At 39.1% G+C, this 576,716-nt stretch overlaps 4 protein-coding genes and 1 long non-coding RNA gene across 6 annotated transcripts; 3 read left to right on the forward strand and 2 right to left on the reverse strand.

The window, feature by feature from the left end:
* Positions 1 to 13,933: 13,933 nt before the first annotated feature.
* Positions 13,934 to 46,625, forward strand: STK17B (serine/threonine kinase 17b). Its single transcript, XM_007426942.4, has 8 exons — positions 13,934 to 14,196; positions 19,344 to 19,508; positions 26,856 to 27,068; positions 33,649 to 33,793; positions 34,261 to 34,387; positions 36,561 to 36,609; positions 38,502 to 38,681; positions 40,185 to 46,625. Exons 2-8 carry the CDS (start codon positions 19,387 to 19,389, stop codon positions 40,468 to 40,470), a joined length of 1,122 nt encoding a protein of 373 aa, XP_007427004.1. The 5' UTR covers positions 13,934 to 14,196; positions 19,344 to 19,386; the 3' UTR covers positions 40,471 to 46,625.
* Positions 46,626 to 59,031: 12,406 nt separating this feature from the next.
* Positions 59,032 to 217,819, forward strand: DNAH7 (dynein axonemal heavy chain 7). The gene is made up of 64 exons (XM_088135694.1): positions 59,032 to 59,046; positions 64,122 to 64,187; positions 65,096 to 65,204; positions 66,821 to 66,968; positions 67,175 to 67,268; positions 67,470 to 67,650; positions 68,504 to 68,576; positions 72,335 to 72,460; positions 84,573 to 84,692; positions 89,127 to 89,310; positions 89,939 to 90,118; positions 92,725 to 93,000; positions 93,966 to 94,093; positions 95,030 to 95,108; positions 96,611 to 96,835; positions 97,435 to 97,581; positions 99,034 to 99,719; positions 104,063 to 104,249; positions 107,556 to 107,749; positions 110,523 to 110,721; positions 117,998 to 118,138; positions 120,132 to 120,344; positions 121,638 to 121,747; positions 122,317 to 122,485; positions 123,291 to 123,393; positions 123,492 to 123,619; positions 125,302 to 125,514; positions 126,899 to 126,997; positions 128,802 to 129,050; positions 129,926 to 130,075; positions 131,354 to 131,536; positions 133,657 to 133,833; positions 136,511 to 136,642; positions 138,677 to 138,901; positions 141,715 to 141,912; positions 154,107 to 154,262; positions 157,160 to 157,328; positions 158,187 to 158,313; positions 160,647 to 160,866; positions 161,431 to 162,303; positions 163,553 to 163,782; positions 165,148 to 165,478; positions 167,550 to 167,896; positions 169,912 to 170,092; positions 172,255 to 172,440; positions 175,834 to 175,997; positions 177,360 to 177,514; positions 178,407 to 178,597; positions 180,141 to 180,274; positions 182,039 to 182,374; positions 188,325 to 188,451; positions 189,448 to 189,642; positions 193,432 to 193,524; positions 203,376 to 203,552; positions 205,376 to 205,537; positions 207,358 to 207,558; positions 210,253 to 210,414; positions 211,385 to 211,570; positions 212,671 to 212,808; positions 213,877 to 214,107; positions 215,158 to 215,310; positions 216,270 to 216,447; positions 217,139 to 217,242; positions 217,578 to 217,819. The coding sequence occupies exons 1-64, from the start codon at positions 59,032 to 59,034 to the stop codon at positions 217,782 to 217,784; spliced, it is 12,021 nt and encodes a 4,006-aa protein (XP_087991820.1). The 3' UTR covers positions 217,785 to 217,819.
* LOC148216534 (baculoviral IAP repeat-containing protein 5.1-like) lies at positions 195,862 to 200,575 on the reverse strand. Its single transcript, XM_088135696.1, is given in 5 exon segments — positions 195,862 to 195,916; positions 195,918 to 196,021; positions 196,497 to 196,617; positions 199,202 to 199,311; positions 200,438 to 200,575. Coding segments are annotated over 5 exon segments (528 nt in total).
* A 141-nt stretch (positions 217,820 to 217,960) lies between the features above and the next one.
* SLC39A10 (solute carrier family 39 member 10) lies at positions 217,961 to 259,606 on the reverse strand. 2 transcript variants are annotated; one of them, XM_007426943.4, is made up of 10 exons: positions 259,432 to 259,606; positions 239,938 to 240,960; positions 237,291 to 237,498; positions 231,910 to 232,079; positions 231,013 to 231,243; positions 227,476 to 227,596; positions 225,208 to 225,582; positions 224,088 to 224,168; positions 222,234 to 222,424; positions 217,961 to 221,279 (listed from the first exon to the last, which is right to left on the reverse strand). In XM_007426943.4, exons 2-10 carry the CDS (start codon positions 240,949 to 240,951, stop codon positions 221,121 to 221,123), a joined length of 2,550 nt encoding a protein of 849 aa, XP_007427005.1. In that variant the 5' UTR covers positions 240,952 to 240,960; positions 259,432 to 259,606; the 3' UTR covers positions 217,961 to 221,120. The 2 variants fall into 2 exon arrangements, with proteins under 2 accessions (XP_007427005.1, XP_087991821.1); XM_088135695.1 differs by lacking the exon at positions 259,432 to 259,606 and adding an exon at positions 258,536 to 258,653.
* Positions 259,607 to 340,605: 80,999 nt separating this feature from the next.
* Positions 340,606 to 460,587, forward strand: LOC148216535 (uncharacterized). Its single transcript, XR_015795188.1, has 3 exons — positions 340,606 to 340,683; positions 366,899 to 366,969; positions 456,151 to 460,587. It is a non-coding gene; the product is annotated as an uncharacterized LOC148216535 (long non-coding RNA).
* The last annotated feature ends 116,129 nt before the right edge of the window (positions 460,588 to 576,716 follow it).

A 576,716-nucleotide genomic window follows, 5' to 3' on the forward strand; every position in this document is an offset into this window, starting at 1 on the left:
ATTGTGCAAGTTCTCCCACTTAAAAAGATGAGAGAGGCCTGTAATTTTCATCATAGGTATACCTCAACTATGAGAGACAAAATGGGGAAGAAAATCCAGAAAATCACATTGTCTGATTTTTAAAGAATTTATTTGCAAATCATGGTGGAAAATAAGTATTTGGTCAATATCAAAAGTTCATCTCAATACTTTGTTATATATCCTTTGTTGTCAATGACAGAGGTCAAACGTTTTCTGTAAGTCTTCACAAGGTTTTCACACACTGTTGTTGGTATTTTGGCCCATTCCTCCATGCAGATCTCCTCTAGAGCAGTGATGTTTTGGGGCTGTCGCTGGGCAACACGGACTTTCAACTCCCTCCAAAGGTTTTCCATGGGGTTGAGATCTGGAGACTGGCTAGGCCACTCCAGGACCTTGAAATGCTTCTTACGAAGCCACTCCTTCGTTGCCCGGGCGGTGTGTTTGGGATCATTGTCATGCTGAAAGACCCAGCCACGTTTCATCTTCAATGCCCTTGCTGATGGAAGGAGGTGTTCACTCAAAATCTCACGATGCATGGCCCCATTCATTCTTTCCTTTACACGGATCAGTCGTCCTGGTCCCTTTGCAGAAAAACAGCCCCAAAGCATGATGTTTCCACCCCCATGCTTCACAGTAGGTATGGTGTTCTTTGGATGCAACTCAGCATTCTCTCTCCTCCAAACACGACAAGTTGAGTTTAGACCAAAACGTTCTACTTTGGTTTCATCTGACCATATGACATTCTCCCAATCCTCTTCTGGATCATCCAAATGCTCTCTAGCAAACCTCAGACAGGCCCGGACATGTACTGGCTTAAGCAGGGGGACACGTCTGGCACTGCAGGATTTGAGTCCCTGACGGCGTAGTGTGTTACTGATGGTAGCCTTTGTTACTTTGGTCCCAGCTCTCTGCAGGTCATTCACTAGGTCCCCCCGTGTGGTTCTGGGATTTTTGCTCACTGTTCTTGTGATCATTTTGACCCCACGGGGTGAGATCTTGCCTGGAGCCCCAGATCGAGGGAGATTATCAGTGGTCTTGTATGCCTTCCATTTTCTAATTATTGCTCCCACAGTTGATTTCTTCACACCAAGCTGCTTGCCTATTGCAGATTCAGTCTTCCCAGCCTGGTGCAGGTCTACAATTTTGTTTCTGGCATCTTTCAACAGCTCTTTCATCTTGGACATAGTGGAGTTTGGAGTGTGACTGTTTGAGGTTGTGGACAGGTGTCTTTTATACTGATAACAAGGTCAAACAGGTGCCATTACTACAGGTAATAAGTGGAGGACAGAGGAGCCTCTTAAAGAAGTAGTTACAGGTCTGTGAGAGCCAGACATCTTGCTTGTTTGTAGGTGACCAAATACTTATTTTCCACCATGATTTGCAAATAAATTCTTTAAAAATCAGACAATGTGATTTTCTGGATTTTTTTCTCATTTTGTCTCTCATAGTTGAGGTATACCTATGATGAAAATTACAGGCCTCTCTCATCTTTTTAAGTGGGAGAACTTGCACAATTGGTGGCTGACTAAATACTTTTTTGCCCCACTGTACATCCTCTCCTCATTTAGCAAGCACAATCCGTTTCTTAAATCAAAAGTGAAATGGTTGCTAAATGAAACAGTCACTAAGCAAACACATGACTGAGAGAGAGATGCTGCAAAGCTCACCGGTAGTTGCTGTCTCATTTAGATAACGTTCTCTTGTACAGCTGCGCCAGTGTTACTCTCACTCCAGTGTATACTTTTGTCAGGTGCACAAAATCTGGTGGTAAATGCACATTGGTCAGACATTTTTTTTAAAATTACCTTTTTATTGTGAATGGTCACTAAACAAGGTAGCCTCTAAACAAGGAGTAGCTGTAGGCCTTGCCTCTCTGCAGTGAGAGGCCACTGTGGAGAACTCTAGGGCCAAGAGGGAGTGATCCGTCCATGATAAGGGACCAATGTTTACACCCCCCCAAATCCCCCATTTCACCATTTACCTCCCTCCCATACTCTACTACCCCCAAAGCAAAGGGACCCATCCAGATACAAAGAGACAAACAAGGACAGCCAGGCACCAAACCAGGTTACCAGTACTTCTGCCCAACATTCAGCACTCCATCCATACAAGCTCTCCCTCCTTATCAACTCTGGGAGTGTCTTTTAAATTCTGATAATTTCCTGAGAACATAAGTTTCTGATATCTTAAGAGTGTTTCTTTCAGTGATCTTTGAGTCCATGAAAATCTGCCTTAAGAATTATACAGGAGCCTAAGCAGAAATAGAAGTTGATACTATCATTCAGCTGCTGCTTTTCCTAAAAATATAACAGATGGCAATAGATGATATAATGCAACTTGTTAATTTTTTTCCCTAATGTTTGGTTTTTGCATGAGGAACAAAGCTAAGTCAACTATGGGTAGTCCTCAACTTATGATCATTTGTTTAATGACTGTTCAAAGTTGTGACGGTGCTGAAAAAAGTTACTTATGACAGGTCCTTGCACTTCTGACTGTTGTAGTGTCTCGGGGTCATGTGATCGCCATTTGTCACCTTCCCAGGGGACTTCCAACAAGCAAAGTCAATTGGAGGGGAGACGGATTCGCTTAACAATCACGTGATTTGCTTAACGACCATGGCAAAAAGGTCATAAAATTGGGCACAACTCACTTAATGACCACATCACTTAGCAACAGAAGTTCCAGTCCCAATTGTGGTCGTAAGTCAAGAACTACCTGTATATTAAGACACAAATGATGCTGATTACTTAACTGCATGGAAAACTTTAGAAAGCCGTGTTTGGAGGAATATATATGTACTGATGATAATATAGTTCAGTGTATGTTCTATAAAAATGGTCTTTTTCATCACCGGTATTCACTTCTGTTGGTCCATACGATAGTAATTGGTATGGATATACTGGGGATCAAAATGGCAATATTGTCCAAAACTGCTTCAAATTAGTCCCTTCAAATTATTTTAATTTTGTTCTATAATTTATATTTTAAAATTTAATTTTCTGATCTATGATAGTAATAAAAGATTTTGATGTTTTTCTTTATGCTTCAAATGATGTTATTGATTTGTTGCAGGTATTGTTGACTCTGAATCTTTTTCCCTGCAGCAGAGTAGTACATGTGCATGCATTCAGAACTGTTTCTATTGTAAATCTCCTTGCCAGATCCAAGCAATCACAGTTCAGTTCAAACTGCTAACTCAGTATCATATTTCAACAATTTGGTTGCTCCAGTTTCCCCCCCTTGGGTGGCACTTAAGATGTTCTGAGTGGCAAAGTTAACAGTGTTCTTCAGTGTGCAAAATTTTTATTAGCATCCAGCAGGTCAGCCCTGTGGTGATAGCTGATAGTGTTCTGGTAGCTGCCAGGGCTGCAACAGGGGATCCAGTTGAACACTGTTCATCAATGCTGTGGTATCTGCTAATACATTGTCATGGTTATGTACTAATACATTTTATACTGTTCAGTGAATGGCAACCACTGAACTATGCATTGTAAATGAAGCCCCAAAAAGAGGCCTCTTAATCTTGGCAAGTGTTCTAAATGCATAGATTGATAAATTGTGGCTTGACTAGGAAGAAGTCACAGGCAATTTTGAGTCTGGTAGTGTCAGCCCCACCAGGTAGATAGGACCATGAAATCAACTCCATTGGAAGGCTAAAACTACTTTTATTGCGATGGCTATAATAGAATATTGCCAAGTCTGATTGTGTTGTATTTCCTCCTCCTCCTTATAGTTCAGTGAATTAGGGAGGTGTCTGTCTGACCCACTTGTTATCTGGACGTCCTAAACTTTAAAAACGCTTTAGCCCCTTTTGCTTAGGCAACAGCTTTTGTATACCTCTGTCAAGGTCATCATTTTTACTCTCTACAGGTAACATGAACTATAATTGGCTGTGGCTGCTCAGTTTTACATAATTAAACTCACTGGTCATTTGCAATAGCTTATTTAGGCACAAGCTCATTTATCAATTAACCTAGTATTCATAAGAACTAAATGCTAGTTCTATGATCAGTTATTTCTCAATAGGCAAGTGCTGTAAGTCTGTTGTTAATGGTGCTGAGAGGCACAGAAGTAGGATTTTTACCATCATCTGGTCTGGGGCAGGATTAAATTGAAATTGAAAGCTGGACCACACTGCCATCCACCACAATTATTCCAGCTGGACTCACTGTGATCTCAACATTGCCTAAAAGCTCAGCAGATAGAACTATGCAACAGATTTGATGAAGAAAGTAAAAATGTAAAGGAGCAGCAGTCTGAAGTCAGAGACCCCGTTAACGTGGTGACAGAAACTATTTGCCCTCACAAAGAGAAAAGATGGCACTACAAATAGATAAGAGATGAGACAATTGACTTGATACAAAATATATGGCTAAGCTTGCAAATCCAACAAAGGCAAAAGAACTGACAAAACAAATTTGCAAAAAGATGAAAAGTGAAAAGGAGATCTTTGGGGATGGCACAGCTGCAGAGATGGAGACCGTAGCTAGGCATGGTAACCAATGGACACACTTTTCAACCTTGAAAGCACTGTCAGACAAGCACAGTCAACCCAGCAGGACCATCCATATCAGTAATGTGGCAATTTGCTAAAATGACAGCTGAAGTGTTACAATGCTGGAAACAGGACTCTATTTTACTTTTAAATTGTGATCCATCAGCAGCACTGGATCAAGAACTAGATGATCCAGTGTGACCATTTAAGATTGCTTTTGTTATTAAACAACCTAAAAATAGTAAAGCTGCAGGACCTGACTAAGTTACTATGGAGATGCTGAAGGCAGAGGGGCCTGTAGTAATAGATTATATTTACAAGTTATTCTCAATGGCATGGAAAGAAGAACAGGTTCTGCTTGACTGGAAACCTTTAAAAAGGGTGAAAACTGTCATATAGTCAGCCTATAAACTACTATAAGACAATCTTCTACCCAGGAAGAGCAGTGAGGCTTTAGACCAGGCCATGCTGTATGCACCAGATTTTCACTGTCATGCAAATATTTGAGGAGTAGACATAATGCAGAAAGCAAATTACTACAGTGTTTATTGATTTCAAGAGTGTCTTCAACATTATCTACCAGGACTTCATATGGAAAGCTCTTTAGATGATTGGTGTACCCAGCAAATTTATCCAAGTCACTGCTGCCTTTTAAGACAGCACCCCTTGCAGGGTTAAAGAGCATGGTGACAAACCATTCTCAACACAGTTAAAACAGGAGTGAGACAAGGGGGTGTACTATTACCACTCTTGTTCAATGTGATGATAGACTTGGTAATGGAGAAAATCTTGGCTAAATGAACAGGAGTTCAGTGTTGGGTGGATAAGCTGAACTTCAAAATGCAATATATACCAGTATCTTTTTCATGGAAGAATTAGAACTGAAGGCACAGGAGCTATTAGATGTCATAAACAAAAGAGCAGAGAGGCTCAGACTATGGGTAAATGCAAAAAAAAGGCCAAGGCTATGCCAACTGATGGCACACAAATTAACCTTGTCCTTATAGGTGAACCAACTGGGCAGGTGCATGAGTTCAAATAGCCATCGTCTTTGATCTTTGCATTAATAGTTGCTGCATCCATTGAACAAACTGGCAATGCTCAGGTAGCTTTCCCCAGCTAAGGGGGTAGCACCCCTGAAAAAGAAAAACATCAGCCCAAAAATGAAGCTTTGAGTATTCAGCAAAGTGAATCATACAGTGGGGCAAAAAAGTATTTAGTCAGCCACCAATTGTGCAAGTTCTCCCACTTAAAAAGATGAGAGAGGCCTGTAATTTTCATCATAGGTATACCTCAGCTATGAGAGACAAAATGGGGAAGAAAATCCAGAAAATCACATTGTCTGATTTTTAAAGAATTTATTTGCAAATCATGGTGGAAAATAAGTATTTGGTCAATATCAAAAGTTCATCTCAATACTTTGTTATATATCCTTTGTTGTCAATGACAGAGGTCAAACGTTTTCTGTAAGTCTTCACAAGGTTTTCACACACTGTTGCTGGTATTTTGGCCCATTCCTCCATGCAGATCTCCTCTAGAGCAGTGATGTTTTGGGGCTGTCGCTGGGCAACACGGACTTTCAACTCCCTCCAAAGGTTTTCCATGGGGTTGAGATCTGGAGACTGGCTAGGCCACTCCAGGACCTTGAAATGCTTCTTACGAAGCCACTCCTTCGTTGCCCGGGCGGTGTGTTTGGGATCATTGTCATGCTGAAAGACCCAGCCACGTTTCATCTTCAATGCCCTTGCTGATGGAAGGAGGTGTTCACTCAAAATCTCACGATGCATGGCCCCATTCATTCTTTCCTTTACACGGATCAGTCGTCCTGGTCCCTTTGCAGAAAAACAGCCCCAAAGCATGATGTTTCCACCCCCATGCTTCACAGTAGGTATGGTGTTCTTTGGATGCAACTCAGCCTTCTCTCTCCTCCAAACACGACAAGTTGAGTTTAGACCAAAACGTTCTACTTTGGTTTCATCTGACCATATGACATTCTCCCAATCCTCTTCTGGATCATCCAAATGCTCTCTAGCAAACCTCAGACAGGCCCGGACATGTACTGGCTTAAGCAGGGGGACACGTCTGGCACTGCAGGATTTGAGTCCCTGACGGCGTAGTGTGTTACTGATGGTAGCCTTTGTTACTTTGGTCCCAGCTCTCTGCAGGTCATTCACTAGGTCCCCCCATGTGGTTCTGGGATTTTTGCTCACTGTTCTTGTGATCATTTTGACCCCATGGGGTGAGATCTTGCCTGGAGCCCCAGATCAAGGGAGATTATCAGTGGTCTTGTATGTCTTCCATTTTCTAATTATTGTTCCCACAGTTGATTTCTTCACACCAAGCTGCTTGCCTATTGCAGATTCAGTCTTCCCAGCCTGGTGCAGGTCTACAATTTTGTTTCTGGTGTCCTTCGACAGCTCTTTGGTCTTGGCCATAGTGGAGTTTGGAGTGTGACTGTTTGAGGTTGTGGACAGGTGTCTTTTATATTGATAACAAGGTCAAACAGGTGCCATTACTACAGGTAATAAGTGGAGGACAGAGGAGCCTCTTAAAGAAGTAGTTACAGGTCTGTGAGAGCCAGACATCTTGCTTGTTTGTAGGTGACCAAATACTTATTTTCCACCATGATTTGCAAATAAATTCTTTAAAAATCAGACAATGTGATTTTCTGGTTTTTTTTTTCTCATTTTGTCTCTCATAGTTGAGGTATACCTATGATGAAAATTACAGGCCTCTCTCATCTTTTTAAGTGGGAGAACTTGCACAATTGGTGGCTAAATACTTTTTTGCCCCACTGTATCAGTGTTGCTCTGTGCAGCAGAAACGTGGCCACTGCTTGCTCAGGACCTACGAAAGCTGGGGGTGTTTCAGCTGAGATGTTTGAGGACAATTCTGGCCATCTCCTTGTGTAATCAGTGGTGGAATGAGGACATCTGACAGATACGCAGTCAACAACCCATTATTGAGAATAAGATACTGATCATGCTTTTGTTGGTTTGGGCAGGTCTGCAGAATGGATATAGCATGTCTGATTAGGCAAATGCTGGAAAGGTGTCATCTACCTGGCTGGAAAATAACAAAAAAAAAAAATGTCCGTACCCAAAGACCTGGATCAGCCATACAGAGGCTGAAGCTCAACAGTTAGGCTCTAATGTCACAGAACTTGTAGTATCTGCTCAGGACAAAAACACTTGAAAGGTTTCTGTAGAAACTTATTAGCCATGGCTGCCTCTGTTCCAGTAGTGATACTCTGCAAAGCTGTCCTGCTGCTGCTAGAGCACATAAATGAATGAATGCATATCTTGTTGGGCTTTCCATTGGTGTCTGGATGATCACTATGGGAACCGAATGCTGGACTAGATGGTCTTTTGGTCTGAATCAGTATGGCTGTTCTTATGCTTTTTAAAGAGAATATGGCTCTTAAATTACTTGATGTGGCAAGCTAAGCATATTAGGTTTCAAGATGGGAAAATAACTAGGTAGGAAAAAATGACCAGCTGCCACTCTGATATCTAACTGGAATCGTAAAAGTACTAGTGAATATATGAACATTATGTTCAACCTGCCATATTCACTTTGCGCTTTGGTGTACTTGATAAATTATGCAAGTTTACTGTATAGAACAGTGTCTTCTTGCCATTTCAGCCTGTTGTTGTGGTTGACTATAGAAGAGTGTGTGTGTGTATTAAATCACTGAAAAATTACAAAGAGCTAGGTTTCCTATTATGTAGTTTTGTGGTTTTATCAGCAGGCTTGGGGATCCCATGGAGGTGGGGAGTCCATGAAATAGCTATACTGTATGTAAGATCTTGAAGGCACTCTCCTGTGGTTTTAAACATTTATGTTTTAATTGTTTAATGGTTTTCTAAAGTTTTATTTTTAATTATTCTGTTTTTATTGTACGTTGCCCAGATTCACATTAGTGAGATGGGCAGCTACATAAATTTGATAAATAAATGAATGAATGAATGTAGGACCATAAACAAAATGAAAAAATTATCCTGAAAGCATGCTATGGGATAACAGAGTAATAAGTCCTGGGCACACTCTTTTTTTCATGCATATGGAGGGCAACCTTCCATTATGAATATAATCTATTTAAAAATCCCCCAAGGCCTTCCACTGTAAGATCATCAAAGTACTTACTAATTGACCAGTCATTTAAGCTTTAACACATCAACTTTACAATAAAACACAGATCAAAGTTTAGCAAACAGTGGCCAGTTCAGAAAGCATCTCTGGGACTAAGGTGATGATGTTTATGGGAGGGAATTGTTAAAAAATCATGCATAGTGAAGTATTAATTTGATTATTTTACTGTGGGTGCATCTTTTATTTCAGTTATGAAAATATCCTGGCTTGGCTCTGTACACAGGTTCACACGTGTATATCAAAAGAAGAAATGCTGGGGGCTTAATCTGGAGCTCTGTCTACCAAGTATGGGTTTTAATGTAGAACTATAGTACTTTCCTGCTGAACCAACTGCAATCATGTATAAGTCAAGTGGGTAGGAATAACAGAAGTTCTATCATATGCTATGTGAAAATCATCTTGAATTATGCTTTTCTTGTCAGCCGCAGGGAAGGCCATGAGACTGTTTTTGGCTCAGAACTTCTATTATTGGGGGTAAACAAAAATACTACAATATTATACTCAACTTTGAATGAAAAAGCTAAATAATTTTAATGCTTGTAATACTGATATCCTAAACTGTAACTAATTTTGATAGAATATCTTATTTCATTCTCTTCTCTACTTTCAATACTTTAAATTATCTAAATAATAGAATGTTAATCATCTTCCATTATATTATATAATTACTGTACTGAAACAATACAATGTATCAAGACTTACAACAACAGAATAAAAAGGAAAAAAATACTACAATAAATATCTGATAAAGTACCTGAGTTATGTGAAGTGATGGTAAACAATGGTATATATCATATGAAACTTTATTATCTTGTCTAGCCATAACCCTTATCTTCTTACTGAAGCAGTTCCCTCAACTCCCTTCCTCTCTCATTTTAATCCTGAAGTTTTTGGGGGCCCTTACTGTCATCTATGCTTCTCTATGAAGTGTGATGCACACTGAAAGCTCTATAGCAAATATTCCAATTAAAATTCCCTGGGCTCGCAACTTAAGTATCTTTTGCTTTTAGAAGACCATAGCAAGGAACACTTCTGTCTCCAAAAGGCTCTACAGAAGAGACATTATATACCAAGGAGGCACATAACTGCTGTCCTTCTGCATTCTGGAACTATATCCCATAAGAATGCAAAGCATCTTAATTGCAGCCATCTTTTAATTTTCATCCTGTATACTACTTGGTATGCTAGGAACGCTTTTCTCTTCATACTGTGCCAAATGTACTCTGAATCTTAATCCAGTGAACCTCTTACATGTGTTGAGCTCTTTTGCTTTGTTTGGCAAAGTGACATGAAATTATAATTACAATCAAACAGGTGCGTAGGTTCAGCTCTGACAGAAATGTATAACTAACTCTGTGGGTGGATTCAACTAAAGATTCTAGACAGAGATAGTGAAAAAAATATTTGCCATCATAGAATTTAGAGTGAAGGTCATGTAAGATGGAACTGCAGTGTAAAATGTGATGGTTTCTGTTACCATACACACTCAACAAAAACTGTTTGGTATGTGCATATTATATAATGCAGAATTTAGCCCAAGATCTGCTAAATATTTTCTTAAATATGCATATTATAAAATGTATTAAAATTTGTATATCAACCAATTAATAATGTCATGTGGATAGTTAACAAAGAAGAGGAAACATAGTGCATTCTATATAAATAAATTGAAGATCTTAAGTGATTTTAGAACAGCTGCCTAAATAAAAAGCTTTTCATCTGACACTGAAAAGAGAATAATAAAAGTACCAGGCAAGCTTTTTGGGGCACCACTACTAAAAGAACTTTCTGTTAAAGTTTCTTTGACAGATGCTACTCTAAGAAAAGGTTCTGAAGAAAATCTAAAGGTACAGTCAAGCAAGTGGGGATAGAGCCAATTCTTTTGGTAACTTGACTTTAGGCAAAGAGCAAAATGAATGGTCTGAATTGTCCAGCATCCAGACCAAATGGAAAAGTAGTTTGATATAGCATCAGAATAGGGAATCCCAATTAGTAACTTTACTGACCTATTTTTGAACAGCTAAAATTTCAGATCTACATGGAGGTGTGTAAAATGCAAGGGTGGATATAGTCCTAATTATAATTATGGTACACTTAAAATAATTAAAATAAAATAACTAGGCCTCCAGTAGTTTGGTCCATTAATTACCTAGATTAATTGATATAAACCTGTTAAAGAACTGAAATGTGCTTCTATTTTTATTTTAAATGTAAAACATGTGGCAGGTTCTATCCTAGAGGATGCACTCCATTCTTATCTCATATAAGCAACATATGCCTATTCTGAATGAACAAACATCATCCAAAACTATTTATTTATATGGATGTTATTAATCAAGCCAGCAGTTCTATGAACTATTCCCTGGAAATAAACCTTAGTGAATACAGTAAGATTTATTTTTAACTAATCATGAAGATAATTGCACTGTAAAACCCATACACTTCAATGTCAATGGAAGTGGTAATCCTAAAATATCAAATTCAGACACATGCAATCTGTCAGTTATTTTTCTAATGCAGAAATATTTTAAGTTGACATCTTTAGCGAAAAGTACCAAATAATTTTCTGTATTTTACAATGATAGCTGCACATGAAAGGCTGCCTAACTGCAGTCCAGTCATATTACACATGGACATTTCACATCTTTCTTTAATATGTATGGCTGGTTACAGTCGAAGCAAATGTTAGCCACTGGCAACTCTGGGCAGCTGTCAGTGCTGTTACTCAATGTTTTATTTTGTCCACAGTATTCTTAAGCACATAGTGCTGCCCTAGGGTTTGTGAGATATTTTTAAATTGTGGTCAAAGGCTGCTACTACAGAAGGTATTCCCCACCCACTCTGAATTGGCCCTGAGTATGATATGATGTGTTTCTCAGATAACTAATTTAATATTAAAAAGTGAGCTAACAAATGTCATGTAACGACAATTGACTTGGACAGTAGGAGGTGTGGTAAATTTCCACAACTGCAATGCCTTGGGACAACATAACTTATTCACAACCAGCATATGCCCCATCTTGTCTGATGTCATAGACTGGATTGCCAGTCAGTTGGATTTTTATAAGTCGGAGTAGTTTTATTAGCTTTTGGATGGCTGGCAAATGGGGTTTTCCTTTTGTAAGGAAGGAGCTGAATTAAAGCCAGCTGTATCTGAGTTGTTGCCATGCGAGAAGCCACCCTATCCTGCTCTTGAGCCACATCCTGCAGAGGCAGTAGGTTTACTACCACCACCACCCCACCAGCAGTGGATGGCCTAGCACCTACAGCCATAGTGAGATAGTGATAGCCATTACTCTCAGACAATAATGTTCTAGCCTTTTTTTTTAATTACTTACATTTTTGTTTGAAAAAGTGGAAATAGAACATAAAGTGGAGCAGAAAGAAGATGCTATCATCACCATACCTCTAACACAGGTGCTGTATGCTGAGCTTTATAAAGCTAAAATAGGGAAATCAAGATGGAATTTTGCATGGGAAACTCCATAGTTGGCAAAAATACAAATAAATAATGCTAATAATAATAAATCCAAAGGGAAAAAGTCCAAAGTACCTCAGGGAGAGATGGAAAAGAAGTAATAGAATATGGTTGTCTCTGACAGAGATGGGAAGCAAAGCTAATATCAGGCTTCCGAGAATTCAACTCTGTTAGGTATTGTATTTTCCCCAAATGTAATCTAAAACGCTTGCTTGTTGTACAAGCATTTGTAGCCTTCAAAATTGATTTTGGGGTATTCTTGTTTTTCCTTTTTTTATTTTTGGTGTAAGCCTGAGGATAAAAAACATCTTTTGTTGTTGTTATTAATCTGTAAGCCATACTAGGAGCCTTTTCGGCTGAAGTGTATGGATCAATGCTTTATATAAAGAATTCATAAATAAGCCCCAAATTGAAACACTTTTGCTACAACATCAGGATATATTTGCAAGTCATATTTGGATAACTGAAGGCTCATAGTTTAGAAACAAAACTGGACCACTGAAAATTAACAAGGTAGCCTCTACAAACGTTGAGAATAGCATAAATACACAAGTACAGATGCTTTCCAATTTTAAAACAAATAATATTTTTTAGAGGTGGCTGATTTTCAGAGATGGCACAACTAACTCGGTGTTCTACCGAAGTATCTTTCACAATACAACATACTGCCATCCTGCTTGAATAGATTGAATGTGGGCATAGGATTTTGTCTGTATCCTTTTCAGAAGGTATATTTGTGCATCACAGGATGCAATCCTATACTTAAAATTACTTAAGAGCTGTAGAACTTGTGGAAGTCCTTCTATGAACCTGGACTACAGGGCACATGGCTGCTGTGAAAGAGAAACTAGTAAAATGGTTAAAAGGAGATGTGGATGATTTAAAGTGCATCATACCCTAAACCACAGCCACATCCTGCATTAACATGCAGGTTTTCTTTAGCTGCAGGCCTATTACTTTCCACCTCATTTCGTCAAAGCAGGACCAAAAAAAATTAAAAACCTTCTCAGGCAACAGTGCCCTCCCCCACCCTGCACATGGCAGGATGGGTAATTCAGCCCTGGGGGATTTTCTAGAGGTGTCAGGGGACAATATTTGCTCTTTTTATTGGTCGCCTTGTAATTTCTGACTTGGCCTTCTCATCCATTCACTCAGTCTTCCAAGTGGCCTCTTCAAGAATGCCCCCTTCATTGGCCTAAAAGCGATATAACTGAAATGGGGGAGGGGGGTAAACCTTTAGTGGTTTAGGGCTTGTCCTGCCAGGTGACACCATCTCCGCAATGGACGCTTTGAGGCTAACAGCTGTCAACAATGACTTACAGCAGGAGATAAATGCCTTATGGTGGAGCTTTTATTTAATCAAGTGTCTCATTTTTTTTCTCCAGGGCGCACTATACTGGACTTTGCCCCTAAACTTACTCTCAACATCAAAGGCGCGTCTCAGCCAGACGATGGCAGACGTCCCTCTGAGCACGAACAAAACGACTTCCATTTAGACCTGAGCAACGGGACCGACCATTACCTCTCCCATCTCGCCTTTCCAAGACTAACCATCCTCCGCAGCAACCATCACCTCCCTCCCACTTCGGCCCGTGTCTCATTTCCGGCCGCCCATTCGTGGCGTTCGTGCAGCTGATTGCACGCACTCCTGCCACTCAAAGGGGGAGGCGATCCGAGAAACAGTCGGGAGGGGGAGCCGGCCTTAGCCTGACAACCTAGTTCTCATTGGTTGGGGTGAGACCCGGAGGCGGGGCCAATAGCTCGCGCTGGAACAGCCCCCAGAAACCGGCTTTGCGCTTTTCAAAAGCCAACCGTGGAAGTGACGGGAGCGAGCGTGGGTCCGCGCACGAGCGGGTTAAGGCCGCCGCCGAGAAAGAGAGGAACCGCGAAGGAGCTCGTGCGCCAAGCTGGGAGGCTGTCTCGCGGATGCGGGTTGCGCGCGCCTGCTGCGCTCCTCCAGAAGGAAAACCCGGGGCTTTGGAAGCAGCGGGGCCAGCACGCTGGCCGGATTTGCAAGCGAGGAGAAGCCGTGAATGCTGGCTCGGGCGCGGTACGGGTGCATTTTCTTGGTTCTTGGGGAAACTTTATTTTCCTCCTCATCTTCGTATTTGTAAGAGCAGGTCGTGACCTCCGGCGGGGGTGGAAGGGCCCCTTTCCCATTGTCTGCAGAGGTCTCATATCCCTTGTGGCTCACGCCATATAAGCCCACGAAATGATTGCTCTGAAAGCTAATTGTGGGAGGACGCGCCGGCGTGCGAGCGGCTTAGATGAATAATAACAATTGCTGTATTGATGTGTCACTCGTCCAGAAAGAAGTGACTAAAGTCGTGGGGTTGGGAGCAGTCGCTTCTGCTGTAGGGGCCCCAGGCACGCAAGTTCGTTTTAGGGCGTCGCTGAATTTGGTGCGTCTTCCTTCTCGTGTAAGGTGCCGATTGGCGTTTCTTTTGCGTTTGTCTAAACTTTTCGACTTTTGCCTGCACGTGTTGCACAACAGCCTTAGAGTTGATCTGTCCCGTCTCTTGCAGGCTTCAAGATCAGTGGCAACAGTGGCCGGAGATAATCATATTGTAGTCCACTACATTTCGAAGGCCACTTCCTGTCTCCCTCCTTCCCATCTCTCTGCTTCTCTTTGCACTGTCCAATTTAGCTCAGTCTCCATATGACAGATGATGTGAAGTATTTCTTCATGTAATCCAAAATTCGCTTATGGGATTACTTTGAAAATTGTTAATAATACTAATGTAAAGATAGTTTATGTAGTTTAGGCGACACTGGATTAGTCTGGGATAGCATCTCAGTGGGCATGGACCAAGGGATCCTCTACAGCATGCAGTCTTTGGGATTTTATATTTTACTCAAGATGCTTTTATATTTCCATGCTCTGTATAGTTTATATAGAGAAGCTCAAGCTTGTATGAATTAGAAAAACCTGCATGTATCCACCACACTTTGAGGTACCTCTTTCAGGGCTATTGTTTGGGAGCACCTGTTGAACCAGCATTCCTCCACTATCAGTTCTTTGTTGTTACAAGGAAAAGATAAACATTTTTCATTTGCCTTTTCTTTTTCCTCTAAGTGGTTTTATAGTTTGGGCCTAGAAGTGGGGGGGGGGCAAATGATAGAGGGTAGGTGGGAAAAGGGACCAGGTATTGAAGAGATTGTTGCTAAGGGCCCCACAACAGCTGAAGCAGCATTGACATACTCAACAAGAAAGTTGTTGGTAGATTCCTGTGGAAAGTGTTGCCTTTTAGATGGTTATTTATGATGCTTCAATTTGTTTTTTTAAACAGGCTGTGTTTGCTATATTATTTTTACATGCTGAAATTGTAATTAACACTGTAAAAATGAGGCTTTAGATTTATTTTTGCCATTTCTTGGCTCTGTTTAATGCGAATGTTGTATCTTTAACCTTGAATAAATGATCTCATGTCCAAACAGCAAAGCTCAATACAAAGAGTGTTTGAACTTTTAAAATGAAAATCAAACACTGTAGTTTCCATGTTATTCTTCAACTATTTAAAAAAATGAATTCCCTGTTCTCAAGCATTTAATGAGCTGAAATGTTCAATTAGACATTTGTTAGACAGACTTGTGCAGTAATCTTGTTTCTATGCATGTCATTTGGAAGCAATGGATGTTTTATGTGTTCAATCACTTTTTTAAATTGTAGAACAATTTGTTTGAAGATAATACTTCCAGATATGGGGAAAATATTTGTAAATTCACCAAATTTGAAATATTAAGAATATGTGCAATTCTAAGCACACTAATTGGAGAGCATTTCCTTTTGAACTTAGTTGACCTTGATTCTGAGTTAATATGTTTTGAATCAGCCTGCAAATTAGTCATCTGTAAAAATTAAATTTGTGCTAAGGTAGTTCTAGGGCTCACCTCTAGAAAGAACTAATTAAGTAGAATTCTGAGAAATTTAGGGAACATTTGCATTACCTCTGAATAACAACCTCAACCCATTTTCAGGTGTCTGGCATTAGGAGAAAGTGTTATATTGATCAAAGTATATGATTTCCAAAAAATGTTTTATTATATAAAACATGCAAGTCATTTAAGCTATACTTGTAAAATGGGGATAAATACTTCACCTCTGTTCAACTTATTTCTTTAAAACTAGCTGTTAGTAGGTTATATTTTGACCTCTGTACAGTTGACTTTTTAAAATCGACATTCTAAGACCAACTCTTAACTTTGTTACTCTGGAATTGTTTTAGCTAAATAGATTCTCCTACACCTTCGAACGTTTAGATTCTTAAATGATTATTTTTCACTTAACATATATACCTGAGAATGGAACTGCATGCAACTGAGGGTATGTCGTAAAGTATGAATCATAACAAATTATAACGTACAGGCTTAAAATACGTCAGTGCAAGACTTCTCCTTTTCTCTGGAAGTGTTGGGGAATCTGTGGTATTGCTAAACTATCTTGGTTAAGGTAAAATTTCCTACAAGTCAAGGTTGATTTCTGGTGACTTTGTGGACAAGTCCATGTAGTTTTCCTGACAACCGTAGGGAAGTATTTTGGCAGTGGAAATGATTTTTCCTTGCTGTGGAAGCTTTTTTTTTTTTTTTAATTTCCCAGTCTAGCCTACAGATCTGGGCTTATCTGATAGTCTTCTGTATAGCTACTACACAGGTCCTGACTCTGCTTTTTTGAGATCAATAAAATTTGGGTAGGTGCTGCCACCTACCTAGGCCTAGTTATTATCTTGGTAGAATGCATGAGCAGCAAATTTGCAAGGCTTGCTCTGTGTAAAAAGTGCTTCAGTTTTGTTATAAGACTGTGATTAGCTGTAATGATAGGAAGTATGTACAGTGTGTTCAGAAATGTTTTGTAAGAGAGCAGTCATTTATTCTTGAATTAGAGTAGCTCACAACAATAACTTGAGAGATCCATTTTAAGCTCTTCTTGGTCTTAGTATTACAAATTTTAAATAATTTGATATCACTCACATTGTCTACTCTCTGTTCTAGAATTATGAACAAAGTAATAGCATTGCTGATAACTAGTAGAACTAATTGTAAAATTTGACAATTATACCTCCTTAGAATTGTTTCAGCAATGAATTTTGGGGGGGGGGGGAAGAAAAATGATACACATTTATTGGTCCCACCCATTCTTAAAGAATAATGAGAAGTTACCGAGGCAAAATTTCCTTGTGGAAGCCATCATAGCCTTCCTTGGCAAGATCACTTCATGTATGCAATAATTCTTGTTTTAATAAAACTTTCACACTACTGCTGAAAACTACAAGATGTGTAATGTATTGGGTAACACCTTTCCTCCCCATAATATGGATTTTTCTATAAATTTAGGTTTGAAAATAAAATTTCCTGATGTCATAAATAATTTGGGCTATGATTTATATGATTTGTTATATTTAACCAGAAAAGCACACATTTTTAACACTATATGCTATATGAATGTTTCAGTGATTCTTTTTTTCCTAATGGCCAAAATTCTTTGAAATATCTGTGAAATAAATTGATGAAGCAGGCTTCATGCAGTTTAACTGTAAGCATTCACACTGTCTTATTTATAAGTTATTTTTATTGCAGCATCCCTTACATCAAAGGTTTAGTGGGGGAAAGCCCCCCGAAAGTACTGAAAATTGCCTATTATTTCATTAGGTGTAATTCAAATATAATTAAGATACCTATATATTTTCAACATTTAGTAATCTGGAAAAAGTTTATTATAACTTAAACGCTGCCCAATTTAATGTTCTTGTAACTAAATGTTCTTGAGCCTGGAGGATGAGACATTGGAGGTCTTACGCCCCATCTCCCAGGGGCCTCTGGAATTACATACCCTAGCTCTGCCTCCTGCTTTAGTGTGAGCCTATGTACTTACCTACTGCCTCTACCTAGCTTTCAGGGATGTGACTTTACATGACATACTTCCCCCTAACTCTGGTGTGTGTGAAGGACTTGCACAGCCCTTGTGCCTTATTGAGGTGTAAACCTGAGGAAACATGATAAAAGGAAAATAAATACTGTAGTGCCACTTCCTGGCCCTGTAGCACTGAGGGATGCTACCAGGGGAATCAGCCTCTTCGCCTGTGTGAGAAGACTGACAGTTCTGACAAGAGATAAATAGAACAAAATTTAGTTTATTTTAAAAAGGTAGGGGAGAAAAGGGAATGTAGCAAGTCCTTTTTAAGTAGCTGTATGCACAACATTCAGTGGAAAAGGAATTGAAATACAGAGCTGTTAAAAAGACAGTATGAAAAAGAAACTCCCACAGAAGAACATGCAAGTCAGTAGAAGGACTGCTCTGAGCAGATCACACAATGATAGATCTGCTACCAGTATAGAAGCAACTTTGATGTAAATTTGCATAAAACACATAAGAATTGAGATTGTAGAGACAGTAATAATCAGAGACAGTAAATCAGGTTTAAACACATACCCTGTTAAGATAAAAAGTAACCTGATGCAATATTTCTAGCTCAACTAGTTTCCTATTCCTTAGGATGACCTGATGCCTGAAGCTAAAATCCCCTTGCTTTTCTGGCCTTTTTCTGGCCTTTTTCCAGCTTCTTGTAGATATTTTCCTTTTTCTCAGTGACTGAAGAGATTCCAGCCTTCTTCCCAACCTTGGCACAAAACTTTTTGTTCTTTTTCTCTGGCAAACTTTTTAAAGACAAAACTTTTTCCTCCATAGCAGTTTGCAGGATTTGGAGGGGGAAACTGCTTGTTGGTGCTAAAACTCATGTAATTCTGATTGAGACAAAGAAGACATTCCCTGTTTGGGAAACAGCTGTCAATCTTGTGAATGCCAAGTGGCATTACAGCTGTTATAAATTCATTTTATGAAATAATGAACTGTAAAAAAACAAAGACTGTTTTTATCACATCACATCTTGGGTTGGTTTTGCTTGGTTTTACAGCCACTTTGAAATTAGATAGTTACATTATTTGCTTTAGGACAGTTATTCAATTATTTTATTGATTACATTCTTTAAAAATGAATTAAAAAGTGAGTTTGATTGATTTATATAAATCTGTGGGAATTTTTATATTAAAATTGTTTCTTCCCAGATCTCAAAACTGTTAAAGGCAGTAGTTTTATTTCAAATGAGTCAATAGTTTTAACTAACTGAATAAAAACTAACAGCAAAATGGTAATATAGTAGGACCATGTGATACCTTTCTTTAAATACATCTTTCTTTGAACAGGTGAAAATCAGTATCCACCCTGGAGAGATCCCATGCGTTAACTATGTCTAGGAGGAAATCAGAGAACAAAGGCATCACCGGCTTGTTGCTTATATCTCCTCAGACACAAATAAAGTCAGATAATTTTTATAATTTCTATGAAGTTGAACCCAAGGAATTGGGAAGGTAAGTGTATATCTTAATTTTTTTTTTTTCAAATTGATCTTGCTTTAACTTCTGTTGTATCAATGGGTACTCTAATAACTGAGCTTATTGCACCTTTTTCAGATGATTCAAACTAGCTAATAAAGAAAAGAACAGTCCTATTCACATCAGGAGAGTAGGGTCTAGAACAGCTCCCCGTTGAAGCCTACTACAATGGTTTGGTCTCCTGTCTTAGAACAGGCTAACTGCTGTGTGTGTGCTTAGCTTCAGTTTCCATTGCTTCTTATAAAATTACAGTTTTTCTGGAGCTTGCATATAGCATTGCTCTTGTTCTGTTAAAGTAAACTGCAGGTGGGGCCCTGTAGAAAAGCAGTCCGTGGAACATTTTGATATAAGGAATATGGCATGAGAAATAACTACTTTTGTTGTGATCAGATTAAAAATTAATGATCTTTGCCTATGTTACAAAAAACTTTGAAGTGAGGAAAGTGCTTCCCATAATATTGGGAAGGAAAAACAGGTGTTCTTGTTTCTTCAGCATGCTTGATGAATTTGGGGAAAGATAGAGATCACTATCTCAGTTTATGTTGGTCTTTGAAGACCCTTGGAAGCAGTAGGAAAAGAGTCTGCAGCTTCCAAGTGTTTGCAGAGCTTGTCATAAACTATCCTTCTTTATTCCTAAGTTACCATGAACATTGAGTAGCTAATAAGGCAGTCCAGATTTGTGGAGCCACCTATGAACGTTAAAACTACTTAGAGTAGCAATATCCTTTTCTTCCAGTTAGAGTTGCTAGATAATTTTAAAACTAGAACTAATGAAAAATCATGTGAGCACAGATAGAAAATGTTCTCTGTGTCTGGGCAGCCTATTTGTTCTGTTGCCAGTCAGAGAAATGAGAAGGAGGTTGGAGAAGAGGAAATCAATTTTGCAAGAACTCTACAGTTCCTTCCACATAGGAATGTTCAACACATAGAATGCTCTTCTTTTATTGTAAAAATTTCTTCATAATTCTAAAGCCAATGTCTTCTAAAATAGCTATTAGTAATAGCCATATTCATTATAAATACAAAGGCTGTATAGTTTTCTATGATGTTAGAGCCTAACCAGTGTATTTTTATATTTTAAGAAATACTCTAAATGTATTCTAAAATAGTTTACCATTTGCAGATTCCTTGTTTATTATGTAAAACTTACTCCACTGAATGCAGCTCCTGAAGACTACTGTACATCAACACAGCTTTGGGATATTCTTAAAATCAATCTAATATTCCAGTTCAATTATTGCAGAATAAATAATTAGCATGGGCTTTCTATTCTGGGAATGTGTTAATGAATATTCATACAATAATGTATTTTTCCTTATAATTCTTTTAATTAGCAATAAAGATAAAGCAAAAATAAAATCTGTTCTTAATAGGAAAAAAAAAGTAAACAGGATTGGCCCAATCTTGGTGGTTCAGATTTAGTTTCAGGAAAATGATCTTGAAGATAGAAATATTTGAACTTGCTTAATTTAAGGTTTGGATTTTTTTGCGATCAAAACATACATTCTTGGGGCTGAGTTGAATAATATAGGCTTGCTAAGGTGGGGTGATATTATGGAGTGCCTGTGAACATTCTATCAAAATATCTGCAGAACAGCTTTTATGAACGAAGAAAAAGTTGTTAGTGTGCCTGAACATTAAGGACAGAAGATGGAAAATTTTTTAAAGTCTAGCCATAAGAGGAATAATGCAGAGTGATAGACAGTGCCAAGAAAGTTAGAATGGACTGGATTTTACAGTTAGTTTGAGTCAACAGTTAATTTTATTACAGTTTGTAGGATATTTATTGATTTTATTCCTAGCTTAAACTTCCCTTATTACTACTGAATTATATTTGGCTTTTTGTGTGTACAGTATATGCCAGCTCTTTTCTTTTTGCTGATTGCTTCTATGAAGAGTTTCTTAAATCCTCTTACCCTTTTTGCCAGTGATATGTGCCCTTCAGTGCCCTGGGCCACACATCAAAATTCCACTTCCTCCTGAAATTTTGCAGGAATCGTGGTGATGGTACTAGTAAAAAGGAATAGGAACTTGAAATGTGCAAACTCTTTGAAAAAATGGTGCAGGGAAGCACATTACAAGCCACTTGTTTCTGAATAATTAAAGTAACTGCATCTTTTTCCAGGTTCGTATATTGTAGCTGCTCCAGAAGCTGCTTCTTGTTGTCTCTAAATGCATATGTACAGATAGCCATTAAGCTTTGCTTAGAAACTATAAAGGAAAGTATCCAGACAGGAGAACTCAGGAACTAAGCTAGTAAACCAAGTTCAAATTTGTTGACTCCTGCTACCATTCTAGTCCTGCTGCCACCTCCTCCTCCTCCTCCTCCTTGTTATTATTTACATTTGTAGACCTTTGGATCCCTAAGCCCCCCCCCCCCCCCCGCAAAGTGGTGCATCACCAATACTTTCTCCTGGGTAGATTGAATTGATTCCAATGAGAATGGGGTCCTGCAGATGACTAGCTGCCAATGTAGGGCCTTATAGGTTGGTATCAGCACTTTAAATTGGATCCGGAAATCTATTGGCAACCAGTGCAGGACCCTCAGCACTATTATAATGTGTTCTCATCAGTGAACGCCAGTCAGAATTGCAGCTTCTGAGTGATCTTCAAAGGCATCCCCATGTACAGTACATTGCAGTAGTCTAAGCAGGGGGGCAACAAGTGCTTGAATCAGTGTAAGCAGAATCCTCCTGCTTTACGTAGGGTTGCAACTGGCTTACCAGCTGAAGCTGGGGAAAAAATACTGTGGCCACAGCTTCTGCCTGTTCTAGCAGGAGCTGTAAGTCCAGAAGAACTGCCAAGTCAAAGGGCTACTCCTTCAGGGGCAGTGCCATCTTGTCTAGAAACACTTGATGGACAGACAATACTAGAATTAAGTTTAAGCCCATTTTCTCCTATCCAGAACTTACAGATTTCTAACTTGCCTATGTGTCTGTCAGTTTCATTTATATTGTAGGATCTTGTGAAATATCAGTGTGCATGCTGTCAGCTAAAGTGAATGTGTATTTTTGCTATAACTGCACATGACTGGAAGTTAAAACTGAGAATGCCTGAAATAGATGTGTACATTTAATAAACAGAATCTTTGTTGTGTCTGAAGTATCATAAATGTGAAGGTGGCCAAAATGAAAAAGAGTCAAACATCTGCAGATGGGTGTCATATCAAAGGGTGGGAGATCAGAGGGAGTGGGTAACTGAGGCAAAAAAGTGAGCAATGTGTTTATGCCTCATGAACGGCTATGAAAAGTGTGGAATCTTTCTGGTTATCACTTCCATGCAAAATTCCTGAAATTCTCTCACGATTTTTTTTGTGGCCTTCAGTGCCCTACCTCATGTATCAAAACTCCTCTTCAGCCTTAGATTTTATAGGAGTTTATGGCTTTTAAACAACCATTAAGAAACTGAAACCATTGAGTCTCAAATACTGCACTATGATTTCTTTTTTTATGAGTGGATTGTACTTGTCCAGAAAATACCTCAAAAATGTATGCATAGTAGGCCTGTACCATGCTTTGGATTCAGTTCCAAAAAGGTGCTTCAGAGTATGTGGGAGCTTAAATGCAACAACTGCCAGTGACCTCTTAAAATAATCCTGCAATTTGGGGAATAGATGTGGCTATTTTAATAAGTTGAGTGCATACTGCTGGCGTGTATGTACTTTCTTCCATGTTCTCCAAAGCACCTTTACCTAAACAAATGAAAAGCATTGCACAACCCTAATGCATTAGCTTGTGTTTGGTTGTCTTCAGGAGACTGAAATAGTTCCTCCTTTTTGTAATGATGCCAGCAAATTTACTGAGCTAATTTTACCTATTGCGGAAAGAAGCAATAATAATAATTGCTTAAAGAAAATTCAAGCTTTATTACATTACTGAATTTGGCTGGCTCATGTTGCATTTGTAGAAGATCAGTCACCTTGAAATAATAGGTGAGATTTTAAAGTTATGTTTCTTTGTGGTAGCTATTCTGTTTGTACTTCAGTACACAATTCAGTTGTTGACCTTGGAATGAGGTATCTTTTGTTTCTTTTGGGTGTTTTTTTGGAAAATTCTTCTTTTAATAGTTTTATAATAGGGTCCTAAGAGAACTGTTGAAAAAAATTTTTTTTCAAAGAAACAAACATGAACTTTCAAGTTGTTCCCACACTTGCACATAATTTTATTAGAGCACTTTACTTGTTAATTGAAATAGGATCTTTCAAAATGGATATATATAGGTATATTAGGAAGAACTTTCAGAGAAAAAATGACTTTTTTAATGTAATATATTTTAAGTTATATTTATTTTTGACTGCTATAAGATTTACATATTTTACATATATAAGATTTACAAATTTTACCATTTCCATACTCCAGTCCAATTAAAGGGTTGTTTTAAAATGCTGTCTGTTGGTCCCTATATTTAAAATTAGTGATAGCTTGAGGAGTATTCTCAATGGCTGGCCTTCAAACTTGGACATTTTCCCAAGCTAATTTACAACTCTCTTAGTGTAGATCTTACCTGATAAAAGTTAACTTCAAGGATGTTTTAGTTATGTATTTCAGGTGTTTTTCTGATGTTATTTTATTGTCTTAAGCTTTATGAATATTGGTGGAATAAGGGTTTAAAAATATTTTAAAATATGGGTGGGTGAGCTAGAAAGATTTTTGTGCCCACAGCATATACTTTTCATTTAATTATTTTCCAAAGATTTTAACTCTCTGATTCTGTTCCCAGTCTAATCTTAGTATTGTATTTCTGAGCATTCCTATAAACTTCTGTGCTAAAATAAAAATGCTGGTTTTCAGGCATTCTCAACTTGGCTGAGGGAATACATTTTTCTTTACTTCCGAAAGGTCAGCTTGGTTTTTAAACAGTATGTGGTTTTCTTCTAAAAACACAAGCTTACCAACATACATTTTTTATTCTACAGTTAAATGAGCAGTAAGGGAAAAAATGGCATGCTTTGTTTTTCACTAGCAATTGAGAATTGGTTTTTGTATGAAGACTTTGAGATGTACTTTTATATTTTATTGGGAAAGTTACTGCTTGAACTCGCCCAGTTCATTAATTTTGCTTTACCATGGCAGGTTTATCTGTCAAGGTATGCTTGTCAATAACATAATTTGGTATTCTTCATCTACACCAAAGATGGGATTTGTTTTTGACTCTTTCTTCCAGCTCAAGTCTTTCCTGACTTTAATAGTTTACTCCTTCTTTCCAATGCTGTCAAAATGTGTGCACAGGCAACTGGGTCATAAGAATTTTGAAGCAGTCATTTTAGTTCCTCTGCACTTCCTCTTTGACAAAAGGTAATTAAGAAAAAACAAAACAAAAAGCAGCATCAGTGATGTAATATGTTTTAGGCCAAGTTCCACCTTACCATTGGAAAGCTAGTAATATGATTTGGTCCAGGATTTAAAGTACCCCGATGGCTAAAAATGTAAGGGATCTGCAAGCTCCAGTAATTAAAGTGAAGGAGCACAGTGAAAAAAATGGGGCTAAATTAAATATAAAGAAGACCAAACTAATGATAACAGGTGAAACAACCAGCCTTAGAATTGGCAATGAAGATATCAAAGTGGTGGATAGCTTCTGCCTTTTAGGATCAACCATCAACAGTATAGGAACAAGCAGTTAAGAAATATGCCACAGACTAGCACTTGGGAGAACAGCCATGGCGGCCTTGGAAAAGATATTCAAATGCTGTGATGTCTCTATACCTACAAAGATCAGAATCATTACAAGCCATGGTATTCCCTATGACACTTTATGGAAGTAAAAGTTGGGCTTTGAAGAAGCAGGATAGAAAGAGTATTGATGTTTTTGAACTTTGGTGTTGGAGAATCTCCTGAGAATACTGTGGACAGCCAAGAAAACAAAGAAATGGATCTCATTTCAAACCCAGAGATCTCATTTGAGGCACAAATGATCAGGCTCAGACTATCTCACTTTGGACACATTATGCAAAGACCTAGTTCTCTGGAGAAGTCTCAATTTCTGAGAGAGGTAGAAAGAAAGAGAAGAAGAGGACGACCAGCTGCAGTTACAGTGGCGATGTGCACCATTGGAAGACCTGAAAGACCAGGTTTGGGGCAGGTCGTCATGGAGAAAATCTAATCTATGTGGTTGCCAAGAGTCAACAACAGCTTGATGGCACATAATCAGGATTTTAAAAGCTCTGTTCAAATCCAGTTCAAAAGTCATGTCTCTTTATTGTTGCAGAGCTATCACAAATTGAGTCTAGGGTTTTTTGTTTTTTGTTTTTGTCTTTGAAAGAATGTAAGGTTCCTGCAAATTAAAAAAATCTGAGCAGAGTTTAAGCAAAATTGTGCGCTAAAAGATTGGGAAACAGTTCTAAATGGAATTTACGGGGGTAATATTATCTCTCATAGCTCTCAAAAACCTGTATGATTTTTATACTGGTCTATGACTGAAATAAAGGTTTGATTGGTTTGGTTTAATATAATTTTCATGGAGGCATAAAGTGTTCAACTGCTGTAAAACTGTCATAGTGTGAAATAAAGCATTAATACTTGAAGTGCTGTAAAATAATTTAATTGTTTTGTCCTGGAATCTTAAATATACAACCATTTTTAATATATCTGATAATTTCATTTGCAACCTATTTGCAGTGTTCAGAAAGTAGTTCTAACCCTCTCAGTATGTTTTAGCATAGTTTTAATGTCTAATGTTTAATAAGAATTTAGTCAAGTTACAAACATTAATTGTTCTGTTGAAATCTTAAATGAAGGGTTACTCAAATCTGTTTAAATAATAGTGATCTCATTAAGATTAATAGTTTTGTATGTGAGTGGTTCTAAGATTGCAATCTTTATATTTCATTTACATCAGTCAGATTGAGCATATTCTTTACAAAATGTCTGTTTCTAGGATTTAAAGTTGGAAGGAATTGTAATTGAGATAAGAGAAATGATGAATTAGAACAAAGAGATAGTAAATTGAAGCGGTAGTAAGAGCTCCCGAGTAGATCACAGCTAAACTTTCTGTCCAAAGAGCTCTGTTTTGGCTTTCTAAATCTTCAGTAGCTTTACATCAAGGATGAATGACCTGTGATCTTCCAGATGTTGAATACCAGCTCCATTCAGTTTTAGCCACTATAGGTAATGGCAGGGGGCTGGGATTGGGTTGCAAGACTGTCTGGAAGGCCACATGTATACCAGGTCTAAAAGAAATCTTTACAGAAGATACAGTTATGGATGCAAAAAATAGCACATTTCTATCTGCAAAGAACAAGGGTGAAATATTACAAAATGTTTTTGTCCTTCTGATTTGGACTGGTGAAGTACTTCACAGTTGTTCCTTCATTTTTTTTTTCAGAGGAAAATTTGCTGTGGTTAGAAAATGTATTGCGAAAGCTACAGGCCAGGAATATGCAGCTAAGTTTCTGAAAAAGAGGAGAAGAGGCCAAGACTGCAAAGCAGACATCCTACATGAAATTGCTATTCTAGAACTAACAAAACCAAGTCCCCGGGTAGTGAATCTCCATGAAGTCTATGAAACAACAAATGAAATCATCTTAGTTTTGGAATAGTAAGTATATATTCAGTCTCCTTCAGTGTGTCTGATAATATGTTTAATGTGTTCGTTGTTGAATTGGTTGATTGAATACAACCAGAAAAGCAATATTTGAGGGCCTCTGTACTTTCTAAGTTTGGCCCTTTGTTGGAATGACTTATCTGCCTATCTGTGGAACTCGTGTCCTTGACTTTTATGGTGCTCTCTGTTTTGTTGTTCAGTGGTAATTTAAAAATTAATATGCAGTGCATGTTCTGTTGCTTCAGTATAGAATTGAAAAAAAATCATGGATAACTGCTTTATAATGATAGGAAATCTATGTTAAAAGAAAAAACAAATCTAATGGGTTGGGTTACTTGGTAGGCATTTCTTGTGTTTGTTTTATGCTTAGTTGTCCTCTCACTGCAAGAGATTAGAGATGTCAGTGGCTCATATTGGCTGAGTTTATGAATTTCAGTCATAATAGCCTGACTTGCGTATCATGCTAAGCTGTAATGAATGGTTCAAACATTGCCCTAAGCTAAAAAATAAAACAGTACATTATAGTTTAGCATTATGTGTGAAGTTGAGTTTTGGAAATCCTGAATTAATAATGGTTTTCATAGAAACAGTTGGAGAAATATTCAAAACAACATACTGGTAGTCGCCAGGTTAAGAACGCCTGGTTTAAGGACGACCCATAATTAAGAATGGAGCCGATTCTAGCAAAATTCAATTTAAATACAAAATGGTTCGAGTTCATGATGCAGTACTACTTATACAATATTATAGAATAATACTGTTCCGACTTACAATTTTGACTTAAGAACAGACCTTGGGAATTGAACTTGTTTTTCAACTGGGGACTACCTGTACTTTCTAACCCTTTTTATTATTTTCAACTGAATAAAATATTGGAAAGAAGTTATAGAAAAGGGCTTGGGACTCTGTCTATAAGATAATTCTTTGCATGACAGGTGAAGTCAACAAAAAAAGAGATCAGCTTTGAGAATGGGCCAGATCCCACCCAGCAGCTTCAGAGAAAAAAAAATGTAGGAAAATTTTCCCCAGTGCATCCTCATGGGAAAAGAAGCGGGGTAGTGGCTTAGAATGCTGATGAGTCCTCTGGTCCAAACTCTCCTCCCTTTTCCTTCTTGTGACCCAGAACAGAACTATTTAAAGTGGTTGGAAAGAATTTCAAAAACCATACTCTACATGTGTCCCCAATATTATTTCACTGTTCTAGATATATTTATTTGGCAAATTTATATTGCCATTCAACTAACCAGTAGAACTATGGATGGTGAACAGAGATAAAAACAATAGTTATCCAAACCAATTAAAAGAAAAATCAAACAAACTGAGGTTGAGGCTCCCATAAAAAATTCATTGCCAACGTATCATACTCCCCTATACCAGAGCTCCATTAACATCCTGGCCCCAGTGGCTGGGGAAAAAGCCAAGTCTTTATGGCCTTGAAGGTCAGCAGGGCCATCCATGTCTCTGGAGGGAGGCTGCTCCATAAGGTAGGCATCATGGCAGAGAAGACATGCTTCCTGGCACCCACCCACAGCTTCACCAAGGGAAGCTTCACCCACCCACCCACAGCTTCACCAAGGGAATCCACAGCAGGAACTATTAAGAATAGGTGATCCCACAAGTAACCTAGCCCCATGCCATGTAAGACTTTAAAGATAATAACCTTTCATTGTACCTGGAAGCCCACTGGGAGTCATGAATCAGCAGGGTTACATGCACATAATGTGCTGCACCCAGTATTTCATCTGCTGTTCCATTCTGGACCCACTGAAGGTTCTGAATGCTCCATGGAGAGCACATTGCAATAGTATAATTGGGAGGTGACTAAGGTGTGAGTGATTGTGAGCAGTACCTCCTGATCTTGAAATGGGTGCAACTGGTGCACAGGAAATATTTGTGCAAGAGTCCTCAAGCAGAGGCTGTGAGTCCAGGAGGACCCCAGCTAGAATCTAACTCCAAGCAGAACTGAGCATTTTATCCGACAGATGTGTAGCATAATTCTCACAACAGCCCTGCAAGTATTCCCATGACCCCTCCTTACTAAGAAGGGATTGAGTTGCCCAAAACAGGGTCATCAGGTGGTTATAGGAGAAAGAAACGCATATTGTCACAAGGTAATCCATCATGTAGATTCTTACTGTGCTCGGTCAGACTTGCTCTTTGTCTTCCTTCACCAGCACTCTAGATGTCTCTAGATCAGCAGGGTTGCTTCATCTTCCAGAGTTCTTACAAAAATCAGGGGACCTTCCAGGATCTTCATACACATAGAATCCACATAGGCAGAGTCCAAGCAGCAATGAAGTTCTTGGTCAAACCATGCATCAGAGCTTTAGAAACTATCTCTAGTTCCCTCTGGAACCCCACTGGGTTGGTTCATTGAGGATCTTTCTTCCTTGCAATAGAGTGTAGCCATAGAAAACTCCAAGGCTAATAGAGAGTGATCAATCTATGTCAAGGGGCTGATGACAACATCCCCAGACTCTGGATTATGTCATCACTGCTCTGGGATAAAAATCAGATCTAGTGTGTGACCCTCTCTGTGAGTTGGAGCTGTCAGAGGCCTGGATCAGGTCTACAACTGCCCAAGTGACCATGAATTCCTGAGCTGTCTTTGACTCCCAACCAAGCAAAGACAAGTTGAAATCCTCTAAAACGGTAAGTCTGGGGACTCTACCTCAATCCTGTCATTGGAGTCAAGCAACTTAGCAAGGAAGCTATGTATAGCAGGGAGGCTGGTACACAAGCAGCAGTCTCATCTGATCCCTAAGGCCCAGCTTCACAAACAGGGTCTCCCATCTACTTATCTGCAGAGCAGTGTCCCTGGAAGCCACCAGAGTCTCCCAGATAAAAATGGCTACACGTCTACTCCTGCCCCAGAACCTGGGGTAATGCCACACCTGAAATCCAGGTGGGCATATTTCCCAGAGAGGATTCGCCCCCCCCCCCCCCAGCTAGGTCTTGCTAATGCATGCCAGGTCAGCCCTGTCATCCACAATTACATCATGAATAAGGGAGGCTGTGTAACAGACCAATCTGGCATTCAGCAGCAGCAGGCAAAACCTGGGGCCAGTGAAGCTCCAATGACCATGATTTGGGCTTGAATACAGGGGTTGAAGTGTGACACCAGTACCAAATGTTGGGGTGCTTTCCCTAAAAGCAGCCTGCCTTGTCTTCCACCATATCTCCCCATACCCACCGTCATGATGTCACTGCCTGCTTTCTTCCTCTTTACAACAGCCATCATCCATGGCCTTCACCCTCCTATCCCCAGGTCCAAGGGCCCCACCACACAGCCAAGCAACAAGCAAGTCAGCTATAGCAGTTGGGGGCTTCTGATACTGAAACTGCTATAAGAAAATAGCACAGTTCTTAAAACCAAGCAGATTGGATTTATGTGATTAGGAATATTGTTTCAGTTACACAAATGAAGAATTTCATATTCTCCCCTCCCAATGGTGTTGTGGCTAAGGCATCAGGCTAGAAAGTGGGAGACGGGTGAGTGCTAGTCCTGCCTTGGACACAAAGACCTTGGGCCAGTCAGTCTCCCTCAGCCCTAGGAAGAAGGCAATGGCAAACCACTTCTGAAATCTTGCCAGGAAAACTGCAGGGACTTGTCCAGGCACTCGCCAGGAATCAAGGCTGACTCAAAGGCACCCCCTCCCCCCAAAAAACCCTAAAAAAAAATACTGGGCTGCACATATACCACTAAGGATCTTTATATTTCTCCCTTTTTTTTTTTTTAATATGAGGTGACTGTGTGCTGCTACTTATTTTGATCTTGAAAAGCCTTTGCGATTGACATATATAACTTGTTTGGCTCGCTAAGCTGCTGCTGCTGCTGCTGCTGCTGCTGCTGCTGCTGCTGCTGCTGCTGCTGCTGCTGCTGCTGCTGCTGCTGCTGTGGCGGCCTTCTCCTAGTAGGAGAATTATGTCCTAGGGTAACAGATGGTGCAAACAGGAACCCAGCTAGTGGAATCTGCTTTTGGGTCTAATTACTTATGAATCTGAGAGGGTGTCTTACATTCCCTGATAAGACTAGAAGCAACTGTTGAAAACCCAGGAATGGTAGGAGATACAGATGATTACAAACATCACTCCTGAAAAGCCTGGGTCCCTTTGAAGATTATACTAAATATTAGTGAGGGGCTCCTTATGTGGCCAGTTTAATCCTGTTTTGTAACCCAGGCCTTTTCCCTTTCTTTTTCCGCTTGCCTAATCCACTTTTGTTCATTTCATCTGTCCTTCACAGTGAATCTGCTCTTCCCTATCTTCATCCTGTTCTTTTCTTCTTTTTTGTTTTTTTCTGTTGAAAGAAGAGTGTGTGTGTGTGTGTGTGTGTGCGCGCACGTACGCGCGTGTGTGTGTGTTTCACTTTGTGTTTCTCTATGGGTGATTGGCTTGAATGTGTGGGAGAGAATGGTTGGGATATTCAGAGAGGGATTTGCATATAAATGGGATACCTTATTTTACAGGCAGTTAATTTTAATCAGTTCTTTCATTGTTCTTGTCTCAGACCTCCCTTTTTGAGGGGGGGCGAGATGTGTGTGTGATTGTGTCCATGCACACACAGAGGAACATACAAGTGGTGCATATGTGCACATTTATTGGAGAGGAGGAAGTTGGAGTTAGCCATTTCAGGTTGATATGGTAGGGAAGGTGGGCAGTACATAGGATTTTTGCTTGTGTTTATGCTTTTTTCTGCCTATTTTTTGTGGTTCATCTTTCTTTCAGGTAAATTCTATATGTGCTCTTCTTCTTTGGCTGCTTTTGATGATGTTATTTCTTTTTGGAGTCCTTAATGTATCCTATCGTCTTTCCGAACATGGGCTTTTATATTGCCTTGCAAAATAATAGTTCAATTATTTTGTTCAGCGCTAAATAGCCATTTTTTTCTAATGTGAAATTCTGCAGTATAATAATTTCACATTTATGCTATTTGGCTTTCTATATTGTCAGTTCAGGTCATATCCAAGTGAATCTGATTTCCATATTTCTAGCTCTTAAAAATCTGCATTAGCATGTTAATGTGTCAAATTTGCTAAGATAAATATATAGCTGGTAAGTGAAACTTTAGCAGGGTGTGGATGTATATGCACACACATATATTATCCAAAATAAGTCACTTTCATTGAATCCCACCAACTCTCATGGTGGTTATGGTGATAAAATGAAGGGTGATCCCCATATAAGCTGTCTTGGTTCCTGGAAGGAAGTTGGGAGATAAATAGAAATACATTCATGTTGTGGTATTAGCAAAGGTTGGCCCCCATTCTTCCAGCCTTCTACAAGAGCCTTAAGACTTGGCTCTGCTGACTAGCTTGGGGCTCCAATGGGGGCTCCCAACATTGGGAGTGGCTGGCGCCTTGAGGATGCTCTTTCCATCTTTTAATGTGCTTGTAGTTTTTAAATGTTTTTATGTTTTTCCTTGTGAGCCACCTAGAGTCATTGATAGTGAGATGGGTGGCATATAAATTTGATTTATAAATAACATAAATTTTAAAAAGCAACTTCATCTGCTACTCTTGTGGAGTGAACATATATATTTGGATCAGGTTGTCCTTTAGCACAAATGATTTAAAAAATTATATGGGTGCAGGGGGAGTTGATGTATGCAGCAACACTCTTTTACATGTTTGTTGTATCACATATTCCAATACAAGGACATGCAGTTAGGTGAAGAAACTGTGAAACTATTTTGCATGTGGCCAAAAATTATTTGGGTGTGCGCATAGGAATCTTAGGATGCAATGGAAGAAAATTCATTGATGTATGGCTGTGGTTCTGGCATACATTTTGTTTTCATCTTCTTTTTTAAATTATGTGTGTATTAAATATAAATAAACATGATTGCTTCAGGGAAGGTATGTGACCAGAGTGCCAAATCAAAATGTACTCCAGAAAATGTAAGGCTACATTTTTTGCATTTCTTGAGAGCTTGTGGTGAATGAACAATTTATACCGAAGTGCTTTTTGTTTGCTTTTAGATTCTTAGATGAAAAGTGGTTCAAGATGAAATGTTTTAATTCTTTTTTAGAGAATTAAAAAGATTGTTCCTAGAAAGTCTAAAGAAAACAAAACAAGCTAAGTGTTGAGCGTCATACTGTGTTCTGGAACACTGCTGTTTGATTGTTACCTCACTTGGCTAGGAAAGCAACTTCCTTATTTTAGAAATAAAATATTCCTTTCCTTTGCCACCAGTAACATGCTGTGCTGAGACTTTAGTTTCCATTAACATTTGTTTTATTCTCTTTTTTTTGGTTTGCTTGCTTGTTTCTGGCATCTACCAACATCATAGAAAAGGATGCCATTTCTTCGAGTTCACAATTGTGAAGCTTACATTCAGTTTGGCATTCTTCCATATAATTTCCTCACTGCAATTTTCTCTTTGAAAGGGCTGGTTCTTCCAAAGGTATAAGGGAAAAATGATTGTTTCACTTTTTTGTTTATCTCCACCATTATCATTTTAAATAAGTATATGTAAGAAACTGTTTGAAATTATAAGCCAACAGCCGATTTCCCTGTTCTGTTTTGGCAGTAAGATGCTGACAATTGCATGTGTTCACATATAATTTTTCAGTGCAGCTGGAGGAGAAATCTTTAATCTATGTCTCCCTGACCTAGAAGAAACCATAGATGAAACGGCTATCATTAGGCTTATACGACAAATACTGGAAGGCGTTTTCCATTTGCATCAAAACAATATTGTACATCTAGATTTAAAGGTAATAGTGCATACAATTTCACAACTTTAGAATTTATACTGATCATGAGATTAATAGTAAAGAAGACTGTTCAAGCTTTATCTTTACGGTCTCATTTACTTTAGAATTGGGAGAGGCAATTAAAAAAAAAATTATATTGTTCGCTACCCCAACATTTCTTCCTATTGAACATGTGGGATATTAATATAAAATATTTTTTTAATTTTAAACTCTTTTAACATTTCTAAAAGGCTGAGATTTATCTTTAGGCTTATTATGAAAATAGTCTGTTACTAAGGAGGTGCTTGACAGCCACCTACATTTGGCTGTTACATTGATCAATGCAACAATTACATTGATTCTATTGGGATTATACTAGTATAAGTAGTTTTGTTCATGTTATGATATATAAACTTCTAAATATAATTTAAAACATTAATATAATTTAATTTAGATGTGTATAAATACTTTTTGTTTGTTTATTGTAGCCACAGAATATTTTGTTGAGTAGTATATCTCCCCTTGGTGATATAAAAATAGTTGACTTTGGTTTGTCTCGGAAGATTGGAGGTTATAGTGAAATACGAGAAATTGTTGGAACGCCTGAATATCAAGGTAATTCACACATATTATTTGAATGCATTTCCCCTGATGTTGCACTAGCCAGGCTTTTAGAAGAATGTCAGTTCCTTAGCTGTCAAGACTGACACAAACCTTCCTCTTCAGTTGTTCTTCAAGTGGTCATAAAACATGGCTTTTTTCCAAATGGAAAAAGTATAGCTTCAAAATAAGATGGGGAATTTGTGGCCCTACAGGTACAAAACCAAATTTTTAGGAGAGGGGAACACCCCATAATAAAAGCACAAAATAATAAAAAAATTGTGTGTATAGTGGACCTGGGTTTTGTAATTAATTATGTGTGATTGATGGTTTTACTGCTGTTGCATTGTAAACAGTCTTCAGTCACTTGAAGAAAGGTGGTATATCAGTCTCTTTGTAAACAAAATAAGAGTTCCAATCAGAAATGGGGCATAAAATATAGAAAGATCTACATTATCTAAATTTCACAAAGTATATACAAACTGTTATAAAGAAAATAATCTTCCTGTAACAGGTCATTATAATGTACTTGGAAATGAATGCTTGCTTTCTCCTTTCTACTGCTGTATGAAATGATAACATAATTTATCTCAGATGGCTCATTGGGTGGAGAGGAGGATGCTTTCTGCCAGGATACAGACTTAGTGCTAGTACTAGGCACTTGCCAATGCCTAAGGGAGGCCCTTCAGACTGTTGCTCATGCCCTGGTCACCTCACAACTGGATTATTGCAATGTACTCTATGTGGTGCTGCCCTTGAGGACCACCCAGAAGCTACAGCTGGTTGAAAATGTAGTGGTGCAAGCAGGAATGGGTGCCTGTTAGCATGCCCGTGTGTCACCACTGCTATGCAAGCTGCATTGGTTGCCAGTTGGCTTCCAAGTGCAATTCAAGGTGCTGGTCATTACCTATAAAGCCCCGTGTGGCATAGGGCCTGGATAGATACCCTCCAGTAGAAGTGAGTGTGCTCCAGGTGCACTCTATTAAATGTTGTCATCTGGTGGGACCAAGGTAGCATGCCTTCTCTGTCACGGCCCCCACCCTCTGGAACAGCATCCCCCCAGAGATAAGGATAGCGCCTTCTCTCTTAGGTCCAGAAAGCTCTTAAAGTTCTTCTTTAAGAACGGTCTTAAAACCTGGTTTTGGTCTCAGGCCTGGAGCTAATGTATTGTTGTATTTTGTGGGGCCCTGTTTTGTTTAAATTGTGTCACTTTTAGATCATTTTAGTTTGGGCTGTCTGTGAGGTTTTATGTTTTATCTGTTTTTAAGGATTGTTTTGGTTTTCTGCCCAGAGTCCATCAGAGTTGGGCAGATATAACAAATTTAAATAAATAAATAATGCAATAGGTGATGTATAGAGATTTATAGTCCATAACCAGCAGTGCTTACACCATAAAAGAAAATGAACAATGCATGCATTAAAAAGGAGTGCCCACAGTTGGAAAAAAAGACTGTTGATAAAAGGAAGAGTGTGCTGGGAAATTACAGCAGTAAAATACACAATGTGATCTTGACAGTTGCATTCTGGATATAACTAGGAGTGTTATCTAAATTAGCAACATCTAGTTCAGATGATGAATCATCATCTTAGTTCTTACAGCCTGAAGGTGAGGGGGAGATCCAGGTCAGTGACCTAATATTCTTATTAGGTTATCTTGCTTCCTTTGAACATTGATCAGGATATATTGCTTTCAATAGTTTCTGCTACTCTAATGCGAATGGGATGCAAACATGATGTGTTTCTTGTAGTTGTTGAATGATGCATTCCAGAAAAAAATATCATTTCCCCCCCATTTCTGGTTTGCACAAATGAAATCAAATCAGCTAAGGCAACATTCCTAGAAATAACTGGGAAAAAGATGGGAATAGTTGGCAAGAGCATGGATATTGAAAGATTTCTGGGTTTACATGGCATACTAAACTAGTTTACAAAGAACAATGGATAAGTTCACAGTAACACACTAAGCCAAAATCAGTTAAACAACATTATGGCTTAGTGTGTTGGGTGAATCAAGCCACTGTGGGCTAAAGGGCCAGTTTATACAGTCACTCTGCTAGATAAATAATCTCTTTGGTGAGATGTGGATCATTCTCAATGTATTGTAAAATAGTGTGGCAGATCAGCAATAATCTTGAACATATGATAAAGTTATTTTAATACTGTATTTAATGGTACTTTTCCCTTCCAGCACCAGAAGTCTTAAATTATGATCCTATTACTACAGCAACAGACATATGGTAAGGTAATTTCTTATGAGATTAAAGCAACTTTAAAAAACTTAATTGTATAGTTTCATCTTAAAAGCCTATTGATTTTCCCATGAAGCCTTTTAAAATCCTTTTTGAATACTTATGGCCTTTGAGAGCAAGTTATGATATTGATGAGCTAGAAAGTGAATTTGGAGCAGACATTTATTTCCTGTGACTCCTTTTTCCAGATGTAAAGCAACATAAAGCAGAGATCATCATATTCTTTTGCTTCAGTATATTTAAGCAGCACCTGTTTGTGATTGATTAAAAAGAGAACTGTCATCTTCGGGTATATAAATTAAAATTTAAGTAAATTAATGTTTCAAATAAAATCTAGAATGGTGGGTCATCTTTGCTTTTTTAACTTTCCCTCAGTGATCAGAAATACCATTTTACTGTTTTATATTTACTTGGATTCTCCATCCAGGGGAATATGAATTTCAGATGAAACAAGCTTATGCTATCGATAAAACTGTACAAAGTATTCTAGCCTGAATCCTCAGTGCTCATCCCTTCCTTCAGCTCCCTGTTAAAACAGGGTAGAGTCCTCAAATCACCAAAAGGTGATCTTATTTTCCTTGGAAGTGTGGCTGGTTTACTGGAGTGGGAATGGGAGTAGGAAGCTTCTGAGAGGCAAGCAACTGTTTTCATCATCCCTATCCAACCCCAAGAAACCCAGTTTGATACTTATTAAATTTAATTTGTTAAATATACTTACAATTTGTGAAATGTATAAAATGTATATACAGTCTAATCTAGAATTCTTGATGCGCATATTGGAAGTCTTGGAAAGCACAAGTGTCCAGACTTGTTCTAGAAATTGCAGTAACCAGGAGTAGGCATGCCATGATCCACATGCAATCTTTCCTTGTCTCATTTGTGTTCCCCTGCATCCCTAGAATTTGGCTGCAAAATGACCAAATTTTGGCAGTATGATTTTGGATTATGTTTGTGTGTGTGTGTGTGTGTGTGTGCGCGTGCACGCACCCACACACCTTCGAATCAGTGTGGTCCCTGCAGTTTTTTTGACAAGATTTTCCAAAGTGCTTTGCCATTACCTTCTTCCTAGCTGACTTCATGCCCAGGGTGGGACTAGAACTCACAGTCTCCTTGTTTCTAGCCTGATGCCTTTAACCCCTACACCAAACTGGGTTTCTTGGGTCAGATAGGGATGATGAAAACAGTTGCTTACCTCTCAGAAGCCTCCTGCTCCCATTCCCACTCTAGTAAACCAAACCCACTTCCAAGGAAAATAAAATCACATTTTGGTGATTTTAGGACTCTGCCAGAATATCTCCTATGAGCCCCATTTTTGAAAGATGGGGCTGAGTTGCAGACCCTGGCCCCTGAAACATTGCCTACCTCTGCACTAATTGAAAGTATGTTCTCTGGAAGTCTTGTGTGTGATTCAGTATCTCCATAAGTACAGTGGAATGTGTATGGGACTTGCTTCTATTCATTTTAACAATTACATTTTGGATTGAGTGTCAGACAGGTGACTTCCCTTTGGTTTATTGCAGAATCAGATTGTGTCCTTCGCATGGCACATGCTTGCCAGGATTTGTAAAGTCTTTATGAAAAGGCTTTTGTTCCTTATGTAATCAAGTTATATTTGTTACAAGACACTGATGAGACAAATATCCTGGTGTCTGATCTCCTATGTGGAAAATACAAGCAAAACTTTAAATGCTTCAGGAACTTATTTTATCAGATATATAATCCAACTATATGAAAGCTTTAGTGTACTTGGAATGACTTTCTCTGATAAGTGAATGAAAAAGCAGTAAAAAAAATTTAAATGTTTTAGTACCTGTTACTTACCAGCAGGAAATATTTTAATTTGTAACATCCATGAAAAAGTGTAACTTCTGTAATTTCAGGAGTGTAGGTGTAATCACATACATGCTGCTTACACATGAATCTCCATTTGTGGGAGCAGATAAACAAGAAACGTATCTCAACATTTCTCAACTCAATGTGGATTATTCAGAAGAAACATTTGCTTCTGTTTCATCATTGGCCAGAGATTTCATTCAAAAACTCCTTGTTAAAAATCCTGAGTAAGTTTATGGGGATGGAAGATATGGAGGGATTTAAATTAAAACTTCCATGTTTTGTTATAAATAAATACTAATAAAAATGGGTTTTCTTATGCCAAAGCTTGGTTTTTGCATGACTTAATATAGTAAATGCACTGCAAGCTTAATTAAAAGAATCACTTTTATTTAATTCTCTGTTCTCTGTTCTGTTGTTAGATGTTCTGTTCTGTTGTCATAATAACTAAATAAACAAGATGTTTAGATTAAGCATCTTAATAACTAAATAAGCAAGATGTTGTAAGGTTGCAAAAATTCTTCGGGATATAGTAGGTTGAATTTGTTTGTGGCTTACAGAAAAATGTGGTAATACAACAACTCTGCCTGTTTATTATCTCCAGTGACTGCTAGCAGAAGTTGAATCTGTGTTTGGGTTATTTTCTCTCTCTCTCTCTCTCTCTCTCCCTCCCTCCCTCCCTCCCTCCCTCTCTCTCTCTCTCTCTCTCTCTCTGGAAATAGTAGGGCAGAAGGATGAAGAAGGTAGACCAGGGTTTGCTCCAAAATATGAAGGGCTACCTCTTTACTAACTAACCCCTTGACACCATGGCCTGCTGTGGCATGTTACAGAGCCTTTCCTCTGTTTCTTAAATGTCTTGGTTTATTCCAGCAGCATTGTGCTGCATGGTCCTCTTTGGTGTGCTGATTTGTTAATAGCTCTACTCTTGGAGCATGTATGTGTCCAAATAGAGGAGAATATTTTTACATTACAGATACCATTAGAAAGAGAGGCAGAATAAGGAGAGGGGAAGTGATGTGCAATATTTTGACTCAAAGTGGGCAAGAATGTTTTGGATCCATCATAGGCTCCTTCTCTCTACCTGTTGATTGCTGTTTAAAGAAACATCTTTTCCTGGATTTGCATGATACTCATGCAGGCTCTGGAAAGTAAATGTTTTGAGTTAAGGGAGTGGCAACAGGATGTGATCAGTTGTTGCTGCCTCTGTAATACCCCCTAAACTCAAACATGTATTTTCTTGAGCATGTGTGACTATCACGTGAACTCCCAGAAAAACGGTGTCCTCTTTAAGCAACAACCAGCAGGCAAAAGACAGCCATACCAGATCTGAGACACCTTTGCCTTCTTTGGATCTGCATAGTACACACCACTGGGGAGAAGGCTTTTCATCTTGTTTTCCTCACCTCTGCCAATATTTTTTCCTGACTGATACATTTCTGAAATATAGGATAAAAGGGCTGATTTAAGCTTTTGTTAGGATTACCCAGCTTCCTGAAGAATGTGGTAGCAAGCTTTGAAGTTGTTATGGAATGAAGTTAGGTTGAAGTTGTTAAGGAATGGAGAATGGAGTGCATCCTCCTTCCCTTTTGTAACCTGTCAAATCTAGTTGACAGATAGTTCTATTTGATAGTCTATGCCAGTATTAAATGGTGGTGAACTATCCATTTTTGTGGCTCAATTTTAACAAGTTCCATATCTTAAATCTACATATCTCTTCTCTTACTTTGTAGAGAGCGACCAACAGCAGAGGCCTGTCTGTCTCACTCTTGGCTTAGGCAAGGAGAATTCTTATTGTGGTATAACCCTGAAGAAAACCCCAGTTCTTCTCCAGCATATGATCATATGAGTAAGTGCATAGAAGAGAGAAATAATAACCGGCCCATGTCTAATGGAATGTGCAGTGAGCAAGAAGATAAAGAGAATATTCCAGAAGACAGCAGTACAGTCTCCAAACGATTCCGCTTTGATGATTCTTTGCAATATTCTCAAGAACTTGCAACAGACTTTGTATGTTAACAAATGCACTCCTGCAGGTTATCTTAAGTTGTATTTATGATTCTAAGTTAATCTGGTGGCACATGGTTTAAGATTATAGCTTGGCCACAACTGCATTGTTGTTATCCTGGAAATGCACTTTCAGTTGATCTTGTTTGGGCCCTTCTTTGTGCTGCCATTGCTGGCAATGGGTTGACCCCCTGGGAGACTGGAGTCTTGGCACCTGAAGTGGCTTGTCTTTGGAGGCAAACAGGTAACTGAGTATATTTGCACTTTCTACATTTAAGTTCAAAACATGACATTTGGGGCTGATCATTGATAAAGTAGGCAAGCTGGGAAGAAGAGAATTTTGAAAGTTAGCCACAAAGCCAACTTCTAAGCCAAAGAGTGATCTAATCATACATATGCATTTGTATTGTAACTGAAACTACATGGACTTGGCAGAGTGAAGAAATGAGTCCTTTTGTTCAGCTCTAGAAGTACAGTCTCATGCTGTCATTGTTGAAAAAGTTCAAATTAGTAACTTATTAGTATATAGTATACTCCAGTAAGCCTTTCAAGCCTATGTTTTTAGTTGGAATAGTCACTGGGGCTGAAGTGCTTGGACTGGGTTCTTGATTAGCCACCCAGTTTTTTGCATGTTAACTCAGAAGGGGCCTTATCCCCATTTATGGGAGAGTAAGTTTTCAACTGTGGATCAGTTCCCATGTGGAACCTAAATCAGTGTTTGCATTCATTTTTTCTGTTACGCAGATAATTTTTGGATTGAATGGAATGCATACTTAGTTTTGAAATCTTCCACTTCTTGTTCACGTAAATAAGATGGAAGAGATTGAAAGATACTTCTGGTGCCAAAAAAAAAAAAAAGCTGTATTTTCTCTTAGGAAGTAATGTTTGGTCCATGCCCAGTACCATGCCATATGGAGAGGATAACCTGTGTAATATTATGAATTTAGCAAATTAAATATTGTAAGGTTTAAATTTGAAAATGAGACCTTCCAGAAAAATGTGCAGGGTCAGGTAATGGTTTTAAATTATCTTTTCCAGATGAAGTTGATTTCATCAAACTATTCTTCCAAATTATAATTATAATTATTTCTGTGCTATTGTAAATTGAACCTGTTTATCTTATCCAACAAAGATTATAGTAGTAGCACAATCCTATTTCTGTGAATATAGAAGTAAATCCCACTTTGTTTATGGATTTTACTTCCAAGGAAGTGGTGCAAAAAATTGCTGACTAAAATAATGTAATGGCAATATGAATATTTCATTAATATTCATTAGTACAAATAAAGCAAAGAAAAATAGAGAAAAAATAATCAGTCTTTGTGGCATTAAACATCTAATTAATTCACAGCCTTACATTAATGCCCAGTCCTGAGATGTGCCATGTTAGAGATTAGATTAGGGTTTCCTCTCAGTTTGCCAGCCTCATCTCACAAATAACAAGATGAACTGCAGCCATAAGGGATGAAGCAGAAAGGAGAAAAATGGTGCAATTTCAAGACCACAGTCTGAAATTAGTACAGAATTTCAATATTGAAAGCCATATTTTCTTCTGATTCTCAGTTAAAAGCCAATATGGAAAGCACGGGTTCCCCCACCCCATCCTACTTTAATCTAATTTGATTTTTAAAATTGGTACTATTAGGCAGTCTAAAAAAAATCATAATACATTAATATATTTTTAGTAAGGAAGAAAGATTACAAGTGGAACAGCATGCCACAATAATGGTTATTATAGCACTTTATAAAAAAAAGTATATGATACATTAAATGTTTCTATTGTGGTATTTTTTAAAGTTTACATTTTCTTACTCTTTTCTTCCAGTCTTAAATCTTTTTAATATTTTGAATACATTCATTTTTGTCACTAGTTGACAGAGCTTTTGAGCTTTTATAAAAACTTGTATATGTATGTAAATTTGGGGTGTCACTTGAATCTGACAGTTCTAAATTTTGAATATCTCTAATTTTGTAAGTTTTCCTAGTTTATGCATACATTTGTATACAATGTTATTGGAATTATAATTGTTCTCTGAATTCTTTGTTTTGTGTTCAATATTAATGGGACTTTATAAATGGTTACTGGCACAGAGAGAATGAATTTTAAAAGGGCTATCTCTGAGCTAGATTTAAAAAAAGTGAACTGCTAAAAAGAAAAAAATTAAAAGTAGAACAGCATAAAGTCTTGACTATCATAAATTTTTGTGAATACAGGCTAAAGCTTCACCTGGAAGGTCTCACAATCTGTTTGAATTACTGCCCCCCCAAAAGTTATTTGGATTGAAGTCATAGCACAAAAGTTATTTTAGATTTATGATATCAGTCCAATTAAATTTTCTGCTGGGTGACATCACTGCCAAAAAATAAATTGGCCAAATGTGTGGAGACTTTTTTTATCCATAGTAATTTATTAAATAGTCAACTTGCTCACTGAATTAATGGCTAGTGATTAATACTTTATATCAGATGCTCTAGGTACAGTGACCCTTCATTTTAATGGACTAATTGCACAGGGTGAGGGATTCATTGTCATGAATGTCTGGTAAATCAGCAAGTACGTCATTGTGACAATTACATAATTTGCGTAATGGTATCAAATACAAACCAAGTGACATAAGTTAAACAAGGTCTTCAGAATAGGATAGGTATGGCTGCTCAAGCACCTCAGGAGGGCAATTGGTTGGGGGAAACCTATTCCTCCATCAGGCAACCTGGCTAGAAGCTTAGGCTACCAGTCTCCAAGAAAAAAAGAGGAGAGAAAGAGACTCCTCCCTTGACTAGCTTCCATGGATGCTTGCTCTCTTGGCACTCCTAAGAACTGGTCTCTCACAGTAGCCCCTTCTCTCCCTTCTTCCCCAACCTTAACAAAATCATTACAGAGCTGCTGTACCCCCCTTCTCAGCTGTCTTCACCTTTTCTCCTTCAACATCACCTCTTCAGGCTTCCATTCAGCCTCTGCCAGCTCAGCAGTTTGTTTGTTAATTTATCAAGTCTATACATCACCCATTCCCATCAGACTTCTGCTAGATTTCATGGGGTTGTATCAAACATCCATGGAATAATATAATAATAATAAAACATCCACCGTTGCAGAATTTCGCAGCAACTGGCTCTTTCCCTGGTGCTTTGCTGCTGAAAGCGTTTGTCTCATTGATGAAGATATCCAGTTTGGGCACCTCAGGAAAACTGGACAACCCTTGAATATAGTTGGCCATGGAGGCACCAAGAGGGCATTGGCAGATGCAGTGGCAAGGAGCAAGAGAGCAGACTTGAAGCCCAGAGGCCAAGGAGCAACACTAAAAACCCAAATAACAGTAACAGGCATTGAGAGCTTCCAGAGAGGATTAATTCTTACAATCGTTGTTCTTTGGTACTTTTACTCAAAAGATGTTGAGCAGCTTTTTACCTGTTCTTCCAGATTTTTTTTTCCTGGAAAGAAAAATAATATTGTGGAAAAATAGGGGTGGGGGGTGTTGCTGTTGTTAGTATTGTGTAGATTTTTAACTATTTTAATTACATATTTTGAAGTTGTAAGCTGCTCAGAGTCTTTTGGAGTGGGTGGCCATAATATTTAGATTTACTGTGGCCACCAGCTCCAAAAGATTCTGGACAGCTTACAACATCAAAATTTATAATTAAAACAGTTAAAAACATAGCAATAAATAATAATAGCCCAGACTAAAGGAATAGCAATACTAATAGTAATAACCACAACAGGGGCTCCACAAACACACTATCACCAGGCCTGGGAACAGAGCCAGGTCTTAAGGGCCTTCCAGAACCCCAAGAGTGGGCACCATCCATATCTCTGGCAGGACACTATTCCAGAGGGCAGGGGCAGCAACAGGGAAGACACATTTCCTCAGTCCTACAAGATGACGTTTAATTGAGAGAGCCTGGAGTGCATCCATTCTGTCCAAACACACTGGACGGGCAGAAATGATCAGAGATAGGCAGTTCTGCAGATAACCAGTTCCTATGCCATGAAGGGTTTTATAGGTGATGGCTAATACCTTGAATTGTACTTGGAAGCTGACTGGCAACCAATGCAGCTTGCGTGGGAGCAACAACACATGGACTTAACAAGAAGTGCCTGTTACTGTTCACATTGCTGTAACTTCTGGATGGTCTTCAAGAGCATCCCTCTGTAGAGCACAATGTAGTAGTCCAGTTGCAAGTGACCAGGGCATGACCATCAAAGATGACACAATTTGAATCTCTTATTAAATGCTATCAAAGATTAATGTCAGTTACACAATAAAATATATTTCCCATTCACCAGAAGATGGAGCTAACCAGAAGGGGCTAGCTTGTCTTTAAGTGAAAAGGGACAGCCAAGAACTAATTTCTGGTTTGCTGGGAGGAAACTGCACATCCAGCTTTGCCTTCTATAGAAAAATAATGTGTGTCAGCTCTAACTTCTGAAAGTGACTGAAAGAGAAGAAGGAAAAATAATTAATGCCAGCAAATGAAATTCTCCAGGAAAGGGAAGAACTTCTCTGCTCAGAAGGAGGAGGTTGTCCATATGTAGCTTGCAGCCAACTAGCTGAAGAGTGGGTACTAGCCTTCCAGTATCGCTGAGAAGACTCTAAAAAAATTGCATATGTTAATCTGTATTTTAAAAAGCAGTGGACTTTGTAGCAGAAAAAAAGAAGGGACAGACATAGGAATGGGCCCACACAAGGCCAACAAATCACTTTGATCAGCAAAGAGCTTGCCTCTCCAAGCACCCAAAAAATCTTGTTGATGTTGTATAGCAAAGCCACAAATATCTATAGAATGGGGTGTTATCTGCTGCTTGTTTACTACTGGAATGTGGAGGGTGTTCTGTCAGGATATTTTATCGCCTAATTTCATGTCCCAGCACCTCACTATCTTGGTTCATCTAATAGTCCATTTGCAACTTTCCCTTCTTCCTGCAATTTTTTTCATATCCAGGTTAGAATCAAGTATGAATGGGAAAAGGTGATGAACAAATATTTCATGCAAAAGACTTAGTTATGGGTTACGGTTGGACAACATGCTCATCCGTGATTAACTGAACCATAGTTTACTCCACCTAATTTTCTGGGTTTGCACAATTTACTGGACTATTAATTAACCACATGGGTTGAGTTTGCTCAAGACATTAACTTCAAATGTGGTTAGCTAGTTTATGGTTCAATATGTTGTTGAATATAGCCTTGTGGAGTCCTTGGGGTTCTCTGAGCTTGGTTGTTTTCTTGCAAACGTTTCGTTACCCGGCTAGGTAACATCTTCAGTGCTTATGTTACCTAGCCCCGTAACAAAACGTTTGCAAGAAAACAACCAAGCTCAGAGAACCCCAAGGACTCCACAGTTCAACCCCGAGCTACACATATTCGCTTCTATTGAATATAGCCTTATAGTAATACTTCTCTCTATTTTTAGCTACAATTTTACTTCTAATTTCTTAACTAGGAAATAAATTTCTCCCAACAGCAGACTTAGACAATGAGAATTGACAAAATTGAAATCCCCCCCCCCAAAAAAGTGCATGTTGAGAAACTAGAAAGAAGTATTGGTATGCTCAGAAATACAAAGAAAATCTTGAAGTGGGCAAGTGATGTCTTAGGATGAACTCCTAAGTTCATGCTCAGCAGTTATGGAAAGCTGTATGTCTGCTGGGAAAAAAATGGGATGGGAAGTTGATGGAATGCCCTGTTTTGGACTATCCAATAATTGCTTCTCAGCTTGAGGCAGCATCCATGAGCTGGGTTTACAAAACACAGTAGCTTAAAAAGAGGGTGGCTAATTTGTATTTGTGTGTTGTGTGAACCTAGCCACTACGGTTAGTTTATTTTGTGTACTGTGAACCTAATTGGGTTAATTCAGTAAAACATAAGTAAGTGCAACATAAATTAGTATGTTGGGGCTGTAAATGTAGCCATGTATTCTGCCCTGCCCGGTTTTGATTTCTGCAGAAGAAGCTCAAAGGTCATTCTAAACTTCATAGCTATCAAGTAAAAGGCTCCTGGGAGATTTGGTTATATTCCATTCCTGAAGTCAACAATCATCACCGCTACTGAAAATTAAATAAACAGGCACACAAAATGATATGGTTGAAATAGAGAAACTAAAGATCAGAAAATCCATAGTTGTTTGCAATTCAAAAAGCATGTCAATGTTAAATAAATTTTTAAAAAGTTCATTCTGGCATTTCCTACCTTTCATCACCTCTTTTGTTTCCTTGTGATTGGGAATAAACTATTTTGATGGGGTAATGTGGTAACTCTCAACATTACTGACTTGGATTTGTTTGACCTGTCAAAACATGTTCCTTGAATCGAGAAACCAGATCTTGGGCTTTCGCATTACAAACATCATGATTTGCACTAGTATAGTTGCTTGGAGACCACACATGTTGTTCTGAAAATAACTTTCCTCTGACATTTCAAAGGAAAACTTCCTTAACTTCTTCTTATGTAATAGACTGGATGGGTGGGGGTTGATTCACTGTTGTAGTTACAGTTAAGCATTCCACTCACTGATGGTAGGTCTCCCAACTATATTTTCATACATTCATTCATTCTCAGGGGAACAAGAATTAAAATAACTGATAAATGTTCCAGATTGGATTCCTGAACTGTACCTTTTATAGTATTTAAGAGAAAAAATATCCTACCCTTGCACTAAAAAAGAAATGTTCAGACTGTTTTACAATGACATAAAATGATACGCCTATATAGCTAGATAGATATTACTTCAATTAAAAATACAGTTCGACAAAAACAGTGCAATAGGTAAATACAGGTTACATATAAGACGGTTAGTGATGGTTTAGTTAGATCCTTAAACCATCTTGAAGTATGTTCACTATAGTACTTCTGTAGCAGTCCTCCCCAAATAGGCACCCTGCAGATTTATGAGCACTATATCTCCCAGAATTTCCAGCCGCTCTGGGATTGTCTTTTCATAACATTTGTTGTGAATACTTCAAATATGAATTGTTATGTATATGTGAGAAGTATAAATGATATAGAAAATTAAAGCTAACTGTTGCACATAGATCAACCTTGGAAAAATAAGCCAAATGCAATTGAAACTTCATTTTGATTAATAGCCTATCAGAAGTTAATTAAAAATATACAGTGTCAAGCACACATATTTGAAACATGAAGTAGTGGAATGTTCTTGATATAGCAAACGCTATAAACTGAAATTGAGAATTTGACAGGCTTTGTAAATCTTAAAATGAAGATGAATGAGAAGCCTGCTATGATTATTTTTCAGCTGCTGCGTGTAGACAAAAATTCAATTAACATCAGTGGAAGTTTGACTTGATTAGGAAAAAATGCATGACTAAATTCTTGTGTCCTTATGGAGAGAATAATGTCTCTGTTTCCATTATGTAGCTTTCTGTTTTCTCAGATGTGCTTCAATATTTTATATTTCTGACATGTAAGGCTCTTCCCCCAAAAAGTGCCTTCTAAAACAGATACATGTAATAAATATGAATTCCTTGCTTTCTATTTTTTGGGCAAATGTAATCCCACTTATGTGTGCAGCTAACAGCCGATAATCCAAATAATAAAAGACTGCTGAATAAAAGCCATTTGAAGTCTTCAAACTCCTGAACTCAGTAATATTGGCAACAGCTGCTACAGTTCCACAAAAATTATTTTGACAAAGCAATTTCTTCTTTCTTTTATCACTCAGAAATTTACATGCTGAAATAACAGTGCCTCTCAGATCAACTTTTCACATAAACTCAGGTTTCCCTTTAGCTTTTCCTTACAAATATCTGAAACTAAATAATGTATATATCACTTCTTCCTGCTTCTGCTGATTCCATAGTTATTTTTATGACAGGGCTCAAAGTGCACTACAATGGAACATATTCATTCTCACTTTCTTTTTTGCCCTAATCTGCTTTTGAAATCCAACATTATGTCATTCTGGCCAACGGTGAAAGGACACCATTGGATTGGATCCAATTCATACGTGCATACATGCATATATTATATAGATTATGTGTGTTTACAAACGTGTGCCTACATAGAACAGTTGAGGGAGAGAGGGCCTTTCTGCCAAATGAGAAGCTGCCTCCTAAGATGAGACAAGAAGATGATGATAATGATTGATGGTAGTCATGCTGCTGCTGCTGTTATTGCATGCCTAATTCAAAATTAGCTACTATATAAACCGGTTGAGCCATTGTTGAGCCATTGTATGTTCACATGAAGTGCTGCAAATGGTTCCTCTCTACTGAGGAAAGCCTGGCACCTGGTTCTAATTCTGGTTCTTTCATGTTAATTGATTTTGGGAATGAGTAAAAATGCTCTTTGCTCATGCCATTTGTATCAAGATCTTTGTAACTAGCACTGAGGTCCTGCTGCCAAAACAGTTTCCTTTCATAGTGCCTCTGAAGACAATACTGCACCCAGATCTTAAAAGATTGGCAGGTCCACATGGGAGGAGATTGGCTTCAAGCAGATGTATCCCAAGCTGCTCAGATCTTTAAGGGTGGTAAATAGCACTTTGAATTGGACTTAATAAGAGAGGGCAGCCCACACAAACGAATGGGTGAAAAGATGATCACCCTGTTCAAAATTCTAGTCAACATAATACAATCAAAGTTTCTGATTAATTGCAGAGCAAAATCACATAGAAGACACTAAATGGGCCAAAACTGAGATAATTCATGTCTAGTAGGCTGTGGCCAGCTCTGATGCAGCTAATGCCCTAGATGTAACTGTGCAAAAACCCTTCTGCCACAGCTGCTGCCTGAGCATCTCATGTTAAGATCAGAAGAATGGCCAAGTTATCAGCCTGATCTTTTAAGAGGAGTCGAATCTCATCCAGAGCAGGTTGACATCTGATCCTCCTGGAATCATTGACTTCCTCACCAGTAGTGCTGCTACTTCAATTGTCTTTAGTTCATTGGCCTTTATCCAACCCATCACTAGTTCCAGGCTCTTTCATGGCTTGCTTAGAATATGACAGAAAAAATTATAGTGCTACAATACTGATTTACCTGAGTGACTTTTTCTGGACTGGGAAGCTAAGCAGGATTGGTCCTGGTGAGTGTTTGGATGGGAATCCTCCAGATAATGAAAGCATTGGGAAATAAAAACAAAAACTCATTCTGGAAGATGACAATGGTAAACTACTTCCATATTGTTTCCAAGAAGATATATCAAGACATTCATGAATTCCTCAAGAGTTGAGCTCAACATAAGGAAAAATTTACATTTACTATTTATGCTAGCCAGAGTACATCTGAAAGACTTGGTTTACTCTTGCTACTAAACTAGTTTTGGATGTGCAAACAGGTTTTGATATGATCTTCCTGCATTCTGAAATACTGTTGCCCAGAATTCTACCACTTCCATCTGAGTAACACCTAGTATGATTCACAAGACTACAATGTATGGGTTACTTTAGGCATATCTTCCAAATGTGTTGGTATTTCCTGCCTCTCTACGCAACTGCTCCATTCGCTATTACAATAGTTATCTGATGGACTTTGGAGCCTTTTACCATAGAATTGATGTGTGCTATGAAGACATTATTCAGCTGACAAGGACAGAGGTTATGTTGCTGCTTTCTTTAAACAGGCCTCCTTTTTATGGCTTTTAAAACTAGGTTTACCTAGCAGATTGATGAGAATAAGGCAGATGATGCAGCAACCTTGCTGAAGCTGAACATATCTGGATCTTGTCAGTAGCTAGGTGGGAGGTGATCAGAGAACAGCTATCCTGAATTACAGAATGGAAGGAAGGTGTGAGAAGTGACTGGTGTAACTAGAGTACAGGTTGTTGGTTTTTTTTTGTAAGGGGAGAGACACTTTTCCAAGCAATATTATTGCATCTTGTATACCTTTGGTTAAGGGTGATGGTGACTGAAATGGATTTGATTCATGATGCAGCCCTGAGGAACATACCTATCACAATATCATCCTTAATTATAGAGAGCGTCAATGTTTATCTACCACTTATTTATATTTCACTTTTCTACCAGGAGCTCAAGGTAGCCTACATAACACTCCAACCTCCAATTTTATCCTCATAACAAAGCTATGAAGAAGGTGAGATTTCCTGGCCCAGAATCACCTGGTGAGCTTCTGTGGCTGAGGATGGACTTGAATCTGGGTCAACATGGGCCTAATCCTACACCTTAATCACTGCACCACACTAGACTTCCTTTTCAGGCTTGTTGCTTTCCTCTCTTCTCAAATCCTATTGAAATACTGTCTTCTCACAATTTGTTCTGAATTTGAGCTGCTATAATCGGAATCACAGCTTGGTTCTAGTCATACATACACATACCTGCATACCCTTAAATTCTCTTGAAAATGCCAATTTCTTAAATAGAGGTGGCAGTACACTAATAATCTACTTTAGAGTGGGTTGCAGGTGGGGGAATAGGCCAAGCCAAGTGCGAAACATTAACCATTTTTTTAAAACACACACACATACACACACAAATAGAAGAATGGGAAGGTGATGATTAATTGGTACACTACCCTTAGCACTGGACAAGCAGGCTGTCCCCATATTGTTTCTAACAGTAGCTACAAAGCAAGATAAGAGAGAGGTGGGAAAATCTATTTTGCCAGATAAGGAGTGGGGAAAAGGCTAAGCTGATCACAAGGTATTTTTGGAGGTACGGTGGGGAAAACATGGGCATATGAGAGACAGAAAAGAGTGACACCAGGTACGAAAGAGAAAAGTGGTCAGAAATGGCCACGTTTGCATGGCCCACTGACTCACAAACCAGCCAACCAAGTGTTTGTTGGTTTATTTAATATATTACCTTGGTTATATATGACCTACTCCACGTTGACTGCCTGTTGTTTACATATGTCCATAAGATGATGAAACATTCATTGATAATTTAATGACATACCCCCCTTCTCCCCTGCCTGCTGCCCTTGGCATACACCCTCCTGACAACATCAAAACTCAAATGCTCCATGGAACAGTTCCATTTTCATTGCCTCTTGGAAGGTCAACCAACGGCCATCCAGACTTCTGGGGGCAAGCTGTTCTATACGAATATAGCACGGAATGAAAAGCATGGAGCTTTAGAGGAAGCAACCAGCCCTTTGAGTTGTACTCAGAAACCTGTTGGCAGCATCAATGTAGCACCTACAACCCTTGTGTTAATAATTCTGGTAGCTTTCACCCACCAGAAGTAGGCTGCTTCATTCTGTACTAATCGCAGTTTCTGGACAGTCTTCAAAAGCAGCCCTAAGCAAAGTGCATTGCAATGGTCCCTCCTAACAAGGGAACTGTCACCAGAGCCTCTCCCTTCAGAGGAGGCTACAGCTGGCATACCAACCCTACCTCTAACTAGGGTCTCCACCTGCCTGTCCATTGGTAGCTGTGAATCTAGAAGGACTTCAGAATTGCAGATCTGCTCTTCAAGTGTTTGTCCAGACTTATTACTGGGGCAGGCAAAGCACCAAGATGGTTTATGGACAAACAGGACCTCTATCTTGTAGGCACTCAACTTCAGATTGTTCCTTCCCATCCTACTCTACACAGTATCTAGGCACCAGTCAGGACTTCTTCAGTACCTCTTGCCCAACCTGGAGTGGAAATATACTGTATATCTGAGTAGAATTTGCATATTGATGATATCTCACCCCTGACGACTAATAACCTCATGAAGTATTTACTTTCATGTAGATATTAAAAAGCAGTGGTGAGATGAATGAATCCTGGATGAGTCCTTAAAAGGGAGCAACCACTGGGTTGGCTTCACTTCACCCTCCTCCCCCAAAGGAAGGAGATGAACTATTGAAAAACAGTACTTGCAACTCCCAAACCTCACTGCTGGTCCAAAAGAATCAGGAGAGGGACATTCTTGCTACTTGGGATTCAGTTATGGTCATCATTAGATCTACCAATACTGTTTCTGTTTCATGTTTAGGTCAGAATCCTGAACAAATGGAATCCTGATAAGCCACTTCACTGAGGGTGCTCTTCATTTAGAGTATTTTAGCATTTTATGTGAACCTAGCTTCTGTAGTCAGTCTATGATCAGGAAGGGATGTGCATTTATCCAGAATCTGCATCGCTTTGTGAGCTGCACTTGAATCTGGGTGCGATTCAAGGTGCTGGTTGCTGCCTATAAAGCCCTACATGGCATAGAGCCTGGTTACTTGAGGAACTTCCTGTCTCACATACTATCTGTCCTGGTTGGTTCCATCTGGCAGAGTTGGCCCACTCAGGGTTCCATTGATTAAACAATGCCATCTGGCTGGACCCTGGAAGCACCCCTTCTCTGTAGCAGTGCCTGCTCTCTGGAATGAGGTTTCCCCTGAGATCTGAATGGCCCCTACCCTGCTGGTGTTTCAAAGGGCCCTGAAAACTTGGCTCTTCACCCAGGTCTCTGGTGAGGGTAATTGAAGCCCTGCTTTTCCTTTGTTCCCATCTGTTTTTGTCATTTCTGCCATTTTTATTCTTTTGTTGTTATTTCCTTGTTTTTAAAATGTTTTAACAATTTGTATACTGCCCAAAGTTGCTGGGAGTTGGGCGGCATACACATTTAATATATCATCATCATCATCATCATCGTCGTCGTCTTTGTCTCCTTTGTACAATCTTTTAGAAACATGCTTTCCTTTTAAGCTCTTGCAAAATGTGAAAGTCATGACTGTCAAATGCCTTCACAGTGTATGAAAGCTCCAGTAAGGCGCCTTCTCTTCTTACCTCTCCTGTCATTTAGTTGGCAAACTATTGTAACCTGCAGCTTGCCACCTTGGGTATTTTGACCTGTTGTCATAGGCAATATTGAAAACACCATACCATTGCAATGAGGTCAAGGACTTACACAATGTGATAACATGTTTTATTGGGCTCACTAAGGTAATGGAATATGAACCTAGCTGTGACAGCTCTGCACTTATCTTATAAATACTGGGATGGAGGGAGGGCGGAGAGATTGGCATACAATCTAAAAAATTAGAGCTAAGGTTAATGGCCTAAATGTGAGAGCGCAAGGGAGCCTTAAGAACTCTACAGCTCTGTACTATAGGAAGATATCAAACAAGGAAATGGTGTCCTGATAAAAAAATAAAAAATGATTGCAAAACTAATATTGTAATTCAGAGCGAAAGCTTCCAGGCAATAAAATTAAAAAAAAAACAACCCAAAATTTCCTGACCCTGAATTACATCCCCTCCCCCCCTTGTGTCTTATGACAGGTCAAATGGCATCACCGGGTGTGCCAACTGCTAAAGGCTGTTACTTCCTCACTTCCTCTCCTTTGCAGCTATGAGTATTTCGAGAGGAGGCCTTTATGCAATTGTCCTGTCCCAGACACAGAGCTTCATGCAGGGCAGAGAAATGTTGCCTTCCAGATGTAGCTTTTCCAGGTTTTTCTATCCTTTTTTTCATCTGTCTTGTTTCCACAGTTTAGAAGAAAAAAAAGATGAAATTCTTGCATGATGCTTTCACTTGGGATAACAGTGTCTTTAGAAGCACCTTCTGGATATGTTTGCAGGATATATTTGTCACCTGGGTTGGTACTGCCACTACTTTGTCCCACGCAGTTTCCTAACCACAGTCAGTGGGTTTCCTGAGATGAAGCTTCATGTCTGCCCTTTTCATTTAACACTCACCAGAATTTGAAAGTATAACCAGTTGTTGATTCTGGTTAGTTTAATGTCAGTTGGAAATGGCAGCTGCTCCAGGATTGGACAACATGCTTAATCACAGGGAAACCACCAGCCATGATTAATGAGACACAAGGCCTAGAGTCAGATGGCAACAAGCATCTTCTCAGTAACCAAGCAGAGTGGTTCCACAGTAGACCTTGGATGTAAAGGTCACGCTGGGGAAATCTTTTTGGATGGTTGAATCCAATACTTGCAATAGGCACTATTTGTTATAGAAAAGAGTGATTTGCATTCAAAATAAAAATGATAAATTGAGCATAAGATATTTTTAAGAGTAACATTTTAATTGAGAGCTAGTTTGGTGTAGTGGTTAAGGCATCAGACCAGGAACTGGGAGACTATGTGTTCTAGTCCTGCCTTAGGCATGAAGCCAGCTGGGTGACTTTGGGACAGTCACTCTCTTTCTCTCTCTCAGCCCTCGGAAGCAGGCAAGGGCAAACCACTTCTGAAAAACCTTGCCAAGAAAACTACAGGGACTTGTCCAGGCAGTCAGCAGGAGTAAAAAAACAAAACAAAACAAAACAAAACAAAAAAACACCTAACTCAAAGGTACCAAAAACAAAACAAAAAATTAACTGTTGAAATGATATAAAGAAAAGGTTGCTTTGATGATTGCTATGAGACCCACTTGCAACATACATTGCACATCTCAGCCCAGGAATTGACAATGGATCCTTTTGTGCTGAGACCTTCACTTGCTGCTTTGGGGGATGATGATCTGGGGTTTCTGCGCAGTAACCTGGAGACCCTTTCAAGGTGGAGCCCACAACTTTTGTCTGTCTCCCTCTCTTTTTCTAAAGTACTTCTGTAACTGGTGTAAGTGCACCTGGAATTTTGAACCTTTCGTTTGCCTTTGCAGTTGGATTAAGTGCTTTTGAGTCAACGTACTTTTGGATTTTGGTAGCAAAATTAGGCCACCCAGTCACACCTACACATTGCCTAGGATTACATGTCATGCTAAGTCATGTCTTTCGATCATAGTTTTGTTGAACAACTGGAGTAGCCTGATTTAAAGTTCATGCAAAAATCTAATAATGGCTTAGACACCATAATAATGTGAGTCCCTACTCTGTCTTCATGAGCAAAGTTCACAATGATATTTTTGTTAAAGGTTTACACTGCCCTGCAGCCATCGCCCCTTACAAAGAGCCTTTCACTGCAGGCTCTCATGGCAGCTCATGTCTGGCACCACTTCATCATGCTCTGTGATGTCCAAGAAAAGCATTTCAGTGAAGCATATATTGGTAAGGCAAATAAATTAACATTGTTTTTGACAGGCTTGTTGAACCGCTCTCTTTCCCAGGTGAGGAGAGGCTGCACGAGAAGTCCTTTCACCAGCTGAGAGTCTGCATCTCTCTGTAGAATAACAAGGACAGCCATCTCCTGTTAGCATTCAAATGAAGAACTTTTTTTTTTTAGAATTTTTTATCCAGCCTTTATTAGTTTGATAAATAACTCAAGGCAGAGAACATACTCCTTCCTCCTGCTCCTATTTTCCCCACAACACCAACCCTGTGAGGTGAGTTGGCCCGAGAGAATGGGACTGGCCCAAAGTCAGCCAGCCGGCTTTTATGCCTAAGGCAGGACTGGAACTTACCGTCTCCCGGTTTCTAGCCTGGGGCCTTAACCACTAGGCCAAACTGGCTCTTTTTTTTTTTTTTTCTGACTGTAAAGAACTTTACAGTCACACTGGATGATAACAATTATATAGTAGAGCTCCTTAGTTTCCTTCATTCTGCCTGCTTTCTGAATGTCACATGGAGCAAGAAGGGAGTGCAGAAACTTAAAAGTAGTCCAATATCACAAATGCTTTAGTAGATGGAAAACTTTTTTTAAAAAATTGCTTTTGTTTATAAAAACAGATCAATTTCTTAAAGCACATATTCATGGAGGAAAAGAATAATGCGATTAACTACATGGAGATGAGCTGCACACCAACAATACTCTGAAACTCCCATATGCTGAAAAAAAAAAAGGATATTCCTGTAAACAGTGAAATTTGTTTAATAGGTATTGTTTGTAAAGGGATCAGGCGCCTCTTAGTGGTCAAACGAAGTACTACACTAGTTAACAAGAAGTTCAAACCCTTACAGTACAAGCAAATTGTTTTCTTTTCATTTGCAAAATCTCTATATTTTGATAGAAGCAATTTTAATCTATCAGTAATGCATGGCTTAACACAGTACAGGGGCTACTCCTGAATTTGAGAAAAAGATTCCCCAGATGATTTCTCAGCAGAATCCCTTCAGTGATTCATTTTAGACCAGCCTGTTGCCAAGTCTCCTACCAGTGTGTTTCAGTGTGTGTGTGTGTGTGTTGGGGGGGGGGATGTTTCTTCTTCCACAGAGCCAATAAAAAAAATATCAAACTCTACTTATGAACAGACATAAACAGCTTTATTTCATTACTTGCATTAACGGGCAGCATCCTACAAGAATAAATGTAACCAACCATAGCCATTGAAGTCAATGGGAATGAATCTCTGAATCTTGAGTGGCTTGCTCAGAGACAGCAGTTCTTACACAACCAACTGAGCAATTTCCTTAAAGGTACTGTATATTACAAAAGCAAAATGCATACTAAATGAAACCAAATGTCCTCACTCTTGCAAAATGCCCTCAATCTCTGCACAGAGAATCACATAGCTGTGATTCCCCCCCCCCCCCCTTTCTGGCATCTTGATCCTCCTTCAAGGATTGGAACTTTTTCATCCTGGCCCATCTGAATCTAGTCCAATTCTCTTCTCTTGGCCCTATAAGCCACAGTCCTCCCCTAACCAAATCTACTGAGTGAACCCCTTGTGAACTTGCCAGCTGCTCTTTCTCCCCATTCGCTAAGCATGCCAACTGATCTGTCCTCTTGCATTCTCCCTTGTTCTTGTAGCGCAGGGCCTGGAATCTTAGTGGGACAGCAAGGAAAGATCCATGTTTTCTTCCTTTTACCTCTTACTCATGAGTGGTCTCTTCTTCTTTCCCTTAACTTGAAAGCTTTGTTCTATATTTCCTTTAATGCCCCAAACTGTCTCCTCCAAGCCTAATAATTTTCTTTCCTATCTTCTTATGCTATTGTTCTGCAGGCAAAACTCCTCACCTTTCTCCCCTATGTATGTATTTGAGTCTAAAGTCCGAGATATCCACTTCCACCTCCACAGTTTTTATAGCTCAAACTCTGAGCTTTGTCCTTGCCTTCTCTACTCCTTCCAGGACCAACGCTGGCTAGTTTTTCTTTTGATCTCTACCTCTTTATACCTTTGTTAACTTTAGTATCTCAAGGATCCTATTTCCATTGCTTCTGACTCCTTCTAGTTACAAAACTTCGCAACTAGATCCATGCCCTCAAGTTCTTCCTTGCTTCTCATGGCAACTCTGTTAGTTGTATCAGACACAAGAAGTCAATATTCCTTTCTACTTGGTTCTGGTGAGATCACACCTGTAGTATGATTCTGGGTACTACATTTCCAGAAGGATATTGACAGGTTGGAAGAAGTCATCAAAGATGATACAGGGACTTGAAGATATGCCTTATGAGGATAGGCTGAATGAACTTGGGATGTTCAGTCAGGAAAAAAGAAGACCAAAGGGAGAAATGGTATCTGTGTTCAGGTTCATAAGGAAAATCTACAGGGAAGATGCTCAACAACTATTTCCATAGCTAGAAAAACTAAGACCAGAAATAATGGGCATTAATTGCAGTTATTTAGATGTTTAAAAATAAGAATAAATTTCCTGACTGTAAGATTTGTATAAAGTGGAAGCCTACTTGTAGAAGTTGTGGGTTCTTCATTCCTGGGGGTTTTCGAGAAGACACCAGAAAGCCACCTCTCATGGATGGATGGGTGGATTTTCCTGCACATTGCAAAGGGCTAGATGACTTTTGTGTTCTTTTCCAAATCTACAGTCTTACGGTTCTATGATTTATATGTTTGGCCAGATAACTATTTCCTTCAGTATTTTAGCATGCAATCCTTCCAGTTCTGGAGATTTAAGTTTCTTCAAGGCCAGCGGGCATTGCTTACGTATCATGTTCGAACTACTTGTTCACTTTCTGCAGCAACTTTGGCTTCTTCTGTTGACTTCCCTTTCCCACCCTTCTTTGGAATGATACATGATTGTCCTTTCATTATGTTTTTAGAAACTCCTTTTCACCTTAGATTCTCCTACCATGGAATTCTACTTATAATTGCTCTGGTTTATTAAATGTGTCTTTGAGATCAGAGATACACACTTGCCCACACTTAGCTTTAGTTTCACTTAATATAAAAAATTCCAGCTTTACGCGGTCACTTTCCCCCGAAGTTTCCACAGGGTAATTAAAGAGGTCCCTCCCAAATGACACAGATTAGAGGTGGTGAGTAGAGTAAGAAGAAATGAAGCACATTGTAAGAATTAATGAACCATCATGAATCACAAGAAAGTGCTTTTGAAGCAACTGTACTTTCACGAAGATCTTCAGGCAGGGAAAGCTTTGGAATTTCGGCCCAGCGGATATCGACCATCTATCAGCTCTGCTAGGCAGGCGAATCTGGAGGCGCTCGCTCCCCGAGAGGGCATTTTAATTAACCCCCCAGTTCTATCAATCAGGTCAACTGTAACGTCATCCCACCCTCCGCCAAAACAGCGCCTATCAGTGGTGGGAGTCGTTCTCCAGGACACGCCCTTTTCTCTCCGGGCCAATTAGGAGCCGGCTTTATGTCTGCGAGTAGAATGTTGTGATTCATTGGTATTCGGAGGCGGGGAGGCGCCGGGCGGCAATTGCGCGGTTTGAGTTGCAGTGTTGCTAGGCTACGGGGCTTCCCTGCAACACAACTACGCTCGGGACTGGCGTCCGGAGAGCAAGAAAAGACACGAGACGGCGGACACTCCTCCGTCCCCGGTCAACCTCTCCTTTCCCCTCTAGTATTCAGCCTAGGCACAAGTTCTCCAGCCATGAACAACGAGCAGGTGAGGGAGGGAAAGGGGGTCCCCTCCTGCCACATTGCGCCATCCTAAGGGTTCCCCTCTCCCGCGGCGCCTGCTAGCCGGTCCTCGGGGTCGGCACCGCGGCTTTCTCCTGCCTCCATCACCTGCCTCCGAACGGCTTCCGGGATCTAAGCAGGAGAGATTAAGGGTCCTGGTTCGGGGGAAGAGATCCTAACCTCCCCCAGATGCTTTGCACTGCAGTTCCCAGCCGCTCCAGGCATTGTGGCTAAGGACCGTGGAAGTTGCAATCCAACATCTAATTGCCTACAATGGCTTTTCGCTCGATCTGGGGGTGTGCAAAAGGAGGTTTTCCAGGGCTTGGAGGCGCTCAGTGTGGTTTTTGATATATTGGTTTTGTGCCACCAAGCACTTTTTTGCTGTGGTAGAAAAGTGGGATGAACATCCAATAATGTTAACAATAATAGCCAAGTGTTGTAGTCAGATTAGGTTGTTAAACACCTAAGAGCAGAAGCCACTCTAAAAAGTTGGCAGATGATTTTCAGGAGGCCCATTTTTCTTATCTTGAAATCCTTATTATTACTGCCCCCTTTCTCCTGATACATATACTCATTTCACTGTAGTGTTAGGAAGCCTTTTGCAATTTCTCAGGGCTTCTACAGGGAATAGCTGTGTTGTGCTGTGAATTCAGCTTCCGCCGGTAATACACTCCCCACAGTGGTAAAGGGTCTTCTGCTTATCCAGATATAGGTCCCTAAAGCTTCTCCGTGTAAGCTGAAAGTCTATGCAAGCTGTAGGGCCAAGCCTAGTTAGGACAGGCCCAAGAGTCCCTCTGCTCATAGTTTCAGGATCTGGGACCATGTATTTCGTGTGTGCTACCACCCAAATTTCTAGCTAGATAACGCTCATACGTCCTTGAAACATGGAATACATTTAATATTTATGCTCATATGTCAATTTTCCTTCAAGGAACTCAAGGTTACATATAGGTTTCCTTTCCCTATTTCAGCCACACAACAACTGTGTGAAGAACATGAAAAGCAGAGAGTGGTTGTGCTTGTATAATAGACACACCCATAAACTAGTGATGGTGATCTTTCAATCCCACATGGGTTCAGTTCCAGAAATTTGGATTAACTGAGTAAAACATTCACCAACAGTGAACCACAAACCAACCAAATATGATTTAACCTAGCATGTGGTGGAAACCCAACCTTTATGATTACTTTAGTATATTTCATGCAGCTATATAAATTAGCTTAATTGAGAAATCCACTGTTAGTTATCCATGGGTATGCGTTGTATAGGCATAGCGTGTCTGAAACCTGCTGGATCATACCATCTTGTCTAGCATTCAGATTCTTCTTGTGCAGAGATAGGATATCTGTGGCCTCCAGATGTTGCTGTGCAGTATTACAATTTCCAGTAGTCCCAGTCACAAGGCCAGTGGTGAGGGATGCTAGGAAGTTGACATTGGTTCTCTATTCCAAGTATAATGGCTGATTTAGCATCTCTATCTAGCTTGCTACAGGAAACAGGAAGCTGGATTAAGAAATACTGCTGTTCTGATGAGTGGGGTCTTATCTCCTTAATTGTATCAGTGGCTCATAAACTTAAAGTCTTCTGGAACTTTATGGTTGGTGCTCCTTCTCTAGTCTTTCTATTTCCTAGAACTCTCCACTGTTAACAGCAGGATAAGATGAAGTGGAGCTCCTTTTGCAAAACTGCAGCTGGCCAGGGAATTCTGGGAGTTGAAGTCCACACATCTTAAAATTACTGAGATTGAGAAAACTGCATTAGTGGGTCTCAGAACAGTTCTAGTTTAAAGCATGACTCTGGTGGTGTCTTCTGTTGCTTTATCAGATGCTTCTTGGTGATGATTAGACTTGAATAATCAGATTTGTATAGCTTTTGCCATTCCTCTGTCCCCAGGTAGTACCTCAGAGTGGCTTATAAAACAGGAGAAAAGGATAAAAACACTAATCAGTCAAACCTACGTTTATAAAAAATTAAAAGCAGCAGCAAAGAGAAAAAAAGAAAGAGCTCAAATGTAAATAAACTTCAGGAAGTGAACATGAGAATCAAATGCTTGCTTCAAAAAAGTGTCTTCGGTTGCTGGTGGGACACAGATCAGAAAGGAACATGATTTAGCCTCTTGGGTTTAGGCCACTAAAATGAAGGTAATTTGTTAGCCATGTGTGGGCACTCACTAAGGAGCTTGGAAACAAATAAGTACTGGTTGCAATGCAAAAAGCAGCAGGTGACTTATGGGTCACACTCTATGGAGGACAGACTGTATTTTGCATAGCAGATCACAAATTGAGCAACTATGAAGAATGACCCCTTGGCAGTGGGTGGCAAGGCTGCTGTGGGATCATTTAAACTCAAAGCAAAGTTTTAAATCTTTTTTTTTTTTTTATTGTGAGCATCCTAAAGCAAACTGCCTACTGCTGTACTGCTACTTACCTGCAACTCATCACTGGCCTAAGGAATGCATCAAACTGGCTACCTACCTCTCCTCATTTTTACTCTCTTCTTGATTTGCTCCAAAGATGTCTTACTTGAAGTAAATTTTAGACTACTAAGTTTGTTTAGTCTGCTTGTCAAGGTGAAAGAGATAGAAATGAATTTCCCCCCTTGATGTAAGCTACGGGTTAAATCTGTTAAAGATGTACACACATTAGAAATTAAAATCCTGGAAGAGGGTGTGAGAAGATAAGTGACTCCATAGAAGACCTGCCTTTTAGTGGGAACAGAAGTAGGAATGGGTGTGTATGTTACATTTGAACAGCAGAGGGCAGTCTTTCACCAGCATAGTGCCAAACGCTTTAGCCCAATGGTCTTATTCTTTAGTGTTACACTAGAATATGCAGGTGTTATTTATTTTTTTCTGTTGAAGTGATGATTTTTGGGGTGGGGGAAGGGTGCTATTTTGTGTAGAATAAATAGACTGAATTAATTTTTTTGAAATGCTTTTTTCCCTTTCCTCTGTGACATTTACTTAAATATGCATGCTGTTTGAGGAAGGAGCAGGTGGTGTAACCATATTTGTTGAAGGAGATTTTAATATATTTGTCTCATTAGTGGGAAGTTGATTGCAGGATGACGTCCTCAAGGAAAACAAAAAATGCAGCCTGAGCCCTTCAAAGTCATGCATTTAAAAGGAATCTAATCCTCTGTGCAGCTGTTCATATAATTTTTGAATTAGCTTCTGAAATGTAAACTTAAGCAGATAGTTTGTAAGCGGGGGTGTTGTCCTCACAACATCTTCAAGTGCCAGAGTCTTTTTCCTAAAGGCATTTTAAATAGGGAGGCAGCAAGTTATCAAAATGGGATGCATGGGACCCTTTTGAAGTCAGGAAACCTGAATTAATTTTCTTCGACAACCATGGTGTGCACAAATACTTAATAGAGAATAAGATATTTTAGAAACAACATCCTCTTTCATAAAATCATTTGCTGTATTGTTAGAATGATCTTAACAGCTTTTGGCCCCATCCTATTGACCCAGGTCTTCTTCCTTTAACATCAGCCTGTGATGTAGACATTGAATAGTTCTTCCTGGTCCAGTGGAGTAAGGACACAATGTATAGTTCTTTGGATCAGGGTCAGGCAACTTCGTGTCCTCCAGATAACTGGAACTACAAAATTCCATATGCCTCACCCTATGTGGCCGGTGACAAAGGATTCTGGAGGATCCACGAGATCTGGAGGACACCAAGTTGCCTTGATGTGTGGGTGGGGATGATAGGATTGTTTAGTTCCCTTCTCTAAGAGTAGAGAGGACTCTGACATGGAGAGGGGATGGAATCAGACATTGGATCCTGCGCTATGGCTCCAGCAGCCTCTGGTTGAGTGTTTTTGAGCCTGGGTACCCCAACTTATGAAAGCTGTGAAAGAAGAAGAGCTGGGGCTGGGCAGAACCCAAAGAAGAGAGGTTGAAAATTCACACAATCCCAACTCCCTCCCAGCCCCCTGCCTTGCCCCCCTGCCTTGCATTATTTATGCTATGATTGTTTTTACTAATGAGCTGCCTTGCTTTATGGCGCTTGTTATGTGGGTTTTTTTAATGTGTAAATTGCTGGGAGTGTTATCTGGAATGCAGTTGTATATAAAAATTTTAAATAAATAAAGAACCCCAGTGTTACGGTCTGGAAGGAAAATATGTTTGTAACGAAAGTTCTAAATGTGTCAGTGAGAAGTTTGAGATTGATTGCTTCTAAGGATGATATTGAAACTCATGTAGGCTTAATGTTGACTGCTTTATTCGAGTCTTTAACGGGATCTACATTCTTGGCCTAAACCATGGTTTATAAACCAAAATGGCTCTGGATTCATACAACATCCTAACCCTAGCCAAACAAACCACATTTTGACTTAGCATGTGATGTAGAAGCCCAGTCATTGTTTGTGTTGAGCACTCACATCTGCCTCTGTGTGCCCCAGAGACACAGAGGGCTTTGCATAGGATTTGCCTTTGATGACTGGATTGTCACTCAGTTGGGACTTCCAAAACTGAAAAATGTATGAATTAGCAGCTCCTAACCAGCAGAAGGATCCCAGGATTAATCTTAAACAGAGGGGAAGTTTTCCAAGCAAAATACTTACAAGGCAGCAATCTAGCCAAACGTATTAAAAAAATTATTTTGGTTGACACTAGTGCAATTTCTATCCTTGGTTTGAATTGATCATTTTCATAAATTTGCTTAGATTTACTGCATCTGGGCTGTAAAACTGAGTACTAGCTGGCAACAAAGGGCGAGCGCTTTCTGTGTACCTTTGCTACAATATAATGGTCCCTGCCTGGCACAGGGCTAGGTTAAATATATAAACATCTGGATTTTTGTAGCCCGGATCTGGTAGCCCTAGTTTACAAAAGTGGAGCAAGTACTTCCTCTGTTCCCTGAACACAGGGACAAAGATGGAACAGTGTAGAGTATGTAATCAATACCAGTACAAGCCTATCTATGTTTATTCAGAAAGAGTGTCTAAATGAAATTTACTCCCTAGCAGTTGTGGTTTGCACCATATTTTAAAGCTCCAGATTGGGAAATAAACATGTGCGTTTTGTTTTGTCTACTGTTTTTATCCTCTTACAGCCCAAGCCACCCAACAAAGGAAAGTTAGAAAAGACTACCACAAAATTTTTACCGCAAGTGGATAAGGTATTTATATATAGAGACAACTAAACATTTTAAAGCATGCAAATCATGAGCATTAAACTCTACTGTTCTACCATGATACATACTAACATTGTTAATCTAGTCACCATATTTCTATACCAGACTGTCCTCCAACTCTAAATCAGTCAACAAGGTTCTTCCCCTGTTATCCTAACAACAATCTTGTAATGCAAGCTGGGCTGGCTGTTAGTCACCCCAGCAGTATGCCTCTTATAGCTTCTTCCTGAAAAATAATGGTAATGGCTTTGATAAGATAACCCCGCAAAGCAAAACATTTGTACTTTTCAGGGGTTTCAATTTTCTCCTCCTTTGCTAAGTGAGAAGGTTCATTCACTCCATTCATAGGAAAGAAATGGCAAGGTCTGAATTCCTTGTACGCGTGCTGATTCTGCTGTATGGATTGGCAGCTCCATTTGTGGCACGTAGAGTGCACTGCACAGCCATTTGAGGAATGCAAAACTCTTATTTAACTCGATGGCTGGGATTCAGCCAGAAATATCCAGACATAGACACATCTTTCCATCTGTATTGGTGGTGCAGATTTGAGATCACAGTCTTAATTCAGACGTATTGAACTTCTCTGTTCTTGAGATATAAACTGAGGTACAAGTTTAGACATTGGGCTACTCATTGTTCAATTAGCAGCTGCCTGTGACTGTAGCCAGATCAGAACCTAATCTGTAAGCTTTTCTGAAAAGACCTATCTATTCTATAAGACTGATCCCATAAGATCTTTAAAACTAGATTCAGCACATTAAGTATTTAAAGAAAAGAATTACCCCTCCCCCCATTTTTTTCCTCACTAACTTATGTAGTACTTTTGCAAAGTTTAGGAAACGTTTTTACTGAGCAACACTGCCGGTTGTGAAAGCATGGCATCTATCTTTCAGATCAATTGTAAACCACTCTGGTATCAGAACCCACCTTTGTTCCATCTGCGGCGAGATAAGGACACTCACGTTCCAGAGCAGTTCGTGGTAAAGAATGAGCTAACACCGGGTAAGAATAAACCTGGATGTTTGGAGTGGAGGTGAAGTTGTATAGTACTGAAAATTGCTCATAAAATATCACGTATGGTTTCTTCCCACTGTGAGGGAAGTTAGAGGTTTTCTTGTTGATCATTTGAGTTATTCTGTGTTGTTATATGAACATGGGACATGCCTGTTTCTGCTACCCTAAGAAGCAGAGTACTGGCCTATCTGATCCTAAACCACCCTGGCCCATCATGCTGGGGATGTGAATATATAAATCCCATGCCAGATGGGCTGCATTTGGGTGGATTAGTGGCAAATACTCCATTGTCAAGGTTGGGAAACACTGGTTGTATAGGATTGCTGAGTAGACATTTAACATGATTAACTCGAGTTGTATTTAGTTGTTAAAAAAAGCCATTCTCATTGCTGTCCTCCTTTCTAACCCTAATAACCTGCCTGGACGATAGAGAAGAAGGATTCTCTTCTTAGCATCCCAGAGTTGTACTTCTGTGCCAGGGAGATGATGACCTTTTCTGTGATGCTGCTGGGAAGGGGCTGTGGGAGAGATAAGGAAGAAAAAACATACTGTGACTCAGATATAAATGCTTGAAACCAAGTATCTAGGATCTGTAAGGACAGCCTTATCTTTGAGATGGTTGCCTCATTATTTATTTGTTTGTTTACTTATTTATTTATTTAAATAATATAGATGGCTGCCCAATTTGGACAATGTGACTTTGGACAGCTTACAAGAAAGCAATCCAAGATAAAACAACAATCAGTAATAGGCAACCTGGCTCACATTCATACCTTCTCTTGATGGGACTTTACTCACCCTGTACCCATTTCTGGGGGGGATAGCTAAATTTTTATAGCCTTTCTAAAGGCCAGTAGGTCTGGGGCTAACAAAACACTTGTGTGTGTGTGTGTGTGTGCGTGTGTGTGTGATTCCAAAGGGTAGGTGCTGCTGCTACAGGAAAGGCATGCCTCCTGGGTCCCATCAGATGCCACTGTTTCAAGGAAGGGACCCAGAGCGTGCCCACCCTATTAGTGGGGTGGGTAGATGTCCTTGGGGAGAGGTGGTTTCTCAAATAACAGTTTAAGGGCTGTATTAACCATTTCTCCATAACTGGGAGCTGTCATCAGAACTGGATTCTGTCTCCTGCAAGCCTCTAGTTTCACAGATGTTCTCTACCTCTGTCCTCCTCTTTTCCTAGTTCATTCTTCTTCTGTCTGCTCCCCTCTCCCCCTTCATCTGAATGTAAAAAGTTGAAGTTCCTGCCCCATTGCAATCTGATGGGTTCTTTTCTTTGCTGCCCACGACATTGTTCCTCCCTCTGATGGAGAAACGAATTTAGTTTGCCCTCAGGGGCAGGGACTTAGAATGCTACATGAGTGGAGGTCCCTGGTGGGCAGCTATGGTTTTCAGAGCTTTTGTTTGTGTGTTGAAAGAAATTGTACCATCTACACCTTGATCTTGTTGATGCAGTTGACAGCAGCAGACAGTTCAGAAAGATGGTGAACTACCTTAACTCTCATTCAAAGAAGCTGGAATTGGTTCTGTACAATTTGATAGTTATATTGCATATTTGAGTCTGTACCAACCAACCCCTATAAAATCTCTCATTTGTCCTCCATAAGGAGAATATCTGTCTCAGAGATCCAAGAAGCGTAAGATAGAAGACATTCCAGAGGATGATCATGGGGCTGGACCTTCAACTTCAAAAGCAAAACCTGGCGGTAAAAAAGATCGGGAAAATTTCAGAAGCGCTCTGGTTAATATCATCATGTGAGTTCTTTTGAAATTTAGGATTACAAAGCTGCTTTCTTTCCCCATTGTGATACATGCTTATTTTTAAAGCTTCAATAACAAATAAAAGAAAGAGCCTTGCTGACCTAATTTTCTTGCTTTCTAAAAGAAGTCTTGAATCAAGATAAATTTGCAGACTGATGGTTGAAGATGGATGATAACAAATTGTCACATTTGTTTTGTAGGCAACCAGACTTTATTCCTGAAGACCAATTTTCAATAGAAGAAGCAAAACCTGGCACGTCAGAGTCCACTGCTGGAATAGAGAAAGATATTTTGGTAAATCAGGTCATGATTTCTTGATTGGAAGGGAGAGGGGGTTGGAACGAACATCAGGACTGAACAAAGAGGCAGAATGGAAGGTCTTGGTTCACTGTGTGCATGTACCTGATAACTGTACGCATAACTGACATTCACAAATGTGGATTTCCAACAGAACTCATTCTCATGTGCCACTGCTGTGCTTTTCTAATTTTGCAGAAATATTACTATTACATTCGCCATGGAATAGATACAGAACATGTGGCCCCAATGGAAGACTCATGGCTGGAAAATGTCTTAGCCCTAGTACCAAAACATTTGAAAGTACTCAGTGAAAGTATCTACACACTCTCAGATGAAATGAGGGAGGACTATCTTCTTAGTGTAAAGAAAGCAATAGGTATGGGAATTGTAACTCATTTATTGAATCAGAAATGCTGTCACAGTTGCTTTTATATTATGTTCTGGAGATCCCTATCCTTCCTTGGCAGTATCAATTAAAAGATGATGGATCAACATTCCAGGAAAGCTTTTCACTTCTGGTTCCCACCAGCTTCCTACTACTACTGACCACCCCATGTACAGTAATAGCCAAGCATTGGAAGACCAGGGTACTCAGTTCCTGGGAGATGCTGATGTATATCTTAGAACTTATTCCTAGGATCTTTTCCTATGTAAGGTTTCTTTGGCATCTTAAAGGATTCCTCTGCCATATAATGGCTTTGGAAATGGATTCCTTCCTCCAGATTGGACATTTGAAAATAAATAACTATTTTAGCCGATAGAATGATAACTCTGAGTAGGAGTTAGCCCTGTGCATTCTAAATGGGCATTATTGTTGGTAAGAATGTCTTGGAAGGAGGCATACATTCAGTCAAAAAGCATAAACAAGCAGAGGTTTTCTTTGGAAAAACTTTCTGAGCTTCAACTTTATTTCTTTATTGGCAATCCCTACCACTTATTAGGACACTGTGAGACTTATTTCTAAGTAAACATTAATAGATTGCAGGGTTAGCATTTTTTTTACCAATGAATTTTAATTTTTTTGTATTTCAGCCCTTTTCCTAGATACTTTTTTAGTTTCTTCTGCAAAACATTCTGAAATCAACTGTCTTTGTGTTGCATGTTTTCAGTTATTCCTATATAACACCTTTGAAATTTTTAAAAATAATTAGTTCATTTCTTTTGGCTGTTTTTATGCTCTGCTGAGCTCATTTGTGTTCTGGTCTGTTTCTTTTAATGCCTTCTTTTAGTTGACTTTGTTTTAAGAGATCCCAGGGAAAAGGAGGAAGCCAAGAAGCAAGTTCTTCTACCTCATCGTCAAGAGTAAGAAAATGCTATTTCAACATCTTAGTCTGCAAAGCATTGCATCACAGGCAAAATATATGAAGCAGTTGTGTAAGAACGCACTCCTCTGCATAACTGTTTGAGAATAGGCCCAATTAAATGCTGTATTCCTTTCTTTCATGTCAACATGCATAGGACTGCCTTTCTAAATAAAAACAGACTATTGTTCACTTGATTCACAGCTGCCCTTTCTACCTATCAGGAGATCTCCAAGGTCTCAAGTAGAATCTTTTCCAGCCACCTACTTCATATTGTTTAACCAGAGACGCCAGGGATTGAAACTGGGGTCTTCTGCATGCATAACATGTTCTGGCATGGCCTCTGTCAGCAGGTAGAAATACGGTGTAGTTAAAAACTTGATTTCTGAACAATTTAAGGAAGATTGCTGAATAGAAAGATGGCATTGTTGATTAGAAAATAATGATAGCTTATGTTGGACCAAATATTTATCTGATAGCAATAACCACACTGCAACCTGTTCTAATCAACAATAGTGCAAAATACAAGATTTGGAATAAGAGTGAGCCTAGTGCGTAACTATTGTTACCACCAGAGGCTTGAAGTCCCAATGGAGTTACACTTCCATCCAAGTTTAGTAAAGAAGCTGGCCTTCTCTGAAGTCTTACCCACTTACTAAGTTCAGAGAATCTGTAGGCTTTGATGTTGTGCAGGAGAACACAAGGCAGTGGCAGGGCTGTGTAATTTCCTGCTCTAAGGAGTCTTAGACTGTGCTACAATGATCAGGTAAGATATGTGAATTCCTGTTCTAATTCCAGACTGAGCAACACTCCAGTGATTCATACATCTAGGTACCAATTAACCTCTGATTCATGTATTCATAAACAACATATTCATAAGGCAAAAGTATATACTTTAGATTTTTTAAAAAGCATGCTGTTTTCTTCCAGAACTCAGAATGTTATATACAGTGGTACCTCGGGATAAGAATGCCTTTACTAACGAACTTTTCGGGTTACGACCAGCTCCAGCCGCAAAAATTTACCTCGATGTGCGAACTCCGCCTCGGGGTACGGTCATTTTTCCGCCCTGACACGTGGTCCACGGCCATTTTTCCGCTCCTGACACGTGGTCCGCGGCCATTTTCCTGCCCTGCTGCGCGGCACCTGGCCGTTTTCCTGCCCCGCTGAGCGGCGCCCGGCTGTTTTCCCGCCGCGTGGCACGGCGCCTGGCCATTTTCCTGCCGCGCGGCGCGCGGCTGTTTTCCCGTGGCGCAGCGCGGCGCCTGGCCGTTTTCCCACCGCTCAGCACGACGCCTGGCTGTTTTGCGCCCGGCCGTTTTCCCACTGTGCCGTGCAGTGCCCGGCCGTTTTCCCGCCCCTGATGCGTGGTCCGCGGACGCCAGAACGGATTAACGGTAATTACATTGAACCTTATGGGAAAATTTGCTTCAGGGTGTGACCAAATTCGGAGGGCGGAACAGATTAACCAGATTTATATTGAACCCTATGGGGAAATTTGCGTCGGGTTACGACCAACTCGGGATACGCCCAGAGTCATGGAACGGATTAAGTTCGTATTCCGAGGTACCACTGTACTTAGTTATGATATCTGTTGAAAAAAAATCCTTCCTTCCTTCCTTCCTTCCTTCCTTCCTTCCTTCCTTCCTTCCTTCCTTCCTTCCTTCCTTCCTTCCTTCCTTCCTTCCTTCCTTCCTTCCTCTCTCTCTCTTTCTCTCTCTCTCTGCCTGCCTGCCTGCCTGCCTGCCTTCTGCTATTTTGTCCAAAAATGGCAAAAATACCCCCTCCAATTAATTATGTGTTGAACACTGTAAGAGTTGTTGCTACAAAATGAAACATAAAATAGAGATACTCTGTTGGTTGAAGTTAAAATCAGGGCATTTTAAGTTAAGTATACACAATAAGAGAACAGAATCACAAATCTTTGGGAATGCTAGTTTGCTTATATAAGCAGCAACAGGATTTTTTTTTTTCAAAAAAGCATAAGCTGGCAAAATATATATTTTATGATGCATGAAAAGGGAATTCCTGTATAGACTAAGGGAGTCCACTATCTTCCCTTCCCTGCTGTCGTCGCACACCAGCTTTTTCACAAACATGCACACATGTGGAACTCATGTATTGGATTCTTTATGAGAGACAAAAATGAATAGCTTCCCTTTTGAATCCAACCATCCAAGATTAGTAGCCAGAATATCTGGGAGCAAGACCCAACAGGATTTTCCACCAGTGCTTCTCCCCCAGCATGTTCCTTTGCTGAGATAAAGGTTTAGCCTTACTAGTACTAGGTTGCCTCTAGACACCTCCCTTAATATCAGTCAGGCTTCCTGTCCCACTATTTTCAAGTTTCAGTAGGAAACTGGTGGGCTGCAAAACAAACGTTTATTTGCTGGATTGCACAAATGTCCCATTGGGATGGTAGAAACTATTATCGGAAGCAAAATTGTTTTCTGGTCAATGGATGGGTTTGACTGGCCATGCCCACTGTGGCAAACATAGGTATATTGTCAAGGCAGTCATTTTGAGAATGTACTACTAGATGTCTTCAAGATACCAAATGTGCCTCTGCCCCAAGAGTTTGCTTGTCCTGATCTGGATTGTAGAGATCTTCATAAAGATCTCTAACTGAATTCAAACCAGGACCCTGGAAACAGCATGACTGGGACTATCAGTAAGACTTGAGTTGCCTTTCTTCTCCTTGGTCTTGATTTTAGAGAATTACTGTATATATGAAATAAGTGTGAGATGGTAACTGGATTGTAATTTATTGTAACCCCAAATCTATCTTACAAGTATATATATATATATATTGGATTGCTGATTTAGTTTTGTTTGAGGTTGTTGATTATTAATGGTTAAGTATGTTTTGTATAGACCCAGTTTGGTGTAGTGGTTAAGGCACCAGGCTAGAAACCAGGAGATTGAGTTCTAGTCCTGCCTTAGGCACGAAGCCAGCAGGGGGACCTTGGGCCAGTCCCTCTCTCTCAGCCCTAGGAAGCAGGCAATGACAAACCACTTCCGAAAAACCTTGCCAAGAAAACTGCAGGGACTTGTCCAGGCAGTTTCCGAGAATCGGACACAATTGAACAGATTAAAAAAAAAAAATGTTTTGTATTAATGGCTAAGTATGATGCTCTGGTGAGAAATTTCCTTCAGGGTCATGATGGAAAAGCAACATATAAATCATTGAAGGTAATCGCTGAGTATTGTAGAAACAGAGAGGAAATTTAAAAGCTCCATTGAGTTCTACAGGGACCCTTTACATTGTTGAGCCGCTTTCCCCAACCTGGGCACTTTTCAGGTATCTGGACTCTGGATGGTAATTGCTGAGAAATTAGGGTGAAAACTGACCATCTTCATGGTTCCCAGGTATAGGAAAGCTGTTTTACAGTCTGTAACATGCATATAAAGAGATGGGATCATGCCTGTCAATAAAGATCATGCCTCTGACTAACATGTTTCCTTACCTTGCTTTGTATAGCTATCACATTAACATCATACCTACACATGTCTAATTAATTTGGTATGGCCTAAGAATTCATGAGGGATTTTGACTTAAAAAATGAATTTCAACAACCTTCCTTCCTTCCTTCCTTCCTTATATTTATTGTTAGAATAGCATGCTTAATTTCTAACTAGGTAATGTAGTTGGCTTTACTTGAAATTTAAAACTCACCAGTATGGAATAGATCTGTTGGCACTGCAACTCTCTCCTGGGATTACAGTACTGATTTTTATTTTGTTTTGTTTTTTTTTTAGAATGGAAGTAGTGCCAAAACCTTGGAATAAGTCCTACATTGCAGCTCGCAACTATATAAAAGAAAATTTGTATGCAATGAATCCCACAATGATGGCTGTTCTGGATCTTTGGCAAACAACTTTTAAGTAAGCGATATTTTGAATGCATATGTCAGCCTTACTCAAGCAGGGCATCTTCAGAGGTATGAAGTTTGGTTTCCAGAATTCTGGCAGTTAAAGTGCAGCTGCGGGGCAGATGCCCAGGTGAGAAGAAACTGGTATAGATGTCATGTTTCACCCATGAAACTGTAGGATAGGTACATACAAATTGTCATTTGTAAGGGGCCATGGAAAGATATTTTGGGCAGATTTTCTTGCTACCAAAACTAACTAACTAATTTCCTCCCTCCCTTCCTTCCTCCCTTACTCACTTCACTTCACTTCACTTCACTTCACTTCACTTCACTTCACACTTCACTTCATCTTTTCTTTGAAGCCTTTTGCCTGCCTCTTTAAGTTTTATCCCAGACAAAGCTCAAGGCTGCTGTGCTAGAGGCATCCACAGTGGGGGAAATGATGACAGGTACATTAAGATTTCATCACACAAATGGCATGACTTACATAGTTGCATCAGATACAACAGTGCAAACACATAATTGGGTCAATGATGCATATGTTATCTTTCGGATATCATTGTAGCTCATTAAGGATGTTTGTAGGCTGTAGGGTCCAAACAGTGTTGAACTGTTTATTGTTGTCAGCCTCCCAGAGTCGGTTGGAGTTGGACAGTTGGAGTTGGAATTAACTAACTAAATACATAGAACTGTTTCATGACCATAGTTTGCAGGTAGCTGAAAGCCATAATATAATTTATTTGGTTTTGGGTTAATGCAATGGGTAAACATAGCCACTTCAGTTTGTAAGCCATAATTTATGGTTTAGCGTAAAGAGAGCAGAGTTGGATTTTCCTCTTTGTAAATATGTAGAGCATTGAGGTGGAAGTTGTGAATAAATTATTACTTTCAAATAACAAATGGAAAAAAAATCTACCATGTTACTATCTTGGTTCTTCTCTGGATTGAGTAGATCCAATTACAAGTTGTTGATGGTCTAGTTAATTTCATTCTCAAGTGCAAACAATTTTTTTTTTTTAAGAGATGCATGTATACACACGGTTTCTAAACTGCTGCCCCTCCCTTTTTTAAGCTTTCCAGTATTGCTCTAATCATGATGGAAATCTAAAAATAGTCACATTTAAATGTATGACCCTTCTATGGCGATAGTGTTTTTCATATGTCCAAGGGGTAGGGAGGAACTTATTTCAGTACAGCTCTGCAATAGCATAACCAGGCTTTGAGTATCTATTGTCTATAGACAACCCAAGGCTTCTGTAGTCAAAGATGATAAAAAGAAAGAATGGGAAGGGTTAGAAAGATTATGCAAGCACAGATAATAATTTGCTGAAAAAAATACATTGTTCAATATTATCCAAAATACTTGAGTTAAATTCTCCTGAAGTCAAGGAAAGTACTTCCAAATGTATAGTGGTTGCAACTGATCTGTAAAATATAAGTAACAATGTTTGTTAGGATAATATTGAATAGATTTACAAACACTGGGGAGTTTGCCCCAAATAGTTACTTTTGCAACAAGCTAATGTATGTAATGATATGTGATCTCAACTTTGGATTCCTTTAAACAAATCCTTTTAGAATAGGGATCAAATCTAATACAGTGGTACCTCTAGTTACGAATGCCCCTACTTACGAATTTTTCGAGATACGACCAGCTCCGGCCCCAAAAATTTACCTCGACTTGCGAACTCGCCTCGACTTACGAACCGGATCCGTGGCCATTTTCCGCCCATTCCACATGGTCTGCGGCCATTTTCCGCCCGTTCCACGTGTTCCGCGGCCATTTTCCCGCCTGTTCCACGTGGTCCGCAGCCGTTTTTCCGCCCTGCCGCGTGGTCTGCGGCCATTTTCCGCCCCGACACGTGGTCCGCGGCCATTTTTCCGCCCTGCCGCATGGTCCGCAGCCGTTTTTCCGCCCCTGATGCGTGGTCCGCGGACGCCGGAACGGATTAACGGTAATTTCATTGAACCTTATGGGAAAATTTGCCTCGTGTTGCGACCAATTCAAGTTGCAACCAGAGTCATGGAACGGATTAAATTCGTAACTCGAGGTTCCACTGTACTCATTTGGACCAGCCACCATTCCCTGTAACTCATTCCTTTATCATTTGAACACTGGAACTGAGTGGTTTCTGGTCTTTTGGTTGAGTCCAGATATTATTGTAGCAGGAGTACAAGTTTCATTATTTGGGCCCACTCTAGTGTTACAATCACTGTCACATACTGTGGCTGAATTATCCAAACATCAAATCCAAAAAATAATAAGTTTTTTCCAGTTATCATTAATTTGACTCACCAGTTGAGAAGCCAGGAGATAGATAAGAGGCTACAGTCATCAACTTTTAAGGTTGATAATCAAGGAGCCGCATATTCAATGGATATTTGATTGAAATGTAAATTTCAATACCAAGTCCTCCAAGAGCTTGACCATTTTTGAACTAAGAATAACCTGGAATAAGTATAGTACAAAGCCACTAAGTTCTAAAGGCCTGGATTCCCAGCTTTGTGGAGCAAGGATAATTAAACTAGAACATTGAAAAATCAGGAGTTGTACTTTTCAACATGCTATTCAGCTGTTCCAGATCATCCAAATTTTCTCTGAACACCCAACAGCTTCAAGATTCTCCTCTGATAAATGGCCTGCGAATGTCAAAGGCTGCCCCATTGTGTTCAATGTTCCATGGACTTCCATTGCTGGATTATCATCATTCATTTTAGGGCTCATCTTCAAGAATGACTTTGGCATTTAGTCTCTTTCATTAGAAAATAAGTGATGTTTAAATTCAAACCATGTTCTCTAGAGTCAAATTCTTAGTTACAATTCTCATTACCAATAAGCATTTTCAAGGACTTATTGGACTTATTTTCTCAACACATCCCTGTTAATAGAAGGCATTGGAGTTTGATGAAGCGTTATCAAAAGGCCCAGGTGCCCAATTTGCAAGATTTATATACCACTTCTGTAATTTTGAGACTTCTGTATCTGATCTTCAGAATTCCTCAGTAGAGAGGTGAAGTATAACAGATTTTTGACAGATTTTTGAGGAGAATCATTTAAATATAAGTTAAAGATTGCTTTAAATCTTCCAGTCTGCAAAGAATTTCAACTCGTTCCTAATTTGGAAACAGGCTACAAGAGTTCTTCAGTGAATCTTCTTTAGGGGAGCTCCTTAGTCAGAGACCATTTTGAAGGCTTTTTGAGGTTTTACTTGCTTCTTTGTTTCAAGGACATCTTATCAGACTCCAAGCTCTTATTATAGTTGTTTACTGCTTTGAAAGTGATTGAATTGGAATGAAGCCATCTGCTTAATTCTGGTAGAAGAAATCTAATGCTGGAGTCTTAGAAGACATGGCTTAGATAAATTTGAAAAAGTGCCAGAAATCTTTAGAAGCATTAAAGGAGTAGTTGAACAATTAATCTTTTACAAAATTTGATTGCTGTTTCACACCCTTGGAAGTCATTCCACCATCTCCAAGACACTGAGGGGGCATTTGATAGTGTAAAAACTGACTCAGGGAGAAAATAATTGCTTAGTGTGAAAACCATTTTTCTTTTATGAACAAAGTTGCTCTTAACAAGGACCATGAACTGGGCTGGTTGAAGAACACAGGAACGGCATATGGCCTGCATCAAAACATTTGGGGAACTTCTCTCTGTTTGAACAAATATCTAGCTGTCAGCTTCTTTATCATCACACATTTTGGGATTTTACTTATAATAGTACCTTTATCACCCTTCCATTCTGTTTCTTATGATAGCAGTTTAACAAATGTGAGAGCTTGTTTAACTTTTTAGTGATAGCAGATAGTTTTTGGAAAATTAAGGTCACAATTTCAGCAGTTAAAAGGCATTGGTTTCCATGAAGTTGACTGAAGATGTTTCAATCAAAGATTTCTTGAGTTTTGCTGCAGGAACTGATCTGTTTCCTTTCTGTTGCACTACCATTAGTGATGGCTTGTTCTCCGAAAGGGGGGGGAGAGAGAGAGAGAGAGAGAGAGAGAGATTTTTAAGCCCCCATACCTTGGATTGTCTAATAGTTCATCAACGCTTACAAGCACAAACTCTTCAGCTGGTATGAAATACTAATTTTCAGCTGTTTTTAAGCTTTATGAGGGGCTTTGCTGTCTAAAGCTGGATCATAATCTTTCTTCTTCCCCTTTCTAGTTGTAGGCTAACACATTTTGCCAGCAATGGAAGTAACAATTATATACCTGCTGGCATTAATATTTATAAAATTAAGGTGATCATTCTCTTGTGTTATAGGTTGCAGATTTGTATTCACAAAGATGTAAGAGGTTCACATTCCCTAGTATGTCCCTAGTTTGTCTTCAGTTCCTCTTTGCATCTGGCGTCTGGGCACAAGATATTGGCTAAAAGGGGCTTTTAATGAGGAATCTTTAGTGCAATTGATTCTTGTAGATAATTTTGTAAAAAGGTATGAAATCGTATGTTAGACTACTCCAACAGGTCAGATGAAGAGAATTTATTCTTTCTACTAGCAAACTCATCCCCAGAAGTCTCCAGAAGGGTTGCTGAATTCTGCTATATTACTATTTGGAGGCTCTTAGTACATTCTGAATTTTATGTATATAAATTTGACTGGTTGCATGGAATTGTATCTCAGTGCTGTATATCACTTAATATTTTGGTTATTCTTACTGTTTCCCACGTATGTATGCATGTGTATGTATGTGTATTTAAATGCATAATATGTTAAAGAACTTCTGGACTTTGAGTATAAATCAAAGTAAAATGAAGCTGTCAATCTTTAAAAATGAAAACTAAGTTTGGAGGTTGCAATTTCAGATATGTAGGGGAGGAATGTGTTTTGTAATTTTTTTATCCCAGTAGCTTTTCCTGCTCCAGATTACTCCTGTGCTGCTCTTCTGTCCCCACATCCAATTTCAGATGTGCATTTTACAAGTGTAATGATGCTGAGATTTCTCTTCTGTAGGGCCTTCAAGAAAAATGATTGGACTCTTTTTTGAGGTTTATAGTATTTGTGAAGAATAAACCAGTATCTGGATCCCTACTCTGAGCAGGGACTATTTTCAGATAATAATTTAAATATTAGCATGGCTCCCCTTCAAGAGCACATTTATAAGTTAAAGCAAGCAGCCCTGAAAAATTTCCCAGACATTCCCATTTCTGCTTTCCCTTTCCCTGAAAAGGAAGCAATAATGAAACCATTGCAACCAGAAGTGGTCAAATTAGATATTTTGGTTGCTCATGCCATGGTTAGAATGAATATGTTCTTAACTTTGGAGATGACTTGTTGCTGAGGCCTGAATCCCGCTGCTTAGAGCGGAGCTGGTGATACAGTTTGTTCAACAGAGGTGTTAGAAAGGCAAGCAGATATTCTCAAACTGACAGATTTGGAGGGATGAGAAAGGAGGGGTCATGCTATGCATAATGGGGTTCCAGAATCTGAATGTAGAAACATGATGGATTTTCTTAAAGGTCCTGATCCTCTTTGAAAACTGCACTACATCCTACCCCTTTTCATACTCCATTTGCTCTATTTTCAAGGTAAAGAGGATCTATTAAAGAGAGCTATAGGCAGCACCATCTATAATAAACTAAAAGATGCCAAAATAATGGCATTGGGCGCTATGTCATCATACAAATGTTGTGATTGGATTCTTAAGTCACAAAGTTGAACACAAGTCTGTAACTCATGGCATTTGTGTGATTTTGTCATCACCACCTGTGTTGCCATTTGCTCCCCTCTGTCCCTGCCACAATATTCCTAGCTACAAGCCCTTTCCAGTGGAGAGGAGGGAACAATTATTTTTCAGTTGGTCCAAGATTTCCCTTTGGATGTTGTATGGAGATCGAAGAAGTAAATGGATGGGCTTCAAAGAATGAAATTATTGTCCAGAGAAACAATTGGAACAGCCCATATCAAATACGTTGCAATGTTATGCATCAGGCCAGGCAGTCAAGTTCCATTTTTTCACAGTTCCTGAAAGAGTGCCTCCTGAAATGGCATTTCTTTTTGCCTCATCTTGGTTTCCTGTGAATATAAGATTCACTCTGAAGAGGCCTTCAGACTTGTCTAGGATCCCTGAAACATTATTGGGAATTCTTTGTGATAGAGATGTATTTTTCTACTTCATTTGGAAGCACAGAAGATTTAATAAAATGTCTCTTTTGATCTTCTGTGCTTCCAAATGAAGTAGAAAAATACATTCCATTCCCTTCACAGAGCTTATTTTACATTTAGGACCGACATTTGAGAGTGATGAATCATTGCATGTTTTGAAAAAGTAGAGAATTTCTTTTGCCATAACAGCTTAATTTCTTCTCTTGGGAGAGGAATATAAATTAAAAAAACTCATGTTTATTAGGTAATAATCTGGAATGCTGGAGAACACAGACATGGCTTGTTCTTACTTTTTTTTTTTTTTTTTTTGGTGCCTTTAAGTTAGTATTGACTCCTGGCAACTGCCTGGACTAGTTCCTGCAGTTTTCTTGGCAAGGTTTTTCGGAAGTGGTTTGCCCTTGCTCCTTCCTAGGGCTGAGGGAGAGTGACCGGCCCAAGGTCACCCAGTTGGCTTTAGAACTCATGATTTCCTGGTTTCTACTTTGGTACCATTAACCCCTACACCAAACTGGCTCTTGTTCTTGCTTTAACTACCATTTAATTAAAAGGTAATTAAATCACTCATCGCATATCTGGGCATTATGGTGTTGGTCACATCTCTAGATGGTGCTTGGTCACCACTACAAGTCAAATATGTCAATATTTAAAAGATTAAAAATGTTAAAATCTCACCAAAAGTGAGATCTAGAAAGAATTGGGTTTTTATATGAGGCTTCATGCAATTTTATCTTTAATTTTTTAAAAATAATTTAATTTTAAAGAAATATTTACATCTTGACCCTAAGAACAGTGCATTAAACTGATTTTGAGTTCACCAAGTTATTGTTTTTGCTGTTGTATTATGTTTATTCATTATGGTGCTATTTCTAAGATTCATTGATACTGGATTAAAATGAAGGTGATCCTTTCCAGGAAAATCTTTATCCAATTAGAGAAACTGTTGTTTATAAACAGTTGCACAAAGATCTTGTATTGCAAATATAAATGATAGCTATTTGTTTATAAAAGAGGATTTGTTTTTCTAACTTCAAAGTGTGCCACGGTTGTCATCAAGGCATGATATTAGATTGGGGAGAAGTTTGGGATATTGTGCTCTGAATGGACAAGATTAAAAAGACAAAACACAGCACTATGTATTAACCCCACATATATAGTATATCCTCTCTGTCTCATGGCTATCAGGAAGAAGTGGAGGGACCTGAAATAATATAAACACTGGAGATATATCAATACTATGGTCCATGTAAATAGACCTAGACCTTGTCACTGTTTATGAACAATAATGATGGTTTCAAACTTTCTGAAAGGTTTTCTGTTTTCTGGCAATATTTATAGTTTAGACAGTGTCTGAGGGTTATGTTTTATCCAGATGTCCTAGCAGCATCAGAGATTCCTGAGGAGTTTGGATTCCTGCACAGAATTCAATTATGATGAACTGAACTGGCTCTTGTGTTAAATTAGTTGTGGATTAAGTGTGCAGCTGAACTAGAGGATCCACTAAATATTTATGGGTGAAACAGCAGCCTCATAATCTTCTTTGGATTTGAGATCCCAATCAATCAATACACTGGATCCCTGGATCCATTTCATTGATTGAGCATGCTGTAACATCCTAGAGAGCAATAAATGGTGGTAATGCTCTAGAAGATGAAATGTCTTCTGACATATATTATGGCCCTGTCCAAAGGTTACTGCCTGTTGACACAAAACAAAGAAACATACCTGTGAAAAATACCAACACTAAATTTTTCTGCTTCTGAAATGCAAAGGGTTACTGGAAGGTAGCCTGGAATAACAAAACATATAGTGCTCTACCTCTGTAAGTCTGCTGCATGTTGAACTAAGGATGCAAGATCATGTGGAGTTGGCAATGAAAGGGGCAATAACATTGAACAGATAAAAGGCAAAGACAGGACAGGACAAGACAAGACAAGGCTAAAGAACTGTTGGATATTCACATTTAATCTATGAGGGGATAAAACAGTGGGGACCCAGGGATCACTTTTTCTTTTTTTTCCCTTCCTCTTTTTTTCTTTCTGTTTCTGGATTGACTGTTGATTCTTTGCTTCGTAAAACTGTATGTGCAGCTGAGGTCTATGCTGTGATGTCCTCTAGTTGCGGATAAGTAGATAGGGCTGCAATTGAGAGGCAAAGAAAGGTTACTTTAGAGAGGTGTAGAAGTTTCTGCTTGGTATTTTTCTATAATAATAATTAAAAAAAAACTTCATAAAATTCAAATAATAAAAAAGAGCAATTAGGCCTCTGGAATCTCCTGATTAAAAATGCAGTTAGGTTGTTTTGTGTATGTGTGTGTGGGATAATGAGTGGCTTAGTGGCTGAAAGGAAGACAGCTAAACTTATCTCCTTTGATCATAACAATACTCCAAGGTTGCTTTTCCCTTAACAATAGTTTTGGAGACTAGGTTATACCCTATTAGCTGTATGTTTGGTCAGCTCCTACCCCAGACAAATGCTGATGGGACATGCTCATAGATGCCATGGTCAAATGGGTAATGGCATCTTTGATGGGCTTCCACATCAATATAAATGGAATTGGGGGGCAATCACTTTCTGTCATTTTAATTTACTTTGGATTAAAAAACCAAAACAAAACCAAAAATCTGATTAGGGGCAAGGCCATCATGGACAGAGGCCAATTCCATGTTTTGCATTGACCTATGTGGCCATGGAGAAGGAAGGCTAAAAATAAAAGAAGCAGCAAGAGGAAGTTTCTAGTGTAGTCCTGTTTTTGTGGGGCTGCTCTAGGACTTCATCTCTGCACCAGCAGCAGGAAGGCAGATTGGGGTACATCATTGTTTACCCTCACATCTGTATTTGGATGACTTAGCCCCAGGCAACACCTAGGGGCTAAAATTAACCCATTTAACTCAAGTGCTGACTGGGTCATGGTGTTTGCATTATATGTTAAATCTGCCCATGACATCTTGTGTGTAAAATATTTTGGTTCATAGTGTTCTCCTTAATTTAATATACTTTAATGCACTTCGCCTGCTTTAATGCAGGTATGTTGTAATGACCACTAGTGTAAAGCAAATAAAATGTTAGATTAGTAGACAGAAAGATGACAATTAAATGCGTAATTGTACAAATATTTACTTTTCACTCCATGTTCTCATTTTGAAAATCACTTATTCCTCACTTTCTTCTAGGCTTCCCAATCTGATGTCCTCTAGATCTGCTAGATGGCAACTCCCATGCTGGCTTGGATAGACTAGAATTGTAGTCCAGCAAAACTGGAGGGCATCTAGTTGCAGAAAATTAGTTTATTCTATTAAGTACAGTTTATTCATTACCCAAGTCTGCAAAATGCTGGGATCGTGCAAAGGAGTATTCTCATTCTGTCGTGTTCAGTAATGAGATGTAAAGCTGGCTTACTATTGAATGTATGCAAACAATAATGATAATAAAGAATTCAAGAAGAACTACAGTAAGATTAATAGCCAAAAATGTTCACCCCAGGCTGTTGGTGTGAAGGCAAATCAGGCAAAATGTGCTTAGCTTGTTTTGTGGAGGCACTGCTTCATTCTGACAGCAAGAGCCCTGAAGGAGCTAATTGTTGTCAGAGAACATTATCTTTAAAATATTTCTAGAGCTGTGCCTGATCAGGTTTCTGTTCCTGACGGGGAAAGGCCATGAAACATTACCATTATTCGTTTTAATCAGTGGTTGAGCCAATTTCCAAGGGTGGTATTTTTATCCCTGCAGCTCAAATTATTTTATTAATAAGTATATATTGTGGCAAAAGGAAAGATGAAGAAAAAAAAACAGTTTACCATGCATAGTTTTGTTCTGTTAGGGTCTCAGATAGTATTGTCTAATAGGGAAGCTTAATTGAGCTGTTCCTCTTTTGTTTTCTGGGGTAGAGAGGTATGAGACAGTTTATCAGATTTTTTAAAAAACTGCAATTTGTATGTAGGCTAATCCAGTAAGATAATATCTGCTTTAATAGCTAATTTCTTTAAGAATGCTGAAACTGTCTGTCAGATTTGTTCTCTAAGCTTCCTTTATTCTGACAAATACCACTGCAAAAGAATCACTGCCTCACATTCCTGATGTGCTTTGAGTAATATCCTTGATGAATGGTAGCTAAGCTTGCCTAAAGCGATTCTGTGATTTTGTGGTCCTGATTGCCTTTTTCTTCTGAAGAATTTTACTCCTCTTTTCCTTAAGAGCCTTAGGATGTGTGTGGGTGTGCGTGTGTGTGCGCATGCAGAGAAAGGGGTCAGTTAGTGCTGAAATAGATGATAGTGAACACAGACTACTTGTCCACATATCCCCCATACGCACTCCATCACATGGATACATTTTTGCCTTGCGACCTGGTCCATGCCCATATTGAACGAGTGCGCCAGCAGGGCCCAGTGAAGGTGCTGCCATATGTAACTAAATAAATGAATGGCTTGGCTCACAAAGTGCACATGAGAAGGTATTTGAATGTTAAAGCAAATAAACTCTTTTCGTTCCCATGGTCACTGTCAGTATTATTCTATCCAGCAAAAAAGTTTTTTTTGGCTAATAACAGAGAATCATTGACTGTAGAACATCTTGAATCATTGAATGAGTCATTAATTAATAGTCATTGCTTCCTCTGATGGCATGTTCTGAATGAAAAGAGATCTCCTTTGAAAGAACCATACATAGTTTGGGTGCCCTTCTTGATTCATAACTTTAGTAAGCTACTAAATGACCCGGGCACAACCTCTCCTGGACTGGAATAGTGAAGCTTCCAGGATTTATGCCCTAATGACCTTGTGAACAGTTGACTGCAAAGGCTGTCTAGAAGTTCCAACTGGGGCAGATTGCAGCTTCCAGCTTCTTTAGTGGACAATTCCCACTATCTCTCGGTGTGTTAAAGACCTAGCTGTTCCCCCAGGCATTAGGGCTGGAAGGTTAAGCAAGCTCTGCTGGTTGATTGATTTTATTGTTTTTTACTCTTGTAAGTTGGGAATGATTTTTTTTTTTTGACCTCAGACATCTGTTATTTTGATTGTTGGCTTATTTTATTATTTGGTTTTAACTCTTGTACGCTGTCCAGAGTCATTGCTAGGAGATGTGGTGATATAAATGGCTTAAATAAACAAACAAATAACATCTTTTTTCTTTACTCCCTATGGTAAACATTTTCTTATTTTTCTTTCCCGACACTGTTAGAGTCTACACTGAGCAGGAAAGACAGATCTCTCTTCTGATCGTTTCTTGTTTTGTCCAACTTTGTGCATCCAGGATCTCTTAATAAATGTCTTTGAAACAGATGCACGATGGGCTGCAGTGAATTTCACTTCACTGGTTTTCTTGTGTCCATAACAGATTTCAAGGCATTGGTATTAACGCTCTCTGAACAGTTCTTTGAATACAAACATGTTACAAACAATAAAATCAACTATAAACAAATGCTGTGAAGAAATAAAGATGTGTAAAGATCTATTTGAAATGTTATTTAACTAATTGATTCATCTGAAGCATATTGTTCAGGCTAGATGCTGTTTCGTTCATCTATATTCATGTTAAGATTTAGCTAAGACAAAGGCTGTAATCCTAAAATAACTCCTGTTCACAAACTGTTGGTCTGTTTTTTTACTAGATTATTTGAAAATGCAAACATTGATTGGAAAAACTAAAAACAGATGATCTGCTAAGAGGACATAACGTACGACTGCTTCAGTTTGCATTTAGAGTACTAAACAATAGGGCTGTGCTGTGCTTTGGCTTTGACCTGCAAGAAGTGCTTCAGTGTGCAAACATAGCCTCTGTCTGCAACACTTTAAGGAGCGTAGCTGCCTGAAGATATTGCAGGCAAATGCTCTCTGAAGCACTTTATGGAGATTGAATCTAAAATGCTGCCCAACCTTACTAAATTGCAATGTTTAGTCTGACTGAGAATTAAACTGGTACCTCTGGACTGTGGCGATCTGTTTAAATAGAAGAAAGTTTCAGTAGCTTTAAAAAAAAAAAAGTGAAAATATGTTCACCATGGTATTCTTTTTGTCACTTTCACAGAAATTTGCGCTTAATTGATAAGGTAGCATTTCACACTCGTCAAGAATCAATGGAACTCTCACTCTTCCAGAACATGGTATTAAGACAAATGGAAGCTGCCAAGGATACTCTGTTTAAGAAGTAAGTTCAAATATCTATTTAATGATTTATGCCCCTCAGACTGAAAGGATGGGCATAGCTAATTTTGTGGCTGAATATTCTCAAGCTGTCACTGAGCAAAGTTTTCTGCCCAAGCTGAAAAACTAAGTCAGACCTGTCTGCTAGACTACAGCTTCCTGCATTTGACATCAACAGTCACCTAACTCTATGTATTATAATTACAGTTTTCTTATTTGATATTTACTTGTTACATTTTTTGTCTTGCGGTTGTAAAATATATTTTTTATTCTTTTTGCTCTTTTGATATATATAAACCATCCAAAGTCCACGAGGGGGAAAGTGGTAGATGAATTGCATACGTAAAAATAAATAAATGATTTAATAATTTGATAATAAACCTGAAATTTCTCCAGAATTGTAAGAAATGTCATGTTTTGCTTTGGAGAGGTTTTAGCTCTATCTTGAAAGTTAACCTCCTTCTTTATATAGACTTCTCTTCTATAATTTTGGATTGCATTCGGTGGTTTCATTCCGTTGATAGCTATTGTCCCCTTAGTGGAGATATTGTGCACTTTAGGGATCCAAAGTCCCCTTCCAAGAGTAGAAGGGCTATGGTAGATCTGAGCTATGCATAACATGTCCGTAACAGGATATCTCATTATGCCAGAGATGCACCTTTGCTTTAGTTTCAAATGTCAGAGCTGTGTTGGAAGCCCTTGTTAAATTTGGGGGGGATTAGCAAAGCCCCTTGTTAAAACTGAATGTTGTGACCATAGGGGTGTGTGAGATAAGCTATGAAGAAGGAAGCACTGAATGTGACCCAGTCACATAAGCAAAGGCTATAGCTCAATCACATGCTGGGAGGGAGAGTGCTCGACATAGAGCAGAAAGAGGACACGCTCACACAATTTTTACCTGGTGGCATTAATCACTCTTGTCTCTTAACCACCTTGATTCCAACAATCAGCAGGAAGGAGAAAGCAGGAAAAAAAGGAAGAGTTTTCTCCTCACTCCAGCCATTTGGAACTAGATTGCTCCAAATTGGTAGCACAATCCTGAGTGTGGTTCTTTGTTTTCAACTGAAAATGCCTTGCAGGCTTTGAGCTGTAGGGAAAATCCAAAAATTGAGATGCACTGCATGCCAATGCTTTCAACCCAATTCAAGAGTGGAATGGTGACTTGGATTTGTACTGGTGATAGTAAGAATGAGTGAGAAACATGGACACAAGTGGGTAGTTGTGGCATATGGATTCTGAGGCCTGTCATGGCTGCGGTTTTGCTGGTGTGAGCCGGATGTGAAGGAAAAGGAGAAAAATGCTTCCACTGTCCTGTATTTTTGTGTCCATTGTCACCTTTGCTTTGTAACACACCTCCAGTCCAAAAATGAACCCTGTCACACTATGACAGTAGTGCAACTGAATTCCAGGAGTAGGCTATTGCATAGTACTAGTCATACAACTGACACTGACAATACTTCTGCTATGCTTGGGAGGGTCAGTTACTCCATGTTTACATGTGGCAAGAACTTTTACAGAAGAGGTCCCCCTGGTATGAAATCTTCTATCAAAAAAGGCTGTCCACGTATTTGTGTTGCAACCTCTGCAATGCCATAAAAAAGTATTCTTATTCACCTAGAGTTACATTTGCTGTCCACTAGTTGAACATTTCAGTATGCTGTGTTATTGTTTTATTTGTGTGTGGGGAGGATATAATGATTTACCACTCTAAAATCTAGAAAAAATGAAGGACAATATATAATTACAAATACATATGTGTAAGACTATTCCAAAATATATAAATTGGAGTAGGAACAAATAACTGTAACCACAAATGAATGACAACATTTTCAGATTACCTTTTGTGAATTTGTTTCTTTTTCTTCTATAATTTTATTCATGAAAGAGGTGAATAATAGTAGTTTCATATTACAGGCAGCTGATATTGTAACTGGATTATTTGAAATGGACCATGTTCATTTATATCTAACTTTTTGGGGGTGAGGTCATGGTGAATAGCAATTATTCTTAAGTGTATGGATTTGGAAAAAGGTATTATCTTGGACTGTCTCCAGCAAAGCTAAATGGCCTCTCCCATTCATTTTTTTTTTGTGATGACTGTGGCCGAATTTTTAATGTAAGGGAATTTGAAATAGTTATTTGGTTTGTTAAAAAGCAACATGGCACAACAAAGCCTGGTGCAGGGGTTTTATACGACACTTACTTTCAAAGCCTGTCTCCCAGATCCAAATAATGACCATATCAATTCAGATAAGGCATTGGCATGGCTCTACTCATAGAACACACCTAAGATAATCAGCTGATAATACAATAAAATTCCCTTTGCGATGGTTTTGGTGGCACATGATCACATTAGCTGGCTCAAAAGTCACCTGCCCATATTCTCCAGGGAAGGCCTGGCCAAGCCTGGCAGCAGGAGAATACTTGTTTGCATTTGGGAGGGGGTAGGAAAGTTTTTAGAGGGCACGAAAGGTTGTGCTGAGCATTTTTTAATCATCATTTGGTGTAATTGCTGGTTGTAAGTAATTCCAGGAGGAGTGTCTGCCAGTAGCCCATTGGCGTGGGGCTTAGTTTTCTCTGTGGCCTATCAGGGTTCTGTGACTATTGGTGTCTGGCTTTTGGTAATCAGTTCTACAGTGGAGAGCTGGGTTTTTCCAGCTACTCTTCTGTTCCCAATTTTGGGAGGTTGATGGTTTTAGTAGATGGACCCAGCCTGTTGTCCCACTTTTGCCTTTCCTTTATGGACTTTTTCAGATCAGGAGCTTACTGTCCAAGAAACTGGACAGACATCAGATTGTGGGAAACTTGTTTCTACAGTGTTTCCTCCTCCTCCTCCTTTGAGAGAACAGGACATTTAAAAAATCAGTGCAGTAGTGTAAGCCAGCCTTGGACCATCCTATGATGCCTTGTTGGATTTTAAATGTCTTCTGCATATACAGTAAATAAACAAACAATATTTTGGCAGAGCAGTGAAAGTCCAGAAGTCAAAGACTTAATCACAGAAGCCTGCTTATGCGTGGCTTTTCTTAACAGCACCGCAAAGAAGCAAAAAATGTTTTAGTGAGAACAGGCAGTATCAGATTTAAGATGCACGTTAGTAAGATGCTGTATTTTTAGGCAAAATCCTGGATCTTTCTCTTGCTTCCTTCCTCATGATGTAGGAGAAGGGAGTGGCTGAGGAGATTTTTCTTCATGGGTGGATTGTGGCTAATTGAGATGGTGGATGCTGCCTGGCCTAGGGTAATTTGAGAAAAGTTGGGAAGTTGGGGCAGACCAAGAATGGGATCTTTCTTCCTGGTTAGGCTTGAAAGAATGCTAGGGCAGACCAGGTTAAAAGATAAATTCAATTTAATTAAAATATAATTAATTAATTACAGTTTATGTGAGATTTCCCCAAACGCTTCTTAATTTCCCTCTTCTGTCACATTGACATATTTTGAGGGTAACTTTTGAAGGCTGCACTGGCTCAAGCACCTCAGGTTGGCACTCTGGACTTCATTTAAGCTTCTTCCCAGATTGCGGCCAACAGGCTGCCGAGTATCTGGATCCCAGCAATAACCTGTAACCCTCCAGATGTTGTTGAATCTAATTCCCAGCAGATCTTGCTTGCCAGCATGATCAGTAGTGAGGGATGCCAACAGTTAGGTTCAGGGACCTGTGGAGGATCACACCTTGCCTGCCTCTGCTTTATAAGATATGAACCTCTATGAGCTACAACCATACTTGTAGAGGTAGCCCTCACTTACTGGCTTTGTTAATGACCAGAGTTATGATAGTGTAAAAAAAAAAAGCTTTGCCACCAATCCTCACATTTACAACCGTTGCAGCGTCCTGGGGTCACATGATCACCATTTGAGATGGGCGGCTATACAAATTTGCTAAATAAATTAAATAATTAAATCTGTGTGGTTTGCAACTGGCTTGCAACAAGCAGAGTTAACAGAGAAGGTGGAAGTAAAATCATAAGTCACTGTCATGTGATGTTTCGCTTAACAACTGGAGGGGAGGTGAAGTCGTGAGCCCATCACGGTCACATGATGTTTTGCTTAGCAACCACAGCACTTAGCAATGGAGTTGCTGGTCCCAATTGTGGTTGCTAAACAAAGAGTATCTATAGTCATTTTAACTCTTTTCTGTAAGTACTCTATAAGTTCCCAAGGGTGTCCATGGGGTGGGGACTGGATCAAAACAGGAAAGAGATCTGTTAGTAGCCATATATTCATGACTTTATCCTTTTGTAGATGCACTGTAATACCATGACTGCCGTCTCTTTTTATGCTGAATAAAAATTACTGCAGAAGAAATCCTGAAAAAGCAGCAGAAGTTGGCTTAAAGTGTTTGGGAAACTTTGCTTTATATATTATTCAACCCTACAAAGATTTTTGGTAAAAGATATATTTCTGCAAATTACAAAAACTTTCCCCCCTTCCCCGTCTAGGTGGTTTCCAGAGGTGCAAAATATCTATTACCAAGGCAATAAACGAAAGCAGGTACCTACCAATGCCAGCAGTGCCCAATTAGAGGCTTTCTTCAACTGTGCGGCAGCCTTAATGACCAAGCAACTGCAAAGTCTAGCTTTAGAGTCTATGAAGGACTTCACAGATTTAATTGTGCAACCTAAGGTAAGTAGGATTTTCTGACAAGCTTACTAGCCTCTCCACATTATTCCAGGTGACTCTTGCCAAAAAAAAAAAAAAGTATTAAAAAACAAAGTGTAAAAGGCAAGCTTCTGTTTAGAAAGATAGAACCTATATATATATTTTAAAAGGCTGCCATTATAGTTTTATAATGTGCCATGGTTGTTGGGTGGGGTTATTAACAAAATTTCAGCACAAATTCTTCTGAGATTAGATTTGGGAGGTTGATCTTCCAGAGAAAGATTTATGGTGAAGCCCACGTAGGATTCATGTTTTCAATCAATCAATCAATCAATCAATCAATCAATTAATCAATCAATCAATCAATCAATTAATGTGAATCTATAGAGGAGGTGGGGGATGAGTGGTCTCTTCTAACTCTGTTTAAATTTTGAAAACCTGACATGCTTATACTAATGTTTTACACAGACATTTTCCCCTTCTGTGTCACTTTCTAGAAGGATTACGTTGCTACTTAGTGTTGTATGGTCATAGCCAAAGTAGAACCCATCCCATTTCTCACATTCTCATATTTTGTATTGTTCTGAGTTGTGTCATTCTTTTAGTATCCTCCTATACAAGCTAAGTAATAGATTTAATTCTCTCTGAGCAGAAATCTGTCCAAGCCTTTGAACACCCTGGATTTATAACGCGACTGATTCTTGACAATGAGAATATTATATTTGAACCTGAGTTTAGTGACTATGAAGCCATATTTATGAATATGTTTACAATCATGGTAAAAGCTGTTAATATGTTTCCAAGAGTGGAGACCAAACTTTATTCAAAGTTGGTAAGGAATACTCTAATTATATTATTTTTGGGGGGTTTTGAGCAAAAATGTGTTTTCTGAAGAGCTTCCAATTCCCCAAATCCCTCCTTGTGAATTCTGTGTATGTGCATATACTGTATCCCCATGTTGCACACATATTTATGTATATTTCACATAAATCTCTTTTCTACTTCTTCCAAGCAGCTAAGAACAGTAATTAAAAACAAATTTTAAAAAATTCAAGTTACTTTTAAAATTAAGATTAAACAATAAACCATGTATACATTTGAGCTATGATTATCTTATGTGAAGTTTACATAATAATATTAGCATACTTCACTTAAGAGCTGAACTGAAGTATTTCCTGTGGTTTTTATAGTAACATAAGTGGGGTGGTAAACCATGCAGGAGTGGCCTTTTCCCCCTCCTTCCAAAATTGCTAATGAGAGGGAAATAATTTGTAATAAAAAATAATTTTAGACTGGTACAAAAGGTTACCAACAGTGGGGAACATTGCTATGGATAGAATAGATATAAGGTACCCTTAAGGGAGTGTTACCCCTTGTCCTATACATTTGCTGATCCTTTTCAGTCATGCCACACTTACTTGCTGATCATGTGCTTTGCTGGCTGAATGTTCCTCTAGCATAAGATGCTTGGGAGATGACATGTGGGTGGGTCCAGGAAATGGTGAATTCATCCTTGAGGGAGGGTGTGTTTCCAGCTGCCTTTAAAGAGGCGCTGGTGCATCCCCTCCTCAAGAGGCCATCACTGGATCCCACCATACTGGACAATTTTCATCCAGTTTCCCACCTCCCCTTTTTAGGGAAGGTTGTTGAGAAGGTGGTGGCGTTGCAGCTCCAGAGGATCCTGGAGGAAACGGATTATATGAACCCCTTCCAGTCAGGTTTCAGGCCTGGAAATGGCATTGGTCGCACTCATGGATGATGTCTGGCGGGAGCGGGATGGGGGTAGTGCATCCATCCTTGCTCTTCTTGACCTCTCAGTGGCTTTTGATACCATCGACCATGGTATCCTTTTGGGTCGACTTAGGGAGTTGGGAGTGGGTGGCGCAATTTTGCACTGGTTCTCTTCTTTCATCCAAGGTCGATCCCAATTGGTGTTGATTGGGAGTGAGAAATCCAGCCCACGGTCCCTCCATTGTGGGGTGCTGCAGGGTTCGGTACTCTCTCCACTCCTTTTTAACATCTACATGAAACCACTGAGTGAGAACATCTGTCATCATGGGATGAGGTATCATCAATATGCCGATGATGCCCAGTTATACATCTTCATCCTCGGTGACTTGAGTGTTGCCATGACCACCCTTTCGCAGTGCCTGGAGGCTCTGGGGGTCTGGATGGGGAACAACAGGCTTCAGCTGAACCCTGGTAAGACAGAGTGGCTGTGGATTGGAGGCCCCTTTGTATCTGAGAATTTACCATCTTTGGTTTTGGATGGGGTGGCACTACCCCAGACAGACCTGGTGCGTAATCTGGAGGTCCTCCTGGACTCACGACTCCTGCTTGAGGAGAGGTGGCAGTCATGGCCAGGAGGGCCTTTGCCCACCTTTGTGTGGTGCTCCAGTTACTCCCCTTCTTGGATCAGGAGGCTCTCCAGTCAGTCACTGACGCCCTGGTCATCTCTCGGCTATACTATTGCAATGCGCTCTACATGGGACTACCCTTGAAGAGTATCTGGAAGCTGCAGCTTGTTCAGAATGCAGCCATGTGGATGATATTAGGTGCCCCTAGGATGGCACATGTAACACCTTTACTGTGGGAGCTGCATTGGGTGCCAGTTTGCTTCTGGGTCCAATTCAAGGTGTTGGTTATCACCTTTAAAGCCCTACATGGCATGAGTCCAGGTTACCTGAGGGACCGTCTCATCCCCATTATATCACCCCATCCCACCTGGTCAGGCAGAGAGGGCATGTTGCAGACCCTGTCAGTGAGAGAATGTCGCCTGGCGGGGCCCAGGAGGAGAGCCTTCTCTGCCGTTGCCGCTGCCCTTTGAAATATTCTCCCCACAGAGGTGTGGTGGGCCTCTACCCTCCTGGCTTTCCGAAAAGGTTTAAAGACCTGGCTCTGCCAGTGTGCATGGGGCAATTTGGGCTCTAACCGTTCTTAGGGGTGGTAAGCACCCTGATGACACTCCCCTGAATTATTCGCCAACTCCCCATCTTTCTTGAAAGCTATTTGTTTATTATTAGGACTGTATTGTATTGTATTTTGATGATTTTTATCTTTGTTGTAAACTGCCCAGAGTTGTTTCAGTGAGATGGGCGGTGACAAATTTGATAAAATAAAATAAAATTAATAAATAAATAAATAAATAAATAAATATTGGAGCTTCCACTTGAATCCTGTAGCTCAGGTTTCCCCACCTTTTGCCCTGAAAAAGTGTTGAATAATATTCTTATCATTCTTCATAAGTAGGGACAGGTTGGCAGGGATGATCAGAATTGTAGTCCAACACATCTGGAGAATACCACGTTGAGGAAAGCTGAAACAATTCCTCAGCTACATGATGTTCAATGTAGGATTACATGCTTAAATTATAATAATGTTAAGTATTAACTGATTAATTTTATTATTGGTAAAAAAGAAATTCTATTATTTTGAAAGCCTGAAAGCAAAACTAAATCCATGAATTTGAAACCAATCATCCTTGATGAAATTTTGGAAGCACATAAGCAGAAAATTAAGGATGAGATTGCCAAGGAGAGCCTGGCACCAATTGAACACCTCAAACTGTATGATAAATACCAAGATTTGATAACCAAACAAGCAGAGCGGGACATTGATCAATTCCTCTCAGAGGAGCACACATTTGAAGAAATAACAGCAGAAGTTGCCAAGTATCAAAGCATCCGTGATGACATTCAGTACAATTCCAGAAAGGTAGTGTATTCACTGAATGAAAAAAAAATCATTTTTATTTCATGTTCTCTGATACAGTACACTTTGAAGGGAAATCAGAGTAGTACCACAGGTGTAGTAGTTTCATGATCTGTTGAGCTCAGCAGCCTTTGCACTTACCATTGACAATTCCCCGGAACTATGTCTAAACATAATGCTTAGCAAAGATCTTGTGCCAGATCTTAGGTTAAACTTATGTTAAAGTTAGATTAAACTTTAAAATCTTAATCAAAGTGTACTCTGAGTAGATTAGGAATATCCTAAGTTTGGGAATGAAAACAGTTTGAGATGTTCCCTGCATTGCACTTTCCTCATGTGGTGTACTTGTACAATCCCAGTCTGTACCACTGAAATAAATAAACAGTGTTTGGTAGCTAAATGTTTTTAGCTTGGAGGGCAAATTGTGTGCAACTTTCTTGTAGCTTATGATTGCTGTAATACTGTATTTATCAATAGTAAAATACTACAAAACAGATGGAAAGGTTTCCTGCAGAGTGTTCCATGCAGTCTGAGGTCAATCTCTTTAGCTAATTTTTGACCTAGGAATGCATATTGGAAAGAGCAGGGTGGATGAGGAGATAAGAAACATTTCTACTTTCCACTTCGTAATCCATGTTCTGAGTTTTAATCTTTTTATTCAAAGTAAAGGACTATTATCAAAGTCCTCCATCTCTTTCAGAGTCCATTATAACGGATATAACTGAAACTCCTTATAGCTCTTATCTCTTTTGTGAGTAGAGTATCTCACAACTGCTGTGAATAGGAAGTCAGCCATCAATTTTTAATAATACACTGCTGCCAATGACCTGCAGAGTTATTTTAGGCCATTAGGAAAAAAAAAAAAGGCAGAACAAAAACTTGGTATCCCTAGGGATCCTTATGATATTTGGAAACTTTATTATTGATTTTTGCTGGCAATCCTTTTCTCATCAATGCTTGTGCTCTAGTGTATTCGTCTAGGAATGTTTGAGTTACATTGCGATGAACTGATCAGATCACTGGCAAAACGAGCTGATTCTATTTGTTCCAAAATCATTGCCAAAATGTTCAAAGATCATCAAGATCTAAATACAAGGTAAATGTCTTCTTTGGAAAGATGCAAATAATTGTAGCTCTGATCCAGCTGTGGTTGCAGGCAGCAAATTGTTCTCAACAATTGATGCCTACAGATGGGAATATGTATTCCAGTTTCTTAAATTATATCCTACCTGTTCTGAAATAGTTGTATTGTGGGTACAGAACTGTGTCCAGATAGGCATCTTCATGGGAAATGGTTGCATGCTTGCAAGATTGTTTCTAGACATGTTCCATTTCTACTACTAGAAATTATGGTGTCTGTATCTAATTATGTATTATGTCATTACGTATTTCATCCAAATAGCTCAATTATAATTGTTAGAACTGTTGTTTAAGCATGGAGAGAATGAACTCTTTTCTGTCCAATGCATAATGTCTGATCGGTGTAGTCTTGACAGAGCTGCTGCCCAGGTTAGATGCCAGTTCTTAACATCCTAGTTTAAGTCTCCTTATTTTTCTTTTCATTGAGGCAGCTCCATTCTCTTTACTTGCAGCCTTCCATGAGGTTATGGCCAGCATTTCTACTTCAATAAAAATTGCCTAAAAGTGGAGAGTGTAGGCTGGTTTCTTTTCCTTTCTTTACTTGATTGATTGGAAGCTCAGGATGGTGTATGTAGCACTCCCTTCTCTGTTTTTTTTTCCTCCACAAGCACAATCCTGTAGGGTAGATTGGCTTGAACAAGAATGACTGCCCCAAATCTCCCAGTGAGTTTCTGTGGCCGAGGGAGGACTTAAACTTGACTCTTCCCACTCACAGTCCAACACATTAACTTATACCACACTGGTGCTCTGCTTACCAACTGTAGCAGGCCCCTTCGATCATAACCATCTCAAGGTGTTATGATCCTGCAGGTGTTTAGGTATGTACTCTTTATGTTTGTTGCCTATGTGTGTAAGAGGTGTGTGTATTACATATTTGCTTTTCCAATTTCAGGCTGTGTGATGAGTTTGAGAGGATAGCAGAGAGAGCCCTTTCCACTCCATCAAATACGCATGAGTTAATGGAATTTAAGGTATGTGTTACTTGATAAATGGGAATAGATTACTTTTTTGAAAATGGAAAGCGAAGATTCTCTGAATTCTAAGGAACCTTGTGTAGTATGCAGAAGCATTTCTGGAAACAAAACAACTCATTAAGGGCAAGTTGCCCTCTTTGATCTTCACTGAAATAAGCCTGGATATTTTGCTTCTCTGTTAAAATCTAATTTTACACAGACAACAAAGCAAGGATCTTTCAAGTTATTTCAAGTTTAGTGGAAAATGTTTTGAGCAAGGAGAGGCAGCCTAAAGCTCCAGGGCTGTATGAAGTCTTGGAGATCTGTATGGCCATTGTAGCGCAAAACTGATTGCATGGTATCCCACCAAATACAGTGGGGAGAAAGACAAAAAAGGGCATCAGAAGTCCTAAATTAAATATAGCAAAATAAACAAGCAACAAAACAAGATAGTTCCCCAACCCACTCATGTAGGAAGAAAAAGTGGGTCTTACCTATGTGTGTGATATGGTACAACCCATTTGGTATCACCATCCCATTCATTATGGTCCTCCTATGTCCAAAAATGTTAAGCACAGCCTCCTGCCATCAAATTTTACAGACTTCTGGGTTTTGAAGACTAGCCTGCACAATCTTCAACGACACAAAACTATTTCATTGAACAAGACACACCACGGAGATAATCCGATATTTTACAAGTTGGTAATGGAGTTTTTTGAAGTTGGTAATGATAGCTGTTATAAAGATTGGGGTTGAGATGCTAGGACACTTTTATATCTAGCAAACTCCCTGGGGGTATATACTGTTTTACAAATGTATTAAACAATTAATTCACATGCTCATTTTTTATGCTAAAATATAAAAGCGTAGCTTAAAAGAGATAAGGTGAAGTCTCTTTTCATAAAGCTCACTTTCTGGTGACTTCATGAAATGTTTAAGCTTAATTTCTGGTGACTTTATGGAAATGTCCAAATAATTTTCCGGCAACAGTATGGAAGTGGTTTGCCATGGTGCTACTTTTTGGCTTCCTAGTCTAACTTGGTGCTGCCCCATTCAAATATTATCCAGCTCCAGACCTGTTTAGTGTTTAGCTTGGCTAAGGTTGACACAGTGCTGCTATCTGCATGGAAAAAGTGGATAGGAAGGAGACAGTGCAATGGATGCTGAAACGGTATAGTATCAGTTCAGAACTATAGACTTGTTGACTCTAAGAGTCACATAGTCCATTCAGTGCATATTCTGGTAGGCTCATGAATGCTATTTCTAAATAAAATACCAATCTGATACAGAGTACATTGAACTGATGTGATTTTGATTTTAATGAACTTTATCCAGCATTTATTTTAGCATGCTTAAGCAAACCTTGCTCTATCCTGAAAATGTGGCTGAAATAATTCCTCCTCCTCCTCCTCCTTCCCCCTTCCTCTCTCCCTCTTCCTCTTGCTAATAGGCAATTAATTGTTTCTGCAAGTAAAGAGTTCAGAAATGACTCTGGTTTTTTAATATTTCTTCCCAACCAGGCGTATATAGAGAAAGTGGAAACAGTTGACATGTTGGAAATGGAGCAAAAATTAATTGATACCAAAAATTACCTGGCCTTCCTGATAGAATGTGCAAACTTTTCACCAGTTGATATTCGACTAAACAATAGCGTCTTTCAGTGGTATGGACGGATGGAGGAGATTTTCGATGAACATAGGAAGATCATTAAAGAAAAAACCGAACAGTTTCAAGAAGGACTTAAAGTTAGTGTGCTTTTTACTTTGAATAGTTTGCTGAGATAATCAGATTTGCATGCAGCAGCTGTCACTTTAAAAGCAGTGGATAGCTATTAACTTGCTCTGGACAAGTGACAATGAAGAATTTACTACATTGAATAGATATGTGACATTGACCATATCAAAATAACTGAAATCAAAAGTATTTGCTTTGATCTAGCAAGTGAGATTTACATATTTAGGCAAGCTCTGTAATATTGGTATAGATGATAATGTATGCCCAGATGTTATTCCTTATCTGCACTGAAGTGCTTATTTAGCGTTTGTGTCTTTTCATGCAAATGGGGATGTTAGGAAAAACATTTGCCTGTAATTGTAGCCTGAGGCTTAGCAATACACAGTTTTTAGTATTACCTATTGGAATTTAATCCTAATCCTTTAAAAAACCCGTATCAATCAGTGCTATGGAGAAGATTTAAACCGATTACTTTTCAGACAGTTGGCTGATTATAATACTGAAAATGCTAAATAGTTGAAAAGTTGTGCCATTACGTTCTAATGCTGAACAGTTTATCTCAGTTTATCTGTATTTATCTATATCTGTGTATTTGGAATTTTCTTTTTAGATGCGCTGTGAAAGATTTGTGGAGGAACTGGAGAGTTATGCTAAACAAGTTGAAGAATTTTATTCTTATGGTGACATTCAAGAGGTCAATAGATATTTGAAAAAAGCCCAAGCACTGAATGCCAAGTTAGATGCAGCTGCTGATAAGGTAAGCTGTTTTCCTTATAATTAAGGTTTTATCTTAATTTAGTGATGGAATACATTCTTACCATACTGAACAACACAGATTCAGTAAATGGATCTTAGGAGATAGATATTTGGACAACCTGGAGGCTGAGGAGACTTGGCCAGTGATCTGACTGAATACACTCTTTGTATATGCTTAGGATTCATGTTTAAATTTGAGATCATTATTAACTATATCAACATAAAAAGCAGCTGAGGGCCTTGGTCCATTTGGCTTAGTTCTGTCTATGCCAGTGTTGTCCAAACTTGGCCACTTTAAGATGAGTGGACTTCAACTCCCGGAATTCCCCAGCCAGCATGGGTGGCTGGCTGGCTGGGGAATTCTGGGAGTTGAAGTCCACTCATCTTAAAGTGGCCAAGTTTGGACAACACTGGTCTATGCTGACCAATACCCTCTGGGGTTTCGCCAGCTAGCCTTTCCCAACCCTTCCTAGCTTTTGGACCTCAGCTCTTCTGTATCCCAAGCATGTGGCTTTCCAATGAACAATTGGCTTATCATGATGCTATTTCTCTGTGTGTTGAGATGAAATCTGTCTATCCCAGTTAAATACGTTTTTATGTAATCATTCATTGACCTTATTAAAGTTAAATGAATGTTTCTATTAGCATCATCTTAATAGAGATACCTTTTTAAGGGTTTTGCAGTAGGTTGGAGGCAGCTTAAAATTAACGACATTAGCTAAACAAAAGTTTGTTGTTATCTTTAATGGAAAGCCTCCACCTTCCACCCTGGTTATGTGAGTTCAGCAGAATTCTAGATTTGATGTTTCTCTTGCCAGGGATTCTCATTATCTTACTCCATAGGAGCGCCTTACACCTTAGGATATAGAGCTCTCGATTACAACTGATTATCTAGCATTGCTGATCTGTGAAAGATCTGTAATGTGTGTGAGTTGTGGTTTGGTATACAGCAAAGTGAACTCATTTTTCATTCACTCAGAATAGTGTGATGAACCAATCATTTATCATTTGTTCAACTTTACTATTGAATTGCTTTCCCTGATGCCTTAAATGCTTGCATTTTGGCTGTGTGATACACTCATTGGTAAGACCTTTAGGTGTATATTCTTAGATTCTGTTTCTTTCTGTAACCTTATTCAGTCTTATCACAAAAAAGTTAACAGCTAAGCCACTTGGTTGTATCTCTGTGTTACACTGATCTCACTAGTACTCCTGCCAAAGTGTTCACCATGGGGAATGAATGCATGACTTATTGTTTTAATACCGTATTTTTATACTATAGAAGGTTTAAAGGGTGAAGCAGTTCCTTAAGGACCACATGACAGTCATAAAAATTGGATAGAGTACTGAATAGATTTTTTAAAACTGTAAGGTATCTTCTATCTGGTTAAAGTTTGTAGTAAAGCAATTGTATGTTAACTTTATTCTTAAAAAATCCTTGCGGCTTCTGTAGATCGATCAATTTAATGCAGAAGAGGAGGCCTATGGATGGCTGGCATCTCAGTACCCCCAGCGTAAAAAAATTCAAGATACTCTGAATCCATACCTTCGACTTTATGATTTGACAGTAGAGTTTAACACCAAATACAGAAACTGGATGGATGGAATATTCACTAAGGTGAATCCAGATCAAGTTGATCAAGATACAGGAAACACTTGGCGTGCACTGTATAAATTAGAAAAAACCTTCCATGATTCTCCAAATGCATTATTTCTAACAACAAGGATCAAGACAAAAGTGGAAGAATTTAAGGAACACATTCCATTGATTCAAGTAATCTGCAACCCCGGTTTGCAAGACCGTCACTGGGAGGCCATGTCAAACATAGTTGGGTACTCCCTGAAACCTTCTGAAGATTCAACTGTCTCTTCTTATATCGATATGCACCTTGAGCAATATTTGGAAAAATTTGAAAGCATTAGTGAAACAGCCAGCAAAGAGCATTCCCTTGAGAAGGCCATGGTGAAAATGATTTCAGAATGGGATGCTATGGAATTTGTTCTCCTTTCTTACAGAGAAACAGGGACTTATATTTTATCAGCTGTAGATGACATTCAGATGTTGCTGGATGACCACATAGTCAAAACTCAGACCATGAGAGGATCTCCTTTTATCAAACCTTATGAGAAAAAAATGAGGTAAAATGATTCCAAAGGGATTTGATATTGTACACAAATGAACTTGGTTTATTCATGAAAATGGTTTGCTCTGTGGGCCAAACTACCTATGAGAGGCAGGCTTGTTGAAAAAGTCAGCAACTGATTTAATATTCAGCAGAGGAAACAGAGTGGTTGGGACATTTAATGTATTGAGTGGGAGGCTTGTAAGCAAGAGTAGAAATATTTGGTCACTCATGTTTCTGTAGAGGGTAGAGGGAATGGCCTTGAGGGACAGGAGGAGCTGCTGTTAAGGCAACGGTCAGATAAAAGAAACCTGAGTCCAGGACAGAACTGTAACTGTCTCAGACAAGCCCCTCCCTAGTTCACATGAACATAAAGGGAGGGAGGGGGGAGGTGTATTCAAAGTTGCAAGATTCTGTTACTGTAACTTTACAATAGAAGTAGAATTAGTCTACACTACTTTGGTTTCCTAGTCTAGTCTACCTTAAAGGGCTGACAGTTTCTCCCTAAAATTCATTTCACTCCAGTTGTTTGTTTCTTCCTGGGGCTCTGAGAAATCGGGCCCCAGAGTTCATCTACATTAAATCAGGTCCTGCTTCTCTTACATCTAATTTGACTAAACACTTTGGGCTACATCCAGGGACCCACGACCACCCTTTGGTTTATACAACAGGCCTTCCCTTCCCCTATGCATTGCTTAGGTTTGGCCTGGAGGGCAATTATTGTAGGCTGTGCATATGGAGTAAGGAGGGGAATACATTCCATAAGCAGATGCTACTTTGCCAGAAGAGCCTTTTTGATTTCATAGGACTTTGGTTATCTCCAGGGGTGAAAAACATTGCAAGATTCAAAATATTATTTTCCAAAAGTTATAAACAAGTGGATGGGAAAGGTTGTGCTTTTTAAAATTCTTGTCCCATTCTACTTTTTGCCTGTGACTTGACTAGGCTTAAGGCAGGGGACCATTGTGTTCCTCCTCTTTTCACTGTGCTATTTATCTCTCTAGGAATGCAATTATTACAGCTTTTGCTGGCTCTTAGAGCTCCTTTAGAGATCTGAATGTACACTGACTAGCTCATACACAGTGCTTCTTTTTAATAATTAAATTGTCCTTTGGCAGTATTCAGGGTGCAGTATTGTAGAGGCTTGTGCTAATTGACTGTATCTTTTATTTATGTTCATCATGTATTTTGAAAACAGAACCTGGGACTTCTTGGTTCAGAAGCTGAATGTGATACATGCCCAAGTTTGGGCCTGCACTGTAGTAATTAGAGTGGCAAAGAAAGCATACTTCTCCACTCTTATTGAGTCTACAGATTTCTGCCTAGTGGCCCTGTTCATGATGAGTCAGACCCTTTTAAGGACGGATGGGAAAGCAGGTGTTGCTCACATTTGTTCAGTTAAATGCCAGTTGAGCAGAACCAGGTGAGGTGAGTGAGGTGACATATTGTGATGTCATTGGAGATTCTTTTAGCTTGTGAAGCGTGAGGAAATGGACATGATCCTCTGCAGTATGAGCTATGCCATCTATGGTTTGCATTCATGCCCAAACTTCCTCTTTTGGTTGGCCAAGTATGTATATGGATGGCTGGATTTAAGAAGTGATTATTGTCTCTCTCTGTAGGAGAATGAAATGCCATTGGCCTTGAAAGAGGCATTGGTATGACCTGTCTTGAAGAAGCGATCTCTCAGTCCAGCCCTACTGGACAACTTCTGCCCAGTCTCCAAGCTCCCTTTTTAACAAAAGGCTGTTGAGAAGAAGAAATTGCTACAGAGGATCCTAGCGGAAATAGATTATCTGGATCTGTTTCAATCAGAATTCATGCCTGGACATGGGACAGAAACAGCACTGGTTCCTCTGGTAGATGACTTTCATTGGATCCTGAATGGAGGGAATGTGGTCCTCCTGGTTCTCAGTGGCATTCAGTACAGGTAGTCCTTGCTTAGCGACCACAATTGGAACCAGCAACTTCATTGCTAAGTGCCGCAGTCGCTAAGCAGAAAATCACATGACCCTGCTGGGCTTACGAACTCACTTCCCATTCGGTCATTAAGTGAATCACTGCAGTCATTAAGCAAGACATCATGTGACTATGACTTGCAATTTTACTTCTGCGTTTTTCATTAACTCTGCTTGTCAGATGCCGATTGTGAAGCACAAGAATGACAATCGTGATTGTGGGATGCTGCGACGGTCATAAATGTGAGGATTGGTCACAAAGCTGTTTTTTTACATTGTTGTAACTTCAAACAGTTGCTAAATGACGCAATCAGTAAGTGAGGACTACCTGTACCATCAACTGTGATATCCTTCTGGACAACCTGAGAAGGTTGTGGGTTAGAGCACTGTTTTATGATGGTTCTGCTTCTATGTGAGTATCCAGTTCCATCTTATATTTGTGGGGGGAAAATAACTGAGCCTAAGATTGCTCCAGTGTGCAGTATTATAGGACTTGGTCCTTTCCTGCATACTGTTCAACATCTATATGAAATTACTGGGAAAAGTCTGTCTGTTTGGGGTGAGGTATTACTAGTATATCGATATTACTCAAGAGAGCCAGTTTGGTATAGTGGTTAAGGCACCAGTCTGGAAACCAGGAGACCATGAGTTCTAGTCCTGCCTTAGGCACGAAGCCAGCTGGGTGACCTTGGGCCAGTCACTCTCTCAGCTTTAGGAAGAAGGCAGTGGCAAGCCACTTCTGAAATCTTGTCAAGAAAACTACAAGGACTTGTTTAGGCAGTTGCCAGGAGTCAACATTGACTTGAAAGCACAGAAGAAAAGAAAAGACACCACTCAACTGAAGATTGCCATCCCAGGCTGTGCTGGGAATGCTGTGGAGGTCTAGAGGCTGTCAGAAACTGGATGGGGTAAAACAAATTCAAACAAAAGCCTAGCAAGATGGGGGATGCTGTTTGTCCACAAACAATTTGGCTTTCTTGAAGCTTTGATTCCAACTCTTATAACTCTTCTCCACCTTAAGAAGCAGTCTGTGACTTGGGAACCTCACGGACTGTGATGGAAGACTTGAATGAGGAGGTCCAAAGTCATGGGGAGAGTGAGAAGGATCTCAAGCATCTCTTCAGCCCGTAGCCTGAATGTGTGAAACCTAAGAGGATGTGACTGGCATCACCCTAAGGAATTCGGAGTGTTTAGTTGCAGTCTTTGGAGGTTAGAGTTAGTCTGGCGAGATTCTGTCGAATAGGTGTAAGCTAATAAAGCAACTGAACTGTTCCTGAATTGTCCCGCTAAGTTTCTTGGGCTGAACCTGACATGGACTTGTAGTTCCTGCTTAAACAGCAGGTGGAGATTGTGGCCCAGGAAGCTTTGCTGGTGCACCAATTATGGCCCTTCTTATAACAGGAGGTGCAGGTGGCAGTGACTTATCATCACACAATAGACTACTGCAGTGTATTCTATGTAGAGGCTGTCTTTGAAGGTGACAGAACATAGAGGCCAGACCCTACTATTGCAGAATAACACCAATTGTAAGGTTGCTGCTTTGCTGGGCCCACTTCAAGGTGCTTATCTTTACCTGTAAAGTCTGCATGGTGCAGAACCGAGCTACCTTAGGGACTGCCTTGCCAAGATGATTCTGTCCCTCCTATAGCACACTGATAATAAGTCTGCTTAGGGTGCTACTCCCACATGAGGGTATGGACCAGAAGGCCAGCCTTTTGGGTAGTAGCCCAAATATATGAAATGTGCTGCCATGTAAATATGCTTGGCCCCCTTATTTCTGACCTTCTAAAAGTCTAAAACTCTCCTTTTTAAATGGGCTTTTGACAATCTTGATGCCTAGCAGGGAAGTAGGGTGGGCATCTTTTTATATTTTATTATTTAATTTGGTTGAGATTGCTTAGTTGAGATTCTCTGCGCACTGCATTAGATTGGGGAGGTATACATGATAAATACCTACTTATATACATAGAATTGGTTGTATGAATGGAACTTCTTTTCTGGGAAAGAGGAAAAGGGTCAGCCCTTCAAGGGAGATCAGACTAGGAAACCAAAGTTATGTAGGCCAATACTATTTTTATTGAAAAGCTATAGTAACAGAATCTTGCAAGACTGAATGTGCCTCCCCCTTCCCTCCCTTTATCTTTGTTTTCTCAGATTGCAGTTCTGCCTCAGACTCAGATTTCTTTTATCTGACCGTTTCCTTGGCAGCAGCTCTTCCTCCTGTCCTTCAGGCCATTCCTGCTTCCCTCTACATCGGGAGAGAATAGGGCTGGTTTTCTTCCCTGGGGATCATGAGTTAGATCTACCTTGGAGTTTCAGTGGCTTTTTTCCCATCCAGCCCTCCAGAGATGCTCTATTTCTCCAAACAACCATCTAATGCTTGGTCTGTTCTATTCTATAGAGACTGGGAATCAAAACTTTTGTTGGTACAGGAAATCTTGGATGAATGGCTGAAAGTTCAGGCTACGTGGCTATATTTGGAGCCAATTTTTAGTTCTCCTGACATTATGGCTCAGATGCCTGAAGAAGGTAGGCGATTTACCACTGTGGACAAAACATGGAAGGATATTATGAAATATGCCATTCAGGTAGTAACAATTCTCTTTGGAACAATTAATTATAAAGCGGGGTTGATATGTTTTTGTTTATATCTTTATTATATGTATTATGTTATTCACAGAAATTAAACTAGGGCAGTCCCACATTATGAAGAAAGGGGAAATAAATCCCTCTCCCCCCCAAAAAAGAGAGGGGGGGAATAAACGGGGGCATAGCTTTGCATAAAAGATGCATGTGCCTATTTGAAAGTTTTTCTACAATTTAAATGTGTTTCATCCTAGAGATATCACAGTAAATAAGCAACCATTATAACCTACAGTACGCTGATAATTCTTTGTTTATTTAACTAGGCTGGTATGCCGCTCCACTTGCAACTCACTGTGCTGTTGCCTCTCCTGTCCTTTCTTACATTTCATTATCCTTAAACCTTAACCATTATCTGACTGAGGGCCCTGGGCCACCTCTCTGCTCTTTTCATGTTTTGTGGCCATTGCTTTCCCTTCCAAACACAACTGCTGAAAGTTGGAGGCATGATTTCCTGTAAGCTGAGACAAGAAACAACAAAAACTACAGTAAATGGTCTTTAAATGGTTTTAAACCTCCCAATTAGGTATAAATGAAGAACTGTCATCCTGACACCTTCGAACAGAGAACTGTGCTTTTTAAATAGTACATATGGCTGTCCTGGACTAACCATTGAATTAAATTAGATGTGTAAGGATTAGGCTGTTAGTGACAATACTGTGCTCCCTTAGTTGCAGTAATCCCAACTAACTTGTTTTCAAATGTGTGCTCATGTTTTGGCTACAAAGTATAGAAATCTAGTGCTTTTGTTGAGTTTCAAGTAGTTGTCTCTACTACTCAATACTTAACTTTTGACATTTCCAAGTGAACAAAAACACCTTTGGATTTCCCCCCCAGAAGATGGCAGTATATGTTTAGAAATTATTACTACATTTTATAGGTACTATATATCCCTTCTCAGCATAAATTAAATCTCAGACCGTGTGTTGATTTTTTGACTTGCAGTTGTGTTTTACAGCGACAGCTAGAAATTGTAAACACATTTTTGGATTGCCCTGTATTTTACCCTAGATTTGAATAATTTTTGTCTGTGTGCCTCAAATCAATGAGGATGAAATTGCTCTTTGATTTCATTGCCATTTTTGATAAACAAATGGTCTATAGGAGTGATCTTTTTCTGCATGGGAAGAAAAATCGAAGACTTTGTATTTAAAAAAAGCCCTAAGGATGAGAGCCTATGGTAATTTGTAGCTTCTTTATAGAACAGCTAATCATGGCACTCTAGAGCAATTATTCTTCTATCTTTGGCCCCAGTTTTGCTATTTTGAAAAATCATAATTTGTGGCAGTCTCATTTATTCTTCAAGTTTCATCAAGGTCATGCATATTGAACATTGGTATAATAGTCCAAGTAGCTAAATGGGGGGAAAGGATATATCCAAATGCCAAGTTTCCATGTGAAATTTTGACAGGGTGTAACAGTGATTTGAGCTAAACATAACTTAGGTGCATATAGTTGCCACCTGAGGGTGCTAATGTGGCTTTATTTGAAAAACATCTTCTCTGACCAGACACGGAGAAGACATTTGCTCAATTCACATATTGACCTATATACTGATTTATGTTTCCCAAATACAAGTGTGAGCCCAAATATTCATAAAGGCCAAATTTTCCCTGTTCCTACTTTATAATGCCAATTCATGTGTGTAAAAAAGTGAGAACTGCTTGCAAAAGTGCATACATTAGGCAGCATGCATAGAAGACATACATTAGACAAGGCATGCAAAAATGTCCATAGAGGAAAAAAAATGTATGTCAAAAAGTGTAGGCATTTTGTGTAGATTTTTTAAAAAATGTTTTAAGTGAAAATAAACATTTTTAAACATTATTTTGCCTGGAAAGAAACACAAAGAAATCCAACTGAACAATGGAGCAAGACCAACCTTTATACTCTCTAACTGGGGGTAGAAGAGGAAAGAAAAGCAGTCTGGTAAAGAAGAGTAATGACTGTACAAAGTTGAAGATGCAAAGGAAATGTTGATGAAGATTCTCAGTCATCCAGGTGGAATTATCTGGAGGTTGAGTCATGGCCACTAGACTTTTTTTCTTTTGGTTTGATACGTTTCGCTGCTTGTCCAAGCAGCTTCTTCAGTCTAGAAAGTTGGTTAGGGAGGACCCCATAAATGTCTTCCAGGGTGGCTGCATTCCTCACTCACATGATGGGCTCCTTGAAGGGACAGTAGGAGATGTGATTAGCAGAGTCTTTGGGATGTGGATGTTTCCATATTTTTCAGGCTGCTTCCATTTTTCAGGCTGTTCTTTCATCAGCCCCCAGGAAGATTAAGATTAAGACCACTTCACAAATTCACCAAGGAGACAGCACTTAACCCACTTGGGGATGAGTGAGGGATTAGGAGTAAAATATCCACATTCCAAAGACTCTACTAATCACATCTCCTATTGTCCCTTCAAGGAGCCCATCATGTCAGTGAGAAATGCAGCCACCCTGGAAGACATTTATGGGGTCCTCCCTAACCAACTTTCTAGACTGAAGAAGCTGCTTGGACAAGCAGCAAAACCTATCAAACCAAAAGAAAAGGAGTCCAGTTGCCATGACTCAACCTCCAGATGCAAAGGAAATGAATTGTTAGGAAAGTATAGGGGAATCTGTTCACAGAATCTATATCTAAGAGAGACAGGGAAAAAATTAAAGGGAAGTAAATCAAGAATAAGGGCTTCCTTGCAGTAACCTGCAGATGGATGAGTACAGGTCAAGTGAGCAGTTTTTATTAAGAAAATGAGAAGCCAGAAAGGAGCTGAAGATGTCTGGGAATGTGAAGGAAGGGCTTTGGTGGAATATTTGGGTGTCAAATGATGCTGAATATAGAATTTCCAGACACTGCTCAGTGAATCTTCACATTTTGGTTTCTTCAGTATTTATTGTTGAGCATCTTTATATCCCATCTTATCTGTTCATAGTTTAATCAGTCAAGATAGAAAGGGAGGGAGGGAGGGAGGGAGGAAAGAAATGTAATATGTTTACAAAAAGCATAAAAGCTGAAAAATAGAATTGGCCAAATCAATCTAAAAGCCTACCTAGGGGTTTCAGAAAGGGGAGGAGATCTTAAAAAAGTTTCAGACTGCCATCAAAGTGTATACTGGAAAATGGAAGAAAATTGAGCCAATTCATTTTAGTTTTAGGGTTTTGGAGAAACAAAGTACTTAATGCATTGCTCGGCTTTTAAACTGAGATGATGTTGATATGACAGGATAGGATATAATATGATATATGATATATGGTTTTTTTTCCAGGACAAACATGTTCTTACAGTAGTGATGATAGACAAGATGCTGGAACGACTGAAGAAATGCAATGAGTTTCTGGAATTAATTCTTAAGGGACTAAATGAGTATCTAGAAAAGAAACGGCTGTTCTTCCCTAGATTCTTCTTCTTATCCAATGATGAACTCCTTGAGATACTCTCAGAGACTAAAGATCCTACAAGGTATTATACTGTTTGATAAGCATTTATGATAGTTATAATTCCTGTTGTACATAGTTTATATAATGACCACACAGTTTGGGGGCAATGACTAAGTTAGTATTATCCAGTATTATAGGAATACAATAAAACCTTGATTTTTGGATGCACAGTTAGCAAAAGACAAAATCTGAATTAATTTTATGTAATCTATGTAAATTTGACATACATTATATAAATAAAGTATACATATGTTAGGTAAATTCAGATATAATGGATGTTCAGTTTTATCAGACACCCTTCTCCCCAACTGATCATTAAAATTGAGTTTTTATAGATATGGTTATAATCCATCTTATTAAACAGGTACAAAAATTTTGCTCCCCCCACCTTATTCCTCATAATGAATCTATAGGCAAGAAGTCAGGTTGCTTCTCCCTTTACAACACTGCAGATGTGTGAACGTAGTCCCATTGTTAAAATTCTGGTCCAAGCTTGAATCCTCTCCCATCTTGAGTATTTCAATCTTTTTTGGGGTCTTCTATTACAGTATTTTATTTTAGTTTTGCCATTTAAACCCAGTTCTCTAATGCTAAACCAATTCATTGCCCTTCTTGCTGTGATCATGTGACACCTTGTCTTAAATCCTTGTATTAGCTTCCTTTCTACTCTTAGATCCAGCACAAGTTCTTTGTTCTTGCCTTTTAACCCTCCATGCCTTTCCTGCTCCTCCATGTCTCTACCTGGATAGTGCAGGACATCCTGTTTGTTCCTTCCATTGTCCTCCATGATGTGAGGATATTCCACTGTCTCAAAAGACTCTGTTCTTTCCCCCCATGTAGTGTCTGTGAAGTCAAATACGCGAACACCAGATAGGATTAAATTAATTACAAGTATTTGGGTAACTAGGTTTAATCTTCATTACAAACTATGCTTAACTGCTAATGGAATATCTGTAGAAGATTGATGTGTGAAATAGTTCAGCCTTCACTAGGGTAGCTGAATAGCACTTTGCAAATGAGGATGAAAAATAACAATTGATTATAGCAATGAATATATTGTATGTATTTTTAGTATTATTTTTAAAAATTATATGCCTTCATGGTGGTCTAAGGTAACATTAAAAAGATACCCTGAAGTTGAGCTTGACTACTGGTAACCATATAGATACATCCATGCAGTTGTCTTAGGAACAAGGCAAAAATGATTTGTCATTGACTCCTTCTGTTTTTTTCTTTGACTTCCCAATCTAGCCTAAAGTTTTAAGATTCCCTAGTGGGCTGCCATCCAAATATTAACCATCCCTAGCCCGGTGTAGTTTCCTGGCCCAAACAATGTGAGGTGTTTCCTGTAGGGTCATCTACAAATATGGAAATCTTGCTGCTTGGTGGAAGATTTTCTAGATGCACCTACTTAGCGACCACAGTTGGGATTGGCAACTCAGTCATTAAGTGATGCAGTTGCTAAGTGGAAAATCACTTGATGGCGGCTGTGCTTACAATTTTACTTCAGCTTCCCCTTTTCCCCACTTCTCTGCCCTTTGGAATGCTCACCCTGGTGTTGGGATAATTAGCAAGAAGGAATTAAAGTTTGTGTTTACATTCACTGGAGAGGAAGGGAATACAAGAGAGTAAGCAGGCACACAATGGGGAATACACATCAAAAGCAATGCGCTAGTGCCTGCTGTTTGCCTAGCGTGCTTACAGGTCTGAGCCCTGATGTGCTTAGGAGGCAGACAAAAGCCAAGGTATGAAAGTGATTAATCTTGTCAGTTATAGGCAGCAGCTGTGAGCTGCCTAATTAAGGTTACAGCTGAGCTTGTTAACTTGAGGTTAGCACTTTTTAGGGGGCGCTGAACTGTGGAGAAAAGCAACTCAGGAAGAGATCACCTATTTAAGCAATCTCTCTGCTTTTGTGGCAATTTTGTTTTCATTTATCTCCTTCCTTCCTTCCTTCCTTCCTTCCTTCCTTCCTTCCTTCCTTCCTTCCTTCCTTCCTTCCTTCCTTCCTTCCTTCCTTCCTTCCTTCCTTCCTTCCTCCCTCCCTCCCTCCCTCCCTCCCTCCCTCCCTCCCTCCCTCAAAATTTGTTTGTAGCTTTGTGATACATTGTGTTAGTTTTCTTGCATATCATTTTTATTTGGTTTTTCCCTTTTTGTACACCCCCCAGAGTCATATGATCAGGGTGGTTCACAAATATGATAACTAAATTAAATCAGTCAGTCAGTCAAGGGCAACATGGGTGCATTAAATCTCTGCTAGGCATAATATATTTGGTTTGGCCTTAAAGCTCCCTAAAATGCAAGAAGAGCAATATTTTCAGCCCGATGTATTCCACTATTGCCTTATCACTGGCCATGCTCTCTAAAATATTTTTTAAAAATAAAAGCATGCCCCTTGTCAGCAAAAAGGTTGCCTACCCTTGTTTTATGGCTTAGTCATCAAGATATACTGCTGCAGTTCATTTGAACTGGCATACCGTACCTGGTGCGTTCAGCATCCTTGTTGTAAACCTAGTTAGATTGTTTCTCAGCAGATCTTGTTTCCATGTTAACATGCTCTGGAGAGGATTTTCCACAAATATGTAGCTTTTAATATACTGTGGGTATTTTTTGTGAGTTTGAGAGTGAAATATACAAATAAAAAAAAAATCCTGCCTCTGGTTAGAAGTAACTGCTCTGGCTCATTGAGGTGGCATTATTAATCTAAACGTTCTGAGCATAAAGCATGTTTTGTTGGAAGAAGTTAGAACTTGTGTGGCTCCAAGTTTATTTCTTAATCCTCTCTTTGATTTCTTCAGAGTAAAGCCTCACTTGAAAAAGTGTTTTGAAGGAATTGCTAGTGTTGAGTTTACTGATGTCCTGGATATTACACACATGAAAAGCAGTGAGGGAGAAGTTGTGGAACTTATCAACACAATATCAACGTCTAAAGCGAGAGGCCAAGTGGAAAAGTGGTTAGTTGAATTGGAATCAAGTATGATAAATTCCATCCACAAGGTAATAAATTACAATTGGTTTGAGGTTGTTCTCTAGACTATTATGGGAAAGTAAACAGAGTATCTCTAAAAATCCTTTTGCTTCAGCACCAAACTGGGCATGATATAAAGTATATAAAAACAATTAACACAGAAAGAATTTAAAAATCAACTCTCTGCCTAAATTGCCACTCCACTAGGAAGGGGAGCATCATTGGCTGTAAGGATCAGGAATCTGGAACACCTGAAATTTTTACTTCCTGCTATTGCTGTGATGAATAGCTCTTTGCTATGATGAGCCTTTCATAGGTGCTAATGGAAATTTCCCTCCTAGGGCTAAAACTGCTTCAGTGGAGGTGGGATTTGGTCAGGATGGTAAGAGAGAAGAGTTGGGAGCTCTCTCCTCAGTCTACAGCTGTTCTCCTATTGGCTCCCACCCTTCCATTGCAGCATCGGTTTAGATCTCTAAAACTGTACAGTAATCATTTACATACAACAAATGTCCTGTCTGGGTTGGTCCTGTATGGGACATAATTTGAACTCAGTACTAAAAATTACCTGTGGGTCAGATAAAGTAATCTGCAGTGGTTTGCATGCTAATTTTAAGATCAACTACTTGTCAGGTTTCTATTCTGCCTAATGTTTTGCATTCCAGTTGTAAGATTTGTCGTAAATGTGTAAATATTCCTGTCATATCACTCTAAGAGATATGGAAACGTAGCAATGGTTGGCCATTCCAAAGCAGTGGAAAAATATTGCGTTCTATCAATATTGTAGGGAAATACAGTATATCAGTAGCAGTAGTTTTAGAATGAATATATAGTGGATATTTCAGCTCTAAAATTTCAATCTAAAACCCTCTTTACAATTAAGGTGGGATCTGTCTGCCTGTCTCCCATACACATTTGGGGTTTCTCTTACTCTTCTTACGAGGTTAAGAAATGTTTGCTTGTGGAAACATTTTTTTAGTTTTCAGGATTACAGGCACTTTTTGTAACCAATAAATATAAATTGTTAGACCCTTTAACTGCTGGATATTTGTCCTGTTGTGAACGGAATAAATAAGATGAACTTGGTGCTGCAAGAAATAGAATGCATGGAAGGGATTTAAGGATTCTGGAGGCTTAATGCATCATTGTTTCGTGTGCTTTGATTCATGTAAATTTTCATCCATGCCTAACCAAGGAATCTGGAATAAGAATTGTTTAGTAACAAAAGTGACCTAATGTCACATTTGGCTTTTTAAGAGAAATGTTTATTCCTGTGCTTTATTGGTAGCATATATCCATTCTGTATCCAATGGCTTAATGTTCCGTATTGCTCAGGAAGGCAGAAAACACCCGACACAGGTTCTTATTCTACCTGGCTCTGGCTCCTCGTTCTTTCTAGCCATTTCTAGACTTCACCCAGGATAGTGTTGTTTACTCTAACAACAACAACAATAGCAACATCTCCCTTCTCCTCTTCTCCCATTATAATTCTTGATTCTTTTGTTTTATTCCTTCTGCAGCTCCTTCTCCCTCTCACTATTAAAACATTTCCTATCTCTGTATGTTTTTTTTTCCTCCTTGCATGAACTCTGAGGAAAGCAAGTAGAAAGCAGTTCCTATTAATGTGCTGTGATGTGTTAAGACTCAAGGCTCCCTTTCTGCCCCCGCTGAAAAGCTGTTCTTTGGGGGCAAAAATCAAAGCAATGTCTCCACAAGCCCTGTGGATCATACTGAGAAAGCTGAAGACAGCTGCTGTGAAGGCTTTTTTAAAGGAAATATGATTATCCTTGAGGGCATCATTAGCACCTGCAGAGATCAGGCCTCAACAGGAATACAAAATTCAGACAGGCCAGTTGTTCATCGGTGTCCAAAGTGAGAGGGTCTGAAGAGGGGCACCAGAGTAATAGAGAGAACAAAATCCACAGTTGCACAAATGCAGCAGCAGCCAATTTCCCATCTGCAACCATTTCATGCCCAAATAGAATTAAAAATGATAATGGCTGCTGCTCTTCTTTTGGCAAATGCAGATTTTATTGATACTGCTGATGATGATAACTGCTACGATTCCTCTGTTGCTTCTGAGGGAGCAAATGCTGATAGCTTTATGGTTTCTAAAATTCTAGTCCTTTTCCAGTCCTTCTTTTCTCTCCTGCAGAAATAATCAATGGACCTTTTCAATCCAACACTCAGATTAAAGAGATTCTTGTTTTTTTGTTTTTGTTTTTAAGTTCAGAGCAGCTTAATCCCCAGTTCCCTCCAGAGCAAGAAAAAAATGGATTGGATTCCCTCTTCTGATGCTTCCAATTCTGATACTTCTCCTCTTCCCAAACCTAAAAAAAGACAAGGTCAAAGAACCTTATGTTTTCCATGCAACTCAGATGTCTTCAGAGTTCTAAACTCAGGATATGTCAGAGTTCAGAGATATAGAATCACCTGATATAGTCCCATTTTTAAAATATGTTAACAGAGTTCAAGCAAAAAAATAATAATAACAATAATCTCAACAGGGATCCATACTCTGACTTCTCATCCCAAACAGCCTATAGACTTTCTAAGCCAGCATGGTCTAAGAAAAAAAGACTTATCCTAAGTCATAAGATCACTGTGGTATCATTTAAACCTATTTTGCTCAAACCACCAGACCCAGTTGCCAGGAACTTTGATTTGGCAGATTGTTCAATGGGAAGAAGACTTACTTCTTTCCTTCCAGTCTAGTTATCCTCAAAACCAGATCAATTGATAATAAATATAATTTGTTCAGGATGCCATATAGCATTTACCAACCTGCCTCAACATTGCTATCTCCCATCCCCACTCTCATGGTTAGTGGTAAACCAGGAATTCATCAAACAAGCCATAGATCATCTAATTCAGATTCAGGCAATAGAATCATTCCTAGAATCGTTTTCAAGGATCTAACTCAAAGTTCTTTGTGGTTTTAAAAAAGGACAGGAATTGCAGGTTTACTTAGATTGAAATACTTCAATAGTTTGTGATGTACCAAGGATTAGGATAAAAACATTACAATCAATCAAGGAACCTCTGCACCCATCAGATCTGCCAGAAACCTATTTGCATGTACCAGCTGCTGTAGGATGTTGGTGGTTTTCATACCTCAAGATTATCAAATCAGATAGTTGTCCTTTATACTGGTCTCAGCTCCCAACATTTTTTCAAGGCAATGATGATGGTATTAGAGCATCTGAGATTACAAGGCATCTGTGTATACCCATGCTTGCATGTGCGTGCACACACACACATTCTTCCCAAGACAAAATCAGATCTTGACTTGCCATTAGACATGTGAGTTCCTAGAAAATTAGAAGAAAAGTTGATTTCATCTAATTCAGTTATTGAAGCCTTTAGGTGCATAAATAGATGCAAAACAAGGCCTCATCTCTCTGTTGTCAGAGATAATTCCAAAGATTCAGCCCCTAGTCTGGCTGTAAAGACGGGAAAAGTGAATGTTTCATGAACTGAGCACAGAATTTGGGCCTCATGGCTCGTGTGTGTGTGCATGTGTGTGTGTGTGTGTAAGCATCCTGTATGGGACCAGACTGTACTCTTGCCTTTGTAGCGATTCCTGCTTAATATCAACAGATGATTATTCAAAAGATCAGTTGCAGGATTTCCCTCTGCTCCCAAATCCCAGAAGAATGCAGTTTCAAACTGCTGCCTCAAACTAACTGTCCTCAAAACTAGTTTGGGCTCTGACCATCAGTCTTTTTCAGGGTTTTCAGAGATTCACAAGCAATCCAATTTTCCTACCAGTCATTCCAGATGTGGTCTCAGAAAGTCCAGTCTTATATCCAGCACCAACTTGGCTTCACTTGGCTGCCTTGTGTCTGAACAGGAGATTTATAGATCATGTGGCTGTCATAATTCTGCCACGTCAACAGTCCTTCCTTCCAGGAAGCAATCCACAAATCAGATGTATGAAATAATTGAATAAAGGTACACAGCTTTTGCTTCTGTAGAGCTAAACCAGACACATTTCTTTTTTACAGCATAGATTTGACATGGGCCTTAAACCTAAAGCTACACAGGCAAGCAATTGCATTGTCCTCAGTCCTGGCTGGAATGAAAAATTCTCTTCTTTGCAGAATCTTCGGAGGAACATCCCTGTTAAATCTTCCTACCATACATCACTTCCTACACGGAGCCTGTAGGTGGTTCTCAAAGCCATCATGAACTGCCATTTGTACCTTCCATTTAATTTCCCTGTGGATTATATCATTTAAAGTTATACTTTTGGTGGCTATTGCTTCTGCTTGGGGCATTGCCTGAGATCTTTGCTTTGTCGGTCAGAGATTTCCTATGTGCATTCCACAAGGAGACAGTGGTCTTATGACTAGCTCAATTTTTAATTCCCAAAGCAAACTTATCATTTTACAGGGAACAGGAAATCATTCTTCTTTCATTCTGTCCAAAAGCTTCTTATTCTCTAGAAAGAGTGTGGCACAAGCGGCATGTTTGTAGGACCTTTTACAATCTGTATGTGAAAGTAATTAAAATTGTGAATTCTCCTCTGCACAAGAGTGTTGGTTCTGCCCTAGCACTCTGGCTTAAAACTTATGAACATCAAAAGTGGTGGCTTATTCAGTGTGACCTCAACTTCAGCTTTTAGTCTAATGCTCTGTTTTTGGTCACTTGTAGGACAGCTACTTGGTCATCTTCCATTTCTATCAAGTATTAAAATATTGAATAGTGATATGTTTCTGTTAATGGAAGCAGAGTTTTACAGCAAATGGTTTCTTCTTGTTAAATCCATTTGGCTTTTAAAAAATGTGATCTTTGGGGCTCAGTTGGAACTCATGTCTGACCCATCTAATCTGTGATTGGCTTTGTTTGATACAACCCATTATGTATGCCTCGTTTATACAGAACTCTGAAACACTAGATATTTAACATAGTTGCTTACAATTTGGTTTAAAAGTGGCATTCACCCTTCCAACCTGGAAGTGTCTGGGGAAGGAAAACGTCTTTGTTATATTATTGGCCTTGTGCCATGATCTAAGGGAGACTTTTTGCTTACTTACATTTTGCCTTGATTATTTTCTGTATGGACACTTCCATAGATGTACTAATTGTAGCTGTGCCATGGAAAGTATTGGAAGCAGTGAGGTGCCAGACAGAATAAAGATCTGGAGTACATGTTTCCTGTCTTCCTAAACAAAAGGGAAAATTGACTCATATGTGGATGCCTCTTTTCATACCAGACAGGAAGTAGCCTAGACAGGAAATATCTGGTGTTCTTATCTTTAGCCAAAAAAAAAAAAAAAAAAATTAACTCAAGATAAACATAACAGGAAGTTTTATAAAATACACTTTCCTTTTCAAAGATAATACTTTCTGGATGTATAGATTTACTTATTAGATATTTATCTCACGTTTATTTTTGGTCAGTTCAAGACAGTGTTTATACAAGACAGTGTCAAGACAGTATGCATATCTCCCACCTGTTTTCTCCAGCATAACAGCCTTGTGAGATGGGTTGACTTGTCACCCAGTGAGCTTCAGTGGCCGAGGGTGAGCCACAGAGTCTCCCAGTTTCTAGCCCAGAACCTTAGCAACTACACCAAATTGGCTCTCTTGAGATGATATTAAAAGATGCAATACTGGTTGTGATAGCGAGGAAGAGGAGGAGGAGTTGTTGTTGTTGTTTTCTAAATATTCTTATAAAGCATGTTTTTAAATTAAAAAATAACCAAATTATTACATTAAGAAGGAGAGGAACCAAGGTGATATTGGAAGCTCTCATCTGAAATTTCTCACCAGTCATATTTATAAAAAAAAAGTCTTTAGATACCATCTCTGAAAATCATTTAAATTTTAGTTTATTCTGTTTATGATCCAAATTTCCAAACAGTTTTCAGAAAGAACACTTTGAAATTGATAAGTCATGTTTAATTTCCATCCCTTTGATCTCTGCTTATATTTATTAACTGTTCTGAAATCTGTAATCAAGGATTTTCTTCTTTTTAATTCATTTCAGCATCATATACAGTCTATCAGTTTTTCCCATGAAGTAGTAAACAAAAACTGTAATATAAAAGGGTTATATTGTAGTCATAGAAAGAACAATAAATTTTTGTGGGTTCTGTTGATAGCTTTTCATACCATGAATACAGTCTGATAAAAATGGTAAATGGACCTTTTTCTCTTTGAATCTGTTTTTTAATTTAAGTTCACTTCATTTACTATGTTGGCTAATCACATTCTTTTCTTTCTTCTTTTTTCCTATTGTAATTTCATATAGCACTTCATTCCATTCTTGGAATCTCATGATTTGTAGAATGAAAAGCCTCATTGAATATACTAATTTGAAACATATGTATTTTTATGCTTTTTGTGCCAGTCAAGGCTAGACCAAGCCTATAAACAATTCTTCTAGAATGTCTAGGTAAAATTGTTTTATTCCTTTCAAAGCCAAGGGAGTTAAATCTTTAAAATTCAGTTACTTAGAATTGATTTGTGGCTGTGAAACTTGGAACTACAAAATATTCAGATTTTTATCTGAATGAATAGTTGGTATTCTAGTGGAAGAAGCACCTTCAGTGTGATCATACTGGTTAAAAATTCATGGGGATATAGTTCAGCATACCTGGAGAGCACCAGATACCCTACAGTAAATGTTCAAATATATGAAGGGCTGAGCCACAGAACTTTTCTGTTCTGTTCAGTGTTCATGGAGAGCCATGCAACATGGATATGTACATGTTGAGTATATATGTGTGTGTGTGTGTTTGTGTATGTGTGTGTGTGTGTGTGTGTGCGCATATATATATGAGATAGATGTAGCAGTGCCAAGTGACAGCAACATCAGGAAGGAGTACGAAAAGTTGGAGAAATACCAGGGTCTGAAGGAAGAACTAGAGAGGATACGGAAAGTAAAGGCCAAAATGATCCCAGCGGTGGTAGGAGCACTCGGGGCTATGACTCCTAAGCTGGGAGGGAGGCTCCAGCAGATCCCAGGAACAACATCAGAGCTCTCTGTCCAGGAATAGCTAAGATATTGTGCAGAACCCTCAAACTCAGTAGAGGACCTGAGATTGAGGAAGACACATATTACCCATAAGGGTGAGAGGGGATCTCTCTCTCTCTCTCTCTCTCTCTCTCTCTCTCCCTCTCCCTCTCCCTCTCCCTCTCCCTCTCCCTCTCTCTGTAAAGTGGTGTCTGATGCTCACTGGAGCTGATGGAATAGTGGGCAGGGTCATGACAGGCAGAACCAAAAGATCATGACAGAAGACATTTGGAATCTGCTTTCTAATTCATATAGTAAGAGTCTTTCATATTTTGTATTTCTAGGTGATTGGTTCTGCAATAGATGCTTATCCAAAATCTGTCCGTATAAACTGGGTAAGGGAATGGCCTGGGCAGACAGTTCTTTGTGTATCCCAGACTTTTTGGACTATTGAAGTGCAAACAGCTATTCAAAATGGCCAGCAGGTAGGAATACTTCAACAACATGTGAACTGTTTAATAATTTCATCTTGTTTAAAAAATACAGATAACTAATTTGTACAATCTGTATAACTGGTAGTATGACAGTGTCTGAACCAGTTTGGGAGATAATACATAAGATAATTTGCAGAGTTTTTTCCAAATTTGTACCTTGATAAATGCAATAAAAAAGTTGAAAGTTAAAAATACTCCAAGGCAGTTAATAATACAACTACCATAGTCAGCTAATAGAACATAAATGTTTTCTTTACTGGTGATGCTTCCCCATGTATTGATGAATTTTCTTCCTCTTCCTCTTCCTCTTCCTCTTCCTCTTCCTCTTCCTCTTCCTCTTCCTCTTCCTCTTCCTCTTCTCTTCTCTTCTCTTCTCTTCTCTTCTCTTCTCTTCTCTTCTCTTCATCTGACATGAACAAAGGCTGCCATTTTGCAAATGGCATGTGCGATCATCTTCTAAAATGTAGTTATGTTAGTTATTTTCAGTAAAAGCAAAAAGTCTTGTGGCATCTAAAATTTATTGAATTTGTTATTGTATAATACTGTAAAATGATAAAATGTGGTTCAGTGGGTCCAATCTTTGAAAAATGCCTCATATCTGTTTGGATAATTTTGCCCCTGTTTTCTAATCATGTTTTTCTTTACTAAAAGAGAAATATTGGATTGTATCTAAACTAAGATAAAAAGGATTGTGGCCAGAATAAGTTAACTGTATTTAGTTAAAATTACTGTGACAAGTCAGTTGTAATCTAAGTCTCATTGGTTTCAGTCAGAACCAGGGTCAGCTTATTTGGTCTGAATTTAATCATCATAATTGTAATAAAGATTTGGGGTGCAAAGAGGTGTTTATGACCAAAAATAAGAATTGCATCAGGATAAAAGATCTCTCCATTTGTATTGTCAAGATAAGGATACTGGTACACATGGCTTCAGATATTCGTGGTACCCCCCCCCATCAGTGGATAATTTCACTGGCATTTTTTATTGCCAGGTCCTGGCTTCCTACTACTACAAAGGTGAGATCTGAAAACCCTGAGCTGTAGCAAGGGGAAGTCAGGATATGGTGCAGACAAATTCTTCTAGTGAAGTTGTCAACTAATCAGCAGAGGCTCATTTTACTTCCCATGCAGAGTTGAAGCTGTGTCTGATAGTGCCTTAAGAGCAGATGTTTGAAGAGCAGAAAAATCCCATTGCTTCTAAAGAATGTCATTTGGATGCTCTGTGTAGAGCTGACTAGCTTCAGAAGATGTGATTCTTGACATTGATGGCAAGACTTACTGCTTGTTTTCATTTACAGAGAGATCTAAACCTTGAGTAGTGTAAAATTATTTCATTAGTTTCAATGGAAGAGAAATTATGGATGGGAAAAAGCAACCAAAGAGAGTAAACAGAGTGATACAGATAAAACTGCCTTCCCTTCTGGCAGAAATCCTGTAGGGTGCTATGAATCTTGGAGCCTCTGATACAGATTTCTCTGAGAAAGGAAGTAGGATTGCCCTTCCTATGACAAATGCCTCAATTATCCCTTTGATTTCAGTGGGATAACAGCTTGGACTGTAAGTTATGTCACAGAAGGAGAACTCCTGCACCTGACTGATTATTTTGTTTCCCCTTGGCACCAAAAAATGTCTACTCTGGAAAATTTGGGGAATCCTGTGGAATAGTTCAAGTGATGGGGTGGGAAGGAAGTGAAGATGGATGGAAATCAACTACTACCACTTTCCTCCCTTCTGATAGCAGACACCTCCACAAAAGCCCTTTTATTGTAGAAGAACTCATCCAACTTATGTATGTATGTACTGTATGTATTTAAAGGAAAACAAACTCTGGTGGGCAATGTGCCAGTGAACAACTGCTTGTCAAGATGAAGGTTGTAGAAATACAGAAATCATTTCTGAAAGAAGCAGCAGTTAGTAGAGCTCTAGACATTGATGTTAATGTTTGGCAGCTAATTCACTGGCTCTGGTTTTTCCTTCCCTCTCAGGCCCTTGAGGATTACCTGACCCAGTGCAATGGGCAGATTGATGGCATTGTCACCTTGGTGCGAGGAAAGTTGTCAAAACAGAATCGAGTGACACTTGGAGCACTTGTGGTCCTGGATGTTCATGCTAGGGATGTGCTTGCATCTCTTGTAAGCAAGCATGTCAATGATAACAGTGACTTTGAATGGTTAAGTCAGCTGAGATACTACTGGCAGGTAAGGGATGTCTCTGTGAATCCTATTAGGAGGTAATTTCTGCACTCAGCTTTTCTATTTGGACTCAATTGCTGACATGGGGGAAAGATACACTAATAAGAGCCATTTTTTTGCTGATGACAAAAGGTTTTTCCCATCATCCTGTATGATGTGATGTAAGATAGCTAATAGCCATACATATACCATTTAAAATTAAAATGACTTTTTTATCATCACATTCCCTACAGACTTGCTGAATTTTCAGGAGACTTACAGATAAAACTTGTTCTGTCAAAGGCCATAGTTGAGTTTTCCTGAAATTCTTGGAGAAATTCTGATTTCAGTTTTTTTTAAGCAGTCATATATTTTTGAGCTAAGTGGCCTTAGTCTGACCTTTGTTAGAATCACACCATTGTGAACCTGTATTCATTATTTGGAATACAGTGTTAGTAGGAAGCTACCTCAAATAGGCCTTTTTCCAGTGCAAGATGCTTCAGAGGAGGTATCAGATATTTTCCAAAATGCTTGTTGATTTCTTTATTTTAAGATGGCTTGGTTGGCATTTTTTCTGTTAATTAAATATGACAGAGGGAAAGCAGTGAATAGTGCAAATGATCCATCATGTTAGATATGAAAGTGCCAAACACAGGGACTTCTAAAAGTATTAAATAACCATTTAATATTTCTAAAAGTGTTATATATATTTGGTAAGGGTCTTCAAAAATAGTTTGGACATACTGACATAGGACATACAGGATATAGTTCAGAATTAGTGAATCAGTAGAAGCAAGATGGTCAGCTCAGGTGTCGCCTTACCTGGGGAATGGCCTTCACATTGTGGTCTGCCAGCCTCCAACAGTGAAATTTTCTAGACTTCTTTTAGAAACCCATTTTCATCCCCAACAATTATCTTCCTCCAACAAATGTGTTCCAATAGATTGCTTTTATTCTGTTTTTTAATCCAGATTTTTACTCCATTTTTTATTTTAAAAGAGTTTTAAGGTTTATAAACTTGTTCAGGATGCTTTGAACTGAGAAGTGGTAGAAAAACCCCTTTCCTGCAAATGTACATTCATACCAGAATTGTGATTTGCCTGAGTGCAAATGGAAGCTACCTTCCAAATGCAAATAACTGCTTGAAAAGAGTGCTTTTCGTCAAAACCACAGTAGAGGAGGACAGAATTAATTATCCCTGCCTGCTGTTGCAATTTGTGTGTGTGTTAAATGAAAAGATCAATTTAGACTGCAAGCCTACTTATTTTTTCGTTGTATTTATCTTCAGTCTCTTTATATATATTTCATGTCTTCCCCTAGGAAGGACATCTGGAAACAAAGATGATAAATGCTGGCTTACGGTATGGATATGAATATCTTGGCAATACTCCAAGATTGGTTATTACTCCACTTACAGATAGATGCTACAGGTAACTCCCTTTGTAAGTTTAAAGAGTTAATATAATAGTGATAATATAATGGAGTCATTGTCTGAACATTGTCCCTATGAATTAGAAAATGGCTGCATGTTTTCATTATTTTTTTTCTTAAATATAATTATGGACATTCTGTATAGTAGCTATGTTCAGATTTTAATTTCGCAGGTATAAGAGTTAATATTGAAAAGGCAAATACAGAAATATATTTCTATTCCAGAAGAAGACACAGCTACTTTAATGGGCCACTGACAGGTCCTGCATTTGTGTTTCTGCACTTTCCAAAGCACCACTTCCCAAGGGGAACTGAAGCACTATACAACCCTAATACATAGCATTTCTTCCTCCAGTTTTTGCGACAACAAGAACAACAATAATTCTGTAGGATAGTTGGTCTGACAGATACGTACTCAGTGAACTTCCATAAAGATGGACTTGTACATCATGGGCAGATCCAAAGTTAGGAAGGTGGCAGCAGAAAGAACTATGGTGAATAATACATTAGTTGCAGGAAGATTTGTCATTGTTCTCCGTAGCAATTTTCTCTCTTTCCATCTTTTCAGAACTTTGTTTGGTGCTCTTCACCTTCATCTTGGTGGTGCCCCAGAAGGGCCTGCTGGAACTGGAAAAACTGAAACGACCAAGGATTTAGCAAAGGCTGTTGCCAAGCAATGTGTGGTTTTCAATTGTTCTGATGGACTGGATTATCTTGCTCTGGGGAAATTCTTCAAGGTGGGAATGAAAGGATATCACTGAAGATGTAATGCTGAGAATCAAATCATACAAGTCAAAGTGCTCCAATAAGAACTCAGGCAGTCTAGCTACACCTTGCTTTGCGCGGGGCAGTGTTCTAGAGAAGATGTGAGACACCTTTGTGCCCCCAAGGAGCACATGTGCTGCAGGGCGTTAGGCTAGGGGCACACATATATATTACGTACACTCATTTACTTGTATATGACCATAATCACAGGCCACAGACACACATATAGCAATCATTCATGCTCACAGATATGTACACAGACATGCACATGTATTCACTACAGGGTAGCTAGGTATGGAAAAGGTTTAGCATCATTTTCTGTCTCTCAGTGTTCCTACCCCAGGTCTTGTTTCTCTGCTTTTCGTAGCAATGAAGAAAAAGGCATATGCAAAAGAGTGGCAGAGAGGGGAAGAAGCCTCCTTCTCTTTCTTCCAGGCACCTGATCTTTTGTGAAAGTTCGTATGTGAAGCTCTGGTGCCCTCTCTTTGTCCTCTCAACCAACCCACTAACCTATCAACAATTGTCCTTGAGATTGTTGCTTCTTTGTAACCATAAGCATTAAAAGGATTAGTTCCCCACTCCACCCCTGGCACCCAGCTGTTGGCAGCTGGCCAACAGAGAATAATATGTGTAGTTCTAGGCTATGAGAAAGCAAGCAAGCAAGCAGCATTCTGAAGGCTAGATTGAATTACGGAGATATTTCTTGCTCCCCCAGCTGCTCATTGGTTTTCCAAGAAGTATTGGAATATTTTTCACCTTTGGTTTCTATCTTGTTAGGGTTTGCTTTCATGTGGAGCCTGGGCTTGCTTTGATGAATTTAACAGAATTGATTTGGAAGTACTGTCTGTCGTTGCCCAACAAATTCTTACTATCCAAAGAGGTAAAATATGTCTCGGCTAGATTTTAATCTCTGTGAGTTTTAAGATAAAATCTATTTTCGCCAGATTTAAAGCACTGTTTCTTTCTCTTGATTCCCAGGCATCAATACTGGCTCTGACATTCTGGTATTTGAAGGGACTGAACTCAGACTTAACCCAACATGTGCTGTCTTCATTACGATGAATCCTGGCTATGCTGGGCGCTCTGAACTTCCAGACAATCTTAAGGTATTGTGACTGCATTTACCAAGGGATAACTCATGGAACTCAATGGAAGAATACATAGGATTATAGAAGAGGAATATTTCTTGTCATTAAAAAAAATCCTTTCTAAAAATTAATGCATAACATTGAGAATAAACCATGATGAAAGCAAACTTTATGAAATACATTAGGAGTAACCATATTAAATTAATTTGATTTAAGCTTAATTAAACTGCATTTAGTAGCAGTCCTGGTACCTGCCCTCTTATGTCTTGGAGTGTGCTATCAGCATGTCATTCAAACAGCAAGTAAGGCCCTCAGCTCAGGAAAAAGTTGAACATCTCCTCTTACGGACATTCACTGATCCATAAGAGGTCTTCTTTCATTGGTGTAAAAGTATATACTTAGTGCTTTAGTTAAAACCTTGGGCCTATCTTTAATTTATTAATTAACATTGATATATGTCACTTATGTTTTGGTGTTGTCTGGATTTTTGCTTATTTCCCTTATAGAATTTTTATTTATTTTTTTCCTGTGTTTTGTTTTATACATTGTGAGCCATCCATTGGTCTGGAGTCAGGTGGCAAGAAAATCAAATCAAATCAATCAAATTTATTTATAAATCAAATTGATAGGCGACCTACCTCGTAATATCTCTTTATTTACCAGATTTATATCCACCTTTATTTTGAGCCATTCAAGGTGGCACACATAATGTTCCATCCTCCTAATTTACCCACAAAAACACCCCTGTGAGGTGGGTTGGGTTGAGAGAAAGTCACCCAGGTGGCCTCTGTAGGGGACTAGAACATGTGATCTCCAAGATTCCACTCCAGCATTTTAACCACTACACCAAACTGGCTCTCCATAAAGAATTCCCATTCTTAAATGTTAGAAGCCTTGAGAATACTTCCATATAATATGTGAGTTAAATTTTTGTTAGGGCTGTGCAGACTTTGCAAATGATGTGGAAGAAGTGCTTGGGGCAGCACAGTATCTGTTTTCTATTTGCTAAAGCAGCCAGGCTGCTTTAATGAGTTAACTCATTATGTGCCATCAAGTTGATGGTAACTCTTGGAGACCACGTAGTTAGATTTTCTCCATGAAGATCTGTCCCCTACCTGGTCCATCAGGTCTTCCAATGGTGTACCTGCTCTACCTGAGCCAATCCACCTTGTTGCTAGTTATCCTCTTCTTCTATTTCCTTCCATCTTTTCAGGATTATAGACTTCTCCAGAAAGCTAGGTCTTTGCTTAATGTGTCCAAAGTAGGATAATTTGAGCCTGGTCATCTGTGCCTCGAGTGAGAACTCTGAGTTGATTTTGATGATTAGAATTATGCAATCCTAAAAGCAGCTGCATCTTTTTTATAGGCTTGTGTGGATAGAGTAACAAAGAGGTACCCTGCTCATAAATCAGGCTTCTCCTAAATCAGTTTTGAAGCATGCAGAGTCCAGTCTTTTATTCCTTTTTTGTGTATGTATTGTTAGCATACAAAGAGGGGAGGTAGGAGAAAACTTGCTGCCTGAGAAAACTTATGCGTATACATCATTGTATGATATTCATTGCTTTTCCTACTCCAGGGAGCCATTTGTCATCCTGATAATGAAATTTAGTTTCACATCACTGTTTGAGAAGCTATTAAGAGGCTATAAACACCACTATTCAGACTGTGCAGTTACCTGTCTATTAATGTGTGTTTAATAGGCTTTGTTTCGGACTGTTGCTATGATGGTACCTGATTATGCCATGATTGCTGAAATTGTCCTGTATTCTTGTGGATTTGTGACTGCACGGCCACTCTCTGTGAAAATTGTAGCTACCTATCGCCTGTGTTCAGAGCAGTTGTCTTCGCAGCACCACTACGATTATGGGATGAGAGCAGTAAAATCAGTGCTCACGGCAGCTGGTAACCTGAAGGTAGCATTAGATGTCCTTTCTCTGTGATCTCCTTAGAATTCTACTTTTTGGTATTTTGTTAGAAATAAATCTTTGTTTCTCATTTGAGTTACACTGAATGAAATATAGTTTCTTTCATGGACTTATCCTACAGTTCCAAGAAAGAAAGCATTTTACATTTGAGTATGCACAATTGGCATTGCAAAAAGACACTAAATTATAATTTTTAAACAGTGGCCAGCTTCTAAAACCTTTGTCAGCTTAATAAACCTTGAAGCTGGGAATATACATCCAGGCCAAGCACTCCTCTTTCCCTTGCTTTCCCTTGCTCATAAACTTTGGCACATGAATAATGTTCAGTTTAGAAGTTTTTTTTAAAATCAAACTAGAATCATCATCATCATCATCATCATCATCATCATCATCATCATCATCTTTGGGAAGGGCTCGATAAGTGGATAAAAATGCCAAATCCAGTCTTGTTTAGACTGGCTGACTGCGCGACCAATAATAATAATACTACCTAGAATCTGATCTTGAGTATTTCTGTCCAAAGTTCTCCTAAATGTGGCCAGTGACTAAATGTTCATTTATAATAACAAAATGTTGATTGTGTGCCATAAAGGACCACCATAATGGTCCTACAGGTTGTTTTCTTTTACACTGAAAACACGCAAAGCAAGCTAGATCCAGCCTCAATTATTTCTGGAAGTATCTCGTCAGCTTTTCTGGCTATCATATTTAATAAAACTCTTTCAGTATACTGAAAGAGAAATGAACAAAATTGTCTTAGAACAGTTGATGTTTTAATACAGTAACATAAAGATGCATAGTTACCATGTCTCCTGTATACAAAAGTTTAGTCATAATATACTGAGCATCTGTATGCTCAAGGACTTTGGGGTTTACTGCCATGGCAACTGCATACCTCCTCTACATGCATGAAACTTCCAGGAAAGCTTCTCATTTGTGGGGGGAGAAGAACATCTTACATGATAAAATCCATTTATGTCTCATGGAAGAACTTTGGCTAGATATGCGGTCAGTCTGACAACCTTTGCAGATTGCATGTCCAGTGTTGAATGCTCTGATCATGTCTGGCAGTATGTTGGGTTAGCCATCTTTTGACCCAATTTAATCATACACTTGCATGCCAAACAATCAGAGATTCATAGAGTTTCAAGCCACAAGTCATATTAATGATATATTGTCACTAGAAGCTTAAAAACAAATCTCATCTAACAACTTAATAGCATCTGATGTTATGATATAAAGATGCCTTAAAAATTGCCATCACATCTATTTTGTCACTGGTCATTGTAAAAGCATATCTACGATTGAGGGTGGTGGTAGTTTGAATTAAGATAAAGTGATTACTCTGAAATCAATGCCATGTTTTATATAGCTGAAATATCCAGAAGAAAATGAAGAGATTTTGCTGCTTAGATCCATTATAGATGTCAATTTGCCTAAGTTCTTATCCCACGATCTCCCACTTTTTGAGGTGAGGAATCTTTTTAATCTAACGTGAATTCAAGTTTTAAATGATACAGACAAGTATATACTCAGATTTCCTTTATAAGTGCAAAGTTATTGCTCTTGTTGGGCTATAGATTAATTTATAAGTACTGGAGAATTAGTAGGTATGTAAAACAATGTTTATATTGGGATATAAAAGTTGACAGAGCGGTAGATACATTGGGAAGAAGATATACTCATCAACCTGAGAAAGTTAGAAGTTCTACTGAATACAGAAAACAAGCAGTAGACAAAATAAGCAAAAGGCAATCCGGTCTGGGATCACAGAGGCCGGGTCATAGGACTGAAAGGAGATAACACAGTTACACATGATAAGCCTGTCTGAAGTCAAACTCTAAGAGTTTGCAAGTGGTGAAACCAACAGTCGATACCATTGAAACTATTTCTGTTAGCTTTTCTTAATGTGATATTGAAGCCTGCCCTTGTTCTAGGGAGCTTGATTGAGGTCCCTTCTTTTCCAAAAGGTTCAGGAATGTCTTAATTTTTTTTTAAACAGCCTTTGATTTTAACACATAGCAGAGGTGTATTGGTGCCTCCACATAAGAGCAGTTAACCAGCTTCAAAGTGGGCAACTGAGAGTCAGAGGGCTTTCCCCAGACAATTTGCCAGTCCGTTGGTTTTTCATCATCTTCCTCTGAATCTGAGAAATCTGTAACAGAACAGTGTTACGTTCTAATATTTTCATTAGTTTTCCTAGTGTACCAACTTTAGAAACCACTTGAAAAGTAAGGACAAGTAGCAATATGTAGCTATTTTGTGTCTCCTGTAAAAAGAATATAGTAGGAAGTATTTTGTAAGGTCTGTTTTCTGTATTTCCAAATCTTTGGGAAAAAATAAACCAAAAAGGCCTTGGGGAAAACCCTCCCCCCACCCGTTTTCCTTACTTTTTTTTTTCTCTTTACCCTCATGATACAAACTCCTGTTCCTTTCTCCTCTGCATCTCCTACTTCTTACATATTCTGCCACTCTTGCCAGTGATACAGAATTTGCCACATTGATAGCGATGAGTGGTAAAATGCTCATCAAACGTATCCTATATCTATATTTCTTCAGTTTGTATTTGTTAAAAACCTTAGTGTGAAGAGGAGATGGGAGATGTTCAGTCCTCTGCCCCCAGCCTCTGGGTATCTGATGTCAATCTGAAATCACATTGTAGTGCAATGCCTGAAATAGGCTGAACAACATTAAACAAAGGACAAAACCTAAATTCCCACCAGAAATGCTGGCCCATCCATGTGTACGGCATGATTTCATTCCCTGGCTTACTTGCTGTAGCCTGTATTCTCCTCAAAAATATTGAGTGGCCCTTGACTACCAAAAGATGACCCCCCATGCTAATCCATAACCATGCTTTGTTGTGTAAACTATAATTGATCTGGTTCCCTGAATCACAAATCATGTTTTACAAATTGCAATAGCTGAAACTACGCACCATGCTAAGTCAATAAGGAACCATGTTGTATCTGTTATATGAACTAGGCCCCAATAAAATGGCACATTGCACCAGTGCTGGCTGAGAATTCTGGGGGATATTGTTTCAAAGAGAACCTATATTGCTTGGGTTAGGCAGTGTTGTCCAAACTTGGCCACTTTAAGATGAGTGGACTTCAACTCCCAGAATTTCCCAGTCCACTCATCTTAAAGTGGCCAAGTTTGGACAACACTGGGGTTAGGGAAGATTTCTTTATAGCAGTGGGACTATACAACTGGTCTGAAAGGGTATTTTTGACATCTTTAAAAACATTCCCTTATTGTTCATGCTTTGGCAGGGAATCACTTCAGATTTGTTTCCTGGTGTGAAGTTGCCGAAGCCAGATTATAATGACATCCTGGAAGCGATCAAGACGAACTGTGATGAAATGGACTTACAAATGACTAAATTCTTTTCAGAGAAAATCCTACAGATATTTGAAATGATGATAGTGCGCCACGGCTTTATGATAGTTGGAGAACCCTTTGGTGGAAAAACCTCTGCCTATCGTGTTTTGGCAGCTGCATTGGGTGACCTATGTGAAAAAGTAAATCCATTTGCTATTGCGAAAGATCATGTCCTGAAAAGCAAAAGTTACACTTCTGTTAAAAATACTAAGAAGCACAATCTGTCACATGCGCAGGTTAAGCTCAATGGGACTTAACTGCCTGAAAATGATGTTTTCGATTGCAATCTCGAGATATGTTTGAATTTTGAACATTAAATGTTTCAATGCACCTGAAACTTTAATGTAGTGATTGTAACCTTACAAGAACAGAATTGGTATTGCTCTGCAAGCAGGTGTTTAATGGATGAGTTCTGATCATTTCCTTGTCTGTTTATTAAAAAGTACAGATGGACTGTGTACACCCCTCTCCCCCCACAGAGCAATTGTCTCCCCCGGTCCCTGAGACAAGCTGTAACAGCTTTTCTTACTGTTAATAGGACATGTCTTCGGTGGTATTTATAGCAATTTCTTCTCCTCTCCTCTTCATTCTGACCTTTTCTAGCTTGAGATTATTAGTCTTGGCTACAAGCATCCTTCTGCTGACTATATTCACCTGAGCAATTATAGGTGTCAAAAAAGCAATTATTGACAAAAAAAGCCATGAAAGTCAAATCCTCTGATCCATAAGCTTGGTCCAAACTTTGAACCTCCACCACATGATACCTTTTGTGCCTGCCCTAACCCCTTGAAGAATATCTGTGGCAGATGGAAGGGTTCTCCTCCTTTGGAAAGCATCCTGTTGTCAGGAAGTGCCCGAGACCTGCTATCCTTTTTAGAGTGTGATGCTGACTGCATTTTCTCTTCTCTTGTTGCTAATGATCAAACCAAGGAGACAGTAATTTGCGTATAGTGATTCAGTTGATGATATAAGTGTGATATCTATGTATGACATGTAGTTTATTTTGTGTGTTCAGGGGCTCATGGAGGAAAATAAGGTTCAGATCACTGTTATCAATCCCAAAGCTATAACCATGGGGCAGTTATATGGACAGTTTGATCCAGTCTCCCATGAATGGTCTGATGGTATTCTCGCTGTCAGTTTTCGAGCATTTGCTTCTTCATCTGTAAGTAAATCCTCAAAATTAAATGTTTTCAGGTTCATCATATGAAAAAAGAAAAATCATGCCAAGATGAAAAAAAAAACCTGAATCATTGTCTTTATCTTAACCAAACGTTCTATCATTTCCTCTTTAACTATCATATTTTAAGGAAGGATGGCTAAAGAAATCTTGATTGATAAGTAATTTGCACTCTAACTGGTAGTTGTGAATATGTAGTACATTCTTTATTTCTATATTTTCTCATGTGCCCTGCAAAAAGGAGGAGAGGGAATAGCCACTCCAAGAAGGGTTAATCCACTGGACTGATCCTTCCTCCCTTCCTGTCTATCTGCTGTATTCTCAACATATTTCCAGGGATTTACCTTATAAAAAAGAATAAAGCATAACGAATACAATAAAGCATCTATGGTAGAAATAATCAATACAATTAATCAATTGAAATGATACTTTATTAAGTACAGGTAGTTGTCGCTTATTGACGGCAACAGCGACTGCCGGGGTTGCTGTCGCTAAGTGATGTCATAAAGCATGAAGTCACATGACCATGCCGCTTAGCAACCTCAATCCCAGCAGTCCTGTTGCCATCGTTAAGTGAGAATTGTGAGTTGTTAAGCGAGATCCTCATGTGACTGTGACTTGCAACTTCCTACAAGCAAGGTCAATGGGGAAGCTGGCAGGAAGTCGCAAGTCGCAGTCATGACAAGCCTTTCTTTCTTAGGTGGTTTACAAGCAGGCCAGGGAGTGAGGGCTACAGGTGGGTGGGTGGGTGGGTGGGTGGGCGCAAGTCTGGGTGGATGGGTGGGTGCTATGGGCAGGCATGAGTGTGGGTTGGGAGGTGCTATGAGCAGGTGTGAGTGTGGGTGGGTGCTATGGGTGAGCATGAGTGTGGGTGGACAGTATGGAGTACGAGATGCCCATGCTGCATGGGGGCTCCTTGGGAGAAAAAGTGACAGCAACGAGAGTGACTTTCAGGAGCGACTTGTGACCTCCTGCCGATTTCCCTATTGACTTTGCTTGTGGGCAGCTGGCAGGGAAGGTCGCAAATGGCAATCACATGACCATGAGATGCTGCAACCATCGTAAGTGTGAGCCGGTTGCCCAGCGCCCGAATTGTGATCATGTGACTGCAGGGACACTGTGACAGTCACAACTATGAGGACCAGTCATAAATCCCCTTTGTTCAGTGCTGTTGTAACTTCAAACGGTTGCCAAACAAGTGGTTGCTAAGTGAGGATTACTTGTAAAGTAATATCAAAATATTTTATTTTATTTTCAACCCAGACACCAGATAGGAAATGGCTTATTTTTGATGGACCAGTGGATGCTGTATGGATTGAGAATATGAATACCGTGCTAGACGATAACAAGAAACTCTGTTTGATGAGTGGTGAGATCATCCAGATGTCACAGCAAATGAGCCTTATTTTTGAACCAATGGATTTAGAAGTTGCTTCTCCTGCTACTGTAAGCTTGCAAACTGATTTTTAACAAATGGTCTCTTGCCATACTGAATGGTTATCAGTCATCTTGGAAAAAAGAAACTGAATTAGACTTCAAGAATTATGGTTTATCAATCCAATATTTGATTTCATTCAGGTGTGAGGGAACTAATCTGGAACTGAAACAACATGTCCTTGATTTTGATCTTCAGAATAATTGAAGTTGCCCCATCACTATAATGGGAACAAGGCTGAAGATCTTTTATTCTGTTTAACTAACATTTGTGTTTTATGCAATGGAGAGCTGTCTTCATGGCAAGTTTTAATATTTTGCCTTCTGTGTTGTTGGGATGAGACATTTTAACACCCTAAGCTTGGGACTGAATTTGCCCCTGCCAGTTGGGAGACATTGAATCTGTCACGCATGTTCTATTGGACTGTTCTTTTATATGAGTTGGTGCTTACATTTAATAATTCCCATCATATTTGAATTGCTGTTGCAGGTCAGATGAAGAAAAAATGCTGCAGGTAATTCTTGACTTACAACCATTCATTCAGCAACGGTTCAAAGTTATGATGGTGCTGAACGAATGGTGGTTATGACTGGTTCTTGGAATTCTGGCTGTCCCAGCACTCCTGCAGTCATGTGATCACAATCTGGGTGCTTGGCAACTGGCTTGCACTTACGACTTGTTGCAACACCCCACGATCATGTTTGTCATTTGTGAACTTCCCTGCTGGCTTCCCCAGAAAGTCAATGGGGAAGCCAGCAGGGAAGGTTGCAAGTTGCTGGGGTAAATCTCCCTCACCTACACACTCTCCGCCAGCCGCTCTGCAGTCACACTGCACTGGCACTCACACATCCCCATGCACTTTTCTGACCCTTGCTGCATCTCCCTTGCACTCTTGTGCACCCCTTCACACCCTCATGCACCCTCCCCGACCCTCGCTGTGCCTCCTTCACACTCTTGTGCACCCCCAACCCTTGGCATGCCTTCCTCGCACCCTCGCCCACTCTCCCCAACCCTTGCTGCATCTCCCTTGTACCCTTACGCACCCTCACACCCTCCCTGACCCTTGCCGTGCCTCCCTTGCACCCGTCACAGGCCTTCTCATCCCTCTTCCACCTGGCAGCAGCAGTTACCTCGCCTAACGACCGTGGGATCCATTTAACGACAGCAACTGGGACTGCAGGGATTGCCATTGCTAAGTGATATAATCGCTCTTTACGACCACATTGCTTAGTGGTGAAAATTGTGGTCCCAGTTGCTGTCGTAAGTTGGGGACTACCTGTATTCTTTTTGGTGGACTGCTAGAAGAGTAACCAAATCCTGTACTATTCCTATCTCTATCTGGGGAATTACAGTTTAGGCTTTCCAATTGTTCCAATTACACATGTATTTTTCCTGTATAACAGAAAAGACTAATTAGTCTAACATACCCTTGGGAATTTAATTTTCTTGTTGGTTTTAGTTTTACTTTGGTATATGTATTCATTTTTAAATATGTGTATTGTTTTTTATCATAGTTGGTCTAATTTATCAAGCTTACTACTCCTACTCCTACTATTTTTATCCTTTTATGTAATTGTTTTTTCCAGTTCCCTGTTTTTCTCACTTGAATTCCTACTTTGTTTGATTCTTAAAATGAACAGAGTCTATTGCAATGCTGTTCACAATCTTTGACTTTCATTTAGTCTGTTATCTGATTAAAAAGTAGATACATGTCCTGCTTGATTTTGTGTAATAGCTAAGCTAACCTTTCTTCATTGGCTGCTATTTATTGTACTCTTGTCTTTGTTTTTCAATACAAAAGAAAGAAAATAAGCTACATTGGAAAAAACCTGATCGTTTCAGCATATAAGGATGACATCCCTTATATACTTGGCTAAAATCCTTTTGTCCAGATATGACCTAGAAGAGCTAAGACTGCTTTCAGACATTACAAAAACATAAGCATTCAGTGCTGGAAACTATGTTCACATGGCTGTCCCCTATGCCTTTCCTTAAACTGCTGTGGATAGTCAGTTGAGCTAAATTATTTTTGAATCCTGATTTTAAAAGTATAGCATTTAAAAGCTGTTTCCAGCACCCAATAAAACACCTAGAAGTCTTTATTATATGAACATGTTTTCTCTTCCTTTAGGTGTCTAGGTGTGGAATGGTCTACATGGAGCCTCATATGCTAGGCTGGAAACCATTGATGTTGTCTTGGTTACATCTAATGCCACCTACAGTCACCACTTTGCATAAAGAATTTATAACAAGCTTATTTGATAGAATCGTCCCACTTTCCGTTGAGTTTGTTAGAAAATGTACAAAGGTATGGAAAAGTGGGATTTATTTACTTTTAAAAATATTATTAGTAATACATAAAAATCCTGTTTACAAACGCATGAAGATGGAGACATGAATGGTATATTCATTCCTATTAATACTGATTCTGTAGCAAAAATATTTGTGTGTGTGCATATGTGTGTATGTGTGTTTTTAGGACATAAAAGTGTGAGTTCATTTTGTTTGTTTGTTTATTTAAATAAAATAAATAAATAAATAAATAAATAAATAAATAAATAAATAAATGTTTTTGCTTCAGTATGGAACTCCAGGCAGGATCCATGGGGAATTCTGAGGTGGTCTCTCATTTGGAATCTGTTTACCTTCAGTATAGTAGGTGCTTTACTCAAATTGGTATGAGAAGTTCTCTTTTCCTGAAAATGTGGATATTGAGGTGTTTGTTCAAAGGATTTTAGCTATTTATGTGCTACATTTTAAAATATATTTGTGGCAATTTAGCTATGAAAGGAAATGGAGTCAAGATTTCTGCATGTGTTCTACAATGATACAACTTAGTCCCTATTCTACAGTTGGATTTGGTGACTGTTATTTCAAGGGTACCACATTGATTGCTAATTTTGTTCTTCCCATACCTGTTATTACGAGCCTTATTTCTAACTTAAAGTTCTAAGCAAAGAGTCTCTAGAAACAAATGTTTTGTTATTTTGCTCTCTGTGGCCACATGGTTAAAGCTGCACCATTATCCAGAGCAAAAACAATGTTGCCCCTAAATCAATAATAGAAGCTGAGGAATGTTGTTCAATTTAAGTTGAACATAGCGATCCCAATATACAAAAAAGGTGATCATAGCCACCCAGAGAACTAATGACCAATTAGTCTAACTAATATTACAGCTAAAATTTATGCAAAACATCTAGCCAATAAATTAGAGGACTGGGTCATTAATAACAGTATCCTTGCAGAGGAATGGGCAGGGTTCAAAGGGTTATTCAACAATTGATCATGGTTTGTATTGGATCATCTGATAAATAAGTATGTAAAACATGCCCATAGTACGTTGCCTTTGTGGATTTTCATGCAGCTTTTGATTCCTTTGATAGAAACAAACTATGGATTAAACTAGATCAGTTGAATTTGGATAGAAGGTTATTAATTCTGATCATGGTTTTATATACAAATACTCAAATTCAGGTTAGGTTCACCCCAGTAGGGCATCTGACAGATAATATCAAGACCTTTAAAGGAGTAAAACAAGGATGTGTGCCTGCACCATTATTATTTAATCTGTTTATTAATATTATTGTTCCAGCCCTGAGTGGAGCAAATTTTTTTCCAGTAAAGGCGGGAAATAGGAACTTGTCCGTATTGCAGATGATTTATTGCTTACATCCCCTTCTCAGATAGGTTTACGCAGACAGTTGAGAGCTTTGGATAGCTATTGCTCCTTAAATTGTCTAACTGTGGATGCGGAAAAATCAAAGGTGGGGGTATCTGGAGAGACAAGGAAAAGACACAAATGGAGAATTGGGGAATATAGTATAGAGCAAGTTCTCTCCTACAGATGCTTGGGCATCCTTTTTAATGCTTCAGGCAGTTGGCATTCTGACTATCAGTCCCCAAAAATAAAAACTGAGAAAGCTTTGGTAGGAATAACAATAAAGTTTTGGCTTACAAGTGGTGGTAGACAAATTCCTCCAGTACTAACTCTTTTAAAAACCTAGTTAGTTCCGTAGAGTTATGGGGAATTTCTACCCCTTATGATATGGAATTCTTTCAAAACAAGCTTCTTAGAACAGTTTCAGGTGTATCCAGTGGTACTCCTATCCCCTTTCTCTATGCAGAAACTGGCACATGCCCAATTAAAGCTAGAATAATTGTAAGGGCATTTAATTATTGGGCTAGACTCCTTGAACTACCTGATCCCTGACTTGTTAAGCAGTGCCTCCTGGAGCAAATGCATTTTTCCACTCCTTCTCACACCAGTTGGTTTACTTTTTTATCCAATCGTATGCATAACTTTGGTTTTTCCCCAGAATTCTTTCTGAACTCAAATAATGCCAATAATAGCCTATTTAAAAAACAGGATGTCTTTGCCCAAAGAAATTTGTTTATCACAAAATAAAATTGCCCCTTGGTTTGCACTCAATGAAACCAAAATCGAATGCGAACGTTATCTGAGGTGTATTATAGCGCCATCCCTCTGGGAGGCTCTTACAAGATTACAGTTCCAGCAAATAGCATCGGCAACTAGAGAGGGCTGATTTCACAAAATCCCATATAATTTGTGATTCTGCCCTTGTTACAAGGAAAGTATAGAAGATTTTCCCCATTATTTATTGTATTGCCCTATTTATGCTTCAGCACATGGAAAATTTCTGAAGTGCCTTTTGATAAGAAATTCATTTTGGCCTGATTCATTTAAAATTGAATATCTAATGAATTTAGACAAGGAGACTCTGCTATGGAAATTAGCAAGCTTTGCACGGGCTGCTGCTAAACAGAGAGAATGTTTTATCAAATGTTCCTAATGTTTTCTAACATTTTACTGGTTGTAATAACAATGTTTTAATGTTTTTACTGATTTTTGTATATTTTAATGAATTTTATTAAAGTATGGCCACTTTTGTGCAGGTTTTACCTTATTTGTTACGACCTGTGGTTGAATTGTTGTTCAATTTAAGTTATGTTCTTTGTTTTTCTAGGAACTTTCTCCAACATCAGACACAAACTTGGTTCGATCTTTAATGAATCTCATGGACTGCATGATGGATGAGTTTCACAATGAAGCAAAACTTAAAACTGTTACTGACCGTGAAATATTTTCATGGCTTGAGGTGGGCAGGATCTTTTAGATACAGTGAATAGTTTTGAATGAAGTTCTCTGAACTTTTCAGAGTGAAAGAGCTAAGAGGCCAGAATAAGCATATCTATGATTTTTAAAACCATTTTCTTTTTGTGTCATTGTGAAATTAAAGTCTTGGTTCATGTGGTAACTAAACCAGATACAGTATAATAAATGGAAAATGTAACCTGTTGATAGGTTTATAATAAAAACTAAAATATGAATATAAGAACAGAAAAATAATTCTGGATCATACCAAGATTCACCTGGGCCCACATTTAGCTTCCCACCATCGTTGCCACCCAGTTGCCTCTGGAGTGTTCCCAAGCAGGAGATGGAGATACAGGTAGTCCTCATTTACTGACCACAACTAGGACTGGCAACTCTGGTGTTAAGTGACGTGGTTGTAAAGTGAAACATCACATGACTGCACCCAACTTACAACACAGTTTCTGATGCAGTAGTTAAGTGAATCACTGTGTTTATTAAGCGTGACATCACGTGACTGTGATTTGCTACTTTCTGCTGGCTTTGTCATTGATTTTGCTTGTCGGGAGCTGTCTGTGAAGGTTTCAAATGGCAATCACATGAACACTGTGAACATTGTAAATGCATGCCAGTTGCCAAGCACCCAAATCACAGCTATGGCTGCAACTTCAAGGACCAATCGTAAGTCTGGTTTTTCAGCACTGTCATAAGTTTGAACGGTTGCTGAATGAGTGGTCAGTAAGCAAGGACTATCTGTACACATTTTTTCCATTGCAAATAGTGTTTAGAGATGTGCTTTCTCCACCCTGGAAATGACACTGAGACTTAAAAACTGATACCTGTTGATAGCCCTATCTCTGAATTTATCCAATCCCTTTTTAAAACCATCTAGGTTAGTGGACATCACATCTTGCGGTAATGAATTCTACAGGTTAATTATGTGATGGATGAAGATGTACTTTCTTTTTTCTGTCTAATTCTCCTTTCAGTTAGCTTTATTTGATGCTGCTGGTTGTAGTGTTTTAAGACAGAGGCAAACTTCCCTCTGTACATTTTCTCCATGCCATGCATGATTTTATACATCTTGATCGTGCTTCCCCTCTTGTGTTTTATCTATGCTAAAGAGTCCCAGATGTTCTAGCCTTTTCTTGTAAGGAAGGTGGTTTAGGCATCTGATCATGTGAGTTGTTCTCTTCTGCATCATTCCCAGCTTTGATAAATCCTTTCTCAAGTGTGACAAACAGATTTTCACATTGACAACAACCCAAGGAGAAATCATATAGACTTTGCCCTGGGAATGAAAGGATTGTAATGAAAGTGCCAAGCAAGTCTTTCTGGGAAGAGATGTAATAACAGAAATACCAATGAATCAAAAATCTCGCAACTTCAGTTTTTATCCAACCGTAACTGCCTCCAGGCTAATAACATCCATCTACAGAACAGATTTCCATTACCCTGCAAGTTCAACTGCAGGATGGGTAACCTACCTGCAGTCCCCAATCCCATTTTTTTTCTGCCAACAGGTCTGCACAATTGAAATTCGATGGTGGATTTGAAACATAATAAGCCCAACTCTGCTAGGCTCACTGCAACCATTTTACTTGACTCCCCCAAGTCCCCCAAATCCCTAGAAGGGTATCTGAAAATTTTATTTGGCACCTGTTAGTGATTTCTGCCCCAGCTTTCAAATCTGCACTACAAGATTGGAATACATTGATGGGTTGGAGGTAGCTTCAGTTGGAGGAAGGGAATGGAAAGTTCTGTAGCATGAATTAACGTTTAATAATGTAATATTGCTGGTTGCTGTCGGCCTGCAGTGCTGGACACATGTATCTGTAAGTACACTCCTCTGAATGACTTACATTGGCTGATTTCTGAATAAGCTTGTTTAGTTTGGGGTTGCATGCTTTTCCCCCCATGCAGCTGTTGACCACTTGATTGTGTTCTATACATTTATTAAAGAAGTGAGGTTGAAACTTGAAGTGGTATTGTTGGATGTGTGAATGACTACTTTGAATTTGTTTCTTGAATACTCCAGAGCACTTTTGTGTTTGCACTCACATGGTCTGTTGGAGCCAGTTGTAAAGAGGAAGACCGACTGAAATTTGACAAGATTGTGCGTGAACTGCTTCAAGGGCCAATGACTGATGAGACAAGAGAAAAGTATAAATTGTTGAGTGGGGTCGAGTACTTCCGGGCAAAAATCCTAACTGTTCCCTATCCAGAAGATGGAACAATTTATGATTACCGATTTATCAAAGATGTGAGTGTGTTTGTTTTTAACCAAGATGTTCAGAGAGTTGTTGTTCAATGCGTTCTCAAGATGATTTCTGTGTTAATCTAGTTTCTTGAATTGTGGGATTTGGCCCATATACAAATGAAAAAGTAATAGCTATGGAAGTAGGAACACGTTTATTTAGAAATACATGTTGTGCTCACTGCATTATAATAATGAGCAAGAGAAATAAGACTTGCCATTGAGTTAAATTAGTACTTATTACTTCTCAGGAAGATGCTAATGAAGGATGTATTTCAGCTGAAGTTGAGTTCTTCATTGATATTGTTTTTAATGAGATAATTAAAGAAGTCTTTAACCCTCTTCCACTGAAATCAGTAGGAAGTAGTTTAGTGTCTATCAATTGGAAATAATCAAATTCCAATCATTCAGCAGCCAAAAAGCTGCTGGACAGGCTCAGAGCTACTTAACAGGTGCTGGTTAAAGGTTGGGGGGACCTCAGTCTATGTCATGAAATATTGGTTTTAGAGTGGGAGGCAGGACTTGCCCTCCAGAACCAACTGCCCCTCCCAAATAAGCAGAAGGTTGAAGGTTCGAAGGAGATTCAATCCATCAACAAAGAATATTTATTTATTTGGCAAACCTATATGCCGCCCAATAAATGGCTGGAAGAAGCTTATAAAAACAAAATTTTACAATGCCAGAATGAAAAGGTATATTTTAGCACCTCCTAAACTATAATACCAAAACATTTTTACTTCCAGCAGAGTTTGTTCCATAATGCAGACCACACCATGGGAAAAATAGAATGACATACTGACTCCAAATGATCCTTCCCAGCAATTTCATGTAGAAATTGAAGAACATGAGAGACAAGATGGGACACCCCCATGACAGTTCCTAGGGGGCCAGGCAATAGTTTCCCACTACTACCTTTGGTTACAGCCTGGAGCAATGTTTCTCAAGTTGGCAACTTGAAGATGTGTGGACTTCAACTCCCAGAATTCTCCAGTCAGCATGGCTGGCTGGGGCATTCTGGGAATTGAAGTCCACACATCTTCAAGTTGCTAAAGTTGAGAAACACTGGCCTGGTGAGAGAGTGGAACCCCCATAAGTGGTGCTACCTCAAACTTTGTAACAGAACATTACAGTCAATCACTGAATGCTATTGAGAGATAAAAAAATATAATTGGAGTTGCATTTCCACTGTCTCAGCAGTATAAATTATCATCAAGGCAACCATGATTTGTGACAAATCCAGGTTTAGACCCAAGCCAAAAACATTTAAGTAATCAGTTTGCTCTAAGAGTTTCTAAAGCTGCAGTATCACTGCTCTCTTTGTCAATTTGGCAAAATATAGAAATTCTTAAAAAATTTTGAATTCAAATATGGTTTCCTAAAAAAGAGCTTCATCACAGCCTCCTTAAACATGGCAAAGAGTTCCATCTGCAGGAGACATTTGATAATAATTTGAGCAATAATTGCTAAAGTAGTGTTATTAAAAGCCCTAATAAACCAAACTGGGAAAGAGTTAACTGATAAGTAGCGATGTGAATAGATCCAAGAACCTTACGAGTTTTCTCAAGAGACAAACAATGAAAATGACAAATAGATGTTTCTACAGTGTTGCAAATTCTATGTCTAATAATTTAAAAATTACTAAGTGCCTGCTAAAATTATCTGTTTATAAAATACCAAACCATTTTACTCATGGATGTAGTTTAATGTTTAATACCCATTGAGTCAAGATATATCACAGAGGCGTGAAGTTAGTTACTTAATTGGGAGACCAAGGGCCTAAACGTGCTACTCGTTGGCCAAGTGAGGCTGTCAAGGTCCTGTCTCAGTGCCCAGAGGTTATGAAGGTTTGGATGGGGAGGAACCATCTCCAGCACAATCCTACCAAGACTGGGGCTGTGAGTGTTCAGACTGCCCAGATCTGGGGATACTCTTTCTTTGACCTTGGATGAGGTGGCACTTCCCAGTCAAGAGTGGGATGCAAGTTACTTGATGAGCAGGTGGCAACTGTGGCCAGGAAGGCCTTTGCACAGCTTCATCTGGTGTGCCAGTTGTGCCCTTTCCTAGACTGGGAGGCCCTTTAGATAGTCACTCATGCTATGGTCACCTCACAGCTTGACTATTGCATGGGGCTGCCCTTGAAGACCACTCAGAAGCTTCAACTGGTCTAAAATGCAGTCGCATAAGCACTGATGGGCATGACTTGGTATGCCTGTGTAACACTTCTGTTTCATGAGCTGCACTGGTTGCCAGTTTGCTTCTGGGTGTGATTCAAGGTGCTGGTCATTACCTATAAAGTCCTATTTAGGGCCTGGTTACTTGAGGGACCACCTGTCTCCCTCTGTAGCTGTCTAGCTGATCCAATCTAGCAGGGTTGGTGTGCTCTGGGTTCCTTCGATTAAACAATGCCATCTATTGGGACCCCAGAATTGCACCTTCTCTGTAGCAACACCTGCCCTCTAGAATGAGGTTCCCCCTGAGATCTGGACAGCCCCCATCCTGCTGGTGTTTCAAATGGCCCTGAAAACTGTTCTCACCCAGGCCTCTGGTGAGGGTGATTGAAGTCCTGTTTTTCCTTTGTTCCCATCCATTTTTGTCATTTCTGCCATTTTTATTCTTTTTTCTTGTTGTTTCCTTGTTTTTAAATGTTTTAACAACTTGTGAACTGCCCAGAGTTGCTGAGAGTCAAGCAGCATATAAATAAAATAAAATAAACAAACAAATAAATAACAACAACTTTCATCTTGGCCATTTAGGTTCACGTAATTTTTCCCCCTTACTGCAATACTTTCTAATTACTTTGGTCCTAAATTTTGAAACAGGGAGCTGGAAGATGGGAACCATGGATAGAAGCACTTGAGACAGCTCCACCTATATCAAAGGACATGCTGTTCAATGAAATAATTGTTCCCACTTTGGATACTATACGATACTTTTCATTAATGGAGTTACTGACAACGCATCAAAAACCTACCATATTTGTTGGCCCCACAGGAACTGGCAAGAGTGTATATATCATAGTAAGTATACATGAAACTTGCATTAAAGGTTCCCTGCAGTTTGAATTAAAGAAATGGGTTGCTCCAGGAAAACTAGATCCTTAATTTCCTAACCTGAACTTTATTTTGTTCAGATTACATGCCATTTCTCCTTGTTTATTTAAATCTTAACAGTAGGAGAAGATTCACTGCTACTTTTTGCAGAAAAGAATAGATAACATGTGGCTCTGTAGATGTTGCTGAATTACCCCAGCAAATCCAGCCAACATGATCAACAGCGAGCAATGCTGAGAACTCTGGTTTTGCAATATCTTGGTGGGGTACAATTTTCCCTAACAATTGTAGAAGGTGCTTTCAACAAACAATCCTGGTTAACTTATTCCTTACTTTGGCTTCTTCCTACTTTCCTAACTGAAGAGACCTAGAGCACAGAAATGAATGTGCATGTTGGTACTGGTCACAGTGATAGAAGGGGAAGGGGAGCTTAAGTTTGATTCTGCTGACCCTGATAAAAATCACCAGTAAGGTTGGTATAGAGCTGTGAAGCCATGGAAAAGGTTTGAAACAGAAGAATTAAAAAGTGAAGAGGAGTTAAAAAAGAATGGTATGAAAGATTAAGGTGATTGTGTGGGGGGCAAAATTCAGAGAATGGAGGGGGCTCAGATCTATTCAAGGTGGTGGTTTCTTACCTAGAAAACCTTGCATTGTTTGAAGTCAGGATTTCAAAACCAGATTGCCACTATTTTGCTTTATATGAACATGCCCATAATCTACCATTTTCTTTGGAGGCAGTAAAATACAGGTAGATCATGATTAGTATGAGTTCAGATAATGCAATATTCAGTTTAGTGCGAACTGTAAATTGATACCAGGTCACATTTAATGGAACTGAAGATTAATGCAAGGCTAGTGTGTGTGCAATTGAGGCTAACACATACACAGTTGCTGTTGGGGTTTCAGATGCTGCTAATCTTTGTGTGTGCAAAATGGAGAAAAGGAAGATTCTATCAGAAGAAAACAGTACAAGTTTAACGCTGTGACTTTACCATAAATTTAAATTATAAGTATGTTCTTTTATTCCTTTACTGTAATATTTCATTAATATACTTATGAAAATTCATGTTTAAAAACTTTCATTACCTCTTTCCGTCAAGCTGAAACCAATTACTATATTTTCCGTAGAAATACCACTTCTAATAGTATGAATTCGAATGATGTGACCGTTTTGTGGGATTCATTAACTCCGCTAACCGAGACTTATCTGTATGCCTCCTTGCCACAGGATGCTAGTTTGGCAGCAGTATAAGAGGACTTTTACTGCAGCAGTATCTTGATGGTTGAATTTCCTCACTTGGATGATGAGGTTTTGCTTAGTGTTATGACAATAGTAAATATGCTGCTGCTTTTCATTGTGGAGCCTGTAATTTATACACTTGGGTTCTGTGCCCGCACAGAGCATTTTTCAGAATCTGCTAGGACTTATAGAATTGTTTGGCAGGAGCCTTGCCCCTATACGTATGACATGACTACGCACAGCTTCCAGTGACTCCCCTGAGTTTGTTTTTGTCTGCCATAGTAATAGCATGTTCTTGCTAGAGCTGATTGTCCTTCTCCTTATTGAAATGTCTTTCAAACACCCAATATAACAGAATCACAGGTACCAGCCTCAAGGCTCCAAGTAGTGTCTTTGACCTTTATTTTTTCTCACACTGTGGGGAGACTGCCTGGATCGCTTTTGAGGTATGTGGATTTTCGTACCGAAGGATCGTGGGGTTCTGCCATTATGTTTCTGCTTTACTTGTAGGCCACCAGCCCCCAAAGGCTATGGATAGCTAACAATCAGAAATATCACCAAGCCAAAAAAAAAAAAAAGAACCACCCTCAAAAATTGTAAATATCCCCTCCATAAAATAAACCAAATTAGTATCAAAATTATACAAAAAAAGAAAAAAGAAACTGCACAGAAATATGTGTCCACCAAATTCAAATCTTCTATCACAATTTGCCCCCCTCCTGCACTAGATGGAACAAGGTTTTAACTGCTGTCCTGAAACCCAGAAGAGAAGGAGCAGACCACATCTCCAGGGAGAGGGAATTCCAGAGTACAGCTACCACCTGTTCATCAAGCAGAAGCTGTGAATCCAGGAGACCCCTGAAACTGCTGGTCACCTCAGAATGGGGGAATACAAATCCATTCAATGTGAAAGATGGTATTCCCTGGAATTGTTTGGCCCAAAAGAATACCATGGTCAATGGGAGGGTTGCACTTCCCTGATTCTAGGCTCTCAAAGATCATCCACAAAAGCAACCAATACAGTTTCCATGCTATGTCCTGGCTTGAAACCCAATTGTCATGGATCCAAATAATCCAATTCTTTCTCTACAATATTCTCTAAAAAGGGAAGATTGGAGACAAGTTTAAAATTATCTAAGATAGTTGGGTCTAGTGAAAGCTTCTTGAGGAGTAGGTACAACTTAGTCTCTTTCAGCAGTAATGGGAATACTCCCTCACTCAAAGAAACTTGATTATTGCTCCAATCCAACTTCCTTCCACTTCGCAAGAGGCCTTAACTAACCATGAGGAGCAGTGATCCAAATGAGAACCTTATCTACTTCCTCAGGACTCACAGACTCATTGATCCCAGCTTACTACACAGGATGAAGCCCCAGTCATCTCCACTGGCACCATCCGGCTACAGTGCAATTCCATTCAGATCTGAGTGGTTTTATCTTCCAAATGCTGTAAGAATTCTTCACAGTAGCCCTTCAGCTGTTCTTGGCAACCATTTTTCCCTAAAAGGGAACAAGTTCTTAAACAGGGTTCTGGGTAGCATTCAGAGACAAATTAAGAGCTGCAAAGTATTTCCTTTTTGCTGTTTGAATCACCATGGTGTAGGCTTGAACACGAACTCTTACCAATGTCTGATCCTGCTCAGGACAGATCCTTCATCTCTGAACTGCTCAGTAAACCAAGGAGCTGCAGTGGCTCTGTGGGAGGCAAGAAGCTGCTCGTGTGTAATGTGGGGAAGTGCTGTAGTGACCCTTATTTCAGAGGGTGCCCTCTGAAAAAAACATGGGATCCATTAGGTGCCTGCGGCAGACTGATCTAATAGGCCCTTCCCTACTGTAGAGGAGGGTTACACCATGAAACTTCACAACAATTAAAGAGGGTTCTGTTTATAACAAGGGGCTAAACTTGATGTCCCCACTTTCAGATCATATTGCATCTACCCTGAGACAAAAACCAGACCTACCATGTGATTCTTCATAGGGCTCTTGATAAGTTGGATCAGATCCCTGGTTATCATCATGGCCATGAACTCCTGGGCTGTTCCAGACCCCTCTCCCAGAGAAGGCAAGTTGAAGTCATGCAATACTACCAGTCTGGGGAATTCTACCACCACCCTAGCAATTAAGCCAACCAGCCCTTTGGACCTAACCTCACAAGCAAGGTGTCACATCTGGTTCATCTGCCTCTTGATATGAGTGAGTCTCATGTATGATAATAGCTTACTCCCCTTCTCTAAAGTCCAAAACCCCAAATCCAGGTTATTGTAGATAATAATAAATGAATTTGCCAATTTAGTATCTTACCATTTAGTCATTCCATTGCCTGAGATTTTTTTTAAGCATATGTATGGCATTCTTCCACCTCCAAGATACCATTTTATTTCTTTAGTAGATTTATATCCTGCCTTCCATTCAGGAGCTCAAGGTGATATAAATAGTGCTCCCTGCATCTGTTATTCTCCACAGCAACAACCCGGTGAGGTAGGTTGGACTGAGAGAGAGTAGCTTGCCCAAAGTCTTCCAGCATAGAGGAGCTGGATCTGGGGAATGTTACTAAAACATGAACTTACCCTGGGGGAGTGGGGGGGAGAGTGAGGAACTAAAGATTGTCCCACTTTGACTCTCTTTGGTATAAGAGGGAGGGAAAGGGAAACACTGTCAGACTTTCAAGATTCTGTTACTGTAGCCTGTATCAATAAAATCAAATGCTTTTTTGTGGTGTCTGACCTGGCCTATCTTGCATTGCTGAGGGAGGACTAGAACTGAGAACTCCCTGCTCCTAGTCCAGCACCTTAACTGCTATATCCAGACAACTAGCTTCTACTTATCTAGCTATCTCATCACATCTCCCAAGTTTGTTTGTTTGTTTAGCAAATTTATATAGCTGCCCATCTCACCAAAAGTGACTCTGGGCGGCGTACAACAAAGACAAAAACAAATATAAAAACAACATAAAAATATAAAAACAACATTAATAATTATAAAAACCAAGGTACAAACAATAAGGGAGGGAGAATAAAAATGGCCCCCTTAGCGATGGGGCCATCTAAGCAGTCTCCGGTTCCCTGGGAGCCCCAGGCCTGATCACATAACTAGGTCTTGAGGACCTTCTGGAATAGCAAAAGGGATGGCACTAATCTAATCTTGGGAGGAAGGATATTCCATAAGGCGGTGTCAGGCGCAGCCCAAGAACAACGATGAAACAGTGCAGTTGACTACAGTTCCTTTATTTGCTTACACCTTATAGACAGAATCTTGCCAAACTAAATCTATACTACAGTAACTAGTGGATATACCCTGTGAGATTCCAGGGAGTGGCTATCCTGAATCTCTTCTCACGCTCCCCTTGCGGACTGTGTTGCCTTTTGCCTCCTTTCCCCTCCTGGAATGCACCCCCTCCTTCCTGATAACCTTGATCTCTCACATCACTCTCCTCCTCCTAGATACATTCCATCACAGGCAGGCACCACAGCAGAGAAGGCATGTTTCCTGGAACCCACCAAATGCAGGTCCTTGGATGATGGTACCTGCAACTTACCTTCTCTGTGAGATCTGATGGAGTGGGCTGATATATCTGAGGAGAGGCAGTCCCTCAGATAGCCTGGTCCCATGCCAAGTTCTACTCCTACAGTGCCTCAGCCACCAGGTCACATGAGAAGTCTTCCATTCTTCCTTCACAGGTTATCCAATTTGTAGGGGCTATAATAGATACCATCAGAGGAACTGGTTTCCTACCCTTGCTGTGATTCCATATGTTTCAGGCTCTTGTATGCAACATCACCCTATAAAGTATCAGAACCACACCCGTGTCATTCTCCAACGAGTGGGCCATATACCAGTTGTGATTTCTGTTGCACACCCATCTTTAGGTGCCCTCTCTGTAGGAATAATATCTCCTTTTCACTTCTCCAAACATAAGATGGCACATCTCCTCAGTTCTGCCCTACATCAAGGAATAATTTGATGTAGTAGTAGTAGCAATGATTTCAGACTATGTCACTGAGTTGTTCCCTTCATGACCTATTTTGGACAGATGTCCGCATCACTAACTCCTCCTTGTTTAGATGGGGAGCAAATCTCTGAGCCTTCTTTATCCAAGGTGGTTTGGTCCAGAGAGAAAGCATCATCAATAAACTCACGCCCCTTCAGTTTGTAGATTGTCTTCTCGGCCAGGCTGTCTAGGTTATATTAGCAATTCCATAGTAGTCTGGTACATACACAAACAAGATGGCATAAAATCATCCCCTCTTTTATACATTGTACTGCAGATTTGACACTGGTACATCCATCACTCCATCTTCTTCCTGGAAATTCACTCGCCTGAAATAGCATCCTCTCTGATCTATTCAGCCATACCAGAACAACCACCCACAAATAGAAACTATCTCATTGGGTCAATCCCAAAGTTAAACTATTTGCATCATGGGACAATAAGCAATACTTTTTGTAGCAGGGGTGAGAAATTCCAGTGTATCAGTGATATCTTCCTTTGTTCTTCCAATAGATCCTGCATTTTTTTGCCTATTTTCCGGAACCCAAGTGAAGATTAATGGGTATTTGATCAATTTCTTTCTCATTACACTTTGATGGCTTTGGGGAACTAAAGTTCACTCCTCTCTACCACCTTGATAATTGGGAGGACAAGGACTTCTCTTTCTGAGCCAACCCAATCAATTCGCCCTCACATAGAGATAGCTTTTCTATCTACAGTTCAAGTCATCTTACAGCTTGGAGGATTTGGTTTTAAAAAACCATCTAGGATGGGATAGAGCAGCTTATTTTGTGTTCTTAGAAGCCTTGCACAGGAGCTTTCTATACAGCTAAATGGAATTTTTTTAGGATTTCATCCAAGGACAATAGCTGAATCCCATCTTATATAAGGTTCATCACGTTTTAGACCTTCTATTGCATTTTCAATTGCGAGGCATGGCAGTCTCTACAATAAAGCAATTCCTTGCAGCCATCTTCTCCTTTTTTCCTTCATAGTTGGTCTTCCCCTTCCCCTTCCCCTTCCCCTTCCCCTTCCCCTTCCCCTTCCCCTTCCCCTTCCCCTTCCCCTTCCCCTTCCCCTTCCCCTTCCCCTAGTGATGCATTTCATGAATGATCTAGCACATATCTAGCACACCTAAATAGCTACATAATAAATCTCTATTCCTCTTCTCATCTGTGCTAACTCCACAAGAGTGATAGCGTTGGCAGCTTTCTTTCAGGATAGTTCTGTACTGATTTATGCTGGATAGCCATGTAGGCTCAACCCTTTACCTTCCTCCAGTACTACAGAGTGGACCTCTTTTCCCATAAAAAATATAACCTTTGGAAGGGCTATCCTCTCTTTGGTCATTTTATGACAAGCTGGTCTCCTACTGGTAAGAAGCTTGATGTGTGTGAATCACAGACCCCATAATGAAGAAGACCTCATGATTTTTCTGTTACTGCAGTACTTCAAGTGGTCACCTGTGAATTCCAGCAATCTCCCCTCCTCCCACTTGGTCTTACATGATCCCACTGTTCATTGAGATCTACTGTGTTGATCTTAGAAACTGAAGAGGTTTGGTGGAAGTCACGTCTACTCGTGTAGTACACATGGGAGCAGAGCTCCTGCCAATTTTGTAAGCTCTAGCAGGTTATGAATGGGCTCATGCCCATAGCCCATGTGTGTGAATTCATAGATGACCATTTGAATGGAGGTTGAGTCATGGCAACTGGACTTCTTTTCTTTTGGTTTGATAGCTTTGCTGCTTGTCCAAGCAGCTTCTTCAGTCTAGAAAGTTGGTTAGGGAGGACCCCATAAATGTCTTCCAGGGTGGCTGCGTTTCTCACTGACATGATGGGCTCCTTGAAGGGACAGTAGGAGAGTGATTAGCATAGTCTCTGGGATGTGGATGTCTTACTTCTAATCCCTTGCTCATCCCCAAGTGGGTCGTTAAGTGCTGCCTCCCTGGTGAACTTGTGAACTGGTCTTAATCTTCCTGGGGATGATGAAAGAGCAGCATGAAAAATGGGAAACAAGTTGTGTCTGAGCCATCCCATTTTGTCTCCCATTTTTCATGCTGCTCTTTCATCAGTCCCCAGAAAGATTAAGACAAGTTCACCAGGGAGGCAGCACTTAACAACCCACTTGGGGATGAGTGAGGGATTAGGAGTAAGACTTCCACATCCCAAAGACTCTCCTATTGTCCCTTCAAGGAGCCCATCATGTAAGTGAGAAACAGCCATCCTGGAAGACATTTATGGGGTCCTCCCTAGCCAACTTTCTAGACTGAAGAAGCTGCTCGGACAAGCAGCAAAATGTATCAAACCAAAAGAAAAGAAGTCCAGTGGCTATGACTCAACCTCCAGATAATTCCACCTGGATGACTGAGAATCTTCAACATATGACCACTTGAAGAACTTCAATTACAAGTAAATAACCAGTTCTTCCTTCCTATTTGTAATAGGTTTTAATATGGACTTGATTTTGCTGTTGAAGTTTTTAATGGTGACTAATTTCGTTTATAATTATACATTTGTTTTTTTACTGAATTTCTGCATTTAGAGGTTATAAATATTTTAGTAAATAAGGATGAGTATGGACAGAAACAAGAAAGACCAGCATTCAATTGCCTTTCCAGATGTTCTATTTTGGAACATTGTTAATTGCTGCAAATCCATTGGATGATGGTTATGTTCATTTCTTTATGTTGGCATTGTTCTATTACTTCTCAGTTAAGGTTAAAATTTAAACACAACGCAAGATGAAAATATTCCAAGTATGCAGCAATCCATCAAATAATCATAGTATAGAGGGCATAGTAATGGCTACCGCAGTATTTTATAACATGAGAATTCATATTTCACACATTTTAGGAACAACATGTAGATTATTGGTTGATACTGGCAAGATTTTGTTTGGAATATTTTGGATTTATGGGGAGGGCAGTACAATAATAAGGACAAATGCATTTTCAGTAATGAGTGTTCTGTTTTCTCAAGGAATGCTAGGTTTTCATTTTGCAAAATACTGACCTGGTCAAAGTAATCTTATGCGTTTGCAGTGTTAGGGAACTAGTCAAGCTGCATATCGTAACATTCTTTCTAACACTATAAAGAGTCCTTGAGCCAACCTCTCAAATTAAATGGAGGGGCTAATTGGATGATGAAGTAATATAGACCACTCTGGGTATTGTTTCCTAATAAACATATTATTCTTCTGCTGTCCTTTCTGGAAATTCAGTGGAATGTGGGTCATACATCAGGCATATTTCAATACTGGAGTCATCAAAAACTCCAAATATAATCTTCGTAAAGATGTTGAGTTTGGTATTTTAACATCTCATGTTTTTTTGTTTATAGTGCAGAAACCTATTGGAGTCTCTAACTTTAGTAGTAGATTAGTAGTAGATGATGCCCTTTTCAAACACCTGATTACTAAATAAAAACAAACAAAAAAACCACCCAAATCTCATACAAAATGTTAATAACTGCACAGATTAATAGCAGCCCTCTGCAGGCATTAATCTGAATAGGTTTATAATTAAGTACAGAATGAGGCTCCCTGATCTCCACTTGTTTAGCTGGGGATTCTGAAGGACAGTTGTACTTGCCGAACACAGTCTGCCATGTTACAGGGAGAGCCAACCTTGTATTCAGCTGTTTTCAACCCCTTCTCCTGCAATGGCTGAACATGAATTCAGGAATATGAGGGGATGGGGCCAGCTTCCACCACCCTGTCCTCTATTCTATGAAATCAAACTTTTTCAGGCAGTGGAGCCTGTTAGTTAAAAAAAAAAAAAAACTTTGCTCAAGAGGTAAAGCTCTAGTGATAGAAAATTGGCTGTGTGTACGTGATCTTGCTTGTTTGCTTGATTGCTTTCCCCTTAGTCTCTCATGGATCCTCTTCCAATTCTTGGGAACCCTAGAGTTTCACAGAATGAAAAAACTTTGTCTAGTTCCAGGCCCTTCCACCTGAAGGTGTCTGTGTTACAGACCACGTGATACCTGCCCTTAATCCATGATTCATCTATGCAATAGGGCGTGCAGGGTAGAACATACTGATTGTCCTTCCTGAAATAGCAGCCACACTTCCAACTTTATCCATCCCCAACAGATGATGGTTAGTTCTAGCATCCTTTGAATGAATGGCCAGGGTGAATGGAGGTTTTGTGTTTCTGTTTTCCAGCACCCATGTGTTGAACACATGGGATACCCATAAAAACAAGATAAAAAGGGACATACTTGTAAGGTTAACTTGCTAGTGTTGATGTTCTGTTTTAAATAAAGTTAAGTATGATATAGAATGTGTGTGTTGGACCATCCTGAGGGCTTGCAGATTGTTAATTTAGAATTAGTGTTCTTTAAATAGAAATGTTATTTTTCAATAAAATGTTACTATGGCAGGTGGTAATCACGGTCAGGAGGACTGCAGAAAACTTCTTCCAAAGGTATCTAATGCAATTAATATTGCAGTTTTTTGTTTTTTTTTACTTTTTCTAATAGTATTAGTTACCTTTAGAAATATTATTGGTTACCTTTAGAAATCTTACCCCTAACTATTGGGGTTTTTTGCATTCATTAAAGTTATTTTGAATTCCGTCTCATTATATATGTAACTTTATTGATTTCTAATATAGATAAACAATTGCTAAAATTTCAGTCTGAAAGCTATAAAAACTAATTATTGTCAATCTGTAAATCACTTTTTGGAGTCTTCCTTCAGTATGAATGATTTTTATTAATGTAATTAATTATTGTATCCATGTTATGAATAAGTAAATCTGTTCTTCAGTGGAAAATGGGATGTAACGTTATAGAGGGTGATGAATTATTAAGTTTGTACTTACGATAAAGATCAAAAGATACTTTCTTAAATATTGGTTTTTTCTTTCTCTTATTTTTCCTTTCTTTTCTTTCACGTACAACTTTTATTCTCTTTTCTCCATACTTTTCCTTCTTTCTGATTTTAGTTTATATTTTCTTTTACTATTATTAAAACTTTCAATAAAAATTATTGTTAAAAAAAGGAAAGCAGCAAGTGGCCCCCTACAATTATTTTGCTAATTTTGATGTTTATCCATCTATTCTGGTTTAATGTGAGGTACCTAAACTGGAAATTATTTTTGCAATAAAGCACCATAATGGGCTTTTATTTAATTGCTCTTTCATGTGACTTTTGTTTATTAGATTTATAAAGTATTATAAGCATGGGACCCATACTTCAGATGAAGCACCAAAGCATTGTTTACATATTTTGCTGGAAAATCATTGTTGGCAAAACATAAGTCTTAATTTATGGTAGTCAGAATACATGTACAAAGTTCAGCCTTTCTCAAGAAAGAGAGCCTGGAACTAGCTGTACCAAATGGGGCTGCCAGCACATTACAGCAGTGCCTACATCATCACCTTCCTCCCCCTCCTCTTCCTCAGTGGATGTCCTGACATGATTAAACTATAAATTTCTTCACCCATCACAAGCAGTGTCCAGTTCAGTGAAGGAGATGTGGGAAAATCCATTATGTATTGATATCAAATAACTTGTCCTCTTGTACATTTTGGGAAGAGGAGAAAGATACGTAATTGTTGTTGTTTTGTAGAAGTGAAGAAAAAAAATCATAAATGAATATAGTTCCTGATGCCCAATGAGTCTCCCTTAAATAGAATTTGGGTTACTAGAGGGAGGCATATGCTTACTTAAACTATATGTGAGTTGAGAGATGAGTTGCCAACATAGTCAGTTTTTTCCAAGTCGTTTTATTTCTTGTTGCTGCTATCCATTCCTGGATTCCCCTTTTAATATTCTATTTTGTTTATACTTTATCTGGCTAAAAGTTATGGGTGAATAAGGAAAAGTGAGTTTTTGAGCTACTGAGCTATTGCTACTAAGCAGGAGTCTTTGTCACTGTCCAAATCACTGTGCATGAACAATATTACACTTTCTTTATTGAACTTCCTAAATTTGCCCTGTTCTGTGATGGCTGCTGATTTAAACACAAACTTTATGGCTCTGCTGTTCTTTGCAGGTTCAGCCTAACAGTGCACAGCATGAAACTGAATGTCACCATGACAAGGGTTAAAACATCTAATTCTTGTAGCAGCTGAGAAAGGCATTTTACTGTTGGAGACTAATTCCCCTTAGGCATTCATTCCCTTCCTAGATGTCACCTCCTTCCTATACATAGGAGAATATAAATTAATAAAGCGGTAAGAATGTTCTCATACAAATCCATGCTGTTTATCTATCTATCTAGCTACCTACCTACCTACCTCACCCAGAGGAAGGTTGATTTTTTGAGCTCGCAGTGCACAAAGGCACTCAATTCCTAAGACTTCTATTAAGTATTTAGTAGCATTAGATTGAAGTTAATTCAGTCTTCATTCTGTGCAAGTTATAAATTGCTGTTTAGCAGAGAGGAGCTTTTTACCTTGCGTGGTTATACATTCCAATATACTTATACAAAAAGTCTTAATAATGTTCACTATTTTTTGGACATTAGTTTTCGGGTAAAACGGTCTCTGAATTATAGATTTGGGGAAACCATAAAAGACCCTCAGGACTAACATCTTTGCAGAATTTAGCAGCTGACAACCAGCTTCCATAGTTATTGAACAGGCAACTACTTAGTCTGTTAATGTGATATTCTGGAACTTGCTAGTGAGTCCAATAATATTGTGAAACGTCAGTGATGCATTAGATCATAATCTATATAAAAAGGTGTTCTTAAATTTATTTCTGCAGGAAACTCATTAAAGGGCCCTGAATGTTAATGACTTTGCATTTGTTACCCTCTCGTCATTTTTATAAGGAGAATAACTAACACACTTGAAGTGAAAAACCACCTCATTTGAATGACTTGCAATAAAAACAGCCCTTCCGCTTGCCTTTGTCTAAGCTGCCAGATTTATATGCTCATGTGACCCAAACTTGTCTCTTTTTAAAACTATCTTGACAGGATTTTCTGTTAAATCGTTTAAATAAGGAAATCTACAAACCGCTGCTCATTAACTTCTCAGCGCAGACTACGGCAGCCCAGACTCAGAACATCATTATGTCTAAGCTTGATAAAAGGAGAAAAGGAGTCTTTGGTCCTCCTCTGGGAAAGAAAATGGTAACTTTTAAAAAGTGAAATGCAATTTGTCATCCTGCTTATGGCAGGCCCTCAGCATTTTTTTTTTTAATGGGCATATTTTGAGTGCAAAATGTAGATATAATGCATCCCTCATCAAGAGCACAACGCTATATAAATTGCTGCCTACTTTTAAAACACAGCAAAATGATTATAGAGACTTTTCCAAATCTTTTAAAGAGGGAAACAGCAGTTTTCATTTGTATCCCACATTCACAACTGAGGTGGTGCTACTATAGTGTTCATTCCAATCCTGTACAGGAGTACAGAGGATCATAGAAGAAATAACCCACATAGTGCAACTCTAAATCTGACTTAGAGTTTGGATTTGCTTAATTTGTTAAAAAATGAGGTGGGTCAAAGTTCTGGGTCATGTAAACTCCAAAATCCAGCTAATTGAGCCTGCCAAATAATCCAGAAGTTAAATTTAACTGCAACTAATTTAACCCAGCTTTCTTTGGGGCTAAACTAGCTTCCTTGAATCCGCTAAGTCCTCCTGCACCATGCTAACTACTTTCTTGAGTGTTAGCTATCTTTTCTGAATTCATTGACTAAGACAAAATCTTAAAGAAGCCCTATGAAAATGAGGCATCTCCAAGTGCTGTGACTCAGTTTCTCCCTCCTTTGGCTACGTGGGGGATGAAAGAAGGGCAGAAAGTGGGAAAAGGAACATCTGTCTGAGCTGTTTATGATGGTGCTGACCTCAACTGCACTTAGCTGGCAACCAACCATTCTACTTAGTCTGGATTGTGTGCTGTTGACATGCAAGAGTGAGTGTCTTGCCTGGCTGAAGCAATTACTAGGTCAACTGTGTCATGCAAGCAAGTCCTAAGTACACTTTGATTATTGGATAGAGGAGAGAATTTTGGCAGTGATGGTTTGTCAGTAATTCTGGCTGAAATAATTGTAGCTAGACCAGGTTTATATCCCTACCCCCTCTCCACACACACACACGCACACACACAGACACACGTATTGTACAGTCATGTGAAAAAGAAAGTACGCCCTCTTTGAGTTTATGGTTTTATGTATCAGGACATAATAAAAATCATCTGGTCTTTAGCAGTTCTCAAAAGTAGGTAAATACAACCTCAGATGAACAACAACACATGACATATTACACCATGTCCCACCTTTTTAGCCAGATGTTACTCATGGCATCTAGAATAGTAATGGGATGGGAACAATGTATTGTATCATTTTAGACTGAGAATTAAGGGCTATATTTTACTATTCTCTGGAGTAAATGAACCAAGAAGCATACATTTTTATATAACTCAAAGGAAGAAACCAGATTATTTAAGCTCTCCATATATGATTGCAACAGAGTATAAATATAATAAATAAATGCATATTTCTAACATGCTGTCATTGATAAAACAATCCCAAATTAGAATTTATAAGTAAAACCATGGTACAAGAAACCCCTTAAAAATCATCCATCAACTTAAAGACCCATAATACCGGCCAAAACAAACAGCACACTAATGGCAAACCAAAACAAATTTTATTGACGATCATAGCAAATGCAACTCAGCAGTTATCAATATACTGTAGAACTTAATTTTGGAAATGAAAGTGCATTCCTGCAGAACAGCTTCTCTATTTCCCCTTCTCTCTTGTACCCCACTGTGTCTCCTGAAAACCTCTGACACAAGGAAGATTTGGGCTACAGCACTAAAGGCGATTGGAAAAAGGGGTGATCCTAAACCACTGGGCTAAATTTGCACAAGTAGAAAATATAGTGAGAAACACCTAGGCTGTAATTTTCACTTCCACTGGTTTTGTTGCTGACTAATTAAGATATAATTAAGGAACATTGCTTATCTGTAGCTGCAGGTAAGCAGCCTATGTAGCTGCAGAATTTCAGAATTATTAAATTATGAAATAATTATTAAATATTAAATAAATATTAAATAATTATTAATATTACATAATTAAGTAGCTGCATAATTTACAGTTTAAGGCTGTACCCTTATACGCTACTACTTGGAAGCAAATCCCACTTAACAAATGTGCCTAGGACTGAATAGCACAGCTGGCTGTGCAGAATCTTGGATCTACGCCATTAGCAGTTCAAAATTAGCAAAATTAACATGCAAATAAGTTGCAAAGAATTCATTGTCCAGTGGAACCACACTTTTCTCAATTCTTCCTTTCTTGCAATCAGTTTGCATTGTTTCACTGATCACCTCATGGGCAGCTCCCTTGGCAATAACCTTATTTAGCCACCTATAGCGAGAAGGAAAACTAGCTCATATGCAAAGCTCATATGCAAAATCTGGAGGTCAAAGAAGAAAAAAAAGAGAGGGGGGAGAATTAGCTTGGGTTCACATATTACACTAAGACATGGTTTGTTTAACCATAGTGTATTGAATATACTATCATTGCCTGTGTTTATGCAACATGCAGATCAAAAAGAAACCAGATTATAATTTAGCATGGTATATTAGAGCTTCTGTATCTGAGTTGCAAAAATGGGGATGGAAGAGTTTTCTTATGTCTTTGTTGCCATGTAGTGGACTTCCAGATTTTTGTAACTCAGAGCAGCAAATATATCTATCCTAAGGGTAGATATAGGTAGCAGGCCAAAAGCCAAATGACTGAATGCTGCTCTTAACCCTTGTTTTAGAGCTGGGCTAAGGGTACCTGAGAAGTGGGTGGACTCCAGCCAATAACTATGGAGAGTGGGAATTTTCCAACAGCATCTTACACTGTCTTAAAAATATGTAAGAGACGAGCAGGTTGGCTGTGATTAATTTACCTGGAAACATGCTCACTCTGAATGAGCTCAGCAACATTTTTATAATGCCTTTGGGTGTAACTTATGGGCCATGTACAGAATCAGTGTCTTGTTGAGAAACAGTTTTGGTTTCTAGGTGGTATTTGTTGATGATGTCAACATGCCAGCCAGAGAGGTCTATGGGGCTCAGCCTCCGGTGGAGTTACTTCGTCAGTGGTTGGATCACTGGAATTGGTATGACCTGAAAGACTGCAGTATGATTAGACTTGTGGACATCCAGATCATTTGTGCAATGGGCCCAGCAGGTATGTTTTTTGGTTGTAGTTAGAGAATACATCTCTAAAATACCACACTTGCTACTGATTATTCTTTTTAAATATTCAAATTAAGTCATCTTTGTTTTTGTCATTCATGAATCATCATTTAAAATTGCTTATTATGGGAAGGGGCCTCTAAGGCTGAAAATGGCTGGGTCTCTCTGGATCTCCGAGAGGGCCTGCAAATTGCTTCACGGCTCTGTTGCAGTTAAGCTGAGGGCTGCATGAAATTAGCCTAAGGGCCTCCTGAGTCTCCTCTCCTTGGTTTAGAGGGGAAATGTGCATGGAGATCTACAGTATAATATGTGGAAATAATACACTCCAGAATTCCTTGTCTGAGTTAGAAACACAGGGGCAGATCTATGCATTTAATCCCTGGTTTTCCCCCAACATAAAGAAACAAAGAGGCAGAGATTCTGTTTTCGTTCAAAAGATATGGTTTGTTTAAGAGATCCCATAATACCTGTTTCAGTGTGATTAAACATGTAGACTTGTCACTGTTATAGTTACCTTGACCAGTCCTAAATATTAGCATGGACTGAGTACCTTTGTAAGTAATAACTATAATTCTTTAGTGTGTGTTTATTGATGTAGCAAGACTTTGGATTAGACTGCTGTCACTTTTACTGTATTACCTGGTATATGGAAGGCTTACACAGTACTCCCTCTTCAAAATAAATTGTCTTTTGCCACTGTGGCATGTGTATTTGGATCATAGCAGCTGCTCTTAATAAAAAGTCCCTTTTGATTTATGTATGGAGATCAGGAAGAATCCAACTTGGTTGCAGAAGTGTTTGATAGACTTAGATTTATTGTATATGTGTCAGTGATTTGCTTCCTCTACAGGTGGAGGTCGAAATCCAATCACTCCTCGATATCTGCGACACTTCAACACAATTACCATTAATGAGTTTGATGATGTTTCAATGTATACAATTTTCTCCCGAATATTCGATTGGCATCTTACTGTATGGTAGGTGATGTTGTTATATTGTGGCATATTAACTTAGATAAAAAAAGATGATTGCCTGCCACAATACCCTTCCCAAGCATCGTGCCATCCAGGAGTATTGGACTGTAATATCTGCATTTCCCATCCTGCAGGTCTTCAAGGATATCTTTAAACATATCAACTTCATGCAGAATTGACCCGCTGATGACATGCCAATATACTGTAGCCAATCTTCAAATTAATTTCTGAAGGATATAGAAAAGCAGATATAGTTTATTGTATCAGAGCCATTGATTGATTCATTGATTGTATTTAAATACAATTAAACTCAGAAGACAAATCCCAGTGATTTATACTACAAAATAAAAAGAATAGTAAGAATATAAAAACCAGTTAAAATATAAAACTACCTTAAAACAATAGATGACCATTCACCTCCACTGGAACAGCTCTGTCTTTAGTCATTTTGAGAAGACCAACAATGAGGATACCAATCTAATTTCCATAATAGTGAAGGATGCAACTGAAAAATGTTGCTTGCAATCCCCTGCCCCATTCACTTCCCCTGCATTAAAAGATATTGGGGCAAGTCCACACTGGACTCAACAACAACAAAACTTTATCACAGCCGAAGGCCAGTGATAAAAGGTATAAGTGAAAACAGCTAAAAAATCATTAAATAAAAGTAGAATAATATAGGTAATTGTAATAGTTGAAATAAGAGTATGTTACAACTGGGGGAGACCTTTCACCAAATGATGCCTACTTTTGATGGCTGCTGCACAGTATTTTGCTAGGATCAGAGTTATAAACAGTCTATAATCAGAGAAAAAGATGTGCATGTAAATATTGTCAAATAGTCCAGGGCACTGATGTAAAAGAGGCAGGGTACAAACATGATGAATATCTCCATAGATGGTACAATAAAATAACACATGTGGGACTGTTTCAACATCTCCAGTTTCATACGGGCAAATGTGTTTCTCAAATGGAATTTTAGAGTATCTTCCCTGTAATAATGCCGAAGGCAAAATATTATACCTTGCCCCAAAAAAGCTTTCCTTAGTTTGAGAAATGTCAGTGAAGAAAGACAAGGACAAGTTGGATGGGCTGCTTCTATGCAGAAAGGTTGCGTAGGCAATATATTGCCAACAACCCTGCTCTGTATGTCTATATTTATTTATGGATTTATTTGGTAAATTTATATAGCTGCCCATCCCACATACGTGACTCTGAGCAGTGTACAAACACACAAAAAAAATACAACAAAATAACCAAAAAAACAACCAAAATCATAAAAAACTATTAACACCCCCCCATCTGTAGAAGAGTGCACTCCGTTTCCCTAGTAATATGGCCACTTTACAGGCTCTATACCCACGTTCCCGGATCCCCAGATCAGATGGCAAAGCCATGTCTTCAGGCCCTTCTGGAAGGCCAGCAAGGTTGGAGCCAATCTGACCTCAGAGGGAATGATAGTCCAAAGAGCAGGGGCCAAGGGAAAGAGGCTCTCGTCCTGGGTCCCATCAGATGACATTCCTTTGTGGACAGGACCTGCAACGTGCCCCTTCTGCCAGTCCTGATGTTATAAGGGTTAGGGTTGACACAAAAGCAAGGCACTTCCCTCAAGATGTTGGCTGTTGTGTCCTGAGTTGTATCTAATTTCCAACTAATTTCCAATTGCCCAACCTCCAGCGTTCTGAATATGAACATCTTCATATCCAAATAAACAAGGAAATTATTATTCCAAGCATGTTACTTGGGGTAGCCCAATATTCCCATTATAAACTAAAGAACACCAAAAACTAAACAACTAAGCAACTAAAAAACATTATAAACTGAAGAACAGAATGCTAATTTCCCTTACTAAATAAATTGGAAGAATAATAAACAAGTATTTCTGGATTGGTCTCATAAAATGAAGATAGTGTAGTGTCTGTCGATCACTGCTTTTGGGTAGTAATTTTTGGTCCTTTATAATTGCTGGAAGGCCAAGGGTTCCTGAATCAGTCCCATGGATGTGTGAAGTAATTTGACTTCACTGTGAAATTCACTCATACCAGATGCTGTTGCCATCCAGACAGCACCTATGCACCTGACATGTCCCAGTTCCTGGCAAGGGTGGGAATTCTTTTTTTAATCTTTTCATAAATAGTGGTTGCTGGTTTTGTTTAGTGTACAGCTTTATTGATGACTGCTACTTATATCCAAGTGTTTTACAGCCATCATCTGTAACCCAAAATTATATTTAATGAGCAATACAAAGAATTTGGTGAATGTGGGAAAATGTTTAAGTTTCTATTTTGTGTTGTATGAACTGTTCTGCTGCTTTCATCTTAACTTTCAATCAACAGTTATAGCTTCTCCCCGGAATGTGTTCAACTGACTGCACAAATTATTAATAGCACAATGACTGTGTACAAAGAAGCTATGGAGAACCTGCTCCCTACACCCACCAAATCACACTATTTGTTCAATTTGCGAGATTTCTCTCGGGTCATTCAAGGGGTTTGTCTGTCACGACCTGAAACAACAGTTTCTACAGGAACCATAAAACGCCTTTGGGTTCATGAGGTAAATTTCCCATTAGTAACTTAATTGAAGGCTCAGTCTTACATTTGCTTGTAAAATATTTTCTTGTAAAATAAGCTACTGAATGGTTGAAAGCTTTAGCAGCATAAGCAATTAACTGCTGTGCCTTGTATGACCATTTCCACTTAAAAGAAGTCAACAATAGATGTTATAATAAAGAAAAAGCAACAACAATGTGTGACTGGCCATACCCACTGGAGTACCCATTTTGTGAATGGGAACACCATCTGTCCTTCTACTGCAGAGATCATGATGGCTAAAAGAAAGGCAGCCTTCCTCAACATGGTGCTGGCTGAGGATGATAGGAATTGTAGTCCCATCTGGAGAGCATCATGTTGAGGAAAGCTGCTGTAGGACTACACTGTGTTCGTGCCAATCAGTAAACTCGTTGTTGATAGAAAATAGCTTTTCCACATGTCATTTAGTTATTCCTTTTGATTATATAGCTTCTCAAGCTTAATAATTTTTCCTGGAAGAAACTATGTTCCTTTGTCATATATTTGTAATTAATTATTATAAACAATCACACTATTGTTTGTTGTGCAGGTCCTTAGGGTGTATTATGACCGCTTAGTAGATAAAGCAGATCGATCATGGCTGGTTGGATGCATCCGAGAAGTAGTAACAAACCACTTGGAAGAAGAGTTTCATGAACTTTTCCAAAGATTGGATTTCAATTATGATGGTAGGGTAGAAGAGGATGATTTGCGAAGCTTGATGTTCTGTGATTTTCATGATCCTAAAAGGGAGGATACAAATTATAGGGAAGTCTTGGATGTGGATGAACTGAGACATGTTGTTGAGAGCCATATGGAAGAATATAATAATATGAGCAAAAAGCCTATGCAGCTGGTTTTATTTCGATTCGCTATAGAACATGTTTGTAGAATTTCACGCATTTTGAAACAACCTCGTAGCCATGCCCTTCTAGTTGGTGTTGGTGGAAGTGGTCGACAGTCCCTAACACGTTTAGCAGCCTATATGGCTGACTACACACCATTCCAGGTAGAAATCTCAAAGAGTTATGGGACCAATGAATGGCATGAAGATCTAAAAGTCATTCTAAGGAGATCTACTGAAGGTGAGATGCAAGGAGTTTTCTTATTTACTGACACCCAGATAAAAAGAGAGTCATTTTTAGAAGACATCAACAACTTGTTAAATGCTGGAGAAGTGCCAAACCTCTTTGCAGTTGATGAGAAGCAAGAAATCTGTGAAAAGATGCGCTCTATTGATCGCCAACGGGATAGAAGCAAGCAGACTGATGGTAGCCCCATTGCTCTTTTCAACATGTTCATTGATCGTTGTCGGGATCAGCTCCATGTTGTATTGGCCATGAGTCCCATTGGAGATGCCTTCCGAAATCGTCTTCGGAAGTTTCCAGCTCTTGTTAATTGTTGCACTATTGACTGGTTTCAGGTAAGGCTCTGAAATACAACTGTGAGAAATGCATGAAAGCACTTGGGGCAATCCAGTTTTGGCATTATCAGTGAAAATATGAACGAGTCTTTTGCAGTGAGCATTAGCACTTTACTCCTTTCTTTCTGGTGGGGAAATGAGCCAGGAAAACTTGCTGCTCTGTGGTGGGAACAAACAATGATTTGAGTTCCAAACCAGCCAGAAATTGAAGCAATGGTTTAAAGCTGGCTTCCATATTCTGCCGTATCAAAAAGCTATTTAAGTATGTTTCTGCTATGTATATAACTGTAAGCTATGGTTAATTATGGATTTATTGTGGCTTATTTAACCGTTTGCAAATATTTTGCCCATGGTGTGATGGAAAGAAGATATGAAAAATATTGTTTCCTTAAGATAAGTTTTTGCTTAAACAAATTCTGCTGATTTTTTTTTCTATGTTGAGTGGGGTTTTTTTAATGGAAGAAGTATATAATCCCCTGACTGTATTTTAAAATGGTACATATTTCTTTTCCTTTCTAGCTAATAGCTTTGGGAGTGAGATTATTTGGATTGGGGCTATTGTTCAGAACTAAATGGGCTGATAGCTGTCCTACTCCCTTCCTTTCATGCTGTAGCCTCCCTCACTCTGCAGCTTTTCTTAAGCAAGAAAAAGAACCTGAGAGCTTCAAATATGGAGCATCCAATTCACGATAAGTTTGATCTTTAAGCTTAGTGATTTTTATCATATATCCATAGCAGCTTTCTTTTTCTACTCAAAAGCACCCATGCCGTTTTTGTTAGACTCTTTGTTAGGCTGTTGTCCCTGTAAGTTTCATGGAATCCCAGTAGTATATTTTTAGTGGTAGCTTCTTAAAGGTGGAAAACAGACATGAGTTAATTCCTCCCAAGCTGTGTGCAGCTGCACAATTCTCTTTTGGCTGCCCCTGGACTCTCTCCTACCACTTGGGGCCATAGCCTGTAAAATTTGGCAATATGATATAAATATGTTTCCAATGCTTTCTATGGCTTTAACTCAGTAAGAACCATTTAAAAAACATAACCCTTACCATTTTCTGACAAGGCCACATTTTCTCTTGCCACTGGCATACCTATCTACTTTTCAGTGTGGTATTTGGCCCCTTATGAAACCTATGCAGTAGTTGAACTCTTTTCTTTTTAATGGCTCTTTTTAACCCATGAGTATTCTTTATGTAACACTCTTCTTTCATAATAACAGTCAGATCTTTTTTTTCCCCTTCCTTAAATTCAGTCATGGCCTACAGATGCTTTGCAGGCAGTTGCCACTCGCTCCCTTGGCGATATTGAAATGTCTGAAGAAACCCGAAACGGTTGCATTGATATGTGTAAAAAGTTTCATACTTCAACCATTAATTTGTCTGAATCGTTCTATACTGAGCTCCAGAGACACAATTACGTAACACCCACTTCATACCTGGAATTAATTTCCACTTTCCAATCCCTACTGGAAAAAAAGAGAACGTAAGTATGATTGATGTAGCATTTGTTAGCAAAAATAATCTTGTACTGTTTCCTCCACCACTGCCCCACACCCACCCACTCCCCACCCAAACACAGAGCCCAACAAGGGATGTATGTAAACAGAAATAGGACACGGTACATAGATCTCACACACAAGGAAGGTGGCTTTTTTCATACCCAAAGAATAATGATTAGGAGGTCAAACCAGTCAATCTTAAAGGAAATCAACCCTGATTGCTCATTGGAAGGATCGATAATCAAGCTCAAGCTCAGATACTTTGGTCACCTAATGCGAAGAGAGATCTCTTTGGAGAAGACCCTGATGCTGGGAAAGATTGAAGGCAAAAGGAGAAGAGGACAGCAGAGGATGAGATGGTTAGATAGCATCACTGAAGCAATGAGCATGAAACTGAGCAAACTCAGGGAGGCAGTGAAGGACAGGAAGGCCTGGCGCAATATGGTTCATGGGGTCACGAAGAGTCGGACACGACTTAACAACTAAACAAAAGAATAATGATTAAGGACAATTATTATAATTATAATAATATTGCTACTGCTAGAAGCTAACATAGCATAAAATGTAAGATGTTCAAATAGTTCAAGACTAAGAGTACAAATAATAAATTGCTGGGTTATCTGCGATGATAATTTTTTTCAAGCAAAACTAAAAAGAAAGTTTTATTTTTGTTTTCTTCTTTTCTCAGTCTGTTTACCATAGGTAAACCATAGGTAAACAGACAGCTGGTTTGTAAAAAAAATGCGAAATAAGAATGGTTTGTTTGAAAAAATATTTCAGATATACCTTTCCACTTTCTGTTTCACTTTTATTAGTATTTTGAATTGATTAGATTCTACTGTTTAATTCTATTGAATATTATGTTTTGAGATTGGTTCTGGAAGCTTGTCTTCCTTCCTTCCTTCCTTGAGTAAATCCCTTTATGTCTGGTTTTTCCTTTGTTCACAGCAGCCTACAATGCAGAATAAAATCAATATTATAAAAGAGTGCTCCAAATCATGTATAAAACAAAAAATAAACAAACAACCCCAACCCCCATACCTTGTAAAGACTGCAACTTCAGTTGATACCAAATGCCACAATCTGTTATTTTTGGAACCCTTTTGGAAAGCTGCTGAAGAAGCATCTCAGTGACCATCCAAGATTTAAGTAAATCATCTTAAGACTCAAGAAATGCACTATTATTCTTATTAATTTACTGGATTGGAAGGGGAAATGGTAGAAGTAGTGCTCAGCAGAGACACAATTCCCATCGTGATGGGTGGGTGGGTGGGTTGGTGCTTGAGGGTTAAATCAATGACACTTGTATGGCAATGTTGTTCAGATTTAGTCTTCTGATTTATCTCCAGTGAGGTGATGAAACTGAAAAAGAGGTATGAAGTGGGCTTGGAGAAATTGGATTCAGCTGCTGCCCAGGTGGCGACCATGCAGGTGGAACTGGAAGCCTTGCAGCCGCAGCTAAAGGTAGCGAGCAAGCAGGTGGATGAGATGATGGTCGTTATTGAGAAAGAATCTTTGGAAGTTGCAAAGACGGAGAAGATTGTGAAGGCTGACGAAGAAGTAGCCAATGAGCAAGCCATGGCTGCCAAAGCCATCAAAGATGAATGTGATGCAGATCTGGCAGAGGCTTTGCCAATCCTGGAAAGTGCCTTGGCTGCTCTGGATACTCTGACGGCACAGGTACAGCCTCTGTTTCATTCTTGCTGAGCTCCTTCAGCCGAAAGGGAGAGGCATGTCAATTTTTATTTTTATATAGATAGAGAGAGAGAGAGAGACTTTCTGTAGAGAATGGTCAAGGCTGACATGGCATTCATTTGTTACATTGCTCCAGAATTTTACTTTTGCCTCATTTAAAGGGTGCCCCTCTCCCTTAGAGAGAAGACACTGCCAAGCTCAGCTTTGTTCTTCTAGCTTGAGTTGAAAGGCTGGGGAAATTAGAAACATACACAGACTTACTCAGAAAACCGTCTCAGTTATCTTTCTGTTAACCTGAAAGAGAATGAAATAAGAGACAGAGATGGTGTCATTTTGCCTCAGATGGCAGGAGCAGAACCAGTGAGTTGAAACTACAGGAAAGTAGATTCAGGGTAGGTGGAATTTCTTGATGATAAAAGCTGCCAACCAGTATGTTTCCCTTCACTGCCAGTTTTCAAACAGAGGCCAGACCCATCTTATCTAAAATGCCTTAGCAAATCCTGCACCCAGCAGGGGGTAAAGGGGTGACCTTCTTTGAAAGATGATTCTGTGTGGAATTTTGCTTTGTTTCGGGCAGTTTATTGAAGGAACTTGATAAGAAAGGAAAGAAAAGATAGGGACACAAGTTTCTGTCCACTATAAATGTCATTTTAAAAAATGATAAGTGCTAGAAATGATGATGAATTTAACCATCTGCTGAGTATCTGAATTAGTTATCAGATACTCTTTGGTGTCTGTCAGAGTTGTTTGACATTGCCATTGGTCTGCAAACATAAAATTTAACAGTGAATGTCAGTGCTCACTGGGTATTTTTCACTAGTACAGGTGTACTGATATAACACTGAAAAATATTTGATTAGTTGAACTTGAAAAAATAAATGGGAAGGACTGATCACTTGTTATACAATGAAATGTAATGATACTTAATCTGGATTACTTAATCACAATCATATTACCAGAAGCCCTATAAAGAATAGGAATCAGCTTTCAAAACTAACTGTTAAAGTAAGGTTAGGAAAATCACAGATTTCAGTCCAACTGTGCAAGTTACACATTTTAAAAAAAGGGATTGAAATTGCTTGTTAGGGGAAGTATTGACAGCGTGTAGGCGCAGGTGCATGTTTATGGCATGGGTCTGATAAGTCAGCCTTGGGTGTCTTAACCCAGCATTTGTTTCATCTTACTGGGCCAATTCTACTTACCAGGTGGCCCATTAGGCATTTCGCCTTCCATGCCCAGCTCCATGCCATTGTGGAATGGCTTCTTATCCATTTGAAGTTTGAGAATAAGTTGAGATTGTTTTGGTCCCAAGAGCACATGTAGTGTGTATGTATAAAGTGTGGGAGGAAAGACTGAGCTGTATACTGGAACTGATTTCCGAAATCTTTATTCTTTCTGATATGACAGATACATGAATGTTTTTTTTAATAAAAGGGAGCAATGCTGATTTTCTATGTATATTGTAGTACAAGGCCAAATTTTCTTCTGCATTTAATACAATCACTCTTACACAAATTTAAAATAAATTACTTTTCACAGTTGTTTCAAAGAAAAGTAATTTTTAGAGAAATTCTTATGGGGTTTATAGACGTTTCCTGCACATACCTGAGTTATAAAATGATCAAGGAGGTGGTTGAGTGGGGGATAGATACGTAATAGAAAAGGGGAAAGGTGTGAAAACATAGCATCTTCGGTCACCTCACAATGATAAGATAAACTCAAACTTCCAATGGCTGCTACTCTTAGGCTTGTAATGTAAAAAATAAGCAACCGAGAAGGGTAAAAAAAAAAAAAGAATTAAGAGGGAAAAGGTAAAGAAGATAAATCAGCCTGGAGTTCCTTGTTGTGATTCTTCTACTGGCCAGCTATAGTGGAAATAGGTTTGTGGTTACCTGAATGGAGAACATTGTTCTTTGTCATGGCTTCCTTAGTTCTGATGTTCTTCGGAGAGGTTCCAACTGGTCTGCCATCAAAATATGATTACATTTGTAATATTGTTTTCAAAATTAAAAATAAAATATGTTTTTCCCCTATCTAATCTTTTGAATACCTAAAGGATATCACTGTTGTCAAGTCCATGAAGAGCCCCCCTGCTGGTGTGAAACTTGTTATGGAAACCATTTGCATTCTGAAAGGGATTAAGGCAGATAAAATTCCAGATCCAACAGGTACTGGAAAAAAGATAGAAGATTTCTGGGGCCCAGCTAAGAAACTCCTTGGGGACATGAGATTTCTGCAATCACTTCATGAGTATGATAAGGACAACATCCCTCCAGCTTACATGAATATCATTAGAAAACAGTACATCACCAATCCAGAATTTGTTCCTGAAAAGATTCGGAATGCTTCCACAGCTGCAGAAGGGCTGTGCAAATGGGTCATAGCCATGGACTCCTATGACAAGTAAGTGCTGGTTTCAAAGCATAATGTAGATGAAGAATGTTGGGCTGGACTAGTGGGAAGTGTGTGTGTGCCTGTTTCTCCTTCCCCAAGCGGTGGTAGAAAGTTGCAGGAATAGAGATATACACAGTCTCCCTTTGTGAAAAGAGTGTGGCAGCATTATCTAGCTTTCTTTTTATTTCCAAATACATGTGGGAGCTGGCAGCTATCCAGACTCATATTGTCCAAACTATCGATTAACCATGCAGATTTCCCAGGTACGGAAATTTGGGGTTCCTTTTCTACTGATTTATATACATAACTGTCTTTTTCTTCCAGACCTGGATGTACCCAGGCCTGTAACACAGCCCTGGTCCTGAGTGGGAGAACTGATTCCCCCAGGGAATTCCCAAGCAGGATCCCTTTCAACTCTTATTTCAAACAAATCTGTTGCCAACTATTCCTTGTGGCTCTGAAGGGTGTTTTCCTTCCTTTCTGGGGCATCCAAAAAGAAAGAATCCCACAGGTATAACACTGGTACGGTGGTAACATTAAACAACACTAAACTATTGAACTCAAAGGATAGGAATCTTCCAGTCCATCCTCCCCTCGTAAAATAGACTAAGCAGTCTCTTTAATGGTAGAGAACATTTGTAAAACCCAAACAGACCAACTTTCCCCCTTCTCTTGACAAATGGACTCAAAACAAACAGCTGTCTCTGCAAAGCCTCCTACAGTATAGCACTTCCTCTTCTTCTCTTTCTCTGAGCCTTCTTCTGAGTTACATCTCCTATCTGGCCCATCTGAATCCAGGCCACTTCTCCTTCTTTCAGGACAGGTCTTCTAGTCTCAAACCTTACCCAGCAGAACCCATTGGGTGAGTTTTCTCATCGGTGAAACTTCAGCCCTCTCTTTCTTTGTAGTGGTCGAGCTGCCAATTGTTGCTCCTGATTGCTTTGCATTCTTGGGCAAAGCTGCAGGGAGTGGGATCCCAGAGGGGGAAGGACTTTGTACCATATGCGTTTTGCTTTTTACTTTTTCTTCCAGCAACTTCCTGCTCTGCTATTTTCTAGTGCCCTCCCTTTCTTCCTTCCTTTGCTCCTTTTCTACACCCAAACTTGGGGTCTTTTATATGGTTCTGAGCTGATTCTCTGCCTACACCCCAAACTACTGTCTTTCTGTCTATTCTGTTCCCCTTTCCTCACTACTCAATCCATTAAACCTTAACACCAAAATCAGAATGTCTAGTAAGAGCTTCCTATCTCTTCCCACAAACTCTTTTATCTCCCATCTCAGATAATCCTATTTCTTGCATCCTGCTATTTAGCTTAAGAACCTTTCACAGCTTGCACTAACTGTTAGGTTGCATGGTTATATTTATTTTTATGTATATGTATATAAGTTTAAGCATATTTACTTGAACACCCTTTATGGATGGGGGTTGTTTTATTTAACAAGTTAATAGATAGCAGATTCTCTCTCTCTCTCTCCATATACATACATATTGTGTGAGTGTGTGTCTTTATCTATCTATCTATCTATCTATCTATCTATCTATCTATCTATCTATCTATCTATCTATCTTTAAAGAGTGTAGATCTTACATCATTCACAGAATCAGAGGTGTCTGAATATATCGCATCACTGACTTGTAGTCTAAGCCCATTTGGACTTTAAAGAATATTGCTAACACAACGAATAAGAGAGAGGATCTGATTTTTGACAAGGCAAAGGGCAACATCACATCCCAACTATCAGATGATTAAAATGTTTAGATGTTACTTCTGCTCAAATTTTCCTCTTGGGTCTTCATATTTTGGAGGAAGATAGTTAACAGTCCATAAGTCATCTGATACTTTGAATTGCGATTAAGATTTCTATTGCCTTGTTAATGGAGTCATTGTATATATGTGCAAGAATGTTTGTGTGTGTTTACATAATGTGTGTGCAGAAAGAATAGGTAGATAGTATAGCATTTGCATGTAGATGTACAAGGATAGTATCCTTAATTATTACTGTTATTATTATTACTGTTTCAGAGTGGCAAAAGTTGTTGCTCCTAAAAAGATAAAACTCAATGCAGCTGAAGGGGAACTGAAAATTGCTATGGATGGTTTGAAAAAAAAGCAAGCAGCCCTGAAGGAAGTTCAGGACAAGTTAGCAAAACTACAGAAGACTCTGGAACAAAAAAAACAGGAAAAAGCTGACTTAGAAAACCAGGTATGTAACAACCATCTTCACATATCAAAATCAAAGCAAAACAGAAGCCTGTTCCATTGCTTTAACCTATTTGTTTGTTTGTTTCTTCATTTATAATCCATTTTTCAAAACCCTAATCAGGATACTTAACAATCAAATGCACTTTGTTTTTTAAACAATGCAAAGGCTTGAACCCTAAAAATGGCCCATTTCTCCTCCCACTGCTCCACATCCTCAGTCTTTCTGAGAATCTAGCCTTCAGTAGAGGCTTTGAGGAAAGGAGCTATGGTGGTTGAACAGAGTAGAAATCCCATTGCACTGCATTGATTGTGGTTGTGTAATATTGAACAGATTCATTGTGTCCAATATACTACAATAGACTTATTTTAATTTGCTACAATCTTACTGATGCAAGATATGAACCCTGATTGTTTTATGCTCTACTTTTAGCCAGGGTCACATTTTTCTGTGCCTATACTTTGAAACAGACATTTTTCAAGATGTGTGAGAATTCTTGCTTCCAACACTAAAAAATTCTATTGAGAGTTCTTGTCCTTCTGAATTAAAAGTCTGCAGATCATCTGCCAAGTAGGCCTGAGGATCAAAGCAACAGCCATAACATCTGAAGAAAATATTGGAATTTTACTAAATGATTTAGTTAATTTATTAGATACAGTGGACTCTTCATTATACCAAAATGTGCTGATAACTATCATCTTCCTACATTGGCATAAATGATAACATCAAAAGTGTTTTATACTTAAAACATTTTGAACCTACCTGGCAGTTATATGAATAATATAGTAGTGAAGGTGATGGTTTTGTAGTGGGGAGTGGGGAGACTCAGCTTCAATTTCCCACTCAAGCAGAAAACTTACTGAGTGATGTTGGGCAGGTCACTCCCAGACCAAGCCATCTCACAAAGGTTTTGTGCAGATAAAATTTGAGGAGATGCCCATGTACATTGCTTAGGCTTTCAAGAGAAAAAAAGGAAATAATCAATCAATGGTTAAATGGAGCTTAAACCCTTAAACCCTGCTGCAGTTGGTGACCTGGCTGTTGGATTGCAGAGACCTGAGCATGACAGAATGCAGGATGTGTAAGGATATATTATTTTTGTACAGGAAACTCTGTTTGGATTTGGGGATAGTATTTCTGACAGTTCAGTGGGGCAGCTGGATTTCCCTTAATTAAATGGATGATTTCTGTCTGGGAGAATACTTGGACAGGACGGAAAGTGCATTTCTGAGCTGGATTTTGTGATGGCGTGAGCTCTGCTACAGCCATCCCTTCCTATGTTGATCCCATTTGCTGGGATAAATGAGGAAATAATGAGGCTTCTCTGTTCCTTCCAACACCCCTGTGCACAGACTGCTGCATTTTACTCTTATTTGCATCAGGGAACCAGGGACCATTCCCCCTTGGCCTGGTCTGTCCATACTTTTACATTTCTTTTGTTGATGGGCTGCTAGTCAAGAGCACAAAGCAAGCATAGAGAGGCACATTTGGAGTAGGACATAGTTTAACCTTTTCTTAGAAAAGGGGAAGCAACTGAATAAAGAGATACCTCCCTCAAACTTGTGCTTGCCAGATGCTGGCTAGAATGAGGGAGTTGACACATGGAGAAATTACCAAGTTAGGGAAGGCTATCCAAGAGCTGAGGAGTCAAAGAAAGTGCCTCCATTCCACGCAGCTGGAACTGCAGCTAGTTCAATGTTCAATGTTTATTAGAGAAAACATTTTTGACAAACTGCCAGATAGAAAGCTCCATATGCATTCAATTCCTGGGCCACATCTGTGTGAGAATGACCTTCATAAGTCAGTGTCATGCTCTTGTATGATATGTATTGTTTATTGAGATGCAACTGTTTTTGGTATTGCATATAAATCCATTATCAATTTCGCGCTGCAAACTGAAGGTGATAATTCATTTGAAGGCAAGAAGAATGGAAATGCTATTGACCTTGTTGAATTCAGCTGTGACAATTTGTCACACACATTTCTCCCAGCTTTCTCATCTTGAGGTTTCAAATATAAAAACTTTTCTATGACGATGATGGTAATAATCATAATAAGCAATACATATATAATAGTTTTCAGAAGTACTGAAAGTAAAGCATGTAACTCTTTGTAGTAGCACTAGCTGGGATGGCTTTGCTTAAAGTTTATATTTTGATTTTAAGGTTGATCTGTGCAGCAAAAAGCTAGACCGAGCAGAAAAATTACTTGGTGGCCTTGGAGGTGAGAAAACCCGTTGGAGCCAGGCAGCTTTGCAACTGGGAAAACAGTATGTCAATTTGACAGGCGATATCCTCATCTCATCTGGCATTGTAGCTTACTTGGGAGCCTTCACATCCAGCTACCGACAAGTAAGGGACGAATGAACGATTGAATGAATGAATGTGTGAAGTTTTAGTAAACCGAATGCTTCTGCAGCAAATATGCAATATTTTTTTGCCTGATACCCAAGCATATACCTTTACCTCAGTTTGAAAATAAAAGCAATGGTATGAAAACAACATATAAGAAACATATGAAGGTAACATTGTTAAAAAAGCATTTTTTAAAATTTAACATAGTCATCTTCAACTCGAGGTATACCATCACTGCCAACTAATATAGACCATTGGTGGGACATTTCCTAATCTTGATCCTTAGGTATTGTTGGATTGTAACTCACGCTGTCTTTAATTATTGGCAATCTTGGCTAGACCTGATATGTTATAATTCAACAACATATGGGAAATACTGTTTTAAGGAGAAATGACCTACTGTATATTGATCTTGAGATGTTCCACATACAAAGACCATCATGCCACTGAGCATGAGAAAGAGCACATGTTTTATCTGTAGTTGAACTTAGCTTCTGTTCCTGACACCTCCATATAGATTTGGATATACTCCTTTTCGAAAAACCCAGAGCGCCACTGTCAATCAGTGTAGACAGTATTCAGGTAGAGGGACTAATGGCCTAACTCAGTATAAGGAGTTCCATGAACAACAATTTTTTCCCTTTAGAATCTGTGATATTTCCTCAGAAAGTCTAGTAGAATGTTGTGTCTGCAGTAACTAAAGTTAAGGATTGTGGCAAAATATTTGGAGAAAAACGTGGATGTTCAGGATTTCCCATATGTTTCACCTTAATTTCTTGGGCCATTTTTGAGCTGTTCATAAGAACTGTTTCTACATTGGCGAGGCATTGATAACCTTAGTTACACATTCAATCAAATCTTTATTATGGTCAAAGACCAGTGTAATTAGTTACACATTGTATTCTCCATGTAAATCTCTTTTTAGAGGCTGGTAAGGTGTACCATATAGAGACTTTTGTCACCAGCCTTAAAAATAATTCTTGATGTTCTGAAAAGTTAGGGGATTTTAGACAGAGTTTTGATTTTCATATTTCTGAAAATCATAACAGATTCTAACCTCAGCACACAACCATTTTCTGATATATTTGTGACTGTCTCATTAGAAGCTGTGGGAATCTTAAAATCTTTCCCTAGTTTCAGTGGGAATTAATCATGGCATCCTTTAGCTGGATCAGAGCTAATATACTTCATAACTCAGGCCCATGGAGAAGTTAGATTGAGATTATGACTCTCCCAAATTGCAAGCTATTGCTGTACAATTATGTTTTCCTTCATTAGACCAATGCAGCAATTTCTATTAAGAAGGCATAATGGAACTGAGACATTTATAGGGATGATAATAAAAAATATTTGATACTTGAATCCTACGTTCTGTTTTTTTTTTTTTTGTGGGGGGGGCACTGTATAGCCATTTTCATTCTTCTGTTTCCTCCATCTCTAAACAATATTCTTTCCTTTGTTAATTTCTTAACAAGTGATCAGGGATTTATAGAGGGTAAGTATGAAACACAAGCAATAATTCTGGTAGGAAAAAAGAATCACATATTTTTATGGTTGATTTTATATCCCCTACAAAATAGATTTAATTTATTCTAATTCTCCATAGTTAACTTGATTTTATTAACAAGTGACAGGCAATTATCCTTAAATCAATGTTTTGAGTAGGATAATGCTCCAAACGTTTAGTTGGAGTTACTGTCTAAGCAATTTCAAAGTTCTTTGAAATGTTGTTATACATTGTAATCAGTTCCCAAGTTCATCATTTCAAACAATGTATCTAATTTATTCAATTGCATGGCAAGTTGTTATGAACATATAGGCCATATGAGTAAATCCTTCCAGTTGATTGACTTTAAAATGCTTAACTATTCTCTGAAGGCATATCCACTTCCATTGCTATTTAAGACCATCCAATTTAGTTTCCTTAGTATTTTTTAAACCTAGTGCACTATTTAAAATTATTTCCAACTTTGTTAATATAAAAACGATTTGTCTTCACTGTAATCCTGTTTTCTACTTACTGTGAATTATATTTGTTACTGTGGGAAAGAAATAGTTGGGGCAGCTCTATCTGGACTTTCCTGTCCTGCCCAGAACAATCAATCTTCATCTCTGTGGGAAGGATTCCAGGGAAAGGGAGAGGATAAAAATCGGATGACTTCTCTTCTTCTAGCTGTCCTGCCTTCCTTTTCAGTTCTCATTTCCGTTTCTCAGTGAGAAAAAGTAAAACACGTGAAAAGCCTGTTTTGGTAGAATTCTCTGCTTCCTGGTTCTGCACAAACATTCAAAGCTACCAGTCTCCAGCTTAGTTTGTTGAAAAAATCCCAATGCTTGCTGTATCTAAGCATCTTTTTTTTTTAATATAAGCATTAAATCACATTGACAGAAAAACAAAGGTATCTGCATCAGCACATACAGTCTCTTCGCATTATTCATGAAAGATTCTGTAGATATTTGAGTGTCTTTTCCCCCTGGTGTATGCTCATTATCTCTCTTCCAATAAGTCTGTTTCAGTCATAGCATGATCAGTTTTCTGCTGTTCACTGGGCCAGTTTTAACAGATTTTGATGTACACTAAGTCGGCTAGAAGGATTTTGTCCCCCAAAATGGGTTATAGATACCTGACCCATTTGAATCCAGCAATGAAGATAAACTAGATGCCAGGAAATCCCAACTGAAGATCCCACGCTATCATATGTCCTGGACAAATTCTTTCGCCTTCTTACTCAAAATAGAGGAAGACGTGCCAAACCATACCTGTAGTGAGAGCCACCCAGTCAGCCTTGTCCTCAAAGGAAAATGTGCAGCCCTTTTAAGGCTTGAGAGCTTTCTAGATTGACCCTAGAAGCATACCCAGTCATAACAACAGACACAACTCTTTTGCTCTGTGACTTTTAGCTTTAGCCTTCTGTTTCTGGCCATAGCTTTCACTAAGTATTTGATGTCTGATCTTCAGAAGACCAGGCATGTACATCTCTCTGGATTTCAGCTCTCGTGATAAACAGTATCTGGGATCTTTCACTAGATACACTTCTGAGTTCACTGCATGATTATGAAGTTTCTCCCCAAGTGCATTGGGGAAGAAATGGATAAAATCAAGGCTAATTGGATGGTGAAAGGCAAAAACTTGATATGTTCATTTTAAGTTTCATTAAATGAATAATAGCCTAAAATACTTCTTGGGACTAATTTTGCAGCCATTACATTATTAGGTTTTGGTAGAAGGCATTGGATTAAAAATGATTAAAAGGAATTCGAATTTGTCCCAGCAAATTGCCAAGAGTGACAAGTCATTGATACTGCCAGTGAGCTTCATTGCTGTAGTAGCATCATTATACTAGCATCATTTCTCAGAATAGCTGGCCAAAACTTATCATTCTTCCTTTTCAGGATCAAGCCCGGGAATGGATATTGACATGCAAAGCCAGAGGCATTCCCTGCTCAGATGATTTTTCTCTAACTACAACTTTAGGAGAACCAGTGAAAATCAGAGCTTGGAACATAGCTGGGTTGCCTTCTGATTTATTTTCCATTGATAATGGTATTATTATCTCGTAAGTAACAGAAGCTTCAGACGGGTATAGTTTATTTCTTGAGAGAATATTGTATGCTATCTTCTACTTGAAGGGATGCAATAAGCTACTATTGTATATTTTTTGTTTAAAAAACATTAAGAATATGCATAGTTCAGTAGTGAAGCACTTGTTTGACATGCAAAAAGTCTCAGGATTTAATCCTTCACGTTTAAAGCACCCTTCCCTAAGTTTTCATCCTCCAGATTGTTGGCTGATGAAATCTCAAATTACTAGCCGGTGTGATTTCTGACCATACTGGTTTGGAATTCCAGAAGGTTGCCAAATTGGGAAGATCTAAAATAGTAGAGCTATAAAAAACCTTGAGTGGAAGCCATTAGGAACCTTTGTAATGAAGTAATACTGGTCCAAAAGAACAGAAGGACTAACTTGTGTTCACACTTTCCCTGGATTAAATTTATTCCTTTTATTGTTTTATGAGGGTACAAACTTTAGATTAAAGCACTTGCTATTCTCATGGTAAGAATATGCAGAGATTCATACGTGAGTTTGCTGATGTACCTGTTTTGTAAGGCATCAAACCAGCAACCTTTTCTTAGCTGAAATAGTGATCTAAATGCCAATACCTGCTTTCACTTCCAGAGCTGTTCACAACCAAATGTTGTTCAATATTCACTGGATGTGTGAGGGATGTGTGAGGGAGGGAGGCTCTGCCACTTGGTCCTGCTCCAATGCTAAAATTGCTTCCAGTTCTACCTTCCTGATCTTTATGCATTTGTGGAAAGATATGAATAGTGGCCTACAGCCATATACTTTTAAGTTCCTCAGATCAACTCAGCTGTACTGGGTGATTAAGGCTGTTGACCATGTAGAATAGTATTTGCATATAAAACTGCCCTTGTGTTGACCACAGATCTGCTTGCTTAGAGATCTGGAGAGTGAAGTCAACACTGCGCTGAAACTGGGATATGATCAATGAATGCAGAGAAGCCTGTATGAAAGGAATGTGGAGCACCTATTCATTTTCTTTCCCATTCTAGCATGGGAAGAAGCCCGCATGAAGGACATCTGCTAGTCATTTCTACAAAATGAGGGGAGTTCTATTTTCCCCTTGGATTACACTCTGCACCTTTGTGGATTGTGAGACACCAACTTGTTTCCTTTTGCAAAGGCCCAGTATTAAAGTGAAAGCATGAAACTAGAAGGAAATAGGCAGTTCTGCCTAGAAAGTCAAGAGAGAATCTCCTTTGGTTGCACTGTTCTGGCCCACAGAACACTTGTCTCCATTTAGGGATCTTTTAATTCAAGTACGTAATAAGATCCCAAATAAATGTGCCATGCAAATTCGCAAAGTTAGTATATTCTATTCTTTTCTCTCTCCAGGAATGCAAGAAGATGGCCACTTATGATTGACCCTCAGGGTCAAGCAAACAAATGGGTGAAGAATATGGAGAAAGCCAACAGCTTGCATGTCATAAAGCTCAGCGACAGTGAATTTGTACGAACGCTAGAAAACTGTGTTCAGTTTGGTACACCTGGTAAGCTACCACGTCTTTAAAAGTAGATGTTTCTGGCAAATCTGGGATGTATAGGAATAATTCTTATCATTGTTAGAATCAGTCTAGAGTTCATCATATTTAGATGTAAAGAAATTCATCAGAGAGTAAAACAATTTACATTTCAAAATCAATTAAGAATCCTCCAAATTGGGGAAAACTTATAGACAGGTGGGGATTTAGGACATAAAATCTCCTCAAATATTTCCCACAATAAATATTCTTTGACATCATACAGATTATATTTTACATATGAAGAACAAAATTAAAATTGATGGAGTTTGACCACATTGCAGATATGTTTTTAATTTTATTCATCACTTATAACACCCTTGTGCAACTGAAGGGATTTTCTCTTAATATCTTTTTAGGCCTTGCTATAAGAGGTTTATATCTCATTACATGCTGATTTAGTTTTTATACTTGGTCTTTATATTATCATGTAGTACTTCCAGAACTATAGGAGATACACATCCTTATTCATTCAGCTTGCACAATTTTATCTCTTTGGACAATCCTATCTAAAATGTATAAAAACTATTTTACGGGCACTACATTTCCAACGATTTATCTTCCCAATTTTGTAATAAAAGCTTCCTTATTCTTTCACGTGTTAAATATGACTGCTATCAGATTTTATTACTGATAGGCATTTTTAATAGTGTATGTAGGCAACTGGAGTTAGTGTACAAATATTTATATTTTCTACTGAACTTCCAATTACTGAGTCTCCAAGACTGCTTTCTACTTCAGTTTAAAATGTATTGCTGATATACTTGTATTTATAGAATGGCGTGTATGTTTTTTGTCCTTTGTTCTTGTCTCCTGCATCTTGTAAGTTTATGTTTTAACTGAATTTCTGGCTGAATTGAAGTGCTGCTAGAAAATGTTGGCGAAGAGTTGGACCCCATTCTCGAGCCTCTTCTGCTTAAGCAGACTTTCAAGCAGGCTGGCAGCATCTGCATCCGCCTTGGGGATTCTACCATTGAATATGCTCCAGACTTTCGTTTTTACATTACAACCAAGCTGCGAAACCCCCACTACCTCCCAGAAACATCTGTCAAAGTGAGTGTTTTGCCTGGAAACCTTGGGTTGTTTGCTTTTGTTTCATAGGCAAGTGGATGATCTTATTAGCAGTGCCACAATCCCTTCTTTAGTTCTCTCCCCATGCATATACACACACACATATATATATATATATATATTTATTTATTTATTTATTTATATCTGTGTGTTTGTGTGTGTGTGCATTTGTGTAACATTAATATGAACAGATGCTTCTTTCCACTCTGCTGCTCTGACATATATGTGAATGGTTACATGTATTATATATAATTTTAGAAATATTTACGCATATTAACATCAATACAAAGGATCTAACAATAGAAAGAAGGCAGTATAAATGACAAAGACTCCGTGTGAATAGGCCATGTATCTTCCAATTGCTGGATCAATTTCAAAGGTCCTTTTACATTCTGGAAACTGACAGATATTCATCAGAGGCCAGTTCAGTCCATAGAGCTTTAGGAACAGAAGAAACTCCACTCTAGGATTAAAACGCTTCCATTATATCTTCTGTACCTTTTTCTATAGTGCTGTAAGAGTCTCTTTATTGCTGCCTTTTTCACTACACTCTGCCTCCCAACTTCCTGCTATTGGCCAGTAGAGGAATGTGAAAATCTGTAATCCACTGAGCCCAACAACTCTCATCTTTGCATTTGCTTTTCTGGGGGGGAGTAGGGAGGAACCAACCAGCCCCTATGAGGGAGAGCAGCAAAGCTGTCCATCCAAATCATCAAGAACAGAGAAAGCACCAAGGTGCCTTGGTTTCGGGAGGGGGAGAACTCTGTGGAGCAGGAAGCTGGGAGGAGGTAGGAATTCCCATCAGTCAGACGTTGCCAACCCTGCAGTTCCAGAATAAATAGGGCAAAACTGTCTTGGTAGCATTTCCTCTGGAAAAGCAGCTGAGTGGAAAGCTGATTGGTCTATCAAAGTCTAACGGAGAGATTTCCTTTGATAGGTAGATTATTTATTTATTTATAAATCAAACTTGTATGCTACCCATCTCACTATACAATATAGTGTATAGTATATAGTCTATGTATAGTATAGTCTGTAGTATAGTGTACAGCCTATATGGATTATGTGCCATTAAGTCATTGTCAACTCTTAGTGACTAAATAGGTAGATTTTCTTCATGATGATTTGTCCTAACCTGATCTTCCAGGTCTTTCAATGGTCCTTTGGGGCATAGAGTGCTGTTATTTTCTGGCTACTAGGCAGGAATTACTTTATGGTAGCCTTCTCCAACCTAGCACTTTCCATGTGAACTGGAATTATAACTGAGAATTTCCACCCACTATCCACAAGTATGGAAATTCCAGAAATCATGAAAACATATTTTGAAGGTACTTGCTTGTAGAAGACTGCTGTATGGTAAAGAGGACAATTTTCACACAAGAGCAGAAGCTATTCTCTCCTCTTTCTCCGAAGAGTATAAAGAATCCTAAGATTTAAATAACTTTATTTGGGTAGTTGGAGATAATTATTGGGTTTTGGCTTACCTGGTTCTAATTCTATTTTAATTTGGAACTCTTGAAATTTTCAGGTAACTTTACTAAATTTCATGATAACCCCAGAGGGGATGCAAGATCAGCTGCTCGGAATAGTTGTTGCAAGAGAGAGACCAGATCTGGAAGAAGAAAAGCAAGCCCTGATCTTACAAGGAGCTGAAAATAAAAGGTATCAAAATATTATTAGGTAGAAAATTATCTCAACTGAATGATAATATTCTACAGAGAAAAGTAATTGACATATATAATTGTTAAATTGTGTAGCTCTTGATAAAAAGCAGTTGACTCTGTGACTAGAGAAATAAGAGTTGTGAAAAGGTTGGGCTAACAAGGCCTTTTCTGTTCACTGTAAAATGTGGTCCGCATTTGTAGATAATTGAGAAGCCAGCAGAATAAAAATTATTCTGTGAATGTACTCTTGAGCTTTATTGGCAGAGAATCCTCCATAACATTTGAAGAGGACATAGTTTCTGTTATTTCTCTTTCAAACAAAGCTTTTTAAGAAGTCTGCTGCAAATGGTCAATTACTGTCTCTATGTTTGCATAGAGAATCCTTCCACTGAAACAATTGAAATACCAGTGTATGACTGCTTAAGTAATTTTCTTGATATTCCATATTTTCCTCTGTACTTTATAATGTCTTCTGTATCATCATAGCTATACGCTGAATACCTATTATATGCCAAACCACAAGAAAACTAATGAAGATTTATACTAACCAAGTTTAGCATGTGGTACAAAGGGAGTCAATGGGTCTTTAATTTGGTTAAGCATGCTGTGCAAAAAGATCCATTGTCTACCTCATATGTAGAATTTACCATCATAAGATGCAGTAATAGTCATTAGCTTAGATGATTTTATAAAGGACTTAGGCACTTTAATGGAGGATAATGCAAGCTGTCCACGATGGTTGTATGGAACCTCGTACTTTTCAATGGGAAACGGGAGTGCTAATGCTTTTAATGTTGACTTTTGGCTATGATGAAGAATTAAATAACTGAAACTAGATAAGATTTATCTATATCCATTGAAGCTCTTTTGGTAATTAAATTATTTTTAAGTAAAAAAAATGGAATCCCCAAAACATCCAAAACACATCTTAAAAATTAACCTCTACAGTCATAATAAAGTGTATGTTAAGTCATCTCTGCCCCAGTCGGTGGATACAGAGATTCATGTAGTCATCTGAAATTAAATTGTAGATACTGACAACAGAGGTTCCTCATGCTTTATTTTTCTAAATACAATGATAATGAACCTTTCTGTTGGCTGAATATTCGAGAAGTTGATTATTAACATATGAAAGATACCAGATTGGGAAAGACTGCTGCATTTCAAAGTGGACTTCATTAGTTTCAATATAAAATGCAGCTCAGGATGGCATCTCTGGGACAAACTAGAATTATGAAAGATCTATCACTGAGAAGAGCCGCTCAGATTTTTCCCAAGATTAGCATAGATCAGAGAGATTTAGGAAGTAGGGATTGAACTGAGCCCTCTATTTCACTTTCTCCAAGAGAGGAAAGCCCATGATCTCAGTAGAATGGGCTTCTTCAGCAGATGTCCTCTGAATGTTTTAGACTTTCATGAGGATTATGGAAGTTAAGTGCAACACGTTTGGAAAGCATCAAATTGGGGAAAGTTAATGTAAGCCTGTGTGCATTCTGCTCATCAGCTGGACTGGGCCAAGAAGTTTTACAAAACCAGTGTTGTGTCTGTTTCCTTTTTCAAGTAGCGATATCCTCACAGAAGCTACCTTGAGGGAAAAATCTTTGGAGGACATTTAAGATAACACACAAAGGCTCAGACTCTTAGATTTTCCAGTTCTATTTCTAAGCTATTAATATTCTGTGGTCTCTTAACTATATCAAATCTTTTTTGGATTTGATCACTTGCAGCTTCTACAATGTATTAATCTAGTCTTTTGTTATAGACAGCTAAAGGAAATAGAGGACAAAATTTTAGAAGTTCTGTCATCATCAGAAGGAAATATTTTGGAGGATGAAACTGCTATCAAGATATTATCCTCTTCTAAAGCTCTGGCTAATGAAATTTCAGAAAAGCAAGCTGTAGCAGAAGAAACAGAAAAGAAGATAGATGCTACCCGGATGGGCTACCGCCCCATTGCAGTTCATTCATCAATCCTCTTTTTTTCAATTGCTGACCTGGCTAATATTGAGCCCATGTACCAGTATTCCTTAACCTGGTTCATCAACCTCTTCATCATGTCTATAGACAACTCAGAGAAGTCAGATGTTTTGCAAGAAAGGTATATGAAATATTTATACTTTTAATGCTGCTTTTACCATCTGTTCCAGCTGTGGAGCATCCAGCAAGAGTGGGTGGGTTGGGATTTTTTTGTTTTTGTTACTTAGGGTTTTTATTATATTGAAAAGTTCTAGATATAATCAAGTTAACATATGTCTACTAATTTCATTGGATTAAGTATGTGCTTTACCCCTAATGAAAAGGGTTTGATTATTGTTGTTTGAGCCAGAGTGAGCAGATCTAGATCTGTTAGTAGAGTTCCAGATGATTTGTAGTGAACTGCAAACAATTTTTGACTCCCACTATTTATTTGCTTAAAGTATTTGTACACCGCTTCCTGTTTTCAGAAATTTTGCTATTGGTAACAATGCAAAATGGCAACCAACTTAAATAATATTGGAGGGAGGGGCAAACTGTGGGCATCCAGGAATCGGTTTTTATGCAGAAAGAGTGTGGATTTTGTTCAGTTCTGCTTCACAAAACAATGGTCTTTTGGTTTTCAAAGCTGGAGTTCTGGTAAAATGAAAACAAGGGAAATCCCATACGCCTGGTTAGCTGTTTTCAGTATGCTCAAGGCTATATGAAGGGAGAAGCTGTTATTGTGGGCATAATTTTTGCCTGTGCAAGTTTAAAGTATTGGAGACCAAATACTTTGAAAGAGTTACGATGCCTCATCCTGAAGAACTGTACAAGAAATACATGGAACTGCAATTGGAAAATTCACAAGTTTTTAGTTAAAAGCTTCCCTCATCCTTCCAACGTTCTTCTTTAATAATTCAGTATAAAGGATAAATACCAAAACAGAACTTCAATAGCAAACCTTGAGAAAAATTAGGCAAACCTAGCTTGACTAATTTCAGTATCTTCAGTTAATTGGACACAGCATTTAAGTTGACTTCACTGAAAACTCATTTAAAAAATAATGTGCTGTGAAAATTGAGTTCAGTGTCAGATTTTATGTGACATTCATTTATGGCTTGAGAGCGCTAAATAATAAACGAGAACTTGATGCTTAAATTCAGTCCCCTCTTCACCCTCTCTGTACTTTCTGGATGTTTGTTTGCTTGGTTTTTTCTTGTGTTTGGACCCATTTATTCTCACTTTGGATCCATTACTTACCGTTTCAAGTTGTTGACACTTTAAATGGGCCAGCTGTGCTTCTGGCAATGTTGACTGTGGTAAGATGAGGGTGCTGGTTGTAAGTGTTCAGAGACACTGCTTTGCAAACCTACACAGGGCTTTCTGAAAATGCAGTAACAGAACTCGAATACACGTCTTAGTGTTCAGATGGGCCGTATGTCAAAATGGTAGCATTCTGGTGTGCCATTACCATACTTATCAAGGCTTAGCAGGCCATGTCAATCAGATAACAACATTAAGCCATAATATAACTTAGCGGGGTGGGGTGGGGGGAGGGACACAAATAACATGTGTACTTGCTTTTTTTTTAGAGTTTAGTTTGCTCTACGGCAATTGTTGGAGGAAAGAGATCTTGGAATAACAGTAAACAGTTCAGTGAAGGTGTTGACACAGTGTCTTTGCCATAGTAACCCCGATAACCATTCCTTGACATCTGGAATAATATCACTTTTCAATTTCTTAATATAATTCTTTTAGCCACCCCCATGCTCGATACAACCATAATTCCTGATAAACCATCACATTCCAAAGCTTTGGTATATAATTCAACATTACATTAACAACTTTAAAATTTTAAGATTTTTCCATAAATCTACTAATATATGTTAATACACTGTCCCAAACAGATACTAAATGATCATATCACAATATCATATGGATTATTGAGCCCTCAATTTTTTTATACCTCCAGCATAAAAAATCTGATGACTATCCTTTCAAATACGTTCTTTGGGGAGTCCAGTACTCCCTAAATACAATTGTTTGATTAATCAACCTTAATCTAAATCCATAGATAACAATTTAACATTTTTAAGGACATGGAGCCATTGATGGGGCTTTATTGGAAATTCCAGTTTTCTGCTCCACGTTTGAACTATCCCAGAAATGTCCACTTTAAAAATATTCTTGAGCTTTTGATAGAGCTATGTTATAGGTTTTAATTATGTCATGGATTCCATCAAGTAAGAAAGCAACTCAGATGCTTTTGAGGTCTGGTCTGCTGGACCATAAGCTGAAGATACCTCCACTGTTGCGAATTGTGTGTATATACCTTCGAGTCAGTGTTGGCTCTCGGCATCTCCAGTTTTCTTAGCAAGATTTTCAGAAATGGTTTGCCCTTGCCTGCTTTCTAGGGCTAAGAGAGAGTGACTGGCCCAAGGTCACCCAGCTGGCTTTGTGCCTTAACCGCTATATCAAACTCACAGTCCCCCGGTTTCTAGTCTGGTGCCTTAATCACTACACCAAACTGGCTCTTGTTGCAAATTGGGAAGACCAAATTCAATTTGAAGATGGGAAAAATCCTTAAAATAGTCATTACATAGTTGTTGATTTAAACCCGTGATCCCAGCTTCTGCCCAACTTTCCAATAGAATGTTTTACCAATTTTCGAAGTAGAATGTTTCCAAAGAGTTAGATATTCATGAGTCTCATTACAAAACTCAGTTTACATCCCAATATGGCCCCAAGATTTCTCACCGCGTGCACCCCTGGAAATAAAGCACCATTTCTGCTACATGTTGTTAAAATATTGGCCTACTAATATTTTTGCAAATCAGATAAACTAAAATTATCTGCCTCAAATGGTAATCTCCATTTAACTAAGGAAAAATTTGGTGGCCTACTATCCCAAATAAATTTCCTAAATAATTTATCAATCCAAAGAAAATATTTATTTGGTGTTAACGAAGGAATAAGAATATAAATCAAATGAGGGCCAATATTCATTTTAATGACATTAACTTTGCCCCACAAGGTTAAAGGAAGTTTAAGCCATCTAGTTTCAACATATTTATTTCCACATATTTAGAAATCTTTTTGAGTATATAAAGCCCCATATATTTTATACAATCATTAGAAGTTATAAAACCCATCTCTTTACATGTTATTGTACTGACATGTTAGCACCCAAGGGAAGCAAACAAGATTTATCCCAAGTTATCTCATAAGCAGAATACTATCCAAAATACTGCACATCCTTTATAAAATTAGACAAAAAGTAGAGTACTGATCCAAAATTGCCAAAATATCGTCAGCATACAGAAATAATTTCTATTCACACCCAGCAATATAATATCTATAATATTTAAATATTGTCTTACCATGATGTCCAAAGGTTCAAGAATCAAATTAAATAGCAAGGAAGAAAGTGAGCAGCCCTGCCGTGTACCACATTGTAACTAAAAATGGTCTGAAATCATTTGATTTGTTTTGACTCTGGCACAAGATTGCAGATAATAAATCTCAATCCACTGGACAAAGTCTTGTGAAAAACCATATCTCATCATCATTTGCTTAAAAAAATTAATCCAAACCAAATCAAAGGCTTTTTCTGCATCTAAAGATACTAATACTGCAGAGTCCATTCTGTCCTTGGCTATATCCATTATATCAATTAGTAATCATAAATTGATGCCTCTGCAGTTCCTTGTGCAGTTGGTTGGCCACTGTGTCTGCCCACTGCACGCTGTGAGGACAGACTGCTGTCCAATCCAGCAAGGCAGTGCTGCTTCTTATGTTTACTGTCTACCTTGCTGCTCAGCAACAGTCCTTGCTGGGCTGGTGGTGGAGTCCCCTAGGCTGATAGTGCTGGGGATTTCACCCATCATGCTCTGGGGATAAGGCTCAGTGCTGCTCAGGAATTCAAAGCCTCCATGCAACCACCTTCTCCAATCTGAGGTCCTCCAGATGATTGGGACTGATTATGATGATTAGGTGCCATGATTCTTAGGGAGATAGATCGACATTCTCCCGGATGAACTGTCCTCAAATTGGCCTTTTAGATCTCTTAATGATGTATTCATTGCTGTGTGTAATCAAGTCTGTCCACTTTACTGCTGGTCATCCTCATCTTCTCTTTCCTCCCATTTTTCCCAGCATTATGGACCTCCCAAAGGAGCTGGGCCTTTGCACAATGTGTCCAATATATGTTAGTTTGATCCTGGTCATATGCGCCTTGAATGAAGATTCTGAATTGATTTGTTCTGTGACCCATTTGTTTGTTTTCCTGGTTATCCATGATATTCTCAAGAACCTTGTGTGGGAGTCTTCTTCAAGAAGCATGGGATTACACTTCTCATAAACTTCAACCAGCATTGTTCATGACTGTGCTGATTGAGAATTATGAGAATCACAGTCCAACACATCTAGTGGCATCAGGTTAGAGAAGGCTAGGTGAAAAGTATTAAAAATGAATTCCAGTTTTGGCCAAAGGCCAAAGGAATGGGCAAAAAGGCACAGGGAGTCTGGAGTTTTTCCTATTCATTCTTTCTTGTCAAAATGGCCTTTAGCAAAAAATAATGAATGAGAGAGGTGAGAAATCCTTAATTTGAACAATAGGAAAGCAATTGGATCCTGTTCTACAAGCAGCTTTTGTGCCATGCTTGTGGTTAAATTTGCTCTCCTTTCGTTTTTGCAAAAATGAAGTCATTCTAGTAAATTGTTACATTCCACTTGACCTCCTTCTGAATGTTTTGTCATTTTAACAGATTGCAGCACCTAGTCAAACTTGGCTGATACTGACAAATCTAAACAGGGGCTGACCTGGTTAATGCTTGGATGGAATCAGGGAATCCCAGGGCTGGAAACTAGGCTGAGAAGTTGACAAAAACACACACAGAAACACACATTACCTAGAAACACACCACCTAGAAAAACTGGGTGGTAAACTACCTCTATACTGTTGTCAAGATTGATGCAGGGGTATGTCCATGTAATCACTGAGAATCAGTCTCAGCTGAAGTGAGACCCTGGAGTTGGCACAATTGGGCCCCTCAATATTTTCCATTTTTGAATGTGCAGAGAAATTTCACTGAATTTCTTCAGAGGGAAGGAGATTCTCCACAGTTTCTCAGGAGTGGGCTTACTATCAGCAGTGGTAGAGACACTCCATTTATTTATTTAAACATACACACATACATACATGTGTATGTTTATATATTGTATACAGGTGGTCCTCATTTAATGACCACTCATTCAGTGATTGTTCAAACTTGCAATGGCACTGAACAAGTGATACTTACGATCGGTCCTCAAAGTTCCTGCCGTCGCAGTACCCCCATGGTCACATGATCACGATCCAGGCGCTCAGCAATGAGCCCGGATTTCTGACCATCGTGTCCTGCAGTCATGTGATTGCAATTTGTGATGTTCCCTGCCAGCTTCCTACAAGCAAAGTCAATGGGGAAGCCGGCAGGAAGCCAGAAGTCATGGTCACGTGGGGTCCTTGCTTAACAACCTGTGGTGATTTGTTTAACGATGGTAACCAGGGACTGCCAGAACTGCTGTCACTAGGCAGCATGGTCACGTGACATTGCGTTTTACAACTTTAGCAATGGAAATTCCGGTCCCAATTACTGTCATTAAGCAAGGACTACCTGTATGTTATATGCCACCAATGCAATATACAGTTAATACAGCTGTATTTAATACCCAGACAACTATGCTGTATCTACATATGCTGTAGCCTAGTGCTGTTTGAAAGCATTGTGGAGGAAATATGGTGGCCAATTATGATGAATATTATTTTTATAAAATTCTGTAAATTGGCCTTTTCCCCCCTAAAGGTAAGGAAGGTAAGGTAAGGAAAAAAGAATGAAATCAGTAATTTAGGCAAAACAAACTTCTGAAAAATTTCAGCTTACTTATATCTATATTCAAAAATTGATGTGTGTTGGTAATGAGTATTTATTTTTTATGTGTACTGGGCCAGAATAGCTGCGATTTGAATGCTTTGTAAATGTGTTTATGAAGTAACTAGCTTCATAAGTGAAATTAATGTAGATCCCTTTCCTATTTTTTTTTAATACTTGCAGGCTGAGGCTTCTCAAAGATCACTTTACATACTCCCTCTATGTCAACATCTGCCGCTCGCTCTTTGAAAAAGACAAGTTGCTGTTCTCCTTCTGCCTGAATGTAAATCTTCTGAAGCACGATAAATTGGTTAGTGCTGCTAGACAAATTACTGGATGGTATTTTGCATATTACGGTGCCATATGGTTGGTATTCTAGTATTTCCCAAATATTTCTGAACTCTGAATTCTCCATCCAGCAGGAAACTAAAAACGACAAAAATTGCCAGAATTGCTCATTTACTTTTAAAGAGCCTGGAGCAGCCCCTCGGCCCCTCCTGCCCCATTTACACATTTCCCAACATTCTTCCTTGTGGGTCCCCATTCCATCCTACCATTCTTCCTCTTCATTGCCCTTTTGCTCCATCCCCTTCAGTCCGTCTCTTCTGTTCGTGTCTAGCCTTGTATTCTTCCCCAACTCTGTCCCTTTGCTGCATGCTTGCATGCTTGCTCCCCATTGTCCTAGGACCCAGCTCCGAATCCAGCCCTTTTCCTTCTTGCCCTGCCAACTTGAGATTCAGCCTTCACCAGCACCAGATCAGATCCTCCTTGTTCCCTTCCAACCATGATCTTTCTCTCCTTAGCCCAGGATCTAGCCTCCTCTGCTTCGCCCCATCCAAAATCCAGTCCAGCATCAAGCCCTCTGCAATTCCTAATCTTTCAGCCCAAGAACTTGCCTTACTCCATTACTGTTACTACAGGGAATGGGCAAAGGATGGGACAGTACTCAAAAGGTACCAACAGGGAGAGTATATGGTGCTGTGTATCACTGAGTAGGGTGTGTGTGTATATTTGTATGTATGTATGAATATGTTTGACTTTTTATTGGGGACACTCAGGTTTAAGTTCCCACTTGACCACAGAGTTCCTTGGTGAGTTTGAGCTAGTCATGCGCTGTCAAACCAACTTATCTCTTGTTATTGGGATAAGATGATCAAACTCTCTCCTTCTCCCCATATACAGTAAGCTGCCTTGAGTTCCCAGAGAAAAGGCAAGATATATAAGCAAAAGGAAAATACTGCATGAAACAACTGTACTCTTGAATGTCAAAGTTCTAAGTGTTTTGTTTTGTTTGAAATTATTGCAGATTAATGAGGATGAGTGGAAGTTTCTGTTAACAGGAGGGATAGGCCTGGACAACCCCTATTCTAATCCATGCCCCTGGCTTCCCCAGAAGTCATGGGATGAAATCTGCCGCTTGGATGATTTGCCAGCCTTCAGAAGTATTCGAAAGGAATTTATGCGCTTGAAGGAAGGATGGAAAGCTGTATATGATAGTATGGTAGGTCTGCAATAATTTGGTGTATATTCACCCTTACTTAAATAAGCATTCCTTTCTCTTCAGCATTAACACCTCACACATATAGGTCCATTTTTGTATTCTTATGTCTATAAGTACAGTCATTACTTTTGCAATTATTGGTAATAATTCTTTCAACTGAAAAATATTAACTTTTAGATTACCAAGAACATTCAGAACAGTTCATGTGCTGCTATTTTTTAGTGTAGACCTGGCAATGCCATGGTCCAGTTTTAACTTCTTTTGTTTGATGTGGTTTTATTAGTTTGTTTTATAGTTTCCCATTTTAGAATTACTTTTAATGAAAAGCAGACTGTATATCGATGCAGGCTTTCATGGCCAGCTGCAGTCTAACAGTGATGAGCTTGAGGGCTAATAGGTTATGGGCTGATTATCTGGTATCCTGATGTTTCGCCAGCAACTGTGGCTAGCATGTTCAGAGATAAAGTGATCTGTACTGGAGCACACTTCTCAGCAGCTCACATGCAACTAACTGAGTGAGCTCTTGTGTTTGTAGCAGAACTAATCCCTAATTAGATCATCTCACCAGAATTCTGGAAAGCCAGTTTCTGATTGGTTCTTTATCCAGGTGGATTTTTAATACCAAAGGAGCTAATCTTTTATCGCTCTGTCTTTGAAACATTCTTCTCCCTCTCCTTCATGAAATTGCTGTCGATTCTATATGGTGTTGGTTAATTAAGGGCTGTTTTATTTTGTTTTACCATAAAGTTGGAAACCAGGCTTTGTTAATCTTCACTCTCCCTTCCTTCTTGTTGAGGTTGTTGGGGTGTTTATAAATCTCAATGGATTCTCTATGTAGACATGCATGATTATTTGACACGATTGCTAGTACTTGTGTATCTTTAAATTGAATCTTATGTCCATTCTGTAGCAGCGCTAATTTTTCAAACTGTTGTAGTTGGCAATATCTTTCGGGTTCTTTTAGTCAAGTGTTAATACTATGTTTTGTAGTTCCAATATATACCGACTGCATCTGCACGGTATGCGATAAACTGCAGATGACGAAAGTGGACTTCTGCTATCTTTAGGTGATCATATCATTTCTTAGGTTTTTCTCATTGGTTTGTAGATAGTTTATAAATTGTGTTTCTCCAGTAACTTTCCAATTCTGTCTGTAACCTTCTCAATGTAAGGGAGAAACACCTTTCTTTCTTGGGGTGGTATATCCTTAGATGTGTATATGATGTTATTTTTATTGCTGGATTGCATCACTTGACTGATTTCACCAGCAGAGTTCTTGTTAGCCTGTAAAGTGCACTCAGGGTATCTCAACTCACTGGATAATCTTTCAGACTCACAAATATGTCTAGCGTGGTCAGTGAGAATTTTAATGAAACTTCTGTTTTGGTGGGGATGATAGTTAGACTTTCATTTAAATAAAGATCCGTATTTGTTGCTTTTCAGTATACTATATGTCCTAGTTGTCAGTTTTTTTGTTTTAATTATTAAAATGTCCAAAAATGTAAGTTGGTCATCATTTTCCTCTTCCATCATAAATTCAATATTTGGGTGGATATTATTCAGATGCTCTAGACATTTCTGGAGCTATTCCTCACCATAATTCTAGATCACAAAGAAGTTGTCTACATACCAAAACCAAATGGGTGTTTTGAAAGGTACAGTGCCTAGTGTCTGTTGTTCAATTTTCTCCATGTAGAAATTGGCTATACTGTAACTGGATTCAGTGGGCTGCCCATGGCAACCTTTCAGTTTGCTCATATAGCTTGTTATTCCACTGGAAATAACTGGTAGTGAGGTAATGATGGTATAAATGGATAATGTCTTTGAAAAAGATTTCCTTAATATATAATGTTTCCTTAACTGCCACTTTGGTAAAAAGGGAAACCACATCAAACCTGATCAATTTATCACCCTGTCTAAGCTTGTTAAATTTCTGAATGAAGTGGGTTGAATCCTTAATATATGTTGATGTGAGTCCAGTGTAAGGTTGTAAAAGTGCAACTGGCAATATGACATGTAGGAGAACCAGGCTAATGAAAAATTAGCTCCTTTGGAACTTCTTCAAATCAGACCAATTACAAATTCACCTGGGTAAAGAACCAATCAGAATCTGGCTTTCCAGAATTCTGGTGACATGATCCAATTAGAGGTTAGTTCTGTTACAAATGTGAGCGCTCAATAGGTTCCTGCTCAGTTGCCTGTGAGAAACAAGAAGTCCACTACAGTGTAGATCACTTTACTTCTGAAGATGCCAGCCGCAGTTGCTGACTGGTAAAACTTCAGGATACCAGATAATTAGAACATGGCCTATCAGCCTGGGAGCTCATCACCATAGGAAAAGCAGGCTATTTTTTGAAATTAAGTGTTGTAATTAGAGGTTTAGATAGAGAACAAAAAAGCATGACTTTGTGCAACTTTGGTCTTTTTTTTCATGTTTCTCCCCCATTCTTATTTTGCTGTGTATTAATTTTGGATATTAATTAGCAGGGCTTGATGGACTAGTTTGATGAAGTATTGCTCTGTCCAAATTGTTCACAACTCAATTTCTTGCTGGGTGGGCAGCTGTAGACTCTGCAAGTTCTGGAAGTATCTGAGGGTAATACCTCTGCTGTGTTTCTAAGTACGTGCTTGAATGTACATCCCAAATTCACCGCTTATCATGGAACGGAGTATGGAAGGCCATTTCCTGAAGTCTTACAAAGCTGCTTAGATGCAGGACACTAATGTGATACCACCCTAAATGTGACTACACATAAATTGTGTGTCATGCTTCTATGTTATCTACTTAATTGGAAGTATGTGGGGATTAGGACCACAGTGTGTGGAGAGGAGGAGATCTGCTCACCCTCCAGTTCCTTTGTTTTTCCCCATGTGGGTGCTAGGTTTAAAATAAGGTCTATTGGTGCTAATGTAGCACCACCTACTTTAGCTCTCAGTCTAAAATAGGTTCATATGTTTGGGTGATGCTAAAATATTTAGGTTGGCGTGTTGTTAAAGAGAGCACAGGTACAAACTGGGGAATGATTTATAGTTTTGTGACAGAGCAGTCTTCTTTTGAGACTGGAGGGTTCATATTTAGTCCCTGGCATGTCAAGTAAATTAGAATGAAAAATCTGATGAATGTGAATGACCCCTCCATTAATATTAGTAACAGATGATTTGAAAACCTTCCATTCTGAAAGAAACAATAGGAGGAAGCTTCTGTGGTGAAAATTTTGAAAAGCTACCCCAGAAGACTGGAAGTAGAGCTGTCATCACGCTGTTGACAATAGTTCCAATGCCATTGAGACGTAGGATTGTGATTTAATGGCTGCTGGTTAACCACACTTTTGGACAGGCAAATTGTTTGTTAATGGTCCAGAATAATTATTGGACAATTTTTTCACTGGGAGTTAATGGCTGGGAAATAGATGGAGATTTCCATGGAGGGTTTTGAATGAGAGAATTTCCTGAGAGGGCCAACCATGTTAATCTTCTGTAGCAAAACAACCATTTTTATGGCCGCTTTAAGCACCAGATAATTATCACTTGAGTTTTCATGAACTATAGACTACCTCAAAAATATGAAGTTTTAGCTTAAATTGCAGATGTGCATGCAGTCAAATATACACATACATGCATACTTGGGCATGCATAATTAGGATTGTAAAGAATGATGCCATGCACATACGTATCCTGACTTGAACTACAGGACATGAAACGGAATCTTTTAAAGATTTTCAACTCAGCAGTTTAGTGTTATAATCCCCCTTTGAAATTCCTTTGCTCAAGAATTGTGTGTGTTTTCAGGATCCTCACCACGAGGTGTTTCCTGAGGAGTGGCAACGTAAACTGGAAGGGTTCCAGAGGATGCTCATCATTCGTTGTCTGAGACCTGACAAAGTAAGTGTGGTCATCTGGTTTAACAAATGTTTATTAGACTAAGTGCTATCTAATTGTTCATCCTTAAAACGGTAGCTGTGTCTTTTTCCAATCTATGTTGGAAAACAGCTGGTGGAAGAATCTTGACTTGTGGTGGGTAAACAATTTACTGCTGGGTGAATTTCTCTCTCCCCATTAGGTCAGAGAGTGGAAAAAGGGACAAAAACTTTCCAGACAAACACTGTTCTCCTCTAAATTACAGTGATGTTTATTTGTTACAATGATTCTAGGTAAATCATCTGTGCATATTTTTAATATATACAGTGGTCTTTAACGAACTATATAGAAATTTCTATATGGAGCCTTTTACAGTTTCTTAACCGCCTCTCCCCTTCCCTGATTCACACAGGGGTTTCTTATCTCAACTTTGATACGCTCACTATATTAGACAGCTTCAGTAGTTTCACTTCTCTAGCTTACTTTTAGCCTAGTGAGAATAGAAAGAGGCGGCAAAAGAGATGAAAAAATGATTTCCTGAGTTTCTTGGAATTCTAGCATCTTAGTCAAGCTGTCATTGCTAACATCTAGCCAGTCCTTTCCAAATGTTGCAGTACACTCTGCAGACCTCTTTTTCAGATTCTGTTGGTTCCTCAGCTGCAGATTCCCCCTCCAGCTGTGCCTGGATTCACACAGCACATGTACAACACCAGAAAAGTTCAACAACCTCCTTCATTCCCTAACCCTTTTATATTTTCATCAAAAGGTAGATGTCTTAATTATGGAGGAAGCATCTAGGTGTCTATGTGACAATTTGCCTGGTGCTAGCAAGAAGAAAAAACAACTTTGATCTTGCAACACCCATGTCCATGAGGTCCTGTCATCCTGCCAGATGTTATTGGTACCATTCTGTATTTCTCAGTTTTCTGGTCTGTAATAGTTACTCTTTTATACTGCATTTTAATTGCAGCATTGACTTGCCACCCAGTGAACCTGGATCAGAGGACTCCCACACACATTTGGTAAATAATACTTGGAGCCTTTAAATACTTGAATGGAGCCTTTAAATCAATGGGCCCATTATTTCTCAATTTTTAATCTAAATTCTGAATGCCCAGATAGCCATGAAAGATACGCATTGATTTTGATATATTGTCAGAGAAGGGTTGCACTCTGAAATAATATTTCATGCTATTGCCCTAAGCACCGCTGTCTAAAATGCCACTGTCCTGTAAAGAATCTGCTGTATCAAGTCCTGCTGTAGTTTCTAGGCTGCTTTTGCTATTAAGTTGACAGCAGGAGTGTGGGAGATTAAAGAAGCTAATCTCATTTTCAGTGTTGCGTTTGTTTCTTGCATTAACAAGAAGTTATCCTTCCTTGATCAGCCTTATCTTATTTAGAATTCTGAAAACTGTTTATATTTATTTATCCATGCTGCCTCCCTCAACCTGCTGCCTTCTAGATGTGACAAGAATACAGTTCCCAAAATTCTCTGTCAACATGGTCATCAGCTATGCTATTTGGAAATTCTGGGAGTTGTAAATCTGCCATCTCTGGGAAGCATAGATTGGGAAAGGCTGCTTCTCATCTTTTCCTGTTCTACATTTTGGAAGACTCCAACTGTAAGTCAAGAAGTGAAAAGAAACAGTTTCTCTTTCAACAAAGAAGAGAAAACAGATATATTTCAGAAGCAGTAGAATCCACATTTTGTGTTTTATTTATTGGCTGCCCAATACTCCAGTGGGCTCTGTTTTATGTAAAAGCATTGCTGCCTTCCCTTTTATAGGAGTCACACTACAGGTTCACAACAAAAGAATGAGAAACACAGGTATTAATGAGGGCATCACCATCATTTCTTTTTTCATATTTTCTCCATGGAGGAACACTATAGTGACACACAAGCTCTTAAATAGGGAGTTTCGTCACACCCTGTTGATACGTGATGTCAAAGCAGCATATTGGAGAGTTGGTACCCCACTGACAATTGTGTTGTGCATGTAATTGTTAGATGTATTGTTGGGTCAACTTGGATATCAGTTCAAAAGAAATCCCTCTCAGTCTGTCCAAAACCCTTTATTTAAAATTCTGTCTTTGCATTATCCAAACACTTCATCTCAACTGAGTGGATTACTTCCATAAGTCAGAATTATTTCCTTCTGTTTTCCCACTGGCTTCATGCAGAACAAGCATTATACACAATAAAAGCATCAGGAATATAGATGGCTATCTGAAGACTCCACTTGTGTCATATTAGCTGGTATTACAGGCTAAGTCTTTGTTCACATTTCAGTAGGTATATATGCCTTTATCTCTGGCTGTGCTTGTCATCACAAGAGGCTGTCGGTTGCAATCCATTCTCTTCTATTTGTTGGTTAGCACACCATTTTCTTTTGTCGCAAACGGCAGAAGTCTCTGCTTCTGGAGCGTACTGGTATTTATTCATGAAATGATCCACAAGACGTTTCCTAGTTAGAGCTGCTTCTTTTTCAAAGGCGTTTATTATACTTCTGCCAGTTTTGCACTTGAAAACAAGCGGAGAATTCAGTTAGCCATGATTTTCAGATGATAGGCAATATGAACAACTACAAGGGATACTGCAAAATACATTAATAGTTTTCCTTAAAAAAAAAAAAAACCAACGACACCTTTGACAGTAATTGTTTCTGACCCCAATTGCTCATTTGGATCCATGCTTATAGCACAGTATGGTTTCAGGCTACCCTGAGTGAAAAAACTAGTAATCTCTGTCAGTGCTTGTCAAAGAGAAAAAATGGGGAGAAAAATGGTAGCTGTCAATAGTACGTCAGCAGCCTCTTGCAGCAGCAAACCAAGATCTGTAGAAACAAAGAAAAGCCACCATCTTGTTTCACTACTGACCCGTGAGAAACAGAAGTTTGCTAGGGAGTGGGTGGGGTCAGAAGTCGCTTTAAGTTCAACGCTAAGGTCAGATTGCTTAGGTTAACCTCAGCTCTCCTGATATCAGTTCCAGTACTTACAAGAAAAATTCTGACCCTTTCCATCTCTAGTTCATAGTATTCCTCCACTGTCAGATCATCAAAAGTCTTCGAAAGGGACAAAAACCCACAGGAGTCTTTGCTACGTTTGGAGTGCTCCAGCCTGCCATGGAGAAAGGCCATTAGCAAGAAGTAGAAGGAACCAGGAAAAATAGAAGAAACTTTCTGGAATATAGATTTGTGCTACAATTAAAATGTAAACATTTTCCATGTAAGCAGTTGCCCATTATACACCATCTTCCAGTGTTATTCAGCAACAGAATAATGTTATACAAGAAATTACTAAGTTACCTATAAGCATATATAGCTCTGTAAAGCAAATTATCTAGGATGGTTGATTTGATGTTTCCTCAATGGAAGCTAAAACAGTACAGTATGAGATTCCACTAAAGATGATGGAGAGATACCTATCAGTACCCAGGGAAAGTAATTCTGCTCCAGTCAAGAAAAAATTCCAATGCAATGAGCCAGACAGACATAGTAATTTTGGAGCCCAGGTAAGCCAATGGTGCCTTCAGGATGCAGTGGTTGAGGAAAACATTTTCTCCATGAGGGTTAGTACCAAGTGTTGGATCTACTATCTTATAGGAATGTCTGCTTTTTGATGCCACTTGTACATTTGCAAACTATGGCAGTATTGCCAAGACCAGCACAAATGCTTAATAAGATTGTGAAGAATCCTCGACTGAAAACTCTGCATATTTCTGTTTTCAGTAGATGTAGAAAAGTCATACTGAGTTGACTTATCTTTTCTCATTCCTTCGCAGCAGCTGTAGCACGGTAGCTACTTATCTCTAGTGTAGTCCTGGACCACTTGAAAAATGTGGGGTGATCTCATCTTGAGGGATTTAGCAGGAACAAAATTGTTTCAAATATTTTTGACAATACCCTTCCTCTGCATGAGAACTGGCATGCAGATTCTCAAATCTCAAAATGGCACCTGTAGCTAATCTATAACATTGCAATTGCACCTTCTTATTAGTTTCCTGTCAGCATCTCTCTCCATTCCCTTCATGAAAAATATGGGCCAAGAAATACAAGGAATTAGAGTGAAAGCTCTCTCCCTCTTTTCACACGTTAGGTTGGTAGTATGTTGTGTGAGAAAGAAGAGTTTTGTGTGTAAACCGGAACATGTATTAAAGCAGTTTTCCTTGACACCCACAAAATATTAAGGGATTACCATTCCTGGAATTCCTCAAAGCATAGCTGTTCTCTCTGGGAATACTGGAAGTTACAGCTACAATGGATTTGGAAGGCATCTATTTTGGGAAACATTGCCTTAAAGGCTTCCCAAGCATGCTCATAAAACCATTTAAATAGCTATTTTATCTTCAGTTGATTCCAAAGAGGTGGTTCTCAAGATTAAAAACCATTCATTAATTATGCATACATGATAAAAAAAACCATTCATAATGATTTACAACACCACATGATGGCCTGTTTTTTGTTTGTTTGTTTGTAACCTTTGAGTCAGTTTTTTTGACTCTTAGTGACTGCCTGGACAAGTCCCTGCAGTTTTCTTGGCAAGATTTCAGAAGTGGCTCGCCATTGCCTCCTTCCTAGGGCTGAGAGAGATGGACTGGCCCAAGGTCACCCAGTTGGTTTTGTGCCTCAGGTCAGACTAGAACTCCTAGTCTCCTGGTGTCTAATCTGATGCCTTAACCACTACACTAAACTGGCTCTCACAGGATGGCCTGGCAACCCTAGGTTTGCCTCGTGCCCACATTATGCCAATCCCTGGCCTGTTTTACCCAGTGCTGTACCGGTATTTATACCCCAAAATCCACAATCCTTCCCCCTTGAGCTACCCTAGTCCCATACAGCACCATGGTGGAGGAAAGCCATAAGTGTTTACCCCTTGTTTCTGAAAGGTGTGATCATGTCACTAGACCAGATTGTTATAAAAAGTTCTTTTTAAAATCCTGTGTCCATGTGGTGATAATACAAGAGGAGTACTTAGGTTAGGGAGGAGGTTGAGTTAGACATGCCATTACCAACAGGAACAGTTTTGTTCAGCCAACAAACTTCTTCAAAATATTCCCAATTGCAGACAGTGATTTTGCTCAGCCAGCTACAAACTGCATGGAGGGGAATCAGGACAGCATCTCTCTATGACAACAGATATAAGACAGATCTCCACAATAAGGGCTGGGGAACTTTATAAATCACAAAGGCACTAAAGACTATTGTCTTTCCATTGGAAACTAATAGAAGAATTGTAATTAACTTTCCACACTAGGGAAGTTATAGTTTCTGTATGTTCGTCTCTCTGTGTTCCACCCACACTGGTGCACGTGATACAGCCTGACACACTTTCATCTAAAAACGTTTTGATCACTGCCACTTTTTTAATCAACCTCTTAATTTTTTTTCTGTTGATCTTTTAATTGGCATTAAAATACTTTTCCAATGAGATGTCAAAACACTGGTAAAATGCTTCTTAAATAAGAATGTTTTAGTTTTATCCTAGGTGTTGAAATGGTAATGCTGCTTGTTAAATGAAAATTTAATATAATGCTATAGTGCTTATCATTTTACTGTTTTCTAACCTCCTCCCCAAATGCCCAGGAAAAACAACAACATTGTGACCTTTTCAGAAGATTGGGGGCAGGTGCGGGGGCAAGAATGGCTATAAAATCATGGTCTTATCTGCCTCAAGGCAGAAAAATCAGTAAGACCATACATACCAGGGATCGTGACTGGACTCCCAGCCCTCTAACTCTATCAAGCAGAAGAAGCACTTGGCTACATCAGGTTCATCTGCATGTGGACGATGGATGAAGCCAGCCCTGGCCATCTACATAGGGAGAAGATAAGGACACCTTGAAGACCCAGAGAGAACTGTTGTGCTCCATGGGATATTGTTTGCTGTCAGTCAAATCTTTATAATGGCTGTGTTCACACAACAACGTTAAGCTATGTTTCCTTAAATATTGAATCAGTCACAGGAGCTGGCCTCACATAATGTGCTAAGCTATCCACAGAATGGCTGAGCATTCTTGTGTGAGCCCCATACAGATGTTGAACGCTTTGGCCCATTTCTGAGAGCTCTGCATGGTACAGAATAATTTACCATTTTCTCTCATCCATACTGAAAATTAAACTGCATCTGGAATTAGCTTGCATTTCTGCAGGTTCTATACAGTGTGGCTCAGCTTAGGCTGCCCGGCTTCCCACCTTCTGCCTTTCTTGACTATCAAACATGTCCTGGTTACAGGAGACCCCAGAGCCAAGCAATCCATTGGCATCTTGCAAGAGAAGATGTTTTAAGGGAAATTTTGCTGGGCTTACACCAAAAGTTACATCTTCTTTGCCCTGCATGTTCCATTTTTACAAATGGTTTCCTTTTATTAAAGGAAAGATGACTCAGAGCCAAGAAAGGAGAGCAGAGTTTAAAGAGGAATGTGGAAGTGAACTAGCCCTCAACTGAAAAGCTCCTTGTTCTAAGCAGGGAACTGGAATTGCTAGCTTTCCCTAGGAGAGAATTCCCAAACTGGTAGTAGCAACAGTTCCCCCCAGCTTAAAGATACACCTATGAGAAATTCCCCCTACAATTTCTAGAAAAACATATGGGCGCCAGCCTGGGGTTCCTTTAAAAACTAGAGGGGCTCATAAAATAGTTGGGAAATTAAACCTGGGACAGAGAGAGTAGATCTTTTTCTCTCCTTCCTCTTCAGAATATTTAAGAAAACAAGGAATGATTAAGCAGCAGACTTTTCATTTTGGGAATTTACTAGAAAGTAATTTATAACTTGGATCCCAGGAAGGGGGAAAAGCCCCAATTTTAAAAAAGAACAGCTGAAAGCATTATTCAAGTTAGGTCTGTATATACAGAGAAAGTCTTGTTGAACTCAGTAGTACTTTGAATGAATACACATCATTGATAAATTGGAGTCTCTTTTTGAAGATTTCCCAGAACTTACATTCTCAGGAGTACATTTGCAGTTGTCCTTAAAAGGCCAAGCTGTTAAGGTCTGCAGACGATTTTTATACTCATACATTTCCCTGAATTCAAGCAGGCTCTTGGAAGTTGAGGTGATTTCTCTCAGGAAAGCCTCCATTTAGGATATGAATGTTGCAAACGCTCCGTTATTCTCACCACACTTTCTCCCAGAGTTGCACAGTCACATGGCTTTCTGCTTCATATTTAAGGCATTTCATTAGCTGACTCAGTTGATGTCACCTGCTAATAAATTTTTAACAGTTGGAAGAAGATAGAGGACAATGTAGTGCAAAACATGGATAGTTTATTTATTTAAATAATTACTATACCATTTCCTCTTAAAGATAAATCTCAAAGTGTTTATTGTTAAAAACAACTGATTCAAAAAATAAAAGCCCACATTAAAATATTTTAGAAAATGCCAAATAAAATAAACATTAAAACAATGACAAATAAAAGCAATAAAAAATTAGACATTGGTCACTGTACTATAATTGATATCTTTCTTCATAGCTGTTTATTCAGATTGCTGACTTTTTTGTAACCGTCAAAATGTCCCCTGTTCACTGGAGAGAAAAACTTGAATAGTTCTAGCCAAGCTACAGCATCCTTATTCAGAAGTACGCTCAGCCAGAGGCTTATTTGTAACTCTTTTTGAGATTTTGGTGGTAAAAATAGGAAGAGAAACCTGTAGTCAACTGGAAAGTGCTGCACAACTCCCATAATCTCTGACCTTAGGCCAATCTACCTGTTTGGATCTGAAGACCAACAATTTCTGGATTCTCCAGTCCTCTCTAAATTATTTTAGACAAAGCTGTAATCCTGAAGACATTTTTAAAATCTTAAATGGCAAAGAGGTAAATCTCCAGAGAACATACTATATTATAGACATCCTTAATATTTCAGAGAGACCCTGGATGGATGAAACCATGTACTAATTGATTTGATTGGCTTAACATTGCATGGACCTTAATGGTAGTTTAGTCAATAAACTATAATTAAACCATGGCTTAGTGCAGTGTGTGAACTCAGTCACATTCTTGATGTTAATGGAGGTGCAGGTAAGTTTTTAAGTTGTGGCTTACTTCAATCGCATTGGTGTCACTTGTCAACAAGTACTGCAACTAAATTCAGTTCGGTAACATCCACTAAATTAATTGGAGGTGATTCCTAAGCAGAAAACACACAGGATTCTTTACAGGCAACCCATCTCTGCTAAGTTTTACATCTTTCCCTCCTTAGGTAGGTATGTATTTAGGACTGTAGTTTTAATGTGCTGAACAGAGATGCTCTTCCAGAGCAATGTTTGGTGCTGGTATAGTGTGCCTAGCTATAGTGCGGGGTGCGCACTGCGCTGTCATGCCGCCTAAGAACCTTTGGGGGCTCCTGTCCCTTTAATTCTGCTGATGAATACTTTAAGCAGGTGCTGCTTTTCTTGCTTTTGTCACGTAAAGCTGTATTTGCCTAACTTCTTGAGCATTATCAATCCTGGCTTCTGACTGCCCTAATTGGGTGGGTTTTCCCCGTGCTTGAGCTGGCATCGGGACCCAGGTTTTCTGAGGCAAGGGTATGTCCTCATGTGAGAGAGGTAGACTATTGGTTTGGAGCTGGTGGGCACACATGAATTTTCAAAGCAGTTTTTTTAAAATACTTTATTTTCCAACATGTATGTACTGCCTACTCTTCTGACTCTGTGTGGTGAGCAGCCAAATAAAATGATTGCTGGGGTAGCTATGACAACTTACTAAACCACCCACTTTTCAAAAGGCAAGCTGATTAGATCATTCCCCCCTCCCCCTCAGGATGCTTTCTGCCTCCCATTCCCCCAGTATAGCTTTGCTCAGGGCAGGTGGGAATGCTTGTAAAGTAGGGCTGCAAAAATCTCTACAGATGCTAGGTGGCAGCAACTAATTGGAATGGTCTCTATTTCCTTTCTGCCATCTAGTGGTTGTATATTTCTTTGCAGCTGATGTATGGCCGTCTTATTGAAAGGCACCACCATTTCCATTTTCTGCAGTGAGGCCTAGAGGAATTCTTATAAATAAGGGTGGTAGAGGCTGGTCCTTTTTGTCACAGCATGCTATCATCCTATGTAGTGTGTATGTATATGTGTGTGTGTGTATCTGTCGGTCACAGTGGACATCAAGAGAAGTGTCCATGGGTCCATTGGTGGCAAGGGGGTATAACATATTGCTTATCCCTGCCATTGAAGATTCAAGTTTGAGCAAATTATTATGAATGCAGAATAATTGGGTATTGTAGTCTACTGTCATTTAGAACAGTGTTTCTTAAAGTGTGATCCTAGGACCCCCGAGGTCCCCCAAGGCCCTCTCAGGGGTCTGCAGAATCAACATTATTTGCTAGCCTATGTTGAAAAATAATAGTTTTTAAATCCCATCAAATGTGAGAAGCAGTATCAGCAGCAGATGGATTGTTTTTAATTGTTAATATGGTAAATATTGATAAATATAACCCATACAAACAAAAGCTCTTTTGGGGTCCTCCATAATTTTTAAAAGTGGGAAGGGCTCTTGAGAGAAAAAAGTTTAAGGAACACTGATCTAGAGTATACCAGGTTGGAGAAAGATGGACATCAAATACTGGACGCTCATACTTAATGCTGTGGAAGTTTACCTAACTAGTGAATTTTTCTCTTCTACTTTTCCCTTTCTTCCTTGTACCTAATTTATTCCTTTTAATTTTTATAACAGAATTGGAAGTTGAAGGACAGCATTTGTAACTCCACGATTAGTGTGTGTTTTTATTAAACAACAAGAGTCAAATGCTTATGTGGGTGATTCCATTCTCAGTAAATGATACTTTAATCTTTTGTTCCCCCATTAAAATGTATAATATATACATTATGATTTTTAAGGAAAACAATAATCTCATCATCTTTTGTCTTCTTGACTTTCTAGATTATTCCCATGGTGCAGGAATTTATCATTAACAACCTGGGCCGTATGTTTATTGAGCCTCCTCCTTTTGACTTAAACAAAGCGTTTGGGGATAGCCACTGCTGTGCTCCCCTCATTTTTGTGTTGTCTCCTGGTGCAGATCCTATGGCGGCTCTTCTCAAATTTGCTGATGACCAGGTACGTTGATGACGATTTCAACGGTATGGTGCTGAGCTTCATTGTGGACACGTGTGATGGAATTTATTTATGAGGAGAAGAGTGATGTGGGAGATCAAGGCTATCAGGAGGGTGGGGTTGCGTTCCAGGAGGGGAACAGAGAGAAGAGACAATACAGTCCTCAAGGGGAGTGTGGGAAGTGAAAGAGATTCCAGATAGCCACTCCCTAGAATTTCCCAGGATATATCCACTAGTTACTGTAGTATAGATTTAGTTGGGCAAGATTCTGTCTATTCTTACAATTGTAAGCAAATAGAGGAAGTATACTCGACTGGACTGTTTCACCGTTGTTCTTGGACTGGGCCTGACAATATGAGGCTTTAAAGCTGGAGTCTTTACTACTACATCACTTACTCAGTGGGATGACAGATGAGCAAAAGGTTTCAGGATTGGTGGGAACACCTGCACAATGGAAGAAGTTGAACAAATTTTATAGGCTTGATTTGATTTATATAGATGAAGCCTGGTGGGTTCAGAGGCATCTCAGAATGTGATAATTTTGTCCGAATGACATAACTGGTGTTGCCATGTTGCAACACAAGCTTCACTCTTTACATAAATGTGTGCAATATCACAATGGATATACCAAAGGGACAGAGCTTGTGTCACAATGCTCATATCGTTATTTGCTCTCTAGGTGAGGTATGCATTATTATGCACAATGGGGCATCCGGGGGGCTGTAGAAGGAGGACAAAACTGTTCCTGTAGTTGTTTTCATTCCTGTTGTGGAATGCAGCATGGATAAGACATACGAGTATTTGAATGAATGCAGGCTATACTATTTATGAACAGTCACTTTTCTCGGTCCCTGGTCGAATATGTGCTCATTAAGGTACTTACACTGTCCCTTATCTGCAAGCCTCAGTATCAATCTCAGTGGAGGGAACAGGTTTCAGTCCCAAGGATTAGTTGGGATCTGGAGAAGGATAAAGAGCCAAATCTCCCCACTTCACCCACCACTTCTCCAGCCTGGCAATCAACTGCCCTGAGCTGTGAGAAGAAATGAAGAAGAGGGAAGGCTGGTTTTTAGCCATCAGTTTTCCTGGGCATAGGAAGTTCTGACATGGCCTTAACCATGCACACCCAGGGAGAGTGCAAGCAGGGTTTAGCCCTTTGAACTCACCTCCCTTTGTCTGCCCGGGCTAAGGGAGCCCAATTCTGGTGGATGGTGAAAGTTGATGGTCTAGCCATCTGTTAAAACCATAGCAATGCAGTAATTGGCGGATGGTTTTCCTGCTGGCTGGTGATATTGACAGGGGAGGAAGGCTGCCAAATTGAAGGGATTCACTGATCCCTTTACTTGGTATCTCCTGCACATATGAAATCAGGATGCTATCACTCAGCAATTATCAAATGTTGTAGGGATCAGAAATGAGGACAGCAACATTCACAATGGTCTTGGTTTTGACTGGCTGACAGATGAGTTAACAGATCTGTCTGGAAAAGCCCTAAGTCTATTTATACATGCATAGAGGCCTTGTCCTTGTGAAAGTGGTACATTCTGTTCTCAATGGAGGCTTAGGATTTGATAAGAAGGACCAGTGTGAAAGAAGCCTTGGTGAATCTTGTTAGCAACCTCCCAGAACTCAATAAAAGAAAGGCAATGAAAGAGCCTTCTAGAGGATCATTGCCAATCGCAGTTGTTTCATACTGGGAGCTTAACAACTTGATGTGACTTCATTCAGCAAGACTTCCTTTAGGATTCTAAATGTTGACAGTAACCAATAACCTTGCTGTGTTATTACAACATTTGATTTTTTCCATGGATGTTTTATATGGACAGGGCTTTGGTGCATCAAAACTCTCCTCTCTGTCCCTGGGCCAAGGCCAAGGCCCCATTGCTATGCGCATGATTGAGAAGGCTGTGAAAGAAGGTAGTTGGGTAGTTCTACAGAACTGCCATCTTGCAACATCGTGGATGCCCACACTGGAGAAAGTCTGTGAGGTGAGTGCAAAGAGGAAGTTAAAGTATGGTTTGTTTTTGCGGGATCACAGGGTTCTAGGTATTGATGTCATGTAGAAAAAAGATGAGTCCTAACCCATAGGCTAATTTTGTGGGTGAGATGGGCAGAACAAAGGTAAAGGAGCTTGAGCTGGATGAAGATGATGATCCTCAGATTGGCTAATAAGGAAGGTAGCAGAAAGAAGGATAACAGCCCTACAAGTTAAAGGTGACATTGTGAACAAAGAGAACGGTTGAAGAATGAGTGGATCTTGAAAGTGATGATGGAAAAAATTACAGATGGAAGGCAACAAGACAAAATGCATAAAGCCAGGAACAGGAATATGTTTATTAGGGATGAGGAAGAGAGAAGGTGATGAGAATGGCAGGCCTACTAAATTGGGCTGAACCAATCTAGACGACTACTAGGTGATAGAAAAAGATACAAAAACTCTCTTCTTTGCTGCAACCTAGTGGCCATTTGGATTTTTCAGCCCATCTGTTAATTAATATAATTTGCTGCAGGTTGGCTTTGTTGGGAGGATGCAGATACACCTTTGGGAGATCAATAAAGTGTTTTCTCCAAAATGTTGCTTGGCAGATCCAAGAATAGGCAACTTGGAAGAACTGAGGACAGCCCTTTGACAGTCAGCATTTCCCCCTCCTTGCATAGCTTCTTCCCCTTCTGTTTTGCACACTGGGGCTTCTGCAAGGGAAATGTTTATGAGCAAAAGCTCTTGGAGAGGGGACAGCAGAGGGAAGCTGTGCTGGTCAGCTTGCTCTTCTGACTGGATCAGCCAGCTCTGTACAGTGTCTCAGCAAAAGAAGTAGTAATGCTCTTGTCAACATGTCAAGTTAGCTAATACTTCTTCTACTTAAGTCCTTTCATTACCATTTCCATTTTCAGAACTGTTTTAACTTCTGAGGGGGTACTTTTACATGAGCAGGGTGAGATGGTTGGAGCAATCAGCAAAAAAAATGAGCCATAAATGGTAATTTTTACTTTTTTGGAGTTTCAGAATTAACTTGATCCCTGAATCTTTATCTTGAATAAACTCTTTATAAAATGTAATATTGGAAAATTACCTTGGGGCTGTAAGTGTGGGAAGTAGGTTTCATTGAATTCAACTTTAAGCATGTATGCTTGGGTTTGGCCTGCAGGGTGCGTTTATCTCTAATATTAAATTAGACTGTATCATCCTGATTTTTTAAACTATGATATATTGTTTTTTAAATCAAATTTCAGTAGTTTTGTGAAGATGGATTTTTGGGGGTGTGAATTAGATACGCCTAAATTGGCATTGGCTATCTCAGAAGTTCAATTATAGAGACGCACAAGGAAATATCTCCTAGATTACAATGGCAGCAATTAGTTTTTAAATTGGAGTATATAACCATTGTACAGACGTTGATTGATGGATGCTACTAAAACATAAAATAGACCCAGCACATTCGCCCACATACATTATCCCATCTGTGCCTGAAACCGAAGAACAAGTTTGGAGAAGTATTGCTCCCAATAAATGGAGGCGGTTATCTGGCATTTTCTGTATTTATTGAACTACAACTACCATAAATCTCAATCGTGGCCTAGGATTATGGGAATTGTAATTTAAAATGTCTTGGCACCAAGTTAACTCCCTCAGCAATACAAGATTTCAAATTGAACATGAATACACACCACAAGTTTCCTGTTCCCATTTATAAAAACCATTATTGAACATGAGCGTATTTGGATGGACACTGGCCTTAGGAAGAAATGCTGGGGTGGTAACATCAGCTGGTGATCTCTTGTCCTCACTGAGATTCTCCTTCTCCGTTAGGAACTTAATCCAGATGCGACGCACCCAGATTTCCGTATGTGGCTCACGAGCTATCCGTCTCCCACCTTCCCTGTTTCTGTGCTCCAGAATGGAGTGAAGATGACCAACGAGGCCCCTAAAGGTTTACGGGCAAATGTGATCCGCTCGTATCTGATGGACCCCATCTCAGATGCCGAGTTCTTTAACAGCTGCAAAAGGCCTGTTAGTAGTCCACAATTAGTCTTGTGTTTCTCCTTCTGGTAAAACCAGCTCAAGCAGACTCTTGTGGCTGGATTATGTGTTTGCTGGTTTAAAACCTAGCAAATGAAATAGCCCTTCCATGCACAGAAGCTGCTTTTATGACTGCCTCCTGGGATGCAGTAATAGCAGGCTTTATTAAAATTGTATTTTTATTTTACCGCCAAGCTTCATTCCTCCTCCACCAAGCCTTGGTAGTGTGCCATTAATAATATAGTTGCTCATTTTTAAAGAAGTCAGGAGGAAGTAGTTTCCTGATGCAAAGCAGGGGAGAAATTTCTGTAGCAGAAGATGAGCTGAGCCCTGCCCTGCTGAGAATCAAACCTTCTTTAATCGAAAGCATTAAAATGCCGGTTTCGTAGAACTGGGAGGGTGGAAATGGCTGTGTGAGTTGATGGATGGCACTCATCACTACCTTCTTTAGAATAACAGCTCCGAGTGAAGAACCACCTGCTGTTTTCATAATTAGGTTTCAGAGTGCGAAGGCGCTTGACCCAAGATAATCTCCATGATCGGTGTCGTAATTAAGAATGGGAGATCATTGTGCTTAAACTGAGATGATTATGTTTTTCTGCTTGCCTAGCAGTTAAAAAATTATCTTTAAAACTTTTTAAAGAGTTAAAAAACCAAAACAACTGAGCTGAGAGAAACAAAAGAGGGAAGGACAGGCATTTAGGTTTCAGGTTTTAAATACATCATTCATAAGCAGAGATTGTATATTGCTCCCAAAAGGCAGCTCGCTTCACAGTGGTGTGAGATTCTGGGATGCATTGCTTACCCAAGGCTCTCTTTCCTTGAAAGAGGGTCAAAGGAAACTCCTGGCCTTTTGATGGAAAGTTTATACTAAGCATAGGGAACCCACTGCTTTCGGACTCCAACGGGTTTGTATCTCCCATCCGATCCCCAAAGGGCCCTCATAAACAGAGAGCAGCTCGTTTTTTCTTTTCTTCAGGTTCAGCACAGATTGCTCTCACAGCAGGCTAGGTGGGCCCCCTTTACTCTGCTGGTACACTTTGACCCATAGTTCCAAGGTCATCCATGCACCCCTCAAAAGCTTTGGGTGAGCCCGCCTCCATTTTCTAATATGACTAGGAGCCAATGGTTAAATACTTGGCTGGATCATAATCATTTAATTAAGTTAATATTAATTGTGTTTAAAAAATCCAATTTAGTTTTGGAGCTGGACCTAACGGCAGTTGCCTGGTTGGGAGGAAAGAATCTGGGGAGGAAGTAGGTCGACCCCCCTCCCCCCATAAGGTGGGCCTGGGATTGGCTTAGCTTTTTCACTTGCATGAAATCTCTCTCTACACTAGGAACAGGGAATTTGGGGCTGGTGGGCACATTGGGTTTTGAAAGCATGCCATGTATAGCCTCCCAGAACAGCTGCCATGGGACACATTCCTGTGCACTAAATGGTAACATGATGGGTATGACCAGTCAGAAAGCTTCCATTCATCAGTCACTCACTATCTTCCCTAGCCTCATATGAGGTTTTCTACTATATCAGGGTCCATTTATCTTTTCTTTGGACAAATGGGACAGTTCCAAGCAAAGCACCAAGCCGGTCATCTGCCCTTGTGTTGTTGTTGTTTTAATGAACGCCTGTGGGGACCAATGGCATTCCAGGAATTAAAGATTTGGAAGAACCATCTAGTCCAAGCTCCTGATCAGAGCAGGAATCCAGTACAAAGCATCCCTGACAGATGGCTTTTTAGCTTCTGCTTGAACCCATCTAGCAAAGGGCATCGTGCCATGTTTCTGGATCATTAGCTCCATTGTCCAACTGCGATTTCCATTAGGAAGTTTGTTCTGCACTTCGGTCAAAATCTGCCATCGTGTAGAACCAGTCTTGACCTTCTGTGTGGCAACCCTTCAGGTATTTGAAAAAATGCTATGGTATCCCCCTTCAGTTATTTTTTCTAACAGGTAGACATAATCCAAATCCTACAGTCTTTGCTCACAGAACAACCTTTCCAGGAGCCGGATCCTCCCTATTGTCCTTCTGTCAGCTTGTTTTGCTTTCTTTGAAACTTTTCAAAAATATATTGCCCAGCACTGGAAACAATACTGGGGGTGGCAGGAGGACAAAGTTCTGAGTAATGCAGAATAGAGTGGAATATAATTTCCTGTGCTTTAGAAATATAGATGATGCTAGAAGGCTGGCACTTAGTTTAGCAGCACTGAATTGTCTGAATTAAAACAATCTTTTTTTAAAAAAATGGCAGGTGGGGGAGGATGCCTGACACGCAGCAAGGGGAGTAACAATGGCACAATGAACCCAGGGCTCCTCCCTTCCCCACTGCCCATTTAAGACAAGCATGGACAACTTTGGGGGCCATGCTTAGTATTTGGATCTGGTGATAATGTAAGAGAATGAAACTGGGCATTTTGTTTTCATTTCTCCTGGGTTTGCCACTGAAGTGTTGAAGTCTTAATTGTTTAGATATGTTAAATTTTTTAAAGGCATGTTTAGCTTATATTAGGACTTCCACACCACCAATTTTCAGCAAGTATGTTCAGAGGGTGTCCCAGGGCTGCAGGGAAGGATCTGGGGGCAAGAAAGGAAATAATCACTGAGTTAATCACAGTAGCACAACTGAGAATCACTCGGCAGAAGAATGGTGTAGATGAACCTTTCCTTTTTCTCCCTTTCCAAAGACTGAATTCAAGAAGCTCCTGTATGGCCTCTGTTTCTTTCATGCCCTGGTCCAAGAGAGACGAAAATTTGGGCCCCTGGGTTGGAATATTCCATACGAGTTTAATGAAACTGACCTGCGGATCAGCGTGCAGCAGTTGAATATGTTCCTAAATCAGTATGAGGTACTGAATAATTCCAAAATAATGTCAGTTTGTTTTCTCTACTGGTGAAAGAGCCATCTGTAGTAACGATTTGTTTGTCTGTTTATTTGTTCAAAAATAGATAGATGATAGATAGACAGACTTTCTTAAGTGGGAAAATGGGGGATTTCTCTCTTGATGCTGTTGGCAGCTGCTATGACTTCTTTTCAGGATCTTTGGGGAGCCACGAGTCATGTATGTTTAATGTAGGAGATGAGAAAGGGTGCCCCAAATGTATGGAATCACCTTGAATTTCTGTCACAAGCTGATCTGCCTCACAAGGTTTGGGGGAGAATAAAAGTGAGGCCTTGTAGTATTAGCCTAGAGTACTGAGGGATGAAAATCTACTCTTCAGAGAAGTAGTGCTTCAAATCTCTGAAGTTCATCTTGAATTTTGGGTAATACATGAGAGATTCTCAGCAAAATAGGGAGGTGAAATTGCCCTTGCTGTTTTCTCTTTGAGGTACAGAAAATTTACGGGGTGCAGTGACAAAACTTCCTGGAAGTGGCATCTCTTTGTTGCTAGCCAAATTTAAATTCTCATGTTAATTACCCTGCATTACAGCCATATGATATATGTGGCATGTTATCCAGGAGGAATTCTGGGGATTTACACATGGCAACCACAGCTGCAGGAAGTTCTGCCCAGTACAAAAGAGGTTTGCACCACTATCCTCAATTTGGCATCCCATGGCTAAAATGACTCTTCCCCACTTTCCATGGTCTTGAGATACAAAAGTGTGCTTGTGTGGACTTCTGCTTCAGTCATAGGCGCTGGCTTTTGTCTGTGAGCAAACCTAGCTAAAGACCAATATAATTTTGTTAAAAGTATGTATTTTCAGTAGGTGGAGTTCAAATTCTTGGGAGCTGTCCTTTCTGAGCATTACTAAATCCTGTTTCCAAAACATGGTGAGGGCACAGGTATGTCATGGGGACCCTTGTTTTGTTTCAGGACTTGCCACTTGATGCTCTCCGCTACATGACGGGTGAATGTAATTATGGAGGCCGAGTTACTGATGACTGGGATCGGCGCACATTGCGCAGCATTTTAAACAAGTTCTATAATCCAGTTATTGTGGAGGATCCTGACTACAAATTTGATACCAGTGGCATTTATTATGCTCCTCCTGAAGGAGATGTAAGCACCAGAACACATAATGGGCATGATACAACAGGAAGTTATCCTGACCAAATCCCATTGAATGAAAGGAAATCCAGGCGAGGGGCTGAAGCTAGATCAACATCTAAAACAGCTGCGAAAGTATCAGAGGAATTCTGTATTTCTTTTTTCTAGCATAGATAATGCATATAATGCATTGATACAGGTAACTTTTCCTGGGCAGCAAAAAATGTCATTTTTGTCATTCTCTGGGATCCAATGAGATAGCTCTAGTGTAGCCATCAACCTGTACTTTAAAAACCTCTTTGTAACATGTCAGCATTCTCCAGCATGACCAAGATTCAAAGTTTCCATTGGGGCTTCATAAGTAGATGTCAGGTCATACTCAGCAGCAGAGGGATTGTTAGATGTCACTTCACAGAGAAGATCAAGCTCCCATCCCAACAGAGGATCCCAAATCCTTTATTCCCTCTTCTTAGAAAAAGAATAGAAGGAAAGCAGTGAGGGCCCAAGCACAGGAAACTCTTCCTGTGCCTGCTCAAGTCTCTCTAGTATTAAAAATGAGATAGCCTCCAACACTGGAGGGAACATATAGCCATCAGAACTCAAACCTGTGAGAGGCTTCTCTACAAATTGATCTAATCCTCTCTTAAAGCCGTTCAAGTCGACAGATATCTCTACATAAAGTGGCAATAAATTCTAGAACCTCCCATCATTCACCTTCAGAAAAGCATTGGAGGAGAAATGCTGTGTGCATGTCGCACTTCCTCTTCACTGCTTTACTTGCTTTTCCCATTCATACTATGTGAGCTGGCCCCTGACTGTGATCCCAAAGGGGGTGTAATGTATCTTGGTTTAGAGCACATCCAGATGCCCACTTACATTGAGCATTTGGCTAATAGAGATTATCCTCTACCTCTCTTCACTTACCCTCAATATCATCAGGCTCTTGAGAGGGGTCAGGTCTTCAGTGAATCCGTAATCTCCTTTCACAGCAAGTTATTTGTGGTCAGTGAAATCAGGCAGGTGTCAATTCATTTGACTAGATTAGCCAGACTTTAGATCCATGCAGTTTAGGATCAATCTACTGATAGACCACTGTCCTCAATCTTTTTCAGTATCAAAGTTACATTGAATACACTAAGACTCTTCCTCTGAATCCTGCCCCAGAGATCTTTGGGATGAACTCCAATGCTGACATCACTAAGGATCAAGCTGAAACGCAGTTGCTGTTTGATAATATTCTTCTCACACAGGTGTGTCCATTTTCAATTCAGAAACTAAGAACCTCAAAGTTACTGCCTACCACTATTACAATCAATGGCTTTATTCGCTTTGGGGGATAATATTTGAAATAAAGAAAATCAGCTCTTTCTCGTGGTGGGACTGTAATCTTCATGAATTTTCTGGCATATTAGGATATGGAATACTACAATTAGCTTTTACAAGAGCAATTTCCAAACTGCACGCAGAAAGGTAAATTGAGGATAATTCAGGAAGAGTACTGAATTGCCTTCTGTAAAGTTTTTCAGTATCTCCAATAAATTCCAAAATATGGCATCTGTATTCTTCTGGACATTCCATCAGTATTGTAATGCATGCTGGCGGGGGGAATTCTGGGAGTTGAAGTCGACACATCTTAAAGTTGCTGAGGTTGAGAAACACTGATCTAGACTCTATGTGAGAAAGGTTTGGACCTCAAGGCGATTAGAAATGTATGTGGTAAACACAGGCTGGTGTATTTTTAAAGCTCTCCAAATTACTTACTTATAGGTTATAGTGGGGAAAAGAAACATATGTGCACCCTAAAAGCCACACTATTTTAAAACAAAATTGTTTGGGGTCCAGACTTAGCAGGATTATTCAACTGAGTACTTCATGGTTGGTCATATCGGAAGCAATAGGCTGGAACTGGATTAACACTTCATTCCCTCTGATTTCAGTAGTGCCCTAGTACTAACTGGTGGACTGACGTTTCCTAGATCTTCACTTCTAGAGAGAGAGCTGTTTGAAGTAGATTGCCCTCATGGGGATAACCCAGCCTACTTTGCTGCCCTTGAGATATGTTACATTATAATAATACTGGCCAGCTATATTAAATCGTTCACTGTCCAAGGTGCCCAGAGAATATTAAAAGGCACAAAAATGGCTCCAAGCCCCATCTTTCTAATGCAAGAAACATAATTTCTGCATGTGAATTAAATGACACCAACAGGCCACTTTCTGCCCAGTTTAAGTCCCCAGTAAAGGTTCCTCCTGCTGAGCTGAACTATCAGGCAGGCTTCGCAGCGTTTCACCACTTTCTCACTCTCTTTTGTAAACAGTCTCGTGCGTCAGGTGCTGGTGCCAAGTCGTCTGATGAGATTGTTCGCGAGGTGGCAAGCGACATCCAAAGTAAGCTCCCCTCTGACTTTAACATTGAAATAGCAATGAGGAGATACCCAACAACCTACACCCAGAGCATGAACACTGTGCTGGTACAAGAGATGGGCCGATTTAACAGATTGCTGCAAACTATACGAGATTCCTGTATCAACATTCAGAAAGCAATCAAGGTAAGATGAGCTGACGAGAAAGCGTATTTAGTCTGAATGGGCTGGAAAGAGTGACTGTCAACTCCCATTATTTTCACTAGGGTCTTTGTGGATTTGCCCAATTGTTCTTTTAGTTTGAAGGGTTGCAATAATCCCTGGGCTCTGCCCTTCACTGTTATCTGGGAGGAGCAGTTCTCAGTCACTGTAACTTGCTCTGCATAATGCATCACTGCTGATCTAGAAGTCTAGAAGTGGGGACGAGGAATAGAATGAAAAGTCGTGGAAAAAGACAGCAACCTAAACCCGCGGCCTGCCATGCAGCTGGAAAGGTGGTCCAAAAAAAGGTCGCTGAAGTGTCATAGTGACCCAAACTAGCAATGAGCAAGGAAATCCTCTATTCAACTCTTTGCTCTGCTAGGAACTCAATGTGGACTGTCCATTTTCAGTCCTCTCCCCTTCTAGAATATAATACAGAATACATGCCTTATGTGGCTGCCTTAAGGATTCCTACTTGGGTTCTGTATGGGACGGGCCAGCTGATAAATTCATTTTCATGATCTGTGTGATAGAACTTATATAATACAAGTAAGACTATGCCACCCGACTCCCAACGTCTGGGTAAAATGCAAGTATTGTGTAGCTCAAGTACTGAATTTTCAAAGATGTTGCACCTGTCTGTTTGCTCGGAACTGTTGCTTCTGGTCATTATATATCTGACCTTCCACAACTGGAATGTGTAATAGAAATACGAAGGGAGTATCAATCCTAATAACAAGCACAGGCAAGTAAAGCGAGTCAGGGACTCACTTCACACTAATTAATTAATTAATTATATGTTTACTTATTATATTATATATTTATTTTATTTTATATTATTTATATGTGATCACATATTAGCTCAACGCAGGAGTACCAGCTTGTAACAAGGCAGATTTTGAGTGACTGCTGCATAGAGAGTAAGTTACCAAGCTCAGCTACTCCCTGAAGGCATTATTTGGTAAGCTACTGTATATAATATGAAGGGGGGGAAAATCCACTCGTATGTCTTTTCTCTTCCCGTATCTCAAACAGGGTCTAGTGGTGATGTCTGCGGACCTGGAAGAAGTGGTAAATAGTATTTTGAAGGGAAAAATTCCAGGCATGTGGATGAGCAAGTCTTATCCAAGCCTCAAACCTCTTGGCAGCTATGTGAATGATTTCCTTACCAGATTGAAGTTCCTACAGGTGAGCATTTCACTTAAAGTTTTTGATTCTAGGAACTGAAAACACCTTTGCTGATCTGGATCTTTAGATGTATTGATCATCCTGTTAGCGTAATTCATATGACTTTAAATACTCTTACACACACATCTTGTATGAAGTACAACAAATATCCAAAGTGCTATTTCAGATTCTGGGAGCATGTTGTTTACAATGATTTGAGTATTAGGGCATATGTTACATAACCTAGTACAATGGCTGCCTATTAAAGCTGTGCTGCTGAGCATAAAATATCGACTTTTCCAATTACTTGAATGCCTGCACTTTAGAAGTCACCTCAAACTGAAGTACACAGACTGTGAGTGCTGGAGACCCATCTTACTATTATTCTTTGGTAACAATTTGCTGAATATTCCTGCTACTGGTTAAAAGGACATTAACATGAGAATTAGGATTGCATTCATAGGCAGAGGAAACATGGCTGGCCATCCTTGACAAAAAAAAGAGCACAGGAAACGTAACTCTCCTAGACGTGCTGAGGGTATTTAGCAAATTCTGAAGTGAGTTATAGCATGATGTTATCATCTTCTTCAGCCCTTCAGGGTTTCCTTGTTGTGCTACCATCTAGAGCTCAGGTAAGAAATGTGGCATTTTCATATTGTGTGATAACTACAGTCCCTGGCCGCGTTGGCTGGGGTTGACAGAGTCCCACATGGGGTACACCAAGGGTCCATTGTAATGCTAAAAGATCCTTGCACAAACACAAGGCAGTTCTCACAAAACTATTCCAGAAATCTGCTGATTCACCTTTGCCACCCATGCCACATTTAGTAAGGCTTGTCCATTTCTAAAAGAGTGCCCAAAGGGGGGGCGGGGGGGAATCCAGTCAGCAGGTTGCATTCCATTAATACAACTTGAGATACAACCTTGTGAATTCATTTGTTAACATTAAACTGAATTTCCATCCCCTCCTGTTATTGCAGACATGGTTCGAAAATGGAACTCCCCCTACATTCTGGCTTTCTGGATTTTTCTTCACGCAAGCCTTCTTAACTGGTGCCCAACAGAATTATGCTCGGAAATACACCATCCCAATTGATCTGCTAGGGTTTGATTATGAAGTTCTGGAAGACAAGGAATACAAATATGCTCCTGAAGATGGTAAATATACAATCAAATTGACCGTACTATAATTTGGAGAACTTTATTTTATTTAGCACTCTGGTATTCCACCCTTCATCTAAGATGCTCAGGGTGGAAAATTGAGAAAATGGAATTTAAGCTCTCAAAATCATGAGTTAGGCTGAGGGTAAGTGAAAGACCATATATATGCTAAGCAGAGATGTGCACCACAGCTCTTCTCATCTTTTGTCCACTTGATCCTGTGCATAACACTCACACAATTCAGGCATTATATTCTTTCGCCAGTTTAACTGAATTACGAATTCATGTTGGGAAAATTAGTTATAGCAAAGTCCTTGAGGAGATCATCACAAAGATTAAGAGGTAGGTTGTGGCCTGTTATGGCCACATATTTAACACAGAATCTACTTCTGTATAGGAAACTGCACATAAGCCATACTTTTCAATGGGCTTTTGTATGTGGAAATATAACTACATCCATGGTAAAGCTGTAACCAATCTCCTTTCTGTTTACTTTTACATACAGAAATGATTCGTGCCTTAGATTTGTCTCTACGAGCTGTACAATGTACAGAATCCATTTATACGATAGTTGTCAAAAACTCATAATCCAATGTAAAGTTCACTTACAATATAAAATTCAATACTTTGCCTTTGAATCACATCATTTTATACCAACTTATCCTATTTTTTTCCAAATAAAAAATAGGAGTCTACGTTCATGGATTATTCTTGGATGGAGCTCGCTGGAACAGGAAGACGAAGAAGTTAGGGGAATCTTACCCCAAAATCCTTTATGATAATATGCCAGTGGTTAGTATCTTCCTGATAAATGAGAATTCTTCCAGCAATTTATAGAGTGATTCGGCATCCATTGACCTGGGCTCAAGCAAGCTCAGTGGGACTTGCTAGTTCCACGATGGGGATTCAAACATGCACATTAGCCGTGCATATGTAACAAGTAACGATGTGACCATATCCCAATTCTCAAGTTGTGCTGTAACTGTATTTGAATGTGCCGTTATGCCGATTGGCCTGATTTTGCTCAGAGATTCACAAAAGTAATCCATCCCCACCCAGATCAAGGGAAGTAGACTAATCCACATGCAGTTTGGACTCTCTTAAAAGTCTCCCTCTACTTGCTGCAGATGTGGCTCAAGCCTTGCCGAAGGTCAGACATTCCCAACAGACCGAGTTATTTGGCTCCAGTGTACAAGACAAGCGAAAGACGAGGAACTCTGTCCACTACAGGCCACTCCACCAACTTTGTGATTTCAATGATTCTCCCTTCAGACAGGCCAGAAGAACACTGGATTGGACGAGGGGTGGCCCTGTTATGCCAGCTCAACTCCTAACCTAAGACACACCACCGTGAGAGAGAGGCTAGCTGGCTGTCCTGCCACATTCAGTATCTGTCTTTTTAATCGCTTTTTTTCTAAAGAAATTCAAATGTTTCAAAACTTTTAAATACACTTTATTTGCATCTTTAATTTGTAAAAGATTAAAATAAGTTGCATGAAATAATAATAATAAAAGTTCCCGTGGGTAAAAAGCAGTCTGCGTAATTGTTTATTCAGTAATTTTATTTTCTTATGTTCCTTGTGAATAAGGAACAGACATAAACACAACACTGTTGACAATGGACAAAAACAGCATTTAATCATTTCCAGCTTTATATATATATATTTTTTAAAAATGGATTTTGTTGTAATAAATCAAAACAACACCCCCCCCCCCAATTCCAAAAGCTGTATCTCAAATATCTTTCAGGACCATAATCACATTGTTTCAACCGTAAGGAAAGAAGTCACACTGCATCCTAGGATGCTACAGCATTTTCTAAGCAATCATCATCATCACAGCTGATTCAGTGCAGTGTGATCAATATGGGATGTCACACAGTGACAGCATTGTAAGATACAAGTAACATTTACGCCCTCTAACAAGTACACATTTAAATGAGACTGGACTCCAGCGGAAGGGAATGATGAATCCATGTAGAAATGTAGTGGAATCCCGATTGTCCCAAATGTGATCACTTAATTGTATTTCAAAAAGTTGGGGAATTCGTTGCCCAAGGAAATAGGAGAAGCTAGGGCTGCTCTTCAAAACACGTAACAGGCACACAAGTGAATGAGGGAGGATTTTCTCCTGAAGGCCCATCAAAATCCTAACACTCCACTAAATGACCTGTGTTTTGTAGAGTTTTCTCTCTCTCAAAAAAAAAAAAAAATTAAAATCTGTTACTTAGGACTAATTCTTTTCCCCAGATTGACATCACACTATATAGCACATGCCAGCAAAATGCAAAAGGAAAAAGTACTACCTGAAGTAGAGAAAGATTTATTCATAATTACAAAAACAGGCCTCAAAAGTCTTGTACTCTTTTTTTTTTTTCCTGACTAAAAGTCTCACTCCAGTGATGCCCTCTGCCAGATTCTAATAAAACAAGTCCAAGGGCCCAAACCTTAGGAAAAGGAAGTCACCTCCTCTAGCTTGGGGCGAAGCATTTTTAGCTATAGATGAGCTACCCTCTCCAGCAAAGAGAGCAAGACCAAATAAGACCCAACCTTATAGTCCTTACAGTTGTTCCGAGATCCCAGTGGATATGCAGTTGGTAAGAGAGTAGGGTCCAATCCTCTCTATGGAGCCAACAGCTAGCCAAAACGCTGCTGTTTGTTAGTACTCTATCCCTCCCACAAAAGCCACCATCATCCAACACACCTTTAAAGTAGACAAAGTCACATAAACACAGGAATGTCTGGAGAAAAGTAAGTGGAACGATCAAAAAACAAACTGGAATGAAAGCTTGTTTGGTTTTCTAATTTTTAGGAATTCTCTGATAGGAATCAAGTACCTCCCTCCCCCACAAAACAAACCCACCAACCTTCCTATGCAGCTCAGCTTATATATATACATTAAAAAAAAAAAAAAGGCAAGAAAAATGCTGGAAGAAACTAACTCCCAAGCTTTGTTTAGGACTGTTACACTGTGTTCTTGTTTCATGGGGCTGAAAGAGCCTGCTCTTCTCACAATCTGTCTCTGGGAGTTAATAGTTGCTTGGCACGAACATTCTTCCCCATGGTGAAGCTAACTCCTGCAGAGATAAGGCTTTTCCCCAAATCTGCACATGCCATGAGGCTGAGACAACTGCTTTACTGTCGTGGAAGGCCTGCTCCTATTTCATCTCTGCGACACTCCTCCTTTGCACACTGTTTCTAGGAATCCCTGCAGCCATATGGGGAGATGTCAAGGATACAATGGTCCCCCTCTCCAGCAGGAAGCACCCTCGAGATAGGAAATCACCCGCTTGGCTCCTCAGAAGAGACCCTGGGACTTCTACATTACAGAAGGAACCCAACTGCAGCAAAGACATAGATAAAAGCCCAGCAGAATTAAAAAAGTGAACAATTAAAATAATCTCCTTTGGGGATAAAGTTCCCAATGTCAAGCTGCTGCAGGTGCTCCAAACTCCGGCAGTGTGGCACTGAAGTCATACATTCAAAACTATTCCCAGGAATCATGTAAACCGACATGAAAAAAGAGTTGCTGTCAGAAAAACCTGATGCAGGCACTCCATTAGTAACGGAGTAGAAAGTAGGAACCACTTACAACCTGAGTGCTCAAACAGCACTGCTACTTGTTACACAACTGCAGCAAGGGGATCGGGGAGAGTCCACAAGCAATATTTAACTATCCGGCGTTTTGCTAACCAATGTCCACAAGCTAACATTAAATAGCTAATACTTTTCAACACCCCCCCTCCCCAGAGGTACACAGGCCCCTAAGGCTTGATTCAGAAATCTACAGCCTGCTTTTCCTTGGGCTTCAAAAGGACAAGAGTGCAATACTGCATCGCCAACATAATAAGGAAGGGGCTCCAGAATTTGCAAAGGAGCCGATAACTGCAGAGCTGTGTAGCAGTGGCTGCAGACAAGAATGTGTGCTTGAAACCCTGTACTAAACAGCTGATTGGCAAGGACCGAAAAAAGGGGGAGGAAAGTTCAATCAAGTGGCTGAACCAGAAAAACACATGGTTTCACTTTGGTCACACCATTCAGCACAGTGCAAAAGAGCCAAGAGAGCAGGCAACAAGGCTGGGAGCAAATGCAATCCACTGATAACATGCTAGAAACAATTCATCTTTTTTTGTTTTTTGTTTAAACCCCATTAAAAAGGTAACCCCTCCCAGAATGGTTCTAGTTGTGCACTGCCAATTAATTTTAGTTGCAAGCCTGTGTGTGTTACAGGCTGGGACAAGGAGCCTGGAGAATGACATAGCTTGACACATGGGCTCTGTGGATAGGGGTGCCTCTCGTCATTTGCTCAAGTACAACACAAAACGCTTTGTCAGCAAGGGATGTGATTTCTGCTGCACGCGGCCAGAGCCAAATAGAAACAATATGTTTGTAACAGCATCTCATGCATCATGTTTACATGTTCTGCTTCCAACACAACCTGATTTTTTATTTAAAAAAACAACAGCGTTGAACCAAATGAGTCAAGTCTTTTGTTTCTTCCTTTCTTAAAAGAAAGCAGAGCCTGTTTATACAGATACCAAAATACTGTTACTGATAAATCAGTGTGTGTCACTGCTTTGTCTGGGAACTGATATGCATACAGTATCACAGGGCAGACTAAAAAAGTCTTACAGTAGCATGGCTGCAATCACAGTTGAGTACTGGAAATTTTCAAAAATGAATGTCCAACACTATTTTGTCTTCATAAAGGGCAATCACCAGCATGATGGCAAAACCCAGGACAAGCCCCAAGTTCTGGAGGATGAACTGACCCACTGGACAGTAGCCGTGTTCTTCATTGTCTCCATCCCCGTGAAGCATCTCTGGAAGCTGAAAGGAAGGAAAGGTCTGAATAACCCTTTTTCAGTTAGGGAGTCCCCATCTGCAATTTAGAAGTAGAGAAGGGACCTGTGTTTTGAAATGATTGACCTGCACTGATAGGTGGCTGGGACAGTCTCCCTGGGACTTCTTTTCCCGTGAACTTCCTCTGCCGTAGAATTCTGTGTGTTACTGTCACGGCTTAAACATTTCTAGAAGCCCAAGATATATATATAACAAAACTTGACTTCAGTTTCCAACCATAGGACTGGTTTTATTAGTTTCTCCATTTATTTTAACCCCAGATGCTTGCTTGCTTGCTTGCTTGCTATCATATCTATCTATCTATCTATCTATCTATCTATCTATCTATCTATCTATCTATCTATCTATCTATCTATCTATCCATCCATCCATCCATCCATCCATCCATCCATCCATCCATCCATCCATCCATCCATCCATCCATCCATCAAAATTAAATGGCCACCGATCCGCCAAAAGGAACTCTGAGCTGCAAACTATAACATTACCCAAATTCATTCACTTGGATTTACGAGCAAATGTGGCTATTCGTAGCATATAGTAACTCCTCCCCCCTCACTCTTTATTGCTTCTGTTCCTTTAGGCAAATGATATCCTTCAAGTGCCATCTTCTAATTATAGGAGTCATCCCACCAAATCTTTTTTCAACTTCTTCAAGCATATTTGCCTTTCCGTGCTAAGAATCCAAGGTCATCGCTTGTCCATCCTATAGTGGTAAGCGATCCCTGCTCTGGCTCTTCCCAGGCCCATTCCACTCCTTTTATGAGAAACTGCTCCTTCACTGTCCTTCCATATGGCCTGGATCTTCTGGCATTAGCTGAGCTGCATGCTCCAATCGTAGCTTGGCAAGCCTGCAGGACTCCAAGCACTGCCTCACCCTAAGGAGCACAGGCATACAACACTACGTATTGTGAATCTTACCATGTCCACAAGGGCCACGTAGAGGAACATGCCAGCAGTGATTGCAAAGATCCAGAGAGTGATGTTATTGGCATATTGTCCCACAGCTGTTCCTATTAGCATTCCTACATAAGCCATCATTGCTGAGAGGAGGTTGTAAACAATGGCCTGCTTCACAGTCATGCCTGCCTTCAAAAGTACAGCAAAGTCACCTAACAAAAGACAAAAGCGATAGTACAATCACAGGTCCAACAATGGCTTTATTCAGTCTAAACAGGGACATTCTTACTAAAAAGATCCCTGCGTATATTTACATTCATGCAAACTCTGTGTTCTATGATCAAAGTGGTCTGAGGATGAGTTCTGAAGAATTAGCGTTCCATTTTGAAAGACTAGACTTGTATCTATGGTTACATCCACATGACAAGAAATTCAAAGTGCTGGTTTTCTAATTCACTTTAAGCAGAAATCCTGGTGGTTAATGCTGCTGCCTAGAAAATGGGCATGACAAGGAAGATTCCTGCTCGGAACGGAGAGAGGAGATTGTGACCTTTGAATTCCCCCAAAGGCTTAACCATTCTTAAGCATTCAGTAGTAGCCTAGCCATGTTATTCCTTTGTGTCTCTATATCAAAGTGCCTATCATCTATTGTTGTTAATCTGGTTGCTTTTATCCCAACATAGCAGTAATGATCTCCTGCATAAATGACTGGCTAGCAATTCAGCTGCTGTTGCCACTAAAGAAAACTATGATTATAAAGGATAAACCGCAGAAATAAATAGAGACTGAAAATCAAAGCAGCAATGCATAGGGGTAGAGTCAGCTGACATCCTTTAAGGCTGTAACATGATCAGGTGACCCTTTCCTGCAATCTCATAAAAGAATAGAACTGAACAAAACACTCTGTAACTGTGACTGGATTTGTGACAGTGAAAGAGAGAAAATGTGAAAACTGCTAGACAACAAAACACAGCATTCTCCTTGAAACGGCAAAGCTCATGGATGCAGAAGAACTTCTACCCTGCAGGGAAGGTGCTTTGGAGCTAAAACCAGAACAGCAGAAATGGTTTACACTGTGAGAGGGGGACAACAATACATTTCACTGAACAAAGATGCACACAGCTTGCGGACAGGATATAACGCCTATACAATGCAAGATTTGGACAGCTGCTGGGCGCAGTCTCCCTGAAGCGCTGTATAATCTATTCCTGCATTTAGTCCACTTAGCAGTAAGATCTTTCTCCATTTCAAGAGACTCCCGTTATCAAAAATATCACCCAAACCTAGCACGCACAGCAGCCTGTGAACTTTCACATATGAAAGTTTAGCAGGCTCTGGGTGTCTGTAGAAGCAGCTGTCAAGTCCATCGGCCACAGGCACCTGGGACCACCTCACAATATGTCTTTCAGCGCTTCTTTTACCTCCAGCAATGCTGCTTGGCTTCAAGCGAGTGGCCGCATGTGCCAGTGTGGAGAAGGAGGCCCGCCAGAGGTACCTGCAGTTTTAACTTCTGACATCTGCTAGTACAACAGCTTTATTATTACTGTGGTTGCTTCCCAGGGCCCATGTGATCTTTTCTTTCCCACACCTTTCTAAAATACCTCTGTGTACACAAGCACGCAGTACTTTTACTGACAGAGCAGTACTCATCTGTACTTGTGGCAGCCCAAATAATGATTTTTATTTTCATTGTTCCTTAGCTGAATCTGAAATGAGAGGGCCTAGCCTAGGAATGCAGCTGCACTAGCTATGTTGCTACAACCAAATATACTCTGGACATTGTGAGCTACATAAATAATCACATCTATTAAGAAAGAATTTTTGATTCGCAGACCAAAGAATAAAAGCACAGCTGACATCACATTAGCTGATTACCCAATTCATGAGGAAGTTCATGACAAAACACTGCTATGGATGTGCTAATTCCTCCTGTTAAGCCAGCACTGAAGGCAGCTCCTGGAGAGGAGAGGAGAGGAGAGGAGAGGGGTGGGGGTGGAGGACAGAACAAAAGAAAGTTTTAACTGGTTATCTTTTCAAAGCTATTTTTAAGCAAAACAGCAGAGATGAAAAAGAAAGCATTCTTGGCCAAAAGATTGTCAGGTTAACCACAGGAGTGATGGCTCAAATGCTCATGTTTTAACCCCAGATTATTGAAATGTTTCACGGATCTATATGCCAGGAAAAAAGAAGCTGCTCTGGAATTTGGGAGAACGGGCTATCTTTTATAGTAGATCTTGAGTGTCATCAATGGGGGACCTGTTCTTGTACCAGAGGGGAGCATGAAATGCAGAAAAGCTTTTGTCTGGAACCCAGAAGGTTCCATGGAACTGTTTCAGACCCACCTCAGTTCAGGAAAACTGAATGTAGAAAAACCTTTGGTTCAGGTTTTGGATAAAACAAAATTTTGAAACGAGTCAGATCTGCCCCCCTCCATCCCCATGAGCAGATCTCATTCAGGCATATTGCATTGCCCTGCCTCCTCCCCCTGATCTTCCCAGCAGGAAGACGTCAACATTTTCACTTTGGGATGCATCACAAAATGCCTTTATGAACCACCTTTGCTGGGCCAACAGGAGTGAAGCAGCTACTGCATGAAGACTTCAAGAGATTTACCAAGGCTACCTACAATTGAGGCAGGACACAGAACTCACAAAGAGAAGGTGGCATTTCTTAACACAATTATATTCCTTCCCATTCCCCATATGAACTAAGCAATAATTTGTGGGCACAAGGAATGACGTTCTCTGCTGCTTTGAACAAATATTCTAAGGCAGCAAGGATTGGGAGAGTGAGGAGCAAGGCTTCTTCTACTGAGGTGCTGCATAATCTGCTAAGAGCAATTCGAGAAAGAATCATACAGAGGCTTGTTTAGGGCTTGCATTCTTTTTCCTCCCTAAATCAAACACAGGCTATCTTATTCTTTTCTCACTGAAAGTTTACTTGTTGCAAAGAGCACCTCTTCCCATCCCATCCTCAAACCTTTTGCTTTGCTTACCAATGGCCAAACCGTCACTAAAATTGTGGATCCCGTCACCCATTATTACCATCCAGGCAATATTTGCTATTCCGGTGTCTTTTAAGTCTTTGCCCGAATGGCAGTGTCCGTGAGAGTGATGGGAATGTTTATGTGGCCAGAGGTGGTTGTGCTTCCTCGCTATGATTTTAACATCTCGATGATGGTTCCCATACTCCACATCTGAAAGATTGTTGCTCTGGATATTATGAGAGATGTCATTATGGGAGTGAAGCATACGATTTTCCTCCTCGGTAGTGGACAGGAAAGCCTTTGGCAGAGAGTCAAGCTGGCCATCCAGATCCGTTAATTCAGTTTCATTAAGTCGATCATCAGATAGCACCGAATCATCTGCTCCTGAAAAGGATGAGCCCAAGAAACATGTAAGTTAATGAGGGATGTCTAGGATGTATTTATTAGGACAGCAGTCCTGCCAATACCTAAATTAGCCATTCACAAGAAATGCTAAATGGAGATATTTTAGGTAGCAGTGTAGCCTTAGATATGAAAGTCATGTTGCCAATCTTGACTGCAATGTAGAACACTGTTTAACCCACAGCTACAAACAATTTACCAAGTTCAGCTATCATCCAGTATTGGCAATAAAGTCAGGTACATACATGGGGGGTGGGGGGAGAGAGAGAGGAAGAGAGAGAAATGAAGCCAAAAAACTTAATGCACATTAAGTAGAACATGCTAAAATATATTTAAAGTGTTTGCATGTAGATAGAGATGTGTACACATGAGAACACATGACATAAGAACATTTGTTCATACAGCAGGGCAGGTCAAAAACCTGTGTCTGTATGATGCTGCTTATGTATACGTTGAGGTGTTTCTGTTTATAACTGGTGCTCTAATTATGGGTACTCACACCACTGAGATCTATCTGGTACTTGCTTGGGAAGGACACTGAGCACATACTTTTCAAGGAAAGGTCCCAAATTCAATTCCTTATATCTGCAAGTAGGGCAAGGGGAAAAAACCACACCCAGAACCTTGGACAGCCATTGCCAACCAGTATAGACAGTACTAAAATCTGGGTTCAATAATTCATAAGTCTTCCATGGATGTATTACTGACAACTTTTATTAGGATTTGGACTTACATAACAGTACAAAAAAGCAGAACTCTAGTCCTGACAGAGCACATATTCTTTATGGAATTTAGAATTCACCAAAGTGGTGGCTTAGGAACTTAGCCTAAATAAATCTTGATCTCAGAAGACACAAACAAGGTGACGTCAATCAAAATGGTCTGACACCTTGCAAGCAAAGAAGTTAACACAACAGGACATTTGCTTTAACCCTGAACCATATTTTTCAAAGTGCACTGCAAAGCATGGCTTTACATCTTAGCTTCTAGTTAATTGTGATGGAATGGAATTATGAAGGCCAAGCTCAGGGAGATAAGCATTTTCTTAGCTCACCGGAACCGCGTGGGAGGAACAAAAGGATGAGACTGGCACCTCCCTGAGGAATTCACACTGTTGTGGCTGGAGGACTTTGGGAACTGGGGTTTTAGTCTGGGAAGATTCTTGCTAGAGGTTGTAGCTAATAAACATAGCTGCACTGAATTTGCATGGTCTCTTGGAGTTCCTTGGACTAGGCCTGACATCAATCTTCCCAGACTAAAACCCCAGTTCCCAAAGTCCTCCAGCCACAACAGTGTGAATTCCTCAGGGAGGTGCCAGTCTCATCCTTTTGTTCCTCCCACGCGGTTCCGGTGAGCTAAGAAAATGCTTATCTCCCTGAGCTTGGCCTTCATAATTCCATTCCATCACACTAATTGTTAACTAGGATTCAAGAATTCAGCAACAATGCATCACAAAAAAACCTTCCAAATTTGTAGGTGAGATCATCCAAATAAGAAGCCAGACCTGACAAGCTAGTTTATAATAAACCCCGTTGTTTTTAGAACTGCAAAAATCCATAAATTTGAGGAAAATTAATCAAGACTTTTATCAAAGCAGTGTCTTCCAAACATTATTTGGGCAACATTCAAAGAATATTCTCCAAAGCAGTATCTGCTCCAATATATATGCCATCCAAAAATGAAGACTTAAATTTGAATGGATTGGAGAACATGTTAAAATTTGTTGACATCTCCTTTATCAAATGACAGATCTAAATATCATTCATTAAAGCAGATGAGTAACTAAGTTGCTATTCCATATTAACAACTGATGTAAGATGCTGGGTTTGCACAAAGGCTGCAGGGACACTGGTGGCCTGGACATAAATAGGATACCTGCTAGTGGCTTGAGTTGAAGCCAGTCAGCATCAGGTCTGTTTAGTTTATGATCTGAAAGTTTCCTTCCAATTGGCGATTCATCAACCTTTTGCTTTTTCTTACACCATTTCTGTTTGGTCTGAAAGAGACAAAAAGACTTAAGCCCTTAGCGATGATTAACCTTTAAGGCAAAGGGAAAAGGCCCATTAGAACAACTGCCTGGAACAATACAGAGGAACACATTCCACTAAGCCTCTGAAACTGCTCAGCTTTAGAACCTTGTTGGAAGTTCATTCAGGCAATTAACAGAAACAGAGCAGTAGCATGAATGCATCTCTTTTCAACAGCAAAGTCTCCTTATTAAGAATGTTGTTACACCACTGGCCTATTTCACTTTTCATACTGCGTTATTTTGTTCAAATGTATTTCATTAATCTGTGCAATATCCTTTCAATGTGACTCTTGCTATATAGTGCAAAAGGATACTCCTTCATACGCTTAACCAGAGGGGTACTACTCCTGTACTTGACATACAACATGGTGGCTTATTATAGGTTATAAGAGACTTGCACATTCATATATCCATGATATCCAATGGTCTTTTCTTCTCCAGGGTCCCAGCCAAAATAGTCTGGGGAGAGGAGGACTCAATGTCTAGAAAATATATCCCTGGTTCGACTGGCTGGGGATAGTAATGGGAAGCTGGTATACAGAAGTGCCTTTTGAACTCACAGACCTGCATGCACCAAAGAGAGAGGGGGCACTGTCCCCTCTGCCCATTTTTAAAAATCAAGTAACCTGGTATTTCTCACCATATAGAAATACTTTTCCAGACACACAAAAGGGCTGCCCCTTTTTCCATTTTCAATGGGATACTGTTTTAGACAAGGTGACTATAAAAGGCTAAAGACAGATTAAAAAAAAAAATCCAACACTTAAAATGTGAACCCATCAACCTCTGAAAGAATACACAACAAATCTTATCAAAATGTTCAGGTACTTAGGAGTGATGAAGCATCTGGGATTGTTCCCCCAAGTTGTAGCCTAGAAGTGTGATTTTTAAAGGAGAACAACTTGTCTGTCTGTCTGTCTGTCTATCTATCAATCAATCAATCAATCAGTCAATCAATCAATCAATCGGACTTATTTGGCCGCCTATCTCATAAAATGACTCTAGGCGGCTCACAACAATCCATAAAACATAGCTAAAAACATACCCTTCCCCCCAGGCCCTGACCAAATATCCTCACAGCTCAACCCGCCATCTTAGCCCAATGCTTGGGGGGAAGAGCCAGATCTGCACAGCCCCCCAGAAGGCTAAAAGGGTAGGGATCCCTCTGATCTCTGGTGGGAGGCTGTTCCAAAGGACTGGGGCAGCCACCGAGAAGGCACACTTCTGAGGTTCCATCAGGTGAGAGAGGGGACCTGGAGTGTAGCCACTTTATCTAACCTAGTAGGATGGGCAGATAGTCTCAGGGAGAGGCAGTCCTGCAAATAACCTGGCCATGTGCCATGCAGGGCTTTAAAGTGATAACCAGCACCTTGAATTGTACCTGGAAAGCGACTGAAAGCCAGTGCAGCTCATGCAGCAGTGGTATTACTTGGGTGAACCGTGGGACACCCGAAACTGCACATGCCACTGCATTCTGGACCACTTGCAGCTTCCGGATGGTCTTCAAGGGCAGCCCCATATAGAGTGCATGCAGTAATCTAAACAGGAGGCAACTAAGGCATGGGTGACTGTGAGCAAGTCCTCCCAGTCCAGGAATGGACCAAGCTATTACTTCAAGAGCAAACTAATTTAAATCAGAACAGAAGTTCTGTCTTTAAGGAATTTTGCCAACATGTTGCAATACACATATAAAGCTAAATGGCCTTCAAGAGATCCTTCTATTCTTATACAATTTCTGACTGCAGCAATTAGGGTGTTTCAGTACAAGAATTAACTGGATGTAGGTAATGACTCTTCTTCTGCAAGACTCCCTATGTATCTGATAATCTACACTGCAACCCTTCACCCCAGGAGAACAAATCAAGTCTGTTTGGTTTATTCAACCTATGAGCTTCATCACAACCTAGAACTCCACGCTTGCTATATATGCTTCTAAACCAACATATCTGAAGACATATTATACTTTAAAAGCATTGCTGCTCTAGCAGTTCCTAGAAACGTCAAGACCAGAAAGAATAAGAGAAAGCAGGCATCCATTTTTGTGAAGATACTCGGCTTGACAATCAACTAGCTTTCGGCAGCCTAGCAAACAGATCACTAGACTAGGGCCCAAGTGAAGACTTAATTGGCTGTATTTTTTATTTGACAACTTTTCAAACCTCTCACTCTTCCAGATAACTAGATGTAGACTTTAGAGGGCTGAGTATGTCCTCTGAAAGAGATGCTCTGAATACCTAAAGCAGATGCATATTTTTTCCAGGCTCTGGAAGCTGCTCCCAGCCATCTCTGTGTATTGATTGACATATAGTAGGGCTGTGTAGAGATCTGGATGCGAAGGGCAAAATATGATGTGGAACATGCAAGGGTGCATTTACAGTACTTTTCAAGAGCATCTTAAGCCAGATGCATCTTTTCCAAAATCACACAGCTGTAGAGGACAATTATGTACAGGTAGTCCTAGCTTAATGATGGCAATTGGGACAGCCAACTCTGTCGCTAAGAACAACATCACGTGCCCATACCGACTTACGACAGCAGTTGCAGCAGTCCCAGTTGCTGTCATTAGGCGAATCCTGCACAGTCACAGTGTCCCATGATCATGTGATTGCCATTTGCGACCTTCTGCTGGCTCCTCCATTGACTTTGCTTGTCGGAAGCTGGCAGTAAAGGTTGTAAATGGTGATCAGGTGACCACAGGATGCTGGGATGTCATAACTGGAAGCCGGTTGCCAAGCACCCAAATCACAATCATGTGACTGTGGGGACACTATGATGGGCGCAATTACAAGGACCCGTCATCATAAGTTCCCCTTGTTCAGCACCGTTGTAACTTTGAATGATTGCTGAACAAGTGGTCGTCCAATGAGAACTACCTGTACAAGCCCAGGAAAAAACACTGCTGACTTTAAGTGCTCCCAAGAAATATTACAGGTGCACCCATGTATATAGATTGATAGGATAAAATCTTATTTTAGTGAGCACAATTGGGACTGGCAATTCAATCGCTAAGTGAAACCTACTGTGCTTATGATCTTACTTCAGCTTTCCTTTGCTTTACAGACCCAGTCGCAGTTACTTTTTCATCACTGTTGTAACTGTGCATGGTCGCTAAATGAGGCAGTCACTAAACAAGGACTACCTGCATTCTGAATCAGATTTCAGTGTTTGAATCTAGATCTCTGCCCAACCCTCCAATATATATTAGCTGCCTTTTGGGATCAAGCAAAATTGAGGGATGGAGGTATAATACAGAAAAAGTTTGGCAGGTCCCTGTCAGATGAATGCAGTAAGAACTCACTGACAGTTCTGTAGAATCTATACTTAAGAACATATTCCTCCCACTCCATTTTCTTTCTTAGAAAGTAGGATTTGTCAAAACATACCCTTTGTTTCTTGTAGTGCTTGTACATTCGTATGCAGTGTTCAATAATGAACAAAAGGTAAATCCCCCCAAGGGCCACAAGTCCTTTTAGTACAGCATCATACTCTTCTAGGAAGTTCTGAACCGATCCTCCATGCTCATGGGAATGGCTGTGCAGATGCTGGTGCTCATGCTGGTGCAGATGCTGGTGCTCTTGGCCCTCATGGTGACTGTGATTGTGGACTCCTTGGGACTAATGGAAGGAAAGAGAAGAAGATATTACACATTGAACATTTCCCAGTGAAAAGACAAATCCAAATGGTGTGAAATGCTGTGCTTCTCAGCTAGAAAGCAGTGTCATGTTTATCCCGCAAAGCAAGCATGCCAAAGATCAAATTGGTTCTGTTTTCAGCAATGGCCAGTCAGATGATTCCTGACAGTTCAAAATGAGTTCATAAGCAAAGCTGTTCTTTGCAATACAAAGCATTCTTGGACCATATATGCTGATTCCAAATAAATCCTGGATAAATGATTTTGTGATGCTGCGTATGGACTCCCTATTGTGAAGTCTTGAGATCTACTCATTAACAGATCCACTCACAGATTTTGAGACAGCAAGACAGAATTATTAATTCAACTGCTTATTTGTTCAATCTTGCTTAACTTTTTCCAAATGTAGGAGGCTCAAACTTGGTTCTCACTGACTGGGCCATGTCCCCTATTTGTAAAATAGGTATAGGTCCTACCCAGGCCTTCTGTTCATAACATTTTTCCAACATTTCAAAAAGAAGTAGTGAGATACACAAAACCTGACCTCTGCTTATAGGCATTATTTTCTGTCTATCTAACCATCTGTGGTGAAGCACAGATGCTTCACAAGTAAAGGAAACCATAAGCACTATAATGAAACTGAACGTACATGTGGCAGCAGATGAAGTAGCGCGTCTCCGCTCATGGTTCCTACAGCAAGAGCAACCAGGAAGGTGAGGAGGAATTTGAAACATCCCTGATTAATTATAGGAATCAAGATCACACCTAGCAAGGACAACAAGCTAATGACTGTGATAGAAATGATGCCACAAATCCAGGCTGTGAAAGGAAAAGGAAAAACATGAATTAGAAACATAATAAATCAATAAATTATAAACCAAATATCAAAACAAACCCATTATTATTCAAAGGAAACCTGCTCAGCTAAAATGTAAGGTAGTCTTTGACTTACGACCACAATTGGAACTGGAATTTCTGTTGCTAAGCGATACAGTTGTAAAGTAAGACGTCATGTGACCACATCGCTTAGCGATGACACTCCCAGCATTCCCACTGCTGTCATTAAACAAATTCCACTGGTCGTTATCTGAGGACCCACCTCAATCCAAGTCATTCCGGGCTTAGTCCCTCCCAGCCTTGAGCCTCAATAAGGTAAGGGACTACCTCCAACTCCCCCTACCCCATCTCCCCCCCATCTCTGCCCTTTTGGCTGCCCTGAACCCTGCTTTGCAGGGGTAGCAAGCAGCCCCAGAACTGCATGGCTCTGGGGCTGCTTGGCCCTCCTTCCCCCTTCGCTTGCTTGCACCAGCGCCTTCCTTCCCTTGCTCTCACATACCAGTGCCCTCCTTCCACCTTCGCTCGCTTGCACGCACCTCCTTTGTGCTGCTGGCTGTTCATGAGGCTTTCTCCTTCCTCCTGCAAAGTCTTCTTCCTGCAAAGCCTCAGAGCCACAGCACACGCAAAGGGAGAAGGACGACACTGGTGCATGCGAGTGAGCGAAGGGGGAAAAGGGCCCTGGTACATGCGAGTGAGCAGATGGAAGAAGGGTGCGAGCGGACGGAAGAAGGGCGCGTTGTGAGTGACTGAAGGGGGAAGCAGGGCGCTGGTGCACGCGAGTGAACGGAAGGCACTGGTGTGTGCAAGTGGTGGAGAGCACTGGTCCATGGACAGCACTGGTCCAAGTGAAAGGGGAAAGAGGGCGCGGTGCGAGCGAAGGGGGAAGGTGGATGCAGTGTGTGTGCACCAGTAGGGAGAAAGGAGGGTGCAATGCGTGAGAATGAAGAAAAGCCGAAAGGCCGGGGTGGATGGGGGAGACTTACCCAGGGTTTACCTGAGTAACTTGCACCCTCCTCTGCCGGCTTCTCCATTGACTTTGCTTCCCAGAAGCAAAACCAACGGGGAAGCCAGCAGGGAAGGTTGCAAATGGTGTTCACGTGATTGTGCGGTGCTTGGCAACCAGTCATAAGTCCGAATGGGTTGTCAAGTGCCCAGATCGCTATCACATGACTGCGGGGGTGCCGCAACGGCAGTAACTTCAGAGACCAGTTGTAAGTCCATTGTTTCAGCACCTTCATAATTTTGAACGGTCGCTGAATGAATGGTTGTAACTCGAAGACTACCTGTATCTATTATAAATATTTGAATAAAACACAAACCGTTATGACTTATGTACTTTTCTAACAAATGCAGGTTATATGACAAGATTTTTTTTCTTATAACTATATGAGTTAGTTAGTCTCTTAGGTTAAACTATAATTTTATTATAATACTGGATAGATTTAATTTCACCTAAATGAGTTCATCAGAGTTCATTCCAATACTGTAAAGCTAATAAGCCAGCAACGTTCACTGATTAGTGAGATCTATGTATTTTCACTGTTTTCACTTACTTACCTACTAAGAACTTTGGGGTTTCTAGTACTGTACTGAAATTTCCAAGCAAAGGGTGCCTTCTGGTATAGCAAACGTATACTTTATGTTGTCAAATTTGCAAAACTCTCCTAGTTATAAATTGTGCCTCTTGAAATAATGACAGTGCAACCCTTCTGCTTTGCAGAATACATTTCTCTTACATGTTAGCTCTCCCCAGAAAAAGTGTAAGTACATTTATGAAATTCATCAAAATGACATGCTCAACACAAGCATTCTTGCTGGAGGAAGGAAAGGGATGGAAAGAGAAAGCCAAGTGGAAGACAGGTCTTATAGAATTATTTATGGTGCAGGCATGGATCACAGGGTGCTTCTGCCAAATATTACATGCCCCAGTGGTGTTCTCACTTTGGAGAATGAACTACATATGTGATCCTACATGTTACAGAGAAAAAACACATAAAGGAAAAGGGCTTAGCAATGCCATTTGATTCCATGTAATGTGCAGTTCAAATCCAAGTTTAGGCACCAGCCTAAATATGTTTGGTTGTCTTCAAAACTGCTTTCCTGGGGTGAGAAAAGGAGGTTGCCTCACAAAAGCTGAACAGCGGGAAAGGGGAACCTTCTTAATACGTCTGAAGTGTAACCTTCCACTTAGAGGAGTTCCTGCTGCGCGAGGCCTTTTCCTCCTAGAAAACATGGGGAATGCTGGCCTGGGTCTTTTAAGGATTCAGTCATATATGTTTATGAATACAGTTGGCATCTCAATTTAACTAAATCTTCCAAGGCCAATTCTGCAATTGCTAAGGGTACTGTTTGTTGAACAGTAACACAAACATTAAGAGTAGAATGTAAATACAGCCTTATAAAGCACCTTTGAATCAAATCCACTTATATCCAGCAAGTTTACATTTATATATATTGGGAAAAACAAATAGCCTGGAAAAGAATGATGGAGGAAAGAGGGGGAGGGGGATGGCAACAGAAGACAAAAGCAGAGACTAATGGAAAGAGGACAGAGATGATGAAGCAGGAATATTAACAAAGGCTAGAAAAAACTTTGTATCAAGAAAAACTGATGTGATATCTACACAAATGACAACAGAAGGGATACTGTGCTAGCACAGACTTTTCCAACTTGGAGCCCTTCAGATGTGTTGACTGACAGCTCCCATCATCCCTAGCCAGTAAGATCAATGGTCACACTGGCTGGAAATTCTGGGGCTGAAAGGTCCATATGCCTGAAGGGCATCAGGTTACTAGGGCTTTGTAACTTTGTTTTTAAACTAGCAGAACAGAACAATTAAAAAAAAATAATTAGAAAACTGGAAGACTGCTGTATCACAGAAAATTTTCTGAAGTTCAGAAGTGAGAAAACAGCTTCCTGATTACAGTGGACATAGGCCACTCATACAAAGTGAAGATTATTTTATTTCTGCTCAGATACACTAGCTACCTTAAAATAAAGTGCCTCTGATTTTTTTCCCCAAGGTCTTTGAGATTACTTATTCATCAATTCCTCCCTCATCATCTAGTTAGAAAAAAAAGTTCTTTCAAAAAGAAGCATTCATCTGTGCAAACTTTCTAATTAGCTTGGTTTAAAGACGTATACAAGTTAACAGGTTTTCTGGGTATATGTATGTTTTTTTTAAACATACACAAAGTCACTTTCAACATTTTAATTGACAGAAAATGCTTAGCAGCCTTTCCATAAACTCTCCTGGCAATTAAACTAGGGTCAAATCAGACTAAGACAAGACTACCCAGAGAAAAGAACTATTTGCTAACAAATGCAGTGTAAAGATTATTTAGTGTTATGAATCCTTGAATAAAGTTAGCAAGAGAGGAGCTGCTGTGTCACTACGGGAGATTTATACACAACACGTTACATTTTCTTAATGACGCTGCAGTCATTAAAAATAATTACCAGGGCATTATTTCTGACAATTATTAATATATATCCACACATACCCATTTGGTGCTTTATTTCTGACAATGCTAATAAACATCTGCGAAACTAATCAACATTCATTATTAGCAACCCTATTACTTTCAAAAGAAGGGCAATCCTCTCCAAGCTTTTTTTTCCCTATGACTGCAACATTTGTGCCAGCTTTAAAACAAAATGCTATTATTCATCATTTGACAGTTTCATGGGAATCTATGAATACCTATATGGAGAAAGGCCTGAGAATAAAATGCCCCTTTAAAAATCCAACAGTGCTTTAACTTCCCCATTACCAAGCAACCTATCTATCACATTTCAAGCATCCGTTGCACATAAGTTGCACCCCCAGCGTCTCTGGGCTTTCCTTGGACTGGGGTCTTCCTGAGCTGTCAAAAAATGCCAGTGTTTCATTTCCCTTTGAGTATACAATGGACAGGCCACACTGCAGTTGTTACAACTTTGTTTTTAGAGGCTTACCAAGTTCCCATGGCCACAACTGAGTGGAGAGATTCACCTCTCCTTTGAACCTCTTCCTGATTCTACAGGGTTAAAATAATGGGATTATCCTTAAGAAGAGAGCTTTCTACTGAACAGCATGGGTACACCCAACACCTTGCCCATTTTTTTATTTTCTTAAGAATAATCCCCCTTGTAGCAAATAAGGCTCCAAACATTTTGGGCCAATGGGCATATCTGGAATTTTGAGAGCATGACATACAGGTGGCCAATCAGAAAGCACGCCCAGGAGCGAAAGTGGAGGGTGTTCTCTGCATTCCCATCTAACCTCCCAGGATGTTCTTTTTGAACTCAGCTTATTTCTCTTTCTTCCTTTTCTGGAGAAAGATTTTCAAGCACTATATTGGACTGCAACTCCTGATCACTGTTATTTTCTAGGAATGCCTCCGGGCTACAAGCAGGGCTCAAAGCATTATTGGACACAAAAATAATATACAAGGCTGAAGTTTTGCTTTTCAGCATGCCAGATTTCCATTTAAATGTTTTCAATTAGAATAATCTTTAAAAAAAAAAAAAAGCAAGTACAATAAAATGGAGAATGGAGCTTTCAGCCTCAACAAAAATATTTGCCTGGTGTTATCTCAACTAAGATATGATCCCATAAAACTACTCTTTACCTCTTCTGCAGAGTGTGTGCTACATAGGTTCATCATGAGTGGTTTTTACTAGGCCCATACAAAGCAAAATAAACATGCAGTTGCACGGAGGAAATCTTATTTGTGTAGCAAAGCCACTGGTCATTTCGAAGTAGCTGCCTCAGGCAGACATTTAAATACAGAAATCCCATATACATTAGGAAGAGCCTCAGCTCAAGTTTTGACATATGGTTGATGCTGTACAAAAGGCTGCACTATAATTATACTTATTTACAATAGGGAATACTCTGAATGACTCTGCAAACAGACAAGAATGGGTGTTCTAGGACCCATCACATTTTGGACTGCTTGTGTTATCATAAAGTAACTGGAAGTCTAAAAAAAAATCACAAGGGGAATAAATACTGCCCAGTTGCTTGAAGATCAATACAAGCAAGACAAGAACTCAAGTGGATCTCCCAAAGAACAGTAAGTAGGTGGCTTCTATTACCTGAACTGGCCTGACCAAGTTAAGAGCATATTGTGTGGTATATACATCAAATGAAATTACATTAACTAATCTGAAAACCCACAAATCTTTCAGTCTAGTTTCTTCCTCACCTGATGCACCTGTTTTCTCCATATTCCCAAGTGACACATTTTTTCCTTTATTCAAGTCTTCAAGAAGCAGATCTTCATAATGTTCAATACAAAGTCGCCTGTCAATCTGATACAGCAATGCAGGACACAGATAAGTAAACAAGCTGGGAGAAATTGGAGAACTGGGGTGGAGACCATAATGGCTTAGCAGCTGCGTGACATTTAAGCACTGCAAACGAATTAAGAAGAAGACAATTAAGCAGGTACCATCATTAAAGGCATACTTAGCTACTTGGTCTCATACAATTACACGCATCTCTTCTGTCATTTGAACTGCTACTCAGCCCCTGAAGCATCGCATATTGGAGGATAGGATTTTAATCTGGCAATGTAAAATGTAAATTGAGTAACTATCTGTTGGTTTTTTTTGAGGGGGAGAGGGAGATTTAATTTATTCATGACATCTACTGAGACTCTTAAAGTTTAAACCTAAATTCAGAAATGTTTATGCATACTGAAATCCTTCCTGGGGAACAGTAATGTAAAGGATTAGGATTTCATCATTGGCTGACTGAAATGGCATTTCATTTCAGCCAGCTAAGGATTATTAAATATTTGCCTATACAGTTTTAAAAAGGATACAAGATTAAGAAGTTAACCAGTTCATCAAAGAAGAAAGTACAAAAATCCTCGAGAAGTACAGACAAATAAAAGGTAATAACTTTGGATTTATCATCCTGGGATAATCTAAACAGCCATGTAAATAACCATTTTTCCTCCCTTATCAATTATACTATTAGTTGTGCTCAATAATGCACTATCAAGCATCTATCTATAAGCCCTTAGTTATATGCACCCTGCTTTGTATAGTTCTTCCTTAGCTACAGTCAGGTCCAGAAATATTGGGACATCGACACAATTCTAACATCTTTGGCTCTATACACCACCACAATGGATTTGGAATGAAACAAACACAATGTGCTTTAACCGCAGACTGTCAGCTTTAATTTGAGGGTATGTACATCCAACTCAGGTGAACGGTGTAGGAATTACAACAGTTTGCATATGTGCCTCCCACTTGTTAAGGGACCAAAAGTAATGGGACAATTGGCTTCTCAGCTGTTCCATGGCCAGGTGTGTGATATTCCCTCAGTACCCCAATTACAATGTGCAGATAAAAGGCCCAGAGTTCATTTCAAGTGTGCTATTTGCATTTGGAATCTGTTGCTGTCAACTCTCAAGATGAGATCCAAAGAGCTATCACTATCAGTGAAGCAAGCCATCATTAGGCTGAAGAAACAAAACAAACCCATCAGAGAGATAGCAAGAACATTAGGTGTGGCCAAAACAACTGTTTGGAACATTCTCAAAAAGAAGGAATGCACCGGTGAGCTCAGCAACACCAAAAGACCCGGGAGATAATGGAAAACAACTGTGGTGGATGACTGAAGAATCCTTTCCCTGGTGAATAAAACACCCTTCACAACAGTTGGCCAGATCAAGAACACTCTCCAGGAGGTAGGTGTATGTGTGTCAAAGTCAACAATCAAAAGAAGACTTCACCAGAGTGAATACAGAGGGTTCACCACAAGATGTAAACCATTGGTGAGCCTCAAAAACAGGAAGGCCAGATTAGAGTTTGCCAAACGACATCTAAAAAAGCCTTCACAATTCTGGAACAACATCCTATGGACAGATGAGACCAAGATCAACTTGTACCAGAGTGATGGGAAGAGAAGAGTATGGAGAAGGAAAGGAACTGCTCATGATCCTAAGCATACCACCTCATCAGTGAAGCATGGTGGTGGTAGCGTCATGGCGTGGGCATGTATGGCTGCCAATGGAACTGGTTCTCTTGTATTTATTGATGATGTGACTGCTGACCAAAGCAGCAGGATGAATTCTGCAATGTTTTGGGCAATATTATCTGCTCACATTCAGCCAAATGCTGCAGAACTCATTGGACGGCGCTTCACAGTACAGATGGACAATGACCCAAAGCATACTGCAAAAGCAACCAGAGAGTTTTTGAAGGGGCAGAAGTGGAATGTTATGCAATGGCCAAGTCAATCACCTGACCTGAATCCCATTGAGCATGCATTTCACTTGCTGAAGACAAAACTGAAGGGAAAATGCCCCAAGAACAAGCAGGAACTGAAGACAGTTGCAGTAGAGGCCTGGCAGAGCATCACCAGGGATGAAACCCAGCGTCTGGTGATGTCTATGCATTCCAGGCTTCAGGCTGTGATTGACTGCAACGGATTTGTAACCAAGTATTAAAAAGGGAAAGTTTGATTTATGATTATTATTCTATCCCATTACTTTTGGTCCCTTAACAAGTGGGAGGCACATATGCAAACTGTTGTAATTCCTACACCGTTCCCCTGAGTTGGATGTACATATCCTCAAATTAAAGCTGACAGTCTGCAGTTAAAGCACATTGTGTTTGTTTCATTCCAAATCCATTGTGGTGGTGTATAGAGCCAAAGATGTTAGAATTGTGTCGATGTCCCAATATTTCTGGACCTGACTGTATATACTATTATACAGAATTGCAACTTCTAAAATTCTTAAGTCAGCACAAAAGCTGGATCTGATGGGCAAAAAGCCTTGGGGATGGCTACTTTTTCTTATAGATTCATGATGTTCTTTTTGGGCTCATACAGACCTCTTCAGGAGGATGGTCATCTTCATTATGGTTCTTGTGATTAGCATGTTTCCCCACGCTGATTCGTTTATCAGGTGCCTCTCGCTTGCTGGTATGTCGATACCCATCCCCACTGGCAGGGTTTGGATCCTGATGTCCATGAGTAGCTGAATGATCATTATTGTGTTCATGAAAACGTACATGTGAGAAAGACACATCGTGCATGTGGTCATGTTTGTGGACATGATTATGTTCATATTGCTCATCTGAGTCATGATTGGGAGTAAAATCTTGCGTTGTAACTCTTGAAACTTCCCTGTTCTTCATTTTCCGCCATTTCTTAGGGTGCTTACGTAATTTTCTTTCAGGTTGTTCCTGAGTAGTGTTGGTTTCTGTGGAAGGCTCATGACTTGGTTCCCCATGATCACTGGTGTTAATGGAGTCATTATGAGATTGATGAGTACTATTATGGTCCATGTGGCGATGCACATGACGGCGGTGATGATGCTTGTGGTGTCTGTGATTATTATAATCATGAGCATGTCTACCGTCAGGTTTCAAAGATGCTTCTGTAACTTCTTTCACTGGATCACACTTCTGGCTCCTTTTGCTAGACCCTTCGTTTGCAGTCTGATTTTCTGAGCTTAGGTGATTATGGGAATGAAGATGGTTGTGGGAATGAGAATGCTTTCCTTCCTGTGTATCTAGTACATCTAAGTAAGAAACATAATCGTGACCAATGTCCTCATGATTTATTTCTACTATTTTAACTTCTCCAAGGCCAAGGCTCATCAACAATTTCTCCAGGCCACAAAACGACAACTTTCCATTCTCACCATAGCGATTAAAGAGTTTTTCAATGTAGTATTTCTGTTTAACTTCAGCTTCCTTACTTGGTTCAGGCTCGGTCCTTTCGTTTTCTGAGATCTGACAGTCATTGTGACTATGTTCACCTTCATGACAATGGTGACATTGATGAAAGACAAATGTCAGCAAACAAATGAGGCAAAATTGCGTGTGCCTATGAACCTTCATTTCTGTTTTCTGCAAGGAAAGAAAAATGAAAGCCCCATCTGTTAAGTTCTTTGGAATGGTGCTGAATTACTTGCAGCAATAAATGTTGTTTAAAATGACAGGAACTACAATTATTAATTAAAAAAAACCTTTTTAAAATAAATATGTCTGTACCTATGCATGTCGAGTGTACAGTGCACATGGGACCAGCCCAAGAAACTTTAATCAAAATATATAAAGGTAATCTTTATCAGTAATTACATTTTTAATAAATGCATTTGTAAATCAAACATAGCTATTCCTATGCAATTTCTTGGCAACTTTTAAAAAGCAAATGGAAGGTATAATCAAATTGGTAAAGTATATTCAAATTCCTATTTATGTATGGAAAAGTAATCAGTGTTTCAAATCTCTGAATAATATATTGGCTTTGATGTTCTATATACTTATGTTCAAATGAGGGAAAAAAATGAAATAGAGGAGGAAGAGAGGAAAATGTTGTTTTATTTAATTAAAAGTTCTTGGGATCAAAGGTTTTTTCCAAAGAGCTCATAGTTTCTCCTATGAAAATGTCCATTAATTAGAAGATTGTCTTAAGATCTCCAGTAGCACCATTATTAGAATACTAGAATCCTTATTATTTTCTAAATATATGCACACACTGAGAAACACTCCTGCCTTAAGTAGACAATTTTGAAAAGAATCTCTTTTTTCAAACATAACCTCCTTAAAACACAGAATTACCAATTTCAGGTCACTGATTTTGTTCTATTTTTATACATTTAAAATTAGGTCCCATTAACCTCATGGATGTCCTCCTCTGGCAAAATGTAAAAGCTGAAATTTGTTCAAGCAAAGGAACTGAGGTAAATTTTAAATTGATGATTGATAATGTATCTTGTAAAGCCCAGAATTTATAAGTTTTTAAAGTCACATTTTGTCTTAGGAACAGCTGGAAGAATGACCTGAGAGACTAAGCCATAAAGAACAAGAGGATTTGAATCAAAATAACAGAGTTACTAATTTATATTCAGCTCTTCCTCCGAGGACTCTGAATAGTGCTAAAGCCTCACAGGGATCCCGCAAGATAAGCTTTTGCTGAGGGCTAGTGACTTTTTCAAGGCCGCCCATCAACCTGCAATTTTAAATCTGTGTTCTGGAATTGTACATATTGAGGAATTTTACATATTAAAAAAAAAAAAAAAGACAACCTGCCCAACCAGCAACAACTCATAAGCAAACCATTATATAATGTCATGATCCTTAACCTAACAAATCAATCCATCAACTTTTTACAACCCAAGAGTGTATGTGTAGAGATGTATGTATATAATGTGTATGTGTATGCATGCATACATACACTCATAGTATTCCTTCTACTTGCAAAGACCACCCATATGAAATGGGTGTGTGTCAGCCCTCCAAGGTAGACCAAACCTGGAAACCAAAGACAAGCTAATGCTACTTCTATTATAAGGCTATAGAAATAGAATCTTGCAAGTCTGAATGTACTTCCCCCCTCCCTCCCTTTATTTTCATGAGAACTAGGGAGGGTCATGTCTGAGATACTTTCTCAAATTACATTTCTACCCCAGACTCAGATTTCTTTTATCTGACTGTTGTCTTAGTTGTGGCTCTTCTCCTGTTCCTCAAAGTTATTCCTTCTGCCCATTACAAGGTGATTGTAATATGAATAGGAGAATATACAAAACTTGGAGATCACAGAACAAATCTCTAAGCTTACCCGAATGATTCAAAATCACTGACTTAAGTTATTCTCTCTTAGTCACACACGTGTTCATCGCACTAAATAAAACTGGGTAGCTATGTGTAGAATGGAATGATTCCATGCTACAAATGTTAAATAAACCCAACAGACTGGCGCTGTAATAAAACTAAGCCAGATACATGCATAAGTATAACATAACATGAGCCATAAATGTAAGTTTCCTGTTCATTCCAATGGCCTTTAAAAAAAAAAAAAAGCTTGCCATCCTAGGATGATCCAAATTATATGCCACATATAAATTAGTCATGCAAGTAAGCTGATAGATGCTACATGAACTAGGAAGAAAGTAGCCTGGGTTGCATGGTAGTTGTGAAAAATAAGTCTCATCATCTCTGGCCTACAGAAAAATGTAGGCTTTTGGGTTTTTAAAAGAGATGAAAACACAACACTAATTTTGACCAAGTGGATTTGCAAAGGAAGGACTGAATTTTCTCCCCTCTACTTGTTTGAGATGGCCATGGAGAAAAAGAAGCCAAGTTGACCAATGGAGAGATGAGAAGCTCCATCCTGCCTCCATGAGACTTAGCACTGAGAATTCTCAGAAGTTTTAAGCGGAAGAAGGAAGTTTCCACTATGCCTATCGATGTGTATTTATTCAGACTAAAATCAAACAATAAGATTAAAATGGATTAAGAACGGTTTTGCCAGGGTGATTTAACATCTAAGGAATCTTACCGTGTATAGACTGAATTAAATAACTGCTAGAGCTTCTCCCTTCCAGGAATCACCCTATGACTGAGGTAAAAGCTATTTCTGAATATGGTATAAGATGAATATCAAACTAGTAGCATCACTCTGGTCTGCCTTATCTTACAGCACAGGATCAGATATCAGGAATTTTGTACAAGTTATTCTCAGCAAAGGAAGGATATAGGAAGATGGGAAGAGGACAGATTCCTTTCTTTGCAATTTTTTTCTCTCCCAGGGCAAGTCTCTTACCTGAGAATAACCTACCATAATACAAAGATTAGACAAAGCCAAACCGAGAGCTGTGCGTATGGAATGGATGACTCTGAATGAACTGATGAAATCGAAAACTCAAAAATACCATGGCTCTGAGGTTCCTAAAAGGTAAACACCTAATTTTGAAATTCTGCCAATTTAATTACAACATAGAGTTGCTTTGGAACTTATTAAATCTATCCTATTATTGGCAACAGATGCTAAGCAAAGACTTTGTAAATTTAAGGAAAAGTTATAAAACATGAAAGGTAACAAAGTTTAAGTGATATGGAATAAAAACTACCACTTAAAGGTTCTGAATTACATTTGTTAAAGTAACGAATGATTTGACATAGTATATAAGGAAAATAATGCCGGTGGCATGGTAAATGCAATGGATGTGATCCAGTTGCTCCCAGGCAAGCCTATTTAAACAAAAGTAACCTTTCAAGAAGTAAACAATGAAAACAATTTTAAAGAGAAAGTCCAAAATGTTGTGGTCTTGAAACCCACTCTCTCCATATAATATTAATTTTAATTAAATGCAAAGTTATCTTAATTTGTGAAGTTTCAAGACAGAATTGTATAGAATATTAATCTAGAGAGGCAACTACAAAATACTAAGAGGACTCTGAAATGCATTAACTCAACACATTTTCTGGATCATATTTTTCAATGTTTGTCAACATACTAGTTGAATGAAATGTTTTAAATGATCTATCTAGTGATATTTGCAGATGAGGCTGCATGCCCTCTCCTTGAGATATGCACGGATATATGCAGCATGAAAAATTAGCTTTAACAGCTGTTTTCAAACACAGATTTTGATGGCTTGGTTATCAAAGCATGCTATGTATTAAAGTAATTCCCTTTTTAACATTGCCTTTTTCTTGGAAATTCTATTTAGTGTGGCAATATAATTTTTCTTGGAAACTCTCTTTAGTGTGGCAATATAATTCACAGGAACTGAACATTAGGTAATGTCTTAAAATTTGATTCTTCGATTACAGCAATAATTTGGTGACCCAGGCTTTTTTCCTTATGGCTTACCCAAGTCTTCCTCCTGTGAGGGAAGTACATGCAATCAATTCTAAAACATAAATAAAAAATATTTTAACTATCTAGGCACAGAAACCTGACAGCTATACAATTCTTAAATTAGCTTCCAGACTGAAGTGTCAAGAACTGAGGACCCAGTTAAATAAAATGACATACGTAATAATTCACTCAGGTATGAGGCTCAGTATTTCTGTGTTGTAATTTAGGGATGCTCCTTGGATTGGAAACAGAAAAGGTGCTTTGGAGGGGGTATGGGCACACTCACTGCACCTGACAGTGCCTCTTTAAAGCAGCCACATTATTTCCTAGGCTTGCAAATGCAGGAAGAGTGAAAGGGCATACCTTCCTTAAGGAGAGGCCAACAGGTACAATGAGTGTGACCGTGCCTACTCAGAAGCACCTTCTCTGTTTTGGATCCTAATAGCAGCACACCTCTGTTGTAAGCCACTAGAATTTAACTCAAGCCACCACAAAAGTGAAAATCTTTAAAATATTAGCCAAAAAAGATATGGCATTTGATTGCTAATCCTGTTTGAAAGTATGTTAGCCATAAACCTCAACTGTCAACTCCTGAGGAAAATTTCACTGACAGCATGGCAAATCATCACTTTGCTAAAGCACACTGCCAATTTAATAATTTAAAAAAATAAAATAAAATAAAAAGCTTGAGATGGGTTTGTCCTTCCTCCCTTTAAAAAGAAGTCCCCATCCTCTTTTTCCATCCTGTCAAGGTCCTAATCTGACCTTGCACACATAATTTGTTTTTTTATCAAGTAAAAAGCAACATCAGAAATACTATCAACTAATCAATCTAGGAATACGAGACCAATTTATTGATGAATGTGGCACCTTAAATTTCCCTTTGAATCTAAAGAGTAAAACTCACTGATGACAGCATGTAAAACTGTCTTGGTCTGGTCAGTTTTCAACCATAAACTTAAATAGGAAAGTAGATACATTATCTGTGATGCTGTCATTATGTGGCAATATTCCACTAAATTACAGTGGGGTATAATTCCAAATAAATATTCACAGAATTAGGACCTCTTATAACACTAAAAGTCCTGCTTAAATATTTTTTCTAAAACAGCAAGCTGTTGATTTAACTTCTAATCTGTGGGTCCAAGAGGTAAATCAGAAGCTGATCTGAATGTTCACAAGTTCTTTATTATTTCAGCAAAAATGTATATGTTGCTTAAAAAAAGGAAATGCCTCAAAACTTGTGTGGACATGTTAAAATTTTTTCACTGAAATTTGAATCTACACACTTCTATCAAATGTGCAGGTTTGCGTAACACAATACCTGTCTGATAGCCTTTTCTACATGTGTAAGATTTTTTCCTAACTTCGCATAAATGCATTTCAAAAAAGGGAATGTGGATTCCAAAGTGTTTCTTTTTAATGGTGTGTGTGTGTGTGGGGGAGAACAGCTGCAGGATGGTTCATCATCTTCTTTGTATGTCAAAACTAAATGAAAATTCATAAGCAGTTTTTGTTGTTCCACCAGAAAAGAGAAATGTTTCCCTGGTTTGCTGCTGAAATCCTGCAGTGTGTGATTTCTGTGGAATACACATGAACACAAGTATGCCGCTTTTGAATTGGCTCTTCAAACAGCAGCATTGCCAGAATTTTTCCCCAGTCTATCTCTGGAAGTAATTCAATGACTTAAATATTACTTTTAGGAATAGTATTTAACTTCTGAGTGCTGTAATACTGTGTATTGCATATTCAATAATACATACATTTACCATTATGGAAATGAGCAGTTATCAAACAAGTTCAAGGCTGCAATGACAGGAAGGTATAGCTGCCATCAGGATGAGGAAACCTCTACCATTCATACAAGACATGAGATTTTATATTATCCCCCCCCCCCAACACTTCTACTTATAGGCTATTTCTTACATAGTCTTCATCTGGAAGTCCTCCTCCCCACAAAAAGATCACAGGAGAGGAAAACAAAGACTTCTACCATGACAGCAAGTTTGTTAAAACTTTGATATGCTTGTTAAAACTTTGCAAAACTGATATGACACCACGTGGCAAAATATATAATGGCTTTATCTAGTTACCAACAAAATTGGTTTACTTGTCAAGTATCAAATACCAACGCATTTCCTGACAGATATAACAAACTAATAAACTGGGTATAAATTACTGATCTTTATATTTAAATCTAATTCCATATAACTTAGTAGGTGAACTGCATATAAATCTTTAAATTTATCCACTCTATTTTCTATAAATGTATTCTGAAGTCTTTACTTAATCTCTGGATAGCTTCATAATCAAAGTCAAGAAACACTGCTCTTCAATGCTTTATTGTAAGTCTGCATACCTGTGGATATATAAACTTTACAATAATCAGAGAAATTAGTTTTCAATTTTTGTGAATATCTTTAATTGTTGCATTTCAAAATACAGTTTAGAACTAATATTGAGATCACAGATAAGGAAGTAAAATGAAAGTAAGCAAAGCAAAATGTGTTTTATTTTCCTGATTTATAATTTAATAAAATTTAAAAGGATTATCCACTTTAGAACAATTGCATACAATTTAAACTTTCACAAAAAAAATTACTGGCATATTTACTCAGAAAAGTTTACAACCTAGAAGTAGCACAACATCAATATTATAGAAAATTAATGTTTTAAGTGGCTTAGCACTGGCAAAGTAGAACTCCTAATGTTTTTTATTTCTATGTTAAAGTGTTTAATTATATTTTGAAATACACACGTTTTAAAGCTCTATGTACTGGTTTGTTAAATATTTACATTGTAATTCTTCTCAGAATATAAAGTTGTATAAGTTAGCTTACTTATCTTGCTAAGAGCATTTTTCTACTTTAATATTTTGGAACAATTTATACATTCATCAGATATATATGTTTGGAGAAATCATTCCAGGAGGATTTTTTCCTAAAGTAACATGAAGAGCAAACTCACAGGATTTCAAATTTCTAACTTTCAAGAGGAGAGTTATTGCTTACTCCATGCAGCTTTAACTATAATTCATAATATGTGGTTATACATTTAAGCTCTAATATGGGTTATGGGCATACTTCACAATAAAACCTGCAACAGCATATGATTACAATAATTATGTGTATATTGACTGATTATGTGCTATCAAGTTGATGTCAACACCTACCAACCACATATTAGATAGATAGATAGATAGATAGATAGATAGATAGATAGATAGATAGATAGATAGGCAGGCAGGCAGGCAGGCAGGCAGGCAGGCAGGCAGGCAGGCAGGCAGGCAGTCACACACACACACACACACACAGAGTCGAGTCTTGCTTATCCGACATAAAAGGCCCGGCAGAATGCTGGATAAGCAAAAATGTCGGATAACACACAGTAACAATTGAGTGCGGTAAAAAAAAAAAAAACCCGATCCGCTGCACCTGTTGCAATCGATTTTTGCGTTGCGGCGCCGCACCGTCAGGAGCAACAAGAAAGAGTACACTCACGCTCACAAACAAGCAGCACACTTTTCTCGTCGCCGATTTATGCATGTTGTGTTTTTTTTAGGGGCGTCGGATAAGACGGAATGCCGGATAAGCGAAGGTCGGTCAAACGAGACAAATTTATTTATATATATATATATATATATATATATATATATATATATATATGAGAGAAATACTAATCTAATTAACTTTTGGAGGCAGGGGATTGTTTTGGTTTTTACATGAATATCCAAGGAACTTAATCATATTAAATCAGTATATGCTTGTGCATGCTACTCACATTACTCACTGTAAACTAGACACTACTGTTCAAAATATGGTCTAAAGCACCACTTAGAAAGTACAAAAAATCCAATTAATCAAAGGAAGCCATTTAAACTATTCAGTTTCATGTACAACAAATTGTCTTTTATCCCATTTTCTCCTTATATTTCAAGCATTTATATTCACCCAACCACTCCTATCTTATTACATACTTCCTCCAATAGCCAGAACAAAGAAAAAGGGACTATTACCAATTCTCTTAATTGTAACTATCACCCAATTTTTATTTAAAATGATTGGAGCTAAAAGCTGAGGGAAGCTATACAGGCATACCTCAGAGATATTGCGGGTTTGGTTCCAGACCACCACAATAAAGCGAATATTGCAATAAAGTGAGTCACACAAATTTTCTGGTTTCCCAGTGCATATAAGTTACATTTTCACTATACTGTAGACTATTAAGTGTGCATAGCATTATGTCTAAAAAAAAATGTACATACCTTAACAAAATTCTTAAAATAAGACCACAATGAAGTTTGCCGCATCGACTGACTCTTTCTTTCACAAAAGATTACTCTGTAGCATGCAATGCTGTTTGATAAACATAGTATGTGCAAAGTGTAATAAAATGAGGTACGCCTGTATAGCTCTTAATTGTGAGGGACAGAAACAGAAGGAACCTAGAAACAAATACAACTATTTCTACTTTCTCTGAACTTGCCAAGGGTTAGGGATTCAGGACTACAAATCTAATAAACCAACACTGTGCATAAGCCACAAAAAGCAATTGTCCTGATTTATTTTCTTTTTTCTAGAGATTAATAGCTGAATTTCCCTGCTTGCTATGGTGAAAGGGAAGTGTCTTCTCCAATAGCCAACATGAAAATGCAGGCTACTAACTTCAGTTTTTTTAAAATACCATTTACAAAATGCAGTGGCAGGAAAATGAACGAACATCCCTCTTCCACCAGCTTGCTCACTCAACCTTAACTTCTATAGCAACCATACAAATTGTTAAAATTTGACTGTTGCCAGCCACCCTTGAAAGAAGCATGTAGCCTTCTATTTCTATATCTAATTGACAATAGTGATTTTGCCAAGTGCAACTGATAGTGATTTGAAAAAAAAACCAGTCTTAGAACATTTTTAACAGTGAGGTGGAGAAAGCCACACACTCATCAAAACTAGGTAAATTAACAAAAAATCGTATCTATTTTGCATTCCAATTTTCAAATTCAAAACTAACATTATAATCCTACGCACACTTACCTAGGAGTAAGTCCTATCAAACTCTATACGGTTTATTTTAGAACACGGATGATCAGCTTGTAAGCCTTACTAAGTTCACTTAGTACGACTTGCTTCTGAATATGAATGTCTTATATTTTCACAAGCATTCATCCACATCATATCCTTCCGTCCAAAACCACAAAACATAAATGGGTGTCAGATTTTATTCTCACAACTTAACTGCTTAGAAGTAATTTGCATGAGAGCACCTGAAAGTATGACAGTGGAGCAGGGAGTTATCAGATTCCCACCTACAAATTGAACATCCTAGGGCTTGTTCCCTGACCTGACACTTCCAGGTGGTTATATCTTGTTTCTATCATCTCCAGCTACCATAGCCCAGATTTTTATAGCAAATCCTGTACTATACTCTCGATTTCTAGTTTGTGAAATTTGATTATATTGTATGTAAACTGAATTTTCTAGGAACACGTATTAAAAACGAAATACAAGAATGATTTTAGTCCTTATAGCCTTCAACCTTATAAATTACCCTGACAATGATTTATTCTTCAGATATATAAAAATCAATAATCTTTCAAAGTAAATTAGTCTGTTTTATAGAAAACTATTTTTACATTGGCAAAGCAATCCTATGCTCTGCTTCTATTGCCTCAACAGTTTTGATGAATTAGCAGGCCAAAATCAGAAAGTTCACAATTATTCCTGGATGTGCATACAATTATTTCCTATTGTAAAGAACTAGTGGACTAAACTTGCATTTTTCTGTCCTATTCCCTGGCAAACCCCCTCTTTTGGAGTTTCCCATGGTCTGAGATTCCTTAATTCTGAGAAACAGACAATTGGATAAGGAAAGTAAGCTATATTTTATCTTAAATTGGAAGCATCAGCTTCCTTGTTTGAATTCTCTAACAAAGTACAAGGAAGCATCACCAAGCATGTCACTGATTTGTGCCAAGTATAGAAATCTGTTACTGAGGATCTTGGGTCTGCAGATTTGAATATCCCATAAAAAGATGTCATCTCAAACTAGGAAGTTCAGTCCTAAAGGCAACAACTTTTACTGGAGAGGAACAAGCATTTAATGTGCTGGTCCCTGAAGTACTGTCATAAGGTGTTATTAAAGTACATAAGTAACTTTATGAGATATAGACACAGCTACTATATATATTTAACAATAAGTTATGTGATACTATCAAAATAGACTATATACTATAGTATTGTGAGTTTGATACTAGTCACTGGATTGCCCACTATTTACCTGGGCACTCTTAAAGTCTGAAGTTGTACATCTCTGTAAAGAAGGATTTTTCTTTTTATTAATATAAATTGCTCTGTCCTATAACTATCAACTTCTACTTTTGAAAAATTCTGGGCCTTTGGGTGTCCCTAAATAGACAAGGCATATATGCAGAAGAACACATGAGCTCAAACTGCAGAAGTTTATGACTAGCAACTTTTCCATGGGTGAGGTGGCAAGGAAGAAGCGTAGTACAAGAAACAAGTACACAAGAACCAAATCTGGAAAGATTTTTCTTAAATAATGTTAAACTATCAGTTATAATGTGCATCATTGATATAAATATATGTAAATATAAATAAGCTAATTAAAATAACGGCTGAAATGATTAATATAACTCAATCTGCACTTTCTTCTACCTCTTCCCTCTCAGCACCTTTTTTTAAAGAAGACCAGCAATATTTTGAATCCTTTGCTGAAATAAAGTACCAGACAATAGTTATTTCTGTAGTAAATACCAAAATCATGGACAAAGAAAATGTTTAGTTTAAAATGTTGAGATCCTCTCACTATAGTTGCTACAAGTTGCAGCTCAACTTGCTCGCATTATCTAACAAAGTACAAGGAAGCATCAGCTTCCTTGTTTGAATTCTCTAAGTACAAGGAAGCATCAGCTTCCTTGTTTGGATTATCTAACCAAGTACAAGGAAGCATCATCAAGCATAGGGATACGTCACTGATTTGTGCCAACTATAGAAATCTGTTACTGAGGATCTTGGGACTGCAGATTAAAAATTCCATAAACAGATGTCATCTCAAACTAGAATGTTCAGTCCTAAGGGCCCCCAAAGGCTAAAGGCATTTAAAAATGCAAATCTTTGCTTTAGCAAGAATCACCTTAGTAAGATGCTAATATACATTTTCAAGAGACGAGATAATCCTCAAATACCATAAAATATATTCCAGAATATATATTAGGAGAAATGTGAATTTCTCCTAATCCTTTTTCAATTTTTTAACAAAAGCATTTTCAGAGAGCACTTCTTTCAAATCCTTGTCTCACTTTTCAAAATAGTCACTTAATCTTATACTTTTAGCATGGGCACACGTACAGACACAGTGTAACAGGAATGTTAAAATTAAGACGAGAAACATTTTATTACACGTTATGTAAGCAAAATTCTGCTCATCCAACAAGAGCTCCCATCAGTGTCTTCTTTCCCAGTTGCAAATCTGTTAGAGATACTTCAATAGTAGGTGGGAGCAAGGGGTGGAAAATAAGAATTCATGCCATCATTGATTTAAATCCATTTATCTGAGTAAATTTTATGGGACACAGCAGGGCTTATACTGAATAGATAAGCATATGATTGTGCTAAAAGACTGAACTCTTATAAAAACTAAGCAAACCAAGTGGAGTTTATGTGTAAAATTGGAGTAAACTAGATAAATGTAGCAAAATACTTTTGAAAGGACTGCATCATTTCTGTCCTGTTTTACTTATCAATGCCTGTTTATAGTTTATTGAAATGTAAGTTAAGACGCATTCACACATGTATGCACATCATTTATTGATTTCAGATAAAAGGACTCCACTGAAAAGCAAAGTTTGATCTGTGAGGTAACAAAAACACAACAGCTGTTTCTCAAATACAATCAAATTATGACTTCATCTTTTAGTCATATTATTCATGATGCATGGGTGAATGCTAACTACAGCTGCTGCATCCCTTCTTAATCAATGCTTCTGTTCCCATACATTGTGATGATCTATACAATATGTCGCATTGTTTATTTACATATAAAGAACCATACTGGCAAAAAAGCCTTGTACCAAGTTTCTTTTCTTAAAAAAGCAGAGACAATTTATCCTGTTGTCAAAAAACTTTATTTCTATCATGCAATTCAAAAATAATTATTACTCAAAAGTAACTTGCTTTTTCAGAATAAATGTTACATTAATATGGTGTCAAATTTGGAAATCTTTGGAAATAAGTTTTATGAGCTTATCTCAAATCTCCCTATATTTTTAACATTAATGAGCCCTTAAAATAAAAAATTGCTTTCTTTCTTTTATATAAATAGAAATTTCATTTTCTTACCTATTTATGATTATAAACATGGTTTAATTCTAAAGTGTTTAGAATCAAATGATCCAAAATAATTGTGCCGACTTTTCAAAACTAGTTGAAATTGATGTTAAAGAGACTGCAGAGCAAGTCTTGACAATCTTCTGTCTGCTTAACTATGAGACATTGAGCACTGAGAAATGCTGCACTCATATTTTCACAGGATTAAACCTTGAATTATCTAGGATTCAGCAACAGACTTGCAATATTTCTAGCAGCTGCATGCCTTGGCTATGTTTTCATTTGTAGCTGTACAAATTGGTTTTGCTCAAGTTCAGTTTTCTTGGTTTTTTTCAAATAGAAACAGCTTAACGTTTCTCCAAAAGCCATTTTTCTAATGCATTTCAAGTTGTTTACATGCAGTGTAGTTATATTACTTTTTGAAGCAAAATGTTAAATGGCAACATAAAATAAGCTGATAAATATTATATAAATACTAAATGTATGGAGTTCAAAGATAAAGGTGTAACATCCAAACCCCAAAAGGCCAAGCTGTAACTTCAAAATACATGAAGCACATTTTCATGAACATCAGCAATTTAGATTTGAAATCATGTAAACTCTACCCTAAAGTAAACATTATGGTTGCATTTCTACTCCCGCTTTCCAAAAGTAAATTCCACTCAACTCAGTACACTATATAACCATGCATACAATGCTACTACAATGCAGTACGGATAGAATCCTGAATCTTATGGTCAAGTCCAACTATTTCCATACATATGTATAGCTGTACTGGCTGGCTGGCCGGCCGGCCATCCATCCATCCATCCAAGCACGCACACACACACACAGTACTTTACAGCTTTATAAACATAAAAATAGGGGGACATGGTGGTGCAGCGGCTTAATGACACTGAAAGTTGCCAGCCAGAAATGGTCGACACTTCAGCGGTTCGAGCCCAGCCTCCATGTAGCAGAGTGAGCTCCTGCTTCTTCCCCCAGTTCCTGTCAACCCAACAGTTTGAAAACTTACGTGAGTAGATAAATGGGTACTCTCACTCCAGTGGGAGGAAAAATGCTGGTGGCGACTTGCAAAAAGGAGTCGGGAGCAGTTGCCGGTAGCGCAGAAGCTGCGCTCGCCCGAAAAAGGTGCGAAGCAACAGAAAACCCCGCCTCCTGTGCTCGCCAGCTGGGCTCTGCTCTAGGAAGGAGGCACTGGCAAACCACTTCCGAAACACCTTGCCTTGAAAACTGCAAAGGACTCGTCCAAAAAGCAGTCACTGCAGTCGGTAACGACTGAGTGCAGATAAAAATACAGATTCTGTGTAAAGACAGAATGTTCTACACTACACATTAGCATTCAAAAGAAATTACCTAATGTTTTATTAGTAAAACAATACCAAAACAGTTTAGATTGCATATGAACACCTACCTAGAATGGCAGCAAGAATTAATAAAATATAGAATCAGGATGGCATGGGGATTAGAATGGCTAATATTTTATATGAAATATAAAATCCTTTTACTTAACAGAATATTTTAGATGAGAGAACTTTAAATGTGTGAATGCAGCACCTCTCAACAACTCATTCAAGTAGCTGCATCCTTTTTTTAGTTTGTGCAGTTGCTATAGTCATGTGATTCTGGAAATAAATGTGGCTGTTTTAATGAGGTGAAACAGATGATGCAGCATTCTCAAGAGTACCTTTTTAAAACTGAATCCAAAACACCACGGAGCCATATTATTTCTTTAGTTATTAAATCTGTATGCCGCCCATCTCCCCTGATGGGTGACTCTGGGCAGCTCACTATTAAAACCAAAGACCCATTTATGAATTAGCATCATGCTCTAATTCCTATTTCCGGCTACTCCCTTGACCAAGTGCTAATCCCATAGATTAGGGATGTACAAACTGTTCTTATGTACAAAACAATTTTGAGTACTTCATACCCAAACTAAAGTAAGCTTCTTCTGGTTGTACTGGTATGCAAACAGAATGAATTGGGGTTATTCTGCACTATGGACAAAGTAGAGCGGGGCTGTTCTAGTCAGGGCAAAGTGGGGGGGCAGCAAGGAAAAAGACAATAACATTAATGGCTTAGGAGGCAAAGCATTAGGAAGATGCTGGAATACTGGCAGCAGCTGAAAGGAGGAAGAAAAAGCTATGGAAATGTTGAGGAAAGACAGGCAAGATTTGCCATGATTCATCCTGACTGGATTTTGTTTTATCCAAAACCTGGTACTGTACAACTAATGGGGTTTCAGTTCTGCCCAAATGTGGCTGACCAACAAAAGTTTGGCAGAAATCCCAGATTGCAATGGCTTCTTCTTGTTCTTGAAAGGAAACATTTTTTATTTTATGCATACCCCTACCACAGACAGGTCCACTAAGAGTTTAGCATGCTTGTGAAGCATGGACATGCCAAACAAATGACAGAGAGTTTTAGTTAGTTAGCTACATCATCTCTCATCACAGGACCCTGTGCATTGGTGAGTCAGAATTTGTCATTATTGTGCCACGCAGAGCCAGCAACCCAGACCAGTGAGCCAGGTTGAGACACCAATGCTATGCTATGGTGTGCTATTGGCTCCTTCTCTTCTACTTATAACAGTCAGCAGGACTTTAAGGCAATATGGAGAAATAATCTAGAAAGAGTAACATCACAGCAATGAACGAAAGGTAAGACGGAATGGAAGGCAGTGATGTCAGGGAAACAGAGCAGCAAAATTTATGTTCTGAAAGATACATAATGCCACCTGAACTAGAAAAAAAAAATTAATATGCAATGCAGATGTATATGCAAATTATAAGATCAAGCTCTGCCTATAAGCTCATTACACCAAAGCACAATTAATTAAGCTTTATTCTGGGAAAAACAATTCTCCAAACTAATTGAGCTAAAGATAACTGGATGGCAGAATATTCACAAATCACATTTATTTTTAATAGTTTTTAAGGATGTGCATAGAACAATCAACTTTGGATGATCCATGTTCAAGTTTGTTTGATTGTTTTGGTCTAAGCATGTAACAAAATGGCACTGTTTGGATCCAGGGACAGACCACAGATAAGTGTTTTAGACAAAAGTGATGGGAGAATAGAAAAAAACAAACAAACAAGGATATAAGTGGTGATGGCTGAGGTAAATCAGGAGAGGGAAAAATGCTGGGAAGATAAAGGAGGGAGAGAATATGCCACTCTAGGAGCCTGTTCCTTTCTGTTAAAATCTTCACAATAAATCTTAGTAGTCGATCAGCATACCTGGTGATGGCTGAGGGGAGGGAAGATGCTGGAAAAATCAAGAGTACAATGCTAAATGGTTTCTGCTGCACTGGGACATCACCAGTGGCAGAGCTTGAGGGAAGGGAAGGAAAATGGGGAGCAAGGAATGATGGAGCTAGCTGGCCAATAGGATAGGATATACTACACTATGAGCTGCTGAGGGTAGGAGGGGAAAAGGGCATAAAGTGCACCAGCCTTGTCCTACTCACTCCATAAAACCACTCTGGTATCCCCCAGATGTTGGTTTGTTTGGAACTAGAACAACCCAAACATTCCAGATTTTGTTTTTCCTGAACCTTGTCTAATACAAAAGCATATGGAAGAACCTACAGTTAGGGTCAAATAGTTTTGAATTTAGGAATGCGATGTTTTATAAAGCAACTATAGAAGTTATTTTGATAAAATTGTAGCACATGATCCAATGAACCTACAGTCAATCTTTCTGTATTAAATAACTGAATATTCACTAAGAATGCAAAATCTACTTTAGTAAATTATATTGTATTCAATGCAAACACTTCTTGTGAATTTTAAACCTATCTGTAATATAACGTAGAATCATTTGGGTGGTGACAGCCAGTTTGGTGTAGCGGTTACGGCATCAGTCTAGAAATCAGGAGACAGTGATTTCTAGCCCCTCTTTAGGCACAAAGCCAGCTGGGTAATTTTGGGCCAGTCACTCTCTCTCAGCCCTAGGAAGCAGGCAATGGCAAACCACTTCTGAAATCTTGCCTAGAAAACTGCAGGGATTCATCCAGGCAGTCCCAGGAGTTAACACCAACTTGAAGGCAGATACAAACATGTGGAGGTAAATCCCACAGAAGTCTAAAAGACTGATCAACTCTACTGTGTCTTAAATTATATTTTAAGATGGGAAAATAACTGTTGGGGCCCTAATTTCAATCTCTCCTTACAACTACCCAAAATCAATATGCATTAGAACATGAGATTGCTTGTCTAGTGAGATGAATGCTATAATGCTAGTGCACATTCTGGAGTACATGGAGATTTGTGGTCATATTTTGAAAAATAAAAATAGCCCATCTGTAGAAGGCAGAAATACTCTTTCAAAAAAACTTCTTCTTAAAGATGACACTCCCTGGTTTTGGACCAGCATGCTAACAAAGAACGGAAGTGAGAATGCTTTTTTTTTTTTTTTGCTGATAGTTGTACAAAAGGCATCAATCCAAACAGTACTGTAGGGATAAGCAGACAGCTCAATTTATACTTTTTAAATACCTGTTTAAATTCCCACCCTATATCTTCACTTTAAAATCTACAAAGAAAACAAGTAGTTCTTATAGCAACAAGGACAACCACGAACATGTTTGCAAATGATCTTGAGGATGGCTATTTTTAAAAGGTTACCATCCACGTGTTAAATTTTCACTTCATAAAGTCAGTTGTGTCCCTAAAAACATTTGTTACATCATGGCATAAACTAATGATCACTTGTAGCCAAACCACTTACAAACATTTACCTTCATAACTATATGCACACAAATTGCTAACTGGATTGCAAACTAACCAAACACCCCTTTAAATGCATTCTCCATTACCTGCATTACAACTAGGCCATTTTTCACAACTTGCTTACAGGACAGCAACTGTGAAAGGAATTATCTTTAGTTCCAGAGAACTAAACAATCAGTTAATTTTTGTACCAAAACTAATCTTTTCCAACCAAATACATTCCAGTTATGCTGTACGACATAAGGTTAATTCCTACCCTACTGGGAATTACATAGTTCAACTGCACCTCACCTAATAGCAATGAGGTAAGGATGAACAAAGTCAAACCTATTCTGTGGCAATGATCAATTTAGAAACTATCTACTGTTTATTTGTCTGTTAAATTTTCTTCCAAAAGCTCCATACAGTTTATAATGGAATCACAATTTCACTTCCACAACAGCAGCCTTGTCAGGTAAGTTGAGCTGGGAGACAATGATTGGTCCAAAGTCTCCCAGTGAGTTTCCATGGCCAGTCCAACACCTTAAGTGCTACACCAGGATGGCTTTCATTGCTGTTGCATTTTACACTGCTTTACCTTTTAATTTTATTGTGCAACTTTTAAGGTGTAAAAAAAAAAAAGCAAGGGTGTGCAAACACACACAGGACCAGAGAACAGGAAGAGAAAGGAAAGCCACAATTAAAAGGTAAAGTACAAAGAGTGTGAAAAGGTGCAGAAAGGATAAAGACGACGGCTTTTAAAACGCACATACACAGCAATGCAACCTCTCAAACGCAACCAAACGGGCCGTTCACGTTTTAAGCCCTTGTTGAAGGGTTTCGACTTTTCCATGAAAACGAGCCAGCGCCACCAGAGCTGGAGAACAAAAAGAGTACACCCGTGGCAGCCCTCTAGAGCGTATCTATTCACACATGAAGGCGGCCCTGGCCCTGAAATCTGGAACAACAGCCAGCAAGGGAGTGGGTGGGAAAGTGGCAAGAGAAAGAGGCTGAGGAAGAGGAGGCATTGTGCAGTACGGAGCGCCTCCACACGAGGCCCCGAAACTGATCGATACTCTCCAGCTCATGGGCAGCCCAGGGAAAGAGCGGAACACGAATCACCTAATTTCCCGCCAGCTTCCTCAACCCATCCACCCCGGCGCCGCCGGCCGAACAAAGGACAGACACATCGCGGGACTCGTATCTTTGTTCCTCTCGCCCTTCCTGCTCGCGCTTCTCCAGCACATCTCGGCTGGGAGGGGAAGCCGTTTCGGCCTCCCGCGAACAAAGAAGCCCAACCCACCCTCCACCACGTCCTCTCCCCGGGCCGCTTTCCACCCGCCCGCCGTGGAAGTCGAGTGGGTCGGTGAGCGGCCGAGAAGACGCGCGAGCGGCAGCCGGGCTTTCGGGGGGGGGGGGTGCGGCTGGTCTCCACAGGCCCTTTCCCTCATCCCCATAGCAAGGCCGAGGGGCGGCGGCGGCAGCGGCGGCAGCGTCAAGGCAAGGCAGACCCAGCGCTCCCTCCGAACCGACCCTCGTCCTCCCCTGCCACCTCGGGGCCCCCTCCCGCCGCCTCTCTCTCCCTCTCCCGCCAGAAGCCACTGCAGCGGAGCCGGCCGGCCGGCCTGTATGGGGGAGGGAATGTAAACAAACGGGGTTTTATAGCTACCTCAGCTCGAGTGTGCCGTGTGCATCTCCCTCTTCGCTCGGTACCAAACCGCCGCGCGCGGGTGCCGCCTCCTCCTCCCACTCCGCAGTGCTGCTGCTGCTGCCGCTGCTACTACGACAGCTAGCTGCTGCTGCTGCTGCTTTCCCAGGGCCTCCGCTACGCCATTCATCAAAACCACTTACGCCGGACACCGACCCTCTGCTGAAGTGGAGCTATCGCTCGGCGCGCGGCTGAACTACGCCACCTCACCTCCCCCCGCCTCTGCAGGGCCGATGCGGAGAGTAGTGGCCCTACGCAAACGGCGTAACTACGGCGGCGGCGGCGGCAGCTGCGGCACTTCTCAGAGGAGAGCATGCGCAGTTGGGCGAGGGGCTTTTAGCTGAAGAGGCTGCTTTCTTTTCTGGGTGGCTTTTACTGGATTGAGGCGGCTGGCGGGGGAGTCGCTTGTAAACCCCCGTACAACGGAGAACGCCCACTTGGAACCTTTCTTCGCTTTTGGTGTGTAAATGAAGATCTCAGGTTCTTCAGCCCTTCCCTGGAGAGAAGAACGGGGGTAAAAGTTTAAGTACTCGAGGGTGGAGCAAGAAAAGAATTAAAGGGCATTGTTTGCACAGGAAGAGGAACAGACCCTTGGGCCAGATTTTGAAATTGGCTTATAATCGTCCCCATTCATAGGTGACTTCGCTCCTAAGGGGGCCATTTCTTTAGTACTTGTTCTGTGCTTTGTAAATGGATCCGTAGTCCAAGTTCTGCCGTGCTGGACTTTGAATTTTAGGTAGCAGCCGTTTGACGGGTCCTCGCTTTGCACTTCTTGTATCAAGGCCGTGGCCGACCTTGGCTGATCTTGGCAAAGCTAAGCAGGTCCGGGGCTGGCTCTCCTTGGATAAAAGGCCACCAGAAGCCGTGGGCTATATTGGGAAGCGGAAGAAAAATCCCATAGGACCGCGCTGGCAATCCCTTTCCATATTGAAGCCAAGAAGGGCACTTGAATGTGCCCAAGTCACTCAGTTGGAAGGAGGCCTTAATTTTTACTCGGATAATGTCACCTTCAAAACGGGACCATCTCTTGCTCCCTACAAAGTGTTAGACCTTCAGTCTTACCAGAAAAAAAGAAGCTCTTAAGGAAGGAGCAATGGAGTATGTGTGTAATGCTTTTTAATCGATCAGTGCCTTTTGTTTGCTAGCGTTACAGCTCCCACTGTGATGTCCTCTGGGGTTTGCAGTTCACACGCTTCTGGGGTTCTGAGATTAGGGAAGATGGAATTACAGGAATCTCCTTTGAAAATCTAGTATGGAACGACTTTAATTCTTAACCAAACAATGTCCACATTTAATGGGTAATCCAGTAGGCCCATATTAGAGGTATTATTACACCAAGCACAAAAAGTTTATATTCTTGTCCTACATTAGTGTGAAGATGCTTTAATAAATTATTATCATGTTCACAGTGGAGATTTTTCAGGAGTTGCTCTCCAGAATTGGGCAATCACTGTGAAATGAATATTGAAAATCAAAATATGCTGACATTTGGGGGCTTTCAAAGGATGCCTTTATCATAACAATCACTTTGCTTCATTCTAATAGAAGAGGATATGTGTAGCTCAGGGTTGAACTGTGGGGTCCTTGGGGTTCTCTGAGCTTGGCTATTTTCTTGCAAATGTTTTGTTACCCCGCTAGGTAACATCTTCAGTGTCAGACATCTTTCATTCACAGAAATCTACGTAGTATCCTGATGTCATATTACCTCTGTAACCCTTTCATGTATTTCCACCACTTTTTAAGAAAGTTGCTATAGAAATCAATTATGGAAGAACAGGAAAAATAGCTGCACAATACTCTTTGATTGGTAGCTTTAACATAAAAGTCACCATGCATTAATGATAATCCAGGAACATCACAATAATTGTTTGAATTATGCAGTGCTTCAGAGCATACGGAATGAATATTTTGAATATATCTCTTTGGAGCAGCTACATCTCTTCTCAAAATTTTACCACAGCTGCTTTAAAGGGTTATAGAGTTGCACGTAAGTTTCTTTTAAATCATAGTTAATAAGCCACATTGTGAGTTCACACAATATAGTAAGTCAAAATTAACAAGAACTGGATCAAATACACATTATTTGAATATTAGCTTTCTAAAGGAGATATTTAAGGCACTGTGTTGTATTGAACTTCTAATAATTCAAATCCCATTTTGATTTGAATCATAAAATGATTCAGAAATCCCAAGAGAACAAAAACAAAAGATAAGCACCGCAAAGAAATCTACCTCCCTTTTATAACACTTATTAGATATTCAGGAACAGGTATGCTGCCATTCCTTCCAGGTCAAAAAAGAAAGCCACACAGGATCAGATTGGGGGCTTACTCAACAATGTGTTTCTTCTGAACTATTCACATACGCTTCACCCATTTATCTCCCTTCCCCAAATCAGCACCACCCACTGATTTCCTCCAGTTTCAGATAAATGCCCCTATAGCTTTTTACAGTTCTTAAAGGATAAGGCTTTTCTGTTTCCTGTGTAATTCAAACTCTTTTTCTCATACAGTATGACACTTGGGATCATATGTAGAGAACTGGCTCTTTACATTAACTGCTATAAAGGAAATAGCGGGATGACAAGAGTACCTGTTTTTAAAGCTTTTTATGCAAAAGTGCTTTTCTTCAACCAGGTGCCTCCAGATGTTTATCAGACTGCAACTCACAACATGGTTGGGAGTGATGAGAGTTATAGCTTGACAAACATCTGAAGGCATTAGATTAAGAAGGCTGTTCAAATGTGTGATTGTTATTTCTTAAGAATGTAAATTTAAGGAATAATCCAATTGTGTTTGGGGTAACTTATTCACATTAAAGGCCTGGCACAATATGGTTCATGGGGTCACGAAGAGTCGGACACGACTTAACGACTAAACAACAACAACAACAAATTCACATTAAGGGAATCATCTGAAGCATAAATCCCATGCAAATTAAGGAATGTAAATCATGTATATTGTCTGTCTTGCTAGATTTATGTAAAATATATAATGTTTCTTTATAGGTCTGGTTGACTTTATGGGACAATAATTGCCTTATTATTGCTGTGGGTTATAATAATTATCATACGTAGGTTTGTTGTAGGAGAATAACAAAACATCATATTGCAAAGTAAGAACAAAAATATGTTCACTGCTGCTCCTCATACCAAACTGATAGTGCTGTTTCAGTATTGCAGACGATGTGAAGACGTGGGATATACTGATATAGCATTAAAGTGTTTGTTCAGATGCTCTAGTGCTTTGAAAGTTATTAACCAATGTGTTGAACCTGGAGCAAATGGCTAAAGAGATCAGCACCTTGTTATGTTTATGCAACTATTTTGTTTGATAGCCTAATGTGATGGGTTGTCCTCCAAGACGACTAATCCCTGCATCTCAGTCCCTAAGAATCTTCTGCAGCATTTTTGAGAAGCAAAGTAGCCTCCTTCTTCCACTTTGGCCACATACAGTTATGCCAAGATTACAAGCATTTCCAGTGGTTTTTGCTTCCTGCTGTGGGGGTTGTCTTATGTGATCTGCACCTGGCAACTCTGAAAAGTTTGCTAGTATCTGCCATCCTCTCTTACATTAAGCTTCAGCCCTTAGAGGATTGTGATTGCAACATTAATAACTCTTTGGAATTCGAGAGCAAATTAAGGGCAGGTGAAGTTACACCCATTCAGAACCCAGCAGAATTGGATCTGCATTCTTTATCTAGATATTCATAAAGGCAGTGAGATATAGGCATGCTAGCACCCAAATCATAGCTATTTGGACTAGATTAGCTCACAGATGGCATCTGGAACATCAAACTACCTGCTTTCTTTTTGCCATCAGTTACAGTGTCCCAGTTAGCAACAACGTCTGAATTCTGTAATTCCAAGGTGCAGTGGGAATATATCTACAACATAATTTGGGGATATTTTGAGATGAACTCTCTTGCTCCTAAAATGGTTGTAGAGAGCTGCACACCAGGACACTTTTGGGACAGCAGATAGATAATTTAGCCATTTGGTTTTAATTGTCTTACTCAGACCATCTCTTTAGATGGTAATGCGTATTGTGCTTCATGGCTGTCAAATGTAATCAATCCTGCTGAATTTGTCCTCCATTTCCAGGCTCATTTTGCCAAATTGAACTTTGAACTTCTGCCCCAAATTCCTGTTCAGGTGACATCATGTGGTGCTCCACAGTGGCTTAGCAGTTTGAGCAGCCCATCTGTGAGTGCAGAACACCACAGTGGAGATTTAAAAATGATAGTCCACTCAATTGCATGGAAGTGATAGTAAGCTGGGAAGAGTAGAAGAAGGGGGGGGGGAGAAATAAATAAAATTTATTTTATTTAGTTATTTAAGAGATTTATATGGCTGCCCGTCTTAAGCAACTCTGGGGAGCTCACAACAACAGTAAAACTAAAACAATAAAACAAAAATTGTTGCACACTATAATGGGTGCTAAGAGGATAGTGGTGCCCAATTTGTTAGTTTCTTCTTTGCAGTTCCTGAAGTGGTACCTTGACCGTTGACAGTCAATTTGGGATGCTCTCATCATGATTTTGGAGATGAAACTTTGAGAAAATAGATTGGCACCAATGCCAGTTGAGGATGGGATATTGGGCAGCATGGAGATGATCCCAATCTACATGCCTTAAATTATAAAGTATGTTTTGCTGCTTTTGTATTAGGCAGAAGATGTAATGACATACAGCAGTTGTTTCCTCAGTAATTACTATTTTGATAGGAATCTCAGCAGAGCTTGGGGAAGCTATTACCCTCCCAGAGGAAGGAGAAGATGTATAAAGTAATATAAGAAAGCAGGAGTTTCAGACAGAGCCAGAGATTATTTAAAATTGTGAGCTGGGGCTCTTTTTCATTGCTTGATGTGGCTTAGAAGATGTGTTTCTTTGATTCCCTATATGCTCAGGTAAATACAGTAGTTATTTATTTGTTTATTAATGAATATACCAACTTTCCTCTTAAAATATCCCAAAGTGCTGCTCTCATTAAAAGTACAGAACCCTGTACTTTTGAAACATGTAGAGGAAAAGGAAAGAAGAACTGATAAATCACTAATAAGAACTGTAACACAATTACTGTAAGGAACAATTTGATCATAGGCAATATCACAGTATTCTGGGTGTACAAGCATGTTTTAATTGTCCCAAACTTGACAATGTTGGGGTCAACTGCAGTTAAGTTGGAAAGGAGTTCCACTGTGTTTGGAAGAGACTGGGTGAGAAAGAGAGCTTTCCTTGTACAGTAGTTGGGATTGAATTCTGCGATATAGACTCAGACTAAGGATCTGGCAGATCTGATTAGTGCTTGCATGGAGATGGCCAGGAAATCTCAGAGCTGTAGATTAGACTGGAAAGAATTTTAAAAAGTGGTAAACCATTACTGTATCATGTAAAAAGGACTACATCGTCATGTTTACGAAATCATGAGATGACCTCAATTTGAAGGCTAGCATTTTGTGTGAATCCAGTCAATTTTGGTTTATTCAGCAAGTCTCATTTAAACAAACAATGGCTTAGTAAGACATGAAAATCCAGCCTCTGAAACCACATTAATGCTCCTATGCCTTTAACTTAATCTGCAGAAATCAGGCAAGATTTCCCTAAACAATAGGTACAAAACACAATTACCTGCTAATAATGCCCCCTTCTCAAGAAGTCATCACTCAACCTCACCATACTGGACAATTTTTGTCCAGTATCTCAAGTCCTTTTCAGGGGGAAGCTGGTAGAGAAGGTGGTTGTGCAACAACTTCAGAGAGCCTTGGAGAAAGTGGATTATCTGGATTCTTTTCAGACAGGATTCAGACCCGGATATGGGATGGAAGTGGCATTGGTTGTGCTTTTGGATGATCTCTGGCATGGGCAGGATGAGAGCTGTGCTTCCATCCTTGCCCTACTTGACCTCTTGGTGTCTTTTGATGCAATTGACCATGGTATCCTTCTAGATCAGCTCAGAGGATTAGGGGTGGGTGGTACAGTGTTGTGCTGGTTTGCCCCCTTCCTTCAGTGCTGATTCCAGTCAGTGTTGATTAGGGAGGAGAGGTCCCACCCTTGGCCCCTACTATGAGGGGTGCCACAGGTTTTGGTGCTTTTCCCCCTCCTTTTTAAAATCTACATGAAGCTGCTGGGTGAGGTCATATGTAGCCATGGGGTGAGGTATCATCAGTATGCTGATGATCCCCAATTATATATCTCTACCCTTGACAAATTAAGCGATGCCGTGAATGTTGTATCCTGGTGCCTGGAGGCTGTGCGGGTCTGGATGGGGAACAGCAGGCTTCAGATGAACCCTGGCAAGATTGAGTGGCTCTGGGTTCTGGGGCCCACTGGTTCTGGGACTATGCCATCTTTGGTGCTTGATGGAGTGGTAGTACCCCAGACAGACCCAGTGTGCAGTCTGGGGGTCCTCCTAGACTTATGACTCCTGCTTGAGGAGCAGGTGGCAGTTGTGGCTAGGAGGGCCTTTGCACAGCTTCATTTTGTGTGCCAGTTACACCCATTTCTGGACCAGCAGGCCCTGCTTACAGTCACTCATGCCCTAGTCATCTCCAGATCGGATTACAGTAATGCACTCTGCGTGGGGCTGCCCTTGAAGGATATCCAGGAGCTTCAGCTGATGCAGGATGCAGCGGTGTGAGCAGTTATGTGCACTCCTAGAACAGTGCATGTTACATCTCTGCTCTGCAAGCTGCAATGGTTACCAGTTTGCTTCTGGGTCCAATTCAAAGATCTGGTTTTGACCTTTAAAGCCCTTCATGGCATGGGATGGGTTATCTGAGAGACTTCATCTCTCTGATTATATCAGCCCACTCCATCAGATCTAGCAGAGAAGGCATGCTGAGGGTACCGTTAGCTAGAGACGTACATTTGGTAGGTCCCGGGCATAGGGCCTTCTCTGCTGTGGTGCCTGCCTTGTGGAACATTCTTCCCTCCAATATTAGATTAGTTCTATCCTTTTTGACCTTCCAGAAGTCCCTCAAGACCTGGTTATGTCACCAGGCCTGGGGCTCCCAGGGAACCAGAAAAATGCTTAGATAACTCCATTGCTGAGTTAGCTATCCTTATTCTCTCTTGCCTAGGGTTTGTGTATTTGTTTTTTATCATATTTATCTTTTAATATTGATTTTTAATATTGATTTTTTATACCGATTGTTTATGTATGCATTGTTTTTATTGAATTGTTGTAAGCCGCCCAGAGTCGCTTTTCTGTGAGATGGGCAGCTATGCAAATTTGATTAATAAATAAATAAAATAATACTGGTGTGAAAATTTGAATTATCCAATTCTGGCCACAATAATGTTTCTCCACATTGTAAGTTCAGTGTTCTTCTTTGAAACCTTATGAATCAGGATATGAAAAATTGCAACCTTCTCTTTCTACACTTTTGGTACCCAGGCCTATATCGACCAGGCAATAATGTATCTCAAATTATTTATGTATTTATTTACTGGGGCTTATATGCCTCTCCAGTCCAGAAGGACTGTAAGTGGCTTACCTTCCCTTGACTACAGTACAGTGTCAGATTAAAATACAAAATGAATAAGAACAATCTCCTTTAATAATAGCAGAATTCATACTCCTTCACAGACATCTGGTTCAACATCATCAGGAATCTTTAGTGATCTTAACCATTCCCAAGGCCCTGGAGAGAGGTCTTAATTGCTTCCTGGAACAATGGCAGGGATGGGCTGCCCTTTGTACACTACTGTTTTGCTTCTTGCAATAAGTAACTTTTTCCAAAGTTTCATTGGAAGATCCAGGTTTTCAAATGTCTCTTGATCAAATTAGGTAATTGGCTAATTGAGTGGGTATGGACCATTCATATACATAATAAAGAGATCTGATTTTAACCCCTAAGAGAAGTGCCCTTGCAAATGCAGCTAAACCCTCCCCCATCATCAGCTCAAATCTCTCCCCCCACCCCCCAGTCCAGCTCACTTCCAAAATTAATCTGCTAATATGGTGGAAGAAAGCTAGCTGCTTCCTTTAATGTTAAAATCTGACCCTTGCCCTCTCTTCACTGGCAACCAGGAAAGATGCTTGCTTATACAAATTTGGCTGCAGCTATCACTTTGCCTTAGGCTCCTTGAATTAAAAATAGCTCTGTTGAAATAATAGCTGTGTTTCCTTTGAGCATCACACCATCCAGCCCAGCTGCATTTCAGCTTGATGTTTCATCTGAAAGTCATCTGCTTCTTTTCCAAGTCTTTATAGATCTAGATAAATAGGGCTATCAGATCTGGGCTGCAAACAACAGACAACTGCTAGAGACTGCAATGAGTTAGACTTTTTTATATCGCTTTGCTGCTATCTAACGGTGGTCTGGATTTTTGTAGCTTAGATCTGTCAGCTCAAAGGTTGAAATTTCCAAAGTTTTTGTTAGTTCAGAAGCAGAGACTATTGAAAGCATTTCTTTTAATATTGTTCTCCTTTCTGTCTCTCCCACACACACTCATGCATTGCAGCAGAAGCCAAGCCGGCTTGAAGTTATTTTAAAAGCACAACAGCATACCTTGGTTTGAAATAACAGCAATTTAATTGCTCTGACAGCATGGAAATGATCTTTGGTTATTTCTATTGTAAGGCTATCAGTTATGGGTTGCAAAATTCTAAACAACCATGCAGCAGAGTTTTCTATGCCTCTTTGTTGCCATCTTTGTTTCCAGTTTTTTTGGTCCAGGTTTGGTAGATGAAATTTTCATTTTTTATTTTCTTAGAACTTTGGGGAGATTTTTAATTACTTGAAACTGATAGAAGCAAATATAGAAAAGTATGATGTGCTGTTTCTTTCTTTTTTTTCAGTTGTAGATATATTGTTTCTGAATAAGTAAGGGATAAGTTAAAAGTTTTAAGCTCCAGGCATACATTTGTACACTTCTTCCAGCCTTGGAGAATCCACAGAGGAGAGGAAGCTTATCAAATATTTAGATCAGTGCTTCTCAACCTTGGCAACTTTAAGATTAGTGGACTTCAGCTCCCAGAATTCCCCAGCCAGCATGGCTGGCTAGGGAATTCTGGGAGTTGAAGTCCACTAATCTTAAAGTTGCTAAGGTTGAGAAACACTGATTTAGATAGTTAGATTGTTCAGAATTATGTTTTTGTTCACTCATTGTCCCACCTTATCAATGAAGTTATTTATTTATTAAATTTATATGCCACCCATCTCCCCCAAAGGGTGACTCTGGGCAGCTTACAATTAAAATCATTTTTAATTTTAAAAGTTATCATTCGCTGAAATGCATATCTGATCCAGTAATATTCAGTAGTGTTGAATGCTTCTATCTCTTTAAACTCAGGTCAGTTATTTCATTATTTGAGTATAAATATTCAGTTTATTTATTTATTTTTTATCCCACCTTTATTATTTTTTATAAATAACTCAAGGTGGTGAACATACATAATATTCCTTCCTCCTCCTCTTTTCCCCACAACAACCCTGTGAGGTGGGCTGGGAGAGAAAGCGACTGGCCCAAAGTCACCCACCCGGCTTTCATGCCTAAGGCGGGACTAGAACTCTCAGTCTCCAGGATTCTAGGCCAGCACTTTAACTATTGCACCAAACTGGTTCTCTATTGGTAATATATTCATCCCATTACAGTTGCTTTCAGGCCAAATTTCTCAAGACTTTTTAAAGCACAAGTGGAATTAAGTTAAAGGGACTTGCTGAATTTCTCAGCTTATCCCATTTTCTACTAACCCAGTTTTCCTGTGTTCAGAAGAGGGAGCTAAGATGCTCTGATTTATAATGTCAGTCCCATTGATGGTTAATAATTCTTTTTTCTTTTAGTGTTTACAATTTGTGGATGAAGTCTAGCAAAAGTTATGTATTATTACATTTTGTTAAATTCAGATGGACAAATTAAGCATATACTTACATTTCTTTTATTCAAAATAAAATGTGTTTTATTTGTGGGCTGAAGTCCTACTAAAATCATGGATTTCTTCTAAGAAGGCTTCTGCTGTACTGATTTGTTAATAGGTTTAATGATATTACAGTACTTGTATTTAGTTTAAAAAAATAGAGTTCCTTTTGACTGAGAAGGTATCTGGAATCATATCCAAATAGCCTTCATAAAATTCCTTATTATAGATGTCCCAGAAAACTTTGTTATTCTGATTTCACAGATGGCTAACAGGGGTCCAAGGCTTTTTATTCTTCTTCCTACCTTATTCTTCTTTCTGCAACAGCACTTGGTTGAATCATCACTTCTTTTATTTGTGCAGGTGACAATGGTGAGGGGTGCTTTTTTGCCTGCTTCAATTGGGGCATCAACAGCAGCTCATTCCAAGAACATCTAATCTTACATGGTCATTCATAGCCCAATGACCTCCTGGTTAACTTACTATTGTATGTCTGCTTGGTGCTGCCCTTAAAGAGTGCTCGGAAAATGAACTGATATAAAATATTGCTAGCAGCTTGTTGGACGTAGCTAGGAAATCACAATATTTTTGTTCCATCTGTGTTGGTTGCTAGCTTTTATTTCGGATACAGGCTAAAGTTTTAAACGGATGGGCTGCTGCATAGCTCAGAAGCTGACTTCTTCCATGTTTCTCCCTGCAGACTTCTTTCAACATCAACATTGGAACAGGATATGACAGGACAGGATTGCTAGGCTACCATAATCAAATTCACTCCAAAGTTTACATTTCAGTTAAAATCAGATATACAGTAAAATTACAATGAAAACCTTAATCAGTAATGTTTTACAATAGCAAGAATAACAATCAGTGTATATCCCTGGTGTCAAACCCAACTAAGTAAAAGTTAGGTCTCAAAAGCTCCACAAAAGAGTTCTTCACAGCTTCTCCAGGATAGTTGCTGATCTGATCTTTGGTGGAAGTCTGTTCCACAAGAGGAAGGAGTGGAACAGCAAATCCTTGCAGACAGTCAATGCTATCCTTGCAGGATACCATGATCAATGCTATAGAACACAACTGAGATATCAAAAAGAACCAGAAGGGGTGTACTCCCCTCATCCAGATCCCAAGGAAGCTCATTCTCCAGAGCAACCAATACAGTTTCCATCCTATACTGGTCTCTAAATTCTATTTGAAATCCACTTCCTTTAGGCTGTTCGTAACTGAAATCCCACTATCTTCTCAGCAACCTTCCTAGAAAAAGAAGGTTGGAAGTTGTCAAAAATAGTTGGATCTATCCAGGGAAGGCCTCTTTAGGAGGGGCTGCGCTACCCCGTTTTTCAAGTTATCCAGCACAACCCCCTCAACCCTACCCTGTTTTCCCAACTCAGAGAGATGCTGATCACTTCCAAGATCCAAATACTCACCTTCTTCCCAGCTAACTGGAGGAACCAGGAAGGACATGGATGAGTGCCAAAAGTTCTGGACTCATTGTAGCGTACCCTAACTATTTCACCAAAGTACACAGGCTGAAATGAATCATAGATCACAAATGTAGGATGTCCCATTTACCAGTTCATGCTCCTCATGAAGAGTCAAGACTCAGGTAAATTTGAATGGCTTTATTGGAAAACAGAGTACAAAGGTGTCACAGCAGCTCGATGGTGGTTTTCATGCCCCTCTTTCCCTAATAGGGAGTGGGCCACTTTAAGGCAGATGCAATAAGGATGGGAAAGAACTGACACTTTACTGTCTTTATTTCCACAGTTAATATTTTGTCTTCCTCCATAGGCGTTCCAGATGTTACTTCAGTTGCTCCATTTGTTGGAGCTCCTCAGTAAACCAAAGAATATCATCAGATCCACAGGGTCCATTACATTATGCTTTCAAATCTCAGAGCTGTTTTATCAAGCTCTAATGCTTAATTCTTTTACTCCTTGCTTAATTATGGCTCTTAGATTGTAGCTCATTCCTTTGTTATTTTCATGTTCTTTCACTGCACAGTAGTTGATGTTTAATTATGGGGGGGGGGTCTATTATATAGTGCAAATGTTTTAAAATACATTTTATGATACTTCTGTGCTAGAAGCTGCTGTCAGGGTTAGGGTGGAAAAATGAGTTATAATTTAGTTTTTAAAATTAAATGAATCTGTTTGGCTGTTGAGCTCTTTATGAAAACAAAATTGAACTTTGCTCTTTGTTTTTCATACCAATAGCTTTATCTCCAAGGTTAGATACTAGGAGTAGCAGGGAAAGAATGACAGACTCTTTCCCCGCTTACTACTGATTATGTATCTGTGGTTTATAGATGAAGGAGGAATTGCAGTAGTCACTTTCCATAGATCTGCTAAGCATCAGTGAGATTTGAAATGACATTTTTAATCTGATGGGGGAAAATCCATTATTAGTTCTTGTATAATCTTACATAATCATTTATACTGTAAAGAATTATAGGAATGGCTTGACTTGGGTTCTCCCCTCCCCTGCCTGCTACAGTGTCTTCATGCAGTACCAAAATCTGATTCAGTGGGTCCAACCCTCCAGAGCAAGGTCTGCTACATACAGTTGTTTTCCAAATCTCCTCCCAGATTTGAAAGCAGGGAAGGTCACAGTGGCTAGTTTTGGTGGTGATACACGCAGAGGATACAGTTTTGTATCCAGAGTTTCTCGGTGCTAAAGAGAAATATTGGGCTCCTTAAGAATCCAAATTGAGAAACCCTATATAAATAGAGTCAGTGTAGTGTGTACTTTAGGATTATTGATTAGGACTGGGAAGACCCAAGTTCAAGTCTGTCTTCAGTCATGGAAACTCATTGAGTGACTTCAGGTTAACCACTGTTTCTCAGCTTGTGGTTCTTGTTCTGGGGATAAAATTAGAAAAGGAAATATTATATATGTCACCTTTAGTTCCTGGCAGAATATAATCCCTCTCCCCAAATCAATAATTTGAACCATTCACAACAAGGCTAAATATGTGGTTGTCAGGCATCTTAGAGGTGTTAGCTTGCATGATCATGCAACCCCCTTATGGGAGTTTTCTACAATTTAAGTAACCTCCATAATAAATTACAAGGTTTAAGGATTCTCAGATTGATAAGGATTCAACCACCATTGTATAAGCTACTCACAACTGCAGTCTCCACCTGTATCAGACAAGAGATCTGCCTTATTTCTGATCCACCATAAGGATGTGAGAAAAAGACTCCAATACTGTAGTCCCTGTTCTAATCTACACATAGATACAGTATATTGGCTCTGAAAATAATTCACTGGTTGAAATTCTTGTACTATTATTTTCATCTTAATAAATCTGACTAAGTATAGTCTGTGAGATACATGCTTAGGGGAAAAAAAAACCCCTTTCAGTTCAGGTAGTTACAAGGGCCTGGACATAAAAAAAATATTTGTGTTCAGTAGATTTTCATGAATTTTAGACCTCCTCTTAACCAAAAAGTAAATTCTGCTGAAGTCAATGGAGCATACTTCAGGGGGGAAAAAAATGATAACTAAGCTTAATTAATCGAATTAAACTACAATGACAATCTAATACTTGGAAAGGTACAGTTTCCCAAATGGATTTTAGTAAATATAAGCAGAGCAAAAACTAGAAAGGAGCAATTAATGAATTTCATTTTTTTCTTTCTTCCTCTAGAAACATATGATTATTGAAGGGTGAAAGATCTCCACCTGTACCCCAACCTCATTTAACTTTGAGAAGTTTATATTTAATGGATTTATCCCTGACTTTCTAAATATAAAGCTTTAGGGATTCTTTCTTTTTCTTAGCTTAATTAATCATGTTAATCTTAGTGTGTCACAAATCAGGGGCTTCTTGAATACTTAGGCAGTAAAAATAAAGGTCATCTATGTACACATGAATAATCCTCTTAACAAGACTTAGGCTTTTTGCAGGCTTTTAGTTTATTCTAGTACAAATGTGCACACTTTTGTACATAATTCCTTTCACAATTCATATCAATAAAGATTCACATTACTTCCAACAAGATGAAAATTTGATTCTGTCTTTTTCTGGCAGAGGTCTTCAAAAAGTATATGACCTAGAATTACAGATGATGCCTAAAGGCTTTAAGGATATGAAAACATATGAAAGTCTTATATCCTTTTTATCAGGGAAGGTTTGAATGTATCTGTTGAGATGCATTTCAGGTTTAACATCTATAACAGGTTTTTGTTTAATTATGGGTGGAGCACATTCCAGTTAGCTATGGTTTCTTTTTTCTTTTTTTAATAATTCAAATCAGGATCACTTAATGCTGGGCTGGTCTTATGGGAAAGTAGTATTTCCATATATTTATTATATATATATATATATATATATATATATATATATATATATATATATATATAATAAATATCAAATCTCTAATGGCCCTTTTCTCAAATGCAGGCCTGAAATGCTAACTTTGAGAATTTGTCTTCACCTCTCTGATGCTGCTATATATGGACTAGGTGTAACCACCTTGGGAATTGGGCAGGTTGATTCTTGCAGGCTTTTTGAATAATTTAGCTTGGCAATTACAGCCCTTTGATCCTAATTGGATCATTTACCTTTTCTGGAAGATACATGCTAGTTTTCAGGAGGACTAGGAGCTAGAAATTGCATAATTTGTTTGTAGAGGGGCCATCTTCTCTCCCCCCCTCTGCCCTTGGGTAGGCTTTTGTACTTTTTAATGGTATGGGAAAAACATAAATTCTTCATCTGTTAAATTCCTGCAAGGTGGCTATTATAGCACACAGGCATTGCCAGAAGAATAGCTGTCAACTCTACAGTACTTGTTAAGAAAGCTTGATGATTAAGTATAGAAAATTTGTAGTGCCAGACAGAGAGAGACTGTGTGTGAAAATGTATGGGTATGTATGATTATTGTGCCTTACATCTGGACAGATCCCAAATCCTAAAGTTGTTTGGGGTAATTTGGAATGGATTGCCATAAAATTGATGTGTAGTAGATTGTTCTAATCTGATGAGTTATGAATTAAACCTGTCTGTGGTACTCCAGTCCCAGCCTGTTGGACCAGAGTTGCAGATATTGCTGTTGCAAAAAGTAGGGAAGGTGAGGGAATCTCTGATGTTTTCACATAACACCCCTGGTGAGGGAGAAAGGGAGGAAGAGAATTGGATTTAGCAGTTCTCAGAATAAAGTGATTCTTATGAGGAGATGGCCTTCTGTCCCCCGTAATGGGTTGAAAGATTATAGGGGAGGGCCTCTTGGGCACTGATTATGCAGTGCGGGGCTGGCCAAAGCAGCTGAAGAATAGAATGGCGGGAGCAAGTATCAGTCAAATCATGAGTGCAAAAGACGGTGCTGAAAAAGTGTTCTGAGCCAATGGTTACTACAGACTGAAGGCCCAAAGGAAAGGTTATTTATGAGTCACATCACCCTCAGAAAACCGGCTCATCCTCACATCCTCTAACTGCAGGACAAAGGTGCCCTCATTAACCATTCATGGCCATTTTGGCTCAGGCTACAGGAGAGAAGGGGCCCCTGGCTTCTGCAGAAGCACTTTCCCACATACTTACTGCCTAAGCATCACTTTCTGAAGCAGTTGAGTGGGCTCCTTATGAACCCAGATTTACCACTGTTTTGGAAGACTGGCATTCCTGTCTCTAAAAAAGAGCTCTCTTGGATGTGTGAGTGCTTGTGAATTAACCAAAATAGAAAACTTGATGAGAGAAACTGACAAGAGCCGCAATTTCTGGATTGGTGGACAAGGAAAGCTGTTCGCAGCCACCCTTATTCCCTCCCTCGCTTGCTTTAATACATTAAATGGGGAAATCTCTCCTCCCCAATTAAAATCCATTAGTGAACTCCATACTCCACCAAAACCTTTAGCTACAAGGGGGAAAAGAAGAGCCGGTGTATATTTAGATGTAGAGGAAGAACACACATATGACACACTTCATATTATTTGTCCTCTCGTTCTTGTTTTTCCAGTGAAATTTACCAGCTGTTACCACTCCCCGCCTGATCCCTTCCCCAGGCACCCCACCTGCACTTCTCAGGCTCTTCTCAGGCACTTCTCAGGCTATTTTTAAATACAGGTTTAATTGGGTCTCAGAATAGTAGCACTGTTTTGGGACAGTGCTAAATCCATGTCCAAAAGAAGCCTGGCTTTCCGCTGGTGGCTGAGCTCCCTTTCTATGCAGCCATGCAAAATACATGCACAGAGTCAGATCAAAGTTGGACAGATGGCTAAATCTGCTTGTCTAGCCATTGATCAAAATTCACCTCTGCCTCAGCCCATATTAAGAAAAGTGATGGAAGGATGTTTTTCCTTACTGGCTGGTGGGAGGCCAGGTTAACCCAGGAGAATCCACAATTGCTGTCCTTAACTTGGCCCATTGGTAAACTGTAAGAACAGTATTCCTTGGCCTCACTGCTGAGACAGAATAGGAGTCAGAAGCAAGGGCAGTGCAAACTATTTTGCATGCTGCCTCAAGGACTGGAGGAAAGCACCGTCAGGAAGATCCCAAAGGGTTGCACTTCACCTGGGCACTGGGGTTGCTCTTACTAGAAGAGGTGGCCAAGAGAGGATCATAAGGATATTTAGGGCAAGAAATATCACTTTTCCCTCCTTATGCCCAGTCATGCAGCCACACTCCCTTGAGAATTGAAACTCTATGATTTGCAGGGCCCTTTGTGGAGGAGCTGTGCAATTGGTTGGCCCTGTGTACAGAGCTTCTCTGGAAAAGCTTTCAGAAGGCTGAGAAGGAGGGAAGGATTTTTCAGAGGCATTCTGACTATCATAATCACAGCAGTTGGGCACTTTCCCAGGTAAAGAACAGAAAAGAGAAGCATGTGTCTGAAGAGAGGAGTTAAAATAGTTAAAATCCCGGGGAAAATATACAGGGATTGTTAAGGATTCTTGAAATAATGGAGGTGAAGCCCTTTTCATTGTAAATAACACTCAGGGTTGTTTCTGGTGTAACTATAGGCCCAGTTCAATGAGCTTTTGCTTGAGTAAGTGCTGAAGAAAGCATATGTATGAAATTAATATATTCATTATATGCTTGAAACCCTCAATGGCAGAATAGTTAAGTATGCAGATGTGGGTTAGAGGGAGACAAGATAGGACTTGTGAAAATATATTTGTGTGTGTGTGGAAAAATTCTAACTGCAGCAAGAATAGATTTCAACATCTGTAGCAAGTAATTGCAATGAGATGGGTATATCAAGATTCTTAATATGGAATGGGTTGTCCCTCCAAATACCCCTATTTTCTTAAATAACCCTATTTTAATGTATACTTGTGCAGCATTACAGCTGCTGAAAAAGGTGGTATAGAGGCGATCTGCTTGCATGGCTGGGAATTTAAACTAATTTGTCAAAGGAGTCAGTATTGCTTATAACTAGGTCCAGCTCACCTAATACGTCTTCTGGGCAAACGTGATTTTGCAAATTACCATTTTAATAATTGCTGACCTTTTCAGTCTAATTTTTCCATTTTGTTGGAGCTAGGTAATGTACTGAAGGCCTTGGTTGAATATCTGAATAGGCTGGTTCAGATGGAATGAAACAGGTGAGATGGAGAAGTGTGAGTGGCCTGCTGCTTAGGAGCGTATGTCTCTTGTGGATGGAGTCACATTTCTTTCCACCCTTAGGGAGCAGGGTTGCCATTACTCAGTCCTATGCTTCAGATGAAAGCCTAGCATGCCAAGAGGTAGCACATTGCGCCCCGTTGCCATTTTCATTGCTCTCCACATGTAGAAGTTGATTGTTTTCAGCAGTGAGTCTCCTCTAAAGTTTTAGGGTTCCTTGTGTCCATTTCCCTTCCCTTCCCTTCCCTTCCCTTCCCTTCCCTTCCCTTCCCTTCCCTTCCCTTCCCTTCCCTTCCCTTCCCTTCCCTTCCCTTCCCTTCCCTTCCCTTCCCTTTCCCCCAATGGACAGAAATGAGAATTGCAGTCTGACATACCAAGAGCACACCAGATTGGGGATGATTGCAGACTGAAAGAATATAAAATATGTGTGTGGTAATGCAGATACCCTTGAGCTGAATATGTACTTGGTGACAAAGCCAACTTTATCTCTGACTTGGTGTTACAAGACTTGTGCTCTAGCCATGTGGATGTAGTGATTTGCATTCCTATCAGGCTCCAATACCAGATCTACCTCTTGGTTCAGTAAACTCAGAAGGGTTTGGTCTGGTTTGCTTTTTATCAGAGAAAAAGAGAAGGCAGAATGTTACAGATGGTATGGAATCTGGGAATTCAAGGGGACTCTTATGCTGAAAGGTCTGGCCAGCAGATTAAGTGTCCAATGCCAAGGCATCACATCCTTTGAATGAAAACAGAAAGGATGGTGGCACCTTGAATGGCCTCACTAAGCTCCCTTCTTTTTGCTAAGCAACTGAAATATGCAGGTCCCTTTGTGTGGTGGAAAGAGCCATAGAGGGGGAGAACAGAGCTGAAGCTCAAAGGAGAAAGCGTATGCATTTTGTCATAGTTAATCTGAAAGGAAGAAATGGGAGATTACCTGGGACAGAGAGTTGGGGGCAGGGCAGTGTGCTGCAGACAGTGCTAGCCAGCAACACTGAGAGAAAGCTAATCTGACTATTTAGATTTCTTTTACAATTTTGGCAAGTCCAGCCCTACTGTGGTATAAGGCTTCCTGATCTAGGATGCAAAAATATGAACAATGACTATAGATGGCAATGGAGAGACACAGAACCCTCTATCTCCTTGCTGCCTTCCAGTGGTTATTTGTAATTTCTTTTGCCCAGATCAGGTAGCCCTACACCATGGAATGGCATGAAAGAGGAGCTTCAAAAAAATAGATTTCTAAAAATGCCTCATTTCCCCCCAGGAATAATAATAATACAGCCATGGCATGCCCTACAACTGGGCAGAAACATTATATTATCCTTTGGGAAAGGAATTTCACTCATCTTGGAAGGAAAAAGCATTTTTACTTTAAATTGGCTCAAAATGTGTTGTTACAGAGGGCCGAGTACCAAATGGGCCCCTCCCAGCAAACTTAGTTTTACCTGAGACAGAAAAATCTCCTATGTCCCTCTCTAGGAGTAAGTTTAGTGCAGCACAAAAGGTTATAATAATTTAAGCACTAATCGATTAAGCAACCCCAGACTCTTTCCCCCAGAATCAGCTGCCTGAAATAACCTCACTTTTTCCTGATGCTTGGGATGGTCCTATGAGGTTCCCATCTCCACACAATGCTGGTAAACTTTCCATTTCCTAGAATTATGTATGGGTGTAAGTTTTGTATTTCCTTCAGGCTGTACCTTTTCATAGATGGCCAAAGAAGCCTAAGACATCTTGCTACCAAAGGAAGAGGAGGAAATGGTGTCTTGCCAATTCAGGCAAGAAATATCCAAGGCCGATCAATTAGGGGACCTTCAGCAGAAGACCCCATTCTTTCCCTATATGTGGCAGTAAACCTATAACAACAGCAACAAAGGACAAGTAGTTTGCTATGCATTGTGCTATTCAGATCACTTGCCTAAGGTAGCTACTTCATTCTATCTTTGGCCAAAGAGGGACTGTTTTAAGTGCCAGTACTAATGAGAGTCATGTCTATACAATAATCACAGCAGATGGCAAGACCCATTCACTACAACTGATTTTGAAAAAGCTAAGCAGGATCTGACCAGGCTAGTTTTTAGATGGAAGTTCACCAGGAAATGCCACTACTGTAGACTAAACTGGAAGCATGAAAAGGCATCTGAAAAGAAGTCAGGAGAAAAGTATTTTTGTATTGCTGTCAAAAAACCAACATGGAAGTTTCCATGAAGTCACCTCGAATCCAGCCTGACTTGATGGAGAATTTGCATTTTATATCGGGTGTAGTCCTTGTTGACAGCAATCTTAGTTGCTATCTGGAGCATAAATGAGCCACCATAAACCTCCAGTGCAGTAGTGTTTTCATATAATTCTAAAAATAAAGAGCTTTTCAGGAATGTCAGCTCAAATATTCAAGAATATATGGAGGTGCCCAGTAGATATTTTAGAGTTGGTTTAGGACTTGCTTTTCTGTCTAGCTCTTAATAACATTTTAAGCCCACAGCATGTGGTGGCTTGCTTCAGCTAAATGTTATTTACCTCTATAAAACCAGTTCATATCAAATGGTTTACAAGAGGCTGGTGCTTATGCTTCAGCTGTCCCTTACCAATTCTTATTTTCTTACCATTCTTATTTTCAGGTCCTTGCTAAAAGCAAAACACATCCTTATTTTGCTTTATCTTAGCCTTTGGGGAAGATACTAATTTACTTTTATTGTTTAAAGTGAGAACTGCTAAAGCTGTAACTCCACCAGTTTCAGTTCCTTTTGCAATTCTAACTTTGAGCTCTCAAATGTTGACCTATAGCTCCTATCATCCCCAGCTGGCATGGCCAATAGTAGGGGGTTAAGAAGTTTTAATCCAACAACCTCTGGAGCAAGGGCAAGAAAATTCACAGTTGCATCTCAGAGCAATGTGTGAATCTATATGGTCTCTAGTGCAGACTTCCCTCAGTTGCCATTGGTCAGACAGCCTGTATAATGTATACAGTAGATGCTGTGCAATGTGCAGCTCATGATTTTGGGACTTGCCGAGTATTGACAGTCTTTCCCAATTCTTAAATTTTTGCAAAGCTTATTTGGTGCCACAGCATAAAGCAAATAAAGTATGGCATTTGGTAGTGTGGGAGAACAGGACTGCTGTTTAATATTTGTTTAATTTCAGGTAAGAATGTTGACATTGTACAAGGTATGGCAACTTTGAAAGATTTCCAAAGGTCATGATTTGAGGGTGTTTTTTTTTTAAGTATTTAATTTTAAAGATCTGCAGATACCATCTGAGGGTGACACAAATACTTTGGCATCTATGGGTGCCACGTTGCCAACTCCTGACATAAATAATGAACATTTGGTTTAGTTTGGTCACAGGTGTAATAAAGCTAGTCTATTCAGCTTGCTGGAGCTTTAAAGAAAGAGATCAGGGACAGAATTATGTTAAAGTGGACAGAATTGAAATTAAATGTGTTTAGAAGTGTCTTCTCCACTTTGGTTAAATGATAATCTGTTCTAAATTACTCTGTTCCATCTGGGGATTGAGGCTTTGGCTACTTCTGAAGTAGGCTCATAATAAAATCATTCAAGGGTCTTGCTGAGTAAATAAATAAGAAAATAAATAATTCCCTGCTGAGAAAGATGGAATTTAGGCAGTTTGGGTCTGATGTTACTGATATTAGATAATACCTGTTAACTTTTTTGTAAAAAGACTTACAAATTACCATTTTACCTCTAGTTTAAAAAAAAAAAAAAAGAACTTCTGGTATTGGGGAAGATTAAAATGCATTACTTCTCGCCTTTCAGCAAACTTTAGAGAGATAAAGAGGCTGCTGTGTTAATCTCTTTTTGTCTCTTATTTAATGAGGTAGCCAGTCACAGTTTGATCTTTCTGATTCCAGAGCAAATAAAAAGCTCGCATTTCACAGTCTGGATTTGCCTTTGTCTCCAGAAGAGTAATATCTTCTGTTCTAAATTCAAATCTTGAAATCTCAAGTCTCCTTCAAGTTGAGCACCATTTATGGGCACATCCATATAGTTTTCTTGGCAACATTGAAGAAGAGTTTTGCATTCATTCAGGATGCTCTTTTGACTTCCCAGGTGACCTTACAGCCCTGGGATTCCCAAGTGGTCTCCTGTCCAAGTACTAGTAAGGCCTTACCCTATTTATCTTTCTAGGTGTAGAGGGAAAAGGGAATGGCCTTGAAGGACAGAAGGAAGAGCTGCTACCACGGCAACAGTCAGATAAGCAGGGTTTGAGCCCATTCCAAGAAAGTAACTTGAGAAAATATCTCAGATAGGGCCCCCCTTGGTGCACACAAAGATCAAGTGAGGGATGGAAGAAGCACATTCAGACTTGCAAGATTCTGTTAATATAGCTGTTACAATAATAGTAGTCCTGACCTATATGGCTTTGGTTTCTTAGTCTGGTCTACCTTATAGGACTGACCCAAGTCTAGGCAAGGTTAGCTTGCTCTAAAGTTGTGCGCTATTTTAATAAGGAAACTTGTTTTTAGTTGCCAAGATTGTTAATCTGCTTTTACTCCTAGCTTTTCCCTTGTGGGGAAGATTGATGTGACTTGCATGTGCCTACATTAGGGCACAAATAAGGGAGAAAAGCCCAAAGGTATGATGCAAAATGAGTGAGAGGAAGCTTGAACAAGTGGAGAAAACAGAGATGAAATGAAAAAAGGGAGATCGGAAAGAATTATGTCTTGAATCTCTAACACTTGGAACACACATGCACACTGCCCATTTATATTAAATGAACAGAACCTAAGGAAGATCAAAACTCTGTCCTTTTCCTGTTTAACTCCAGTCATAGGCTGTTTAAAATGAAAGGTCTACAGTAGCTTCTCACAGCTGCTGATCTCATCCTTCTCTAAACCTGGCACATGATGGGCTGTGCTGATTGTCGATGATGAGAGGTATAATATTCGCGGATCTAGAGGGTACAAGGTCAGGGAACTCTAAAATATATGAACCTAAATGAAACTTAATACTGGCTTTGAAGATCCTCTCCTGGGATACTGGATAGCAAGTTTGCTGAGGACCTCTAAGGATTTAGATATTTGAAATACATCTGTTCAAATTTTAAATATTTTGGGACAGTGTATAATTTAAAACAACAACAAAAATACAGAATAAAAAAAAGATTTAGAATAAATACATCTCATTGACCTTTAAAGGCTGGCTGAGGACATTAGCCTTTACAGATTTACTAAAAGCAGAGAGAATTGGACTTACAGGATGACAAGCACCAATTATTTTGTTGTGTGGCAACTGAGTTAAACAAGACCATTTATAAGGCGGATAATAGGTGTTCATCACATCAAAGTATGCTTTGCCCCAGTCAGTTGTAATTATGTTCTGCACCATCATCCAGTTAAACAAGAATCTCTGGGCTGATCCAGTTTCTCCCCACTTGTGTTGTCTCTATTGATAAGCAACTAAAAAGGTGGGGGAAGGAAGCCAAATATGTCATCAGCGTTGCAGCAGCAATGACTCCCTGGTTTGTTTGTTTGTGTGCGTGTTTGTTTTTGGTGACTTTGGGTCATTTTTGATTCCTGGTGACTGCCTGGACTAATTCCTTTTTCAGAAGATTTTTCAGAAGTGGTTTGCCCTTGTCTTCTTCTTCCTAGGGCTGAGAGAGAGGGACTGGCCCAAGGTCACCCAGCTGCCTTCGTGTCTAAGACGGGACTAGAACTCCGGGTCTCCTGGTTTCTAGTCTGGTGCCTTTGAACACTACACCAAACAGGCTCCCTGATACCCATCTAAAATAGAAAAAGCTAATTGTTTTTGGTTTGGGGTGAAATTTTATTTTTGGTGAAATAGCAACAAAATATAATAAATGGGGGGGGGGGAAATACAGCACTGATTGTACTAGAGAGCCAGTTTGCTGTAGTGGTTAAGGTATCGCACTAGAATCTGGGAGACCCTGAGTTCTAGTCCTACCTTAGGCACAGAAGCTGGTTGGGTGACTTTGGGCCAGTGATTCTCTCAGCCCAACTCACCTCACAGGGCTGTTGTGAGGAAAACAGAAGGAGGGAGCATGATGTGCACCCCGAATTGTAGATAAGATAAAGGTGGGATATAAATCTAGTAAATAAAATTGTGGTGATGAAAAGTGGGAAGGGAAACAGATTTGATTTCTTGAATTAGTTAAATCAAAAACTCCCTGCGGGATGTGGATATTGCTATCACATCCTACCTAGAATGTAATCTGCAACTTTCCAAGACTGGGGATATTCCACTGTTGACCTCATCTATAAAAATTGGATTGAAACTGATTCAGCCGGCTGCATCCGTGTATCAGAAGCAGCCTTATGTGAGTCATGTCCATGGGAAAATTTAAGATTGGATGGAACAAGATAATATTCTTAGCAGAGGAACAAGTTGGGTTCAGGAGAGGAAGGTCAGCAATAGATCAGCGTCTAATTTTGCATTACTTAGTTAAGAAATAGTGTAGTATTTTAAGGGGGGCATTTATGCCATCTTTAAAGACAAAACCAACATTTAACTCAATTCCCAGAGATAGGCTATAGAAAAAGCTGAACAATTCTCTACTGATAGATGGCTATTACTGCTAATTAAGTTCATAAATGACAGCACCTCTGTGCAGGTTAGATACAATCTCCAAGGCAATTGTATCTGATCTGATTGGATTCCTACATCTAATTTCTACTGCAAAATAAATTAAGCAAAGCTGCATATTGACTCCCCTCTTGTTCAGTATCAATATTAACTTTATAGTACACTCCCTAACCAAAAGCAAGCTTCATCTCCTTATATTGGCCAGCAAGCCAATACAGGTCATCCCCGGGGTTAAGGACGCCTGGTTTAAGGACAACCCATAGTTAAGATTGGAGCCTATTGTGACAACATTCGAGTTAAATACACAATGATTCAAGTTAAATACACAATGATTCAAGTTAAATACACAATGGTTTGAGTTCATTACTAATACTACTTATACAGTATTAGACAATGCATACTGTTCAAGCTTATGTACAGATTTGACTTAAGGACAGAACTTGGCAACTGAACTTGTCCTTAATCTGGGAACTATCTATATTAAGGAAGAAAAATGTTAGGGACCATCTCTTCCCAGTTACATCTACCCATCCCATTAGATCCAGCAGGGGAGGCATGTTATCGATCCCATCCACTAAAGAATGTCATCTGACGGGCCTAGGCCCTTTGGAATGTCATCCCTTCAGAACTTAGATTGGCCCCTAGTTTTCTGACCTTTAGGAAGGGCCTGAAAATATGGCTGTGTCGTCATGCCTGGGGACATGGTAATAGGAGTGAGCCGTTTCAAGGGTTGTACTGAATGGGATGTATGGCTGTATTCACCTGCTATGATTGCTTCGTGCTTAACTGAGGTGTTAATGGTAGTTTTAATATGGTTGTATGTTTGTTGCATTTATTTATAATGTTATTGTGTTTTATTGCTGTTGTTTTTAATTGTTGTGAGCCACCCAGAGTCACATAGGTGAGATGGGTGGCTATATAAATTTGATAGATAGATAGATAGATAGATAGATAGATAGATAGATAGATAGATAGATAGATAGATAGATATCATAGTAAGCAGAGAACTGATGCAAAATAGTTGGAGCTGCATCATATATCCTGGGCTTTTGCGTATAAAGCCTAATCAGAAGCCTGCACGTTCTTAACTCAGGGACTACCTGTATTATCAACAGTCCCTGGCCACCAAAATGTTCTCCATTCTTGTACTTCAGTCTGACTAACAGTTCTATCCCTTGAATACTCCTAGAATAGAAATTTGATACTCTCCATATAAAATCCAGAGTTGGCCTCTGGATTTGGATCTATTTTTACTAAGCTTACTTAGGACCTGCTTTCTTTCCCACTGTTGTTAATGTCACAAAGCAAGGTGTTCCTCCTGCTGTGAATGGCCAGTAGGCAGGGGTATTATCTAGTCAGTTTTCTTTGGTCTGTTTGTGAGAAGCCATTGTTTTCCCAGATGCCTTTCTGCTTGGCCTTCCACAAGACATGGTGGCTGCAGGCTTAGTTGGACAAAGGGGCATCAGCACAGCCCTGCTAAGAGCCTGTAGTGATGGCAGCCTGTCAGGTTCAGCCCAAAGAACTCCAAGAGACAATGCAAATACAGTTCTGTTGCGTTTATTAGCTTCAACCTCAGGACAGAAATCTCCCCAGACTGAACCCTAGTTCCCAAGCCAGCCAGCCACAACACGTGAATTCCTTGGGGAGGTGCCAGCCTCATCTTCTTGAACTTCCCACGCTCCTGTTGGGGCTAAGAACACGCTTATCTCCCTGAGCCTGGCCTTCATAAGCCCATTCCATCACACAGCCGAAAGCACAAGTGTCTAAGCACAAGGTAGGGTGCTATATTGCTCACGACCTGGAGAACTGAGCTAGGGGAAGGGCTGCGCTCCACACACCCCGACACACATACGCTGCGGGAAGCCTTCTGTGAGTGCCTTCGTTCTATGGCCACACCCCCTATGGCTTAGTTTGCCATACCCCCAAGAAGTTTACCTTATATACAGCTGGGCAGAAACGTCAGGAGTTGTACCTATTCCATTCCATTTTCTACATCCTGCCTTTTATCCCAGATCTCAAAGCAGTTTATACAGGGATGGTCCTTCATTTTATTTCCGCAACAGCAACCAGGTGAAGTGGATTGGGCTGAAAAGAATCAAAGCCTCAGAGCCCACCCCCCACTCCCCAGTGTGTTTCTAGGGTGGAAGGTGACTTAAATCCAGTTCAAGTTCCATTCAGCATCTCAGTCACTAACACCACACTAGCTTATGTAGACTTGCCTACATTTCCCCCTGTATCCCACTATGTGCTGCTGATGTTGGCATATTCCTTAATATCCTAATTTTTATTATGCTTTTGTATTTATTTTGGAATATGTTCTAAAGGCACAGGGAATTGTAATTATACTCTATAAGAAAATAATTGGAAATTAAATACAGGGTCTGATTGTGGCCTTGAGAATTAGCTCCATATATACAGTATAGGTAGTTCTCTTAACCATAGTTGGAGGGGGGCAGGAATCAGGCACAAACCTTGCTTTACTTCAAGTAATTCATGGCGTCAAAAACTGAAATGTGGTTTTTGGCAAGGACTCAAGAGTTTGAAATGGCACATGATTACATGTCACTACCTGGGTGTGGAAAATTAAAGACTAAAGTGAAAGAAATGGAAAGACAAGGTAGCTGCTTTTCTGCTCTAGACTTTAGTGGATTGCCTGAAGGTAGCTGGTAATCTTTTGAGTTTTTGATTGCTGCTGATGAAAAGGTGTGGAAGAGATTGATTGCAGGGGGTTTAAGTCTAAAGCTTTAAAGCAACGAATGAAAGCTCAATTTCTGAACTGGAAGCTAGGGAAGATGGATAGACAACAGAGGTGGGTAAATAATCACACTAAACTTTTTGACTGCTCTTAAGTACTGTCAATAGAACTGGGTGGCTGCTCTCAATTCTGATCCTAAATGAGTGTTGAAAGCAATCTTTAGAACTATAAGAAAGACTCCATTTATATACATAATGTATAATGACCCAGATATGGCCAAAAACAAAAACAAATATAGCTTCTCTCTTCACAATGTGACTTGACTTATTCTACAATAGGTAGATGTTGCATGAATATGCACCCTGCCTTACTTTTTTAAATTTATCTTTTATTATTAGATTTGGAGACTGCCCGACTCTCAGAAGAGCCTGAGTGGCTTAAAATAAACACCAAAAGACCAAATAATTTTAAGAAAAGTACATCAACAAGAGTAAAACAGCCAAGCATGCCCCAAACCAACAGAAACTAACAGAGATCCAGCATCTACCTTAACAGCAGGCCTGGGAGCAGAGTCACATTTTTAACAGCTTCCAAAACAGCTATAGTGTGGGAGCCATACAAATCTCTGGGGGGATGCTGGTCCGGAGGGCAGGTGCCACAACAGGGAAGGCACACATCCTGATAGATGACGTTTAACTGACGGGACCTGAAGCACACCCACTTTACTCAATCTCACTGAGTGGGTAGAAACTATTAGAGATAGGCAGACAAGAGGTGACTAGGGTGTGAGTGACTGTCTGAAGGGCCTCCTGCTCTAGGAAAGAATGCAAAACTGGTGCACCAGATGTACCTGTGCAAAGGCCTTCCTGGTCACAGCTGTCATCTGTTCTTTGAGCAGAAACTCTGAATCCAGGAAGGTCCCCAGATTACGCACCACTGTGAAATGGGAGGTGTGACTCCATCCCAGACTAATTATGAAAAATCCTCAGAACCAGGGAGCCCAAATAACCACAGCTACTTGGTTTTGTTAGGATTAAGCCTGAGTCTGTTCTTCCCCATCCACACCCAAACACCTTCCAGATGCTGGACCAGGACATCAACAGCATAACCTGGATGGCTGGGGTTGAGATATATGATTGGGTATCATCAGTGGACTGATGATATCAGACCCCAAACCGACGGATGACCTCACCTAATGGTTTTATGTAGAAGGCAGATGACAGCATTGAGCCCTGAGGTACCCCACAAGTGAGCAGCCAGGGGGCGCAACCCCTCCCATCAACACCAGCTGGAACTGTCATGGAAGAAGGAGAAGAACTACTGTAAAACTGTACCTCAAACTCTTGCCAGTCCAGAAGGATACCATGGTTAATAGTATTGAAAGCCACTGAGATATCAAGGGGCACAAGGATGGATGGATGCACCACCCCATCCTGGCTCTGCCAAAGGCCATCAGCAAGTGCAACCAATGCTGTTTTTGTACTGTACCCTAGCCTGAAACCTGATTGAAATGGATCCAGACAATGTACTTCCTCCAAGGTCCTTTGTAACTGCTGTCCAACCATCTTCTGGAGAGTGGATGATAGCTGTCAAGCAATGCTGGGCAAGTGTCTGGTATATGAATCAATGAATGAACAAATGAATGAATGAATTTATTTATTTATTTATTTACAAGATATCTTGGTTGCTCCAATCATCCATGAGTGGTATATAGCTCCCAGATCAGTCAGAATAAAGCTTTCTGAGACTTAGAAAATAGGCGGGGTGGGGGTAGGGGTGGGATGGGGAGTTGTCCTATATTCTTGAGGCTCTATTGTAATTGTTTGCTTATGTGTTGAGCCTTAAGTTCCTTATTCACACAGATGTTATAATTTTCTTTAAACGAAGTAAAAAAAACAAATATTTTGTTTTGAAGAATCAAATTTGTAGCCATATGGTTATTAATAAAAAAAACAGATATTTGACCCAATACAATCTATGGGCTATGAAAATGTATATTCTGACTTCATTTGTGACAGAGGCCTACTAAACAAGGCTGTAGAAGTTTATCCACAATGCCAACCCTCCCTCCCTTCCTTCCTTCTTCTGTTCTGCTTCAGTCTGATCAGCTCTAAGTAATACTGAGTTATTTTGAAAATAGGAAAGTGTACTAAGAATGTTATGGAATTTGATGAGGTACTTTTCACATATCATTGGATAAGTATCAAGAAGTATTAGATTCAGTGCACTGTATTCCTTCCACTAAAAACAAGTTTTTGAATGAGTGAAGAAAATAAGGATACTTACCTTTATATCCTTGTTTTTTTCTCAATTCTCAATTGATATTGCCAAGGTCTTTGTAGCATAATTGTTAGACCAGCCTTCCTCAACCTGATACTCTCCAGATATTTGGGGATTTTGAGATCAGTGAAAGCTGTTCATAACATAGTTTCACTGTTTCTTTATCCAATTGTGTAATACCCTCCATTTTTGATGACAATATTGAGCTAGCAGATTAAAAAAAAACCTGTTTTACATCTATAACAACAGGAAAAGACTGGACATCAAATGTTTTCCTTGTGATTAAGCCTTCTGCTTTGGATGGTTTGAACAGAAGGAAGATGCCATTGACCTTCTATCTTCATAGACATCCACCATTCTCTGATAATCTTCTCTATAGATTCACCCACAATATCATATGAGATGCAGTATAGATGGGGTGCTTTGAGAAGGAGAGGCCTTGCCCTAAATTGGCTGAAGCTTCATGAACTTCCTCTCTTCATTTATTAGGACTTCTGTGATCTAGTTTAGTAGTTGTTGCCATCAGTAACCATAAAAATAGAGCTGTTCTATTTTCCTGCAACATCTCATGCAGACATACAGTACTGTTGAGAGTTTAGTGTTTGTCAGTTGATAGACTGCTCTTTCCTGCATCTTCCAGGTAAAAGATAAAAATAAAGTTGTTCTCAGTTGGAATTCAACTCCTGGTGACTACATGGACACAGTCCTTCTCAGTTTAGCCTTAAAATTTTGGTGGTCTCTCACTCAAATGCTAAGTAGGCTTGTGCCTATTTAGCTTCGAAATCCAGACAAGGTTGGCCAAGTGCTGCCACCTGTTGAGAGAACTACATATGTCCTTCATGAGTACGTATTTATTTTGCTGCTTTCAAGTCAGTCTCGACTCCTAGTCACTGTCTTGACAAGTCCCTGCAGTTTTCTGGCAACATTTTCAAAAGTGGTTTACCCTTGCCTCCTTTCTAGGGCTGAGAGAGAGAGTGACTGGCCCAAGGTCACCCAGCTAGTTTCATGCCTAAGGCAGAACTAGAATTCATGCACAGTCTCCCAGTTTCTAGCCTGGCTCCTTTAACCACTATACCAAATTAGTTCTTGTTCTTCATGAAATTGGATCTCATTTTGGTGTCTACATTTTATCCAAAAATTAACCTAAACCTATTGAGAATTTAATCTGAAACATCAGCTTTTAAATGTTTAAATATGATGCTCTTTTTATAATTTTGAATCAATAAGCTCTGAAAATCCTCTGTTTTATAATTGGTATAAAATTGTTTTCCCCATAACAATTTGTTCTTTTGGTTTGACTGTGATTCTGCCTGAGATATTATTGTTCTTGTTTCTGAGTTGGAATCAAATTAACCTAAACTGTTGACTTTAAAACAGGACCACACCGTTTTCTCCTCAAGCCCTTGTGGAATTGCTGCTAGCTGCCTTTCTTAAAAGGAGCAATTTGGTTTTTTTGGACAGGATTTTATATGGCTCTAATATATGTGCACTGTGTCATTCTGTAAAATTTGTATATTTTATCTGCCACTTAAGAGCCTTTATATATGTGTGTGTATATGCATGCGTGTATGTACACACACACAGAGTAAGGGGGTGAAACAGCAGGATCACACAGTTGGTAGGTTGTATACATCAGTAAAACAAACCCTACAACAGCAAAAGGAAGCATAACACACTAAGTCTCTGGCAGTTTGGAGAGGATTTTTTTGGCTTTTGGTTTTGAAGGCAAGCTCCACAAAAGATGGAAACCCCTTGGAATTGACCTTATGTATATGTCAGGGACACTTCTAAAAAATACTGGAACAGCATTTTGGGGGAAAAAACTGCATTGGAAAAAGAATTCCCAGTGAATGTTCTAGGCATTTTCATCCTTGGGACTTATGCAGATATTTTTAAACTAAATTAATGAAGAAGCTGGAGAAAAAAAATCCTAATCCATCTGTGGCTGGCTTCAGGGTCTCAGGGTCAGGTTTTCATACCTCAGTGCACACAGATCCCACAGTTCGATTCCCATTAATTGTTCCTGAAGCTGCTTAGCAACTGCAGTGCAAATTATGCTCTCCAGGCTGACCTTGCTGATAAATGAAATAGCCCAATGAATATTTATAAATTGTGGCAAATGCGATCTAAGCTGTTGGTGGCTTTGAAAAGTTTGTCCTTTTTTGCCTCTTTGTAACACCTGCTTCTTGTTCAGGGATGCTACGGAGAAGCTCCTTTTATTGAATGCCTCCTCTGTTTTCATGTAATACTTTCTTGTCACCTCAGCTTCTGTTCTTAGAGTCCCTGAAGTATTTGTGTAGGTTCCTATTTTTGAGACAATCACTAACAATTCAAAAGAACCTTAATTTTGTTTTGGGAAACCTGACTGGTAAACCTTTTTGATGAAGATGTTCTATTGAGTTCATTGAAATAACATGGAGGATTGAAAGAACCCATCAGGCAGGAAGAAGACAAGAATTTTACGGACTCTCTTTTAACCCCCACAGGATATTCCTGACTCCATCAAGTACAGGGCCACCTAATGGTTACACTGTGTAATGACACTCTCCACACACATGCTTCACACTGTAATTTTGGTCAAACTGCCTTAAATGATTGAATATTCTTACTCTTTTCAAAAGCAACTTGAGATAGAAAATGCAAACATTAACAGCATAATGAATTTAATACAATTGTCATAAAAGTCTGTTGAGTTTTAGGTGATAGATTGAATTACAGATTCCAAGTTTTGTTATAAGAAATGCCCATCCAGAAAAAAAAATCCTTGGAAGTCCATTCACAAAAGCAGTCTCTCCCCCCCCCCCCCCCAATGTATTAATGACTTTGCTTACACTTTAACTCTTTTAGAATAACTTGTACTCTGGGTTTTAGCTTTAGCACTCACAGTTCTTAACATATTGTTTAATATTCTAATTTACAACAAATTATCAGAATTAACTCTATTATTTTGTTTGCTCAGGGTCCTTCACCCATTATGCAAAATTAACCCAAGTGTATATTCAAAGTTGGAGATTTTTACTCTCCCCAGTACAGTATTACCATTTTTTATCTGTGTCCAGTCCTTCAGCCATTTTTTTGTACTTGTGTGTAATCTACACACCTCTCGATTCTAGAAAAAATATAATTTTCACAAGCTTGAGGTCACTTCTCTACTAACATAGGATGCATAGAGCTATCAGAACGGTTGAGAGAAATTGATTCCAACAAAGCTCCTCTACTTTACCAACTTGAGACGACATCCTGAGTCTTAGTGGCCTTAGAGATTTGGGGCCATCTGGTTATGCTGCCAAAGTCTTCGTAGTACAGTGGTACCTTGGGATATGAACTTTATCTGTTCCGTGACTCTGGGCGTATCCCGAGTTGGTCGTAACCCCATGCAAATTTCCCCATACGGTTCAATGTAATTACCGTTAATCCGTTCCGCCCTCCGAATTTGGTCGTACCCCGAAGCAAATTTTCCCATAAGGTTCAATGTAATTACCGTCAATCCGTTCTAGCGTCCGCGGACCATGCGTCAGGGGTGGGAAAATGGCCGGGCGCTGCGCCACACAGCGGGAAAACGGCCAGGCGCCGCGCAGCGGGGCAGGAAAATGGCCGGGCACCGTGCGGCGGGGCGGGAAAACGGCTGGGCGCTGTGCCACATGACTCAGCAGGAAAATGGCCATGGACCACGTGTCGGGCAGAAAAATGGCCGCGGACCACGTGTCAGGGCGGAAAAATGACTGTACCCCAAGGCGGAGTTCGCACATCGAGGTAAATTTTTGCAGCTGGAGCTGGTCGTAACCCGAAAAGTTCATTAGTAGAGGTGTTCGTATCCCGAGGTACCACTATATAACTGTTAGAACAGCCAGCTCGATCTGATGCCCCCCAGATATTCTGGGAACTTGAAATCGATGAAAACAGCTCTTGACAGAGATTCATTGTTACTTTGTCCAGCAGTGCAATATCCTTCATTTCTGATGTCAGTGTCTAAATAGTAAATTGGGGGGAAAACCCCTTTATGCAGAGCTGGCAACACTTGTGAGTTGGAAGCTGTAATTCAGCATCCCAACCTTCCATATTTCCACAGAATGACATATATAGATGTGCTTTCATCACTGGGTTGGAGTTGGAATTGTTTTACATTTGGGAGGTTTGGCAAATTTTTTAATGGGATTGGGGCACAATGCTTCTGAAAGACAAACCACTCCCTCCCTCCTCAAATCCTGAAAAGTGGCCTGATTTTGTGGCAGGTATTGGTGGGTATGGGTGGGAGCAGTTCGCCTCCCAGAGCCTAAGTATAGCAGTATATTTTACAAAAGTAGCATTGTTGTAGTTTTTTTGTGCCTGATTTTGTTACTGTGACATTTATGTTAAGGAGTTTTCATTATAGTAATTGTGGAGTCCTTGGGGTTCTCTGAGCTTGGTTGTTTTCTTGCAAACGTTTCGTTACCTGGCTAGGTAACATCTTCAGTGCTCGAAGGGAGTGGGGTTTGCTCTCTTTCCTTATGCCAACCTGGAAGTTTTGCACTAAAGGGTGATCTGTAAATAATTTGAATAAACCATGGCTTTCTGATGGGCAGACAGCTGATATTCAAGCATGACAATTAACACTGCACTTCTCATTACAGTATACAAATCGCAATACATAGTAATCAAAAGTTTGGCGACAAGAATGCTAGGAAATAGACAACTTATGCTTTCATTTCAGTGCTCTAATCTGCTGTAGCATCTGTTAAAAGGCATATGTACCGCCTTTGTACATCTCATATTTCAAGCAAGTTCCAATTACTGAAGTTTGATTTACCCTTATTTTATGCAAATCTGTTGTGAATCAGCATCTGAAAGAATCAGTGTCTTGGGCTCATTAGTAAATATGCACTCTGATGTCAGTTTTGCATTAGACTAAGCAGTAGTGAATAATATGAGATTAAACTGATTTCATTAAAAACGTATGATTAAATGCCAAGTTAGATTGTCAGGCCTGTTGTTTCCTAATTATCTTCTGTGACACTGAAACATATCAGCCTGTGTATCTATTTCTGTATTATTACTGTTATTATGGTTGGTCGCAGTCAGCCAGATGTTTAAACTGGACTTGGCATCATCATCATCATCATCATCATCATCATCATCATCATCATCGTCGTCGTCGTTATTAAACATTTAGGAGCCAAGTAATTTTAGAATAGAGCACTTTTTCCCTGTACACAGAATATATCCAGAGCTTGAGGTTCACTTCATTTATTTCCTAATTTGCAGACCTCAGTTGTAACTTATTTCCCAGATTGTATGAAATACCAAGAATGAATGTGTACTTTAACATGAATTTCCTTGCTCCAGCTTCTGAAAGAGCAAGAGAGCCATGCCGTTGCTTCAGGGATGGACAAAAGATGGCTGCCACAATTCCTATCACAAAGACGTGAGGTTTTCCTTATGTGGTTGCTGTCTTGATGATGGCTTTTTGGTGAGCTGCCATTTTGAAAAATTCCAAATGTAGGGATGGGAATATTTTGCACTAACTTTGCAAACATTTACCAGTGTGTAGCACATCCTGTGAAAACTTCCAAGCCTGATTATGATTTTTAAAATAGTAATGATTCTAAATCAATAGTCATTATTATTATTATATTGTTACTTCCATAATATATTAAGATAACTTACTTACGGTTGTGAGGACAGACTTTGCACAAGACTGAAAAAAAGATAAAGTACCAGAGAGATCTGATTGGGAACTAAAACTTAGAGAGTATGCAGCAATAGCAAAACTAACAGTATATACACATAATAGAAGTTTAACTAAATGTAAGCAAGAATGGCGTCCACATATATTATATATCATGCAGCAAGGTAAATACAAACACTTAGAGGAAGGTTTCTAAAGTTTACACCAATAGGCCCAGCAAATCAGTTGGAGTACAAAGAAGGGGGAACTCCGATATTAAATATTTACCTATATTATTTTTAGGGGTGTTTTTCTTTTTCTTTTTTTAACATTTATAAACAATAACATAATAGAGATTTTGACAATAAGCTCAAAAATGTATACTTCTTTTTTCTATCATGAAAACAATATACTCTGCCTGGTATCTTTTAGTAATGTTATATTGAGCATTAATTGTATGATTTCATTAATTATCTGCCCATTCATAAATAATCTCTTTTTGAAAAATACGCCTTAGTTTTAAATAAAATAAAAGGATTACAATAAGACTAAAAAGAAAGTAAGCTCTAAATACTATTGATGCACCTTTTAAAAGAAGGAAATGAATCTCTATATCTGTATATGCTGTGTTACTGTTAAATAAAGTTTTAACCGTTGGGGGGAAAAATATACTGTTGCTGTTCCACTTGCATTTTTAAGGAAAAGCTGGGGGCTCAGTAGCTTATTTGAATATATAACTCATTATCTCTAAATACCCTGATGGTTCTCTTTCCTTGCAGGCAGGGCTACGTCCATAATGGCTAAGCAGCTCCCCCCTCCCCTCCCCTCCCCCCCCCCCCGCCCAAAGCTTTGTATTCTCAGCCTTCTAGATATCCCAGATGCTGTTATTGTCTTCTGGACCCCAGTATAAGCCTGGAGAGAAAAAAACACCATTCTCTTTCCTCAGAAATGGCTCACAGCAGAATCCTCTTGCACTGTTAAATGCTAACATACTTCAATGTTACATCAGTTTAATTTTGTAGCCCTTTAAAAATGAAAATGACAGTTACCAGCATGAATGCTTCCTTTATTTATTTTTAAAGAACCTTTGAAAGATGCACCCTTCCCATCTCTGGCGCCAGAATGCATATTTCTCTCTCTTTTTCACACACAGACACGCATAAATACAGCGGAAACAAGCTGTTTTTGCCTATAATAAGGCAATTCTCTCTTCAGCAAGACTCCGGCAAATATTAAAGGGAAATGGGATGTTGGGACGGCTGCTGTAGTCGAAAAGCCTATTACTTCTTTAATTGTTTAGATGAGTTAAGGTTCCCTTCATTCTCTTTGCATGTTGGCCCCCTTCCCAACTCCATTATCATCATTTTATTTCATCTCTCATATTTGCAGAGATAAAAAAGTTTATCGATAGCTGTATTTCAAACACCGTCTGTGGCTGAGCTGCGGTGCAAATGAATATTTGAAGATAGGGGAGAGAGATTTGCCATGCATTTCCCTGACTTCTTTTCCTCATGCCACATCCCATTTTGTCACTGAGTCTGCTTGAAATACACGCCCCACAGAGACTGGAATGAAGGGAAAGCTCGTAGCTCTTTCATCCATCCAGTTTCCTTCCAACTAGTCTCTGGATGTTGTTGCGGACCAGCTCCACAATAAAGGGAGCATTTAGAGGTGCATCTCCTAATCCAATCATCAACTGCTGCTAAAACACACATCTTTAGAAAAGGTTGCTTCTACACTGCAAAGGAAAATGCATTTCAAAAGGTGATGGTTTTGTAAGGTGACAGTTGGAAAGGAAGCTGTCACCTTTCAATATTGAATTGAAAGGTCCTCCATTACTCATTCTGGTCTTCCTCACTTCACACTGAAGGAGCCGCCAAATAGACCTAGCAGATTTCCAGTCTCTTTCAGTTTGCAGATCTATTATTCAAAGCCTGCATGGATGTTTATTGCTTTGGAAATGGCTAATTTGTAATTATGGGCACCTCCTTACAGGACTTAGGTGGCAGCTCAAAAATCAGCTGTGGATTTGTCTGTTCTCATGACATCAGCTGTGGCTAAGTTGACTTCATTGTAGTATAAATGGTATAACAAGACCCGAGAGAGAAGGTTTGTTAAGGATCCCATTACTGAAGAAATGCAACATAATGCAGCTGTTCCCTGAGTGTCCTTCAAGGTATTGATGCTGGTAGCAATACCTATAAGCACTTGGAGTCCAGTTACTTACTGCAATATCTCTCCTGTTGTGGGCTGTCCTTGCAATGTGACTCTTGGTTTATGTCCTCGCCACACAACCCTCTATTAAGAAATGTTTGATTTCTACCTCCGAGTGCAAGCAACAATCCTAAAGTCTGCACTGGGCTTTTATCTTTCAAATGTCCTATGTTGAGATTAATTACCCTTTTAACCTATCTGAAGCAATGGTAGCATAGCTAAGGAATCTACACAGATCATTCTGTTGCTGCAGAAGCAAACAAGCAGGATGTGGAATGTTTAAGAGAAGGTGTTTTATATTCTAATGTGAATCCTTTTTATTCCTCCACTACCACCACCACCACCACCTCTTCATTGTGGGCAAAGTGAATATTAGAGGTACGTGCATTCTTTCAATCCCAACCTGCCCCCATTTAACAAAGCAAGAACCCACCAAAATACAAAGCTAAGGAGACAATAGATTTCTCAGGTTAAGCCATTTTTCAACACTGGCTTTCTGATATGTTGGCCAAATACCCATTTGAGGAGTCTCATTGACAACCGTAAGATATTAAAAAGGAAAGTGAGAACACATTCTTTGGCTGATCATTAAAAAATTGTCAAAGAATTGTCACACTTTAGATATCCCATTTCTAATGAATTCAGGTATTGCAGACCTCTAAGACTTTTTCACCCGATCAGTAGTAAAGCCAGTGTGGGCTTGAAAGACAGTGCTCTCAGTGGAGTCAGTGATTCTTGAAGCTGATTTAGGAAACAGCAAGGAAGACAGTCTGCTCTGTTGACTGTAGAAAATCAGGCTTACTACTGGGAAGTGAAAGAAAGAACACAATGACTATGCTATCTGTGAGAATGAGTCTGTAGCAAAAATGTTGAAGTACATGATGGGTTGGTCTTATAGGATCACCACTAAATTTAGGGCTGTGATAAAGCATAGAGTTGTACTCAAATTCAGCTGAGGTCAGGTAGACCCATTTCTTTGCCCTTTCACAAGTTACAGATACCCTTTTTGGTCTTAGTAATCAAATAGAGCTCCTATTCATTACATTTGATATTGTAATGGTATGTGGGGATGACCTTGGGAAACAGGAGGAAGACCCACAGCTTAGACAATGGTCTGATAAATGAAATCTGAGTCCGAAGGAGGGGTGGGGGTAGAGAAAGTATCTCAGGAGGGACTGTCCCTAGTTTTTGGGAGAGTAGAAATAAGAGAGGGGAGAGTAATTTCAGACTTGCAAGATTCTGTTACTGTAACCTTACAATAAAAGTAGTATTAGTACTCATGGTTGAGGGTGTCTGGAGTACTTCAGAGAGCTGACAGATACCATTAGTATGCATGTACTTCATGTGCATGGAGGATGGAAGCCATTTGGTTGACAAATTTGAGAGTAAAAGAGTCTCCCTCTGTGCACATGCCTAGGAACAAAGGTAGAAGACTCTGAGATTAGCAATCTCAAAGAGTTGCCTTAGAGAAGAACAAAGAAATGACACAGTAAATCTCAATTTCTCTATTTACCCCTCTCTACCTTTTGTAGTCAGTAAGTTGTGGAGTGCTGAAGTCACACTTCCAACATGAAGGGTGTTGTGGATTACAGCCCCACTGCTGCATTTTACACTATTGTAACTTCTGAGTTGTCTTCTAGTCTATGGCAATAATCCAAATGAAGGTTATCAGCACATGAGCCATCCCTGTCCAGGAAATGTACCAGCTGCTGGATCAGGCAGAGTTGGCTGAATGCTTTCTGGGCCACTGGTGCCATCTGGACCTCAAGCGACAGAGATAAATCTACATACTTGATCCTTTGGGGACACAGTCCCATCCTAGCCAATTACTGGGATTCAGCTTCAGGTTATTGGTTCTTGTTGATCCAGCATCCAGACCCCAATGGAATCCTTGTATTGCCTCACTTGATGTCAGGGAAAAACAGAGTTGGATGTCACCTGTGTACTGGTGGCACCCAATTCCAAACACCAGGATGATCTCGGTCAGTGGTTTCATGTAGATGAACATTTATGAACCATGAACTCAACAAGCCGTGAAAGAATATTTCAGAAAATCCAGAAAACAGGCAGAATGATTAAACAAACAAAAAACCCAACGTGAACCCTGTTGATGCAGAGATAGGTTTTTTTAGTTTCACACTGAATAAAAAAAAAAACTTGGCTGAGTTTCTGACTGCATATTTCAGAATTCCTACCCATTTCCAGATACAGCCCGGCAGTAACTTAAAAGATATGGGTGTGGACAGATGTGCTTGCCTGCAGGCTGAGCCAAGCTGTCTACTGCAGATAAAATCCTACAGCCCGTTTTCAGAAAAAGTGGGAATGAGCATACTCTTAGAAGTAGTATCTCTTTTCAGCAAAGGCAGGTTTACTGTCCAAGGCTGTCAATGCACTATTTCATGCAAAATGAGCCAGCAGCCTCTGTAATGCCAGTCCCTAACTCATTACCCAGAAAGCATTTGGAAATAAAAGGTGCTTTATACATCCATTGCATTGTACAAGAAATATAGATGCTGCTGAGCTGTGTGCGCTCCAGTTGTCTCTATTTACTAGGGACAGCCATTATTTTCCCTGTACTCCTCCTTGAAAGATAGTACTCTTATTTTGCTCCTCTTCTGTCTTTCAGGGAGAGCAGCAACAAAACAAAATGTGCCCATTTTAAGATGACTGTTCCTATTCAAGGTTGCAGATAATTATTCCCTCCTGGTAGTTATCCTGCTCCCTCACTGTTCCATGTTCTGCTTTTCTTTTCAGACTATCACCTTGTAGTCTTTTTTTTTTTTTTTTAGGAGATTGCTTTTGTTTGTTTTATACTTCAGCAAACCCTGTGATTCCATGTCTTCCTCAGTCTTCTGGTTTTGCTTCATTTCTGTTGGGATTGCCATATGAGACTCTTAATGGAAAGGGAAATGTTTGGGATATCTTTAGGTCTACACTCCAGATAGAACCAAAGACTCCATATCTGGCCTCTGGATAATGAAGTGAGACCTGAAGGAGATTCCTTCCCACCTGATTGAATTAAAATGGGGTGGCTGCACATGAAAAAGCATCTGGAGAGAATTAGCGGGTGGATTACAGGACATAAGGCATCAAAGAAGTTCCTCAAGATCTATCATGGGATGGGAATACTTCAGCAATTTGCTGTTTTTCATGCCAAATCTTAATTCTGAAGTATCTGTGGGTTGGTTGTGCTGGGCAGTGACTTGAAGTCACGTAGACTTTCCTTGTACTTCATGTTGTACAGAAGCATCTCCTTCAAATGGTGGAGGGCTCATGGAGGCAATTAGATACTGTCACAGCCCCCACTTTTACTGTCTAAGCTTTGCTGTTAATTGTCAGCCTTCAAGCCTCTTGCTTTTGCTGCCTATCTCAAAACAACACTGATTTGTTATTTAAGATGCCAGTGTGAGGACCATCAAAAATGCCAAATGTGCCCTACAAATACTGTATGCAGAAAGTTACCATAGTGGAACTTTTCTTAACCTAGAAGCTTCCAGGTGCCAAAACTCCAAAAATGCCAACCTGAGAGGAAATTCTAGCAGCTGCAGTCCCACATATCTGGAAGTCAGATTGAGGAAGGCTGATTTATTCTACTTAATATATTCAGATTTGTTGTAAGATAAACCAGACTAGTTTTAAAAGTAACTGGTTATGACCAAGTCCTCCAGCTCCTCCTTGTCTCATTCTTTCTCTCACACCACCCAGTGGTGTTTTGGAACCTAGTGAGGGATACTCTTAACAATACAAGATAATCTGGGACAGCAATCTAGGAACTGCTGTATATTCAGTAAGCAAAGTAAAACCTTCAGCACTGTAGAGTTGGCCTATGGAAATCCGTACGCATGTGTATGCAGTGCACAGGTTAAAATAGCGACCCTTGGTGTGAGAATAAGTATTACAAAAATGCAAAGCTCATTTTTGTTTGTGAAATATTGGAATGTTTGTTCCTAACAGCAAGAATAACAAAATAGTATTTTTTTAAAAGGAACACTACATGAGGTCCAAATGCAAGCTTTAGTACTAAAAGACAAAGAGCACAGTGAAAAAATGGGACTAAAATGAAATATAAAGAAGACCAAACTAATGACAACAGGTAGAACAACTGCCAATGAAGATATCAAAGTGGTGGATAGCTTCTGCCTTTTAGGATCAACCATCAACAGTAAAGGAGCAAGCAGTCAAGAAATACACCACAGACTAGCACTTGGTAGAGTAGCCATGAAGGCCTTGGAAAAGATATTCAAATGCTGTGATGTGTCTATACCTACAAAGATCTGAATTGTGCAAGCCATGGTGTTCCCTGTGACACTCTATTGAAACGAAAGTTGGACTTTAAAGAAGCAGGATAAGAGTATTGATGCCTTTGAACTTTGGTGTTGGAGAAGACTCCTGAGAATACCATGGACAGCCATGAAAACAAACTGATGGATCATTGAACAAATCAACCCAGAGTTCTCACTTAAGGCACAAATGACCAGGCTCAAATTATCCTACTTTGGACACATTATGCGAAGACCCAGCTCTCTGGAAAAGGCTCTTATGCTGGGAAAGGTGGAAGGAAAGAGAAGAAAAGATGACCAACAGCAAGGTGGATGGACTCAGTTACAGTGGCAATGAGTGCACTATTGGAAGACTTGAAAGAACATCAATCAATCAAAGCTTAACTAGACTGTGCCAGCAGAAGAACATAATCATTAAATGAAAAACAGGCTCTGAATATTTCTATATTCCTGCCTTTTCCAGAGAGATGGTTTTAGTAAAGTTTTGTAAATTAATCTCATCAAATCAATGCAGCTGTGGCATTTGGTTGTGCTTCATAGTTCGGAGGGAAAGTTGAGGCAACTATTGTCCTGCTTTGTTTCCAGGCAACATATGAAGCTTAATATAAAGAACGGCTTGTTGGGATGAGAGCACTGCAGCATTCTCAGAAGTTGTCACTTTTAATGAGCTAGTCTGGTGCTACAAGGAAACTCATTTCTCTTTAATACATTTCTACAAGCCTTTCATGTTGCCCTGAAAATTGGCACAGCCCATGGATGGGGGGGGCAGTATTTGATCTCACTGCCCTGGAAGAAACAAAGAGAAAGTTGGCAGCCCATTAACACTCAATGAGTAACTGAGATGAGGATTTTGAAGACAAGTACTGGTGGTCCTCGCTTAACGATGATTGGGACCAGCCACTCCATCACTAAAGTGACGCGGTTGTAAAGCATGATATCACATGACCACACTGATTTATGATGGCAGCTCCAGCAGTTCCAGTTGTGGTTGTTAGGCATGATGTCACATGGTCACCATTTGCAATCTCCTGCCGGCTTCCCCATTGACTTTGCTCGTGGGAAGCTGGCAGAGAAGGTCGCAAATGGTGATTAGCTGACTGCAGGACACTGCAACCATCATAATTGCAAGCTGGTTGCCAAGTGCCTGAATCATGATCATATGACCGCAGGGATGCTGTGATGGCCACAACTATGAGGACCATTCATAAGTCTCCTCATTCAGTGCCATCATAATTTTGAATGGTTGCTGAACAAGTGGTTGTTCAATGAGGACTACCTGTATGAAGTCAGGACTACCTGCAAACAACTGTAGGACACTACGTTTCTTAAATCTTCACAAAATGAACCCCAAAAATATATTAAAAGTAGGGTTGGGTGACAGGAGAAAACTATGCTATTAAGTGAGGAATCTCCTCATTAGAATGAAGTAAAGAATATCCTGAAATCCTCATCATAACAATGCTGCTAAGTTCGACCATCCCATAATGATTCAAAGTTCAGCATGACATTAGAGGTTGATCACAACTCAAACAGGAAAGCAAAGACGGGCTGTGGTACTTCACCCTTGAATCTGTTTACAAATCTGTATGGTTTTAATTTTTTTCCAGAGCCTCTCAGTCACAGAGCAAGATAGCTATAACATTTCACTTGGAGAAGAATGTGCCAGGGAGATTCCCACGCCCACCCATCAAATCTGTGCCTGCATTCGTGCATAATGGGAAGCCAGGGTTCTTTTAAACATAGTGTGTGGAAGAAGCCTTAGTGGCCCGGTCCACATACATCAGGCTAAGCCCAAAGCAAAGCTGTAGAATGTGTGAACCAACCATTCCAAATCATGTTGCAACTGGCATTTTCAAAGGGAGCATGCCTGAGCTGGTTTTTCTTTTTAGTCTACGGCATTTCCCCAAATATGGGAATATTTTCATAGATCCTAGCTTTGAGAGCAGTTCTTCTAATCCAGAAATACATATTTTCTTTTTGTGAAAAGTGAAGGCTACCCTTGAGCTGTGAGTGTTGTACTGAGAAGCAACACTCCTACAAGGAGATGAGGCTGGAACAAAAACTACATTTGATTTCAATTAAATTAATAAAATCATTGCACATATTTAATATTTTTCTCCTTTCGGTCAGTTAAAAATAACGTTTTGGGGCATGATTAGAAAAGGCTTGATGGGAACATAGCCATGGCTTTGGGGGTTGACTTGTGGCCCTGGTGTCTCAGGTCGTACGTCCCTGTATTAAGTGGGTAGATGTGTGAATGATGGCTCTGTCTGTATTCTGATGGAAAATAAAATATTTAGCCTCACCAAAAAGTCAGTGTCCTTATTTTACAATAGGGTTGGGTGATTTCCTTGAAGAGAGAGCAAAAGAATATATTGGTCTTTTATTATTTTTCCCCTGTACTTTATTATCTGTTTTGCCTGTTAAAACTGATATGTCACCTGATTATTCTGCACAGAAAGTATCTTTTCATCTCTCCGCCTGCCTAAGAGAGATGGAAGTTGATGCTGGATCTAAGGAACACAGAAAGAGAAAAAATGCTTCCTAGGAATACCTCTGTTGTCATGACTGGCCTGAAAGATTTTAGGTATGCCTTTTCAAAAATCGTGCTGCTAATTAAGTTTGGACAAAAATGGGTCACATATTGTGTTCATGATAAGGTTGACTAGAATGAAACTGAGAATGCATAGAAAATGATGTGATGGAAAGGTGATTGTCCAGCACTGTTTTTGTGTGTGTGTATGCTGAGTTGATTCATTTGAGTTTAAAGCTTGAAGCTTTGTAAAAGGGTTTAGTGAAGTTCTATGATACTGAGAAGCATACTTTTCTTCACAAAAGGGTAAGAAGCAATAGCTATTGCTGGCCACCGAATCTACATACCCTTTTCATGAATTCTCAGCAGATGATTTACAGAGGGGGCAAGTTTGGTGTTACAACTCATGCAAGATGACCTGTGCACGCTGTATACGACATGCATCCAATTTTTGGAGAAGACTATGTGCTTGTAGAGAAGCCTGTCCAATTTGTAGGATCCTTGGGAAAGTCCTTCTCTTGATCCCACCACCATTAGAGATATATTTGGTGGGAACCTGAGAAACAGTCCCAGGCTTTGGAACTCTCTTCCAAGGGAGATTATGCTCATTTTTTTGTAAAAAGGTTTTACTTCAGGCAAACCTTTGGGGTGAATGCTGACTTGGCTACTGAGCTGCATTTTAATTGGTTGAATTTTGCTTGTTCAACTGAAGTACTTTCATAAAAATACCATTACAACATATTGCTGGTTGCCATGAGGGTCTTTTTTTGACAGAAAGGGGGAACATAAATTCAATAAGTAAAGAGAGAATGTGGCATGTTCTGCAGAATTTATGACAAATTAGGATTTTGTGTAGGTGCTATCAAACTGATGATGCGGTTAGTCTTTGATGATCCTAGGTTCCATTTCTGGTTTATGATATCACTTGGCTTTTACTATATGTACATCACTAATTTTACTACAATTTAGGGATGCCTTGTCCTGTTACCATAAAACATTAACAATCAAACTTTTTTTTTTTTTTTTTACAAGTTCACCTGTGGAACAGGAGAAGCTGGGTGTATAGATTTTGGTGGACACTGGGGAGACCCTATTCCTCTCTGTTGCTGTTGCCTTTCCATTTGTTTCTTCTTCTGGGGCCAGTCTTCTCACAGGAACGTTACTGTCCTGGTTCCCCCTTCCTCTTTCCCAATGCTCATTTGTTTGGGAGGGTAGATAAAAAACAGCCTCAGTCACAAGGAGGAGGAGCAGCAAGGAGGAGGAGCTGGCAGTAGGCCCCCTGTGATGGTATGGGCTTCAGCAGATACCTAATGATGCTGGGCCCAAATATAATCCACCAGTTATTGTAGTCCTGCCCTGTTATATTTCTTCTACCCTCTTTCTTGCTTTTTAGGAAAGTGTTTTCTAGTTTGAAAAAGGATTTGCTGTACTTTGAAGACCTTGCCAGGATGTGGAGATTTGTTTTTCCTAGACTGAACCCATCTGCTTCTCCCACAATTTTTCCAGACCCAAATGCTTAATATTGAATTGACAGCAATATTCTTAGCCTCCTTCAATTCCATGATAATTCAAAACGTAGATGTCGGCTCTGTGTCTGCCATCTGCTGGTTTTGATAAAAATGGCACAACATGCATTTCCCTCCACGTATCCAACATTAAAACAAAGCAACCCTTACAGTATTCTTGTACTATATTTCCACTTCATTGTCATTTTCATTATCTTCCTACGTTTCCAATGCTTTTTTTAGCATTACCTGGAAAAAGAAGGAAGCAATGAAACAATTGAAAGCAGGAGGAACCCTCTTTTAGAAGACTGGAAACACCTAATTTGTTGGGCAGAGGATTCTTGCCTGATTATTTTTGTCCTTCCCCCTTTGCAATTTTCTTAGGTAATTCTTACAGATATATTTGAAACAAATTTCAGTGCATCTCCCTTGGATTGAAATCAGCCTCAGATCGAAGGCCATTTCTCATTTTCACCAAGTGGGGGGTCATCCTTTTGATTCTCAAAGTACTTTGTGGAGCCAAGCTAACAAAAATTTGCAATAGTTCTAAAAGCATTCCAGGGAGATTTTTCTAGAAAAATTAAAGTTTTTACTAGTTTGATGTGAAACTAAAACAAAAACAAAAAAAAACAAAAAAACCCCCAGCAGTCTTTTTGATGGAAAAAACAATGGGAAGTATATCTGCTGCTTGAGCTACTATACAAAAACGGGGACACAAATCTACAAATGATGATGATAATGGCGATGGTATTGATGATGATCATGGTGGTGATGGTGAACATGGAAAAAACAGAATAGAATACAATACAAAATAATGGGGCATTATTTCTAGCCTATGATTAAGAGCAGTTGGACACTAGGTGGGACCATGTTTGCTAACCACACTTCTGCCTCAGCTGCCCACCATCCACAGTCTTGGTTGTAAAGGGGAGGCTAGTGGGACACACAGAAGCCCAGGATGTGATGAGGAATTCACCAGGAGAGCATAATGCACAACTAAGGCTACCAAGCCCATGATGCCACACTTATCCCGCCAAAATGTTTCCATATCACTGGGAAGGTGCCCTTAATGTTTTTCTGCTAGAAATGTGTTTATTTCAACATGCTGCTCATTTAATTGTAGCTTGGTCAGTCACTGTGATAATGAATGACACATAAAGCTGTACTTGTAGGTAAAAGGGGTCATTAACTATTTAAAATGCCTCTGATTGTGTAATTCCACAAGGCATGCAAAGACTGAAAAATGCTGAAGCTATGCAAAACTGAAATTTGCACCACATCTGAGAAGCTAAAATTAAAGGCAGGGCAGTTTCACCTGATTTGTAAAACCAGCTGCAATAACTTAGATGACTTACTAGGCCCACACTTGCCTTTAATAAAACAAAAGTCACCAAAGAAGCATGTTTATTATTGATTACCTAATTATTTCATGATGTTGCTGTTGGAAGTAATTACTGGAAACTTTTCCTTGCCTTCCCTCCTTTCCCCAAGTAGTAAATTCTCATTTGTGAGAAAGATAAACCTACCTTACTTGCTGCTGATATGCTTTTTCATACTTCTGAGGAATGCTTTTTTTAATACTAGTAAATGCTTCAGAATGACATTAATGATGTTAGACCGTTAAAGTCTGTCATGCATATAAGCAGCTATTTACTCTATTACAGAATAAACACCAAAGCCAGCTGGGAGCAGAAAACTCCGTGACAGGGGAATCAATAGGGAGGAAGAGATGACTCTTAGGTGAAGCTCCAGGAAAAATACATTTATGCTGCAGTGTTATTAAAAAAGCGAATAGTCTCTTAATTATTTTACTGCAGTTACACCTTGGGGATGGTTTGCAAAGTAATTTATATTTAATGTAGGTTCCCTTGAATCCATTGGTTTGCAGTGGAGTTATGTAGATTTTGATAGGTAGATAGGTAGAATGATTGATTGATCAATAGACAGATATTATGAAAGGTCAAGAACAACAGTTTTCTTAATGCATACTCATAAAAGGAGGGAGTAGCATAAAAGACTATTACAATATCAGAAGTAATTGAAGTCTGTTGCCATCCAGGTATGTTAAAGTACAAACAGCAATAAATCTGGTGGCCCCTTAAAGACAAACAAATGTATTGATTAAGCTTTTGTGGAAGACAATCAGATGCACGGAGACTTATCGTGAATGAGGATATGCCACCCACAATACAAGGAGTGCATATATCTAGTCCTCTTCCAATGTGACATACACCAACATCTGCCAGCAATGTACTCCTTATGGAACATACTGACCTGTCCCAACCGAAAATAATAAATGGATACAAATCTGACACTGAGAATGATGACAATGTTCCTAAACTGTAGTGAAGCACTTTAGCTTCCCAGAGGTTCTCCACATGGTTTTAAAATAGTTATCGTTGGGCAAAGGAATACTGTATATATCCTTGGGCTGCTAATCCATATGTTGGATATCCCAGCTGCATTGGGGCTTACGTCCATAGATCTGAATATGAATCCTTAGGCAGATAGGATATCCAGTGTGTGAATTGCATTTTCAAAAAGGGGAAGAAAAAGGTTCCAGGAAACCACAGAGCGGCAGGCTGACTTTGCTCTTATCATTAGGCAAAGAGAAGTGCTTGTCTCAGGTGGCAAAAACAGGATGGACAGCATCAGTAAAGTGCTGGGGGACGCAGCTGGTACAACAGGAGTCTTGTTCTGTCACCAGTGTAGAGGTAAGACCCAACTGCCTGATCTGATCAGCCTACAAACGTGTGTGTACGCCCCTCTAAGTTCTATTCTGCTCCTCACTGTGGTAGTAGTGGGGAGGAATGTGGGAACATCACTGGAAGTGTGTGCCAAGAGTATATACTCCCAGCAGGATTACCCAAGCCATGAAGGTCATCCCAGCTGCTCAGATAAAGCCAGCAGGCACCTATATTGGGCAGCAGCAATATAGGAAGATGGTGAAGGCAGATGATCACTTTAGTGGCAATGGCAAAGGCAACAATTCATAAACCACTCCTGTATTTTTCCAAGAAAATCACATGGATGAATAACCAAATTATGCCTGCAAATCTGGAGAACGTCACAGTGGCCAACAGATTCAAATAGGCCAGTCTACATTCCAATACTAAAAAAAAAGGATATTTAACAGAGTGTGCAAATTATCATACAATATCCTTAATTTCACATGCTAACAAAAGAATGTTTTGGATCATCCAATACAGATTACAGCCCTACATGGAAAGGCAGATGTCAGATGTTTAAGCTGGTTTTAGAAAAAAACAAGGAATAAGAGACATTATTGTTGATGCATGCTGGGTAATTGAGAAAGCCAAAGAATACCAAAAAGAAATCAATACACGCTTCATTGATTATAGAAAGATCTTCGCATTAACCACGTCAAGCTGTGAAATGTGCTTAGTAAAATGGGACTCCCAGAACATCTCATTGTCCTCATGTGAAACCTATATATAGATCAGGAAGCTACAATCTGAATAAAACTTGGCCAAAAGGGTTGGTTCCAGGTCAGCAAAGGAGTGATATTCATCTGTATATTCATCTTCTTCGAATCCAGTTTCCCTCAATATATATTTACCATATGGATTGAATAAATAAGGCTGTATGCTCTCTCCTTATTTATTCACCTATTTGTTAAATATATATTGAGGGAAGCTGAATTGGAAGAAGATGAGTGTGTTTTAAAATTGAAAAAACATCAACAACCTGTGCTATGCCGATGGTACCACTCTGCTGGTTGAAAACGTAATGAAAGCCAAGGAGCACAATGAAAAAAAAATGGGACTAAGATTAAATATAAGGAAGACCAAACTAATGACAATAAGCCCAGCAACCAACCTTAGAATTGAAATTGAAGACATTGAAGTAGTGAATAGTGTGTGCCTTTTAAGATTATAAAGGAATCAACAATCAAGAAATACACCACAAAACTAACACTTCATAGGGTAGTAAGAAAGGCCTTGGGAAAGATATTCAGATGCATGATGTGTTTATATCAGAATCATGCAGGTAATGGTTTTGTGTGAGAATGAACATTGGACTTTGAAGAAACGTTACAGAAAAGGTATTCATGCTTTTGAGATTTGGTGCTAGAACAGACTCCTGAGAATACCATGAATAGCCAAGAAAACAAACAAATGGATCATTGAACAAATCAACCCAGAGTTCTCACTCGAGGCACAAATGACCAGGCTCAAATTATCCTACTTTGGACACATTATGAGAAGACCTAGCTCCCTAGAGAAGGCTCTAATGCTGGGAAAGGTGGAAGGAAACAGAAGAACTGGATGACCAGTGGCAAGGTGGATGGACTCAGTTACAGTGGTGATGAGTGCACTTGGAAGACCTAAAAGATCAGGTTAAGGACAGATTATAGAGAAGGTCTATATGTGATTGTTAACAGCCAACATTGACTTGATGGCATTTAATTGGTCAATCAATCAATCAATCAGTCAATCAGTCAGTCAGTCAATCAATCAATGTATGTATATGTGGATGGATGGATGGGTAACTAATTAGTTACTGGAGAGAATCCATCTTCTCTTTTGCCTTAGACAGCAATGTTTCTTCCTTAAAGTCTGCTTCCTTTTATCTTCAGAACTATTCTCAGTGGGAGAGGTTAGGCTGAGAGGGCACAGAGGCTGGGTTCACACACGGCATTTAGCCATAATATGCCTTTGACTTAATGTGTTGTATTAACCCAGCTATTGTGGTCTGTAAATTCACAATGTGGTTTACAACTTAGTGTAATATGTCAGTCCAGCCATACTCAATAAGCCATGGTTAAATGTTGTGATGTGTGAGCTGAAGAATCAGAATAAGCTTCTTGGCTAAGGGGAGAGTTGTGACTGACACACCCGGGTCCTAAATCAAGTCTTAATATTATGAGGAATTGTGCAAGAGCATGGGAACACAACATTATACACATAAATCCTGACCTTCAAATTTATGGACCTCCACTTCTGACTTTTAACAGTTACTAGATTTGTATGGAAATATATATGCCACTGAAAATGATGTGTGTATGTATTTTATAAGACTTTCTGCTCCTTTGCCTTCTTTAAATGGCATATCTGCTTTAATGTTATTCGTGTTCTTCTATTCCATTTTTTGTTCTTCAGATTCACCTATATGTAATATTTGAAATTCCTTATTTTAAAGAAAATTATCACTGAAACTCTACAGAAAAGGGCATTGGAAATCCTGTGGCTGAAAATGAGGTGCTATTTAAAAGGAGCATACCAAGACTCCCCAGGAATCATTTTTATAATTTAGAGAATACATTCCTTTTCTAATGTTTGTCATGCTAACATGATTTCATTTCAGAAAGAAAGGCAAATGTTATTAGAAGTCAGTGAAGCAAATGGGAAAGGGGGCTGTTTGAACAAAACACTGATAAATCTGGTAGCCAATTAAAGGGTCTTATTTTGGTCTTTTTTTTGTCTTAGTCATGTTAATGTTAAAATATTTTCCTTACATTGGTAATTTTTCAAATCTGCCAAAATTAATCTTTTGCATTTGGTACATTAGTCTATACTCAAGATTATGAAGTATCAAAGTATATTTGTGCAAAAGCTGAGGTTATGTATCTCTAGGGATAACACATTTTTATTGTTAGGGAAGTTTGAAAACATGCCATTTTAATACCTGGTAGTCCTCGTTTAGCAACTGTCTCATTTAGTGACTGTTTGTAGATACGACAGTGCTGAAAAAGTAACTTTGCAACCAGTCCTCGCATTTACAACCTTTGGAGGTCTGTAAAGCAAAGGAAAGCTGAAGCAAGATCATAAAATCATGATGTTTCACTTAGTGACTGCTTTGTTTTGTGAATGAGTGGCTGGTCCCAATTGTGGTCACTAAACAAGGACTACCTGTATTTGTATAGGATTATTTTATTTTATTTTATTATTTTATATTTTACTTCAATTTATATGGCTGCCCATCTCAAATTCATGACTCTAGGTGGCTAACAATATTAAAAGAAAACAGAAAAGCAGAAAAACAACACACACAGAAACAGCAGCTAGGGTAAAAACACTTATCAGTCACAAATCAGGTTAACCAATGTACAGGCTCAGCCACACCTCCTTACCCCCAGGGCTGGTGACAGGAAGTGTGGCTGGGGCCTTTCCTTTCCTTTCCTTTCCTTTCCTTTCCTTTCCTTTCCTTTCCATGGCCATCCACTCCAAAAAGCTCTGTGGGCAGTTACAATATCCAGATATACAATTAAAATAGTTAAAAGTATGAAATAAAACATGGCAGCTCTGCCTGAAAAAAACCATAACAATAAAAGCATGACGAGCTCCACAAACAACCTAATCTGAGCTGGGGCCTGGTAAGGCCTTCCACAACCCCCAGAGAGTGGGTACCATCCATATCTCTGGGGAGATGCTATTCTAAATATATCCACAGATAGTCCTCAGTTAATGACCGTAATTGGGCCTGGGAACTCTGTCGCTAAGTAATGTAGTGGTAAAGCAAAAGATCACATGACTGCACCGACTTACTGAATAGTGGTCATTAAGTGTGATGTCACGTGACCGCGACTTGCAACTTCTTTCCAGCTTCCCCATTGATTTTGCTTGTTGGAAGTCAGCAGTGAAGGTCGCAAAAGGCAATCATGTGACTGTGGGACACTGAGACCGTCGTAATTGTGCACCGGTTACCAAGCGCCTGAATTACGATCACGTGATCGCAGGGATGCTGCAATGGTTGTAAGTGCAAGGACTGGTTGTAAGTCACTTTTTTAAGCACCATCATAACTGAACGGTCGTTAAATGAATGGTCGTAAGTTGAGGACTACCTGTATTTGGATTTCAATTCTAGATAAACTCACTCAGAAGCATTCTCTAGCCAGATGCGCTCAAGATTAGTGGGGGCTACAATGCCCAGAATTCACAGCCATTTTGGGACCTGTAGCCTCAACACATCTGGAGGGCAGTGGAGCAGGGCAAGCTATACTCAGCAGTAAGTTCCATGCAGCACACCATGTGACCTTTTGTACGGACTGATTGAATCTTCAAAACAGCTTTTGCTCCCGACCATTTCCTTGAGCATTGACACACTGCCACTAACCTGTAATTACCCATAGAGCTCCAGCTGAGGGCCCCTGTTGAATTATCTGCTTGTCACACAGATCTGTTGTGTAAAGTATGACTCATTTGCGCTCAAGCCTCTACAGCATATCAATATCCTAGGGTAGTGTCACAGTGCGAGACCTTTGTCCAAGTCTGGATTAATCATCAAGACTCACTGCTATAAAGCAGCTAGAGATCTCCATTAATCTTCTGCACCAATAGTTTTATCTTTCATGGAGCAAAATTGATTCCCTTATCTCAGCTGGTGAGAAAGCAAGAATGAACATCTCTCTTGATTCACTGCCCAGACACAGCTTATGAAAGCTTTCTGAAGCAACTCAAAAAAAATAACAGCTTTCGATAGGTGTGCCATGTTGCCTTTGCTTTCTATCTTTATTTACTCATTAAGTGCACACTCTGTAATTTAGAACATCTGAGTAGATCTGGTAAACTAAAAATAAGAATAGTAAACAAAACTCTAACAGTTTGAGAATATTATGTCATCATGAGATCAAGAATGAAAAAAGGCAATAAATGAAAAGTTAAAAATATTGGGGTGGGGAATAATAAAGCGTTACTAATTTTATATTGTAATATTTAAAATATAATAGCCCTGTTAGGCATTCTGTTCACATTATCATAATCATGTGGAACAAGATGGTGGAGCTACACCAATGGCCTGTCTGTGCTGCCATTTTCCATAGGCTGGTGGCCCATGCACTGAGAACTGAGCAGAATTTCACATGATCAGGGAAGCTGACACAAAACAGCAAGGAAAGGGATCGAGCCGGTGTGCTGTACTTTTTTACTGTTTTGATCCAATTCTGTTACTGAACTGATTAAAAGTTTGTTTGTTTGGTTAGGCAACACTGATTCCCTAATAAGTGATCAGATGGAGAAAGAGGGCAAGAATTGCTGTCAAATCAGCATAGTTCAATCCTCCTCAATCTGGGTGCTTTCCAGATGTGTGGATTTCAAATTCCAAATTGGGACGTTATGAAGGGTACACATGACCACACATATCATGGTCTTTGGTGTGCACAAGTTTAGGGAAGGTTTTATAAATTAAGGCAGGGGAAGCTAACGCTATCCAGATGTGGCTTGATTTCTACAGCTCTTGGGCCTCATCAACATGACCAGCAGCCATGGATGGTGGAGTTCAGTCCAACCACATCTAGTGGGTCACAGCTTATCTCCCTCAAATGTGAAAATATCAGAAAACCAATGAAAAACCAACGATCTGACTATGGCAGCTTCATCTAATTACAGAAGATGGGTCTTCAAATCATCATCATCATCTTCATCATCATCATCATCTAGCACAGGGATGGGTAACTTTCCTTTCTCTTTTTAAAATTTGATTAAGCCTACTTTAAGGGTGCTTCATATAGTTTTATGCATTTTGCATCTGATAACAGCTGGATTTCAGTAGCACAGTTACAGAGGGCTCTGAAGTCTACAGAAATAGGAATTGGGGAGATCTCCCTCTCTAGCTACTCTGCAATTCTGATCTTCATTATAGGAAAGGACTCCATGAAATACTTTTCCTTCTACATTTTCATTACTGGAATTCTAGACATTAAAAATGTTCAAAGTGAGTTTATGTACTGGTTATTTATCAAGTGAAATTTCTAAACAATTAAAGGAGACATCCTTTTCTTTTTCCCTACAGTTGTCAAACTGTTGATGTGACAGCATGCCCAATTATTAGTTTAAGAAAACAGCCCAGATTATAGGTAAGAACCAATGAGCAAGATTTGCTGTTTTTTTAAAAAATAACTACTAGTTTAATGAATCAAACTTATGAAGGCACTAATAATTATATTATAAAAAGGCAATCAAAGCAATGTAAAATCACCCATCATAAAATATTCAGCATGTCAACTTTATTGCTACAATTACTGGAATTTAATAGAGAAATATGACACATAGAGGAATTAATGGAGATAAAAGAGCAGAGTAGATTAGTAATGTATTGCATTAAGTAAAGAGGCACAATTCTTCATCTGAATGCATAGGAACACCTGTTTGTCTCATTTATACCAATAACTGACTTGTTAATTGACTTATGTAACCCTGAATGAGAATCTGAAAATGTGTCATATCAAAAAGTGAGCTGCTGAGTAAGCTTACACATAAGGTGCTAGTTTGTCTTTTCTCGTGTGTACAACACGGGGAATATGTTTTGTTTCAAGCATGAGATAAAAATACCCAGTGCATGTGTTAGTTACTCTGCATTCGCATAATGTTATTAATGTTTTACTGAGTTAACCAAACTGTAATACATTTCTAGGGTCCAATCCTCTTTGTGCCACCCACTGCCCCACCAAGCTTGGCTTTGGGGATAGTGGGTTTGGTTTTCCCATCTCATCCATCCCCATTCTCCTCTTTGTCTGTTAAATATTGGAAAGGAATTTTAGGGTTAGAGTTAGAATGGGACTCACCTTTTGCTATGAATAGGATTGAAATTCTATACTGTATACCACCTTTCTCAAAGATAGGAAGATTGGGATTATGAAACTTATGGTTCCAACTCTGTGATCCCAATTCCACTTATTTTCTCTTGTGTGAAATAGCTTTTGGTTTGGAAAAGGGTATCAGAAACCACCATGTTTGTTCCTTGTTAGCTTACCCATCTGAAATAGAACTCTACGAGACAAGTCTAAGATCTTACACCACAGCAAAATGAATTGTTTATTCTGTTCCTAGAATCCTAGATGGTATCCTGGTAATACAAACATGGCTTCTGCAGTGTCTTGGGCTTCATAAGCACAATAACCAAGGCTACAGTCCAGTCCAACTAAGGAACTTTGATTCCACTGATGTCTGTGGATGTTTGCATGCCTAATATTCTTAAGATCACCCTTGTAACTATGTTGCACAAAAGGGTTAAGCCTTTTCAAATATTGATATTAGAAGCATTGTAATTGGGATCAGGTGTGTGTAAATTAGAATAGGGTGGCAGACTAATTGTTATTAATGAATTCCTCTGCAATGAAACTTTACATAATGAGATGCATAATTAGAACATTAATGACCAAGAAGATTACTTCAATTTTATTCTACTTATGCCACATTTTTAGCCTTAGGTGAAACCTGCTGTTTCTAAAAAGCTGTCATTCATGGTGTTTGTTTTGCAAAGAATCTTTTCAAAAGTTGTCAGGGGCATTTTCCTTTCATTTTGCTTGTAACCAAACAGGACCTTGTTTCAGAAAAAAAACAGCATTGTTTAACAAGCCATTCTAAGTTTAGATTATCTGCAATTTCAAGTGGCCTGAGTGAGCTGCTGTGGAAATTCTTCACACTGGTGACTTGTCAGCATATTTCTGAGCAAGTGTTTACCACTGTTATGGAGAGTGCTACACCCAGATTCAAAAATTACCCAGAAGATAGCTTGGTGGAGCAGAGGAAGGGTGCAAGGTGAAGCAGGATGGAGTTCCTGCTTTCTGCCTCTACTCTACCTATCTCTCAGTTGGGCAGCTTTTGGATGTGGGCTGTATACTTCAGGAAGAGCACTGGTTACATGTTCAAAAATAGCTTATTGATGGTGGAGGGTTTGTTTGGAGCATTGTGGGCACTCCATCCTGCTTTCCACCATGATCTTCAGGTACACTTAGGATCTGTCACTTGGGCTTAAAGAGAAATCAGGCAGAACATCTCCAGGAAATGCCGAATCCCTGTGTTTAAGGGAATGACAGTGAATTGCTGTGGCCAGCAGCACCTGAAGCCATGCAAGATGTCATTGGAGTAGGCAATTTGGTGCCTTTCCAAAGGAGTTTAGAAAAAAGAGAAAGTACAGCAACACAAAACCCTGAATCAGCAGATGCAGCAGAAAAACTGTAATGCACTCATTTGGAACAGAATCAGCAGCAAAAGAATGGCTGAAGCCAACTCTTTCTTGGTTTAAATTGAACTTTTGTGCAGCACAGGACTTCACAACTCATTGTGAATTTCAGCAGGCTAAGAAGCAAAGTCTTTTTTCTTTAAAAATGCTTTCAAAAGATTGATAAACATGTGTTGAAAAACAGGTCTAGAACTTTTTGAAAACAGCACAAAACCCATGTATACAAGGAGCCTGAGTAAGTCCTGACATGCACTTCAGAAGGTGCCACTTCAACCATCATATGGTCAGAAGTCTCTATGGAAGTCAGCTGTCCACTTCCTCCTGTAGCCCAAGTAGCCACCGAAGACCATGCTCAGCAACCAAGAGAAGAGGGAAGGTACTTGTAGCATTCCCAAATGACTACTCTGAGCTGGCAGATTCCAGCCCCTCGTGCATCATTGCCTACATTGTCAATGGGGCATCATAGATTATCTGTACAGCAAGATGTGTGTCAAGAGATGGGGGAAAACGCTAATACTGGAACACCTAAACACAAATCTAAGCTTGTCTCCACCATAGGTTAGGAATAAGATGAAGTTGACATCACAAGGTTATGCCCTTTAAAACAGCAGACATCTTTGTGTGGTGGTTAACAGGATAAAAGAATGAGCCCATAGTCCTTGTATTTTCAGTATTTTGCTTCCAAATCTCACCTGATTATGTGGAAACCTGAGCTTTGCCTAAACCTGACAATGCCTTGTTCTTCACTCTCTGGACCTTGACTGCCAATATAGGCCTTTGGCTGGCTAATAATTCTACTGTGAGTGCCACTTCTAATATTGATCCTGAGCTGTTTGATGATTCTGTGACAGTTCTGGGACAGGACATTTTCTCCTTCTTTTCAGAACATGTCTCTCTGTGAGGATAAGTACTCAAGTCAACATAACAAAATTGGCATGAATAGTAGGTCTGATTTCTTTTTGTATTTTCCCGTTTCTGCCTTCTCTTTCTCAAAGACACTGTTGCATCATATGTTAAGGACTCCTTGTAAATCTCAGCAGGCTGGCTTTGGTCTGACCCAGTAGGTCTATTTCCTTCATGTGGCTGAAGACAACAATATAGAAATTGTCAAAGATTTAAAAAAAAAAAAAGTGATATGGAGTTGCTGGATGCCACTGAGATTGTTACTGAAAACCCTGCTGTGTTGATAGTTGTAAAAGAACACAGGGCAGATTTCTAGCCTTCATGCATGACTACACTTTCATTGAGATCAGCAGCGTACTGTGTAAAGCCAGGCTCGCTAAACCATCATGAAAGGCAGTATCTGAAATCTTGACTATATTAAACCTTCATTCGATTTTCTAAGAACTAGTGTATTAGAACTGAGAGGATCAGATCCGAGTGGTTATTGGCTGTCCTCACTTGGAAGAAATACAGGAATACTGGACAGGTTATAACAGCAAAGGATTTAGATTTGGTGTGTCACTGGAGGCACATTATATTAGCCTTGAAAACTTTGCTTTAGCTTTCACTGCCTTCTGGGCAACTTCAAGCTGCTGATTTAATAAATGAGTCTCTTATGTGTTTGGATCTCACTGTGATTTAAAGGCCATTTCAGTTCTAATGTGCAGTCACAGTTTCTAATTACCTTTGATTTTTAATAGGTTGCTTGCAAATTTGCTGAACAGGTATTTGGAAACCCTTGTGCTTACTCATACAGTCATTCAAGCTGGGTTAGCACTTGGCTGTGGTGATGACAATGACTTTCTTTCATGGTGACTAGATATGTTTATGGGTAATAGTCTCTGTGAAACCTTCACAGAGAGAAACCCTATCCTTACAAGATGGAGATATATAAAAGGTCTCATGTTATTCAATAGTCTTCCTTAAAAGCATCTGTTTATCTTTTGGGAGAATAGGATGTTGGGCAAGATGAAACTTTGAGATGCTTTATGTAAAATCTTTAAATAGTAACAACAACAACAACAACGGTCTAATTCAATTGGGGCAGGTTTTTCAATGTGATATGATGGCAGAACTAATGGTGAGGGATACTGAGAAAATTAGTTTAGCATCATTGGGAGGATCACAGATACCCCATGCCTGAATAAACTGTAATGCCTGAATATTTTCCCAACTGTTATGAGCATTTTTTTTTTGTTCTTGTTTGATTAATCATAGTTTTTGTAGTCTGGAATGGTACTGGACCAAAGTAATTTTAATTTGTTACAATATATTATAAGACACTGCAGTTGGATTCTTTCATGATTTTTCCTCTCAGAAATAATCTCTAGTGGTTTATCAAACTCTAGCCAAACATCTACTCTCAAAGGAACATCGCTTGTCATCAGCTTTTGCTTGCTTGTCATTAGCAGTCATTTTCTATCCCCCCTGGACTTCCCAAGAAGTATTTGAAAGCCATAAGCCAACAGAGGAAAGTAGAAGAAAGAATACAAAACAGAATAGGGAAATAGGAACCACCCACCACCACACAGTATGACATACCTATGATAATCTCCTTCTTCCTTTCTGGAGATATTTTCCCCACAAGTAACAGGAGTAATTTCAGCACGGTTGATTGTCCTTAGTCATGCATGGATGGTTTGTTCCCCATTTGTGAGATGGTCTGGTAAAATGTCTCAGGATTTAAGAGAGACATAATTCACAGCATGGAATCGTGGGTCTAATGAGTGCGTCTGTCACTATCTTTGGGATAAAGAAATAAAGTTGAACAGGTGGAAAGAAAGATTAATTTTGAACAATGAAAAAGTATATTTTATGTAGGCAGATAGAGTTAATATACTTAGGAACCTTGAAAGCTGCTTTCTACTGAGCCAAAAAGTTGATCCCTCTTACTTAGCATGGTCAACATAGACAGGCAATATTTTCACTCAGGAGTCTGTCTTAGGACTCTTGGAATTGAAATTAGGACCTTCTGCATATAAAACAGAGGCAGGCAATGTGTCATTCTGGCTGAGGACATAAGTCTTTGGGAGTTACTACCCAAAGCATCTGGAAAATTGAAGACTTCTGAATTCCATCTATAGCTAACATACATCACTTGTTAACATTGTGTTAACATATGAACCCAGTAGCCCAAGAAGAAAAAACAAGTCATCTACAACATACAGGACTGAAACAAACACTACGTAGGACAGACAGGCAGAAGACTAGCAGAGCGCATCCACGAGCACCAACTAGCAGTCAGACAACACAATGAAAATTCCTTAATCTCACAACACATGGACAGACATAACCATAGTTTCAACTGGGAAACTGTCAGCATCTTAGACCAAGCTAAATCCAAAAATGCAAAGGAATTCCTGGAAGCTTGGTATTCAGACAAGGCAGCCATCAACAGGCACATAGAGATAAACAACATCTACACACTATTCGAAAGAGGCAATAAAAAGGAAGCAAAAGACCAGAATATCTCCTCACCAGCAATCATCACCCAGATAAGCAGAGATTAACACCAAGATTATCACCAGACATACAATGAAGCAGTATTAAGGAACTAATTAAGGAACTACCAGAAAAAACAAAAGAAAACAAAATCCAACAATCCCCCGCCTCCTCGCAACACTGGCAGGGCAAGCCACTGTATATAAACAGAGACCAAACCCCACCCCCTTCTAGCACTGAAGATGTTACCTAGCTGGGTAATGAAATGTTTGCAAGAAAACAACCAAGCTCAGAGAACCCCAAGGACTCCACATTTCAACCCTGAGCTACATATATTCTCTTCTATTGATATAAACATTTCATTTGCAGAAACCTATGATGTGGATATTACCAATATCCAGAAGAAAACTTTTCTGCTGGGACTGCACACCCAATTGACATCATAGATCATGTGTATTGCACAAAGGATACACACCACATGGCAACAATGCAGAATGGATCAATTTATAGCAGCTGCCACATGGAAACCACAGTATGTGCAACCAGCTAAAATTATCCATGCTATTTGATTGGGTCAGCCAGATGACCAGTGGGCTTCTACCCCATTTATAGTTTATTGGTTGTCTCTCAACCCTAGTGCAAGCCAATGTGATGCAAAGGACAGATTTGGCTTTGAAGAATCATGCTGGTTCAGCAGAAAAAAAGCAGGAATGGTGCTTTTGCTCAGTCTCTGCAAAACATAACATATAGTTGAATATAGATGAGAGAGAATGATATATATTTTAGAGAAGCATAGATGTTGAATCAATGAATCTGACACATAGCAAGATTCCCTTATATGTTGTGCCAGCTACAGAGTTGCTTGCATGGCTGGTTGTTTGAGAATCTGAAAAATTGGGATGTCAGCTTTCTTCCTGACAACTCCATAATTCACTTCCTTACTAAACTCAATTAGAGCTACAGCTATGGATGGGGGAAGGCCCAGAGGCATATTACTATCAATAATAGAATTAGGAGTCCAATAATTATATAACAGAAACTAGACAACTTCTTCCATCATCTTTGAAGTAACAGAAAGAGGTGGTAGAAGTGGCTATTCAATGATAATTGTAGGCTGCATTCCCAATATTCACATATGCTGTGAGAAGTACATGCAACTTCTTATGCAACTTAATTCAAGTCCACAGTATACTCGGACCCCCCTCCCCTGAATTATCTCCAGAGGTGGTGAAGCTGGCACCTTGGCTGGAGGTGGTAAAAAAGTGTTGTCTTTCAAGGAAACTTAAATATCATCCCTAAGCTATGTAACTATCTAGACATTGGATGTCTCTCTTGTAAAACTGAGTTCAAGCAAGTTGGCCCTTATCCAACATGTTGCTGAATCCAGGAATTGATTCAGTACTTCTAGAAACTCATCTGACTCAGATGACCAAAAAGAAACAGACCTGGGTTTCATTGGCCATACTAATAATACTTCAAATCCCCAGATGATTTCTCTGAGTACTAAATTCAGTGACAGCACCAGGAGAAAAGAGTGAAGTTTAATTTAGACAAGACAAAGGTTCTGTGGCCGGGGTGGGGATTAGGAGGGACAAAATGGAAAGTCATGGAGACTAACGGTGCAAATTCCAAATGTGGATTTCCTATAAGTCCCTTAAGAAGCGAGTATGCAAGCAGGAGTAGAACATCAAAAAGAGAAAGAGTGGAACGTTTTACTGATTTCCAGTTCATGAGGCTGATCTAAAAAGTTCCCTTGGTTAATGGCACCAAAAATCTGACATAACTCATCCCTTAGGCTGAGTGTTACCTAAGGGATAGCTACTGTATGTAACCATGCACTCTTGCACTTGGGGAAGGTTTTAATGAGCTATTACCTTATAAAGTCAATGAAGCCAAATCTATAGACATAAAAAGGAGGCCCAAGTGATCTCTTGCCAGTCATTCTTTCTGCAGTGAACATGTGCTGAAACCCAAGTCCTTTCAAGAAGATAGTAAGTAACTAGATTGCTAGGCTGACTATACTGATTTTATGTGTATGTGGTTGTTGCCTTCTCTTATTATCCATGTATTTTCTTTTTTCCGGTAAACACATTTTTACTGATTTAGCTTCATTGATTTTACAGGGGAATTTCTCACTAAAACCTTCCCCATGTGCAAGACTGCATGGTTACATAGCCTATGTGTTTCAGGATTGGCACTAAGTTTGTTAAGTTCTGTATTTCTGGACTTTGGCAGGAAAATCCAAAGCACTGTTTTCTGTTTTTCTGGAGTTGGGCTAAAGGGAGAAATCCTGGGTAGGAGAGCTAAGAGCTCCCCATCTAAATAGACTAGGAGTTTTCAGGAGATTCAGTCTGTCTGGTGGTAGCTTATCATAACTATCTTTTACTAAGTATCCTTAGGAAAAGAAGTCTTCCAGGGAAGATTTCAACTGTCCCCCTCCTGGGTTATAACACAGTTTCCTTGGGAAGACAATTACTTTGCCCAGTAAAGGATAATGCTCTATCCCTAGCAAATCCAAAATTATTTAGGGGCTAAGAAAACTAAAACAACAACAACAAAAGGAGGGGGTCAGGCAGTGTTCATGAATTTACTACTTCCTTCTAGCAGCTGGAATTATTTTTTCAAAGTGGCATTAATTACCTCCTGGATCACTCAGTCAAATCCCTCCTGCTAGAGGAAGTGAACGCTAAGGAGCAAGAACTGAATAAACAGAAGTTCACAGAATTCTCCAAGCATCTTGTCCACATCAGTCTTCAACAAACTCATAACTCATTCTTTACAAAATGTGATTAGATGAGACTTTGAATTAGAGCAGAGGTAGTTAGGGTATTGCACATTTCATTTTCATTTCCTTTTTCAGCTGCCAAGGGCCACAAGGACAAAACAAGGATGCAATGAAATGATCAGAGGGGATGGGACTAGACTGAATTTGGGTTCCTTTTCCTTCACATTTTTTAGAGAGGTTTTGTTTTAAATGTTAATAAGTATGTTAAGTCTCCTTGCCAGAAATTGGTAGAAAATGACAGCATTGGTTTTTGGTATTTGCTCTCAAATTGTGATAGTTGTACCTAACAGCTGGGTCCTGAGGGCACAAGGAAGTTGCTAATCTCTGAACTGGAGGCTAGGTACTTATCCTTTGCCTTCCACTTGGATCTTCCTACTTTCTTGTCCACCATCAGAGGAGAACAGCCCAGCCTGGCCATTCATTGCCAAGCTATACTTTCCACAATTTCTGCTGGTTTCAATTTGAGGTCCATAATTGTATTGACAAGGAATGCAAGGCAGATTAAAATTAATCTCACCTTTTTACCAGAACTAATTACACAAGCAAAATGGTTTTATTTTCAAGGCCTACCTGTTACTTAAATGAAACCAACTCTCACAGCTCCGCTGCTCTAGTTCCGTCTGCAGCAGAACACTGACCTCCTTCTCCTCTTTTAGTTGCAATAGGCATCATATTTGGATACTAAGGTTGGCAAAAAGCCTGCCACACACTTAGGTGTCTGCTGTGAAGCCAGGCAATCAATTTTTCCTGGGTAACCTTGGATTAAAATAAAGACACAATCAGTAATATCCTGAAGGCAGAAATTTAGAGCTGCTATCTAGGGCTTTACTCATCAAAGCGAGGAGGGAAAGCTTCCAAACACAACAGGGCTGGTTGTTCTTATTGTTCTTAGCATTAGTCCCACTTGGTTGCAAGGTGTCCGCCCCACTAGGTAGACCAGACCATGAAATCAACTCCACAGGAAGGCTAAAACTATTTTTATTGACACTGGCTATAATAACGGAATCTTGCAAGTCTGATTGTATTGTACCCCCTCCTCCTCCTTATAATTCAGTGAATTAGGGAGGTGTCTGGATGTTGTGGATTTAGCAAATGTTATACCCCTTGTCACCTTGGCAACAGAACTTGCATATCATTGTCCAGGTTATCTTCCTTCGTCTCTACACAGGGAGTGCTAGTTGTACACTGTGTTTCCTAGTTCCTACAGTGAAGCTATCAGTGAATGATGCAACATGTTTTGTTTGTTTGTTTTTCAACTGGCTTGTTGCACAGCCTAATGCTGATGACAGGACTGGTAATTTATCAAATTTTAAAGCAATACACATTAGTCTCAGGGGCTGGTGGGAGGCTGGTGTTAAGTCAAGAATATAACATTACATAGTGCATCTTTGCAGTTGGCCCATTTAAATCATCTGCTCTTGAGTATGAGGTGAATGCTAATGCAAAATATAACAATATTAACATGAATTATTGGACTGATTTCAGATTGGGGTTATCAGTTCTGAGGTAATATCCGGATGCTTGCTAGATGACAGCGAAGAGTTAGATTTATGCATCGCTTTGCTATTAACTAGAGATCATCTGGATCTGGCAGCTCTATTTAAGACCTGGTCCAATTTGCAGAAGAAAGATCAACTGTTGCCCTTGTCCATCTGCAGAGTAAGACCACAAATGTTATTTTATCTCCTTATTGATTGTTCCACATTTCTCTGCTATAGGGAAGGCAACGGTTCAAGGCAAATAATAACAATGGTTTTTGCAAGTTTTATTGGCACTGCATTTTCTCACTCTAAATATCTTTGATTATCTTTCATGACCTCATCACAGGGTTGGATTTTATTGGCTGCGTGACTCCTAATGGCATCTTTAGAAGATTAAGAATTTGAAAGAAGAAGTTCCAAAGCTGGAACCAAACAAAAATGGAAGTTTGGGGATGTTGTTGAACATCCTGCGTTGCTTCTTGGGCATTGGAAATGCTCATTTTTCCTCATTTTGTTTTGCTCTAAAACAATTATTTTGACAAGTATTTGTATCTGGCTCTGGTGATCACCTGAAAGGAGAGATGAATAGTACCTACGAGGTCACGTGACCAGTTGCATTAGCAGCTTATTTATTTCCAGACTCAAATCAAAGTGAAGGTCCCAGCTTTTAAGGCCCTGAATGGGTCCAGCTGTGGCAGCCTTTCAAGGTAGACCAGACTAAGAAACCAAAGTCATGTAGGTCAGTAGTACTTTTATTATAGAGCTTCCACCCTGAGTGTGCTTCCCTCTTGTTCTCCTTATCTTTGTGGGGACTCAGGAGGGGCTTATCTAAGATGTTTACTCCCATTACATTCTTGGTCCAGGCCTCTTTTATATGACCATTGTGTTTGTAGCCCTCTTCCCTCTACAGGTCAGGACCAAATCCTCAGAAGGACTGCCTACATCTGCCCAAACTGTAATCCATCATTGTAATTTTATGTGCTCCTTTTTTTTTTTTTTTTTGCTTTGTGTCAAAATGTGCACATTTTGATGTAAAGGGGTCTACTTAGTGAAGGCTTAACCCTGAAAAGTGGAATATATATTGCGTGTAGTATATTGTAACAATTTCAGAAGACCCACAAGCACATAAGAGTAAACAGATAAGACACCCTCTCCTTCTGTATATTATATGGAATGAAGCCTCATTCATTTTTTAAAAAATAAATACAACCAGAATGAAATCTCTACTATCTGGAGCAGAAACCCCATTTTAAATATGTGTGCTTTTTTGCTTTGCTTGTTTGCTTTTCATCAGGGTGCTCATGTACTGTGAAAGACTAATCTTTGACAATGCTGTATATTGAGCAGGAAATGTTTAGGTGACTTACGTATGTGTCTTTTGACTTAGTGTAAGTCAAATGTGTGCAAATAAATGTCATCTAAATGGTCCACTGAGCCCTGGGGGAAATAATATCTGTAAGTAGTACTGCAGGTATAAGCCGATATAAAATATTCATAGGAACACTGAGTAAAGCTCATAGAAAATCTGGCAAATATGAAGGAAACTGTTCTATGAAGAAATGTCTGTGTTATTACAGGGTTGTGTGGCATACTAGATTAATATACCGGGCTGTCACCTCTGTGAACCTGGCTTTAAATCTCACTCATAAAAGCTTTTCAGGTGCACATAGGAATTACTAGCAAATTCCTTGAAGTGGGCAAAAGGGAAAGGGGAAAAATGCACATTGACTGGCAAATGTCTGATAGGGAAATAGAACAGTGATTTCTTCTACACAAAACAGCACATCCAGCAATCACCAGAATGAGGCAACCCAGATATGTGCCAATGATTCTCATATTTCCCCAAAATGGTACATTGAGGACAACTACCCACAAATAGTAGCCCAGATCTGGTGGCTCTGAGCAAACAGTTTGTTAAAGGGATTAAGTACAGCTCTGTGGCAACCTAGGTCTTGATTAACTGAGCTAGACAGGCTTCCTGGGCTACAGTATCCTCCTCCTCCTTTTCTCAACAACTTAGCGATGATCTGATTGGGCACCTATTTGCTTCAGCAACAGTTAAAGGGAAGACGCCCTGCCCAGGAAGCTTGGAAGCACATGAAAGCCAGAATACTCCCACGTAGGTGCTTTGAGATAGATCTTCTCATGATTTGTTTTAACAGTAATTGTGGTAAGGAGAAAGAGATGGTTTGAAGACAGGCAGATAATCTCCAAGTAAGTACATAGGTGCCAGCAACCTTGATATTTGTTTTACTACTAGTAGTATTAAGCAGCCAAAGCCACTGTTAGACTTCCATTGCACTAGTGTACCAGCTCTGAGAAGCTGGCCTTCCTGTATTGGGTGTGAACTTCCAGGATGCATTTGACCAGCTTCACCCGTTGTGGAATCTGGGAACCAGTTAGAAGGCAGTCTCATTCATGGAAAGTGAGCTCAAGTAGCAACAATGAACTATGTGGCAGGAATAAAACAGTATTTTATTATAGTATTCCTATTGACCCTGGCAGTTATTCCAGCTGGCAGAGAGAGAGCAGTACTGATCAGTAGGCGGGCTAACCTAGTGAAGAAAACAGTGAGGAAGAGAGTTTTATCCTTTACAACAGAGATGGAGCCCACCTGATTTCCCTCTGATAGGAGTTCCATAACTGGTTATCTATGTGTGCCTGATGGAACTGTCTTATCTCCTTGTCCTAAGTCCAGTTCCAATGAAATTATTGGCACAATTCTTTCAGTAGTGGGGAAAGCAAGATCAGATTCATTGTCCCTATACCTGATCTCTGTGTGATCAGCTCAATATAGAGTGTATGTGCCTAGTTATACATTGTCTGTAGTGAACCTGAAAAGCCATGTTCCCATTCCGGAGAGAAATAATTACTTTTGTACAGTTATATCTCTGTAGCCTTCATGCAAAGATTCAATTGAATGTATGAAAGTTGAGAAGAAGTCTCTATACCTGTCATGCATCCAGCCAAGGGAAGAGGAGTATTACAAGGGCTTCTATGAACTCAGTAGTGAAATATGTGACATTTTGTATGTATGAAATGGGCCCTTTGGGGATGCTTGCAAATTCTATTCAATCCATATTTCAAATGCAACCAATTGGATCTATATTTCCCAGAATAACAATAATTTTAAAAAAGCATTTCCAGACAAATAAATGAATAAAAATCCATTATATATATATATATATATATATATATATATATATATATATAAAATCTCATCTTAGAATAAAATACATTAAGAAACAAGTAAGCAAGTAAAATATTTCAAAAATACTGCTTCAGTATAACTTCAGAAACACTATTTTATGCAGATAAAAATGCAGATTAACTAGGAAAGAGGACAGAATGAATTTATGAATGAACATATGTAAAACTACATGGGCTGGAAATATACTGAAGTCTCCAGTGCTACCTCTGACATTAACCAATTGTAGATTTCTCTTAATGGAATCACTGCTTCATGATAGCATTTGGCAAGGTTTCTTTCTGTTTCTGTTTTTCTATCAGTTAACGTCCAGGTACACAGGAAAAGTATCTTGTAATAAACCCTGGTTTCTACGCATCAAAACATTTCACTTCCTGAAAGGAGAACTTCTTTTGGGTGCCTCAAGAGGTTCCCCTGCTCTACTCTTCCCATATTTTCTTTAACTGAAAACAAACATTCATGAGCCACACTTCTTAACATAGCTGCCTGAACTTGACTACATGAGAGTGAAAGCAGGTATTTTATACTGATATGAGGTAACAACATATACCATACATGCTGACAAAGGTATCCTCTTGTGGGGGGAGGGTGAAGGAAGACATGCAAATGTGGATGGGCAAACTCCAGAAGTGCCTATAATGAAGGTCCAGTACAAACCAGCAGAATCAAAGATATGCTCCTGGTAGGGATGATACCAAAACTCTTTAATGTCCTCCATGTGACTGATTTTTCCAGGTACTGGGAATTGACCAAGGAACCAGAGGATGAAAGTAAAGTGCAAGAAATGGCTTGGATCATTACGGGAGTCCACTGGACAGAAATGCTAGGTAAAAAAGAGGAAGGACTTATCAACTTGCTTTCTATGCCAATTTAATAGGAAGCCCAGGGCATCCAAGAAAAAAAAGAAAAGGGGGAAAAAAACCTCCTACATAAGGCAGATATGTCACTGGGAGTCAGATGGCATATAAATTTAAATCATCATCATCATCATCATCATCATCATCATCATCATCCAATATGGAACCTATCTCTTCCCTGGGAAGTAGTTTTTGGCCCATTACAGAAAGATAGATTGTTGGAAAACAATTGAGAAGAAAGAATAAAACTAGGAGAAAAACCCTTTCTTGAAGAAAGAATGAGGATATATATATCTAATCACAATCATACACACACACACACACACACACACACACACAGAGTATTATATTTGGGTTAGAGCTCATCCCTTAACCAAGGAAAAACCTGAACAAGAGTTGTCCTTCAAAAGTACAGAGAGAAAATTCTCCAGTTGGCTCATGAGAATCCTTGGTCAGGATATCTAAGCAGGGACAATACATCATATCATGTCCTAGAGAGATTCCATTATCCAGACATAGCCAGGAATAACAGTTATACTGTTACCATACTCAGAATGCCAATTGATGTGGCAAAAAAGGCCACAAGAAAAGTCACAACTGGTGTAAGTTGTTCTAGTGCTGGTGCCATTTACAAAAGTGGCAGTGGATATAGTGGAGCCACTCCCCTAAACAAGCAAAGAACATGAATATATTTTGTCCTATGTAATTATTAATCCAATGCTCTGTGATAGTGCTTATTAGAACAACTCAGGAAGAAAGGCTGTGGAAGAGCTAGTTAGTTCAGTAGAATAGGAATACCTCAGGTCATTTTAACAGATCAGGGCACATTTCCTATTGTAATTGTTAAAACATCTCTATGAAAATCTGGGAGTCAGAGAGGTATGCATTATCCCATATCACCCCTCAATGTTGGCTTAATACAGCAAATAAATGAAATCTTTAAAAACATGCTTAAAAAATGTACCAGCTAAGACCCAAGGGACTGGGATGCACGGTCACCCTATCTGATGTTTGCATATAGAGAGGTGCCACAGGAATCAATAGGATTCAGCTCATTTGAAGTAAGATGTGGTAGATATCTTGGGACACCTGTACTTAAGGAGGGCTGGATCAAAGAAGCAGAAGGTCCCAAGAACTTAGTGGAATTCATTAAATGAAAATGGTATAAACAACAACCCAGTTCTACCTTAGTGGTCTCAACAGAACCCAACCAAGAAACCCCAGACCAGGGACTTGATCATAGGGAAGAAAAAAAAAAAAGAAGCAAATGTAAATTGCAGCTTAATCCTCTCCAAATAGAAGTCTTGAATGAGTTTCTAATTTCTTTTCAAGAAGTATTTACCAACAAGTATTACTGATCTTGTTAAGCACTAGATAGACACAGGATGTAATTCTGTTTGGCAAAGACCCTATAGAGTGTTGGACTGTTTGAGAGCTGTCTTGAATAGGGAGAAAGATAAAATTTCAGAATTTGGAATTATCAAGCTATTATACAATGAATGGTAGTCTATTGTATTGGTTTCCTAAACCTAATGGTGACATAAGATTTTGTGCTGATATGAGGCAGGTAAATAAAACATCTGTTTGATAGCTATTCTATGTCACATATAGATGATTTTAATAGATCTACTAAGTGCAGCCAGATATATGGCAATATTAGATCTCACAAAAGAATGTTGTCTAATTCCTTTAGAGGTAATCAAGAGAGAAAACATCCTTTGAAGTATCACAGGGCTTGTTTCAAGTCACCAAAATGCCATTTGATTCACGAGAACCTTCTGCCACTTTCCAGCAATCAAGGGACCAAAATTTAGCTAGTTGAAGAAAGTGGTATAAGACTTATTTAGATGATTTCATAAGTTATGACCAAAGGTGGGAAGATCTAAACAGCTTGAGAAAAGTAGCAACAAGTGTCCAAAGACAAAACTCCATCTAGGCTACAAAGAAATTCAATATTTAGGTTTTCCCTTAGGAATGGACAGGAGAAATTAAATAAAAAGAAATGTTGACTATGAAAGAAGCCAAGGCTTCAAAAACAAAGAAGAAAATTAAACCTTTTGGGGGATTTGTGGGCTATTACAACCAGTTTATTCTCCATTTTGCACTTCTGCTCAAACCTTGAAGGACTACACCCAGAAAGGAGAATCAAAAATAATAGAATAGATACCAAAAAGTCAATGAGCCTTTAAGGACTTAAAATAAGGTTTATGTCAAGGTCCCATCCTAAAAGGACCAGACTCTGAGATCTCTTTCATTGTACAGATTGATGCATCTGATGTAGGACTTGGTGTAGCAGTAATTCAAACTCTTGAAGATGGAGGTCATCCAGTGGTATATTTGACCAAGAAACAGTTACCCTGAGAAATGAAATATAGCACTATTGAAAAGGAAGCATTGGCCTTGAAATGGGCCATAGATGCATCTGTAGTATATATATGGGACTAAGAGTTTACAGTTACAACCGACCACCAACTACTTGTCTGGATTCAATGGATGAGAAACAGCAATCCTTGAATTACATGGTGGTACCTGTCTTTACAACTCTACAAGTTCAGCATAGAACTCTGAGCAGGGAAGCAAAACAAGCTTGTGGACTTTATTTCTTCAAGACCAAGACACAGAAATAACTAAGGAAAGATCTACTGAGAAAGGGCTCAGAGGAGGGATGAGGAAAGTTCTGACCTCTTAAAAAGAAGGAGGTGTGCGGGAGGATAAATTCACCACCCAGCATGAGTATTTTTTTCATTCTCTCCAGAGATGAACATAGAATGAGTTGGGGGGATGAGATTGGGGGGGGGGGGGGAAACCTGGCATGGAGTAGGTTAAAAGAAAAATGTTGCTCTGAGCAGTGATACACACACACACACACACACACACACACACAGCTTTTGCAGGATTCACTGCAATTCACAGCAGGCAGGGGTCATTCACACACCCAGGCATATGACTTACTATCAAATTAAAAGCTGTATACATGAATGGGACACCATGGATAAAACACCTCCAGGCTAAACACACTTGCCACCTTAAAAAATTTCAAGCTCATACTTTCCAATAGCATTAAACCTACATATCTGAAATGACATAATAAATGACAATTTTCCTAGATCAGAAAGTCTGGATTATCATACATTTTGTTCCCTGTGTCCAAATTGTTTTAGAAGGATTTCTTGTTCAGATGTAAAGCACATGCTTTGGATTTGGAGCAACCTTTTGGCATTGTACCCCCAACACATACAGAAGACTCCAGAATGGGGAAGGCTGATTTAGATGGTCCAGGGTTCAGGCTTGATGGCTCTGATTAAACAAGCCATGAAGTAGGAAGATGTGAAGCCAGAGTAGGATGCAGAGTACACAGGATACTGCCTGGTATAAGGCATCTAGCTTTGTAAATCCCTAAACTACAGGCATTTAAGCAGATCAATGAATTTGAACAAAGCTCTGGGTCTGTCCCATCATTTAAACCACAGGAATTCCTACTGAGCCACAAAAGGAACAAATGGGTGTGGCATTGTTGTATACATTCACTGTTGTGGGAATCCTTTTTTATTTGTCTTCTTTCTTTTCATCAGAAGTAAAGCATAGTCTCATTAAGCCAAGATTATCTCTGAAAGTTCTGTTGGTTTTGCTGCCCACACCATCAAACACCTTCCTGATCTAGACATTTTCTCCTCTATTGCTCCCTATATATCTGAGGTAATAATTGGCATCTGCAGAAAATGAAAGTAGCTTTGTGGCATTGCACTGCAACCTTCCGCCATTTTGGGTCTGTGCGTCATTGATATGCATAAAAAAGGGGTGGGATGTAGAGAGTAAGGAAGATTATACTGCCAGAGAGAGGAGAGATCCATTACCAAAGCAGCAAAGAGGGAAACATGGCTTAAACCCAAAGAATGACACTCAGACAGACACCCTCCTAATTCATGCAGTATAGGAAAGGGAGGAGATAAAGTACAATCTGACTTGCAAGATTCTGTTACTATAGTCAATCTTAATGAAAATCATTTTAGCCTTAAAGTGGAATTGATTTCTTCATCTGACCTACATCTTGGGGCTGACATTGAGCTTGCATTGTGATGACATGACGCTGCTTACATCAGTCTGGTACCCAGTGCCTCCCTGCCCCCCCCCCCCGGATGCCTCTGGAATCTTTTATTGTAGGCCCCAGAGCCACCAAGCTCATGGTGCTAAATGAATACATTTTCACTGCTTTGGAAGAAAATGCAGCAAAATGGTTGTGTTATGCCTCTTGTTGATTTAATATTAAATATTATATGAAACACTCAATCCCTCTGCTAAGAAGAAGAGGGAGAAAGAAAGTAAACCATTCTGGCCCTAATTCCCTTTGGGGTTGTCACCACGACTGATGGTGGTGGTAGTGACAACCCCAAAGGGAATTAGGGCCAGAATGTTTTACTTGAATTGTTGGCTACCCCTGGTTTAGGAGACACTGTTCAGAGGGAGGAACTGCACGAAAGCAGTAACATATGCTAATCCATGTGCCTCTAATGTGGGGAGGGGGCATAAAGGTTGAGTTAAAATCTTCGCATGATGTTTGACATATTTGAGTTGTTTTCAGCAATAGGGTAGAAATGGCTTGCAACAGCCTTCTTCTGGGATTTGTTTTTTACTTCCCAATCTTCTAGTCTATCCTATACTCTGAAGTGTTCTGGTATTTCTTATCCACAGATTAGCTAACTACACTTACCTAGGTTTGCAGAGGTTTTTTCTCTGTGTGTGTTTGTTTTGGTAAGATCAGCTAAGATTGATTGTCTCTTGTGCTAGAAAATGGGCAACACATCCATGTTTAAAAACAGATTTCTGCTGATGTAACATCCAGTTTGCCCTTGAGACTCCTAGTAAGATTCTCTCTCTCTCACCCCTTCTATCTAGCAGGAAAATGATAATGTTATTGCTTGCCTTGGAATTAATCCAGGGAAAAAAGAAGCTGAAGCAAACTGAGAGCCCCTAATTGCCAGGAAGCTTCTTATCATTACTTTCGGCTTGCTTTGATTCATTTCTTTAACATAACGGGAACATTTTACAATGGTTGGGAGGAGGGTTTTCTTTACAGAATTCATGACTTGTAACAGAAGTTAAAAGTTTAGGAACTTTAGGCAATTTGTATCCCTAAATTGGGTGGGATAAACAAGTTGAAATGTAAACCTTGAAAGATGCGGGTGCTGTTCATTCATCCAAAAACCATCTTGTTCTCAGTCAGCTCCTGTTTTGTCTCTAGATGGGGTAGCACGGTCACTGAATGAGCAAGTCTATGACTTGGGGGCTCTCCTGGACTTCTGGCTACTCCTAGATTGGCAGGAGAAGACCATGGCCAGAAGAGCCTTTGTTAGTGTATCAGTTGCTGCCCAATCTGGAGTAGGCGGCCTTGGGAACGGTAACTTATATCATCGTCACCTTGATGCTAGACTCCTGCGGTACATTTTACAGGGGGCTGCCTTTGAAGATGACTCAGAAGCTCTAATTGGTGACAGGTGAAAGCCATCAATGCCATATAATGCTGGTTCTGCAAGTACTGAATTGGCTTCCAATAAACTTCTGGATTCAATTCAAAGTATAACTTGGATGTAACCTGTACATCATTTGGCTCCCAGGTTGTCTCCAAGATTGCTTCCACCAAGTAGAACAAGTAAACAGATGGATGCTCATCTTGGGAAGGGATGCTCAAAGTCCACTCCCAATTTGTGTAGGTGGTCCAGAGGCAATATCTGAAATAGCTTTCTCCTGAGATTCATTTGGCACCCAGTTTGCTCTCTGTCCAAAAAGCTGTGAAAACAGTGTTGTTTAGGAAAGACTTTGTGGGATGTGATTTTTGTCGGTAAGACTAGGTGCTGGTGGGAGGCATTGCTTTTAATGTGATCGTTTTTGTAGGGTTTTAATTATTGTGTTTTATGGTTTTATTGCTATTATAAATCACCAGGGGTTGTTCTGGAATGAAGACATTAACAACAACAACAACAACAACAATAATAATAATAGTGGAGGCAGTCTATAACAAGTACCTAATGTTTCTGAGAAAGCAAGATATGGACATTCTTAAAAGTCCCCACTTTTTAGACAGCAAGCTGAGATTGCTCCTTCACGTCCCAGTCTTCCAGGATCCATTCATCTCAACTTACTTCTGTTTTTTTTTTCCTGGGCAGATGGATTCACTTCTAAACAGAGCATTGGACTCCAGCCCTCTATCATTTTCATTTCCTAGGAATGCCTCTGCAGTGTATACAAGGCCTGAAACAGTCTTGGCAATAATGATACTGCTTGAGGTAGTTACACTGCTTTGTAAGAAGCTAGTTCTTATTATCTATTTATTCTAAAAATAAAATTAAGTGGGGTTCAGGGATTGTAGGGACTGAGAGCAGCAGACACTTTGGAACCTGTGGGTGCCATCTTGGGGACCAGGTTTTAGAAGGAAAGGATAGCAGAGTGGGAAAAGAGTGTGCCCAATTCATAGGAAGGAGAAGGAAAAAAAGAGATCAGTACTGGGAGTGGTAGGGAAAGCAAAAGAACATGGAATCCCTGCCCAATTTTGGCTGTAACTCCAGCAGATTTCTTATAAAGCAACATTGTCCTTGATAGAAGCGTATTATTTCACCCTATCCCATGTACTACTTCCTGCTTAACCTACATTCTATTTAAGGGGACTTCCAGTGGAACTGCATTTTGGTATAATTCAGATAAAGAGAGCAGAGCGTACAGCTATATAATCTGGGTTGATTCATGAGTTCATTCTAGTGGATAGCAACTTTGGCTATAAGTCAGCAGATGGCAGTTGTGATTAGGTTTGCTAACTTTTAAAACTGATTTTTGCCCCTATGCCTTTAAAAATTATTGGGTTTGCAGATATTAGCTGGTGATAATGCTTATCTTTTTGACCTGAAAAGCATGAATTAGCCCATGGCAACATGGCTAAAATTGGAATAAAGTCTGTGGCTGTCAGAAGTGAAAAAGATTATATGAAAAAGCCCTAGAATGTATAGTATTCAGAAAGATGCCTCCTTTTGCTCTTGCTGTTAGTCCAAGAAATCATCCCATGAAATCAGAATATATATTATTTACATTGAGTTTTTAAAATATAAAAATATTAGAAATGTAACAAGATATTTTCCCAAAAATTTGGAATGCTAAGTTTGCAAAGTAGAGTGTATCAGCATCTTGAAAAACATTAGGAGCATAATATTGTATAAAACACAAATATTTTAATGAGTGAAAGGAATATGTTATGTTGCAGAACCTTATTCAAGTATTGGCCCCAATTACATATCATAGTAAGCCATGATTGTGAAGAATTAAGACTTACTGTGAATAGGGTGTTCCATCTGGCTGCTTTTGCCAGTGGGAGTGGCTAAGCCTCCTTGATGATGGGACCTCCTTGTATAATAACTTTGCAGTAAACCTTTGATTTAATGGAATTTAGGTAGAAAGGGGTGTTTGTTTATCCCAAGTGTCCATCTAGATGACTGCGACATAACAACAAAGGGTTAGAGTACTTGTTCCTGCAGTCTACCTAATGTGAAACTGTTTACATTATCATGTCAATGTGGCTTGTGTGTGTTCATTTACTTTTTTTTATAAGGACTGTAGGATCATTCCTAGGAGAACAGAACAAAGTCAATTTCCTTCCTTCTCCATTTTCTCATATATCAACCTTTCCTGCTTCATCTCTTTCTTCAGAAAACTAGTAAAAATACTCCAGATGAATGTGAAGCCTTCTCATTTGCTAGAAAACAAACAGAAGATCCATGCCCTCTATTAATTATAGTATAAACCTTTAAAGCAAACCTTTAATGTTCTTCACTGATTTTTAGAAGAAAGGGGGCATTCGTTTCTCAAACAAAGGCTGCAGATAATAAACATTTTTCTTGACAGTACTCTAATCACAGTTTCCCCCACCATTCTGTATCCTTCTCTTGATCATTTTTGGTCTTGCTTACATTACACTGATTGATATTCCAGCAGCTTTGGTGTAGCTGTGACGCATCTGCAAGGCTCCCATCGCATTTCAGAAAGGGAATATAGAAACAGCTAGGTGATTTTGCCTTGTAGGATTAGCACTGAGCCTTTAAAAAGAATTTATAGCTATTTTGAATGAAATTATATTGATTCTCCTTTTGTCACTTTTCAACTAAAATGTAATTTACTTTGATAAGAGGGATTTTTTTCCCCCTATGGCTGGGCTGATGAGATATTAGTGGTTAAATGGACAAATCAGCATGGATAACTCTCCTCGAGAAAAGTAAAACAAAGCCCTTGGTACTGGTTGTAGATTACTCTATGGCTTATAATGACAAGGAAGTACTAATGAAAGAAATTGTGAATTAGTTGCAAGTAGGGATATACAATGGATTGATCATTATGTGGAAATTTGGAAATGTTTTTCATTTTCCAACTCTGTCCTGATTCTGAGTGTCAACAAAACTATCTCTCTGAACTTTTAGGTGCTACAAGGCAAACAAGACAAAATTAGTCCTCCCAAGCCTTTGGATTTCACTGTAAAACACCATCTTGGGGAAAGGAGAGGAGGGAAGTGAAATATTGGCTTTCAGTGACTGCCCAGTTCAGAGCAATCCTAGAGACTGGGCTACCAATGGGTACATGTGGTGGATGGAGATATCATGAACAGTTGTTGAACATGAAGCTTAAGAGATGTACCATTTCTGTAGGTCCTACTACAATAACATAATAGCATGGGTTTCCCTGAAGGGCTGAACTCTATGTGATGCTACATGATCATGGCTTTTAAGAAACTAAATGACAGTCAAGGGTATTGCTGTCACTGCAGCATGATTTGAGGGTTCTCTCATCGCCATGATTTCAGTAAAATATTTCTCCTGCATGGCAACTAGCATAAGAAAAAAATCCCCTTGATGTTATGGCAGTCTCCCCCACCCACCCATTACGGTCCTTAGGAGGAGATGGGAAAACCTTTTTTTAAACTAAGACTATATAACAGCCTTCCTTCTTTACACACTGCCAGCGCCTATCTGTTTCTCCAAAACCCTTGTCTTTCATTAAAAGAAAGCAAAACATCATGCAGCAAGCTTGTTTCTCATAACAATGAGGATCTTGGTGGCACGACATCTCACTTCAGAGCTGCTTCCACATTAATGTGGACTTGCTATTCTTTGGAGTCCTTGATGCTCTCTGAGCTTGGTTGTTTGCATGCAGACATTTCATTACCTGACTAGGTAACATCATCAGTGTGAGTGTGTGATGGGGAACAAACCCTGTTTATATACATTTGCTATCACTTTCTTCTTGCAGCAGAAATCACTGTTGATAAACCACACATACCTGGAAGCCATCAGTCTTTAAAAAAAAGGCTTTAAGAGGCAGAAACCAGTCCAGTCAGTACACTACAGTGGATTGGAAGCCTCACTCAACAGGGTGGCTGATGTAGTGATGAAGTGACTTAGCGATTAATTGACTTAATACATGCACATGGAAGGACTAAATTGTGCAGTGGTACAGTGCCTGCTTGGCATGCAAAAAACCCCAGGTTCATCTCCAGTTCTGCTTCCTCTAAACAAGTCTGGAGAGAAGGATTCCTTTCTGAAGCCTTGAGGAACTACCAGTGCTGAGGAGGGAGCAAATAGTACTGAGTTGAGTATAACTCAGGAGATGACTTAATATTTGGCATTTGTCTACATACCTACACTTTTTTTGTGATATGTTCTGGATCAGATTTAAATAAATAGAAGCTTTTTTGCATTACTACAATGAGCTTATATCAGTGATGTTTGCCATTTTTAAATATGGAGTCCTAATTATTGGAACCAATTGGGAAGAAATAGAAATCTCTCCTTTCTGACAGACAATTACAGTTATACTAATTGTAATTAGTATAATATAGGTGATGGAGCAGGGTGAGTACATGCTCCCTAATTAAAACATGAAATTGGGTTAATTATCTTTCAGTAATAATGGCAACTGCGATAAGACTTTTAACATTGTTGAAAAATAATGAGCTATTTCAGGAACCTTATGATGGATTTCACAAATCAATGGTAACTTAGTAAAGGTTTAGAATTTCTTTCTTTTTAAAATATAGGTTTGATCTTTTGCATGTAAAGGCAAAGAGGTAATTGAGGCAAGTCTAGTGTACTCCAGCCAGAGATTTGGATAGTCAATTATAGTCAATGCATGAAATTGAAGTCCAGCCTTCTAATGATTTTTCTGGCTCCCTAGAAGAACTCCAGCCTCTAGAATAGAGACAGAGTCTGCAGCATCTTAAGGACTTAAGAAGTTATTATGGCATAAAATTTCATGGACCAAGTATTTTTCAGAGCAATTGAGATCAGAAAGCCAGAATGGGGTTTCTGAAATCTGATGCTTTGATCTGATAATGCCTCTTTGGGCTCATCCTCACTCCTCTCTAGCTGCAGCACTAAGCTGCCTCTCCAACCGTTCTTAAAAGACATATTCTCACGATGCTGCCTTTGTTGCGTCCCTAGCCTACTTGCAGAGGCAGCTTACATTTACCTTTTGCTGTTTCGGTTCTTTTCACCTGGACCTACAAAAATCTAGGTGGCTGTAGGGAGGCAGCAAACTCTTAACTATTTGCTGCTATCTAGTGGTTATCTGGAATTGTGCATCCCAGATCTGGTAGTTCTATACAAAATGTTACAAGATAAGCAATGAGGGAAAATCATAGTTAGGGGGTATGGATGGTTGAGTCTTCCAGAGAGAGATGAATTCCTGGTGGTGGGATGAGATGGGCCTCTGCCTTACTCATCGCATGATGTTGTAATGAGGAGCTTGTAAATCTAAGAAATGACAGTAGCACTATAACTATGGTAGGAAAATGCTATTTCAAGGGACGAATGCTATTTCAGATATGGCAACATCTTGCTACCTTCTGCTTGAAGAGGCAGCCCATCTTTTCATTAGATGCAGTTCTTGGCTAACTTTGCATCTCAACTCCTGGATCCTGTTGCAGTGGCAAACTGGCAAGATTAAGTAAAGAAGCCAAAATGCAGAATTGCCAGAACAATAGTATTTGGGGTTGGAAGACAACTCTGAAATTTGTTGTAATGGTGAGCACCAACACTAGCAAGTTATTCTCTTATTTCTTTAAAGAAGGGGAAGGGAAGTGTGTTTTACTGTGGATATGGGGTAGGCAAAGCATTCAGTTACTTACTAGGAAGCATGACTGGATTGGCTGATAGTTCTCTGTACTCAGCTAGTGGCCAGAAAGAGCAAGGGCTAATTGGCTGGTTGCGTTCTGCAAGCACAAGACTGACAAACAAACAAACAAATAGGTCAATGCTTAGAGTGTCCTAATATCTGAGTAGACCTGAAAATAGTCAAAATATCCAGGATCAATCTCAGGTGTGTTTATAGGGCTGAGCCTGCATGGCTGGGGGGCAGGACAGGGCTGGGATTTCTTTTTCTTTTTTCCTTTTGGTGGATTTCTTTGTTTTTCAAATTATGGTAAACCTAACATAGGGTTGATATAACAATTTTCACCTAGTTCTTATCTCAAAATGGCAGGAAACTTTATCATCAGATTTTGGAAGACTTGTTCGAAAGGTTCCAGAATTGCTCAGTTTACACTAAACCAAAATCATACCAATAGCATTATGGTTCAGCCTGATAAAACCTGTATTGCAAATGTTGGGTGAGATCTAGATGTAGTCATACTTTGAACAAATTCACTGAATTCAGTAGATTTTATGTTAATCACCACTATCTTATAGCTTTGATTTCAGTAACTTTACTTTTGATCTAATCTTTCTTGTTAAATAAATAAAAAAACCTCAAATCTGGGAAGGTCCCCTACATTTTGTATAATAATTATGCTCTGATTAGGTGTGAAAATAGGAGAGTCAACATTACAGTGCGATTAATCTATTTTCAGTTTAGAAATGACATGGTGTCAGAATCCTCGCAAGATTTTATAGTAGATTTTACTGTTGGCTAATTGGTAGTTGCTTTTTACATGCTGCGGTTCTGCCATTGTACAAGATGGGGGGGAATGGTGGGAAAATGGATGAAGCACCGTTAGAGGCAGATGGCTCCTTATCACAGGCGCTGGAATGCTCAAGGCCGTACCAGTGGGAGAATCAGGAGACTAAGGAGGCAAGGCGGGTGAGGAGGGAAAAAGTAGAAAAAACAACTTTTGGCGCACAGAGGCTTAGTCTTAGCAATGCTTTGGAACTGTACACTTGTTCTCAATAAATGAGCTTTCTTTTGAATCAATATTGGTTGCAAGGAAAGTTACTGGACTTGGGAGTACCGGGTGGCAGATCATTACCCATGGGAAGTTGGTCTTGAATTTGCATTTCCAAACTTATTATGGTTGGTGGTTGCTGGAGTTTCGCTCAGCATCAAAAGGGTATTGTACGCTTTTTTTAAAAACAAGGAGAAAAAAAGTGTATCTTCAGTATGCATTCAAGAAAACTTAAAAAGCTGGGAACAATGGAATATTAAAAGCCATATTAATCAAATGCAAATTATGTCTCCAAAGCACCATAGTTATACAAAAGCAAAACATAACTCTGGAGGTTGGCCGGTATGAAAAACTACAGACAAGGTTTTTTTTTCCTTAAAAAATGTCAGTTCTATGGGAACCATTCCCCACCCCCCATGATTGACATGTTCACATATCAACCATTGGTACAAAGAGATATTTTCTAAATGGATGGTGTTTGTATTTATGATGGGCGGCTTTCTCTCCCCCCCCCATATGTTACAACACAGTTCTACACAAGTACCCTTTTATCATTATTTATTATTATTTTTACATATTTATGTGTGAATAGCTGAAATGAATTTTCTAAGTTAGAAAAGCTTGAGTTGAATAACATTAAACAGGATTCCAATGCAGAATTTTACAACAGAGAAACATAAGACCTAGATTTACAGGCAACTTGGGAGATTTTCTTACCTATCTTAGATATTAAACAGCACATTAGTAGTATAGTCCAGATCTGATGGAAAATTTATTATAGTTCTTCTTAGAACCACTACTGTATGGTCAGGTCATATACTATTAGAGTTCTCAAATCATCCCTTTCAGTTGAGATCGTGAATTATATTGTTTCAGAATGGCTTCTCCACTTGCCCCTTCAAAAGTTATCACAATGGAGTCTGAATGCTAAGTGATTCAAACTGAGTGCTAAATGATAAGTGTCTAGGGTGAAGGAGCTGAACTATTGTGCTGGTGGAATTCATGAGTGTCCAACTGAAGTTTGACACTCAGCCCAACTGGCATCCACAGGGGTGACACCTGGGAAGGGGTGTCAACAAAATTAGGATGGCCATTGCAGCATGTGATTGAAGTCCCACCCCTTTGTATGTGCATGCAACATTGAGGCACATACAAAAGGGGCAGGAGTTTGATTATGCTGCTGAAGCTAACACCTTGCCTTTTTTTTATCCTCCTCTACCCTATTCCCCTGCAGGTGCTGTTGCTACAGGATGTAAGGTACTTAAGATCCACAACTAATCTGTCTTGTAGATTGCAGTGAGATGTAAGAATGGCTAACTTGAATTGATATTAGGGCAGTGATCTATTCAGTCTACATAGAAAATGCATGGGTTTTCAACTTTGGGAGGGGGGATTAATTGGAATTCTGAAAGCATGAAATGATGTTTCTGCAGAATGATTGCCATAGTCATACCGATGAAGCCGCTCCCCAGGATTCCTTTTTGTCTTCTTTCTGAGAAGATCTAAATGCTTCCAAACAGCAGCCACCTGCCATTTTAATGTTCTGTATAAATGTCTCAGGTAGGATTCAAAAAGGCTTCAGGCTAATGCTTTGTTTTGCAGCATACAGCTTCCATATATTAAATAAGTTACTTACTAGCAAAGGGATGCTTCCACTGGCATATTGGTGTTAGAGATCCAGGGAATAATGAATAGAAAACTATTAAAGCTACTGCTCCGATAGCAGACATAAGTAACACTTAGTATTTGTTGCAATGGAGGATTTGTTCTGGGATTCAGCATATAAATAGAAATGTGTAGAGTCAAATCATCATGTGATGGTGAGTTATCCAAATTGTGCCAGTGGTAAAGAAATGTTATAGTTGCTGTTCCAATACCGACAGTCCAGTCTGCATCTGCAATCCCCTAGCTAAGCAGAAATAGAAGGGGAGTTAGTGTAATTCAGGAGGTTGAAGGATCTTTGGCTCTCTAGTTGTTTGCCAAGCCATAATCATAGCAATCTAATCTTGGTCATGCTGATTAGAGTTGCTGAAAATTATAGCTGAGCAACATTTTGGAGGGCCACAGATTCCCCAATCTTGGGCTTTACAGGTGTGACTTCTTGTGATTTGGACTTGCAATGAAGCCACCTCTCCTCAGCGAAGAACAGGATTCAGAAGCAGCCCACCTGCTTTGTAGGGAGAAGATCACATGCTCAGTTGATGGTATTTTCATTTTAATGGATTAGACATCAGGTGATAGGAAAGATCTTTATTTACTCTGCTTCCAGGGACCACCTGCCAATCAAAGTTGGCAGTATTTGGCCAGATAGATAAACAACCTGACATATTTTAAGACACCTTCTTATGTTTGTAAACATTTAGCTTGTTGTGACTGGAAATCTGCTGAATTTTCCTTTTTTTTTTTTTCTGACAAGGTCAGGATTGGGAATGCTTATGGGATATTTAATGGAGAAGGAAAGTGTTGTCTCAAGGTTGTTTGCTTCTATCTGAAGAAAATGCCATCTGTTCTGTTTGAGGCTTCCCACCAAGCTTACTGTAGCCTTGCGGCAGAAAAATAAATACATTTCTTCCAAATGTCAGAAAACTACATCTAGCTCACAACATTCTTTTAAAAAATGCAGTAAAAAGAAACCAAAAGCTGCAAACTTGTTTTAACATTCAACAGATTAACAGCTCCCAAACCTTGTTTTTTTAAAACACATTGGAGCATGTATGTTACATCAAGAAGTCCCGTCTATTGTTATCATTCTGTGTGTAACCAAAGTCTGATTTTGCTCAAATATTTTCATTGATGATTGGCTAAGGCTGCTATTCTGTAAACTCCTCCTCCTGAGCCATGTCTTTAGACTATCTCTGATGCAATCCATATTGTCTGTTGAAGCACATCAAATGTCACATATGAAACAGCCCATTTCCATGTTTTAGGTTTCTTGTATCCCTGTTTTATCTGAGAGCATCAACAGGAAAGATAGATAGTGTTTACGTTTATGGACTGCTCCACCTTATTTTCTTCTCACTGTGTCAATGCTATGCTGGTCCTGATTGCATGTTCAAAGGGTGGGCAGCCTTTTTTCTACTGAAGGCCACATTGTTTTCAAAGAGAATATGTGGTGGCACATGGGCTAGAGTTGAACCAAGCGGTGACAAAGGCAGAACAAAAATTTGGTAGGGACATCCATTCTCTTTTGGACACCTTATTTTTATTTTTAACGCTATCTTCTCTCTTTCCCATGAATTGAGAAATAACTTTTACTATCAGTCTGAAATTTGCACTTAGATTGAGGGCAACATGATGATTGTGGTCAGGAAGAAAGGACACCAAAATAAGTGAGGGCACTTGGTGAGCCAAGAGAATGAAACAATATTCCCATAACACTGGTCATGTGTACATTTCTCATATTTGGTCATGAAAACCGAAGACTGCAGTTAAGAACAGATGCCATGAAAGTAGTAACAAATCAGGAGGAGTCTGGAAGCACCTTTTCCAACTAACACATTTTATTAAAAGGCATAATGTTTTGTAAGTTGCAGCCCACTTCACTGTATACCTGATGGACATCTGATGAAATAATCTGTAGCTCACAAACATTTTTGCCTTTTAGTAAAATTTGCTGGTTTAAGTCTAACAAGGATCAAGCCTTATTCTGACTTTTAGCCAAAAAAAAAAAAAAAAAGCCCAAAATAGACTAACACAGCTCTCCTTCTACAGTGTCATGAAAGTAAGTGTGAGCAGAACATTTCTGGAGTCTTAACACCAGCAGTACTTCCATGATTCTTTCTTCACACTGTGCCTGATAAAGCAGCTTCTTGGTGTTGGCCATGTCTTCCTGTTTTTAACTGAATACACAGGAGGATTACAGCTATAAGCACAAGGGATATAAATTATTTTAGATCATGGTGTTGTGACATTGTGTTCCCTCCAACAGTATGGAAAAAAAAATCAGCAAGGGCTGACGGCAAACCTAACCAAATAAAGGATTAAAAAAAACATTACAGGAACATCCAAATCAGTCTTCAGGCTTTATAAACGTTTCCATAAAATATCGCACAATACACAATTGGTTTCCCTGGCCTTGGAAGTGAGACTTCAGCAAATATGTGATTTCACAAGCAAGCTTCAATGGGGATGGTTTTAGGCAGTGTTGTCCAAACTTGGCCACTTTAAGATGAGTGGACTTCAACTCCCAGAATTCCCCAGCCACCCATGGCTGGCTGGGGAATTCTGGGAGTTGAAGTCCACTCATCTTAAAGTGGCCAAGTTTGGACAACACTGGTTTTAGGTATTTAAAAATAGCAATTTAGATTTACTTCTGCTGCTGTTGCTGACACACAACAGCATTTTAACAAACTTAACTTCCTTGCTAACTCTTGACGGTTGCACAGAATATTTAGTCATACTGTAGAGATATGCTTACAAATTTAATTAGATGGAAAAGGATATCATACCTAAGGGCTTGGAAACCATCCCATGGCATTTAATAGGAGATTTACTTTTAGAAACATTCTTATCCAAAATAGGTCATAAAACTTCTTAGCTGTAAAATTAAGGCACTGCCTGTGGGCTTTGATAAAACTCCAGCGGTCCAATCCAGGCCTTGAATTAAAACCCTGGAATCAGCCTGTAGTTGTTCACTGTACCCGCCCCCCGCTCCTTTCCATTGTTCCCTCTGGCTTGGGCACTGAGCACTTGTCAGTATCGATGGCCAAAAGAATTGAGGGTACTTTTGATCTTGTCATGTTACCAAGAAAGCTTGGAGGGTTAAGTGCTCTGACTTATGGCAACAAAGACTGATCATCAAGGAATCCCAGATGAGTAAAAATCAGAGGCGGAACTAAGGATGTCATTTAGGTTGCAAAGGAAGATTGAGTTTTGGAATGATTGCCAATGCTGAGGAAATTCAAAAGAAATCAGATCAGCCACTCCTGAGAGATGTGTTGACGGACATGGATGTTATGGGAGCAAACCTGAAAGCAACTCAAACTCCATGTTAGGTTCCTTCCTGGGCTGGGCTGAGGAAGTGAAACAAAGGATGGCAGGCAATGTCCATTAAATGCACATTACGTGATATATAATGTAATGTTTATCATGTAATACATGATACAGTATATCATGTAATACTGTATTATTCAGACCATGAGACCATGGGAAGAAATAGGTAGCAATGTTATTAAAAAAGGACATTACTAAGTAAATATGCTTGACTATAGCCCAATAAATGTTAAGATCATATATATAACAATTAGTGGATATTCCGTGAACTTCAGTGAACATCATACAGACTAAACAATGACAGAAATTGAGGATTTCTGCGGGAAATGCTAGATGTGATAAATGCGTCATCCAGGAAGGACACTGTTCTTCGAGTGGTTGATTGGAATGAAGAAGGCTGGAATTGCAGAATCATTTTTTAATATATATATTTAATAAATATTATATATATATATATATATATATAAAATATTAAAGTTTTTAAAAAAAGATAAAAACTAATACAAACTAATATAAAGTAAGAGAAAGAAAAGAAAAAGAAAAAGAGCTAAAAGTGCAAGAAAGGAAAAAAAGGGAAAAGAAAAATAGAAAGAAAAAAGATTTAAAAAGTAGCTTCCAATCTTCTTTACAGCAGTTATAAGTACAATTATAAGTTTACCTCTTACTCTATGGTTACAACATAACTTTCTTCTTTCCATGATCTATTCTGTCTAATCATCAAAACCATAAATCATAAGTTCATTTCTTTCTGTTTTACACAAAAAGTCTATAAGGGGTTTCCAGTCAGCAATAAATGTAAATATTGTCTTTTTTCTGATTAAAGAGGTCAATTTAGCCATCTCAGCAAGTTCTATCATCTTCACCAACCATTCCTTCACTGTGGGTAATGCCAAATCTTGCACACAATATTCTTGCTGCAGTTATGTACAAAACAAAGTTATATGACTTTTTTCCAACTGTTTGTCCATCAATCCTAAAGGAAACATCTCTGGTTTCAATTGTATATTAATTTTTAAAATCCTCTGAATCAGTGTATGTATTTGAATCCAGAATTTTCTAGCTTTTTCCATGTCCATCAAACATGGTAAAATGCCCCTTCTTGTTGTTCACATTTCCAATATAAGTTTGAAGTGCCTTTCTCTATTCTAGACAATTTCTCTGGTGATATATACCAATGGTACATCATTTTATAAAAATTCTCTTTAAGGTTATTTTTTTCCCTATCCATTCAATCATGTCCAATTCTTGGAGAGATGGAAGAATGGGAAAACATGCTTTCCCATTGTCCATATGTATATTATAACCAAAATTTTTAGCCCACTTTATCATACATTCTTTTTCACTTCTTCTTCTTCTGTTTCAAATTTCAATAAAAGCTTATACATTTTAGCAATTACATGTTCATCATTTGTACATAATTCTATCAGTCTTAGAATGTTCAAAACCATAACTTCTTTTGCCTACTTTGTCTTTCTAATAATTGTAAATAAAAGAACCTTTGACAACTATATACCTCTGCCACCAGTTCTTCTCTTGATTTTATTTTACATTCCCCTTGACAAAATTCTAGTATCTCACGATACGTTAGCCATTTGTGTTTGCTTATAATTTCTCATCTATAAAATGCTTCTTGTGCTGAGAGCCATAAAAGTGTTTTCGGGTACAACCTGAGTTTGTATCTATTCCATATCCTTAATATGGCACATCTAACATAAAGATTTTTAAAATCCACATTAACTTTGACTTTGTCATACCACAAATATCATGCCATCCAAATCTCAGATCATGGCTTTCTAACTCCAAAAACCTTCTATTTCTCAGCAGTACCCACTCTTTCATCCAAACCAAGCAGCAAGCTGCAAAATACAATTTCGAATCAGGTAAACCCAATCCTCCTCTTTCCTTTGCATCTTATATTTAACTTGTGGTTTTTTTCCCCTGCCACACAAATTTAGATATGTCCTTCTGCCATTGTTTAAATGGTGCATCAGTTGTCAAAACAGGTATTATCTGAAACAAAAATATCATTCTAGGTAAGACATTAATTTTTAACACAGAAATTCTACCCAACAATGAAAATTGTAATTTCTCCCATCTTAACATATCTTTTTAAACTTAATTTCATGCCTTAATGTAGTTATTTTGAAATAACATACAGTTCATATTTGTCATAAAGATACCCAAATATTTTACCTTGTTCTCAATCTTAAAACCTGTTTTATTCATCAATTCTGTTTGATATTCTATTTTCATATTTTTGTTAACAACTTCATCTTCTGTTTATTAATCTTGAAACCTGCTAATGCACCAAATTGTTTTAATTTACCCATTAATATTTCAATTCCCTTTAAAGGATCTTCCAGAACCAACACCAAGTCATCTGCAAAAGAACTTACAGTATAAGTTTCTTTTTTTATCTTTACTCCCACAATCCTCTCATCTTGTCTTATATCTCTGTTCAATATTTCGAGAACCAAGATAAGCAAGAGAGGGGACCATGGGCATCCCTGTCTTGTTCCTTTTTGTATCTCACAGGGTTTTGTTAAATCTCTGTTAACAATTATTTGTGCTTTCTGTAAAGTGTAGATCTATCTTATCCATTTTATAAAGTTCTCTCCAAGGAATTGCAGAAGAGTTTGGACTGATAAACATAATAATTCAGGAGACAGGTCAGCAGAGTTTTGTAAAGATAATTCTTTGTTCATTGCCAACACTTTTTTCAAGCAACGTAAATTTAGGTTCTACACCGGAATATCACCAGATAGACAATGTAAGAATCAAACTGACAATATAAGAAGCAAGAGAAGATGGAGAAGTGCAATCCAGTTAAGCAGGACACTTCCAGGGCAGACTGTGGAACAGAATATGAATAATTGATACTAAATATAAGGGTTAACCCAATAAAATTTAAAAAGATAACTGTGCCAGCATGATTAGACCTGAAGGTAGTACAATCAGAATATAAAACTACTGAAAGAAGCTGATTTGGGGCGTTTGCCTTATGAGAAAGCACCTAAGGGACTATAGAAGAAGGCAAGAGAAATTGTGAAAGCTGGATTAAAAAAAATATTCCCAACATTTCAAAGAGGAAAAACATCTAAGTGGGTTTCAGAGTAAACTGTTGTGATAGGCAAGGAAAGACAGGGGATAAAGGCCTTGAGGCAGAAGAAGGATATAAAATAACTGAACACAGACTTTTGACAATGAGTAGGAAAAGACAAGGAAAGCTATCTCAGTCAAGAATGTCAACAAATCAATGAAAATAAGAAGAGAAATATAATGGGGGATTTTTTAAAAAGAAGATCAGAAACATCATAGGAAAGTATAACTAAATAGGACTATTCAGAAATTGTGCAAGAGTTCTAATAGAGGTAAATTAGATTAAAGAAAGATGAAAAGGTTATATCGAAACCCTTTACAAATATATTTGCAGAATGACTGAAACATTTATATAGAGAGAGCTGACTCCACTAAGAAATGAGGTATGAGAAGCAATAGATCAGCTGTCAGCAGGAAAGCATCAGGAAAGATGAAACACCGATTGAAATGAATAAAGCTGAAGAAGAAGAAGCAGTTAAAATGCTAACATATTTGTGACTAGAAATATGGAACTGGGTTGGGTCACAAAGAGACTGGAAATGATCAGTGCTTATGCTTATATTGAAGAAGGGATAAGCAAAAGAATGTGTAAATTATTGAACCATTGTAGTTCCTCTACAAACTAAGTTTGCTTGGGTTCTTACTAAAAAGACTACAGTCTTGTGTGAATAAAGAAATGCCAAATGAACAGGCAGTTTTCAGAAAAGGTAGGGGAACGTGGGGTTGGAGAGCTAATATAAGATGGATATTGAAGATAATACCTTTGTTTCACTGAATATACTAAGGCTTTTGATTGGAACATATAGAGGCTAATGGATGTACCAGAACATCTAATTATTTGAGGGAAATAGGGAATGAGGGAATCTTTTGAATGAGAAGCTACTGTAAGAATTGAGTTTGAAGAAACTGAGTGGTTCAGATTAGGAAGGGAATGGGACAACAATGTGTATTTCCCCATGATGGTTTAATTTCTACAGTGGAGAATATAATTAAAATGACAGAATTAGAAGAGGTGATTGCTGCAATCAAATCATAACAATTTGTGATAAGCAGATGATACCACTTTGTTAACTGAAAATAAATACGTCTTGGAAGAACTCATTATGAAAGTAAACATTGAAAGTGAAAGATCTGGGATAAAGTTAAATGTTCAGAAACCAAAGGTCATGTCAATCAGGATACTGAATGAACTTGCAACTGATGTTGAAGAAGTTGTGATGGAAAAATAATAAAATAAAGCTGGAAACTCTCCCCCCTTCCCACTTGCCTCTCCTGCAGCAAACTCTTTACTCCCACCCCCCCTTGCCTCTCTTTCTGCCCCCTTCCCCTCCTCACCTCTCCTGAAATCTCTTCTCCACTTCCCTCTGCCATTCTTTGCTCATGCAAAGCAGGATCAGCTCCAAGCTATTGCATGACCCAAGAGTGACCATGTTCCGCTGCCAAAAATAGCCCTCTTAACATTATCATACTGAAACAACGGGAGGGCCATCACCTGTCTGCTTAAGGATTTGCCGTGGTTCTTATCTCACAATAGAAAAAACATTTATCCCCCATTTAACACCTATCCAAACCTATCCTCAAATGAGATCCCTCAGATTTCCTGCTTCTCAACCTCAAAAGTGTATAAACAAATAAATATATAAATGTATAAAATATGCTTTTCTATTGTTCAGGGTCCCTCTTTCTTGAAACCAGGCACCCAATGATCATTGCAATAAACATGGTCCTCCTCGGCATTGTGCTCCTGTCTTTGGCAAAAATTCCACAACAAAGTGAATGTGATTGATAGCTTATTTTTGTTGGACTCAAAAATGATAAAAATGGTGTGCTAGATGAATAAAGAAGATTAATCGCATGGAAGCAGGCAATGATCAACTTAGATAAGATATGATAACAAAGTTCAGAATAGTTAAAGTAATTGTCTTTCCAGTGGTAATATATTGCTTTGAAAGCTGGATATTGAGAAAGAATGAAAGAAGATAGATCCCTTTGCCTCATAGATATGTAGACTATTACTACCAAGAGTAGGAAGAACCAATCTATCTATTATAGATTATAGACCAATTAAGGACTAGCTGCTTCCTTAAGACAATGATCAGAAAGCAGAAACTGTTGCATTTGAGACATGTGATACAAGCAGATTGTAGACTAGAAAAATGATGTAGTAATAATAACTTTATTGAGGTCATTAACCAGCACAAGGAAATTGGTATTCAAATATCCAAAATATCCAAAAGTAAATGGATAATATCAGGATAATTAGGAAAAGTACATACAAAGAATTTTGGCTAAAAGACAATATTAAATCAAAATATGCTAAGGGGCTTGCTCAGACTACACATATGCAACAGTAGGTTCCATCCTTAACTATGGGTGTGTTATTTCAGGGTTGATGTTGGAAGGTAGAAATTACTTATACTGTTGACTGTTGTATCCTGTTTTGCTGGTCAGGAGTGGAGTAATTAGGGCATTTCAAAGTTCTGTATAAAACTGGCAAGACAGAAGAACATGTTCGATAGTTCTACCTGTCCTGAGTCACAAGGACATACTCGTAAGGAATATGGTGTCTTTTTGTATCTACCAGCTAGAAGTGCTGAAGGGAGAGCATTACATTGGGCTAAGGTAAAGGCCCTTCTCTGATTTGGGATATAAAACGACTATGTTGGACAAGATTAAGGGAAGTAGAAGAATCACACAGTGGATAAGGCGGATGGACAGGATCAAGGAGATCACTGGAATGTCATTGGAAGAGCTATGGATCATCATTGGGGAAGATGGGTTGAAATGATGTGTACAGATAGTCACTAGGAATTAGCCCCAACGTGATGGCATCTAACTAACTTAACTCAGCAGATTTATTCTTCGAAGGTAATTAAACCTGGATAAACATCACATCCCAGGAACGTCTCATTAATTGGGATAATGGGAGCATATGTAGCGGTATAAACAATGTCTTTGGGGCTTTTGGTGAGGATTTTCTTTCAGAGGAAGTCTTCAGTTTTAGTTCCAATCATCTTAATCTGCACCTTTGTGAGGAATTTGAAAATCTTACCTTCTGTCCTAATCCAGCTTTCTTTGTCCCATATCTAATTTCTGCTGCCTGTACACAAATCTATTAAAAAGAAGCTTATTCCTTCATGTTCTACTTTTTGGACAGAGAGAACATGCTTGTCAAACCTTCCTTCCCAGCATCTTCTTCCCTTAAAATAACTTTTACCACATTTATTTTCCTTGGCAGTTTCCCTAGGCTTTACACCTAATAACTTTGCTGAGTTTCCATTTACAGTAAAAGTGGTAATATACTTCAAGAACTTTTTGTCTTTTGCATTCATTTGAAGGCAGTGTTGTTGATTTTATTCTGAAGTGCTCCATCTGAATATTACTGAATATTACATCTTAATTAATGTGGGTAGCATTTAATGGAAATGCTGTGTATCACAAAATTATTTTTGGATTTTTCTGAAATTTGAGTGATGCTTTCTTATTCTATTTTTCCAATTTCCAATTTTCCAAGTTGAATTTCTCCTAAGATCCTGAAGGGATTTGTAAGTAAAAAATGTATCTATGGATTAAAATGAAAAACAACAATTCAGAGTTCTTGCAAACAGAAAGCCTCATGCTCAATTACCAGCATATCTAAGTAGGACTGGGAAAAATTATTCCCAAAACCGTGGTTAGTGACTGCTAGTATGATGACAATTTTGAATAAATGGATGGATGGTTAGCCCTAAGTCAGCTGAAGGCATTTCCTATATTCTCAGTTTGACCTTAATCTACACTATAATATGGCCTTGAAAATAACATAGAAGCATGATTCTGCTCATTCTGTGAAGACATCTGCAGAAGTTTTACTTTAAGTCCTACCTCTGTGAGAGATGAGAGGGACGTGCCCTCATATTATGGAATATGCTTCCCCCAGAGATGCACTTGAGAGCCAATTCAGTGTAGTGGTTAAGGCACCAGGCTAGAAACTAGGAGACATGAGTTCTAGTCCTGCCTTGGGGATGTGGGTGATTTTGGGCCTATCTGTCAGCCATAGGAAGGAAGAAAGGGCAAACCACTTCTGAAAAGCCTTGGCAAGAAAACTGCAGTGACTAGTCCTGGCAGTCACCAGAAGTCGATGCTGACTGGAAGGTACAAAAAGTAAAAGAGATGCACTTGGTCCCTTCATTTCTGGCATTCAGAAACATACTGTAAACTTTTCTTCTTAAACTGGCTTTTGAAAACTAGTTGATTACTTTTGGGTGACCCATTTTCTAGTTATGGATAATTTTATGTACTGGGTGCTGGTATTTTATGGGATGTTTAAAGTCAATATTTTATTGTCCACATAAAATCTTATGAGCAACCTCCATTGTGCTACAAGGTCTGGACAGCAATTAGGATGGGAACTTCTGGCCTTCCAGATGTTCTTCACCATGTTGTTTGACCTTGTATTTTACCTCTACAGAGCAGGCATAGAGGAGGTGAGGGTTATATTTGGAACCAGAAAGAAGTTGGATTTTTAGTTTTAAAAATATCTTTATTCCCATGACATGGTTCCAATGAAAATCGGTCCCATTGTGCTGCTATGTGTATTAAGATGGGACTAAAGATTTTTTGGCTAGGTATACTTAAAAAAGAAAAGCGAAGCAAATGATGCACTGAATCGGAGGGAGAGAGGGGGCTTCATAAAAAACACTTGCAGTTCATATCTGAGGTGAAACTCAATTTTTTTGGTATGCTACTCAACTTACTAGCTCTGATATCAATGATGTATTTCCTGCAAGTTTCTTTTTTGTTGTTGTGTTGTGTTTTGTTTAGTTTTAGAACAATGCTTTAGTCTATCGTAGACTTCTACTCCCACTCAAAAAACAATAAAGACAATCCTGTTACTCAAAATGCACATTTTTAGCCTGACTTTTTTTTTTTTTTTTTAAGGAGACTGTCAAAATGACTCTCTAGCAGCAATCACATAAATTACTGAAACTTTTATGCAGCATATGCCGCTTTGCTGGGGTCAACAGGGAGCTTATCAAGCTAGTACAGCAGCAACTGGTCTTCTTCGCACACCACACAAAAGACGAGGGGGAAAAATCTTGCTGTCTAAAGATAGCTTGATGGCACTCTAAAATTTCATGGTTACTCAGTCACACCTGATTAGATGGGCACATCTTGGCAGATGAGCGAATATTAAATAGCCCTTGGCCTTTTCACTATGCAGGAGAGAGAGATACCAAAATGCTTGTCATTGATTTAGTCCCTGCTTCGTTTTTGTATTTTTAATCACTTCAGAAGCTGTCAGAAAATAATTTCAAAGTGTCTCGTAGGTGAAAACAGCCTCAGCTAAATAGTGAACTCAGCATTAACCATCAAGGTGCCAGTATTTTGACCAGCTTATGCAGGCTGTAAAACTGACTCATTTTTAAAATGTAATGTGAGACAGGGACAAATGGAACAAAATAGACCTCTGTAGTGATTTCTGGACTTCGGGTAACAATGGCGGCACGGTAGCTTTATGAATTATTCTCTCCGAGCAAGGAACTATAAGTAAGGGACAAATTCTGGGCCTTCTCTAAAACTGTGAATAGCCACTGTGAAATACACACTGGTATTTTCTAGATTACTTTTTCCTCAGACCTTGCTGTTTATTACTGCTCCTATCTATCATGTGGATTATGCCTATGAAAAGATGTGCCCCAATAAACGTGTCAGGTGTTAAGATCCAACAACGGTTTTCCTTGATGTCTCATCAGTGCTTCCCACTGAATTCTATGAGAATAAAGGAGAAGGTGTTTTAATATGCAACACCTTTAATAGGCAAGGTAGAGGGACAAAATCTGGTCCTGTAATTAGAAGGAGGAAGAGAGAATTGCAGAAATTTTGTTTCTATTGCTTCTGCTCTGGGTCCAGGTCCCTTCTATTAAACAATGTCATCTGGTTGGACCCTGGAGTTGTACGTTCTCAGTGGCAGTGCTCGCCTGTGGAGCAACATCCGCCTCAAGATTTGGATGGCCCCCACCCTGTTAGCCTTTTGCAAGGCAATGAAGAGCTGGCTGTTTCCCAGGCATTGGGTTGGGGGGAGATGAGCTCTGCTATGATTGATGGTAAGTGGGGTCAACAGTTCATCCTTGGGCACCGGGGTGGGTGGGTGGGTTATGCTTAGTGGATTGGTTTGTTTTAATCTTGTAAGCTGCCCAGAGTCACTTGTGTGAGATGGGCAGCTATATAAATCATATAAATAAATAAAAAATAAAACTTCAGCTCATCTGGATCTGTTGTTGATTATCTGGAAAGTGGGCAATCTGACATTCTCCAGATGCTTTGGACTTCAATCCTTATCAGGTCTAATCAGCCTGGTCAATAGCAAGGAACTGTGGGCACTATATTTGAGGAGTTTATCTCTAATCTAGTCCCCCTGGGAAACTACCTCTGTTCCCAGATCATCCAAATCTACTGATGTTGGCTCCTAAGATGTGGGGGTGATGACCACTACTCTGGAACAATGACTTCTAAATCCAATGTGGCCAGTAAAATGAAACCTGGTCTGAAAGATCCAGGGGTTGGGGAACAAAGTATAATTTGGAAATACTGCATTTTTGTCTGTTGTTCTTTGGGAGAAGAGAATGAATGGGAGAAGATTGAGAACAAAATTGTTTTACTATATACAGCAATAGATTTATTTTATACAGGTCCTGTATAAACAAACAAATTTGCGTATTTGTTATGGTAGCATAGGAGGATTTGGAGGTTGGGGAAGGATCATATTTGTATAGTAGAAAAAAACTGCTTTAAATACACAACCCTTCTTTATTTCTACAGCAGGAACCCTCTTGTTGGACAACTGGCTCAGTGTCACTAGTGAGGTTCTATGGCTATGTGTCAATTCCAACATTACTTTCCCTTTCCCGGTTCAACACTCTAATGACTATCCCACAATGGAAGTGTACATACAGGTAGTCTTTGTTTAGTGACTGTTTGAAGTTATGATGGCACTGAAAAAAGTGACTTACGACTGGTCCTCGCACTTATGACCATCACAGCATCCCCGCAGTCACGTGATCAAAATTCAGGTGCTTGGCAACTGGCATGTATTTACAATGGTGACTCCTGGGGTCACATGATCACCATTTCCAACTTTCCCAGCCAGCTTCTGACAAGCAAAGTCAATGGGGAACCATGTGATTTGCCTAACGACTGTGGCAAAAAGGTCGTAAAATCGGGTGCATTCACATGATGCCTCACTTAATGACCACACCGCTTAGCGACTTATTTTCCAGTCCCCATTGTGGTTGTAAGTTGAGGACTACCTGTAGTTTCCATTCTGACTGTAATTACCAAGTACTATTTAAATCAGCTTATACAGTATTCTCCCTCAATCTTTTTGTCATGGGTTGTTTCCCTACCATAATGATACATCTGACCTGCCTCTGAAGGCAAATGGGGAGCCACACATATTTGTGATGCTTCTGTTTTATATATGTACAACCTGATCAATAAAAGTGGCTTCAGATGGTACAGACAGTTTGTTTAGGATATTGGTGATACCATTTAGTCCTATGAATATTGAATGTTCTATCTGCACAACCATATGCAAATGTTTCAGTCAGCTGGGGGCTATTTGGCTCCATATTCTTGAAGATCAAACAGTTTCACCATGGGGGAGAATACCAAGCATCCTGAATGATAACATGTGCAGTCTGTATAAAATAAATATGCTGATTTGTTTCAATTGAAGCCCTACTTTCTGCTAAATTTATGTGAAGAAGGCATTCAAAATTAAAGTGCATTAACTCATGCCAGAACTCTTAAAATGCTGTAGATTTCTTTTCTTATCACAGGCAGCTATATCTATAATTTCAGTTCCATAATTCTTTATTTTGATTGTAAATAGTTTGCAGTAGCTAAAGCAAGAAATTTCCATTCTTCTATGAGATACCAGCAACCTTCACAGGAAAGTTGTTACATTGCTTTGGCAGTTCATCCTTGCTTATTGCTGTCACTGTTGATTTAAAAGAACAGTGATTGCAACATGGTGCTTTGTTCCCTGAAGCCATGATGTTGGTTGCTAGAAGGCTAAATCTATTTAAAAACCAGAAATACTTCAGGGAGAAAAAGGCAGATCTGTTTTTCAGAGGGATGCCAAGATGATGCATTGTGAAATATGTTTCTGAAGCGGAGGGATTCATTCTGGATACCAGCTTCTGCTATTTTGACCCAATGTATCTCTGCAAGTAGGCTTGATTCATTTGTGTTTTCTCACTCTGTGTCTCCTGCAAATTCTTGAATTCTAACATGTGATTGGATCTTGGCATAGCCTCCAAAGGAGCTTCACTTCTTATACCAAAATGATGGCTGTGAGATGATGTCTTATAAAGCAGGGATGGGCAGATTATAGATCTAGATATACTGACAGATTGATGAATGATTCATGATGGACACAGTACAAAATCTATCTATCTATCTGTCTGTCTATCTATCTATCTATCTATCTATCTATCTATCTATCTATCTATCTATCTATCTATCTATCTATCTATCTATCTAAACACACTTGACAGAGATCCCCAACTACCCTACTCTAAGGCCTGGGAGGACAGTCAGTATTTTAAAGACTTCAAGAGCACCACCAGGATGGGAGTTACATGGATCTTTTGGGGGATACTATTCCAGAGACCAGGTGCCATGATAGAAAAACCACATTTTCTGGGTCCTGCTTAACCAATGGGACCCAAATGTATAACTTTGCCTGGAGAGGTAGAAACTGTGGAAATAAAATATATTCATTTATTACATTGATATCCTACCAATATTTCCCTATTGAGAAGGCTTGTTTAGGTTAAATGGTTGCATCAGGCTATCTGAAAAGGACAACTTCTTCATCCTACTCTGGTCTTAAATAACACTCCTGAAATGAAGAGAGCTTAGGAAAACAAGGATTGATTGTTTTGATGTGGAAGGAATGTGAGCAGCCTGCAGTCTGGGAATTTATACAAAAATCACGGTTTAAGGATTCTTTAAATGTAAATGTGTAACTTTTGCATCTAGCACTGATCAGTAGAGCTCAGGCATCTTATGAACAATAACATAGATTCCCAACATCTGAAATATGCCTTTGTCTATTGTAGTAGAATATCTTTTCAGTGCCAGAAGTAAGAATTCACACACTGATGCAGTTAATAAAACAATTGTTTTTAAAATGGCCAGAACTGCATTTTTGCCTAAAATCATGCAAGATCTCAGGTGAGAACCCTGGAAATTCATGCAATAAATCTTATAAAATTTCAGCTGTTTTTATTTTTTTAATTAAAAAAAACTTACTGAGAAGGTTAGACGTAATGACCGATACAAAACATTGTAAAGAAAGCATATTTGTATATTTTTGTGCTTTTGATATGCCCCTGGATCCCTGAAAATATGAATTAGCCATTCAGTTGATAGCTAAATTATCTCACCCAAGTGCATCTATTATTCCCAGCTAGGTAGGTGAAGAGGCACTTTTTCAGCTTATGAGCAGGGCAAAGCAATGCTGGCCAGGAGTCTTAGCACTTGGTGCTTTGAGCTTGCTGCCAGGGCACCAATGGCTTAGTCAGGCCCAATGGCACAGACATCTGTCCTGTGCTGTCTGTGTGGGATGTGTGGGGTGGCTGGATTTAGGAAGCAGCATTATTCTTGGGCACAATGTATAACTGAAAACAGTGGTGTCTCAGTTGTCATAAGATAAGTTCAAGGACAAGAGACCCAACACTTGTTATTTACATAAGAACATGCATAAATGGCTACCTGTGTGAAAGCAGATGTACAGATGTACATACCTGTGTGCCTTTTAGAGCTTTATATATTCAGCATGAACATCTTTAAATGGTTGTGTGAATGCATTAAACCGAATGTGCTCCTCTCTGTCAAACATACCCAGCCACATGAGCGGTGTCAAGGCATTCCTCTGTGAACATGTACAGATTTAGAAGACTGCCAAGCTGATGGGGATGCTGGGAGAGTGGGATTTTCATGCAATTCTCCTCCTTTTTCCCTTTCTAGTTCCATTTCAGTGTGGGCAAGTACTTGTATAAGACTAAGCCTATCAAATACTATATGGGAGATATTTTATACATTAAATTATTATGTATAATGTAGTATTAATATGGAGCTGCAACTAGCTTGAAGATTCTCCGTGAGCTTCCCATAATGTATTTGGGAGTAAGTTATTACACAATTTTATAAAAATTAGACTGAGGCCATATTTATCCCATTCCAGAAAAACAAATACCTTAATGGCAGCAAAATCATTTTGTCTCAAAGAAAGGAGAAGAAACAGGAGGTATCCTACTGACATCTTTCAGATTTTTTAATACTAGCTTGCCTTTTCTTCAGGATGTCTGGTTCTTTGTTTTAGAAGTAGAGACAAGTCGAAAACCTTTATGAAGAATACAGTACTGGTGAAAAACTGGGCTCCTGGCATCTCACTAATAATGATGCTGAGGACCAGATACAAGACAGACACCAACCATTCAGTAAAAGTCTTTTGGCAAGGAAGCATCCTTTGAGAAGATGCTGAAATTTGGTGAATATTAACTATGCATTTTCAGGGCTCCAAACAGGACCATCTCTCTGATCCAGCAAAGAAGCTCTTATCTTCTGGTCTGGGTGGTACAGAGAAGAACTGGGGTGCAAAATGCAAAATTATATCCCCTAATTTTGTGTAGGTTTAGGTATTTTGCTTGTCTGGTTATTGAACATTAAATGTATCTACCATTGGAGGGTTGATTTGACTACTTTGCTATAGCGACAATTCTTCTAGGCAAAGCCTTCAGTAGTTGTTTTTCTCAGATGAGACATTTTGTAGGAGTGGCAACAAAACAGAAGATTGTACAAGTTGGCAGCCAATGTATGACTTTATGTTAGCACCTAGAAACAAATCCTTGTTTGCAAATTAATTAAAGTGGCATGATTAGAAAGTTGCTTTTGTTGCTGTTGTTTCCTATATCTCTTTTTTCAGAAAAGAGTTTACAATAGAAACCTAGGAAGAGAAATAAGAATTCACCCAAGGATATGATTTGTTACCACTTGGTGTCTCTCTTTATCCAAAATTGATCAGATCACATTTGTTTCTGTATGACAGAGCAAAATATACACCTATAATAAAGAATCCTGACAGTTTCAAAGGAATTCAACCATCCTTATTTGGGAAATAAAATTTGTATGTTCTTAGGTTTAAATAGGCTAACTTGACTATTTTCCAGAAAGGGAGACCTGGACTTCTACCATTTATTGTCACTGTAAATGTCACTCTTACACTTACCTTACAGAAAGCCCTGTTGGATACAATGAGACTTTATTTATTTGTTTTACTTATAAAATGTACATCTGACAGAGGTGTGCAGAAGATTGTGAATGATCAGCAGAATAATTTAATGGTGATCCGCTTTTTCTGATGCTTTTTGGTTTTCCAGGAGACCTAATGTAGAATATGCCTTCCAAATAGGAAAATCCCCAGCTTATTAAATGAGCAGATATAATACATATAAGGATGAATAAGATGGCAGGGGGGCTGCATCACTTCAGACTTGGCTGCAGGCAAAAATTTGCACAGTTTGCAGCCAACCCAATCAGTTTTTCTTGCATCTAAGCTGATTGACAAATGAAGGACAGGTCTTAGTTAGAAAGCTATTCTTTGCTCTCATTCTATCTTCTTCATCAATGTTTGCAAATTTAATTATTCTCCTTTTGCATATATTGAATACGCATGCATGAGGACTTTGAATCGAATACTTGGTCTCTGCTCCACAGACAAATGATCATACCTAAATAATTTGAAATAACTGCCAGAGCTTACAGACAGTTCACACACTTTCTCAGGGCAACGTTATCCATCAGCCCAGTAGCATGCCTGAATCCCTTCACTGAGACAGGATGTCTTCAGCCACAGTATCTTTCTGCTACCTGGTGGTGGATGAGATTCTCTCTGAGATGAGCATCAGGACCTCCCTCCCTATTAATTGGAGCTGTTCAGCCAGCCATTCCTGGCTCTCTTGGTGTTGTGGTTGGTGATTTGGCCAGGAACAATGAGAAGTAAAGAACTACAGGCAGAAGGAGCCTTTGATACCTTGAGCATCAATACAAGTGTCCTCTCTCATTCAAAGTGGGATTTTAATTATTAGCATATTATTATGATGATTATGGATTGATGCCCTTTAGACACTGTTCATTGTACCTGGGATATCTAGGGACATTTTTCTGGTGCCTTTGAGATCAAAGGCAATCATTCACTTAACATGTAACTATGACTTTTGTAATAGCATCCTGGGGGCAAGGGGTTTATTACCCTACCCCATTTCTAAATCAGAAAATATGGAACTAGCTTCCCTGCCAACTTACCTGACTGGTTTTTTGGTCTAGAAATAAAACAAATTAGTAAATCATTTAGTCAATCTCATAGTTTTGGGACCTACTGGGTCTATAAGTAGTACTAATTCCAAATGCCCATACCTTTTATATATTTATGTATGCATCTATTCTATTATTATCCTATTCTTCATAAAAATAAAATCACCGGCCATGTAATTACAGTCGAGGTCTCTTCCTTCTCCTGCACGTTGAAGGCTATAAATTTATGGCTCTTCTTGCATGGAAAATGCCTGCAGAAACAAAGGAAGTCTTGGATTAGTTGTACTTTTTGAAAAAGCATATTAGATATTTACAAGTCAGGAGGTAAATTCCAAGAGTGAAACTCCTGCAGAAGTTTTTCAGCCTGTTTTCAGCCTGCTGTAGCAGAGAAGCAGAGAATGGTTATATAAAATTTCTTATGAAATTTATACTAAAGCAAATTTGGAAAAAGGCTAAAACTGAGATGTAATTAACATTAATAAGGACATTATGTATATTTAGGTAGTAGAAGAACTGTAGGTATAGATTTCATTTCAAACCCAGTTATAGTAAGTGAAAGTTTAAATAGAGGCCATGGTCCAATATAATAATTTAAATACAAATTTTAAAAGCAGAGTATCAAGTTTAGAAAGCACTGTGGAGCCAAACTCAGATTACTCAGCCCTTTACAAACACAAAGGCATCTAACTACATCCTCTTCTAAGCCCTCTCATATGTTCATTCTTTTGATAAAAATCTCCCTATGCTCAACTGACCTTGATTTCTTTACATTGGAATCTAGTAGCACCCAATGTACTTAAAAAACAAAAACAAAAACAAAGAAGAGCCCAGATTTACCAGCTGGAGCCCTGGTGAAGATGTGTAAAGGTAAAAGGAAATTCAGCAACCATGTGCATTGTGCTAGGAAGGCAGAAAGCAACAGATGGGTGATACATCGCTGTGACTGTCTGCCCACTGGATCATAATTGAGAGGCTGTGCTTGGCCTAAGGAATTCCTGACTCTTGTTGGGGAAAGTCAATTCCTATGTGGCCAAACAGTAGACTTAGAGACACTGAGATAAATGTCAGGCTGGTAAGGAAGAAATTTAGGATATGAGAGTGGTATCTCGCTCCTAGGGTGATGGCTGCTCTGTTGTCATGGAAGGCCTTGGAGAAAAAAGAATGTCATTTCAGTAGGAAGAGAGAAATGGCTTTATAGAAAGGAACTCTTCCATCAGGGACAAACTGACACCCTCTCATTCTGGGGGATAAGGGAATGTTGGCCCGGGGAAGAAATACAGGCAGCAGGATTTGTGTTGTGCCCATAGGCTTGCCTGACTGCTTAGTACAAGGTCGCACAAACCAAGCATTATTTAAATAGTCTGCTAGGGTGATGCTGGGTGAAATCAGGGTTTGTGATGTATGTCAGCACCAGTGACATGGGAAATGTAATCAAGAGGTTGTGGAAGCCAAATTTGGAGTCTCCAAGATGGATTTCTCTGAAATGCTTCCTGTTCCAAACACAGGCTGGGGTCAATCAAGGATACAGAGTTTGGGATTCTGAGGCAACAGAGAATGCTTTGGAACAAGCCAAGCCTATGGGGGGGACTCCATTTGAACCAGTATGGAGCTGGCCTGCTTCAGTTAACCTCAACAGGTGGCAGAATAGAACCCTGGTGAAAAGCCGATAAGACCTAGAGAGATGGATAATGGGTTGCATTATCTGTAGAGATGAACAGTTAATATGATTGTCCAACTGGGACACAAATAGTACATGAGCATACAGTAAAATGTATGATCAGCTGAGGAGGCTGAAAGTACATGGCAGAGGTAGCTGGAAGGAGCACTGTGTTCCTATGCAAATGCTAGAATATGCTAGGGGTGCCTGGGAGAGTTGAGGTGCCTGGTTGTAAAAGAGAGCGAAGCTATCATGAGCAAAATGGAAACCTGTTGCTATAGAGAAAACCGGTAGAATACAGATATCTCTGGATGCAAACAAAGGACATATAAGGAATCATACTCCTCTGTAGATCAAGAAGGGCATAGTTTCAAGACTTCATACTAGGTCTGGGGATTAAACTTCCTCTCCACTCCACATTCCCAAGCAGATACAAGGTTAGATAAGTGGATTTATTGCTGAGAATTAGGAATCCATTCAAACAAAGAATGGCACGCAAAATCTTCCTACCCCATGTAAATGCTTAAACCCTAGGCCACCACCTGCCTTTCTGAATCAAAGGTGATTTTGTTACTTGTTTCCCATCCTTGCAAATTTATGCCATCTGTCCCTTGCTTAGAAGCAGATTTCTCTTTGTTCCTGAGATTCCTGCCACACCAGCTTCTTCTCTTATATTACCTCCCTTTCCCCCTATGGACCTGGAGCAGCCAGGAATATATCCTTCCCTATCTCTCTGGTTGTGGGAGATGGGAAGATGTTGTGCCCCTCCTTTATGTGAATCGAACTGTAGGCTTCTCTGCAATCTAATTTGAAAAAAGATGTGTGTTCTGTAGCCATTCCAAGAGTTCAGGAATGAAAGAAAGAGGGTAATGATCTCTAATGGTTATATGGAGCTGAGGATCTGGTAATCATTGTCCAGCGGGAGACAGCTAGCCTTCTTAACAAAAAGGTAGGAGCCCTTGCAGTGGAGGAGGATGGGTAGATAAAGTCTTTTTCTAAGTCCTCAGTGATAACTACTGTTAGGCAGGCCTGACATTGGGTATTAGTGTTGTGTGGGAATCTAAGCCCAAAGGGAGGATCAGAATGCTGCACTAGAAAGCAGCCAGCCTGATCCAGCGAAGTTCGTCTTGTGCTCCCAAGTTTGATAAAAAAGAAATGTCCTGGATTTCATCTTAAACAATACCCAGAACTTTGTGTGAGATATGAGCTCTGCTGAATTAACTGGAAAGAATGACCAAAATACTATCAGATTCTATTCCTATATAATAAACTCTTGATTTAATAAATCTTAAGGGAAAAGTGGTGCCTACTAAAGCAGAATGCCATTAAATGTGAATGGGGCTTTATGCATGCTATTATATTTGATACATTTTAAGCATATGTAAATTGGGATATTTTATAGATTTTACACATGTGTAAAATGACAAATGGGATTTTACACATGCTCCAAAGCATGTATAATTCCTGTTGCATCCGAAGTCTGGTAAACCGTGGTCTGTTTAAGAAGGCTGTAAGAAAAAACAGGGCCACCAATGTCTAAGTGGTCACACTTGATTTTAAAAAGGGAATATTTTTGGTTTCTTTTTAAAATTTGGATTAGAAGACAGGAAATTGAAATAGCACACATTTCTCTGCAATGGTTAAAGGACTACTTAAAATTGCAACAGTATCTCAGCCAACGTGTAGCCTGCAGGACAGGAAAGATACTCCAAGACTGGCAGGAAGAATTAAGAATTTGGGAGAATTCTCCCCGTGTTCCTTCTACCAGTCGGCAGCCAACCAGTGCTGTACTCACTGGAACAGGTAACCCTGATTTTTGGACCTATATTTTTAAATGTTTAAGTAAGGGTGAGACAGTATATATGTGAATGGGAACCTCTGCAATGCAAACTGTTCAAAGTTCACCCATAAAAATAATCCAGTTGAAGTTTGGCAGTAAAATGGCCAAATTCTGGAACATAGATTTCAGGGCATTTTGAAGGGCTTCAGTTCAAGGTGATTTTTTTTATTCTTATTAAAACATTATCATCAACCACAGAAATTGCAGCCAACCTTCAGCAGCCTGGTCTAAGAGCGCTGAGGGCCTGCAGACAGAGGATGAGCCACAGGTTGCCTGGTTCTTACACAAAAAGAGACTGCCTTCCAAAGAATAGAAGTCTTACCCAAATAGGAAATCTACAGTTGCACAGAACACAGGCCAGAAAACAAGGCACGTTTTCACACCCCACTGGGGGAGATGGGCAGCATACAAATTAAATAAATAAATAAATAAATAAAGCGTGGTATTTCACCATGTCACTTGTCATATTAAGGCCAACCAGGTAACTCACTCAATGACTAATACAGGAATCTTGCTAGGGAGGATGGATAATTGGATAACAAAGAATACTAAAAGAAGATCAGGAAACCATGGAACGGTCAAATTAATTCTTTATATTTGTATTCATTCAGGAAGATGTAGGGCAGTGTTTCTCAACCTGGGCAGCTTCCAGGTGTGTGAACTTCAACTCCCAGAATGCCCCAGCCAGCATAGGCACTGCTGAGAATTCTGGGAGTTGGAGTCTACATATCTGGAAGTTGCCCAGGTTGAGAAGTATCAATGTAGGGTTTTTGTTTCCATAAGGTTAGGAAGAGTGTTGTTTTGTTTCACTACAGGCAAGTATAGCCAGGTAGGCAAAAAGAGAAAAAAAGAAAACTAGAACTTTCAGTGGTAAAAATAAAGTTGGATTTAAGATGGGGTGACCATGATGTAAAATGAAGGTTATCATATGTCCTGGTTTATGCTTCAGTACGATTGCCCAGGCAAAGAGGGAGCAAATTTTGAAAGAGTAATAAGACTTTGCTCCCAAACTTTGCCCCAGGAAGCCTGGTACTCATGACCTTTACCCTAGTTTAACTACTTGGAAAGGATGAGCAGACCTCCCAATTGAATGCTCTATAGCAGGGTTCCTCAACCATGGCAACTTTAAGACGGGTGGACTTCAACTCCCAGAATTCCCCAGCCTTGCTGGCTGGGGAATTCTGGGAGTTGAAGTCCACCCACCTTAAAGTTGCCAAGGTTGAGGAACCCTGCTCTATAGTATATTTTGGTTCTGATAGCCATTTTATTGTTCTAGTTGGTTTTCTTCTGTGCTTGTTGCTTAGTGATTTTTGTACACTGCTCAGAGTTAGGCAGCCAAATAAATGCCCTAAACCCATAAATAAAAATGGTAAGCCTATGTGAAACACTCATAGCAGTGTTGACTTTCCAATACGAATATGGCAGCATTTACATATGCCCAGCTCATTCTTAGGTTACTCACATTTGTCAACCTGAATTATATTAACTGCTTCCAACGAAGATTATTTCACTAATGATTGTGCTTTAAAAGTGCTTTTAAAGATTTATTTATTTATTTATTTATTTATTTATTTATTTATTTATCTGATTTTGATTTCTACAGCCACATCCATGAGGGTAGCCTGCATGGTGTAAGCCTTCCTTGCAATCCGTGTCTTCCTTGTCTCAGATATTTGATACTGTAGTGAAGCAACTGTTTCCTAAAACAAAGAATCCTGTACAGAAGTATACAATAGACAGATACAGAAGGAAGTGGATTGCCAGAAGAGATCAGCTTCTGACCCACCCACATTCATACCTGCATCATATCCTCCAGCAGAAATGAAGACAATCTAGTCCCTGTCCTAGTCAACGGGGTTTAAGTATTCAACCATGCAATTAATTCTGATTAGACAACGACACCTCTTGTTGTGCTCATTGTCTTGTCTTGAGAGCTAATTTTAGTGAGTCTGAAAACAGACTCCCGTCTTTCACAATTGTGTATGAAGAGATGAGACGACACTCTTTGTGTCTGCTTTGTTTGGTGAAAACCTTCCTTTTTAGAAAATCAGGTGGCACTTGCTTATTCTATTTATTCTGCCACAGGGCTGAAGGGAGGGGTCCCAAAACAAATCTTAATCACTAGGAATTTCATATTACGGCTTTGCAAAGAGAGTGTCAGGAAGCAAGGGAGGGGGTTTCAGCTGGGTATGAGTTGAATCAGTTAATTGGTTGCTCGAAGGCTGAACTTGGGTAGCTTTTTAGACTAATAAAACTGCACTTTCATCAGGCCTGAGTGCAGGATTACCTTCAAATCTTGTGGAGTAGCTTCTGTTTTAGGTTTTATTACTTTTGGGTTGTAATGAGCTGTTAATGGGCATGAAGTATTACTTTCACGTAAAGTCGCATCTTTGATCAGGAATTCCTTCTGCATAGGGCTGAGAATGGTAACCCCCCCCCCCCCGTAAATAAAGGAAGATATTCTTAGTTTACATAAGTTTACATCAGGTGCTCCCCCCCCCCCCGCAATGTAATATGAAAGAGATTTTTAAAAAGCCCTTTAAAAAGTAAATGGAGGAGTTAGTTAATTGGAAAAGTAAATCACCGGAATATAAGGTTTAATTGGCATGCAGTGAATCCCAATGACTCTCTGGCTAATATTTTAACTTTTGAAAAGAACCATTAATTGTGCTCTTAGCAAGCCCTTAATTTTCAGCCAGCAGGAGCAGCAGAGCCACCCTGTATGTTAAATATCTTGGCCATGGTGGTCTTAGTAGAGCAGGCACTGTTTATTTCTTCCCATGTAAGTAATTCTAAAATAAAGCAAGATAATAAGATTTATCATGGGGATGGAAGCACCGAGAGCAAACGGCCATCCCTGTTAATGCAATGAACTATTTGTAGGAGGAAAGATGGACTGATAAAGGCTGCTAAAAACAAGAATTGATGCATATTTTATGCACTCAACAGCATTAAAGGGAAGATGAAACTGAAAGGTGACCACTTTGGGTTTTATGCAGCCCTTTATAATTTTATTTTCATCCCACAAAATAACATGGGAGTGATTCCAGCACACCAATTATGCCACCCAGATAAAAATAATTGTCAGCAGAGATGCTGATAGCAACTCAGGAAGTCTGTAGTCTGAGAGAGGGGTTTTCAGATTTTTCAGGCTGTGGACCTGTGCTGAAAAGCAAAGCGCTAATGATAGAAACTTGGCAGTAAAATGAAAAATAAACTGTTTATTGTAAATGCAAAATTAACATTTACAGTATACAAAAAATAAAGGTTGAAATTCACAATTATTTGAGACAATGCCTCTACAGAATACAGGGGCTGGGAATCTCCTAGAAGTCCAACGTGCACATGACATAATGCGACCTTGCTTAGCTATTCATAGCTATTCATAATTAATTATATGAATATTACTTAAATGAATATGTACACTGGAAACGTATCTATCCTTTTTTTGGTCCAAGTGCCTTTTCTTTTTCTGGGGTAGTGCCTGATGGTCATCTTTCTTCTTTTTTTTTTAAATAAAGATGCACCTTGTGAACTCTCTCCAGCTTGTGGATTGGTTTACTTGGGATATCCCCCAACAATATATGTAGAGGTATGTATATGTGTGTGCATGTGTATTCGTCTGTATATGAATGGTTAAACTGAAAGGGAATACTGTTAAATTTCGTTGCACGTTGGTCCTAGCTTTGGCTAGCTGTTACCATAAGCCGGAGCTGTCATTTTAATTTGTTTTGAAGTTTAGTGATTGTGCATGTAGTAATTAGTTAAGTAGATGGTTGATAATTAGATTTAAACAGAGTGTATCCATGTTCAGATTTCTGCCAAGGAAGTAGGGGTGAGTCCTGTGTTCTAAAGTAACACTGCAGTTGCATTTAGGTCAACTCACATTCTTCTATATTAGGTGAGTTTAAGTCTTACAGTATGGGTAGACAGATGTTTGCTGAATGGTCTGGGGGGGGTTGTATTTAACATTTTTAGGGGGCTTAGGGATTGAGGAGTTCCCTAGATTTCAAAGGACACATTTATCCTGGATTAGGTGTCCCAACATTACCTCCAAATTTAACTTAGAGTTATCAGAATTACAGATTTCATTTCCCTTATATTAATAAAAGGGAAGCCCCCATTTGTTTCAGTGGGGTTTATCCACTATGGTAAACTTTTAGAAAGCAAATATGGCACCATCTCTAACCATTGGGGAACGCTGGATATGTTAGAATGAAATAAGATTCTCTTGGGCAGCAACATGGTGAGCTTTTTCTAATGCCTCCATTTGACTTTGATTGAAGGTCCTTGAACTTATTTAACTTTAATTAAGAAGTGCTTTTTTTTTTCTTTTCAATTTCATGTTTTAGCTAAGATTCTTTTTGGACTTGCCCCAGTTTTTAAAATTCATCATGATTCATTAGATAATGACACACTCTATAATTTATAAAAGAACAATTTATTATAATTGCTTAGGGACTTATTAATTTAGCACCTTGTTCCCTAAAAACCAAATTCAGAATGATAAAATGTTTTAAGTGGGAGCTATTTCTGTTCCTGTAATGTACAATTTTAGGACGAATATGCAATAAGTGCTTGCCCAGCCTTATGCCTGTTTATGGGAACACATTTAACCTTTGTTGCCCATCAAAAAGAATGGGGCAGATAATAACATTTTCAGATGATGACTAAAATGTGCAATTGGTTAAAATATAAATGAGAATAAATTGGCGAAAAGACACTGAGGAACCTGAAAACCAAGCATATAGATAATGGTTGAAAAAGCTAGGTATGTTTAGCTTGCAAAAGAGAAGGTGATGGGGATGTTTTATAGAAGTCTTCCAACATCTGGAGATTTGCAATTTCTTTTTTCTGAAGGGCAAGATTAGGACCAATGGATAGCAGCTGCAAATTTTTAGTAAGTTTAACTTCTTCACCACCATTAGTTCTGCACAAGACCAGTCAGCAGAAGTTGCTGTAGGTGGGCAAAGAGTGGTTTCACATAAATCCAATAAAATCAGTTCATGGGGCTACAGCAACTTGCTGTGATCAATTTGTAGTGCATTTTGTGAGTGAAATTGCTCATATTTGTTTGGAGGTAAATGTTATAGTTGTAAAGATAGATCCAGCCAATGCAGTATCTCATTGAGTTGATACCTTATTTTTCAGTGTGTTCAATCAGCAGATATGGACAAGCTGCTTAAAATTTTAAGCCTGTTCTCTAGATCCTTGTCTGCTAATAGTTGTTAAAAGACACTAATATTAAATTGGAAAATTGGACTTCAGGGGTAGTTGATGCTTCCTGGAGGAACATTAAAAAAGAAAAATATCAACTTTAAATTCTTCTAATTTAGACAACTACCCTCCAGTCTCAAACTTTCCCTCTCTGGATGATGTGTTGGAGAGATGATGACCTTAACTCATTATGATCTGGGAGGATTTTTACTGCATAGAATCAAACTAGTATAAGTTCTGAAGTGAAGTAGGGTAGAAACTGCTTTGATTACCCAAGTGTACATTATGCTTTGGAGACTGGAGGTTGACAGCAGTTCTTTTAAGACAAAGGTGGGCAATCCATAGCTCATGGGTTGTGTGTAGCTATCAACCTCCTATTTTTACGTCTAATATCCATAGTGGCACTGCCAAAATTCAGTGGCAAAATGGCCGAATTTTGGTGATATAATTTTGGAACTTTGGGGATAGGGTAGGAGGATTTAGGGGTTGAGATGGGCAAAGTTTGGAGAGGTGGTGGCTGCAACTTAGCCTCCTGACTTTCTAGGGGACTGGAGGAGAAAATCAGGTGACAATTTAGGGCTTTTGCTGGGAATGAGAACCAGAGTGGGAGGTTTTTGGGAGGCTCTGATCTTCACTCTCTGAGTGTTCTTTGCTTTCCAGGGACTGGACACACCACAGTAGAGAAGATAACTGTACAAAATACTTTATTGTAGCATGCATGTCCTGTTGTCCTGGGTTAACTCCACTCTCCTAGGTTTTGAAAGTTGATGTAACCATGTAAATAAGTCTTTGATGGTTAGTCTTTATAACAAATAAAAGTCTTAAAGTTTGTAAAGTGGAATTCAACCTTTGTCTCCCTCCAAAAGTTCTTGCACTTGTTGGGATTAAGTGCTGCCTCAGCATGGTTGCTCCTCTTCTGGTTGCTACTGAGCTCCAGGCCAAGCTCTACTCCAAGCTCCAGGCAGGAATCACACCACAATGGGCTGCTAACCATAGCTTGTGGTCCTGACAGTTGACTGCTAGCTCTCTTGCTTGCCTGTAATAGTTGTACATTACATACGTCACTTCCTGCTTCCTTGTCTGCTTGTTGTCTTCTTTTCTTTCTCTCCTACAAACCCACACTTTTATAGGAAAGGGCCTGAGTGGGGTGAGGCTGCCTATGGATGTTGGCATGTTCCTAAAAATGCCAGGGTGTGGCTCAGTTAGCCAGACACCTGGAATGCCTGTGTGGATGCTTGTGAGTAAACTGTGAGTGGGGAATGAATGAATGAATGAATGAATGAATGAATGAATGAATGAATGAATGAATGAACCCATCTCATCACATTTCTAGGGCTGTAAACTTTTACTGCCCTTTGAGACAAAGGATGAGCTGAGCATTGGGGAAGTGGTGGTGGGAAGCATTTCTGCCTGGCTGCAGCTGCTTTTCCCAACTGCAGACAGCAACCCCAGCTTCATTCCCTCACATACCCTTAAATATTCTTAATCTAGGCAAGGCCTGAAATCCACTTTTGAAAGACAACGATGATGCACCATCAATTAATTGATGCTTAAACCTCAAATTAAAAGACAGGACGCTGTAGAGATTCCAGTCTTTCTTCTGTGGTTGGTGCCAAAATATAGTGATGGTTGATTTCATTTTGGTTCTACTGCATTTGCCATGTGGGGCAGACTGGGCCACACTCTATTCCCAGCCCTCTTTACCATTTATGGGAAGCCACTGGAGGAAGTAACTCAGAAGTCTAGGTTTCATCATCATGAGGATGACACATAATTCTACTTCACTCTTTCACCTAAGAATCCAAAACAAAGTGCAGTAGTAGAACTCTTGACAGATGAACAAGCTGAGATGAAACCCAGGAAAGATGAGCTTTTGTATATTGGCATGTTATAAAGTCTGAACAGTGATGTGAATCTAATCCTGGATGGGGTTGCATTCCCTTGGTGGACCAGATACAAGGTTTGGATGATTATCCTGGGTTCATCCTCTCTGCTATGTTTGCTCCTCAGCTTTGGAACCTGCCTAAAATCTACATCTGTATGAGTAATGTGTTTCTACTAGGTATTAAATCTCTTTCTTTTCAATGGCCATTGAACAATTAGACATATTTGAAATAAAGTAGTTTTTTTTGTTTTTAAATTGGGGGCTTACTTTGATTCTTATGTGGCTCCCCCCCCCTTTTTTTCTTCTTTGTTTACCAATTTATGAAGGAGCAATGTACACATATTTTACAAATATACTGTACACAGATTATTTGTGAAGCTGGATGACTTATCTAGGAGGCAGAGATACTTAAATTCTTTTAATATATGGAATACTAGAGACATTCTAAAAGAATACTTTCTTGTTTCCTATACTTTATGTGATTCTGCAAAATGCTTTTTTAAAAAAAGTTAACTATTTTTTAAATTGGAACAGGAATGATCAGACTGTAAACGATAACTATTAGTTTGCAGTCTGATCATTCCTGTTCCAATTTTGATGTTTGGAGGGACATGCAATAATTTGCCTCTTAATCTGGAAAAAAAAAGAAAAGAAACTCTACCTACCATATCACTGTCACTGTCACCGATCTCTTGAAACTATCATTAACACTATTCTGTAGTAAGAGAGCTTTTCCCCTCCAATTCCCAGGTTTCTTATGATAGTTAGCTTGCTAGGCTTTATTGTTTATAAATCATTATGAAAGGATATCATTCTCTAGAAGCAAGAATGTGTGGGTTTGTGAAAGATTATTCTAGTAGTATTAAAAATGGTTTCAGATAGGTCATCAATACCCTCTGATGGAAAGCAATCTTGCCAGAAACATATTGGTATTTCCGTAAAAAAGTGCATTACATCCACTGGTTGGACTTATCATTCCCTTTGGCATGAAGATTTACTTTTCTTGGCTCATAACAATTTGTTGACTTATTTTAAAGACATTTCTGCTTTCCTAAAAGCAATGGGGTAAGAGGGCACGGAAGGAAACAATATGATGCAAGATGAGGAAAATGGTGAGGAATTAAAAGGCATCATATCTATCATGAAACAGAACTTTCTATCACTGGGAACAACACTACACTCAAAAGCAGGGCTGCTGAAATGCAATCAACAAATAATGCAAATGAAAGTTAATGAAAGAAATTCATTCATCACCCCTGATTAGGAGAATAATTGATTTCATCCACCAAGTGTGGTCTATGTGGCATGTGATGATGGCAAATATGGTACATTTGTAAGTATATTTGGGGCTGAAGGACCTCATCTGAACTCGGAAAGATGCAAGTTGGCTACCACAACGCTACAGATCCTTCACAGCTGAACATAAAGGACTTCAGCTCATGAAACAGGTGTTCAGATTTAGGCATAGCAATTTAAATAAATCAGAGGGAATACTCATTTTTGCTGCTACTCTGTACCAGAAGAAGAAGAAGAAGAAGAAGAAGAAGAAGAAGAAGAAGAAGAAGAAGAAGAAGAAGAAGAAGAAGAAGAAGAAGAAGAAGAAGAAGAAGGGGAAGGGGAAGGGGGGGAAGGGGGGGGGAGGAGGCAATTATTAAAAATCTTAACTGTTAACTCAGACTCAACAACACATGAAGCCATCTGACTTGCAAAGTATGTTACTCGATTAATGAATGCAGCTCCGGTTAAGAAACAGACAGAAGTGGACCATCAAATTATACATCTCAGTTGTCACAGTGGGTAGCAAAGACTGCTGTTTGATGAGTGGAATATGATGTGGAGGACTATATCAATTGAGTGAAACTTGTTCCTGGAATGAGCTTGGTGCATGTGCATTGCAACAATATCACAAATAAGTTCAGGTTTGCAAATGATTTTTCTTGGCATGTCTGCATTTAAAAAGCGCCAGAAAGTTCACTGCTATTCTGCTGGATGTGAGTGTCCCTGGCTAAGGGGACACCAAAATCTGCTTCGCTCTTGGTTTCCATCAATCACACATAAGCCAAAAGAATAAAGAAACTTGTTTTCAAAATAGTTACTTTTGTAGCTTACAGATGGGGTTGGGATATTTTGTCTTTCTCTAGGATTTTTTTTTTTTTTTGAAGAATGGGATTTGTGTGCTTTTTAAAAAAACTGTATTAAACCTATTTGGGGTTTAGCTGATAGTTTGTGTTTCCTGCTTCAAAATGCCAGGAAATAGCATCATCAATGCTGGCTGTCATCCTGCCAAAACTCAGAGGTACAATTGGATAGGTTATGAGGATTGCAAAAAAGTAGTTCATGGACTGAGGTCCCCAGCTGTCCATCCTTACTCTAGTTTTTTAAAAAACAGTAAATACAAATTTAATTATCTGAAATGACATGATAGGAGAACTTTTCCATTTCCTTAGGGACTTCACCATTGACCTGAAAATTGCCATTCTTCAACAGATGGAAAACTGTAAGCCACAGAGTATCAAGTTCTTTATTCTATTAATGTTAAGGCCATGTTCAGACAGCATTTTTTTTCTTCTGTCATTTGTATCTAATAACACAGGAGAACTTGTGAATAACAGAATAACCTTTCTCTTACAATTGTGAATGGTCACTGAGCCTTATAGGTATTTTAATGTCACACAGAAATGATGCAAGACAATTGTCCTTCATTTTTGAGTTATGTATTTGTCTGTCTCTCTGTATGCACACATACACACACACACACACACACACACACACACACACACTTAAATTGTGCATCTAATGAAATAGAGTTTAGCCATAAAAGCCTTTACTATAATAACTGGTGCAAATCTAGATATGTCTACTCATAAATGTGGCACTGACTTAGATGTAGGGTTTCAGCCAAAATCTCCTATAGGCTTAAGGTGCCAGAAGGCAGGCAGGCAGGCAGGCAGGCAGGCAGGCAGGCAGGCAGGCACGCGCGCACACACACACACACACACACACACATTCTCTCTCTGTTATGTTTGTTGCAGCCCATGAACAAGTTTTCTGGAATTTTCTGAACAGAGTTCCATTTGACAGATATACTGAATAAGAACAAGAACCAGTCTGCTGACTAGACAAGACAAACCACTGCACCCACTTAAATGTTCATGGCAGAAACAGGGGCCAGGCATGTGACTTCCAGTCACTCTCCAGCTGCCAGGGTTAGTGAGAATTGCCTGCACATTCCCAAGCAATGAAATCCAATGACCACAAAAACAGATGAATCATTTCTTAAGCTCCTGGGAGGCTTACAGTTTAGCCTGAATAATTCTTGGATCTGGTTGCTGCAGTTCTGCCCTTTTCCTCCTACCTCATTTCCTGTTGATTAAAGCTCAAATAAACTAGGTTCTTTCCATAGCCCTGGGGGAAACACTACTTTTCAGGAAGGCTGATTTCATGACTTTCTAAGAATCAGAGATGGCCAATTGCAGCTCATAATGAGCCTAGCTTTTTCTTGCAGAACCTGGTTGTCAGACTGATGAATTGTTATACCTGCTCCTGGTCTTCCTCAAATCCATGGAAAGGCCCTGAACAGAAGTTAGTAACCAAGGATCAGAGAAGTGCAACAGCTTCATTCTAAATAATGTTGCCCATTTAAGTGGGGATGCTGAAATTGTGAACCATTACGACTTTCATCATTTATATATAAAATAAGGAAAACAGACATTAAAAAAAGAAGCAAAAAACAGCCACAGTAAAGTAGCAGTCTAACTATCTGTTCTGGTGATGGGGCAACCAGGCAGTGTAGATAAGTTTCTTATCTCTGCAATAGAGAAGGGTGTCTAAGTAACGACCCTATTTATTTTAGTGGAATAAATTCAAATATACACATCTCTATTCAGATTCTGGAAATGAAAGAGAAAGAAGCATTTGGAGTAGAGTGAACATTATGCCTGCCCCAGAATTCCTGCCCTCTTGTAGGTCAGAGGATATTGGTAAGACACTAAATTGCCATTCTTCTGTTTTCTCACTAAGGATAACTGAGACAATTCACAATTATCAATATTTGATTTATTTATCAATATCATTTCCAGTAATTAGGAAATGAAAGCTGAAAAAACAAAACAAAAACAAAACACAGAGTACAGGGGAGCAATTCCTATTGAATTCCTGAGTAGATTTGCATAGAATTGCATTAAAAATAAATTAAAACCTTGAGCTTTAAAATGACATTGATTTAACATTTTAAAGTTCAATTTAAAAATCCAGCCTGATTTCAAATTAGAATATCTTAAAAAATTCCTTTAGGATGTAAAACTGGACATTTCTTCTTGTCCTTTTACCATGGACATGTCTATGTCTTATCCTGTCTGCATTTAGCACTGGTATGTTCTTTCATTTTTAACATATAAAATCTATTATTTTTCCTTTGGGCATTTTTTATCTCCATCACCATTTCAAAATAGCAACTATTAAGTTTCATCTTTTCAGAATAATGATGCTTAAGCTTCAACTTGTACCCTTTACCTGCTTTCTTTCATCTATAAATATCTCTATATTTCCACCCACCTGCTGTTTCATTCTTAAAATGTTAAAGGCATTAATTTTTATTCTTCACTAAAATAGAAAGGTCTGTACACTTTGGAGAAAAGCATCACATGTACTTAAAACCAAACATGGAAGAAGAAATCCAAAATAGATGTTAAATAACCTTTTGCGCTGCCTAAATACTTTAAAATGTTGGAGAAAACTCCTAAGAATACTGTGAACAGCTAAGAAAACAACCAATGGATCATTGAACAAATCAACCCAGAGTTCTCACTCGAGGCACAAATGACCAGACTCAAATTATCCTACTTCGGACACATTATGCAAAGACCCAGCTCTCTGGAGAAGGCTCTCATGCTGGGAAAGGTGGAAGGAGAAAGAAGAGGATGATCATCAGCAGGGTGGATTGGCTCAATTACAGGGGCCATGGCTGCACTGCTAGAAGACTTAAAAGACTAGGTTAGGGACAGATCGTCATGGGGAAAATCTATCTTTGTGATCGCTAAGAGTCGACAATGACTTGATAGCACATAATCAATCAATCACATTAAAAAGATGGAAAAACACAAATAGGCATTGAATGACAGGTTTACAAAGCCTGGGATAGGAGGTATCTTGAGAGTTGGTAAAGGAATTTGCAGTTGACAGTTGTCTATGTTTAACTCAATTCACTATACTCTCTGAGTTTCTCTCTCTCTCTCTCTCTCTCTCTCTTTCTTTCTTTCTTTCTTTCTTTCTTTCTTTCTTTCTTTCTTTCTTTCTTTCTTTCTTTCTTTTGGTTTGTTTGGCAAGCTGTTGTGTTTCATGATACTTGCATATATTGAAGTACAAGTTGGAGCAAGCTGCAATATGAAGTTATTCAATATATCAGTTGCCAGCTAGTCAGCCATCTCTTTTTTAGGATATTTCCCCTTATTTTTAGGACTGCACCCCCTTTTTTTTTTTGGTACTTCCTCCATAACTTGAAATTCCAATAATCTCATCCATGACTAGTTCTGGGTTGTTTGGGGAAATTTTTGTGCACGTGCAAACAAGAACTGTCTCCCTGATTCTTGGTAAAATCAGCTTGAAGTTTCAAACAGTATAAGCAAAGAAATGGCAATAGTCAAGAAGGTTGAGTTGTTTAGACCAGGGTTTCTCAACCTTGGGAACTTTAAGATGTGTGGACTTCAACACCCAGAATTCTCCAGCCTGGCTGGCTGGGGAATTCTGGGTGTTGAAGTCCATACATCTTAAAGTTCCCAAGATTGAGAAACCCTGGTTTAGAGGGATAACAATTCCTGTGCTTTGATTGCCCTCACTTTTCTTTTTGCCTTTTTTGGTTTTGACTGCCCTCTTTGAATCTGTTCTACAGCATGTAGAGAGGTTTAGTACACCACAGTCCCCTCCACTTCAGCAATGCTGGTAGGACATGATGGGAGTTACAATCCAACATATCTGAAGAGCGCCAGATGTAGAAGGCTATGTGGAGTGAAAGATATTTCTCATCTTTTGATCTATGTATTTAGTTGGTGGCTAACAGCAACAAAAAACTGCAATACATAGTATAAAAAAAACCCTTCTCAAAACAAATCCACCTGACAATAGAAGAATGGCAAAATCCGTCAACATGTCATGAACAGCAGTTATCAGTAATTCTTTGAGGAAGATAATCCTTTTCTTTTTCTTTTGCCATCACTCCCAAAGATAGGTCATTTTTCCTTCTTTATGCTGAGGGAGAAAATGGTCAAAAGTAGTAGAGTAGTTGTGTGAACATTGAACATTTAGCTAAACACATAAGAAGAGGTTTTTTTTTTGCGTTAAAATTAGGGGTTAGAGGAAAGAATTTTAATGAGGTTGGCAATGAAGCTTGCAACTGACACAAGGCATTATGGTTTATGCACTTTTACCATGGTTTGAGAGATTTCTTGGGTATGGGAAAATTTTAGAGGATTCAGATAAAGACTGTAAACTAGATAACTGTTAGACTAATTTGTTTAGTGTAAGTGATTTATCAATACTCATTTAGATAAAAGTGAGCAATATATTTTAGTTTTCTGAGCACATAAAGGCCAGATGTTGACTTATTTTATAACTTTAACTGATGGAGGAATCACTTTTCTTGCAGGTGAAAAATATAACATGGGGGGGGGCAGGGATCAAATGTCACATCTCATCAAGCACAATATTCTATTCACTCAACAGTTACTGATCTAACAGTCCACACTGAAATGTACTTGAAGAAGATTGAATATATTTGGTCTTGCATACAGTGGCATAACAGTGCAAAAGATCAGAGTGCATAGGACCTGGAGTTTATGAGTTATTGGGGGGATAAGGGGGATGTCATATCATATTATATGAGAAAATATTATAGTGAGTGCAACACCTTTAACACAGATTTTTGTCAGGAATCCTTAGGTGAGATAGATGCATAGATAATATAGATAGAACCACCTGCAGTGTTTGGACCAGGAGCAGCAGTAGGTTAATATTAGAGAAGCTTACCTACAGAAGCTCACTGAGTGACCAAGCACCCTGGCCCAGCTCAACCTACTTCACAGGATTGTTTATGTGGGGGAAATAGGAAGATAGTGTGCTATGTATGCCCTCTCGAGCTCCTTAATGAAGATACAAGATATAAATCTAATGAAAGAAACTTCAAATCCACATGGAAGCTTGAGGTGATGAGAAAAAGCCATTTCAGGAATCTCGGGTGATTTGAGATGGTTCAGAATGATATTCAATATACATGAAAAAATCAGGAATGCTCTCTAAGAGAACAGGGGGCTATATTGGGGTGGAAGTGTGTTGGCTTTTTCTGAATAAATAAGTTGCAAGTCCAGGTCAAGTAGGTAACACAGCTCCAAACAATATGCAACTGGACATGGAGAGACTAAGAACAATGTGGTAGAGGACATGATAAAACTAAGGATTTCTCCGTATCCCCAAGATTTTTCTACATAGTCTCCTTGATGCTTTGAGTTGCTGTGGCCATAATGGTCACTCAGATTTGAAAGAAAATTTGCTGACTACTGAATCCAATACATCCCCTCCTTCCTTTCTATATCATGACGTTTTACCTAAAAATTGAAAGCTTTCCCTCATTCAACCTCATTTTGGTGCTGATGTGATGGTGTCACCCTTTACGGCATGAGATAACACTAGTGAATCCTTGGAAAGGCCAAGAACGGGAATGGAACAGATTCAGAACTACTGTACATGCTATGTTCCAGATAAATGAAAATCTATTCCTCATGAGCATGCTGCTCTTCTTGATCTGGCTTATCCCACATACTCCCCTAATCTATAGTATCAGTGCATGATTGACTCTGATAGGTATTATGGATTGGATTAATAATCCTCTCCCAGCTTCCGAAGCAGTTTGTTGTTAAAGAGATGGCTGGTTTTGCCATGATTCCATTCATATCTTGATGTTCCCTCACTGACCTTTTTGCAAGCATTGGCATAGCTTTTTGATCTGTAAGAGATTGACTGGGTCAGCACACCTTGTTATTCTTAACAAAGGGATGTTCCTCACCTCTCCATAATCATGCCCTGAACATGCCTCAGTAGCCACTTTCTTCTGACATGCCTTTATGACATTGTGTTCATCTCATTCCCAGCTCATACCGAGAGAGCTTAAAATTGTCCTAACGATTCCAGTTCCCCTCTTTTCCCCATGCAGTTTTTGCTGTGAATAAGGTCTGGCATGCTTCATTGCCATGCAGCCACCGTAGGCTGCCCTGGGCATACCTCCTTCCCTCCAATTACCATACACAGGCAGTCCATGGGTCGTTTGGCCTGGGCCATAGGAGAGACTAGACATCTGGCTTCTTAAGAGGTATCTGCCCACATAATGCCTGTATGGCACTTTCTGAAATGTTTGTCACTTTTTAAGTTGCATAGAAGGTGGATTTAAACTGAAAAGGTGAGCTAGGTTTTGCAGCTCTGAGTGACTAGTTCTGTCAAACACTAGGTGCATTATAGATTTTTCCTTACTTCTATTTCTTTTATGGTTTTTGAGGAGTTCAGTTGTTACCCTGCATGGCCAATCCTCCTAGCACCAATGTTATGCAGCTGTGGCTCCTATGTCTCTCTGTGCAGTGCTCCATGTTTACTTATGTCACCCTTGGTGGCGGGACTGTGGTGCCGCTCTGCATAGTTCATTCTGGCTTTTTCAGCACTAGGTGTTATGGTGATGAGTGCTGTTATTTTGCAAAGCTTCTGAGGAGGAGCCATAAGCCCTTTTGTTTGGCTTCAGAAAGAGACTTGAGTCATCTTCTATCACTTGTAGGGCGAAAAGAAAAGCATATTTGGAACAGAGGGGGCCAGCAACTGCAGTTCAGTGTTCAAAACAATAGAAGCAAACAGCAACCATGCCAAACAGGTGAAAGAGGAAGGGAATCTCCATGGAGCTGGGAAGTCCATTGTTTGATTCAGCCTCGAAACCAGAAATTCCCTATCTCTGAACAAAGAGGTTGATGAAACAACACAAGGCTCCTGCTTTGTAGTCAGATTGCCTATTCACTTCATCAGTGGGGTGGGAGGATACTTACTGCATGAAGGGGATTTTAAAAATTGAAGCTGTACAAACGCTTAAAGCTGTACAACCTTTTCAGGGAATGTGAAGCATCTGAAGAACAATGAAGACTGCCATTTCTTTCTCTGGGTGTCAGAACATTAAAAAGGAACACATGTCCAAAACACATCAAAGATGTCAATTTGGAGAGCAGTGGTTTACTTAGACATGCACTCTCTTTTAAAATAAAACCAAACAAAAATGAAGGGTTGAATGCTTCTGGCTGCCCTGAGGGAATCAGATGATTTTGTAACTGCTTCAGAAAAAAAGAAACTTCAGTTCACTTGTAATTAATCAGTTTTTCTGCTCATGAGATTAATTGGGCTTTGGATAGAGCCCAAAGGCAACCCAGAGAATCTCACACTCAGCAACAAAATTGTCCTCTTTTATAGGTTGGGAGACCCTAAAACAGTATAGTCAGAGGACAAAACCATTGTAGGCCTATATTTTCCCAGTATGTTTTCATGTGGATTTGAGAGTTGGGCATATGCATAGGCATGCAATGCAAACCAGGATGCAGATGACACAAATCTGGGGAGCACTGCTAACACCTCAGAAGACAGGCTCAAGGTTCAAAAGGATGCAGTTCATTTGTGAGAAACAAGGAGTCGTGCAATTACAGTAGAAAAATATCAGGTGCATAGCTGCAAGATAGGGGGTACCTGGCTCAGCAGCAGTACTTATGAGAAGGATCTGTATGTCCTTAATGCTTAGATCACAGATTAAGTATGAGCCAGCAGTGTGCTGCAGCTGTCCAAAGAGCCAGTGCAATCTTGACTGCATCATCTGAGGTATAAAGTTGAGATCTCAGGAAATGATAGTTCTGTTTTATGCTGCACTGGTCAGACCACCACAATACAAAAAGGATGCAGAGAAAAGCACCAGGAATGGTAAGGGGCTTGGAGGCTAAATCCTTTGAAAAGTGGTTAAAGGAACTTGGTATGTTTAGCTTAAAGAAGAGAAGGCTAAGGGGAGATGTAATAGCAGTCTTCCAATACTCGAAGGTCTATCATAGGGAAGAGGATGTGGATTTATTCTCTGTAGTCCCAGAGGGTAGTACAAGAATGAATGGGTGGAAGATGACCATGAGAACTAATAAGCAATGGAACAGCCTGCTTCATGGAGTCATGGGTGCTCCATCACTGGAGGTTTTCAAGCAAATGTTAGATAGCCATTTGTCTGAGATGGTCTAAGGATTCCTGCCCTGGGGGTGGTGGGCTGTTGGACTGGAGGACCTAACTCTCTTCCAACCCTATGATTCTATGATGATGAAAAAATAAATGTGTGTCATGATGTCACAAAGCAAACCCCAGCCTTTTTGTACTTGAGTCCTGGTGTTGGACCCAAGTATATAAATCACTTGGCTTGCATCACAACAGAGCACTATGTTTTTTGTCGTTTCCCTCCCTTCCTCCCCCACTGCAGATGCCTATTGGTGTATGTCAGTAGTGAGTAATTTGAAGAAGAAAGAGGAATAGATGGAGGATATAAAGACGGGGAGATGGCTGGTTCGTTAAAAAATGCTTAGTATTTACAATAAAACTACAGCAAATCTGAATCTTGACTGAGTTTGAAAAATTCCTTTGCAGCCTTCATTTCAGCATGTGTAAGATTATCTTCTGAGGCTTTGAAAGAGATCAGTTGTCAGAAGAATTTAAAATGTGCAGTCTTAGTAATGACTGTGAACCCCCACTTCAAACTGTACCCCAACCTCCAGAATAATTTTTTTAAATTAATTAATTTATTTTTTTTGCATAGTGGCATTAATGCTAAATACCATTTAATCCATTCACTGGATGCTGACCATTAGTTTGAATTCTTGACATTTTAAACATTCTTACCTATTGCTTCAGGTTCTTTTCTTGAAAAGAAGTTATTCTTTTCACTCCCATTCAACACATAGATTTATTTATCTTTAGAGGATATTATTGGCAAATATAAATTCCATTCACCGTCAAAGTCATATTTTAAAAGAGCACAAGGCTGTAAGAAAGGTGCTAAAACAATTTCCTTTTCTGCATACTAATTTCCATATCTCACAGACAGTCTCACATTCATCTTGAGGAAAAAGTAATGCAAATGACTGTCTCTGCTTTGGCTCCAAAAATAGACTGAACAGGAATAAAAATTGGTAGCATTTTTTTCTCCTTGGCCTTGTAAAACTGTCATCATTTGCATGTGAAGTATCCTCCACAATACGTCAGTTGAGGAGAATCAAAGCGAGTGTAGGTTTCAGTACCCTAGGTAAGATTTACTCAGCAGACACTCCTCTCTTCACCTCTCCCTTTTGCCCTGGCTTTTGGAGACAGATCGTCCAGTTCACTGTTTCAGAGCTGAGGAGGTGGGTTTGGAGAGTCAAATCTCTCAGAGAACTCTAAGGGCTGTTGAAACTGGTAGAATAAAGGCTTAGATAAGAGGTCTACAGCAGGGTGACAGTATGATTAAATGGTAGTGGTACAATAGCCATAAAAGAGGAAATACTGCATATAGGAAGGATGTAGTAATAACAACAATAACAGCAACAGCAGCAGAAACTCTAGTAGCACCCAACTCTCTTAGGTCCAAGGACTGTACTTGCCTTTGAGTAGCACGTTGGGAGCTCCATTCCAAAAACGAAGAGGGCAGGGCCAGGACAGGAACTGAATTTTATTTGCAGTTACATCTAAATTACAAATTAGTAATATGGTTCTGTTCTAATCATAGTCTTTCCCTTTTGTCACATTAAAAATTACAAGTTGGTAGCAGCTTTGGAAGGGCCTACTCCCAGAATTGCGTGAGGCCCTGAGGGCTTAGGTTATGCATCTCTACTCTAATAAAAAGTTGACAGGAAAAGCAAAGTAGCTTGAGGAAGAAAAGTGCCTGGATTGTTTTAAATTACCAAGGAGGCAATAGTATATAACAGATGTCACTGCTGTTTTTTTTTTTGCTCTCAGGTTCAAAGAATATTAATTCAGGGAGGAAAAATTGTTTAGTCAGACTGTGAGCAAGCATATGGATGTCTCAGATGGAATGTATGGACCAGGATTAATAGATATTTTTATATTTTCCTTTTTTCCCCAGCTGGCGACATAATATGATGCCAAAGACCACAGCAAAACTCAGCTCAGATGAGCAATATGACAAAAGTGGTTTCCACTTTAAGTCACCTCAACTTTAGTGAGTGGATTTCTTAAAGCAGCAGAGGGAAGCCTGGGAAAAATTGGGCTGCTTTAACACATCAAATCCCAGTCCTCAGAAAATATATAAATAATCACTCTTTCTTTCTCTGAGCAGAGTGCTGCAGCCATCATCTCACCAGTATTCTGGTTCGAAAGGAAAGAGAAGAGCTTTTCTCTGAAGCCCCTGGCAATCAGGAGACCTAAGTCTGAAAACACTCACTGGATTCATGCACAGAAGCTGGTCTGTCATTTTGCACATGCACATATTTATATGTCATTATTTTATTTATTTAGTGGTTTTGTTAAGGCTGCCCAACTCCAAGAAGACTCTGGGTGGCGTACAATGAATCCAACACATAGATTTTGGGAGATGTGAAACAAGGTATTAACCCCCTTCCCCACCAAACCAATCCCCAGCTATATAAAGTTTGGGAAGACCCGCTGCATTTATGTTGTATAATTAATTAATTGTATATACTGCTGTTCATGACAAAATATCAAACCAGTTTCCATAAAGGTCAGTATAATAAATACAATAATACAATACTAGCACATAATATAATCTGATGTTACTTTTCCCTCCATGCACAGCTTAATGTCCATTCTGCAAATACATAAGAACGGGTCTTATAAATGGACATTTTCTGAAATCCTGAGATCTGTGTGACCAACTATGCATCCTTTTAGATACTAGAAAGTTTGGGGGAAGTCTCTTCTCTACCACACACACACATACACACACACATATTTAAAATGAATAATCACATTTTTAAAGGAAAGAACATCAATACATTATTGAATACAATGCCAGAATGTATAATAAGAAAACAATCCAGCTGAAAAATTAAGGGATAGATATAGAATGGCTCAAATCTATAATGAAAATGTTGAATAAAAGAGAGAGTGCTGATTATCCACTGTATTTTACCCTTTTTTGGTGGCCCTGGATAGAGAAAAATGGTAGAAGCAATTTAGGCCTGCCTTTATCAGAATTTATGTTCATATGTCTAAAGAGGGAAAAGAAGAGCCATTCTTGATGCTGGAAATCTTCCACTGTAGATCTTGACACTCATGAATCTGTTTATAATTCCAAATGCTTCAGCGCAAGTCTCAGAGACATCCATCACATTTTAGCTAAATTGAAATGCTTGTTCTTCTATCTTTCCAAGTCAACTTCTCTTTATCTAATAGATTCCTTTCCCACAAAGTTGACATTTCTAGACCCTCTCTTAACATTTACAGGCAGCTTAAATACATGAGGAGGTGGGCCTAAGCATCTTGAATGCAAGAAGAAACCCAAGATGGCATATAAAGCCTCTCATTCATCAGATCCCTGCTCCAAAAGACTGGAGGTTAAGTGCAGGTGCTTCTGTGAATAGTAATTGTGAAAGACTGTTTTTAATCAGCATCCCTGGGCCAGCTTTAATAAGACTCTTGGGTTTAAATTAAGGGCAAGAGAAAAATCTCCCAATTACAATTTCCTAACGTGTTACAGGGTAGAGGCATTACCATGGTGGCAATATATGACGGTAAAGAGAAAGATCTACATTTGCTGTGAGCCCACAGAGAACCGTCTGGAGACACTATTATAGAGGCCCAAATCATGAAATATCTCTGGCTGTCCATTTGTACACAGTAGCAGGAAAAGAAAATGAATGCCAGTTGCTAGCAAAGTATCATCAAATGTATGCTTACTTCAAACTCTCTGAATTCTCCGCCAGGCCTCTGTGCATCATTCGTTGCTCACAGAATAATTATGTGCTTTTGTATCATACATTGTAAACAATCTGTCCATCTTCTCTCACCATGCTTTTCCGAATCGCTCGATCTCCACAAAGCTGGTGCAATATTCCAGCAGATATGCGATTTCTAGAAAATGAACAGGCAAATTTAACTAAATTTGTACACTAAGGGAAAGCCCAGAAGTCTAGCAAAAATGACCACAAAAAACATTTCATTTCTATTGTTCAGTGCTGTGTGGGGCATGGCTGTGTGAATATTAGGCTCCTGTCCAGAAGTGGTTTCTGATACAGTTAGTCATAATCCACAATTACTTCTTACCTGTATCCTCCTATGAACTTTATAATGCTTTGGAGGTTTGACTTGATCCAGTTCTGTGCAAGAACATATATTTGGCAGAAGATGGTACAGTACAGTACATTACAACGGTATTAGAATTAGCACCTGCATTCGGATAAAATGGATGCTACAGGTGCATTGCAGTGATTCCAAAGGACGTGCTTTGTCCCCTGCAATAGGGGTTCTGAAGAAAAGACTGAGAGAAGAGGCAAGACAGACAAAATATAGGAATATTTTATTTGCAGGAGTCAAATCTATCACTCAGTTGTTGAGGCCTAGGCGGTTCTGTTGTTAATCTTTGCGCTAACAGCTACCCTCAAAATATGATACCTCTCCCCAACCTCTGGAAATATCCCTTTAGAAATCAAGCCTCACACTTTCAATCTCTCTATCATTCTCTTGGCCAGTTCTTCTCTGAGACAATTACATTCCAGTCGTCTCTATTGTTGTCTGTTGCATTGACTCTCAACTTCAAGAGCTTTCTCCTCTTCTCTCCCTGCAAATTGTTGAGTTTTCTTCCCTCTTGTTAGCAGTCTTGCTCAGTCTCTGTCAGCGGTTCTTCTCCTTTTGCTCTTTAGCTCCTTCCTTTTTCGTTGCTTAGGTAACCTGCTTTTCTCCCACCCTCAGCATCTTTAGCATCTGTGTAAGTGTTGCCTGGGCACCTCTGGTATTTATACCTGGGAAATGCAAGTCTTTTACTATACCTAGTTTCATTTCTATTGTTGAGTGCTGTGTGGAGCAAGGCTGTGCGAATATTAGGCTCCTGTCCAGAAGTGGTTTCTGATACAGTTAGTCATAATCCACAATTACTTCTTACCTGTATCCTCCTATGAACTTTATAATGCTTTGGAGGTTTGACTTGATCCATTTCTGTGCAAGAACATATATCTGGCAGAAGATGAGAAAAAGGCAAATAATGACAGAATATTTTTCCCCTACCCAAACAAAACGATTTCTCTCTCACTTACTACATGAGGATGGAAGATCACATTTTCATTATTGAAGACAGATTGAATATACTGCAATGTTAAACGTGCAGTTGGGGCACAGTATAGTTTTGTGGGAAGGGTCCAGTATGAACACAAGAGGTATTCTAAATACTTAAAAAAAAGTTTCTTATTAATTGGAAATGAATGCTTTATTACTGAATTGAGCTGCCTGGATATATGTATAAAGGTACTATTCCTTATTATTCGTTTTTTGTAGGATTTGAAAATAGAGTGAAATATATTTCAAAATAAAAAATACATGCATAACAATGCATTTCATGTAAAGAAAATTGGTAAGCAAATCGGAGGTATTGTTACCAGTCAGAATTTCTACAACATTCTGGGCTGGAATTGTTTGGGTCAGATTACAGTTTTCAGATGGGTTGATCTAAATATAGCTTGTTACCAGATCTTGGCTAAAGTGACATTCAAAGCAAATATTGAGTTCTTTTCTTAAGCAAAACATCTGAAAAATTTCAAGGAGGACCAGAGGTTTAGATTTGTGAAATCTCAGCATGTTCAGCATCTTAGGAATGATAAGCCTTGTAGTTTCCATGGCTCAGAAATCAGAGAATAAATGAATTTCATTAACTAAGTTTTATCAGCTAATAAAACATTAGGTGCATATTTACAAAAAAAGACACGACACTAGCCATCCAGGAAGCCAACTGGACTGTGACTTTTCTCCCTTTCCTCAGCTTTTGAAAACCTACATAGTTTTCTAGCATTAATATCTTTTTTCTTCTTGTCATGACTTTTCTATTGATCAACAAGGACACTTCAGCCAAGATTTGGTTTTCCTGCTGCTTCCTTTAACTGAAATTTCTAGAAGAACTAACCCTAGTGAATTGGCCAGAATTATAACATAGATAGGCAGGCAGAAGTAACTGAGCAACAATACAAGATCACAAGACACTATCAACCAAGATCAATAATAACAACTCAATACACAACACTTTCCTGAAATTCTGCTACAAGAATTTAGAAAATAGAGCCGCATTGCTTTCCTTCACAGCACTACAAAACCTTTGTACTGCAATATAAAACTTCTGTATTGAAGGACTAGTGGTTAGTCCTTTAAAGAAAAGAGCTATCTCAGTGAAGCACAACTCCTCAATTCCTTGTCCTCATCAGTGTTTAGCTGAAACTAGTTCCAAATGCCACACACAAATATTATACATCAATAGAACAGGCAGGAAATATAGCTTGAAGGTCAAACTTTGATCAGCAAGAGGGAAGCAGATAGGTGGTTAGCTGTGAGCCATAAAGCTTAGGAATTGTTGGTGAGGCTGAACAATAGTAACTGGTATTATTTCACTTAGGAAATTCCATGAGGGAGTCACATTTGGACTTGGGTTTCACAATGTCCCTGTGTTGTTGTTATTATTATTTCTTTCAACCTAGGGCTTATTTTGATATACTTTTGAAGATTTCTTGAAGACTGCAATAGTTCCAAAATGATTCTTACCAACTTCTTTGTGGAGAGGCCCCCTCCTCCCATATATATGTGGCAAAGGGAAATTATCTTTTGAGATTCTTCTCCAGATCTCCTCTTGAGGTTAGCAGCTGAGAAAGAATATTCAGAACCTCTAATCTTACTGTCTCTCTCGCTAGGTTTCCCGGGCATCTTAATGTCATGCTTTTCTTCTATTGCTTTATGTATTGCTACTTTATTATTGTTCTTTCTATTACTGATTATAAGCTGCCCCTAGAAATTACCATGCTGAATTTAGGATTATCACATTTAAAATAAATCAACAAGTTCACCACTCTTCCTTGTTTATACTACATTAATTAACTGCAATGTTAAATGATGTTAGTAACAGAAGGGCTGTTATGGAGAAGACCGAATTGTACAAACTTGTTTAAGAAGACAGGGAAGAAACAATAGGTTTAAATTTCACAGAAGTAGGGTTCAGCTGGACATCTGGAGCTATTCAAGAATGGATAGACTGCCTCAAGTGGTGGCAGAGTATCCTTTGCTGGAGATGTTCAAACAGATGCTGGTTGGAGATACTGAAGTAGTGGATTTCTGCACTGGGCAAAGGGGTTGGACTAAGTGATCTCTGAGGTCATTTTAAACCCTTGCATCCTATAGTTTTAAGTAATAAATAGGTAAAGAATTCAGGATGCTGGTTTTAAATCTCACACTCCAAAGAAATTAGATCCAATAGTCTAGTTGAAAAATTCCTTCTGAACAAGAAAACATTGATTGATTGATTGATTGATTGATTGATTGATTGTCCCAGACCAATAAAATAGAGGTATAAAATTTAAAATATAAAACCTGAAACAATTAATAATGAGAAAACAGTATCAGCTGACTTCTGCAAGCCATAGCTATTGCTAGAAGCATGGCAGACTTTACAGTGGTTACCCAAGTTAGGTCTTACAGAAAGAAGGCTTTAACCTCTTGATCAGAAAGACAACTAAAATTTATGACAATCGGGTTTATGAGCACCAGATGCCATGGTTGGTATAATGGGCAGTGTAACAATACATGAGTTACTGACTCAACCTCTGTATCTAAGCGTACACAAATATGATTATTGTATGGGAGACTAGTATATTTGCCTATAATCTCTGTAATATGTAGTTTACAAATTTGAGCCAAAGTAAAACATCTCCTATATGGAACCTGTACGATGTTGTAGTAATACCTAGGAATCATCCATGGAGAACCCGCAAGAAGTAAAGGTGAATGATTTTAGTCTTATCATTTTGTAGATCAAAATACCAAATCACTTGCTTAAGTTTGATGAATGTAGGCCCCAGGACAGATGCAAAGCTCTAACCAAATAAGAGTGTTTGAAGTGAAGCGAGGCACACAAAGTTTGGCTTTTGGAGACTAACAGTTTCTAAAGCAGAGGCATCCCCATAAACATAAAACTGGGTACTGTATAGCAGCAAGCCCATTACAAAATCTGATAAAGAAAAATAGCCATCCCGAATTATTGAACACACTCTTTCTGCCAGCCAAACAATAGATCGCTTGAGAAGCTTCCTTTCTCATTTAGTGTAAGCCCTACATATAAAGCAAAAAGGTTGGAAATTGAGCTCACAGATCTTGGCATTTCTCAGGAAAGCAACCTAAGCTTGGCTTTGATGACAGTAAATGGTTCTGCAGAATGAATTGGGGGAATAACACTTTTCAGCAGACAGGTGAAAATTGCCTGCAAGATGATTGGCTAGAATTGATATTGTCAATTTGTACATCCTGGAGCTTCCAAGAGTGCAAAGCACCCTGAGCTTTGACTGACAGAGATGTATGCTTCATCTAAGTGGCATCGGAATACAAATAAATTGGATACCACTTAGAGACTCCAAAAGCCATTGAGCGGTAGCACCACTGCAAGATGGAAGGCAGGCCCCACGGAAAGTGACAGCAATATTTCCTTTTCTGTACTGAGGAAATGGGAAAAAGAAGAGGAGAAACGTTTTAATGGCACAATGGATGAGAGGGAGGGAGATGTAACACAGTAACATAAAGCTCTTAATACAAATCAAGCAAACGTACTGTAGAGACACTGGACTGAATTGCAGTTGGAATCTGGGTAAAACATAATAGCTAGATACAAGGAAGGGAAATATTTTTAGCAGCTAGGATCATGGGGGTGGAAATCAATGCTAAGTGCGCCATAAAATAAAGTAATATCTAAAACAGCGCTTTGCCTAACCCTCCCAAATGGTTTTTCCTCTGAATGATTACTTCTGAGGATCTGGTGAAATCAACAATATGCTATGACCAGAGCTTTCCAAGAAACGTTCAAATTTTGGCATTTCCTTTGTAAGCTTTAGGTTACTCACTGAACACTATTCAAAGATGCACTTTTTTTTTTTTAGCATAAAAGATCATGGTATAAGCCAAGGATACTTTAAGTTATGTATACAGTATAATTATTTCCACTGGAATCTTTTTTTCTAGCTGACTTTCTGAGTTAATCAGCCAAGTGGCTGATATAAAGAGTCAAGAGGGTTGAACAGGCTTCAGAAAACAAAATGAACATGATGGTTGTTTGACTTGAATTCTTCATGGTTGATGATTACATGGTATAGAAACAACGATAGTGAACTGGTGACAAGTTTTCCATCTTATTTTTTTTAAAAGTAACCACCCATTAAAGTGTACTTAAAATGTATGCTAACTGATTTATTACTAACTCAGCTATGGCTGTGTGAAGCTTGTGAAGAGTCCACTTTCTATTTACTGAAACTTTTGCCTCAACATACCACCTGGCTTCTGGGATTCAGGTCTTTCAAGGGGAAAGGTGGCTCGCTGGCTTTGCAGTTCCCCAGAAATAAATGTTGCTGAGGGTTGTTGTTGTTGTTGTTTTTTATATAAGACTAGATTAATACATACAATATGAAGTAAAGACATGGATTGGGGGTGGGGATACAAACAATTTGTTTTATTTTTGTTTTGTATGGAATGGGGGAAGGGGATTTGTTTTTTTACAAGATCTGTGGCAGCTCAGGGTGGAGAAGAGGATTGTTTTGCTTCTCAGCATGACATGTGGCTGCTCTGTGATAGAGTCAGAGGTAGTTATGACTGACCAGGAAAAGGATCTTGGGGTTGTGTGTGAATAATCCAATGACAAGATCAAGCTCATGTAATGTTGTCATGAAAGGAGCAAATCTTATACTGGGAATCATTAGTAAAAGAATAGAAAATAAAACCACCAGCATTGTAACATTGTTATTCGAATTTCTGGTGCAACCATGCTTAGAATACTGTATGTAGTTCTGGTAACTTTGCCTCAGAAAGATTGCAGTAGAACTGGAAAAAAGGCAGAAGAAGGAAGACTGTGGGATTAAGAAGTGAGGCCTACTCCATTATGATTTTCAGTCTTTAAGGCTTTTTAGTTTTGGGAAAGGGCTAGTGAAGAGGAACATCATTGCTGGGGGTAATCCCTACCCAATGTATTTCAGTCATGAGACACAGTGATGGTCACAACTTTGGATGCTTTAAAGGAAAATTATTAGCAGTGGGTATACATGTACATATACGTATTTATAAGCACACACTCACTTTAGCAACATGTGCCACTTGCAACAACAAATAAAGTAGTCCTTGTTTAGCGACTGCCTCATTTAGCAACCATGATGAAAAAGTAACTTTATGACCAATCCTTGCATTTATGACCTTTACAGGTCTGTAAAGTAAAAGAAAGCTGAAGTAAGATCATAAGCAAAGTTGCAGTTTCACTTCGCGACTGTTTCACTTATTGACTGAGTTGCCAGTTCCAGTTGTGGTTGCTAAACGAAGACACCTGTACTGTGATCTTCAGGTTTAAAAGGTTCCCACTTGGGGGAGAAAGCCTTGGTCATTTGCAAATTACAGCATTTGAAAATCATTGCTGTGGTGATATAAAGTCCTTCCTTTTCATTGCCATATAGCTAGTGTGCAAATAGCCTTCAGGAGTTTGATTTCAAGAATGACTTGAGAACTGGTAGGCTGAACTATTGGAAGAAAAAAAACCTCTCTTCCTATCCATGTTTTGTTTCTGTAAAGTGTCTCTGTCATCACATTCACTATGTTTATTTTCTCACTTTGTTCAGTTCCAGGCAGCCCATCTGATATAATTTAACAGCTAAACAAGAAGAGAATCATATTTATTGAGTGAGTAAAGTGAGCAGTTCCCTCTCTTACACCAGGTTTACAAGCTTACAAAACCTTTCAGACATCCTCTTGGGAGGTTAAGCTTCTAGTAGTTAATCAAGGATAAAGCAGAGATTTGGCAATGTGTAGCATGAATCACAAAAATACCTGATGTTCGGTTTGGTTGAAATCTAGTTATACTAATGTGCACACTTGCAATTAGATCTTCTTGGACCCCCTAAAGTGACTATTCTTCAATGAGTATCAGCTTTCCACTTCTTTAGGAGATCTTGGGATGATTTTGAAAGCAATACATCCTCAAGTAGTAGACACAACATAACTCCCCTACATAGATATTGCAGAATAGAGGGAGAATTCACAGCATTTCATGAGAATGGCCTATTAACATCTGCAGTACAGAATTATCTTTAGCTAAAAACACTGCAACATCTTCAGCTCAAAATGTCATTTCTTCTCTTCTGAAGTGTGTGTGTGGGGTGGGGTGGGGGGAGACAAGGCTGGAAGCAAAAATTGGGGAAGGTACCCTTTCAGTTGGCTCATTTGCATTTGGAAAACAGTTCTCATGAAAACCCTGGCAAATGGATTCTTGTCTGGACATAAAGAGAGCGTGTGGTGTAATGGCTCAATTAAGTACTGGTGCTATAGAAAATATATTAATGGCTTCTATATTTATACCCACTCTTTTCTTAAAATGAATTGGTCTTGCTATAAATGAGACCTTTACTTCCTTCTACATGGTTAGTAATTACTCAGCACTTCACAGACTCATGTTGAACCAAAAGTTGGTGAATTAGGGCACCAAAAGGTCACTCAGTTTTCTTACCGCTTGCATTCTAATTAGCTTGAGATCAAGGACCTGTTCATTTTTAAATGATGTTAATATTATCCAATAGCCTCCGAGGCTCCAGAAACTAGAAGCACTCAAGGAACAAATAGGTAAGGCACAGACTGAAGTGTGTGAGGATTTTACCAAGAGTTTGCTACTGAATGTCCTTGATTTTGTATGCAAGGTCAAAAATTCCTTGGGAAAGCTAAAGACATATTTACTGAGAAGGAATATCTATTGAGTTAAATTTGTAGGATTGACTTGCTTGAAAGCATGCTCAGAATTGTAATTGGAGCATTTATTAAGGTTTTTGCTATGGTGGGGAAGGCAGAGGAAAAATGCTTAGTGACCTTTTTGAGATATTGTGAATAATGAAAAGAAAATCAGGAGTGAATTTAGAGGAAAGCCAAACAATTCTTGAAGTGGTTATTGGTGCCTTGAGGATAGCAGGAACATTTCAGTTTCAATTGGATCAGCTAAAACCACATGACTTTGTCATCCTAGCCCATTTCCCTGCTGTAGTTGTAACCAGCACAGCTCAATAACAGTTTGACTCTACTACTTTGGTAAAAGCCGTATCAAAGTCATGTCAGGCTTGTGCATCAGCTTTTTCAAAAATTGCTACTTCACACACACATATACACACACACACATATTCAGAGAGAGAGGGAGAGAGGATGAAAAACTGTGTTTTTTGTAGACTACATGAACTGAACAGATTTTTCCTTTGCGTGAAGCCATTATACTGTATAAATGTGCTGTTTATTTCTGTTAATAAACTCTCATAAATTTTCATGTTGCAAAATGTGATGTATTTGAATAAAGACTTCACCCACCCACCCACCCACCCACCCATTCATTTATCCTTCCTTCCTTCCTTCCTTCCTTCCTTCCTTCCTTCCTTCCTTCCTTCCTTCCTTCCTTCCTTCCTTCCTTCCTTCCTCACACTCTTCCATCAGCTGTGCATAAAGGGATGAAAAGACATACACCTCCCCTCCTTATGTCCATATCACTGTGTCAGTTCACTGAACAAGAGCAGAAAGTGCATGACTGAAGTGGGAAGAAAGAGGCGTAGGGATGAATAAATGAAGGGGAGAATTAGTCTGAGGCCCCAGGCTCTTCTGCTGTTTTATGGTCTTTGACTAATCACTCCTCCCCAAGGAAGAGGCCCACAAAAGGATTCTTCTCATCTCCTCTCCCAAGCAAAATTGTCTGTGCAATGCTGGATTTTCTGATGATACTTAAAGTAGATTTGCACAGAGATATTCAAGGAAAACATTCTGTGAGCTTGGTGCTAGTTGCTAATTGTTCACGCACCAAATCTAAAGAAATGAATAAAGGATTTAAATATTCACACATGTGCGTGTGTGTATGTGCCTTCAAGTCAGCATTGACTCCTGGTGACTGCCTGGAATAGTCCCTACAGTTTTATTAGCAAGGTTTTCCGGAAGTGGTTTGCCCTTGCCTGCTTCCTAGGACTGAGAGACAGTGACTGGCCCAAGGTCACCCAGCTGGCTTCGTGCCTAAAGCGTGAGTAGAATTTATGGTCTCCTGGTTTCTACCCTGGTGCCTTGACCACTACACCAAGATGGTTATCTCTTCACACATGACCTAAGGCATACACATTTTGCTCCCAGCTATTTTGTGCTTGAACACCCAGGCTCTTTGGAGAAGACAACTTTTATAGTGACCTGAAGCTTTGATAGCACAGAAAATTCATTCCTAGTATCTGAGAGAAACAACAACTCCTAACTTCTACAATTTGAAAACTGTACAGCAAGTGTTATAATGCTGGCCTTGCATTAAAGAGACCTAGATTAAAATTTCCAATCCATCATGAGGCTGATTTGATGACCTTGGTTTAGTCACCATCTCTCAGCATAACCTACCTCATGAAATCATTTCGAGAATATCCTCATGGGAAAAACAGGCATGTCTCTTTGGGCTGTTTTGAAGATGGTGGGGTGTGGTTCATTCATGTTCTCCCTAAGAAGGTTTTGTCAGACATTAGCTACTCATTGTAGTTATTTATTCTACTTAATAGCAAATATGGCAGAAGACTCTATAGAATAGCATACCTGTGCCCAAGAAACACTTCTAGCATAGAAATTCATTCAACCAGATTGAAAAGTATCCTATCCTATCCTATCCTATCCTATCCTATCCTATCCTATCCTATCCTATCCTATCCTATCCTATCCTATCCTATCCTATCCTATCCTTTTTTTTAATCCTTCCATCATAGGTTTAAAAGCAGTTTAAAAATGTATAACAAGAATTTGTCTCTGGCCATTCATTATAGATGTGTTTACACTAATGATAATGCATATTTAATATCTCATCTGTATGGTGAATATTATTACAAAAGATCATGTTGGGTTTCTTAGCAGTGTTCAGGAATTCATCTCTCTTCCCTTTCAGGATTAAAGTATATTCTGACACCATTTAGCATACAGTGCTTCCAATAAAAAATATACATTTTTTGCCTCCTCCTTCCTGCTATAGTATGCTGCCAGGGTTTCTATGTTAATTTGGTCCTTATTTCTAAAAAGGCCAAGTGCCTGTGGTAGGCTCAAGGATGGTAGGTGTTATACATAACTCAAATTTACAAAATATTAATTTTGTACAGGTAAGAAACACGGACACTGCTTTTATCATGAACGTTTAAGCATTTCTTGATAGAAATTGTCTATCAGGCTAAAGATAAATAGTGAATTGGAAGATAATAAATCATTTGACATTCAACCCATTATACAGTTGATTGATTATGTGTCATCAAGTTGGTGTCAATTCTTAGTCACCACATCGATAGATTTTCTCTAGGATGATCCATCTCCAACCTGGTCCTTCAGGTCTTCCAACGGTACACCCATTCCTGTTGTAACTGAGTCCATCCACTTTGCTGATGGTTGTCTTCTTCTTCTTCTTCTTCTTCTTCTTCTTCTTCTTCTTCTTCTTCTTCTTCTTCTTCTTCTTCTTCTTCTTCTTCTTCTTCCTCTTCCTCTTCCTCTTCCTCTTCCTCTTCCTCTTCCTCTTCCTCTTCCTCTCCTCCTCTTCCTCCTCCTCCTCCTCTTTCTCAGCATCAGGGCCTTTTCCAGAGAGCTGGGCCTTCACATAATGTGTCCAAAATAGGACAATTTGAGTCTGGTCATTTGTGCCTCGAGTGAGAACTCTGGGTTGATTTTTTCAATGATCCATTTGTTTACTTGGCTGTCCATGGTATTCTTAGGAGTCTTGTCCAGCATCAAAGTTCAAATTAGATAGTTAGTGCAATACAAATATGAATTTCACCTTCAGGATTTGGAATAATTATTTAAGGTAGTTGTTATGTTACTTTAAGTGCTGCAGTGAAAGGAAAGAGAAACAAATTACACCATCTATACACCTTCCTTCAGACATGTTAAACATTCCAGTTGATAATTCTACTGGCAGAATGACAATTTTGTCACTAAAGACTGATTAAATGTTTTCATACTAATCACAGATACAAGTTGTACATGTAGAGGGAAATTTTAGAATGGTTAATATATCATTTAAATAGAAATAAAATGCATCTCATTGTGGTTGGGAAGACTATGGCCAAGTAATTTGTCTGGCTGCTCAGTTTACTTTCCAAATATGTGACTACTAATGGACAACTTCAAGGTCTTGTTCTCTCTTCTGATGGTCTTTATCTTCAAAACTAGATTTGAATTGAACAGGGAGGGAGGTGAGAAACAGTGCAACCAATCAGAAGATTCAAAAGGCCAGATTATGGAAGGGAAGAGCTCTTCAGGGAACATAAGCTTCTCTCTCCCCCCACCCCTCCAAAGCCCTAATATATTGTATTGTCCTAATACTCCTTTCTCAGATGTATAGAGGATGGGGGATGCCTGTCCCCTAAAAAGGAAACATTCTTCAATGAAGAAAAAATCTTAGAAAATGGCCTCAGCCTTCTCCTTATAGGAAAACCTGTTTGGTGTAGGATTGGAATGAAGGTGATTCCTGGCTTCCTTCTGCATGGAAATCTGCCTTCTCAGCAAGGCTCCATTGTGAAGCTCCGAGAAACAAAACCAGAGTATTGTCTCTAGCCTTTTCAAAGGAATTTTTGCTACCCAAGTCAAATGACTTTCACCTTGCAGAAACCATCTGCACTGGCAGATCAATCTTACTTCAAGTGCATCAATAGAAGCATACTTGCAAATGATAGGAAGTAATAGGTCCACTCTATTTTGCATTGGTTTGACCCCACCTCATGGGTTGTGTCCAGTTCTTGATGCTGCTCTTTGAAAAGAATTCAGGCAAATTGGAACAAGGCCATGAGACCACCCAGAGGACTAGGAACTTGTATGAAGGGAGAGTGAAAGAAATGGAAATATTTACCTTGAGAACACTGAAGGGGATATCAAAGTACTCTTCAAATGCATCAGAAGGATATCAGGTCAAGACCTATTCTTTATCATCCCTGATAAATAAAATAAAAATTGTGTTTTGCAGGACACAAAATATGGTCTTAAGTACAAGAAGGAAGATTTCCATTGGATCTTAGGAAAAAATCCCTAATGGTAACAGCAATTCAGTAGTGCAACCAATTACTAAGGGAGATGGTGAGCTCCCTTTTGCCAGGTGGGTTCAAGCAGAAGCTGGACATCTATTTGTTAGACATACTTTAATTTGGTTTCTTACACTAAGCAGGGGGTTGGACTTAATGGTTGGACATAAAAGGGTCCCTTCTAACTGATGATCTTCTAGCATTTTTTACTGTACCTGAGCGTAACAGCTCTGGTCAGGGTGGGTGATGCACAGAGCTTGTCTTTGCATTCCTCATCCTCTGTCATCCTTCAGCACCTGCTCTCTAATGATGGGGCTAGCTGTCAAGCTGTCAAGCCAAATCATTAGAGCTGATACAAAAGATAGATACCGTTGCTGTTATTCTGGATTGAGCAGAAGATTCCATCCCACAGCTGCTTTCAGAGTCTCATGGCATCAGTGCTGCCTCTTTGCCACCAAATGCCATTTTATAATTCAGATCCCAATGTTCTCTAAGGCAGTTTTAAGTGAAACATTACAGCTAATCTACAGACAACAGACACTGAACCCTGATACCTACCTTCCTTCCTTCCTTCCTTCCTTCCTTCCTTCCTTCCTTCCTTCCTTCCTTCCTTCCTTCCTTCCTTCCTTCCTTCCCTCCTTCCTTTTTCTTCATCTATCATTTATCTCCTTTGCATTTGTAAAAATTTTAAAGAAACTATTCATTTGCAAAACCAGCGTAATTAGGAAAACAGCTTTCTCTTGGTCTAGGAAATATTCATCTGCTGCCTGCTTAGCTATGTTATTAATCCTTAAAGAGGGAGAAATAATCAGGATATTCAAGCCATTGCACTTTATAAAGACAGACAAGGGATAAACCCATACAGCTGTGTGAGTGGAAGGCTTGGCAGGGTATTAAGATAAACTCTTCCTCAATAGCTCATCATAAATATTCCCATATACTAATGCCAGTTTCCTATTGTGACATGTTGTCTACTATTCTCAGCTGCTTTGGCTCTCATTCAATGTGCAGTTGTTCTGTGGCTTGTGAATCTGGTTGTCATCTGCCTCTTTGCTGAGGCGCTGAACCATCCATCATCTTTATGTTCAAAATGATCAAGAGGTACCTGAGTGATTTCCATGTTTTTTTGGTTGAAATCATGTTTAATGAATCACAGAACTCATTGCTGCCTGCCTGCAGCTGTCTAGAGAAACCCAGTTTGCAGGCATAAAGTAGAATATTTGCACTTGTATTGGTTTTGAAGAATAGTGCATTGAATACAATCTCATTATCACTGGGGAGATGCTGCTAAAATAGAATGTCTGGAATCTATAGATGATGGATGGCCCTTGGAGAAACTATAGCTTGAGAAGAGTTTTTTTTATAGCACCATGAAAGTCCACAGGCTGGAATGTAGATTTGTAGATAATGGAAATATTATTGAGCTTTTGGTTTATGTTGGCTTTTGTTCTGATATGTAAAAGATGTGTTGGAGCTAAAAGAGTAAAGCACCTACGTTGGAAGGTCTGTAGCACTCAAGGTGGCCATGTCCCACTATGTCTATGCATTCTGCCATTTCTTATCCAACCTTCTCACATTCAGTGAAAAAGTCTGAAAAGGGTTATTTGCATGTATGAAATTTATAATGTTCCATGTAACCGTGGATTCTGATTTATTATAGGCACTGAGTTTGCATTTGAACGCACATCTGAATAGGCTTTCTTCCTAGATGTGAGAAGATGGGGAGAGGAAGGCGGAAGGAGGAAGAATGTCACGGGCAGGGCCAGCAGATACAGTCTTCCTTCCTATCCTTTGGAGAGAGAGGTTTGGCAGGCACAGCTCTCACACCTCCACTGTACTATGCCAAGGAAAGCAAAAACTTTTAAAGGGATGAGATTCTTCTCTTGTTTTGTACTTGTTCAGACTAAATAAGGAAGGAAGGTTGAATCAGCTAACTGAAATGTTTATTAGAAGTTATCTGGAAGGATGAATGGGATATGAGGTTATAAAAAGCTAATTGAAAGAGATACTAATGAAGGAAGTTGCATCCTAGCAGGCAATAGCCCTCTTCAAATGACTCACACAATGAAGGTGAGAGATGACACACTGACTAGCTCCAACTGACTGTTTCTCCCAAATGTTTATAGCGGGCTGCTGCGGGATGAAGTTGTGGCATGCCCTTACAGGTAGAAAAGGCTGTCTACTGCAGTTTGTGCCTTCCATATCTATTCTGTCCTGATTATTAAACTGCAGTGAAACTGGAAAAGAAAGATGCGTGGGCAGGAAGAGAGCAAATGGAGACGTGAGCAGCTATGGCTGAACTGTAAAGCACGTGTTTTGTTTGCCAAAAGTCGCAGGTTCAATCCCTGAAGGTTCTAGAAAAAAAATCCTGCTTGAAACCCATCAAGAGCTACTTTCACCCAGTGTTAACAATACTGAATTAAATAAGCAAATAAGCTAAAGCAGCTTTGAGGGTTATGAGGTGTTTTAACTGAATCAAGCATTCTTAAACCATATTGGTTTCAATAGGAGAGGTAAGTTTGTGCTGCCATTTTCCCCAGTGGAATCTTCCTTCCTTCCAGGAAGATTTCACCTCCAATTTGAGGGGCGGGGGGGGGGGCAGAAATATGCTTATCCTTGTTTTCAGTGCACAAGGCAATGGAAGGGGGAAATGGAAATTTAAACAATGCTTTTCTTCTCTTGTAAGGTAGCTGGGAGGCTGGTTTGATGCTTAGTCTAGTTGGGGGGGGGGGAGCAGTGGGGCCCATACTCCAAAATCTGAGAATTTGCCAGGCCCTCATATGTGCCATTCCTTTTTCCTCTGCCCCAGTTAATCCCCGACTATCATCCGTTATTGAGTGAACATAAAGGATTCATCCTGGGAATTGAGATACAGCCCTCTGTTCATCCACAGATAAAACTGGAGGCAAAATCAGCTTTGCAGGTTTTTTGAACGAGTTCTTATGCTTCTAACCCCCTCTCTTTCATTGTATCCTGGTGTTTCATTCAAAAGGGCTAAGCTTGCTTTACCTTTTGGGCACTGCAATTCAGTCATCGAATGAAGCTCTTTGTGCCATGCCCATGTGAGTATTTTACCTAATCCAAAATCAATGGAGAGGAAGATGGACATCAAGAACAGTATTTGTGCAAGGTGCCCAGCATTTCTTTCAGAAAATTATAAATTGCCTACATGGTATTTGCAGCTCTTTGGTATTTGCATTTTATAATTGTTTCTATTAAACAGTTGTGGTGTGGTTCTGAAAAAAGGATTAAATGAGCAGAATGCCAATTAGCTGTGTGGCCATTACTCAGCAACTAATGGGTGAGCTTTTATCCCTGGTCCAGTTCTAATTTCTGTTCTCATTTGGTGATCCCTGTTTGCAGTTATTTCTGCCACTATTAGGGACTGCTTAACTCAATTTACGGCAGACATGTCTTGCCATTCAGCACAAATTGCTAGCCTTCCATTTTGGCTCTCAATTTATTTCTGTCTCCTTTTTTGCCCCTTCTGTTCTCCATAGAGCCCATAGAAATATTACATTAAAATTCTACAACTTATTGGCCAGGATTCCAAAATAAACAGAATTCTATAGGAGACTTGTTGATTGTTTGCAAAGGACCGATCCATGCCATTAATATGCATGACTGCCAAATGCTTGCAGCGCATGCGGCTTCCTGAACGCTTTCCTTTTGGCCCCTAGAATCACCTCGGACTGTTTTTTTTTTAAATTGCTGACATAGTTTCCTGCCACTGTGAACTGAGAGACATTCAAAAACTATCATAAGGCCTAAGTAGGGTTAACATAGATTTAAATAAAATAATATTCTCCACCCATCCTCAAACCCCAAGAACCTTTCACCAAATTCCATCTGCAGAACTACTGAAGCACCCAGATACCATGAAAATGTAAATAAGTCCAGAAGCTGTCAAAAGATTACCTACCTCTGGGCCACAAAGCACCTTGCCAACCTAGGTTGATCTTGAAAAGCTAAGTAGGGTCAGATCTGGTTAGTACTTAGTGGAAGAGCCCAAGAAAATACCAGGGCAGTAAGCTAGGCTGGGAAGTTAAAAAAAAAAATTGGAATAAGGCAATGGCAAGCTACTATTGTTATCAATACATGTCTATGAATTCCCCAAGAGTTATGGCTTAATCTGAAGGAGACTTTACCTTTTATTTTTTTCTGGTTTAGGTAGAATTATTCCTAGCTTACACTTCATCTATATCAGGGTTTCCCAAAGTGTGAGGTGTAATTCCCTTGGAGAGGTGCAGCGGAGTCCAGGGGAGGTGTGAAAATTTTTATTTTTTAAGTCTTCATTTTTAATTTCATTGTGGATTTCTGGGAGAAGAAATGGCAGACTGAAGATGGCTCCATGAAAAGCAGAGCTCATGACTGCAACAAAGAACGAAGAGCTGGTGAATAGACTGGCTGTTTGAGCCTCTCCAGACAAAGAGAGGATGAGAGATTGCCCACAAGTGCTCCAGACAGTTGTTCCTCATGGTCCCCAGTGGGTTTAGAGCACTGGGAGATGAGGGAATAGCCATCTTGCTCAAACCACAGTCAACGTCTTTAAAAGGACACTAAGTTTGCATATTTCCTTTTCTAATCACATTTGGAAATTGCTTATTATCTTTGTTGTTGTTCAGTCATTAAGTCATGTCTGACTCTTCTTGACCCCGTGAACCATACTGTGCCAGGCCTTCCTGTCCTTCACTGCCTCCCTGAGTTTGCTCAGTTTCATGCTCATTTCTTCAGTGATGCTATCTAACCATCTCATCCTCTGCTGTCCCCTTCTCCTTTTGCCTTCAATCTTTCCCAGCATCAGGGTTTTTCAGCTATTAGAAACCTTTGGATCAACAAATCTGAAAACATCATGTGAGTCTGCCTTCAATCCTTAATGAAAGAAAAATGTAATTACAATTTAAAAAAATGAAATAAACAGCAAAAAGCTAATTAAGACTTTGATTTTAGAAAGTTATAAATGGATTAAGGGTCCAGATAAATCTGAAATAAGATTTTGGAATTAATTATAAGAATCCTCCCCATGGGAAAGTCGATATGTCTTGAACATAAAAGAGATAAACAATTTCAAAAATTGGACACTAGAGGGAAGTAAAGATAAAGGAGAAGAATACATAAACTTGACTGACAGCTACAGAATTACACAAAATATTATAACATTGGAAATACTGAAGGATACCTTTGAAAAATGGAATCAGAAGTTAATATCAGCAATCTCAATAGTGATGTTTGCTTCTATGGATAGACTATGTCCCAAAGATGTTTTGGAAGAAATGGCAGAAGAGGAACAAGTTTTATCTGACAAGTTTTTATCTGACAAGATAGAGGTGACACTGAAAGTGGATCTACAAAAGAAAGGCTACAAGAATGACATGGAAAAAGATGTTTCATTGGACATACAAAAGAAATCAATTGATGCTTTAAAAATCAAAAGGGAATTACAAATAATAAACCAAGAGAGTGACCTGGATAATTCTTTTATGCGGATTTACAAAAGAGGTTTGTTAGAGCTTGGATGAATCTTGTGAGAAGGGGTAAAAAAGAAATGAAATCAAGTTACTTGATTTAGTACATTACTTGAATGGACTAAAGATAAGTTTGTTAGAAGTGAAAGGAAGGAATATAAAGTTGGTTTATTTGATCAAGGTTAAAATAGATATGTTATTTTTGGCAACTCTTAATGGACTTTTGCTGACACCAGGATTGAAATGATGATGCTTTATGGATTTCTTTATAGATAAGAGATGGGCCATAGGATGAAGAGATAATTGGTTGTAAATTAAGAGGAGGTGAAAAGTTTCTAAAATTGTTTGTTGTGATGAAGGTTGGAAATCACTTCTTTATATATTTCTTTTCTTTTTCTTTACTATATTTTCACCTTTCTATTTTTCCTTTCTCTACATTTTTTCTATTCCTTTGCACTTTTCACTCTCTTTCTACTCTTCTTTTTCTTTTAGTTTGTATTAGCTTGTACTATTGCAATTACAGTCTTTAATAAAATTATTTAAAAAATAACGTTTCACTGTATTGTTTTCATTGTTCATTTGTGTTCATTTTGGTGTTTGGAGTTTTAGGAGAGGTGCGTACATTGAGATTACATTAAAGGGAGCTGTGATGGCAAAAACTTTAGGAACCCTGATCTATATGGTTATAATTTCCATGGCAATGCTTCCTTGGCCTCACGTGTGGCCAGTGTGATGTGGTGACCTGGGGTTGCACTTGGATTAGAAAGATCCAGCTTCAACTCTCTATTCCACCATGAAGCAGTCATTATTTTTCACTGTCACTACTTGTGAGGACTATCATCAGGATGGGGCAGGGAAGAGCTTTTCTATCCCAATGATAATCCTGACAAGTAGTAATGGTGAAAGATAATTAATGACTTAAAGTTAGCCAATATGTATTGTCGAAGGCTTTCACGGCCGGCATACGATGGCTGGTGTGGGTCTTCTGGGCTGTGTGGCCATGTTCTGGAAGTTTTGTTTCCTAATGTTTCGCCAGCACCTGTGACCGGCATCTTCAGAGTGCAGGAGCACAGACAGGAGCAGTTCTCTCTGTGCCCAGGGTGATGTGATGTCACATCACCCTGGGCACAGAGAGAACTGCTCCTGTCTGTGCTCCTGCACTCTGAAGATGCCGGTCACAGGTGCTGGCGAAACATTAGGAAACAAAACTTCCAGAACACAGCCACACAGCCCGGAAGACCCACACCAGCCATTAGCCAATATGCTTCATGGCTGATAGAAGAACCATGGATGCTGGCTGGGACCTTTTAAAGGAAAGGCAGAATACATGACATATCTTCTGTCATCCTACAGAACATTCTTCTATATACATAACATGCTCCTATCATCCTATTAGGTCTCCTCCATCAGCAGAGCACCATCAACATGCTGAACTATGATCTTGATTTAATTTTTCATTCTTGGACTGAGAGCATCAGTATTGCAAGGCAGCTGCTAAGAGGGGACACCAAGAAGCCAGAATAGTAAGGAAAATAAATAAGCTGCTGATTCCTGCTTCCTTACTTGTCTTTTCTATCTGAATTAAGAGGCAAGAGGGGAATAAGTAAGCAATGTCAGAGAGGAGAGAGATCCCCAGCTATGGGCATTGGATCTGAAGGCTTTCCAAAATCTGGCTGACACTGAAACCTCTTTATTGGGAATTTGCCACTTTTTAAGTTGATAGTTAAAACAGCAACAATAAAGACTGTGTGGAAAAATTCAAAGATACGTGTAACCCAAGGGTAATCGCCTTTCGACCTGCACATAATTCTCGGAAGTGCAAATTGAGCTGATTTCCTTCCATATGAGGATTGACAGAAATCATTGAGCAACCTTATATTATGGTCCATTAGTTATAGATGAAGATCAGTGGTTTCCCTGTGTTGGAAGAAATGCTATTGTGCTGGAGCAGTTAGAGCAATCTGGACTGCATTTATTATGTTCTGCTTCAACCATATTCACATAACTTTTTCTTTACTCTTTATGCCAATTGCTTGAATAGAGATAAATCAGATCTAGACATTTTTGTAAAATGCTGTTAAGACTGGAAGGAGATCCAGCTTTGGAAGGTGAGTTCTCCATGTCAAAGATAATCTATTATTCTGTATGATTTATTATTGATATTTTCTCCAAAGAAAAACAACCCCCTTTTTTATTTTGGTTTTTAAGAAAGAAAAACTGCACCTGTATTTTGGATGAGAAACAGCTATGGATGGGAGAAAGACACTCTAGTTACCTGCTTGAACATATAAACAAACCCTTCTTACGGTGCTGCCAAGGGAGACAGAAGAAACTTGACCAAAATGAAGTATCTCTCTCTATAAGAGGGAAGAGAAAACTTGATGGCAGTTTTTTTTTTTTTTTACTAAAGTAGATAAACTTCTTGGGGTGTAGTCAAGAGCAGGAGACAGTTCAGTCTTCAAGAACATATTTCAGTGAAGTACATAATCAGCAAGTGCTGAGACTAAGTAGCTTGTGGTACTGATTGCACTAGACCAGGTTATCAATAATGTTGCCCAGGCTGCAATCTTATGCATATTTTTCAGGGATGTGTCCCACTGAACTCCAAAGACAATTAGGTCTGTATACATATCTGCTGAAGATCCCTGTCAGTCTTCTACATCTTTATAAAGGTCTCGGGAAAATATGGCATATGGAAAGTCTGCTTTGTTGGGGGCTGCCACTCCAACATTCATGAAGTGCGTTGAGTTATTTCCCCTAATATAGTAGCTCCAAGTTTGCTCCTGCTTAGCTGATTCTTAAAGAGCCAGTTTGGTGTTGTGGCTAAGACATCAGGCTAGAAACTGGGAGACTGTGAGCGAGTCCCACCTAGGTACAAAGCCAGCTGGGTGACTTTGGGCCAGTCAGTCTCTCTCAGCCCTGGGTAGAAGGAGGCAAGGGCAAAACACTTCTGAAAAACCTTGCCAAGAAATCTGCAGGGACTTGTCCAGGCACTCTCAGAATCAGACATGATTGTTTTGTTGTTGTTCAGTCATTAAGTCGTGTCCGACTCTTCATGACCCCATGACCCATATCATGCCAGGCCTTCCTGTCCTTCACTGCCTCCCTGAGTTTGCTCAGTTTCATGCTCATTGCTTCAGTGATGCTATCTAACCATCTCATGGTCTGCCGTCCTCTTCTCCTTTTGCCTTCAATCTTTCCCAGCATCAGGGTCTTTTCCAAAGAGTCCTCTCTTCGCATTAGGTGACCAAAGTATCTGAGCTTGAGCTTCATTATCAGTCCTTCCAATGAGCAATCAGGGTTGATTTCCTTTAAGATTGACTGATTTGACCTCCTAGCAGTCCAGGGGACTCTTAAGAGTCTTCTCCAGCACCACAGTTCAAAGGCATCAATTCTCCGGCACTCAGCCTTCTTTATGGTCCAGCTCTCATAGCCATGACATGATTGTACAGATTAAAAAAAAAAAAAAGTAGTGAAAAGCATGGCGTATGGAAAGTCTGCTTTGTTGGGAGCTGCCATGCCAAAATTCATGGAGTGCATTGAGTTGTTTCTCCTAATATGGTAGCTCCAATTTTGCTCCTGCTTAGCTGATTCTTGAGCTGTTGAGAGGATGTGTGTGTCTGTGTAAGAGACACAATATTTGTAACTCTCAGTTCTTCAGTCTTGTCCTTTCTTGCTGTGTTGGAATATGGATGTGCTACTATCACAGAGAAAATAGGCTTGAGCTTAACACTAAAAGCAGCATGAAGATGGAAGAATGTGGAACCCAGGTTAGATACCCACAGGTTGGATTCACTCATGGTTCTAAACCAAAATATTTTAACCATGTTAAATACATCACAGTGGTCTGGTTCAAACATAATGTTAAGCTATAATAGTTGGGTTCACATATACTAAGACCAAAACAAACCAACCACATTATGACTTAGCATTAAGTATGAATTAAGTCATTATTTACCCCATGACGAATAATGCATTTCAGCATGAAAGAAGGGAAGGAAGTCTCCTTGCCTCCAATTAGTGCCATCTCACAACCCTGCTTGTCACATCTGGACGTTATGCTAAACTGTAGTCAACATCAATAATATTTAAACAGAGTGTGAATGGTCATCTATTGGGGATGCTGTAGTGACTGATTTCTGTACTTGGCACAGCCTTGGATTATAAGACCTCCAAAGTACCTTCTAACCCTTACATTCTATAATTCCATGAATCTCACACATTTCCCTTCTCTTTTTGACAATCATTAGGAATTTGGAAGTATTTGCTTCATTAATTCTTTATATGGGCTGGGTAGTGGAATGCTAGATAAAACATTTGCTTGAAATAAATTCAAAACATGGGCCATTGAATAAAGTGGCCCATTGAATAAAGCATGGCTGAATGTGTGTAATGGTATGTGGGAAAAACCTTGGGAGACAGGGCAAAGAGGTGCTGCCTAGGGAATGGTCAGATAAGAGGGAGCTGCATAGTGGGTGGAGCAAGAGGCTCAGGAGGGACCCTCCCTAAGTTATTGGGCTGTAAAGGTGGTGGTGGGAGAAATGTACTTTCAGACTTGCAAGATTCTGTTAATGTAGCCTTACAATAAAGTAGAATTAGCTCATCTGGTCATGTTTCCTGTCTGGTCTACCCGAGAAGGCTGACAATGTAATGGGTGAATACAAATTTTCCTAGTTAAACACTTTTCAGGATCTGAGTGCAGCAGAGGAAAAAATATGCAGTATTTGTAAGCTGAGTCTGGGATGGTGTAGAACAGGATTTGGCATTTGTCACCTACAGGCTTAATTTGCTTTACTGTGCAAATCATTCCAGAATGTGGAATATATGAAGCCTTACAGAAATGCAAGAACACCCGATTATTCTTCCAAGGATAAGAAACTACTGACAGAACTGGAGAAACACAGTGGTTCAGACTCAGCAAGAGAGAGGGAAGGATTGTTTAACTTAATACAGTGAATATATTATAAGAATGGCAGGATTGGAAGACATGACAGCTGGAATCCAAACTGCAAGGTGAAGCACTAACAATTTGGGATATTCTGGTGACACTACTGGGGCATCTGCAACAAACTGAGTTTTTGCCAAAATGGGTGTTGTGATGTCACGATGCAAGCTCCATCTCTTGTGTACTTGCATACAATGGCTTGATGCAAGCACATTTCTCCCCTTGCCTAACCCACGGACATCACTTTGTTAGCCAAAAATGACGAAGACTTAGAAGAGCTCATTATAACAATAAACATCTGGAGCCTCCAGCTCCCATTAACCCCTTTCAGGGACTAAAACTCATGGATATTGTAGTCCAACAAATCAAAGGGCTCCAGTTCCCCCAAGTTCTGTTTTAAGGAGTTTTCAACTAGAGCAACAAGAGATTGAATCTGGGAGTACCTTCTACATGCAAATGATGATGATGATGATGATGATGATGATGATGATGATGATGATCATCATCATCATCATCATCATCATCATCATCATCATTTGTGATGTTTTCTCACCTGAATATTTTTTTTTAATATGATGTGGTTAGTGTACATTAAACATGGAGTTCATCAATCTGATGTGACAATAACCCACTGCAAGTTATTTCTGTAGCCTACCTGGGAGGTAAAAATGGAGGGTTATCAAAAGGCATCTAGCAGGCTTCACCAGTTGGCTGGTGAGGTTTTTTTTGGGGGGGGCTTGGCAGATCATCATTTATGCAGATCTAATGCATGCAGAGAATACCCAAGTTGGTTTCCACTTTCAGTGTGCATTTGTAAATCTGTATGCCAAGGTATCTTTGTCCCCATGAATTCAATTGGCCACCTTGCCATTTTGCTTGAATTTTATCTTAAAATAAATATGCAAGTAGTGGAAGGAGTGGGAAATGATTTCGTGCTATTAAGATACATAAATAAAGGACTCTAGAAAATAACATACAAATAACACAGTACTTTCCAAGCAATACACTCATGCTTTTCACATGCACAGCTGGATGTTCTCTCTCCCTTGCAGGTAAATAATTTGTATACAAATTATTAGCGGTAGAGATGCTCAAGCTTCAGCCTCATTTATTAGTTATGTGCAACCATACTCTGAATGAATGGATGCTGGCTAGTAATTTTATAACAAAGGCAGTTTTATCATTGACATATGTGCTCCTTACAGAAATCATAACAATTGAGGCTTTAGAGAAAGTGTGAATTAACCCAGCTTGCTTCCTTAATGAAAATTCCAGTGAATTTGTCAGTTTTTGCTAAATAGGATTTGTCTGGAGGGGGTGTTCAATAGGAAAAACGGTATCTGCCCCCGTGAAACCCAGGGACTGTTTTAAAATAAAAAATGCAAAGAGACTGCAGAACTAATCATGTCTATGCCATCTAGTTTTTGATGCCACATTTCGTAGGGAGGAGGACTGATAATGATGAAATTTGCAGAAAGAAATGTGTTGCTGAATTAAGACCTCAGTTCTTGGCCTTCCAGCATTCTTGTTATAAAATTATTGTTTCTCTTCTGAATGGCCAGGTATTGCCAATCAGTGCTCTGAAGCTGAAAACCATGAATATAATGCATGATTAAGTCAACTTGAAATAAGTCCATTCTTTTTATGTAGCAACTGCCGGTTCTAAAACCAAACTGCTCTTTAACTGAAACCTTTTCATGGCTTGGCATTTTGTAGAAATGAGCTACACACTGTATGTGATTGTTAGCTGGGATTTTCTTTTCTTCTTTTTTGTTTGTTAAAGAAGTGTTTCTTGGAGATAAAATTTGAATAATCTACGTGGTTTAATTTGAATAATTTATACACAAGGCATCACAGAGTTATAATTGTAATTACAGTGTTCAGCTCAGCGGCAGCACGTTTGAAGCTGAATGCTGATTGTGGCAAATTTCTTATGCTCTGCAATTTCATTTTGTTTTTGGCAAGGTCTTTAGAGTGCAGGGTGTAGGCTTGGAGCCTTTGCCAAATTTGTTAAGGAAAGTTGGTCAAAGAGTTTTTTAAATTAAGCCTTTTCTCTAGCTACCCGCCCCCAAATTTCAAATCCAAGTTTGTTTGCTTCCATTGCATGTTGAAAAATAAAGATGACTTTAAAAACCCAACCAACGACCCCTGATTGGTGAGAGAAGAAAGAATTTCTCGAGGAGAAGCAGCTGCTCTCATCAAGAATTTCCTGAAGCAATAGGCCTGGAGTATAAACAATATTGTATATGGATAATTGTGGAACAAAGTATGTTGTTTCTTATTTCTTTATTTGCTTGCTCCATGAAGATTAACGCTATGCTGCATTTGAAATTGCACAAGGAACATGCATATAGACATTCATGGCTTGAATTAAAAGGAAGGGGTTATGTTGCTTTGTCAAAGGGAATATGTCTTCAAAGAAACATTATGTTAAGTTATTTATTAAAATATACTGGGGGAGGGATTTTATATTTTGCTCAGAGTCACACCCTTAGCACCTGACAGATTTCTTCAAGCGTAAAGTCTAGAAAAAAAGTGGATTTCACCTATGATTATTATCCATGCATGGACCCTGGCTTTGCTGACCCAGGATTTTAAAATTTAAGCCCTTGAGTTTTGTATTAATCCTTCAAGAGCCATATTACATGGATGGTGGCAATGTTAAACTGCACACCTTGGAATTCTTAGTAGCAGCAGACAAGATTTGCTGCAAATGGCAGGGTTGTGAAGATGGTGGCAGAGCAGATCTATTAAGTGAGGTGTGCCTTCACCTAGAAATTAGAAGTTCTAAGGTGTGCTTTTTTGGTGGTTTCTAGAATTTCCCACTATCGAATTCTCCACCTCCCTGCCAAGAGATCCTTTGTTTTGACCTACATGACAAGCTACATTGCCTCTGGCATACAAGGGGAAAATCTCCATTTGCTAAGCTTCTATCTGTCAGGTAGTTTGTGAAGCAGCTCCATCGGAAAAGCAGAGTAACCACTCCTTGACTTTTTTTATTGCTGTAAAAATAAAGTGCCCTACTGCATAGCAGTGATGGATTGGTTTAGTATTTATAATAATCTAAGCACTTGACACAGGACATAAAAAGAAAAATCCATATTTGCTATCTGCAGGCAAGACTTGGGAGGAAAGGGGAGAAGGGATTGGGAAAAGGAAACAGATCTAATGATTTTCTTGTCTTTTTAAAAATAAAATTAGTGATAAACTTAGGTATATTAAGCTCATGCTTGGCTTAACCCACTTGGGTTGTCTGAAGACATCCTGGAGAGGGTTATATTGAGGAAGACTAACCTAAAGCAGATTTCAGCAAGATGTCCAAATGGAGCCTTTCTCTGACAAATTGCAAGTTCTAGTTATATAGAGACAAATAACCAAGACAACTACATGCAAGCTAGAGGTCATCTCTAGAGGGCTAGAATTGGATTTGAGCCAGATCAACAGCTTTCAGTGCAATTAAGGGGTCTTAAATCCCTTTATTTAGTCTTAATCTGTATTAGATTGCCAAATGTTTGAGACATAGTAGATGTCTACTAAAAACAAACAGATTTAAATATTCCCAAGAGGTCTAGCTTCTAAGAGAGAGAAATATAGGAATGAAAGTGATTAAAAGAATTGGTACGGATAAAGACAAAGGAAGTACACAATGAAAATGCATGCAACTGGGTTATAATGTTTCCTTGAGGAAAGAGAAGAAGCAGGATACAGAAGAATAAATTTCACATTTACTTAGTTAAAGGAAAATGAACAGATCTAGGATGAGATAGGGAGCCTTGTCTTTTCAATATAATTTATCATATTTCTTAGTGATTTTTCTCTGTATCTTACCAATAAGCATCTTGATCAAAAGACCTAGTGTGTTACACAGACGTGGCTACAAAGAAGGATTAAATTTTAAAGCTTTCCCAAAACATGGCTCATCTGCTCAGGGGTCAAAGTAGGCTTAAACTTTGTAATTTCAAATCATAGGAGAGAATGTGACAGTCTTTAACCAGCATTGACATTTCAGAGAACACAGATCACTTCCCAAAAGATTGGTTGGAAGAAATGTAATCATTGTATTCGTTTTGTTAGGAAGTCATGCGGCCTGCAAACAAGCAAGGATGGCAGTAGCAAAGGGCCTTTGTAGGCATAATAGATGCATTGTTATAGCAGCCCTTGGGGAAACAACAAATCCCAAGGGCCATTGCTGTTCGAAACCTTCTGCATTGCTCAGTGACAGAACGGGAACAGGAAGAGTATGCAGGAGAGAACCTTTCTTTCTACCCAATCTCCGTTGTTCTTTCTGCATCCGTCTCCACCTGAGAAAAAGAGGGGGAGTATGCTTTGGGGATGGGAAAAACAGAAGGGAAACAGGTATGGAGCTTTCCTCTTCTTTGAATCACTCTTTTAAGAATGTTTTTTTTCAAGAATTACAAATAGGATGGCCTTTCTATAATGTGAGTGATGTGTTCATAAATGGAAGACAAGCAAGGACAGGAGCAGCTTCTGAGTTGAGAGCCAGCAATTCAGCATGTGGTGTAAATTGGCCCCAAGACAAAGGGGAGAGCAAGTACACTGCCAGCTTCCCCCAGGGAAGATCAATATTCAGCGGGGAAGATGCCTATGCTTATTAGGAAAATGTCATGCTCTTGCATGCATCCATAACATTTCCTCTCTTTATCAGCTACAAAAAGGCCCTTAAAATAGGCAAAAGTGGCATTTCTGACAAGCAGAGAGACATACATTGAATCAGTTTAGCATTTATCAGGGCCCGACGATAGTCTGTGAGCAGATGTGATTATCTGGCCAAGAACTTCGCTTGACTGCATAAATCTTGCTGGTAGGAAAGGAGTCAAAGATGCTGAAGGAAAATTTCATGTGTCGTCATTTTGTCAGTGTTCCTATGGACAAACAAAATGTACCGTGCTGGTCACAAAGTGTATTCTACTAATCACTAGAGGAACCACAAGGATTTAATTGAACTCCATGTGTACAGTTGCTCAAATTTCATCCTGCACATATTTAAGCATATTCTTTGAAACTCAATGCCTTCAGATGCATTGGACTACAGTCCTCATGTTTCCGAAACAGTATAGTCAGCTACTGATATAAACTAATGAAATTTAAAACAGAAAAACATTATGAAAATTTTAGAAAGGTAATTAACTTACATACAATCTTTTTATTCAAAGAACCCTGAAGAAAACTTATATGGTAGCTTTATATTGTAATTGAACTGTCTTCTCATAGTCTGTATGGATATATCCTTGAAAAAATTGGGAAATACATTATATAGGAAAATATTTGGTATAGTATATAAAACATTTGGTTTTATATATATAACACAGAGAGAAAAAGATAAACCCAGAAGTTCTACCAAACAATCCATCATTTGGAAAAAAAAATGACTAAATGGAATGGTGTCAAGGATAGATGCGGCTTAAGTATCATGGAAACTGATGGTCCCAAGCTTTGAAGTATACCAGTGGAAATTCAGGTAAAACTAATCCATGAGAGATTAAATCCATGATTTAAATTGCAATGGATTGGGAAGAGATTGCAAAAAAAGAGGAAATGGAAGGCTTTTTGTGAAAATGACCTCATATGGGAATTTGCACTGGTATACTTCAAAGTTTGGGGCCATCAGTTTCCATGATACGTAAGCCATACTTTGCATCTATCCTTGACACCTAGCCTACCAGTCCATATAGTCATTTTTTCCAAATGATGGATTGTTTGGTAGAACTTCTGGGTTTATCTTTTCCCCTCTGTGTTATATATATAAAACCAAATGTTTTATATACTATACCATGTGATTTTGCCTGCTCCTCTCATGCACTGGGAGATACTATCCCTTTGTGGAGGTTGAAGCATGGTTCAATTGCCAGCTTATTTGCTTTATGTGGATGTTGGGAAGGGAGCTTCTTTACCTTCACCTTAGAGAGAAAAATCCCTTGTGTTTGTTCTGCCTCAAACCTGCAATTTCTGGCAAATTTGCCCTTTATATGAGTAGAAGAGTTTTCAGCTCATAAATAATCATTGGGATGCCTCCTAATTCTACACCTTTCTCAAAATCAGACTGCTGTGGACTTTCAAAATCATGGTTTCTGATGCTCTATAATCCCACTGTTCAAACTTTTCTTCCTCAGATCTTCCACTGCTGCCTTTCCCACCAGCAGAATTCAGTGCTTGAACATGCTAAGCCACAAGAGGCTGCATCTGTGGTCTGCCATCACATCTGAACAAGCTACAGCTGGCTTACCATCTTGAAAACACTAGACCTAATTATCTCATGCTAGAAAATAAAAGTTTGTATTATTCCACTTTATTTGGGCATCAATTCATAGATGAAAAGATCTTTGTTACACCTATTGTCCCAGTGCTCTGTTGGGTACTGGCAATGGCTTTCCAATTGCATGGGAAGAGCTCTTTCTACTTGAATGACTTTGAGCTGAAATTGCCATAAAATGAATTTAGGAGTTTCTGCATCCAAGGAAGTCTGAATTGGTCCTTCTATTAGGGAAGATGAAGTTTGATATTGGGATGGCTGCTATAGGTCAGTCCTCCACATGAAAGCCTGCCCAATTCAAGGTCAAGAACCATAACAAAGGAGAGCTTGGCCATGAAGTTGTCTATGAACAATAAACTCCTGGGCAACTGACAAAGCAGATTCATGGATCACATGGTAACAATCATCTCTGCATGATATTTCTATTCAAGTGTTACTAGTTATTTCTTAATTTGCATTCATATATATATACACACACATATACATACATACATATATACATATACATACATACATACACACACACACACACACACACACACACATATATATATATATATATATATATATATGAATAAAATATATGCACATTTTACGCATATATTTATGTTTATGTTCATAAATTGTTCCAACTGTTGTTCCTCTTCTAATCTTTGATTAAGGGTATGGATAAAAGTTCTTAAGTCACTGTGAATTACATATACTCTTGATCTACAATCTCTATAGGACCTCCAGAATGTAGTTCTAAAATTCAACAGCAAAATGCCAATTTTTCAGCAGCCAGGTTTCTTTCTTTTTCATAAAATAAGGTAGAACATTGATGCGTTAAGGCTCTGAATTGACTTCTACCTACTCCGTTGATTATTGCATCAGTGACCATACCTTTTCTGACCTCTGGAGGCTAAAAAAATAATAAAATGAAATGTGTAACCCCCAGACACAAGTAGTTGACCATCAGTAGACTAAGATAATTCATGTTGGTTGTGAGGAAAAAGATGTCTGTGGGGATGGGTGGGTAGATGGGGGATATTGTTGAGAAAGCCACAGCGTAAGATTTTTGTATATATATATTCTTTTAACATGGTGCCCAAGTAACTTGTACTGTTGTTTTGGAAGTGAGGAATGAGTAGGTTGGTGGGATAAATGGGCTTGATGAGAAAGGCTGGAAGCTGCAGATATGAGGGACTTAGAGCTATGAAGCTACTGGATGGGATACAGCATAGGAGATCTTGCAGCAGAAACTGGGCAGTGGATATGGCCAAATGGTGGATATGGCTGGGATGACTCTAATCAGACAAAGGAGGAAAAAGAAAAGGAATGGGATATTAGAATACTGCCCTGCCAGATTGGATGTGTAGAGTGATTGGGTAAGGATAGTACTGGAGATACAGGAGACATGGTGGACTCTGCAGGAACTGGTGGGGGTTGCCTTGATGGGGGGTTGCCATGCTTGGGGATCCGGCAATGGTGGGAAGATTTTACAATGGCCTTGTTGAGCTTGGCACAAGGATGGATTTTGGCCAATGGCCATGGTTTGTTTTAAAGTGGTAATTAAAGTTTTATATGTTTGTATATGGATTTTTAACTTGTTTTTATTGGATTGTTGTTTTAACTATTGTGAGCCACCAGAGTCACTTAGGTGAGATGGGCAGCCATACAAATCAAATCAAATCAAATCAAATCAAATCAAATCAAATCAAATCAAATCAAATCAAATCAAATCAAATCAGATTGGAGAAGGCCAGAGAAGATCTGGGTGATAGAGTGTTAAATATGGTGTAGTATGTATTTCAGTGGTGACAGGGAATTTGCTATATATCTCCTTTTCTGGTCCAGTTGCCTCCTTCTTGGGGCCAGGTAGCCAGATTGCTGGTAGCCCTGGTATTAGGGTGCTGTTGATAAATGCCATGTCTGAGTACAATAAAGTCACAAATAAGTGAGGAGACCTGATTTGTATTACTGAGCCTTGACTGGGTGAGGATGGTGATGTCATTCTCTCTTAGATATGTCCTGGCTTGAATTCTGCATGGGCAGGATTGGAGGAAGTGAATGGATTTCTGCCTTGCAACTGCTTCTTCAATAGAACCATCCTGACTTGTGCATTTATCAAGAATTGTTTAGAGTCTCCTCCCCACTTGCATGAGTTCAGGGGAGGGGCAGCCAAAAATGTGTTGTTTCTTGGCCTATGCTCCATCTCTGTGGAAAACCCTAACCTTTTGAGATATGGACAGTGCCCTCCCTGCTGATGTTTAGGAAGGTAGCAAAAATGGAGCTCTTCTGCAGAGCTTTTAATGGTTAATGTTAGGGATCTGATTGAGGGACTTTAATGTAGATTTTGCTTTCTGGGATGCTGGGGTAAACTGGATTGTTTTTAGATTATGGATTTTATGTGTACACTAATAAACAGCTGAGAATCCACGTGGAGTCAGAAGTATACAAATAAGATTAATATTCACTGTATATTTATCTTCTCTTTCCTAACTCTGAGGGTAGAAATAACAGAATAAAATACAAATATACATTTAGTTGGTGTTCTCCAGGCTCAGGGAGATCAACACTGAAGTGCAGATCATGGTTTTTGCAGATGCTTCACTGTGTGTTCCAGTGAGGCTTCCTCAGTGAATCAGTCCAGAAATGGAGATTGCCTGATTGTACTTATAATCTGGGTAGAACTTGAATTCTTTGGGGCTGGTGAAACATGATCTCTACTTTGGCACTGATCTCTCTAAGTTTGGAGGACCCCATCTAAATGTACGTACCACAAGCCTGGGCTATTCTTATCCCAAGAAATCCTTAAAATACAAATAGTTGGCCTGGATTTTGGTCCAGTGTGCATCTGAGAATTGATTTTGGAGAATAATCCTGCATGTGCTGTTGGATCAAGCTACAGTGAGGTAAAATGAATAAACTGAACTTTTAAAAATACTGATAAGAGAGCCCCAAAACTTCCAGGCATACAGTACATTCTTTGGTCATCTTATCCTACTCCCAGGAAACATTGTATTTACAAGGTTCTTTTATGAAATAAGGATTCAGCTGCAACTCCCGTGTTCTCAACCAATTGCAAGTAAGCAAGACATTCTGAACTGCAAAGCAACTGGTTAGAAGAATGAAGCCAGCTCAGCTAATGCACGTCTTATGATGTTTGGACCCTGACTGGTTTGTCTAATAGTGTCATATTTGCTTTTTTTTTTTTTTTAAATCTTCTACTGATATTTGCATAGCAGACTTACTTATTTTTTCTGGAGGAACAAAAAATGATGTAAATTGTAGGTATTAGTATATAAGAACTTATTTGTGTAATGCCAAGCTTTGGCCTTGTGCAAGATTAAATTTATGAGTTGCAGTGCAGACTTATGAGTTGCAGTGCAAAGCAGGTAAATAACAAAGGGAAGTGAAAAAAAGTAAAAGGAATAGACCGCATTTATACATCTGCAGGCAGCTGCCATTTATAAGATCTGTCTGGAGGAGCATTGACTAATGCTGTTTTCCAATCATTTCCTCAACTTTTCTATTTAACAAGGCCCTGGCAGCTTATTTACCTGTTAGCAACCCTTTTTCTCCTAGGGTCAGTGCTCTTAATTACAGTAGTACTTGTTTATCGCTTTAAGGTCCATCAAGGATTTTTTGTTATAGCCCCCTGCTTTTTTGTTTTAAAAACATCAGTTCTATAATGCTCCTCAACCTCAGTGGGGTTCTGACTTGACAGGCAAGATCTCAGGGAATGTTTATATATGGTGGCATTTAAAGCATGGCTGAAACAGTACCTTTTTTTTTTTTAATGTACAATCTGATCCAATAATATCGAGAAGATTTTATGTCATTTGTACCAAATCCTGTGCTGGAGATCCTGGTTCTCATTCTGTATCTTTCTTTGAAGCTTCTTCCTTCAAGCCATCTTTCCTTTGGGTTCCCTGGTCATTGGCATTTCAGTGTCCTTGGACCTCCTCCTATTATGCCGAATCTTCCCACTTCATCACACAGCTCTTTCTCCTGTCCCAGAGAACACTGATAGGGAACTTGTTGTCCTCAAAATTTTGGACTCCAACTCCCATGACTCCTAACCCACATGGGCAATGGTTAAAGATGATGGGGTCTGTAGCCCAACTTAAGAAGGACTACAAGTTTTTCATTCCTGCCCTAAGACTGTGTAAAGGTCTTTCCTCAATCATTCATCATTTGGTTCAAGATGAAAAGTCATCCAGAATTCTAGAATGATAATTTACCTCAGGAATTCCAGTGTTTATGAAGATTCTACATTATCACTTATGATTTAGCTAACAGATGCTGGGGCTTCACTAACACCTCACAAAATTAGATTACAGCACATTTATTATTGCAGTGTTAGTGCCTCATAAATGTGGCTATAAAATGCTGTAAGTTCCTGTTATAGCTTTATTCACTGTAAATATAATGAAAGTTAAACCAATCAGATATTCTACATTCCTTCCGTATGTAATTTAAATAAACGACTATTAAAATAATTTTAAAAATCTCTCCGATCAATGCTGTCAGTTTTGCAGAAATTTCTAAGCCATATTGTGAGTGATAGACCTGATTCATGATACCTGTGAGTGGTGGACACGTACCAATCCCATTACTTAGTTGCAGAGCTTGTATTTTGCACACAAATAATTACATGTGAAATTTCCAAATCCTTTACTTCAATGATATCAAACAGGCCTGAGAAAATGCCTTCCTTCAAATTCCTATAGAAAAATGACAGTGACATTGGCCAGTCAGCCCAACCTATTTCTCTGAGTTGATGCTTTGAATACAAAATGAGGGGTAACCCCATGGCTTTGATCTCATTAGAAAGAGGCAGGATACAAACTAATAAACTTATCTATAAACAGATAAAGTTGGCATCTCTGAATTCAGGATAGATCCAAGAGAACCATAAAAATGATGCATCTAAAGTAGATTTCAACACGGAGTGCTCACTGTACTTATATTGCACTCACTGTACTCACTGTTCTTATATTCTTCCATCATGAAACTAACCAGAATTTATCTCGTGGTTATGGACTGACAGAAAGCATTTTTGCTTGTGCAAGGCAGAACACTGAATTTTTGCTAATCCTTATCTTTCACTGCAGCCTCCTATGACCTCAAAAGCCGAGTCCTGGGTGTAGAGAAATTCACCAGAACAGTATGGTATATTCCCTGGAGGGTACAGTGAAGAAGCCACTACTGGAATCCCTCATTCTGTTGTCCCCAGTGAGAAACCATAGTGGCTAACAAGCATGGATTGGAGGGTAGAGCTCTCTTTTATAATGCTCCCTGGCAGCTGGTATGCAAGGCATGCTGCCTGTGATGCTCGAGGTAGCAAACTAGTAGCCACTGCTATCCCAATCCTCCATGAATTTGTCCATTCCCAATTAAAATCATCGAAAGTGATGGCCATTACCACAACCGGTGGTAGTGAATTCCACGTTTTGTGCTATATAAAAAAGTACTTCTTTTCATCGGTCCTGAATCTTTCTGCACTTTATTTGAATGAATGCGTTCAAATGAGTTATATCACTATGGGAGAGAAAAACTTCTCTTTTTGTTCTTTTTTTCCCCATGCTAAGCATGATTTTATATACTTGCCCCCAGTTATTCACCTTTGCCTCACTGCAGTCTTTTTTAGTCAGGGACAAAGAAGACAGCTTATAAAGCTGCAACACTATATCCAGATAATTTAACAACAACAAATCAAATACAGAGAAGAAATGAAAAGTAATTTGAAACAATAATTATAAATTAATTAATTGCATAACTCATGGAAGCATTTAAAAGAAGTAATGGAAACTAAAGCTGGTCATTGGACAAACAGAATAATTCTTAGGTATACCACATAGGGGAACTCTACCATCATGATGCAATAATGTTATTTTCTCCAGCTGATCCTTGAAAGTTCAGAGGGACAACAAATACGTTCAGTCAACTTTTAAAAACAACAACAAAATCCTCCCTTAAAATCAAACCTTGAAGTGTGTTTTTCAAGATGTCCTTAGTGAGAAATATTTGCTTTGGAGATTTACAGTAAATGCCACCTTTGTCAAAGTTACCCAAGATGAAATGCTTTGCTGATTCATGACATCCACATCCTCCCGCCCGCCCCCCAAAAGAAAGGAACCCTTAATAAAAGAAAATATATCTAGTTCAGGAAGTCTCTTGATACTGTTTTGTAATTTTGTTCACCAATAGCCTGTATTTAAAGCTAGATCCCAGGAGTCTGTTTATAATGAGCTGAAAGTGCAGAGATAAGCAGTTATTTTAGAAAATGTGGCTCCCTATTGATGTATATTTCATTCAGGCTGTATATCTTAATTGAAATGAAATTAGCATGGGACCCTAGGGTTTATTTTTAGGTCTACTGAGGCATTAAATGGTTGAAAAGCAAGATTAGGGAGAAAAGAAAGGCACATTATCTTTAGTGCTTCAGCAGTGGGCATCAAAAGCTCTCATCTTCTTGTGCAGAAGTTGAAAATACCCATTCCAAATACTGTAATCCAGCAATGCTATTACCATCTTCTCTTTAACTTCTTCTTTTTTTGATCAGCCTGCAGTTCTCTTAAATATAACCTTCTTAGCTATTTCTATATAACCTTCTTAGCTATCCTTCTGGGCTTTGCCCTGTAAAACTTATTCATCCTTTAAGGTACAGAACTCTTCTGACTATGCTTTGCATGTCATTACCAAAAATGCTTCAACTGTAAGGGGATTAAACCCACCATTATCTTTTCTAATGTCCCCCAGCTATCATCCTTGAGGGAAGATATTATTAAATATTTGTTAGATTTATATTCCACTGTTTCGTCCAGGATACTTTAGTGTAGATACCATTTCCTCCTACAAAAACCCAGTCATACAGGTTGGGTGAGAGAAAATGGGCTGAGAGCTTCCCTGGCTGAGCGTGAATTTGAATCTGGTCTCCACAATCCTATTCCTATCATTGCTATATTATCCTACTATCTTGCATGATTCATGTAGCAGATTATTGAGATCTGCTTCAATCCCCTTAGCCACTAGTTTTTATATACTGCATAAGAGCACAAAAATAGCTCTGCTGGATCAGGCCAAGGGCCATCCAGTACAGAACTCAGTGTCAGACAGAATGATCAATCAGATACTAGGGCTATGCAAATATTTAAATGCATGATTTGATTCAATGGCGATCCAATTGAATCAAATATCCAATTGAATTAAATGCTTTGGAAATGCTTTGGAGAGATTCCAAGATGATTCAGAGATTGCACCTTTTTCCCCCTGAGATGCTGGTAGGAGGAGTTGTGTGATGGGCTCTCTGATATTGGCAAGAATAGCCAATTTAATGAGCTCTTTATGTCTCTGAGTCTTCTGATAACATTTATTTAGGTGAAAGACAGGAAGGGAAACAGGTTTAATTTGCTGCTCTTTTTAATTTGTTTTTCTAGTATGATCTACTTTTCCCAAAATCCATACCCTTTTACCTTTTGCCTTTTTGAATAAGCTGTCTGACCTGTATTATAATCCATGTTAGTCTCTGTGTCTGATTTGTCTATACTGTAGTTCTTCAGCTGCAGTTCAGCTCTTTCATTCATCCTTTTTTGCCCTTTCATTTTCTTTGCCCCTTTATCCACATTTTTTTTAAAAATCATGTTCCCTTTGTACTACTTGTATGTCTTGATCTTGTCTTCTACTGAGTGCCAGAACATTTTTCATTGCATGAGTAGGTCAGAGTGCATGTGCTCTTAAATTACTGGATATATAAGAGAGACTATGATATAAATAATATACTATGAAATAGCATACTAAATGTGCAGTAGTGATAATACATAAAATTTGCAATTATTTCTTTTAAAATGGTAATTCAAGCAGCACATGACACATCACTATCAGAACAGGCTAACATTGCCAATGAGCCAGGCCAACAAACCTTCCAGCCTAGATAAAACAACTGGTCAGATGTTTGTGGACTCTTCAGTCTTTAGGAAGTGCTTACTCATTAAATAACTTCTGTATTTAAATAGGTTGCTTTCAGTATTGCTTAGCATTGCTCATCTATAGACTTTTTGTTGTATAATTTGGAAGCTGTTGTGCTATTTTTCCCTCATCCCTGCTTAGTACGCCATTAAAAAAATAAGGTGTAGGGGGAATAATTCAAAATGGCTGGTGTGGGTCTTCCAGGCTGTGTGGCCGTGGTCTTGAAGACCCACGAAGAGCCCGGAAGAGCCACACCAGCCATCGTATGCCGGCCGTGAAAGCCTTTGACAATACAATAATTCAAAAAATTTACAGTTGTTAAATGGTTGAAGCTATATGACTGCAGAGAACCATTTTGGTGCACTAGTTTAAGGGACCAGGCTAGAAATGGGGAGACTGGGAGTTCTAGCCCTGCCTAAGGCACAAAGCCAGCAAAGTAACCTTGGGCCAGCCATTCTCTGTCAGTCCTATGAAGAAGGCAATGGCAAACCACTCTCAAAACTGACTTGAAGGCATCTTTCTCCCCACACCCTCCAGTACTGAAACTTGACATGGTTAATACCCTCTAAAAGTGTCTAGCACTTTTGCTTGTTTCATCCCATTCTACCAGAACTGAATTGATGCATCTTTTATCAAATTGCAAAGTTTAGCATGGTTTGAATTAAACTGATTTGTCTCTGAATTTCAATGTGGCTCAAATTGAATTGGCTTGCCACCTCTGAATCTCAAATTTAAATTGGATCATAGCTCACTCCCAAATACAGTTGCAAAAAAAAGCATGTGAACCTTTTGGAATTTCATGGTGTTCTGCATTAATTTGTCATAAAATGTGATCTGACCATCATCTAAGTCAAGAGTATTGACAGATATAATGTGCCTAAAATAATAACACAAAAACAATTCTGATCCTTCATGTCTTTGTTGAGAACAACCATAAAAACCTCATAGGGCTAGTGGAAAAAGTATGTGAACCCTTGAGTTGACCTCAGAAAAGCTAATTGGAGTCTGCCTGCAGCTCAGTAGTATAAACAGAACAGCAATATAGAAGGTCAGTTGGCAGCAGAGAAATGCCTTAGAGCAGCCAAAATCACTGGCACCCTCTGTCATGCTACAGCAGACTGGAGCTAAATTCTCCACTTAGCTGTGGCATTGTGTCAATGCCAAGAGCTACGGACTCTCCTTATCCCCTCTACCACTTTTACAAGCACTGGTTGCCCTTTCCTTATATTTCAGCTTTCTGAGTTTTGAAAGTGTTGTTGCTCTTACATTTCATGCCATGAATTAATTTGCTGTGTTTGGGTAGATAGTTCAACCTTCCTTAGTTCTGGCTTTATTCTGCTGTTTTTCAGATGGGCCCATAATTAACAACATTTGATGACGGTTACTAATTAAAAGGGAATGGAACAAGCTCATGGTCTGTCAAGGACTATCCGTCTCGGAGATTCATTATTACCTCTGTATTGGGGCAGCAGGCCTCCAAATGCCAATAAAAGAGAAGAGCAGCAGGAAAGGGGTATAGCTCCATCTCTTGCTGGAGCATCTCAGAAGCACTGGCCAGTGTGAGAAACAAAATGTTGTGTTAGATGGGGCTTGGGCTACTCTAAGATGTCTATTCTTATGTTCTCACGAAGTGGATTCTGTTGTGTTTCTGAATTGAGAGTTAAAAAAAAAAAAAAAAAAGCCGCAAAATGAACGAACACGGATCTTTTAGTGGCAGAAGGTTTGATATATATAATGGCTTTATGATTAAAAAAAAAGTTCTTTTTTTCCTAAGGACCTCTCCCCATGCTATTTTCCAAGTCAAAGCTGAATTATATTTTAGAGATATGAGTTGCTGAATGTCATATTATACTGAAACCCAGTGCAACCATTGTCAAAAGGTTGTATTGGAGTTAGCTACTTGTCAGTTGTACAATAGATTTCCTTCTCCTTCAGCACTGACAAGTGCAGTGCACATTGTTGCTCTTGACACTTTCAATCTCCGTCCCTTTATCCTTTTATCTCCAGGCATTTGATCACAGAAAGGTGACTCGCATGATTTTTTCCCCTACACATATAGACTTTTTACTCGCATCCCTTAGCTAAGCGGCTAATTAGGTCCCATAGTGATAGAGAATAAATGAATTCATCCAACCCAATAGTGCTTTCTTCGTTTTTCTAATACTAGGGTTACATTGCTTATGTTTGTGAATTACAATCACATTAAAATGAAGGTAGACTTAGTTTGTCTCTCTGCTTCTCACAAAGGAGCAACCAGTATTGAGAGGATTTCCATTGTCTTCAATCCCCTCAACGTCCTGCGGTGTTGCCTCATCATGGTGGTGGTGGTGGTAGTGGTGCTGGGAAGGATTAACAAAGAATATCAGGAGTGTATGCCAAGAGTATATATTCTCAGCAGGGTTACCCAAGGTGTGAAGGTCATCCCAGTTGCCCAGCTAAAGCCAGGAGGCACCTATATTGGACAGCAGTGATATTAGGAAGATGCTGAAGGCAGATGATCGCTTTAGTGACAGTGGCAGAGGCATCAATTTATACGGTGCAGGAGAAGGCAACGGTTAACCGCTCCTGTATTTTTACCAAGAAAACCTCATGGATAGAAAATATAAGATGACTGACAATATAGTGCTGGATGATGGGCCTCTCAGATTAGATGGCACTCAATATGCTACTGAGGAAGAAGTGAGGATCTTTCAGAGTACTAATGGTGTTTATGATGTGGTTAGATTAAAGCCTTTGGGACATCTAGTTGCTGATGCTGCCATACAGGAAAAGAAGCTCCAAAGCTCCAAATATAGAATTACCGTAGAAACATAGAACATAAGAAGCATGAGCATGGGAAAGCATCAACACAGTAAAAGATGAAACGAAACAACTACAAATTGACATCTTAGGCATCTGTGAATTGAGATGGACTGGGATCAGACACTTTCAGTCAGAAGATCACACTGTTTATTACTCACGACATGAAAAACAATGAAGGAACTGTGTTGCTTTTATAGTTCGGAAGGGTATAGCAAGAACAATACTTGGCTACAATGCAATCAATGACTGAATAATATCGATTTGACTTTGTGGACTACCCTTTAATATGACAATAATTCAAGTGTATGCTCCAGTCCCTGATGCAGCAGAAGAGGAGGTTGATGAGTTTTATAATCAAGTTCAGTTTGAAATCGACAGAACATGCAAGGAAGATGTGTTGCTTGTGATTGCTATAGTATTCCCTGTGACACTCTATGGAAGTGAAAGTTGGACTTTGAAGAAGCAGGATAGGAAGAATATTGGCACTTTTGAACTCTGGTGTTAGATAAGACTCCTGAGAATACTGTGAACAGGTAAGAAAACAAACAAATGGATGATTGAACAAATCAACCCAGAGTTCTCACTCAAGGCACAAATGACCAAGCTCAAATTATCCTACTTTGGACACATTATGAGAAGACCTAGCTCCCTAGAGAAGGCTCTAATGCTGGGAATGGTGGAAGGAAAGAGAGGAGGATGACCAGCAGCAAGGTGGATGGACTCAGTTATAATGGCGATGAGTGCACCATTGGAAGACCAGGTTAGGGATAGATTGTCATGGAAAAAATCTATCTATGTCACTAGTTGAAAATTACTTGAAGGCACATAATCAATCAATCAATCAATCAATCAATCAATCAATCAATCAATCTTTTCAGTAGGTCACCTGTGCAGGAATAGCTTTATCCAAGTTACAAGTTTCCTTCAAACCAGGTCCAAGGAGTCTTTTCTTCTCATTTTTGAAATGTATTTCTATTTTGCAAACTTAAACATGGCTTTATAACACTAACCGTCAAGGCTTCTCACAAAGAATTCTGGGAATTGTGGTTTGGGTAAATTATAAGAATTCTCTACTTTTACAGAAAGGCACTCCTTCAGTTTCATGGAGTACTCACCACAAATATAGTATCTGTACAGGCATAGTTTGAACTGCACTAGTGTTTTGGAATCATTCCATCAGAGATTTATAACTAAAGTACTAGAGATATTTTCTTTCAAAGGAAACAGAATGCCATTCTAGCAGGAAGTATTAAAGTAAGCTGCAATTCTATGTACTATATCTTGTTAATCACCACAGTGCCACTTTGGCTGAGTGAGATTTAAGACCTAGAATGAAGAAGATGTTATGAAGTATGAGTGGCATGGTGATTTCCCTTAATAAGTTGGAAAGTTACTTTTTGAAATTGGGAGCCTCTTCTCCTTGCACATCTGGACTGTAGAACCCTGAAAAGTCAAAGATTCTGTATCACACAGGAAACATATGGAAAATGTTTTCCACTTAAAAATTTGACTATCCAATTTATGGGAGGTGATGGAGATGGAAATAAGACAGTATAGCTAATGAACTCATCCTTATCCTCAGATCCCTTCATGTTGAATGAAAACAATTTGAACAACTCAGTAGGGCTTTACTTGAAATTAATGAAGTAGTAAAGATGCCTTCAGGTTAAGCATGACTCCTGATGACTGCTTCTAATCAACTGTCCTGGAATTCTCAATTGGTCTTCCATCCAAGTAGTTACCGAGCCTGATCCTACTTAGCTTCGGAGATCTGCTAAGGTTGGCAAGATGCTTAAATTCTATAATCAGGGAGCAAGCACCAAGTTAATACAGAAAAAAAAGTTGCGTTGATTTTTGACAATGTTTATTACAACAGTCTTAAATACATAGAATTTGGGCCCAAGAATAAATACATTAACAAATGTATTATTAATGTGCCTATTGATCTTTCTGTTCATTTGGTAGCTCTTACACAATTGTATTCAGATCTTATCAAATAAAATAATAGGCCAAAAGCTGATCACTGTGAAGAATAGCTTCAATATGGGTATACCCTGGTAAGAGACTGATATCTGTTGCTTCAAATTTTCAAGGTCTTTTAAAAATTCATCAAATGATATTGAAATTATAACATTTTCTAACCTTCAAGCTCTTTGTGATAAACCCATATTAGCGCCTTGCATTCTTCACAAAGAATTCACAGGAACAGATGTCTGATTTGTTATTTATTTACTATTTAAATTCGGGTAATTTGCATCCTGCTTTTCTACTTCTCAAGAAACACTCAGGGTGGTTTATATTATAAATTAAATAAGAACTCAGTCAATAGTTAAGCTTATTTAAAACAGAGAATTTTTTTGTTTGTTTCCTTCCTCAGCTTATGGGTACTGGAGATAGTGGACAGGTGGAAAAAATGCCTTCTCAATTCCTCAGCAAATAGTATATGTATATGTGGATAAATACATGTATGTATGTTTGTCTATAGACTCTGACATGGTTTACATCATGAAAAGTGATGATTTGTTGAGTAACCAACTATGGCTGAGTTCACACAGCATACTAAGCTGGTTTACAACACATAGTGACCGGTTTATACAACATACTAAGCCAAAATTAGACCAACCACATTACTGAGTGTTATATGAACTTATAACTAGTTGGATCTTTAGTCTGATCCGGCAGCGTTATTGTCAAGAAATTTTATCCTTATGCACTAACACTGTATTAATGTAAACGATCTGATCCCACCTGCTATAATTCTGTTAAGCATCAGGTCATCTGCTACTGTAAATTAATGCTCTTTGCTAGAAGATCACTTATGTAGAATATAGTATAATAGTTGCAAAATGAACGTTTTTCTTGTTAAAAGCTTTCTGTTCTTATACACGGAAAATACTCTGCTATCCAAATTCGTGGAGCAGTTCTGCTTCTGTTTCACCATTCATGTGCCGTGTCAATCAACTTGCATATGAGTTCTAATGTTATGGAGGACGAAGTTGAGCAGATGTAGGTGCAAGCCCTCAGGTTCAAAGGCAGAGAGTTCTCATTACATTAGAGGGAGCTGCAGCTTGAAATCTCCTATTGATAGGTTCATTCAGGTGCCAAGCTGAGCACACTGATAGAATGCAATACAGAAGGAGGAAGTCAGACTACTATTATATGCTGCTAAGCTCATTTCACCTGCAAAGAGGAGCATATTGATTTCATTCATCTCACTTAGTTGTTAGTATGACTCAAGAAAAAAAGGGGGAGGGGAAGAGCCTATGTTCAATGGCATTAACTGTGAAATGATAGCATTATAGCTGAGGAAATAAAAGGCAGCTGCTGAAATGATGAATGTAACTTCATTAAATGATTTTAAAAACCCAATTTGTCTTCATAAGGAAATGGAGCAGGAACTGTGGATTCTGGGTGTAGCTTTGGTCTGTGTGATGACCTTTACAACACTCTTGATAAACGAGGTTTAAATTACGGTGGATTATCTTTGAGCAAGTGGATACTCATTCATAATTAGCATACAAAAACAAGTAGGTGCAGCATATGTAGTTTAGGAGTCACTGGACTGAATTAGTCCAGTAATGGTAGACAACTTGGAGCACCTGCCAAGAGCCACTCTTAATGCTGATATTAAATCAAATGTTTCTAGAGACAAAATAGGGGTAAAAGTGATGGGATAAAGAAAAGGAAAGGCAAAAAATCCGCCCCACCAAACAAACCCAGAATAAAGAACAAGTAAAGAATAATAAGGGTCTGGAGATTTTAGAGAAGAGTTGGACTTGGATAAAAAAGGAAGTAGCAGGAAAGGGTACACCTGTGTTGATGATTATGAAGATGGTCATCATGCAAAGAGGAGAGAACTTCCTGAACATTTCTGATAGCATCTCATCCAAAACATTTCAGCATCTCATCCCAAAGCACTGTGATGTGATTGGAAGTAGAAGAGGAATTCTAGAAATGTCACTGCCTGATTGGAATCTGGAGCTATCAATCATAAAAGCATATCCCCCTCCCCCAATGACTGGTCTTACATATTCTATTTATGGAGGGCCTGGAAGAGGTTCAAAAAGGTACCGAATTTGGTGAAAAAAGAAATATACAGAAGATATACTAATCTACTTAGTAGTATTGTTATTAAGGTAGAAAGACCTAATTCCCCTTCCATTAGATTTTTGAGTAACTTCTAAAATATTGCTTATATTCCATTATTTGTAATATCAGACATATCGTTATCAGACATTTCTGGCCTAAATATGGCTGAGGTAACCATATTAAAAATGAAGGAAGCAAAAATACTGATTAAGTGTCCATGTTGTTAAATCAGCTGGAACCATTGTTTCCTAATCTCAGATCTGTAGTGCATGCAATAGAAGTTAGTGTCAGTAAAAATTAGGAATGGGGCTGAAATCCCTTTCATTCACATTTTAATGTAAATGAACTTCATTCACAGTTCCTGAACATCTTTGCAAAATAAAACAGTCACCTTCTGTTATTCACATTTTCTCAATTTTTGTAATGCAGTTTCCCATACAAAACACTGCGTGCAGAAATGCATATCTTAGGGGGAAACACACAAAAAGCAATGTGTGTGGATGACGACAATAGGCAAAAATGTGCATTAGAATTTTTCTAGTATTACAATTGCTGGTAAGACAGCATGAGCTGGAGAAATGCACAGGAAAATATGTTTTTTTAAAAGCACTAATGAAGCAAAGTTAAGCTTGGTTCGATATATGTTCTCATTTTTCTCAAAATCAACAGATATATCTATTTGTAATAAAAAAGGCATTTGGAGCATTCTGAGAACAAATGTGCATAATGTTGGATAAGGATTCGGGTTGAAATCCCTGGTCACTGGGTAAAATCCCTGGCCATTGAGCCCCGAGTGATCTTGGGCAAATCACCTCTTTTAACTAGTCTGCTTCACAGGATTGAGATATTGAGAGGGGGGAATCAAGGGAGGGAGAAAAACCATGTATTCCTCTTTGCCAGGTTTTAGTTTGAAACTGTTCTGCCTCTAATGCTGGGAACAGCAAAGAATGTCCTCTATGCAGCCAGATGACCTTTGTGATCCTTCCAAAGTCTGTGAATATCACATTTACCAAAGGTGATGGCAATTGCTCTGGGGCAGAGCTGATCACCCCACTGATCATCCCCTGAAATCCCAGTGTAATAAAGGGCTTCTGTAAGCAAAGGTTCAAACTAGAGGGCAAATACATGCTCATCAACAGCTGGGATGATAATTTGATCCCCATTTTTGTTTTGCTGTTGAACTCTATACTTTGCTGTCACCGATCAGTGTTAACCCGCTTTAGCAGCTGTGCAAACTTGATATTTCAGATGCTCCATTGGCATTTAAGCTCTACAAGCTTCCTCTCAAGTGAACTAATGAACATACGAAACATTTTCTCTGGATTGGTAGGAATCCTGTAAAGGCCAAGTCCTTATCTTCTGAAGTTTCATTAGTGTGTAATTAAAAAAGAATATTTACAGTTGATTGCACTGTCAAAACTGAAGCACCGTTTACTGCTTCTTTTAGCGATCATGTGCAAGGAAAGAAGGAGGTGGTAGTGCTGGCAGCAGCTGAGCTGGAAAGGCCTTTGACAATTCCACTCATGGTATCAGGAAGCATAATGAGAAATATGTTACACCAAATTTTACTCTATGCTGTATACTTAAATATAAGAATCTTGGGTACTAATTCCTAATTATTCTGTGCTCTATTATTTCCAGAGAATTAGTTCAGGCACATTTCTGCAGAGCGCACTGCAAACATACTCATGGAAACAGGGAACAAGAAGTGGATGTGGGGCAACCATGATGATAGAAAGTAGCATCTGGTATCAGTGATGATGTGCAGGGATCAGGGTTGAAAAGAAGGTGCAGATAAACCAATTGTGAGGAAGCAATCCATTTAAGAGCTCCAGAGCCAAGGGAATTCTTATGAATTGCCTTGGATGAGATGAGAATTGTCTTGGATGAGATGTCATGTTTCTTTATTCTTGATCAATTGAAAATCTTGGTGGCCATTGGGAGAAAGACTCTGTTCTATTCATCTGTAACAGGAAACCATAGTTTTCTACCTTGAAGACAAACCATGATCTATGTGCTTTCTTCCCCTCCCCTTCTACATGCATGTGATAGGATCAAAACTTTCTACTTTCAATGTTAAGCAAGCCAGAGTTCTCTGTGACATCTATGTTCAGTGGTTTGTTTTAGTATGGATCAGCCTCATTCCATTTCCAGCATTCTCATACTATGTTGTTACTGTCTGGCCTGTCCTACGTTAAAGGTTTAGTCAGATGCTTTTCAGACCTTGCAAACAGTTCTATCAAGACTTTAGATTTTGCTGAAATTTGCTGGAATTGCAGCCAATCTAAATAATGGAAAATACAGATAAACTTCAAGGCATGGCAAAACAAACTTAACATTCCAGATAGCACCCTGGAGAGCTCTGAGTGGAAACTCCTGCTAGCAGCTGAAATGTTCTGGAAATACAGTTAAGTTCAGCAAGCTGGGGACAGCAGTGCTAAGAGGTGGTAGTGAGGTTGATTAATCCTGATGTAAACATGCTTTCTAAAAAGTATGTAAAGGCTACTTACTTGAAGTCAGCATTGAGGGAAATTCACTCTTTCATTTTAACACCTTTGTCAAGGTCATGATTTTCACCCCAAATTTTGGAGTCTGACTGAGGATCATGACTACCTATCATATGACAAATATAGGTAATTTAAAATTGAAAGTATGATCTCTTCTTCTTTTGAATGAAAGACGAGGAGAGGTGATTGGAACGTGGAACGCAAAGTTCACGATGGTACATTCTGATAACAGAAAGCTGTATTTTTTAATTTTGTATGAACTGGCTTAATGATATGATGAAAGGTCAAGTATGTGGGTCCTCCTGCATCATTAGCTCTATATTTTATTGACTTTATGCAATGTTCATGATGACCATTATGAAAAAGTCATCCATCTTTTATTTTATTTTGAAAGATACTGTATTCACTAAGTCCTTTTGGTGATCTTGCAGTTCTTCTTGTGATCTCCTTTCTTCAATATCTGCCATAAATATTATCCATGCTCATGGGACAATTTATGGAATATTTGAACCTCAGACCAGAAAGGCTAATATCATGGGTAGAAAATCTTTAATTCAAATAAATGTATGCTAATTCAGCAATTTGAAAGTCTCTGATTAGCACAGCAGGGGCAAACTGATCTTAATACTTTGCATTCTGAAAAACAGTAATCAGTTGATACATATTCTAATGTGAGGATCTAGTAAAAAAAGTCTATTGACTTTTCTTTTTAAAACAGAAATGCATATATTCAGTTTGCATAAAAATGAACATGGCTGATATTAAACAGAAACCATGGATACATCTGTTCTTTGCATTTGTGAAAGCAACCATTTTTTCTCTTCAGAAAAGAGGAATGTGCTTTCTTTTGTTAAAGCAGTATTTTATCTTCAAAGAAACTGAAGCTCCATGCTGCAACATCTTGAGCTGTTGCATTTGCCTTGAGAAACTGTTTAGAGAGATTGAGGAAGATCAGCTGTGAGTTTTCAAAGCCAATGAATCAGTGCTTTGATCAAATACATCAGGAAGGACTGCTTGAATCAAGTGCATTTTAGCCATATGCAGCTCCAAGATAGTCTTCTGAAAATATTAGAGTAGCTAAGGAAGCTGTCATAGAAGATAAGTAGATAACTGCCTTTGTATTACAAACACTCCAGAGATAGCCATTCTTCTACTATGTCTGTTTATCTCAATCTGTTTTATATCTTATCACAATCCACTTTCTGTGTTGGGGAATAGTTTACCCTCTTCTGCTGTGCAACTAATATAATGTGTGAATGTATAATCGGAAAGAAGTCTATGTGTTAGTCTGATTCATCAGACCATCTCCACTCTTCTGAAAGATTCAGCCCAAGAATGGAACTATTACCTAGAAAGATTATAAACAAAGATGGACAGAGAAGATCATCTTAAGTGTACCTTCCATATACTTCAGTTGTATTATATAATGATTCTGAAAATATATTCAAAACATTGACCTACATTGATGTGTAAAGCCCTAAATAGCTTAGGGCCTGACTCCTGTAGGCCTTCTCCTGTATGCTTCCCAGGCAGTGAAATGCTCTTCCTAAGAGGTGTACTAAACCCCTACTTTCCTTGTATTTAGGAACTTTCCTCTTTTTCTCTAGTTTTCTTACCCTTACAACTGTTACATTAATATAAATTTACTGTCCAGTTATTTGATATTTTCCACTTTTGCCATATTAAAATAACCATTCAGTGGAAACATTCAGCAGAGACGCTCCGAAGGTTACAGCTAAAGTTTGTGGTGGTCTTTTGGGTCTTGAGCCCTCTGGTTAAGCAAATCCTTCTGAAATAATCAAAAACTTTCATGCTGTTTTTTACCAGAAGTGAAGGAGGCAGACAAACTTTTGAGGGAAAAAGTGTTCAAATCATGAGGTGGGAGGGAAGAAGGGTTGATTCCTCTAGCACAGAACATAATTAGGGGGCATTATTTGGCTAAAACTGAGAACAATGTATCCCTTTCATCATTCCAGCATTCATCATTCAAAGTTTTATAGTCTGGATGCGATGATAGAAATCCTACTTCCTATATAAGCCTCAGAGGTCCCAGGGTCTTAACTGGAGGTACAAAGGAGTGGATTAGATACAGAATTGTAAGAATAGAATGGGCTAGTCTATCAATTTCACTTTTGTACCGTTTTTCTTCGTTTCCTACCTTTAATTCAGCTTGGCCAGTTTCCATGCTGTTTAGGAAGTGAAGTGTGAACCGTTGAAGTTCCAAACCTAAATGAAACAAAGTACTCATCCACTTGTGCAGTACTGAGATCTCAATAATTTAATGAAAAAATGGATAGGATTGATCCTCAGACCCATTTTTCATGCTATAGGCAGAGCTGACATCAAGGCATGCTTGAGTGGCTGCTGAGGCTCTGGGTATCCCAGCAAGGCCCAACAGATCTGCAAGGGGTTTTCTGTGTGAGCTTGCTAAGAGTAACCATTTTAAATTTCCCATAGTCCTGCAGAGCAACCAATGTAGTGATACTCCAAGGCATTATGGGAAATTGAAAACAAGCTTCATGATGCTGCTGTGTACTGCCATTGAGGCAGTGATACAAATGGGTACATAGATATTACTGTTCAGTAGAGCTGCTCCTGGCTTTAGAGATAGGACAGCTTGTGCATTTACTCTGCACAACACTGAATTTCATGTGCGTGTGGAATTGATCCATTTGAATATAGAAAAGATGCCCAGTCATGCCTTCTGCACACTTCCAGGGTTTGCGAGCCAATCAATAATCAGTGTGGCATTATTTCTCAGAACATGCAAAGTGACCCTTAGGTAACTAGTTGAATTTTAATCAGTTATTATTTTAGTGTTCATAGCTAGTAAATGAAAGTCCAGTCAATTTTTAAGCTATATTAGTGTAATGAGCCATATATAGGTCCCTATAGTCTTTGTATTTATACGGCAATTTCCTGATTAATATCAATTAATGACACGTCAGTGCACATTGGAAATAAGTGATGATAATTCAACCTTGCTAATTACATTATACCCAAGCCGGAAAGAATAAGCTGAGTAAACAAGCTTGTGCTACTTTTATTTATTTATTTATTAGTTACCCTTAGTTGTACATATATACTTAACTTTCCCTCTGAAATCAGTAGGATTCAGACAGGACTAATTAAGCTTAAAATGTATGGTTTGACCATCCAGATGGAACTGACTAATGGATATTGCTTTGGGTCTCTAACTCCTTTTTCCAAGCCTCTTTCAAAGTTGGCAATGTATGCAAAATAAATAAATAAATAAATAAATGATCCTAAATAAAGCAGGGAAAAAAACCTCATGTAAACACTTTTCTGCCTTAAAAATTCTCCGATAAGAAAGGCTATAACTTACATAAAAATATTATTTAGCATATGAATCAGAAGAATCCCAAACTTTGCAGAAAGAAATAACCATGACTCAAATGAACCCTGTTACAAGTGAGCTATATAAGGAAAATGTTTATCTTTCTCATTTCCTGTGTGTGTGTGGATATAAGAAAGAATAAAGGAGGGCAGGGCTTTGCAATATTATGGCATAGAGTATACTAAGTATTACTAGTTAAGATTCTAGCAACCTCACATATTTTTATATTTGCCCCCCAGCAGTTAATCAGTACACTCTTGCTATTGAGTATGCTCTATTCTCATTAGGCTGTTGGGATCCCACTCCCTTCCTGGAATTTTTAGAATATTTCTTTCACTCCAAAGTTAAAAAAAAAAAAAAATTGGCAGAAGTTGAGATTCCCCTTTAGCATCCTGATTTTTCCCTATTGGGTGTGGACAGTGCCATCTGAGTATGGTAAAAAAAAAAAAAAAATGGCACTCCCAATCTAAACACTGGTGATAAATGAAATAAATTACACTGCCATTTTAGGGAGACTGCCCCAGTAGCATTTCACACTGTTTTAGAAGATGGACTAACCAGCTGGTTTGATATCATTTTCTTTTTGGGTTGATCTGAAAAGGACACAAAATTCTATAGTAGCCCAGAACTGCTTCACATATGTACATGCCTATCACTTGTCAGCTGCATCAAATGATAAATCAGCAGTAAAGAGAAACACACCATTGCAGATGAAAAGCTGTAGTTGAATGTCAACTCAGCTGGTGCTTGGGATGGGATCAGTTCACATACGTATTTGCTGTTGACTAATCAGGGGATGTACTTGTGAGAGCACATTGGCCCTGAGCTTAGCCAGTACTGCATTTTGAAGCTGAAACACAGTGTTATCAGCTGAGGGGTTCAGGAAAGACTAACATGGCCTAGCCTCTAATTCTGTCCTCCATGTCTCATCCTTGGTGTGGAAAGCCCATTACTGTTTCTTCAAAAGTAATTTCAAAATGCAAATAGGCTTGCTAACAGATTTTGTCTCAGAGAGATTGTCAATTTCCATGCCCTATGCTCATTTATTTTTCATAAAGAATGAAATATGGGGCAGAGATTTATTTGTTGACAGTTATCAGCAGTAACTCAGCCTCAACACTGATCTAAATTTTCCCTGCTCAGAAGCAGTGAAGGAGAGAATAATGAAGGCTGTGTTATTTCGGAGATGCAAAAACTTGAAATTGCCAGAATTTATTCAAGCTTCTTGAATGTCAGAAAGTTCAGGCCTCAAGTTTTAATGTCCTGGATGAGCCAGCAAATACTTCTGTAAAGGATTTCACCTTGCCACCTCTGTAGATGTTCAGATTGGATGGAACAGCTCCAAAGGGCCCTTTTTCTTTTTTCTTTAACATCAAAGGTTGAAAAGATATTTGATATTTGAAAGGTATGGATGCAAATAAAGAAGCCCAGCCCTGCAGGGGCTGTATGCTTTATGAGATACCAGTTCAATCCTAGGTTAATTATGGCTTTGCACAACCCTGCTTTTTAATACAGTGACTACCTTGACCACCTGAACTCTTGAGTAACTATAGGTTCATTCTGCCAACTTCTTGTTGCTGACCTTTTCAATATTTGTAATCAGTAGAACAGTTATTCATCATATGAATCAACTGTTAAGGTGGTGCCTCGTGCACAGATTTCTTCTGTGCACGAAGAGGAATGTGAAATCTCTCCTGCTCTAATCACACCCGTTGCTGCACACTAGGTTTCATATTTGCTTTAGACATAGATGGGTGAACTCTGGCCTGCAGGTTGCCTGCCAGAGCACACAGAGGCTCCACCCACTTTATGCTACTACCTCCCAACTCTTCAGCCTGCAGTTGGGTGGTACCCAATAAAAAATCTAGGCTGCATGAAATAGGTAGGCAATATTGATGGCTGGAGACCATATGTAGAGGTTGAGGGTTGCACTGGAGGTGTAATGGACAGAAGGAATAGCCTTGAGGAATGGGAGGAGAGCCGCAACCGAGACAACAGTCAGATGAAAGAAATCTGAGTCTGGGGCAGAAAAGTAATTTGGGAAAGTGTCTCAGAAAGGACCTTCCCTAGTTCTCATGAAGAAAAAGGGAGGGAGGGGGAAGTGCTTTCAGACTTACAAGATTCGGTTACTATAACCTTATAATTAAAGCAGTATTAGCTTGCGTGCCTTTGGTTTCCAAGTTTGGTCTACCTTGGAGGGCTGACAGGAGGTGGGACAATAACACAAAAAAGAAAGGGCTGCATCAAACATTTAACCAGACTTAGAATGTTCCCTTTTTTCTAGTCGGGGCCTTTTTCTCTGTGTTTCTAAAATACATTAAAACCTATTCTAAATTTGCAGTTTCTGCCTAAAAATAGGAGGGAAACCACATTCAAGCGCCTGAAATGGTTTGAAACTGTGTGTCGGAGGAAGCTCTGAGGACCATAGAGAAGCGGTTTGAGGTATACACCTGCTGTAGGTATACTTGCATGGTCCCCATTCAGGCTATACTTCAGTGCCACCTTCTACTAATTTGTCTTTAAAACAGCTCCCAGTGGCATCTCTCTCTCTCTCTCTCTCTCTCTCTGTGAGATAAGAGAAAACTGACAGGGAAAAGAAAGTCATGGTGGTGAAAGGTTTATATTTATACAATCTTTGTCATATTTTTCAGCTCCAAATTCACGTTCCTAATGCTGCTTTTCCCTAAAATGGTGGGGAAAATGCTTTCATACACCTTTATATAATGGGTACTTATCCCCTAACTTATCCCCCCTAGAACTTGAAACTTCTAAGTAAACATAAGTAGGGCCAAAATGCCGCCCACAATTGTAAACATACCAAGGAATAAGTTTCCTTGAATTCTGTAACATTTATTTCCAAGTTGACACACAGTGGATTTGGCAATATAATTCACTTGTTGCTTTCAGAGGGTGACAAGGTTTTGTGAGATGGAGGTCCATGGCATACACACAGGGCTTCATCAAAAAGAGCTTCCTCTTCATTTTGGCTTCCCGTCTTTGAAAACCTACTCAACTTTCAGAGTAGCTGGGAAAGTGTGGACTACATGTGAACGGCTTAGCTGCCACCAGGCCTGCGGAGAGCAAGGCTTTTTAGCTTTACAAACAGCTTTCAAAACCATGCTGGTCCTCCCCATAGCCCACCCTTGCAGGGCATTTCAATTTAGAAAGCGTGCAGACTCACGTCAATGGTAATTAGAGCTCTTGATACAGTTTCGACATCTCACTAAGAAACACAACTTCTCCATTTTCAGAGAGTGAACCTAAGATTATAATATGGCAGCCTTGACTGGCCACTCTCCCCAATGGTTATTTTGGCAGGCAGCCAATTCTCTAACATGCTTCTACTTGGTTGCAAAAGCATTCCCATCACCCATTTTCTGTCCCCCCCCCCCCCCAAATATACCGCTACCAGCTAATTGCAGTTGAGCTCTGCCTGACATTAAGGATTATTTTACCTCACAAAGGGCTGTCTGCCTGTCAAAGGGGTCATTTCTCAATTTACCAGAGAATGACTGAGTAGAAGAGGATGAGTGATTTTTCCCCCCCACTAGCTCATGCCCCTCATTTTGATGAGGCTGACCGGGGATGAGGGGAGGGGAGGGGAGGGGGTGAAGAAGAGTGAACATTTCTGCTACTAAAGAATTCTGGCTCAATATCTCCCACATTTTTCAGAAGAAATGTAGAAGAAAGGAGAAATATGCATATCAGTCTAATTCCAGTCCATATTTTATGTAAGTATGTATTTATTTATCAAATTTATATAGCCACCCATCTCACAAAAAGTGATTCTTATACGATAAGTGTGTACCAGAGTCACTTTTGAATTACTTATTTTCAGCAGATTACGTTTTAAAAGATCTGCATTTGCTATCAAGCATGACTTTCACAAATGTGTTCTATTAAAAAACAAATACAAAGACCCCTAACATATCCTCATTTAAATACTTCTAATTCTTTGCTTAAAATATAAAATAAGTCTGAAAGGGGCAGTATTCATAATATTTATAACACATGCTCAAAATGCAGAAATAATATTTTGATGTGGACTGATTGGAATCCCTATGATTTTTATCCTTGTTATTGGATATCCATTTAATGAAATTCCATCAGTGTGAATGGACCTGGAAGTATTCATATTACTCTGTGTTCACAGTGACATGGAAGAACCTAATCTACACAAAGCTATCTGACCCACATTCCTTTCAGTCCCATATTGCACCCATGGGTGTCTAAATGATGTAGTATTGGACATATCAACATTGGGGTCGGGCTAACAGATACAGGATGAGGATATATAATATAGTCATGAATTCTTGCAACATTTTTGTAATTGAAGCATTGATGACTAATACTGGTGTGATAAATTGTTGAACACACACACATTTGGACATCCAGTGACTGTTCCTTGACTAAAACTGAATGTGCTGAACTATTTTCACAAATTTTTCAAAGTAGAAAAATTATTTAATATGGTGGACACTTGATTTTATTATTTGATACATGAGACAAGGCTGTTTCACTCCATGCATTTAAGATGGCTTCAGTTACATTTTCTTTCTTTGTCTGGCTCAAAGATTGTTAACATTTGAATAAGGTACTTTCACCCAAATATCACATCCTGAGAATATGGATGGCATTGTGATATCACGTAATATTCAGTACACAATAGGATTACACAGAGATTGCCTGGCACACTTCAATAACTGGTTTTAGTGCTGCAGAAAAACCTGGGTTGGTTTAGGCAAGACTCTTCTCACTCGTTCCAGGTTTCTGAATGTGACCAGGGACCACAGAGCTCTGTTCTGGCTTATCACTCATTTCTAAAAAAAACCAAAAAACAGGGCTGATATGTTTTGATAACAAAATATTCTGAGCTATTGCTAGATGCTGTGCGTGGGAGGTAAAACACCAATTTATAAAGTTGTGCACCTATCAAACTGGGTGCAAACTGATGATTCTTCTTCTTAGCAACATTCTAATTCCCAAAATATTCCCAAATATCCATCAACTTTATTTTTCTGGACAGGTGCTGCATTTCCAAACCAAGTGGCAGCCTGTCCGCAGCTTTCCTCCATTTTTATTTTACACAATGATGGGAAGTGTCTTTTGGGATCCAGAAACCTTTTTGGAAATGGGAATGATGGAGCATACTGGGTTTCTCTCTATTTTAAAGAGGTTCAACAAGGCAAGGTGGGGAGAATAGTAGGTTCCAGAGAAAGAGTTGACAGACACTTTAAAATTACATGGGACTTGAGACCAAAAAGGCAAAGTTCAGTTCCTCTTGGAATTTTCACAGAGTACCAGTTGAGTCATCTTTAGACCTATTTTCTTCCCAGCAAATGTCATGGGCATTTTGTTGCTTCTGACTCTTGAACACTTATGATCTTCCTGCAGTGGTGACTGCTTGTTTGTCTCTCTTCCTGCAGTGACAGCATAGGAGTAATGAGATTGTGTGATTTTGTAGGAGGAATAGTGGAACAGGTTTCTCAGAAATAATCCCAATATGCTGGGGTGGACAAATATTTGAAAATGAACAAGTCTGTATGGTTATGTGCAGAAAGTGATTAAAGAAAAGTGCATATTCCATCCACTTAAAATTTAAACCACTGGAGGCAGGAGGAGCTAGAAGAGTTTCCTAACTATTATCATTATTTTCATATATCTGTAGGAAGTGATAACTATAATAAAAAAAACCCCACTTATCGTATGGTATTTTGAACATTACAGATGAGGGTAAGAAATGAGAATGTCTTTACTTAGAATGTGGGTGTATTTTTCTTTAGGAATGGAGTGTTGTGTCTTCAAGCTACTGTACTTTGCTTTGGAATGGTATGGAGAACATTTCAACTGGGTTTTAAGTGTGGTTTTTCAGAGATTGTGTGTGTGTACATGCCCATGCCCATGGATGCTTCTATGTGGGTATTTTTGCTTCTCTGTGTATATGTTTCCATGATTATGAATGTTCTGTAAAAGGGATATCAAGTGTATGTGTGATTTGACATTAGAAGTTCAACCACTCCCTACTTCCTGCATCCATTTTTCTGACCAACTCTCTTGCCTCTGAGTGACATCAGTTTTCTCTAGGGAAATTGGATTTGGAGCAAAAATCTATGGATTCATGAATGGCTTTTGTATCTGGGAGTTTAGTTCTCAGCCTCAGACAATATTTTTTATATTAACATCAATAGTTTGCTTGCAGAAAATGATCTTTTGTGACTGTTTAAATCCACACCATTTGAAGAGAGAGCATCCACAAGCTTTTTTCAAGGTTTCTGAAGTGCCTATTGATCCAAAAAGATGCTCTCTCTTAGAGAGCTCTCAGAAAGTGCATACAACTTGCATAAACATTTGCTATTGTTGACTTGACCTACAATGGGCGGGCTCCCTCCTCGCCTTCTCTGCTGATGTCCGGGACAACCCTTTTGTTCTTCCAAATTGGTTCTGCATCTCATTGGTTTGTCTGCTTTTTCTTCCTCTTCATTTGTCCTGTTGCTTTCTCATCCTCCTCCAGTCTATCCAATTCAATCCACTAACTGCTGTGGCTTTTAAAAATCACTTGCTGATTCTTTTATTTCTTTGCCTGTAGGATTCTTTGTCTTTTAATTGTATACTTTCTCTTTATTTCTTTCCACATTTTGTCTTTTTCTCTTCAGGGTGACAATTGGCCTCCAACTGCCATGGGACTTTTTCCTTTCATCACAATGCTAGCAGGACTCATACATACGGTCTTACTACCTGTGGTTACAGGCATGTTCTGATCTCACTTCTGCCTAGCAAGTTCAAAAAAGAGGAGAAAAATACCTATTTCATAGCTTTAGTGGTGGAGGCTGAACACTTGCTTGGCAAACAGGCAGCTATCGTGTATCTGCTTCATTGCTGCCCTCTTCAGTGTTGGTCACCTCTACTTTAAGGCACATCATTAAGGATTTAACTTACATTATTTGGGGTTTGTAAAAGGGTATTTATACATTCAGGATTAGCATCTGAGAGGGGAGACAGGATGGATATGGGGTTGGCATTCTATATGTGCAAGCCAGCGTGCAAAACAATGAAAGGAAAAAGGGCACACGAGAATAGCAAATTGCCACCTAAAAGAATAAGTTGACCCAGTGGTCCTAACCACTCATTGAACAAAGGACTGGAAGGTATTGTCTCAGAATCAGGGAAGATAACTTGAATTCCTACCAAGTGTCCATGTAACTTATACAGAAGGACTTGCACGTTCAGAGATGTCTCAGAGCTTAAAGATCCAGCCTTCCCCCATTGGTAAAGATTCTCTCACTTTTGGCTCAACCCAAACTTCAGGGAGCTTGAAGGAGATGGAACTTTGCTTGTAAACTGCAGGCCTAAACAAAATGTGGGTGTATGTGTCAATTCTTGGTAATAATGTCAACTGCCCTCTCTTCCTATTGTATAGTCTAATACATTCTCCTCCACTTCTTACTTAAATCTCTAACTTGCATTCCATTTTCAAAGGACAAGGCTTCCAGGCAAGACTTGGAAGACATCATTGTTTATAGTTCACAGCCTTCAACTTCTCAGAACTACTAGGAGAAGGTTCTTATTACAACAGGCAGAGCTTCATAACATTTGGTTGTCTCCTTTCAGAAATGCTTAAGGGGAGAGGGAATATAAACGAGCTCACATGGTTCTGTTTTTTCTTTCAGGAACTGGATAGAATAAGATTACCAATTCTTGACAACATGTTCAGTGCTTTGTTTGTAGAACTCCCTACAACACAATGCCTACTGACATGGTTTTGTTAACAAGATAGTGAAGCCCAAAGGAGAAGCTGGTAGGGAGATGTTACCACCTGGGCTACCTCTCATAAGCCCAATTAACTGTCACACATCTCAGTTGGTAGAGTATATTGGAAAATGAACACTATAGGCCCATGAGTTATTGAATAAGGTGACAAAAGAGATAGGAGAGGTATCAGCAAATAGCCAACCCATTTCGTTTTAGAGAACCATTTAGAGAGTTTGAGTGATTTATCTATTCCTACATAATATCTAGGCCTGTACCTCCAGAGTGACCTATGACTTGTTCTCTAATTGTACTTGTCTGTTCCCTTTAGATAGAGCCTGAACACACATATACACACCTTCCTTTCTTACCTCAGCTGGAGTAGGAAGGGCATTTGGGGGATATTGGAGGTTAAAGTGTGACATTAAAACTAAAGTCACCGTCTCACTGTTTTATACCTTCAAACTTGTAAAAAAAAATCAAGTGATTGTTACATTTGTTTTTAAGAGGAAAAATGGGATGTCTTAAATCTTTATCTTGTATTTTTACTTTAACAGCCCCCCAAAGCTACCATTGCCTTCTCTGATGATATTACATTTCTACCAGCCACATCCTCAACAACCTCTAGAGAATTTTTTTTTTTAAAGTATGTTTCCCTGACCACAAGAAGGTTGCCTGTTGGCTACAGGTTAAGCAGGATTCTTTTTGAGAGAGCGCTGGCAATTAATGTATAATTTTGGAAACTTCTGTTTTTTGAGCAATAATGCTAAGAAAGTCCTCTTTTCCTTGGGGGGTGGGGTGTATAATATCATAACAAAAATAATAGCAGCCCCAATATCCATAGATACCTTTCCTTCCAAGCATGGCATTGGTCAAATGAAATTCTTATATTGAACTTGCTGTGGAATAAAGGCTGCTTGACAAAATTGCAGGCCCCTGTGCTGCCTTCTTTCCCTCCCATTTGAGACTCCCCCCCACCCCCACCCCGTATCAGCCTGGTAGAGTTGCCAATAAAGCAGCAGCCTTGACACAGGTGTGAGAGGAGAAGAGAAGGGAGAGGTGTGTTTTGGGGGCTCTGCAGCCACCAGCAAAGAGAGAAGCACAGCAGCCAAAAGAAAGGTGGTGTTTTTCCTTCAGAAGGAGTGGACAGTCCAGAGGAAAAAGAAGTATAAAGGCCCAGCGAGGCAAAGTACAACATAAAAAAGGTGCAAGAGCTCTACATGCTGGCCATTAACAGAGAAGGAAAAAGTAGAAGAAATCCCAGAGAGATTACATTGCAATGCTAATAGTAATTATCATAGTAATAGTATAGAGTATACTATAGAAGAAACATTGTAATAGTAATTGGCATAGTAATAGTATAGTAATAATAGCAATAGAACAGAATATAGGGTAGAGCTAATAGGAAGCATTCACATATAGATTTGTAAGGTTCACATGTCACTTTTGTTTTGCAAAACAATGTATCTTCCCAACCCTGGTCCAAGGTCCAATGCTTTTGTTGCAGTGTCCTTGAGCTGGGGTCAATCGAATTGGATATGGTTTAAAAAAGAGCCTGTGACACTCTCCATTCTTTTTCATCAGAAGAAGTAATGCTGGAGGGTACGGAAGATCTAAACTTCTGACAGAACGTGTCGTACATTAATATATAATGTAGACATATATTGTCTTTGAAATGCCTAAACAAGTGAGTTGGCCCTTATATTTTGGTGCACTAGAAGAGGGATTTCCAAATTCCCTGCCATTATGGTAGAATTTCTACAGTGAATTGGTCTGTTGAGGAATGGTAAAAGATCCTGGGTCATATTTTAGGGTACAGCTAAACAGATATTCCTCTTTGTTTTTTGCACAGTCCCCAAAGTCCATCATTCAGAGTCTAGAACATAAGCCTGATTAAATATCTAATAATAGAAGTACTACATCTATCTATCTATCTATCTATCTATCTATCTATCTATCTATCTATCTATCTATCTATCTATCCATCCATCCATCCATCCATCCATCCATCCATCCAGAAAAACAATAGGTATAATAGGATCTAAAAATAATTAAGAACAGAGATACTAAAATAAATTAAAATAAAATACTATTATAAGAAATTGCAAACCTAAGTAAAGGTGCAGCATATCATACAGATAGCACAAAACTAGGAGACTTTGGAAGATATTTTCAAGTCCTTGTCTGAAAGAAGTAACATTAAATAGAAACCATACTCCCTACCTGGAAATTTCTTCAAGATCAGATACAGTATATAAGGGTCTGTCTAGAATTCTTATATAGGGAACAGTATAGTAGCATATGGCTTAGAGTTTCTATTGAGCCCTCACCAATAACTGTTGGTGGGGCTCAACTGTTAAGATGCATAGGAGTACCTGGCTAAGGTGAAGGCCTTGCAAAATTTCAAAATTGTAATGGATGATAAATAGGAGGCTGGAACAATCCCCTTTGAAAGAAAATGATAAATGTTGGGGTGTAACACCTTACTTAAATTTGTTACTTAAATACTTACCTGGCAGGGGAAATACCATGATCATGAAAGTTAAGTAGAATGCTGGATCAGCCCAGGAGCGCTCTCTCACTGGATGATTCTTGTGAAGCAGTTATTAACTTCTTCTTCCAAGGAAGTGACAGAGGCCAAGCTAAATCAGGTTGAGCAGAATGCTCACAATTATCAATTGCAGCCCTCACAATTATCAATTGCAGCCCACAATTCACACTTTCATTGCCTCCAACCCCACTCATTGCTTTCTCTGCAGCTGTGGCCCTCATTGTAATGTGCAAGGCTATGGCTTGGGAATGGGACTATTCCAGTTCCCCACTAGGCAAGACCCAAAATAAGAATCCAGTAGGTGGGCTAAACTGGAGGAGGAGGAGAGGAGGAGCCAGGGCAGAAATGATTTTAGCTGTCAGAACTGATTGTTGCCTAATTTAGATAATAGTCCTGTATTAGCCTGCTTTTGAGCACACACCTAGTCTAAGATTTTGCACAAACTTGAGTTCCCAATCTCCTTATAAAAAAACACATTCCTAGTTTTCCTTTATTTTCTACATCTCAGCAGTCCAATTTATACATATATTTTAACATTACAAATCACCTCCAAAACTATCAGCTGATCCCAGTCTCCCCTTCACCTGCTCCTGTTTTACAGCACACGCTCAGTATACAGTAGTGGCTTGTTGTAATTCATCTGCTGCTCTGATCAAATTCAGTATTTGCGCTCTTTCATATATCCCCATTGTTTCATATTGCAAGAGAAGATAGTCTACAGTAGGCAATACACCATTATAAGTCAATTGTTCACAGTTTGCTTACCAAGTATTCAATTTATTAATGTGTTCACATATTGACTTTCTGTCTAAACAGCCTTCAAGGACAGATACAACTTAAGAACAAGCTTTGCAGAGTTCAGCAATGCAAGAAATGGAAAGGTTATCCTTAATGCAATTTCAGCTACATCATTGTTGAGTCACAAATAGCCTCTATTGCAGAGCCCGATACAGATGACACTGAGAGATCTCACAGGTCCAAAGCTGGTTCTGGAACAGTACAAAGACTCCTAAGAGAAGAGCTCTAGGACTAGGACTTTCAGTCTGATGAAAACCTGGAGTGCTGCTATTTGAACACAGGGTTGCCTGAAAGGAAACCTTACAATCTGGTTCTTCCTCAAATATTGCAGGATATTTGCCTAAGCGAGGAGGCCATATTGCTAATGTAATTTTATATTATTCATACTTGCATATTGAATTTTCATTTTACATATTATAATTCATATTTGATCTCATTATTGCACTTTCCTAGACCACTACACCCACCTGGGAGTTGTTAGGCAGAGTATTTAGCCTAGTTTTATTTTTCAATCCATGCTGTTACTCTCAGAGGTGTTGTTAAGTCAAGAGTTTGATGTTTTATATTTTTAATCATTCCTGCACCTCAGAGAGTCATTAGATTCCTAGTATTTGGAGCTGTGTTTATATAAACTTGGAATGTGTTACATAGATAGGTTGTGGGTAATACTTCCTTACCTATGGAATTATGGAGAAGCAAACTATTAAACTCTGATAAGTTTTCAAGGAAGAAAACTTATCTCTGGCTGAAATTAATAGAAATTCTAATAGGTGAACCTGGATAATTTTATTTAAACCTCTGAGATATTTAGGCAGGATGTGATATAGTATCTAGCTAAGCCATACCATGAGAAGTTAAATTTGCTTTGCCCCATTAGCTCCAATAGGAATCAACTAGTTTTGATCTATAGCATAACAATGCTGTATTTAGCCAGTAGATAAAAATGTATGAGCCAATTTATGCAGATGAACATATGTAAGTAACAAGGAATGCATCATGGTTTCCTAACAGAGCAAAACGGCATGATCTGTCTAAGTGGACTGTCACAGTTTCTATAGGTGGCACTGCATGGAGCCTACTAGTATCCAATATTCTCCACTCCAAAAAATTTAAGCAACAAATCTCCCCCCGCCCCCCGCCAAATTGAATGCCGCATACAGAAAAGTTGTAAGTTCCAAATAAATAACTGAAATATATTTAAATGCCAGGACAAAGCTCTGAAAAGAAGAAAATTCAGGGATACTTACAAGAAAGATATTTCCTTGTCACCATCTTAGTCCCTATTAATATATATAATGTGGGCCTTCAGTTCCATTGAAAAGGATGCTCAGCTATAATACCAAAGCAGTTGGCTGACTGCCAGCATATGGAACCAACCATCTCCTCAGTTTGAAAACTGGAGCAAGTAGAAACATCCCTCCATGACTTGGACACTTACTTTTACAACTTTTGTTTCTTGAGTCATGCTCCTAAACTGAGAACAAGTTGGCATGTTGGTTAAGCCCAGATCCAGCCCCAGTTAGGTGAAACCCTACAACCCTCACACAGCCTGGATGTAGACAGACACACAGATCCCTAGAGATGTGGAATGGAATCTCATTATGATGATACGCTGTATAATCTAGCTTCAAATACAAATTTTTGCCAAAACAGCATAATCAGCACAATCCATATGTGTTGAAAAGTAATGCTCATGGAGATCAGTGGGACTTACCTCCAAGGAACTGTGTGTAGGACTGTGGTCTCATAATAGGACAGATAGCTGAAGAACTGTGTATAGAAATATGCCAGTTGTGCTATATTTCAGATGAACAACTTTTTTTTTTCTGTAGAAGGCAGCAAGATAATTTGTGGGGGATCATATATAGTGGGCACAACTTAAGTAAGTAGCAAATAGAGCTAAGGCAAAGTGGATGGGGTTATCCAATTTCTTTCAGACACCCCTGCCTTTCTGTTCTTTTTGAATGTCCTCCGTTCTCTCTTTTCTTTCTTCTAACACCCTCCTTTTACTGCTTAGCAAAAATGAGAGAGAAGGCAGCTAGCTCTCCCCAAAGTCTGACCTGATCTAGTACATGTATCTTTTGCAGTTATGCCAAGGGCTGTGTACAGCCCTAGAGCCTCAAGTTGCCCACATCTAAACTATATCTAAAAGTAAGATTTGTGTCTATTTTTAGTTCAAAATTGTGATTTGTAAAAAATCATATTTCTAATATGAAAGAAAGCCTTGAGAAAGTGACACAGATTGACTACTATATCATCTGCCATCATATAAAATAATAACAATAATAAATGAAGTTTGTTGTACAAGAAATGAAGCTATGGACAAAGCCTTTTTCCATGCTGATTCTTTTTCTTATGTAGAAATAAAATGGTATGTTAGATAAACAGAGTGAAGCTCGTGGCAGAGGACTCTTTTTCTTCCCATCTTAGAAGATGAATTGCTAAAGAGCTTGGTATTCAGTAGAAGGTCTTGATTGATTTTAGTTTGATGGACTATAGTGTTATAGGGTATAATATCCTCATTATTACTGATAGAAATTCAATTCTGGTAACTCCTTCAGAATTATCAGATTATACAGGTAAAGCTGACATCAGCATTCCTGGGTCACACTGGATGTGCCAAGTATCTTTTAAAGCCAAAGCACAGCTTTAATTGGGAGAATGTTAAAATCAGAGCCAACTGTTGCTCCATGAGTTGAAATATTCACAGTTGTCATTACCAGCGTTTGTCTCTATTAGGGTTTTATTTGCTTTGACTTACCCCTGCTTGCTTTGACGTTTCTGTTTTGCCAGCTTTGCAGGTTTCAGTGAGTTTCATTTGCTTCAAGCTATCTGAGATGACAGCTCTGCAAAGAACATATTAAAATAAAATTCTACTCTATGATTTATCACCAACTTGCCTAATTAAATCAAGTCTCCAGCTTCCCCCAGTGCTGTTAAGGATAAATTGCTACAAGTCTACAATCTGCTAAGAACAATCAAATAAATGTATTAATTGTTGTTTCTGGGGAACTTAAATGAATGAGAGACTTGGCAGAAGCAGAAAGTTTAAACCTGCTGATAAGAATGAAAGTGCTCCTGTATATACTGTATAGATCCATATGTAATGCTATCAATCAGTTTTTGCCATTTATTATTTCATATTTTCAGTAATAGCTGTACAATTTCCCACAAAGGCCTATCAGGTCTGTCCTTTATCCACTCCCCCCCCCCTTTTTGTAGTGATTAAGGCATCAGGCTAAAAACCAGGAGACCATGAGTTTTAATCCCATTTTAGGCACAAAGCCAGCTGGGTGACCTTGGGCCAGTTCCTCTCTCTCAGCCCTAAGAAGCAGGCAAGGGCAAACCACTTCTGAAATCTTGCCAAGAAAACTGCAGGGACTCATCCAGGCAGTTGTCAGGAGTCAACACTGACTTGAAGGCACAATCATAATAATAGACATGTAATTCCCCCAACCCCCCAGTTCCCTTTTAAAGCAGGAGAGTGCAACTTTGTCTACAGCAGGCAGAAGATCACACTTGGCCTTTACTGGTTAGGCTGGTGGCTGCACTTCCAAGATCTGCAAAAAAAACAAATCAATAGACAAAATATCCTAGGATGAAGAGGATTAAACCCAGGCATCTAGATTTTTTAAACTGACCTTGCCAGCCAAGCCAAAAACCATAATTACCAATCCCCTTCTCCCCAAGCAACCCCTTCATGGGAAGGATTGTTGAGAAGCATGTTGGCTTCTGTGCCAGTATTTCAATATTCCTACTTTTTTACTTTCCTCAGTTGTTTTTCTACTCTGGAGCAGGTGGGGACCATATTAGGTTACTTTGGTCCTGCATGGTCAGGGCCCTGAATATAAGGTTCATTGGTCTATACAGATACCACACAATTCTCAAACCTTAGCCTTAGAACTGGGAATGTGGCAGGAAGATATTATTCCATCTCTACCGTTTCAAAGCTGGGAGGTAGTACAGTTCTGGTCAGACAGCAGATGGAGCCCTGCTTGCCAACCACTGGATCACAGTCCTTTGTTGTTGCTTTTCCCCAGTAAACTAAAAGGGAAAGATCATGACGAATTATGAATTAAGAAACTGTAGGTTGCAATGTTCATTGATGATCAGTTTTCCTATATTGCACCATACAAATACAGAGCTAAAAGTAATGCACTGTGACCTTTGAATGTCACATTCTGTTCTCTGTGGCATCAGATACAACTTCTGGTAGATAGATTGGTTTTGAGAAATCACAAGGGAAAGAAAAACACTGCTTCTAATTGTAACTGAAATGCGCTTTATTCCCCGCAGCTGAAACTGTTTTGCATTTATCGGAGAGCTGCGCTGTATTTAAGGTGGAACAAAAAAGGCTTTGTGGTGGAATTCTGAATATGGTACATTAGGAATCTGGTAAGGAAAAACTTAATGGCTGGTAATGGCTTAATAACAAGTTTCTAAATAAGTAGCTTAGTCTCTTTGAGTATTTTTAGTAAATGGATTTGGGAACAGTGCAAAAGTAATCCCCAATGGCCAATTAGAGTCTCTTAATTCAACAAAGGCATTGTAAACGGGGAGCTAGAGATACTGTAAATAAACATACATTTGAGAGAGGAATTTGAATAGCTAAACCAATAGAAAATCAGCCCTGATTTTCAGCTTTGTCAAATATTTCTCATAAATTGGGAGGGGGGAGTTGAAAAGAGAGGAACCCATACACAGTGAAGAACAATGTACTTTTTGTTCTATTTCATGGCACTTATCTTGAGGAAGAAAGTAAGTAAAACAATGTACGTACGTAGAAGAACGTCAAAGCTTTATTGACATTTCCTCCTCCAACTCAGTACTATGATTATCAGTTCCTTCCTTCTTAATCTTCCTTGTAGGAGGAGAGCCATGTTAGTCTATAGTGGCAAAAAATCAGGAAGAGTCTGGTAGCACCTTTTCTGATTAACAACATTTAATAAAAGGCATAAGCTTTTGTGCACTTCATCAGATGCATGAACCCCCCTCACTTCACCTCAATTGAAATCCTGTATCAGTCTAGCCACTCCATGCATCTGATGAAGTAAGCTGCAGGTCATGAAAACTTAAGCCTTTTAATGAAATGTTTTAATCAGAAAAGGTGCTACCAGACTCCTTCTACTTAATCTTCAAGCAATGTCTGCTAGACAGTTATGACAAACTCCAAAGCTAGAAATATAGAAGAATGCAGGTCTGTTTTATAATGTATGAATGGTATTCCCTCCTTCCTTTACACTACTGTATATTTTTTCTTTCTGGGAGGAATGGCTGGGAGGTTCATCTTTGATGTGCCAATGAAGTGAAACATCTGCCTTTCCACTGCAGTTAACGTTGGTGCTGTGCCTGCCCAATTTTGATCCTTACGAAAGCCCTGCCGAGTGTGCAAACTGTGCCTCAATTAAAAAAGATGGGAGGGCACATACGGCAGATGAGTAGCAGGAAGTGCACTGGGATTTGGTTTGATAAGTTTCCATCAAGCAAGAGGATCAAGTGCAAAGCAGACAACTGTGGCTAATGCACTCATGAGCAAATATTTAATAAGTCAAGAATCAGATCAAACAATAACAGTCTGAGAGGGCTTGTTGTTTTCCTGCCATGTTTGTAGTCAGGTCTGACTGAACAGTGGATGTCAAGCAAAAGCAACCTTTCTCAACAGATGTGGCAACGCTTTGTGAGGCCAAGGTAATATGGTCCATCTGGCCTGAGGATGGGATGCATAGCACATGTCCATCATGCCAAGCTTCTGAACTGGCCTAGGCAGTTGTGCCATTAGGAATGAGCAATTACTTAATTTAATTTATCAGACATTGCCCGACTCCGACCAACTCTGAGCTATTGTTTATGTTTTACTCTTATACTGTTTATTGTTTGTGTTTTATGATTGTTTATGTTTCCATGCCATGAGAAGTGTCATCTGCTTTTCTGCAGATCCTACTGGTCCCCAAGGCAGGAAAGATGCCAATTCTCTTTCCAGCAGGTAAATGTAAGGTTACTATTATGCCCATTTGCATAACTCAAATTGGCTTTCATGCACCCACTCCATTATACAGTGATGAGTCTGTTTGTCTATAGAAATCTATCCTCCACCAATTTCTGAAGCAAAAGGAAGGCAGTTGAATCACTGTCACAGGTCACCATTTTAATATAAAATACATCAATTAGAATATTAAGCTCCTAGAACGTCTGCTTGACCTGATTACAGTGTGGCTGCAACTCAGATGCTTTTACCAAGGTATTACTTTCTAGTCCTAGATAAGCTTCATTGGGTTAGATCAGGTTTCTCCAACCTAGTGTTCTCTAGGTGTGTGAGATTTGGGATTGAAGACATTTGCCATAGATTGATTTCTTTTTTGCTTTCTTTGGAGTGGCATGGCATGATCCCCCAATTCAAACTTTATCACTGCACAGCTGGCATGCAGTGGGTAACTACAAGGGGCAGGACCTTTTAAGTTTAGTACCAATTTATAAATGGTCTTCTTAGAGAGCTGCCTGGCTCCATATTTAACATTCTTGGCTTTTACGGAAATGCAAGATGACACTACATAAGAATTTCAGATGTTGAAAGTATGATCTTACCTATAAATCTACCTCAGGAGCCTATTGCAAGTTAATGATGTTTGGCCCAAAAATACTTTATGACTTGAGAGAGTAGATGGTATTAGCTAAAGTTATCTGGTCATAAAGGTGTCAAACATGAGATGTGAATTACAGATACTCCTTGTTTAGTGACTGCCTCATTTAGCAACCACTTGCAGCTATGACGGTGATGAAAAAGTAACTTTATGACCAGTCCTTGCATTTACAACCTTCATAGCTCTGTAAAGCTGAAGTAAGATCACAAGCACAGTTGTCGTTTCACTTAATGACCACTTCACTTAAAACCAAGTTGCTTGTCCCAATTGTAGTTGCTAAACAAGGACTACCTGTATTATGTAAACAGATTAGGAAAAAAGTATTAAGAGATATGATGCACCCAGTACTCTAAAATGGACAGCTAATACCCCATTAGTTTTGTAAGGTTCAGATACACGGGTAGTCCTCATTTAGCAATCACAGTTGGGACCAGCAACTTGATTGTTAAGCGAAGTGGTCATTAAGTGAAACTGCAACTGGGCTTATGATGTTACTTCAGCTTTCCTTTGCTTTACAGAACTGTGAAAGTCATAAATGCAAGGACTGGTTGCAGAGTTACTTTTTCATCACCATCATAACTGTGAATGGTTGCTGTATGAGGCAGTTGCTAAATGAGGGCTACTTGTAGTAGATTTCAGTAGCTTTCCAGTCAGTCACTCATGCCCTGGTCATCTCTCAGCTAGACTATTGCAATGCGCTCTACAGGGGGCGACCCTTGAAGAGTATCCGGAAGTTACAGCTGGTTCAAAATGCAGCCAGGCAGATGATATTAGGTGCCCCTAGGATGGCACATGTAACACCTTTGCTGCGGGAGCTGCATTGGGTGCCGGTTTGCTTCTGTGTCCAATTCAAGGCATTGGTTATCACCTTTAGAGCCCTACATGGCATGGGTCCAGGTTACCTTAGGAACTGTCTCATCCCCATTACATCAACCTGTCCCATCTGGTCAGGCAGAGAGGGCATGTTGCGGACCCCGTCAGTGAGAGAATGTTGGCTGGTGGGGCCCAGGAGGAGAGCCTTCTCTGCCGTTGCCGCTGCCCTTTGGAATATTCTCCCCCCAGAGAATATTCCTGACCCTCCTGGCTTTTTGAAAAGGTTTAAAGACCTGTCTCTGCCAGCATGCATGGGGCAACATGAGCTCTAACCGTCCCTGGGGGTGGTTAGTGCCCTGATGATGCTCCCTGAGTTTTTTGTCAACTCTCCATCTTCTTGAAAGTTACTTATTATTAGGATTGTTTTGTATGGTATTTTAATGAATTTTATCTTTGCTGTAAACCGCCCAGAGTCATTTCAACAAGATGGGCGGTGACAAATTTGACATATAAATAAATAAATAAATTTGGAAAGCAGTTGTCTTGATGTAGAAATGCTAGTGTAATCTTTTGATACTATTCTAACTTGTAATAGATCTGTGTGAGGCTACAATAAGAAGAATACATCTTTTGCCTCAGATAATGATTAAAAACAAAGTGCTGTGTTTAAAACCTACAGAAGCATACACCCCTAGGAAAATTTGATAGTGTACTGGAGTGCGTCCAGCAATTGTTAAGTAAACAGCTTAGTTAAAACAGAGTTACATAAGGACTTTTTGAATACAGAACAATAGCTTATATGAACTCATGAAAACTTGGCTTTTAATGACTAACTTTGCTAGGGTCTGAGAGCAGTCGGGCTTCTTTGGGTGTGATATGAGTAGAACTGATCACCTTTAATTTTTTTCTTGCTACTGATGCTTTCACCACTACTGTTGCTGTGGCTTTAATTAGACTGTTGTGACATCATCATCATCATCATCATCATCATCATCATCATCATCATCATTATTAATTTTTTTATGAACTGCTTTGACTTTATATGAAGGCAGATGGAATACCTGCTTCATTTTTTAACCAATAGCCCTTTACTGTGCTCCTTAACTATCATTACATTTTCTCTTTTATTGTCAACTTATACAGAAAAAGTAGGGGTCTGAAAATGTGCCTTTGAAAAGCTGAGACCGCATGGCATACTTGTTAAGAAAAGGTGTTTTTTTTTTTTGTCTTCCCTTTGTTGTCTTCTTTTTTTTAATGATTAACCAAATCTGTCACTGCAAAATGTTAAAATGGCTACAAATAATGAACCAAATCTGCCTGTAATCAGCAACTTTAGCAATTGGAGAGCCCACACCATTCTCTCCTTGGAGCATTTATTTTCCTTGGCTAATCTTTTATTAAGAGTAGAAGCTTCAAATCTGAGATACATGCACACAGAATAATATGAAAAAAAAATCTGTATTATATACCAAGTCTTCTACATCCTTGAAATGCTCTATGTAATGCATATGGATATGTTTGGAGTGTCATTTTTACTTCCAGATTTAACTTAGTGTTAGAATACAGCAAATGAGAAATCTCTTCTGTGTGAATATTTCCCAGTACACAAGTGGTACACACTATTAAGAAAGGACAAATTAGTTTGGGATTTCAATGATGCTGAAACAATTTTTCTCCATGCTTTGGAAAGATGCTATAAAGAGGCAGTAAAGCACAGTGTTAATAATGATGCCCAGCCCTACAAATGCTTTTATAGTTCTTTTAAAATACTAGTGTTCCAAGTGAAACTAGCTGAACTACTGATTTCTATTCAGTTCAGTGCATGTCAATCTGTATGCCTGCTTTTCTTGCATGACCTCAACACTTATATATTCTGGGGAATTGTGATTGAAAACTAGGGCTGGAATCCAACTTGCACAACCCACTAAAATGGTCTTCTGTCTGGTAACCTGTACCGATATCTGAAAGGCCTGTAAATGTTAACTTATGTCAACTCTACCCATAATATAGGTAAAGGCAGACTCCACTTAGGTTATATTCTGGTCCCATCTCCAAACTGTCCCTTTCTCCCATCCATTTGTTTTAAATTAGTTATAACCTGGATATGCTCAGCTGCCCTGACCAAGATATCCTATTAGAGAGGGTCAAACGTGTCCAGGCTTTCCTTGCTTGGAATGACCTGGAAATAATCTACCTATTTTTCATCCCAAAGACAGAAATGATCATTTCATAAATCATTTGGGAAAACAAATAAAACTTTTCTCTCTGCCACCTTCTTACTGGTGTCCTCCCCACCCTCCCTGGTGTTTATCTGCAAATGGAGATGGGCAACAACAACTGCAGTGAGTCAGATAGAGGGAGGGATTTTTTAAAAGACTTTCCCCACTATTTTGAAGTGGTGTAGAGGAGCAGCGATGCTTGGGAATTGCATCAGGAAGACAAAATGGAGGAATAAAGACACTGTTGTGGTGGTAGTGGTGGTGGGGAGTCTTCATTCACACTACTGTTATCTTTCCTGGTAGGTTAGCAAAAGGAATGATGTGGAGACTGTTTGGGAGGCAGGAAGAATACTCAAGGATTGTTGTAGTGGCCTTGAGGAGGAGAGGAAATGGCTGGGATAGCATGAGGGTAAGCAGAGAATCCTTTTCTCAGTTGAAGTATTGATCTGAGAAAGATAAGGCCTGAGAGGGCTTAGAAAATTGCTTTTCTATGGTAGGGTTTATTTTTGAGTCAGGCTCAAGAATATGTCCCTAATCATTATTTCTGAAATCCAAACTTGATCCTGAGATCAAGCAACATCAAGCGAAATGTGGTTCAAAAGTTGTGTACCTCCACATAAAATGCTCCTCCATATATCTGCATGCACCTGCAATATGTCAAAACACTGCCAAAAGAGGGTTTGCTATGATGATTGACAACTGCAAAGAAGTTTGGCAGGAGAAATGAATTTTTCTTGCCTTTGAGTGCTGTTTTGCACAAAGATATAGAAAGAATCAGAAGGATCCCCCACCTACCTCAATGTTGAGCCTGAAAGTCAAGCAGATAAGCAACTGATAGATCACTGTTCCTAATTAAAATACTGTATTTTCTTAAAATGTGTGTGCAGATCTTGAGGCTATTTCCTAGAAAAGTGCTAGATCATTAAGAACAGCACAGAAAGTAACCATCGTATCTTCTTTAGCTATGGCGTCATCAACAGAGTGCTCTGTTTATGTTTTCCTTTCCTTCCTCATTTTGTGGGAAGTTGCTATGGGCTTGTAGAGGCCTTGTTTGATCATGGTGTTTGTGTGGCCATTTACAGCACAAATGGGCAACTTATTTCTCTTAGAGGGCCAAACTGTCACTGGGCAAGTATATTAGGATCCATGCCATCATTACAAGGAACTATGGTCCTACAGACATGAGTTTCCTAATGAGTTTCTCTCTCATTTCTTTTAGGTATGATGGATGAACAGATGGAAGGAAAGCATGGAACTGTATTTCTTTATATAACAGCAGCAAGACTCCTACTGTATAGGCACAGAAATAGAAGGATTTACAAACACCTACAACTAAAGAATGGATAGTGAAGTTAATGGAGCTGGCGAAATTGACTACTTTGATAAAAGAAAAGACTTTGAAAGGCTTTGTTTCTATTTGGAAACCGCTTTTAGACATTTTGCTTGAAACTGAAAGAAATGAAATTGTAATTTTGGGATTTGATGATTGATATTTTTTAATAGCTATAGAAATACTTTGTTTTAGTTTAAATATTAGTAAGAGTAAGAGGTGAATGTATTATATACCTGTTCCTGTACCAAAGACAGTCAGAAGTTATCCTCTTTTCCTTTCCTTTCCTTTTTTCCTTTTGCACTTTAAATTCTGTTCATGTTCTGATCTTTTCTCTTTTTCAACTATTTTTTTTTTGTTTTCTTATATTTTATTACTTGTTGAAATTTAATAAAGTTCTTTGATGAGTTTCTCTCTCTCACACACTGCACAAACATACAGTTTACAATATCATTTTGCATCTAATTACTCAATTTACTCCATGGTTATTTATTTCTCTAAAACTTTCTACAACATGGGAACTGAAGTCCCACACATCTGAAAGGTACTGGGTTAGAGAAGGCCACTCTAATATTTCATTTTAGACTCTTCATCGAATTGGAGTAGCTTCTGGCATTTAAAATACAGTACATAAAATCAAACAATCATAGCACAAATAATTTATGCAATTTCATCTGCACGAGAGAGAAGCTAGTTAGAAACCTGTCTTAGATGAGGTGCGTATGCATGTCTGCATGTACAACATGGGGCAGGCAGGAACAGAATATGAACACTAAAATTACTTCAAAAGATTTTCAATGAAGAATATAAAAACTGACTGATCTCTTGTGAAGTGTGCTTTTATCCCTTGCAAATAGGGAGAGGTTGGCTGAATATGCAAATGGGCTAAAGGAGGGGATGTGGGATGTGGACATAATGAGGCACTCTGGGGAAGCATATGGCATCCACCAGCCAATTATCACTGGAAATACAGTCTCTACTTCTAATAAGATCCCCTTACCTTGAAATCACTGAAATGTTGTTTATTCTGAGAGAGTAATTAAAATCAGAGGATGGAGAACTGGAGTCAGCTATTTTGGAAAGTTGTACTGCTAAATATGCTAGGCCTAAAATCATAGAATCACAGGATTGGAAGATATCTTGGAAATCAGTCCAACCCTCTGCCCAGTGTAGGAATCCTCACACTACCCCAGAAAAATGGCTGTCCAATCTTTTCTTGAAAATCTCAGTGATGAAGCACTCACCACTTCAGGAAGCAGACTGCTTAACAGCTCTCACAGTCAGGAAATTTCAAGTTTGGATTTCTTTCTTAAGTCTCCACCCACAGATTGTTATCTTACCTTAAATCCATATCCTCCACCTTATGACATCATTTCATGTATTGGAAGACTGTTATCAAGTCTCTTCTTAGCCTTCTCTTCTTTAGGCTAAACTTAACAAGTTCCTTTAACTGCTCTTTGTAGGATTTAGCCTCCAAGGCCCTTACCATCCTTGTCTTCTCTGCACTCTTTCCGGTTCCGCAGCATCCTTTTTGTATTGTGGTGACCAGAACAGGAGACAGTATTCCAGGTGTGGTCTGAGGAGTGCAGTGCAGAGTGGCACTATCACTTCCCATGATCTTGACATTATACCTCAGTTGATGCAACTCAGAACTGCATTGGCTCTTTTGGCAGCTGTGGCACATTGCTGGCTCATGCTTAATCTGTGGCCTACTGAGACACCCAGATCATTCTTGCAAATACTGCTGCTAACCCAGCTATTGCTTATCATGTACCTGTGCCTTTTTTTTTTTCATGTCTAAGTACAGAACCTTACATTTCTCACCATTGTTGGATAGGACCCAGCATTCAAGTCTATCAAGATCCTTTTGAATCTTGCGACTATTTCCTGGGGTATTAGCAACCCCTCCCCCCAGCTTTTGTGTCATCTACACATTTTATGAGCATCCCTTCCATTCCCTCATCTAAGTCATTTATTAAGATGTTGAAGAGTACTTGGTCCAGGACAGAATCCTGAGGTACCACACTGCATTCCTCCTTCTTTGTGGACATAGACCCATTAAGGATCATGTGTTGGTTATGGTTGTTCAGCCAACTGTGAATCCATTTGGTAGTAGGACCATTCCTCCCACTTTGTTTCAGTTTATCAAGAAGGAAGCTATGGTCTACTTCATCAATTGCCTTACTAAAGTCTAAGTACACTACATCTGTAGCATTCCTTTGGACTACTAATCTAGTCACACTGTCAAAAAAACAATAAAATTTGCCTGGCATGACCTATCTTTATCGAATCCATGCTGGCTTCTGGTAATAACCCTGTTAGCTTCTAACTGCTCACAAGTCTACTGCTGGATTATCTTTCCAGGATTTGTCCAGGCATTAATGTCAAGATGATTGGTCTGTAGTTTCCTGTGTCTACTTTTTCTCTTTTTAAAATAGTGGAATAACATTGGCTCATCTCCAGTCTTCTGGCACTTCCCCTGTGCTCTAGAATGTCTCAGATATTTCAGTCAGTGGTTCTGAGATGATGTTCACTCTTTTCTTTTATACCCTAAAATGTAATCCAGCTGGTCCAGGAGACTTGAATTCATTCAAAGCAGCTAGGTATTCTCTCACCATTTCTTTACTTATTTTGATCTGCGTTTTCTTTTGCTCCCTACAGTACAGCTTCTGACAAGTTGGACCTCTTTTTCCTTTTATGAAAAAGTAGTTGCAAGGTAGGAATTAAGCAGCTTAGCCTTTTCCCTGTTGCCTGTCACCATCTTGCCATTTTCTCCAACCAGTGAGCCAATTGTTACCTTGAGAAAAAGGAAATAACTCGTCTAGGATGTGGTTTCTTTTCCAGACTATACCAATTTTGACTACAGATTTACCATTTAAGTAGTGGCAGAGAGATATCTCTAAGTTCATTTGGCAAGGTAAAAAACCGAGAATTAAATATAAACTGTTACAAGATGCTAAGGAATGAGGAGGCTTGGGTCTGCCTAATTTAAAATTGTATTTTGATGCTTGTTGTTTGCTTTGGATGAAGGATTGGATAACCCTAGAGAATAAAAAATTATTACAACTTGAAGGTCATGAATTAAGATTCAGATGGCATGCTTATTTGTGGTATGATAAAGTTAGTTAATAAGGATTTTAAAAACCACTATATTAGGAATGCCTTACTGCGGATCTGGAATAAATATAAGGTAAGATTGTCTCCCAATGTACCTTTGTGGTTGCCACCTCAGGAAGCATTTACTAGAAGAGAAAATGTGGGAGAAATGAAGTGGTTAAAATATAAGGACTTGTTAAATTTTGAGGAGGGTGAACCAAGTTTCAAAACAAGAGAACAGTTAGAGTTAGGTTTTATATGTCATTGGCTTACTCATATGCAATTGTTTGAATGTTTCAAGCTGGACAAAGAGAATTATAGATCTGCTAATGAAACATCTTATTTTGAGATTCAACTTTGTACAAATGATGAACATATTATTGCTAAAATGTATAAGATATTGTTACAGATGAATCTAGATGATGAACCTGTCAAGGAATGTATGACCAAATGGGCTAAACACTTCAGATACAATATTATGTTGGAAAAATGGGAAAATATATGGAACACAGGTTTGAAATTTACATTGAATTATAATTTAAAATAATTTTTTTATAAAATGATGTATCGTTGGTACTTAACTCCTGATAAGTTATCAAAAATGTATGCTGGTGTAACAAATGTTTGTTGGAAATGTTTGCAGGGTGAAGGAACCTTTTATCATCTTTGGTGGACCTGTGAAAAGGCTAAAAAATTTTGGAATCAGATATGTATTGGTGTTCAAAAGATTTTTAAAGTGAGCATTCAAAAAATACCAGAACTGTTTTTATTGGGTTTGATCGAGAAAGGACTGGAGAAACAACATGGAACTTTTTCTTTTGTATATGATCACAGCTGCAAGACTGTTATATGTGCAAAGATGGAAGGATCCACAAATATCTACAGTGGGAGAATGGATCATTAAACTAATGGACTTGGCTCAAATGGCGAACAGCGTTAATAAGAAATAATACTGTTTCTAAGTTTGTCTCCTCATGGCAACCCTTCTTAGATTATGTGCTTGTGTGGAAAAAAAACGAGACTTTGATTGTGTGTTTTAATGATTAGATGGTTTGTGTTGATAGAAATAATGTGAATTTGGATTAATTAGTGGTAAGAGATTAACTTTCTTTTAATTTGTATCTATCTGTATTGGAGATAGTCAGAAGTCACTTTCTGTTTCATCTTTCTACCTATTCTCACTATTTTAGTTTTTGTCTTTTTTCTTTTAGTTCTATTGTCTTTGCTATACTCTCTGTTTTGTATTTTAATTGTACTTTCTATATATTATAATAAAAGTTTTATCAGAAAAAGGAAATAACTTTTCTGTTATTTTGGCATGTGCTCATGCTGAACTTCCTGACCCCTTCCTTGCAGATTCGGGCTATTTCCTGATATTCTGCATTTGGTATCTATTACTTAAACTTGTCCCTTTTGCTTCTCAGTTTGTTGGAGAGATCTTGCTGTAGCCATGCTGGTCTCAGCATGAGTCTCCCCTTTTTTTCTGTTTGGTATTTTTGCATTTGGGACTGAATTATCTCATTTTTCAGGATTTCCCAACTCTCCTGAACCATTTTTCTATCTATGGGATCCTTCCTTTTTTTTCTTAGCTTGTTGAAGTCAGCTTTCTTGATGTCTAGAACACTAATTTGGTACCTTTAGTTCAACATATGCTTGCAATACGTTGAATTCTAGGATTATTTGGTTACTCTCTCCCAAGGTTCCTACCACTTCCATTTCTTTGACCACTTCTTCCCTGTTAGTTAGTATTAAATCCAACATAGCTGATCCTCTAGTTCCCTTCTCCACTTTTTGGACAATGAAGATGTCTGCAAGGCACGTCAAGAAATTGTTGGATTTCCTGCTTGCCACAGGGTTCAATTCCCAGTTGATGTCAGGGTAGTTGAAATCCCCCATTATCACAGTGGCGTATTTTGTGGATACCTTGGCATCTGGTTTCTGAATATTTTAGTTATATCTACTGCTTGACTGGGTGGTTTGTAATACACATCTGGAACAATGCCATTTTTGTTCCCTTTTTCCTTAATATTGGCTATATTAATTGTTATGGATGGATCTCTTTTTACCCTGGCTGCTGTTTTATGTGTGTTGTTTTTGCTTTTTTGTCTTTCTGTTTTTTATATATTTTTTAACACTGTTAGCTGCTCGGAGTTATTAACCTAAGATGGGTGGCCATATAAATTGAATAAATAAATAAATAAATAAATAAACAAATAAATAAATATTTATCCAGACACTTTCAGCAAGATTTTCATCCCTGGGGTCATAAATTTCCATACAGGTGCAGTCATTCTTTACAATTCATTCATTCATTCATTCATTCATTCATTCATTCATTCATTCTATTTATACAGCTGCCCATCAAACAAACATGACTCTTTGGAGAATGTGACTCCACCTCCCCTTTTGTTGGGTCTCTTTCTTTTGAACAAATTATATCCTTCCAGTAGATCCATCTCATCAAACTTCAGTAATACCAACAATATCATATTTGTTTTCCCATACTAGGATTTTAAGTTCTGCCTGTTTGTTCCCCATACTCTATGCAGTGGGGTACAGGCATCTGAGCCCTTTAATACTGTTCTTCTTATATTTCCCTGCTGCATCTTCTGGTGTATTCTTGAGTACCCCTTCCTTCTTACCTCTTTCGTCCTTGTTGTAGGGTTTACTGCCTTTGGTGTTATGTTTTGGGTGTGGTTCTAGGTAATAGTCTCCCCCCCCTCCAGATTTAGTTTAAAGCCCTCCAAATGACCTTAGCATGATGTCTTCAAAGACAAGCAAGATGTCTTCCAAAGATGCAAATAGCCTGCTACCAGATTATGCTGTTACCAAACGAGAGAGTTTCCTGCCCAAAAGAGATGGCATTATTTCATGCAGGCAGGTTAAAGGAGTGCAAGAATTTGAATTTTATTTTAATATGAATGGGTCTTGTATCTAATACACAGCAGTCACTGGTATTTTGTTCAAATGGTGTCATTGGCTTTTCTACAATAAATCTACTAATCAGATGTTCTTGTGTCCTTTTGCATGTACTAATACAGTTTTGCAGCAAAGCAGAATTTTGTTCAGTGGATGGCCTGAGAGTGATGAGTTGATGTCAGCAATCTGTTGCCCACCTGGATGGCAGAACCTAACCAATCTTGGCTGATCTCAAAAAACTAAGCAGGGCCAGACCTAGTTAGATAGAAGCCACCAACAAATAACAGGACTATAGGTTGGGAAGTTTAAAAAATCCCAGAAGACAGTGACAAACAACTTTTGTATTGCTGTCAAGAAAACCGATGATCATGCCCATTTGCTCATTAGGAATCAAGGTCAACTTGAAAGAAGTTGGTCTTTACTTTTTAGAGCTTCCCAGAGATGCATTTTGAATATTCTCTTCCCTGTTCTTCCAGTGAAGATAGGTTCATCACATATAACAGAGCTTAACTTCTCTAGTGGGTATCATACACCACAGAGAAGCCTTGAGAATGGATCTACTCTTCCGCAAATGTGCTTCCATAAAACCATCTTAATTGCGATCTATTTGTTCAACTGTACAGCAGAGGACCTGAAATGGAAGCCCATGAATGTGCAAATATATGCAGAAGAGTGGAACTAATAAGCTGAATGAAAGGGGAAGGCAGGAGGTACCGAAAGAAATCTAATGTTTTAAAATATTTATTTCATGGAAATTTCCACCACACACCTCTTTTCTCTGCCTTTGGGTTGTTTCTTTTGTATGATTATTATTCTATATTTTTAATTCATCGACAATGAATTAAATTCATAGCTGAATTTGTTTCAAGATGACATTTGGTATAATCAAAATTACAAAAGCACTACCATTCCGGTGAAATCCTTCTCTGCCTTTTTTAAACCTGATTGGATCTAGAACTCTGATTTGTAGAGCAATTCAAATGAAATGCAGTTCAGATAAACCCCATATTGTCTCTTCCTCACCAATTCTATATTCTTAATGGCACTTGTGCTTTTTCTACCTGCCAAAAGGCTGGTATCTTACCTAAAAGGTTAATGAATTACTGATTTGATTTCTTTCTCAATGTCTGATCCTGAAGGATCTGCAAGGAAGCTTTTTGAAAACAATACCCTGAGATAGCTTATCCCCCACATTCCTGATCTACAAATTACCTCTCCCCAGATTAGTTCTCTTTTGATCATTCAATCCCTAACCACATCTCAACCCTCTCCTCTCCCTTCCCCATTACAAGCAATGCCCCACCATTGCTTGTAATGGGATAGAATTTATCTGATTATATTATTCCCTTACAGTACTGGCACTCACCTTGAGGACTGCGAGATTTTTCATTGGGGTACATTTAGTTTTTAGCTTAGGGCCATATTCCCATGGAAGCAATCTGTTAAGGGCTTTATGGTAAGCATGGTGGGGACTCTTATCCTCTACCTGATACTTTTGTTCTTTCAGGCATTCTCTCTCTCTCTCTCTCTCTCTCTCTCTCTTTCTCACACACACACACACACACACACACACACACACACACACAGTTTACTATTGCAAAAGGTCAAACAATAACTGGGTCTTGCAGAAAGGTTTTGAAAGTAGTTTGAGGTGTGTACCACATTCAGCCCTATAAAAATATAGGTTGTCCACCTCAGGCTAAATGGAGAGAAGGAGAATCAGATACTCCAGCTTGTAATAAGTTGTTCACTGATAGTTCCATAAAAGAATTCTGGTTTGGAAGAGTTGATATTGCCTGGATATTTCATTATGTGATCAATTATCTTTACACCAATGATCAGCAACTAGGTGAATACAGATGCTATGCTGCATCCCAAGTATGCCCCCCACAGCACACATTTTTAGCAACATATTTCATAAACCCACAAAGATCGAATGCAATAACTGAGCTGGAGGAGATACCTGGGATATTGTGCAAAACAATGCAATGGCACCTGGGAGGTTTTTTTTTTTTTTTTTAAATCACTGTTTTAATCCTTTTTCCAAGACTTCAAATCTTTAATTTGGTAGATGTTGCCTTTGAAGCCTGAAGAGAGGTAGAAAGGGTTACTCAGCTTTATAACTGACTGCAACCCCCCAAATTCCCTACACTGATATCTGTCTCCTGAACTATTTATCGCCTTCCTATTGATGAGGATCTGAAAAATGAAATTGGATTCCAGTTGCACAGCAGGAAGTCTAGTATAATTTGTGTCAAACAAGTATACATCCTCCCCCCAATTCAATACCAAATGCTTTGTGTCGAGTCCCAACTCCGTGCCTTGCTTGAATCATGAGCAATCAATAACTTCTTGGTCTTTAACCGGTAGCCTTGTTAGTTTGCTTTATATTTCCATTCATGTTGTTGTTGTTGTTTAGTCGTTAAGTCGTGTCCGACTCTTCGTGACCCCATGAACCATATCGCGCCAGGCCTTCCTGTCCTTCACTGCCTCCCTGAGTTTGCTCAGTTTCATGCTCATTGCTTCAGTGATGCTATCTAACCATCTCATCCTCTGCCGTCCTCTTCTCCTTTTGCCTTCAATCTTTCCCAGCATCAGGGTCTTCTCCAAAGAGATCTCTCTTCGCATTAGGTGGCCAAAATATCTGAGCTTGAGCTTCATTATCGATCCTTCCAATGAATCCATGAATCCTTCCATTCATGTAATTACCACCAATTTCTAAAAGCCAATATTGTTAATAGCAAATTTAACAGAACGTACTCAAATTCTTTCTATCAGCTTAGCATAAAGGACTTTTAATGGTTATCTTAAGGAGGCATAATATTAACTAAAATTTGGAACAAATTAATATAACTTCTCCATCAAGTTGTAAATTGTACCAGTCCCCATTATTTTTACAAAGTAGATCTTCTAGTTTTTGTGTTCTGTTTTTATGTGTTTATTTTATAGAATGAGTAGAAGTCTGGGACTAGCTAGAATGTTTGCCTTGATTACCCTTTTTTAAACATAACATGCTGGGAAATTTTAGAATTGAACTATGTGGTTTAATCCATTGCTAAGAAGGACACAATTTTCTCTAAAATTTAGATATTATTCTGAATGTTCACAGATGACTAAATAGAGTTACAAATTAGGGGAAGTTGTTTCAGCACAGAAACAGCATAAGGGTGACTGTTTCTATAAATCTATGTTTTTCCCAAAGGTTTTGTAGCACCTTATCATTCACGACCAACATGGGGGTAGGGGGTACTTCTCACAAAGTGGTATGAAATTTGCTGGAACAAATCAAAACAAATTGCATTCTGAGCAATGGCATATCTGCCAATATTTCAAAATCTGTATTAGGGATGTGATTAGGTAGTATTTTATGCAATGTGTGTCGCACAGTTTTCTTGCTGCTTTTGCTATTATTCTGTCTCAAGCTATAAAGAGATGGTATTTGAAATGGTGGTTGCCCAGTAACCGCATCTTGCTATTTTGATAAGTGATGCCAAAGCTAAGCAGTATGACTTCCTCATGGGAGATGGCAGGTAGAATTTGTAATGCTTTGGATAATTTACCCATTCAGAAGCAATCTTTTATACCCATCTTCTACTGATCTGGGAGGTGTATGACACAAAACTCACTGCATAAAAAAATAGAGGGAAACAAATGGTGTGTGCATGAATCTGAACCCATGTTTCTGATCAACAACTGAGCAACAGGAACATCACTGCATGCACCCCCCCCCCCCCCAGGAAAGATATGGAGGTGTGCCTGTTCCCTGTAAGATAATCAAGGCAATGCAAAAGACTTTCAATATGTGAATGTGAGATGAGTGTTGCAACTACGGTTTGCCTTCATCTTCAGCCCTGAACTGACACATAACATTGATACACAAAGAAACTACTGTATTTCCAAAAGTTTTCCTAGATAATATTTACAACTGTGCAGGTGAGTGATGTTCATTCCTGTATGCTCTAACATGTTTTCCTTGTTGCTGACGGTCACATTACACCCCCTTTGGAAATCTATATAAAATAGAAGAACAATCTACCTGAGAAAAGTCTTCCGATAAATCCAATAATAATGTCAAGGACAGAGAGATAAAGACAGAGACAGAGAAAGAGAGAACAGAAAAAGGGCAATATTTTTAAAAAGGCCTGCATAAATCCTTACAGTCAATTAGTATAAACGTGTTAGTTGAAGTCTATCTTTTGAGGGATAGCAATCTGTAACTGGGAATTTTGATTTTAAGTGATTGGTGGTGTTAGGAAACATTTTCGTCGTGATTTTTTAAAAACAAATTCTTCTCTGCCTTGCATCCCTTCAGAGATTTGGACAGTGCACACTGTCCTGGGATTTTGGAAAGCCCTTAAGACCTGGCTCTGTTCCCAGGTCTGGAGTTTATTTATTATTTAAATTTGTTACAGCTGCCCAGCTCCAATGAACTCCAATAGGTTACTGTGTGTGTGACTTATTGGCCAAGCCCTTGTCGAATTATTGTTCTAATTGCTTTAGTCTGGCCTGCCTGCATTTGTGGGTTTTAATTGTTTACTTTTTATGGATTTTGTAAGCCGCCTAGAGTCTTCTGGAGTGGGCAACTATATTAAATCAAATAAATTACATTAATTAAATCAAATCCTCCCTGAATTAGTAGTATACATTACTGAATAAAGAAGAGTCTCATAGGCCTTTATAGACAATGAATTTACAGAATTGTCTCTAATAAAAGTATGAGTCCTCATGTAGTTTTCTTACTGGAACAGAATAACTGTACATTCCTATGCCTGTCTACTGAAAAATAAGCCCTATGAACTCAGTATGGCTTATTGCTACATAAATAGATACATTAGGAGTATAGCGTAAAATTGCAGTCTCTGAAGAAATTACTGGGCAAAAGAACCTGATTATAAGTTCTCTCTGACCTTGGAAAAGAGCTGGGAGAAAGAAGGTTGTTGGTTTGGGGACAAAATGCTTGGAAATAATCTCTTATCACAGTATGGTGGGATAGAAGACTTTGAGGTCCACCTTGACTCTTGAGACTAGAAGATCTAAACTTGTTTAATTGAGTTTAAGGCCCCCTGAAATCTGTGCAGTTTACTTTTCTACAGGATCAGACTTCAATTTTGTTAAGAGGGCAGGCAAGCCATATTGCTTGGATCTACGTTATAGAAGGTAAAGAGGAAGATAAGGCACCCAGGGGCATGGGGCTTTGCAGATGTTTTATGTTGTTCTGGACTTTGTCCATAACCTTGACAACTACCTCACTTCACTGGGTTCTTGGTTGTTGTTGCTGCTGCTCCTGCAACAGTGGGAACACATGCTCTACTCTGATCTGCAAGGTCATCAACAAGAAGTTTCCTCTGCCTCCAAATGCAGAGTGATTAAGGCTTCATGGAGAGAAGAGTTGGGACTTCTCAGCTTCAGAGGGACCCAGGATTGTTTTGAGTGGGTTTTTCCTTATGGATTGCATCCTCTTCCACAAATCTAGCACTTCCAGTCAATGAAAGATGATAGTCTACATCTGAAGGGATACTGGAGGGGACATCCCAGGGGTCTGCCATAACTTAGCCCTCCATGTGTGCTTGCAAAATGTGAGGCTTGTGCATATGTACAGTCCTATATACATAGAGGCCTTGGCTCAGTCAGGGTTGTCCCTTCTTTCACAGGAGCTGGGTGTCCTACAGTGTGCAAGACCAAGCTATACCTCCTTCCTTCAAGTTTCAAACTTGTGGACAGTGGCTAGGTGGGGTGGCGAGCTATGTCAGCAGTGAAACACAGACTGGGCTGGCCTGTATCGCCTGGCTATCTCCATCACGTTTTTCTCCCTCAATACTGTATAAAGTAGAAGTAAACTCAGAGGTAGAAGGCAACTGACTAATTTGAGAGATGTGTACCACCCTGCTATTAGCTGCTCACCCACAAACTATAAGTCCTAGAACTGATTAGTTCCTGTTGGTACAGGAATGAAAACCACTAGGATGTGACAATTGATTGGAAAGATGAGTCTTGTAATGGGAAGGACCTTTGGGCATCCCAGAACAATCAGCTGCCACTGAATTTACAGGCCCACATAGGTGAGCAAACAGATTTGTGATGGAATGGAATTATGAAGGCCAGGCTCAGGGAGAAAAACATTTTCTTACATCTCCTGAGGCACATGGGAAAGATAAGAGGATGAGACTGGCACCTCCCTGAGGAATTCACAATGTTGTGGCTGGCATTACTTGGGAGCTGGGGTTTCAGTCTGGGAAGATTCTTGCTAGAGTTTGTAGCTAATAAACATAGCTGGACTGAATTTACATGGTCTCTTGGAGTTCATTGGGCTAGGCCTGACAAGATTAGGCCATTTGTCTCCAGAGAACATAAAGGAACAGGCACTAGATTTTTTTCTTAAACATGGGATTGTGTCTGAGAGGTATTTTCTCATTGCATATAACTGATGCATATGCATGCTATATTGCCATGCCCACGTATGGAATCAGGTAATTACAGGTATACACAAAGGGGCCTCATTTTTTCTTACTTTTGTGAAGCATAGGATACACTTAGAGAACTGCCCTATCCTTCCAAAGCTTGTAAGAAAGGTCTTGCAAACTGTGTGTATGTGAGAATTCGTGATTTATCAGCTAGCCACATGTTTGAACATGTAAGAAGAACATCAAAATAATGATAATGAAATTAGGCCCCATACATCTTTTTCCACACCTTTTTTTTTTGGCCCAGTGCCAATGTCTAGCTCAGAAGTTTCCCAATAGTCATGCAACAATTGCAAACATTCCTAATTGTATCATGGGGCTTCTTGACCATACTCTAGATAGGACAGTGCAGCAGGTGTGGGTGAATACACGCATGTGAATATATTGAGTGTGTAAATCTTCCAATAGGGACCACATCTCTGAATATTGTGACTGTAGACATCAGATTCAATGTTGGAATCCATCAGTCTTGTGATAAACCAGCAAATTATGGATTACGCTTAATACATTTGATAAGGTGGACTCAGGTTCACAAAATCTTTTAGCATGATAAGTATGTTAGCCTTTAAGTTGCTGCAAGATATTTAATGCAACCAAATAACATAGCTAACCCTTTGAAAGTTGATTATTACAGTGCTCTGCCTCCTATCTCACGTCTGTGCACATGGATCTCTGGGACTGGTTCTTAAGAGAGAACAAGTCACATAGGGAAATTGAAATCTCTCTGACATTTGAACTACAAATCCTAGTTTAAAGAGAAAAATACGTTCAGTTAAAAAGGCCTCAGGTGTGCAACTCACAATGTCAATTGCTCTGTTCTAACTTGGTTTAGAACATCTGTTGCATCAAATCTCACAAGACCTAAATGAAAAGTACATTGATATATTGGCGAGGGGGGAATTCCTTCAAAACTATTTTCAAGAATCATCTACAGTATACCCACCTTTTTAAACATAATGGTAATATGGTGGCAGCCTGGCTGGAGGAGTGCTGTTCCCTGGATCTCCAGACCCCAGTAAAATGTGCCTCATTTTCCTATGCTTGAAAAAAGTTAAATCTGTAGCATGCGTGAAGAAGGCTGAATGCCTTATTCAGTCTAGACAGAGCTCTGCATGCTTAGCCAAGCCATACAAGCAGGAGACTCATGCGCAGCAACGAAAGTTTAATCCTTTGCCTATTTGCATTTAGCTGAAATGACAGTAAAAATGAGAAATAGTTTCCTTTTTTAACACTGATAAACTATACATGAGCAGGATTAAATCTTGGAAATGACAATAAAATCAACCCAAGGACAGGGGGCAATATCCTTTTTATGACTCGATTGGAGCAGGCATCTCTACACTTTTTAATCTGGCCCTTAACAGCTCACTGAATATAAAAAGAAACATTCATATTGCAGGCCATCTTGGCATGTATAGAAATATGTGCATTCAGCCATATGTAGCCATTCTACCTATTGTTTCATAGTCCTCTAGTTCCCTGACATTTTCAAGGTATCTTATTCCTTGAGGAACTGGAGACATTTATAGGAGTTTTGTGTAATGTGTGTGTGTATGTGCCTTTGAGTCAGTGTTGACTCCTGGTGACTGCCTGGACCTGCAGTTTTCTTGGCAAAGTTTTTCAGAAGTGGTTTGCCCTTGCCTCCTTCCTAGGGCTGAGAGAGAGAGCAACTGGCCCAAGGTCACCCAGCTGGCTTTGTGCCTAAGGTGGACCTTGAACTCATGGGCTCCTGGTTTCTAGTCTGATGCCTCAACCACTACACCAAACTGGCTCTCTCTGTTTAATGAGTTTATATAAAATATATATGTGAAGTGGAAGATATGGGTGACCACTCTTACAGATGGTGGTAGACTTTAAAGTTTCAACAAGGAAAGAGTGAGCCAATAGAGGCGAATATATGTAGCTCAGAGTTGAACTGTGGGGTCGTTGGGTTTCTCTGAGCTTGGTTCTTTTCTTGCAAACGTTTCATTACCCGGCTAGGTAACATCTTCAGTGCTAAAATGGGATGGAGTTTGCTCTCTATTTATACATTGTGGCATGCCTTGAGTGTAGGAAAATATATATCTTCTCTAGATTCCACACATTTCAAAATAGATGTCACTCTGTCTGATGCATAAAGCAGGAAGCTTTCAGTGATATGCACTGAAGTCTCTAGCTTTCAGCTGAAATTAGCAGGTGGTGTAACTCCCTGAATTCCACCAAACATTTTCTGCTAGAAGACAAGATGGAGAGCATCTGATTTTACACTGTACCTACTGCCCTGTTCTGCTATTGTACATGCCAAAGATGTTCTCATTGTATTAGTGAGGGCAGGTATTTGAAATCAGAGATGATATTTTTGGTGTTGATTTCCATGATTTCATTTCTTTATTCTTTGGGTCTGTTAATCAGCTTGTACTCTTGTACTCAGTCAGATTGGTGTGTTTTGGTTTGGGAAGGATCTCCCTAAATACCTGGCTTAAAGAAGACCATAATTTGGGATATGCAACAATTATCAGACCAAAAGCTGCACTGGCCTTTGGGTGGTGTGCTGGGGGACAGGCAACCAGAATAAAGATGTCAAGGGGGCCATGACAAAAACTGATTATTGATCCTAGCCATACCTGTTTTCTATACCAGGCTTTCTCAATCTCAGCAACTTTAAGATGGGTAGACTTCAACTCCTAGAATTCCCCAGCCAGCTGAGGTTGAGGAACCTTGCTCTATACTACATAGGAGAAGCTTATATGACAGTGAAGAAACGAGAAAGAAGGGAAACAAGAGTTAGCTGGGGTGTGTGGTTTTCTATTAGGAAAAGCAGGTTAAAGCATATACCAGGAAAAGTAGGGTAAATGGATTATATTTCTATTATTCTGGAAAAAGAAACCGCTAAGTTTAATTCAAATTCTCAGGCCATTATGTAAATAACAAACAGTAGTTTCTGAATCTCTGGAACATTTGGCTTTAGTCTGTATGGTAAAACTGGAACACCTTGATAGGGCATAGCAATATTATGTCCCCAGATGTTTGGACTTCAGCTCCCATTGGATCTTCTGAACCCAACTAATTACAAGGGATGATAGATTAACTTGCTGTTGTTGTTGTTGTTGTTGTACTTTTTCACTTTTATGTTAAAGCACTTTTATGTATTTTTTTTCCTTTTTTGTAATAAAAAATAAATAATTAGAGGTCTGCTGTCTTCAGTCCCAGATCCTTCATCTTCTTGGACTCTCTTCCTCTTTTTTAGTAATGTTTTTAAATTTTTATGTTTTATGTATTTATGGTTTTAATGTTTTGTGTGTACTGCCCAGAGTCCCTCACTGGAGGGAGATGGGCGGGGAGAAATTTAATAAATAAATAAAATAAAAATAAATAATTTTAAAAAATACAAGGGGCTGTGGGGGAGTTTTGCTGTAAAATGTTTGGAGGTCACCAGGTTACCTGACAAGATAGCTATCTAATCTGATTTATCACATTTAGGGTTTTCCAAGGGACCCAAAGAATGCAACAAGTAGAGATGGAGATATATTTCCTCTCCCTTCAGCTCAGAACCATTCTTCTTTTTAGTTCTGGCTGCCTTAGAGTGCTGCTTTGAATATTGCAGAAAAACAGAATGGGTTTGCCACTGATGCTCGTTTTGCAGGGCATTAACACAACCGATCATTGGTCTCTGACGTGTGTACTTGTACAATGCATGCAAAGTAGCTATTTACTCATTAAAAAAGAAAACAAAAGACAACATGCATTTGCATAATAATGGGATGCGTTAATTTTATAAAGATGCAAATATAGAAACAATCGCTAAATTTAGAGAAAAAAAAAATCTTTCTCACCACAATGGGGAAGACACTGTGATCAGATGGCCAATCTGCCTCCTCAATCAGCAGTCTTGCAGATGGACAATTTACTTAAATTTTGCCTTTTCTTTTCTTATGGCTTCAATTTAAAACCTGATTTGGATTTTCAAATGAAAGAGAGTCTTTTATGAATTAGGATGCTCTATATACAGTACATCTGCTTCCAAACAGTTGTTTATTGCACTTCACACTTTACATTTTTAAGATTAAAAAAAACCCAAAACTGTAAAGTGTGAAGTAGATTTAAAAATACTTTTACAGCATATTATAATATTAGCTGATTCTTCTTGGCTCCACATCTGAATTTATTCTACATAGGTTGTCCTATGCCTCTGCCTCTATTTCAGGTTCCTCATGACATTTGGTTAGAAACACATCTGGAATGCTTCACACTTTGTTGTTTCAGGAATAAAACACCTGCAAAAGTCAGCATCGACTTTCAATTAGTCTCTTACATCCTTAATACAGTTTGGCATGAGCAATTAATCTAATTTCTGTTTTTTACAGCTCCCTTTCCTCCCAAGAAATATTTTTAAAAAAGAAGAAGAAATGTAAACAGTCAAAAATGATACCTCCAATCAGAATATACAACATAGATCTTTATTTTCCTCTGGAATGACTGTCTTTTATAAATGTTATCCATCATTTGTAATGAGAGCTGTCAGGAATATTTAGCTGAAGAACAGGTACTTGGTATGCTAATGGTGGTCTCTTAGTGAATTCATTTAGTTCTGCTGCATGACATTAATAGTCTTCATAATCTAATGAATGATGTGTGAAACAGGAAGAGATAAGACCAGGGGAAATGGTATTCTGGAACTAGTAAAGATACCTCCATTCCAGTTTATTTGTTTTGGGCAAATTAGCAGTCTGAAATAGCAGAATATAATTTTACCACAGAGACGTAATCCTTTCACAAGGCAGTAAGATTTAGATTTTTTACATAGCCTTGCAATTTCCATACTTTTTGGAGCACAGATAGAAACTGTAGGTGCCTTCCTTCTCATCTTAAAACCAAAGCCTTTTTTTTTTTTTTAAAAGAAATGAATTCTTCTCCCTTTAATTTAGCTTGTATGGTGCGCAAATCTACCGGCCATGGTTTTGAAAGACGTTTCTGCTGGCTAACATCACCTATGTCATTTGGCTACAGCAGTGTTTCTCAGCCTTGGGTACATTAAGATGTGTGGACTTCAACTCCCAGAATTCCCCAGCCAGCCATGCTATAGCCATGGGCTATAGAAATAAGATTCACAAAAAAAGATGCAGCTTGTTCAATCCACTCCATTCTTCTTTACAATGTTCTATTGCTTTTCCCCTCCACAAGTCAACATGACATACTCTGTTATCCTATGGCTGTTCTGGGGCTTCCCTCTTTTATTTATTTGGTTTGATTTGATTTTTATCCTGTTTTTATTTTTAGTCAACTCAAGGTGGCATACATACCTAATACTCCTTCCTCCTCCTATCTTCCCCACAACAACAGCCCTGTGAAGTGGGTTGGGCTGAGAGAGAATCACTGGCCCAAAGACACCCAGCCAGCTTTCTTACCTAAGGGAGGAATAGAATAGAATAGTTCCTGGTTCGAACCTAGTGCCTTGGCCAGTACACCAGACTGGCTCTTGTTTAGGGCCCCCCCTTCTTTTAAAAATAATTTTGCAAACTTTGAGGTTCCTGCAACCTTTTAGATAGGTTCCTCATGTTTTGAAGTTACTGTTTTGGCTTCATAAGCAATGGCTCCCTTTGCCTGAATATTGGAAGGAATGCCAGATGTTACAGCAACATAACAGTGGGGTGAATGTAGGAGGAGGGAGTGGTTGCAAGACCATGAGGTCCAGTTTCTATTAGTATCTTAGCATACTGATTGTTAGCTATTTTTGAGGCAGGGGTGAACAACTTTTAGTGGGCAAGGGCTATATGTAACTATCTGGGGTAGAGGGGAGAGCTGTTGGGAGCTACGGGAGTAGAGACTGGGTTTGGGGAAATTGAGGATTTTCTCTCTTTATTAACCATCATATATCTATTTTAGGACTTATAGTAGTTTTAATTTCTTTCCCACTTCAAAATGATGGGAAACTCTGCTGGTAAGCAGATATTTAAAAAGAACTCTTAGGGCCAAAAAAGGGGACTTGGGAAATACAGATTGCTCACTGAGATTGAAGTTTTAGACTAATCAGGAAAAATATTTTCATACATTTTTCCCTTTTAGTAACCCCTAGGATTCATATAAGCTTCATCCGCCTTCAGCTAGTAAATTGCCTTGTAAACTGCTTTGCGTCATCTAGATTTGGCGATATTTCAGTTGATGTGATTAAAAAACTGTGTTCGAACTATCTAACTTTCTTGAGAAACCTCATACACATCCACATGAGGGCTGCCCAAAGGAAGTTCCTACTATTAAATCAGATCTGCTCTTATCATGCACATATGGGCTTCTGTAATTTGGACTTTTCTGACAGTATAATCCTATCCATTTCTACTCAGAGATAAATCCTGTTAAGTACAGTAAGACTTATTCTTCACTATAGGAGGGTATAGGGCATAGGAGTGTAGCCAAAGTAACCTTCTTAGTAGAGAAAGGTTGGGAAAACCATCCTCTATGTCAGAAATGTGCAACTTTGTGGTGGCTCTGGGCCACAATTATTTATCTGGTTTACTTTTTAAAGACTTATATGCCACTTCCCTCTTATTATTCATCTCAAAAACGTGTATAATCAGTTAAAATTCAAACAATGCAAACAATCAATTAAGAGATATAATACAGTATATTATAACATCTATTTATATTCACTTTAAAAAGGGAAAGGGAAAAAAAAAGAGACTATGTAAGAAAACCAAAACCATACCTGCAGTGTTCATGCAGGAAATGTCTGCATCTGGGGAAGAAGGAAGTCTTAATCGGTACTTTCAGAAGGGAGAGCTTTCCAATTTGAAGCCATCACTGAGAAGGTCCCCCTGGAAGCCAATACAAGATGGTACTCAGAAGGTCTTGACCACACAGAAGAACCCCACCAGATGATCCTCATGCCTGAGCTGATTTGTAATAGCAAATGTGGTAGTGTATGTAGGTTTTTTGGGACTTATATCTCAGTAATGAAACCTGCTTGTTCCAGTAGCCCATTGCCAGCTTCTTTCCCTTTGAATGGCATACCAGGGACCATACTCACTAAGGCAAATGGTGGGCAGAGTAAGGAGAAAAACTAAAACTAAACATGGCATTTAATTAAATTGAAACTTAATAAAATAGTTAGCATTATTCCAATCATGTATTTGATAATTTCCTCCTTTTGTTACATTAAAAGCTATAGATCAAGGAGAAGTGTTGCAGGAGTTTTGGGAGCTATATAAGCTCTCAGATTGTGCACCCTCTTGTGTGGTATTGGGACCAAGGCTTTGCTGGGCTTTCTGGATAAAGGGGGAGATGGTATCTTGAAAGAGTACAGCTATAGGACAGATACAAGATTTTCCTGTTATCCTTCCTCCATTGATTTCCTTAGTGGTCAGAACCAGCATCTTGAATTCGACATTGAAGCAAAATACTAGCATGCCTCCCCAAATGTAAGATGGAAAAAATTGATAACACTTGACTTCTTCTATGCCAGTTCATCCAATCCATTATGGATATGTTATTTCCAGCTATAGGGATTAAGGAACAAGATTAATGTTGAATGTTTTGTTAAAGCAGCTCCTAACACAAGTGCTAACTTGTTACCTCACTTAATCTGTGGGGAGGTCCAGTAGGATGAGCATCTTGCAACAAAACTTTCACAGGATATATTTAAGACAGATATGAGGAAGAGGATTTATCAAAAAATAGTCACTTTTCCAATCCTGGATTATAAATGTAATCTTTCAAAGCACCACAAGCGTTAAACTATCTCATCGTAGCATTGCAGTGCTCCTCAGGTATGGGGTTAATTTAGGCTTTTCAAGAAGTCAGCCAGCCAGGCTATTTTTCTGTCCTTTCACCCAAAACACTAACTAGATTTCTGTGTCTGCAGGTCTGTGTGTTTGCAGTAGATTGGATCATTTAATTCAAAATCTTCAAAATGGTGGTAAGTGCACAAACTAAAAGCCAATCCTATGAAACTATGTTAGTTTGAAACAAGATGCCATGATGTTCCAGTTGGCACATAGATAGGAAGTGCCTTGGGTTTATCTGTGCTGCTAATATCTTCCCATCACTTTAATTGCCATAGCTTTGCTGTTAAAAAATCTTGGGCCTGAAGTTGGATAAAAGTGCTGGAAATTTGGCTAAGTAATCCTTAACTTCTGACAGAACTGCAATTTTTAGGAACCCCCCCAGAAAAGGAGATTCAGTTATTAAAACCATTAAAATCCTGTTTCCTTGACATGCTCAGAAAAAGAAGGTGAACTGGAAAATTCTTATAAGATACTATTTGTATGAATAAAACGTCAGGGAGAAAATTGTTTACGTGAGATATCCCATAGTTTCACTGCAAAAAATTCACAGGTGTGAAAGCCCCCTCCTTTCTAATGTAGTTCAACGTACTTATCGTACGCTGCCCAGAGTCACCTTGTTTTTTCATTCTAACTTAACTTTATGAAATGGCGTGTACATGGCTTTATGGTGCTTCTAACAGTATGCTTCCATGATTGCGAATGGCCTAGAATTGTTTGAATATGGCAGGATAGAAATGCTGTAATATGAACACCCACTCTGCTTGTTGTACCTAACTACTCACCCAAATCTAAACTCTTTTGAGATAAATTGAGAATGGTTAAGAAAGTGTGTGTTGTAAAGTCAGCCTGTGACCAAAGTATGATCTGGATCTATTGTGTGTTTTGCATATGTCTGACAACTATTACCTGTAATGTACTGTCTAGCCATGTCTTGTATTTGGACCAATAATGTGTGCCTTGCTGCTTCTAGGACAGCAATTTTAAATACGTTAATGGTAAATGCTGCTTGGATGAGTCAGCCCTTGCTAAGTGCCTCATTCAAGCCCCTGATGTCATGTGGTATAGCGCACCAAGGCATTCATTGAGTTTTCTGACTACTCCATGTCAAACAGAAGACTAATGGAAGGCTTTGATATCATTTCCGATTTCTCTGAAGTCTTACAATTGATTGAAAGCATCTGCTGTTTGATTGTAGAGTGGTACCTGCAGTGAACGTGGAGGTGGAAGAAACATGGAAGAATTTTCACAGTATGAACATATGCCTGTAGCATTCAGTATAACAAATTGGGGTACTCTTTCTCTCAGTGTGAGCTCAGTTTTGCTTCATATTATACATAATGGAAGATATGAACTGCTGGGTATTAGAGGACTATGCAAAAAGCAGGCTGAGTTGAGAGCTATATTACTGTTGGCCCAGCTTCAAATATTTTTTCACATGACGTTCATGCCAAATCCAGAGGAGGAGGAGGATCTTGACAACAAGTCAGTGGCTGCAATTCTTGCTGTGTTATCAAGAAAAATGGCTGATGAAATGTTAAGCAATGCCTTTATTTTGACTAGGAAATAAGAAGAATAGATTCAGCAACGTGCAAACAATTTACCAAACTTCTCCATCTTACTGATGGAATTGGGAGAGGGTATGGACCAATTCACTGAATTTCTCCAAGAGTTGGGTGGGGAGGAATTTTCTACAGTTTCTCAAGATGGGAATGAAGATTTGGAATAACTGGAAGACCAATTCTTTCTTTCCTTCCTAAATGTCTTTGTGCCCCTCCCCTTTTTACTGAAATCTATTGTTATGGCAGCCTAACTACCATTCAGCATCTTTCACTGTGTTTAGGCCTAATCTTATGCCATTGTTCATATTGGACAGATCAGTTTTAACTGAAGAAGGTGGAACTGAAGGTACCTCAGTGCCTAGCCCCATAGCACTTTATAAGTGAAAGGCAGCACTTTAAATTGCAACTGAAACCTACAGGCAGCCTCCAGTAGAGGTATAATATGCCTGTGGGATCTAGTGCCAGGTAGCAAGGGGGCTGATGCGTTTGGTACCAACTGCAGTTTCTAAATAGTCTTTAAAGACACTCCCAGGCATAAAGTATTGCAAGCATGTTGTGATAACTGTATGAGTTACTGTTGTAAGAACCACAACTGGTATACCCGCAGGAGCTGGGCAAAGTCTATTGTTGGAGAAACAAAAAATTCTCCTGGGTTCTTAGAAATGGAGAGAAACTTTTCTAAAGTTCTTTCTTTGGTTCAAACTTAGAAGCTTCTATTGACAACAGCACTGGGGGGAAAATGCAGAATCCAACCCACCTAGGCATAGTAATAGTGATTGGGTTAGATCACCATAATTAAAACATGCCAGAACAAGGCAGTTTGATAAAGAGTTGTGAATTTCTCAGTTCTGTTACTATTTCTCTCCTCTCATCCCAATGCTTTCCTGCTGAATACAATGACGAACAAAGAACAACGCTGGTGCCTCATGGGCTGCACTGAATTTGACTCCTTCAGTTCTCCCCCTTGGTTCTGGGAGCACTTTTGCCTTCTGCAGTTCCACACAACCTAATGGTTTTATCTGCTGCTCTCTTTCTCTCATTTTATGATATATTCTTCAGAAATCATTCGTAGTAATTCACTCTTCCATCTTCTTACATAAGCACAAAATCAGACTCATGGTAAACAGAAATCCTACATATAATACAGAGAGTATAAACAATAAGCCCCCTTGTAATAACCACCTTTCCCAAAATCCCAAATCAGTCAATCAAGAAGTAAGCCAGAACCAATCCCTCAGACTGAATGCGGTGTTTGCCCATCACTGGAACACCTGGATGGCCCGTTTCACCTGCTGAGCATCTTACTGGATAGCAGAGCTTTTGCTAACATAAAAGCAGCAGCTCTACCCCAGTTGAACTCCTCCATCTGCGTGCAGATGGACAAAATCAGCGCATAACCAATAATCATTCAGTACTAACTTCTAGGATAAATTCTGGAAAGTGCAGATAGTATTATGCGGTACTAGAGGCTTCCAGGCATATGCTAAACAATAAAACATTCCAAGCAGTGTTAAAATCTTTATAAATTTTTGAGATTTGTTTTCAGTTGCATGAGTTGCATTCAGTTTGTGTTGCTGCCTCCTTTTCAGCTTGCAGACGTTCCCAAACCTAAATGTTGGCTTTGATAATGGCTGTAAGGTCACAAGTGTGCCAAACAAGCATGGTGCCCATGATTTTGGGGTGAATGACTGGCTGAAGCCCCTGAAGAAAAGTGCTGACTACCAGGGAGTGGATGGCAGGGGCATCAGGTTCAACACCCAAGTAATTATGCAGGGTAGTACAGAATCGGGCTGGATAGTTACTGGGGTGTTCCTCAGCTCCTCATTTTATAGTCTTTCTCCAATCATGCTGCACCAGGGCCAGTGGTGGTGATGCACTCTAGAAGATGTCGGCAGAGGGCCTGGAAATGATTCCTTTGGGTGGGAGTCTTATGACCAGGGATTTGGAGTGACCACCCATCAACCTGTTGCTCCTTGCCTGGGTGAGAGAATGTTTTTCTGCTTTGGAGTCAGTACACCACAGAGGAGCATTTCAGTATTGCTCAGGAAGGATTATGCACTGTGAACAGCTGGGTCAGTTTCTGCAGAATTCTCCTGGGCTCTCTCATAACTTGGGAAAAATTATAGTCCAATTCATAACATTCTCAGGAGTCTATAGGATGTAGACCACTATGGGTTGGCCACCTAGGGGAATGGGGTAAACATGGAGGGGTGCAAGCAAGGGAAAAAGTCCCAGAAAGAATTTTTCATTGAGGAGGAAGCATATCATTTCAGAGGTGGTGTGGAAGTTCTAAGAAGGCTCACTGTGGTAGATAACCCCATGGGCATGAATCAGATTGTAGCCAACAACCTCCCAAGTTGCCTGTAGGTCTGAAAATAAGCAAGCCTGAAGCTCTGACATGGAGGAGCCTTTCAATGTTCTAGGAGACTGACTGATAGATGGAATTGGACTGGTTGGTGGGGTTATCATTACTGCCAGGGATATTGGCATGCTTGCTCAAGATGCAGGGGGAGTCACTGGTGGTACCTGTGGATTGGGGGCTGCTGCAATCAGAATGGGAATCCTGGGTATCCAATTATTAAGTAAATCATTGCTGACACTGATGTAAATCTTCAGGACTTGGGAGGAAAACAGCCCCAGTGTCCTTGAAGATCTATCAGGATAGGGAGAGGTAACAAGAGGCTGTTCCATATGATTTGGTTAGAGTGTTGATCTCCCAAATGAAAGCACAAGTGTTGCAACACTAAAGAATAAAAAGATCTTCCAAATGAAAACAGAATTCCATATCATCACTAATATCATCACACCACATGGACACGAATCTAAGTGCTTGGGTGCTATAGATACGATGCACAATGGTTGGGCCACTTAAACACTTTATTTCCCATCTAACAGAACTGTCTTTTCTTGTTACCATTCAGACAAGGTTAGGGAAGAATATAGGGTCATCTCCCCTTCTGGAGACACAGAGAAGGCACTTAGACACAGATGCTGTTTCAGCCAAAGTACTGACTGCAAGAATGGGGGTTGGAGTCTTACTTCTACTGTATGTTCCATAACACCAAATTGTTGGTGGAGAAAAAATATTTCTTCCAGATTCTTAGAATTGGAGATGATAACCTTTGGTTCAGTCCTGAAGGTTTTATTGACAACAGCACTGGGAGAGGAAAAATGTAGAATCCAACCCAACCAAGTATAGTAATGGTGACCTCGTATACTGTAACTGGGCTAGAACAATGCATCGCATGATTGAAACATACTAGAAGAAGCCACTCTGATGAGGAGTTTGAATGTTTCAGTTTTGTTATAGTTTATCTCCTCTTATCCTCCTTTTCCTCATATCCTAACTCTTTCCTGCTGAGTACAAAGACTAGCAAAGAATAAAGTGGGCACCTCCTGAGTTGCCTTGAATTTTTCCCCTTCAGCTCCCCTTTTGGAACTGGCAGCACTTTGTGTCTTCCACAGCTCCACATAACCATCTTGAGGGGAAAAATTAATGACTTTATCAGTAACAGAGATGGGTGGATGAGTTTAAGATAATCTGCATTTATTTACTTAGCTATGACCTACAACTACCTTCATATCAAAGGAAACTTTTATTATGGCCATATTGTTGTAAGAAAGGAAAACTACATGAATGAATTGGGCAATCCCTACATATAAATAGTGGAAGGAGAAGGAGTGTTGTCATCCCCAGCATCAGGCCTGGTAGATCCCAGGGTATCTTAGCAGCCCAAGTGCATGTTTGCCCATGCCCCATCCCTTGTCACTCACTGTTGATTAAGGAATTCCTGAATTTTGGGACCCTAGACTGGCAATAAGGTCCAATTCTAGTTGTCTCACTGATGATCATATAATTCACGTGTACATCAACACAACCCCATTGCAGAGAAAAAAAATCCTTCTTTTTCTATATGCAAATAAAAGGTACTAATGACTGAGAATTGACTTGCCTCTTGCTTCTTCAAGAGGGCAAAGGTTTATGTTGGGTGTCAATGGCTCCTTCTCATCTTATGCATCTCTGTTTATTCTGGCTTCTTCTTAGCACGGCTTTTTCTATAACTAATTGCCTTCTGCAGGTGATGTACAACTTGGTTTGAGGGTTGCCATTTTTTCCTTGGACATATGATTGGGATCGTGCTTCACTGTTTCATTATATTACATTGTTTGCAACGCCATTACTTTCTCTAGGCCTACGGAATAATTGGGGTGATAATAAAAGAGGGATATATTGTATTAAATGACCCAGAGCAATGACCTGATGCAGCATTTATAATTCACAGCCCTTGCACACAGCATTTTATCTTCCATGAGATCATACTGTGGAAGAATTGAAGCTGCAGGCATATCAGGAAGCTAAAGCCGGCCAAGTAGTCCATAGTTCTTTCTGCCTGTAAAAGCTGGCTCCCAAATTTCTCTCACCCATAAAGCAGAGGTGAATAACTTTGGCCCCCAGCCTGCAAACTGCCCTCCAATCCCCTTCTTGGGACCAAGATTTCTGAATAAAACAATTCTGTGAGATATACACAGCAACTATGGGGTATGCCCTAAACTAGGCATATTACTGTGAGGGGAAAAAAATGAAGAAAAGTCCCCAAACTTATCCCCACCCACAAGTGTGATTTGGCCCTACCCACTTGTGGCCCTCAATGTCATCTGTGGCCTGAGGCCCTTCTCTATTGGAACTGCAACAGAAATGAAAGACTAGGACTCTGCCCATCAGTATTAATTCCATTTTTAGTTTCAAGGGTCTCCATCGTTTAGCTGGGGTAGCTCCATCCTGGGGTGACTCTTTCGTTAAAGTAGATAGCTGCTATTTACAGTTATATATTAAAAAAAAACCAAAACCAATTTCTGGAATGTTATTTATTTTAAGAATAATACCCTGTTTTTCAAAAATGTTTTCTAAACTGTGGATAGTTATAGCGTATTAAAAATTAAAGAGAAACTCAGCCCAAATGGGTTATTGGCAAAAGTTAACAACTAGAGGTCAGGCTTCTGTCTCCTCCTTTCCACTGCAAAAAAAGAAATATGAAAATGAGAAGGACAGATTGTATTTTCTGCAGGTTGAAGCTAAGTTCCAGTTATGAGCGATAACAGCGTATAGCTTCTCCATGAGGATTTAAGGGTTGTAAGAGAACACAATTTAAAACAATGTGTCATACACCAGATTTGCAGGATACCAAAATACATGGGCAGATATTGTTGACATATTATGTATGGGTGAGAGAGTCACGTGTCTGCTGAGTGAGTCAATGCTTGCACTAACATGGGAAAAAAGTTTCATATAGATTGAGCCCTGATGTACATTTGTATGTAGTGAGTGTTTCTGCAGATTGCCAGAAAAACTCATGAATCCACATGAGGATTGAGAAACTTGGGGATAGTTTTTGGAATCTTGGGACAATCTATTCTCACAATGGACAGTGGATTGAAACGTTCACTTTATCCATATATAATACATACACTGAAAAATTGCCGGAAGCCCCCTTTCATGACTTTTAAACCAAAGAAAGAGTACATTCATTGTTATATAAAATCATGTCATATTTCAATGAATCATTGGTTTTCTGAGTAGCTTTTGCATAGGGTGATAAAGTGTGAAATATTGCTATGTGTGATACCCAGTTTGAAATAATCGTCTTTTCTTGGCAAGCGTAATGTAGGCAAACTTTCACTGAACAATGCCTGAAACAAATGATGTATGTCACTGTTAAATTTTGCCCACTGTCACCTTACATCAGGTGACAGATACACCACCTCAAGTGCGCTCTGGCATACATGGGCACTATGTATAGCATCTCAACAATTTTCAAGGAACTTCTGGTTTATTGCCGATTACAGGGGACTTGTCTTAATTCACTATGTCTACTGCATTTAGCTTGATGAATCATGTTGTAGAGCCCTTTCCTCAAATTGCTAACAGAACTATTAGCATTCCAAAGTATACACAGGAAAAGAAATGTCACTTTGTGTGAGATCGGCAGCTATATAAATGTGATAAATAAATAAATAAATAAATAAATAAATAAATAAATAAAGTTGAAGGATAGTTAGACTAACAGTTGGGAGGGTTAAGTATACCTTACAAAGACTTTAATTGAACTCTGTGTGGTACAAGCTTGGTCACAAGTTTAAGATGTTCCCTGAGAAGGAAATGCAAAGCCATGAAGTTCAGTTCATTGATCATCATCCAGACAGCTGGAAGAGCATAAACCCGGTTAACCTGATGAATCTTCCCATCTATGATGAAATGCATGGTGTATGTAAATAAAGGCTTCCTCAAGTTAAGTTTCACTCCTGATGAAACTTGTCCATGTGGTTTTTGTGGCAATGATATAGTTTTGCCACTCCCTTTTTCCAGAATACTTTTTCCACTTCCTAGTCTAGCCTGAAGTCCTGGAATTTCCAACTGATCCCCTCTACGGATACTAAGCAGATCAAACTCTGCTTAGCTCTTTCTTGTTTTGACCAATTTTGGTTAGATACTGCCACCTGTTGCGACGTGCATGCATTTAGATCACATGCATTACATATCTGCCAACATGCAGGAATAATAATTAGGAACATGCACAGCACAAATTTTGTTTTCTTCTATCCCAAAGGAATGTATTCAGCAAAATGAATTAGTACATAGAATTGGAGAGTACATAGAGTTTGCTGCTGTGGGAACAGTTTTCCCCTAAGCTGAAATCAAGAAATGTATCCAAATAGTGAGAGTTAATAAACCTTGACATTGCTTACTAAAACGTACATTTACAACAAATGGAGAGCTTTGCTGCAAACACACACATACACTTGCATATGTACAGTATATATACACACAGAAATACGCGCACACACCACATATTTCTTAAAAATATTTCTGGATTCATTTTTCTGTCTAGCACTGAATTTTGGAGAGTTTTTTAGTGCTTGGAAGAGAATTGAAACTCTCTTGGGTTCCCATGCTTGTCCTATGCTTGGCAGGACTTACATGCCTCTTCATATTAAGAATCCCAGCATGGGATACTGAGAAATCATAGGCACAGGTTTTACAAAAGAAGTGCATGTATTTGATTGATTGATTGATTGATTGATCATATTTATATAGCCACCCATCTCACAAAAAAAGTGACTCTGGGCAGCGTACAACACTCAATTTAAAAACCCATAAATACATATAAAACAATAATCAAAACTATAAAAACTGTAAAAACAGACACAGCAGGAGAGGATGATGTTAACTGTAGTAAGGGAGCCATCACAAAATCTCCCCAGCCCCCTGGGACTTGTGGAATGTTAAGAAGGATGGGGCTAATCTCACTTCTGGGGGGAGAAGATTCTACAAGGCGGGCGCCACAGCAGAGAAGGCCCGCCAACCGGGACCCGCCAAATGTAATTCTCTAGCAGACGGGATCCACAGCATGCCTTCTCTGCCAGACCTGATGGCAGATGTAACTGGGGAGAGGCGGTCCTCAGATAACCCAGCCCCATGCTTTTTGTTTTATGGATGGCTTTATAAAATCTCCTGACTGTTGCAGAATGTAAGGAACTGGATGTAGTTATACTACGCATGTATCTGGATTTCTATATGGACACAGTAGAATAAGATTTGAAAATAAAACCTTGGATGAAGAGAGCCCTTGACGTGAGCGCTTAAGCATGCTTGAAAATAAAATACTGTTTGTATCCAAAGTAATAATTTCATAGTTGAAGCAAGTCTTAGAAATAAAATACTATCACAGATAAGCAAAGTCCTTCATTTTCATGTTTTTGAAAATGCTTTTTTACCCCTAAGCAGAAATGTCTTTTAAAATATCAGTGTGATAACTAAATTTCTAATTTCTTTCAGTGACCTTTTAAAGGTTCTTCAGCAACCATCCAAGCCACACACGTTTCTGATAAATATCCTTGTCACTCCCCTCAGGATCTCTGTCACATGCATATACATGGGGAACATAATGTGCTTACCCAATCAGGTCATGCTTTCTCTCTTGCTTTCATTCCCAGCTAGATAGAAGGTGTTCTCTAAGCCCATGAACCAGCCTGCTTCTGCAGAAATACTACAAGTGGAGGAACTTGGAGAAATACAGTAAATAGACAAATAAAAGCAATACTGTTCTTGGTGTCTACCGTTGCCCACCCACCTGAGGAGGTCTGAATGATATTTCCAAAGACAATGATAGATCTTTAAATGAGGTATGAAATAGTAGGGGGATTTAAGGAGATGAACTCTGTCAAGAATGATCCTTCCAGGAAACTCCTGTGTTGCTTTCTGTTTCAGAGGGTGAAAGAAGATTTCAAAAGATCAGCTATTCTTGTCTTGATTCCAAAGATAATAGGGAAGTCTTAGTCAAGGAAGTGGAAGTTGCAGTTTTCACTCTGAGAAAAAGTGGTTGGAAGAAGCAACGTTTGAACGCACCTGCTTTCTACACCTTATAAACTTATTGGCTGTAAATATAATGGCAGCTAGCAAAGGTGCCATTTACCCCCTCCTTTTCTTGCATAGGAATTCTTTTCTTGTTTCTTCATTGCATATCTCCTATTGGATAGATGGGTATTCTTCTAGCACCTGTTATGCTTTCCCACCACCAGGGACATCTGCAGGGGAGGTTAAAAAAATCAAAATAGCAAGCACGATCATGTGACTGAAGCTCCACCCCTTTTTGAGCATATGTTCTTTCCGAGCTTCCTCTTTCTCCAACTTCCTCTTTCTCTCCCCCCACTTCCCTTATAAGTAGAGTTCTACCATTTCTACCACCTGAGATAGAAGTCTCCTCAACTAACCTATGGGCTACTTGAGGGCTGAAGTGAAACCCTTCTACGTCAGGTGACTGGAAAGTCAGTAACAGGGTGGAACTGCATTAATTTTTTAAAAAATACAGTGATACCTCGGGATACGAACGCCTCTGCTTGCGAATTTTTCGGGTTACGACCAGCTCTGGCCCCAAAATTTTACCTCAGTTTGCGAACTCCGCCTGGGGGTACGAGCCATTTTCCGCCCGTGCCACGTGGTCCGCGGCCATTTTCTGCCCGTGCCACGTGGTCCGCGGCCATTTTTCCGCCCGTGCCACGTGGTCCGCAGCTGTTTTTCCGGCCCTGCCGCGTGTTCCGCGGCCGTTTTCGCGCCGCGCTGGGCCGTTTTCGCGCCGCGCCGCGCCGTTTTCGCGCCGGGCCGCGCCGCGCCGGGCCGTTTTCGCGCCGCGCCGGGCCGTTTTCACGCCGCGCCGCGCTGCACCCGGCCATTTTCGCGCCGCACCACGCCGCGCCCGGCCGCTTTCCGTGTGGTCCGTGGATGCCAGAACGGATTAACGGTAATTACATTGAACCTTATGGGAAATTGCCTCGGGTTGCGACCAAATTCGGGCGGAGGGCGGAACGGATTAACCAGATTTACATTGAACCCTATGGGGAAATTTGCCTCGGGGTGCGACCAAATTCAGAGGGCGGAACGGATTAACCGGATTTACATTGAACCCTATGGGGAAATTTCCTTCGGGTTACGACCAACTCGGGATACGCCCAGAGTCACGGAACGGATTAAGTTCGTATCCCGAGGTACCACTGTAAAGCAAAGGGGGAAAGAGAAAGTTCAGAAACAAAGAACAATAAAAAAGAAACATGTTACTGCCAGAGTTCTGCCAACAATATCTAGATTACAAAATTAGGCTTTTACTGACTACCTTTCTTACTCCTATATTTGTTTGTAAGGACTTTTGGGCTCACTTTTATACCCTATGTTGCTGTTAACAGTCCATGGTAACGTGAGTAAAAAAACCTCTAAGAAAAAAATATAGAATGAAGAACCTTAAAAATTAAGAACCTTATTGTACCTGCATCTATTTGTAGTTCCATATGTAAATTTATTTTTCCATGAACCACCAACAAACCAACACGAATGTATTAAATAATATTAATATAAATAAATAATAATATTTATAGTAAAACCCTAACTTTGCAAAGTAGAAAGTAGAAGTAGATGCCTGCTTCAAGAACTATTGTTGTAGATGAGGCTGGCTTCCTCCACATTAATTTTCAGAAAGCTGTTAAAACCTGGTTATTCTGAAAGGTCTAGTGAATGGAATAATTATGAATGGAGATATTCTCTGCTATAGGACGTGTTCAATGTTGTGTTTATTCCTCTGGCACAAAGTTTGCTGTCCTTTTGCTTTTCTTACACATTCTGATGTATTGTTTTTAATCCTCTTACTGAGGAAGGTTTCGTAAGCTGTTTAGAGTCTTGGTTGGTTGGCATGACATATATGCCCTAGTAAGTAAGTGAATAAATAAATAGTGGATCTTTGAGGGACGGTTGATCTCTTCCCCCCTTCCTTCTCTGCATGATTGCTGAATCAGTGTTTTTTGCTTCTGCTTTTGTTTTTCTTCCCCCTCCTTTTTATGTTTTTTAATTTATTGTTTTCATTGTCTATTTTATATTTTGTAAACTGCTTCAGGAAAGGCTATTCAAACACGGGGGAGGAGGAGGAGGAGGAGGAGGAATAGTAGAATGTATGCTTGCCTGCCTGCCGGTCTTTGTTTTCAGGCAGAGCATGTTAATCTTTAGGCTGGGAGATGTGCTAATTAAAAGGAATGTCAAAGAGATTAGCTCTCTTTGTCCTGCTGGTTGAATGACCCAGCAGTTTAGCTAAAGTAATCAAAAAGACCTCTGTCTGTTCCCTAACTTGAGAAGGAGGATGTTTTTTATGTAATGGTTTCTAATCAAACCAAGTCGTTCTTCAATGGACAAGGGCAAAATGGTGTTCCAATATGGTGAATTCTAGGGATGTCACGGTAACTCTCTTCCAAGGTTCCTTCAACTTCCACTTCCTGTTAATAAGTATCACATCCAGTATAGCTGACCTCTAGTTCCCTCCTCCAATTTTTTTTTCAAATAATTTTTATTAAAATAAGATTTTACAAAGATTTAAAAAACTACAGAAACATAGAAGGAGAAATAGAAAAAGAGGGAAATTATAAAAAGGTAAAAGGAAAAAGTGAAGGATAACAAAAAAGAAAGAAAAAGGAAGATATCCAAAGAAGCGACTTCCAATCTGCTTTGCAGCAGTTACAAATATAGTAATTACTATCCCTACCCTCCCATATTACATATCATGGTTTCCTTCTTCCCATAAACAAACCTTTTTAATCAATACATCTGAAAATCAGTTCATTTTTATACATTTTCAGCAAAAATCCATAAAGGGTTTCCCGTCTTTTATAAAAGTAGCGGTAGTCCCCTCCTTAATCAAACAAGTCAATTTAGCCATTTCTGCAACCTCAGCCATCGTCACAATCCATTCCTCCATTATTGGTATTTCTATACCACCTCTATCTTTGGGATAATGCAGTTGTCTCCAAGGCATGTCAAGAACCCACTGGCTCTCCCTCGTGAGGCAGAATTTGAATCCCAGTTGATGTCAGGTTAGTTGAAATTCCCTCTGATCACAGTGATGTGCTTCCTACACACCTCAGAAACCTGATTCGCAAAGATTTAATCTGTAACTTCTGCCTGGTTGGTTTGCCTGGAATACATACCCACAACAGTGTCACTTTCTTTCTTTTTCTCTTGATTTTCATACAGACATTTTTAGCAGAAGTTTCACTCTTGGTGTCATATATTTCCAGACAGGAGTAATTTTTCATTTTGTATAATGCCATGCCCCCTCCCATTGTGTTGGGTCTGTTTTAAACAAATTATATATTTCCAGTACTATGTTGTAATCATGAGTTCCATCCCACCAGGTTTCAATAATACTGACAGTGTCATCTTTACTTCCCTCTCCCCCCATGCTAGGACTTCATACTTGGACCTGTCCTTGTTTGTTGTCCATGCTCTGAGCATTAGTGTACAGACATCTGATTCCTTTAATACTGTCCTTCTTAGTTTACCCCCTGCATCTCCTGGGTTATTCTGGAGCACCTGTTCCTTCCTACTACTTCTTTCCTTATTGTAGGGTTTACTGCCTTTGGGCTTATGCCTTGAATATGGTTCTGGGTATTTGTCTCCCTCCCACTCCGGATTTAGTATCTTCCAAACATGTTTTCCCTGTGGGATGTATGCTCCATCTCTCACCCTTCCTGTAGCTAGTTCAGACCATAGTCCAGGAATCAAAAATTTTCTTGATGACATCATCCCTTAAGCCAATGGTTCACTCCAGAATCTTCTGCTCTATTATGTTCTGGAGAAACATGAAACATTTAAGCCATTAGAGTACAGATGACTCAAAACGTTCCAGTGCAATGTTTTGTGTTGGGCTGTTTTATTCTGATCTCAAAACAACGTACACTTTCCATTTTGCGCACACTCTAGTTAATACTAAGCCTTGCTTAGCATGTCCTGTGTACATAAACTAATATTTTAAGCAGAACAACAAAACTTCCATCTTAGATTTGGATGCAGTTGCCCATGGTTCAGGGTTGGGTTTGATAAACCCATGGCCAGGCTAGGCCTCTGTTCAGCCCTGTGTGTTAGATTTCATCTCATTAAAATTGCTCAGAAATAGGCAGGAGTTACACTCCAATCTCTGAGAAAACGTTCTGAGTGCATCTACTTAACAGAACAGTAGGCCTTTGGAGCTTCAGCTACCACCTCACACAAAGGGTTAGAATGATTCAAATCAGTGAGGATGAAAAAGGAAAAAAAGAAGGGAAATAAAGTAGGATTGTGCCTCCTAGTACTAAGCAAAGAGAGCAACCCCAGATGTAAACCAGATCTGACATATGTGGTGTGAAGAAAATATACTGCTGCAAAAGAAGTGTCATCTTTCGTTTTGGAAAGCAGGCTAGAAAGCAAAACTAACAGCATAAGGTCTGAATTGGCCACTGCGATGGCAGCATTATTGTGCAGCTTCCTAAACTAATTTGTTGTTCTATGATGAAGGCAAAAGGGGGAGGGTGCCCATCAAGCATTGCAACTCCACACGTCACCTTTAATTAAAATTGTGTTTGTCTGAGATTTTGTTATTTGCAGTTCTTCATCTGTAAAGTTAGGTTTACTTCTTCACAGTTTGTCACCTTTAAAAAAATTCTGCACATAACTTTTTTTTACAAAAACCAAAGAACAATACCTAACAAAAAACCCCAATAACTATCCAAGACTGAAAAGGCTGAGAAAGAGATTTAAAAGAAAATTAGCAGAGGCAAGAACTGCTAAATGAAGCACTTCTATCACTGGAACTGTTGTTTTACATGCAGGGCAGGAACTCTACTTAACCACAAAGTACTGCATGGAGCTAGATGCTTGCAAATCGTTAACTATCTGTTGAAGACAAGTGAGCACATATTATTTGGAATTGTTATATTATTGGACTCTGACCCATTCAACACCTTTAGAAGAATTACATGGTACAAAACAACACCATTTTGGAATTCAGGTGAAACAGAACATCAAACTGAGTCCGGAGCATAAACCTATTCAAAGCTGAGGATAGAGGCATGCATGCAAGCTCTACACTGGTATCTCCCAGATATCCTACCAGTAGTATCATTGTAGCTTTGTTGCATTCCCTCACAGAACCAGAGGTGAGAGATCTTCAGGAGTTCTTGGAAAGGAATTGTAAAAAGGGCTTATTAGGCTCTCCAGCAGTAGCCCCATTCCTATTTGTCAAAACAAAGTCTAGAAAATTGTGCTAATGAAATCATTACTAGGTGCTAAATCAGAATAGCCTATGGAACAATTATCCCTGTCATCCACTTCTGACCTATTGCAATGTTTCTGTGGAGCTATAATCTTGACTAAGTTTTATAGTGTGTATGTGTGTGTATTGTTATAAAGGAAGGAGACAAATAGCAGACCACACTTCCAATTTCCTTACAGGCAGTTTGAATACAATATAATATCTTTTGGATAGTTTAATGCACCTAGTATCTTCCAACACTTTATGAATCACATATTTTGAGACTTGTTAGATCAGTTCCTGATTGTGTATCTTCTAGAAGCTAAGACCCTTGTTCACATCAGTCTCATGCTGCAACACCCAGATCTCAGTATACAATCTGGGATTGGAAGATTATCACTCTGGGGACCAGGGTTGCTGCAACTTGTGGGCCATGAAAAGACTGCTACTGTGCACATATCTTCAGTAAAACTCTGTCCAACTGAAAAATACTATACTATATAGGATGTGGCAGGGACAACAATCAATGAGAGACCTCTTCTGGAGGTTATCCAACATGCAGTGCAGTTCTGCATAGACCATTGGAATTCCTCTTGTCTGAAAGAAGATTTAACCAAATACAGATTTGTTGGTTTTTGTTCTTTTTGCTTTATTTTACCATCTCCTATATCAAATTAATAGGGTAGATGCCTTCTCCTGCAAACCTGAGTTTAAGGAAGAATTGGAAGATGAATCAACAGCCACAGTTTTATGACTGGGAAACTTTACAGCCACACTTGGACCACTACCATCCCTGGCCCAAGAAATAGGAAGAGATGGATCAGTTCAAACAAACTAATATAAAATAACTGATAAAGAATGTCTTCCTTCAGCCCAGACTCTGTTCTCAGTTCAGAGGAAGGTGCTACTCTAACGAGATTGGGTCTATGTCCCGCTTGATGAGCTAAGAGGGAAAGTCCTGCAGTTGTGCCATGACAATCCCAGAGCAGGTCATTCTGGCCAGGTCAAAGTTCTCAAAGACTTGCAAAAGCAGAAATATATCTGGAAACATTCTCCATAATAGAGAAACTTCACTTCTAATGACCAGAAAATTAACTATATTTCTAGTAGAGGTTAATATCAACATTTGCTTTCATTAATGATTTGTATTAGCTGCATAGGTAATATGCTATTTTATAATAATTAAATTTTAAAATTTATGTGAGTCTTGCTGATTACCTACTCAGTCTGACATTAGGAGGATAACTTTCCCAGCAAAATATTCTTGATGCCTGTGTTTGTGTGAGAGAATCTAAATAAATTTAATTTAGAAAATAACATGATGATAGCGAAAGGAAATGAAAGTGCAGACTCTCTCTGCTAACTATCTCTACATTTATTGCCCCAGCATTCAAGAGATTTATAGGTGCAGAAAACCAGTGCAAAGTTGAATTCCAACATGTATTATCTACAGGTATTTCTGTTATGCTACTGAAGGCTAGCGAATATTAAAATCAAAGTGGATGTTGTCTGTTGTAAAATCTTCCTGCGCAGGCTAAGAATTATTCCAGAAGTAGAATCCCCAGCATTTGAGCACAGCTCCTTTTGGGAGGAGGAAATATTCCATTATCTCTTAAATTGTCAATATTTATATGCATATAGAGTAATACCTTGCTCTCATGCCAAGTCATATTGCTAGTGATGATTCAAGTAAACTATCAAGTTTGTTACACGATGATGATTTTTTAAAAGTTAAAAGAGGTGCCAAATTTGACTCCTGAAGAAAGATATTTTGGTTGTTTGATTGGTTTGCTGAACTGTTTAAAATCTTTTGTAATGACCTACTGGTTCTACAGCTGTTCTACTTTTATCCTGCAAACTTTATGGTCTTCAAAATGTATAAATGTGTTGTCAAATATTTTTATATATTCTTGCCATGAACCATTGATTTCAACATGGAGAAGGATTTATCAAAAATGTTCTGACAAACACATTTTTATCTGCTTGAGTACTTCTGCAAACCACCTGCTGAAGGTAGATTTAGAAGAGGTGACTAGAATACATTATTGTAGAAGACACACACTAGAACAGGTGTCTGCTGTCAATACTGGCAACTACTAACATCTGTCTAATGCTGGCTTTGGGCCCTAACACGGATTGTGGCATTCAGCAGAACATCTTACTCTGTTCACCGGACCAGATTTGGCTCAAAGTAAAAATCTTAGCAGAGATAAGGCATTAGACCCTGTGAGTTCTTTCTTATATCTGCTCAAAACACAGAAGACATTCTACTAGGTAGAATCAGACATATGTTCATGTAAATCAGGCAATGGAACCTTTTAGGTTTCAAGGACCACATAAAGTGCAAAAACATTTCTGGTCCATGATTTGGTGAGGAAAACCCGTTAAAATAGTCTGACTTAGGTGCCTGATGAGTCTGGATGGTTTCCTGAATGTGCTGGGGGAGTTTCCGCTCTTGTTTTCTGAACAATCTGTTGGCTGATCTCGAGTACAGCAGTGTCTCGAGTTCCTAAACACTTTCTTCCTTCTCACAGAGGTGAATCACCCTCTTTCTTTGTTAGGGAGCTGAAAGTGATGACGTGGGTGGAAAGTTGGCTGGGCTACAAGTGGAGGAACTCTCAAGGCATGTCAGATCAACCTTGTAGTGAAGCCATTTAAGCATCCATCTGAAGTTCTACTCTGCAACAGTGGAGGCAGGTAAGACTGTTTTAGTCTTTGCCTCCATCGTCTCCATACAGAATGGGCTGACATAACTCTTCCATACTGTGATTCATTTCGTTCATGAAGATGTTGGGGGTGAAGCAAGCTGAAGCAATTGCTCTCTCCTTGTTAACCGTGCATGTTGTTCATTGCCAGTACAGTTTATGAGATCTACCTTGATTTAGATTCAAGTGTTGGGGCAGGCCATAGGAATGTCACCTTAGCAATCGCCTGTCCTGCTATTCTGGATTCTGTTTGGCTTACCACTTGCTTACTTGTCCCATGATCCTCTTGCTAACTCAGTCAGCTTGTATAAGAGTAGCTTTATGATTAATGAAGGTGATCAGTGCCCCTTGCAGAAAGATGGTAGTAACAGGACCTTTACTGGGGAAAACAAAACAAAACAAAATGCTCCATTGATTCAGGAGGTTTGTGTCACTAAAGATCAACCTAGATGTTCCATTTCTGGGAACAGAGATTGATAAGGTGATAGCTTGCTACTCCAGACACCTAAATTATACCAATTTTCTGAACTGATTTTAATCTGCTGGGAAATGATACTACTGAAATTGTTTAAGGTGCCTCAATGAGTGATTCTGCTGGAAATTGGAAGGAGAGCGTACAGCCCTACCAGTTTTCCTGGGCCCTTCATTGGCTTTTTATCTGTTGAATAATATCCTTCTGGACCATTTGGTGAGATTGGGCCTCACAGGCACTACTTTACAGTGGTGCTAGTCCCTTGTGTCAGACTGTGTACAGTAGGTGGTACTGGGTGGGTGGGGATCTCTTAATAGCCTTTAACCTCTGGTGTCCCAGAGGGTTCCATTTGTCTTCCAGTCAGTTCAATATCCACATGAAACCACTGGGAGAGTATGCCGATAACCATCTCCTGCTTCCAACTAACTCCAGGTAAGCAATCTGTATCCTTGAATATTATTTATATTTGGTAGTGGGCTGAAGGAGGGGGTGAACAAGTCCAATCTAGGCAAGTTTATGGTACTTTTAATAAATAGGAATTTGGATTTAGAGGTTGAGTTCAACTTATTTTGGATACAGTTGCGCTCCTGTTGAAATAACAGGTGTGCAGTCTTGGAGTGCTCTTTGATCCATATGTGCAATTGGACTTCCAGGTGCTGGCTGTCACAGAGCGCACTTACACAAGTAAGGCTGGGTGCATCAGTTGGAATGTTTCCTGAATTGGTAGGTTTTGTTACATACTTTGGAAACAGCTTTTACCTATTGCAACAAACTTTAGGCATTTTAGAAGTTGCAACTAGTGTAAATTGTGGTAGCTATGCTGCCAGCCAGTGCGAAATGCAGGGCTCATATAATGCTTGTATTGAAAGATCTACACTGGTTACCAGTTGCTTACAGTGCACAATTGAAGTTGTTGGCGTTAAGCATTAAAGACTAAATAGCTTAGGCCTGCCATCTAAGGGGCTGTCTCTCAATTTATGAACATGTCAGGCTATTCAGTTCTGCAGAAGAGGCTTTTTTGAAGATGTCCCATTGTCAGCAGCCTGTCTTTCTGGTATGTGTGAAAGGGCCTGCTCCTTCATTTGGTATGTTTAGAAAATCTGTAAAGGAACATCTTTTTCATTTTTTAAATTAAACTTAATTTATGTTTTTATAAAATCCTTTTTTGTTCCTTGAGGTGTCTTGAGTACTTGCAAGGCAGCATATAAACTAAATTAATAAATAAAGGATCTGCATTTTGCCTCCATCCTGTTTTGGTCCCAGCTGCATGCCTGTGCTAAAAGTGGGCTTAAATGATGCTGCAGTGCATTTGATCTTTGTGGAGAATTTTATTAATACAGGTAATCCCCAGTTTAAGAATGAGTTCTGTTCCCAAGGTCTGTCCTTAAGTTGAATTTGTATGTAAGCTGGATCAGTATGGATTGTATAATACTGTATAAGTAGTATTGTCTAATGAACTCAAACCATGGTGTATTTAACTTGAATCATTGTGTATTGAACTCGAAATTTGCTACATTAGACTCCATTCTTAATTATGGGTCATCCTTAAATAAGGCATTCTTAACCCGGGGAGTCCCTGTATTAACACTACTACTCATTTACATAGCGGTTCCTAAGAGTTCTGGACTTCATATGATTTAATTGGTTTTATTGTTTTCCCTGCACATCATAGGAGCTTCATGAGATGATCCTTACGGTCCCTTTCAGCTCCACAATCCTGTGATTCAATGTGCTCTGTGAAATGTGCTACTGTGAGAAAGCCACAGAAATGTGAGGGGATTGGCTGAGGAAAGCAGCTTTTTTTACAAATCAGATAATTCAATGTGTATAGAGTTAGCATAACTGAATTTGTTTGACCAGTGCAACTTGCCAGCTGTATCCCAGTGGCTGGATGAAGCCATAGGTCAGGGAATGCAGCTTTGTTTGTAGAGGATCCTGGATTCAGCGTTTGACCCTTCTATTTCAGAAGAATCAGTTTGAGGGATGGAAAATAATTAGAGGTGGTGGTGGGACCAAGATGAGGAGAAAGAGGCCTGTTATATCTTGGCTACGAAAGTCCAGACAACCACTAGGTAGCAGTGGTTGAGATATAGACATGTCTAAATTTTGTTGCCATCTAGTGATCAGCTGGATTTTCAGCTTAGATATAATAGCCCTAATGAGAAAAGCCTAGTACTTTGGAAAGCTTTCAACAGTCAAAATAGGCAACACCAGGCTAAATGGGAAAATAGCTCAAGCTGGCATAAAGCAGCTTTCTGTATTTGTCCTGAATATGGACATCTGAAGCTTCAGGTGAAGAATCTGATGAAGAAACTACTATAATGGAGGGATGTGAAATGATAAATTGGGCTGTCACCTTACATCCTGAACAGTGGTCACCTACCGTTAAATCTTTCTCACAGCAGGAAGCAAGGCAGTTGTGATGTCTTCTGTCCATTTAATCTCTGGCATGCCATCTACTGTGTTAAGAGAGACTCCAGGTGTGTCCTACCGCCTGGGGGAGGGGAGGTGGGAAAGAGAGTGACAGTACAGCAGAAGAAATGGATAGGAAGAGTTGTGGCAGCCTTCGTTCATGCTGCCTTGGGCGATTTCAAGAATGATGAATGGTAGAATATGAGTGGTGCCTCTGTGGTGAGGTGTCAGCACTATGATAAATGATACTCCCTCTACCTGCCACCATCTCCTGCAGGGTGGTTATTTTATACCTGTAGAGGTGGAAGTTTGCTCTTTTAGGTATCCATACTCTTAAGGCTGTAGCACAGATGAGAACCTTCTTCTAGAATGATCCATGTTTCAAGAATTGTTTGCAGCTTTATCAGGATTTCCAACCCCTCCCCCTCCATTTGCACTGAGCTAACAGTGCTCTTTTTAAATTCAAGGCTTATTGCTTCAACAACACTTTGCTCTCCTGTATAAACTACCTTGGGAATTCTGGAACCCTGTTCATGTAAACTAAGAGCGACTAAATAAACGGGCTGAATCAAAACATTTCAGAATATGCCCACCTTTATTTAGCTGAGATGTAAAGGAAGGTGAACACATGTAAAACAGCTTAAAAGAAGTCCTTTGAAGGTCCAGGAGCACATCAGGACAAGCTTGGGAGTAATATGAAATACATAGTCCCAGACAAAAGGCCAATACAATTTTCCATAGCTCCACCAGGTTGCTAGATAACTTGGAGACAAAGTTCTTCATTAAGTTTGCAGTCTGAGTGATTTCAACTAGTACATGCAAAGGCAATAAGGAGATGCAAACCTGTAGTGTGTCCCCCATCACTACTGTTTCAATAATCCTTTCTTTGAGGATCAGAAAGGAGCACATTCAATGAAGAAGCAATTGTCTTGGCAATTGTTATATTTTACAAGAAAAGAACTGGAATTTGGGCCATCAGAGCTGGAAATTATGATGTCAGACAAAAAAACAGGAGTAAGTTTTTCTACTGCTTGCTTTATAGAAACTTTTAGAAATAACTCTGAGGAATTACAACATATACAGGCAATGAAGAAGTTGTTATTTACCCAAGGGGAACCTACTCATGTTATGGGGCGTAATGGTATGTTCCTTGCAATATGTTAAATTTTGTTCAAGCTCAGAGTTGAGTCAAAACTGATTTTAATAAACACACTCAGTTCATCTCTTGTGTCATTACGTTCTCATACATGAAGAATACATGGTGTCAGAAGTTAAGCTGAATTCCTGTGCAGCGATGACGGCGTGCTAGAGATCCAAGGTTAGCTAAAAAACCTCATAAATGTCTGCTGAATTGTTAAAAGAAGAGAATGTAGATATTACTGCACAGCCAAATCATAAGAGTCAGTACAAGATGGAAGGCCAATTTCAGCACCACTCAGCAGCCATTAGAAAAATAGCACCCTCTTTGGTGTTAGCTGAATAGTGACTTCCTCTCTCTCTCTCTCTATAGATCTTTAAATGGATGCTCTGAGGCCACCACCAGAACTGAAATTACTGACAATGAGAAAAGCCAATGGCAACACTTTCAACAAAGATCTTTAATGTACTTGAGAGCAATTGGCTCCCATGACGAAGAGAAAAAACAGAAAATAGTGTTCTTCCTGACAGAGATTGCAGGAGATGCCTTTCATGTGTATAATACATTTACACTTATGGATGAAGAAAGAAATAACTAAAGCCCTATTGCAGAAATCCGAGTCCTCTTGTGTGCTATGAAAAAATGTATGAAAGATTTGTCTTCAGATAAAACTTCCAAGAGAGACTCAGACAGCTGGAGGATTTGTAAATGATCTAAAACTAAATAGTAAGTCTTAAGATGTTGATATGTTGACTGACTCTTTGATCAAAGATCAAACTGTTTGGGGCATAAGAAACAAGACAGTGCAAAACACTTACTTAGAGAGGTGAACTTGTCCCTAGAAAACAGTACTGATATACTGTATGTCAAGCATCAGAAGTCAACTCATAATTGACATTTGTGGTGCACAGCACTGTTAATGCTCTGGTATTGGCCATCACCTGTGATAAAGACTTAGGGATAGAAAGGAGAGAAGGCAACTGTAGTCAGAAACCGGATGCTGGCTTTAACAAAGAACAGCAGCAGGCAAAAAAGCTTGGAAGCAGTTCAAAACATATGCAAGCAATGCAGCTGATGCAATATGAAGTATGCCTAAGAACAAGGTCCTGCAGGAATATCATGGTTAAGGTTCACAAGAAACAGGGCAATTGGAATTTGCCTGGACCCCAAAGAATTAACAAGTCTATTCAAAGAGAACATTATCACACCCAAATACAAGTGGAATTCTTAGCGGAGCTGGTAGGTGCAAAGATATTGTCCAACCTTGACACATCAGCTAGGTTGTGGCACACACCACTGGACAAAAAAAAGTACAAGCCAGCGTACAGTTAATACAGTCAGGTCCAGAAATATTGGGACATCGACACAATTCTAACATCTTTGGCTCTATACACCACCACAATGGATTTGGAATGAAACAAACACAATGTGCCTGAACTGCAGACTGTCAGCTTTAATTTGAGGGTATGTACATCCAACTCAGGTGAACGGTGTAGGAATTACAACAGTTTGCATATGTGCCTCCCACTTGTTAAGGGACCAAAAGTAATGGGACAATTGGCTTCTCAGCTGTTCCATGGCCAGGTGTGTGATATTCCCTCAGTACCCCAATTACAATGTGCAGATAAAAGGCCCAGAGTTCATTTCAAGTGTGCTATTTGCATGTGGAATCTGTTGCTATCAACTCTCAAGATGAGATCCAAAGAGCTGTCACTATCAGTGAAGCAAGCCATCATTAGGCTGAAGAAACAAAACAAACCCATCAGAGAGATAGCAAGAACATTAGGCATGGCCAAAACAACTGTTTGGTGTCAGGTTCGGCCGGCACGGCACTTCGGGGAAGCTTGCAGCCGCACCGCACGAACTCCGCTGGCGGTGGCTAGCTGAGGGAAAGAGGAACTGAGAGCACCGCTAATTAATGGGCGACCTGCGCCCAGCCAAACAGGAAAACTGCAGCGGAAGTTTTTACTCTACACTGATAAATGGCGCGAGCCAACAATGAGTGGGGCCGCAGGCAGCGAAACGAGATCACCATGCAACTCAGAAACCTCGGGGTTTGCACGTAGCGGGGGGGAACCAACCCACGCTGGAGGGGACCGCCAATCAAGGACAATGGACCCTGGCCGAACCTGCCATCATGGACAATTAAGGGGGATTATGGGGGGGGCGATAATCCGCAGCGGTAACGCGATCGCGGGGCAAAAAGCGCGGGAAGGGGAGAAGTATAAACGAGTAATGCAAATGTACCAAGCCAGTTCTGGCTTTGCTTGTAACCGCTACGTTACGCATGAGTAAACCTCTTTTGTGAACCATACGTGTCACGGGAGTTTCTCTGTCGAACGGGGCAAATCTTACATTTGGAACATTCTCAAAAAGAAGGAACGCACCGGTGAGCTCAGCAACACCAAAAGACCCGGGAGACAATGGAAAACAACTGTGGTGGATGACCGAAGAATCCTTTCCCTGGTGAAGAAAACACCCTTCACAACAGTTGGCCAGATCAAGAACACTCTCCAGGAGGTAGGTGTATGTGTGTCAAAGTCAACAATCAAAAGAAGACTTCACCAGAGTGAATACAGAGGGTTCACCACAAGATGTAAACCATTGGTGAGCCTCAAAAACAGGAAGGCCAGATTAGAGTTTGCCAAACGACATCTAAAAAAGCCTTCACAGTTCTGGAACAACATCCTATGGACAGATGAGACCAAGATCAACTTGTACCAGAGTGATGGGAAGAGAAGAGTATGGAGAAGGAAAGGAACTGCTCATGATCCTAAGCATACCACCTCATCAGTGAAGCATGGTGGTGGTAGTGTCATGGCGTGGGCATGTATGGCTGCCAATGGAACTGGTTCTCTTGTATTTATTGATGATGTGACTGCTGACAAAAGCAGCAGGATGAATTCTGCAGTGTTTCGGGCAATATTATCTGCTTACATTCAGCCAAATGCTGCAGAACTCATTGGACGGCGCTTCACAGTACAGATGGACAATGACCCAAAGCATACTGCAAAAGCAACCAAAGAGTTTTTGAAGGGACAGAAGTGGAATGTTATGCAATGGCCAAGTCAGTCACCTGACCTGAATCCCATTGAGCATGCATTTCACTTGCTGAAGACAAAACTGAAGGGAAAATGCCCCAAGAACAAGCAGGAACTGAAGACAGTTGCAGTAGAGGCCTGGCAGAGCATCACCAGGGATGAAACCCAGCGTCTGGTGATGTCTATGCGTTCCAGACTTCAGGCTGTGATTGACTGCAACGGATTTGCAACCAAGTATTAAAAAGGGAAAGTTTGATTTATGATTATTATTCTGTCCCATTACTTTTGGTCCCTTAACAAGTGGGAGGCACATATGCAAACTGTTGTAATTCCTACACCGTTCACCTGAGTTGGATGTACATACCCTCAAATTAAAGCTGACAGTCTGCAGTTCAGGCACATTGTGTTTGTTTCATTCCAAATCCATTGTGGTGGTGTATAGAGCCAAAGATGTTAGAATTGTGTCGATGTCCCAATATTTCTGGACCTGACTGTATGCCAAATGGTTGATATACTGTAGCTTTAAACACGTGCCATTTGGGTTGCACTCTGCTCCTAAATTGTTTCAGTGCATCATGGAACAACTGATGGAAGACATACTTGTACTGAGATCCATAGAAGAACTGGCACAAGAAAAAGCCAGGTCCTCAAATATTAAATTGAGCAAAAGCAAATATTGTTTTAAAGTTCAAGAAACACAGTACCTGGAGAGATACTATTGGAAGATGTGGATGATAAAGGATATCTAACTGCTACTATATGAGACAGGGTTGACATGTAATCAAGAAGCTGAACAGACTGATTGAATAGTGTTGAATATGTGAATAAGCTATTTCATTTAGAAAAAGGGGGATGTGAGGCTGTATAGACGAAGGCAGAAATAGCAAAGGAGCATAAGAGCCATTAAATAGTTCAAAGATATAGTAAAACAAAATCTTAGCTCTGGAAAACAACTAAATATAAAAAGAGTCTTAAAATAAGCCTGCATAGTATAAAAGAGGGCAGAGAAAACCTCTGGCAGGCTTTCAAGATTCTGCTATCATACCTTATAACAGTAGAGTTCCAGTAGTTATTGTATTGACTAATCCCTGATGTTGCCTACCTTGAAGGGCTGACAGGAAGGTGGTGTTTACCAAAAATAGAATTTACCCATGTGATGCGGATCAATGGTATATTCCTTGCAATATGTTAGTTTTCTTTTTATTCTAGGTCATAGTTAAATCCAAGATGACCTTACTAAACATATTCAATTCATCTCTTGTGTGATTGCCTCCTCATAAATGAAACAAAAAACAAAAAACCACAGGCAGCCTAAGGTAACTGAGTAGCAATGCAAGATCACAGGCATGCTTAACCAGCCAATTACAACAATAGCCCAATATACAATATCCATTCCTATCAAAATACAAACCAAATTATATTTACAAATGTAGGTGCTATGGTACCTTTCATATGCAAACAGGATAACATTTGGGACTGGAAGCAGGAGCACTTCTGGTGCCTGAAGATCCTGATAACCATGGAACAACTACCAGCTGTGCATCTACTAGGGGGGTAGGAGATGCTGGTGGTAATTCAGGAATAGTTGAATCTCCAGCTCAGTTGCAACTTCTTTCCATCTCTCTCTCCTCTTCAGCTAGTCAATGTGTTATCCACAGAAATTGTCAGTGATCTCTATAGTATACGAAAGGGGTCCAGGTATTTCTGTGGTCTTTCCAGTTGTCCACGTACACTTCCCTCTATAGATGTCAGCCGTCCCCAGGTACACCAGACAAGAAACATGACCAGATGAGCTAATTCTACTTTATTGTAAGGCTACATAAACAGAAATCTTGCAAGTACAAATCTCCCATCCTCCCTTCTTACTGCCTGATCAGTTAGGATGGATCCTTTCTAAGTTTTTCTCTCTCTGCCCGTTATTCAGTTGCGGGCTCCTCCCCCTTTTATCCCTAGGCAACATATCTTCCCCCCATTTTCCAAGGCCATTCTCACATTCCATTACAACAAACTTCCTTCTACAGTCTCTTCCTTATAGAGTTTGTCCAAAAGATAAATGTTGTGTTTCAGCATGAGAAGATCGCTCAACGTGTTTCATCTGTATAGACTTGCAGTGGAGTTGGGTATCTCTCTTTGAATAATTTCAGCTGCCTGAGAAAGAAAGCACGTTGAAGAAATATTAGTTGTGGATTTTTCAAACTGTATCCCCTCTGGAGGTAAACAAGACAATCCAACCCCATTTGCATGATTTTATGTTTTTTTGAATTCTATTTTGTATCTGTTCCCTCCAAGGAACAGGGTACAACACTGCATTTAAGCAGCTACTGTAAGCCAAATCTTTTTTTGTGGATTGAAGATTGACAGCAGTGGCTGATGATCAGTGATGTGGATAAACTCTCTTTTGTATAAATACTGGTTGAAGCATTTAATTCCTCAAACCAAGCTCAGTGCTTCCCTATTTGTCTAGAACCATCCTGTGCAGCTATGAAAGAATGTGATGTAAAAGCTATCAGGTATTTACTGCCATCTTTCATGACATGTGACATAATTTGCATCAATCCTATTTTTGAGGTATCATAAGCCAATCTCACTCTTAAATGCAGGTAATGAGTAAGCACTGTGTCTAATGTCACTTTTGTTTTATTCTGTGGAAGTTTGCACTGTTTTGTCCTCTGCCTTGCCTTCCCCACTTGTAGAGAGACAGGAAAATGACTTGATGGAGATATGCAGCCTAGGCAAAAGGGGCTGAAACGTTTTTTAAGTCCAGGACAAGATAACATTCAGAAGCAGCTCAGGCAGACATCTCCCTAATTTACTGAAGTATAAGGAGGAGGAGGCACAGCCCAGTTAGAGTTGCAAGATTCTGTTATTATAGCCAACCTCAATGCAAGTATAGCCTTTCTGTGGAGCTGATTTCCTGGTCTGGTCTATCTAGTGGGGCTGACACCACTTAAGTAAAGCATTGAAGGAGTAGAGCACAGCAGTGAAATATGGCAAGAATTTGTTACAGGTAGTCCTCAAGTTATGACTGCACTTGGGACTGGGATTGCTGTCACTAAGCCATGTGGTTGTAAAGTGCAATCACGTGACCACATCACTTAGCAATGGCAATCCTGGTTGTCCTAACCCAAAATGTGTGGGTTGTTAAGTAGGAAGTGGATGGAGTTCCAGGTAAGGAGTGTGGGGGTGCTGTGGGGGGGGGAGGCCCTGGGTGGTGTGAGTTGGAGGAGGGGGTGCTCAGAAAAGCCAGGGAATGAGGGCACAGAGTGCGTGCAATCACAGGGAGGCTGTGGAAAGAGGGCATGGGTTATGTGTGTGCGACTGCAGGGAGGCCAGGGACAAAGGGCACAGGGTATGTGCATGCCTGCAGTCCCAGGGAGACCATGGAAAGAGGGTGTGGGGCTCATTTTAATGTGTTCCTCTCTGGTTGCATGCTATTGTAACTTTATTCATGTTTGTTTTATTCCTGACTGCAACTTTATAGTGTCTGTAGCAGCAATTTCCATGGAGAGAGCAATCTCAAATGCATTCTTAAATGTTAAATTTGTTTCTGGTGAGAAGTTTTCTTTCAGCATTCTGCAGACTGGCTAGACTTTCAATGCATAGTATAGCCCTTTGCCTAATTTGCAATACTCAGACTTCTTTTTAAGTTTAGCTGGGTCTGTTGCAATGGACTCTTTTTGCTTGCCCTATTTGCATCACTAATTTCTGCAATCAATAGCGGTTTTGATACCAAAGGTTCCTGCATTATCATATTATTTTATTTTACTAATATGTTCTGCATGACTGAATAGCAGGGGCTTTTCCGTGTAATAGCCTATATGGTTTTTCTCCCATAACACAAAATAAAGAGGTACCTTTTTTTTCAACATTTGTCTTAAAAAAGATTGTTCTGGACTCATTGTATATTAAGTCCTTTATCCTCCTTCAGAGTTATGGAGAGGCTTCAGAGGTACAAAAATTATAATGTACACTGGCAGCCCAAGGTAATCAAGCAACATACAAGATCACAGGCATGCCTAATCAATAATAGCAATAGTCCAGCAGAGTAGAATATGGGGGAGCAATTGACAAGGGAAGGTCTTTTGTAATTTGAGCTGGCTTAGAATGTCACATATGTGATTTGCAAATCTGTTTATAATGTAAAACTGTAACTGTAAAATAAGTGAACAAAATAAATGAGTTAGAATTAAGTTCTAGCCAATGGCAGTTGGTCAAAGAATAACCTCAGAGACTAGGCAAAAATATACATTACTGTATGACTCTGAAATATGGTCAGCAATTGGGCCCAGCTCGTTGTGCCAGAGAGAATATTCCACATGGTGAGAGGTATAATTCCATTCATAAATAATTCTATTCTTCTCCTAGTGACTCAGTTTAACCCTGGGAACGAAATCCATTAGCAACGTTTGAATTCCAAAAAAGGTGCAAACTATGCCTGGTAAACTTAATAAAATCTATTTAAAAATGCTCCAGTATCAATTTAGTGAGCTGGGTCAGTGTCAGTATTAGTTCATTTTGCATGATTCCCCAATGTGTTCTTGTATATGACAATAATATTTTAGGAAAAGTCAGTTGAAGAGAGAAGTGGAATACTCTTACTATTATATTCAACCCATTCCCAAAATATATAAAGTGAATATGCTTTTAATTAGTGATTCATCAAGGAAGCTATGAGAATAATGTGCCTAGGGACTCCATGTTTGCAGTAATATAAATTGATATGTTCCATGAATACTTAGTTTTTTTCAACAGTAAGTCAGAGTCATCCACAGAAAGGAGAAAAAAAAGAATGGCCTTTTTAAATGTGCATTGCCTGTGTGATGCATGTAAAAAAGGGGTGGGGCTTTGATTGCACAGTAACAGCCACCATCTTGGCTTTTTTGACACCCCCCCCCCAGATGCGCTGAGAGTAATAATCAAGTCTGTTTAATGGATTGTGTTGTTTCTTTAGGGGAAGCACAAATGTCCTGGGAAAGAAACAGGGCAAAAGCATACGAAGAGACAATGTATCCTTTTACATTAAAAACAGTTCTACATGTGCAGCCCAATAGAAATAATTTTAAATTGACTGAGTTGTATTAATGTTTTATGATTATGTTTCAGTTGTATGTGCTTGTCTGTTATATTAATGAATTACTGATTGATTATGTGCCATCAAGTTGTTGACTCCTAGCAACCACATAGATAGATTTTCTCCATGATGATCTATCCCTAACCTGATCTTTCAGGTCTTCCAGTGGTGCACTCATCGCCACTATAACTGAGTCCATCCACCTGGCTGCTGGTTGTCCTCTTCTTCTCTTTCCTTCTACCTTTCCCAGTATTAGAGCCTTTTCCAGAGAACTGGGTCTTCACATAATGTATCTGAAGAAGGATAATTTGAGCCTCAATGAATTACTATTTATTTATTATTTGCATCTGTGAGTTGTTTAATTTTTCATTATTCTATTTTTAGTAAAAGCAATTCTATTATTAAGCTGCCATGAGAGGGTTTTTACTGTAATATGTGATCTAGAAATATTTTAGAAGGGGACACGGTGGCGCAGCAGCTTAATGACGCTGAAAGTTGCCAGCCAGAAATGGTCAACACTTCAGCGGTTCGAGCCCAGCCTCCACGCAGCAGAGCGAGCTCCTGCTTCCTCCCCAGCTCTTGCCAACCCAGCAGCTTGAAAACTTACATGGGTAGATAAACGGGGACTCTCACCCCGGTGGGAGGAAAATGCTGGCAGCGCTTGCATGGGAGACGGGGAGCAGTTGCCGATAACGTGGAAGCTGCACATGCCCGAAAAAGGCGCAAAGCAATGGAAACCCCACCTCCTGCGCTCGCCAGCTGGGCTCTGCTCCAGGAAGGAGGCACTGGCAAACCACTTCTGAAACACCTTGCCTTGAAAACTGCAGGGCCTCGTCCAGGCAGTCGCCGCAGAATCGGTCACGATTGAGTGCGGATTAAAAAAAAAAAATTAAATGAATGAATGTCAGGAATTTTTTCCTCACGTTGATTATGTTAGCAGCCCACTTCAGATACTACATCCCAACTCAGCTTCATTCTCCAAAGAAGGAAAGGCATCGACAACCACAGAGAATGCCATCATCAGTTCTGCCAATAGTGCAGTCAGATATACTGAGTTGCTTGATGGCAGTTTCTTAATATTTAGGAATTCTTCAGGGGCTTAACTGAGTAGGCATTTGACTACCTGCTGCATGATTAACTAAGGAAATAGCACAAAAATGAGGAAGTAGTATTTTACTGCAACCAGAACAAAGATGAGATTTAGGAAACCTTGCTATACCAAGTAATGATGAATAGGGAAGAAGGATCAGATCAGAAAGGATCAGTTATATCAAATATACTCTTATTTGATGGGATGCTGGCAGCAGTATGTTGGTTTGCAAAATAATTTCTAGGTTAAAGATCCTAGCTTGCATAGAAAAGAGCAGAGAAAATGCAGAGTGATTTTGATAGTTATTTTAAAAAAATTGGAAGTGGGTAAGAGGGCTAAACAAGGAACCTCTAGCACAGAGGATTGAATAAAATATAATAGAGATGAAATGACTTGGATGAACTAAAGTGAGGGAATGCTGGAGGGAGCATTTCAAAAATTTGTATGGGAAAGATTGAGATCTGCTGAAGAACAGATTAAAAGGAATGCTATAAATATTAGTGTCTGAGAAAAAAAATGATGAAAAGAAGTAATAAGTGCTGTGAGAACATGGAAAAATGGCATGACTGCAGGATCTGAAAATTCGTGTCTTTATGTCACTACGATGACCTCTGTTTAATACAGACATTGGCCCTAACAGTTCCCCACCAGCAAGAGAGTGGTGTTTTCTTCAAAAACAATGGTAACCCAAACCATATTTGTATTAAACTTCCCATCTCTAAGCATGTCAGAATTTGATAAGATGGCTTGTTTAATGTATTGTCGAAGGCTTTCACGGCCGGCATACGATGGCTGGTGTGGGTCTTCCGGGTTGTGTGGCCGTGTTCTTGAAGTTTTGTTTCCTAATGTTTCGCCAGCAACTGTGACTGGCATCTTCAGAGTGCAGGAGCACAGACAGGAGCACAGGCACAGACTGCTCCTGTCTGTGCTCCTGTACTCTGAAGATGCCGGTCACAGTTGCTGGCGAAACGTTAGGAAACAAAACTTCAAGAACACGGCCACACAACCCGGAAGACCCACACCAGCCATGGCTTGTTTGAGTTGCTGCCAATCTTCCTTGACCTGGTTCTCTCCAGATGGACTGGAGCATTATGACTTGCTAACTGGAAATTGTGGCAGCCCAGATAAATCTGGAGGACACTACCAGTATAAGGAGGGGGGTCTTTTTCTTTCCACCATTTTCTTGATTACTTTACCTTAATTCATTTGGCATTGTGCTACTGGGCAAGAGATGAATGGGAGAAATGTGTTTATCAGCACATGAGATTGATCTAGATTGAGGTCCATCCTTTTCTTTTTCAATTTCCTAACATATTTTGATGGCCAATGAACTCCTAGAACTAACTGCAGCTGATATAAAGGAGAGGCTGCAACTTAGAGCACCAGGCAGGAACAGCTCAGCTATAATTATTATGCTAATGATCAAGTCATATTTTAGCACTCCTGAGTGAGTTTCCAGTATTTTTAGTACCCATCATTTATACCCTGTAGAAAGTTTAAGAACTGTGGTGAATCTCCTGCTGGCTTCCCATGCAGAGTTTGCTGTTGTTGAGGTTCTTTTTCCTCCTAAATGCAGGAATCTGAATGAGTATCACTGTCTTCTTTTCTCCATATGTATTATGTGACACCTCAGGATTCAGGGGTGGGTCCTAATAGCTAAAATATGGAAGGGGATGTGGCGCTGCATGAAGTCAGAGCTATAATTGGTCAAGCCACATGCATGACTGTCAGTGTAGGGAGCTAGCAGCTATCCATTTAAAATAACAACAGAAACAACAACAACAACAACTTCAACAACAACAACAACGCAACAACAACGGCATGTTTGCAGCTTATGGGATATGTGAATTGAATATAGCAACATGTTTGCAAGTAGATTCCCCATATCTGTAAAATAAACACTTGCATAAATATAGTAATGGCAATTGCTTAATTACTGTTTATTGATGGATTTTAATAATGGTATCTTGTTGATTTCTTTCATTGTTTTAACAGCTGAGATAATAAAATAACAGAGAAATATTAAAGCAATTCAAACTTCTGATCAACATGCCTGTGTTCTTTAGATGATTGAGAACCATCAGGAATGAAAGATGCTTCTAAGATTAAGTTATATCCTGTTGTTTGCTGTTATCTGGAATTCTGTGGCATTATTGAAAGTAGAACTTCCTGTTTTCAATCAAATAAGAATGAAGTAATCAAAAGAATGAGGCAGAAGAAGATGAAGAAGAAACCAGAGGAGATTTTTGAGATATAAGTCCAGACCTTGGATGAGCACTTATCAGCCTAGAACATATGCCTGCTTTTGTATATCAAAATTAGAATCTGCCAGTCCTAACTGGCAACAAGCTGGTGTTACTGTTTTATTCAAACCCAGTAAACTATGGTTTGAACAGAAATTAGTTTTAGGTGGGAAAAAAAATCTGATTTGCAGTCCCATTTTACCAGCAAATTAGAGTTTATGTCAACCAAAGATTGGATGAAGAATCAATGAAATATCAGTGACAACTTGCTATAAAACAAGATTGGAAATTTTTAATCCTGGCAAGTGGGGAGAGAGACATCAGGGATGGACAAGGGGGAGCATAAGTATGTGAGTTTCATGGCTACCTTCTCAGAATACCAAGCCATGGCTTGCTATATGCTGGATACCATTGAAAGTTGGAGTTGAGGGGAAGTTATAAAGATTTGATATTCTGGTAATTTCACTAGTGCTACCCCAGTATTATTTGCCGAGCCTGGTAGATGTTGTTTTAAGACCTCAAAGGAGAGATTCCTTCCAACTTCAGTTCCTCTACTTTCCAGCCCAATCCAGGCAAAATGAAGAATTTATACAGCACAATCTCTAGCATGTTTACTTATGAGTAAATTCTAATGAACTGAATCATATTTATGATTGTGATATTGCTGCCTATTTCCTATTTATTTCAGTGTGAGTTAAGCAAATGTTTGGGTCTCAGTGAAATTTAAGAAATCTAAAAGTGCTTAATTTTGACTGAATGGGCTCCATTTGTTTGTGATAGCAGCAGTTGTGAAAAGGGGTTAAAACCTGTAGTTGCAAGGAAATAAAAGGCAATAAAACTCCATTCAATATTTAGTACAACTAATGAAAAGGGATGTGAAAGAAAAGGGAGAGAAGGTCTTTTGAAGGACAAATACTGTGGAATAATGGCCTTGTCTCTAGACTAAATTGTAAATTGGTAGTAGGGAACTGATGTTCCTTTAGATATTGCTGAACTGCAACTCCCAACAGCCCCAGTCAGATTGGCCAGTAGTTAGGGTTGGTGAAAGTCACACTTCAGCAACATCTGAGAAGCATGGGCTGCCCAGCTGTGCTTTAACTGAACCAGGATATGCCCTCTTCCTCTAACAAAGTGCAGCTTATGGCACAAGCTAGCAATGTCATGTCTTCATATCATATCCAGTGTGGATTGCTTATAATTGGGGCATTGCCATCTTTCACCACCAGTAGGCAAGGTCAACATCCAAACCACTAATCTAGAGGGAAGGACCATCCTGCCTTTTCAGGACAGCCCTTCTCATGGGAAAAAGAAGGGCAATATTATTGTGAACAAAAGATGACCCTTATGAATCACAAAATATAGTCACAGAAATGACACAGATCTATATAAAATTGATGTATTCATTTATAAAGGCATGTGTAGAAGAAAGTAGTATCAATGAAACAGATAAACTCTTGCCATAATTGTGACTGTAGTGTAACCAGGTGACCTCTGCCCTTGCTGACTCTGCTGGCTAAGGGCCAAATATTGACAGGTATCACTCAGTTCTTATCGTTCTTGATCTTTGAGATGGACTTGGAGTGGCCTATCAGTCAGAGGATACCTTCAAAGAGAACATTAACCCCTGTAAAGTAGGATTCATGGCCACTTTATTGAATAATCCTTCCAGGCTATGTGGTAGATAGGTGGCTTGGTGAAATCCTCAAGCCTGCTGGTGCCTTCTGAGCTATGCTATATTAAGACAGGAACTGATGTATGAAAAACATAGAACAGGGCTACAAGATCTGGACTGCAACAATCTGGACAATCCTTACATGGCAGCCAAGAGTTCCCTTGGGCATTGCTTGGAAATAACTCTCTGCTATCTTCTGGAGGCCACTTAGGTTTTTGTAGCTCTGATCTGGTGGCCCTAGGTAAAGTTTCTTTTCAACTGAACTCCTGATAACTCTGTGGACATGTCCATGGCAAAGTGAAAGCCACTGCTGAGCTTGTCTGGCCCAGAAGCTCAGCAGGTTTTGGCATACCTGGCCAATGCATACAGTAGCTGGTAGACACCAGGGTGGATCAGGGCTGTAGGTTAGGGCAGGAGGATGGAATTCATTCCAGAAGAAGGGAGTAGCCAACCATGTCTGTACTATGGCAGATTGCCCCCTCCCTGATTGGATGTGGTGCCTCACAGTTTAAGTGTCTTAGAAGGTTTCATGTGAGTGAGAACAGGAGGTTTTAGTGGGATGACATAAGCAGGAACATAAGATGGTCTTGTCAGTTTAAAAGGAAAGATGTTAGTTGCTCCTTTGTAGATTTTTGGTTGTGATGGGAATAGTGCATCACTGTCAGCTAAGTGGCAGGTTGCTTAATGGGCCAGAGTGATAAACTCAGCGCATCTATTGTGCTAGATGATAAAGTGCATCGTGGGCCTTTTCTCTCTAAGCAATGGCCAAGGGATTTACATGCCTGACTCCCATTAGCGCTAATAGTAGCTTTCACACATAAATCCCACAATACATCGATTGCCATGTAAGATTTCCACTCTCCAATGCTGGATAGAGATAAATGTATTCCCTGCATACTTAGGCAGAGACGCGCCTTTCAGTTTGGTCCTACAGGAAGGCACTTTGCATTAAATATTTACAATCAGGGTTTTATTCTGCTCTAAAAGGCCACTTAACTGCTCACACTGCTTTGAAACAAAACCCTGAACATCAAAAGTTGGTGCAACTGATCTATATGTAGGTCATAAAGTAGTTTTCCTACAATTGGCACATGGAATCCTTTTAAGGAAAGTATCGCAAATTGTAACGAGCTGATCCTTCAGCAGACTGGAGTGCCGCCATATGGAAATGTACAATAGACCATTTTTTGTTTACATTTAAAAAATGGAATTAATTAAATGGAGAAGGTGGCAAGATAAAGGTAGAATAAGCGTCATCAATTGTTTAAGATTTGGAATGAGGTAACATCCATGGCAATCTTTTATTGCTACCAAATGGTGCCTGTTGCAGCCCAGCAAATCATCTATTATTTGAAGAAAAGTGGTTTCAAGGAGCGAAATCCACATGCTGCCACCAGAGATCATGTAATTTATGTCCTTTTCATTCAAGCTAAATCTTCCATGCGGGTAGCCTGGCTGTCATATGCAAATCCTTGTGCAAAATGTGCAGACATTTGGTTGCCTGAAGAGAAGGACAAGATGCCGTTGGCACAGAAAAGCCGACTGGAGTGGTGATTGAATCTTAGCTTAACACGTGTCCTCCAGTGCTCCCAAGGACACCCAGCAAGTTTGAAGAGGGGTAGAGAGGGGTGGCAAATGCAGCCATATTCATTACCTACTCCTCAGCAGAAGTGGCTTCCTCAGGGCATCTTATAGTAGGGCTGGTCTTGTGAAAAGTAGATTCTACAACACATTGTATTATAAGATTTACCTCTTTTATTGGCTATTGGCGTGGGGTGTTAAGCTGCAATTTTAAGGGGAATTTTACTCATGCCCGTGATTTATTACTCCATGTTCTGGATTGTTTAAATATCCACCTCAAATATTTCCACTATGAGTGTTTTTGCCCCAACTTTGTCTGTTTATGAAATGTAGTTTCCTAGTGTGGAGTTTAGGAATATAAGGAAAGTAATACTACTTGTCTATTCATGCAACACAGTGAGGCTGTATGCTCTTAAGTGGGTACTGTAAAATGGGATGCTTCAGGAAGTAGATGCCAATTTTGACTGTTTTCTTATTTTGAAAATGTACAGGTAGGCCCTGTTAGTAGCAGGGATTGTGTTCCAGCTATGGCTAATGAAACCATAGATAACAAGACACTGAGCCTATGGAAACTGGAGGATTAGGTTCTGAAACACTGGAAAAAGACCAAAAAATTTCACCGGAATACAAGGAAAAAGCAGAAATGAGGAAAATGTACAGTATAAAGAATAAAGATTACAAAATCAAAATGAGCAAGCAGCACAGAACCCATCTTCTTCTTCTTCCTCCTCCTCCTCCTCCTCCAAGCCATGGAAGGTGTTGGTTTCACTTTCTGCTGACTCCACAGCTGAGGTGGATGCAGCTACAATTAAAAGAAAGCTAATCTTCCTTTGCAGAACCTGGTCAGTGTCCTTATAAGATTGCAAAGGAGGCACCAGCTGCTTGAGGCTGCACTCCATCAGGAGGTCAAGTTCAAACCTTCTGTTTGCCGTGGCTACAGGATCTCAGAGGCTTCTCCATCAAGGGCAGCACTTGGCATTAAGGTTTGCCACTTTTCTCAGCAGAACTCCCTGCTGTGCTCTTGCTCATTTTTACTGCAGGAAAAGGACAACCATATAAGGACAAAACCCTGCAGGTTCCTGGGAAAGTAGGCTGGAGGCCAAATGTATATAGGGAGTCCCCAGGTTAAGAATGCCCAGGTTATGGATGACCCATAGTTAAGAATGGAGCTCTATTGCAGCAAAATGTGAGTTAAATACACAATGGTTTAAGTTAATTACACAATACTACTTATATATTATATAATAATATTGTTCAGGCTTACATACAAATTCAGCTTAAGGACAGATCTTGGGAATAGAACTCGTTCTTAAACTGGGGACAACCTATATTCTGCAGAAGTGCAAAATGGTGGACAAATCAAAACTTCACAATGAAACTGTGGATAAGTGAAATTGCTTATCACAGATGATGGTAAATATTCATGATCTATATTTATCAACCACAGATAGGTAAAATCATGAATAATGAAAGATGGTGAGGTCCACCTGTATATGCTATCCATTCCCTTAACACCTCTGGACAGCTTGCAAAAATGCAATAAATATAGTCATAAACATGATTAAAAGCTGAACAAACAGTAAACAAATTAAATCATGAAATGACCTGGGTGGATAAATTTGCCTCCTAAACTATAATAAGAAAGAGGCTTTCTTCAATGCCAGTGGCAATTTGTTCCAAAATTTGAATCCCTCCCAAGGGTAGGGGGCATAATTAGTTGTTGGTCTTAAATACATCAGCAGTGGGAATAACAGTGTTGATATATTGATGACTGTTGATCTAAGAGTGGAATGGGTTATATGGAAGTAGATGGTACAGCTTAGCCTATACCATTATATTTACAAATAAATGGCAAAGTAGGGAGAGGGCTTTTAAGGGGATTTATTTTCTAAGTGAGCTTCCTTCCCTACCCTTCTTCCACATATTGTAAAGCCAGAAGGGAGGGAGCTCAACTCTAGAACCCCTCTTCTATCTCACCGATATGTTAGCCAGGCTATTTTTGGACAAAGGTTCTGAAATATTTTAGAAATACCCCTGATATATGAGTGGTGCCAAGGAGGGGCACAGGGTGAAGTGGCAAGGGGCTGATAAATATGTGTAAAATGGTGTAGGAGGAACAAATGGCAGCACCCCCCCACCAGTCAGGCATTATGCAAGCAGATGCCTCTGGAGAAGCCAAGTGTTTGGTCTCTCCTGCAGCCCAAACCAAAATGGCCCTAGAGTGACTAGAGGGGAGAGGTCATGCTCACAGGAGCTTAACATGGCCAATTGGATTTGGACAACCACACTTCCTAACTGTGTTATCAACCACCATCATAAATGAGGTGCCCTAGATTGTTCCTTGGCAAGACGAGGATTGGAGGGATCAGAGGGAAAAAACCACAACTAGGACAACAAAAGACACATTTAAGCACATTTGGGGTGGGCCATGGATGAGGGAAAGGCAACATCATGAGGAGGCTTCATGAGTTGTCTTCATGCCAACATTAGAGGCATCTGAGCATAACATCAACATCATGAAGATATGGCAGAAAAAGTGTTGCCAGGTTCTTGGAGTTCTGAGGCTTCAAACTGCTCCAGAGGTTGTGGGAAGGTGGAACAACCTTTATTCCAAATAATTAGGCTTCACTGTATTTAGTTTGTAATTTATCCTGTTTTGTAAGATATTAAGAAAAACATGGACTGAAGTAGCATTGACTTTTCTGAATAGAAAGAAAATATGCATTAGGAAAAAAGTGAATGTTCTGTACTATTTTAAAATGGTAAACATCACATTTGGGAACAATTTGAAACAACAGCAGTCCTTGAACTCATCAGTACTTTGGAGATTTGGGATCTTGCATTGCTTCTAATAAAAGGAACTCCTCCTTCCCCAAATAACAGTTTTTTTGGTGTTCTGAAGACATAGCATACAAATGCTTCGGTGCTGATTCCCAAGTGGAATTTGGAGGCTGTTATTTGAATTAATGTTTTTGAGCTTGTTATGTAAAATAGCACTTGAGTTTTGGTATGGTGAATAATTCAGAGGACTCAAAGGGTATCTTTTCAATTTTCCTCTAGTTTCCCAGCAGTTTCCAAAATCAGGAAATTGTTTAGCCCCCAAACACTAAACACAAAATTGTTTAGCCTTTCATATCTATGGGCTTCTGAAGTCCAATTTAAACAGCAATGTAAATTTTGGAAAATCACATCGTCCATATATTTGTATTAAGAAACATGATACTGTGAGGTTTTTTTGAATATTATATGCAATATATTATATGCAAATCACCAGATGATCAACTACATCTGTGACCATTATTAGTTGTCACTTGGATGACTTAGGAGATACAGTGGAACCTCGGGTTACGAATTTAATTCGTTCCGTGACTCTGGTTGCACCCCGAATTGGTCGCAACCCGAAGGAAATTGTCCCATAAGGTTCAATGTAATTACCGTTAATCCGTTCTGGCGTGGAGGACAGGGAGGCGGCTATTGCTTGGAGGGAGAGTCCCCCTCCCTATGACCATGTGTCAGGGGCGGAAAATGGCCACGGACCACGTGTCAGGGGCGTAAAAATGGCCACGGACCGTGTCACGGGAGGAAAAATGGCTGCGTATCCTGCTCGTATCCCGAGGCGGAGTTCACAAATTGAGGTAAATTTTTGCGGCCGGAGCTGGTCGTAACCCGAAAAGTTTGTTAACAGGGGCGTTTGTAACCCAAGGTTCCACTGTATTATTTCCAGGGACTTCCGGGGGAGGTATCACGAACTGAAGATGGCTTTGCGAAAGTGGAGCCAATGACCTGGGCAAAGATAAGGAACTGGTAAGTAGACTGATCCCTTGGAACCTCTCCAGAAAAGGAGAGGATGTGAGATCACCCACATATGCTCCAGATGGCTGTTCCTCACAAGGAGAATGCAGTACAGCTGTTTTATGTGGGTTTGAGCACCAGGATAGGGGATTAGCCATTTTGCTCACAAGAGCGGCAGAGACTTCTAAAGGACATTAAGTTCACAAAGCTCACTTTCTAATCATTTTCAGAAATTGCTCATTAACTACTTCTAAGCTATTAGAGACCTTTGGACTGACAAGTCTGAAAATGCCAGGTAAGTCTGCCTTCAATCCTGAGTGAAGGAAAATGTTAATCATAAGCTTAAGAATTTAAAGAACCTTAAATAAACAGCAAAAAGCTAAATAAGATTTTGAGCTTAGAAAGTTACAAATGGACTAAGGGCCCAGATAAAATTGGAATATTGAAACTTTTACAATAAGATTTTTGCTGATCATTGACTGAATAAATATTATTGATTGATTACAATAAGATTTTAAAATTAATTATAAAGAACAAAAGCTTCTCCTGGGAAATAGATTCTGTTTTGGTTTTTACAATGCCAAAGAAAGATAAGCAATTTCATGATTTCAAAAACTGGACACTAAAGGGGACTAAAGTGTTTAGATAGAAGAAAGATGTACAAACCTGCAAAATGTTACAAAACGTTCTAAAAGTGAAAATACTGAAGGAGACTTTCGAAGAATGGAATCAGAAAATAGTAGCCACAATATCAACAGTGTCAGTAATGATGTCTGTTTCTATGGATAGACTATGTCCAAAAGATGTTATTGAAAAAATGAGAGTTGTAGAAGAAATTTTAGCTGACAAGATAGAGATGGTATTGAAAGTAGATTTACAACTGACAGGCCAAGAGAATGATTTAGAAAAGGATGTTTCACTGGATCTACAAAAGAAATTGGCTGAGGCTTTAAAATTTAAAAGGGAAATACAAATGACAAACCAAGAGAGTGACCTGGATAACATTTTCCTACTGGATTTACAAAAGAGGCTTGTTAAAGCCTTGAAGAACTTTGTTGGATGGGACAAAGAAGAAATGAACAGAAATCAAATCCTACAACAATATGTGAATGAACTATAGACTAAGGCTGTTAGAAGTGAAAGGAAGGAATATAAACTTGGTTTATTTCATCAAGGTTAGAACAAGATATGTTGTTACCTCTGGCAACCTTTTATGGACTTTTTGCTGACACCAGGATTGAAAAGATGATGCTTTATGGATTTGTTTATAGATAAGACAGGGGATATGGGATGAAGAGATAAATGTTTGTAACTTTAGAGGAGGTGAAGCTTCATTAAATTTGTTCATACTTGTGATGAAGGTTGGAAGTCACTTCTTTATATATTTCCTTTCTTTCCTTATTATATTCCTACTTTTATCTTTCTTCTCTCTTTCTCTTTTTTCTTTTTTCTTGCACTTTTTAATCTTTCTTTCGATTCTCTTTTATTTCTTTAAGTTTAGTTTGCATTAGATTTTACTATTATAATTAAAATTCTTAATAACAATTATACACACACACACACACACACTTTCCAGTATTATGGGCATGAAGATTTGTTTTTGTAAACTTAGTGCTGTTTAAAATTTCAGCACTGCTCTCATGTATCTAATCTATACTTTATCCTTATACAACTACATGGAAGCAACAATCCTGTTGATCAGAGTTGCTGGATATCTACAGATGTGTTTTGGCTTTTGTTATTTCCAGAATATTCAAGGGGAAATATTTTATAGACTAAAGATGTCTTGCTTGTAAGTAGACATTGCAAAATCAATCAATCAATCAATCAATCAATCAATCAATCAATCAATCAATCAATGGGAGAAAAAGCTAGGGAGAAGAAAGATACAGCAAATTTCCTTCCTATCACACTGAAATGTTTTACTTCCCCTTTTATTCAAGTTCCCCATCGACTTATATGCATGTGTAGTATCAAGGGTCAGCATTGTTGGGTGCCTGCCATGATCCACATTTTAGTGAAGAAGACATGGGCAAGTTGTCCCAGGACTTTTTTATCTTCTTCCTGATGCTCTTTGTTTTCTCTGCCTGTTTGGGGGCATGTGAACAGTTAAAGAGCAATTATTTCCACTCAGATTGTCCTCTTCTTTTGGGTAGAGATGCAATTTGGGCTAGAGACAAGAATAAGTGGAAGAACAATGGTCATGCACAATCAGCATGGTAGCAGAATGCATCATTATCAGCCAGGGCTCTGTCATGTAATAGCATGCTGTACCATCTGGCTAGCTTAGGATCCTGGACCAGCTTTTCTGATCCTTACTGCTCAATGGATGATACAGGAAAAAATGTAAGACATTTCCTGTTTCACTTCAGCCTTGCTCAGAAAAAGTTCTCCTGAGCTAGGCTATGACCTTGTGGTCCTTGTTTGGTCTTGAGTCAACAGTCCTCAGTCTTGCAGTGGTTGTCCAGGCATTTAAACCAGATTTTTCCCAACCCTACATAGAGACCCTGGGGACTGAACCTGGGACCTTTTGCATGCGAAGCATCTGCTTGACCACTAAACTATGGACCTTTCCCATTTTTTCACAGACCCAGTCCAGCAAATAAACAATTCCTTGGTAAATAGTGACAGCTGGAAAATTTGGATGACGTGAAAAGGTAATTTAAAGACAGAAAGTCTAAAACACATCAATTATAATTAGTTGTGTGGAATTAGTCATGTGCAAAGAAGAGTATATGAGAAAAAAATAACAGAATCAGCATAGATCAGAATCAGAGGGTCTTCTGACATTTTGATGGCCCTCCAAAACAGCTTCTTAAGTTTTGTTTGACCTAATAATCACATCAATGATTTTAATGCCATTTTCCTAATCTTTAATTTTAAATTCAGTGTTAATTAACCATTTTGGATGGTATGTTTTTTTCCTGCATACCCGATTAATTTCTTATAAAGACAGGAAATGAAAAACAATTTTGTGTTTATTAGTGTTAAAATAATTCCAACTTCAATTGCTGGCAAAATGAGCAAGCAAATACTCTTGATTGCTCTCCAGATAAGCACAGCTGGAACACCTAACAAATTAACCCCCCCCCTTCATTACTATTAGCCAAATGCAATTAAAAATGATTTCCATTGAGTACTTTTGTGAATGCTTCAAAAAGTCATTTAAGAAAATAATTTTGGATTTCTACATGAATTCATTTTAACCTTCCTTTTGGTTTCAATTTCCTTGTGTTTTCCTAATATTCTTGCAAATAAGTTTCTTCCAGAAAGACTGAGCAGTTTTATGAACAATCACAAACAAACAATATGTCCTATATCTCAAGGGAAAATGGAAGATTTTCCATTTTAGAAAACATCATGCTACATAGTGACTGGGTTTCTACATGATGCTAAGTGCTAATTGCTTTGGTATGATTTGCTGATTAAGCTAGGATTGGCCAGATTCACACAACACAAACAAACTATAAACTATAGTTAACAAACCAAAGTGGATGGGTTTATACAACATGCTAGGCCAAACTTAAGCAATCTGCAATTTGTTTAGTAAACTTTGTTAACTCAACTACTCACTTGCCTCTTAATCCATGACATTTCCTTCCATGTTGCTTTAGCAACCAAACTACTTTATTGTTATTTTTTTAATTACAACTGTCTTGTGCCATACTTGTTTACCTGTCAAATAGTTCAGAACACGGCAATAGATATCACAGGGAAAGATTCTTGCAGTGTATTCTTCATGCTTTGTGTTGGTTTCCCTATATGGGAACCTTTTAAACAAAGATTCGAACATGCAATGTCCCTTCGTTGTTTTCTGAAATCCTATGGCTCAGGCAAAGTGTGATATCAAAAGGATGTCTTGAACACAGTGAAGTAACTATGTGAATGCTGCGATTACATACCTGTGTTGGGATGTAAGACATATGGATGTAAGTCATGGCATTTGTATTATTCCATCATTGTCGACTTGCTATTTGCTCCCTCCTTGCCCTTCCCCATAGATGCCTGCAGGTTCAGGGAAACTTGACATTCTTAATTTTCCTGAATGTGATTTTCAGACATTCTTGTTTTAAACAATTCTTTTTCCAATCATCTCATGTTTTCAATATATTGGAATGAATCTTAAAAAAAAAGTGCATTTAAAGTGAATAAAATCTAATGTGCCAGCATAACCCACATATTTCCGTTGCAGAGCAACGGAACTGAGAATTTCCCACTCTTTCTCAAGTGTGATTAATAAATCTTATTTGGGAGGACCTGGCTTTATAATTTTTTATTGGAACTAGAAATAGTAAGATTTTCTCGACTTGTCAGGATCATGTGTAACAGTTAAGTGTGATCAAAAATTCAGAGTACAAGGGGAAAGGAAGCAAGATTATATGGCCAACCACTCTACTATTCAATATTTAATGAGTGTAGGATTTGCTGTCTTCACAAACACATTTATAACTGCAGACATGTCAATATATTTAAAGGTCAAGTAGGATTCTTCACATGACTTGTAATTACAGTCTTCAGAAATGGAGGGATTGTGATTCCTGGTGATCTCATCCCATAAGTTTCAAACAGAAATGCAGCTCATGGCAGAATTCACTCTGATGGAGGAGAGGACCTGTCCCAAAGAACATGTCAGGTGAAATTTCAGTTAGCTAGCGATTTTAATGGAAACAACAGCTCTAGTCAGAAGAATAAGTGACCCTTTCTCTCCTTTGACCACACTTCTCCTGAGCTTGTTTGTAGGACAATGCTTTCCCAGTATTCCTTCTGAAGCTGCAATTAAAAATACAGTTATTAGAGATTAGTTCCTTAGAATAATATTACTAATAAATATGCACAGAAGTGAACTGCTTTCCATTGTTTGGAATTGGCTCTGCCCTTTAAAATTGCTTTATCTTCTTCTTCTACTGCCAGTATTGATAATCTCTTCCTTGGGTAAATATGTAAAGATCCTTGCATATATGGACATAAAGTCTGTCATTATGCATGGCCTGGGAAAGGTACAGTAGGAAAGGGAACACAGGAGTTCTGTAATAAAGTATTCATTCCACTTCACTTTCTCTTTCTTTCTTTCTTTCTTTCTTTCTTTCTTTCTTTCTTTCTTTCTTTCTTTCTTTCTTTCTTTCTTTCTTTCTTTCTGTGTGATTATAACAAACAATAAGTGTTCCATTTTTAGTAATCATTGGGCTGTTCTTGAAATTCCTTTCTTTTGTTTTTTCTTGAAAATGTCTTTGGGAGACTGGTACACATATATATTCATCCTCCAAGAGAAAGTGTTACTTACTGTTTCCATTATAGATGCAATTGGTTATGGCTGCACAGAATGGTGAATTGATTGAAGGGAGATTGGATCAAGTCATCCCTTAGAATGATACCCTTGGATTTAGTTGAGGTGTCACGTCAGGTGTGACACCTCAACTCAGAGAACTGTTAAAAATGAACAGGATTGGAGGGAGAAATATGGACATATAGACCTGGGAAATTTGGAACCAGACAGCTTTAAATCTAAGCACCAGTAGTTCTGGTTCCAACAGGGAGACAGTGAAGAGTTCTATGTTGTACTGAAACATGAAAATAATGTGGAAAGACTATAGCAATGCAAATGGCACTCTTCTGGACTAAAATGGGGGACAGAGAGAGGAGAGTCTTACCTTTTTATCAGGTTATGACTGTTATTTTTATATTGGAATTGGAGATTTGCTGCATTGCTCATTCACTGTAGGTACTTTGACAATCTGGAAGCTACTGGGCTGTCCATTTCTCATTCCTTTGCCTTAAAAGACTGATTTCCCTCCTAAAGCAAGGGCAATGTTTGGAAATGAGTGCAAATCAACAAGCAGCAGCAAGTTATAACTGAAGACATTATCTTCAACCTTTTTTGCAAAGAAGTGATTGAGGACCCTCTCTTAAATTGCACAAGGGGATTTCTCGAATGGCAAGGAACCAAAGCTGCGCTGCTTGGTATCAACTCTCTTCAGAAGTTAAGGCAAAAGCTAAAATGGATTTTTTTTTGTTTTGTTCTGGAAGCAAAGTCTTGAAATTTGTGTTTATGTTGTCCTTTGTGCCAATGCTTTTATACCAAACCTTTTTGCAGTAGAAGAACATGGGATGGAAAGTACAAGATGGGATATTGTCTCTTTCTACAAATCTTTTGCATGATAGGCCAGGAATTTAGAAAGTGATCTGAATTCTACTTGTCAGTCTCTTTCCCATGGTCAGTTACTGTGACACTCACCAACTTGTCTTTTGTTTAAATGTTTGGAGGTGAGTTAGAGAACGAAGTAAACTGGAAATCAATCAATGGTCCTTGGCAAGCTCCCTGACCAGTCTTTTCCTCCAGCTGGGCAGCTATTTCCAGTTGGTAGAATTATGTGCCACAGGAGAACTAAACATCCATTCTCAGACTGACAGAGCAAATATCTGGTACCTGTTTTAAGTCCCACCATAAAAGTATAGGAAGGATTGTCTTACATATGAGAAGGCCTGTGGGATCTGAAGAAACATTTATCTTGTGGATAGACAAAAGTCAATATTATGGACAGGTTTCTTGCTCCACCTAATTTTTTTTAAAAAAGATTATTTTTATTTAAAAACAACAACAATGTGATGTTGCAAACTAAAATGCCAGTCTCGGGCATCACCTTGATTTTCAAGTATAGCTCTGGGTTGCATGTACTGTACATTTTTAGAAAATAAATATGGTGTGGGTGCTGCCCTGAGATGAATTTGTAAAGATGCTCATCTACTCTGAAAAAAAAGACAAAGGTAAGCTGGGTGTGACAGGGTCCTGGGAATGGGGCTAGAGAGGGTTGTGGGGACTTGGGGGATGCTGTCTCAGGAGCATCCCCCAACCTTTTTTTTTTTTTTTGAATGTGTAAAACACATTTTAGGCTAGGAATGGGAAACCTCTGGTTCTTGAGATTCAGGTGAACTAAACTCCCTGCTGCCCTCACCCCTGACGATGCTATCTCAGGTTCTGGGGAATTATGGATCAGTTAGATTTGGAAGGTGACAGGTGGCTTTTTATTCCTGCAGACTGAGGAGTCAACAAGGTTGAAAAAAGGGAAGAATAGACCATAGTAAAGGGGACTGCATAGCAGAATGAAAGGCATGGAGATGAGGAATGGCCTTGAGGAACAGGTAAACATGTCTGCCTTTTTGTGTTAAATCTGTGTTCTAAGAGTCTGAATTCTGGAGACCAAATGAGGTAGGACCATGAAGGACATAAGAAATGGAATTGTTGATGGAATCATTTTGTGAAATATGCTCCTGAAGAAACTTGACAAAGGTGACTTTATCCTTAGCCAAGAGGAAAAATCTGATAAAAACTTTGTCAGTTTTCTTAGATTGGTTTAACAATAGCCATACTATTTGCTGAAATCCACCCAGGCAAATACACCAGGAGAATTGATGACAAAACAGGTTGAAAGCCTGGATGAATAGAAGCTGCTTGGAATCACACAGTTCCTTTGGGAACGGCCTGTCTGACTTACACATTGCAACTGAGAAGGCCTCTTTCTAGTCACCATGTTCCCAGTCCCCTGAGGTATGACTGGTGCTGACTTAGCCGGTCTTTGAGTACCAGATAAAGTGTTTATTTCACCTACAAATTTTAGTTGCTTAGCCTGTCCCTGTCAGGTTAGAAAATCTCTCTCTCTCTCTCTCTCTCACACACACACACACACACACACACACAAAGGGCCTGAGGCCTCTATTTATTCTCCAGTAAAACAGACTTTCTCAGCTTCTGTATCTGTTCTGCCAGCAAATTTCTGGAGCAACCTGTGATAATTAAATCTAGTTTTTCATATTAGCAGAAGTCTACAGAAAGATACAATATAAAGGTACTGCCTGTACAGAAGGCTAAGGAAAAATTCTCTGTTCTGTAATTTGTAAATTGCTATTATTTTCATGCTGTATAAAAATAACTATATGAGGATGGATTGAGAAAAAAGACTTTTTAACAGAAAAAGAGAAAACTTGAAATTGGATTAAAATTGCAAATGATGAGTGTGTTATGGCCTCAAAGTACATCAGATGCCAAACTTTTTCCTAAGAATGTTTTTTCAAACTTCTAATCCACTATTAGTACAATATGAAACTGTGAATTCTTCTAACTTGCAGAAAATATCTTGTTGAATCACAGCTTATTTGAGAAATGTAGATGCTATGTTTTTTTTTATTTCAGAAGAACATAAGAACTGTAAAAGCATCAAAGAACTTGTTACACTAATTAGTTACTATAAATATTGTAAAATATTTTCTTGTTTGTCTTTCTAGCTCCAGTTTTTAGCTGCTGGAAGATATCATCATCATCATCATCATCATCATCATCATCATCATCATCATCATCACAGTGATACTCCCCCTTGTCTTGCAGAGATCACTACCATTAGATTTAGTGATAGACACCAGCTTGAAACCTTAGGGATTAAGGAAATTCATGCGGGATGTCTCCTAGTCATGGTGGTGATTTCCAATTTAGGAAGCAATCTGCTTTTGTTATCAGTTGCTAGGAATGTGACTGGGAGATGGTATTTTTGCTCATGCCCTGCTTCTAAGAGTCCTAGAGCCATCAGATTGTTCAGTATAGAATTGAATGCTAAACTAGATAGACCCTTAGTTTGATCCTCTTAGGCTTTTTATTAGATGTTCTATTAATCACTTAGGAATAGGGCTAGGATGAGGCAATGCCCCACCCCCTGGAGGAAGGAGAGGGGGCCTTTTTGCAGCTTCAAGCCGTGAGTTCTACCCCCTCCCTGCCTTAAGAGGAATGAAGTCTTTAAGAATATCATCCAGATCTAGTCCTGCCAAAGAACTTGTATTGAAGCTGACTGCATCTTGTTGGCTTTTGGAAACACCTTAAATTAACTACTGTCTGCAAATCAGGGCAAGGGATTAGGCTTGCCCAGATCCTTTGCTGTATTTTCAAACTTTAATATTTTCTCAGCTTTTCTGCAGCCCTTTGAAATGTGCCTATGGTTCGGTATCTCTGCATTTGGCTCAGTCATAATTTATGGAGAAATCACACCAGCTCCTAGTTTGTGCTTTTTTATTCTCTGTAGTACCAACTCCTGAATTAAGGAATTAGTTTTTGATCATTCTCTCCGTGTGGACTTTCTCAGCTCTGAAACAGTCTTATCGTGGAGCAGGGCCTACTTCTGTCAGTAATTGTGGAGCCAAGGGATAACATAAAATAAAGTAAAATGTGAATGTCATCTGTAGTGAAATGTTTTTTTTTCCTTTTATATTTGAAAGTAAAATAGCATCCAGTCATGACTTGTCTTTTAGGAAAAGACCTCACCACACACTGTTCCTAGATTTTCTGGACTGACTTCTCTAGTGCCCAAAGAATATCAGATGTCCTTTGTGAGATTGTCAGACAGAGCATTTTTAGGAAGAGGAAATGGGCAATTGTCCATTGAAAGCCTAGTTTACAGTTTGAAACAATCATATGGATCTCTGTGTTTCACTTAGTTGGATAAAAATAAATTTGTAGGAACAAATAATTATGCGTATAGAGTTGGTTTATGGTTGACCATCTTCTTATCTGGTTTCCAACTTGTTTCCAGATAGGTTGGGAGTTCTGAGAAGTCCGAACACATCTGGTGAGCATCAGTTTAAGCAAAGAGGATTCATCTGGTCTTTTACACATATAGTTTAAATGCAATACATTAACCTGAATTTATTTGATTAGTCAGATCAGGGCAAGATAGCAGTTTAAATTATTAACAAATATTTTTATCATTGATACAACCTTATAATTGTTTTCCAAGCTGTCTTTCAAGAGGCATTTTCATAAAATGGGTTATGTAAACTGCCAGTGTGGGAAATTTAGCAAAATCTCTTCTTTCCCTGCATAGGAAAGAAGTAGATCGTCTGTTGCAGTGATGGTGAACCTGAGATCTTCTGCTGCTAGGGGAAAGCATGAAATATGAAACGGGAAAGACTGAACTCTAGCCTAGTTGTGAAAATGCAAGAATAAATGGAATGACTACAATCCTTTCCTCCTGTCAACTACCTGGGATAGCCCACTGCTCTACTCAATGTTTAAAAGATTAGAGAAGAAGTGGGGAGGGGAAAAGAGAAAGAGCAGTTTCTTCTCACCAGCAGCCAAAGTTGGCATCTTAGTGACAACATTTTTGAGGAACCAGCCCCACCTGACATAAAGTATGCCCAATGACGTCCTTCTCCTTCAACCCATCTATCAACACAGTTTTTCCCCAGCTATGATCGTGCTTCCCTGTCACAGAGAGAAAAGTTAACATTCCACTAATAGCCAGTAATAAAACTCTACTTTAGTAGGCCACAGATCTCTCTACAGCAGTTTCATGTTCACTGGAGGCTATTTCTGACAGGTACTGGCTGATGACTTCCAATAGCTCAGAAGTACATCTCCTGCCATCATTCTACATGGCTTATTAGGTTTTATAAAGATGATTAGTGAGTGATTTGTGAGATATATTTTATGGCTTGTACCACTTACTGAGAATCCTCATTTCTTCCTCTTTCTCTTACACACACACAGCATCTGCTCTCCATTCCTAGCTCAAAGTCAAGTCATAAAGAGACTGTCTAGAAAGTTGAATAAAGCAACTTCTCAATGGCAGGGATTATTCAAGTTCACTTTTTCCCTGTATTTTATTTATTTACCTAGAGCCAATGCTGTATTTATAGCCATGGTGTCCCCGTCTTCTTTTCCTCCTCCCTTCTTTTACCTCTGCATCCAGTGAGACAGGTAAGATGAATGACCAGGCTTTGCACAGCTGCTCAAATGGTGGCTGAGGTTCTGTGCTGCACCAGAGCAGAGAAGTGGACAGCAAAGAGGAAAAAAAGGGAAGAGCAAGAGGGATGAGGGTCCCCGGCTTCAGGACTGGGCCTCCTGCTGGAGGATGGGCTATGGATTGTGCCAATCCCCATTAGCAGTCCTAACGACAACTCTCTGGCTATACAATCTAAGAAATGTGATGATGCACCCAAGGCAGCATTGCATCTCCATCACAAGGGAGAACTGAAGGTGCTTGACTTCTGATCATGCCCAGGAGCTAGGAAGTAGCATGTTAGTGGGACAGGAGCCATCTAACTTGTCCTAAAGCCTCTCAGAAGAAATATAAGAACACCAGTTATGTATTCTAATTGACTATGGGTGCATTTTATTGTTCAGCCTTGTGGTTTCCAGGGAACTGAATATTAAGCAGTGAGGCGATTGTCAAGTAGCTGCACCTCTTCTTGGCCTGGCCATATGGAAAGATGATGATAGATTTCAGCTTTAGTTTAGTACCGAAGGCACAGACAGAAGTGTCTGCAGTTCCAGTGCTTTTGGCAAAATGATGAAAGAAGTGTCGTGTGTGTGACGTCACATCAAATGTACAAAAGGGGTGGAGGCAATGTTGATAGGAAGCTTCTTTGTCATTTGTCTCTTGCCCCCCGCCCCCCAGATGCTGCTGGGCAAAAGTAGGGGACTTGAGGCCCAGGTAAAAACTCTCACCACATACCAGTGAATTTCAGATCTTTGGATTGTGAATCCATTTATGGTTCTTTGGTCAATTCTGCCCATGTCTTAATTCTATTTAGAGCAGGGAGCAAAATTGACAATGTGCCATCTTTTTTCTACACAGTATAATCTTTTCCCTTCCTATGTTATCTTCACATTCATTCCTGTAATGTGGCTTAGGTTAAGAGAGTGTGACTGGGCCAAGGACCTCCGTTTTCATTCTAAGTAAAGATGGATCAGCGTATTATTTTACCTTCTACACTGCTTCAAGCCCAGACTTATTTCATCCCATTCCTGCATCAGTTTGCAATTTCATCATTGTACATATCATTTGATCAAGGAACTGTATTGCAAAATTGGACAAGTGTGTAAACCAAAGCATAATTGTGTTCTGGTTCTCATATTAGTTTGGGAAATGAGAATCATGTTTGTTGGTATTACAATCTGGAGCAAAAGGGGAAAAAAAAGCACCATAAAAACAATCCCTTTGGTCCATCCACAACTCCAAGAAAATAAAGTTTTATATGGAGTTGCTTATTTGCTTCACCCCACCCCCCTGACCCCCAAGTCCTGCTGTGCTGCCTCATCATTGTGTGTGTATGTGTGTGTGTTCATGCCTGGGAAGCATGAGTGAAGAAGACCAGGAGTATATGCCAAACTACATTTTCCAAACAGGGTCATGCAAGGCATGAAGGTCATCACAGCTGCCCTGGTAAAGGAAGCAGGCTGTATATTAAGCAGCAGAGATATTGGAAGATGCTGGAGGTGGATGATCATTATAATGACAACAGCAGATCTCATACTGCAAACCGTTCCTGTATTTATCAAGAATGCCAGATGGATAGACAATATAACGCGATTGATAATATATTGCTGAATGATGGGCTTCTCAGGTCAAATGGCACTCAATATGGTACTAAGGAATTGCTGAGGATCTTTTAGCTTACTGAACATGAGAATATTCAACACAATGGGAGATGAAATGAATTGACTACACATTATAGGTGTTAGCAAATTGAAATAGTCTGGAATTGGACACTTTCAGTCAGAAGACCATACTGTTTACTACTCAATACATTAAAAAAAAAAATCAGTGTTACTTTCACAGTCAGGAAGGATACAGCAAAGACAGAACATGGATACAATGCAGTCAATCAACAAATATTATAAATTAGACTTTGTGGATAGCCCTTTAATATAACAGTTATCCAAGCTTATGCCTTGAACATTAATGCTGAAGAAGAGGAGATTGATGAGTTTTATGGCCAAGTTCAATGTGAAATCAACAGAACAAGCAGGCAAAATGTGCTGCATGTTGCTGGAGACTGGAATGCCAAAGTTGGAAATAATGAGAAAAAAATGGTTGGACTTTACAGCCTAGGAAACAGAGATAAAGCAGGAGAAGGATATATCAATTTCTGCCACTTCATTGATTTCTTCAAACACATGGAAATCACCACATGAAGCACACAGAAATAAAATTGATTATATTACTGGTACAAGGAGGGGGAGGGAATATCAGCTATAACAGCAAAGTTATGTGGGAAGGGGCTGATTGTGGAACAGTTCATGAACTACTCATGTCCAAGTTCCAAATCAAGCAAAAGTAGGAAAAGCTAACCATTTTCCATTTTAGGATCTTGAGCATATACCAACCATTTTTAAGGAGAACATCAGGAGTCACTATGAAGTCCTGGAGTTCATGGATGGAGAACGAGAGGAACTGTGGAATGAAATCAAAATTGTTAAGGATGAATGTGAAAAGAGAATGCCAAAGGCCAAGAAACAGAAGAAATCAAATTAGATGTCAGAAGAGACAGTGGGAATTCCCAAGAAGGGAAGTCAAAGAAAGACAAAGATTTCAATAATAAACTTAACAAAGAATTTCAGAAAGCTGTTGGAAGGGTCAATAAGCAGTATTACAATGACATTCGTAAAGATACTGAAGATGGAAGCAGACAAGGAAAAATAAGGAAAGTCTTCCAAAAGTTCACAGAATTTAGGACATTCCAAGCTCAAGTTGGTACACTAATGAATGCAATGGACAGCTAGTAACTGATTAAAAAAATTTCAAAGTTGGAAAGAGTATACTGAAATTCTGTATACTAGAGATGTAAACATCCAAGATACCTTAGAAGGTATTCCCTATTGACAAATATCTTCAGTACTAGAAGCACTAAAGGCCATTGCCAAGTTGGAAGATTACAGCAATTGATGGAATATCTACAGAAATATGGCAAGCAACAGAAGAAGAGTCAGTAAAGGTTTCAAATCTGGAAATCAACACAGTAGCCAACAGATTGGATGAAGTCAGTCTACATGCTCAATATCAGAGAAAGGAGACTTAATAGAATGGGTAAACTAGCTATCCTTAATTTTGCATACTAACAAAATATTGCTAAGGATCATCCAATGCAGATTAGGGCCCTACATAGAAAGGGAGATGCCAGATGTTCAGGCTGGTTTATAAAAGACCAAGGAACAAGACACATAATTGCTGGTGAATATTGGATAATTAAGAAAGCCAAAGAATACCAAAAAGAAGTCAATATATCCAAAGTTCTTTATAGATTGAAAGATTCCAAATACTTATCTGTTGATTAGTATGCCATGTGAATGTGCCAAGACCGAGAAAAATGTGACATCCACTTCTTTCAGGCTAAACAGTCCCACCAAACATGTAAAAATCTTGAACCCAATGAAGATCATAGCACTTTTGAAGCTGGTTAACATTTATTTCTACCTCTGTCAAAATGATTCAGTTGTGATAGTCACTGTAAAATACCTGGGGGATATGGAACTCATAAATTTTAATAACCTGGTTCATTTCCACATCACCCCCCCCCTTCCCCACATCCCTGCTAAATGTGCAAAAGGAAAGATGCAGTTGAAGATGTGAGACTTTCCTTTTCTTAGAACCACAAGTAATAGGGCACATATATTTGAACTGGGAATAAATTGCATATATTTTATGTGTATGAAATAAAATATTCTGAAATTACTATTTTCCATTTCTGAAATTGTGCCATAATCCTCTGAGGTTATACTGAGGTGGGATAAAAGGGATTTATAGTATGAGTCTGGGAATGGAATGGAATCTCAGGGAAGAGCCTGACTGACTGGCTGAAAGACAGCCCAGAAGTGTCTTGACTTGACTCTACTGGACTGGACTGAAATGTCTGAGATAGATAGCTGAATGACCATGCCAAAGTCAGGTCTTTTATCCATGACATTTGTCCTAGATCTGGGGGACATTTTGGTGGAGAAATTCAGAAAAAAAGACACAAAGCAGGGTGCTCAACTGTTAATCTAATGACGGGCAGAGAAAGCTTCAAGGTTTGGGTCATATTTTCCACCAAAATATGAGAGCTGAGATTGGTCAAAAGAGCAGTATTTTTACAAGCCAGCTAGCTAGGCAATGACTGGACATTTTGATAGCCACTTGTACATATCTGCAGTCTCATGAGGCAACTTTCTTTAATTTAATCAATGGAGGAAACACATGGACAGTTGGATTCTGACCCCCTATGCAACCATCTGGGCACTTTTCTCATTCTTGGCAACAATTAGGCTGCTGGCTCTGCTGCCTTTTCCAGAGAAAATAAATTTTCCAGAGAAAATAAATTTGTATCCAAGAGATTAGGGTGATGCCAATAAAAACACAAGCCACACATGTTCAAAGAGCTGCCCATCTAAACCCCTCTATAACAGCTAGCTTGCCTATGTTACTTAGACCTTATATTTACCAGAATAATCCAGATCATTTCTAACACAATTGACACTTGTAATTTGGTCTTTACTCAGGTTCCTTTAAGATTAAGATTAAGAAAAGCAATTTCATCATCTGCACCTTCATTTTGACTCAGGAAGCATTAGAATAAAATAGTGAATATTAATCTGTGCCAACAAGATATGGAATTCTACAGGATTTTTGCCTCATTTGTTATGTTTCTGCTGGAAGAAATAGAATCATTTTTGGTGTCTTATCTTTTATCAGTGATATATACTTAATAGTTTAAACATAGCTATGCCTGTTGGTGCTTCACACATTATAAAAAACTAAAGTGGCAATATAAATATACATGTCTGTATTTTTATTTTGGGTTTTGGGCTCCAGAAGAAGGAACAAAATCTTTCCAAAATCTGTTTGGATCAAATAAAGCAAGCCACTTTTGGAGAATGTCTTTCTCTCATTTCTGCACTCTGTAACACACCTTCTCTTCCTGCAACCTCTACCTTGGTGAATACAAATGACTTTTCAGAATTCATAATTTCCCCATGAGATCTATGGGCAGAGACTGATGGATAGTTTTTTGAATTCCTCCAGGGGAACGAAAAGCCATCCAACCAATTCTCAATGGCAGGATGCCTCCTTAGCAGTGACAGAGCAGTGCTATTATAATGCCTCTCCTTGCCCCCCAGGAGGAGTTTCCTCATGATATCCCCTCTCAGGATATGTTGAATTGCAAGAAGCCTGAGGTTACACATCACTGGAGGATGAAAGTCATGACATTCCCACACATTTCTTGTCCACTTGGTGGCTAAAGAAATGCAAGAACACCTTACCCTGTCACTACAAATTTCACCAACATGGTCTTCTCCTTCCAATGGATTTGTAAAGCAAACAAATTAGCAGGGAAAATGCAGGAGAATTTTCTGCCTGTCACTAGCCTGCATGGATAAGTCCAACAAAGTGGGGGCTGTGCTGTACTGCTTTCATTTAGTAGATTGAAATCTAGTGCTCAACGCTACCCAAGAATAGACCATTTCTTGCCATGTTTGCTGGGCTTCTCCCTTACTTTGCTTGCTTAGGTCTACTAACATAAGCTTGGAGAATGCAGATCTACTTTCTGACTAAACTCAAAAGTTCAGGCCTCTGGCATGAACTTGCTTACCAAAAGCAGCTGCAGCTTAAATCACCCTTGAACTTTATGGCAAATTTGAAACTTCAGGTTGAGACACCATACTCAGACATTATCACCTACCTCCTGAACCCAAAATAGCTGAATCAAACAAAAGTCCTAACATGATTTATCAGAAGGGATAATAGAAGCAGCCTATAGGAAAATCCACAAGAGAAACAATAGTGGCCAAATGAAACCTGGGTGACATCATGCAAATGTTCTAACTTGTGTGCTTGTAAGACATCAGGGTGCAAGGATGTTCTGGCAGCATTAGCATGATGATATCACTGTGCAGCTGTCATAGTTCTGGCACCATTGTGGTTTGCTGTGGGGTCTTTTCTGCAGGATTTCCACCATCCTATTTCATCATTTAAAATAAGACTGAGAGAAAAAAGATCCCCCCAGCATTTGTCTATTTATTGGCAGGAGATGAAATTGGGATGGGATGGGATTTTGCCAGATTTTCTCAGCAGAAAAGAGCGGTACTCTATTTTGGGTTGGGGAGGAAGCAGGAAATGGTTTTCTGAGAATTGTTAATTTCATTAATTTTACTGGTGGAGAAACTGGCAATGGCTTTATGCCTTAAACAGCAGAATGCGTAAGGTTTAAGACTACTGTTTCTTTGAAGAGAATTATAATGCTTTGAAAAGTACAATGTGGTATTTGAAAGTTGAACTGATATTTGTAAAGGTAGATTTTTTTTAGTTTTCTTAGTTAAGAACTGATTTTTTCCTGCTTGAAATCACACTCCTGGGCTAGCAGCAGAAATGTAACTATATAAAAGATCAAGGAAGCTATGAGGATTCCAGGTACCCCTTGGCATTGCAATTTAGTATAGTCTGACTCTGAAAAAGGGACCAAGAGCCAGATAACAAGCCACAAAAATATTAGGCAAAGGATTGTGTAAAAGGGGTCACCTTATAATACTTATAAGAATAAAGGAATGCAGATCAGGGGTGAAAGCAAGACTTAAGGCAAATAATCTTCATTATTTTGGTTCATCTTTCAGTGGACTGCCTTTCCCCCCCAAAACAACAATCATCAGGGAAAACGAAAACAAAAGCAAAACAACTCAGCTCCATGTTTCAAATCAGAAGCTGGGTGACCAGATAGTCCAAAAGGAAATAGACAACAGGAGAAGAAATAAAGATGCCATTTTTTACAAATAAACTTTGGGTCAGATGGAACATCAGGAGTATACTAGGAACATCTTGCACATCAGAACGTGTTTTTCAGCTGTAGTCATTTATTCCTTGTGGACAGCTAACCTGAAGGAGGTCAGGAATCCAAACTGACCTTCAACTAAGAGGAAGGTCTTAGTTTGATAGAGGAAGCTGGAAGGTTACCCAGAATTTGAAGTATATGAAAAAAGTCCTTTTTTTTTTTTATGGACAGGGCTCTTGGGTTTTTTGTTTATAACCTTGCTCAGTGCATAGTGCTGCTTTTTTGTAAGGCCTTAGAGCCATAAGCACAAAAACCATTTTGAAAAGTCAGCAGTAAAACACGGCAGGTAATCTCTTTCTCAATATGGCGCCAATGGGACATAGTGATTTGAGCATTGGAATAGGACTGGAGTTACTCAGATTCAAATCCCTACTCAGCCATGAAGTTTACTGGCTAACTTCGGGTCATTTCCCCCTACCTCTGAAACTCACCCAACTCACAGAGTTATTGTAAGGAGAAAAAAGCTGGTGGAGAACCATGGATGCCAACTGAAATTCCTGGAAAAGGAGCAGATATGTAATAACTAAATACCTTGTCTACTACCTTTCAGTGCCTATTAAAGTTACAGAAGGAGAACTATAATTTTAAAAATTTTAAGGGGCGATCTTAAGAAGGAAGAAATATTTCTTTCCTAAGACATGAGAGAGGAGGAGGAGGAGGAGGAGGATTAATTAATTAATTAATTAATTTTCTGGTAATTATTTTTCTTTTTTTTTAAGGGAAAACTACTAACAGGATAGAAGACCTTCTCTTATCCTGCTTATTGGAAGCACGCCAGTCTGTTCTCTTTTCAGGGGTATCAGTAGCTTTGACAGATTGGTGTGGGTCACAGTACTGAGGCTTTAGATGCTCCACAGAAGGCCCCCTAATGAGAAAGAGGAAGCTGACCCCAAAATGGCACACACATTGTCTCCTTTCACAGTGAGATACATGGAAGAAAAGCTGATTCATGGAACAGAGAAAAAAGGAGGGAAATCCAACGGAAACCTTTTTGTGCCATTTAGTGAATGCTATTTCTGGCTTGTCTTCAGGGAGGCTGGTTTATTACTGACTCTTATTTCACAGTTAAAGTGTGCTGTTGACTTTAACATTTGCATTTGGTCAGCTTTCTTTTACTCTTTGACTTTCTTTTATTAAATTGTAATTGGGCTTTCAGTTGTGCTTTACTGACATTTTATGAATTATGCAAGTTGCTTTGAGAAGGGTTCTGTATCATATAAGGGACACAGAAGGATCCTGAAGTAAATGAAGGAATTCTAAGAGGGTAGATGCCTGGGTGTGTGTACAGATGGACCTTTATATTTGTATCTGTGTTTCTCTCTCTCTCTCTCTTTCTCTCTCTCTCTCTCAAATGCACACATACTCACACGCACATGCTTGTTATTGTAGCTTGTAACTTTCTGGGCAGGCAACTTGATTTCCTTTGGCAGCCCAAAGGCTGAAGTAATTGGGACCCTGCCACAATGACATTAGAAGGAATGGGTGAGTCTGGGGGTTTGGTACTTTTTTTCTGTTACAGTTAGGTGGATTTTCTTTACATTTTAAGTCTTATCTATTTTTCCTTTGCATTTATTTTGAAAATTAGCCAGAAATTAAATCTCTGTGATTTGGTAGTTTACCACTGAATTTTGATAGTAGGATCTCCAGAGGTTCTGAAGCGTGTAAAAACCAGCTTTAAATGCTTATTCATTTAGAGGATGTTCTCATTTACCTATGACTCTTAACAATTTTGGTATCCAGTCAATAATGCCAGAAAATTCTTCCTGTTCATTCTCCTTCTCATAATATTGGTTTAGTGCTCCTTGGATCTTTCTTTAGGAATTCTTGTACTTTTACCTTTGCCCATGGAACTGAGGTTCTCCACAGCCCCACTGTTAAAATAGTTCTTGGGAGAGGAAATGTGGCAGTGGCTACACAACCCTTGCTGCACTCACACAAAATTTTTATTAAGTAGCACTGGTGTCTCCTGTTTAACGCCCTCCTAACAACCAAAATGCCTGTACTCTCAGAGCATGTGGTCCAGGCATCTCAGCTGTGGCACCACTTAGGACTAGCATCAGGTGGAGGTTCTAGGCCATGCAGTCTAGGGTCCCACAGTTCAGTTACCACCTTCTTTGCTTCTAATCTCCCAGTGGCCATTCTTTTCCCCTTCATCCCTTATTCATTAGGTATAGACTCATAAGGAAGATAGTGTGGAAGGTAAGAGTCTTAGAAAGGTGTAAAGAGGGAGTGGGAATATGAGAGAAACCAGAGATGCAGAACACACACTGTAAGCTATCAATTCTCTGTAGCACCACTATGTTCCACTACTGACTGGCGATGGCTTTCCAAGATCTTAGGCACTTTTAAGATCAAGCTGGTTGATCTTTTATGTGCCAAGTTCACTCCACCCCATTCCTAAAACCATAAAACATAATTCAAGTAAAACCGACAGTTCATTTAGGAAGAAAATGCTAGCATCTAGGTTCTAAAGATGCTACCATCAAAATCACTAAATGCAAAATTAAGCAGAAATATTTGCTCAAGGGTGTCATTGAAATGACAGTATTAATGCTGGGCTGTCCTTGGAAATAACCAATCTAGCTGTTAACACCTAATTATTATGATTATATTGGATTAAAAAATTTTAAAAGTAGGAAAAATACTGTGTTCTCAGCATGGCTATTATGAAAACTTGAAAGACTGTGACATTTGAACACTTCTGCTCGTGAATAAGGCAATACTTTCACATTCCCTAGGCTTTGATATATGAGATGCAACCCCCCTCCCTACTACTGGAAGCCCATTTCAGTTAAGAAGTGTGATGATACTGGAAACTTTCCTATTTTATTTCTACTGTCCCAGATATTTATGATGGTATTTTATTCACCACCACAAAGTTAATCCTACTATACTAGAGTGAAGAGGTTGTCACCTCACTGTTCCCCAGATATGCTGGACTATGATTCCCATCATCAGCCTTAACCATCTGTCAGGTCTAGCCCAAAGAACTCCAAGAGATGATGCAAATTCAGTTCTACTGTGTTTATTAGCTACAACCTCTAGACAGAAATCTCCCCAGACTGAAACCTAGCTCCCAAGCCAGCCAGCCACAACACCGTGAATTCCTCAGGGAGGTGCCAGCCTCATCCTCTTTAACTTCCCATGCTCCTCCGGCGAACTAAGAACATGCTTATCTCCCTGAGCCTGGCCTTCATAAGTCCATTCCATCACGCCCTCACAGCTACTGGTTTGGAATTATGGGAGATGTAGGACATAAGATTTTATCAGCCTTCGATTGTCACCTCCTACTATAGTAACATACTAATTTTGCACTTCCGTTTACTTCCTGCATTTATTTTCTGTGACAGAAGTTTTCCTTTTCAATCAAATTAAAGTTTGGGATTTTGAGGGGGGGAAATCCTTCATACTTCAAGAAAAGTAAACTTTTTTATGGTGACCTGATCAGAGTAGTAAGTGTTTGCTAGCATAAGTCATTGAGATTGATTTGTTTGTTGGATCTACTAAGCAGAGCATTTGACAGGTCTGGAAGAGGTAGCATCAATCTGTTTCTAACAGGATTGACTCCTCATATACACATGCTTAGCTGAGAGCAGCTTTTGACAGCCTTGTGTCTTCCAGCTACAGTATCTTTGGACTCCCCAAGTCAGCAGGGCCAGTAGCCAAGCTGGCAAGAAATTCTGCGTGGTAATATCTACAGTGATTTCTTAATGCCTTATCCTTTAGGCTGTCCTCTGCACCCACCTTTCCAACTCCAGTGAAAATGGGCAAAGTGATTGATTGATCTAAAAGATTTGTATGGCTGCCCATCTTAAACACAATTCAGGGACGCTCACAACAATAAAACCAATAACTATAAGATCATAAACCATGAAACCATAAAAACAAAAAAACAAAAACTCAGCACCTCAGTCATCCCTTGCCCCACAACCAGATCCAGATATCCCCATTCTATCCCAGTGCCTGGGTGAAAAGCCAAATCTTGATGGTCTTCCAAAAGGCTAAAAGAGTGGGGGCCTGCTGAATCACTGGGGGGGGGGTGTTCCATAAGGTAGGGGCAGCCACAGAAAAGACATGCTTCAGAGGTCCCACTAGATGGCAAGATTTCAGCGAAGGGACCTGGAGCATGCCTACCCTATCTGATCTGGTAGGATGGCAGATAGACTCAGGGAGACGTGATCCTGCAAATAAACAGATTTAATAAACAGAGATACAGAGGAGGGGAAAAGCCAGGAGTAGAATTTTTGAAATCTGACTCCTGTATAAGGGTTTATGATTTTTTTTTTAATAGATCCACACTCTGGCAATTTTTCTTAATAGTTTAGCTTCCTTTCATGCCTTCAGAAATCAGGTTCTTTCCTTGTGATCTCATCAGCACCAAAGAAAGGTTCTGCATTAACAATGAAAGATGACAAAGAAGGATAACTAGCAATTACTGACATTTATCCCTTCAGCTACCCATTTAGGGGAATTCTCCTTAGGGGGAAAAATAGGAAAAGGCATATAACTGCAAAGACTTTTCTTCTTGCAACGAAGAAAGCTGTTCTTTTAAAATGTCCATACTGGAGATGGTTGTCTTAACAGAAACATGAAGGGAGATGCCCAGACTGGCAAACAGATACATTTTTCCTTGATAAGATATGCCCCCTCCCCTGATTATCTCTTAATGTTAGCTATATAGTAGGGGCTAGTTAGCTGAGTCCAGTTTGCAACCTTTCTTTTTGTTTGGACAAAACATGTTTTAGATGAAGTTCATTCATGCGCTCATCACTACTGAAAAACAAAACAAAAACAATTACCACTAAGACTTTTCATACTTCTGAACATTTGGAGAAACCAAATGCAGTATAGGAAGTTGGACTGACAATCAAAGTATGATGGGTGAAGATGATCCTCTCCAAGTTCTTTCATATCAGATTTTCTCAATTTACAAGTCAAAAGATCTTTACAGTATTTTGAAGTTCATACGCTCAGTAGATTTTTTTTAAAAGAAGTATTAACTTTTTGTCTGAAATTGTTTAAGAAAGCCTATGCAGTGATAATGTTCATGATAGTAAGAATAAATAGTTCTTCCTTGTCTTTTTGGAGCTCTAATGCTATTATTAACAATATAAATCTAATATAAATCTTGAAGAGCAGGTGGCAGTCATGGCTAGGAGGGCCTTTGCACAGCTTCGTGTTGTGCGCCAGTTGCGCCCATTCCTAGATCAGAGGGACCTAATCACTGTCACTCATGCCCTTAGACCCTCCTGTTTGGATTTTTGTAATGTGCTCTACATGAGGCTGCCCTTGAAGAGTATCCGGAAGCTTCAACTGGTGCAAAATGCAGTGACATGGGCAGTTATGTGTGCCCCTAGGGCAGTTCACGTTACACCTCTGATCCACGAGCTGCATTGGTTGCCAATTTGCTTCCGGGTCCAATTCAAGGTGCTGGTTTTGACCTTTAAAGCTCTTCATGGCATGGGGCTGGGTTACCTGAGGGACCGCCTGTCCCCAATTACATCTGCCTGTCCCATCAGATCTGACAGAGGAGGCATGGTGTGAATCCCGTCTGCTAGAGAATTACATTTGGCAGGTTCCAGGAGGCAGGCCTTCTCTGCTGTGGTGCCTGCCTTGTAGAATCTTCTCCCCCCAGAAGTGAGATTAGCTCCACCCCTCTTAACATTCCGCAAGTCCCTCAAGACCTGGCTATGTGATTGGGCCTGGGGCTCCCAGGGGACCGGGGAGATTTTGCGATGGCTCCCTTGTTGATTTTATCTCCTCCTGTTTTGTGTGCTTTTATAGTTTTTTATTTGTAATTGTTTTTATGTATTTATTCTTTTTAATTGTTGTATGCCGCCCAGAGTCGTTTTGTGTGTGATGGGCGGCTATATAAATCCGATAAACAAACAAACAAATAAACAAATAAATAAATAAATCTAAATTGAGTCAGCATGTATTTATTTTCAGTTACGGTAGGCTTACCTGTCCTGTTTTCCCTTGTGAAGTGTACAGAAGTACCAAGAAAAATATGCACACATATATCTTTGCCAATGCATTGGAAATGATAGTAGTTTCTCTCTGCATGCCCTTGTGACAAATAGATACATGTGCTATAGTAGAATATGATAGTGTTTCTCTTTTCCCCCTTCACAATGCTGATTTAAGTAAGAAAGCAAAGATGTCTCTGTGCTACCTACAGGAGTGGGAAAGGGGCTCACAGGAGAGTCTTGGAGGTTCAGGAGGGTTTGTAGAAACATGGGGAAAGCCCATGACACTCCTGGTGATGTCATGGGATGTGTGAGTGTCTGTCACAATAACAAACATGGAAACAGAGAACAGGGAGAAGTCTGGAACTGAATGTGTTTTCATAGAGGATTTAGAGCCATAACTACTTTTACTCTCTCATGTTCAGGCAAATGTTGTAAAGAGGGCTATGATCTTCATGGATTTGCTGAGTTTCCATTGGTTTGCTTAGACTTCCATCATCTCTTCTACAAAACCTAATTTAGTGAGCACTGGATCTCAAGAACACAGGTCAGAATTCTTGCCTTCATACAGAGGCTTAACAGCAGTTATCTGGAATTCCTCAGGGTACAATTTAATGCAGAAAGGGTTCCTTCAAGATAGAAAAGTTACATTATAATACCTCTACTCCATAAAGTTTTATTAGAAAGGTTCTCCATTATTCGTATTTTTTCCCCTAATGGACAGCATTCTATGGAAACATTGCCAGAGATGGTATGTCCAGGCTGATATTCAAGGATGACAGTTCTTTAAAGGGGCAAAATGACTGAGGAAAAGCTAAGTGGGAGTCTTTTTCTGTTTTTTATTGTTTCAACCTTCAGTTCTAGGCCTGGCAGTCTAGCATCTCCCGTAGAGTAATAAAATCTCCAAACAGAATTAAGTGAAACTTTGAGAATGACACTGAATGTTCTTGGAGGACTTTTATAAATGTCCATCGCAGCTTATTATTCTCTTCATTGAGAAGATACACACATTTTACAAAGCCTGCTTTGTTTTGGTGAGTTCATTACCTATTGTATATCTGGACAATAAACATTCTGTTTCGTGTGCACTGTATGGCTCAATAAAAATAAAAGAAAATGTCATGAGAGACATTTCTGAACAGCATCTGTGTTCCTCTGTCTGTCAGGGAAACACACATGCACACATTTTTAATAGAAAAAGGAAAGCTATTAAGCTGAAACACGTGTTTGCTCAAGCAATTTGGTCCAAGACAAATATTTAAGGGTCAAGATTAGGCTGGGGGATGATGTGTTTCCTGGCTCTTCCTTCTCTCTTTCTCTTTCACTTAAATTTCTTGCACCTCTCCCCAGTTATTTTAACCGAGTTATGTTTGTATTCCTCATGGTTAATGCTAAAACAATGGAATTCATTTATATGCCTGACCTGTTAGTATTAATCATAGCTAGCACTGATGTGCTTATAACACCGAGGTGCTGTTAAAGCTATTGTGAGAAGTGGGGAAAAAAAGAGGGATCTGAGGAGAAAGGCACTCATATCCTATGATTTGAGGATTCCAATATAGTCTGGCAGGGCAAACCTTTGCAGATTTACTTACAAATTTCATTAAGTTCAGTACTACTTGCTTTCTTCCATAAAGTTACATAGTGAATATGTCAAATCTGCACTATCCTTTTGTGCTTGCCAATAAGTCTTCATGGTTAAATGAATGGGTTTAGATTGCTGCTCAGCTGTGAGCTCACTGGATGGTCTTGGGCAAATCATTGTCTCTCAGCTCAATTTATTTCAGAGGACTGTGGGAGAGGCTAAAAATATTTTAATTCTGAAACCTTAAATGGAATATATCAAATGATAATAGAGGGAAATATTATCAGCACCTCAACACCTCTTTTAATTGCTAATTTTCCATCCACAAAACAGGACTATATTATTGTATTTTCTGCTTCTGAATACATGCAGTCTCTGCTTTACTAATTGTATAGTTTTTCATCCCTATTCACCTCTGCTTTTAGAACCAGCACCAATTAGAAAAAATAGAGTAGAATTAAATATCACAACTCACACCTTCTTAATCCTGGTTATTGCACTTCAGCCCAGTGAAGGAATTCTTACAGATAGAACTTCATTATCATTGTGTAAGTGCAGACCTATGTGCCCAGTCTGAATGGGTGTATTTCAAAATGATAGAAAAGCCTATATTTCACTCAGATTTACAATTTTTTGCTATCATTTCCTAATTGTTATAGTTCTCTAGCACTGTGTGGGTCCCAGGCTAAAATAGGTTACCTGAGTAGATCACAGGACAGTTTTAGGACCAAAACAGACCATGAAGGTCATACAGCCCAACAGTCTGCTCAGTGCAAGACCTTCAACTCAGGATGCAGCTACACATCCCTTAAAGCTGCCATCCAGCCTCTGCTTAAATAACAGCAGTCTGTTCCACTTTTGAACATTTCAGATCATTAGGAATTTATTCAACATCTGCTTCTCTAAGAATTCCACCCATTAGTTCTAATCTTGCCCTCTGTGCAACAGAAGACAAATAGATTCCATGTTCTGTATGAAACCTCATTAGTAATGTGAAAACTTTTTGCCAAAATCTTAACCTTCTAAATGTAACTAGTTTTTTCAACTTTCCTCAAAGAGCCTGACTTTCTTAGCTGTGCACACGCTCAGATTGGTCTACTATATGTGGTGCTTCAATGTGGTGTGAGCAGACCAGAATAGAATAGAAGCATAATTTCTTGGGGTCAGAACACTCTGTTGAAAATGTTCTGAGTGCAATATTATTTCACTCATAAATTTTAAATTCTTATCTTTCTGGATGTTCTTCATGCATTAACTTTTTAAATTCAAATCCTAATGCTATTTTTTCTTGTAACTAGCACTAAGCATTATTTATGGAGACTTCTTCCAAACAGTTTGCAACCAAATGAAGTAGCAAAGCATACTGCATTTAAATTTCAGAATAACAAAATAAAGGTGTTGGTCATCACCTTTAAAGCCCTTCATGGCATGGGACCAAGTTATCTGAGGAACCGCCTCGCCCCGGTCATCTCAGCCCGCCCCACTCGGTCCAGCAGAAGGGGCAGGTTGCAGACCCCACCCGTCAAGGAATTTCGATTGGTGGGGTCTAGGCAGAGAGCCTTTTCTGCTGTAGCACCCGCCCTATGGAACATCTTGCCACCTGAGGTGCGGTGTACCCCCTCCCTCATGGCCTTCAGGAAAGAGATCAAATCCTGGCTCTGCCAGAAGGCCTGGGGGCCAGAGGGGGGCCCGCACCCATGGAGATGGCTGGTGGGGTGAGGGGTTGCCCCCCCCAGCATCTTACAGGTTTTTTAGGCCCAAATTATAGGAGGTTTTTAGGCCATTTTTAATATATGTTTTTTAACTATTTATAGATTATGTCCATGTCTGGAGAGTCCTGTGTTTTTTCTTCTTTTTTATTGTGAGCCGCCCAGAGTCACTCATTGGGGGAGATGGGCGGCATACAAATTTGAAAATAAATAAATAAATAAACTGTATTTTAAGGAAGGAGTTGATCCACAGTTTGTGCTGAGTCAAAGTCGACAATCATCTTTTTGATGGATATTTGAATACATGGAGTCTGTGGCCATTATCTGCATAGTTATATTTGAAAGACTTTAATAGGAAGCAGTAGATAAATAGAGCAACCTTCTTCAAAGCAGTACCTCTCAGATGAGCTTGATCACAGGATTAACAAATCCAGCTTTAGCTTTCTAGCTAGGATTGGTGATATCTAAAGAATGCCAATTTGAGGGACATTTACAGTGCATGAAGTTACTTTCTACAATCACCATTCACCACCCAATTATTTTTTCATTCCCAAATGCATGTGTAATACAAAGATTTCTTTCTTTCTTTTTTAGATGAAGAAATGTCTTTAATTTCAACAGCTATGCTTCTTGATTCTCTGAACAAATAATAATCTTCTCTGGAGAAGCCAACCTTATAAGTCACAAAGCTCCTCTTAATTATGTTGTGTACTCACACGGTTTTTAATAAGATGAGATAAAAAAAATCAATCTACTTTGATAGTCAAGGTGAAATTTTGTCAAGTTTTTTTGATGTTTAAAATTGGGGCTAGAAGTAGATTAAGGGCAAAATATTGACACCACAGGGCTATATTATGGACTTTTCCACCCTGCAGCCTTGAGCTGCTTGACTCATATGTAAACCAACTAGAAACAAAGAAGTCAGAAAACACCACGTCTGATATATAGAGAAAGAGACAGGTGGGAATGGTTTCCCAGGGGGCTGGATGCAGATAAAAGATGACACTGTGCATTCCTGCTCTCAAAAAATGTTCCGGGACAAGCTGATTGGACAGATCAGTTCTGGGTGTGGTCCAATAGGGCTAATCTTCTCATTGACTAGGTGGTATATGTGTGTTTCCTTTCTCTGCATTTTATTTCTGGTCAAAATGTCTGTGTAGCCTGTTGCAACTGTTGCCTTCAGCCTTCTTTCATCTAGAGTTGCATATCTCCTTCATTAGAACTGATAAACAGCTGACTATTTTTTGTTATTGTTAAATTGGTAAATAGTGTTGTTTAGATGCCTTCAAAAGAAGGAAAATCTAAGCTGCCTCAACCTCCTAGCTTCCTTTCATATCCAGGTACAATTAGTGATCAGAGGCCTGAACGTTAGTTTTAGAACAAGCTTTCCAAGTTGAACCCCCAAATATATAACCATAACATATGTACTAGATTTCAAAATTGGTCAAAATTATATTCTGTGTGTGTGAGCGTGTGTGTGTGGCGGTGGGAGGTGCGCATATTGAGGCTGTAATTGTCACACTGAATGTTTGCATTTCATTGTTCTGGATTCCTAACCAAAACATCCTGTATCTTATACTTTATGTATACTTTATGAGAAGGTTCTGTCTGCAGAAGAGATGCTGAAAAACAACCATTGGAACTCTTAGATACTCTAAGTGGAGATGATTAATTCATAAATACCAAGATTGCTGTTATTTTTAGCATGGGCAATTTATTGCAGGCCCTTTGAGAATGGGGCAAGCCTTTTTAGAAGAAATACACAAAAGTTATTTTTTGTGAAACTAAATATTCACATCTCTGTAAAAGCCAAGTTCAGAGACTGTACTTTAATTTTTTCTTTATCCTTTAATCCTTAACTGTATCGTATGTATATATCAGCTTGAAACAATTCCTAGCAAATAGAAATCAGACAATCTTGGGATGTTATTTAGGTATTTAGGTAATTTAGGTATATCAGTTAGAAAGTGTGCCCTTATGATGTGGCTGGGCCTAGTCTGTGGGTGCTTCTTGAAACTTCTGGGAACAAAATCTGATTTTTACTGTTTGGCAAGTGGCAGTCACTGTTTTCTCCAAAACTGTAATTTTGCATTTGCCATAAGTGGAGACTAAGCCTGGTCAGAAAGGGACTCAGAATTATAGTGAGCAAAATCACTGAGACAGCCCTGGATTTTTAAACATATTATGTGAGTGTAAAGTGCTAAAGCTAGGTTAGACAAACTCATCTTCTTTCCAGTTACATTGCTACCCTTGGAGGATAGGAAACTCAACATTTATACAGTGGAGATAAAACACCTAAAGATGTTGGAGCAAAAAAAGCCTATACAATTTGAAATAATTTCTGTCCTGATTTTCACCAGCATGATCATCAAGTCTAGAGGAAAATGGAGAAGACATGGGTCATGAAAGGGCAAAGGATGAAGAGGAGAGAGGTCTACAGAGAGCATATTACGTGTCCCCTGCACCCCAAAATAACATGAATTCAGTGTTAGATTACAGATTCAGTTCGTAGTAATATTGCAAAGCATTTTCTGCAAATGGGAGAGTGGTAACAATAATATGGTGACAGCAGTTCCATCAGGCTGCAAAATACAAAGAGAAAGCAAGCTAGGGATGGAAAACTGGTTATGTTTTTACTCATTCTCTTTCTTTTTTTTCCCCCGACGACCAGTTTTTTTTTAAACATACTCCAAGCAGCTAAGAAGGTGATTAAAACAGAATTTAAAATCACACTTTAAAGAGACTTTCATTTAAAGTATTTAAAACATTCAGTGAGAAAGGTGAGAAGACCAACTAAATAAAGCCAGCAAAGGCTGGGGGTGGGGGAAAGATAAGTTTCACCGTATGTTTATAAACAGTGAGAAGAGGACCTAGATGAGATTAATATATAAAATAGAAATGAGAGTTGCCATAACCATGACCATGGGGAGATGTATCAGAATTGGTAAGATGGCAGATGGAGTATCACAACGCAAGTACTGCTCCTTTCCTATGCATGTTAACACTGCAGCCATATTCAAAAGAGATGTGACTTGCATCACAAATCTTTGTCTGCCATCTTGCTGATTTGACCTTCCTGTGGATGTCACTGCATGTTTATCCACTTGCCTGGATTTGTTGGGTTTGATCATTTGTTCTAAAGCTTCTCTGTGCCTCTGCTAGAGAAGTTCTGATTCTGGCTGCTCTGAATGCCAGCTCTCGCTACATCTTCACTTGAACAGCCTTGCTGCCTCCCTCTCTTGAGCAGATATATCAGTACCAAATATTCTTCATTGGAGATATCATCAAAAACAGGCATGACTGAAGAGGATAAGAGAAAGAGTGGATCTCTTTGAGAGATGTCTCACTGATTAGGTAGTATCTGAACCACTGTAAGATGGCACTGCAGACCCATCTCTTCCAGCTAATCCAGTAAAGCTGCTGAGAAGGTCTACAGATCTAACAGCAGTGCACCCCTCCCCCCTTGTCTAGTTTCTGGTACAAAAACATTTCAGTATTGAACTAAGGCATGAACCCTGATTGATATGAATCTAGATAATCTGCTTCCTTCAGGAACTCCTGGACCTGCGATGCTCACGTGCTGTATGATCTTGCCTTCCACCAAAGAGGTTTAGAGATGTGTCATTATCCACCATGATGGGACCTAAGGTGAACTTGCTCTGAATGTTTTCTGCATTGAACTGTGAATTTTAATCAAAGAAAAAAAAACCCCCAAATACTCTGCACCTACTATTAATTAATATTGTAATAAAGGCAGTGTTATGTGCATGCTACTTCATGCATTTTTCAATGTATTTTTTCTACTATCCACACTTTTTCCAGAGGTTTTATGTAGCATAATATATTTTGGGCATATTTTCTACATATATGGATTTTGTATGCAATTTTTTGAATTGCCAGCTTCATTCAATCCTTTTGAAAAATGTGTATTTTATTATGCAGCTCTATTCTGTTTCACCTATAGGTTTAGGAATGGCAAATTGGGTAAGTTCATTTAGGAATGTTCACCAAATTAATTTTTTTCATCATCTCTTTTCCTGACAAACCAACTTCCATTGGCTTTCTAAAACCCTGGGTATATGCAATGTTTCCGATTCAATTAATCCTTAGAAAACTAGCTTTAAGGACTGGTGGCTCCCCCCCTTTTTTTAACCCCTTCTCTTATTGTGTAATTTCTTGTTTAATTGTAATTCTAACGGCAAGATCACTCCTCCTCTTCCTCTTCCAATTGTTTATTGAAGTGATTTTTTTTTTCACTGAACAGTGATATAAAATATTGTAAAGAAATGACAGCGAAAATCCAGGGAGGGTTTCCTCAGAGCTATGCCTCTTGTAATTTAAGGAGGCAAATGCTATACATTTTTTTTCATAGAATTCAGTGGGCTGAGGAATACTCTGCATGATTCATAGAATGCTATTGGGATCCTGGAAGAAAAAGGTCTGTTTAAGATACTTGCTGCCACAAGAGGGCAATTTGACCTCAGACTTTCCACTCTCCGAACTTCTTCATTCATGAAACTTCATCACTGTCAGGGCAAGAAAATGCAGGCAGACAAAAACAAATCTCAGATTTATTTTTTAAGTCAAATGCCTACCTGGCATTAGCTATCAGCCTCTGAATATGCCTGCTCATTCAAAGGACCTGACAAGGATGACTGACGGGAAAAATGTAACAAGTGAAGGGTGAAGGTGGGAGTGAGTGGAGCTGACAGGAAAATGGGTTTGAAAGGACTTGGGATCTGGCGAAAGAGTGCACTTACCTGCTGCCAAAATTACCACCTGCTTTGATTCATGCTCTTTTAGCAGCCTTTAATGAGATACTTGAGATCCCTTGGGATATTATTATGGTGGTGTTTTATGTTACCCCTGCCAAGGCTAGATAATAGATAGAACCCCTTTGCAAAGCTACTGGCCATGAACCATAAGGAGAGGACAATTTTAAATAAAAAAAATCTATTTCGTAACATGCATGGACCATAGACTTCATATCTGATTTGCTCTGTATTTAGGGAGCAGCAGACTTGCCTTTTGAACCCTCTTGCCCCAAGAGTTAAAAGCCAAGAGACACAGTTGGATACATTTCCTTCAGCTCCTATGAAGCCCAGTCTAACTGCAGGGAATCTGGTCTTCTAGTCTAAATTAAGGATTCTGTTCTTAGGTTTACAGCTTACTTTTAGGTGGTATTTTGGCAGGGCTATATATGGAATTAGAAGGTCAGTATATGTGGAGATGAGGTCTTGCAGCTTCATTGTGTGAGAGAAGAAACCATATGAAGGTGGTGTGTCAAAAGCGTAATTTGGCTGATGGAGACAGAATCATGTGATTCTGAATCTGCTACAAAAGAGTGAAACAGTTCTATGAATTGGCCCTTAGAGTTACCGTGAACTCATAGGATTGTCTAGAAAGAATCATTCTTTTGCTCATTTTATTGATTCAGAGCTATTATGCACAACTGGGGATCTGTAAAAATTAATTGGGTGTATGTTGAATGCTGTTTATTGGCACATTTTCACATCCTCAGTATTTAGATTAGTCTTATGTTGCTCATTGTGAGAGAACTGTGGTTATTATCTATTCTAGTAGTAGAATCAACAACAACAGAAACAGGAACATTCAAGAGAATATATACTGTAGCAGCTACAGTGAATCCAAATTGAACAGTTGTGTTCATTCCACACACACACACCCTTTAATTTCATATATATAAATAGTTTGGTCAGAAAGTAAAAAGAGCAAATGTTTGTTAGGGCCAAATTTAACAGGGCAGGAAAGTAAGTAATAAGTAAAAAGATGAATTAGACACCTGTCTGCCTGTCTATCTTATTGATGACATGTGTAAAAGGAACTTTTGATCACAGAAAGCGTGTCTGCTGAAGCCAGTTCTCTCACCACTGGTTCCCTTAGATGCGAGATGGCATTGTATTTTGTTGAGCACAAGAATCCTCTTAGAATGTCACACACTGCTGGGCACCTTTTCACTCCAGCAAATTTTATTAAAGGCGTGAGCTTTTGTGAGCTAGAGTTCACTTCATCAGTTGCATCAGAAACTTCTGCTTTTTAATAACATTTGTTAGCCTGAAAAGGTGCTACTAGACTCCTCCTGATTCTTGGCTACCATAGACTAACATGGTTCTCCTTTTACAATGATTGACTGGCTGATTGTTTGATTATGTGCCATCAAGTCAGTGTCAACTCTTGGCCACCACATAGATAGATTGTCTCCATGATGATCTGTCCCTAACCTGGGTCCTTCAGGTCTTCCAATGGAGCACCCATGACCACTGTAACTGAGTCCATCCACCTTGCTGCTAGTCATCCTCTTCTTCTTTTTCATTCTACCTTGCCAGCATTAGAGACTTGTCCAGAGAGCTAGGTCTTCACATAATTTGTCTGAACTACAGTGACTAAGGGGCACTTTTTCTGATTACCCTGAACCTTTTGGTCTATATATGTGGATGATGAGGTCATTGATGGCACGTAACTTTGGTTTTGCCTACTACTTTCTAAAAACTGAATATGGGCTCTTCATTCAGTAGCAAGTCATCTGATGCTTTCCAAAATGAGTCCCCCCCACCCAGATTTCAGTTTCGTTGAGTCACCCCCCCTAATTATTTGGGATTTTTGGGAGGGATTTCACCTTCACTGAGATTCAGACAAACTTTTGGATATGGATTCAGATCAGAGAATGAAGCGAGCCTAAAAGAGAGGAGCTTTTCTAGAAAATTGGAAAGAATAAGAGGAATTTAAAACAAAATATTGGAGTATGGAATGTTCCTATTGTCTCATCAGGCAGCTATGATGCCTCCTAAGATATTCCAATTACCTTTCCCCTCCCATATACATTTTCTGATTGTTTTTTTTTTTTACAATACTAAGTCATTTCCATCTTAATTTGCTGGATTTGGATTCTACTAACGTTACGGATTTTATAAAATTATTCTTTTCCTGAAGCTTTGCTTATATTGCAGTCTTTCATATAGTTGGGGCCATTTTGACTATGGAAAAAGAGGCATTCTTAGCTTGAACATCATTGACTGATCGAATCATAACATTGTCCAAAAAATATTATTTTGACCTCTAACCCCAAATTGTACTGCTGATGAAAAAAAATATATGAACTGGGGAGAAGGGCTTGATGATTACTGTATTTAGAAGAGATATAGTAGAATTAGGTTAATGAGATTTTATCCATGAAAGTATAAAAAGCTGCAAGGCATGAATAATTGACTATGCAATGTAGCGGGGCAAACTCTCCTAGGAATGGTGCATTTTTTTAAAAAAATGATCATGTATCTTCTAGGTTCTTTGCAGTCAACAGACATGTAAAATCACACCAACAGAATCATGAAATATTATGATAAGAATTAATTGGCAAGGCATTTTTAAAAGGCCATCATCCATCTAAGTAGAAAGAAGGCATGCTCTGCTGACAGATTCAGGTTCAGATTTGGTTATACATTGTAGGTGCAAAGGAGGCATTAACTCACTACTCATATTTTTAAACCATGCTAGATGTTTTTGCTGAAGGACTGTAGCTTACATTAATCGATTATGTATTTTATGGACTTAAAACACTCTTAGAATAATCAGGGAGGGAAAGGCAAAGCGGGTGTCTGAAGACTTGAGTCTCAAGGGCAGAGGGTACTAGATCACCAGAGGCAAAGAACAAATTTAGCATTACTTCAGTGCCTTTGTTACTGTTTTTTTTAATTCTCCATTCATTTCAAGTGAATGAAAAAAGTAAAGCACTGCTAATCTGAGAGAGAAAGAGAGAGAGAGAGAGAGAGAGAGAAAGAGAGAGAGAGAGATCAACCTACTGTCCAGCTACTTAAGAAACCACATTAATTATATTCAGCACCCTGAGATGTTCATTGTTCTCCATGGGCAACGATGGAATGTAGATGTGCTTGAAAGGTTTAAAAGAAAACTACCATTATAAATGTTTGTTTCGTTTCTTTTCTTTAAGTTCCTTGTAAATTATCTCATTACTGTGATCTGAATTAGAGATCTTATGCTTTTGCATTATATGTTCTTTGTATATATTATAAATCTACAAGGGTGGCCTGCAATGAAACATTATGTTGTAGAAATGACTGTATCCCTGGTTTGAGTCAAACATCAATGCCATTTTGTAGGCTACTCCACTCTAAAAAGAAAAAAATTCCACTGGAGTTTTATTTACAGTTTTGCCTCTCTTTCTCAGAAATGGGGAATTTAAAAATAAGAATCTCCTCAGCAAATGATTCTCCTGATGTATAAAGATATAATCACTATAAGTGTAGCTTACTAATATATTATGTCTTAAAGTGTTTACATAAGATAATTTCTTAATCTTACCTTCTGTTGGAATATTTTAAAGTTTGTTTTTTTAAGGTGGCACATAGGGTGTTTGTTTCATTTGAGTTAATTGGTTAGGATTTTTAAAGCAGATTTTTACTAAATGGGTTAGTAGACTTTCAAGAATACATAAGAGAGACAGTGTTCCAGTAAAGGAAAAGAAGAAAGATTGTGAAAGTGATAGAATGTACAGTGTCTGGAAGAGAAAGTTGTAATTAAGAGCAATGAGGAGAGAGGGAGAAGGAGAAGGATGGAGGAAATCTATTATGATGGTGCCTGTTTTGTTGTTATCCCTGTGAGAAGCTGCCTGCAAATCCTTCTGTCCTTGGAGAGTGACTGGATAGTTGCACCTTTGACAGGAGGATAAAGAAGATGAGTGATGGCCACCACTACCAGTGGAATAGCAGCCACAGGAAGGGTAGCTGTAGCTGAGACAGGGAACACAATCTGAGTCCTGCATCATACAATATCTGGCCTGACAGTGGGCAGTGAGAAAACCTTTGCTGAAGTCAAGAAAGAGAGATCTGCTGATTCTAGCTGAATGTTCTGGCACCTACCAGCCCTGCAAAGGATGGTGACTTCTTGCTGGTACAAATATTTGCTGCTATGAACTGGATTCACCTCTGGAAGCTTCCAGTGACCTAAATTGGTCCACCTATTGGACAGAACTCATTGGGGCCAGATTATAAGAGTGTACTCCTTGGATGAATACCAGTGAGATGATTGTATTTTCCCCCACCTAAGGTGAGAGAATGGGGCTGGGATGGAGAAGGGGGAATTGGGGTGTTTTATAAGGAAGCCATTTATATTGGATTTTGTAAATCCCACAAAAAAGTCAAAAGTTTTAGGAGATGGGAGTAGAAGGAATGAGTGAGGATTTGGAATGTAATTGGTGTGTGGTGGATTGTGATGGTGTTAGTGAGTGTATCAGGCTAGGTCTATAGAAATGCCCTGCATAGGCTGGCTGACACTGGTGGGAGGTTTGGTAGGCTAGGGCAGGTGGAAATAGGATGGGGAGTGAGGCTGTGGGCAACCTCTGGGAGTGAAATGATGAGAACTCACCTTGAGACCTTGATGGGCAAGGGGAGGTATGACAAGGAGAACTGGGTGAGTACTGCAGGAGGGGAGATCCCATATGTTAGTGCAGATCCCCTTGTCTAAGATGTCTGCCCCTCTCTTGGGACCATGTGACCAAATTAGGGGGCTCTCTGTCTCCAGCTGCTGCTAGTAAATGTTAGATCTGTCTGCAGACTTGATGTGTATTACTGAGACCTATCTGGCCAGTGAAGTTGAAGTAGCCTTGTCAGAAATCTGCCTGGCCCTGACTGAGCTTCAGGTCCTGCACCAGCTGCAGTGCCAAGATTGAGGAAAAGAACATATGTGAGACTCTTGCCAGGCTGCAATCTCACCACTGAAGTCCTCCTTCACTCATTCCTACATCTCATGCTTTTTTGTTTTCCTTGGCTAAGCCTATGTTTACTAATGCTTGACACATAACTTCTCTACAGTCATCTCTGTTCCCCTCTACAATTCCCTGCAGAGGGCTGACAACCCACTCCTTCAGTCTACCCCTTGTTCCTCCTCCCTCCTCCCCAGTTCTCAGCATCTGGCTTTCACCCAGTCCCAGGATCAAGGTAAGAAGCCCTTCCCTCCCTGTTCTCTCACTCCAGGCAAGGGGGGCTCCTTTTTCACCCCTTCCTCTCGCTCATGGGAATAGGACCCTACTTTTCTTTTTCCTCCACTGTTATTCCACACATTCCTCCACCAGATGGTCCTTCCAGATTAAAAAAGGGTTGAGGCCAATCTTCCACTATCAGCCTCACCCTGCTTTTTCTGTGGTACAGTAGGTATAGTTTGCAAATTCGTTGATAAGTTATGTTTTCCCCAGCTTTGTCCTATTCATTTCCTCCTTTCTCTATCTTGTTTCTTTCTCACTCTTAATTCTTGCTTCTTTCTTAATTTTTTGCTCTTCCTCCCTCCTCCTGTCTGCTCTTGGCCAGAGTGTCATGGCAGCTGCTTTTTCTTCATGTCACCACTATCAGTGCTATTCCTTGGCAGAAGTTCATCCACATAAGATGGACAGTTCTCCAATTGTGACACACACTGGTGCATTCATCCTCCGGTATAGGGACTGCAGGATCACCTCCCAATTTTTTGGACTCTTTAGACTCTCTGGGCTGCAGCATTGGCCCATGTTCTCCAAATGAGGCACCACCTCCAGGGGTCTCACCTGCACTCTCATTGTCTGTTCAAGCTCTTCAAGGTATAATTCCTCTCAGTCTTTTCTCTCTAAATGTCAATTTCTTTCTTCACCAACTCTCCTTTTTCCTGTCTTCTTCCAACCATTCCATAGCTCACTGTAATCCAAAACTTAAAATAATGATCACTGCTTGGAACTACAATTAAATATATAACTAATACACACAAAGTAGCCATCAACATTTTGACAGACAGACAGCTAGCAAGCAACCCACCAGGACAATTCAGATCCCTCCCTCCCTCCCTCCCTCTCTCTCTCTTTCTCCATCTATCTATCTTCATTTCAGTCCTTATCTTTAAACAGAGTGGAATGTGAACCACTTTTTTTGATAGGATGCAAGGAATTCCCACAGAATCCTCCCTTAAAGCAAAACAAAACAAAACTCAGTCAACAAAAACCTACTGATTAACCACTATGGTACAATGTTCCTCTTATTAAGTGTTGGGGATTTGCAGGCTTCAAAAATAATTTGGACAATCTTTCAAGCAATAGTGTTTTTTTTTTTAATGCTTCTGTGGGCCAGAAAAGCAGACATGGCTGCTTCAATGAACCATCTCCTTAAAGCAGCAACTTCTCTTTCCAAGCTGACATGCAAAACTAATGCAAGACACGGTTGCTGTAAAGAGGTGGTGTGCTCACACTCCCATGAAGTCTAAAGGACTTCTGAATCATTTCCAAAGCATGCATAATACAGGTAACTTTTATTAATTAATTGTCTATTTTTTTCTTTAAGTGCCAGTCATCAAGTACAGAATCTGAAAAGATGAACATATGTGTGATCAGACTTTTGATTAAGATTATATGGAAGTTAACTAAATTAAGTGTATGCCAACAGATAAAATGTGTGTGTATGTGTACATATGGGAGCATCCCATTATGTTTCCTATCTTGTATGTGATTAACAGTTAGGGGTCAGTTATTACTTCTACTTTGAATCTTTTGCAGGTAAAGCCATAATTATTAGGCTAGTGGTTTTCTCCTTTGACTTATTTTATCTGAGCTGGTGTCTTAATTAGATCCTGGGTTTTGCTTCCTTGGCTGTGAAATATAATTCTGTTATCAGTGAGACCACATTCAGCCCTAGGTGATTTCTGCTTAAACTTTAATACTTCTTCTTCTACTACTTTTTTATTTAAAAAATCCCATAAAATAAAGACTATTACCTTCTTATAGTAAGCTGGAGAGCCCTTTGCTCCAAACGGGTTTCTTCAGAGAGATGAAATACTGATAACAGGAAATATCTGTGCAAGTTTGATAAAAGGTTATTTTGAGGCTTTTTATTAATTATGCTTAGAGCATCAGGGGAATCTTGCCCTTTTCTGTTTGGTTATATTCTTTGGCCTCATATAAGACTGTTATTGGTTACCTGCTGTTTTGTTGCAGAGACTGACTTTTGGAAATAATGATAAAATAGGAAATCTTTCCTACTGTTCCAGGATTTTATATCTTTTTGCTGGTGGGTGGATTGATACACTTGCTTAATTCTAAATGGACTTTTTCCCTGCTTCATTTTAAGAAAGAAGGAAGGAAGGAAGGAAGGAAGGAAGGAAGGAAGGAAGGAAGGAAGGAAGGAAGGAAGGAAAGAAAGACCATAGATCTTAAAAGTGCTATAGTTATATGAAAACCATTCTCCAACACTTTCTCCCTATTTGCCATAAAAGTTTGGGTATGTCTATAAATTTTTATCTAAGTTGGTAGCTTGACTCACATTTGGCGTCCTCTGCAGTCTAAATGAATGTGAAATCAATGCTGAGATTATGGACAGAAAATAAACAAACAATTTGAGAAAATTGAAGACGCCTTTTTCTAAAGCTGATATACAGAAAAAAAATCAGATACATTTTTATCTCAGCTCTCAGAAACAGCAGAGAAAACTGAACTGGGTGAGTTTCACCTGCAAGAGGTTTCCTCTTGTGGCTGTTTCTTGGATGAACTTTCAGGGTGTTTAAATCCCAAAGAGAAACTTATAGAGCTTTTAGCTGTTATCAAACCTAGACTATAGGTATGGCAACTGAGCGTTAAAATACTTGGTCCAAGAAGTATTCCAGGAAAATAAAAACAGCAGCAAGCTGCAGCCTTGTCTGACATTTTCTCTCTAGGGTTGAATGCTGCCTGTTCAGAAACTGTGATTATGAAAAAAGGAGAAAGAGCAGAGATAAGATACTTGTGACCAGTATTGCCATTCATGGAGTCATGCATACTTCAGTTGTTAGACTGTTAAAATAATCAACTTATTTATAATGCTTATAATGCTTATTTTTTAAAATATTAATCAGTTAAGCATTACATCATTTGGGGCAAACCATTCCAGTTGGGTTGCCTTACCCCTCATCTAGAAATCTACCTGGTAAACTCTATTCTGTAAAATGTGCTAAGTCTCCTGAAACTGATATGTCTCCGAGCACTTTTGGTGAGAAAGGGAATGAAGACTTTTCATACCCATGGTCCCTGGAAAATATTTTTCTGCTAGTGTGGTACAGCAAACAGACTCTTTTCCCTAAGTCAATTTGTGTAGTTACCAAAGCCGGACAAATTATGTTGGCACTGATGCAAAAAAATCCTCACAAGCACTACTAGCCCTCCCAAGCTGTGAAAGTTCACATTAATAACAAATTAGTTAACCAAAAGTTAACTTTTGGTTGCCCCCCAAATCAACTGCCTGAGGCGGCTGCCTCAATCTACCCAATGAACAAAGGGACTTTCTATAAATGCATGCTTTGTTCTGTGTGCTTTCTGAGAATGTAATGACTTATAATGGCATTTTTTCCTTTTTTCACAACCTGTTAGAATTATTGATGAATATAAACATTAAGGCTGGGCAAAACTTCAAAAGGGGTGGGGGTTGCTTCTACAAAGGTTCAAGTGAAGTGCTCCATTGAAGCACTTTTGTGAACAACCAGAGTGCCCTGCTGTTGACCAGCAAGGTGGTGAGACCATGGCACTACTTCACCCAGGGGAAAAAAGAAGACTTTTATGCATATACAGGGCGTGTGCAGACACCATTCCATTTGAAACAAAAGGGAAACCCAGTCACCTTGTTGTTCGATAGAGGCAAAACAATATGCCTCAGTGAGGCAAAGGGCTATCTCAAGGTTGAACAGCTATGAATCCCCCTGGCCCAATAAATACTGGGGCTATGCAAAGCTTTGATTTGCTTTGAGGAGGGTTCAACCAAAGGACTTTGTTGAAGCTGCTTTGTCAAGAACAAGGTGAAGTGACCATGTCGATCTATGTCACTCTGCTTTGGAGTCCCTCTCAGGCCTTCTTCTGCAGACCTCACACTTTGTGGGAGAAGGCTGGAAGGAGTCATGCCCCCACAGCCCAGGCAAGAGCACATCCATGCAGTGAGTGCTGCAAGCAATTCTGCAGTAGGCATTGGAGGTAGCCAGCCTGCAGTATAATCAACGAAACACTTTGGATAACCGTAGTGGAGAAGGTGACGATGAGCCCTCCAAACAGCATTGGCCTGAATCAGTTTGGAAACCCTTGACTTGCTTGCTTGAGATGAATTGGACTGCCTTTTTGCTTCAGTGTTGCAAATCACTTCAGACATCAGACAACTACAAGTAGAAATCATCCTCAATATCCTCATAATTCAAAGATGTAAAGGTGGGATTTGTGGTATATCCTCACTGCAGATGTGTTGTCAGTTGCAAATGTTGTTGCCTCCCTGGCCTGAATTTTTCCATCAGAGCACATCTCAGTTGCTTCATACTTACTATATGGGTACAGTGTAACTGTGCTGTCCTCCATTCCTGGTTTCCTGGGAACATCCTCATGTCCCCTAAATGCACCTCAAACATGCTCTGATAAGAATTTGTGTATCGTATGTCTTCATGATGCTGCTTTGCTTCATCTCCAGCCCTCTGTTGAGTCAGCTTAGCTCTACCTGCTTCAGTCTGAAAGTAGTATTTCCCCTTTCTTCTGAAATGAACTTCACCATAGATATGATTAGCATAATTAATCAACATGGTTGATAATATGATGAGGGGCTGGGATTGGCCCACTTCTTCTTGGCCAGTTTAGTATGCTCTAGGCATGCTGTCTCCTCTCTGGTTGCTGGGCACTGTCCTGTAGGGCTATTTAGCTTGGACTACAGGAGAGACTGGACACCTGGTAGCTGCAGAAGCATCTGCCCATATAATGCCTGACTGTGCTTTCCAAAGGGCTTGTCAGGTCTTTTGTGGATTCCTTATAAATCCACAGATTTAGTACTTTTTGAAAGAGTGCTAAATCAGATCATCAGCAGATGCTAACCCTGTATTTCACAGAAGATTTGTTTAAACCAGGAAGGAGGGGTGAATTCTGCTGCTGTGTGTTGCTGGTTCTGCACCAGTTTTTCCTTTCAGCAGTGTATGTTTGTGTGTGGGTGTGATGTGGCTGTGCTTTTGACTGATTTTATTATGGGGGGGGCATCATTTTGTCTACTCCACAGACTACTTCTGAGGGCTGCTGGCCATGGCTACTGCTGTTCCCTTGAAGCACTAGTCAAGAACAGAACTTACTTCTTACTGATGACTCCATCCTGCTTCACCCCACACACCTCCTCTGTACCTGTGATTTGCCAGTCAGGCTGTTATGGGATGTTGGTTTAGTGCTCTTTTAAGAACGCCAATTTGTGTTCAGAAACAGACCCACTGATAGGTCACAGGTACAGAACACCTCCCCTGTTTTGCCCACCTGTTAGTTGGGCAACCAGATAGGTGGCTAAATCACTAGTCAAAGAACCCACCTGTGCTCAAACTAATCGCACTCCCCCATATGCTAAAGAGAGTGGTAGATGGTTGTTTTTCCTGCTAGCAGATGACACTCAATGGGAGGAGAAACAAAGCCCTGGAAATCCACTAATTGCTTCCCTTAAATTGTCCCACATTCAGACAGTAAGGTCAGCATCACTGAGGCAGAATAGGGCTCAGCTCTTGGGGCAGAAAATGTTATGCCAACATACTTTTCTGCTGGCTCAAAGACTAGCACATTGTCCTTTAACGTAGCCATCTGGCTGTACTTTCTGCCTCTGCAGTTTTTAATACAATCTCCATAGATAGCATCTTTGACAAGAATTATACATAAGCACATAATTTTATTCAAAACCTTGCCTGATTATGTAGCCTCAGTAATTTCAAAGTGATTCCTACTGCTGTGCAATGTATCATAAAATAACATCCCCATTAAACTGATGGTTAAAGCTGAACACCTTTTGGTGATATAGACTTTTGTAAGAAAACCCCATCCCATCCTGCAGTGCCGCCACCCAGTGATACTTGGACTACTTTAAAAGAGAGGAATAATTCAGGGACTTTCAGGGAAGAAATGGCGGATTGAAGATGGCTCTGTGAAAAGCAGAGCCAATGAATGCGGTAGAACAAAGAGCTGGCGAGTAGATCAGCTGTTCGATACTTCCTCTCCGGACAAAGAGAGGACTTGAGATCCTCCACAAGTGCTCAAGACAGCTGCTCCTTGTGAAGAGACTGCAAGATAGCAGACTCTAGTGGGTTTAGAGCTCTGGGAACTGAGAGAATAGCCATCTTGCTCAAACCACTGTCAGCGCCTTCAAAAGGACACTGGGTTTGCATACTTCCTTTTCTAATCACTTTCAGAAATTGTTTGTTAACTGCTTTTCAGCTATTAGGAACCTTTGGATCAACAAGTTTTACAGAACTGGGTGAGTTTTCTTCAATACTTAGTGAAAGAAGTTTTAATTACAAGTTTAAGAACTTTATATATATATATATATATTGGACTAAACAGCAAAAGAGTGATTAAAACTGATTTTAGAAAGTTACAAATGGAGTAAGGGTCCAGATAAATTTGAAATAAGATTTTGGATTTAATTATAAAGAATCCTTCCCATGGGGAAATGCTTTTGTTTTGACAACTTCTGGTGAGTGTAATGGCAGGCTAGATGTCCCTGCTGAAGTAGGATGGTGTTTACGGCAGAGATTGGCAACTGGATGTTGGATCCTGGCTGGCAAAATGTCTCCGGAGAAAGGAGAGATAATGAGATAGCCCATGCGCACTCCAGACAGCCACTCTTCATAAGTAGACTGCAGGAACCAAGGTTTTGTGATTGGCTTATGAGTCAAGCAGCTGGGAGTTGAAGAATACCATTGAAGCTCACAGTCATAACACAGCCTTTTATGGACAAAAAGCTAGACTTAGCCCCATTTCTTAATCATCTTTGGTATTTTTTTTTATTGCTTTAGAAATATTAAGACCCTTCAGAGTAGCAAGTTTTTATTGGATACACTGGGTGAGTCTTCTTCTCCTTAGAGAAAAAATACAATTTTAAGGACTTGGAAAAAGATTATTTCTGGGAACAAACAGCAAAAGGTGTTTAGAGTGTTGATTTTGGAAAGTTAAAAATGGACTAAGGGTCCAGATGGACTTGGAATAAAAAATTGAAATTAATTATAAAAATTCTTCCCATGGGAAACTGTGATTGTTTGGGTTCTTTGAAAAAAAAAATGATAGCATGAGACTTTAGAGGGAACTAGAAGAAAATAAAGATTACAGTTAGAGGAGAAGTATACTTACATTTGACTTGTTAACAAAGAATGGAGCAAAATACTTTCATGGTGGATGTTTTGCAGGCTATTTTTGAACAATGGACTCAGAAATTAATTTGAAGAATGTCTGATACCATAGATAGATGGTGTGTTAATAATGTCACAGAAGAACAAGCTATACTGGATAAGACTGAAATTGATTTGAATGTGGATTTAAATATGACAAGTTACAAGAACAATCTAGAAAAAGATGATATACTGGACATACAAATGAAACGGGTTGATGTCTTAGTACTTAAAGAAGACATACAAGTATTAAACCAGAAGAGTGATTTGGATAACCTTTTCTTACTGGATGTACAAAAGAAATCCATTAAAATCTTGAAGGATCCTGTGAGAAGAGAAAAAAAATCAGGTTCTGAGACATTATTTGAAGGGATTAAAAACCATGATTGTTAAAAGTACAGGGAAGGAATATAGAGTTGGCTTATTTGATGAAAGTTAAAATAGATACATAGTTATTTCTGATAACTCTTAATGGACTTCTGCTGATCAGGAATGAATGACAAGAGTTTTGGATTTTGTTTATGGTTGAGAGATGAGATATGGGGAGAAGAGAGCATTTGTTGTATTTTAAGAGATGGTGATAAGTTACTGAAATTGTTTATACTTGCTGTGATGAAGGGGGAAGTTGCTTCTTTATATATTTTTTTCTTTTTTCTTTCTTATTCTTTTTTTCTTTTCTATACTTTTTATTCTTTCTTTTTATTATATTCTTTGTAGTTTGCATTAGTTTTTATTTTTTCTAATTGTAATCTTTAATAAAAATTATTACAAAAAAAAAGGAAAATCCTTTTGTTTTGAAATGTAAGATAAGATTTTAAAAATTGGACACTAGATAGAGGGAACTAGATAGAACTAAAGATTACCATTAAAGGAGAAGAATACTTAAACTCAACTTACAATTAAAGAATGAAGCAAAATATTTTAATTTTGGACATACTGAAGGATATTTTTGAACAATGGACCCAGAAGTTGATTTTAAAAGTGTCTGCCTCTATAGATAGACCATGTCTAAAAGATGTTATGGGAGAGGAGCAAGTTCTACTTGACAAAATCGAGACTGAGTTGAAAGGGGATTTCTACAAGAATGACATGGAAAAAGATGTTACATTAGACATACAAAAGAAACTGGCTGATGCCTTAATAATTAAAAGGGATATACAAACAACAAACCAAGAGAGTGACCTGGATAATTTTCATATATTGGATTTACAAAAGAGGCTTGTTAAAATTTTGAACAATTTTGTGAGACAGGACAAAGAAAAAATGAAAAGAAATCAAGTTCAACATCATTATTTGAAGGGACTAAATATTAAGATTGTTAGAAATAAAAGGAAGGAATATAAAGTTGGTTTATTTGATCAAGTTTAAAATAGATATGTTTTTTATCTCTGGTAACCCTTAATGGACTTTTGCTGACATCAGGACTGAAATGAGGATGTTTTATGGATTTGTTAATAGATAAGAGATGGGATATGGGAAGCAGAGATCATTTGTTGTATTTTAAGAGAAAGTGATAAATTACTAAAATTGTTTATACTTGTCATGAAGATGGGAAGTCACTTCTTATATATACAGACAGTCCCCAGTTTAAGAACAAGTTCCATTTGCAAGGTCTGTCCTTAAGGTGAATTTGTATGTAAGCCAGAACAGTAATATTGTATAATACTGTATAAGTAGTATTGTACAATCAATTCAAACCATTGAGTATTTAACTCTAATTTTGCTACAATAGGCTCCATTCTTAACTATTGGCTATAGTGGTAAACCAGGTGTTTTTAACCTTAAATCAGGTGTTCTTAACCCAGGGACTACCTGTATTTCTTTTCTTTTTCTTTACTATATTCTTATTTCTTTCTTTCTTTTCTATTTCCCTTTCTATTTTTGTCCCTTTCTTCTGCACCTTCTATTCTTTGTTTTTATTCTTCTATTTTTTCCAGTTTGTATTATTTTTTACTGTTGTAATTATAATCTTCAATAAAATTAATATATAAAAAAAGAGGAATGATTCTGTGTGGCAGAAAAAAAAAATGAGGCAGTGGAGTGGAAGGAAGCACCTGTAGACTGAGTCTCTTGCTGTTGTTGATGCAACATGACAGTTCTCTTTTCATATCCTTTGAGAATATCATGGATAAATTTGGACCCCTTCCTAGTGCCTCTTTCATTCCAGGTATCCATATTTACCTCCATCTTATCTCTAAAGACTGTTTGTAGAACAACTCTCAGAATTTTTGACATTTGGCCATGCCTTCCAGGACTGATGGGAATTGTAATTCAAGACTTCTGGCTGGCAACAGACTGCCTACCCTTCAGGTAGAACTGGCTGTATACATGGAACTGAGTGCCATCAAATACGACTCATTAAGATATTCCACTCAGTACTACTGTTGCAACTTAGTTGCAACCTTTCCACAGAGATCTTGAAAGAATCCATGAAGATCTGTATTTTCTCTTGGGTGCATCACTGTGCCTCCAGATAGCTTCCTTGCTACCCTAATAATTTTAATAAAAATAAAGAAGCAATTGCCATGCTATAAAACAAAACACCAATTTGTAGAATCATATTTATTTTCAGGAATGCTTTTGGGTGTCTCAAAATACCAGGAGTGATGGTTGAGAGCATCTTAGGAGTTTAGTTTGCCTTCTGGTAAATGGTTGTTTGGTATCATGTCCACCATGGCAGCCAATTTATGATAAAGTGGTTTTCACACAGCAGATCTTTTATGAATGCATCCACTATATTCTTTCAAAATCCCAAATGTGACTCTTGCCCAAAAGGATTCCTTACTGCTACAGCCAATAAAATGTAATACATTAAGGTAAAGTAGAACACAGCTCTTTAGAAGAGGAAGGACTGAAGAGGGTCCTGGCAGAAAAAAAGTAAAAATGGAGGATGGATATAGATATTAATGTTTTAGATTTAAATTCCTCTTTTTTCCTTGTCCTATATTCCTGGAAGATGTGCGCTTCCACTTACGTGAATGAGACAAACAAAAATAAATGTCAAGTAAACCGAGAAAAATGAATGAATGAGTATGCATATCAATGTGCACAAGAGAAAATCCTCCACAATTTTCCAGTGACATTTCTTGCCTATTGACATGCAGGCTAAATCACAGGAGGTAATTCCCCCATGCATTGCCCATAAAATGATGATTTATATTCCTTGCTCACAAGGCAATTCTTGTGATATATAGAAGTATATGTATCAGTGTTTGTGCAAATATATCCACTACACTTGATACATGGCTTATTTATTAGGAACAGATCTGCCATGTAACCATCTTTTAAAAACTGTCATTCCTCTTCATTTGGCACCTCCTTGCTTCAGCCAATTTTTCCATTTAGCAAACGAAGCTGTTAAATGACACCATGCTCCTGCAAGCATCTCACACATTCCGATTAAGTGACTAACATGCAGTTATGGAGCGCTGTACTTTTGTAGAGTCATGTGCTGTGGTACAGTCATATGACTCTACCAGCTATGAAAATGAACTGGTTCTGAAAAGGTTTAGAGTGGGAAAGGGATTTGAGCAGATCTGCAACATGTGTATGGAGAGCAAGAAAGCCAGAAGGGTGGATCCACCCCAATGACCTACCTATCAGCCACACGTTCAGTAAGAGCGGGAAGCATTAAGTTGCATGTTGAATTCATCTACACAAAGGTGGCATGTGGATCAGTCAGGAACCTCTTTTCTTTGGAGGTGCTCTAAATGCATGCGTGCATCAATATGTACTTGAGGTCTCTTCTCAATGAGGTCCAATTAACAAAAGAGGATTGACAGTCCATATAGTATTGCAGATCTATTATAAGACAAGCTTTGCAGAGAGGATTTAAACTTTTCAGCCATCTACTCATACCCATGCCAGAGAACCCATTATACAATCAATATTCCCTTCCATAGTATTGTCCATCTATGGTGGGGTGGCGCTGTATGTTGAAGTGATGAAGTTGAATGGGATGCATGCATTTTCATGAATTCTCAGATTAGGTGGAAATGTTCCTTCCTTCCTTTTGAAAGGAACTGTATCATTTCTGAATCAATCCAAAGTGGGTGTAGGCTGGCTCACCCTTCTTGGTCTATTATAGCCTTCACATTCACATATGTTAGGTCAGGTAAGCTACCATCACTACACAATTAAAATGTTTTAGAACCCAGTCTATGTTTTATTGGGCCATATGCAAAAATCTCAGCTGTGTCTAATTTCTGCAGAAGGGTTTCAGTGAATTGGTTCACAGCTTGAAGCACAAATACAGATGGTTCAGATACAAGATTTTGTGGTCCCAGACTCCTTTACAACTAAATGAAGTATCTTTTTGTGGAGTGCGGATCTCAACATCTTTGAAATAAACCCAGAATCTTTGGAAGAGCGCAAAGCAAATAAAAAGGTAGAGGTCTTATGTCTGATTTAATGAATTTGAAAGGGCAAGACTGTCTGCAATAGATATGACATTAAGCAGAAACATAAGACAAACTATATCTGGCAAGATAAGTTGAAATTTTGTTTGAAATACTTATTTAAATCAGCAATTTGTTTTAGGCAACACTGAGAAATGAAAGAGAGCCTAGCAATGAGAAATGAAGGAATAGCTTCAAGGAATGACTTAGTACCATTTTGGCAGTGGTACAACAGGAGACAATTATCCTGGTTAAGTAAAACATTGTAAATCAGGCTTCCTGATTAACTGCTTGTCATTCATTTCCACTTGCTATATCCTATTCAGAATTAGAAAGGATGGAAAAGAAACCCAAAGCAGCAGTTTGGATGGGGCAGTATTTGAATTATTCTCCTCCAGTATTCTGGATGGCACGTGCAGGAATAGAAATGGTGCTATTCTTCAGTGTATGCTGTTCTAGGAGTTTGTCATTTTGGGAGGAGGACTAATGTATTGGGTAAAAAAATACTTTAAATAATGATGAATGATTGTTATGAAGTAGAAAAAAAAATAAAAGCAAAGTTCCCAAATTCTGCAGTACACTGACCCCCTAAAAAGATGTATTAATTTGCATGACCGTTCCATGAGCAATATGGAGGACAGCGGTTCATAAGCAGCCACATGAATGTGCTGGTTTCACCAACAGTACCCCTAGTGCGCTTGGCACTGTAATATTTTCCAGGCTTTGAGGAGATACCCTTCCCATCACTGGGAAGAATAAAAAGACTATTGGAAATGTATGGCTATTTACTATGGATTTCAGGGGATTGTACTAGCATTATTTTGAATTTTTTTATTGTTTATTTTTGAGCAATAGAACTCCCTTTCGAAAATCTTTTGCTTTCAGATGGACCGAAAATGGCATATTGAGAGTGATATACAATCTCAAACTCAATATCTTTCAAAACAGCAATTTCTTCCAAAAACAATTTCCTCAGAGACCAAAACAATAAAATAAAAAACAAAACAAAACAAAACAAAACAAAACAAAACAAAACCCATACTGCAGATAATAAGATAAAGCTTAGAAAAAAGATTAGAGGAGCTTGCTTTGATGCTGATTTCTCACCTTCTTAAAGAGCCAGGTGGTTTGGGTGACAGAATCTGGCTACTCTATAAAGCCCCCCAGTATTTATATTTGTTTTATGAGCTTGTATGCAGTATTACCTCAGAAAGATCTTGAACACCGTCTTATAAACAATGGACTCTTTCAGTCTCGAGATCTGTTTTGAAAACATGCGTGTCATGATTCTGTGTGGATTATAACAGGGACCTGCTTGGACTTTGGAAGCATTGCTGATTACTTGAAATGATAAATTGTTAATTAGCTTTCCTTCTTAGCTGCCAATCCCGCGCCCCGCCCCAAAACAGAGATGCTGGAGATGCACAAAATCCCAAGCGTGCTTTAAGCACATAAATTCGCAAAGGAAGAATAAAAGGACAAAAGTGAAAGGAGACTGAGCTTTTCAGCGGAAGGGTACAGCATACACCAGAGAGCACTGAATGAATGTGTGTGATTTCGACTCCTATTTTCCTTTTAAAAGAATTTCTTAAAATTTCTTAAAGATTTTCGTGTGGATGTACCTATATGTGTAGAGATGAGATAGTGTCATGTAACAAGAATTCAGAGAAGGGCAGGGGACATCAATTGACCGTGTCATATTTGCTAGCACTGTAAGTTTAGGGGTAAAAGTGAACAGTGAAGCTGCTTCTATGACCTCCTGTTATTCAACAAGGCATGAGATTTCTTCTCATTGGGTAGAACAAAGTTGTTGATTATTTCTGATCATCCTGCTTCCTGGCCCTCCACTCCTATCTTTGCTCCATAGGATGGTTCAGCACTACAGAGATTTTGGGAAGAAAAAAGACCGTATCGTGTTATTCCTCTATTAAGAAGGCCAGGAGTGGATGATGACGGGCTGTGGTTGACCAATAAACTTCGTGATAGATCAAGGAGGTAAATACAAGTCTTCCTGGCTGTTTGAATTTTTGGACTTGTCATAGGATATGGTAGTAGTGGCTGTCCTAATGAACATTTGCACAAGCCTCGAGAGCAAAACACTGTCTGAAATCCTAAACAGCTGCTTGTTCTTTACAGCAGCGAAGAGTGGGTGAAATAGATTGCTAGGTCGTATTAGCTGATGGCAATTGTGTATAAGATTACAATGGTGGAAATGGAGATTCCTTTTTATTTTATTTTTTTTTAATATATTTTTTTTATTTTTTACAACAAACACATACAAACAATAACATAAAAAACATTAAAAAAAAACCATCTTCCATTTTAAACCGTGTGTCAGCCAGTTACCAATCATTTGTGCCATCCTTTCATAGTCTTCACTCATCATTTATATAAAATCTCATGTCATCTATCTAACATATATTTATATATTTATCAATTATCAATTATTATTCATTTGTTACTAGTCTATAACATCAGCTTTCATAATAAGATTTATATCATTTTTATCCATTGATTATATATATATATATATATAGTAATTTACATCAGTTTGTCAAGTTTCTATTATATAATTTGCTGATCTATTACATTACTATATCTTTTCATCCAACCATTGATAAAACAGATCCCATATCATATAGAATTGTTTATCTTCTTGCTCTCTAATTTCAAATGTTAATTTACTCATCTCTGCACATTCCATAATTTTCTTAATAACTTCCTCCTGCATAGGTACTTTTTCATTTTTCCAGTTTTTAGCAAATACAATTCTAGCCGCTGTCAAAACATTTACAATCAAATATTTCAGTTCTTTACTATATGTTTCAGGTATAATTCCTAATAGAAATGTCTCTGGTTTAAAGTCTATATGTTGTTTTGTCATTTTTTCCAACCATGTGTGGATTTTAATCCAATATCTTTTAGCTTCTGGACATGTCCACCACATATGGTAATATGTACCGGGCTTCTGATGACACTTCCAACATTTATCAGACTTGTTCTTATACATTCTCGCAATCCTTGCTGGAGGTAAATGCCACCTATAAAACATCTTATACAAGTTTTCTTTATATGCAGTTGACATTGTCATTTTATAGTTTTGAAACCATAGTTTTTGCCACTTCTCTAAATCAATTCCATATCCAAAATTTTTCCCCCATGCAATCATTGTATCTTTAACCTGTTCTTCCTCCATCTTAAATTCTAGTAAATGTCCATAAAGTTTTTTAATCACCTTTTCATCAGTGCCCATCAAAATTTTATCTAAAACAGTCAGCTCATCATAGATACCTTCTGTTTTAAAATCTTTATCAAATCTAGATTGTATTTGCAAATATGAAAACCAGTTCATTTTTATACCTTGTTCTTCTAACGCTTGCATAGTTTTAAGTTCACCCTTTTCATTCAATATCTCAGTATATCTAACTGTTTGTTCCTTTTTATATGTTATTGGATAAGAAAAAGCTTCAATAGTGGATATCCATCGTGGAACTTTTAAATAATATTGTCTTCCTATCTTCTCCCAGTTTAAAAACAATGCCTCTCGAATATAGTGCCTTCTAAAGTAGCCCTGTGTTTTCGTTCCCTTATACCATAAGAAAGCATGCCAGCCCAACAACAGGTCATGTCCCTCTAAAGTCAATAGTCTATTATTTCTTAAAGTTATCCAGTCCTTTACCCACATCAGATTTGTCGCCTGATAGTATAATTCCCAGTTAGGCAAGGTAAACCCACCTCTTACTCTTGCATCTTGTAGTAATTTAAGCTTTATTCTTGCTTTTTTGCCCTGCCAGATATATTTCAATACAATTTTATTTAAATCATCAAAAAACTCTTTCCCTAAACGAATTGGAATTGTCTGGAATAAATATAATATCCTAGGCAATATATTCATCTTAATAGTGGATATTCTCCCAGTCATTGATAATTGTAAATTCTCCCATTTTGTCAGATCTATTACAATCTGTCGTTTAAGTTTAAGATAATTATCCTCCTTCAATGTACTACATCTTGGTGTAATGTATATCCCTAGGTATTTAACCCTGTTTGTAACCTGTATTTCCAAGACTTCTTCCAATTCTTTCTTTTGCCTTGCTAGCATATTCTTTATTAATATCTTTGTTTTGTCTTTATTTATTTTTAGTCCTGCTACTTTTCCATATTCTTCTATCTTTTCAACTAATTTAGGTGCTGTTTCCAGTGGGTCCTCTAGTATAAATACTAGGTCATCTGCAAAAGCTTGCAATTTGTACTCTTCCTTTTTAATCTTCATTCCTTTTATTTCTTTCTCTTCTCTTATATTCCTGTTCAACACTTCTAGTGTTAAGACAAACAACAAGGGCGATAGTGGACAACCTTGTCTCGTCCCTTTTGTTATGTCTATCTGTTCTGTTAAATCTCCATTTATCATGATTTTTGCAGTCTGTTTATGATATATTGTTTCAATGGCTTGGGTAAATTTTCTACCAAAGCCCATTTGTTCCAGTTGCAGTAGCATAAATCGCCAATTCACGTTGTCAAAGGCTTTTGTGCGTCTAAAAATATCAGGGCCATTTGCTTTTCAGGGTGTGCCTCATAGTATTCCAGTGTGTCCAGAATTACTCTCATGTTGTCTTTAATTTGTCTCTTTGGCAAAAATCCGTTTTGATCGGCATGGATAAAATTATTTAAATATCTTTTTAGTCTTTCTGCCAATATTGAAGCAAAAATTTTATAATCTGAATTTAGTAGAGATATAGGTCTATAATTTTTAACCTGTTGTGGGTCAGTGTCCTCCTTTGGTATAAGTGTAATATATGCTTCAGTCCATGTTTGGGGTATCCTCTTCTTTGTCATAACTTCATTCATAACTTCCAATAGTTGAAGGCTCAATATGTCCTGGAAGGTTTTGTAAAATTCCACTGGCAGCCCATCTGGACCCGGGGCTTTCCCGACATTCTGCTTTTGGAAGCTTCTGTCAGTTCCATCATAGTTATATTCCCCTCTAACATTATTTCAATGTCTTTAGGTATCTGAGGTAATTTCGCTTTCTGTAAATGTTGTCTTACTTCTTCTTCTTGTACATTCTCTTGATAGTACAATTTTCCATAGTAATCTTGTATAATTTTTTTCTTGTCCTCATTACCAAAGCAGATCTGTCCTTCTTCATTTATCAATTGATTAATCCTTTTTGATTCTCTCTCTTTTCTCAGTTTATAAGCTAACCATCTACCTGGTTTATTTGCATCTTCAAAATAATTCTGTTTAGCACTTCTAATTTTTTGTGCCAGCTCCTCCTTTTCCATTAATCCCATTTTATGTTTAATTAAATCCATTTTAGCTTTAATATCTTTTTTTTGCGGGGATTTCTGTAACTCTTCTTCCAATTTTTTATGGTCATCCTCCAATAGTTTAAAAGTCTTTTTCTGCGTTATGTTTCTTTTCCTTGTATAATCTATTATTAAACCTCTTGTATAAGCCTTCATTGTATCCCAAAGATTCTGTAATGATGTATCCTCTTTTTTATTTACATTAAAAAAGAAGGTAAGTTCTTTCTCTATTTTTTGTTTGAAATCTTTTTCTTTTAGTATCCTGTTATTTAAAGTCCATCTAGATCTCTTCCGTTGTCCTTTCCAGATAACTACCATTGGGTTGTGGTCGGCCCAAATACTTGTTTGTATTTCAATTTCTCGAATGTTAGCAAATAAATCCGCTGACATCCATATCATGTCAATTCTAGACCAAGATGCATGTCTGTCTGAATAAAAAGTATATTGTTTGTTTGCTGGGTTTCTTTCTCTCCAAGCATCTTTCAAGTCTATTTCTTCTGTCATTCGAAGGAAGGATTTTGGCAATGTCTTCCTAGTTCTCTTTGTCAATTTCTGTGTTTTATAGTCTAATTGATCATTCATTATTCCATTAAAATCTCCCATCATACAAATATTAACATAATCCAATTCAGCTATTTTCATATGTAATTTCCTATAAAATTTTTCTTGATTGTCATTAGGCGCATAAATTGCAATTAAAAGAGTTTTAACATTATTATCTATTATTTCAACCATCAAAATCCTTCCATCATCATCCGCATAGATTTGTTCTGCTGAAATGGAGATTCCTTTTAACAACCATCTATCCTTGTTGGTAGCTGATTATGAAAATGTATACCTCACTTCCTGATATAACCAAAATAACAAAAGCAGGGCACAGTGTCAAAATATATTTCATCCCACACCATAGTTTCAATGTAAGCCAACAAAAACAATGTACGGTAGAAACATCTCACTGAAGAATGCAGCTCCAACTATCATCAGCGTATATTAAACAAAAGGGGGTTGACAGAATTGTGGAACAAATAAAACGAAGAAAAAAAGCAGGAAACCATGGTTGCATTTCTCAGGGCAATGAATTCCCTATAGCCACAACTGAGAATGTTTTAGATTGCAGCCTTACTTATTCTCAAGGCTGAAAGCGGAATAAGTGAGTGAGGCCAGGCACAGAAGAGAGAAGCTGCTGCTAAATTATGCTGCACCCAGGCCACTTAAGGTCTTTTGAATTGAGGCCAGATGTTAATTGATAGCCAGTACAACTGCTGGCTGCAGATTATATTAGGGGGTGGAGAGAAAATAGATCCTTATCTCTTGATAAATCTCTGTTATTGGTAGTAAATTTTCTTACCCCCTACTGTTGAGCTACAGGCACAAGCAAAAGTTTCCCCTTCTGATTTAGGCTGCTATAGTGAACTTCAAAGCCAAGCTTCACATTATTTGTTTATAAAACCAAAACACCAAAAGATCAGGTTGATGCCTGATCTTATGCAGATGTGCCCATAAATTTATTGAGCAATAAGATTAGGCCACTCTTGGATGGTGGGAATGCAGTTGTGAGGATGGAGAAAATGGAAGCTATTTGAAAATTTCCTTAAAAAGTCACTTAAGACTTTCACAATGCCCTCCCCCCACCACTCCCGGGCCCACTTCCTAACCAAGTATGTGTGAGAGCACCACTTTCCACTCATCACAAATTTGTAAGAATTTTAAAATCAAATTCTCTTTCATTAAACTGAATGAACTATAGGGAAAAGCAGATTTTTAAAAATTCTTGCCTGGCACTAGTTGTATAATGCCACAAATTATTCTTACTTGTCATTTAGTCTTCATCTATTCACCATTTTTAATGTTCAGGATCAAATCTAGCTGCTTGAGACCAGAAGTCAGGCTCCCTCCTGCTCTTCATTCTATATAGCTACAGGAAGCGTCTCAGCCTGTGTGTGTGTGTGTGTGTGTGTGTGTGTGTGAGAGAGAGAGAGAGAGAGAGAGAAAGAGATGAAGATGATGATGAAGAAGATGATGATGATGATATAAAACAGGTCTACAACATGGGGGCACATCTGTTAAAGAATCAGCTTTTGTTTTCAGATTTCCCTGCTTTGTGGAGAAGATAACAATAATTGGGCTAAAATCACCAGGTTATTTGAATACCAAAATATCTCTTGTGCTATTCTACAATTTCAAAAGTATTCTCAGTGTTTCATTTATACTGCCTGAAAACTCAGAGAAAGGCATGTTCCTTTTCAATCCAATAACATGCTTGTTGTAGAAGAGCAGCAACAAATGCAACAGGATAGTGGTCTTTGGTCTCACGGTCATTACCAAGACAACTTTCTGTCTCTTATGTATACCCATGTTGTCAGAAAACAGTAACAACCAATGACGTGGATCTCAGAGCAGGAAAGGAGGCAGGACAGTTGAACCTATCTGACATTTTCCATCTTACCCTAAATGTTGCCCTAAAATCCTCCTTCACAACAATCAGCCCTACAAACTACCTGCCCATATTGGTGTTATTTATCTTATTTAATTATATCCCATTTCTTAATCTTTGCTATGTTCTGAGCATGGATGATAATTCTCTGGCCTTTGGGCTTGTACTTCTTCTGTTTATGAAAATCCAGGCTTGCACCCATAAAAAAAATTGACATTCTTCAACAAAACAAAACAAAACACTACTTAAATTAAATATAAACTTGCAGTAAACAACATTTGCATATGCACTACTTCAGATGAATAAAATAATATATAGTAAGCCTTTGGCATAAAAGAGTTTGAAACAACAAAGAACTAAATGCCATGAGGTTACAATTTCCAGTGATGTCTCAAAAAATCACATCCTCTTCCCCTCTCCACACTCATATCCATAGGAGCCATTTAAAAAAAGAAAATATTATTATTATCATTATCATTTACTACACTTGCATGCATCTACTCAGATTCCCAGCAGATGGCAAAAGGATATACATCAATCTAAAACATTCACAATAAACAAGTAAATGAATAAATGATCCATAATAAGGAGTTAAGGATAAGTAATTAAGTTGCAAAAAATCAAATGAAATAAGCCAGATAAACAATAACATCATCGCAATAATCAATTATTAAACACAGATGGCATCATCTTAGCAACTGCTCTCTGGAAGAGCTCATTTTTCAACAACCTCTGAAAAGAAATCAAAGAAGGGTCAAGTTTGATTTCTAAGGGGAGGCTGTTCCAAAGAGCAGGTACCATTATTGAGAAGCAATATCCCTGAAGTTTCTGTGGATTCAGAACTTGCATTCAATGCCACCACTGATGGAATCAACACACTGCAAGGAGAAATTGAAAGTGTGGGTCACATAAACCTAAATAATTGCCCAGCACTTCGTTATTTACCCACCTCTTAAGGGGTTGGGTGGGTCTGAAGTAGTAAATTCTTCTTGTTTGTGTGTGGATAAATGAGCACAGTTGAGTAGAAACAGATGTCCACTTGATTCACTCATGAGATACTTTACTTTATGTTCTAGCAACGCCTGATACTAATGCCTTTCTAGACTGAATAGCATCCTTCTGGCCAGACTTTTCATGGCTTTCTCTTCTTTCCAGTTTCTTTCTTTCTTTTTTTTTACTTTCTTAATCGAGTTAATCCTTCTATTAATTGGATACTTACTTTGTCTTTGAGGTAACTCTTGCATCAAATATAGTGGCTCATGCCTGTCATGGCTGGTCTGGACTAGGTGAATCCACAGGTTCTCCAACTGAACCTCTACCATAGCTAATCAGTGGGATGGTCATTTTTTAAAAAATGGGGGAAGAGGAAATCACTGTTGAAATAATTCATTGCCCTAACAATAAACCTGGGTCTATTGTTTGCATACTTTACTTTCTAGACTCTATATCCTGAAGACTATTATTTTTTGAAACTGCTTCTGTTGCCTTAAATCACTTTGTAAAGCATAGGCATGACAGAGATACTGAGGGCCTCTTCCTTTGATCTGTGAGAAAAGCTTTGTTCCCTAGGAGACCAGATACCTCAAGGACGATTAAAAGAGCCTGAATATCCTTATCACAAACACTCCTAAACAACACATAAAAAAGAACTCTTGGTAGTGTCTTCACACCTAAAGATTTAAGGTCTCATCAGGATTTTATTATCTTCACCTTTGTTACCAAGCAACTACTTTCTACGCATGCCATATATGTTAAAATAAATGTAACACACACACACATCTGTACTTATAACTTGAAATGGTCTGGAGACTTATTCAATAAACGATTTACTACTTTACTATGTCCATTTAAACTTACATCAGGGCTCTCTGTCTCCAAACCCTAGAGCCCAGCAACTTGCTGTATTAATAATTAAACAATCATTTGGGCCCTCACCAGTTATTTTGGGGGTGTCTTTTCTCACCACAATCCAAAGAAGGGTTCTTAAATAAATGGCATGCCCCAGCCTCTTTCAAAGGTGATGACATCACCCTCTCCCATGGAGGGGGAGGGAGAGCTTGTCTTTCCAAGCCACAGGGAAATGGTGTCCTAAGGTTGCCATTTTCAATCAGTTTCTGTAGTGGCTGAAAGCAGCGTAGAATGCCAACATTGGCTGGGAATGACAACTCTGTGTTGTAAGAAGTTATTATGAAAAAACAGGCCAAAAGCTGCTCTTTTGTTCATTTGAAAACTGCATACTCATCCCTCTAGGTTCAAGCAGAATCAATGCATGTCACACAGTCTAGAATCATCTACCAGAAAAGTTCTTTTTTAAAAAAATTCAGCTACAGCCCAAGGTCTGTGGAAGAAGGAAACTGCTGCTTCTTTTCACAACCAGTTAAACTAAAGCACAGATGGAAAATGCTCTGAGAATGTTAAAAAAATGATTTAGAAACCACTTACACCCAAATTAGAGTTAGATGATCCTCTCCCTATATTCTCTTAGTGATGTTCAGAGGTAAGTACTGATCCAAAACGGCGCTAACTACACAAAAGGGAAATATTAGCATGTACCTGGCTTTGCAGAAGCAAGAACCCTGTAGAAAAGGGGGAAGGAATCAATTCCCTCTCTCTCCAAAACTGAGTCTGCTTAGTGGCCAAGGAACGTGAGCTTCTTTGGGGGCAAAAAACAGAAAAAGGAGATGAGAATGAGCTGGAATAGAATAGAGTATCTGGAAAAGGGTATGTCTTGTTAGCCTTTGTCTGTTGAGGGCTACATTCCATTATGAGAATCTGGAGTGTGTGTGTGCAAAGTTAATAATGAGTGGAATTTAAACCAGTAGTTGGGGTAGTCTAGAGCCAGCCAGCCAGCCTGCCTGCCTGCCTGCCTTCCTTCCCCTTCCCTTCCCCCCCTTTTTTTTTTGCTACTGAGTTCTCTCTGTTTTTCTCCCTCTTCTTTTCCCAAAGCAGATTGCCTATTACTGATCTAGGGGCTACCGTACCACAACCACAGTATTGCCTAGAGCCCAGCTTAGCTTCATTCTATACATCATCCTTAGAACCTCATGATGATGTAAAGCCCGTCAAGAGGCAGCTAGGTGATGGCTCTGAGGGTATCATCCAGAATCAAATAATGAAGTTATGAGTAGTAACTTCTTTGATGCTACATCAATATGAGGAAATTTGATTCACATATATATAGTCTTTAACTAGCATAAGACAAAATTGTTTTCTGCGGAGATTTTACTAGGTAAATTTTCTACTTTTTGTATATAGTACTGTATAGCTTTCTCAAATGTGAACTGTACTGCAAAATAATTTAGAACTTATAGTACTGTGTAATAAAGGTAATACTTCATTTGCATGTTCTAATTAATTTTGGTAAGCTCTATGCCACCAGCATTTGGAACTGGTTATCCTTATTACTTAAAATGAATTTGTTTATAATCAGAAACTCAATTCTGAACTGTCTGAATGAAGGTCACAGTTTTTTTCTTTAAATTCTTAAGGTTAATTATGAAAATAATTAGACTAATTTGTAATGCGAATTAGAAGAATATATTCAGTTTTACAGCCAGTAAAGAATATGGATCTTAAAAGTCTTCCATCTCAGTATCTTAAGATATTTTAGTAAAATATCTTGTTTAAAACTCTTCAGAATTAAATCTCACTGTTCAA

Source organism: Python bivittatus, unplaced genomic scaffold, assembly GCF_059951505.1.
Source record: "Python bivittatus isolate LINGU-HERP-01145 unplaced genomic scaffold, Pbiv_v1 ctg000200_np1212, whole genome shotgun sequence".
Taxonomy (NCBI): domain Eukaryota; kingdom Metazoa; phylum Chordata; class Lepidosauria; order Squamata; family Pythonidae; genus Python; species Python bivittatus.

Coding starts and splice junctions, on each gene's coding strand:
- STK17B (XM_007426942.4), top strand. CDS start 19,387: ATGTCTAGGAGGAAATCAGAGAACAAAGGCATCACCGGCTTGTTGCTT. Junction 27,069..33,648: donor ATCATCTTAGTTTTGGAATA/GTAAGTATATAT, acceptor ATAATTTTTCAG/TGCAGCTGGAGGAGAAATCT. Junction 38,682..40,184: donor CTCCTTGTTAAAAATCCTGA/GTAAGTTTATGG, acceptor CTTACTTTGTAG/AGAGCGACCAACAGCAGAGG.
- DNAH7 (XM_088135694.1), top strand. Junction 66,969..67,174: donor GCTCTGGTTAATATCATCAT/GTGAGTTCTTTT, acceptor TTTGTTTTGTAG/GCAACCAGACTTTATTCCTG. Junction 157,329..158,186: donor TTGTGCAATGGGCCCAGCAG/GTATGTTTTTTG, acceptor CTTCCTCTACAG/GTGGAGGTCGAAATCCAATC.
- SLC39A10 (XM_007426943.4), bottom strand. CDS start 240,951: ATGAAGGTTCATAGGCACACGCAATTTTGCCTCATTTGTTTGCTGACA. Junction 227,597..231,012: donor AGCACTACAAGAAACAAAGG/GTATGTTTTGAC, acceptor TGTCTCTTTCAG/ACCAAACAGAAATGGTGTAA. Junction 221,280..222,233: donor ACGTGGCCCTTGTGGACATG/GTAAGATTCACA, acceptor CCTTCCTTTCAG/CTTCCAGAGATGCTTCACGG.